The sequence below is a fragment of the Bombina bombina genome, chromosome 5, assembly GCF_027579735.1.
Source record: "Bombina bombina isolate aBomBom1 chromosome 5, aBomBom1.pri, whole genome shotgun sequence".
NCBI classification, from domain to species: Eukaryota; Metazoa; Chordata; class Amphibia; order Anura; family Bombinatoridae; genus Bombina; species Bombina bombina.
The window spans coordinates 387,023,318-387,600,033 of NC_069503.1; the positions used below are offsets into that span (position 1 = coordinate 387,023,318).

The 576,716-nt window shown below is 39.1% G+C and overlaps 2 protein-coding genes across 2 annotated transcripts in view; one reads left to right on the forward strand and one right to left on the reverse strand.

Moving 5' to 3' along the window:
• Positions 1-138,061: 138,061 nt before the first annotated feature.
• KAT2B (lysine acetyltransferase 2B) lies at positions 138,062-462,283 on the forward strand. Its single transcript, XM_053714221.1, has 18 exons — positions 138,062-138,409; positions 217,929-218,055; positions 237,510-237,655; positions 264,707-264,796; positions 292,469-292,650; positions 313,337-313,528; positions 340,581-340,687; positions 349,562-349,687; positions 358,613-358,749; positions 372,113-372,321; positions 388,774-388,900; positions 416,316-416,426; positions 420,997-421,140; positions 421,533-421,647; positions 423,505-423,541; positions 424,736-424,799; positions 456,761-456,845; positions 459,243-462,283. The coding sequence occupies exons 1-18, from the start codon at positions 138,161-138,163 to the stop codon at positions 459,434-459,436; spliced, it is 2,442 nt and encodes an 813-aa protein (XP_053570196.1). The 5' UTR covers positions 138,062-138,160; the 3' UTR covers positions 459,437-462,283.
• Positions 462,284-565,420: 103,137 nt separating this feature from the next.
• Positions 565,421-576,716, reverse strand: part of SGO1 (shugoshin 1) — a 143,600-nt gene continuing 132,304 nt past the window's right edge. Inside the window, exons 9-10 of the mRNA XM_053714222.1 lie at positions 565,832-566,024; positions 565,421-565,675 (exon numbers count right to left, since the gene is read on the reverse strand). Of these exons, the coding sequence (XP_053570197.1) occupies positions 565,537-565,675; positions 565,832-566,024 (332 nt within the window). The 3' untranslated portion in view covers positions 565,421-565,536. The remainder of the gene's footprint in view (positions 565,676-565,831; positions 566,025-576,716) is intronic.

A 576,716-nucleotide genomic window follows, 5' to 3' on the forward strand; every position in this document is an offset into this window, starting at 1 on the left:
ATATTCTGATTGGCTGATGGAATCAGCCAATCAGATTCAAGTTCAATCCGATTGGCTGATTCAATCAGCCAATCAGATTGAGCTCGCAATCTATTGGCTGTTCCGATCAGCTTTAGGGGTTAATACATTTATTAGAATAGCGGTGAGCTCCGGTCGGCAGATTAGGGGTTAATAATTGAAGTTAGGTGTCGGCGATGTTAGGGAGGGCAGATTAGGGGTTAATACTATTTATTATAGGGTTAGTGAGGCGGATTAGGGGTTAATAACTTTATTATAGTAGCGCTCAGGTCCGGTCGGCAGATTAGTGTAGGCAGGTGGAGGCGACGTTGAGGGGGGCAGATTAGGGGTTAATAAATATATTACAGGGGTCGGCGGTGTTAGGGGCAGCAGATTAGGGGTACATAAGGATAACGTAGGTGGCGGCACTTTGCGGTCGGCAGATTAGGGGTTAATAAGTGTAGGTAGGTGGAGGCGACGCTGTGGGGGGCAGGTTAGGGGTTAATAAATATAATACAGGGGTCGGCGGTGTTAGGGGCAGCAGATTAGGGGTACATAAGGATAACGTAGGTGGCGGTCGGCAGATTAGGGGTTAAAAAAAATTATTCGAGTGTCGGCGATGTGGGGGGACCTCGGTTTAGGGGTACATAGGTAGTTTATGGGTGTTAGTGTACTTTAGAGCACAGTAGTTAAGAGCTTTATAAACCGGCGTTTAACTACTGACTTTTTTCCTGCGGCTGGAGTTTTGTCGTTAGATGTCTAACGCTCACTTCAGAAACGACTCTAAATACCGGAGTTAGAAAAATCCCATTGAAAAGATAGGATACGCAATTGACGTAAGGGGATCTGCGGTATGGAAAAGTCGCGGCTGAAAAGTGAGCGTTAGACCCTATTTTGAGTGACTCCAAATACCGGCGGTAGCCTAAAACCAACGTTAGGAGCCTCTAACGCTGGTTTTCACGGCTAACGCCAAACTCTAAATCTAGGCCTATGAAAGTAAGATATTAAGCCAGAACTAAAAAGATATTCCTCTTTAAGAAGAAAAAATTATTCCACCTTAACCAGTTAGGACATATACAGAGAAAACACTGATATATAGCATCTTTGTGATTCCACCTTAAATACATCAATCATGAAACCACCAATCAGAACTTTCTGACATCTTTATAAGGATACACCTGACCAGTCACATCAATCTTGAAAAAGCTCCCTGGTGAGCAAAACGCGTTGATCTGAGTGGCTGTGTTATTTGGTAAAATATCACATGAATGAGGACATTCCACATCTAAAGACTTTTCATAGCCTTGCATTATAACCCGGGTTATCCACATATCTACAATCTCTTATACTTTCTTTTTTCCTGCGTGCATTAAGCACTAAGTGCAGAGAATCACATCTGGCTGAAATAGAAAAGATAATTATCTCCACAACAACTAATGATTTGAACAAAAATATTTTTTATATATGAATAAGGCTGCAAGTAATTTTTAGACTATTTTCCTAGTAATTTTTTGATATCTAGTATATATTAACAGTGTATATTATTAAAGGTTTTTGCACTACAGTTATACACATTGTTTATGTTTAACACTTTCGTTAGAAAGTAACGATATATATCCACTTCTTAGTATCACAGTATACTTTTTCACTAATATATTGCAACACTGCTATTTGCCACATAATTTTGCAAATATTTTTTCTTTTAGAATAGAACACATTTGATAGACCGCTTTATTACCATTATCCCAGAGTAAGAATCATAACACTGTTATATTTTTTTACGGACATTGGTCCAATTTCATAGATCTATTATCCCCCCCCCCTTTTTTATTTTAAATAGGACTGTGGAACCTTTATCACATATATTATATCTTGCACCATAGATATGTCTAACTATTTCTAATATATATACTATATATACCCAATAATTGTTTTCTAATTTAGGATACCTTTAGCTTCTTTTTAGCGCACTTACTACCACCTCCTAACCATATTACATTTGAAAAGATAGAAGGATCTTTTCTCCTTTGTAAGTTGTGTGTTATCCTCCTTCTAACCAGCGCTCTGCTTAAACACTTCTAATACAATGATAAATGCTGACAGCGTATGCTGTTGGCATTTATCGATGTGCGGCGGACATGATACGCTACATCGTATCATGTCCGCTTGCACTATGATAAATTGGCCCCATTGTCTCCTTAATACATTGTAGTTCTGAGTTTCGTCTATTTGTGAGTCAGGGCATGTGTCTTTTAGATTATAAAGTTTTTCATAGTAGCTTTTAAAGGTGTATGCAATATCGTTGGAAGATGACCATGATTTCCCTTTTGTGTCTTGTATGTTCATTATATAGTGTTTGTGGGTTTTCTTCCTTAACTGTCTAGCTAGCATTCTCCCTTGTTTGTTGGCCCCCTCGTAGTAAACTTTCTTGAGGAATAGAGCTTTGTTCTTTGTTTCTATTCCTAAGAAAGAGCGCATCTGGTTACGTTTTTGTTCTATTCTTTATAAGAGGGATTGATCTTTGGGGTGTAGTTTGTTAATATTTTGGAGCTTGCTTAAATCTTCTAGTAGGGATTGTAAATAAATTCACTTTTTCTTAGCCGCCTGAAGGGCAATAAGCTTGCCCCTAATGACGCATTTGTGGGCATTCCAGACATGTTATGTGTCTATATCTGGTGTAATATTGTGCCTAAAGTATTCCGTTATGGTTTTTAGAATTTGGTTGTGTGCCAGGGGGTCTCACTATTATCAAATGGCGGGCGGACAATTTTTTTAAATGGCGGGCGGACATGATTCGCTGCTGCTTCTTAACTGCTGTTTCTGATGAGCCTGAAGGCTCACACAGAAACGGGGCGATTAGGGGCCATTCGGCCCTTGTTAAATCGGCCCCTACAACTGATCATGGCATGGTCAGACCATGTGAGAGGGGATATGTCTGTATGTTGGACTATAGCTAGACTGGTGATGTCAGTCAATAGGTAATCAATTCTAGTGTATGTCTAGTGTGGATGGGAGAAAAAGGTGTAGTCTCTTGTGGTGGGGTGGTGTAATCTCCAGGTGTTGTGCACCGCAATTTAGATAGGGCAGACTTTGTCAATTTTTGTGATTTTGCTGATACAGAGCAGGTTCCTGAAGAACAGTCTATGCTTGGGTCTAGAGCTAAATTAAAGTCACCCCAATTATGAGGCTGCCCCTAATATTTGTTGCTTAATTGTTGCTAGAAGTTAGAGTCAGTGTTAGGGGCGTAAATGTTGGCAATTGTTATTGGGCTGTGGTACAGTATTCTTGTTAACATAATATATATCCCTTCCTTGTGTCTGTATATATTTGTTTCCCTAAAGGGGAGGGTTCTATTAATAAGTATTCATATTCCAATTGGGTTTGTGTCCCCTCTTGAAATGGGTCTCTTGTAATAGGACTATATCCCCTCTATTTCCCTTATAGTCTCTAATGGCCATAGTTCTCTTTTGGGGAATATTAAGCCCCTTAACATTATGGGAGATTATGTTAATGTTCTTGGATGTATTAGCCATTTTGTTTGTGGGGAGGCAGTGAAGGCTCACCTGACATGTTAGACAAGTGGAAGCTTGCGGAGGTGGCAGAGAGTTGTAATCCTGGAGAGATAAAGCAAGACGCGTAAAACATTACAAGAACTACAGAACAATAATAAACTATTAGATTCAAAGCATAAACAAATACCAAAATTGTGTGTATTACAAACAACATACACCATGGTGGGGGGAGAAGTTAAACATATTTTTATCTTATTAAAGTATGTTATGAGGGAGAAAGGGAGGCAAAAAAAATAAAGAGAAGGGGAGCAAGAAGTGAAAAATAATGAGAGTGAGAGAGGGAGAGTGATTTAAAAGAGAGAAAGAAAGGGGTATTAAAGCGAGACATTACAGGCAAAACTAATTTTTCTATTATAAAATTTGCTTCGTTCCTATGATATTCTTTTTTGAAGAGATACCTAGGCAGGTGTCTGGAGCATTACATAGCAGAAAATAGTGCTTCCGTCTAGTGCTCTTGCAAATGGATAACATTCTTGCAATACTGCTGCCATATAGTGCTCCAGACACATGTACGCCCCCCGCTTTTCAGCAAAAGATACCAAGAGAATAAAGAACATTTGACAATAATGTTTAACGAAATATAAAAAAATCTGACTTCTGATTATGTAAAAGAAAATGCTCCATCAGAAATAGGTCAGGAAATTAACTGATATAGTGGAGCTTTATTTCAATAATGTATCTTCACAACTGATATTTCTAAGAAAATATGTCTCAGATCTAGATGATTTATGTAGCAAGTACCCCAACTAGTGCAGTGACATCTTTCTCAGAAAATATATCTAAACAAGTGCCTTCAAATATCCAACAACATTTTTTTTTCAATGAAATGTTTTTATTAAAGTTTTGAAAGATATCAGTACAAAAGACAAAAACAATTGCAATAATCAACATTACATGCGCTGTTAAACTAGTCTTCCATCATTTTGAGCCTCCAATTCTCTCCATTGAAGAATAGTCCATTTGTTTCTTAGATTATAACAATTTGGAAGATTATAAGATTAGAAATGAACAGGAGTACAGTGTAATAATGAAAATATAAAAATAAATTTAAAAAATATTGTCAGCCACCAAGTTAGTGTCTAAAAACTAATTTATTTTAGGTCTTGTCTAGTTAAAGATGATGTCAGTGAACTGAATGTGTATAGTGAGATGACGTTTACAGTCAAACTACAAGGGGGGTCTCTTTGCTCCTAAATCAACAAGATGTCTAGGATAAAGTCGGATTTTCCTATGAAGCTGTAATAGATTTTTTGTTCAAGGAATAGAACATGGTCCATTTCAGTGATCCACATTTGTAAACTGGGGGTCTGTTTTTTCCCATAGTCGAGGTATGAGCCTCTTGTCACTATTAAGCATATATAGGAGTAGTTTTTTTACAGTATATACACGTGATTTGGGGTAAGTGATTCAGTAGTATCATAGCCGGAGTAAGGGTAAGTGATGTATCTCAAGTATTATTTATGCAGCCAGTGACTTCTTCCCAGAAAGTTTTCAATAATGGATACGACCACCATATGTGGGACAATGTACCCATCTCACCACAACGTCTCCATCACAATGAGGATGCATTTGGGAACATACTTGGAAGCCTATGAGGTGTAAGATACCATTGAGAAAGTATCTTATAGTTCAATTCTGCTATGACTAAAGAAATAGATGATCTCTTAGTTGTTTCAATATATGATGCCATTGGTTGTCTGTAAATGTTAGGGCTAATTCCTTCTCCCATTTGGAGATATATGATAGGCGATGATTTGGGAATGTACCTCTTAGGATTTGATATATTAGGGAGATGTGAGAATTGAGTATTGTATTATTTGCGTACAGTGATTCAATGGGAGTGAGGGGTCTCAGTAGGTCTACTTTGTATGGGTTGGTAAGAATGGCGTGGCGAGCTTGTAGGTAGGGAAACCATTTGTGAAAAGGTGCGCTCAACGCCTCGGAAATCTCAGCTTGGGAGCGGAATTGACCTCCTCTTATCAGTAGGTGTACTGGTATGTTTGAAGGTTTCCCTGCTATTCTAGGAGTTTGTATGGTTTCTAGCTTCATAAAGGCTGAATTGTTTAAAAGAGGTGAAAGGGGGGATATTGGACTTGATATTGTTTTAGTTGTGGAAACCACCTTATCCCATACTCTTAATGTGCTTGATATAAAATAATTGTGTGTGATGTGTGGTGGTCTATGTCTTGACGGAATCCAGCAGATTTCATCTAGGGATACTCCTCTAATAAGAGAAGATTCCAAATGAACCCATGGTTTAGAGGGATGTGATTTGTTCCATGCCACTATTCGTCCAAGATGGGCTGATTTATAACTAGATTGGGAAGGCCCAGTCCTCCATTTTCTCTGCTAAGATAAAGTTTGTCTTTCGACACTCTGGGTCATTGTCTAGACCAAACAAATGCCTAGATTACGAGTTTTGCGTTAGGAGGGGTGCGGTGCTAACAAGCAGTTTATGCTCACCGCTCACTTACAGACAGCGCTGGTATTACGGGTTTTTACAAACCCGGCGTTAACCGCAAAAAAGTGAACGTAGAGCAAAATTTCACACATCTCACCTCAATACCAACGCTGCTTACGTTAGCGGTGAGCTGGTAAAACGTGCTCATGCACGATTTCCCCATAGGAATCAATGGGGAAGAGCCGGCTAAAAAAAAGCCTAACACCTGCAGAAAAGCAGTGTTTAGCTCCTAACGCAGCCCCATTGATTCCTATAGGGAAAATACATTTATGTCTACACCTAACACCCTAACATGAACCCAGAGTCTAAACACCCCTAATCTTACACTTATTAACCCCTAATCTGCCGCCCCTGACATCGCCGACAACTACATTATATTATTACTTAAAACGTATATAAGAGAAGTCATTACTAAAATAAAAGTTATGGAAAAAGAATGACAAGGCAGCACTCAATTATCTTTGATAACAAGTGGTTTATTTTGCTACTCCCAACATGTCACAGACAGGAATAGACCCCTACACCAAAATTGTGTTTAAAAAGGAGTATTATACACATACCAGGCCTGGTCTACAAAACAATTCCTTAAACCAAATATATGATTGCTAAATACAGAAAAGCGCAATCATGTAACGAGAACGCCTTCATGTATAACATTTGCATTAAGGATACAATAAGCAACAATATATCACCAAGAGACATCAAATAATAAATGTCCAGAACCATCAGAGCACTTAGTGTGAGGCACACGCTCTGTATTACTTGGGAAATTTGCTTAGTAAAGTTCCAGCGTTACTGAATTTAGGCCAGCCAGCAGAAACAATGAAAAAGCAGCCTCACCACCATTCGCGGTAGAAGTTCCTGTTTACACCTGTGTCGTTACCTCTGTGTTTAATTCACAAGCTTCACAGAGAGCGTGACGATATCACAGAAGGGTAACTGTGTATGATCCACTTTATCCGTAGTTAGGTAATCACCTCCTCATGGTATGGACACGGAACTCCACAAAACAAGGCTGCTAACTTGATTCTGGTAACTGCAAGGCTCCTCAGTAATGCGGTAATTCACAACCGCTGCCAGGTAGGTATACTCCACTTCAAAAGTTGCCGCTTCTCAGACGTCAGTCATGACGCGTTTCGCCCCTCCCCTTAGTGGGCTGACTTCAAGGCTTCATCGGATGGTTGTGTACGGCACTTGTACTCCATTTATAGCATGGATGCTCATTTGAATATTTAATTGGTAATAATTTAAAATACATCACAGCAAACTTATTTACAGAATAGAAAACACAACATTTGCACGTGCAGTTCGAAAACAAATTATAGCGTTGTGCAATGAATGTTTTGGGGTAGTTTCAAACTGGAGATGGCGAACGGCATATATCAAACACAGAAACATATAACAAAAGGCATTTTGACACTTTGTTATTTAGGGCAACATCATACCTTTATGTTAACTAGATAGATGAATTTATTTTTATAAATATAGATAATAATGGAACATCCACATCTCCCTAACCACAGGGGACTAGAGAAAGCATGAGAAGTCTATTTTTTCATTAAGGCCATTAGGTGCCAGTGTGTCTAAACAATAAATCCAACGGGACTCACTCTTTAGTAACATATTATCCACATCACCTCCACGACAGTGCTGTTTTATATGTTATATGCCTGTCACCTTCATGATAGTGAAATCTGAGTTATGATACTGTTCAAAGTGTCTGGCCACCGGACTATCCTGTTCCTTATTTTTAATGTCGTCCCTATGCTCCCTCACTCGATCCTTCAAGTCACGCTTAGTTTTTCCAATGTAATATAGGGGACATGAACAGTGCAAGAGGTAGGTCACTCCTGCAGTGTTGCAGGTAATCCATTGTTTAATATTATATTGTTTACCCGTAGAGGTTTCAAATGTACTAGTTTTTTGTATAAATCTGCAGTACACACAATGTCCACATGGGCTGCAGCCTTGCCATCTGCCTCTTGCACCTAACCATGTAGTTGTGGGGTTCTTCATATACTCACTTCTGACTAGCTTGTCTTTAAGACTGCTAGCTCTGCGTGCTGTAAGGAGAGGGTAATCTCCTACATATTCTCTTAATTCATCATCAATAGTTAACATATGCCAATATTTTTGCATTATGTGTCTCAATTTGCCCCAATGTGAATTGAACTTTGTTATAAGGCGTACCTTATCTGTGTTCCTTTTAACTGCATTTTGTTTGTATAATAGATCATTCCTAACACTACTTCTAGCTCGTGTCCATGCCTTTTTGACCTGTCTTTTGGAATAACCTCTCTCAAGGAACCTTCGTGACATATCTTTTGCCTGCTCCTCAAAATCTTCAGAATTAGAGCAGTTTCTTCTCAAGTGAAGAAACTGGCCTATTGGTATCCCATTTTTTAGACTTTCTGGGTGATGACTGCTCGCTTGTAAAAGACTGTTTGTGGCTGTTGATTTATGGTGTACCTTAGTTGTTAAACGTCTGCCTTCCTTTTTAATAGATAGATCAAGAAATGTTGCTTCATCTTTACTCATTTCATGTGTGAGGAAGATATTTTACCCATTATCAGTATTCAGTATACTAAGAAAATTTTCTAACAACTCCCTGCTACCACTCCAGAGAAGAAGGATATCATCCACATAGCGAAGCCAGAGTACCACATGTGCCTCCACCAGGGATTCAAAGCACGAGGAAGATATTATAGACAGCTTCAGGGCACAGCCATGGGTGCCACATGTGCCCCCACCTATGCTTGTTTACATCTTGGCTTATGGGAAGCACTGGAAATTTTCTCGTGCTTTGAATCCCTGGTGGAGGCACATGTGGTACTCTGATAATGGGTACAATATCTTCCTCACACATGAAATAAGTAAAGATGAAGCAACATTTCTTGATCTATCTATTAAAAAGGAAGGCAGACGTTTAACAACTAAGGTACACCATAAATCAACAGCCACAAACAGTCTTTTACAAGCGAGCAGTCATCACCCAGAAAGTCTAAAAAATGGGATACCAATAGGCCAGTTTCTTCGCTTGAGAAGAAACTGCTCTAATTCTGAAGATTTTGAGGAGCAGGCAAAAGATATGTCACGAAGGTTCCTTGAGAGAGGTTATTCCAAAAGACAGGTCAAAAAGGCATGGACACGAGCTAGAAGTAGTGTTAGGAATGATCTATTATGCAAACAAAATGCAGTTAAAAGGAACACAGATAAGGTACGCCTAATAACAAAGTTCAATTCACATTGGGGCAAATTGAGACACATAATGCAAAAATATTGGCATATGTTAACTATTGATGATGAATTAAGAGAATATGTAGGAGATTACCCTCTCCTTACATCACGCAGAGCTAGCAGTCTTAAAGACAAGCTAGTCAGAAGTGAGTATATGAAGAACCCCACAACTACATGGTTAGGTGCAAGAGGCAGATGGCAAGGCTGCAGCCCGTGTGGGCATTGTGTGTACTGCAGATTTATAAAAAAAACTAGTAAATTTGAAACCTCTACGGGTAAACAATATAATATTAAACAATGGATTACCTGCAACACTGCAGGAGTGATCTACCTCTTGCACTGTTCATGTCCCCTATATTACATTGGAAAAACTAAGCGTGACTTGAAGGATCGAGTGAGGGAGCATAGGGACGACATTAAAAATAAGGGGCAGGATAGTCCGGTGGCCAGACACTTTGAACAGTATCATAACTCAGATTTCACTATCATGAAGGTGACAGGCATACAACATATAAAACAGCACCGTCATGGAGGTGATGTGGATAATATGTTACTAAAGAGTGAGTCCCGTTGGATTTATTGTTTAGACACACTGGCACCTAATGGCCATAATGAAAAAATAGACTTCTCATGCTTTCTCTAGTCCCCTGTGGTTAGGGAGATGTGGATGTTCCATTATTATCTATATTTATAAAAATAAATTCATCTATCTAGTTAACATAAAGGTATGATGTTGCCCTAAATAACAAAGTGTCAAAATGCCTTTTGTTATATGTTTCTGTGTTTGATATATGCCGTTCGCCATCTCCAGTTTGAAACTACCCCAAAACATTCATTGCACAACGCTATAATTTGTTTTCGAACTGCACGTGCAAATGTTGTGTTTTCTATTCTGTAAATAAGTTTGCTGTGATGTATTTTAAATTGTTACCAATTAAATATTCAAATGAGCATCCATGCTATAAATGGAGTACAAGTGCCGTACACAATCTTCCGATGAAGCCTTGAAGTCAGCCCACTAAGGGGAGGGGCGAAACACGTCATGACTGACGTCTGAGAAGCGGCAACTTTTGAAGTGGAGTATACCTACCTGGCAGCGGTTGTGAATTACCGCATTACTGAGGAGCCTTGCAGTTACCAGCATCAAGTTAGCAGCCTTGTTTTGTGGAGTTCCGTGTCCATACCATGAGGAGGTGATTACCTAGCTACGGATAAAGAGGATCATACACAGTTACCCTTCTGTGATATCGTCACGCTCTCTGTGAAGCTTGTGAATTAAACACAGAGGTAACGACACAGGTGTAAACAGGAACTTCTACCGCGAATGGTGGTGAGGCTGCTTTTTCATTGTTTCTGCTGGCTGGCCTAAATTCAGTAACGCTGGAACTTTACTAAGCAAATTTCCCAAGTAATACAGAGCGTGTGCCTCACACTAAGTGCTCTGATGGTTCTGGACATTTATTATTTGATGTCTCTTGGTGATATATTGTTGCTTATTGTATCCTTAATGCAAATGTTATACATGAAGGCGATCTCGTTACATGATTGCGCTTTTCTGTATTTAGCAATCATATATTTGGTTTAAGGAATTGTTTTGTAGACCAGGCCTGGTATGTGTATAATACTCCTTTTTAAACACAATTTTGGTGTAGGGGTCTATTCATGTCTGTGACATGTTGGGAGGAGCAAAATAAACCACTTGTTATCAAAGATAATTGAGTGCTGCCTTGTCATTCTTTTTCCATAACTTTTATTTTAGTTATGACTTCTCTTATATACGTTTTAAGCTATATTGGCTATGACTGCAAGCACCTGTCTCTTTAAGTTTTTATAACAATAGTAGAGTGCACAACAACCTTTTATATATACATTATATTATTAAACCCTAATCTGCCGCTCCGGGCACCCAAACTAAAAAAGCCCTACCCTACACTAAATTACAAATAGCCCTTTTGCAGGGCATTGCCCCAAAGTAATTAGCTCTTTTACCTGAAAAAAAATTACAATTCCCCCCAACATTAAAACCCACCACCCACACAACCAACCCTACTCTAAAACCCACCCAATACCCCCTTAAAAAAACACTAACCCCCTGAAGATCACCTTACCGGGAGACAACTTCACCCAACCGGGCCGAAGTCCTAAACGAGGCCGGGAGAAGTCTTCATCCAAGCCGGGCGAAGTGGTCCTCCAGACGGGCAGAAGTCTTCATCCAGACGGCGCGGAGCGGGTCCATCTTCTATCTTCATCCAGACGGCGCGGAGCGGGTCCATCTTCAAGACATCTGACGCGGAGCATCCTCTTCTTCTGATGGCTAAACACGGAATGAAGGTTCCTTTAAATGAAGTCATCCAAGATGGTGTCCCTTCAATTCCGACTGGCTGATAGAATTCTATCAGCCAATCGGAATTAAAATAGAAAAAATCCTATTGGCTGATGCAATCAGCCAATAAAATTGAACTGGCATTCTATTGTCTGATTGGAACAGCCAATAGAATGCCAGCTCAATCCTATTTAGTTAAGCTCAATCCTACTTTAGTTAAGAGTTTTATACTACAGCGTTGTAGTGTAAAACTCTTAACTACTGACTTTTAAATGCAGTACCAGGCTTGACAGGAGAGGGTCTACCGGTCACTTTTTGTCAGACTCGTAATACCGGCGCTATGCAAGTCACATTGAAAATATAGAATACGCAATTGAAGTAAGTGGATTTGCGGTATTTCCGAGTCTGGCCAAAAAAATGAGCGGTACACCTGTACCTGCAAGGCTCGTAATACCAGTGGGCGTTAAAAAGCAGCGTTAGGACCGGCCAAGGCTGCTTTTAAGGCTAACGCCAAACTCGGAATCTAGCCGAAAGTGTTCAAAGGATTATTGTTGCTGTATTAGATAATTTGAGGGTAACTCTAGCGGTAAAGAAATTTAGGAAGGAGTGTCATTTTAAAAGCATTGATGCGTCCCATCCAAGAAAGGTATCCCTGTTTGTGCCATTGTCAAGAAGTTGATGAGATTCTTTTTGTAGGGGGACATAGTTGAGGTCAAATAATTCTGATATGGTAGATGTTATATGAATTCCTAAGTATTTTAGTCTGTTGCTGATCAAAAAGTCTGTAATGGAAGCGATATATTGGGTGTCAGCAGGTGAGGTGTTGATTGTCATAAGGACTGACATCCATATTTATAGAAACATTGGATATTTGTTTGTATTTGGTGAATAAACGTAAAAGGGAAGGAATTGAGTAAGTAGGTGATTGTAGTGTGAATATAATGTTGTCTGCGTACAATCTATACCCCTTATATTGACATCGGTTCTGACTTGTGTCGCTAGTATCTCGACTGTGAGAGCAAATAACAGGGGGGATAGGGGCACCCCTGTCTAGTGCCATTGCTAATAGGGAAATTTCAACAGAGTGCCGCATTGGAGCTAACTCTGGCAGTCGGCTTGTGATATAGGGCTTGTATTCACCTAAGCAATATGTCTGTGAAACCAAATTTAGACAGGGCAGACCACATAAAGTCCCAGTCTACCCTGTCAAAGGCTTTCTCAGCATCAGTCGAAAGTAGTATCAACAGTGCATCTAAATTCTGGCGTTAGCTATAGTTTGTAACACCCTAATGGTGTTATCTTTGGCCTCCTTACCTGGGATAAAGCCGACTTGGTCAGTGTGGATAAGCTGGGGTAGAATTTTATTAATTTGTGTTGCTAGGATCTTGGCGTATAGCTTTACATCAACGTTTATCAAGGATATTGGGCGGTAGTTATTTACTAGTTCAGGCGACCTATCAGGTTTGGGAATCACCAAAATCATGGCTTCAAGGAGGTTTTGTGAAAGTGTTCATTGTGGTCTATGGATTGGTGAATACATCAGGCCCTGGGGATTTTCCGGAGGACAGGATTTTAATTGCTTCATGTACCTCTTGTAGTGTAATCTGTGTGTCTAGAGCAGTACAATGCTCAGCAGTTAACTTTGGCTGCTGAACCCGGGAGAGGAAGTCGTCTATCAACTTTGTTTTGGTCTCATTGTCAGGAGTTGGCAAGCTATATAGAGAAGCATAATAATTGGCAAACTCATTTACTATGTTGGTGCTATGTGGAGTGTGATTTCCTGATATCCCTTTAGGTTGCCTAATGAAAGTGTTATATCTCTTTTATTTTTTAAAGATCTAGCCATCTAGCCGGCCTGCCTTATTATTTTCAACAAATAATTTGGCTTTTGTCGTGAGTGCTCTCACATGTGCATGTTTTATAAGATAGTTGTGAAGATCTTCTCTGGTTTGCTGCATTTCAGTTTGTAATTGTGTAGATTTGGGATTTATTTTAAGTAATGTCTCTGCTTTAAGGAGTGCTCCTGTCAGTGTATTACAGGGAGTGCAGAATTATTAGGCAAATTAGTATTTTGACCACATCCTCCTCTTTATGCATGTTGTCTTACTCCAAGCTGTTTAGGCTCGAAAGCCTACTACCAATTAAGCATATTAGGTGATGTGCATCTCTGTAATGAGAAGGGGTGTGGTCTAATGACATCAACACCCTATATCAGGTGTGCATAATTATTAGGCAACTTCCTTTCCTTTGGCAAAATGGGTCAAAAGAAGGACTTGACAGGCTCAGAAAAGTCAAAAATAGTGAGATATCTTGCAGAGGGATGCAGCACTCTTAAAATTGCAAAGCTTCTGAAGCGTGATCATCAAACAATCAAGCGTTTCATTCAAAATAGTCAACAGGGTCGCAAGAAGCGTGTGGAAAAACCAAGGCGCAAAATAACTGCCCATGAACTGAGAAAAGTCAAGCGTGCAGCTGCCAAGATGCCACTTGCCACCAGTTTGGCCATATTTCAGAGCTGCAACATCACTGGAGTGCCCAAAAGCACAAGGTGTGCAATACTCAGAGACATGGCCAAGGTAAGAAAGGCTGAAAGACGACCACCACTGAACAAGACACACAAGCTGAAACGTCAAGACTGGGCCAAGAAATATCTCAAGACTGATTTTTCTAAGGTTTTATGGACTGATGAAATGAGAGTGAGTCTTGATGGGCCAGATGGATGGGCCCGTGGCTGGATTGGTAAAGGGCAGAGAGCTCCAGTCCGACTCAGACGCCAGCAAGGTGGAGGTGGAGTACTGGTTTGGGCTGGTATCATCAAAGATGAGCTTGTGGGGCCTTTTCAGGTTGAGGATGGAGTCAAGCTCAACTCCCAGTCCTACTGCCAGTTTCTGGAAGACACCTTCTTCAAGCAGTGGTACTGGAAGAAGTCTGCATCCTTCAAGAAAAACATGATTTTCATGCAGGACAATGCTCCATCACACGCGTCCAAGTACTCCACAGCGTGGCTGGCAAGAAAGGGTATAAAAGAAGAAAATCTAATGACATGGCCTCCTTGTTCACCTGATCTGAACCCCATTGAGAACCTGTGGTCCATCATCAAATGTGAGATTTACAAGGAGGGAAAACAGTACACCTCTCTGAACAGTGTCTGGGAGGCGGTGGTTGCTGCTGCACGCAATGTTGATGGTGAACAGATCAAAACACTGACAGAATCCATGGATGGCAGGCTTTTGAGTGTCCTTGCAAAGAAAGGTGGCTATATTGGTCACTGATTTGTTTTTGTTTTGTTTTTGAATGTCAGAAATGTATATTTGTGAATGTTGAGATGTTATATTGGTTTCACTGGTAAAAATAAATAATTGAAATGGGTATATATTTGTTTTTTGTTAAGTTGCCTAATAATTATGCACACTAATAGTCACCTGCACACACAGATATCCCCCTAAAATAGCTATAACTAAAAACAAACTATAAATGGTGTCAGTATTTTTATACACAAATCGGTTCCTTTTACTTTAATAAATCAAACTAAAGATAAAGAAGGTAGGTTCATAGCTGTAAGTGGAATGCTATTCAATAAGCCCTCCACAATAGTAAATATATACGCCCCAAACCAAGGCCAAGCCACCTTCCTTAAGTCGATCACCCCTTTAATTAGAGATATTCAAGTAGGGCAGCTGTTGATACTGGGAGATTTTAATGTCCCAGTGCTTCCCAAACTGGACAGCTCAAACAGTAATATACAGGTGCCCAAAAAAACTCTCAAAGCAATGTGGAATTTTATTAGGACATTATGTCTGCATGACCCATGGAGAATACGTAACCCAAATAAAAGAGATTACACCTTCTTCTCAAATCCAAATAAAACACATTCCAGAATAGATTACATAATGGTTGACCACATCACACTATCTTTGGTGGAAAATGTGTCCATTCTACATACAGCATGGTCAGACCATTCCTTGGTGAAATGCAATATTAAGTGGCCATCAGCACCTATTAGAGAATATAGTTGGAGGCTAGACCCTTCACTTCTTCTGAACCCCGAAATAAACAAATTAGTACAAACAGAACTCATAGAATATTTCAAATTAAATACACAGGAAGAAATATCCCCTTCCACGGTATGAGAAGCTCACAAGAGCTATATTCGGGGAGTACTGATTAAAGCCACCGCACACAGAAACAAACTCAATAGAGAAGAATATACACACATTTCAAAAGAACTATCACAATTAGACTACCTGCATAAACTACATCCGCAGGATAAAAACATACAAGAGCAACTCAACTTCTATAGGGAAAAAATGACAACACATCTACACATCAAAGCACAAACTATAGCCCTTAAACTAAAACAGAAATTCTATGCTGAAGCTAACAAGCCAGGCCAACATCTGGCAAGGTCTCTGAAGACCAAACAAACTAAAACATATATTCACTCGATAAAACAACCAAATGGTAATACAGTGGAAGACACCAAACAAATAGCTGCCACTTTTAAAAATTATTTTCACTCCCTCTACAATTTATTCCCAAATAGAACACAAGAACAACATTCTTTACAATGTATCGAATATCTTGACGGAGTCCATATAAACACCTTATCAGAGGATGAGAGGGAATCACTAAACTCCCCAATTCAAGCTCAGGAGATATTAGAGGCAATCAAAACAATTAAAACAGATAAAGCCCCTGGCCCAGACGGGTTCTCAGGCCTATACTATAAGTTACACCAAAGGGAACTTTTACCACATATGTTAAATTTGTTTCATGGAGTTGAGGAGATGGGGTTATTCCCAGATGATATGTTACAGGCTTTTATTACTATATTACCCAAACCAGGAAAAAAGAGTGATCAACCTGCAAATTACAGACCCATTTCCCTTTTGAATCTAGACTTAAAAATATACGCCAAAATATTAGCCACCAGATTGAACAAATTCTTGCCCAAGTTGATTTCTCCAGACCAAGTTGGGTTCGTGCCAAGGAGGGAAGCAAGAGATAATACCATAAAAATACTAGACTTGATAGAATATGTAAACAAAAATAATATCCCGACAATTCTATTATCAACAGATGCAGAAAAAGCTTTTGATAGGCTGGATTGGTCATTTCTGGAATCAGTTTTATATAAATTTAACTTCCCACCTTTATTCATAAAACAGGTTATGGCTTTGTATGCTTTCCCCTCGGCGCGAATCCTCATAAACGGCACCCTATCAGAACAGTTTGAAATCAGAAATGGAACTAGGCAGGGCTGTCCTTTGTCCCCCCCTTTTATTTGTTTTATCCTTGGAAATTTTGGCATCTAAAATAAGACATAGCACCTCTATCAAAGGAATAACGATTAAAAATAAAACATATAAATTATCCATGTTCGCGGATGACATCCTTATGTCACTAACATCTCCACGGGTATCTATTTTAAAGGTACAAAAAATCCTAGCCGAATATGGGAAGGTTTCAAATTTTTCAGTTAATATGACCAAATCAGACATTCTCCCCATTAATATACATCAGAGCGAATTAAATGAAATTAAGGAAAGCAGCAAATTTAACATTCAATTGGGCTCAATCAAATACTTAGGAATTAGTATCACTCCTAAAAATGAGACAACACGTACAACAAATTTCTCAAAACTCACCGCAGACATTATTAGGTTAACATCCACATGGAAGTCTAGGCATACATCATGGGTGGGCAGGATTCACTCCACTAAAATGATACTACTACCAAAGATATTATACGTTCTACAGACGTTACCACTCCCCCACACCGAGACATATATCCATAAACTACAAAAAACAATTAATCAATATATATGGGGGAACAAACCTTCCAGAATTGGCAGATCAACCATGTATGCATCTAAGGAATTAGGGGGCTTGGGCGTCCCAAATCTTATTTTGTATAAGAAAGCAATCTCTTTACACAAGATAATAGAGTGGTGTAGATTTAGTGAGGTGAACTTTAAACATTGGATACAGATTGAACACGATATCTCAGGCAGTCAGCAACTTGGGGGTGCATGTTGGACCTCGAATACACCATATTTCACACACGGGGAACCAATACAGACCGTCAGCAACACATTTTCAGATTGGAAATCAATTTGTATTAAAAATAGAGAGATATCCAGTGGATTCTCCCCCTTAACCCCTATTCTATCGAATCCAGATCTGCCAGTCAATAAATCTTTTATCCTAGACTCTGATATGACTATCAATAGATTGGTGCCTATAACATCCTTGACACACTTGAATAAAGTAAAACCCAAGCCTGATATAGAACAAATGGGCAGAGGCCTCTTCACATCCTGGTTGAGATACCACCAAGTTAATCATTATATTAATACACACAAAGAAAGACACAACTTTCTCAGACCCTTAACTGCGTTTGAAAACATGTGCTACACTGGTTTCCCAATAAGAGGATTAATTTCACAATTATACAAATTACTATTAAAAATAAATACCCCAAAGCCCCACAATTACACCAAGATATGGGAAAAGGAATTGAAGCTACAGTTCGGTGCCAAAGAGTGGATAGATATTTTTCAAAGAACAGCTCATTCTGCTCACTCTACTCAAGGCCTAGAAACTAATTATAAAATTATGCTGAGATGGTATCTCACCCCACACAGGCTTAAACATATGTTCCCCAAAGCTTCTAATAAATGTTGGAGATGTAAAAAAGCAGTGGGGGACTTGGGGCATATTTGGTGGTCATGCCACATAATACAAGATTTTTGGAATTTGGTAGTGGGAGAGGTTAACTTAGCGACATCCAGCAGTCTGTCACCTAAGGTTTGCCTATTCAATTTATATGATGTACTAAAATGTGTAATAAAAAGGAATCTAGCACAATTAATGTTCAATGCAGCAAGGGTTCTGATAGCTTCCCATTGGAAATCGAATGTAGCCCCTTCTTTAGATTCTTGGAGAGATAAAGTTAACAATTTAATTAAACTGGAAAGATATTATTTTCTTAGAAGCAATCGCTTGCAGCTATATAATGACATGTTGTTCTTTTGAAACTCATATAGAGGTCTTGTCACAAAGAAATAATGGAATAAGTCGACTTTTACATGCTATCTGTCTGGTTCCTCTCAGCCTAGCAATGCGTTTTATCTACTTAAATAAGTCATTAGGTTGGATACATGTGAAAGATATGCTGGGTATGAAATAATTGTATTGAACACCAAAGATGTAATATTTACTGCCTGTTTTATGTTTTATGTTTTAGGTTTTAGGTTTTCGGTTGTTTTAGACTGTTTTAGGTTATGTTAATTTATAATGGTCCCAAACATCATAGGTCATGTCATGAATGCCTATAAAACTTAGTCAATGTCCATATTAACAAGAAGAGATTGAATGTTAGTCGACATCACTGTAATATTGTAAAAATATGGAAAGAATGTATATTGACCATTGAATGTATACAAAAAATTTTCAATAAAGAAATAATTATAAAAAAAAACAAAAAAAAAACAAACTAAAAACTACTTCCAAAACTATTCAGCTTTGATATTAATGAGTTTTTTGGGTTCATTGAGAACATGGTTGTTGTTCAATAATAAAATTAATCCTCAAAAATACAACTTGTCTAATAATTCTGCACTCCCTGTATATTGTGCAGCTTTTAATGTACGTTGTTTATGTGTGTGTTGCATTATTTCCTCCCTAATATAGCATTTATATACTTCCCAATTATTGATCACAGATGTATCTGCCGGAGCATTAAAGGAAAAAAACTTGACTGTTTTTTCAGAAATCAGTGATAGTGCTTGTGGATCTAAAAATATGTAGTTGTTCAGTTTCCAGTGATGTTGATGTTTAGGCTTAGTGGACCAAGTAAAAGTGCTTTGTACCATGCTATGGTCTGACCACACTGTATGTTTGATTCTGGAATCTACTAGGGTTGCCAGAGTGATTTGGTCACATAGTATGTAGTCCAGCCTTGAGTATGTGTGTTGTGAATGAGAAAAGAAGGTGAAGTCATTTGTGTGTGTGTGTGTGGGTAATCCTCCATGTAGCAAAAAGGGGTATAGCTTGTAGTGATTGCCAGTTAGATTTTATCTGACTCCTACGAATATAAGAAATTCCTGTGGAGGTGTCATCCCTATCAGGGGATGTGAGGGGCATATGGGGAAATTAAAATCTCCTCCAATTAGTATAGTGCAGGGGTGGGCAGACTTTTGTAAGACAAGGGCTACCTCTAATTTTATTACAAGTGACGTGGTCACCTAACTTAAAAAAAAAAAAACACCAGTTGCTGGCTGAAAATTTGATTTTTGCCACAAATAGGACCTGCTGGCTAAAAATTTGATTTTTGCCACAAAAATTACAGCTTTAAAAATCAGCCGTGCGCTTTAATAATAAATACAGCCACACTCTTTACTTACAGCGAGAGCTCTCTCTTTACGTCACGCTGGGACTATCAAGCAATCTTATCTGTGTACCGCGCCTGTGTATGAATAAGTAGTCTCACAATCAAGACGGCTCAAGTCTAGGGCTAGCGGAGTAGTCATGCCTGGAACACATGGGAACCCCACAGCTCTGGAACAATGATGACAATTAACTATTCTCAGCCATTCATAGACTCATTCTACAAAGTAATTTTATTGGCTGGACGCCATGTCAGGTTGATTAGGGGGCAGGTCCTGTTGGCTGCTCTCCATCTGTCCGCTACTAGCTGTAAACTACTGTAAATAGTTGGGACAGTGGCAGGACCTGCAGGCTCTGTACCGCCTTACACAGCAACCAGAGACTGGTATAGCAGCAACAGCACTGACCTGCACAATTTGGTGACAACAAATTCTGGGGACAGAAAACTGCAGAAACTAGCACAAAGTATAGCTAATATTAGTGTGTCAGAGAAAGTATCAGAGAGCAGCATCAAAGCCTGGTACAGAGTAAGTAAAATAACCTGAAGGGGAGTAACAGATCCTGGGGAAAAAAACCAACACCAGACCATTCACCCAGGAGAGCCTGGTTACAAGTAATGGAGGACAGAACTAGAAAGTAGCCGAGCAACATCTCAGCCTGGCACATGAAGAGTCTGTACTATGGACTGATCACTCTTGAGACAAAAAGTAGGAGAGTTTGGGACAGACAGTAACCAAAGCTGGGGCAGCGAGTTCAGCTACAACCGCATTGCGCATGCTGAAGTACACATACCACCATCATAGTCTCATAGCCAATTTCAAATGTCTGCATAAGAGAAACATTTCTCATACATCTACGGTGACGAGGCTCTTCACTCATAATCTAGATGTGTGAGAAATGTTTCTCTTATTATGCAGACTTTTGAAATCTTCCAGGCTGTCACTAGTGATGTCGCGAACGGGCGAACCGCCATTGACTTCAATAGGCAGGCGAATTTTAAAACCCACAGGGACTCTTTCTGGCCACAATAGTGATGGAAAAGTTGTTTCAAGGGGACTAACACCTGGACTGTGGCATACCGGAGGGGGATCCATGGCAAAACTCCCACGGAAAATTACATAGTTGATGCAGAGTCTGGTTTTAATCCATAAAGGGCATAAATCACCTAACATTCCTAAATTGTTTGGAATAACGTGCTTTAAAACATCAGGTATGATGTTGTATCGATCAGGTAGTGTAAGGGTTACGCCCGCTTCACAGTGACAGACCAAACTCCCCGTTTAATGCACTGCAAACAGTCCATTTGCACAACCACGAGATAGATAGATTTGATAGATATATAGATTAGATAGATAGATCAATAGATGCAATATACATTTGATAGATAAGATAGATAGATAGATTTGACAGATAAATAGATAGATTTGATAGACATATAATTTCCTACACAGAGAATTACAAGATGCGCGGTCTGGGACCCATGGTAAGGTTCCCAGAGGCAGTTGCGGCTCCAGGGGACGTGTATATGGCATGGATTTTAGGAACCGGGAGATGGAAAAAGATGCTTGGTCGGTCCTCCTACTTCAAATTTGGGGCACTGCGCGTGCAATCTACTGTGCCACCAGATATGAGTGGTGTGTTAAGTAGTACTATTCTGATCAGTTTAATACCTATTACTCCCCCTATCGGGGGAGGTGTATATGGCATGGATTTTAGGAACCGGGAGATGGAAAAAGATGCTTGGTCGGCCCTCCTACTTCAAATTTGGGGCACTGCGCGTGCAATCGTGGCCGGACTTTTAGCCGACGGCCATTTGGCCGAAACACAAGTGGCTGTCACAAAACAGTCCGGCCACGAGATAGATAGATTTGATAGATAGATACATAGATTAGATGGATAGATCAATAGATGCAATATACATTTGATAGATACGATAGATAGATTTGATAGATAAATAGATAGATTTGATAGATAGATCATTTCCCAGACAGAGAATTACAAGACGTGCGGTCTGGGACCCATGGTAAGGTTCCCAGAGGCAGTTGCGGTGCCAGGGGACGTGTATATGGCATGGATTTTAGGAACCGGGAGATGGAAAAAGATGCTTGGTCGGTCCTCCTACTTCAAATTTGGGGCACTGCGCGTACAATCTACTGTGCCACCAGATATGAGTGGTGTGTTAAGTAGTACTATTCTGATCAGTTTAATACCTGTTACTCCCCCTATCAGGGGAGGTGTATATGGCATGGATTTTAGGAACCGGGAGATGGAAAAAGATGCTTGGTTGGTCCTCCTACTTCAAATTTGGGGCACTGCGCGTGCAATCGTGGCCGGACTTTTAGCCGACGGCCATTTGGCCGACAGACATTTGTCCGACACACAAGTGGCTGTCACAAAACAGTCCGGCCACGAGATAGATAGATTTGATAGATAGATACATAGATTAGATAGATAGATCAATAGATGCAATATACATTTGATAGATACAATAGATAGATAGATTTGATAGATAGATAAATAGATAGATTTGATAGATAGATAATTTCCCAGACAGAGAATTACAAGACGTGCGGTCTGGGACCCATGGTAAGGTTATTTCCTTTTGCACAATCAAGTACAGGTTGGAGATTGCCTTTTGTGCAAAGAAATTTCGGCCCTGTACCATCCACTGCGGTGTCCCCTATCAGGGGATGTGTATATGGCATGGATTTTAGGAACCGGGAGATAGAAAAAGATGCTTGGTCGGTCCTCCTACTTCAAATTTGGGGCACTGCGCGTGCAATCTAATGTGCCACCAGATAGGAGTGGTGTGTTAAGTAGTACTATTCCTATCAGTTTAATCCCTGTTAAGTGTCTTTTTTTTGGTTTTGTTTTTGAAGCCACAGTGCAGCACCAGAGGCCAGAAAAATTTGGCATGTACACATGCCTGAAAAATTAGGTATTGTTGCAGCCGCTGCTGTAGCAGCAGCCAGAAAAATTGATGTTTGTTTCCCAGGCAGAAAGTGCCCTAAAACATTGCGGCTTGAACCCTTGTTGGTGGCGGATAAGTCACGCAAGTCATCCGCCATTTGAAGATAAAATACAGCAGCGTGTGGACCATTTTTAGCCCAAGGCAGCTCATCTCATCAGGCCTTTTTTACTCGAATGTATCGCCCAATGTCAGTCCCTTCGGGATCCATCCCTCATTCATCTTAATAAAGGTGAGGTAATCTAGACTTTTTTGACCTAGGCGACTTCTCTTCTCAGTGACAATATCTCCTGCTGCACTGAAGGTCCTTTCTGACAGGACACTTGAAGCGGGGCAGGCCAGAAGTTCTATTGCAAATTGGGATAGCTCAGGCCACAGGTCAAGCCTGCACACCCAGTAGTCAAGGGGTTCATCGCTCCTCAGAGTGTCGAGATCTGCAGTTAAGGCAAGGTAGTCTGCTACCTGTCGGTCGAGTCGTTCTCTGAGGGTGGACCCCAAAGGGCTGTGGCGATGCATAGGAGTTAAAAAGCTTTGCATGTCCTCCATCAACAACATGTCTGTAAAGCGTCCTGTCCTTGCCGGCGTGGTCGTGGGAGTCGGAGGATTACTTTCAGCTCTTCCCCTGTTAGATTCACGTTGTGCTGTGACATCACCCTTATACGCTGTGTAAAGCATACTTTTTAATTTATTTTGGAAATGCTGCATTATTTCCGACTTGTGGTAATTCGGTAACATTTCTGGCACTTTATGCTTATACCGGGGGTCTAGTAGCGTGGACACCCAGTACAGGTCACTTCTCCATCAGCTTTTTTATACGAGGGTCCCTCAACAGGCACGACAGCATGAAAGACCCCATTTGCACAAGGTTGGATGCCGAGCTACTCATGTCCCGTTCCTCGTCCTCAGTGATGTCACTGAAGGTATCTTCTTCCCCCCAGCCACGTACAACACCACGGGTACCAGATAGGTGACAACGAGCACCCTGGGATGCCTGTTGTGGTTGGTCTTCCTCCTCCTCCTCAAAGCCACATTCCTCCTCTGACTCCTCTTCTTCACAATCCTCTTCCAGACTCCTCTTCTAAATGCTGACAGCTTGTGCAATGCCGCCCCCTGCAGATTCACGGCCAATCGGCCGCTAGCAGGGGGTGTCAATCAACACGATCATATCCGATTGGGTCGATTGCTGTCCACAGCCTCAGAGGTGGCGGACAAGTTAAGGAGCAGCAGTCTTAAGACCGCTGCTTCTTAACTGCTGTTTCTGATGAGCCTGAAGGCTCACACAGAAACGGGGCAATTAGGGGCCATTCGGCCCTTGTTAAATCGGCCCCTACAACTGATCATGGCATGGTCAGACCATGTGAGAGGGGATATGTCTGTATGTTGGACTATAGCTAGACTGGTGATGTCAGTCAATAGGTAATCAATTCTAGTGTATGTCTAGTGTGGATGGGAGAAAAAGGTGTAGTCTTTTGTGGTGGGGTGGTGTAATCTCTAGGTGTTGTGCACCACAATTTAGATAGGGCAGACTTTGTCAATTTTAGTGATTTTGCTGATACAGAGCAGGTTCCTGAAGAACAGTCTATGCTTGGGTCTAGAGCTAAATTAAAGTCACCCCAATTATGAGGCTGCCCCTAATATTTGTTGCTTAATTGTTGCTAGAAGTTAGAGTCAGTGTTAGGGGCATAAATGTTGGCAATTGTTATTGGGCTGTGGTACAGTATTCCTGTTAAGATAATAATGGGTTTGTGTCCCCTCTTGAAATGGGTCTCTTGTAATAGGACTATATCCCCTCTATTTCCCTTATAGTCTCTAATGGCCATAGTTCTCTTTTGGGGAATATTAAGCCCCTTAACATTATGGGAGATTATTTTAATGTTCTTGGATGTATTAGCCATTTTGTTTGTGGGGAGGCAGTGAAGGCTCACCTGACATGTTAGACAAGTGGAAGCTTGCGGAGGTGGCAGAGAGTTGTAATCCTGGAGAGATAAAGCAAGACGCGTAAAACATTACAAGAACTACAAAACAATAATAAACTATTAGATTCAAAGCATAAACAAATACCAAAATTGTGTGTATTACAAACAACATACATCATGGTGGGGGGAGAAGTTAAACATATTTTTATCTTATTAAAGTATGTTATGAGGGAGAAAGGGAGGCAAAAAAAATAAAGAGAAGGGGAGCAAGAAGTGAAAAATAATGAGAGTGATAGAGGGAATGTGATTTAAAAGAGAGAAAGAAAGGGGTATTAAAGCGAGACATTACAGGCAAAACTAATTTTTCTATTATAAAATTTGCTTCGTTCCTATGATATTCTTTTTTGAAGAGATACCTAGGCAGGTGTCTGGAGCATTACATAGCAGAAAATAGTGCTCCCGTCTAGTGCTCTTGCAAATGGATAACATTCTTGCAATACTGCTGCCATATAGTGCTCCAGACACATGTACGCCCCCCCGCTTTTCAGCAAAAGATACCAAGAGAATAAAAAACATTTGATAATAATGTTTAACGAAATATAAAAAAATCTGACTTCTGATTATGTAAAAGAAAATTCTCCTTTTTCACCTGAGCTGAAAGGGACAGACTTTCCGGAGCATCGACAGCATTCAGCCCTGCACGTATTGGCAGATACAGCCCGTTACCCACGAGGGGAGACATCACTGAGAGAGATGAGGCCTTTTAATTTTTGTTTGGGCGCTGTGAAGACACGGGCGATGATCTTTAGCCCTATACTTATATATTGGGAACTCTGGACATACTGTTCAGGCATTTTCGCTAGATTGGGCATTGGTTATGGAGAGAATTCTTTATCATCCTCTTCAGGGGACTTATACATATGTGGGGATTTCCTGCCCTAACTTTATACAAGGGAAATCTTAGACATACCGCTGTGGACTGCTAACTAGATTGGGCATTTGGTAAGAGAAGATATGTACTTCACCCTCCTCTCCAGAGACTTTACTATTGTCTGTTAAACCACGTCTGTATCTAGCACATGAGAACTATTGGGTCTAAGTTTTAGCTATGAGACACTAATTTTACACCACAAATCTGTTAATGTGTATTGGGATGATTGGGGTTATTACTTTGACTTTATCCCTATCTTATAAATATATACCTCAGCTAATAGTTCCTCCTTCCCTCCTGACAACCCTATTCCAATGGGGCAAATTTAGATCTTTTATAGTAATAACTTAATCTTTTGCTGCTACTGTTGTGCTTTATTTCAAGCGGTGTTTACCCGCTGATACGCTTTTTTTTTTTTGGTATACATCAGCTAACAAGCAGTTGGCTCTCAATAAGTCACTATCAATATGGCTGTGGAGAATGTTGCTTATTTATGCTCATATAAAATTTATTTTTGAAGCCCTTACTCCCTGTCCTACCCTCAGCCGGAGGGGGTGGCTGGGATAGCAACTCATAGTTTGTAGCAACAAGCCATTTTGAAATCAGTTGATATAATTAAGTGGCAATTCATATTTGAGGCTAACTAAACAGGTATGAGCCTCTTGTCACTATTAAGCATATATAGGAGTAGTTTTTTAAAGAAGTGGTTCAGTAGTATCATAGTCGGAGTAAGGGTAAGTGATGTATCTCAAGTATTATTTATGCAGCCAGTGACTTCTTCCGAGAAAGTTTTCAATAATGGATACGACCACCATATGTGCGACAATGTGCCCATCTCACCACAACGTCTCCATCACAATGAGGATGCATTTGGGAACATACTTGGAAGCCTATGAGGTATAAGATACCATTGAGAAAGTATCTTATAGTTCAATTCTGCTATGACTAAAGAAATAGATGATCTCTTAGTTGTTTCAATATATGATGCCATTGGCTGTCTGTAAATGTTAGGGCTAATTCCTTCTCCCATTTGGAGATATATGATAGGCGATGATTTGGGAATGTACCTCTTAGGATTTGATATATTAGGGAGATGTGAGAATTGAGTATTGTATTATTTGCGTACAGTGATTCAAAGGGAGTGAGGGGTCTCAGCAGGTCTACTTTGTATGGGTTGGTAAGAATGGCGTGGCCAGCTTGTAGGTAGGGAAACCATTTGTGAAAAGGTGCGCCCAATGCCTCGGAAATCTCAGCTTGGGAGCAGAATTGACCTCCTCTTATCAGTAGGTGTACTGGTATGTTTGAAGGTTAAATCAGCCAATAGAATGCAAGCTCAATCCTATTGGCTGATTGGATCAGCCAATCGGAATTAAGGTAGAAAATCAGCCAATAGGATTTTTTCTACCTTAATTCCGATTGGCTAATAGAATTCTATCAGCCAATCGGAATTGAAGGGATGCCATCTTGGATGACTTCAATTAAAGGTACCATCATTTAGTGTTAGTCGTCGGATGGAAGAGGATGCTCCGCGTCGGATGGCTTGAAGATGGACCTGCTCCGCTCCAGATGGATGAAGATAGAAGATGCCGTCTGGATGAAGACTTCTGCCCATCTGGAGGTCCTCTTCTGCCCGGTTGGGTGAAGACGTCTCAAGGTAGGGTGATCTTCAAGGGGTTAGTGCTAGGTTTTATTAAGGGGGGATTGGGTGGGTTTTAGAGTAGGGTTGGGTGTGTGGGTGGTAGGTTGTTGGGGGGTATATTGTCTTTTTTTTACAGGTAAAAGAGTTGATTACTTTGAGGCAATGCCCCGCAAAAGGCCCTTTTAAGGGCTATTTGTAATTTAGTGTAGGGTAGGGATTTTTTAATTTTGGGGGGCTTTTTTTTATTTTATTAGGGGGATTAGATTAGGTGTAATTAGTTTAAAAAAATTGTAATTATTTTATTATTTTCTGTAATTTAGTGGGGTTTTTTTCGTACTTTAGTTTATTTTATTTAATTGTAATTAATTTTAGTTAGTTTAGGTAATTAATTTAATTATAGTGTAGTGTTAGGTGTAATTGTAATTTAGGTTAGGGTTTATTTTACAGGTAAATTTGTACTTATTTTAACTAGGTAGTTATTAAATAGTTAATAACTATTTAATAACCATTGTACCTAGTTAAAATAAATACAAAGTTGCCTGTAAAATAAAAATAAACCCTAAGCTAGCTACAATGTAACTATTAGTTGTATTGTAGCTAGCTTAGGGTTTATTTTATAGGTAAGTATTTAGTTTTAAATAGGAATAATTTAGTTAATAATAGTAATTTTATTTAGATTTATTTATATTATATTTAAGTTAGGGGGGTGTTAGGGTTAGACTTAGATTTAGGGGTTAATAACTTTATTATAGTAGCGGCGACGTTGGCGGCAACAGATTAGAGGTTAATAAATGTAGTTAGGTGGCGGCGACATTGGGGGCAGCAGAGTAGGGGTTAATAAATAAAAAGTAGGTGTCGGCGATGTTGGGGGGTAGCAGATTAGGGGTTCATAGGGATAATGTAGGTGGCGGCAGTGTCCAGAGCGACAGATTAGGGGTTAATAATATAATGTAGGTGTCTGCGATGTCGGGGGTGGCAGATTAGGGGTTAATAAGTGTAAGATTAGGGGTCTTTAGACTCGCTGCTTTTTTGCTGGTGTTAGGTTTTTTTTCAGCTGGCTCTGCCCCATTGACTCCTATTGGGAAATTGTGCACAAGCACGTTTTGCCAGGTCAACGCTACCGTAAGCAGCCCTGGTATTGAGGTGAGATGTGGAGCTAAATTTTGCTCTCCGCGCTCGTTAACACCGCACCCCTGTTACCGCAAAACTGGTAATCTAGGTGATTGTGTTTATATAAATTGAGTAACTTGTAGAATAAATTTGATCCACTCCTTCTGTTTATGTAAAACAAAGCACTTAATTTAAGACAGTTTAAAATCAGCATGGAAGCTCCAAAATACAAATACAAGGTAGGCGCAGCACTGGGTTACGTGTTTCGGCTGTATAGCCGTAATCATAGCCTATAGTGCTGTGTCCTACATTGCTATTTAAGACACTCGGAATGAGCCCATTGGCTCCATCACAAAACTAATTAAAACATTAACAGCACCTACTTTGTTAACCCTTTAATAGCCTCACTTTCAACAGATGGATTTTGATAAAATTAGATGTTTAAAGAATACCTTGCAGGCTCTGAGTAAGATGTCAAAGTAAACAGAATATAAATGTATATATCAATTCTGTCCAACACTTTAAGTTGGGATATTTCTATGCCAAAAATTGGCAATTAGCACAAATGTTCCAACTCAAATATTTGGCTTGGCGATGATTACATGTAACCAGATAAACCGCTGCTTCGAAAGCCCCACTGGCAAACAGGCACAGAGGATCACGTGAGTGCATATTATTTAAGAGCATACTAAAGATCTTTATTCTGAAGGCGTGTGGATGTTCGTTTGTGTTGCATTGATTAACATTGCCAGTTTACCAAAGAGGGGAGTGGTTGTTTATTTGGCAGTGGCAGCACTTTAAATATCAAGTGTGGACATGTGACACTATATCATACCGCTCTAACAATTTTTTTATTATTACTATTATATAAATCGAGTAAACATAAAAACCATAATACTGATAAAAAAAAACATGCAAATTGGCATGCAATTCCAATTATGAAAAATTGAGGAAATTTGCTTAAAAAGGACCGGAAAACTATTGTTGAAATCTTTCAATGCAAAGTATTGGGGAGTCAATACAGTTCAAGGCCACTTGAAAACCATGCACAGCTGATTCTAATGGATTGGAATAGATCCCGGTGTTTGCTGATATGGAAATGTATTCACTGTGATGTCAGAAAACAGGGAGAGCACACAGTTCTCATAAAGGACTATTTTTAATAAATCCTAGAATATTGATCAATTATGTTTATTTTGATATTTAATTTCAGTTGCTTTGTATTCGAATAAACAACCCATATAATTGCTTACTTACGTATTTGTAAACTTTACATCAATGGTGACTTATTTAAATATGATCATTATATGGAATTTGGTTTTATAAAGAAATGTTTAATGAATCGTTTACAGACAATGCATTCTATTTATTTTATATTCGGTTTAGATCAGCTCTGCATTATTTTATTCAATTTACATTTTCTTTCATACAGGTGGCGAGAGTCCATGATCCATTACTTCTGGGAATTAGTCTTCCCGATCACTAGGAGAAGGCACAGACTCCCAAACTCTGTGAGATCTATAAAACCCCTCCCACCTTACTGATAATCAGTCTTGTCTTTTCCTCCGCTGGTGGTAGGTGAAGAATGAAGGTGCTCCTGATGTTCTTTTTTTGAGAAGGGCTCTCAGACTAAGTTTTGGTCCATTTTACCCTCAGAGTCCTGCTGATTGATGGAGGGATGTATTGGGTGTATTGGGTAATGGCACAATTACATCTTATGGGAGTTAGTCACAAGCCTGACACAGGTGTCTCAGGGACTTGTCTTTTGCCTTCTCCTGTTGGATTATCGGATTATCAGTATACTCTTATTACATAGTCTCTGCTGATGTTGTTTCAGCACTGGTTTAATTTTCTACTGGATTCCACTTTATCTTCCAGTAGTTGGGTGCCTATGTACAATTTTTATATACATTTCTGGTACTCATTTAAAGGGACATGAAACTAAAATTTTCCTTTCATGATTTAGATAGAACATACCATTTTAAACAACTTTCCAGTTTACTTCTATTATCAAATGTGCTTCATTCTATTGGTATAATTTGTTGAAGGAGCAGCAATGCACTACTGGTTTCTAACTGAACACATGGGTGAGCCAATGACAACCTCTATAAATATGCAGCCACCAATCAGCAGCTAGAACCTAGGTTCTTTGCTGCTCCTCAGCTTTCCTAGATAAACCTTTCAGCAAAGGATAACAAGAGAAGGAAACAAACTAAATGATAGAAGTAAATTGGAAAGTTGTTTTTAAAATTGTATGCTCTGTCTAAATCACAAATGTCTAATTATGACTTTACTGTCCCTTTAAGCCTATTGGGCTATTTTATACAGGTAAAAATCCCCACATCAGGATTTCCAACATCCCAATTTATTTTGAAATCCAAACATTTTTTATTAATATTTTTTTTAAATAAAATTATAAAAAATTACTATTTTTCCATGCCCATCGTCTCTGCCTGTGTCTTTGTTTTTTGTTGTTGTTGTTTTTTGTGTTCTAAAATGCAAATAATAGACTATATTTATTTAAAATAACAAATATTACTTTTCTGATTACACTACTGTACTATCTTTCTGAGGGTACTATATATACAAAAGTATGAAAACTACCTTTAGGTTGCATGTATAAGCTGTATAATCACATGTAAATATTGCCTACATGATTAAGATATTATTGTTTACACTTGGGCATCTACTTATCAAGCCGTCAACTTACTCGCATTCGACGGCACCAATACGCTTGCCTAAGATTGCCTAACATCGCTGCTGCGGACATGAATACATTCTCCAAAATTATCAAAAAAGATGTCAAAAAGCCACGCACCAAGTACGGTGCGATGAGCAGCGGACTGTTGTTAACTAACAGTCATCGATCTCGCTGCTCTTCGGCTTTTTCCCAGCTTTATTGGTACCCTGTCACTAAACACCCACACTATATTATACTGTTTACGCACTATCCCGCTGCCCCCGGAGCCCACCGCAACTCTAATAAATGTATTAACCCCTAAACCGCCGCTCTCGGACCCCGCCGCAACTAAATAAAGTGTTTAACCACCGCTCCCGGAGCCCACCGCCACCTACATTATACTTATTAACCCCTAATCTGATGCCCCCTATACCGCCGCCACCTACATTATATTATTAACCCCTAATCTGCCCCCCCCTACACTGCCGCCACCTACATTATACTTATTAACCCCTAATCTGCCGCCCCCTACACCGCCGCCACCTACATTATACTTATTAACCCCTAATCTGCCCCCCTTACACCGCCACCACCTACCTACATTTATTAACCCCTAATCTGCCGCCCCCAACGTCGCCGCCACTATATTAAATTTATTAACCACTAAACCTAAGTCTAACCCTAACCCCCACTAACTTAAATATGAAGAGGATGCTCCACGTCGGATGTCTAAATAAAATTCCTATCATTAACTAAATTATTCCTATTTAAAACTAAATACTTACCTATAAAATAAACCCTAACTAATAGTTACATTGTAGCCAGCTTAGGGTTTATTTTTATTTTACAAGCAAGTTTGTATTTATTTTAACTAGGTAGAATAGTTACTAAATAGTTATTAACTATTTACTGACTACCTAGTTAAAATAAATACAAATTGTACCTGTAAAATAAAACCTAACCTAAGTTACAATTACACCTAACACTACACTATAATTAAATTAAATTAATTCCCTAAATTAAATAAAATTATCTAAAGTACAAACCTCCCCCCCCACTAAATTACAGAAAATAATAAACAAATTACAAGATTTTTAAACTAATTACACCTAATCTAATCCCCCTAACAAAATAAAAAGCCCCCCAAAATAAAAAAGCCCTACCCTACACTAAATTACAAATAGGGCCTTTTGCGGGGCATTGCCCCAAAGTAATCAGCTCTTTTACCTGTAAAAAAAAGTACAAATGCCCCCTCCAACATTAAAACCCACCACCCACACAACCAACCCTACTCTAAAACCCACCCAATACCCCCTTAAAAAAACCTAACACTAACCCCTTGAAGATCACCTTACAGGGAGAAATATTCACCCAACCGGGCCGAAGTTCTCAACGAAGCCGGCAGAAGTGGTCCTCCAGACGGGCAGAAATCTTCATCCAGACAGCATCTTCTATCTTCATCCATCCGGCGCGTAGTGGCTCCATCTTTTAGACATACGACGCGGAGCATCCTCTTCATCCGACGTCTTCTTGAACAATGATGGTTCCTTTAAGCAACGTCATCCAAGATGGCGTCCCTTAAATTCCAATTGGCTGATAGAATGCTATCAGCCAATCGGAATTAAGGTAGTAAAAATCCTATTGGCTGATGCAATCAGCCAATAGGATTGAAGTTCAATCCTATTGGCTGATCCAATCAGCCAATAGGATTGAGTTTGCATTCTATTGGCTGTTCCAATCAGCCAATAGAATGCGAGCTCAATCCTATTGGCTGATTGGATCTGCCAATAGGATCAGCCAATCGGAAATTGAAGGGACGCTATCTTGGATGACGTCACTAAAAAAGAACCGTCATTATTCAAGAAGACGTCGGATGAAGAGGATGCTCCACGTCGGATGTCTAGAAGATGGAGCTGCTCTGCGCCGGATGGATGTATCAGCCGTTTAGGAATCAGTCCGGGGTTTAACCCAACTGCTAGCGTGAAAAGTAAAACACACGCTAGCACACTGAGAAATAACCAGGACGTGACCCACTCAGGAAACAAATACGATAGGTACAAAAAATAATAATTGTTCCTTTAAGCAGAATAGCCACAAAAGAGTTAGCGTTCCTTTTAGAAGATGAATCAAACAAATGATAAAAGTTCACTTAGCAATTTGTAGAAGTAAACGTCCCTTTAAGCAGGTTTTGCAATATATAAAAGATAATGTTCTCTTTAAGCAGCTTGTAAAAGTAAATGTCCCTTTAATTAGGTTTGCAACAAACAAAAAGGCAAAGTTCTCTTTTGTAGCTTGTAAAAGTAAATGTCCCTTTAAGCAGGCTTGCAACAAACAAAAGATAAAGATCCTTTATAGCAGTTTGTAAAAGTAAATGTCTTTTAAGCAGATTTGCAACAAACAAAGATAAAGTTCTTTTTAGCAGATTGTAAAAGAAAATGTCCCTTTAAGTAGGTTTGCAACAAACAAAAGATTAAGCTTACTTAAGGCAAGGCTGTAGCAGGACAAGACTGAAGCTGACAGGCAAAGGCAATATATATCCAGAGATAGATAAAGGGACTAGGCAAAAGCAAGGTCAGGCAGGCAAGAGTCAGTATCCAGGCATCAGTAGTAGGGATAAGGCATAAGCTAGGTCAGGCAGGCAGTAGTCGGTATCCAGGCATCAGTAGTAGGGATAAGGCATAAGCTAGGTCAGGCAGGCAGTAGTCGGTATCCAGAATCAGAAGCAAAGTCAGACAGGTTCAAAAATAGTACTCACAACGCCAGAGTAATCAAACAAACGGGCCCCGAGTAAGATCTCCCGCCGTGGTTTAAAGGCAGGAGCGGCGACGTCATCAGAGGGAGTGTCAGAGGATGCGTCACGTTGCTAAGCAACGTGACGTCATTCACACTGAGAAGATCCGGGAGCCGCGGCGACATGGCGATGAACGGGAGGATCATGACAGCACCCCCCTCCTCAAGGACCCCTACGGGGGACAGGACCAGGCCTAGCAGGGTGAGACTTGTGGAAGGCCTTTATCAAGGTAGGAGCATTCACTTGATGAGCCGGCTCCCAGGATCGTTCCGTGACTGGATAACCTTTCCAATGAATGAGATAATACAATTTCTTGCCACAGAGTTTGGAATCTAGAATGTGGCTGACCTCAAACTCAGGGTGTCCATGAACAAAAAGAGGTGGAGGCTTGGAAATAGGTTTAGAATATCTGTTAGACAACATAGGTTTCAGAAGAGACACGTGGAATACAGGATGGACTTTGAGAGTCTTGGGTAAATCCACCCGGTAAGCAGTGGAACACACTTGACCCAGTATTCGGAAAGGACCCACATATCGTGGTCCCAGTTTGGTAGAAGGTTGTTTTAGGCGAAGATAACGGGAAGAAATCCAAACTTTGTCACCAGGATGGTACTTTGGAGCCTTCTTCCGTCGGAGATCTGAATAGAACTTGTAACGTTTGGAAGCCACAGAAAGAATATGATGTATTCTCCGCCAATGATGAGTTAATCTTCGGGCAGAAAGATCAGAAGCAGGATTTTCTGTGGAAGAAGTATGCAAAGGAAATGTTCTGGGTTGGTATCCGTAGGCCGCATGAAAAGGAGAGGTCTGAAGGGAGGAATTATACCGAGCGTTATGAGCCAATTCAGCTAATGGGAGATAAGAGGTCCAGTTAGAGTGAAAATGATCCACATAATGTCTAAGATATGTTTCAAGACACTGGTTTACCCTTTCAGTCTGGCCGTTAGACTGTGGATGATGTGAAGTAGACAGAGAAATTGTTGTTCCAAAGTGTTTACAAAGTGATCTCCAGAATCGGGAAACAAACTGTACCCCTCTATCTGAAACGATATCCAGAGGAAATCCATGTATTCTCACAATATGCAAAATAAAAAGTTCAGAAAGTCTTTTGGCAGATGGTAAGCCGGGTAAGGGAATAAAATGAGCAGTCTTAGTGAACCTGTCGACCACCACCCAAATAGTGTTGTTTCCAGCTGAAAAAGGAAGGTCGGTGATAAAGTCCATGGATACATGAGTCCAAGGCTGATGAGGTATGGGCAACGGTTGGAGCAAACCAGAAGGAAGTTGACGAGGAGACTTGTTAGTGGCACATTGTGTGCATACTGAGACATAATCTTTAACATCTTGAGAGAGAGTGGGCCACCAGACATGTTGTTTGAGATTTCTAGTGGTGTTACTAATGCCAGGATGTCCAGAGAGGGGACTATCATGAGCCCAAAATAGGATCTTGGAACGAAGGCGTTCAGGAACAAAGAGTAGACCATCAGGAGGTTTACAGGACAAAGGAAGATTCTTTTGAGCAGACTGTAAATCTTGTAACCAGGAAGTTGATAACTGGGCTATGACTTCATGAGGTTGGAGAATGGTACCAGACTCAGGAATTGGGGTATCTTGAAATTGTCTAGAAAGGGCGTCTGCTTTAATGTTTTTAGAACCGGGTATATAGGACAAATTGTAGTGAAACCGGGAGAAGAATAAAGACCAACGTGCTTGCCTGGAATTCAATCGTTTGGAGATAAAGAAGGTTTTTATGATCTGTGAGTATGGTAAACGGCAAAGAGGTACCCTCCAGCCAATGCCTCCATTCGTCCAGGGCCATTTTAATGGCAAGCAACTCTTTATTGCCTACGTCATAGTTAAATTCAGAAGGAGTGAACTTTTTAGAGAAGAATCCAACAGGATGAATTTTTCCAGTATCAGGAATTCGTTGGGAAAGAACAGCTCCAGCAGCAACAGAGGAAGCATCAACTTCCAGGATGAACTGAAAATCTGGATTCGGGTGACGGAGAATAGGTGCAGAAGAAAAAGCTTCTTTGAGAGACTCAAAAGCTTCAATAGCCTCAGGAGGCCATTCTTTATAATTTTGCCCCTTTCTAGTGAGAGAAGTAAGAGGAGAAGTAATAGTAGCAAAATCTTTGATGAACTTCCTGTAATAGTTGCCGAAGCCCAGAAAACGTTGCAGAGCCTTCAGAGAATCAGGTCTAGGCCAATCCAAAATGGCAGAAAGTTTAGTAGGATCCATTTCAAATCCAGATGCAGATATTACATAACCTAGAAAGGGTATGGATTTTTGATGGAATGAACATTTCTCCAGCTTAGCAAACAGATGGTAATCTCTTAAACGTTGAAGTACTCTCCTGACGTGGTGCACATGATCTTGGTGGTTTTGAGAAAAAATCAGGATATTGTCAAGGTATATGATGACAAAGATATTCAAAAAATCACGAAAAATCTCGTTCACAAAATGTTGAAAAACTGCAGGAGCATTACATAGCCCAAAAGGCATGACCAGATACTCGTAATGCCCAAATTGAGTGTTAAAAGCAGTCTTCCATTCATCTCCCTTGCGTATACGGATAAGATTGTATGCCCCACATAGATCAAGTTTGGTAAATATGGTGGATCCTTGAAGATAAGTAAACAGTTCAGGAATAAGAGGTAGAGGATAACTGTTCTTGATGGTAATTTGATTTAGTCCTCTGTAATCAATACAGGGTCGTAGTCCGCCATCCTTCTTTCCTACAAAAAAGAAACCAGCCCCTACAGGAGAAGAGGAGGGTCGAATAAATCCTCTAGCCAGATTGTCTTTAATATATTCTTCCAAAGCCACGTTTTCAGGTCTAGAAAGTGGATATGTCTTGCCTCGAGGGTAAGTAGCCCCAGGAAGAAGATCAATGGGGCAATCAAAAGGACGGTGAGGAGGAAGACGTTCAGCTTCCTTCTTGGATAAAACATCCACAAAATCATGATAAGGCATAGGTAGAGAGTCCGGAGTTTCGATTGTGAGAGCGATAGTGAGTGGTAACTTAGTGATCTTTTGAAGACATTTAGTCTGGCATGTTGAGCCCCAGGAGGTGAGTTCGCCAAAAGTCCAAGAAAAAGTAGGATTATGTACTTGGAGCCAGGGAAGTCCCAAAATGATGGGAAATTGAGGAGTAGAAATAACGTCAAAACAAATCGTCTCAGAATGAAGTATTCCAACAGTAAGAAGTAAAGGTTTAGTAGCAAACTGAATGAATCCGGAACGCAAAGGATCTCCACTAACCGTAGAGACAGAAATAGAATACTTTTTCTTTAGTAAGGGTATAGCGTGAGTAGAGACAAATGTGGAGTCAATGAACACACCTCCTGCACCAGAGTCAACAAGAGCTTGGGTATGTATCTTACTATGTCCAACTTGAAGGGTTACTGGAACAAAGAGTTTCTTGTATAGGGAATGACTACTTTTTTGGCTTAACTCAGTTCCCTGGACAAAAGTTAAGCCCTGGCTTTTACTGGCCTGGTAGGACAATCCCTTAATAAATGCCCTTTAAGGCCACAGTACAAACACAGGCCAAGAGAACGTCTTCTCAAGCGTTCAGTCTCTGTTAATTTTATGCTTCCCACTTCTATATTTTCAGCCTGATCAGGAGTAGGAGAGACAGGAGTGAATGGATTAGAAAAACGAGGAGCCAAACGAAAAGGAGTTCGAGTTGATGACCTCTGTGTTCTATCCCTTTCTTGTTGGCGTTCACGAAATCTAGCGTCGAGACTGATACAAAGATTTATTAAGGCTTCCAAGGATTCTGGAAGTTCCCGATACACCAATTCATCCTTGAGACGCTCAGAAAGTCCTTTACGAAAAGCGGCTCTAAGTGCTCCCTGATTCCAAGTAGTTTCAGAGGCAAGTGTGCGGAACTCAATAGCGTATTGAGAAACTGGTTGACTTCCTTGTCGTAAATCTAAGAGAGTCGCCTCAGCAGCGGAAGATCTTCCAGGTTTATCAAATACATTTGAAAATACAGAGAGAAATGCATCTACATCCAAAAGTATAGGATCATTCTTTTCTAGCAAAGGTGATACCCAAGCCAAAGCTTTTCCTTTCATTAAGGAAATAAGGAATGTAATTCTCGAAGAGGGAGTAGCAAAGAGAGTAGGGCTATTTCGGAAATGGAGACGGCACTGATTCAGAAAACCCCTACAGTCTTCAGGATTCCCATCATACTTATCCGGAAGAGGTATCCTGGGACTCAGTTGTACTTGAGACTGGTTGTTTGGGATCAAAGGAGGTAATGCCTCATTAGGATTAGGATTGGGAGGTGCGGGAGGAACCAAACTTTGTAATAAAGCAGTTATTTGATCCAGCTTAGAATCCAGGGATTGCAAGTGGGTAGCATGAGATCCCAGTAGTTGTCCCTGGTGAGCCACGGCCATGGATAATTCAGTGGGGTCCATTTATGGCCCGTTTGTAATGTCAGCCGTTTAGGAATCAGTCCGGGGTTTAACCCAACTGCTAGCGTGAAAAGTAAAACACACGCTAGCACACTGAGAAATAACCAGGACGTGACCCACTCAGGAAACAAATACGATAGGTACAAAAAATAATAATTGTTCCTTTAAGCAGAATAGCCACAAAAGAGTTAGCGTTCCTTTTAGAAGATGAATCAAACAAATGATAAAAGTTCACTTAGCAATTTGTAGAAGTAAACGTCCCTTTAAGCAGGTTTTGCAATATATAAAAGATAATGTTCTCTTTAAGCAGCTTGTAAAAGTAAATGTCCCTTTAATTAGGTTTGCAACAAACAAAAAGGCAAAGTTCTCTTTGTAGCTTGTAAAAGTAAATGTCCCTTTAAGCAGGCTTGCAACAAACAAAAGATAAAGATCCTTTATAGCAGTTTGTAAAAGTAAATGTCTTTTAAGCAGATTTGCAACAAACAAAGATAAAGTTCTTTTTAGCAGATTGTAAAAGAAAATGTCCCTTTTAAGTAGGTTTGCAACAAACAAAAGATTAAGCTTACTTAAGGCAAGGCTGTAGCAGGACAAGACTGAAGCTGACAGGCAAAGGCAATATATATCCAGAGATAGATAAAGGGACTAGGCAAAAGCAAGGTCAGGCAGGCAAGAGTCAGTATCCAGGCATCAGTAGTAGGGATAAGGCATAAGCTAGGTCAGGCAGGCAGTAGTCGGTATCCAGGCATCAGTAGTAGGGATAAGGCATAAGCTAGGTCAGGCAGGCAGTAGTCGGTATCCAGAATCAGAAGCAAAGTCAGACAGGTTCAAAAATAGTACTCACAACGCCAGAGTAATCAAACAAACGGGCCCGAGTAAGATCTCCCGCCATGGTTTAAAGGCAGGAGCGGCGACGTCATCAGAGGGAGTGTCAGAGGACGCGTCACGTTGCTAAGCAACGTGATGTCATTCACACTGAGAAGATCCGGGAGCCGCGGCGACACGGCGATGAACGGGAGGATCATGACAGGATGAAGATAGAAGATGCTGTCTGGATGAAGACTTCTGCCCATCTGGAGAACCACTTCTGCCCGTCTGGAGGACCACTTCTGCCCATCTGGAGGACCACTTCTGCCGGCTTCGTTGAGGACTTCGGCCCGGTTGGGTGAAGACTTCTCCCAGTAAGGTGATCTTCAAGGGGTTAGTGTTTTTTTAAGGGGGTATTGGGTGGGTTTTAGAATAGGGTTGGTTGTGTGAGTGGGTTTTAATGTTGGGGGGGCATTTGTACTTTTTTTTACAGGTAAAAGAGCTGATTACTTTGGGGCAATGCCCCGCAAAAGGCCCTTTTAATGGCTATTTGTAATTTAGTGTAGGGTAGGGCTTTTTTATTTTTTTTGGGGGGGGGGTTATTTTGTTAGGGGGATTAGATTAGGTGTAATTAGTTTAAAAAATTAATTATAGTGCAGTGTTAGGTGTAATTGTAACTTAGGTTTTATTTTACAGGTCAATTTGTATTTATTTTAACTAGGTAGTTAGTAAATAGTTAATAACTATTTAGTAACTATTCTACCTAGTTAAAATAAAAACAAACTTGCCTGTAAAATAAAAATAAACCCTAAGCTAGATACAATGTAACTATTAGTTATATTGTAGCTATCTTAGGGTTTATTTTATAGGTAAGTATTTAGTTTTAAATAGGAATAATTTAGTTAATGATAGGAATATTTATTTAGATTTATTTAAATTATAATTAAGTTAGGGGGTGTTAGGGTTAGACTTAGGTTTAGGGGTTAATACATTTAATATAGTGGCGGCGACATTGGGGACGGCAGATTAGGGGTTAATAAATGTAGGTAGGTGCAGATTAGGGTTTAATAAGTATAATGTAGGTGGTGGCAGTGTCAGGGGCGGAAGAATAGGGGTTAATAAGTATAATGTAAGTGGCAGCGATGTGGGGGGGCAGATTAGGGGTTAATAAGTATAATGTAGGTGGCGGCGGTGTCAGGGGCGGCAGATTAGGGGTTAATAAGTATAATGTAGGTGGCGGTGTAGGGGGGGCAGATTAGGGGTGTTTAGACTTGGGGTACATGTTAGGGTGTTAGGTGTAAACGTTACCATAGGAATCAATGGGATATCGGGCAGCAGCGAACATGAGCTTTCGCTGCTTTCAGACTCACATTGATACCTATGGCATCCGCCGCCTCCAGGGCAGCGGATTGAAAACCAGGTACGCTGGGCTGGAATAGTGGCGGCGTACCTGTTAGAAATTTGATAACTAACAAAAGTAGTCAGATTGTGCCAAATTTGCATTCAGAACATCTGTAATGATGTAAGCATAAATCTGTGTCGAACTGAGTCCGGCGGATCGTATGTTACGTCACAAAATTCTACTTTTTCCGGTCTGTAGGGTTTGATAACTAAGGGGAATCAGGCTCACCACAAATATGCTGCGGAATTCCAGCGTACTTGTGGTTGACGGCTTGATAAATAGATGCCTTGGTCTCATCCCCTCTCCAAGCTGTCCCATTTTACAGATGAAAATATTCCAAAATCCAAACTATTCTGAAATCGGCCGTCGGTTTATCAAGATTGCAAATATTGGTTTGCTGGGTTTGCGCACGTCAGCTAGTTGGAATAGCGCTCGTCAAGTTTTTTCTGCGCGATGGTATTTTTTGCCTCACTTTATTTTTTTATCTTTGTTTACGCGCATGTTACCTTTCTGTTTTGAGTGTGCTATTGAGTTATTTAGTGCGCTCTGTTTTCCCCCCACACTTTGTCTTTTTATTTAATGACGGTTTAGCTCTCTGCGGCCTTGCTGTTTTCTTGATGCCTTTTGTTTTAGGTACGTTTTTCCCATGCTTCAAGAGTCCTTTTTTATAATCACATACTTATGTATATGTAAAGTTTACATCAATGGTGACTTATTTAAATATGATTATTATATGGCAATTGGTAATATAAAGAAAACTGTAATTAATCATTTACAGATAATTAATTGTATTTACTTTTATGTATAGAAATAATATGTATTTATTCCTTTCAGATCAGCTCTGTATTATTTTATGCAATTTAAATTTTTAGTGTTCTTCTTTATTTTTGCATTAATGAAAATGTTATAAAAAAGCAGATGGGATAAAGTGATATTTCATTTTGACAATTAATATAATTCTCAGTGTTATGTAAACATTCCCTGGGGCACAAAAAGAAGAGAACACCTTCGTGTTCTGCCAGTAAAATATCTGCGAAGGAATGCTTTTTTAAACAACAAAAAGGTTTCTTTCTTTTCAATATAAGTTGCCTTATAAGGTTGGCTTGAGTGTGGAACATAAGGTATGACAATATAACACAAAATAACAACATACTTGGAAAAAACAAAAAACATTTTAAATCAATGATATTAAAACAAATCAGTGGAAATAAAATGATGGACTTTTTTTTGTCAAATGAATCATCTACACCTATGGGATTTAGTTAGAATCCATTTGCTCTATTTCAATTCAATTAAAAGTCTGAGCACTTCAACCTAATGCATAATTCTTCAAACTTATATACTAAGTGCATGTTTTGCCCTCAGGTACTTTTTATCATAGTTTGCTTTTTATGCACAAACATTTTAGATGGCTGTTATCTTTAGGTAAAAACATTAAAAATTCAAGTGTTTGGATTAGTCCTTTTGTACAAAAAAAGGAAGTCATAAAAAAAGGTAAAATATAGCCAAAGGAATGCATTGGTTAGGCATTAGCAAAAGTGATGAGAGCTGGACACATTTTTTGCACTTCAAGAGGATTAAAAATAGATTGTTCCTTTTCTTGTATTGGCCTAGATTCCATTCTGCCTGATGGGCTTATCATGCCTGTTTTCTTAGCTTGATAAGCAGTATTGATGTTCAAGCAAACCTGTCAAACACTTTCCCAAACATTGTTTGCTTGACAGGAGCCAAAAAAAAAAGTTTAAACACCAATCCAAAATCCATTATCAGAACTCATCAAGCGATAATATATCATTTTTGAGTCATATTAACCATTGTTTTGCATTAAAGTGAATGTAAAGTTTCAGGAATGAGTACCCGGTTTTTAAAAATACTATTAAAAACAGGTCCAAAAATAAATGTTTTTTAATATCACCAAAAATATATTACCAACAAAAACAAAAATGTGATACAGCACTGGTAAGGATATGTGATATTCAGGAATCCAGAAGTTAAAATCCTTGGAAGAAAAGGAAATAACAACAAATAGTGAAGTCCTGTATACACAGATTATATAAAAAAGAGGTGGAAGTATCTACTCACACTCTTAGGAGCTATAACTTAGCTCTCAGTAAAACGGCTCATGTGTTAAGGTATAGATGGATCAGGGGACATCAAACTTCGTAAAAGTAATTTATTACTCCAGTAAAATCACTCAGGATAAGAAGACAATTGTAAAACAGAAAGCCGACTGTAAAATCACCAAACACGACGTTCACAGACAGCAGCAAAGTGTAAATTTCAAAGTCCCAACCCTCCTTGTGACATCAGAGTCCCAACAGTCCAATCAGATTCGACGTACGTTTCACCGGTCGTAGCCAGCTTTTTCAATGTTCAAATCAGCCAATAGGATTTCAGTAGCTCTCATCCTATTGGCTGATTTGAATTTGAAGAATAAAATCAGCCAATAGGAATGGAAGGGATGCCATATTTTAACAGATACCTTGAATTCACTATTCAGTGTACAGTGGCAATCGTACCAAGAAGATCCTCCATGCTCCATGGCTCTGCAGTCGCCGGTCCTGCTCCGCGCTCATCTCCGCTCCATGCCGGCTTGGTCCTGGATGAAGAAGGAAGAGGTTCCCACTTGGAAGAGGATGTCGGCAGCTTGGAAGAACACTTCACCGCCTGGAACAGGACCTTCTCCACCGGAACGGCGAGTACCTATTTGGGGGTTAAATTAAGGCTTTTTTTTATTTTTGATGATTTGGTTAATTATGTTATACTTTTTTATTTTTTGTAATCTTAGATTAATTTCATTTACTTTTTTTTATTTTTAAATAATGTTAGCTTTTTTATTTTAATTGTAACTTAGTATTTTTTAATTTAGGTAAATGGGGTTAATTTACGGGGTGTTGGGTTAGGGGGTTTAGTAATTTAATTAGTTATTTGCCTTGTGGGGGTTTGGAGGATTAGGGGTTAATAGATTTACTAGGATTGTTGCGTTGTGTGGGTTTGGCGGATTAGGGGTTAATAGTTTTATTAGGTTTATTGCGTTCTGGGTTAATGGCGGATTAGGGGTTAATAGTTTTATTAGGTTTATTGCGATGTAGGTTAATGGTGGATTAGGGGTTAATACATTTATTATGTTTATTGCGATGTGGGTTAATGTCAGATTAGGTGTTAATACATTTATTAGGTTTATTGCGATGTGGGTTTATGGCGGATTAGGGGTTAATACATTTATTAGGTTTATTGCGTTGTGGGTTAATGGTGGATTAGGGGTTGATATATTTTATTAGTTATTGCAGTGGGGGTTGGCGTTTGACAGGTAGATAGATATTGTGCATGTGTTAGGTGTTAGTTAATATTTTCAGGGAGTTAAGGGAGTTACGGTGCAAACATATTCAGTGTGGCAAGATAAAAAAATTGATTAAAATGTTTCCATTTTCGCCGCAAAAGTCCTTGTGCTGAATATGTGATACCGATTTGCAACACGGTTCTATGTTAGCTTATAAGAGTAAAAATTGCGGGCGACGGGTTAAATATACGCACCGCATTTATATGCGGCGCCGTATATGTGATACGAAAACCGCATAAAAACCTGTGTCACCGACTTTTGCGGGCAACGCCGCATATGTAATCTTGCCCAGAGCATACCATTTTAATCAACTTTCCATTATCATATTTTTTTGTTCAGGAGGAAGGTAAATTCAGGTGTGTGCACGTGTCTGCAGTACTATATGGTAAGCATTTTTGCAACAATTTTATACATTAGCAAGAGCACTAGATGGCAGCACTAGTTTCTGTCATGTAGTGCTCCAGACTAAAGAAGTAAATTGGAAACTTGTTAAAACTGTGTGTTCTGTCTGAATCACAAAATATTTTTTTTAGGTTTTATGTCCCTTTAAGCCCAGAGTTTGTTTTCAAGTAAAGGCATAAGCAGTAGCACAGGCAAATGACACAGTTGCTTATTGTATAATCATGGCAGGAGCCTACCAGCAAGAACATAACTGCTTTCTTTCTTTAACCTTATATGCAAATATATAATGCTATTCCTCACTAAAATGCACAAACACAAATAAAGGACAGAGAAACAAATGTTATAAATTCAGTACTCAAAACGTTGCAGTAGCATAAAAATAAAATGATTGTAATAATGGACTTTGCAATATGCTAATACAACAGTGGACCCTCGTCAAACTTGTTTAGCACCAGTATTGTCTGATGCCTAATATTGCACCCGATTCTGTGAACAAATTATCCTATATACTACATACTTTGTATTTTAGATAATATATGATTTCATTTGATAATATTTGCTGGTCTGTACAGGTGAAAAGTTGCTACCAAAAGTTACTTGCACAGACCACAAGGAAACTAAAGACTATGGGGCCAATTTACTAAGCAGTCAATCTGCTTATTCCATGCGAGCCTTAAGACCGCTGCTCCTTATCTCATCTGCCACCTCTGAGGCGACAGACAGCAATTATCCCGATCGGAATCTGCAGGAGGCAGCATTTCACTAGAAATGCTTGTGCAATGATAAATGCCGACAGTGTATCCTGTCCGTCCGACATTTAATAAATCGGCCCCAAGGGGTTTAGAACATCTGAGCAATATTGAAATGCTATACTTCAATTGCTATTCATTTCAGACAGTTCATGCTTCCACATCTTCTACTTTTCTTTTCACATTTAGGATTTCAGGGTTAAAAGAACACCATACAGTAATTTTTCCACCTTAAAGTGTCACCAAGAACTTGTTATACCAGCTACACAATATTAAATATATTGTAAATTGCCCCCTTATGTTTATTATTGCAAAGGAAATAGCTGGCCTTGGTCAGAAAGTACTTCAAAAAAGCAGAATCTTCAAGGATTCTTTAATCTCACGTAACAAGTGAGATTGTATACAGCAACTTCACTATCATCTAGAACATATGGAAAACAGAAACAGCAGACAGAATATGTGAAGTTGGGTATTCCTGACTCAATCACTATGGATAGGCTTCTTGTTCACTGATAGACCTCCCAAGAGATGGTGAGCTCCAAATGCATTTGATTCTCAGGTAGCTTTGCGCTAAACCTGAATAGAAAACATCACCACTTGATGTAATAGAATGTCCCCCCCCCCCAATACTAAGATAAATAAATTACCCTGGTTGCATTACAGAAGAAACACCTCTTAGTCTTACCACATAACAGTAAGTCCACTAATTCTAGCAAGGAGGGCGATCAATTTCCTAACAACTAATCTAATAACCCATAAAATTCATAAGACAGGTTTTTTTCTTAATACAATTGTTAATAAGCTAGTTACAGATCAACAGTTGATATGGAACTTTGGGCATTGCCCAACTAAATATTCAATACTCAATTAATAAGTCAGATCAACAATCTTTTGACTCTGAATGTGGCCTTAAAACCTCAGCAACAAGTCTGGACACAGATTAATAAAAAGTGTCTCATAAAAACCTATCCAGCACAAGATACTGATCAATAACAACTGTCACCATTGTAGGAAAACCCAAGCAAATATCACTGGGACTTATATTTGATTTGTGCAGGTATAGCTGTATGACTAGCCAGCCCCTAACCAGGTGTCAGTATTGTTATCTTTGGGTGTGATAGGGTTACCCCCTTCTCACTGTTATATATAATATACTCACTATGGCCTAGTTCCCATTGTTGTTGTAAACTGGCGGTATACATTATCTCTATTAAAGTCTAAGGAGATGTTTTATGTTACCATCAGGTTACTCAGTATTCAACAACAATGGTTTTCAAAAATTTAAAGGGACAGTAAACTCAAAATTAAATTTATTGTATAGAGCATGCCATTTTATACCACTTCCCAATTTACTTCTATTGTCAATGTTGCTTAGTTCTCTTTTGTTAAAGAGTAAACCTAGATGAGTTTAGGAGCATGTGTATATGCTCCTGTAAAAAGGTCAACAGCAAAACAGAAAATCAGCAATAAGTTTTACTAGAAGCATTTTTGCTAATGGAAGTATATTGCAAAAAAAAAAAATGCTTATATTTCAAATTGAAATGCACACATGCACATTTCTTTTTTGAACTTTCTATCCCTTTAAGCCACCTGGCAGCTGTGTTTACAACATATTATGTATATTAATGTTATACATAGTTACAAACACTGTTGCCATAGACTGCTATAGACACATGCACACTCCTAAGCTCTTATCAGCCTACTTAGAATTAGTCTTTAACAAAGAATACCAAGAGAACTAAGCAAATTTTGATAATAGAAGTCAATTGGAAAGTTGTTTACAATTGCATGCTCTATTTGAATCATGAAAGTTTAATTTTGACTGATGTAGTGCTGATTCAATGAGTGCACTTTAAAACTGCAAAACCAAATTTAATAAGCATTACTATTTACACTCAGATCAGAGTAAGCATAGAGGCATGGACATAACGATAACCAAGCATATACCATTGAAATGTATACATCAAGGAAACTAATGGAGAGGGTAGATTTATACTTATATTCAAACTAAAGTATAGCATGTCTACCACCATGGTTAATGTATATGCACCAAACAAATTACTAGCAGGGCAATGTCATTGTTACTCTAGAATCCTTATTATACTACTCTTAAAGTAGCAGCTTTTGACATGCCTAGTAAAATGGCCACAGATTTTTAACACTTATAGTTGTCAGATAAAATACCCACAAACCCATGAATATACATTTTATTCAAATCCTAGTGATTGTTATTCCATGATAAATTATCCCTTTTTTTACCAAAATAGTTTTTTCAATGGCATCAGATTCTCAAACGAACAGGAATCGGCTCAAATCGTGCTTAAAAGCCACTTTATTTCAGCTATTAAAAATACATAACCCGGTGGGTAAAGCAAGTCTAAAAAACAAGGTAAAGTGCTCAAACAAGATCATGCCTCCTCCATCTGACAAGTTTTAGATTCACTGTAATCATAGATAGTTGTATCAAGGAGGCATGTCCATTTATGCCCAAAATACTTGAATCCAATAGGCTAATACAATGTGTAATTTGTGATGTCACAGGTGAAGAATGAGCTGTTCTTAAGATTATTTGTTGAGAGGGGTTCTCAGACTGAGTTGAAGCCCGAATTCCCCCCTCCCCCATCAGAGAGCTGCTACTGAGAGACAGAGGGAAGACTGGAGTATGGGGTAGTGACACAATTACTCCCTGTGATGGAGTTAGACACAAGCCTGACCCAGGTGTCACAGGGACAGGTCCCTAGCATCCTCCTGTTGGGTCTCACTCATATCCTCTGTTGAAAAATGTACTCAGCACTGGATGGACTATCTACTGAAAGCAGTTTGTTCTGAGGCTGGAAAGCACAGTGGAGTTGGTGCTTGTCAGGTAAGACTGTTCCAACATTAGCACTCACATAGCCCACAGGCTATTAGCATTTTACAACAAAGCCAGGTAGAAAAGCCATTCCATGCTTTTGTGGCACACTCCTGTATTGGGTACTGCATTCAATTCTAGCTAAATAGCCTTTTCTACTGCGCTATGTGTCCCCAGCATCAGGGCAGTTAATTATTTTTCCGCCCTTCTAAGCCGCCATTTGTCTTTATTTGCATTGTGCTGAGGTCTCTAATGCGTTTTCCTATCACATCCATGTTAACAGGAGGGAGTAAGTTTTTATTTAATTTTAAAGTGCAGGTATTTAAATTTTCTGACACAATTTTGTCTAAACTTGGTTTTAATATAGTGTGTACTTGAAACGGAGGTCCTTATTATTATTATTATCAGTTATTTGTAGAGCGCCAACAGATTCTGCAGCACTATAAACAAATGCGGAGTAGAACAAAACAATTATAGGGATCAAATGTTGTAGTCAGCTCTTAAGAAGGCGATCTAAAACAGCTGGACTCTCAGGCTTACATGCTAAGGGGGTTCAGGGGATAGCAATGGAGGAGAGGAACTGGTATAAAGAAAGGTTAGTGTAGGTTGTATGCATCCCCGAACAGTAGATTCTTTAGGGAGCATTTGAAGCTTTCAAAACTAGGGGACAGTCTTGTGGAGCGAGGCAGAGAGTTCCACAAGATGGGAGCCAGTCTGGAGAAGTCCTGTAAATGGGAGTGTGATGAAGTAACAAAAGAGAAGGAGAGTAGGTCATGAGCAGAGCAAAGGGGATGGGAGGGAGAGTATTTGGAGACAAGGTCTGAGATATAGGGGGGAGCAGTGCAGTTGAGGGCTTTGTATGTCAGAGTGAGAAGTTTGTGTTTAATCCTAGAGGCAAGAGTAAGCCACTGAAGGGATAGGCAGAGAGGTGCAGCAGATGAAGAGCGACGTGTAAGGAAGATGAGCCTGGCAGAGGCATTCATTATGGATTGTAATGGAGCAGGTGGGGAGACCAGATTGGACAGAGTTGCAGTAATCGAGGCGGGATAAGATGACAGAGTGGATTCAAATCTTAGTTGTGTCTTGTGTAAGGAAATGTCTAATTTTAGAGATGTTTTTGAGGTGAAAGCGGCAGGCTTTAGCCAAGGACTGAATGTGAGGAGTGAAAGAAAGATCTGAGCCAAATCAGGCATGCGGGGTAGGGGTAATGATGGAGTTGTCGACAGTTATAGAGAGATTGATGGTGGAGATTTTGGAAGAAGGGGGGAAAATAAGGAGCTCAGTTTTGGAGAGATTTAGCTTGAGGTAGTGAGAGTACATCCAGGAAGAGATGTGAGAAAGATAGTTAGTGACACGGGTTAGCAAGGAAGGAGATAGGTCTGGTGCAGAGAAGTAGATTTGGGTGTTGTCAGCATACAAATGATATTGGAAACCGTGGGACTTTATAAGGGATTATATATGAGTAAAAAAGGTAAAATAGGTCACACAAATCAGTGTGTCCTAAAAGTCTAGGATAAACAGCACCTATAAGACAGTATAAAACAGTATAATGTAAGAGTAAAGCAAGGTACGAACACTGTGTAGAAAAATTCTAATACATTTATTATTCTAAATCTATAAACTTATAAAAACACACATACAAGACAGGGATCCCCATGCTAAGTGGAATGCAAAGATTTAGCCAAATAGAAAACTAAAGTGGTGCACCACTAATGTTTCAGAGAACAAATGAGCAAGGATGTCCAGGGCTGCTTGGAAAGCAATAGGCGTATAAGCATAAGTGTTAGCAAGCTCAGCAAAGCAGTCAATGCCAGTGTCGTTATCCAAATGTTGCTGGAAAGCGTATTGCACAAAGCAGACAAAAATCAGCATGAAATAAATTAAAGTATTTCCACAAGCAGATGTTAAATCTTCAGACAGCCAGACATATCTTAGCAAAGTCACTATAGAAACCCTCTGCCTGCGAAACAGTTCAAGCATATGAATTTCATTCAATCATTCCATATGTCACAGGTGCAGCAAATTCAGATAATAAGCAAGATGTATTCATCATTTACTTGCATAAACCGGACAGATGAATACTTATCTACATGCAGTATGTCACCAACTAGGAATGTTCCGCTGGCTGCAGAGGATGCGTGTGGTAGAAAGGGGATTTCCCTGGCAAGATGAGGTAGCGACAAACCAACGCGTCCCTGTCCGCATTTCACTCCGCTCTCGTGGTCGCTCGGAGCTTCTTCCGGGTTATGACGTCACCCCAGCAAGGTTGCCATTTATTGGATGCAGGTGTCACATGGTACTTGAAAAGACTGCCCAGATTTTAAAGAGCCATTACATTATCACATCGATGTAACACTTATGCGGTTGGCTTATTAGCCATTTTTCTTTTTTAGTTAAGTGTTCCCAAGCAGCCTATTAGCAACCTAAATATTGGGAATGAAAGATTAACATATTTTGCAACATTAATAACCATAATCTGTATATTTTGAAATAGTGTTTCAATTTTTTATTTAAATTTATTTTTATTGAAGAGACACAGGTACAAGTCAATAATTCTAAGCGTACACAAAGTAAAGACACACTTAGAGAGTTACAATCAAAGTTCCAAATTAGGTGTTATCATTTAAGCAATGAGATAAAAAAACACAAAATTGAGAAAGTTGGTTAAACTGTTTGTACATGGCAAGATACATAGAGTCTATTCAATTGTCATTACGTGTAGCACCCATGTCTCAAAATTTTAATTTTAATTAATAGTAACAAAACAAAAATAATCCAAACCAACACATTAACCTAACACACAACAAACAAACAAAAACAAAACAAAAAAAAACAAAACTCTTGGGGTAGGGGGGGGTGATAGAATTATAGGAATAGTATAGAAATCCCGTGTGTATACATTTACTCCAGAATGGGACATGAGAAGCTTGTTTCCTTTAAACAAGTAGTCTGAGAGACTAGGTAAAAGAACATTGAGGGAACTGTTAGACATTTAGATTGTACACTAAATGGATGTTGAAGAAATGAGATATGCAATAAAACAGTACTGTGTCTGTCCCACTTCTAAAAACTGGTAATATACAAGAGCGCTAAAATTTGGACAGTAATAGATGCACTTGTAATTCTTATTAACAAGGTCAACAAGATTCCCACAAGTATAATGGACCGATAGTCATACAAATAATCTATGGTTGTAGGTGATTAAGAGCGGAGGATGATGGTGGGGCACAGTATACTGAAGCCGCTCTGCAGGGCTGCCAAGATCATGTGGGATTGAGAGCTGTGAAGTACAAATCGTGATGTAGGACATGTAGTTAGATCTATGGAGTGAGACTATATTGGGATTACCTATAAATGTGCAGCCTGGAGTAGACCTTATCTGCATATGTGTGTTATATATCACTGAAGGGGGAGTCACAAGTATCAAATAGTAGAGAAGAGATCAGAAGCCATAGACCGTATTATAGGGCAGTGTTAAGGGAAGAGATTACCATAGCTGAAAAGAACCGGTAATGATATCCAGGGTAGGGAGAGAGGCAGCCTGTGCCGGTGAGTGATTCAAAGGAAACAACGAGTGGTAAAGCGTGGCCTATTCACAGACACAGTTGTAAGCGGACATAAGCAAAATACACTATATTTAAGCTGGTTCCTCTGCAACATATACAGCTTTTCGTGGACACAAAGGTTTAGTGCAGTCAAAACAATGAACTGGCATTATGCGATTAGCAAACTTATACAGTTGATTGAACAGTGAGCCTACCGTAATGTAATTAACATGTAGAGGGGTAACTGATGTTGTTATTGACTGCGAGATCGGCTGATTCCATCTGTGGGATACAGCGTTGCGAGTAGGAGTGATTGTAAATCTCCCACTACACTACACACGATAGCCCCAAGGTAGTTAACAACAAAAGAAAAAAGAAAAAAACAGTAAAACAACTAAAACCAAACATAAGTGCAACAACCATACAAACACACAGCCTAGTCCGATTCAAAACAAATTAGAGCGTCTGCTAGTTAACAGATTTACATATGTTATGAGATGAAGCAAATACATGCGGGGGTTTAAAGATGCTGGGCATTGTACATAATCTATACAGGGATATCAGCCCACACAGTCATTCGATACCCAGTCAGTTGGTACCTAGGGCTGTAACAATATAAAGACTACCCGATCCCAGCATGGGATGTAGCATGGCAACTATGTCTTTGGAGAATGCAGCTTTTCTGCGGAGGGGAGAGGAGCTGCCTCACAGTGGGAATAAAGTGTAGCAATGCTCCCAAAGGGCAACCGCTCCACCTCAAGTCCAATTTCAGGGCGTGTGGGCTGATAATCAAATGTGCAGCGAGCATGATGTCAGGACCGTAGTTGTAGAGATCATGTCGTTCCTCAGGTGTAGTAATGGCGGTACTCGGAATGATAAAAGACTTGACTGCCGTAGCAGCAGAGTAAGCGGGGTTGTAGGCAGCCACTCTTTCAAAGCCTGGGCTAAGATCTGTGACTGAAGCTGAGACAGTAATCAGATGAGCCATATCAGAGAGCGGTAAGCTGTACTTCGCATAGGCAGTCGGGTCTGTGTCGTAGCCCAGCCAGTTCTCTTGGATATCCAATTCTGGAGCTGAGAGCAATAGTGGGTGTGTCAACCAAGGTGTTGGCAGGCTCTCTTTTGGTTTGGTTTTCGGTTCTGTAACGGACCCCACTAGGTGTATGTCAGAAGAAACTACTCCGCTTACCAATAGGTTGGGGGCCCTGGGGTTGTCATTAAGAGACTTGTGTGTGACGGTCTTTGTAGTGGGCTCAGCGGCTGGCCTTCCCTGTTGACCAGATTGTTTCTTAGTTGCCATCATAGCGCATAAATCAGTGCAGGACTGCAAGAGTCTCTCTAGCTTGGGCAAGAATAGAGTTTGTAATTCTGTTAATATATAGGAGCCAGCAGAGCATTCTTTGGCGATGGATATCTCCATTGTAAGGAGACAGGAACTGTGTGAATTGAATATACAATGTGGCGGCAGTATTCCCACCACAGTCCCCAACGGGTTTCTTCTTTAATGACGTTCCGGGGTAGAAGAGCTGTTAATCCTTCTGTCTGCTATGTATTCCCGGACAGCTTGCCTGTCAAGGGAGATGCAGATGGCGTGGGTAAGTGGCAGCAATATTAGAATAAGAAGTAGTTTGCTTCTGAGCTGATGAAGCTTGCAGCCATCTTGTAGAGCCGCCCACCCGTGTTTCAATTTTTTTTTTAAAACAACAGGAACAATTTGACTACATTTGAAATTTTTATCATTCATTAATAATTACTCGCAGAGTGCTGAAATTTGAAGGGGATAAGCAGTAAATCTGCTTCTTAAAGAGAACGTTACTTTTACTGAATGTTTAGGTTAAAAAGGAGGTGAACTCCAATTTTTCGTTTTGACCATTAGGGGACAATGTTTTAAGGTTGTACATCCATCTGGTCTCTTTTTGGAGAAGGATTGTATCTATGTTGCCACCTCTCCTACTAGTCTTTACTGATTCAATGCCAATAAATGTTAGACCATCTACTTTAGATCTATGGTACTGTGCAAAATGCCTTGCAATAGGGCTATCAATATTAAAATCTTTAATATCATCTCGGTGTTCTGTTATAAGTGAACGGAATTCCCTATACGTTTTCCCTATGTAAAACAGGGGACAAGAGCATGATAAAAGATATACCACACCTGTAGTAGAGCAATTGATAAAGGACTTGTTTTATAAACTTTATTAGTGCTGGTTTCAAAAGTTTTCGTTTTTGTAACAAATTGACAGCAAACGCAATGATTGCAAGGGGAACATCCTACAATTTTTTGGGAGTGTGTTTCTAACCAGTTGGTATTTTGAACTTGGTTAAATTCACTCTTAACTAAAAAGTCCTTGAGATTATTGGCCCTGCGCGCTGTCATAAGGGGGTAATCACCCACATATTCCTGTAAAACAGGATCCAAAGACAATAGATGCCAGTTTTTTTGCAAGATGACTTTAATTTTATCCCAGTGAGAATTAAATTTAGTTATAAATCTAATCTTACTAGTAGTTTTTTCACTACTGAGTTCTTTATTTTGAAATAGAAGATCCCTTCTGTTTTTATTCCTGGCTTTGAAAAGGGCCCTTTTCACGCATCTTTTGGAATAACCCCGTTTATGGAACCTACTGGCCATCTCAACAGCCTGTTTGCTGAAAGTATAGTCATCAGTACAGATCCTGCGCAACCTCAAAAATTGTCTATATGGGATACTTTTTTTAAGGTTTTCCAGATGATGACTAGATCCCAACAAAAGACTGTTGGATGCCGTGGGTTTACTATATACTTCTGTTACAATAGCACACCCTTTTTTGTTAACAAGGAGATCCAAGAAACTGATCTCATTAATATCAAAATTACATTTAAGAAAGATGTTTAAATCGTTTTGATTGAGAATAGACACAAACTGGAGAAGTTCCTGTTCTGTTCCTTCCCATGGGATAAGTATATCATCCACATAACGGATCCAGGGGGCCACAAGTGCATCAACCCACGCGGCATGTTCACCAAATACAATGTTGTTCTCCCACCAACCCAGGTGTAGACAAGCATAGGTTGGTGCACATGTGGCCCCCATAGCTGTACCACGTTTTTGTCTATAGTATTTGCCATTGAATAGAAAGATGTTATTAGTAAATACAAATTCGAGAAGGCTGATAACAAAGTGAGTATGTTTCTCATACCCAAATCCTCTAGTTGCCAAAAAAGATTTACTTGCCTTTAATCCCACTGAGTGTGGGATAGAGGAATATAACGATTCCACATCCAAGGAGACCAACAAAGTGTTGTCGGTTACAGTGATTCCATCCATTTTTTTAATAACATCAGTTGAGTCTTGGACGAAAGTCCTTAGTTCATTAACAAAGGGCTGTAAGAAAAAGTCCACATATCTGCTGATTCCCTCAGTGGGGCCACCTATCCCAGAAATAATAGGACGGCCCGGGGTTGTGTAAGAGATTTGTGAAGTTTAGGAATCCAATAAAAAACTGGTATCTTAGGTTTTGCATTATACAGGTAGCTTTGTTCTTGACTAGTGATCAAGTTAGATCTCCTAGCGTCATTCAAGAGAAATAGTAACTCATTACGGAATTTCTGAAAGTCATGATTGGACACTGGAGTATATTGATTAAAGTCAGAGAGTTGGCGTCACCAATATAATATTTCTGATCAAGAATTACAACTTTTCCACCCTTGTCAGCAGGTTTTATAACCAGCTCTTTATGGTTAATAAGATCATCTAGGGCTTTACGCTCGCCATGAGACAGGTTGTCATTAACTATACCAGTGGTCTGTATCTGCGCAAATTGTTCAGAAACACTCTGCACAAACACTGATATATTCGGTATTGCAGAAAAAGAAGGCATATACGTGGACTTTTTCTTAAAATTAGATCTAGGACAGATAGCTATTTGTTCATCAGATTGTTCATAGGCTAAGGTTTCCAAATTATGTAGGGCTTTTCTATCGCTCCCACTACCTAAATCAATGGTAATGCGTGGGGTCATTATTTTCTTCAATGCTAATTTACGAGCAAAACAGATGTAGGTCTTTAGTGACCTCAAAAAGGTCTAATCAAAATCTAAGTCCTTTTTCTAAAAGTTTAACATGTTCTTGATTGAGGGGAAAATAGGATAAATTTACAATATTAGATAAACGATTTATCTAATATCGCATGCAGAGGGTTTTCTATAGTGACTTTGCTAAGATATGTCTGGCTGTCTGAAGATTTAACACCTGCTTGTGGATATACTTTACTTTATTTCAAGCTAATTTTTTCTGCTTTGTGCAATACGCTTTCCAGCAACATTTGGATAACGACACTGGCATTGACTGCTTTGCTGAGCTTGCTAACACTTATGCTTATACGCCTATTGCTTTCCAAGCAGCCCTGGACATCCTTGCTAATTTGTTCTTTGAAGCATTAGAGGTGCACCACTTTAGTTTTCTATTTGGCCATATCTTTGCATTCCACTTTGCATGGGGATCCCTGTCTTGTATGTGTGTTTTTATATGTTTATAGATTTAGAATAATAAATGTATTTGAATTTTTTTTATACTGTCTTATAAGTGCTGTTTATCCTAGACTTTTAGGTCACACTGATTTGTGTGACCTATTCTACCTTTTTTACTCATATATAAACTTTCTTTCTAGGTTGCACTATATGACTGATACTATGAATTAATATGAAGTGAGCATTACAGCCTTATTTTTGTTCTATAGACTTTATAAGGGAACCTAATGATGACGTGTAGATTGAGAAGAGAAGGGGACCCAGGACAGAGCCTTGTGGTACTCTGACAGAAAGTGGTGACGGGGCAGAGGAGGTCCCAGAGAAGGCTACACTAAAGGTACGGTTTGACAGGTAGGAAGAGAGCCACGAGAGGGCTGTGTCACAGATGCCGAAGGATTGGAGGGTTTGGAGCAAAAGAGGGTGGTCAACAGTATCAAAGGCTGTGAACAGATCAAGGAGGATAAGCAGAGAGAAGTGGCCTTTTGATTTTGCTGTAAGTAGGTTGTTGGTAACCTTAACAATTGCTGTCTCTGTGGAGTGATGGGGACAAAATCCAGATTGTAGTGGGTCCAGGAGGGAGTTTAATGTAAGAAAAGGGGATAGGCGTGCATATACTAGTTTTTCAAGAAGCTTTGAGGCAAGAGGGAGGAGGGAAATAGGGCAGTAGTTGGATGGGGAGGTTGGATCAAGGGAAGGTTTTTTGAGAATAGGTGTGACCAGTGCATGTTTCAGACATGAGGGAAATATACCGGTGCTGAGGGAGAGGTTGAAAATGTGTGTGAGTATAGGGGTAAGGGTAGAAGAGAGGAGGGGGAGTAGCTGTGAGGTGATAGGGTCGAGGGGACAGGTAGTGAGGAGAGAGCGCAGTATAAGTTCCCAAACTTCTTCCTCAGTAACTGGTGGAGAAAGAGCTAATTTTATGGCTATGTTTGGTGTGGTTGATTCAGAGCATTTGAGGGGGTGAGAGAATGGAATTATGATGTTGAGAGCTGATTTAGTTTCTGATGGAGTCGATTTTGTTATTGAAGTGGCTGGCAATGTCTTGAGCTGACAGAGAAGTTGTATTAGGAGGTGGGCGTGGGTGGAGAAGAGTATTGAAAGAAGAGAACAGACATTTTGGGTTTGAAGAAAGATTAGAAATAAGAGTAGAGAAGTAGTGTTGCTTATAGAGATTAAGTGCAGAATAGTAGGAGTTCAAGATGAATTTGTAATGAAGAGAATCAGCTGAACTCCGAGATTTTCTCCAGTGCTGCTCAACAGTACGTGAACATCTGCGTAGGTACCGTGTGAGAGGAGTATGCCAGGGTTGAGGATGAGTGTGTGATTTCCGAGCTATGGTAAGAGGGGCCAGATTGTCAAGGATGGATGTAAGGGTGGAATTATAGTGGCAGATAGATTGGTCAGGGCAGGAGAAGGATGAGAGGAGAGGTTCGAGGACATTAGCAAGCTGTTGCTTATCTAATGACATAATGCTTCTGTGAAGTTTAGTGTGAGGAGTAGAAGGAGGGAGAGTTGTAGGGAGGGATGCTATGTTGCAAGTAAGGAGATGGTGGTCAGAAAGAGGAAAAGGGGAGTTTGTGAAGTTTAGAAAGTGCATCAATAGCTAAAGATCAGGTCAAGGGAGTGACCGTCTTTATGAGTGAGAGAATCAGTCCATTGTGAGAAACCGAAAGAGGAAGTTAGTTGCAGAAGTTGTTTTGCAGAAGTGGCAGTGGGATTGTCAAGAGGGATGTTGAAGTCACCAAGAATGAAGGCAGGGGTGTCTGAAGAAAGGAAATAAGGCAGCCAGGCAGCCAAGTGATCTAGAAATTAAGTTGAGGAGCCAGGAGGGGGTATATGGTGTATGACTGCAACACGTATAGAGAGGGGAGAGAATAAACAAATCATGTGGGTTTCGAATGAGGAAAATGTGAGGGAAGAGATGGGTTTTATTTGTTGAAAGGTGCAATGAGAGGAAAGTAAAATACCTACACCACCTCCTTGTCTATTACCAGACCTAGGAGTGTGGCTGAAGTGGAGACCCCCATGTGACAGAGCAGCAGTGGATGCTGTGTCTAGGGGAGAGAGCCAGGTTTCTTTACCTTGATTTTTTTATTTATCTTATCCCCCTGTGTGCTCCTCAGACTTTAATTTTAAGGTCCCTGCAATATCATATTTAGAGGGTAGAGCCTATGATCCCTTAGTCAAGGTTGTATTGCACATTGATTCCTATCACGCCACCAGCTTTGCTGTGTAATTAATGTGTGAATCACCTTATGCATTATGCTACTCTAATTATTTTTTTGCCTCTAAATTAGTCTGTCCTCCCTCTGTTGGTACTGTATAAGGGAGTTCTTCAGATTTTCGCTCCTAGAGTTAAAGATTTTATGTGCTCCACTTTGTCTGAGATGTTGGCGGTCATGCCTTATCCAAGTAAGCGCAAAAGAGTCTCTGGCAAACACCTTTCAGCTGATTTAGCAGTCATTCTGAATCTCTTATGATCAGAACTGCTGAACAGTTATTTGCAAATTCAGTCTCAATCTCCTCAGATCTGTCTTTTGAAACTGATTTACTTTCTGTGAAAAAGCCCCTTTTCTAATATTGGGTCAGTGAATAAAATTTGTCAGACTTTTCCTTATAATGCATTTACCTTATTTAAAGAATGATACTTAGACCAGTCATATAAAAGGATGAATTTATTAAATGATAGATCTATACATGAGTGGTGAGAGAAGCTATCAAACATACAAGGCTCTATTCCTCTAATCTATCTACACTATATACTAATGCCTGTGGGTGTGTGCATGCAAAGGAAGATGACGTTTCTTGTTACCTTGGTGTTTGTCCTTTCTTTTTCCCTTTTCCAAGCTGATTCACAAAACTTATTTATAGCCAAACAGCCACACCATGAAGACAGTCCCAACCAATCAAATCCATTTATCATTTGGTTTGTAACAATTCCTCTGTTGAATTAACTGCCTATAGATGTCACTGTGGTCCAGGAAATGAGTTTTCCTAATACCACCTGACCTTTGTGACCCAGCCCAGGATAGAACTTATCTGAGGTCTTTTGAAGATTTATGACCCCCATGTCCTTTCCTGTGTCCTTTGAAGCTTTATGACATTTGATTTTCTGTCCTCAGGAAGGAGAGCAAGTTTCACCTGTTTTATCTACATGGGATGGCAGCCTTTGATCTTTTTGTACAGGCCTTGGGGTTTGAGTTGCTTGATATCATCTCTTGGAAAATAGTTTAATCAGAAGGGTTCAGCTTTCCTTTCTATAGCAAAATGTGATTTTCCAGTTATACAGTTATTACACTTTCTGGTGATCAGGAGTTGGTTACTGATCCAGATATTGATTTTTCCTCCTTTATCTTTAAGATTGAACATCTTTAATTTTTTTTAAAGGAGGTGTTATGTACCTTAGGGGTACTGGAACCCAAGCCTTTAAAAAAATGCATTAAGCAATTGGATTGGATTTTCAAATCATCTGTTAAAACCCCAGAGTTTTTTGGGTTCCTTAGGCGATATCGGAAATCATATCCAAGGTATGTTTAAGGCCTGGTCTTCCTTTCCATCTAACTTCTGCATTCAAGAGGATGTTTCCTTTACCTACGGCTAGTGTGGAGCTTTGGGAAACAATTAAAAAAGTAGAAAATTACATTTCTACTCTTTCTAAAAGGACCTCTATCCTCTTTAAAGATCCCTATGGTCAGAAAATCTTTCCACTGAAAGGACTTCCTTCAAGTGGGTTATTTGTTCAAACAACATATTAGTATTGCTTATGTGGAAGTGGTATCTACTCTTTGAAGCAAGTTTACTCAGTAAATGCCTTTATCTGTGTTGCTATTGTTGAAATTTTCAAATTAAATTCCAAGAACATGGCATTATCAGTTTTGAGAACCAGAGCCTTGTGGCTCAGATCTTGGTCAGCTGATGTAGTTTCAAAGTCTAGACTTCTATCTCTTCATTTGGGCCTGATCTAAATGCTATAATCCCACTGTATATGGAATTAAAGGATTTTTTCTTCCTCAAGTCTAAGGGAAAGAATATGAATGTATATTGTTTTTGTTCATTTTGTCAATCAAGGAATCAAACATCCTCCTCTTCTCAAACACAAGATTCCTCTTAACCTTCTTAGAAATCTATCCCTTATTGCAGTGTTTCCCAACCGTGGTCCTTAAGTACCCCCAACAGTCCTTGTTTTCATTATAGCTGAACCAGTGCACAGGTGAAGTAATCAGCTGATCAGTAACCAACCTGCTCTCATCCATCAACTGATTATTCTTCCTCTTCTAAATCAGCATGGAGATGCGGCCCCCAATGCAGATCCTATTCTGGTAAGAGGCAGATTAAGCCTTTTTTCAGAAGGCCTAGTCTTAATATATGCAGGCTCCTTGTATGCTAAAAATAATGTCTCAGGTTTCTTCTGTCTTATTTTCTAAAGAACCCTGTGAAGGCTCAAGCTCTTTTTCTCTCATTGTCTTCTAGATCTAGAACTCATGAGGGTAATAGTTTTGGCTCTGATTCCAGTACATGGCCAGGGTTTTTATTCTAGTCTGTTAATAGTTCCTAGGAAGAAAGAAACTTTCAGGCCAATTCAGTTTTTAAAGATCAAAGGCTAAACAAATGTATAAGCGTTTTACCTTTAAAATGGAAACAATTTGGACTATTCTTCACCTTGTCTCAAGGGAAATTTACACAATAGATTTGAAAAATGCTTACCTTCATATCCCTATCCACAAGGTTCATCACCAGTTCCTTAGTTTTTGCCATACTTTTTTGTAGCTCTTCCATTTGATCTGAGTGCTGCTCCCAGAAATATTTGGAAGGTTCTGGGAACACTATTATCCATAATATAAGCCCAGAGTATTTTGGTGGCTCCTTTTTTTGGAGACAGCCCTTTACATTGATGATGTCTTGCTTCTGGCTCCATCTTTTACTTTAGCAGAATTTTATTCCATAATCTTCATGGAACTTTTTGACAGTTCTAAAAAGATCAAAATTGCTTTTAACCTGTCTGAAAATTATGCTCTACTTTAGCTTCATTATGTATAAAGATAAGTGTGCAGCGCTGAACTTAAAACACTTAAGCCTCCTCTATAATATCCTCCTCCTAGACAAAAAATGCTAAATACAAAAAATAAATGGTATAAAGAAGGCGCTAAAAAAGCTCTAAGTGTTATAGATATGGAGATTTAAATACTGAAATGTATCAATTTGAATCTATTTAGAGTGAGAGAGATGTCTTCAGGCGTGATGGAGAGGATAATAAGGCAAAAACATGTGTATAAGTAGTTTCTGTAATTAATCCTTTTTGGGCTTTCTACTTTGTTTAGATAGTGTATATATAAGCGATACACCTCGCATGAACCTGATATAAATGTATATAAAAATGTATCTAAAATCTGTATTGGAACCACCTTATATGAACTGAAATAAATAAATCAGATAAATGTAGATTAAAAAAAAAGGTTTTACTATTTGACCCTAAAACAAACATACATTGAATTAAATAGATCAGATAAATGTAGATAAAAAAGTTTTACTATTTGATCATAAAACAAACACACATTTGTACACTTAAACATATATAAAAATGGTAATTTCTAAAAAAACAAATTGCAGATACTCCTCAATAAGTTGGTTTCATGATATAGCCCATAGATAAAATAGATGACAAGTAATATGTGGCAGTATTTATGTATACACCCTCTTCTGGAATGGGTATATTGTCAGTTTGTTCAATATCTTGTAAATGTATTCCTTCTAATGCGGCACATATAGTCCGTTAAATAGTAGTGGCCAACCATCATTAAACTTCTGATATACCTTTAGACCCGCAATAGGGAGAACATTCAGGTCAATACTGATAGTCTCAGAAAGCAAGTCCGTACCTTGGGAAGATTCTGTATATTGCCTGCTGTGCAGGTTATCTCACCCTTTTCTGTATGCGGCTTGTAACAGACTGACCTTCGCTAGACAAGCGGTTGACGTATGGCTCTCACCAGTTTCTTCAAACGTGCTCAAGTTACCTTCGGGGACCGGACTTCCTCTCCTGCACTTAGTACTGGTTGTACGCAGGAATTGGTGCAATCTTCCGTTTTACCTTTACAGCTCACAAATGCTGGTTTTCATCTCCGCAAGTGCACAGCTTCTGGTTATTTCTTTATGCTGATTTTGAACAGCTTCGGAAACAAAGCTTTGGATACACTGCTTCGGAAAACACAGCTTAAAAGACACAGCTTCTACACGTTTCACCCTAATTACGGGCTTTTTCAAGATCTAGAGACTATCAGTATTGACCTGAATTTTCTCCCTATTGCGGGTCTAAAGGAATATCAGAAGTTTAATGGTGGTTGGCCACTACTATTTAATGGACTGTATGTGTCGCATTAGGAGGGGTAAATTTACAAGATATTGAACAAACTGACAATATACCCATTCCGGAAGAGGGTGTATACATAAATACTGCCACATATTACTTGTCATCTATTTTATCTATGGGCTATACCATGAAACTAACTTATTAAGGAGTATCTGCCATTTGTTTTTTAGAAATTACCATTTTTATGTATGTTTAAGTGTACAAATGTGTGTTTGTTTTATGATCAAAGAGTAAAGCTTTTTTATCTACATTTATCTGATCTTTTTAATTCAATGTATGTTTAGGCTGACCATATGTCCCGTTTTGAAAGGGACAGTACCGTTATTTTATGTTTCTTCCCCTGTCCCGTTGTTTCTTTAATAATATTCATTTCTTTCATGTAATTAGCAAGAGTCCATGAGCTAGTGACGTATGGTATGGGATATACATTCCTACCAGGAGGGGCAAAGTTTCCCAAACCTCAAAATGCCTATAAATACACCCCTCACCACACCCACAATTCAGTTTTACAAACTTTGCCTCCGATGGAGGTGGTGAAGTAAGTTTGTGCTAGATTCTACGTTGATATGCGCTCCGCACCAAGTTGGAGCCCGGTTTTCCTCTCAGCGTGCAGTGAATGTCAGAGGGATGTGAGGAGAGTATTGCCTATTTGAATGCAGTGATCTCCTTCTACGGGGTCTATTTCATAGGTTCTCTGTTATCGGTCGTAGAGATTCATCTCTTACCTCCCTTTTCAGATCGACGATATACTCTTATATATACCATTACCTCTGCTGATTCTCGTTTCAGTACTGGTTTGGCTTCCTACAAACATGTAGATGAGTGTCCTGGGGTAAGTAAATCTTATTTTCTGTGACACTCTAAGCTATGGTTGGGCACTTTGTTTATAAAGTTCTAAATATATGTATTCAAACATTTATTTGCCTTGACTCAGAATGTTCAACTTTCCTTATTTTCAGACAGTCAGTTTCATATTTGGGATAATGCATTTGATTTAATCATTTTTTCTTACCTTCAAAAATTTGACTCTTCCCTGTGGGCTGTTAGGCTCGCGGGGGCTGAAAATGCTTCATTTTATTGCGTCATTCTTGGCGCGGACTTTTTTGGCGCAAAAAATCTATTTCCGTTTCCGGCGTCATACGTGTCGCCGGAAGTTGCGTCATTTTTTGACGTTATTTTGCGCCAAAAATGTCGGCGTTCCGGATGTGGCGTCATTTTTGGCGCCAAAAGCAATTAGGCGCCAAATAATGTGGGCGTCTTATTTGGCGCGAAAAAATATGGGCGTCGCTTTTGTCTCCACATTATTTAAGTCTCATTTTTTATTGCTTCTGGTTGCTAGAAGCTTGTTCTTTGGCATTTTTTCCCATTCCTGAAACTGTCATTTAAGGAATTTGATAAATTTTGCTTTATATATATGTTGTTTTTTCTCTTACATATTGCAAGATGTCTCACGTTGCATCTGAGTCAGAAGATACTACAGGAAAATCGCTGTCTAGTGCTGAATCTACCAAAGCTAAGTGTATCTGCTGTAAACTTTTGGTAGCTATTCCTCCAGCTGTTGTTTGTATTGATTGTCATGACAAACTTGTTAAAGCAGATAATATTTCCTTTAGTAAAGTACCATTGCCTGTTGCAGTTCCTTCAACATCTAAGGTGCAGAATGTTCCTGATAATAAAAGAGATTTTGTTTCTGAATCCATAAAGAAGGCTATGTCTGTTATTTCTCCTTCTAGTAAATGTAAAAAATCTTTTAAAACTTCTCTCCCTACAGATGAATTTTTAAATGAACATCATCATTCTGATTCTGATGATTCCTCTGGTTCAGAGGATTCTGTCTCAGAGGTTGATGCTGATAAATCTTCATATTTATTTAAAATGGAATTTATTCGTTCTTTACTTAAAGAAGTACTAATTGCTTTAGAAATAGAGGATTCTGGTCCTCTTGATACTAATTCTAAACGTTTAGATAAGGTATTTAAAGCTCCTGTGGTTATTCCAGAAGTTTTTCCTGTTCCTAATGCTATTTCTGCAGTAATTTCCAAAGAATGGGATAATTTGGGTAATTCATTTACTCCTTCTAAACGTTTTAAGCAATTATATCCTGTGCCGTCTGACAGATTAGAATTTTGGGACAAGATCCCTAAAGTTGATGGGGCTATTTCTACCCTTGCTAAACGTACTACTATTCCTACGTCAGATGGTACTTCGTTTAAGGATCCTCTAGATAGGAAAATTGAATCCTTTCTAAGAAAAGCTTATCTGTGTTCAGGTAATCTTCTTAGACCTGCTATATCTTTGGCTGATGTTGCTGCAGCTTCAACTTTTTGGTTGGAAACTTTAGCGCAACAAGTAACACATCGTGATTCTCATGATATTATTCTTCTTCAGCATGCTAATAATTTTATCTGTGATGCCATTTTTGATATTATCAGAGTTGATGTCAGGTTTATGTCTCTAGCTATTTTAGCTAGAAGAGCTTTATGGCTTAAAACTTGGAATGCTGATATGGCTTCTAAATCAACTTTACTTTCCATTTCTTTCCAGGGTAACAAATTATTTGGTTCTCAGTTGGATTCCATTATTTCAACTGTTACTGGTGGGAAAGGAACTTTTTTACCACAGGATAAAAAATCTAAAGGTAAAAACAGGGCTAATAATCGTTTTCGTTCCTTTCGTTTCAACAAAGAACAAAAGCCTGATCCTTCATCCTCAGGAGCAGTTTCAGTTTGGAAACCATCTCCAGTCTGGAATAAATCCAAGCCAGCTAGAAAGGCAAAGCCTGCTTCTAAGTCCACATGAAGGTGCGGCCCTCATTCCAGCTCAGCTGGTAGGGGGCAGGTTACATTTTTTCAAGGAAATTTGGATCAATTCTGTTCACAATCTTTGGATTCAGAGCATTGTTTCAGAAGGGTACAGAATTGGTTTCAAGATGAGACCTCCTGCAAAGAGATTTTTTCTTTCCCGTGTCCCAGTAAATCCAGTAAAAGCTCAAGCATTTCTGAAATGTGTTTCAGATCTAGAGTTGACTGGAGTAATTATGCCAGTTCCAGTTCCGGAACAGGGGATGGGGTTTTATTCAAATCTCTTCATTGTACCAAAGAAGGAGAATTCTTTCAGACCAGTTCTGGATCTAAAAATATTGAATCGTTATGTAAGGATACCAACGTTCAAGATGGTAACTGTAAGGACTATCTTACCTTTTGTTCAGCAAGGGAATTATATGTCCACAATAGATTTACAGGATGCATATCTGCATATTCCGATTCATCCAGATCATTATCAGTTCCTGAGATTCTCTTTTCTGGACAAGCATTACCAGTTTGTGGCTCTGCCGTTTGGCCTAGCTACAGCTCCAAGAATTTTTACAAAGGTTCTCGGTGCCCTTCAGTCTGTAATCAGAGAACAGGGTATTGTGGTATTTCCTTATTTGGACGATATCTTGGTACTTGCTCAGTCTTTACATTTAGCAGAATCTCATACGAATCGACTTGTGTTGTTTCTTCAAGATCATGGTTGGAGGATCAATTTACCAAAAAGTTCTTTGATTCCTCAGACAAGGGTAACCTTTCTGGGTTTCCAGATGGATTCAGTGTCCATGACTCTGTCTTTAACAGACAAGAGATGTCTAAAATTGATTGCAGCTTGTCGAAACCTTCAGTCACAATCATTCCCTTCGGTAGCCTTATGCATGGAAATTCTAGGTCTTATGACTGCTGCATCGGACGCGATCCCCTTTGCTCGTTTTCACATGCGACCTCTTCAGCTCTGTATGCTGAAGCAATGGTGCAAGGATTACACGAAGATATCTCAATTAATATCTTTAAAACCGATTGTTCGACACTCTCTAACATGGTGGACAGATCACCATCGTTTAATTCAGGGGGCTTCTTTTGTGCTTCCGACCTGGACTGTAATTTCAACAGATGCAAGTCTCACAGGTTGGGGAGCTGTGTGGGGATCTCTGACGGCACAAGGAGTTTGGGAATCTCAGGAGGTGAGATTACCGATCAATATTTTGGAACTCCGTGCAATTTTCAGAGCTCTTCAGTTTTGGCCTCTTCTGAAGAGAGAATCGTTCATTTGTTTTCAGACAGACAATGTCACAACTGTGGCATACATCAATCATCAAGGAGGGACTCACAGTCCTCTGGCTATGAAAGAAGTATCTCGAATTTTGGTTTGGGCGGAATCCAGCTCCTGTCTAATCTCTGCGGTTCATATCCCAGGTGTAGACAATTGGGAAGCGGATTATCTCAGTCGCCAAACGTTGCATCCGGGCGAATGGTCTCTTCACCCAGAGGTATTTCTTCAGATTGTTCAAATGTGGGAACTTCCAGAAATAGATCTGATGGCGTCCCATCTAAACAAGAAACTTCCCAGGTATCTGTCCAGATCCCGGGATCCTCAGGCGGAGGCAGTGGATGCATTATCACTTCCTTGGAAGTATCATCCTGCCTATATCTTTCCGCCTCTAGTTCTTCTTCCAAGAGTAATCTCCAAGATTCTGAAGGAATGCTCGTTTGTTCTGCTGGTAGCTCCGGCATGGCCTCACAGGTTTTGGTATGCAGATCTTGTCCGGATGGCCTCTTGCCAACCGTGGACTCTTCCTTTAAGACCAGACCTTCTGTCACAAGGTCCTTTTTTCCATCAGGATCTGAAATCCTTAAATTTAAAGGTATGGAGATTGAACGCTTGATTCTTGGTCAAAGAGGTTTCTCTGACTCTGTGATTAATACTATGTTACAGGCTCGTAAATCTGTATCTCGAGAGATATATTATAGAGTCTGGAAGACTTATATTTCTTGGTGTCTTTCTCATCATTTTTCCTGGCATTCTTTTAGAATACCGAGAATTTTACAGTTTCTTCAGGATGGTTTAGATAAGGGTTTGTCCGCAAGTTCTTTGAAAGGACAAATCTCTGCTCTTTCTGTTCTTTTTCACAGGAAGATTGCTATTCTTCCTGATATTCATTGTTTTGTACAAGCTTTGGTTCGTATAAAACCTGTCATTAAGTCAATTTCTCCTCCTTGGAGTTTGAATTTGGTTCTGGGAGCTCTTCAAGCTCCTCCGTTTGAACCTATGCATTCATTGGACATTAAATTACTTTCTTGGAAAGTTTTGTTTCTTTTGGCCATCTCTTCTGCCAGAAGAGTTTCTGAATTATCTGCTCTTTCTTGTGAGTCTCCTTTTCTGATTTTTCATCAGGATAAGGCGGTGTTGCGAACTTCTTTTGAATTTTTACCTAAAGTTGTGAATTCCAACAACATTAGTAGAGAAATTGTGGTTCCTTCATTATGTCCTAATCCTAAGAATTCTAAGGAGAAATCGTTGCATTCTTTGGATGTTGTTAGAGCTTTGAAATATTATGTTGAAGCTACGAAATCTTTCCGTAAGACTTCTAGTCTATTTGTTATCTTTTCCGGTTCTAGAAAAGGCCAGAAAGCTTCTGCCATTTCTTTGGCATCTTGGTTGAAATCTTTAATTCATCTTGCCTATGTTGAGTCGGGTAAAACTCCGCCTCAGAGAATTACAGCTCATTCTACTAGGTCAGTTTCTACTTCCTGGGCGTTTAGGAATGAAGCTTCGGTTGACCAGATTTGCAAAGCAGCAACTTGGTCCTCTTTGCATACTTTTACTAAATTCTACCATTTTGATGTATTTTCTTCTTCTGAAGCAGTTTTTGGTAGAAAAGTACTTCAGGCAGCGGTTTCAGTTTGAATCTTCTGCTTATGTTTTTCGTTAAACTTTATTTTGGGTGTGGATTATTTTCAGCAGGAATTGGCTGTCTTTATTTTATCCCTCCCTCTCTAGTGACTCTTGTGTGGAAAGATCCACATCTTGGGTAGTCATTATCCCATACGTCACTAGCTCATGGACTCTTGCTAATTACATGAAAGAAAACATAATTTATGTAAGAACTTACCTGATAAATTCATTTATTTCATATTAGCAAGAGTCCATGAGGCCCGCCCTTTTTTTGTGGTGGTTTTGATTTTGTATAAAGCACAATTATTCCAATTCCTTATTTTATATGCTTTCGCACTTTTTTATCACCCCACTTCTTGGCTATTCGTTAAACTGAATTGTGGGTGTGGTGAGGGGTGTATTTATAGGCATTTTGAGGTTTGGGAAACTTTGCCCCTCCTGGTAGGAATGTATATCCCATACCATACGTCACTAGCTCATGGACTCTTGCTAATATGAAAGAAATGAATTTATCAGGTAAGTTCTTACATAAATTATGTTTTTGTCCCGTTTTGAGGGTTATTAGACTGTGCGACGAGCGCAAGTGTAATTTTTTATCACACATACCACTTACTAACATTTTTAAAACTCCCTGCCGGCAGGAAGGGCAGTTTTTTTTAACTGCAGGGTTTGGGTTGGGTGGCCATGCCCACATGATCCACAGCACCACGTCTATGCCGCCCGCACTCAAAATTAGGGGCGTGATCATTGAAAGCAAGTGACAGCAGGTCAGTACTCAGTCATGAGCTGTCAGACTGAACTGAGGAGAGAGACTGGTCACGAGAGGGAAGTTAGAACTACTAGCTAGTGCCTAGTAAGGATAAGAGTCGGACTAGATCTGTCATCAACTGATGTGATGATCATCTGCCTCTGCCATCACTCGAATTAGTGGCTGACCATCACCAGAGAGAAAATTCTTACCATCTTCTTGTGTCACAGTGGGAACATACAAACATAGTGATCAAGTAGATCAAATGTCTAAGTTCTGCAAGAATTGTGCCTGGCCAAAGTAAGACCAGTGTCTGTGCCTGTCAATCAATTAAATTGTCATTAATTATGCTTATTATTATGCTGCTGCAGTGCTGGTTGTACAGACGTTATAAATAACAATTATCATTATCAAGTAACTATTTCCACATTTTTCTCAGTTTATCCACCATGTAACAATGATTTTGGGCAACTCATAAAAGAACTTTTGTTAAAATCTTACTTTTTTTCCCTATGAATAAAGAATTTTAACCCTGTCCCGTTTTTGACATCTCAATGTCCCGTTTTTGTCTCAAGGAAATATGGTCAGCCTATGTATGTTTGTTTTAGCATCAAATAGTAAAACCTTTTTTTAATCTACATTTATCTGATTTATTTATTTCAGTTCATATAAGGTGGTTCCAATACAGATTTTAGATACATTTTTATATACATTTATACCAGGTTCATGCGAGGTGTATCGCTTATATATACACTATCTAAACAAAGTAGAAAGCCCAAAAAGGATTAAAGGGACATAATACTCATATGCTAAATCACTTGAAACTGATGCAGTATAACTGTAAAAACCTGACAGGAAAATATCACCTGAGCTTCTCTATGTAAAAAAGGAAGATATTTTACTTCACAATTTCCTCAGCTCACCAGAGTAAGTTCTGTGTAAAAAGTTATACTCAGCTGCTTCCAGCTGCAGGTAAACAAATTTAAAAAAATGAAGAAATGAACAGCAGCCAATCAGCATCAGCAGTGCTGAGGTCATGAACTCTTACTGTGATCTCATGAGATTTCACTTAACTCTCATGAGATTTCATAGTAAGCTTCCTTTACCTGATTGGTGAAATAATATGAGAGTGCACGATGCTAGTCCCTTCAGATGTCCCAGGACAAACATACTAAAATGCTGCTTAGAAATCCTTTACAATGGGAGGTGGCTACTGAGGAACTTTTGAGGTAAAATATCTTTCTTTTTTACATAGAGATGTTCAGGTGATATTTTCTAATCAGCTTTTTACAGCTATGCTGCATCACTTTCAAGTGTTTAAATATTTGTGTATTATGGCCCTTTAATTACAGAAACTACTTATACACATGTTTTTGCCTTATTATCCTCTCCATCACGCCTGAAGACATCTCTCTCACTCTAAATAGATTCAAATTGATACATTTCAGTATTTATCTACTCTCCATATCTATAACACTTAAAGCTTTTTTAGCGCCTTCTTTATACCATTTATTTTTCTACTTTAGCTTCATGCATGGACGTTCTAGGTCTGATAATTGCTGCCACAGAAGCAATTTCATTTGTTCAGTTTCACATGAATCTTCTTCTTTTTTAATGCTATGGTATAGGATCATTTTGGATCCATCTACAAGAAAATCTTTATCCTAGTGGTCCGTGAACAAGTCCATCTCTCTGGAAATGTCCTTTCTCTGTCCAACCTGGACAATAATAACATCAGACACAGTATTATGGGTTGGGGTACAGTATGGAGGTCTGGGAGAGTATATGGAGTTTGGTCTCCTCTGGAGGTGATGTTACCAATAAACATCTTAAAACTGTTTGCTATCTTCAGGGTTTTCCAGAGCTGGCCACTTCTGAAAAAAGAAGCAGTGGCATTCATCAACCACCAAGGGAGGACAGTTTCTCTAGCAATGAAAGAAGTCTTCCGTATCTTATCTTGGGCAGAAAATATTATTTTATCGATTCTGATTCTGCTGTTCTTATCTTAATGGTAAAAGACTTCAGAAGCAGATTTCTGAGTCATCAATCTCTTAATCCAGGGGAATGAGCTCTGCTTAAGGAAGTGTTCATCCAGATAGTAGAGCAATAGAGTCTTCCAGAGTTAGTCTTAATGGCGTTTCTTTGGAAAATCAATCTTCCTAGATATTTACAAGATCAAGAGATACTCAAGCAGAATCAGTGGATGATCTAATAGCTCCATGATCTTTTCAACTGATTTTCTCTTTTCCTCCATCAATTCTTCTGCCCAGAGTGATTTCACACATCAAACAAGAACATTTGATTGCTCAAGCTTGGCCTTGCAAAACTTGGTATGCAGATCTGTTTCTGATGTCTAGTTGCCTCCTGTAGCCTCTTCCTCCAAGGCTCGACCTTCTTCTCAAGGTTCTGTATATCATGAAAATCTCCAGTCTCTCAACTTTAGGGTTTGGAGATTGAATGACATATTCTGAAGCAGAGAGATTTTTCAGATGAAATAGTAAAACCCTCAATCGAAGATAGAAAACCTGTTCTTAAATAGTTTTTTCCCCTTTCTTTCCTTTTTGGTGTTAGTAGTCTAGCTTCAGTTTGCATTCTTGTTGAAATTCTAGGATTCTTCAATTTTTACAATAGGGTTTGCATAAAAGTTTTTATCTTCAAGCTCTTTTAAGCGTCAAATTTCAGCCCTGTATCTGTTGTTTGTCAAAAAGATAACAAAAATACTGACATTCAGCGTTTTTGTTCAGGCCTTAGTTAGGATTAGTCCTATTGTTGAAACAAACTCTTCTCCTTGAGTTCTAAGGCATAGATTTAGAGTTCGGCGGTAGCCGTCAAAACCAGCGTTAGAGGCTCCTAACGCTGGTTTTAGGCTACCGCCGGTATTTGGAGTCATTGATTAAAGGGTCTAACGCTCACTTTACAGCCGCGACTTTTCCATACCGCAGATCCCCCTACGCCATTTGCGTAGCCTATCTTTTCAATGGGATCTTTCTAACGCTGGTATTTAGAGTCGTTTCTGCAGTGAGCGTTAGAGCTCTAACGACAAGATTCCAGCCGCCTGAAAATAGCAGGAGTTAAGAGCTTTCTGGCTAACGCCGGTTTATAAAGCTCTTAACTACTGTGCCCTAAAGTACACTAACACCCATAAACTACCTATGTACCCCTAAACCGAGGTCCCCCCACATCGCCGCCACTCGATTAAAATTTTTAACCCCTAATCTGCCGACCGCCACCTACGTTATACTTATGTACCCCTAATCTGCTGCCCCTAACCCCGCCAACCCCTATATTATATTTATTAACCCCTAACTTGCCCCCCACAACGTCGCCGCAAGCTACTTAAAATAATTAACCCCTAATCTTCCGACCGCAAATCGCCGCCACCTACGTTATCCCTATGTACCCCTAATCTTCTGCCCCTAACATCGCCGACCCCTATGTTATATTTATTAACCCCTAATCTGCCCCCCACAACGTCGCCGACACCTACCTACACTTATTAACCCCTAATCTGCCGAGCGGACCTGAGCGCTACTATAATAAAGTTATTAACCCCTAATCCGCCTCACTAACCCTATCATAAATAGTATTAACCCCTAATCTGCCCTCCCTAACATCGCCGACACCTACCTTCAATTATTAACCCCTAATCTGCCGACCGGAGCTCACCGCTATTCTAATAAATGTATTAACCCCTAAAGCTAAGTCTAACCCTAACACTAACACCCCCCTAAGTTAAATATAATTTTTATCTAACGAAATAAATTAACTCTTATTAAATAAATGATTCCTATTTAAAGCTAAATACTTACCTGTAAAATAAATCCTAATATAGCTACAATATAAATTACATTTATATTATAGCTATTTTAGGATTAATATTTATTTTACAGGTAACTTTGTATTTATTTTAACCAGGTACAATAGCTATTAAATAGTTAAGAACTATTTAATAGTTACCTAGTTAAAATAATTACAAATTTACCTGTAAAATAAATCCTAACCTAAGATATAATTAAACCTAACACTACCCTATCAATAAAATAATTAAATAAACTACCTACAATTACCTACAATTAACCTAACACTACACTATCAATAAATTAATTAAACACAATTCCTACAAATAAATACAATTAAATAAACTAGCTAAAGTACAAAAAATAAAAAAGAACTAAGTTACAGAAAATAAAAAAATATTTACAAACATAAGAAAAATATTACAACAATTTTAAACTAATTACACCTACTCTAAGCCCCCTAATAAAATAACAAAGACCCCCAAAATAAAAAATTCCCTACCCTATTCTAAAATACAAAAATTACAAGCTCTTTTACCTTACCAGCCCTGAACAGGGCCCTTTGCGGGGCATGCCCCAAGAATTTCAGCTCTTTTGCCTGTAAAAAAAAACATACAATACCCCCCCCCAACATTACAACCCACCACCCACATACCCCTAATCTAACCCAAACCCCCTTAAATAAACCTAACACTAATCCCCTAAAGATCTTCCTACCTTGTCTTCACCATCCAGGTATCACCGATCCGTCCTGGCTCCAAGATCTTCATCCAACCCAAGCGGGGGTTGGCGATCCATAATCCGGTGCTCCAAAGTCTTCCTCCTATCCGGCAAGAAGAGGACATCCGGACCGGCAAACATCTTCTCCAAGCGGCATCTTCTATGTTCTTCCATCCGATGACGACCGGCTCCATCTTGAAGACCTCCAGCGCGGATCCATCCTCTTCTTCCGACGACTAGACGACGAATGACGGTTCCTTTAAGGGACGTCATCCAAGATGGCGTCCCTCGAATTCCGATTGGCTGATAGGATTCTATCAGCCAATCGGAATTAAGGTAGGAATATTCTGATTGGCTGATGGAATCAGCCAATCAGAATCAAGTTCAATCCGATTGGCTGATCCAATCAGCCAATCAGATTGAGCTCGCATTCTATTGGCTGTTCCGATCAGCCAATAGAATGCGAGCTCAATCTGATTGGCTGATTGGATCAGCCAATCGGATTGAACTTGATTCTGATTGGCTGATTCCATCAGCCAATCAGAATATTCCTACCTTAATTCCGATTGGCTGATAGAATCCTATCAGCCAATCGGAATTCGAGGGACGCCATCTTGGATGACGTCCCTTAAAGGAACCGTCATTCGTCGTCTAGTCGTCGGAAGAAGAGGATGGATCCGCGCTGGAGGTCTTCAAGATGGAGCCGGTCGTCATCGGATGGAAGAACATAGAAGATGCCGCTTGGAGAAGATGTTTGCCGGTCCGGATGTCCTCTTCTTGCCGGATAGGAGGAAGACTTTGGAGCACCGGATTATGGATCGCCAACCCCCGCTTGGGTTGGATGAAGATCTTGGAGCCAGGACGGATCGGTGATACCTGGATGGTGAAGACAAGGTAGGAAGATCTTCAGGGGATTAGTGTTAGGTTTATTTAAGGGGGTTTGGGTTAGATTAGGGGTATGTGGGTGGTGGGTTGTAATGTTGGGGGGGGGGTATTGTATGTTTTTTTTTACAGGCAAAAGAGCTGAAATTCTTGGGGCATGCCCCGCAAAGGGCCCTGTTCAGGGCTGGTAAGGTAAAAGAGCTTGTAATTTTTGTATTTTAGAATAGGGTAGGGAATTTTTTATTTTGGGGGTCTTTGTTATTTTATTAGGGGGCTTAGAGTAGGTGTAATTAGTTTAAAATTGTTGTAATATTTTTCTTATGTTTGTAAATATTTTTTTATTTTCTGTAACTTAGTTCTTTTTTATTTTTTGTACTTTAGATAGTTTATTTAATTGTATTTATTTGTAGCAATTGTGTTTAATTAATTTATTGATAGTGTAGTGTTAGGTTAATTGTAGGTAATTGTAGGTAGTTTATTTAATTATTTTATTGATAGGGTAGTGTTAGGTTTAATTATATCTTAGGTTAGGATTTATTTTACAGGTAAATTTGTAATTATTTTAACTAGGTAACTATTAAATAGTTCTTAACTATTTAATAGCTATTGTACCTGGTTAAAATAAATACAAAGTTGCCTGTAAAATAAATATTAATCCTAAAATAGCTATAATATAAATGTAATTTATATTGTAGCTATATTAGGATTTATTTTACAGGTAAGTATTTAGCTTTAAATAGGAATCATTTATTTAATAAGAGTTAATTTATTTCGTTAGATGTAAATTATATTTAACTTAGGGGGGTGTTAGTGTTAGGGTTAGACTTAGCTTTAGGGGTTAATACATTTATTAGAATAGCGGTGAGCTCCGGTCGGCAGATTAGGGGTTAATAATTGAAGGTAGGTGTCGGCGATGTTAGGGAGGGCAGATTAGGGGTTAATACTATTTATGATAGGGTTAGTGAGGCGGATTAGGGGTTAATAACTTTATTATAGTAGCGCTCAGGTCCGCTCGGCAGATTAGGGGTTAATAAGTGTAGGTAGGTGTCGGCGACGTTGTGGGGGGCAGATTAGGGGTTAATAAATATAACATAGGGGTCGGCGATGTTAGGGCAGCAGATTAGGGGTACATAGGGATAACGTAGGTGGCGGCGGTTTACGGAGCGGCAGATTAGGGGTTAAAAGTGTAATGCAGGGGTCAGCGATAGCGGGGGCGGCAGATTAGGGGTTAATAAGTGTAAGGCTAGGGGTGTTTAGACTCGGGGTACATGTTAGAGTGTTAGGTGCAGACGTAGGAAGTGTTTCCCCATAGGAAACAATGGGGCTGCGTTAGGAGCTGAACGCTGCTTTTTTGCAGGTGTTAGGTTTTTTTTCAGCTCAAACAGCCCCATTGTTTCCTATGGGAGAATCGTGCACAAGCACGTTTTTGAGGCCGGCCGCGTCCGTAAGCAACTCTGGTATCGAGAGTTGTATTTGCGGTAAAAATGCTCTACGCTCCTTTTTTGGAGCCTAACGCAGCATTTGTTTGAACTCTCGATACCAGAGTTAAATTTATGGTGCGGCCAGAAAAAAACCCGCGGAGCGTTAACAGCCCTTTTACCGCCAAACTCCAAATCTAGCCGTTAGATTCTTAAAGGTTCCTTCTCTGAACCATTGTTTTCCTTAAATATCAAATATCTTTCTTGAAAGCTTTTGTTCCTTTTAGCTTTCTTGTGATCCTCCTTACTTTATTTTTCACCAAGATAAGGTGGTTTTCATTTTTTATCAGAAGTTGTTTCTTTTGAAATAATTAATAAGAGATTGAAGTTTCATTATCTTTGTCCTAATCATCTAAATGTTAAGGTAATAGTTTGGATATAGCAAGGGTTTTAATATTTTTCATACAGGTAACCCAAGATTTTAGTCAATCGTCTAGTCTTTTAAGGCCAAAAGCCCTCAGCTGTTTCTTTGTTGTCTGTTAAAGCCCTTGATTAACAAGTCTTACTTGGAGGTGGGTGAGTTTCTCCAAATTGCATTGCAGCTCTCTCTATCAGATCAGACTCTACTTCTTGGGCTATTAAAATGAGAATTCTTTAAAACATAAGGCAGCAATATGATCATACTAACATACTTTTACTAAATTCTACCATTTTGATGTTTTTGCTTCTTCTGAAGCGGCCTTTGGTAGGAAAGTCCTTTAGGCAGCTGTATCTGGAAAATAGATATCTACCTTCTAGTTTTCTGAAACATTTTTATCCCGTTCAACATTACTGGTGGACTCCACAGCTTGGGTATAAGCTTTCATCCGTAATGGATCATAGATTCTCACCACCTTATGATAAATTAATTTAATAAGCTTTTTTGATTGACAGTTCCTTTTTTTGCACCTCAATTTTCCTGCTTTGCCCTTTCTTACCTTTTTTATTTATATTTTTTCTCCTTGCTTGGCTATATGTACAACTGGCATACCAGTGAGGTGGAAGGGATGATGTACTGAGAGTTTTAGGAAATGTTTGCTCCTCCTAGTGGCCAGGAGCTGAATCCCATGCTTAATCAATTGTGGACTCTCACCACCATGAAAGAAATTAATTTATCAGGTAAGCATAAATTTAGATTTTTTTAAAAGCTAAAAAATATATGTGCTAGTATGTAATTTAACCCTGAGAGGCTATAACATAAATATAAACAAAAGTTTAGAAGTGCGCTAAGGAACTAATACCAAGCACCTCTCTAAGAGACACTATCCCTAAAGAGTGTCAGAATATAGTAAAAGTGGATTGTTAAGCTTTTTACGGCTTACAGATAGAGAGGGCGCCTAGGGCTAAAGGTATCAAACACCAATGTAGAGTAAAAAAATATATATTTAATAAAAGACAGTATACAATAATAAAATTAGTACAAATTAGGGACGTCTCCCTAAATGTTAAGTCACAATTAATTGCTACAATGTGGCAGACAAATATAAAATAAAGTGCACATACGATCTAATTTGAATACATTAGAAAATGAGCAAAGGTTACTAAAATATAAAACAATTTACGGTATACCAGAGTACTCTTTGAAACAAGCATTATACTACGATTTCAAGTGTATGGAACATTTTCAGGACTAACCTCCTTTCATTTGAAAGTCCTACGCTATCATATATCCCTCAGTATACTTGGGAATAACTGCCGTATCCCTTGTGAAATATACATATTTAAGACTCTGGTATACCGTAAATTGTTTTATATTTTAGTAACCTTTGCTCATTTTCTAATGTATTCAAATTAGATCGTATGTGCACTTTATTTTATATTTGTCTGCCACATTGTAGCAATTAATTGTGACTTAACATTTAGGGAGACGTCCCTAATTTGTACTAATTTTATTATTGTATACTGTCTTTTATTAAATATATATTTTTTTACTCTACATTGGTGTTTGATACCTTTAGCCCTAGGCGCCCTCTCTATCTGTAAGCCGTAAAAAGCTTAACAATCCACTATAACATAAATATCCCTCTCCAATCATGAGAGTACTACAAAACCTTGATGCAAAATGTATACCTTTTTACACTTTTTTACATGTCATTATGAGAGTTTATAAATTACTGATCGCATATTAACAGATAAAGGAAGACCAGTTTGAATGAAAAACAGAGGTAATACGTCTTATAATCTGACCTCCTCACAGTAATATGGTGTAAATTTAGAATAGTCACTGCATTTATAAATCAAGGCTAACGTAAGGAGACAAGACCAAAATATTGTTCTCCTAAGGTTGATGACCCTTAATAACCTTATAATGATTAACAATATTATACTTATTCTGGAATAAGTCCTGGGTTTTATACAAGACTGATGGATGCTAACAATACTACAATTACGCTCAAACATTTAGAATGAAGAATTAAAACCAGGGGTTAGCCTGGTCTTTAAAGTGAATATCCAAAACACTTGGGGCGAGATTACATATGTGGCATCGGGCGTTGTCAGTTTTTAGTTGAATTGATCAATCACATATATGGCGCAGCATACAAGTTAGGCGCATATATTTCACCCGTCGCACGCTGTTTTTATTCCCATAAACTAAAATAGAACCGGCGTCGCCAGTCGGTATCACATATTTAGCGCATCGAGAATGGAAAAATATTACTCCATATTCAGCTTGCAGTACCGTAACACCTAATTCGCCATTCCCCCACAGTAATAAGTAATAAAATGTATTAACCTCTAAACCGCCAACCCCCAACAACGCAATCTACCTATTAAAAGTATTAACCCCTAATCCGCCAACTCCCACATCGCAAACTACCTAATATACAGCTAGATTTAGAGTTTGGCGCTAGCCGTCAAAAGCAGCGTTAAGGGGTCCTAACGCTGCTTTTGGCTGGCCACTGGTATTTAGAGTCAGACAGGAAAGGGTCTAACGCTCACTTCCCTACCGCGATTCCAGGCTACCGCAGATCCCCTTACGCCAATTGCGTATCCTATCTTTTCAATGGGATCTGCCTAATGCTGGTATTTGGAGTCTTGGGAGAAGTGAGCGGTAGAGCCTCTACCGACAAGACTCCTAACGCCAAAAAAAGGCAGTAGTTAAGAGTTTTATGGGCTAACTACAGAATATAAAGCTCTTAACTACTGTGCTCTAAAGTACACTAACACCCATAAACTACCTATGTACCCCTAAACCAAGGCCCCCCCACATCGCCGCCACTCTAATAAAATGTTTTAACCCCCTAATCTGCCGACCGGACATCGCCGCCACCTACGTTATACTTATGAACCCCTAATCTGCTGCCCCTAACATCGCCGACCCCTATATTATATTTATTAACCCCTAATCTGCCCCCGCAACGTCGCCGCTACCTTACCAACACTTATTAACCCCTAATCTGCCTACCGGACCTCGCCGCCACTATAATAAATGTATTAACCCCTAAACCGCCGTACTCCTGCCTCGCAAACACTATAATAAATTGTATTAACCCCTAATCTGCCCTCCCTAACATCGCCGCCACCTACCTACAATTATTAACCCCTAATCTCCCGCCCGCACCTTCGCCGCTACTGTAATAAAGCTATTAACCCCTAAACATAACTCTAACCCTAACCCTAATCCTAACACCCCCCTAACATAAATATAATTTCTTTCATGTAATTGGCAAGAGTCCATGAGCTAGTGACGTATGGGATATACATTCCTACCAGGAGAGGCAAAGTTTCCGAAACCTCAAAATGCCTATAAATACACCCCCCACCACACCCACAATTCAGTTTTACAAACTTTGCCTCCTATGGAGGTGGTGAAGTAAGTTTGTGCTAGATTTCTACGTTGATATGCGCTTCGCAGCATGCTGAAGCCCGGTTTTCCTCTCAGAGTGCAGTGAATGACAGAGGGATGTGAAGGGAGTATTGCCTATTGAATGCTATGGTCATCCTATCGGGGATCTATTTCATAGGTTCTCTGTTATTGGTCGTAGAGATTCTTCTCCTACCTCCCTTTTCAGATCGACGATATACTCTTATATACCATCACCTCTGCTGATTCTCGTTTCAGTACTGGTTTGGCTATCTGCTATATGTAGATGAGTGTCTTTTGGTAAGTATGTTTTATTTTATTTATTTATCTTAGCTATGGTTTGGCACTTTATATGCAAAGTTCTAAATATATGTTTTATACTTATATTTGCCATGATTCAGGTTAATCAGTATATTTCCTTCTTAACAGACGGTCAGTTTTATTTTTGGGAAATGCATATGAATAAAAAAATTTCTTACCTGAAAATTTTTCAATTGACTTTTCTTTCTAAATTGCGGGCTGTTAGGCTCGCGGGTGCAAAAAATGCTAGAATTTATTGCGTCATTTTTGGCGCAAGACTTTTTTGGCGCGAGAATTTGTTGACGTTAATGTCGTCATTTCCTGCGTCGTAGTTGACGCTGAGAGTTTTCACGTACTTGCGTCATCTATGACGCTTGTGTTTGTTGCAGACGTTTTTGGCGCCAAAAATTTTTGTCAATGTGAGCGTCATACTTGGCGCCAGTTTTTTTGACATTATTTAAGTCTTTGTTTCTTTTTGCTTCTGGTTCCCAGAGGCTTATTCTGTTTGCATTTTTTCCCATTCCTGAAACTGTCATTTAAGGAATTTGATAATTTTGCTTTATATGTTGTTTTTTCAATTACATATTGCAAGATGTCTCAAGCTGACCCTGTATCAGAATCTACTTCTGGAATGCTGCTGCCTGATGTCGGTTCTACCAAAGCTAAGTGCTTTTGTTGTAAACTTATGGTAACTGTTCCTCCGGCTGGTTGTGTTAGTTGTCATGATAAACTTTCAAAAGCAGACAATATTTCCATTATTAGTAGTCCATTACCTGTTGTTGTTCCTTCAACATCTAATGTTCAGGATATTCCTGTTAATGTAAGAGAATTTGTTTCTAATTATATTCAGAAGGCCATGTCTGTTATACCACCTTCTAATAAACGTAAAAGGTCTTTTAAGACTTCTCATAAATTAGATGAATTTTTAAATGACCCCCAGCATTCTGATTTATCAATCTCTGATGAGAATTTATCTGGTTCAGAAGATTCTGCCTCAGATATTGACACTGACAAATCTTCATATTTATTTAAAATGGAGTTTATTCATTCTTTACTTAAAGATGTGTTGATTGCATTAGATATGGAGGAGTCTAGTCCTCTTGATATTAAAACCAGTAAACGTTTAAATTCGTTTTTTAAACCTCATGTAGTTATTCCAGAGGTTTTTCCAGTTCCTGATGCTATTTCAGATGTAATTTCTAGGGAATGGAATAGTTTGGGTACTTCATTTACTCCTTCTTTAAGGTTTAAGAGACTGTACCCTTCGCCGACTGATAGATTGGAGTTTTGGGAAAAAATCCCCAAAGTTGATGGGGCTATCTCTACTCTTGCTAAACGTACTACTATTCCTACGGCAGAGAGTACTTCTTTTAAAGATCCTTTAGATAGGAAGCTTGAATCTTTTCTAAGGAAGGCTTATTTATGTTCAGGTCATCTGCTCAGGCCTGCTATTTCTTTGGCTGATGTTGCTGCGGCTTCAACTTTTTGGTTGGAAGCTTTAGTGCAACAAGTGCCAGATCATAATGTGTATAGCATTGTTAAGCTTCTTCAACATGCTAATAATTTCATTTGTGATGCCATTTTTGATATCATTAGAATTGATGTCAGGTATATGTCTTTAGCTATTTTAGCTAGAAGAGCTTTATGGCTTAAATCTTGGGCCTAGATTTGGAGTTTGGCGTTAGCCGTGAAAACCAGCGTTAGAGGCTCCTAACGCGGGTTTCTTACGGACTCCGGTATTTAGAGTTCAGTTACCGACACTCAAAAAACACCTAACGCTCATATTTCTACCGACACCTCAGAACCAGTAGTAAACATATACCGACAAAAAAAAACATCCACGAATCACAAAACAAATATTACACAAAGTACACTTACACTCATACAAACACTTCACTATGTTTATTTTTAATATTTAATAATTTTTCATCAAAATACAAAGGATTAAAGTTGCGAGATCTTGGGTGTTAGAAAAAAAACAACACAAATCCATTTTCCCATTGACTTACATTGACACACGGGAAAAGACCCTCATATACCTACATCTAACTAATAACATTATCACAAACATACACTCATCGATGCATACAAACAATATACACCACATGACATACAAAAAATATTTATTGATCACAAAAAGAACACGATTTAGTTACTTTTTCACAAAAGCTCATGACGTCATTCACTTTACGAGGAAAACCAGTCTTAGAAAAAAAAAATTACCAAAATTTAGAGCCTCCATTGACTTCTATTGGGAAGACGTGCTCGTGCACGCAAAACCATCATTTCTTTCATGTAATTAGCAAGAGTCCATGAGCTAGTGACGTATGGGATATACATTCCTACCAGGAGGGGCAAAGTTTCCCAAACCTTAAAATGCCTATAAATACACCCCTCACCACACCCACAATTCAGTTTTACAAACTTTGCCTCCTATGGAGGTGGTGAAGTAAGTTTGTGCTAGATTCTACGTTGATATGCGCTCCGCAGCAGGTTGGAGCCCGGTTTTCCTCTCAGCGTGCAGTGAATGTCAGAGGGATGTGAGGAGAGTATTGCCTGTTTGAATTCAATGATCTCCTTCTACGGGGTTTATTTCATAGGTTCTCTGTTATCGGTCGTAGAGATTCATCTCTTACCTCCCTTTTCAGATCGACGATATACTCTTATATATATATACCATTACCTCTGCTGATTTTCGTTTCAGTACTGGTTTGGCTTTCTACAAACATGTAGATGAGTGTCCTGGGGTAAGTAAGTCTTATTTTCTGTGACACTCTAAGCTATGGTTGGGCACTTTTTTAATAAAGTTCTAAATATATGTATTCAAACATTTATTTGCCTTGACTCAGGATGTTCAACATTCCTTATTTTCAGACAGTCAGTTTCATATTTGGGATAATGCACTTGAATCAAATATTTTTCTTACCTTAAAAATTTGACTTTTTTCCCTGTGGGCTGTTAGGCTCGCGGGGGCTGAAAATGCTTCATTTTATTGCGTCATTCTTGGCGCTGACTTTTTTGGCGCAAAAAATCTTTTCTGTTTCCGGCGTCATACGTGTCGCCGGAAGTTGCGTCATTTTTTGACGTTCTTTTGCGCCAAAAATGTCGGCGTTCTGGACGTGGCGTCATTTTTGGCGCCAAAAGCATTTAGGCGCCAAATAATGTGGGCGTCTTATTTGGCGCTAAAAAAATATGGGCGTCGCTTTTTTCTCCACATTATTTAAGTCTCATTTTTTCTTTGCTTCTGGTTGCTAGAAGCTTGTTCCTTGGCTTTTTTTCCCATTCCTGAAACTGTCATTTAAGGAATTTGATCAATTTTGCTTTATATGTTGTTTTTTCTCTTACATATTGCAAGATGTCTCACGTTGCATCTGAGTCAGAAGATACTTCAGGAAAATCGCTGTCTGGTGCTGGAACTACCAAAGCTAAGTGTATCTGCTGTAAACTTTTGGTAGCTGTTCCTCCAGCTGTTGTTTGTATTAATTGTCATGACAAACTTGTTAATGCAGATAATATTTCCTTTAGTAATGTACCATTACCTGTTGCAGTTCCATCAACATCTAATGTTCAGAATGTTCCTGATAACATAAGAGATTTTGTTTCTGAATCCATCAAGAAGGCTATGTCTGTTATTCCTCCTTCTAGTAAACATAAAAAATCTTTTAAAACTTCTCTTTATACAGATGAATTTTTAAATGAACATCATCATTCTGATTCTAATGACTCTTCTGGTTCAGAGGATTCTGTCTCAGAGGTTGATGCTGATAAATCTTCATATTTATTTAAAATGGAATTTATTCGTTCTTTACTTAAAGAAGTACTAATTGCTTTAGAAATTGAGGATTCTGGTCCTCTTGATACTAAATCTAAACGTTTAGATAAGGTCTTTAAATCTCCTGTGGTTATTCCAGAAGTTTTTCCTGTTCCTGGTGCTATTTCTGAAGTAATTTCCAGAGAATGGAATAATTTGGGTAATTCATTTACTCCTTCTAAACGTTTTAAGTAATTATATCCTGTGCCGTCTGACAGATTAGAATTTTGGGACAAAATCCCTAAAGTTGATGGGGCTATTTCTACCCTTGCTAAACGTACTACTATTCCTACGTCAGATGGTACTTCGTTTAAGGATCCTTTAGATAGGAAAATTGAATCCTTTCTAAGAAAAGCTTATCTGTGTTTAGGTAATCTTCTTAGACCTGCTATATCATTGGCTGATGTTGCTGCAGCTTCAACTTTTTGGTTGGAAACTTTAGCGCAACAAGTAACAGATCATGATTCTCATAATATTATTATTCTTCTTCAACATGCTAATAATTTTATCTGTGATGCCATTTTTGATATTATCAGAGTTGATGTCAGGTTTATGTCTCTAGCTATTTTAGCTAGAAGAGCTTTATGGCTTAAAACTTGGAATGCTGATATGTCTTCTAAATCGACTCTACTTTCCATTTCTTTCCAGGGTAACAAATTATTTGGTTCTCAGTTGGATTCTATTATCTCAACTGTTACTGGTGGGAAAGGAACTTTTTTACCACAGGATAAAAAATCTAAGGGTAAAAACAGGGCTAATAATCGTTTTCGTTCCTTTCGTTTCAACAAAGAACAAAAACCTGATCCTTCATCCTCAGGAGCAGTTTCAGTTTGGAAACCATCTCCAGTCTGGAATAAATCCAAGCCTTCTAGAAAAGCAAAGCCAGCTTCTAAGTCCACATGAAGGTGCGGCCCTCATTCCAGCTCAGCTGGTAGGGGGCAGGTTACGTTTTTTCAAAGAAATTTGGATCAATTCTGTTCACAATCTTTGGATTCAGAACATTGTTTCAGAAGGGTACAGAATTGGTTTCAAGATAAGACCTCCTGCAAAGAGATTTTTTCTTTCCCGTGTCCCAGTAAATCCAGTGAAAGCTCAAGCATTTCTGAAATGTGTTTCAGATCTAGAGTTGGCTGGAGTAATTATGCCAGTTCCAGTTCTGGAACAGGGGCTGGGGTTTTATTCGAATCTCTTCATTGTACCAAAGGAGGATAATTCCTTCAGACCAGTTCTGGATCTAAAAATATTGAATCGTTATGTAAGGATACCAACGTTCAAAATGGTAACTGTAAGGACTATCTTGCCTTTTGTTCAGCAAGGGCATTATATGTCCACAATAGATTTACAGGATGCATATCTGCATATTCTGATTCATCCAGATCATTATCAGTTCCTGAGATTCTCTTTTCTGGACAAGCATTACCAGTTTGTGGCTCTGCCGTTTGGCCTAGCTACAGCTCCAAGAATTTTTACAAAGGTTCTCGTGCCCTTCTGTCTGTAATCAGAGAACAGGGTATTGTGGTATTTCCTTATTTGGACGATATCTTGGTACTTGCTCAGTCTTTACATTTAGCAGAATCTCATACGAATCGACTTGTGTTGTTTCTTCAAGATCATGGTTGGAGGATCAATTCACTAAAAAGTTCATTGATTCCTCAGACAAGGGTAACCTTTCTGGGTTTCCAGATAGATTCATTGTCCATGACTCTGTCTTTGACAGACAAGAGACGTCTAAAATTGATTTCAGCTTGTCGAAACCTTCAGTCACAATCATTCCCTTCGGTAGCCTTATGCATGGAAATTCTAGGTCTTATGACTGCTGCATCGGACGCGATCCCCTTTGCTCGTTTTCACATGCGACCTCTTCAGCTCTGTATGCTGAATCAATGGTGCAGGGATTACACAAAGATATCTCAATTAATATCTTTAAAACCGATTGTACGACACTCTCTAACGTGGTGGACAGATCACCATCGTTTAATTCAGGGGGCTTCTTTTGTTCTTCCGACCTGGACTGTAATTTCAACAGATGCAAGTCTTACAGGTTGGGGAGCTGTGTGGGGATCTCTGACGGCACAAGGAGTTTGGGAATCTCAGGAGGTGAGATTACCGATCAATATTTTGGAACTCCGTGCAATTTTCAGAGCTCTTCAGTCTTGGCCTCTTCTGAAGAGAGAATCGTTCATTTGTTTTCAGACAGACAATGTCACAACTGTGGCATACATCAATCATCAAGGAGGGACTCACAGTCCTCTGGCTATGAAAGAAGTATCTTGAATTCTGGTTTGGGCGGAATCCAGCTCCTGTCTAATCTCTGCGGTTCATATCCCAGGTATAGACAATTGGGAAGCGGATTATCTCAGTCGCCAAACGTTGCATCCGGGCGAATGGTCTCTTCACCCAGAGGTATTTCTTCAGATTGTTCAAATGTGGGAGCTTCCAGAAATAGATCTGATGGCGTCTCATCTAAATAAGAAACTTCCCAGGTATCTGTCCAGATCCCGGGATCCTCAGGCGGAAGCAGTGGATGCATTAATACTTCCTTGGAAGTATCATCCTGCCTATATCTTTCCACCTCTAGTTCTTCTTCCAAGAGTAATCTCCAAGATTCTGAAGGAATGCTCGTTTGTTCTGCTGGTAGCTCACAGGTTTTGGTATGCGGATCTTGTCCGGATGGCCTCTTGCCATCCGTGGACTCTTCCGCTAAGACCAGACCTTCTGTCGCAAGGTCCTTTTTTCCATCAGGATCTCAAATCCTTAAATTTAAAGGTATGGAGATTGAACGCTTGATTCTTGGTCAAAGAGGTTTCTCTGACTCTGTGATTAATACTATGTTACAGGCTCGTAAATCTGTATCTAGAGAGATATATTATAGAGTCTGGAAGACATATTTCTTGGTGTCTTTCTCATCATTTTTCTTGGCATTCTTTTAGAATTCCGAGAATTTTACAGTTTCTTCAGGATGGTTTAGATAAAGGTTTATCCGCAAGTTCTTTGAAAGGACAAATCTCTGCTCTTTCTGTTCTTTTTCACAGAAAGATTGCTAATCTTCCTGATATTCATTGTTTTGTACAAGCTTTGGTTCGTATAAAACCTGTCATTAAGTCAATTTCTCCTCCTTGGAGTTTGAATTTGGTTCTGGGGGCTCTTCAAGCTCTTCCTTTTGAACCCATGCATTCATTGGACATTAAATTACTTTCTTGGAAAGTTTTGTTCCTTTTGGCGATCTCTTCTGCCAGAAGAGTCTCTGAATTATCCGCTCTTTCTTGTGAGTCTCCTTTTCTGATTTTTCATCAGGATAAGGTGGTGTTGCGAACTTCTTTTGAATTTTTACCTAAGGTTGTGAATTCCAACAACATTAGTAGAGAAATTGTGGTTCCCTCATTATGTCCTAATCCTAAGAATTCTAAGGAGAAATCGTTGCATTCTTTGGATGTTGTTAGAGCTTTGAAATATTATGTTGAAGCTACTAAGTCTTTCCGAAAGACTTCTAGTCTATTTGTTATCTTTTCCGGTTCTAGAAAAGGCCAGAAAGCTTCTGCCATTTCTTTGGCATCTTGGTTGAAATCTTTAATTCATCATGCCTATGTCGAGTCGGGTAAAACTCCGCCTCAAAGGATTACAGCTCATTCTACTAGGTCAGTTTCTACTTCCTGGGCGTTTAGGAATGAAGCTTCGGTTGATCAGATTTGCAAAGCAGCAACTTGGTCCTCTTTACATACTTTTACTAAATTCTACCATTTTGATGTATTTTCTTCTTCTGAAGCAGTTTTTGGTAGAAAAGTACTTCAGGCAGCGGTTTCAGTTTGAATCTTCTGTTTATGTTTTTCATTAAACTTTATTTTGGGTGTGGATTATTTTTCAGTGGAATTGGCTGTCTTTATTTTATCTCTCCCTCTCTAGTGACTCTTGCGTGGAAAGATCCACATCTTGGGTAGTCATTATCCCATACGTCACTAGCTCATGGACTCTTGCTAATTACATGAAAGAAAACATAATTTATGTAAGAACTTACCTGATAAGTTCATTTCTTTCATATTAGCAAGAGTCCATGAGGCCCGCCCTTTTTTGTGGTGGTTATGATTTTTTTGTATAAAGCACAATTATTCCAATTCCTTATTTTATATGCTTTCGCACTTTTTTCTTATCACCCCACTTCTTGGCTATTCGTTAAACTGAATTGTGGGTGTGGTGAGGGGTGTATTTATAGGCATTTTAAGGTTTGGGAAACTTTGCCCCTCCTGGTAGGAATGTATATCCCATACGTCACTAGCTCATGGACTCTTGCTAATATGAAAGAAATGAATTTATTAGGTAAGTTCTTACATAAATTATGTTTTCCCTAACGCACGCAAATAGCGTAGACAGAAAAACTCCAAATACCAGCACTAGAAAAGACATGATTTCATGCGTTAGACCCAGCTATGATAAATAGATCAAGAAATGACTATTTCCCTATGGTGGATTTATGGATTTTACTGTTTGAATATTCACAACACCATTAAATTGTTTCAGACTTTTATATTACATCAACTACAAATCAACATCACTAGTAACAACATTTTTGTTTTAAAAATATTACATTTAAACGGAACAAAAAATAATGTCAACTTTTCAGGATTCACAAACACTACACAATGGGAAACAATTCTCATTTACCTTTATTATTGCATTTCAGTTATTCAACTCATATGCTTGCAGCAACAGCATATCTACATAGGCTTAACACATGATCAGTCATGGATGCACATACATTACTTTTAACATTCACTCATACATGTGCATTCAAATGATGGGGGGAAAACACATTACATTCTCTCGAGGAATCACAAAACACAACATATGGATTTTACTGTACTTTTAACATCATGATTCCATCACCAGAAACCATTAGGAATTACGTACAACAAGAACATCATTACACCAGATTACAGATGTCACTTTATGGGAAGGAACAACAATGCCAGACCGCTATATAGAAGTCAGCATATGTGGGACACAATCACAATATATACGTATATGTACATAACACGCATCACCCATCACGCAACCACAAAGCACACATTTAGATTTTATTCAGCACACAATAACAATGTAGTCAAATACAACAACACAATGAGGATTTCAGAACTACATAGGCAGGTTAATAATATCATGACGTCATTAGAAGATTCAACCATACACATCACAGATTCACGACTGTACCGCCCCTTTCGGAACTTTAACACTCAATACTACAATACAACATATACGTAAACAACAGTTTGGAACAGCATTATTAAGGCGATTTCAATGGGACAATTAATAAATATTGTCAGATCGCAAATCACTTATATATATAATACTACAGATGACAGCCGGAAGTTCTTCAGTATTAGTGCCATTTAAATGGGACGCATACAATATTGACATCTCGGCAATCACTTATATATACAATACTACAGATGACAGCCGGAAGTTATTCAGTATTAGTGCGATTTGAAAGGGACGCATACAATATTGACAGCTCGGCAATCACTTATATATACAATACTACAGATGACAGCCGGAAGTTATTCAGTATTAGTGCCATTTGAATGGGACGCATACAATATTGACAGCTCGGCAATCACTTATATATACAATACTACAGATGGCAGACGGGAAGTTCGGAATTATTATTGCGATTTTAAAGGGACGCATACAATATTGACTGCTCGGCAATCACTTATATATACAATACTACAGATGGCAGACGGGAAGTTCGGAATTATTATTGCGATTTTAAAGGGACGCATACAATATTGACTGCTCGGCAATCACTTATATATACAATACTACAGATGGCAGACGGGAAGTTCGGAATTATTATTGCGATTTTATGTTTGAATATTTTTTATTTTTTCAGAAATAATAAACAATTACAGAAACAAAAATACCTTCCTCTGCAGTGATCTCAATGATTATGGGATCCAGAGTGTAGGTTTGTACACAGATCTTTTTGAACAGTATATGCTACAGGTTATAATTATTAAAATAACTCAGACATTGCTACTGGAGTTTACACACCTATGGAGGGTTGGCAAATAGAGATTAAAGACTTTATCTTCATATTATCGTGCAATTCTTGGTAAGAGATGGTATAGAACTTATGTCTTATAGAAGACTTGCCCTCCGCTGAACTTCACCAAAGCTATTAAGTCGATCTGTGCTAACCTACTCAAGTCATATACATCTGAACAAGAAAAAAATACAACTTTAAGGGGAGGTAAGGTTAGGTAAAATAGGTTATCAAGGGTCAAAGGGGGAAGGGACGGGGAGGGGGGGTGACGACACATTGTATCTCAGTGTTTGTTATATATATTGCTATAGATAGAGGAATTGACTTGTGGGATAATCACCTAGGGTTGACTTTTCCATTAGTTATAAGTATCTAATCATCATTTCGCTATCCAATAGTACCATATTGCCTGGACTACTTCTTTATTGTCTAAGGTGTTGGATGTTAAGTCGTACATTTTATATGTGTACTGAATTTTATTGTATACCTCTGTCCAGGTGGGACTACCTGTCTTCCAGTACCTGGCTATACATGTCCGTGTGACTGTACATACTATCCTAATAAATGTATTTATGTGCTTGTGGAATCTATTAATAGGGATGTGTAATAAGGCCTGTTGAATTGTGAGATCTATCGTTTCATCTAGGATCCGACTAAGGAAAGAAGATAGAGTTTTCCATAGGTCTGAGATTACTCTGCAGTCCCACCACATATGTCTATATGTTCCTTTTTCTCTGCACCCCCTGTAACATAATGGGTTACCCTGTGGGTGCATATGGGCCGTTCTAGTGGGTGTCAGATACCATCGGTGTATAGTCTTGGTAACATTTTCCTTTAGATCCACACTTAGGAGTCCTTTGTCTGCCTTTTGAAATATTGATTCCCATTCTTTGTTATCTTTACTAATATGTAATTCCCTTTCCCATGCCAACATAGTAGTGGTTTTGGTCGTGATCTGTGATTCCTGTATGGCTATATAGAGAATGGATATAGTGTGTTTAGTACGGTCCTTTGTTTTACACATGTCTTCTAGTGGTGTTGTGTGGCCAATTCTAGTTTTCCTTAAATATGAGTGCATTGCGGATTGTATCTGTAAATACAGATACCAATGAAGCTTAAGGGGGCTCAGTTTTGTCTGCAACTGAATGAAGGAAAGTATAGCTCCATTTTCCAGAAAGTCTGCTACCCTATATAATCCCTTATTTTCCCATTTTTGTATTTGAACCCTGAGTTCTTCATGTAAAATGTATCTTATTGGGATACATAGGGAGTGTTGTGGTAGGAGTTTAAATTTACTACTTGTTTTTTTCCAAGTGTTTATAGTGAGATTTGCAGCATAAGGTTTATCTGTCTCGCTAGGGGGCGGTTTTTTCCCCGGGTCCCAAAGTATAGCGTCAGTCTCGTCCCAACCTCCTAAAGTCGCTTCTAAAGTGGGCCATATGACTTCTGTGTTCCTTTTCATTAAGAGGCTATCTTGTGCTAATCTGGCAGCATTATAATCTAGTAGATTAGGGACCCCAATACCTCCTAGATTTTTATGTCTGTATAAAACTGGCCTCGCTATTCTATTTGTTTTGTCTCCTCTGATATAGCCAAGTATGTCCTTTTGTATTGTCTCTAAGTCTGTTTTAATCATTTTAACAGGAAGGGTTCTAAATAGATATAGTATCCTTGGTAGAATATTCATCTTAACCGAGGCCACTCTGCCTAGCCACGAGAATTTGTAAGTTTTCCATTTTGCTATATCTTTCTTAATCTGTCTGAACAGCGGAGGGTAGTTAACTTTGTATAGCAGTGTCGGGGAGGAGGGGAGGTAAATCCCTAGGTATTTTAGAGTATGCTTCATCCATTTAAAGTGAAAATTTGTTTCTAGTATCTCCTGTATCTGACGAGGGATCGCTATGGGGAGGGCCTCACATTTCTCTGCATTAATCTTAAATCCCGAAATAGATGAGAATGTATCCAGTGTTTGGTGGAGAATAGGTAATGAGATTAGGGGGTTCGTCAAAGTCAAAAGTATGTCGTCCGCAAATAGGGCCATTTTATATTCCGTCTTATTTGTCTTAAGTCCTGTTATATCTGTCTGTGAACGAATTTTAGCAGCTAGGGGCTCTATGCAAAGTGCAAAAAGCAGTGGAGACAGAGGGCACCCCTGTCTGGTTCCATTACGAATTGGGAAGTGCTTAGATTTATATCCCGCTGCTGAGACCTGAGCTCCTGGCGTGGAATAGACAGCCCTCAATGCTTTCATAATGGCTCCCTCAAACCCCATCTTATGTAATACCGAAAACATATATCCCCAGTCAATGCGATCAAACGCCTTCTCTGCGTCCAACGATAGGAGCAGAGAAGGCGCTTTTGATTCTGTTAGGGCCTGTATTAGGTTAGTTACTTTGCGTATATTATCTGGGGCTTCTCGACCTTTGATAAAACCCACCTGATCCGGGTGTACCAGGTGGGGGATGATATGTTTGAATCGGTTTGCTAATATTTTAGTAAAAATTTTAAGGTCCTGATTGATCAGGGATATTGGACGGTAGTTTTGACATTTTTTGTGATCCTTCCCTGGTTTAGGAATTACCACTATCTTTGCAGCCAGGATCTCTGGTGGAATGACCCCTCCCTCCATGATATGGTTACATATTTTAACTAGGTGTGGGATTAGTATGCCTTTAAATAGTTTATAGTACTCGCCAGGGAATCCATCCGGACCCGCCGCCTTCCCCGGTTTGAGGTCTCTGATAGCCCCAAGCACCTCCATAGAAGATATGGGGGCATTTAGGGTTTCTCTTTGTTCTTCAGAGAGAGTCTGCAATAGATCCTGACTGAGAAAGGTTGAGGTTAGTTCCTCTGTCTCTTTATCATGTGAAATTTTTTTGCCATCATATAGTTCCCCATAATAAGTTGCGAATGTGTCTACTATTTCTTGGGGGTGTGAGGTCACTGAGTCCCTAGCTGTCTCTATTGAGGAAATCACTGAGGCTTTACATCTTTCCTGGATTTTATGCGCCATGTACCTGTCTGGTTTATTTGCGAATAAAAAGTATTGTGCCTGATAATTTTGACTAGCTCTAGTAGCACGAGATTGTAAGAGATCAGCCAGAGCAGTTCTTTTGGATTGGAGAGTTTTCTGAATGGCCACTGTTCCACTAAGTCTATGCTTCCTTTCTAAGTCTTCTATTTCTGTGTGCAGTTGATTTAACTGTTGTCTGTACATTCTAGTTTGTGTTGCTTTCTCCTTAATAAGTATCCCCCTTAATACTGCTTTGTGGGCCGCCCACGTTATCCCTGGGTTAGTCACTGTATCAGTATTAATACTCCAGTATTCGGTAAGATGTCTAATTATATTGTCATGCGTCTGGGGATTTCTGACACACGACCCATCAAAGGTCCATGTCTTACTTCTGTGTGGGTCACAAAGTCCTTCTAGCTGCAAAGTAATGATCGAATGATCAGACCACACACATGCATGGATCTGTGAACCATGTAATAGAGGTTGCAGTATTTGACTTACATATATGTAGTCCAATCTGATGTAGGATTTATGTGGAGCTGAATAAAACGTAGTGTCATTAGTCAGGCCATAAAGTGTGGACCATGTATCTATCAGGGAGTGAGGTAGTAATGTGTCTTGTATTGTTTTGACAATACGGTTATGTCTGATTTGTTTGTTGGTTAAGGGTCTTTTTGCTGTGGATTCGATATTTAGCATTGTAATATTAAAGTCTCCTGCCATGAATATTTTAGTATGGGACCATTGCGTGAGTAGATATGATATATGTTGGAAAAAGTTATGTTGGTTTTCGTTTGGTGCATAAATATTGCAAAGAGTAATTTCGGTGTCCAATATTCTCCCTTTAACTATTATATACCTCCCTTCAGTGTCTGCAATTACCTCTTCTTTTATGAAATTAAGTGAGGAGTGGATAAGGATAGATGTGCCTCTTTTTTTAGTTGTTGTTGTGGAGTGGAAGTGGGAATTAAAATGTTTTGCCCAATATTTTGGAATTTTATCGTTAAGTAGGTGGGTCTCTTGGAGAAATAATATATTGGCATGTAGGGAGGTATATTGTGTCATTGCCATGCGTCGTTTTACGTCAGTATTTAGTCCCCTTACATTATGGGACAATATCTTTATCCTAGGGATCATGTTGTTGTATCTATTGTGGGTTGGTGCAAAAGGAAAATTGTTACCTGAAGATCTCTAATCTGGAAATCTATTGGAATAGAGTGCAGGTACTTGGAAATAGATATGGTGAACTTTTCTGTGTCGTCACTGGGGATAGGGAGGGAGCTAAAAGAAAAAAACAGTGTTAACAACATAAAAAGCAATATTTCTGGGTCTCCAACAGTAGGACCCTTAATAATTAAACTTTGGAATAACATAGGAACAAGTTATAAAATAAATTAACTTATATTATTATACTCTGGGGGGAACTAAAGGCCCCGCAACATCTTATTACATCTATATCCATAGATTAATGAGAGTCTCTGAGAGGGAATGTCAATGGAGAGGACCATGCCTCTCGGGGAAGGAAACCTAAAACAGTGGTTTCAGATAGTGTAGTGGATGTCCAGAATTATCTCCATTTAGTGTTTCTTTTGTCAACCTTCCCACTTCTCAGACTCTAAAGAAGAAAGAAAGAAAAGTCTTCAGGAGGAAGGTGTTGTTATCTATGATGTTTTCCCTCTTGTTTCCTTAATCTTTTGTTTTTTATAATTGATATTCTGCCATTTAGATGGATCTGGTGGTCTGCTTGGGTTTTTATTCTTCTCTGGGTTCAGTTCTGTGGTTGGGATAATAGGTGCCTCCAAAGCCAAAATCTTGCAAATTTCAGGGATGTCTTCTGGGTCTTTCAGTGAGATTATTTTAGAGTCTTTTGTAATGTGTAAAGCAAATGGAAATCCCCATCTGTATAAAATCTGATGTTTCCGGAGTAGAGTAGTGAGGGGACGAAAGGTACTCCTCCTTTGCAATGTCCTGAAACTGAGATCCTGATAGAATTGTATCACGTTGCCTTGATGTTTATATGTGGGATGTTTCCTGGCCGCTTGTAGGATCTTCTCTCTATCTGGGAAGAAAGTTAGCTTGATAATAATGTCTCTTGGTGGAAGACCTGCTTTGGGTTTGGCTTTTAATGCCCTATGTGCTCTCTCAATATGAAAGATATAATCAGCTGGGGAGTTTGTAAGCTGCAAGAAGAGTTGAGTGAGATAAGCCGGAAGCTCTGTAGGGGTCACTTCTTCTGGAACTCCTTTAAGGCGTATATTGTTCCTTCTGCTCCTGTTTTCCAGATCCTCCAACTTATCCTGGAGCTCCTCCATTAGTTCTTGTTGAGAGGACACTGATTGGGACATTTCATCCATCTGATCTACCATGGCATCCTTTTGATCTTCTAGTGTCTCAATCCTGTTACCCATCTCCATCAAGTCAGATTTAAACTCAGAAAGGCTGTTCGCGACAGATGTGTGTATAGAATCAATTTTCTCCCATAATTTTTCAAAATTATCTGTAATATCTTTCTTGGAAACCAAATTTCTGAGATCAGCTTTCGTTAGTGGGCTTTTGTCTTGTGGAGCTAATTGAGAATCGATGTCAGATTCTTCCTCCATCTCTGCATCTGTTTGCTGTTTACTATTTTGCGAGCTCTTAAAGAATGTGGATACTGGTGTAGATTTTATTGTTTTATCCCCCTTAGTGGGTCTTCTAGAGGTCATGGTGTAGGGGGAGGATCTAGATTGCTGTTAATTGAATTTGTTCGCTCAGATTGGGAAGTCAGTTGCAGAAACAGTGGCCTTGTGCAAAAGAAAGACCCTGCAGGGTTGGCTTTATATTAGTTAGTCAGGCAGATACAAGAGGTTTTGTTTTCCCTCTCAATACATGATATGCGTTATTTTGATGTTGCAAGCATTATGGAGTAGGAATTACAGGTCCCCCCACAGTAATCAGGTTGTTATTCACATTCTCCTCTCCGATATGATTACCAGTCTACTATCAGCAGATATAAACCACAGTGGGTATGAAGGCGGTGACTTTATGGCTCTTATATCCCCAGTGGTTATGTTAAAATAAAGTTTTTGATGTAGGATGGAACCCTGTCTCCCCTCTCTCCAGAATGTATAACCTCAGATGCTGTTGATATACTGATATTGCTTATAGATAAGTTGGTATCTCCCCTCTCCCCAGGGAATTTATCCTCACAGGATGATCACGGCAAAAGGTTTGTGGGGTATGACCTATCAGCACTACGGTCTGACAGGAAAGGGGGGGGGAGAGGGTGATTAGAGAGAATCAGGTAAAAAGAGAGGAAGATGAGAGGGGAAAAAAAAAGGGGTTGTCTTCCTTTTAAAACTGTCACTTAGATGCGTGATAAGGTGTTGCCTTTAGATATGGGCCCAATGTTTTAGCTCTGGGTGTGTCAGTCACTTATTGGGGCCTGAAAGTTGTTCTCCTTATCCCTTATGGCTTATCAGATTACTGTTTGAGGCTATTGATATGCTGTGCTGGTTTATTAGATGTAATTTGCACGCTTGTGCCTCTTACCTCCGGTATTGGGCTGCTCTGTGTTCTCGGCAAGATGGCCGTTTTTCGCGCCAAACCAGATTGGCGTTTGTGAGCGGGTCTTTACAGGTTGCCCTGACCCCAATGGTCTTTTTTCCCCTTACCGGAGGATGTTTCAGGTGTTCCCCTTTCAGCTCAGTGTTCCCCAGCTGTGCCGCGTGAGCGTTCTCTGTAAGCGGCGTGTGGCCTCTATGCAGAGCCGGGTCCCGCAGTCGGATCAGTCTGTCTGTTATCGGTAGGGATGTAGCTGTGTTACATGTCCCCTTCTCCACTCAGGCTGTGGCCGCACCTTTGCGCGGAGTTCGTACCCTCCGGTGTGGAGCGTTGACGGCTGCCAGTCACGGGTACTCTGATATGCTGTAAAGAAGTTTTTTTTCTTCCCCATTGCAGTAGCGCTTTTGCTTGAAATTCAGGCAGGGGATACCTTGCTAATAGCTTGAGAGGATATCTCACACTTTTTAAGTATTAAGCTGTTAAAATCTGAAAATAAACCACTTTCTCTAATCTAAATATCAGGAGCTCCTGAAAAGTGCGACTGAGCTGCACGGCGGTTAGCTCCGCCCCCTCATTATTGCGATTTTAAAGGGACACATACAATATTGACATCTCGGCAATCACTTATATATACAATACTACAGATGGCAGACGGGAAGTTCGGAATTATTATTGCGATTTTAAAGGGACGCATACAATATTGACAGCTCGGCAATCACTTATATATACAATACTACAGATGGCAGCTGTTACTTTATCGTTTACAAACAATATTGCAGCAACATTGATCGATCACATTCGATGCACATTATACACAACTATGCACTTTCATTCATGTTAGCCTGGACGTGTGCTTGTTACTATAAGATCGCGTTTAAGAAATATTGATTACGCATATGATCAAACATTACAAACATGCACTGTATGTGTGATATTTGACACTTTCACATTGAGATTCATTGTTTGAAAATAACATTTCAGCAAACAACAAATAAACGCCCACTGTGAAAGCATTCGCGCCGCTCACATACAAACAGGTGAATACAATCAGCAATCATTACAAACTCACTGCCATTGGACTAATTGTACTATAAATCCCCCAAACAACATGGCCAAAGCATCACTTGTGATCCACATCAGATCAAGTGCATACCTTGTTACGCTGTTTTGAAAGATGGATGACGATGACATGGTAGACGCTGCTGGTGCTGCTATTGGCGAACTAGCTGTTGGTCGAATCAGGCAGCCTCAGAGGCTCAGACTGAGACGAAGGGGTCGTCTGGTTCGAGGTCCTCCTGTCTACAGGGTGAGACCCACCTTGGAAAACATGAGCGACTTTGAGGTTTATGATAAGTATCGGCTCGATCGCGAACAGCTCATTGGCCTTTACGATCTTCTTAAACCTAATTTGGAGCCACGTATAAGAATAAGGACTGCTGTTCCCGCCATGAGTAAGATGCTAAGCTGTCTATACGTCCTGGCCTCCGGGAGTTTTCAATCCGGAGAACTGTACATGCATGGCCTGGCTCAAGGTACATTCTCTGGGGTGTTTGATAACTTTCTGGACGCCATGGTACGTATCAGTAAGCAATACATAGGATTCCCACAAAATGATGGTGATTGGAGGCGCCTGAAGCGGGAATTCTTTGATATTGCCCAATGTCTTGGGAGCCATAGATTGTACCCACATTGCGCTGCGTGCTCCAATTGATGACTCGCCCTTCAGAAATCGCAAACATTTTCATAGCCTCAACGTGCAGTATGTTTGTGACGCACAGATGAGGATTATGCATGTGTGTGCGAATTTTGGAGGGGCTTGTCATGATGCCCGCATCCTCTCTCTGTCGTCCCTGTGGAGACAGTTTGAGGAAAGACAAATGCCCCCTGGTTATCTCGTTGGTGAGTATTTGTGCACAACATGGTTAATTAGTTTGACAATTGCCACTGTAGTTTTAAAATTTTAGCGTAATGTTCAGCTATAGGATGCAATTTAACCATATATTTTCCCCCCGCTAATGTCTACTTTTAGTTCAATGCAGATATGTAGCATGTCTTACCTTAAATGCTCAGATAGAGAATGTAATGTAACCATGTAGTTAGCATTTTACACAAGGCTTGATTTAGGAGAAATACGCATATGTAGCATGTCTTAGCTGAAATGGGAAGATATTAGCTAATGCAATTTAACCATGTCATTGTCTCTTTACGCAAATGTCTTTTAGTTCAATGCAGATATGTAGCATGTCTTACCTTAAATGCTCAGATAGAGAATGTAATGTAACCATGTAGTTAGCATTTTACACAAGGCTTGATTTAGGAGAAATACGCATATGTAGCATGTCTTAGCTGAAATGGGAAGATATTAGCTAATGCAATTTAACCATGTCATTGTCTCTTTCCGCAAATGTCTTTTAGTTCAATGCAGATATATAGCATGTCTTACCTTAAATGCTCAGATAGAGAATGTAATGTAACCATGTAGTTAGCATTTTACACAAGGCTTGATTTAGGAGAAATACGCATATGTAGCATGTCTTAGCTGAAATGGGAAGATATTAGCTAATGCAATTTAACCATGTCATTGTCTCTTTCCGCAAATGTCTTTTAGTTCAATGCAGATATGTAGCATGTCTTACCTTAAATGCTCTGATAGAGAATGTAATGTAACCATGTAGTTAGCATTTTACACAAGGCTTGATTTAGGAGAAATACGCATATGTAGCATGTCTTAGCTGAAATGGGAAGATATTAGCTAATGCAATTTAACCATGTCATTGTCTCTTTCCGCAAATGTCTTTTAGTTCAATGCAGATATGTAGCATGTCTTACCTTAAATGCTCAGATAGAGAATGTAATGTAACCATGTAGTTAGCATTTTACACAAGGCTTGATTTAGGAGAAATACGCATATGTAGCATGTCTTAGCTGAAATGGGAAGATAGAGAATAATATTGAACTAGATATTTTAAATTTAAAAAAAACATTTGTTAATGGATTATCGTGTACAAAACTTTTTATTGTACTACAAATACTATTTTGAGGATTCTGTTAGAATTATGTTCTGTTCATAATTTATAGGTGATTCTGGGTACATGAGCCGGCCTTGGCTCATTACCCCCTTGCGTAGACCGACTGATGTGTCTGAGGAGCGCTACAATAGGGCTCATAAGAGAACCAGGGCGGTGGTTGAACGGATGTTCGGGCTCCTGAAGATGAGGTTCAGGTGCCTGGACAGGTCGGGAGGAGCCCTCCAGTACAACCCAAAGAAGGTGGCTAAGATCGTTGTAGCCTGTAGCGTCCTGCATAATATTGGACAGCGGGCTGGGATGCTGCAGGCCGTCCGGCCGGACAGAAACCTCCTCAGAGATGAGGAGGATGATCCTGTTCTAGAGGGGCCATTCCTGGACGAGGGGCTCAATGTCAGAGCAGACATCATCAACCGCAACTTTAGACGGTAAAGAATAGAAGTTAGACTGGAGTATTATCAATAGATGTGAACTCTAGGGAAATGACAAGTAGAGAATTGTGCAAACATGTTAGGATTGTTCATCAAATGCTAAAAATGTGTTTCATTTATTAATATAGGTGATGCTCTGGCCATTGGGTCCTGTAGCGAGTCTTTGCCACCTGGTTTTTAAAGAGGACATCAGCTGGTAAGTATAAATGTCTGGACTGTTGCTGGCATGAATTGTACACAGATACATCATATGGCATACATTTTATAAACTAGTATTTAGTTTACACATTACTTAAAATGTAAATACTCAGAAAGGGATCCTCTAGCATGACTATGGTTCAATGTCACACATTAGAGTTTTGTTCTGCTCAATATGACTTATCTTCACACTTGATAGAACATAACACAAGATGCTACACAGTAAGCTAGTGACAGAAATTTCTTATGGAATGGGGGGTGGGAGAGGGTTACAGAAATGATTCACACACTTGTAGTAATTTTGAATAAACTTTTTATGCCATTAGGGAGCTAACTTAATCTAAAGACTGAAAGGGAAGAATTAGAAGCCTGACAGTGAAGATTGCCCAGACTGACAGTGGAAAAAGCCAAGATTGAAATTGAAGTATACCAATGGGATCATGTGTGGCATTATCTTTCAAATCTGCTGACCTTGAAAACCATACAAAGACATGTTCACATGGTAAGTGCCAACTATTTGATAGAATAAGGCTGTTGAGGCATCCTATTGGAGACACTTAGATGATTTTCAAATTTTTAGATGGTATTTCACAGTCCTCTATTTTTGAAATGATGAATAAGACACCTATTGAAGATCAACTGTTTACCCCTGAATTGACTTTCAAAGACCATGCATTATCCAGGTTGGTGTACCAATGCATGCTAGTTAAGAATCACAGGAAGAATGTTGAATATTAGTAGCTTACATACATTAGTCATATTTAGTTCTTAATTAGATATTTAGGGATCACAATCAGACACTTAGATGAATTTCTAATTTTTAGATGGTATTTCAGTCCTCTATTTTTGAAATGATGAATAAGACACCTATTGAAGATCAATTGTTTACCCCTGAATTGACTTTCAAAGACCATGCATTATCCAGGTTGGTGTACCAATGCATGCTAGTTAAGAATCACAGGAAGAATGTTGATTATTGGTAGCTTACATACATTAGTCATACATATTTCATCATTAGATATTTAGGGATCACAATCAGAAAAATGAATACATATTATAGTTGATATAGAGGTATTTGAATGGACATGAAATATGACATTTATGTTCAACATATATATTATTGAAATGTGATATACATTATTATGTAAAATTAGAAAATCAGATTTTTTATTTTTTATTTTATTACACAATATAATGGTTTTTTTTTATATTTTTTAAATTTAATTAATAAATATCTTTAAAAAATGTTGAACAAAGTTAGAGCATAGACACAAGATGATTGTAAATGTATTTTATGAATCTTTGACTACGTGTGTATTAACTTTGTTAAAAAAAAATATTTAAATTTCAGATTGGCATCTGATGACTTCCAGGAATATTTTTTTCTTTTTGGTTCAGAAACTATTAAATTTTAAAATGGTAATAATAAACATTTTAGTATTAAATACACTATTTGGAACAGATTATAATAAATATCCATATAATCTGTCAATAAAAAACAATTTGACTCCCATGACTGGTAGTTGTCTATTTGACAAGCACATGCATAAGATCAAATAATGCATTAATTGTTGAAAATCCACTGATTCAGAGAATATTACATTAAACTATCTTTTTTAACATTCATTGGGGAGTGAGATCCATCAATGCTTTTCTTTTGAAATTCTTAGATGTTAAAATAATTTCGGATATGTAGTCAATTTCTCAAAAATTATTTCTTTTCACTTTTAAGAAGGGGAAGTGGTTCAATTACATTAAAGTTACAGTGTTGTTGAATGTAAAATTAATTTTATAAGATCTTGTATCTTCCTTAGGTATCTCAAAACATTATTTGCTAAATTATTTTAATTTTTACATTTATAAATGGTAGGTCATTTAACTTTATATTTTTCACAAGCTAGTTATTGGATGGCAGGTTAATCGATTTGATTTTCTAGTGGAGTCATTTAACTATAGTTAATAATATTATGTAGTTTTTAAAATCTTACCTCTTGGGTTAGACATCGCATATCTATATATAATTTTCATTCCCCTTTAGTTTATTTTGACAATGTTAAATCAACATTACAAATGTTTTTGTCCTTAAAGGGACATTCACAAAGTATATTGTGTATTGATTTTTAAAAAATTCATAAAATAATTTAAACATATTTAGAAAGTACTATAGAATTACATTCAGTCTTTAAATATACTTTAAAAAAAAACATCAATGCACATATCTTAGTCAATTACATAAGGTATCTATGTGCAACCAACAATCAGCATCAAAATAGCCTATGTAGATATGTATTTAATCCAAAAATATATATAATTACAATCTAATGATTGAATACCAAAACATATTAAGTTGTTCAAATATTATAATCTTATCCAAAATGCATACATAACATATAGCTTAATGTCCCTCTAAGCTGAAGACTCCGAAATACCTCCTTTACAATATATATTTCAGTCAGTGTGTAAAACAATCCAGAAGTTAATCTAAATTTTATTTACTCATATGTTATACTAATTTATCAAAAGGAAGGTGCCTAGGTTTCTGATATTTCAAGCATTATTGTGAAATGTTTATTTAAAGGGACATGAACTAAAAATATACTTAAAGGGAGACAGTTAAAAAATTAATGATTTATACATTCTGAATGAGTATTCTATTTTAAGCAACTTTAAAAATTGTCTCATATTATGAATGCTCATTGTGATGTTGCTATCATTACTTTAAAAATAATGCATTAAATAGATAATTTATTTGCTTCAGTACTCTGGACTGAACTTGTTTTTTTGTGGTGGATTAATTTATCCAACAATCATCAAGGACAACCCAGGTTTTTTGAAACAATTGTCCGTAATCTCAAATATCATTATTGATTTGCAAAGAAAGATAACAAGATAATTGTTAACATTTGAGAATCGGATTAAATTATAACGTTGGTTAACATTTCATGCTCAATCTAAATCACCAACGCTAAATTTGTTTGGACAGTGTCCCTTTAAGAGATTTAAATAGTGTATTTACTTCTCTTCCTATCTTGACATACTTTGCTTGAAAAGCATATCGAGATAGGCTCAGTAGATGAAGATTGGTGGATGCACAGAGATGCCTTATGTGATTGTCTCAACCATGTGCATTTAAATTTCTTCTGTTGAGGATATCTAAATACTAAGATAAATTGATTTACATTTTAAAGTCTAAACAATCTTCTATCTCTACAGATCATTTGATACAATTGTTTGTTTGTAATGTCTATTTAAAAATAAAGACGCCATTGCACAATAACATATATGAGCACTTCAGACAAATACAAGCTCGAGGTTTATTTACTAATAACAAACAAACCTGTAGTTTAACATTTATAAACAGATTATCCAAGTTACTGACCTTATAACCTGAATTTGAACATTCAGAAATATTGCGTGGGAAACGCATCTTGAAACACCAGATTAGCATCTTTAAACATTAGAGTCTAATGTCACGCAATAGCACACAATCAAAGTGCATTATGAAATACATTTAATAGAGCAATATCAATACTTCACAATAAGTCAATAAATGGATTTTATGAACAATAAAGACATACAATATTAAATGTGTATTTGTATTAAAGAAACAGACCGTTATTACACCGAGAAATGTCTACAACATTTAATAATGTGACAGTATTAGATGTTAAAGAGAATTTAATCATTAATATTTAACGGATCACGGATATTAAATCTGCGTCACACATATCCGCATGACAGGCCCATGAGTTACAAATAAGTCTACATGAAAAATGAAGTAACAGCACCACCATGAGGTATGTGTAAGGAAGTTACTAAGATATGAAACATTAAGGAACGGCCAATCAGAGTTCATCACACAAACACAACTTGAGTCAGGATGGTCTCACAGACATTCTAACAATATTTCAAACTTTTATCCAATCAGATGTACAGATAACTTGTCCCATGGTGCATCTCATGTTTACTTCACCATATAAAAGTCCATTACACGTTGCCATCTTTGTCAGTTCTCTAATGCCTGCAGGCAGTATATATCATAATATACCGGGATTTCTTAGACAACCCAGCAGGCATGTCAGCTCCCAGGTTCACCAAGGAGGAGAGCGCTGCACTGGTCTACGCCGTCAAGGACTTTTATCCCCAGCTGTTTGGGAACAAGAGGAGGTTGACAGATGCGCCTGTTAAGAAGGCCCTCTGGGAGTCTATCACCAATGCGGTTAGATTGGTGTGTGACGTCCAGAGGACCCAGGATCAGATCATGAGGAGATTCGGAGATATGAGGTTGCGGTTAACAAAAAAAGTCAACCTCATAAGGGACTGGGTACAAGCCCGTAAAAGAGGTGGCAAAAGAGAGGCCCCGCGGAAACTGTACCTACTCCCTTATGAGGTGACTTTATGCGAGCTCCTCAATCGCCGGGTCCCCAAAAGATTCAGATCCTCGCCATCCTCGGCCTCCTCTTCTTCCCTCCCAGCTGCGGGATCTGAAAGTCCTGACGCGGGGGCCAGGGCAGCTGCTTCTCCGTCCGGTGGCCTGGGAGGAGATGGAGAATCTGAACCAGGTAATTATCCAACTTCATATAATATCTTAATATTTTTTTTTTTTTATCAAAAAAGGTGTATATAGTCAGATACTAAACCTATACAGATCTCACAACATACACTACATATGATGTTTAGATATCTGATTTTAGATTAGTGACACATGAAATAGGAATGATGTGTCTTGCGCTCTACAGAATTTGTGCAATGATCGCGAAAATGGAATTTCGCATACACGTTAACATGGCTTTGCTGTACGTGGCATTGCTTTATACATGTTGGTCAAATGACGGATGCGTAATTCTGATTTGAATCATTGCGCAATGATCGCGAAAATGGAATTTCGCATGCACGTTAACATGGCTTTGCTGTAAGTGGCATTGCTTTATACATGTTGGTCAAATGACGGATGCGTATTGCGCTTTGAATCATTGCGCAATGATCGCGAAAATGGAATTGCGCATACACGTTAACATGGCTTTGCTGTAAGTGGCATTGCTTTATAAATGTTGGTCAAATGACAGATGCGTAATTCCGCTTGGAATCATTGCGCAATGATCGCGAAAATGGAATTGCGCATACACGTTAACATGGCTTTGCTGTAAGTGGCATTGCTTTATACATGTTGGTCAAATGACGGATGCGTAATTCCGCTTTGAATCATTGCGCAATGATCGCGAAAATGGAATTGCGCATACATGTTAACATGGCTTTGCTGTAAGTTTCATTGCTTTATACATGTTGGTCAAATGACGGATGCGTAATTCTGCTTTGAATCATTGCGCAATGATCGCGAAAATGGAATTTCGCATACACGTTAACATGGCTTTGCTGTAAGTGGCATTGCTTTATACATGTTGGTCAAATGACGGATGCGTAATTCCGCTTTGAATCATTGCGCAATGATCGCGAAAATGGAATTGCGCATACACGTTAACATGGCTTTGCTGTAAGTGGCATTGCTTTATACATGTTGGTCAAAATGAAATGTGAATTATTATATATGTGAAGAATACAGTATTCTTATTTTCAATATTATACATAATAAAAAAAGAAGAATCCAAATAAATTATAACATATGCCCATCAATTGATGAGAATGAAATAACACCAAAAAATAATTAAAGCTACAGTAAACAACACAACTGATTGAAAATAAGAGTACAGGATATATTTATCATGAATTGAATTGAGGAAACAATTAACTCATGGGACTACCAAAGGATTAATAGTTTAAAATTGATTTGCTAATAATGTAAAGATTTTAAACATGGCATGATTTGTATTAATGATATGCAATCCTCATTTAATATATTACAGATATGGATGTTGCTGCTGGATCCTTAAGGCAGGGCTTGTCACAGTATGGTATGTCTCATTTTAATTGACATTTGTCTTAGAAACATGGACAGAACATTACATACTAAATCCACATTGTTCAATATTTATATGTAATGTCCCTTTAATAGATGAAAATTAAATAATTCTTCGGATATCCTTAAATAACATATTAGATTTGAATTGCATGCTCAATCCCATTCATTACATCAACATATGGAGTAGAGAATTCATTAACACCAACATTGTCAAATCAATATAATTTTATATTAAAGGGATACTGAGCTACAATTATTAATGTTGTCATTCAGATAGAGTATGCAATATTAATAAACATTTAAATATAATACTATCATCATATGTGAAATATTCTATTGCTAAATGTATTTTAAAATCAAGAATGTACGTTTATCTGCATCTCAATTTTGGTTGACCAACCTGGGTTTTTATTGATGATTGGTGGATACCTTCAACAAACAATATTTATTGAATACAATATTGCTTATCTGCCTTTAAGATTAAAATGTAGCAACATTAAAATTATAATAGGAGTCAATGTTAAATCATTTTGAACAGTTTGAACAGAGAAATCAATGATTTAAATAAATCATGTCAGTGTCCCTTTAATAAACAATAGATTCCTTCATCTTTACATTCTTTGGATTAAACAATATTGATATATAATTCACATATTCACTGTTGGAGTTACTTTATAGATATCAGCATACTCTAACAGCACCATGATTACATATTTGTACTAATCAATTTGGTTTTGTATTGTGATAAATATGTGTTGTGTCCTAAACAAGATTACTGTACATTGCACAAATGGCTTGATGTGCCACATGTGTTTGTTTAGATTTGTCAACAGCTGTTCTTTAAAATGTGGTTTGTGTGTATTCTTTTAAGAACATTGATCAATGGGTATATTTAGATATGCAATAGCATCGTATGAGATGAGTTTGATGTCTAATATAGTCTGAAATTAAACATATGTTCAATACATCATTTTTAACAGAATCCCCTTGATTCAATCAAGCATTTTTTGGTTTAATGACTGCTCTATTCTTCACATTTTCAAGTTGATTAATCTTAAAATTCGATACAGATGTGATTTAGTGATATCCCAAATGTGTTTACTAATATATATTTATATCATTCATAGAGAGAGTTGGTGTGGGGAGCCCACAGGAATCCAGCAGTGACACAGAGCCGCCTTTGCGGTCTCCTGGTAAGTCCATTGACTCATTTATATGTCATTGAAGGTGTATTGGTAATCAATATTATGAGCATGATTCTGATGAAGCATAACATTTGAAACAAACATATAATTTTCTCTTCTGATTATATATTAATTTTCTTTTAATATTGAAAGATTAATAATTAAAACTTTATTAGTGTACACATTTGTTATTCAGAAGATGTATAGCATATGTTTGTTTCCATGTTCATTTTTGACAACAGTCATCAAGTGATACACACATGAGAAATCTTAAATGTTCTATGTACTATGCTTTTATGATTTTTAAATTAATACAAACAATACATCGAAAATATGAATCATTGAGAATAACAAATCTAATGTAATTTGTATGCTCCATCAAAATGATGTAAATCATAACTTTGGGTGTGTATATCTTTAATGCAACATTGATGTGTGTCTTTGAACAACAGTAACATATGTTATAATATCTGTTTTTAACGTGTACACAACATGTTATGTTTTACAGAGATTGATTTAACATATGTGACGGAGGAGGAAGAGGCTGCCTTGGAGTCTAATGGTATGTGAAATATATCTATCATGTTTCCAACATGTTGCTTTATTTGAAATCATTTCATTGAAGACATTCAAAGTCTACAGCTTTTGCACTTTAAAAATGAATATTATTTGTCTGTTCAAATACACTACTGCCCCCTTTCTATATCAGGCAGCATGAAAATATTATTTTTTTAAAAAATGTATAATTCATGCCATCATTATGTCACATGCATATTCCAGGCCAAAACACAATAATAATGTTATAATTGTACAGACAGTAATTGATATTCATCTGAGTGCCTATATGCATACCATATCCTCATTTCATAATTGTTTACAAATTCAAACACACTTCGAAGTATATTGAAAACATAATCAATTTGAAATGCGTTGATTTGATTTCATGATGTATGAGATGTTAATATATATTTTTTAAATTTTCAGATGGATCCGCCACTTCTGGTCATCTGGTTTCCGCCCCTGCCCAGACCCCTGCCCATGCCCAGACCCCTGCCCATGCCCAGACCACTGCCCAGGCCCAGACCCCTGCCCATGCCCAGACCACTGCCCATGCCCAGACTCCTGCCCATGCCCAGACCCCTGCCGGCCCTTCCCATTTATAATTTCCTGCCCCTCCCAAAAAGCGCCCCTACAACCCCCTTCGCCGCTCTCCCCGTATTATGGCCCGTACAGCTGCCCAGACCCCAACTCCCCACTCCCCAGCTGTACGGCCTACCCCGGAGCAGCAGCTCATCCCTCCCCAAGCCAATCCCATCCCTCCCCAACCCAATCCCATCCCTCCCCCCTGTCTCAACCTTCATTGTCCTGGGTGTCGGATTGTCCTTCCCAGGCACAGCTGTAAGTATCATTCAAAATCAACATTATAAGATACTTAAAGGTACACTGAAGGTAAACATTTTCTATTGTGATTCAAATAGAGCATGCAATGTTAATCAAATTTATAATTTACTACTCTTATGAATTATTCTTCATTCTCTTGCTATCTTTATTGAAACAAAGAAATGCCTATAATTAATTTTAAATAGAAAATAATTGTGGACATCATTTCTTTATTGTTGGATGAATGTATCCATCAACCAGCAGGGACAAACAAAGTTGATAAACAAATATGGCCTGCCCTAAAAACCGACATTCTTGCATTCAAAATCTAGCTATAGAATTCTAACATTTAAAGAATATGTGTAATTTTTAAATATTTGTAATGTCATGCTCTATCTGAATCAGTCAATTAAATATTTAGGTTCAGTGTCCCTTTAATTTGATATCACTACATATACCAATCACCACTACTTGGATCCAACAATTTATGTACAAATGTTTATACATTATCTCTTGTCTAACCCAGTGGGAATGTAATTTCTTCAGGTTGCTATGTTTACACAGCTTGTCCTCAATGCCAAAATGTTTAAGGATAGGTGTGCCTACCACAGTATAATTAAAATATTAAAATTGCTAATGTAAGTACAATGTAAATCCTTTAACAAGATTTGATACACTCAAGCTGTATAAGTGGATCATCGAAAACCAATTAAAGGGGACAACATGTTTGAGTAAACTGTCCCTTTAATAATTTCGGCCTGTCTGAATAACATATTTCATGTGTAAAGAATCAATTTAAACTAATTGATGTAAAGAATGATTTGTCTTTATGATGACAATGTATCTTTGCTTATTTTTTCGTCTGTTGTGTAATTATCCTTAAAATTTAATTTATTCTTTATTTTAGGCTGTGACTCAGCATGGCTCATGCTAGAAGGTATAGCAAGAGTAGAGCAGGCCGTGTTGAGGAACACAGCTGTCCTGAGAGGGATGAACGACACCATGCAGGCCCAGCTCCGGGTTCAGGACTTGACTCTGCGTGAAATCATGCGATTAAGTTCAAGGCCTGAATCTGGAGCTGGACATGCACAGGACGATGAAGAGGATGACCAGTAAGTGGAGGATCTGGAGATGCTCCAAGGTGGCAGATAAGAATCCTCCGTCCACATGTTGATGTTTTTTTTTACTGTTGCCATTTGGCCTTTTTCAAAGTTTATTGTTGTGCCTGTTGCACTCTTTTACCTTGTCATATGTCTCCAATGGGGCTATGGTGGCCCTTGGCAACTCTCTTCATGGACTGTGATGCACTCTTTTACCTTGTCATATGTCTCCAATGGGGCTATGGTGGCCCTTGGCAACTCTCTTCATGGACTGTGATGCACTGTGTTACCTTGTCATATGTCTCCAATGGGGCTATGGTGGCCCTTGGCAACTCTTTTCATGGACTGTGATGCACTGTGTTACCTTGTCATATGTCTCCAATGGGGCTATGGTGGCCCTTGGCAACTCTCTTCATGGACTGTGATGCACTCTTTTACCTTGTCATATGTCTCCAATGGGGCTATGGTGGCCCTTGGCAACTCTCTTCATGGACTGTGATGCACTGTGTTACCTTGTCATATGTCTCCAATGGGGCTATGGTGGCCCTTGTCAACTCTCTTCATGCACTGTGATGCACTGTGTTACCTTGTCATATGTCTCCAATGGGGCTATGGTGGCCCTTGTCAACTCTCTTCATGGAATGTGATGCACTCTGTTACCTTGTCATATGTCTCCAATGGGGCTATGCTGGCCCTTGGTAACTCTCTTCATGGACTGTGATGCACTCTGTTACCTTGTCATATGGCTCCAATGGGGCTATGCTGGCCCTTGGCAACTCTCTTCATGGACTGTGATGCACTCTGTTACCTTGTCATATGGCTCCAATGGGGCTATGCTGGCCCTTGGCAACTCTCTTCATGGACTGTGATGCACTCTGTTACCTTGTCATATGGCTCCAATGGGGCTATGCTGGCCCTTGGCAACTCTCTTCATGGACTGTGATGCACTCTGATACCTTGTCATATGGCTCCAATGGGGCTATGCTGGCCCTTGGCAACTCTCTTCATGGACTGTGATGCACTCTGTTACCTTGTCATATGGCTCCAATGGGGCTATGCTGGCCCTTGGCTACTGTCTTCATGGACTGTGATGCACTCTGTTACCTTGTCATATGGCTCCAATGGGGCTATGCTGGCCCTTGGCAACTCTCTTCATGGACTGTGATGCACTCTGTTACCTTGTCATATGGCTCCAATGGGGCTATGCTGGCCCTTGGCTACTCTCTTCATGGACTGTGATGCACTCTGTTACCTTGTCATATGGCTCCAATGGGGCTATGCTGGCCCTTGGCAACTCTCTTCATGGACTGTGATGCACTCTGTTACCTTGTCATATGGCTCCAATGGGGCTATGCTGGCCCTTGGCAACTCTCTTCATGGACTGTGATGCACTCTGTTACCTTGTCATATGGCTCCAATGTTCCTGATCTTTAAAAGATTATTTATAAACGTTGTTGATGTTTTCTGACATACTAATAAAAGACATGTCATTGCACGATTCTTTGTCCTCCTTATTCATGAAATCTCTAGTTTATCTGGTTGATCCTTAAAGGGACCTACCAAAAATAATGGTGTTTCCTGAATCATATATGTAATACAATTGTAAATGACTTTAAGATTAACATCTCCAATGTAATTTTATTATTTGTCTTTATATATTTTTCGTAAAGCTTTATCATTGCATGATTATGATTAGCATAGTAATTCTTTTATATATGTATATATAGATTGTTATTTGTGTATATATATGTATATTGCAAATTTCACATCCATGTGTGTATTTATAAACTCTGCGTGAATTGGTGCACCTTTAACAAATGATCTGAGGATTGATACAATGATATAATCCCTGTAAAAGTGTTCATTTTATTGAAATAGTATTGTCTCTGTGTATCCTCTTTTTAAAAATAAAAATCATGTCCCTTTAAGTGATGCTGAGCACAATTATTAATGAATGGATTTCCATTTCTAAAGCGTTTTTGTCCTTTTTACATGAACAAGGACATATAATCTTATTAATAAATAATCTTATTGTAATGTTGACAGCACATGTATTTCATTTTCAATTCTATCTTATTGTAGTAGTGTAACCAAATCAATCTCTGTGTGTAATGCGCATATTTTAGATGAGGAATATGTTTTTCTAAATATTTGAAAAAAATACTTCTCCTCCCATATATGGCTATAGGTAGGCTGACCATATTTCAACTTGAATAAATGACACGTTTGATCAATACATGTGTCATTATTGTTATTCCAAAACAATCTAAACATATCTTAAAACATCAATGGCATATGTATTTCTCATGTGTATCTTTTAAATGTTAAAGATATACACCATAGCTATAGTTAAAGGGACAGTCAAGTCCGAAAAGATGATTCATGATTTCGTGACATTCCTAGATAGCAATATAGACACATACTAGTTACTAAAATATAAATACGTTTCTTATTGATATGCCAAGCTGTCAACTGAGTCCTTGTATTGGCTGCGGTTTCTCAGCAATCTCGGATGCGCCATGTTGCTTAAGATGTCACCTGCCAGGCTGTACAATGATTCCTTGTATTGACTGACGTTTTTACGCGATCAAGGATGCGCCTTTTATTGGATGGCATTTTTACGCGATCAAGGATGCGCCTTTTATTGGATTGCGTTCTTACGTGATCAAGAATGCGCCTTTTATTGGATTGCGTTCTTACGTGATCAAGGAAGCGCCATGTTAATTAAGACGTCACATGAAAAGGTGTAAAAAAACATCTGATTGTATTACGTAGTCCCGCAATATTTGTTTGTGCACGTTACACACGTTTGTGAATGAGAAGACAAGTTTAAAACCATGGCGAATATGGATTGTTTTGGAAAAAAGATTAAACTTCTTGCGCTATAAATCCAACAGCAAGGACCAGCACCACAGATGGATACTAGTTCCCTACAAACTAGCAAAAGGAATATTGAAGTGAAAAAACAAGTACTGTGGGCGCCTTAAAGGGCAGGTCAAAAAAATATATGAGTTGATTATGTCCTAATACATATGAAAAAAAATCTTTCAACAAATGATAGGTAAATGATCAAGAAAAAAAAATCTTTTAACAAATGATATGTAAATGAACAAGAAAAAAAAAAATCAACAGCCAATTGAAATGAACGTTAAAATATAATTTAATTAGACTTTACTAAATGTATTAAAAAAGTTGTAAGCGAAATAATTCATACAATGAGATAAATATAAAAAGGCAATACTAAATGTACATAAATAAATGCATAGAAACTTGTTTGTATAAAATAAGTGATTCTCTGTAAGTGACCTATCTATGTAGAGAGAAGACATCTAAAGACACTTCAAAATACTTAGCCTCTGCTGCAGACAGGGTTAAGGAAGCAAAAAAGCAGTACTAATGAGAGAAAACGAATCCTGGTGATTTAAGCAAAATAACAATGAGCTGCAACAATGATGCTCAATTCAATTTCAAAGTTTTAGGATTTGTGTAAAACGGCAATCCTGCGCAGGTTATAGCCGTGAAGAAATAGTACCTTAATTTGTTCAGGAGCTCCAAGTGTTTTTGTAATCCAGTGTAGCAGTTATACCGCCAGCATGAAACAGCTCTGGGAACCCTCTGTGTGTGATGGGAAGAAAGCCGCCAAGCTCCTCTCCCCTACAAACTCTGGAATTCCACCCTCAGCTGTGTAATGTCCGTTTGTTGCTTCAGTGTTTCCTGGAGTACGGTGTCCTTAGTGAGCCACAATAGTGTGAAGAAAGTAGTTCCAGCAACGTTTCAGCTCTTAGCAGAGCCTTTGTCAAGCCTGTTACTTTCTTCTAAATGAGCTCCTTTTATAGCTCTGTCTGTAATGTTAATCCAAAGGGGCGGTTTGTTGCAATTAGTGAGATCCTTAATAGCTGAACCACCCATGTATTTAGCATAAACAAGACAAAATATGTATTTTTAAAACCGGATGGTTAGTTAGAACTATTTGTATTGATAAGATACACATATCAAGAAGTGCGGGACTCTTTTTTTTCTCTAAGAAAAGGGTATATTTAATAGTACCTAATTTTTCAGAAGAGAATAAATGAAAGAGAACCTTAAAGTACCTATAGGTGTAAAAACAAAGTGCAAACTTCAGTGTTCTAATAATAAGGCAGCTTATACTAAAGGCATTCATAATGTGAAATAGAAATATAATAATATAATAACATACATGTATATTCTCTTCTGAAAAATCTGAGTGGCTGAGTGGCTGTGTTATCTGACATTACAACTTGAATGAGGACATTCTATATTTAAGGATTTTCTCAACTTTACTTATTAACCCGGGTTATCTACATTTTTTAACATCCTCCTTTTTTCCTGCGTGCAATCAGCACTAAGTGCAGGGAATTACCTCCGTTGGAAACACAAAGAGTGATTATCTCCAAAACAACCTGTGATTCTAATATCCAGAAAGCCGATTATCACGGTAACAGCAGTTGATGTTTGCCGATGACGTCAGACGCCGAGATACACGCGGCGCACTGACTTAGTTTGGAAACTTGGAGCTGTACAGATGATATCGTTGCCACACGAGTGGTGAAGTAAGTAGAAAGAATCTTAAAGCATTAAGTTCAATAAAGTTGAATGACTGTATTGTGCTATAAGGAGTCTACACATTTCCCAAACCCTGAACTTGGTCAGTAAAACCTATCTATAAAGCAACAACGAAAGGTTCTGATGCTATAAGAGACTGTCTCTCTCTGCACAACACAGTGGATTATTAACACATTTCCTCAGCCAAGTCTGCTTACTTAGTATTGAGTATGGAATTTCTACTTGCTTAAATTCTGTTTTTATTATTTTTTATCTGGGGAGACGTCCCTTTGTTTCAAGTTCCAATTTGATTGTGATTGTGTATAATTAAATATTTTTGATATATGATTTAGGCTGCAAGGAAATTTTTTAGATATATTTAGTTTTTTCACTACAATTTAACGTATTGTTTCTTTTTAACATACACTAACAATTTGCTTGATACTTTTAATATTACACCAATATATGGTCACACTGCTAATTGTCACATACTTTGACTTTATTTTTATCATTAGTACACTATTGATAGAACGCTTAACTATCATCCTCCTTAAGTAAGATATTTAAAAAACACTATTTTTTCACGGACACTGTTATTTTTGTATAGATCCTCTCATTTCCCCCCACACACCCTATCTTTCTTTTTTGACTGTGGAATCCTAATACACGCATTACACTTTGCACATTGTTATATATATATATTTTATAACTCTTTTATTTAATACTGGATACAATTGGATACCTTTAGCTTTCTTTTAGCGCACTTACTACCACCAAAACTCCTACCACATTTCTCCCTTGTAAGTTGTGTGGTATCCCGTTTATTAACCAGCGCTCTGCTTAAACACTTTTTTAATAGATACTAGTGTAACCGCAAAGTAATTGTGAATGCGTGTAAACAACGTAATAGCATTAATCTGATCCTTAAAGGGACATGAAACCCAATGTTTTATCTTTCATGATTTAGAAGCATACAATTATAATCAACTTTCTAATTTACTTTTCTTATCTAATTTGCTTCATTCTCTGGATATTCTTTTCTGAAAAGCATATCTAGATATGCTTAGAAGCTGCTGATTGGTAGCTGCATATAGCTGCCTCCTGTGATTGGTTCACCGTGTGCATGGCTATTTCTTCATTAAAGTATATCTAAAGAATGAATCAAATTAGGTAATATAAGTAAATTGGAATGTTGTTTAAAATTGTATTCTCTACCTTAATCATGAAAGGAAAGGTTTGCGTATAGTGTCCCTTGAAATACATTTGTATGTTAATTTATTCTTAAATGAGCTTACCATCAGATGAGAATGGCAGGTTCCCGGTATCAATTCCTCCGATACCGACTATATCCACCTCGGAGATGCTGGGACGCAACATTTCCTCCCATCGGCAGTAATCGATTTCCAGTGCAGGGCCGCCACCGGTTCCTGCGGCATGTTGGGCCTCCCGGCTTAACTTTTTCTTAAGATCCATCTTGCAGTCCCGGTAGCGATGTTTAATAGAGTCCATATCTCTGTTTCGTCCACCCACTGCATTGACTGCATTCCTTATCTCCTGCCAGAGCTTCCTCTTCTCAGTCGGGGTGGTCTTCTGATGCTGCAGCCTCCTATACCTGGCCATATAGGCTTCTACGAGGGCCTCCTTCTCCTCCATAGAAAACCTCTCCTCCCTAGTCGCCTTGGCCTTCCCCTGTGACGATGCCCTCTGTTTCCCGGACTGTGAAGCCCTACTCTGTCCGCCACTGGGCCCAGCCACTTGTTCATCTTGAACCAAGTGGCTGGGTCCACCCACCGCTTCCACCCCCGCTTCCTGCCCCCCTTCCTGCCCTGTTCCTCTCCCCCTCCCTCTCCTCCCCCCTCTACCTCTCCCCTGCCTGACCTCCATCTCTTCCCTAAACTAAACCCCAACTAAGCAAACAAAAAGTGAGTGTGATCAAATGAAAGGGGGTCAAAATAAAGAACTAAAAAGACCAAAAAAAGTGCAGAAAGTGTGAAAGGGATATAAATAAAAGAGGGTAAGGAGTATTTAAATAAACAAAATGAAAAAGAAGACTAAAAGGAGGATATGTAAACTAAATGTAACTAGGGGATGGGGTATGGGATAAGAGTAAATGGGATGAAAGGGAATGGGACTACAAGCAATGGGGTATGGAGTGTAGTATGAAAGGGTATGGGGTATGGAGTGTATGTAGTGTTATTGATAAGTGTATGTATGTATTGAATGTGTTTGCGTGTAAATGTGTTAAGTGTACAGAAAAAGCACTCGCACACTCACCCAAACCAACTGTCGCTCACTAACTCACACTAGCACTAACTCTCTAACTCACACTACCACTAACTCTCTAACTCACACTACCACTAACTCTCTAACTCACACTACCACTAACTCTCTAACTCACACTACCACTAACTCTCTAACTCACACTACCACTAACTCTCTAACTCACACTACCACTAACTCTCTAACTCACACTACCTCTAACTCACTCACGATAACACTAACTGACTCACAATAATGCACAAAATCTCTAAGCTCCAATCTCCAAAAACCCACCAGCAACACAGTGAAAGAAGCCATGCTTGTGTGGTGCTTATATACCCTGTGTAAATGTTTAATGATGTACCGGTTTGCGTTGTAAATTGTGTTCAGGTGTGCTTTATTATTAATTATTATTTGTGCAATGTGTATTAGGTGTGTGAATTTGTGCATGCTCATTTCGAGTTAGTATTTGTGGAATGTGTAGAATGCGATGATGTCATAGTGCTTGTTTTCTATAACATTGTCCAATAGTATTATGTTTAAATGTGAATTTGCGATGGTGTCGTATTAGTGAAGTGTTGTATATGTATGTTTGTCCTAATATATAGTAATATTGAATGCGAGTATTTTGTTAGTGTATGATTGTGATTTTTGTTTTCCTTGTTGTTATTTTCCGTATTTCCGCATCTTAAATAATATGCGTATTCCCTGTATTTTATTTAATTAAAATTCCCCCCGCTTCTGAATGTGTAATGCTTATGTGCTTTGTTTAGTAATTGTTGTTGTGACATTTGCGGCGTGTTATTGTTGTGCATTATGTGGTATGCGTCATATGACCGAGCTGTGCGTATTTCTCGCGAGATCGAGTGTTAGGTGAAAAAAGCGTGTTTGTTTGCTTTTCCATTGATCTCTATGGGAGACTGTCTAACGCAGGCAGGATTCCGCGTGTGAAATACACGCGTTAGGAGTATCGTTAGAAGGTTTTTTTCAACTCTAAATACCCGCGTTAAAAAACGCAGTGCGTTAGACATAAACCACGCGTAGCTAACGCACCCCATCTACAGCAGGATAGGGGTTAATAACTTTATTATAGAGGGCGGCGGTATAGGGGGGGGCAGGATAGGGGTTACTAGGTATAATGTAGGTGGAGGCGGTGTCCGGGAGCGGCGGTTTAGGGGTTAATACATTTATAAGAGTTGTGGCGGAGTCTAGGAGCGGCGGTTTAGGGGTTAATAACTCTATTGAGTTGCGGGGGGCTCCGGGGGTGCCGGTATAGGGGGTAGAACAGTGTAGTTAGTGTGGGTGCCTAGTGACAGGCTAGCAATAAAGCTGTCAAAAAGCCGAAGAGCAGCGAGATCGGATGAGTGATAACTATCACAGTCCGCTGCTCATCGCCCCATACTTGGTGCGCGGCTTTTTGACAGCTTTTTTGATAACTTAGGCGAAATTTTGCAGGTCCGCGGCGGCGATGGTAGGCGAGCTTAGGCGGGCGTATTGGGCCGGCGAAGGCAGGTAAAGTAGACACGTTGATAACTACCCCCCTAAATATCTAGTACTGATTACTGCAACTGACACTCCTTCTTACCATCACATTTAATAAAAATACAATAAAAAATATTGCTTTGTCATGGGGCTACTTAGGGGCATGGGCCTAGAGCTGCAGCTCCGATAGCCCCTATATTAATCCGTCAGCTGTTTTAGTGAGGATGTTAGGGAAGGGGCCTGATGAGGCCTGATAAGATGCATGACAATACCTTGGAAACATAGGACAGCAAACTGGGATTGTGCTGTGCAAACGGAACTGTTGGCAACTATGCACTTCTCAATTGTCCACACCCAAAATGTGAACTGCTGTGATCATGCAATGATGGTGTTCTGCCCAAATCAGAATGCTGGCTATCTCTTCCATTGCAAAGGTAGTTTGAGTACTGCCATAGTAATTGATGTAAGTCACTGCTGTGACATTGTCTTGCTGAAACCTCAGAAAATACTGCTGTTGTAAAAGGGGCCCTGAAGATTTCATGGATTTTGATGATGTTAATGGGTAACCTCGCCTCCCAAACAGACCACACACCCTGCGCTACCTGGGAACCACAGATTGCACCCAAAATCCACTGTTGCCACATTTGAATCTGCAAAGAATGTAGGTGTAATCTGGCAAAATATACTGCATTATGGTAAATTATGCATATTGTTGAAATTAGATTTTTTTAAATTATGTATGTAAATTTGTAGTGTGAAATAAGTCACAATACACACTATATATGTAAATGTTCATATGCTTGAATATTTGTAACTATAGCGTTTATCTTAAAGGGACAGTTTACTCCAGAATTTTTCTTGTTTAAAAAGATAGATAATCCCACAGGAGTGAGCACAATGTTACCTATATGGCACACATAAACTAGCACAATCTAGCTGTGAAAACCTGTCAAAATGCACTGAAATAAGAGGTGGCCTTCAAGGGCTTAGAAATTAGCAGATGAGCCTACCTAGGTATAGCTTTCAACAAATTGGAAAGTTGTTTAAAATTGCATTTGAATTATGAAAGTTTAATTTTGACTAGATTGTCCTTTTAATTATATGTTGACCTTTTATGTCTCTTCCCAGGTTGCAGGTAATTTAGTTTTTTTGAAAGTCAGCAGACAACAGAGGCGGTATCCTAATAAGGATGGCTCAAGCTGTGAACTTTTATGTACATGGGGTGAATATCGCCCATAATCATTGTATCATTATAAGTCTACAGCCCAATTCAGATGCTACAGTGTATTGACTCATCAACAACCAAGAAGCTTCTGTCCTTTCTTTCAGGGTTCATAACAATTCATATAGATAGACTGTGTTCTTTGTGTTGTTATACACAAATTTTCAGCATATACATGTGGCTACTTTTTCTGGAACCACTTTTTTTCTAATATGAGAATGTAATCATTGATGCAACACTCAGTTTTATGATTATCTTGGTGATCTCGGTGATCCTTTTGTGACTTGTTGCTATTCTTATTGCATGTAATACTGATGCTGATCCTATTCTGTCTGACCTGACATATATCTACCGCACAAAATCGTATTTAACTTATTATCAATTGTCAATGTGCGGGCGGACATGATCCGCATATGCTGTCGACATTTATCTTTGCACAAGGATTTTACTAGAAACGGTTGTGCAATGCCGCCCCCTGTACATTCGCGGCCAATCGGCCACTAGCAGGGGGTGTCAATCCACCTGATCGTATTCGATCGGGCTGATTGCTGTCCGCGCAGAAACAGGTCAATACGGGGCTTAATAAATCAGACCCATAGTTTTAACTGTTTTCTTATGTTACTTGCCATTAATAACCACCTTTGCCTTTAATCTTTGCTCAAAGGATTCAACTAATACATCTATATCAGCAGCAGTTTCTATTAGGCCTTGTACAAGGAGCTTCCTTCACTACCTGAAAAATCCTGTTTCTCCTATGAAGGGAAGAGAAACATTTTAAAACTCCTTGCCCTTTTCAATCTTTTGGTATTATGTTACACTAAATATAAATAATTTTCCAATGCATTCTAAATATTGAAAAAGGGTAACTAAAAGAACCTTTAATTCATTTAAATTAAAGTTAACATAATATACATTTTAAGGGAGGTAATATAATACAGTAATGCACCAAAAAGATGTACAGAGGATGGTAATACCTTTCACCCCAATATTCCATAGGGGTCTATTGTTCATCTTCCAGAAGAATATGTAATGTGAGAAGCATTCAGTAGGGATGTGCAAGCAGTATATTTGCTCTGTATGTATTGTTATTAATAATTGCCATCTCTCTTTGTACATTGTTTACTAATCTATAGTTACCACTATGGATGACTACTATAGAAGCATTTGCAATTTCAATTAGTCGTGAGCTTTATTGATCATCACCTATTGTTATGAAAATAATTTTGACTGTGAGTATAACATAATTTTTTTTGTGTTTTACTTTTGAGTCACAAAGTTATGCTACGTGTGCTTTTTAGACCTGATATTCACTACTGAATTATGTATCTGACATTCACTGTTCTGCAAACTGATTGGCAGGAGTGGTAAAATATTATGTTTGATGATCATTTAATTGCTCATGATCATACTATCACCAGTTTATTTTTCTACTCCCCAAGTGATGTTGTTTTTGTTTATCCTAGCATGTTTTAAGTCAACTAATGCAGAGACCTTACATAATCCCAGATGTTCCCATCTGGTAAATAAGGGAGACTGAAACCCTAGCTGAAATTCTGGGTTGCCTTTGAAGGTTTGAAACCTTGGAGTATGAGGATCAACACCTATTAAATAGTGGAGCTTCCAAAATGCTTGAATTGGCGTGTAAATGATTTTGAGCTGTTTGATGGTTTTAGGTATAAATTTAGTTCTACAGTGAACAAAAGACATAGGAGAATAAGGGTGGACTATATTACGTTCTAGAGCATTGTTGGTGAAATAGTCAGATTCAAATATCCAATCGGGTATTAGTCTCGTCAGAAATATCAAATTATAGAGTCTCAAATCTGGAGCAGCCAGCCCTCCCGATTCCTTTGTCAAAAAAAGTTTGTTCAAGGAGAATCTTGGCCTTTTATTTTGCCAAATAAAGCAACAAAGTGCCGTGTTGATCTCACTTAGATCCTTTGTCTTAAAAAAGACCGGAGTGTTCTGAAGGACATACAACAACTTTTGTAGAAGAATCATCTTGAATAAGGCAACTCTCACAGAAAAAGAGAGTGGAAAATTCTGACAGTTTTTCATGCATCCTTTAATCTTTTCTAGGACCGGTGTGATATTAAGATTGTACCATAATGCTGGGTGGAGAGAGATGTAAATACCTAGATATCTGAAAGCTTTGGTTACTGGCTGAAAAGGAATATCAGAAAGAGAGTCCAGATTTTTCTTTAGCCACAGGATCTCTGATTTGGAAGCATTGACTCTAAAGCCAGAAAAAGTGCTGAATTGATCGATAATAGAGAAGAGTTTAGGAAAGTTGGTATTAGAGTTAGATAGAAATAGCAGGATGCCATCAGCGTATAAGGCTACTTTCAACTCAACTTGTCTAATCCTAATCCCCTCTAATTAGTGTCTAATCATAATGGCAATATCAAATAGCAGTGGTGAGAGAGGACACCCCTGGCGTGTTCCCCAACCCAATGTTATCCCCACCGATTCCAAGTTGTTAACAATTAATTTTGTGTGAGGATTGTGATGTATTCTTTTGATAAATTTGACAAAATTGTCTTTAAATTGTCTTTTTCTGCGTCGATTGAAATAATCGCTGCATCTGATTCGCCAGTTTCCTTTGCTAAGCCTTGATTATCTAATGAGTTAAAATAATCAACCGTTAAAAACACTTCCCTGATTTTGGCTGCCGAATTTCTGTTATGGAGGAATCCTGCTTGATCTTTATGAATAATGATAGGTAATACTGACTGCAGTCTGGAGGCTAAGATGGATGTTAACAACTTGTATTCAGTATTGAGAAGGGCTATGGGTCTGTACGATTCTTTCTTTAGTGGATCTTTTCCTGATTTTAACATAAAGTCGTGAGAGATGCCATAAAGTTAGATGACATTGGTTTATTGTCAATGTAGAAAAAATTAAAGAGATTTTTCAAATGAGGGACTATTTGCTGTGTTAAAATTTTGTAAAATTCATTTGGCAATGCATCAGGTCCAGATGCTTTATTTAATGATAGATTTTGAATCGCTCTAGTTATCTCATTCTCAGTAATAGGGGAGTTTATGCCATTTGCTAAATCTGATGGTAAAGAAGGATACATTATTGTCTCCCAATATTTTTCCCTATTGGCTTGGTTAGATTCTTTATATGTATAAATCTCCCTGTAATAATCAGTGAAAATCTCCAGAATCTCTTCAGGAGTTTCAACATTATCACTTTACTTTTGTAATATCTCAATTACAGAGGATTTATTGCTGTTTTTGACTAGGGAAGCCAATAGTTTACCAGATTTGTTTCCATGCCTGTAGTATTTGGCTTGAAACGTAAGATCTTTCCGAGTAGTCTCTTTTAACAACAAAAAGATTCTCTTTCTTTTTTAGCTCTATTATAATTGAGCCAATTGTCTGATGTTTTTGACTGGAGATATCTGTTGTATGAATTAACAACAAAGCGAGAAACTTGTTTCTCTCTTTCTAACTGTTTCCTTTTCAATATCACGTTATATGCCAAATTTCACCTATAAGAACCGCCTTCCCAAAATATGTCAGGTTTATCAAGGTCTCTATTATAATGTAAAAACTCATTGTATTTAGCTTTAAGCCAATTTTTAAACTTGATGTTAGTAAATAGATATTTAGGGAAGTAGAAACGTGAGAAATGAGACTTAAAATTTCTGTAGTGAATTTGTAAGAGGATTGGGGCATTGTCAGACAAGCATATGGGGTAAATGCTAGTTTTGACTTGTAGCCTGACAATGTTGTTGTCAACTAGAAATAAGTCTATTCTAGAAAGTGACTTATGAGCTTTCGACAAGCAAGAATAACTTCTAGAATCAGGATTTTGTGTCCTCCATATGTCTCGCAGAGCGAGATTTTGAAAAATGGTTTCAAATATTTTGGTTTCTAACCAATCTCTTTTAGTTTTAGTCAAAATCTTCTTATATCTAAATCTGTCAAGGAGAGATTAAGGGGCCATATTAAAATCCCCACCCAGTAAGAAGTGGCCCTGTCTGAAACGCAAAATCCTCAACTGAAGAGAGTCCCAAAATTCTCTAGAAAAATTGTTTGGAGCATACACATTACAAATTGTAAGCATCATGTTGTCCAACTTTATACTAGTAAAAAGGCATCTGCCTTCCGGGTCTGTGTCCACCTGTATAACTTTGTGGAGGATTTTTTTTTCCGATCAGAATAGTCACTCCCCTCTTTTTATTCAAGCTAGGTGTGGCGATTATGTTTCCTACCCAAGAAAATTTTAGCTTTTTTATTTCTTCAATGTCTAAATGAGTTTCTTGGAGAAGTGCGATATCAGCATTCAGCTTTCTAAGATGTGTTATTATGGCTTTCCGCTTAATAGGGGACGTGATACCTCCTATGTTCCAGGAAATAATATTTAAGGTAATTCTACTCAAAACTCTTCAGGGAGAGATAAGAATAAACTAACATCCACCAATACTGAGGAGGAATGTGAAGAGTGACTAGGTGATTTAAAAAATGTATCCATTAAAATGTGCTAATGTGTTAAACCCATGTGCACAAAAAAGGGGGGGGGGAGATCCCCTGTGAGGAGAAGGAGGGAAGTGAGGTGAGGACGTGAATGTGAAGGGAAAGATAAGAGGAGAGAGGGAAAAAAAAGGGGGTGAGTTGTATCAGAGATTGACTCAAAGTAAGTGAAATTTGGGATATGTGGGTAGTTAGATCACTAGAGGGGGGCCCCTAACAGTACATTTTCTTCCCCCCTTCCCCTTAATGCAACAACTAGTAGGAGGGAGGGGGAAAAAAAGATTAAACAAAAAAAAAGTTGACTAAGTTTCAATAACGCAATTGTAGAAGAAATGTTGTTAGTTTAGCTTGACAACCACAAGTCTCCTATTCTTCCTTCCCCCTTTTCCCCCTCCCTGACTCTTTTTTCCCTGCACAGACAGAAAACTTATTTATAGAATAATATGAGCAGACACATTATTAATTATCCTAATGTTCTAAAAGGCACAGCAGGTTAATATGACTAGAGAAACAAATATATAACATGAGAGATCACTTTTGTTAATTTAGAATCGGATATACAGTTTACAAACTTGACATTTCAGGTGATGCGCTAATCAATTAATCCTTTTACGCTCAATATATAGCATTATGATAATTGTATTTTTTATTTTTTGTTTCCCTTTATAGTTTTAGTTGATATAACAATCTCAAGAAAGAATCTAGACTTAGAGGAGAAAATTTTGGAGCTTAGACTAAAAAAACACAAAAAATTTCCTTCAGTCTCCTTTTAAATGGTTAGGATTTCAGTAAGGAGTTGAAGCATAAACTTGGATTGGAGATATTTTCTTTTCAACTTCCCTTTATGAGAGAAAGAGGGATGCTCCTTAAATGACTCTACCCCTTGCTTTTTTTCTCCTTTACATGAAAGAGGAAATGTGCAGAAAAAATAGCAAGTCCTAAAATTTTGAGGGGACTTTCAGCTATAGCTTAACAGGTAAATAAAGGGAATATTAACTCAATAATTAATGGTAAACTTTTCCAGCCAGATCCAAAATAGCTTGTTGTTAACGTTTCCCCTCCTTCTCCCCTCTTTGCTCCTTGACAGTATAAACCCCAAACAAATATGAAGTTGTACTGAGCCGGCAAAGTTGATAAAGCAAGTTATGTTAGTAACAGCAAACAAAAAAGAAAGCTCTTGGTGGGTTAGAAAAGGAAGCAGCAGTGTGGAATCGATAGGGAGCAGCAGGGAGTAGATAATTCCGTTTTTTAAGATCAATAAAACAATTTATTTGCTGAGAAAGTAGCAAGTCCTGAGATTCTCATAAGTCTTTTAGGTATAGCTTTAGCAGGTAAGTAAAGGAAGCATTAAATCAGCATTATGTCAGCACTTAATAGTAAACCTTTTCAGCCAGATCTAGTATAGCTTGCTCCTGACGTTTCCCCTCCTTTGAGCTTTACCAATATGAACCCCAGCCAAATGTAATGTTGTGCTGGGCCGCAAAGTTATAAGCAGTTATAATAGTAGCGGCTAAAAAGCTCTTAGTGGGTTCGAAGGCAAACAGCAGAGTGGAATCAGTAGGAAGCAGTAAGAGGTAAGCAGATCCAGTTTTTAAGCATAAGAAGAGTCTCACCTTCAGGGTCTCTTATGTGATGACGGGAGGAGTTACCTTACTGACGGGTCTAAGTTGAGCACCAAGGTGTTCTCCACCAGGGAAGCACTCCGGTGTGAAGTGGGGTAAGGACCAGCAGCTCCGGTTGTAGTTATCTCCAGGGAACGGATCCTATGTCTGATTGAGTTCTGGCCATTACCGCCCTTCGCGCAGCACCGGTGGGAAGGGGGGTATCTCAACTCTCACAGCAGGATGGAGCGGGTGCAGTGACCCAGCCAAAAGTGGAACCCCGTTACCAGAAGTCAGGGCCCAGGCTATCAATCTCCCTCACGCAGCACCAGTGGGAGGGAGAGACTGCCTGGCTTCCCCGAGCCAGGTCCGGAGGCCTTTTCTATTTCCCCTGCCAAGGTGAATGGTTTCCCCTTGCTGAGATCCACGAGCGTTCTTTGCTCATCCGCAAAGTATGCCCAAGTCACGTGGGCTTGGAGGCGCAATTTCTCCGCCTAGAGGCAATTGCGAGGCTGTGGGGAGTTACCGTGACTTACGCTCTAGCTCCTCCTCCGGATCTCTATCCTAGCATGTTTTAAGGGGTTAATTACTTTTTTACCTGAAGTTTCTAATAAAATGATTATGGTTGTAAAATGTCTAATACTTCTGTCTAAGGCCCTGATGATCAAATATTCTCCAGCTTGGAAAGAAATTGTAGTTCTGACTTCACAGAGGCTGAACTTAACGAAAGCTCAAAAGAAAAAGGGCGGAACTCTCCAGCACTGCAAGATCTCTATCATTTCTGTATCTGAAGCAATATAGCACTGCATGATATGAGAGGTGTGTTACACTTACACTTTGGCCTCTAGTTATCAAAGTGTCTACTTACCTGCCATCGCCGGCCCCAATACGCCCGCCTAAGCTCGCCTACCATCGCCGCCGCGGACCTGAATACGCTCTCCAAAGTTATCAATAAAGCTGTCAAAAAGTCGCGCACCAAGTACGGGGCGATGAGCAGCGGACTGTGATAGTTATCACTCATCCGATCTCGCTGCTCTTCGGCTTTTTTACAGCTTTATTGACAAGCTGTCACTAAGCACCCACACTAAACTACACTGTTCTACCCCCATACCGGCGCCCCCGGAGCCCCCGCAACGAAATAAAGTTATTAACCCCTAAACTGCCGCTCCCGGACACCGCCGCAACTATAATAAATGTATTAACCCCTAAACCACCGTTCCCGGACCCTACCGCCACCTACATTATACCTAGTAACCCCTATCCTGCCCCCCCTATACCGCCGCCACCTATAATAAATTTATTAACCCCTATCCTGCCGATCCCGGACCCCGCCGCAACTAAATAAATTGTTTAACCCCTAAACCGCCGCTCCCGGACCCCGCCGCCACCTATATTAAACTTATTAACCCCTAATCTGCCCCCCCTACACCGTCGCCACCTATAATAAATTTATTAACCCCTATCCTGCCCCCCTATACTGCCGCAACCTATAATAAATTTATTAACCCCTATCCTGCCCCCCTACACCGCCGCCACTATAATAAAATTATTAACCCTTAAACCTAAGCCTAACCCTAACAACCCCCTAACTTAAATATTAATTAAATACATCTAAATATTATAACTCTTATTAACTAAATTAATCCTATTTAAAAATAAATACTTACCTTTAAAATAAACCCTAATATAGCTACAATATAAATAATAATTATATTGTAACTATCTTAGGATTTATTTTTATTTTACAGGCAACTTTCAATTTATTTTAACTAGGTACAATAGCTATTAAATAGTTATTAACTATTTAATAGCTACCTAGTTAAAATAAAGAGAAATTTACCTTTAAAATAAAAACTAACCTAAGTTACAAATACACCTAACACTACACTATACTTAAATAAATTATTCCTATTTAAAACTAAATACTTACCTGTAAAATAAACCCTAAGATAGCTACAATGTAATTAATAATTACATTGTAGCTATTTTAGGATTTATATTTATTTTACAGGTAACTTTGTATTTATTTTAACTAGGTACAATAGTTATTAAATAGTTATGAACTATTTAATAACTACCTAGCTTAAAGAAATACAAATTTACCTGTAAAATAAATCCTAACCTAAGCTACAATTAAACCTAACACTACACTATCATTAAATTAATTAAATAAATTAGCTACCAATACCTACAATTAAATACAATTAAATAAACTAAACTAAATTACAAAAAAAAACCCAGTAAATTACAGAAAATAAAAAAAATATTACAAGAATTATAAACTAATTACACCTAATCTAAGCCCCCTAATAAAAAAAATAAAAAAAAATAAATAAAAGACCCTACCCTATTCTACATTACAAAGTAATCAGCTCTTTTACCAGCCCTTAAAAGGGCTTTTTGCGGGGCATGCCCCAAAGTAATCAGCTCTTTTGCCTGTAAAAAAAAATACAACCCCCCAACATTAAAACCCACCACCCACACACCCCTACTCTAACCCAAACCCCCCTTAAATAAACCTAACACTACCCCCCTGAAGATCATCCTACCTTTAGCCGTCTTCAGCCAGCCGACCACTGATGGAACAGAAGAGGACATCCGCAGCGGCCGAAGTCTTCATCCAAGGGGCGCTGAAGAAGTCTTCCATCCGATTGAAGTCATCATCCAAGGGGCGCTGAAGAAGTCTTCCATCCGATTGAAGTCATCATCCAAGGGGCGCTGAAGAAGTCTTCCATCCGATTGAAGTCATCATCCAGGCGGCGTCTTCAATCTTCATCCATCCGGAGCAGAGCCATCTTCAGACGAGCCGACGCGGAGCCATCATCTTCTACCGACGAATGACGGTTCCTTTAAGTGACGTCATCCAAGATGGCGTCCCTCGAATTCCGATTGGCTGATAGGATTCTATCAGCCAATCGGAATTAAGGTAGGAAAAATCTGATTGGCTGATTGAATCAGCCAATCAGATTGAAGTTCAATCCGATAGGCTGATCCAATCAGCCAATCAGATTGAGCTTGCATTCTATTGGCTGATTGGAACAGCCAATAGAATGCGAGCTCAATCTGATTGGCTGATTAAATCAGCCAATTAGATTTTTCCTACCTTAATTCCGATTGGCTGATAGAATCCTATCAGCCAATCGGAATTCGAGGGACGCCATCTTGAATGACGTCACTTAAAGGAACCGTCATTCGTCTTTAGTCCGTCGGTAGAAGAGGATGGCTCCGCGTCGGCTCGTCTGAAGATGGCTCCGCTCCGCATGGATGAAGATTGAAGACGCCGCCTGGATGATGACTTCAGTCAGATGGAAGAGTTCTTCAGCGCCCCTTGGATGATGACTTCAATCGGATGGAAGACTTCTTCAGCGCCCCTTGGATGATGACTTCATCGGATGGAGGACTTCTTCAGCGCCCCTTGGATGAAGACTTCGGCCGCTGCGGATGTCCTCTTCTGTTCCATCGGTGGTCGGCTGGCTGAAGACGGCTAAAGGTAGGATGATCTTCAGGGGGGTAGTGTTAGTTTTATTTAAGGGGGGTTTGGGTTAGAGTAGGGGTGTGTGGGTGGTGGGTTTTAATGTTGGGGGGGGGTTGTATTTTTATTTTACAGGCAAAAGAGCTGTTTTCTTTGGGGCATGTCCCGCAAAAGGCCCTTTTAAGGGCTAGTAAGGTAATAAAGCTGGTAACTTTTTAATGTAGAATAGGGTAGGGAATTTTTTTTATTTTGGGGGGCTTTGTTATTTTATTAGGGGGCTTAGATTAGGTGTAAGTAGCTTACAATTGTTGTAATATTTTTTAAATGTTTGTAACTTATTTTTTGTTTATTTTTTGTAACTTAGTTTTTTATATTTTTTGTACTTTAGTTAGTTTATTTAATTGTATTTAATTGTAGTTATTTGTAGCTAATTTATTTAATTAATTTAATGATAGTGTAGTGTTAGGTTTAATTGTAACTTAGGTTAGGATTTATTTTACAGGTAATTTTGTATTTCTTTTAGCTAGGTAGTTATTAAATAGTTAATAACTATTTAATAACTATTCTAACTAGCTAAAATAAATTGAAAGTTACCTGTAAAATAAAAATAAATCCTAAGATAGCTACAATATAATTATTATTTATATTGTAGCTATATTAGGGTTTATTTTAAAGGTAAGTATTTAGTTTTAAATAGGATTAATTTAGTTAATAAGAGTTATAATATTTAGATGTATTTAATTAATATTTAAGTTAGGGGGGTGTTAGGGTTAGACTTAGGTTTAGGGGTTAATAATTTTATTATAGTGGCGGCGGTGTAGGGGGGGCAGGATAGGGGTTAATAAATGTATTATAAGTGGCGGCGGTGTAGGGGGGGCAGGATAGGGGTTAATAAATGTATTATAGTGTAGGGGGGCAGGATAGGGGTTAATAGGTATTATGTTGGTGGTGGCGGGGTCCGGGAGCGGCGGTTTAGGGGTTAATCCGTTTATTAGAGTGGCGGCGGGGTCCGGGAGCGGCGGTTTAGGGGGTAATAACTTTATTTAGTTGGGGCGGTGTGGGGGGGGACAGATTAGGGGTGTTTAGACTCGGGGTACATGTTAGGGTGTTAGGTGTAGACAGCTCCCATAGGAATCAATGGGATGTCGGGCAGCAGCGAACATGAACTTTTGCTATGGTCAGACTCCCATTGATTCCTATGGGATCCGCCGCCTCCAGGGCTTACGTCACTAAATTCTACTTTTGCCGGTGTGTAGGGCTTGATAACTAGGGCGAATCAGCCTCGCCACAAATACGCTGCGGAATTCCAGCGTATTTGAGGTTGACGGCTTGATAACTAGAGGCCTTTGTGTCTTCTATTTCATATTACTTTACATTTCAGACTGGGTCATTTCAGCATTATTGCATTTAAGCTTTGCACTTTCTCTTTTATATTTTAATACATTTAGATTTAGATCCCACAACAATTTTACAAATTCTGATTATGTGTTACTTTAACAAATTAGGATCATACTTAGTATATTTTGTGTATATTTTACAAATTACATTGCACTTTGCATTTGCTCCATTCTAAAATTAGCTTCAGAAAGTGGGAGGGCGGTGCAGTTCCCTGGGATTAACAGGGGATTTCCTAGGGTATGTCTAAAGCACACAATTTTTGTGAAATGATGTAAGCATTTTAAACAAGCTGGTCTCACTGATTTATTCTACCAGCTGTATGCAGGTGATGTTTGCTCAAAATTCACAATACAATTATTTTAACTAACAGAAAAGTAATATATATTAATTATAGACAAAAAGAAGTTAAATTGTAGTGAAAATATGTCAGTTTCATTTGTAATTGATGCACATTGAGCCTTTATATCAGCACCAGATATTCTCTATTTACTTTCTCTCTCCCATGTGAAATTTTGTATCTCAGAGAGCTTCATTACTTTCTATGGTCTAGATTTAGAGTTCGGCGGTAAAAGGGCTGTTAACGCTCCGCGGGCTTTTTTCTGGCCGCACCATAAATTTAACTCTGGTATCGAGAGTTCAAACAAATGCTGCGTTAGGCTCCAAAAAAGGAGCGTAGAGCATTTTTACCGCAAATGCAACTCTCGATACCAGAGTTGCTTACGGACGCGGCCGGCATCAAAAACGTGCTCGTGCACGATTCTCCCATAGGAAACAATGGGGCTGTTTGAGCTGAAAAAAAACCTAACACCTGCAAAAAAGCAGCGTTCAGCTCCTAACGCAGCCCCATTGTTTCCTATGGGGAAACACTTCCTACGTCTGCACCTAACACCCTAACATGTACCCCGAGTCTAAACACCCCTAACCTTACACTTATTAACCCCTAATCTGCCGCCCACGCTATCGCTGACCCCTGCATATTTGTTTTAACCCCTAATCTGCCGCTCCGTAAACCGCCGCAACCTACGTTATCCCTATGTACCCCTAATCCGCTGCCCTAACATCGCCACCCCTATATTATATTTATTAACCCCTAATCTGCCCCCCTCAACGTCGCCGACACCTGCCTACACTTATTAACCCCTAATCTGCCGAGCGGACCGCACCGCTACTATAATAAAGTTATTAACCCCTAACCCGCCTCACTAACCCTATCATAAATAGTATTAACCCCTAATCTGCCCTCCCTAACATCGCCGACACCTAACTTCAATTATTAACCCCTAATCTGCCGACCGGAGCTCACCGCTATTCTAATAAATGTATTAACCCCTAAAGCTAAGTCTAACCCTAACACTAACACCCCCCTAAGTTAAATATAATTTAAATCTAACGAAATAAATTAACTCTTATTAAATAACTTATTCCTATTTAAAGCTAAATACTTACCTGTAAAATAAATCCTAATATAGCTACAATATAAATTATAATTATATTATAGCTATTTTAGGATTAATATTTATTTTACAGGCAACTTTGTATTTATTTTAACCAGGTACAATAGCTATTAAATAGTTAAGAACTATTTAATAGTTACCTAGTTAAAATAATAACAAATTTACCTGTAAAATAAATCCTAACCTAAGTTATAATTAAACCTAACACTACCCTATCAATAAAATAATTAAATAAACTACCTACAATTACCTACAATTAACCTAACACTACACTATCAATAAATAAATTAAACACAATTGCTACAAATAAATACAATTAAATAAACTAGCTAAAGTACAAAAAATAAAAAAGAACTAAGTTACAGAAAATAAAAAAATATTTACAAACATAAGAAAAATATTACAACAATTTTAAACTAATTACACCTACTCTAAGCCCCCTAATAAAATAACAAAGCCCCCCAAAATAAAAAATTCCCTACCCTATTCTAAATTAAAAAAGTTACAAGCTCTTTTACCTTACCAGCCCTGAACAGGGCCCTTTGCGGGGCATGCCCCAAGAATTTCAGCTCTTTTGCCTGTAAAAAAAAACATACAATACCCCCCCCCCAACATTACAACCCACCACCCACATACCCCTAATCTAACCCAAACCCCCCTTAAATAAACCTAACACTAATCCCCTGAAGATCTTCCTACCTTGTCTTCACCATCCAGGTATCACCGATCCGTCCTGGCTCCAAGATCTTCATCCAACCCAAGCGGGGGTTGGCGATCCATAATCCGGTGCTCCAAAGTCTTCCTCCTATCCGGCAAGAAGAGGACATCCGGACCGGCAAACATCTTCTCCAAGCGGCATCTTCGATCTTCTTCCATCTGGTGCGGAGCGGGTCCATCTTGAAGCAGGCGACGCGGATCCATCCTCTTCTTCCGATGTCTCCCGACTAATGACGGTTCCTTTAAGGGACGTCATCCAAGATGGCGTCCCTCGAATTCCGATTGGCTGATAGGATTCTATCAGCCAATCGGAATTAAGGTAGGAATTTTCTGATTGGCTGATGGAATCAGCCAATCAGAATCAAGTTCAATCCGATTGGCCGATCCCATCAGCCAATCAGATTGAGCTCGCATTCTATTGGCTGATCGGAACAGCCAATAGAATGCGAGCTCAATCTGATTGGCTGATTGGATCAGCCAATCGGATTGAACTTGATTCTGATTGGCTGATTCCATCAGCCAATCAGAAAATTCCTACCTTAATTCCGATTGGCTGATAGAATCCTATCAGCCAATCGGAATTCGAGGGACGCCATCTTGGATGACGTCCCTTAAAGGAACCGTCATTAGTCGGGAGACATCGGAAGAAGAGGATGGATCCGCGTCGCCTGCTTCAAGATGGACCCGCTCCGCACCGGATGGAAGAAGATCGAAGATGCCGCTTTGAGAAGATGTTTGCCGGTCCGGATGTCCTCTTCTTGCCGGATAGGAGGAAGACTTTGGAGCACCGGATTATGGATCGCCAACCCCCGCTTGGGTTGGATGAAGATCTTGGAGCCAGGACGGATCGGTGATACCTGGATGGTGAAGACAAGGTAGGAAGATCTTCAGGGGATTAGTGTTAGGTTTATTTAAGGGGGGTTTGGGTTAGATTAGGGGTATGTGGGTGGTGGGTTGTAATGTTGGGGGGGGGGGTATTGTATGTTTTTTTTTACAGGCAAAAGAGCTGAACTTCTTGGGGCATGCCCCGCAAAGGGCCCTGTTCAGGGCTGGTAAGGTAAAAGAGCTTGTAACTTTTTTAATTTAGAATAGGGTAGGGAATTTTTTATTTTGGGGGGCTTTGTTATTTTATTAGGGGGCTTAGAGTAGGTGTAATTAGTTTAAAATTGTTGTAATATTTTTCTTATGTTTGTAAATATTTTTTTATTTTCTGTAACTTAGTTCTTTTTTATTTTTTGTACTTTAGCTAGTTTATTTAATTGTATTTATTTGTAGCAATTGTGTTTAATTAATTTATTGATAGTGTAGTGTTAGGTTAATTGTAGGTAATTGTAGGTAGTTTATTTAATTATTTTATTGATAGGGTAGTGTTAGGTTTAATTATAACTTAGGTTAGGATTTATTTTACAGGTAAATTTGTTATTATTTTAACTAGGTAACTATTAAATAGTTCTTAACTATTTAATAGCTATTGTACCTGGTTAAAATAATTACAAAGTTGCCTGTAAAATAAATATTAATCCTAAAATAGCTATAATATAATTATAATTTATATTGTAGCTATATTAGGATTTATTTTACAGGTAAGTATTTAGCTTTAAATAGGAATCATTTATTTAATAAGAGTTAATTTATTTCGTTAGATAAAAATTATATTTAACTTAGGGGGGTGTTAGTGTTAGGGTTAGACTTAGCTTTAGGGGTTAATCCATTTATTAGAATAGCGGTGAGCTCCGATCGGAAGTTTAGGGGTTAATAATTGAAGGTAGGTGTCGGCGATGTTAGGGAGGGCAGATTAGGGGTTAATACTATTTATGATAGGGTTAGTGAGGCGGATTAGGGGTTAATAACTTTATTATAGTAGCGCTCAGGTCCGCTCGGCAGATTAGGGGTTAATAAGTGTAGGCAGGTGTCGGCGACGTTGAGGGGGGCAGATTAGGGGTTAATAAATATAATATAGGGGTCGGCGATGTTAGGGGCAGCAGATTAGGGGTACATAGGGATAACGTAGGTGGCGGCGATTTGCGGTCGGAAGATTAGGGGTTAATTATTGTAAGTAGCTGGCGGCGACGTTGTGGGGGGCAGGTTAGGGGTTAATAAATATAATACAGGGGTCGGCGGGGTTAGGGGCAGCAGATTAGGGGTACATAAATATAACGTAGGTGGCGGTCGGCAGATTAGGGGTTAAAAATTTTAATCGAGTGGCGGCGGTGTGGGGGGACCTCGGTTTAGGGGTACATAGGTAGTTTATGGGTGTTAGTGTACTTTAGGGTACAGTAGTTAAGAGCTTTATGAACCGGCGTTAGCCAGAAAGCTCTTAACTCCTGCTATTTTCAGGCGGCTGGAATCTTGTCGTTAGAGCTCTAACGCTCACTTCGGAAACGACTCTAAATACCAGCGTTAGAAAGATCCCATTGAAAAGATAGGATACGCAAATGGCGTAGGGGGATCTGCGGTATGGAAAAGTTGCGGCTGAAAAGTGAGCGTTAGACCCTTTAATCACTGACTCCAAATACCAGCGGGCGCCCAAAACCAGCGTTAGGAGCCTCTAACGCTGGTTTTGACGGCTACCGCCGAACTCTAAATCTAGGCCTATGGGAGGCATCTTTCATCTCTCTGGGACTTTCAGGTTCTGCCCTTTTTAGAAAATTCAGTGAGTTTGTCCCCTGTGAAGTCTGCATGATAATTTCCCTCCAAACTAGGTAATGTTTTATTATCTGGCCCATAGTAAATAATGACGCTCTCTGTGAAACTGAAGCTGACAGTTTTTCAGTGTTTTTTTTTAAAAGAAGAAATGCAAAGTGCAATGTGATTTGTAAAAGCTACACATAAATTTACAAATCTTAATTTGTTAAAGTTACACTGTGTAAGTATAATCAGAATTTGTCAAATCAATCCTAAATACACTGCTATATGCAATAAAGAAAGTGCAAAGTTTAAATGTAATACAATTTAAGCTGAAGTGTAAAGTAATATATCATACAAAGCACAAAGTGTAAATGCAGCAGAACTGTCATGTTATGCAGTGTTATATTCCACTGGGCTTGTCTCTCCTTCACATACAGGAATGCAGGAAACGTCCTTGGAGCTTGGAGAAGTATAGCAAAATATTTCTTTTGAAAATTTTACCAGGGACCTCAAAGTGCTGGAGAATCATTTTAGATAATTTCATCTGAGCAGAGAGTTTTCAATCATCAGGCCCGACTCAGCCTACCAATGTCATGATTTAATTTTAACCCCAGTACAAGTGTAGCAGAATCTGTTCAGACAGTAAAAAAATATACAGTATTCAACAGTATACCCCAGTGCAATATAACTTAAATGTCAAATGATTTAAAATGTAACTGCATTACTTCTAAGTTTTACAGTAGGGTATTTGCTCTTATGTAAAATTACAAACTAACAGTTTAGATTTAAAAAAAATAAAAATACCTGCCCCACAGCAGGAACTCAATGCAACAAAAGTCAGTGCACCTTTCATTACTGAGATTCAAATCTTTTATTTTTTTAATACTTTGTATATCCACCTTTAATTTTGATGACTGACTCAATCCTCCTCGCATGGAGGGTACCAGTGTCGCACAAATTATGGAGGGGTTGTGTTCCTTTACCTTTCTCTTTAAAATACCCTAAAGGTGTTCTATTGGATTCAAGTCAGGCGACATACTTGGCCAGGTCATAGATTTTACTTTTTTCTCCTTTAGAAACACCTTTGTAATATTGGCAGTGTTCTTTGGATCGTTGTCATGCTGGAATATTCGTCCTCTGCCAAACTTCTGGAGATTGGGAGTCATCTTGTCAGCCAGTATTTTGGTATATTGCAGGCATTCATGGTGCCATCTATAAATGTTGTCTCCCCTTCACCTTTTGCAGTCATGCAGCCCTATTTCGTCACACTCCCACCTCAATGCTTCACTGTTGGGACTATGCATTCACTGTAATAATCCTGACCAGGTTCACACCAAACATGCTGCACCCCATCTGAGCTGAAAAATTGTATCTTGGTCATCTTACCAAATAATGTGCTCCCAATATTCATCAGGCTTTTCAAGTTGTTTAGCAAAGTTTAATCTTGCAGTTTTATGCCGAAGACCAAGCAATGTTTTTTTCCTTGGATGCTGTCCATAGAAATTGACATTATGCAATGCCCTTAGCACTGTCTGAGCTGTCACAGAAACTCCAATTTATATTGATAATCCCTGAGCCAAATTTGAAGCACTTGCCTTGATCCAAATCTGAAGCACCTGTCTGTTTTTCAGAGCTAGATTGTGCAAGTAGCGCACTGTCCGTGGCGTCATTTTAAGAGGACAGCCACTGCGGCTCTAAATTTTTGGCACTGTGTATCGTTCTATGCCTCCTGATTACTGCTGCAACTGCATTTTGACTGATTTTTAGTTGGTCGCCGATCTTTCTGTATCCTTTTCCATCTTTGTGAAGTCTCACAATCAGATTTTTTAATTCCTCTGACAATTATTTTCCATGTGGAGCCATGATGCAGACTTGCAGATAGGCACAGCCCATTGGTCAAAAAATGAGAATGTTCTGATAACTATGCTCATGCAATTAGGCTAATTGGAAATTTCAGGTGTGCTCAATTTTGTTTCAGTGATCTAACTTGTGTGTCAGTGACCACAGGTGTATTCACTTTTGTTGCATTAAGTTTCTACTTTGGGGCCTGTATTTTCAATATAATGTTTCTAATGTATTTGTTTTTGATTGTTTATAATAGGAAATAATCTACTTGTCAACTGAGAAATAATACATTTATTGAGAGGTGATACAATTTTGAATAATTTGATATTAAAGTGATATTGCCCAGGGGTGTTCTCAATTCTGCTGTATACTGTATATATATATTTTTACACAAGGTGTATAACCCTATTTCTTTCTCTTATATTGTTTTTTTTTCATGTATCTTAAAATATTATCTTGCTGAGGCTTGAGGATCAACTTGGTGGACTATGAGCTAGAAGTTCTCTGCTAAAATGTGGCCCCAACAGCAATCTCTCTGCTGTGTCACAGCCAGGGCGTTGCTATGGTGACAGTAATGTTGCCTGTGCATCAGTGTCATGATCAATAATGTTACTGATGGTGCAAACACCTGCTACCACAAACTGCAACACTAACCCAAACCTTCCACCATGAAAATGACAGCAGGATGTAATGGGCAGCAATATCTTGGTACAGACTAAATTTGCGCCAGCAATGTTTAGGTGCACATTAATAGTATCATTGAACTAGATAACTCAATTTGCAAATTTCAAAACTGCAAATATTGAAATTGCACAAAATATCTTATATTTTGTGATAATCTAAATGTAAATGATTTTTTGCAAATAAAATTATAATTAATGCTATTATTATTAATAATAATAATAATAATAATAAAACATGCTTATAATTTGCTCTTAGCTCAGAAATCCTAGCCCCCAATATCTCTGTCAAGATTTTCTGGCATCTTCTACAAGGCTGTGAACCCTGGCAAAGATTTTCTACTGGGAAGCTGAACCCCTCGGATCCACCAGATTAACAGCCCATAAGGATTAGTTACAGAGATGAATTGTAACTCTTTAATAATGTTTTGTTCTTTACATATATTAATATTGTCCTCAGTCATAACAATATGTGTTACTTAATATTATTTTGCATGTTTTATTATTTATGTATATTTTTTATAAATATTTAATTTTCCCTGTGTTGCTGTGTTCGATTGTGATTGATAAAAAAATATATTTTATAGAATGGAGAATGCTGCAGGCAGTGGCCAAGCTGCCTGACAGAAGGAGGAAAAAAGAAGAAACGATGACAGGAGCAGAGCGATCAGGATGGAGGAAGAGAAATAAGCAGGAGGAAGGACTGGCAAAAAGAGGGAGGAGGTGGTGTGGGAGAGGAGGAGAGAGGGAGGAGGAGGCGGTGATGAGCTGCCACTGCCTCCCTGCTGGGGGAGCTGCTGTAGATCTCGTCACCTCGCCCAGGGATCTGTGCACCGGAGGAGGGAAGGGGGACCTCCTCCCGGGGCAGGGTCCAGGGCTACCGAGATGTCGGAGGTAGCTGCTGCCGGTGTTGCTTCTGCGGTATGTGCAGCGGTTGTTGGGAGCGTTGCGCCCCAGGGATCTCCCACAGTGGTGGGCGCTGCCCCAAGTGTAGTAGCCCGGGGAGCTGACAGCCCGGCTGGGGGAGGTACTGCCGCTAATGCACCGCTCAGGATCGCTGCCAAGAAGGGTCAGCTGCGCTCAGCGCCCCGGGCAAAGAAACTGGAGAAACTCGGAGTGTACTCTTCATGCAAGGTAACTGGAGAATAAATAATTCTAGTGCCATGATGCATTATGTGTGTGACTCACTCTCCCAGACTGACACTGACAGCAAAAACAACAAATGAGCAGTCAGAACGCCTGATAACTGGGCTGTGACACCCAGACTCAGATAACAAGGACGCTGCACAAACACCACGCTTAATAACATTACAACTTCAGTGTAACTTCTTACTCTGTGCATGACCGCGTCACGTAACTGTTGTGCAAATGTCTTACACTGCGTAGTAGTGAATTCTTACGGTTGGCGCAGAAGTTACGACATTATTTGGTAAAGCAATTAAAAGTATTACTAGGACGCCCATCATCATAATGTAAAGTAATTATAATCATGATGCGACTAGTAAAACTAGTTGCAGTAACGTCATAAAGTTGTTATTGAGCGATATCAGGCTATGGATGTTAGGTAAGAATGACCAAATTTACCTAAAAATCATACATTTCTGAAATACATATTTTTTGTGTGTGGCTGACACATTGCTTGTAGAGAGGAGTGAACTAAGGGCACGACTGAACTCACAGTAATGTTAGAGTGACAATATTTATCAATATTATCTATTTAGAACATTAATATTCCCACACTTACCAAGAGCAGAACTGTAATGAACATGATCACATTGCTGACACAGCAAAAAGACAATGATGTAATAATGATGCTATTGACATAGCACCAGCTCCTTAAACAGTAAAGTTACTGATACAGCAACATCACACCTTACAGTTGTTTAAAGAATAACCAGTGCAGCAACTTATGGTACCCAAATGTCATAGAGCAACTACTGACACAATAATATATCACTAGTAATTTGATTTTTATTTCTATTAGATAAGAAAAACACCCTGTATGATAATGTAATAATATTACCATCTTATTTTAGACAAAGGCTATGTTAATTACATTGTCATTTTAACATCACATTGAATGCAAAATAATGACTAATCATGCATGCTATGTATTTTATTATATAACTTGATCACAATGTAGAATACATTAATAATACTACCAGGCTGAAGATATATGCAGTAATGAATCATACAACAGATGTAACAATAACTCTACACAACAGTATATTAATTATACTAACAAATATCACTAGAGGCATAGAGTATTGTGATAATGTTTCCAGTGGCATAATAATATGATCTAACAATTATTAATCATACTACATATGTAAAAAAAAGTACACTCTACAGCAAGATGCGATTTATCTATGCTACACCTTATTACGTTAATTTAGGGATACTTCAGACAAAGCAAAATCTAGATAAATAATATTATAACAGTAATGCTGCTGCCATGGAATGTAAATTTAAATAACGACTACACTAAAAAAAAAAAAATAATATATATATATATATATATATATATATATATATATATATATATATATATATATATATATATATACTAATTTTATTGAATGAGCCTTCATTTTATATGATTGTGAAATAACAACACAACTCTTGAATGGGTGAACACATTTTACTGAAATGTGTCAGTCAGTACAAGCCTAGAAATTTAAACTAAATAGGCTTAGTATTTTTTTTAGTTATTAAAGGGATATTCCAGCCGAAATTGGAAACCACATGGATGTATTTCAGTATTGAACACACACATTTTTGTAATATATATGCATTAGCAAAAATGCTTCTAATAAAAGCTTTATCAGTTTCAAAAGTGTATTTAAGTATGCACCTTGCACCAGCATTTTAAACACAACACTTGCTCAGAGAGTCTAAGGTGCTTGTACTATCTGGTAATGACTCAATTTGTTAATTGCTGACATGATACAAGCCCCACTGATGATCTGAGCAGCTGCATTATTTAAAATGTACGGGCAGTGACAATATCTAGCCGTGCTTCACATGCATGTGCAGAGAAAAATATTAACACTAAAACAGTGATAACTTTTACCAGAAGCATTTTTGCCAATATATATATATATATATATATATATATATATATATATATATATTGCAAATATGTTTCTATTCAAAGATGTAATACATCTATGTGCATTTAATTTTTGACTGGAATGTCCCTTTAATATGTAAAATATATTTATGGAGAAAGCTACAGCCAAAACTACCATACCAAAGAATATCATATTTTGAAAAGAGTTATTGGGTACATTTTTCCTTTTCCTAGCTTTATTTGCTAAACCTACATAGGGATTCACAGCTCTTTTTATCATAGTCTAAAGAGCAAACAAACGCGCAGTGAAAATTATTTGCACAAAGAGTTTATGATGTGATAACTGTTTCTCTATGAGCTGTCATTAGGAAATTTAAACGTGCTGAAGGACTTATCAAACATCCAGATAGTTCCTCACTGTTATGTTGAAGTTTTCAAGTAGTTATGTATTGGAGCTTCTATGGAAATAATCAATATTTATAAAGCAAATTACAGCTCATGTAAGTCAATTGGTGAGAATGTGGCATTTGTATGGAAAATGTTTTGTTCTAGTATCTTTAATCTTTTGGCAGCAGTACATCGTGTAGCTTGGTGTTGGAGACACTCAGTTTTAAGGCACTTTTTAATTTTACTTCCATTATCAAATTTTGACCAGTCTTTTTATATACACACTTTCTTGGGAACAAGTTCCTACTGAGCATGTGCACAAGCTCACATGATATACGTATACTAGACTGTGATTGGCTGATGTCTGTCACATGGTACAGGGGGCTAGAATATGGTAGAAAAAATAAATTTGTCAGAAAAAAAATATTGCTTATTTGAAATTCAGAGTAGGTGTTAAATCGTCTTTTTGTTATGAGCTTGTTAATTATGCAATTCTACTGCATTCATTGGTCCTTCAAATATATTTTTAATCAACTAAAAATCTGTGGAAAATAAATGACAAAAAAAGTTTATGCTAGATCTTATCCAGATCTGAAACAACAGATACAATTTTGGTTTGAACAGTCTCTGAATAAAAAATAAAAACGTAAAATCTGCTCTTTCTCTGCAAAAAATGTTGACACTTCAGGTATTTAAGATTTCATGGGTGAAAATGTACAGTCATTGGTGTAGCTGTGTTCTTCTTTTGATTGAGAACTTAAAGGGATATTGAAGTCAATAGTACAGTGCACACTGCAGGAGTGTGGGCTCTGATTGGTAGGCCTGGTCTGATAATACATTTTGATTATAGCACTGCAGAATCTGTTGGCGCTCTACAAATAACTAATAATAATAATATTTTTTTACACTGCTTTTGCCTGGTTGTATGTAGGGCTTGTACAGCCCCTTAACACTACCAACCCTTATGTTCCTTTTAACCTTTAGCATTCATTTTTCCCCCAGAGTTGATCTTGAAGTTTATTTTTAAAAAACAAAGAACAAAAAAACAAAGAAACTGAATTTTAAATCTGGTTTGTAGCAGCCTTTGCATTGTATTACTCTGGGCCTGTAAGCCTCTATATACACTACTGACATTTATGCACCTTTAACCACTGCCATATGCTTTTTATTACAATAATTGCAGCAGAATTATAGAGTTACATATTATTTACAGTTGTATGATGACAATACTTCTGAAACAGCCATTACATCAACATAATGCTGTTTTAATACTACTGACACTGCAATACCACAATTTTCAGTAATGGAATAATCAGCAGCGTACTTTAGCTATACAATTCCACCTGATGTATCAGTGATATCATAGAATAATGTTACACCATACTGCAAAGAAACATGACTTCTTATCATTCTGCTCATTAATACTGGTCTAGCACTATATAATATGCTATACATACAAGTAATAGAATTGAAGAATTATTGACAGGAGAGCATAAGATAGTACAGTACTGCAATAAAAACTGTTTAACTGATGCAATACATAATATATAATTATTCTAGAATAACATCTCAGTATGTAGTAATAATACATTTACATTGCAGGATGATATTCTTCCTTATTGTAGTTAAACAAATGAGTAATTCAGTAATGTAATAAGTCACCCAACACAGCAAGATCCCATGTCAAATGCACTGTCCTTGCTGCTAACATAGTACAGCCTAAAACTAAATAATAGAAACAATAGTAATGAACATGTTCTCTTATCTTGTACACAAATATATTGCTTCAAAGTTTAATGTTATACTAAAAAAATGTAATATACTGTATTACATCAGTTATGCAATAAAGAATATTACTTACACAACATCATACTATGTAACATTCTAGCACTAATAACAAAGTCATACTATTGCCCCGGCAACATTGCAGTGTAGGTTAATGAAAACATATTTCTACTTTCAATGTTTTATCAAATGTATTTTAAAGGGACAGTCCAGCCAAAATTGTTATCAAGTGGATGCATTGCAGCTTTCCATAGAAGCCTTTTTGTAATATACATACATGTATTAGCAAAAATGCTTCTAACAAACGCTATAGTCATTTCAAATGTGTATCTAAGTATGCACTGTGCACTAGCATTTTAAACACAACACATGCTCAAAGAGCCTAAGGTGTTTGTACCATCTGGTAATTTGTTAATTGCTGACATGATACAAGAGCCACTGGCGGTCTAAGCAGCTGCAGTATTTAAAATGCTAGTGCACCTAGAATATCTATCTATGCTTCACATGCACGTGCAGAGAAAAATGTTAAAACTAAAACAGTGATATCTTTTACTAGAAGCATTTTTGATAATACATCTATACTGCAGATATGTTTCTATTCAAATATGTAATTTATCTATATGCATTTCAATTTTGACTGGGATATCCCTTTAATTTGATTAAAGAAGGGACAGAAAAACATAATGTGAAAAAATAGAGAACCACTATTGCCCTGTCCTTAGAACAGTGAACACTAGTGTTACATTAAAACGTACAGTAATAACATTACTGGCACATCATCATTACTGTGTAAAATAATGTATGGCATATTAATATATGAGAGCAAATCATTCTTTAATTAGATTGTAATGTGACTTGCTTAAATTACATTAGATACATTATAAATAAAAATTATATTATTGATGTAGTAACATTAGTATTTATTAATAATACTTGCACATCAACATCATACTGCACAGTAATGCTGACTTGGCAATACACAGGGTAGTTATGCTAATGGTGTAATTATTATCACAATGTACTGTACTGTAGTCTAGATATCACGTTGTACAGTAGTAAAATAACACTAATAATGACATATGTCTACTTTACACCCAATAACTATGCACAAATAATATTGGCTCAGTAACTTGGCATTTTACAGCAAAGTTAATCATTCCGTTCATCAACATTGGACTTTATTATAATCCAATAAAACATTGATTTAGAAATATAACACTGTAGGATAATGGTATATCTCTAGTATTAGCACATAAATCACACACTTTTTAATGTAAAAAGCTATGTTAATATCTGAGTGTTCTGAAATACATTGTACAATAATCTAATAGCAATTACACTCACTTAATAATTTTACAGTTTGTTAAATTATGTTACTGGCATAGAAACATTACAAGTGTAGGAAAGTAATACAATTAGTATTTACAGATCAGCAGCGAACTTGACAATAATTAACAGTATTAGCAGACAAACAATTGCAGACTGTATATTAATGTGATAAATATAATGATTCAGATCACCGTTCAGAAATTGTAGACCAAGCAGAACATACCATTGAAAAATATGTAAGTAAGAAAATGACATTCTCTCTCTTTATAATTTTGGGAGTATACACTTCTCTTTTGCCATGAGCAGTTGGTCTCTCATTATGGCCGTTCCGTACCCCACACTCATTCCCAGCCATAGCATATTATGCTGATACAGAATTCACAGAAGTTCTCCTGCTCTTCTGAGTAGCATTGAAGGAAATTTACAGCTTGGGGCTGATTTATGGAAGTGCGGACGGACATGATGCGCTGTAGTGATCATATCCGCCGCACATCGATAAATGCCAACAGCATACACCAATCGGCTGCTAGCAGGCGGTGTCAATCAACCCAATCGTATGCAATCAGGCGGATTGCTGTCCGCCGCCTCAGAGGTGGCGGATGAGTTAAGGAACAGCGGTCTTAAGATCGCTGCTTCTTAATTCCTGTTTCCAGCGACCCTGAAGGAGCCATTCAGAGCTTGATGAATCCGCCCCCTTGACTGACATTCTGCATTACCAATTTATTCTCTTCTTTTAAAGTCCTCCTCTACCCACCACCCATTCTAGACTATGCTAATATCTTTAAAAAATATGTTTTAGACATGAAATAATCTCCCACCACACTGAAAATGTCCCTTTCTCAAAAATAATCACAAAAAACAAGAAAAGCCAAATTACACTGTCTCTTATATATATATTTTTTTATTACTCTAATTACCTTTTAGCTCACAGCAAAATTGACTTTTGAAGTGGGCAGCAGAGAGAGGGGTATTTGAATTTCATATCTATATTAAAAAGTAAGCTATAGTAGATCATCTTCGTTACTACCGATGGATTAAACTCAATCTAAAATATCACTAAAATTCCGGATCTGATTTTAAAAAGTAAAGAGTTTACATCACTTTAAGTATGTGTGTAAATTGTTTTTTTTTCCAACTTTTCCTAGAGATGCTGCACACTTCAGAACAAATTCTACCATGTGACTTCCTGATCAATGTAGTAGTTTATTTATTTCTGTAATCTTACTGGCCACCGCAAAGGAAATAAGAGGCATATCAAAGGGTATTTCCCCGAACTGTTAAACAGTGCATATTTTCTAACAAAATGTTTAAATGCTTGGAAATGCATTTATTGTGTAGTATGCATATATTTTGCAGCATAGTGATTAATTGCTGATATATACTATACATAAGCTCTGTCTCATCAGTAGTTATCAATAAATATTCAACAATTTTCTAACAACAAAATATTGCATTTTCTTTTAAAGGGACAGTAAACCTAGCAAATAATGTTAAATAATTACCGCCATGTTTCTAAAGCAAAGGGTTATATAGATATTTTGCAACGAAAACAGAACGCCGCTCCTGGCTCTACTGAGCCGGTCTGTTTTCTTCTCCTAAGCGCATCTGGGCACGCTGTCTAATCACAGCCGGCCCGATCGTGCTATTAAACTCTATGTGCAGAATTATATAACATTATTTGCTAGGTTTAATTGTTCTTATAGCATGTGGATTATAGTCACTTTTAATTATTTTTATATAGTACAGTAATCTCAGTTTTAAAATGTAAAGAGGCTTTTAAAATATTCAATCAAATGTTTTCATGGCATTTTGTAGAGCCTCATAGTAGTAATTGGAACTACATTAGAATAACATTTTCATTATAAAACAACAAAGTTTCCAAAAGCTCCACAGCTGTTGTAGTGTAGCAGTAATAATATTTTCAGCGATAAGTGTAATAACTTGGCCACACTTATAGCATTACCATGGTAATAAAGCAAGGAAAATAATATTGGAAAAAGCACAAAAGGTAAACCAAGCGGCACTCTGTATCATACTATTGTAGAACAGTACAACAATCAAATCTAAATGCAAATGCAATAATGCCCAGTGACCCAGTAATAAGACAAAGCACTGCAGCATATCCTTTGCTAGCTAAAATTAATTGCATATCATATCCAGGGCATAGTAATATTAATAGCGTGACAGATGGTGTTTAACAGAAAATGTGAGATTGAATAAAATTAAATGGTAAGTGGAAATAAATGGTCAGTTACTGTATTTAGCATTAGAGTATAGTGATTTTGGTAGAAATAAACTCTCATGGTGGACAGCTTATAATTATAATTGTCATACAGAATATACACTTGCTGTTGTCAGTGGGAGGTAAATAATCAGAGCCTGGCTTACTTTCCTAGTTAATCTTAATACGCGGTTAGAGCAGCAGATAAAACTAGCATTTCTGTATGAAAGCACTGTGACTCTGTGCCTGAGTTGATAATAAGATCTTTATTATTGCTAGGTCTGTTATTTAATATTTAAAACGGAATAGATTAAACCAAATATATATTTAAAGTGATGGTAAACTTTCCCCTTTGTATAAACAGATCCGGAATGTTAGCAGGGCCGTCTTTAATATTGACTGGACCCTGGGCGAAAATTTTCTTGGGCCCCCCCCCCATGCAATTTCGCTCTCCACCCCAACATCCCAAAAAACAACTAAATCAATTTATTTTTTAATTATTAGCCCAGCAGTGGATTATCCACTGCTGAGCTAATCATTTAAAAAAATGAAATAAATTGCAAAATGTGAAACTGGACCTAAGCAGTACTAATAAGTAAATAAATATATAAATTCCTCCACTGTGGAGTCATTTAATATTCTTTTGAATGTGATTTTGGTGTGAGGTTAGTTGGTTAAAGAGATTTAGGGCAGCAGACAGGAGCAAAGCAAGGAAAAGACTGAGGAGGAAGCATGGAGGTGCAGTATAAGTTTACTGACTGGAACAGTAGAACTACTATGGGAAGCTGTAAAATCTGAGACAGAGAGAAAACAAAAACTATAAAAATAAACCTTACATTAATGTGTGAAGTATCAGCATGACACTATTCATAAGCCACAGCAGCACATGTCACTTCTTTGCTAGGAACAAGTTCCCTCTCACCTTGCACTAGACAATGCTGCATGGGGAGGGGTGTGTGTGCACTCACTTATTCTTCCCACTGACACCTTTCTACAAAGCACTGTTCCCCTAACAAACTTCAGTTAGTTGATCTTAGGGCCACAGCAGAAAGAGCAGGGCTAAGGGGACCAGCAGACTGGATGCTGTCTGTCCAAGGCTGCATGGATACAGTGTGAGATGAGTCACACAGCCTCAAGACTGAAGAGAGCAGTGTATGCAGCTGCACAGATGCTCAAATCCTCACGTGCTTGCCGCTCCAGCTTTCTGCTGCATGCGCGTACAGTCAGCCCTACCCAGAAACAATCCCCACCACCAGAGCAGTGACCTGGTAAAAGTGGTAACCCCAGTAGGACCTTTTATGATGCAGTGGGAATGGCTGGATGCTGAGTTAGGGCTTTGCATTCAGTGCTGCACAGTGCACATCTAAAACAGCACATGGCAATAGCTTGGCATGTCACATGACACCGGCACGGTCTGGCACAGTTTAACCCCTTAATGACCGAGGACGTATGCCATACGTCCTCAGAAAAAAGGCAGTTAACGCCTGAGGACGTATGGCGTACGTCCTCGGTTTGGAAAGCAGCTGGAAGCGATCCTCAAAGCTTCCAGCTGCTTTCCGGTTATTGCAGGATGCCTCAATATCGAGGCATCCTGCAATAACAATCTGTACCCCTCCGGTGCAGAGAGAGCCACTCTGTGGCCCTCTCTACACCGGACATTGATGGCCGCAATCGTTGGTGGGTGGGAGCTGCAGTGGGAGGCTGGTGGGCGGCCATCGATGGATTCAGAGTCACAGAGGGGGGCGGGATCGGGGGCGGGAGAGTCAGGGGCGCGCACAGACGCGCGCGTGCACGGGGGATCGGCGGGCGGGCGCGTGCACGGGAGGGAGCGGGTGGGAACCGCTTACACTACAGAAATGATTATGTAATAAGTGGGAGGAAGAGGGGGAATAAATGCCCCCAAAAAGTAATCTAAGGGATCTGGGAGGGGGTGGGGGTAGGGGTTGGTCGTGGGGAAGCTACACTACAGAAAACTGTTAAAAAATTAAATAAAAAAGAGAAAAAAATATTGTTAACTGGGTACTGGCAGACAGCTGCCAGTACCCAAGATGGCCCCCAATAAGGCAGGGGGGGGGGGTTAGAGAGCTGTTTTTGGGGGGGGATCAGGGAGGTTGGGGGCTAAGGGGGATCCTACAAAGTAGCATATGTAAATATGCTAAAGATGTATTTAAAAAAAAACAAAAAAAACCTTTTATTTTAGTACTGGCAGACTTTCTGCCAGTACTTAAGATGGCGGGGACAATTGTGGGGTGGGGGAGGGAAGGGAGCAGTTTGGGAGATATCAGGGGGTCTGATGTGTCAGGTGGGAGGCTGATCTCTACACTAAAGCTAAAATTAACCCCGCAAGCTCCCTACAAACTACCTAATTAACCCCTTAACTGCTAGCCATAATACATGTGTGATGCGCAGCAGCACTTAGCGGCCTTCTAATTACCAAAAAGCAACGCCAAAGTCATATATGTCTGCTATTTCTGAACAAAGGGGATCCCAGAGAAGCATTTACAACTATTTGTGCCATAATTGCACATGCTGTTTTGTAAATAATTTCAGTGAGAAACCTAAAATTGTGAAAAATTTAGCGTTTTTTTTAATTTGATTGTATTTGGCGGTGAAATGGTGGCATGAAATATACCAAAATGGGCCTAGATCAATACTTGGGGTTGTCTACTACACTACACTGAAGCTAAAATTAACCCTAGAAGCTCCCTACATGCTCCCTAATTAACCCCTTCACTGCTGGGCATAATACACGTGTGGTGCTCAGTCTCATTTAGCAGCCTTCTAATTAGTAAAAAGCAAAACCAAAGCCATATATGTCTGCTATTTATGAACAAAGGGGATCCCAAAGAAGCATTTACAACCATGTATGCTATAATTGCATAAGTTTTTTGTAAATAATTTCAGTGAGAAACCTAAAGTTTGTGAAAAAAATTGTGAAAAAGTGAACAATTTTTTTTATTTGATCGCATTTGGCGGTGAAATGGTGGCATGAAATATACCAAAATGGGCCTAGATCAATACTTTGGGATGTCTTCTAAAAAAAAATATATACATGTCAATGGATATTCAGGGATTCCTGAAAGATATCAGTGTCCCAACGTAACTAGCGCTAATTTTGAAAAAAAAGTGGTTTGGAAATAGCAAAGTGCTACTTGTATTTATGGCCCTATAACTTGCAAAAAAAGCAAAGAACATGTAAACATTGGGTGTTTCTAAACTCAGGACAAAATTTAGAAACTATTTAGCATGGTTTTTGTTTGGTGGTTGTAGATGTATAACAGATTTTGGGGGTCAAAGTTAGAAAAAGTGTGTTTTTTTTCCATTTTTTCCTCATATTTTATAAAAATTTTTATAGTAAATTATAAGATATGATGAAAATAATGGTGTATTTTGAAAGTCCATTTAATGGCGAGAAAAACGGTATATAATATGTGTGGGTACATTAAATGAGTAAGGGGAAAATTACAGCTAAACACAAACACAGCAGAAATGTAAAAATAGCCTTGGTCCCAAACGGACAGAAAATGGAAAAGTGCTGTGGTCATTAAGGGGTTAAAAAACAAAAAATATATAAGCAGAGTACTTTTGACTGTGACAGTATTAGGACTGAATGTGTGTGTTCCCCATGTCACATCAGCAGTCTGGTATGAACCATAAAAAAAAATTTTTTTTTTTTTTTTTTTTAAAGGACTCTTGGGCCCCTCAACAGAAACTGGGCCCTGGGCAGCTGCCCCTTTTGCCCTGTGTTAAAGACGGTCCTGAATGTTAGCATTATTTTAGATGGAGTTTAATTCATCAGTTGTAATTAAGGTGTGCTTTAATTTACTTTTTAATGTAGCACTGAAATTGAAATACCCGGCACTCCGGCTGCCCACTTTAAAAGAAATTGTTTTTTAGAGCTACGGGTTTGAATTGTTCTCCAATCAGCGCTTTAGCCATTTGGCACTCACACTTTTTTTTTTTTTTTTTTTTAAATTAGAGCTCCGATTGGAGAACAGTTCAAACTGCTAGCTCACAAAAAAATTACTTTTGAAGTGGGCGGCCGGAGCATGGGGTATTTGAATTTTATATTTAAAAGCAACTGATGAATTCAACTCCTTCTAAAATATAGCTAACATTCTGGATCTGTTTATATAAAGGGGGATGTTTACTATCACTTTTAATCTTTACTTTTCTATATTGAATTTTAACATGCTTGATTTTTTTTTTTCATATTCATTTAATAACGTGCAAATGTCAGAACTTTTACATATGAATAATCAAACAAATGTTCCCCTTGTCATTCTGCCTTTCAATGTTTCTATAGAACTATTAACGTTCAAATATCAAATGTAAAAATTAGAATATACTATTTGAATACTGCTTCCCAATGGGGGTAAACTGAGAATCAACATTTAAAATGTCTCAAATTAGCTGAGCCCCTTCATTATTGAATATGTATGTGTGTGTGTATGTATGTATGTATGTATGCATGTGTGTGTATATATGTATATATATATATATATATATATATATATATATATATACATATATATATACATATATATATATACATATATATATATATATATATATATATATATATATATATATATATATATATATATATATATATATATATACATATACATACACCATCCAAAGATGCAGGCACTCACTGGTCTTGATTAGTATAAAAGATCCCTTTATTGGTATGATTAAAAATCAGACATAAAGTTTCGGCACATATTTTGTGCCTTTGTCAAATGTCAAAGAAACAAATACATCAAAGCACCTGAAGCTAATATCAAACATTAAAATTACACTCCTTATATACAAACATAATTACCGCCAAACTCTCTCTCGTATCTCTAGCCATCACGTCTCATTGGCGTCGTAGTCGCACGCCGTCGTACCTGGCGTCATGACGTAATTGCCGCCATAACCATGGCAATGTCCCTAAGTATCCACAAAGAGCCGCAGTAACAGACAGCTGATGCAACCATCCAGACCTCATGCACGCGCACCCACAGAAGTAGGTGTAAAATAGCAGTGTTGTCAATACAACCATTCTAAACAACTTGCGCGTAGTGTCAAAGGTATGTTTGCATCAGATGCCCATTGATGTACACTATAAAGTGAATCTAGCGGTAATTCCAACACAGGCATACAGGGCAAACCATGTGGGAAAACACCACAATATAGTATTAACTTTAAACAAATAAAGACAATAATAGTTAGCCCTTGCCTAAGTTCCAGACACCGCCAGAGACATATAGGTACAACAACAATAGGACCATCATTAATATCAGTTACAGTACATATATAAGATGGTATGGAAAGCAGTGTCCTAAATAGGAGAACTATACCACATAAATGTAACAATGTATGTGAAAAGATTAACACACTAAAATGTTATTAATTATACATAGTAATCACTACATCATATCTACCCGATGTATGATAGAAACCTATTTTGGTAGCGAGAGCCCATAATCATGCATCTTCTGGAACATGTGAAACAGGATCCTAGGAATTAATGTGAATCCAAGAAGCATTTAATAGAACGGACTAAAGTCCAGAGACGTGTTAAGTCCCCTTGGTGCCAGAGTGTCCAGTCGGTAGATCCATCTACTTTCGCGTTGTAATAGTCTCTTGGCCGTATTGCCACCTCTGACCAAAGGGGGCTCATGGTCAATTAACATTGATCGAATACTTGAGACAGCATGTTTATGGTCAAAACAATGACGTGCCACTGGCTGATCTGATTCGCCTTTTTTCAGGGCCTCCCGTATGGCACACCTGTGATTGGCCATTCTTTCCCGGAAGGTGGTAACTGTTTTCCAATATAGACCATAGAACATGGGCATATCAGGATGTATATGACAAAAGTGCTTGTGCACGTTAATCAATGATTAATCTTAAACCTGTGGTTATTGTGCGGGTGCGGGAATGTATCACCCCTCAGCATCACATTGCAGGTCACGCAACTACCGCACGGACAACAGCCCATTTTTAATGATTTCAGCCATGTCTCCTCCTTATAGTGTTTGATGGGATCAGACTTGACCAGAGCATCTCTCAGGTTATTAGCCCTGTGAAATACCATCCTAGGCGCCGACATTCTCTGAAATGGCAGTGTGGGGTCAGTCTCACCGGCCAATGCCTCCTTACTGCCTCTGTTCAACGTTCACATTTAGGAACAAATGTTGTAACCATGTTCAATTGTCCCCGGGGACACTTAGCCACAGCGCCGGTGTCCACAGTGATACTTGTACTAAGGAGTCTCTCCTGGATACCTTGTATTTCATCTTTAGCATAGCCTCTTTTCTCCAGTTTCTCACCCATTTCATTCATTTGGGTTTGCATTATGGGTTTCTCGCTATTGTTTCTGATGACGCGAGTGAAAGGATTAGGATTTCTTCTGTTAAGTGTGATCAGTCCACGGGTCATCATTACTTCTGGGATATTTCTCCTCCCCAACAGGAAGTGCAAGAGGATTCACCCAGCAGAGTTGCATATAGCCCCTCCCCTCTACGTCACCCCCAGTCATTCTCTTGCACCCAACGACTAGATAGGATGTGTGAGAGGACTATGGTGATTTTATTTAGTTTATTTCTTCAATCAAAAGTTTGTTATTTTTTAATAGCACCGGAGTGTGTTATTCCTTCTCTGGTAGAGTTTGAAGAAGAATCTACCAGAGTTTTTACTATGATTTTAGCCGGAGTTGTTAAGATCATATTGCTGTTTCTCGGCCATCTGAGGAGAGGTAAACTTCAGATCAGGGGACAGCGGGCAGTTTATTCTGCAAAGAGGTATGTAGCAGTTTTTATTTTCTAACAATGGAATTGCTGAGAAAATCCTGCCATACCGACATTATATCATGTATGTATAATTTACATTTTAGTATTCTGGGGAATGGTACTTCACTGGAATTACACTGTGTATATAAGATTTTAGCCTAATAGAAATACAACAGGCTTTTAAATAACTCTTAATTATGTTAAACGTTTTTGCTGGAATGTAAAATCGTTTTCATTTTCTGAGGTACTGGGTGAATAAAATGTTTGGGCACTATTTTTCCACTTGGCAGTTGCTGGATCTAATTATGACAGTTTTTAATCTCTCTCACTGTTGTGTGTGAGGGGGTGGGACCTTTTTTTGGCGCTTTTGCTACGCATCAAAAATTTCAGTCAAAAGCTCATTGTTTTTTCCTGCATGTTCCGGTTTATCTCTACAGAACCCAGGGATCTTCAAAGCTAATTTGAGGGAAGTAATCTAACAGAGCTGTAAGATTGTAGTTGACTGTGATAAAAAACGTTTATTCTTTAACTTTTTTATGCCTCAGGGTTAGTTATTTCTTGCTACTGGGTACAAGCCTTTGCTAAGTTGCATTTTGTTTTACAAAGCTGATTGATTTCATCTGTTATATATATTCAGTGCTTTTCAAGCACAGTTCGTTTTTTTCATTGTATTTTACTTGTATAGTATTTCCAAATTGCAAGTTTATTTGCTAGTTTGTTAAACATGTCTGATTCAGAAGATGAGACCTGTACTATTTGTACTAAAGCCAAGGTGGAGCCCAATAGAAATTTATGTACTAACTGTATTGATGCTACATTAAATAAAAGTCAATCTGTACAAATTGAACAAATTTCACCAAACAACGAGGGGAGAGTTATGCCGACTAACTCGCCTCACGTGACAGTACCTGCATCTCCCGCTCGGGACGTGCGCGATATGGCGACGCCAAGTACATCTGGGCGGCCATTACAAATAACATTACAAGATATGGCTACTGTTATGACTGAGGTTTTGGCTAAATTACCAGAACTAAGGGGCAAGCGTGATCACTCTGGGGTGAGAACAGAGTGCGCTGATAATGTTAGGGCCATGTCAGATACTGCGTCACAACTTGCAGAACATGAGGACGGAGAGCTTCAGGACTTGGTATGCAGACCTGGTGGACATGTCATCCTGTCCACCTTGGTCTCTACCTCTGAAACAGGACCTCCTGATACAGGGTCCTTTCAAACATCAAAATCTAACTTCTCTGAAGCTGACTGCTTGGAAATTGAACGTTTGATTTTATCAAGACGTGGGTTTTCTGAGTCAGTTATTGACACCTTAATACAGGCTAGGAAGCCTGTTACCAGAAAGATTTACCATAAAATATGGCGTAAATACCTATATTGGTGTGAATCCAAAGGTTACTCTTGGAGTAAGGTTAGGATTCCTAGGATATTGTCTTTTCTACAAGAAGGTTTAGAAAAGGGTTTATCTGCTAGTTCATTAAAGGGACAGATCTCAGCTCTGTCTATTCTGTTACACAAACGTCTGTCAGAAGTGCCAGACGTTCAGGCTTTTTGTCAGGCTTTAGCGAGGATTAAGCCTGTGTTTAAGACTGTTGCTCCACCATGGAGTTTAAATCTTGTTCTTAACGTTTTACAGGGCGTTCCGTTTGAACCCCTCCATTCCATTGATATAAAGTTGTTATCTTGGAAAGTTCTATTTTTAATGGCTATTTCATCGGCTCGAAGAGTCTCTGAATTATCAGCCTTACATTGTGATTCTCCTTATTTGATTTTTCATTCGGATAAGGTAGTTCTGCGTACTAAACCTGGGTTCTTACCCAAGGTAGTCACTAACAGGAATATCAATCAAGAGATTGTTGTTCCATCTTTGTGTCCAAATCCTTCTTCAAAGAAGGAACGTCTTCTGCACAATCTGGATGTAGTTCGTGCCCTAAAATTTTACTTACAGGCAACTAAAGAATTTCGACAGACGTCTTCCCTGTTTGTCGTTTACTCTGGTCAGAGGAGAGGTCAAAAAGCTTCTGCTACCTCTCTCTCTTTTTGGCTTCGTAGCATAATACGTTTAGCCTATGAGACTGCTGGACAGCAGCCTCCTGAAAGAATTACAGCTCATTCCACTAGAGCTGTGGCTTCCACTTGGGCCTTTAAGAATGAGGCCTCTGTTGAACAGATTTGCAAGGCTGCAACTTGGTCTTCGCTTCATACTTTTTCCAAATTTTACAAATTTGATACATTTGCTTCCTCGGAGGCTATTTTTGGGAGAAAGGTTCTTCAGGCAGTGGTTCCTTCTGTATAAAAGAGCCTGCCTATCCCTCCCGTCATCCGTGTACTTTTGCTTTGGTATTGGTATCCCAGAAGTAATGATGACCCGTGGACTGATCACACTTAACAGAAGAAAACATAATTTATGCTTACCTGATAAATTCCTTTCTTCTGTAGTGTGATCAGTCCACGGCCCGCCCTGTTTTTTAAGGCAGGTAATTATTTTTAAATTATACTCCAGTCACCACTACACCCTTGGTTCCTCCTTTCTCGTTGGTCCTTGGTCGAATGACTGGGGGTGACGTAGAGGGGAGGGGCTATATGCAACTCTGCTGGGTGAATCCTCTTGCACTTCCTGTTGGGGAGGAGAAATATCCCAGAAGTAATGATGACCCGTGGACTGATCACACTACAGAAGAAAGGAATTTATCAGGTAAGCATAAATTATGTTTTCTGATGAGCTGAGAGAGTTGACAGGTGATACACCCATTAATGTGTGCCATACGGGAGGCCCTGAAAAAAAGGCAAATCAGGCCAGTGTCACGTCATTGTTTTGACCATAAACATGCTGTCTCAAGTATTTGACCAATGTTAATTGACCATGAGCCCCCTTTGGTCAGAGGTGGCAATAGAGCCAAAAGACGCGAAAGTAGATGGATCTACCGACTGGACACTCTGGCACCAAGGGGACTTAACACGTCTCTGGACTTTAGTCCGTTCTATTAAATGCTTCTTGGATTCACATTAATTCCTAGGGTCCTGTTTCACATGTTCCAGAAGATGCATGATTATGGGCTCTCGCTACCAAAATAAGTTTCAAATTTGATACTTTTGCTTCTTCTGAGGCTGTTTTTGGGAGAAAGGTTCTTCAAGCAGTGGTGCCTTCCGTTTAGGTTCCTGTCTTGTCCCTCCCTTTCATCCGTGTCCTATAGCTTTGGTATTGTATCCCATAAGTAAGGATGAAATCCGTGGACTCGTCGTATCTTGTAAAAGAAAACTCGGGTAGACATGATGTTGTGATTACTATGTATAATTAATAACATTTTAGTGTGTTAATCTTTTCACATACATTGTTACATTTATGTGGTATATTTCTCCTATTTAGGACACTGTTTTCCATGCCATCTTATATATGTACTGTAACTGATAATGATGGTCCTATTGTTGTTGTACCTATATGTCTCTGGCGGTGTTTGAAACTTAGGCAAGGGCTAACTATTATTGTCTTTATTTGTTTAAAGTTAATACTATATTGTGGTGTTTTCCCACATGGTTTGCCCGGTATGCCTGTGTTGGAATTGCCGTTAGATTCACTTTATAGTGTACATCGATGGGCATCTGATGCAAACATACCTTTGACACTACACACAAGTTGTTTAGAATGGTTGTATTGACAACACTGCTATTTTACACCTACTTCTGTGGGTGCGCGCGCTCATGAGGTCTGGATGGTTGCATCAGCTGTCTGTTACCGCGGCTCTTCGTGGATACTTAGGGACGTTGCCATGGTTATGGCAGCAATTACGTCATGGCGCCAGGTACGACGTCGTGTGACTATGACGCCAATGGGACGTGACGGCTAGGGATACGAGAGAGTGTTTGGCGGTAATTATGTTTGTATATAAGGAGTGTAATTTTAATGTTTGTTATTAGCTTCAGGTGCTTTGATGTATCACATTAATTCTGATTGGAACAGCCAATAGAATGCGAGCTCAATCCTATTGGCTGATTGGATCAGCCAATAGGATTGAACTTCAATTCTATTGGCTGATTGCATCAGCCAATAGGATTTTTCCTACCTTAATTCCGATTGGCTGATAGAATCCTATCAGCCAATCGGAATTCAAGGGACCACATCTTGGATGACGTCATCTAAAGGAATATTCATTCGTCGGGTAGTCGTCGTGCTGGAAGGATGCTCTGCGTCGGCTGGATTGAAGATGGACCCGCTCCGGATGGATGAAGATAGAAGATGCCGCCTGGATGAAGACTTCTGCACATCTGGAGGTCCTCTTCTGCCCGGATCTGATGAAGACTTCTGCCCGGATCGGAGGTCCACTTGTGCCCGGCTGGGTGAAGACGGCTCAAGGTAGGGTGATCTTCAAGGGGTTAGTGTTTAGGTTTTTTTATGGGGGGTTTAGGTGGGTTTTAGAGTAGGGTTGGGTGTGTGGGTGGTGGGTTTTAATGTTGGGGGGTATTGTATTTTTTTTTTTTACAGGTAAAAGAGCTGATTACTTTGGGGCAATGCCCTGCAAAAAGCCCTTTTAACGGCTATTTGTAATTTAGTATAGGGTAGGGAATTGTATTATTTTAGGGGGCTTTTTATTTTATTAGGGGGCTTAGATTAGGTGTAATTAGTTTAAACTTCTTGTAATTTTTTTTATTTTCTGTAATTTAGTGTTTTTTTTTTGTACTTTAGTTTATTTTATTTAATTGTATTTAATTTTAGGTAATTGTAGTTAATTAATTTAATTTATTTAATGATAGTGTAGTGTAATTGTAACTTAGGTTAGGATTTATTTTACAGGTAAATTTGTCTTTATTTTAACTAGGTAGCTATTAAATAGTTAATAACTATTCTACCTAGTTAAAATAAATACAAACTTGCTTTTTAAAATAAAAATAAATCCTAAAATAGCTACAATGTAATTATTAATTATATTGTAGCTATCTTAGGGTTTATTTTATAGGTAAGTATTTAGTTTTAAATAGGAATAATTGAGTTAATAATAGTAAATTTATTTAGATTTATTTAAATAATATTTAAGTTAGGGGGGTGTTAGGGTTAGACTTAGGTTTAGGGGTTAATAACTTTATTATAGTGGCGGCGACGTTGGCAGCAGCAGATTAGGGGTTAATACATTTAATAGGCTATGTGGGCTATGGCGGTTTAGGGGTTAATACTTGAATAGGTTAATGGCGTTGTGGGCTATGGCGGTTTAGGGGTTAATAATTTAGTTATTACTTGCGGTGTGGGTTTGATGGCGGTTATAGGGGTTAATAGTTTAAATAGGCATATTGCATTGTGGGGGTTTGTCGGTCTAGGGGTTAATACATTTAACATTAGTAATAAGAGGGGGGATTGCGGATATAGGGGTTTTATGTGTCGGGCTTATTTTTGGGAGGCGTGTTAGACTTTTACGGGAGATTTGTTATTTTCTTTATTTTTCTTAGACGCCGGCAGTTTCTAAAGTGCCGTAAATCACTGGCGACTCCAGAAATGTATTTACGCTCATTTCTGGACATCGCTAGTTTATCCAACTTAGGGCACTTTATGAGCTGCCAGCGGGGTATATGTAATACCCCGATGTGCAAGGTGAAATTACGGGCGGCGCAGGTTCCCACGCTTGCGCCGAAACCTGCACCATATATTTGATTGCGCCCTATAAGTTTCTTTTTAAGTTTACAACTACTCCTGTCTTATCTGCAACCCAGAAATAAAATAGGAGTCATAATTTGGATTGTTTATATAAAATCAGGTGATTTGGGAATATGCTTTGCATGATATAGTACCAAGCTTGTTATTTACACCTAGCCTAGATTGATGGCATTTGTTACATGAATTGATGTCACTATGACGTGTTTGCACAATTTTTGTGGATCGCTTGCTATTGCTGATATATGTACTCTATAGATAAATGTGTAAGGCTATGTTCTTTTACTGATATATAGGGACCGAATTATCATTGTGTGAGCGGAAATGATCCGATATTGCAGATCATGTCCGCTGCACATCGATAAATGCCAACAGCATACGCTCTTGGCATTTATCATTGCACCAGCAGTTCTTGTGAACTGCTGTTGTAATGCCACCCCCTGCAGATTCGCTGTCAATCAACCCGATCGAATACGATTATAGGTTATAGAGCAGGGGCCTTTAGACCGCTGCTTTATAACTTGTGTTTCCGGCGAGCCTGAAGGCTCGCCAGAAACACAGGCATCAAGCTCCATATGGAGCTTGATAAATATGCCCCATAGTCTTTAGCCCGTTTGCATTTTTTACTTTTTCTTTCTATTTTGAATTAATTGGAAAATTGGAAAATGTACCAAATTCAACATCTGTAAGTGTGTGTGTATGTGTGTGTGTGTGTGTGTGTGTGTGTGTGTGTGTGTATATATATATATATATATATATATATATATATATATATATATATATATATATATATATATATATATATATATAGTGTTAAAAAAGTCCAGTGAGTGCAAGTTTTTGCTACGTATATCTATTACCTACTAGCACCCTGGCTGCTGAAGTTTGAAGGGAGAGTGCTCATCCCAGTTCTATATATATATATATATATATATATATATATATATATATATATATATATATATATATATATATATATATATATATATATATATATATATATATATATATATATGGAATTCTAAGTGGGGCAAAAAAAAAGGTATCAAATGCCAATGAACAAACAAATACAATCAGCAATGTAAAAATCTAATCAATAAATATTAATATTATTATGCTTTACTTATGAAGCGCCAACACATTCTGCAGCACTGCCCATGGGTACAATTCACTTAAATAAAACTTGTAAGAGACGAGACAAAATTTGACAAACACATACAGGAGGAATTGAGGGCCCTATTCCTGTGGGAACTTACAATCTAGAAGGGTGCTTGTGCATTGTTAAATGCCGACGCTACAGCGTATCATGTCCGCCAGACATTGATAAATCAGCCCCTATGACTTGATATTTTTATATTATTTATAAACTTAGGAATGTTTAATACAATTGATGATAAACCAGCAAAAATATATAGCTGGGGTTAAATTATGACTCATTGCTCCCAAGATTTGTCAAGTACTTTTCCACATATGTGCCAACTGAATACCATAGTATATAGACAAAGACATTTATCTAAAGATGATTTATTTGTATATGTAATGACCTTTCTCTTTATTTTCAGACTACACACATCTACTAGCCATCTGGTTAATGTTAACCTTGGACAGTTAAAACTATTTTGTCTATTGCCAACTGCTGTGAATGCTGGAAATGAAACTCAGGGCTGGTGATTGCATTTATTGTATCATTTTGATCAGCAATACACAGCTATTCATTTGTTTGCAATAAAAATGAAAGGACTTTCTATTATAGAGGCATCAATTATGGTTTTGTAATGTGTAATGATTAACAGCTTTTCTTCTGCCAGACTGATAGAACCAAGCATTAAAAGCCTTTGTGCAGTTATTGTGGGAGACTGAAAACTGATGATTTTAATGTTATTAACTGTGTCGGTAGCTTTTACACTATTATAATATTCAAAGCACAGTAATAAAATTATTTGCCACATTTCAGTATGTCACTTATGGTGGATAGTTTAACCATTTGGCTTCTGAAAATTGCTGCAAAACATTGCTTAGCAGAGTAAAAACAGGCAATTGTTACAAAAATGTAAAAATCTACTCACACCCAGTCACTTATAGAAACCTAAAAATTAAACACACATTGAGTGTGTAGTCCATTTTTATCACTGGCGGTAACAGTGGGGAGGATAATGCTGGTCTTAGTTTCTTGGCAAGTAATGTTGAGGGGCCTGGACGGAGCAGAAGCTGCAGATATAAACAGCCATTGGCTCAGTGACGAGGCCAGTGTGAGGTACAGACTAGAAGGAATAGCACATTTATGTAGTGCATGTTAATCGTCTTCATAACAACACTGATCTGTTATCCCTCTGGCACTGTGTATACGTTAGGAGTTTGTGGGTGTATAACTCATGGTGTCTTATTTCAGATTGGCTCCAGTTCTCTTGTTTTGACAGCAGACGGAGGCTGGGTGAAAACTGCTGCTTTTGCTTTTGGCTATGCATACTCCTCCCTTTTCAAACCGTTTTACCTTTAACATTCTCCTTTCTGAAAAAACAAAGCCAGGGAACTCATTTTCACTTTAAGACTTTTTTTTTTATTCTGTGTGTAATTTATTTAAAATAACTGTATGTTGAATTAAATCAATTTAAAGCTTTTCTCAAAAAATATCAAATTTAAGTTTTAAATTATTGATATTGTACAACATATAATTTAAGCTTATTTATATTAGCTATACTCAAGCCAAGGATTGTGAAATAGTTCTACACTGTTAAACAAGTTTTATTCAGCAAGAGAGAATTAAAAAAGTGATGACATCTAATTTATTAGAACATTTTATTATTGCACACGTTTGTGTGTGTGTGTGTAACTTTGTTTAACCTCTTCAATGTAGGATTCAGCAGAAGCATCATACACACATAGTTACAGCAGGAGATTAATTATGAGTTTAATAAAAATGCATTTTATTCCACAATTTTGTCACATTATGACAATTTAATTTTTTTTTTTTTTTTTTTTTTACAAATTTTAAACCTATATTAGGTTATTTAAAAAAAACAGCTTATCTGTACATAGACGTATGATTTTTTTTTAAATGTTTTTTGCAGGTTATAAAATTTGGTAACATTCTAGCACAGTGTATATTAAGATGACACTCATAATTGGATAAACTCATAGTATAGATTAGAAATAACTTTTTTACTTCTCTTGCATAAGTATTTCATCATTGCATTAAAAATAATGCGTGAGTAGGAGGAACTACACTTATGATTCAGCTACTCATGTTGACGAAAATGAATAATCTTTGTTGTTTTTAGTATTGGAGATTTTCCAAAAATGTACTTTCACATCCTTCTTAAGCATTTATACACTGCACAATGTTAGCTTGAGAGCTGTTTATATTGCTATGCATGATTCTGGATATGGAGAGACACCTACATCACAATATAATGCTCCAAAAAAATCCCAAAGATGTTGTATGATTTCTCTCCCTGCAGACAAGCTTTTGATTATCAGGCCCTTGGTTAGAGATTTAGTATTCTAAATCATATACACTGCTTATGTCTGTTTTTCGTCTTTTAAGGGACATTGAGCACTTTCTGTTTTGTAAAAGAATTGTGCTTTGTCCTGCACTCCCTAGAGAGGACAAAAAGCAAAATCTCTGCCCAAGGTTTTCAGTGTCCTGCAAGTTACCTAAACCAGCTAGAACTTGATTGTTGTCCCATGTGGGACAGGCACAAATTTATTTTAATAGAGGTGGTGAGTCCACAATCCATTACTCCTGGAAAATACTCTTCCCTACCACAAAGATTCCCAAACCCTGAGACCTCTGTAAAACCCCTATTACCTCATAGGTACCTCGATCTTGTCAAAGACAAGACTATGGTACCTATGAGGTGGTGGGGGTGGTGGTGGTGGTGTGTGGGGGGGGGTTATAGAGCTCTTGGGGTTTGGGAATCTGTCTTCTCCTAGTGGTAGGGAAGAGTAATGTATCGTGGACTCTTCACCACCATGGAAAATAAAATAATCATCAGGTAAGCATAAATTCATGTTTCTACACAAAAGCAAGAGATGTTTAAAAATATCCTTTTAAAGGATTATCCAACCCCCAAAAAATATGTTGTGATTCAAACAAAGCATACAATTTTAAAATAAGCTTCCAATAATCAATTTTGCTTAGTTTCCATTGTATTCTGTGTTACCTAAGAAGGTGTCTGGAGCACAACAAGGCAGGAAATAATACTGCCATCTAGTGCTCTTGCAAATGGATAACATTCTTGCAAAATTGCTGCCATATAGTGCTCCTTATTTTACACTCCTGATTTCAACAAAGGATGACAATTTGATAATATTAGTAAATTAGAAAGTTGTTTACAATTGCATTCTGTATCTGAATCATGGAAAAAAACTGTGTGTTCCATATCTCTTTAAAGGGACACTAAACCCAATTTTTTTCTTTAATGATTCAGATAGATCATACAATTTTACGCAACTTTCTAATTTACTCCTATTATTATTTTGTCTTCATTCTCTTGCTATCTTTATTTAAAAGCAGGAATATAAAGCTTAAGAGCCAGCCCATTTTTGGTTGAGAACATGGGTTATGCTTGCTTATTGGTTTGCTAAATGTAATCACCAATAAGCACGCTCTATCCAGGGTGCTGAACCTAAAATGTGCTGGCTCCTAAGCTTTAAATTCCTGCTTTTTAAATAAAGATAGCAAGAGAAAAAAAAAATATTAATAGGAGTAAATTAGAAAGTTGCTTAAAATTCCATGCTCTATCTGAATCATTAAATAACAAATTTGGGTTTAGTATCCCTTTAAGTACTGTAATGTTAGAGAGGCATGAGCGTGTTTGTATTTTATAATTAAATACATAGTAAATGTAACTGGACTGGCATTTCTTTAAGAAAACAAACGTATAATTCTACGGACTACAAAATATTTGGATAACTATTTTTCTTTTTTTTTGTGTGCGTTGTGGCATGATGACAGTTTTCTAATTAGCAGACTTTTTGATTCCCTCTGTAGACAATAGTCTATTCCCGCAAAGGAACATCATAGGGAGCTTTGCAAATAGCCGTTAGAAATGGAAAGTATGATTTATCATTAGCTTTTATTATCTATTATTTAAAAAGCACCAGCGTATTATACAGCACTGTACAGGTGTACAATACAGACAATGTCAATGCTTTTAAAATAACACTAATACATATGTAAAAAAGGGTATGCCCTAGGGCACAGTCAGTAATAGACACACTTTATTCAAAGAGCACCACAAGTTAAAAAGCTCTCAAGTCCAAAAGATGGATCTTTTGTTTTCTTCTTCTTCTAAGACTAATAGATATTCCAACATCTGTAGTGTTGGTATAATTTGTTTAGTAACATTAGACTAGCTGTACCTGTGAAAAAAAGAAAGGAAAAGAAAGATTTTACTCCCCCCCCCCCCCAAAAAAAAAAAAAAAGCCTTGTCGTCCTCTTCTGCTCTGCTGTTTTGTTTTTTAAACTGCGTCATGGGCACACTGTCTAATCACAGAGCACCCGATCAAGATGATGAACTTAATGTAGCGTGCTCCCCTACTGGGTAATGCTACTGACATCCTTATCCAGTATGGGAGTGGTCTACATGTGGCGCTATCAGGTGTGTGGGATTAGATTGTTAAAAACAAAACCCAGCAGAGCTGAAGAGGACGGTGATGCAGGTAAAGTAAGTAAACTTTTCAGTGGTTAATTCTTTAATTTTTTCTTTTCTTTTCATAGGTACGGCTAGCCTATTGTAACATAATTCCTACATTTACTGACCCTTTCAATTAAAGATTATCTAGTATTTTTTTTATTATTTAAATGGTAGGTATAATTTTAGAAAAACTACATATATAATTTAGTTGCTATAGTCTTTATATGATAGTCAAAAATACAGTAAAGTGTTTACACAAAACACACTTGACAAGTTTTCAACTATATATGTGTCTCAGTGTTGCAGTCTGGCAAATTTTACTATAGTAATTGTCAATGAATTTTGATAAGCAATATAGCACATACTACTGTATATTGTATGCAACACTGTACCTATAAACTGGATACAATCCCTTTCTGGTATATACATGTATTATACCTGCGGAATTGAATACTGTACTGTTCTAGCGTTAAACTAAACTTAGCACTATTGCATACCTAACATATGTTAGTTCAAACATGTTTTAAAGTTTTTAAACACACTGGCAAATATAAAGAAAGCAGAAACTGCCTTGCTCCGTTTTAAGGGTTTTTTCGCTTTACAACTGTGCTCCGGTTCCAACCCTGCTGTATTAGTGGGGTATTCCTGTATGTGTCTAAATAATAATGTGTGTTTACTATGTATTTACTGTAAATGTAAATATTTAGCATTCTACACATACAGCAACATTTTATTTTTATATACTGTATATGTGTGTATATAATAAATCTATATATATCTATATATATCTATATAGGTATAGATATATAGTTCACATTAACATTATTAGAGATATATATTTAATAATAAAAATGTAATTTTTTTCTATGTGAAGAAAATTGAAATGTAGAATATCTAACGCCCTTTGGGTTTAGTTTTTTTAGGTCTAACGCGTTGGTGGGTTAGCGCACATAAAGAATTAGTTATCTTAAGGCGCGTTATGTCAATTTTAAATATAAAATATTGAAAAAATAATAATTTAAAACTATTATAGATACTGTAAAATATTTATATATTCTATGGATTGTTTAGATTATTTTAGTACAAGTATAATAACTTGCATTAATTATTATTATTTTTTATATTAAATGCATAACACACCTTAAAGGGACAGGAAATTTTCTTTCATGATTTGGATAGAACATACAATTTTAAACAACTTTCCAATTTACTTCCAATATCAAATTTTCTTAGTTCTCTTGTTATCCTACTACTGGCAGCAAGGTGAACACCTCTAGTTCACCAATCACAAGAGACAAATGTGTGCAGGCACCAATTAGCAGCAGCTCTCACTAGTGTAGGATATGTGCATATACTTTTTCAACAAGGGATACCAAGAGTAAAAAACACATTTGAAAATAGAATTGAATTTAAACGTGTCTTAAAATTGCATGCTCTATCTGAATCATGCTAGTTTAATTTTGATTTTCCTATCCCTTTAATATAACTCATGTCGGGTTAGTGCACATGAAGAATTAGTGTTTATGTGCTCAAACCTGACAGGGGTACACTAATTCTTCATGTATATAACAAATTCTGTATGTGAAGAACATTGGAATGTTAAATATTAATTCCTGTTGGTGTTAGCATTCGAGCAATAAGTGTTAGGCTCCAATATGAAGCTAACAAAATATTTTACAATGTGTATCAAAATGAGAAATTAAATAGGTAACAAATGTATAACAAAATACAGAAATAAAATACTAAAAGGCCAGGTCCTTCATTACTATGGAAGTGTTACAAGCAATATGAGCAAAATCGTTCATATTTCTGCAGAACTAAGTAAGATTACAGTAAGATAGCTATAAGACTTCAACAGTTTTTAATCATATGACTCAATTTCAGGAAGGAAATGCTAATGGAATATCTTTCTCATTTATTAACAGTGACATTATGCCATCACTTCTAAAGTAAGATTTCAAGGAATTAATGACCATTATTAATTGCATAAAGGGAAAAACGTTTTATTGTATACTGTATGTAGACCACATTTCTCCAACATTGGTGTGTCCGGTCCACGGCGTCATCCTTACTTGTGGGATATTCTCTTCCCCAACAGGAAATGGCAAAGAGTCCCAGCAAAGCTGGTCACATGATCCCTCCTAGGCTCCGCCCACCCCAGTCATTCTCTTTGCCGTTGCACAGGCAACATCTCCACGGAGATGGTTAAGAGTTTTTTGGTGTTTAAATGTAGTTTTATTCTTCTATCAAGTGTTTGTTATTTTAAAATAGTGCTGGTATGTACTATTTACTCTGAAACAGAAAAGGATGAAGATTTCTGTTTGTAAGAGGAAGATGATTTTAGCAGACAGTAACTAAAATCGATTGCTGTTTCCACACAGGACTGTTGAGATGAAGTAACTTCAGTTGGGGGAAACAGTTAGCAGTCTTTTCTGCTTAAGGTATGACTAGCCATATTTCTAACAAGACCATGTAATGCTGGAAGGCTGTCATTTCCCCTCATGGGGACCGGTAAGCCATTTTCTTAGTTAAACATAAAAGAATAAAGGGCTTCAAAAAGGGCTTCAAAACTGGTAGACATTTTTCTGGGCTAAAACAATTGCTTTACTAGGCATATTATGCAGATTCTAACTAATTATTGGTATTATAATCTTGGGGAACGTTTAGAAAAACGGCAGGCACTGTGTTGGACACCTTTTTCAGATGGGGGCCTTTCTAGTTATAGACAGAGCCTCATTCTGGGACTGTATAGGGGTTAAATGTAAAAACGGCTCCGGTTCCGTTAATTTAAGGGTTAAAGCTCTGAAATTTGGTGTGCAATACTTTTAATGCTTTAAGACACTGTGGTGAACAATTCCTTCATACTTTTTCACATATTCAGTAATAAAGTGTTTTCAGTTTGAAATTTAAAGTGACAGTAACGGTTTTATTTTAAAACGTTTTTTGTGCTTTGTTGACAAGTTTAAGCCTGTTTAACATGTCTGTACCATCAGATAAGCTATGTTCTATATGTATGAAAGCCAATGTGTCTCCCCATTTATATTTATGTGATAATTGTGCCATAGTGTCCAAACAAAGTAAGGACAGTAATGCAACAGATAATGATATTGCCCAAGATGATTCCTCAAATGAGGGGAGTAAACATGATACTACATCATCCCCTACTGTGTCTACACCAGTTATGCCCACACAGGAGGCCCCTAGTACATCTAGTGCGCCAATACTTATTACCATGCAACAATTAACGGCTGTAATGGATAACTCCATAGCAAATCTTTTATCCAAAATGCCTACTTATCAGAGAAAGCGCGATTGCTCTGTTTTAAACACTGAAGAGCAAGAGGACGCTGATGATAACTGTTCTGACATACCCTCACACCAATCTCAAGGGGCCATGAGGGAGGTTTTGTCTGATGGAGAAATTTCAGATTCAGGAAAAATTTCTCATCAAGCTGAACCTGATGTTGTGACATTTAAATTTAAATTAGAACATCTCCGCGCACTGCTTAAGGAGGTGTTATCTACTCTGGATGATTGTGACAATTTGGTCATTCCAGAGAAATTATGTAAGATGGACAAGTTCCTAGAGGTTCCGGTGCCCCCCGACGCTTTTCCTATACCCAAGCGGGTGGCGGACATAGTAAATAAAGAGTGGGAAAGGCCCGGCATACCTTTTGTTCCCCCCCTATATTTAAGAAATTATTTCCTATAGTCGACCCCAGAAAGGACTTATGGCAGACAGTCCCCAAGGTCGAGGGGGCGGTTTCTACTCTAAACAAACGCACTACTATTCCTATCGAAGATAGTTGTGCTTTCAAAGATCCTATGGATAAGAAATTAGAGGGTTTGCTTAAAAAGATTTTTGTACAGCAAGGTTACCTTCTACAACCAATTTCATGCATTGTTCCTGTCACTACGGCAGCGTGTTTCTGGTTCGAGGAACTAGAAAAATCGCTCAGTAAAGAATCTTCGTATGAGGAGGTTATGGACAGAGTTCAAGCACTTAAATTGGCTAACTCTTTTGTTTTAGATGCCGCTTTGCAATTAGCTAGATTAGCGGCGAAAAATTCAGGGTTTGCTGTCGTGGCGCGCAGAGTGCTTTGGCTAAAGTCTTGGTCAGCGGATGTGTCTTCCAAGACAAAATTGCTTAACATTCCTTTCAAAGGTAAAACATTATTTGGACCTGATTTGAAAGAGATTATTTCAGACATCACTGGGGGAAAGGGCCACGCCCTCCCACAGGATAGGTCTTTTAAGGCTAATAATAAGCCTAATTTTCGTCCCTTTCGCAGAAACGGACCAGTCTCTAATTCTGTATCCTCTAAGCAAGAGGGTAATACTTCACAACCCAAACCAGCCTGGAAACCAATGCAAGGCTGGAACAAGGGTAAGCAGGCCAAGAAGCCTACCACTGCTACCAAAACAGCATGAAGGGATAGCCCCCGATCCGGGACCGGATCTAGTGGGGGGCAGACTTTCTCTCTTTGCTCAGGCTTGGGCAAGAGATGTTCAGGATCCTTGGGCGCTAGAAATAGTTTCTCAAGGTTATCTCCTGGAATTCAAGGAACTACCCCCAAGGGGAAGGTTCCACAGGTCTCAATTATCTTCAAACCAAATAAAGAGACAGGCATTCTTACATTGTGTAGAAGACCTGTTAAAGATGGGAGTGATACATCCAGTTCCAATAAGAGAACAAGGAATGGGATTTTATTCCAATCTGTTCATAGTTCCCAAAAAAGAGGGAACATTCAGACCAATTTTGGATCTAAAGATCCTAAACAAATTTCTCAAGGTACCATCGTTCAAAATGGAAACTATTCGAACGATCCTACCTACTATCCAGGAAAATCAATTTATGACTACCGTGGATTTAAAGGATGCGTACCTACATATTCCTATCCACAAGGAACATCATCAGTTCCTAAGGTTCGCTTTTCTGGACAAGCATTACCAGTTTGAGGCACTTCCATTTGGATTAGCCACTGCTCCAAGGATTTTCACAAAGGTACTAGGGTCCCTTCTAGCGGTTCTAAGACCAAGGGGCATTGCAGTAGTACCTTACTTGGACGACATCCTGATTCAAGCGTCGTCCCTGTCAAAAGCAAAGGCTCATACGGACATCGTCCTAGCCTTTCTCAGATCTCACGGATGGAAGGTGAACAAAGAAAAAAGTTCTCTGTCCCCGTCAACAAGAGTTCCCTTCTTGGGAACAATAATAGATTCCTTAGAAATGAGGATTTTTCTGACAGAGGTCAGAAAATCAAAACTTCTAAGCTCTTGTCAAGTACTTCATTCTGTTCCTCGTCCTTCCATAGCGCAGTGCATGGAAGTAATAGGATTGATGGTTGCAACAATGGACATAGTTCCTTTTGCACGAATTCATCTAAGACCATTACAACTGTGCATGCTCAGACAGTGGAATGGGGATTATACAGACTTGTCTCCGACGATTCAAGTAGATCAAAAGACCAGAGATTCACTCCGTTGGTGGCTGACCCTGGACAATCTGTCACAGGGAATGAGCTTCCGCAGACCAGAGTGGGTCATTGTCACGACCGACGCCAGCCTAGTGGGCTGGGGCGCGGTCTGGGAATCCCTGAAAGCTCAGGGTCTATGGTCTTGGGAAGAGTCTCTTCTCCCGATAAACATTCTGGAACTGAGAGCGATATTCAATGCTCTCAGAGCTTGGCCTCAACTAGCAAAGGCCAAATTCATAAGGTTTCAGTCAGACAACATGACGACCGTTGCATATATCAATCATCAGGGGGGAACAAGGACTTCCCTGGCGATGAAAGAAGTGACCAAGATAATTCAATGGGCGGAGGATCACTCCTGCCACTTGTCTGCGATCCACATCCCAGGAGTGGAAAATTGGGAAGCGGATTTTCTGAGTCGTCAGACATTCCATCCGGGGGAGTGGGAACTCCATCCGGAAATCTTTGCCCAAATAACTCAATTATGGGGCATTCCAGACATGGATCTGATGGCGTCTCGTCAGAACTTCAAGGTTCCTTGCTACGGGTCCAGATCCAGGGATCCCAAGGCGACCCTAGTAGATGCACTAGTAGCACCTTGGACCTTCAACCTAGCTTATGTATTCCCACCGTTTCCTCTCATCCCCAGGCTGGTAGCCAGGATCAATCAGGAGAGGGCCTCGGTGATCTTGATAGCTCCTGCGTGGCCACGCAGGACTTGGTATGCAGACCTGGTGAATATGTCATCGGCTCCACCATGGAAGCTACCTTTGAGACAGGACCTTCTTGTTCAGGGTCCATTCGAACATCCGAATCTGGTTTCCCTCCAACTGACGGCTTGGAGATTGAACGCTTGATTTTATCAAAGCGTGGGTTTTCAGATTCTGTAATAGATACTCTGATTCAGGCTAGAAAGCCTGTAACTAGAAAAATTTACCATAAAATATGGAAAAAATATATCTGTTGGTGTGAATCTAAAGGATTCCCATGGAACAAGATAAAAATTCCTAAGATTCTATCCTTTCTACAAGAAGGTTTGGAGAAAGGATTATCTGCAAGTTCTCTGAAGGGACAGATCTCTGCTTTATCTGTTTTACTTCACAAAAGACTGGCAGCTGTGCCAGATGTTCAAGCATTTGTTCAGGCTCTGGTTAGGATCAAGCCTGTTTACAGACCTTTGACTCCTCCCTGGAGTCTAAATCTAGTTCTTTCAGTTCTTCAAGGGGTTCCGTTTGAACCCTTACATTCCGTAGATATTAAGTTATTATCTTGGAAAGTTTTGTTTTTGGTTGCAATTTCTTCTGCTAGAAGAGTTTCAGAGTTATCTGCTCTGCAGTGTTCTCCGCCCTATCTGGTGTTCCATGCAGATAAGGTGGTTTTGCGTACTAAGCCTGGTTTTCTTCCGAAAGTTGTTTCCAACAAAAATATTAACCAGGAGATAGTTGTACCTTCTTTGTGTCCGAATCCAGTTTCAAAGAAGGAACGTTTGTTACACAATTTGGACGTAGTCCGTGCTCTAAAATTCTATTTAGAGGCTACTAAAGATTTCAGACAAACATCTTCCTTGTTTGTTGTTTATTCTGGTAAAAGGAGAGGTCAAAAAGCGACTTCCTCCTCTCTTTCCTTTTGGCTTAAAAGCATTATCCGATTGGCTTATGAGACTGCCGGACGGCAGCCTCCTGAAAGAATCACAGCTCACTCCACTAGGGCTGTGGCTTCCACATGGGCCTTCAAGAACGAGGCTTCTGTTGACCAGATATGTAAGGCAGCGACTTGGTCTTCACTGCACACTTTTGCCAAATTTTACAAATTTGATACTTTTGCTTCTTCGGAGGCTATTTTTGGGAGAAAGGTTTTGCAAGCTGTGGTGCCTTCCGTTTAGGTGACCTGATTTGCTCCCTCCCTTCATCCGTGTCCTAAAGCTTTGGTATTGGTTCCCACAAGTAAGGATGACGCCGTGGACCGGACACACCAATGTTGGAGAAAACAGAATTTATGCTTACCTGATAAATTACTTTCTCCAACGGTGTGTCCGGTCCACGGCCCGACCTGGTTTTTTAATCAGGTCTGATGAATTATTTTCTCTAACTACAGTCACCACAGTATCATATGGTTTCTCCTATATATATTTCCTCCTGTCCGTCGGTCGAATGACTGGGGTGGGCGGAGCCTAGGAGGGATCATGTGACCAGCTTTGCTGGGACTCTTTGCCATTTCCTGTTGGGGAAGAGAATATCCCACAAGTAAGGATGACGCCGTGGACCGGACACACCGTTGGAGAAAGTAATTTATCAGGTAAGCATAAATTCTGTTTTGCTGTGGTCATATGTGCATCAGCATTCACAATTCAAAAACACAGCAAATGTCCCACATCTTCAATTACAAAGTAAGGCCATAGCTAGATACAATGTCTATACATTTGTTTGTTTATTTATTGATATTTTTTTTTTTTTATGATTTTATTAATGTTTGGTGTATTAGGAAGAATACCTATAAGTTATTTGCAGGCTATTTTTATTATATTTAGTATTTTTTACAGTAAATATGTTAGTATGTTATACATTAAATGTACATTTTAGCTGTAATATATACTTGTTATTAGTGTGCGTTTTTGAAGATTGACTTCCTTAATTTATAGTACGTGTGATGTACAGTGTACTTGGCAAGCAGGCAAAGGAAGATAAAAGGAACTGCTTTAATGACTAGAATTTTTTTTAATCCTGAATTTATCTTCCGGTTTCGACTGGATCTAAAATTCCAGTTTGTCACTTCTTTAAATGTATTTTACAAATGATTTCTATGATGTTATGATGGAAACATACCTTATCTGTTACTGTATTATATATTTAGATTTTATACCTCTACATTGTTCTGAATTTTGTCCTAGTTTGCCTGTGGTAATCTCAAAATGCTTTAACATTGCACAAATCATTAAAGCCCCATTGTTGGGCCTTACAGCTCCTATTTGTCCAAACTTTGATTGTGATGATCCAGTACCTAACATCCCAGTCTATAGAAGTTATCTGAAAGTAGTAACTATTAAAACACAGGGGCCTAGATTACAAGTGGAGCTAAAAAGTATTAGCGCTATTGTGTGCTAGTATCGCTCAAGTAAAATCAATAGCTATTTTATTTTTGTGCTCTATTACAAGTTGGAAGTAATAGATTAACACTCAAGCAGAAATCTAGGGCTCACTATGCACACACACTAACACACCTACATATAGTATATAACTTTGAGCCCTTCCTAGTTCAGCACCTGATCATGTGCCATATCCCTTTAAATCACTTTATTTTAATGTATTATACATGTTGTTTTGTTATGCATATATTGAAGCATTAACACTTTACTTCAAGTCTCCAAAAGCGCTAAATATTTCTCGTGCTCAAGCACTCAACTCACCACTTGTAATTTGAACAGAAAATAGTGGCACTCAAAAAATGTGTCCTGCTTTAAGATACTCTGGTAAACCTTTTTTTACCATTTATTTGTTATGCCAGACTGTGCTCTATTCTTAATTTACTCTCCACTTGTAATCTAGCCCAGAATAGTTTATAAACTTGGTATTGCTTATTAGAAATCAAGTGCAGGACACAAATGTATTTTCAAAGCCACCCAACATAATTTATAAAAACAATACCATAAATGTTTAATTCTGTCAGTCAAATGCCTCAGACGTTTCTGCTTCAAGCCTTTCTCAAAGTTTAAGAAAGGCTTGATGCCGAAACGCGTTACTCTAAGTTCAGACCCATCAGGGTATCCGTAGTTTGCCCACAGTGAATCTGAGAGCGGCAAGGAAAAAGAAGAAACCGGCTCTTTCTTTTGGAGGAAAACAAAGAAAGCAAGTCTATCGAAAGTCCCCATAACCAAAGGAGGACTAGAAGGAACAGTCTGGATTTGATTTTTCATCCACGATCACCAGAACTATGGTGTAAGTAACTAAAGGCACCTTATTGTGAAATACTTTGCCATACGTTTGACAAGGATCCCTTGTCCTTTCTGTTTTGTTTTTTAGAAACGCTGGGAAAAGGAGCCCTTTATTTGAATTTACAACTAAATCGTGGACTAATCGAGGTTGAATTGTATCCGCCACTGCAGCTAACTGTAACAATTGTTAATGTTTTTTTAATGTGTTCATGATTTGCAACTATATTCATGCTATGTCACACTATTCGTGTAATGTAACATTTTTTTATATGTATAGCCTAATATGAGTTTTTTGTGTTATTTTCCGTTTGGTAAATATAAAGAGAAATTTTAACTAATAGGTCCTGAGTGTTTGATACTACACTAGCACTTAGATTCGTTTTATTTGATTTTTATATTAAGACTTTAGTGACTTTGAAGGTAGTAAACTTTATTAGCATATTTCTCAGAAGAAGAAGACTTTACTGAAACTAATTATATAGTATATATAATAGAGGTATTTGTTTACTCTGGCAACTTATTTGAGGTGCATCTTTGAACTGCAGCAGCATAGTGATGTGTTGTGCACATATGTTGTGTTTAAATTCATTTTGCAATATTGGAGTATTTGTATAAGAGTATAATCCATTGGATGAGCTTATTGAGTTACTGCATTTTTTCCGTTATAGGAGGTTAAGGATATATATGAATTTTATCTGTGAATGATTGGAAATTTATAGTGGTCACTTAACGACTAATCCTAATCTCAGTTGCTACCTATATATTCAGCCATTGGGTGGCGCTACAGATTATTTTTAACTTATATCAAATATAGATTATAGCTAAAATTAAGTCATTTAGAATTGTTGCATAGGTAATTAGCACATCTAGGCAAGTATCCCTGTGTCATAATACCCAAAAGCCTGTCTCTTTAAGGAGACACTCTCTATACCTGAGACCTGGCTATAAAGGAGCCTGCAACATTCAATACCTTGCTTGGTATTGAAGTTTGCATGCTTCCCTGCACAGCCGCTCTCACTGAGGACTCTGACTTCCCTGTGTGCCTTCTCACACGCTGTCTGCGTGTAATCTCACCACTTCCGGTTTCATGGACCTCCGCACTTCCGGTTTACACAGACCAGGACGCTGCAGCTCTGTAAGATGCTCTCCCCTCAAACTACTCCAGCGGTTTGCCTAAATATAACCACTGAACCACCATTGTTAACCTTTTCTCCCTCCGGAGGTGAGTCTTTGCTGGACACTTCTTGCTAAGTATTTTTGTCATAAAACCATTTTGTTACTATACTCATTTTTTCACAAAAACGTTACTTTTTCTTTTGTTTGCTGGACATTATCTCTTTGGTATTTTTGTCTCATTCTTATTGTTTGCTACAATCCTATTTTTTCCTTTTATTATACTTTTTACTCTTTTTTCTGTTATGCAGTCCTAAATCTTTAGACCTAAAACTGTTAACCATTTAATTACTCCTTTTGGTGAGAACCACAATCTAACTCACTTATATTGGCCACAACAGTTTTAGCTCTCATATTAAACTCCACTCACTCAATTTATATGTGTGTATTTTCAGATAAATATCCACTATAGATTATGTGAGACACAACCTTATTTTCATGGTCTGCTATAACCATTGTTTTGCACATATATGTTTTAAAACTCTAACTTAAAGTTAGTGTGTGTTACAGAATACCAAGCCTTAAAAAACAGAATGCTGAACCCTGATGACCTACAGGCTCATGTCATGGAACTCTCCCATAAGGTAGATCAGTTGACACAGGGTCTTAGAGAACTACACTCAGAGAATTTAACCCTAAAAGGGATTATAAAAGAAGGGTTTAACTCTCCTCCTGTTCCTCCTGAACCACCTATCAGCCCCCCTGAACACTTCTCAGGCGATAGAAAAACTTTTAGACAGTTTTACAATGCCTGCAGAATGTTTATTACATTAAAACCGAAAACATTTCCTACCGAAAGAGTTAAAATTCTGACTATAATTTCCTATTTAAAAGGAGAACCCCGTGCTTGGGCGGACTCCCTGTATGAATCTAATGACCCCATACTTGAATCAGTTGATGAATTCTTTAGAGCAATGTCTGATCTGTATGAGGATCCTCATAAACAATTGACAGCAGAAAATACATTACGTAGTCTAAAGCAGAATAAAAGACATGTAGAAGACTATATCTCCGAATTCAAGATCTGGCAAAGAGACACACAATGGAACCAAATTTCATTAATAAATCAGTTTAGATTAGGTCTATCAGACCCCATAAAAGATGAACTAGTTAGAATTGATCTCCCAGATTCTCTAGAGGCATTAATGGCCCTTACTATTAAGATTGATAGGAGATTCAGAGAGAGGAGATTAGAGAAACAAACACATGACACAGTAGCCAGATATCATCCATCCCGTCCTGTGACATATAGCCCAAGGGGTAATGCAGAGGCCATGGATATTGGGTTCATTAAAGGACCGCTAACCCCAGAGGAAAAGTCTCATCGCAAGGAACATGCTCTCTGCATGTATTGTGCCTCCAAGGATCATTCAGTCACAGACTGCCCATCTTTGAAGAGACAGAAATCTGGTGAGTCAATTTGTACTCTACACAATTTCACACTTTCTACTCATAAACCAACTTACTTATTAGTTCCCATCTCGTTACAGTGGGAAAGACAGCGACTAAACCTTGAAGCCGTTGTGGACTCTGGCGCTTATGCCAATTACATTGATATCTCTATAGTAAAAAATAAAAATATACCGTTTGTTGTGAAAGAAAATCCTGTTGCAGTACGTTTGATTGATGGTAATTGTTTATCTACAGGTCCCATCACACACCAAACAATTCCCTTGCTTGTTAACATTCACAATAACCACCAAGAATACATCTCCTTTGATATAATCACCTCTCCTATGTTCCCGGTCATACTTGGGCTACACTGGCTAAGACAACACCAACCTATGATTCATTGGAAACAAAACACAATAGAATTCAACTCACCCTACTGTAATTCTACTTGTCTACTTCCTCACTCTATACTCCACATTAACCAAGATGAAGGGTTAATACCCCATCAGTATCATGATTTTTCATTAGTTTTTGATAAAGTAGAGGCAGAATCTCTACCACCCCATAGAGAGTATGACTGCCCCATAGAACTTATACCAGGGTCGGACATCCCATATGGGCATATCTTTCCTCTATCCCAAACCGAATTCGTAAGATTAAAAGAATACATAAATGAAAACCTTAGAAAAGGATTCATAAGACCTTCCACCTCTCCTGCAGGTGCGGGCATTTTCTTTGTGACCAACAAAGACAAAACCATCAGGCCTATTGTGGATTACCGTGAGCTCAATAAACGTACTGTGAAAGACCGTTACCCTCTGCCGCTCATCCCTGAACTTATAGAAAGATTGAATGGGTCATCTATCTTCACCAAACTTGACCTCAGAGGTGCTTACAACCTTATCCGTATGCGTTCAGGCGATGAGTGGCTGACGGCGTTCCGTACGAGGTATGGACTTTATGAGTATACGGTAATGCCATTCGGGCTTTGTAATGCCCCTGCAACGTTTCAACGTTATATAAATGACATTTTTAGGGATATATTGGACACCTTCCTAGTAATATATCTTGATGACATATTAATCTTCTCTAACACTTTGATAGAACACGTAAAACATGTAAGAACAGTCTTGGCACGTTTACAAGCACATAAACTCTACGTGAAAGCTGAAAATGTATATTTCATAGCAATGAGATCACATTCCTGGGGTACCATATCTCATCAAAAGGGGTTCAGATGGAAAATTCAAAAGTTCAAGCAATAATTGATTGGCCCATACCACACAATAAAAAGAATGTACAAAAATTTCTAGGGTTTTCGAATTTCTATCGAAAGTTTATTAAAGGGTTCTCTCACATTGCTAAACCCCTAACTAATCTTACTAAAGATCATATACCTTTTGTGTGGTCCCCCTCGGCTAATGATGCCTTCAATTATTTAAAAAATGCGTTTATTACAGCTCCTATTCTTGCTTATCCTGACCCTCTCTCTCAGTACACTCTTGAAGTAGATGCATCTGAACATGCAATTGGGGCTGTACTCTCCCAAAAATCCAAAACCACCAATAAATTACATCCAATAGCATATTACTCCCGTGTTCTCACATCTTCTGAACTAAACTATCACGTAGGGGAGAAAGAACTGCTCGCCATGAAAAGTGCCTTAGTTAATTGGAGACATTTATTAGAGGGAACCGCTGACCCTATCATTATCTATACTGATCATGGAAACTTACAGTATCTCAAAACCAACCGAACACTCACATCTAGACAGGTCAGATGGAGTCTTTTCTTTTCAAGGTTCAACTACATCATTACATATAAGACGGCTTCCCTAAACACAAAAGCAGACATCCTATCCAGGCTGCCTCCAAAACCCCATCAGGTTCTTCACACAGGTACTCTTATTTCCCCTAAATTCATTATAGGTGGTATCATAGATTTCTCAGATAAATTAAAGAGTGAACAAGCCATCGACACAACAAAAGATACATATAATCTAACTCCTAAATCTGATGGGTTACTTTGTTATCAAGGTAGGGCATATATCCCTCCAAACATGAGATCATTTATACTTGAACAGGTACATGATTCCAAATTCTCTGGACACCCAGGAGTTAACAAGACTCACAGACTGCTTAAGCGACTGTACTGGTGGCCCAGAATGATTTATGATGTACAAAAACACATATCAACTTGTAAGATATGTACCACATGTAAAAAAGATAGAAGACACCCTCCAGGTTATCTTCTTTCACTTCCAGTACCCAAAAGACTATGGAGTGAAATAGCCATAGATTTTATTGTTGAACTACCCAAATCCGGTGGTAACAACACAATTATGGTAGTGGTTGATCTATTGACGAAAATGTCCCATTTTGTCCCTTTCCATAAGCTGCCCACCAGCATGGAAACAGTGACTTTGTTGCTTAAAAATATAATCAAATTACATGGAGTACCCTCTTCTATCACAACTGACAGAGGGACACAATTTACTTCGCACATTTGGAAACAGCTATGTAAAACCCTTGAGATTGATCAAAGGTTATCATCTGCTTTTCACCCCCAGACCAACGGGCAGACGGAGCGTACCAACCAGTGGTTGGAGGAATATATCCGTTGTTTCTATACACAACAACAGGATAATTGGAATGATTTGCTCCCTATCGCAGAATTTGCTCATAACAATACATATCACACTTCAATCAAAGACACACCTTTCCATGCCAATTACGGATTCCACCCGTCATTTTGCCTACCCCTCGAAAGGGAAAGTGATTGTCCTATAATTAATGATTTCACTAACTCCATTTCGGAATCCTTTACATTACTTTCAGAAAACATCAAAAAGGCCCAAGCACGTCATAAACATTATTATGATCTCCGACATAGAGCCTCCCCTACCTACAATCTTGGAGACTTGGTATGGCTATCCACGAGAAACCTACGTCTCACTGTGCAAGTTCAACAAATTATTTATTGGACCTTTTCCTGTAACTAAGGTTATCAATGACAACGCTGTGACCTTACTTCTACCCTCACATTATCGTATCCACCCAACCTTTCACGTCTCTCTTCTAAAGCCATATCAGGCACTTAGGAATCATTCACCATCTTCTGTGGATGAACCCCCTCTAGCTCCTGAAGTAGAGTACGAGGTTGAAAACATCCTGGACTCTCGTAAAGTATCTGGTAGACTCCAGTATTTGATCCACTGGAAGGGCTATCCCCATGAGGAGGATTCCTGGGAGCCTTCAGTTAATCTCTCAGACTAGTATCTCTGTTTCACCGTCGACATCCATCCAGACCGAAACCATGAACCACGGAGTGGTTCCTTAGAGGGGGTACCCTGTCATAATACCCAAAAGCCTGTCTCTTTAAGGAGACACTCTCTATACCTGAGACCTGGCTATAAAGGAGCCTGCAACATTCAATACCTTGCTTGGTATTGAAGTTTGCATGCTTCCCTGCACAGCCGCTCTCACTGAGGACTCTGACTTCCCTGTGTGCCTTCTCACACGCTGTCTGCGTGTAATCTCACCACTTCCGGTTTCACGGACCTCCGCACTTCCGGTTTACACAGACCAGGACGCTGCAGCTCTGTAAGCTGCTCTCCCCTCAAACTACTCCAGCGGTTTGCCTAAATATAACCACTGAACCACCATTGTTAACCTTTTCTCCCTCCGGAGGTGAGTCTTTGCTGGACACTTCTTGCTAAGTATTTTTGTCATAAAACCATTTTGTTACTATACTCATTTTTTCACAAAAACGTTACTTTTTCTTTTGTTTGCTGGACATTATCTCTTTGGTATTTTTGTCTCATTCTTATTGTTTGCTACAATCCTATTTTTTCCTTTTATTATACTTTTTACTCTTTTTTTCTTTTATGCAGTCCTAAATCTTTAGACCTAAGACTGTTAACCATTTAATTACTCCTTTTGGTGAGAACCACAATCTAACTCACTTATATTGGCCACAACAGTTTTAGCTCTCATATTAAACTCCACTCACTCAATTTATATGTGTGTATTTTCAGATAAATATCCACTATAGATTATGTGAGACACAACCTTATTTCTTTCATGTAATTAACAAGAGTCCATGAGCTAGTGACGTATGGGATATACATTCCTACCAGGAGGGGCAAAGTTTCCCAAACCTTAAAATGCCTATAAATACACCCCTCACCACACCCACAAATCAGTTTTACAAACTTTGCCTCCAAGGGAGGTGGTGAAGTAAGTTTGTGCTAGATTCTACGTTGATATGCGCTCCGCAGCAAGTTGGAGCCCGGTTTTCCTCTCAGCGTGCAGTGAATGTCAGAGGGATGTGAAGAGAGTATTGCCTATTGAATGCAGTGATCTCCTTCTACGGGGTCTATTTCATAAGGTTCTCTGTTATCGGTCGTAGAGATTCATCTCTTACCTCCCTTTTCAGATCGACGATATACTCTTATATTTACCATTTCCTCTACTGATTCTCGTTTCAGTACTGGTTTGGCTTTCTACAAACATGTAGATGAGTGTCCTGGGGTAAGTAAGTCTTATTTTCTGTGACACTCTAAGCTATGGTTGGGCACTTTATTTATAAAGTTCTAAATATATGTATTCAAACATTTATTTGCCTTGACTCAGAATGTTCAACTTTCCTTATTTCCAGACAGTCAGTTTCATATTTGGGATTATGCTTTAAATTATCATATTTTTCTTACCTCAAAAATTTGACTTTTTTCCCTGTGGGCTGTTAGGCTCGCGGGGGCTGAAAATGCTTCATTTTATTGCGTCATTCTTGGCGCGGACTTTTTTGGCGCAAAAAATTCTTTTTGGCGCCAAAAAATATGGGCGTCGCTTTTGTCTCCACATTATTTCAGTCTCATTTTTCATTTGCTTCTGGTTGCTAGAAGCTTGATGTTTGGCATTTTTTCCCATTCCTGAAACTGTCTTATAAGGAATTTGATCTATTTTGCTTTATATGTTGTTTTTTCTCTTACATATTGCAAGATGTCTCACGTTGCATCTGAGCCAGAAGATACTACAGGAAAACCACTGCCTGCTGGATCTACCAAAGCTAAGTGTATCTGCTGTAAACTTTTGGTAGCTATTCCTCCAGCTGTTGTTTGTAATAATTGTCATGACAAACTTGTTAAAGCAGATAATATTTCCTTTAGTGATGTACCATTGCCTGTTGCAGTTCCCTCAACATCTAAGGTGCAGAATGTTCCCGATAACATAAGAGATTTTGTTTCTGAATCCATAAAGAAGGCTTTGTCTGTTATTTCTCCTTCTAGTAAACGTAAAAAGTCTTTTAAATCTTCTCTCTCTACAGATGAATTTTTAAATGAACACCATCATTCTGATTCTTTGGACTCTTCTGGTTCAGAGGATTCTATCTCAGAGATTGATGCTGATAAATCTTCATATTTATTTAAGATGGAATTTATTCGCTCTTTACTTAAAGAAGTACTAATTGCTTTAGAAATAGAGGATTCTAGTCCTCTTGATACTAATTCTATACGTTTGGATAAGGTTTTTAAAGCTCCTGCGGTTATTCCAGAAGTCTTTCCTGTTCCTAATGCTATTTCTGCAGTAATTTCTAAGGAATGGGATAAATTGGGTAATTCATTTACTCCTTCTAAACGTTTTAAGCAATTATATCCTGTTCCGCCTGACAGGTTAGAATTTTGGGACAAAATCCCTAAAGTTGATGGGGCTATTTCTACCCTTGCTTAAACGTACTACCATTCCTACGTCAGATGGTACCTCGTTTAAGGATCCTTTAGATAGAAAAATTGAATCTTTTCTAAGAAAAGCTTATCTATGTTCAGGTAATCTTCTTAGACCTGCTATATCATTGGCTGATGTTGCTGCAGCTTCAACTTTTTGGTTGGAAACTCTAGCGCAACAAGTAACAAATCGTGATTCTCATGATATTATTATTCTTCTCCAGCATGCTAATAATTTCATCTGTGATGCCATTTTTGATATTATTAGAGTTGATGTTAGGTTTATGTCTCTGGCTATCTTAGCCAGAAGAGCTTTATGGCTTAAGACCTGGAATGCTGATATGGCTTCTAAATCAACTCTACTTTCCATTTCTTTCCAGGGAAACAAATTATTTGGTTCTCAGTTGGATTCTATTATTTCAACTGTTACTGGTGGGAAAGGAACTTTTTTACCACAGGATAAAAAGTCTAAAGGTAAAAACAGGGCTAACAATCGTTTTCGTTCCTTTCGTTTCAACAAAGAACAAAAGCCTGATCCTTCGTCCTCAGGAGCAGTTTCAGTTTGGAAACCATCTCCAGTCTGGAATAAATCCAAGCCTGCTAGAAAGGCAAAGCCTGCTTCTAAGTTCACATGAAGGTACGGCCCTCATTCCAGTTCAGCTGGTAGGGGGCAGGTTACGTTTTTTCAAAGAAATTTGGATCAATTCTGTTCACAATCTTTGGATTCAGAACATTGTTTCAGAAGGGTACAGAATTGGTTTCAAGATGAGACCTCCTGCAAAGAGATTTTTTCTTTCCCATGTCCCAGTAAATCCAGTGAAAGCTCAAGCATTTCTGAATTGTGTTTCAGATCTAGAGTTGGCTGGAGTAATTATGCCAGTTCCAGTTCCGGAACAGGGGATGGGGTTTTATTCAAATCTCTTCATTGTACCAAAGAAGGAGAATTCCTTCAGACCAGTTCTGGATCTAAAATTATTGAATCGTTATGTAAGGATACCAACGTTCAAGATGGTAACTGTAAGGACTATATTGCCTTTTGTTCAGCAAGGGAATTATATGTCCACAATAGATTTACAGGATGCATATCTGCATATTCCGATTCATCCAGATCATTATCAGTTCCTGAGATTCTCTTTTCTAGACAAGCATTACCAATTTGTGGCTCTACCGTTTGGCCTTGCTACAGCTCCAAGAATTTTCACAAAGATTCTCGGTGCCCTTCTGTCTGTAATCAGAGAACAGGGTATTGTGGTATTTCCTTATTTGGACGATATCTTGGTACTTGCTCAGTCTTTACATTTAGCAGAGTCTCATACGAATCGACTTGTGTTGTTTCTTCAAGATCATGGTTGGAGGATCAATTTACCAAAAAGTTCTTTGATTCCTCAAACAAGGGTAACCTTTCTGGGTTTCCAGATAGATTCAGTGTCCATGACTCTGTCTTTAACAGACAAGAGACGTCTAAAACTGATTACAGCCTGTCGAAACCTTCAGTCTCAATCATTCCCTTCGGTAGCCTTATGCATGGAAATTCTAGGTCTTATGACTGCTGCATCGGACGCGATCCCCTTTGCTCGTTTTCACATGCGACCACTTCAGCTCTGTATGCTGAACCAATGGTGCAGGGATTACACGAAGATATATCAATTAATATCTTTAAAACAGATTGTTCGGCACTCTCTAACGTGGTGGACAGATCACCTTCGTTTAATTCAGGGGGCTTCTTTTGTTCTTCCGACCTGGACTGTAATTTCAACAGATGCAAGTCTCACAGGTTGGGGAGCTGTGTGGGGATCTCTGACGGCACAAGGAGTTTGGGAATCTCAGGAGGTGAGATTACCGATCAATATCTTGGAACTCCGTGCAGTTTTCAGAGCTCTTCAGTTTTGGCCTCTTCTGAAGAGAGAATCGTTCATTTGTTTTCAGACAGACAATGTCACAACTGTGGCATACATCAATCATCAAGGAGGGACTCACAGTCCTCTGGCTATGAAAGAAGTATCTCGAATTTTGGTTTGGGCGGAATCCAGCTCCTGTCTAATCTCTGCGGTTCATATCCCAGGTGTAGACAATTGGGAAGCGGATTATCTCAGTCGCCAAACGTTGCATCCGGGCGAATGGTCTCTTCACCCAGAGGTATTTCTTCAGATTGTTCAAATGTGGGGGCTCCCAGAGATAGATCTGATGGCCTCTCATCTAAACAAGAAACTTCCCAGGTATCTGTCCAGATCCCGGGATCCTCAGGCGGAGGCAGTGGATGCATTATCACTTCCTTGGAAGTATCATCCTGCCTATATCTTTCCGCCTCTAGTTCTTCTTCCAAGAGTAATCTCCAAGATTCTGAGGGAATGCTCGTTTGTTCTGCTAATAGCTCCGGCATGGCCTCACAGGTTTTGGTATGCGGATCTTGTCCGGATGGCATCTTGCCAACCATGGACTCTTCCGTTAAGACCAGACCTTCTGTCACAAGGTCCTTTTTTCCATCCGGATCTGAAATCCTTAAATTTAAAGGTATGGAGATTGAACGCTTGATTCTTGGTCATAGAGGTTTCTCTGACTCCGTGATTAATACTATGTTACAGGCTCGTAAATCTGTATCTCGAGAGATATATTATAGAGTCTGGAAGACTTATATTTCTTGGTGTCTTTCTCATCATTTTTCTTGGCATTCTTTTAGAATACCGAGAATTTTACAGTTTCTTCAGGATGGTTTAGATAAGGGTTTGTCCGCAAGTTCTTTGAAAGGACAAATCTCCGCTCTTTCTGTTCTTTTTCACAGAAAGATTGCTATTCTTCCTGATATTCATTGTTTTGTACAAGCTTTGGTTCGTATAAAACCTGTCATTAAGTCAATTTCTCCTCCTTGGAGTTTGAATTTGGTTCTGGGAGCTCTTCAAGCTCCTCCGTTTGAACCTATGCATTCATTGGACATTAAATTACTTTCTTGGAAAGTTTTGTTCCTTTTGGCCATCTCTTCTGCTAGAAGAGTTTCTGAATTATCTGCTCTTTCGTGTGAGTCTCCTTTTCTGATTTTTCATCAGGATAAGGCGGTGTTGCGAACTTCTTTTGAATTTTTACCTAAAGTTGTGAATTCCAACAACATTAGTAGAGAAATTGTGGTTCCTTCATTATGTCCTAATCCTAAGAATTCTAAGGAGAAATCATTGCATTCTTTGGATGTTGTTAGAGCTTTGAAATATTATGTTGAAGCTACGAAATCTTTCCGTAAGACTTCTAGTCTATTTGTTATCTTTTCCGGTTCTAGGAAAGGCCAGAAAGCTTCTGCCATTTCTTTGGCATCTTGGTTGAAATCTTTAATTCATCTTGCCTATGTTGAGTCGGGTAAAATTCCGCCTCAGAGAATTACAGCTCATTCTACTAGGTCAGTATCTACTTCCTGGGCGTTTAGGAATGAAGCTTCGGTTGACCAGATCTGCAAAGCAGCAACTTGGTCCTCTTTGCATACTTTTACTAAATTCTACCATTTTGATGTCTTTTCTTCTTCTGAAGCAGTTTTTGGTAGAAAAGTTCTTCAGGCAGCGGTTTCAGTTTGAATCTTCTGCTTATGTTTTTTGTTAAACTTTATTTTGGGTGTGGATTATTTTCAGCAGGAATTGGCTGTCTTTATTTTATCCCTCCCTCTCTAGTGACTCTTGTGTGGAAAGATCCACATCTTGGGTAGTCATTATCCCATACGTCACTAGCTCATGGACTCTTGTTAATTACATGAAAGAAAACATAATTTATGTAAGAACTTACCTGATAAATTCATTTCTTTCATATTAACAAGAGTCCATGAGGCCCACCCTTTTTTTGTGGTGGTTATGATTTTTTTGTATAAAGCACAATTATTCCAATTCCTTATTTTATATGCTTCGCACTTTTTTTCTTATCACCCCACTTCTTGGCTATTCGTTAAACTGATTTGTGGGTGTGGTGAGGGGTGTATTTATAGGCATTTTAAGGTTTGGGAAACTTTGCCCCTCCTGGTAGGAATGTATATCCCATACGTCACTAGCTCATGGACTCTTGTTAATATGAAAGAAATGAATTTATCAGGTAAGTTCTTACATAAATTATGTTTTTTATGGTCTGCTATAACCATTGTTTTGCACATATGTTTTAAAACTCTAACTTAAAGTTAGTGTGTGTTACACCCTGCTTGCTTTTCCCTAGAAGTACTCTGTATACATCAGGGGTGTATTATGACCTAGGCCAACAAGGCTGGTGCCTAGGGCAGCAGATTTGGGAGGGGCAGCACATCTGCCCTATCCTCCCTCTAAAAGCCAGCACACAGTACAGTGAGCGATAAAGTGCAGGCTTTTAGAGAGAAGACAAGGCATGTGCACTGATTAAGGTCGCTCTTCACAGGCAGTTCTCATTTAAACCGTTGATTCATTTAGAGCCGCCAGCATTTTTGCAGTGGAAGCGTTTTTGGTAAAAAACTTGCCTGGGGATATGCTTACAAGGTGAGGCTGGAGGAGAAGACCTTGTGCCAATATGCTGCCTTCCCTTGTAAGCTGTGGTGAGACAGAGAGTGAGAGAGTGTGAGACAGAGAGTGAGAGTGATTTTTTATGATTTCTTCTATGATAAGCGCTTCTAAGCATTCTGAAGCCCAATTCCTCTCAGAGTACAATGTTTGTCAGAGGGATGTGAAGAGAGTATTGCCTATTGATTTTATGGTTTTCCTTGCGGGAAATCTTTTCAAGGGTTCTCTGTTATCGGTCGTAGGGATTAATCTCCTACCTCCCTTTTCAGATCGACGATATACTCTTATATACCATTACCTCTGCTGATAGTTTTCAGTACTGGTTTGGCTATCTGCTATATGTGGGTGGGTGTCTTTCGGTAAGTATGTATCATTATTTAAGATACTCTCAGCTATGGTTTGGCGCTTTATATATTAATATAACGTTTTAAATATATGTATTTTACTTATATTTGCCATGCCAGTCCAGCAGTTTTGTTATGGGAATCATGTATTAGGAAGTTTGTCTTACCTGGGGTATAGTCTTTTTTTCCAATTTGACTTGCGCCTTAGTTGACGCTAGGTTGTCTGGCGCAAAATTGTGTTTGTTATGACGCAGGTTGCATCGTTTCTGGATGTTTGTTGGCGCCAAAAAATGTCTAAACTTCCTTTTGCGTTGTGCGTCTTTCTTGCCGCCAAAAAAAGTTTTTTATTTTTTACTCCACTTCCTATATGCTCCTTGCCTTCTTTATGCTCAGAGGGCTATGCTATTTGCTTTTTTGTGTGTCAATTTTAGCATTTGCATTTTTTCCTATTCCTGAAACTGCTATATGTGGAAATAAGATATTTCTGTTTTAAATGTTATTTTTTCTTTTACATTATACAAGATGTCTCAATCTGATCCTGTCTCAGAAGCTGCTGTAGGAACCATGCTGCCTGAACACAGTTCTACCAAAGCTAAGTGTATCTGTTGTAAAATAGTGGAGATTATATCTCCAGCTGTAGTATGTAACAGTTGTCACAATAAGTTTTTGCATGCAGAAATGGTTTCTATTAGTGCTAGTACAGTATCTGTTGTTCCTTCAACATCTAAAGTACATTATATCCCTGTTGATATGAAAAAATATATTGCTGATGCGATACAGAAGGCTATGGCTGCTATACCGCCTTCAAATAAACATAAAAGGTCTTTTAAAACTTCTCATAATACTGATGAAATTTCTAATGACTGACAACATACTGATATATCCACTTCTGATGAGGATCTCTCTGATTCAGAATATCCTACTTCAGACGTTGACACTGATAAATCATCTTATCTTTTTAAGATTGAGTATATTCGTTCTTTGTTAAAAGAAGTGTTGATAACTTTTGATATTGAGGAGTCTGGTCCTCTTGATAATAAATCCAGTAAATGTTTAAATTCTGTTTATAAACCTCCTGTGATTACTCCAGAGGTTTTTCCTGTTCATGATGCTATTTCTGATGTGATTGCTAACGAATGGTCTAAGCTTGGTACTTCTTTTGTTCCTTCTTCAAGGTTTAAAAAGTTGTATCCTTTGCCAGTAGCTAAATTAGAGTTTTGGGGAAAAAATCCCTAAGGTTGATGGGGCTATTTCTACTCTTGCTAAGCGTACTACTATTCCTATGGAAGATAGTACCTCTTTTAAGGATCCTTTTAGATAGGAAAATTGAATCTTATCTAAGGAAAGCTTATTTACATTCTGGCTAGACCTGCCATTTCTATGGCTGATGTTGCGGCTGCATCAACCTTTTGGTTGGATAGCTTAGCACATCGGGAAAAAGATTCTGATTTGCATAGCATTGTTCATTTGCTTCAACATGCTAATCATTTTATCTGTGATGCTATTTTTGATATCATAAAGATTGATATTAAATCTATGTCTTTGGATATTTTAGTTAGAAGAGCCTTATGGCTCAAATCATGGAATGCTGACATTGTATCCTAATATAGGTTACTATCTCTATCATTCCAGGGTAATAATTTGTTTGGTTCCCATTTGTATTCTATTATTTCCACTATTACTGGGGGGAAGAGAGTTTTTTGCCCCAAGATAAAAAGTCAAAGGGCAAATCTAAAGCTTCTAATGGGTTTCATTCCTTTCGTCAGAATAGAGAACAGAAAACCACTCCTTCCCCTAAGGACGCTGGCTCCAATTGGAAGCCATCTTCTAGTTGGAATAAATCCAAGCCTTATAAGAAACCAAAGCCAGCCCCCAAAACTGCATGAAGATGTGGCCCTCAATCCAGTTTTGCTGGTGGGGGGGCAGATTGAAATTATTTCAAGACATTTGGGCATGTTCCATTCAGAATCATTGGATTCAGAATTTTGTCTCTCAGGGGCATCGAATAGGTTTCAGAATAAGACCTCCTGTGAGAAGATTTTTTCTCTCTCACGTTCCAACAAATCCTGTAAAAGCTCAGGCCTTTCTGAAGTGTGTTTCAGATCTAGAGCTTTCCGGAGTAATTGTACCAGTTCCACTTCTGGAACAGGGTCTGGGTTTTTATTCAAATCTATTTATTGTCCCAAAGATGGAAAATTCTTTCATACCAGTTCTGGATCTGAAGTTTTTGAATCTATTTGTAAGGGTCCCAACTTTCAAGATTGTGACTATAAAGACTATTCTGCCTTTTGTTCAGCAAGGTCATTACATGTCCTCTATAGTCTTAGAGGATGCGTATCTTCACATTCCGATTCATCCAGACCACTATCGGTTTCTGAGATTCTCTTTTCTAGACAAGCATTACCAATTTGTTGCTCTTCCATTTGGCCTAGCAACAGCTCCAATAATCTTTTCGAAGGTTCCTGGTGCCCTTCTATTTGTAATCAGAGAGCAGGGTATTGCGGTGTTTCCTTATTTGGATGATATGTACTGGCTCAATCTTTTCATTTAGCAGAATCTCACACAAATCAACTTGTGTTGCTTCTTCAAAAACATGGTTGGAGAATCAATTTACCAAAGAGTTTCTTGATTCCTCAGACAAGGGTCACCTTTTTAGGTTTCCAGATAAAAGACAAAAGACAAATGAAATTAGTTTCTGCCTGTCAAAACCTTCTGTCTCGATAATTCCCTTCAATGGCTATGTGCATGTAAGTTCTAGGTCTCATGACTGCAGCATCAGACGCAATCCCCTTTGCTCATTTTCATATGAGACCTCTGCAGCTTTGCATGCTGAATCAATGGTGCAGGGATTATACTCGGATATCACAGTGGATATACTTAAATCCCAACATTCAACTCTCTCTGTCCTGGTGGTTGGACCATCATCGGATTCTTCAAGGGGCCTCTTTTTTTCGTCCTTCCTGGTCTGTGATTTCAACCGATGCAAGTCTCACAGGTTGGGGAGCTGTCTGGGGGTCTCTGACAGCACAAGGGGTTTGGAATTCTCAAGAGCCGAAGTTGCGAATCAATATTGTAGAACTCTGTGCTATTTTCAGTGCTCTTCAGGCTTGGCCTCTACTAAAGAGAGAATTATTTATTTGTTTTCAGGCAGACAATATCACAACTGTGGCATATGTCAATCATCAGGGTGGGACTCGCAGTCCTTTAGCAATGAAAGAAGTATCTTGAATACTTTCTTGGGTGGAATCCAACTCCTGTCTAATTTCTGCAATACATAATCCAGGTGTAGACAATTGGGAAGCAGATTATCTCAGCCGTCAGACTTTACATCCAGGGGAGTGGTCTCTCCATCCAGATGTATTTTGTCAGATTGTACAGATGTGGGGTCTTCCAGAAATAGATCTCATGGCGTCCCATCTAAACAAGAAACTTCCCAGATATCTTTCCAGGTCTAGGGAACCTCAGGCGGAGATGGTGGATGCTTTAGCAGTTCCTTGGTTTTACTAACCTGCTTACATATTTCCGCCTCTAGTTCTTCTTCCAAGGGTGATCTCCAAGATCATAATGGAACAAGAGCATGTGTTTCTGATAGCACCAGCATGGCCTCACAGGTTTTGGTGTGTGGATCTTGTCCGGATGTCCAGTTGCCAACCTTGGCCACTTCCTTTAAGGACAGACCTTCTGTCTCAAGGGCCGTTTTTCAATCAGGATCTCAAATCGCTAAATTTTAAGGTATGGAAATTGAACGCTTAGAGCTTAGTCATAGAGGTTTCTCTGACTCAGTGATTAATACTATGCTACAGGCTCGTAAGTCTGTTTCAAGAAAGATTTATTATCGGGTTTGGAAAACCTATATTTCATAATGTTTTTCTCATAAATTCTCTTGGCATTCTTCTAGAATTACTAGAATTTTACATTTTCTTCTGGATGGTTTGGATAAAGGTTTGTCTGCAAGTACTTTGAAGGGACAAATCTCTGCTCTTTCTGTTCTATTTCACCGAAAGATTGCTAAACTTCCTGATATTCACTGTTTTGTTTAGTCTTTGGTTCGTATCAAGCCTGTTATTAAATCAGTCTCTCCTCCTTGGAGTCTTAATTTGGTTTTGAAGGCTTTGCAGGCTCCTCATTTTGAGCCTATGCATTCTTTGGATATTAAACTACTTTCTTGGAAAGTGTTGTTTGTTTTGGCTATCTCTTCAGCTAGAAGAGTTTCTGAATTGTCTGCTCTCTCTTGTGAGTCTCCCTTTCTGATTTTCCATCAGGATAAGGCTGTTTTGCGGACTTCGTTTAAATTTCTTCCTAAAGTTGTGAATTCTAACATTAGTAGGGAAATTGTTGTTCCTTCCTTGTGTCCGAATCCTAAGAATTCTCTTGAAAGATCTTTACATTCTTTGGATGTTGTAAGAGCTTCGAAATATGTCATAGCTACTAAAGATTTCAGGAAGACTTCTAGTTTATTTGTTGTTTTTTCTGGTCCTAGGAAAGATCAGAAAGCCTCTGCCATTTCCTTGGTATCTTGGTTAAAGCTTTTGATTCACAAGGCTTATTTGGAGGCAGGACAGTCTCCCCCTCAGAGAACTACAGCTCATTCTACTAGATCAGTCGCAACTTCTTGGGCTTTTAAGAATGAAGCTTCAGTTGATCAGATTTGCAAAGCAGCAACTTGGTTTTCTTTGCATACATTTACTAAATTTTACCATTTTGATGTATTTGCTTCTTCTGAAGCGGTCTTTAGTAGAAAAGTTCTTCAGGCAGCTGTCTCAGTTTGATTCTTCTGCTTATGATTTAAGTTTTTTTCTTGAAATTTATGTGAAATTTATAAGAGAGACTTATTTTTTTTTGTGGATTTAATTTTTTCAGCGGAAATAGCTGTTTTTATTTTATCCCTCCCTCTCTAGTGACTCTTCTATGGACTTCCACATCTTGGGTATTTCTATCCCATTAGTCACTAGATCATGGACTCTTGCCAATTACATGAAAGAAAACATAATTTATGTAAGAACTTACCTGATTAATTCCTTTCTTTCATATTGGCAAGAGTCCATGAGGCCCACCCTTTTTTTGGTGGTTATGATTTTTGTATAAAAGCACAATTATATTTCCAGTTCCTCTTTTTGTATGCTTTTTTACTCCTTATTTTATCACCTCACTACTTGGCTTTTCGTTAAACTGAATTGTGGATGTGGTGAGGGGTGTATTTATAGGCATTTTGAGGTTTAGGAAACTTTGCCCCTCCTGGTAGGATTGTATATCCCATACATCACTAGCTCATGGACTCTTGCCAATATGAAAGAAATTAATTTATCAGGTAAGTTCTTACATAAATTATGCAAATTCAGCAACCTCCTGCAATCCCTAATACTTTTCTAGATTCAGCCATTTACATCACACCTCATCAGGCCAGCTAAACTGTTATTTTGCTTTTTCTATAGTCACTAACATAAGAAATAAAACTATATATTTTAATATTAAATAAAATATGGATTAACACTGTATTTGTTCTAGATTAAATGTAAAGTTGCTACTCTAGATGAGGATACAGAAAATCAGCCAATCAGGAATCGGCATACTTGCCTACTTTCCATTCACTGGCTGCATTTTGGAGTATTTTTGGATACATGTTTGACTGCATGTTTAAAGAAACGATAAACAGCTTGAGTTTTTTTTATATAAAATGTTTAGTTATGCATAATGAATATATTGTGTGGCTGTGCTAAAAAAATACCTTATTGTAGACACCACAAAAATTGGGAACATAATAAATAAAAAATTGTAAATACGGTACATACAAATACTCACAGTACAATTGTAAGATAATATATATCTTTGTCTAATCAATGAATGTGCTTCCAATATTTACCAGGCTACTTTTTATGTTCTTTAGCAAACGTTTAATCTTGCAGTTTTGTGCTGCAGAGCAAGCAAGTTTCTTTTCTTGAACGCCGTCCATAGAGATTGACGTTATGCAGTGTCCTTCACACTGTCTGAGCTATCACAGAAACTCAGATTTCTATTGATAACCCATAAGTCTAAAAGCTCTTGCCTGTCTGTTTTTCAGAGCTAGATGTGCAAGTAGCGCATTGTCCGTGGCATCATTTTAGGAGGACAAGCCACTCTGATTAGTGGTACTATGGCTCATTCTATACCGCCTGATTACTGCTACAACTGTGTTTTAAACTGATTATTAGTTGGTCACCGATCTTCCTGTATACCTTTCCATCTTTGTGAAGTCTCACAATCAGATTTTTCAGGTCCTCTGGCAATTCTTTTCCATGTGGAGCCATGATGCAGACATGCAGATAGACACAGCCCATAGGTCCTGGTGTTCACATGTCATTTTATAACCATGTTCATTAAATTAGGGTTATTGGAAGTCACAGGTGTACTCAATTGTGTTTCAATAATCTCAGGTTTTCTAACTTGTGTGTCATTGATCACAGTTGCAGACATCCCCACCTGTAAACATTTATTTCAGGGAGGTGACTTCACTGGCTACTGCCCCCCCCACACACACAGCAACCTAACATGTATGAACAAGGACATAACATTTTATTATGACAGAACACTATTTATTTAACATCATATTGCAACTATTTACAGACGCTAATGCAATGAGCTTTTTTACTTAATTTGCAAACTTTCATTGTACACTAGCTCCTTATAACAGCTAGGTTAGTTAGCACAAAGAGAGACTAATCAGGACGTGTGCTGTGTCACTCTTTCACAACATCTGTCACTCGCTCTCTCGGTTTCTCCAGAGCCCGTCTTCCATTAGAAATGACCATTGAACTCTTTCGCTCAGTTTCCGGAATATTGTTTATAATTTGCAGGAGTCAGGGAGCCGCTATTAAAATGCAGGAGATATTAGGATGTCTGCAGTTGTATTCACTTTTGTTGCGTATGCAATAATGTGTATGATTTATGTTATATTTTCAGTTAAATAGTTGTGCTTTGTTCACTCTGTGCATTATAAACTGTTAACATGTTAGTCATGTGATCAGAGGGGGCGGGCAGTTGTTAAGATGGATGCTGCTGCTTAAAGTCTGTATTCTTGTTCTAGCTCCTTGCTGTTTGCTAATACATTGTAAAAACCATCACATGGTACCAGAAGTGGGGTGAAAAGTGACATGGCAGCAAACAGCAACACAAAGAATATTCCTTCTCTGGATTTAGAGTCAAGTAACATTTCTGACAATTGGTCAAAATGGAGGGAGCTGATTGAACTTGTGTTTGCAGGCCCAGATGCAGACAGATGGACTGATCAACAAAAGGCAGCACACTTTCTGATATGTGTGGGACAAAAGGGACGTGATGTATGCAGAGCCTGGCAGGCAAACTTGGATATCACTGCAGATTGTAAATACCTCTGGGTTTTTTTTTGTCAAGTTTGAAGCATACTGCAATCCAAGGAAAAACTATACAGTGCAAAGGAAACTGTTTTATGAGAAGAATCATTGTGGAGGTGAGTCTGTGTATGAATGAGTGACACAGCTGCGCTTGCTTGCCAAAGACTGTGCTTTTTATGATGCAGGTGATATGATAAAAGACTGTATTCTGATGGGCCGTAAGTTTAAAGAAGTTCAGGAAAAGCTACTGCAGAAGAAGATTTAAATCTTGAGAAAGCCATCAGGATTGCTAGAGCATATGAAATGTCAAAAAAAGATCATGCAGGTACTGAAAGGAACACCGCACCAGATCAGTGCTATAGAAAATCAAAGCAGCAGATACTGGCATGAAAGAGGACACCAGGGGATAAAAGGCAAGTGGGACACTGGGACAAGTAACACACAAGCAACCTGTGGCTACTGTGAAAACATGCACAACAAAAATGCTGCCTGTCCTGCAAGGTAACAGATATGTGAAAAAATGCAAGAAAAGAGTACATTTTGCAAGGGACACAAACACAGGCTGTACATGCCATAGAGGACAATGATGACAATGCAGGGTCAGACTCAGCACCCCAATATATCTTGCAGCAGTACAGAAATAACAAAAGTCTGCAGATGAAGCAAATGTAACCCTACAGATAGGGGTTTACAAACTCCAGTCACATTCAAAATAGATACAGGAGCACAAGTAAACTGTGTGCAAAGTCAAACATACCTGGAACTCCTCAGAAATGAATCCCCCTTAGAGACTCAAGACCTACCAAAACTGTTGGGATATGGTGGTGAAAAGCTGATGGGTTGCTGTCATGCAAAATGTTTTTACAAGGGATCTGAAAAGGTTTTACAATTGTTTGTGATAGAAACAAAAGCCCCAGCAGTGTTAGGTCTCAAAACAAGTAAAGAGATTGGACTTGAAAAGATCATTGTGGATGGTGGGTGCAGTGAACTTTCAAAGGACAACATTAAGCGTGAGTACAGTGATCTATTCAAAGGCCTAGGGTGCCTCTCGGGGATTAGCCACATAAGTATAAAAGAGGGTGCACAGCCTGTCATTTATGCCCCAAGGAAAATACCTCTATCTCTTGAAGCTAAAGTCAAACAAGAACTAACAAGGATGGAGAAGTTGGGGGTAGTAAAAAAAGGTCACAGAACCATCAGAATGGGTCAGTTCTATGGTTGTGGTAGAGAAGAAAAACACAGGTGCAATTCGTATATTTGCATTGACCCACGTGATTTGAACAAAGTAATAATGAGAGAACACAACAAACTCCCCACCATAAATGATATAGCTCATAAACTAGTAGGAACAACAGTGTTTAGTGTACTAGATGCACTATCTGGTTACTGGCAATTGTGTCTTGATGAACCCAGCAGTCACCTGAACACTTTCAACTCCCCCTTTGGACAATGGCGCTTCACAAGGGTACCTTTTCAGCATTGCTTCTGCTCAGAAGATATTTCAAAATAAATCACATGAATTGATTGCTGGTCTACATGGTGTTGAAGTAATAATTGATGATTTGCTAGTTTATGGAAAGGATCATACAGAACATGACAAAAACCTTATTGCCTTACTCAAGCAATCTGGTTACTGGCAATTGCGTCTTGATGAACCCAGCAGTCACCTGAACACTTTCAACTCTCCCTTTGGACAATGGCCCTTCACAAGGGTACCTTTCAGCATTGCTTCTGCTCAATCCAAACAAAATGCAAACTGGGGTAGAAGTTACTTATTTTGGACACCTTCTAAACAAAGAGGGCTTAAAGCCTGTTCCAAAGAAGATAACAGCAGTTATTAGCATGAAGGCCCTATCCTCCAGGAAGGAACTAGAGGCATTATTAGGCATTTTCAATTATCTATCCAAGTTTTCTCAGGACCGCGCTCAACTGACAGCCCCCCTACGTGCATTGCTACAAAGGGATGCTATTTGGTCTTGGGATGCAAATATGGAACAAGAAAAAAAAATATGTAAAAAGATATTTGAGAAAGTAAAAAAAAAAAAAATCACTAAACTGCCGGGGCAAATACTGAAATATTTTGACACAAACTGTGACACTCTGCTTCAAGTGGATACATCCCAGTTTGGGTTAGGTGCTGTGCTGATTTAACAAGGACATCCTGTTTCATATGCTTCATGAACTCTGACAACAACACAAGCTGAGGAGGAGATGTTGGCCATTGTGAATAGATGTGAGAAATTTCACCAATATATCTATGGTCGCCCAGTGGTTGTGGAAACTGATCACAAACCATTGGAGTACATTATGCAAAAACCACTATCTGCTATACCTCCACCCCTGTAGAGGATGGTTATGAAACTACAACAGTATGATCTCACAGTGAAATATAAACCAGGAAAGGAAATTCTGATGGCAAATACGCTGTCTAGGATGTTTCCAGAAGGACATGAAGCACAGAATGAACCTGAATTGGAAGAACAGGTACATACAGTAATAGTAAATATTCCAATAGCTGATGTACGGCTGGAAAAATGAAACAAGATAAAGTACTAGAAAAAGTAATTTGTGTCATGTGCAATGGCTGGCCAGAAAAACAAAATAATCTTTCTCCTAAATTGCAGGGATTCTGGCCTGTGAGAAATGAACTTTCCTTTTATACGGATATCATATTCATGGGTGACCGTATTCTTATTCCTAAATCACAGCAGGCAGAAGTACTGGAACAAATTCACCAGGGACATTTGGGCATTACTCTGTGTAAGCGCAGAGCATGGGATGTGGTTTACTTGGCCTAATTTGGACCTTGATATTGAGACACTTGGGAATACATGTGTAACCTGCTAGACATTTCAATAAAACAATGCAAATGAACCTCTTACACCATGGAACACTCCTTAATGGGCAAGGCAGAGACTGGCCACAGATATTTTTCATTTTGAGGACAACCACTACCTGATAGTAGTAGATTACTATAGCAAATTATTTGAGCTAGTACAGCTGAGAAATCTAAAAGCATCAGCAATCATATGGGCTTTCAAAACAATACTCTCGAGACATGGAGTATGTGTGAAGAACTTGTGTCTGATAATGGCCCGCAATTCTGAAGTGCGGAATTCCAGTGCTTTCTGCGTGAATGGGGAGTCGGGCACAAACCAATAACTATCACTCACAGGCCAATGGTTTAGCTGAGAAGTATGTTGGCATAGCCAAATCCATTATCTGAAAAGCACAATTATCAGGGCTGGATGTGTACCTAGGCCTGTTAAACTATCGTGCAACATCCATGGAGGGTTTATGTTCACCTGCACAGCTGCTCATGGGTAGAGCACTGAGGACCACAGTGCATATTGCACCACAGAAATTGCAGCCTCAGACTATCCCACAGGATCAGGTAACAGGTCAGAGGAACATAAACATGAAAAAGCAAAAGCTGTATTTTGACAAATTTACCAAGTTACTTCATCCACTCAGGGCTGTTCAAGCTGTGAGACACAGAGTAACTGGGGATACGTGGGAACCTGCTTGAATTGTCAGTGAAGCTGATTCTCCAAGGTCATATGTAATCGAAACCAAGTGTGGACAGAAACTGAGACACAACAGGCGTCATCTTCGACCAGACACTGCAGCGGATACTTTACTGGGGGAACCAAGCAGCAGTGACAATAAAAAGCAAAGCAATGAATGCACAGAATTCCCTAACATGGATGTAAAGTCTACTGAGGGCTTTGAGGACAAGATAAGTGTATCAGCTTGCGATAATGCTGGGAATAACTCTCAACTTGACACCGATTGTACTGCTAGTGAGCCAGAAGTTACTTTCTATCGTTATGGTCGAGCTATTAAACCAAAAATATGGGAAGACTTTGTCTAATATTAAGTGTTTCATATTTGAAGGGGAAGATGTAATGATGTGTATGCTCTGTTATATTTTCAGTTCAATAGTTATGCTTAGTTCACTCTGTGTATTATAAACATTTAACATTTTAGTCGTGATCAGAGGGGGCGGGCAGTGGTAGTTAAGTTGGTTGCTGCTGAATAAAGTCTGTATTCTTGTTCTAGCTCCTTGCTGTTTGCCAATACATTGTAAAAATCACGACAGTGTACACCCCTGTTCAATATCACTTTAATGAATCTGTTGGCGCTCTACAAATACATGATGATGATGATGATGTCAAATGGTTCAATATCCTCCGATCCCCTTACAATAATTGTATTATTTCTAAGTTGATAAGTAGAGTATTTACTCTGATGAACAATCAAAAACAAATCATTAAAAAAGACTATATTGAAAATACAGGCCCCAAAGTTTAAACTGTATACAGGTAGCCCTCAGTTTATGCCGGGGTTATGTTCCAGAAGGAATGGTTGTAAATTGAAACCGTTGTAAATTGAAACCCAGTTTATAATGTAAGTCAAAGGGAATTGAGGGAGTCAGGTTCCAGGCCCCTCTCAAAATTGACATAAGTAAAACCTAATGCATTATTTTTAAAGCTTTGAAATGAAGACTTTAAATGCTAAACAGTATTATAAACGTAATTAAATAAGTACACAACAGACTCTGTCATCAAACTAAGGTTAATGAACAAAAACATTTTTTTACTTGCATTTTTCTGCAAACAGTTCTCTGCATTGTTAGCATGTTAGATAATATTGGGTCTGCACCTATTCTATGCATTTCAGTCTGGAGTGATTAATAGGCATTTAGGCACCCTCACCTCAAGCAGCTGGGCAGGAAGATAATAGGGAAGTGGCTGCTAGATCTTGTGTTCTGTGTACACAGATTAATTTAAGTCTGCGAAGCTTGCATAACTTTGCTGCAACACAAGCGGACAGCTCCACCTACTGGCTATTTTAATTAGTGCACTGCTTTTCAATGCTTTTCAATAGCAGTCACATGAGTGAAAAAAAGGTTGTTATTCTGAAATGGTGCAAATTGAACCGGCGTAAACCGAGGGCAACCTGTATAGAAATAAAGGACCTGTCATGCTGAAACTTCTTCTATATTTACTGGAATCTAATTATGAACAAATAACCCTTTAAAAATCAGTCCTAGCTGTTTTAATTTTTGTAATATGCTGTGTAATCATGTATGCAAATGTATGCTAATTAGCAAAGCAAGTTGTCTTTTTTTTTTTTTTTTCCAGGAAAGATTGCAACCCAAATAAAACTAATACTAAATATTTTTGTCAATAATTAAAAAAAAACACAGACCCAATGCCTTTTATGTATTAAATAAATAAATACATCTTCAAAAAAAGGTTATCAATATCCATCATGTTATATTAAGATTCCTTAAAGGTTTTTACCACATCATAATCTACTCTAAAACAATCTTCACACATGGGAAATGTTAGATTGTGGCAATAAATCTTGAAGCCATTTACTTTTTACTTATTTTCTTAATTTCTCTTGCTGCTCGGGCTAAATATACAAGATATCTGTGTCTAAACAGGTGTTTCTTCCCTTGCGTATGAATTATATTTGATTTACTTTTAACACCATTTTGATGTGTGACTTTTGTATTTATTTAGCTGCACTTAATTGCAGGAAGCTGCCTACAGGAGCACACATAACTATGAATAATAGATGTGCATTGCAAAGTATAAGTAATTAGTGTACCAGTTTAAGTTCAGTTACTTCAACAATCGACATGTTCTAATCAACGTTTTTATCTTGATTTTATTGTTAATGGAAAGCTGTTTACAAATAATTTTTCCCCCAAAAAAAATCAGTTTGGATGTTTTATGTACATTTTTATTTAGAATGTTTGTGAAATTCTTTCACTTTATTATGGCAGAAGCCCCACTGTTAAAAGCTTTTCAGTAATAGTGATATTTTAAAAAGGGATCCATCTTGTGATCAAGGTTAGCTGTGAAGTGCTGTAATCAGTGTTGGAAGCCAAGAGGCGTTTTTACTATGATTCTCTGTAAGAGGCGATGCTTCTGTGACACTGGCGGAATATTAAAATCGGCATCACCACCTGCATTGAAGGTGTAACGTAAGTGAATACCTTTAAGCAGTATTGTGTGGCAATACACTTTACATGTATCAACTGAAATTCAGCCACTTTTCTTACAATACAATAGTGAAACTAGTACATGAATCGTAAAAACCTATAAGGCAGTAATGGCGAACCTTGGCACGCCAGATGTTTCAGAACTACATTTTCCATGATGTACGACTGGACTGCAGAGTGACTAAGCATCATGGGAAATGTAGTTCTGAAACATCTAAGGTGACAATGTTCGCCATCACTGCTATAGGAGCTGGGGGATTGTAGGTATATTATATACTGTTATGTATATGTATTATGCTATTAAATATTATAATAGTTATTTCAGTCTTTTCATTATTTAAAAAAAAACGTGTTTTTAATTATTGGAATTTATTTTTTTTAGTAACAAGATTTAGTTTATAGTGTAGTGTACAGAAGTGCATTTTTTCAGCTTTGCACTATGTAAAATTAGTTTTTTGAATTTTCAGCTTTGTAATATTCTATTTTTATAGACGCTATAAGTTTACACTGTACTGAAGTGTCTTATTTCTGATATTGTGACCTCTCTGTAACAAACGTTCTATATTAACAGTGTAGCCACAATATTAGAAGTTAAACACGCTGAGTACAGTGTGAACTTATAGCGGCGATACCAATAAAATATTAGGAAAGCCGTCAATTCAAAAAAAACATGTTTTACATAGTGCAAAGCTGAAAAAAAAACACACTTTTATAAAATGAAATAGCCACAGCTACTGTCTTCCATGGAATATTAATACACAAAATACTTTAAATAATGAAAATACTTTAAATACATGTTCTAGTATTTAACAGTATAATACATATAATAAACTGTCTACACATGTATAATATACACACATCCCCCCCAGCTAATATAGGTTTATTATTAAGGTATTTTTTGTTTTGTTTTTTTTACAATGGTGATCACATACATAGGGATTATATAGGTGTTACATGGGAGTTTTATTGGCATTCCATGGGAGTAACCTGTACTTTAATGGGGGAACATTGCCAGGATTTTCTAATTTTTAAAGGCATATCCTCCCATGTTAGCTGCACATTTTCACTCATACCAGTATTGCCTGCCTTTCAGTGGTGAGATTTTAAATTGAAAGAAATCTACTTAATGTACAGTGACATTTAGTTTATACTGTATATCTATTATTTGAACTGTTACTACACAGAAACCATTTTAATTTTAGTGAACACCCAGTATATGTTGTGTTTACATGCTCTGAAATACATTCTCCTTCCCACTGCCCGGATCCGATTTCACTGGTGATGTGGGCTTATTTTTGATCAGATACTGATCCCTATTGTTTCCTGTGGAAGGCACACCGCCACACATTGGGACAGATATTCATGAAATATCTCAGTATGCATGGATTGTGAGACTGGCATGATAGAAAAAACTGTCTCTTGTGGGTCTGACTATCTTTCAACATTGGGGCCTAAGTGTAGATGTAATAATTGATAAGTCAGAATTTAATAAAATAAAGGACTTATGATTTTAAAGAATTTCGGATCCGAAATAGATTTAGAGGTTTTGCTTCACTGTGTAACGGGATTGATCAAGTTCTGGTTTAGTATATATCGGTGTTGAAATAATGTACAACAAGTAATAATTATTGACAAAACCCAACATAGTTCTTTGTGTAGATTCATAAAAACTGATACATTTCTCTATTCAGTAGAGTTGACAGGTCTGAAGGGACCTAAAGTCCAAGATAACTATTGGTAACCTCACATCCTTAGGAAATCAAACTCGCTGTGCTCTCCTGGACCTCCAGACTGAACCCCAATCGCAGAAAATGGTGTCTGCAGACATTATTTTCCAAGTTGGGCAAATAAAGGAAACCCCAGAAAAATTGTTTTGGAAAACTATCTACCGGGTCAGAGATTGCTTTACTGAAGAATCCCATAGGATTCTATGAGATTGTGAAATTTTTGCATCATTGTTGAAGCATGCCAAGTAGGATAGATCTCATATGAAACAGTGTAAAAGGAAGATTATTTGATGCTGCAGCCATCAGACCTAACACTTCCATACATTAAACTACAGATAAGTTTGAAACTTAGTGTAGTTGTGATCAAACTGACTGTACTGACTTTGATCCCAGATTCGTTAGAGAAACATGCATAGTCACTGAGTTTATAATGACTCCTAGAAAAGAGACTCTTGATAAATGAGAAAGAGAACTCTCTTAAATTATTCTCCAACCCTTCCTGCAGTAGACTGTTGGTATGAAATACAGTTGAAGAAGAAAATGGAGCCTGAACCAATATGTTGTCCAGGTATAGAGCCACTGAACTACATGACAATTACCTTCGTAAAAATTCTGTGAGCTGTATACAGACCAAACGAAAGAGCGACAAACTGAAAAAGTTTGGCCTGAAATGCAAATCTTAGAAGCTGGATTTTTTCTAGGAATGGGAAATAAGGCATTCTTCAAATTAAAGGTTGATAAAATAGAATTGTCCAGATTGTTACTATTTTGAAAATAGAAACTTTGATTAAACTTTCAGGAAGTTCTGGAAGATTCAGGTCATTGTAAGGAGAGGGAAAATGTTTGGTTCCTAAATTCACAAAAGGAACGAAAAATAACTATTTCTTCTATTTGTTACTTAGACTTTTTGTTGTGAGGGAGAAAAGTTCCTTTTCCTCCAGGCACAGTGGAAATTAGAACATCAAGACCAGGTCCAAATAAATTCATCCTTTAAAAGGAGAGATGAAAGTCTATCTTTGAGCACCCCGTTTGCAGACGACTTAAATCATAAATCCTTTCTGGTCAGCAATGCTAAACTCATATACTTAGAATAAAATTGAATTATGTAAAAAATGGGACCACAAATAAATGCATTAGTCGACTTAAAGGGACATTATACACTAATTTCTTCTTTGCATAAATGTTTTGTAGATAATATATTTATATAGCCCATAAAGTGTATAGTTTTGCTTATTTTTAAATAACATTGCTCTGATTTTCAGACTCCTAACCAAGCCCCAAAGTTTTAGGAGAATACTGGCAGATATCTTCTACAGCTTGCTCCTGTTTGTGTAAAGGGTCTTTGCATATGCAAAAGAAGAACAGAGCTAAACTGAGAGCTTCTAAGTAAGTTTTTAAACAGTTTTATACTGGATTTTTATATCAGTATCTGTGCATCTTATTCTTTACAGTAGTGTCTATTACATGCTGTTATATGAAAATTGGTGTATACTGTCCCTTTAAGAAGTTTCAAACAATTTTGAAAATCTTCATCCACAGAATCTTTTGAGATTTGCTTAGACAAAAATCTCACACTAAAGAGCAGACACAGTTGCTACAGAAGTAATGCTTGCTGAAAAAAAGCCTTTTCGATGAAAGGTGACCAATTTCATGTCCAAATTGTTCCTGAAAAATGTCCTATCCTCTAAAGTCACTGCACCTTGGTTCTATATACTCACCATCGGCGCCCCCTAATGTAACCCATAAAAATAATATTCAGACCAGCAGTGCATAACCCCTAATAGGGTTGCCAGGTGTCCTCCACAAAAATACCGGACACCCAACAAATAAACGGGGGGGTCAAATTTAGTAAGTGTGTGTGTGTGTGTGTATATATATATATATATATATATATATATATATATATATATATATATATATATATATATATATATTAGGGCTGGGCTACAAAAAAAATGCAATTTAATCGCAATTTTCTTATAAATTACTATAACACCTTCATTTTTCATTAAAACATTTATTTAACCCTACAGAATCTTAGAATTAGTTTCTCATTTACCAATACAGGCTGAGAATATTAAAATACATACAGCAAAACTCGTTTAAATAAAATATATTTTTGTGGGTTTTAGTGCAGATCAGTGATCACAAAGATATGTCTTTTTACATTGCTGCTTCCTTTTTGCCTCAGCTCATATGAATCTATAGCAACTATTTTAAACTTGAACAATAAGAAAGTACACTGCCATATAATTATCGCGCATTTACCCAAAACAATCTGCTCAACTAAACTCATTATTTCTTCACACTAAATACCACACTTGGGGTTTAAATAATTGAAAACCATCTTTTATTAGACAACTTCTATCCCCACTCATTCAACCAATAAATGACCTCAAATAGCAGAGCACTTGGCAACCCCTCTGAACTTCACATATTAACATACGGGCAAAAAAACTGTAAGAGATATGTGCTGTTCAGCAGTGACACGGCCTGTTGGGTAACTATGGGAGCAGAAAGAGGTCACAATCTGGCAGCACAATAGGACGTGAAGCAGCTGCAGTCTGTCAGATCTCACCTTTGTTAGGGGCAGCTCTCCCTCTGAACGGAACTGGCTGATTTACGGAAGTGAGTTATTTACACTGAGCTGGCAATAGCGCACACTGCGTTTGTCTGTGAGAAATATTTTCAGTTACGTTGTCACTCGCACTCTTCGTTCACACTACCTACATAGAAATTGCGCATCCCTGAATGATGTCATAGTGGGCGTGGTTAGAAATTGCATACCCTTGCGGTTTTTAAATCGCGTCAGTTAATTGCAGTTTTATACTTTTAGGAACGATAAAGTGGTATTTGTATATAGATATATGGAGAATAACCTAAAAAGTTAGGAACCAGGGGTAAAATTCTAGGAGCCAGGCCTGTGAGTGCTGGAGGCTTTGGGGTTTGTACCCACTCCCAGTTTGAGAGTGCAATCCACTTCTGAGTTTTGTATTTGTCTAGGGCACTGGTTTTCAAACCTGTCCTCAGGCCTCCCCAACAGGCAAGGTTTTCAGTATTACCTTGGATAAGAGCAGGTTAAATAACCGTGGTTAATAAACAGATGATTATTTCACCTGTGTTCCAGTTTAGATATCCTCAAAATGTGGCCTGTTATGGAGACCTGGGGACAGGTTTGAAAGCCAGTGCTCTAGGGAAAGTTTCAAATCAATATTATTAAACTCAATCTACCAGAGGTTATGGGGATATATTTTATAATCTTATGCACAAAATGGATTTACAGGCATTCTTAATATAGAAACATATTTGGTAGAAAATAAATATTTGAATATACTTGTCCTGTGTAACAATATGTATCGTATAAAATATAAGTGATTTATTTGGAAAGTAATTAATTCTTGCTTTACTAATCCTGTTTGCATTTTCATTGAAAACCTAAACTAAATCCAGAGTGTTTAACCTCTTGCGGCAATCCAACATAAATACACATCGTGTGGTACATAGCCCATCATACCACAGAACATATATACACATCGTGTGGTACATAGCCCATCATACCACAGAACATATATATACATTGTGTGGTACATAGCCCATCATACCGCAGAACATATATATACATCGTGTGGTACATAGCCCATCATACCGCAGAACATATATATACATTGTGTGGTACATAGCCCATCATACCGCAGAACATATATATACATCATGTGGTACATAGCCCATCATACCGCAGAACATATATATACATTGTGTGGTACATAGCCCATCATACCGCAGAACATATATATACATCATGTGGTACATAGCCCATCATACCGCAGAACATATATAAGTCTGACCTTCAGGAAGCGCCAGCAGTCTTAGTTGTCAAGTGATAACCAAGACTTTCTCTTTCAGGGCTGTTGGCAACTGCCTTCATATGGCAACAGAGCACTATTTGTGCCCTGTTACCGTATGAACGCAGATTGCCTGATGGTTACAGACAGTGACACGGTCTGTTTCACTGTCTGTAACTATCTCCTTCGGTGCCGGTGGGAGTTGTGGGAGGAAAGGAGTGCGGCGGGTGGGCGGCACAGAGACTCGGGGGGAGGGAGTGGCTCTACAATACAGAAAATATTTTGAAGGGAGAGGGAGGTAAGGGATGCTACACTACAGAAAAAATGGGGAATCAGGGTTAGGGCCCTATAGTAGCAATCGCGGGGAGGGAGGAAGTGGGGGGACCGTTACACTACAGATTTTTTTTTAATAATAATAATAAATAAATATAAAAATAAAACTGTAAACTAGGTACTGGCTGACAGCTGTCAGTACATAAGATGGCAGACATAATTGGGAGGAGGGAGGGTTAGAGAGCTGTTTGGGAGGGAGGTGGGAGGGTAAGTGGTGATCCTACATTGCAGATAATCATGAAAAATGTATTTATTTTAAAAAATAAAATATTGGCAGACTGTCTGCCAGTATCTAAGATGATAGGGATTAAATATATAAAAATAAAACTATAAACTAGCTACTGGCAGCTGTAAGCGAAGATCCTACACTGCAGAAAATAAATAAATAAAATGTATTTATTTAGAAACAAACAAACTCTAATACTCATACTGGCAAACTGTCTACTATTACCTTGACGAGCTAACTAATTAACCCCTTCACTGCCAGGATTTTCGTGAGGTCTGTAGTTGCAATTAGCAGCCTTCTTATTGCTGTCTGCTATTTCTGAACAAAAGGGACCACAGAGTACCATTTACTACCATTTGTCTTATGACTGCAGTAGTTAGGTGTAAATAATTTCAATGAAAAAATAAAAAAAAAAATTAAAATATGATTGCATTTGGCAGTTAAACAGTCGCATTAAATATAAATAAGAGTTTTGATAGGTGAATAATAAAACAAGGCTTTTTTAATTGAGTTGTAGCAAAAATTCTAAAAGGTCTTCAGTATTTTGGGCAAGTTTTTCTCTAAATTCCCTGTAGCATTGGGGTTAATAATCTAAGGTGAGTCTCACACACCAATCTGAAGCGAAGGTGATTTGTCTGCTGAGTCAGACTTCAGTATTAAGAAACACTTAATTTTAGCATAGTAAATAGCATTTCTACAATTTACCACTCCCTGTATTGCTTCAACACCATGTCATTAAGCACAACTAAGAACACCACATTCATTGAGTACAAAGATGTAGTCCTGTATGCACTGAAAAGGCTGCAATATAATTTACTCCATTATGCAGTAGTCTTTATTTTTTTTATTTTTATACAATTTGGTTGCTATGGACAAACATTGTTAAAATAAAAATATTGTACCCAGACTACATCAGTCTCTGTTATGAATTAATATAATAGATGAGATTTTAATAAACTACAGAAATATATTAAAGGTATATCAGTGGATGAAATTAGTTTGTGGATCCAAGACAAAAAAACCCTCTATTTATACTAATAACCAGTGAAATATCCTTCCTCTAAATAACATGTTGCATAAAAATTTCCCTTTTAGCTCCTTTATTTCTCTAGCTTCTACAAATGGCAGCACGCTTTACCTTTATTGCCTAAGGAATACATTTTATTTTTTCTTCAGGTGTTTTTCCTGCCTAATTCTCTGACTTATTCACTTCATAAAAAATTCACAGATTTTAGATGTTTTAGCCTTCTTGTATTCACTTTCGTATATGCATTCTGGAATGAATGCTACACCAAACTGGAATGATACACTCTCTTAATCTTACATGATGGATATTTAGTAGTTTGTTTATTTAGAAATGTCTAATCCATCATCTATGACCTATGGTCATTTTAATAATCTGACCCTATGAATAACTTTTTTTTTTTTTACTTTTCTGCAGTAAGCCACACTGCCTGCTCCTATACAAAGGTGAAGTGTGTGCGACACCTTAGACTTTCAGTGACTGGGAGCACAGCTTTAGAACAGGAAATATATGTTCAAATTATTAAAATAACCATAAAATGAAGCTGCCATTTGTGGATAAAACGGCTTCTGGATATGTATTAGTTAACTCATCTTTCCAGTTTAGTTTCCTTTTACTGAACACCTTTATTGTTTAAGTTTTAAGAAGATTGTAATTTGTTTCATGGTGTTAATAATTCACATGTTTTTAAATAATTGCTACTTGACTATTCAGCCTTCTTCTGGCTTGTGATATATATGAAGTACAGCTGAACCGAAGCAGAAACTGCTGCTGATCCAATCCAATCTGATTGGTTGTGTAGGACAGCCAACTGTATGAAAGGTTGAAGACAAAAGGGACTGCATTGAAGGTGCCCCCGAGAGAGACATAGAAGAAAGTTGTTACATCTTAACATAATCCTGGCTGAACTACTATCTGTCTGGTTAATTATTTAGAATAGTGTTTGGGCAGAAAAAAGGTGAAAATTTAATTTTCACAGAATCTTGTTTTGATAAACCAAACCATGTTTCTCTGTGTAGGTTCACCTGCTTGGATTCCATTTTTCATACATTGGAACTCCACACCAGTTTCAAAATAAAGCAAAGTAGTTTTGAGGTGTAAGCCTCTATTTAAACCAAGTTATTTGGCTTTAATGCTACACTAAGAAATATTACTCGTGTTGCTAAAGGTTGAGACTACTATATAAGAAAGTCTTGACTGTGTGTTGCTTATTATTACATTTGTACAACTGATTAAACTTAGCACTTATTTTAATTAATGTTCTCCACTACAAGGTTCTGATCTAGGCCCATTTTGGTATATTTCATGCCACTGTTTCGCCACCAAATGCAATCATATTAAACCATTGTTAACTTTTTTACAAGCTTTGGGTTTCTAACTGAAATTCTTTACTCTCAACTACTGCAGTCATAAGACAAATGGCTGTAACAAGTTCACTGGGGTCGATTTTGTTCATAAATAGCAGATATGCATGGCTTTGCAATTCATTTTTGGCAGTTAGAAGACTGCTAATTTGAAACTGCGCACCACGGTTAATTAGTTAGCTGGTAAGGGAAATAGCATTTTAATGCAGGGATTACCCTCCCACCTGACACTTCCCACCTTCCTGATCCCTCCCAAACAGCCCCCCTACACACACACACACACACTCCTGATAACCATCTTATGTACTGGTAGACAGTTTGCCAGTATGAAGTTTAATTTATTTATAATAATTTTTCATGATTTTCTGCAGTGTAGGATCTCCCCTTACCCTCCCATCTCCCTAATCACTCCAAAACAGCTCTCTAACTCTCCCCCTCCCAATTATGTCCGCTATCTTATATACTGACCGCTGTCTGCTAGTACCTAGTTTATAGTTTAATTTTTTTAATTATTTACAATTTTTCTGTTTTGTAGTGGTCCCTTCACATTCTCCCTCTCTGGGATTGCTACTGTAGCCCCGCCCCCCCCGATTCCCCATTTTTTTTTCCTCCAGTGTAGCGTCCCTTACCTCCCTCTCCCTTCAAAATATTTTCTGTAGTATAGGGCCACTCCCTCCCCCTCAGCCTCCGACTCCATCCCCTCAGCCACTGCCCTCCTTCCCTACCACACCTCCCACTAGCACTGAAGAAGATCATTACAGATAGTGATACAGACCGAGTCACTGTCTGTAATAATCAGGTATTAATACATATATATAATATAGGCATTAATATGGTAATGGTGCACCGAATGTGTTCTGTTGCCATATGAATGCAGATGCCTGCAGCCCAGAAAATAGCAAGTCTCGGTTGTCACTTGACCAAGAGTTCTGGAGCTCCCTGAAGGTCAGACGTATATGTGGTACGATACAAGGCGCTAGCAGCAAACCCAAGGCATTATCCGATTGGTTGTGCATCCGGTGACCTCACAGAGACACGGGGACTGCTGGAGCTCCCTGAAGGGCAGATGTATATGTGGTACAATACAAGACACCAGCGGCAAACCCAAGGCATTATCTGATTGGTTGTGCATCCGGTGACCTCACGGAGACACGGGCCAATCAGATGGGCACTGTAAATTATGTGTTTCTAAAAATGTACTAGTTCTTTTTATTTGGCAAATCTCTAATACAATCTATGCTTTGTACCCCTGTAATGCTAATGTTTGATATGTTAACAGCATTGGGGCAACATGGTTCTTCTCTTATACGCTCACATGAATCAATGAGTGATCAATATAGAGCTAAAGTATGTAGGCTGACTGTGTTATTTACACTATATATTCGTGTGTATAATTGTGTCAAATATGATCAGTGTGTATAATTGCGTCAAATATGTTCATGAAGTTCTGATGATAGCTACATTGTTATGTACATTGGTACTTATGTATATAAAGTGTTTTGTCCCCATATTGCACTATTTTCACTTATATGATACCATTGTATTTTGTTTAATATGTTGCTATGTTAACCACTTGGCATTTTTTTTCCTGAGGGGGTGGGGTCTCTATGGGACTTTATTGTATAAATTGTTTATTTTCACATTGATACTTTGTTAATGGGTTTGAATGTTTTTTGAATATAAATACTTTACATTCTAACGTTCTTCGCCTGTTTAAAAGATCCAAGGTCACAGGTTCAAATCCCGGCAGGGTCGACTCAGCTCTTCATCCTTCTGAGGTCGATAAAATGAGTACCATTAAATTGGGTAATAATAACAACTATTACTATTCAGCTGCCGATTTGGTTAATTCCTAGAGTGAGTGCTGAAAAAGTGCTTTGAGTCCCACTGGGAGAAAGGCACTATATATAAATACTAGTTATTATTATTATTATTATTTTATTATTATAAAAGATCCCCACTTTAAAGATCTGTATTTGCAGAGATCTTAGTGTGGGGATCTTTTACAGGAATTAATCCGGCTACGAAAATACCCGAAGGACACGAGCAGCTGCTTACTTCCGCATTCAGATTTTTACAAAGGATCCGAATGTACATCCCTAATCTATAATTTACAAAAAATCATCATATATATATATATATATATATATATATATATATATATAAATATATATTTTTAAAAATAAAATAAACATTTTCTTTTATGTGAAGAACATTGGAATGTAAAGTTTTCATAACTTCTTTTGTTCAGCTTTTTCATAACTCTTTTCGGCTTTAGCGCAGTTGGTCTAAAACGGTGTCATGTTAGTGTGAAAGTGTTAACTGTTAGGCTTCTGCTGTTAACATCTCCCCAGAGGTTTTTTTTTTTAACACGGTTGTGTTATCAAAAATTTCTGAAGTTAGTGTGTATCAGGTTTTTTACTTTTTACTTTCAACTTGTAATACATGCGCTAACCGTGTTAAAAGCTTACTTCTCTGTGATTTTTGCGCGCAAGTGGAAAAAATAAATTTGTGTGCCCTTTTGTAATCTGGCCCAATGTGTCTTGATGGAATGCATCCATGATTCAGACATTGGACCCCATGTATTAAATGGCGTGCGGACAGCTTCTTAACTCGAGAAGCTGTCCTCATGCCTTTGCTGCATACGGCAGCATATCTGTTCATCCACTGCCCATGTGCATCATTACACACTCCGCTGATTGTGTAATGCTCGCCCCAGAGAAGTAACTCACTGCTGCTTCTTACATTGCGGGAAGCTGTCTCGCATGTGCGAACCTGCCCCGCAAGTGCTCCGGAGCAGCCTATGCTGCGTCGTATATGGAGCCCCTTGTACCCAAGGAAAGAAAGTAAGAAATTTGGGATCTTTTCATACTAAGCAATAATTTTGTGTTCCACCATCAGCTGTGGGGTCATTGTGAGTTGTTTTCCAAATCCAGTGTTGTTTTCTCCAACATTGGTGTGTCCGGTCCACGGCGTCATCCATTACTTGTGGGAATATTCTCTTCCCTAACAGGAAATGGCAAAGAGCACAGCAAAAGCTGTCCATATAGCCCCTCCTTGGCTCCGCCCCCCAGTCATTCTCTTTGCCGCTCTGAACAAGTAGCATCTCCACGGAGATGGTGAAGAGTATGTTGTGTTTAGTTGTAGTTTTTTATTCTTCTATCAAAAGTTTGTTATTTTGAAATGGTACTGGTATGTACTATTTACTCTGAAACAGAAAGAGATGAAGAGTTCTGTTTAAAAGAGGAGTATGATTTTAGCAGCAGTAACTAAAATCAATTGCTGTTCCCACACAGGACTGTTGAGCCTAGAGAACTTCAGTTGGGGAGAACAGTTTGCAGACTTTTCTGCTCAAGGTATGACTAGCCATTTTTCTAACAAGACTGTGTAATGCTGGAAGGCTGTCATTTTCCCTCATGGGGATCGGTAAGCCATTTTCTTAGACTCAGATAGAATAAAGGGCTTATTATGGGCTAATAACTGGTGGACACTTTTAAGGGTTAAATCGATTGTTTATTTAAGTTATTATTAAGGTTTTGAAGTGGATTTCAAACTTTTTAATATTTGGGGAACGTTTTTATCGCCAGGCACTAGTTAAGACACCTTCTCAGTCAGGAAGGGCCTTTCTCTGTAGTAGGCAGAGCCTCATTTTCGCGCCATTATTGCGCAGTTTCTTTTGAGTGCAGTGCATTCAGCTGCATGTGAGAGGGTCTGGTATCCACAGAAAACGTTTCTAGAAGGCTGGAATTGGTATCTTATACCCCCCTGGGATAAGTGAAGTCGCAGCAAAGGCTGTGGCTGGGACTGTAGTGGGGTTAAATTGCAAAACGGCTCCGGTTTCCACATTTTAAGGGTTAACAGCTTCAAAATTGGGGTGCAATACTTTGAATGCATTAAGACACTGTGGTGAAATTTTGGTAAAGGTTGGATAATTCCATCATAGTTTTTTTCACATATTCAGTAATAAAGTGTGCCCTGTTTAACATTTAAAGAGACAGTAACGGTTTTGTTTAAAAACTTTTTTGTGCTTTATTAACCAGTTTAAGCCTGTTTAACATGTCTGTACCTTCAGATAAGTCATGTTCTGTATGTATGGAGGCCAAGGTGGTTGCTCCTTCAAATGTATGTGATAATTGTGCCATAGCGTCCAAACAAAGTAAGGACAGTACTGTCACATTTAGTAAGGTTGCCCAGGATGATTCCTCCGATGAAGGAAGTAGGGATAGTTCTGCATCCTCTCCTTCTGTGTCTATACCAGTTATGCCCGCGCAGGCGACCCCTTGTACTTCTAGCGCGCCAATGCTTGTTACTATGCAACAATTGACAGCAGTAATGGATAACTCCATAGCTAATATTTTATCCAAAATGCCAGCATTTCAGAGAAAGCGTGATTGCTCTGTTTTAAACACTGTAGAGCAGGAGGGCGCTGATGATAATTTATCTGTCATACCCTCACACCAGTCTGAAGTGGCAGTGAGGGAGGGTTTGTCAGATGGAGAAATTTCTGATACAGGAAGAATTTCTCAGCAGGCAGAACCTGATGTTGTGACATTTAAATTTAAATTAGAGCATCTCTGCGCATTACTTAAGGAGGTGCTATCTACTCTGGATGATTGTGACAATCTGGTCATCCCAGAAAAATTGTGCAAGATGGACAAGTTCCTAGAGGTCCCGGTGCACCCTGATGCCTTTACGATACCTAAAAGGGTGGCGGACATTGTGAATAAGGAGTGGGAGAAGCCAGGCATACCTTTTGTCCCTCCTCCTATATTTAAGAAATTGTTCCCCATGGTTGACCTCAGGAAGGACACATGGCAAACAGTCCCTAAGGTCGAGGGGGCGGTTTCTACACTAGCCAAACGCACGACCATTCCCATTGAGGACAATTGTGCTTTCAAAGATCCTATGGATAAAAAATTGGAGGGCTTGCTTAAAAAGATTTTTGTACAGCAAGGATACCTCCTTCAACCTATTTCGTGCATTATTCCTGTCACTACAGCGGCGTGGTTCTGGTTCGAGGAACTGGAAAAGTCGCTCATTAGGGAGACTCCATATGAGGAGGTCATGGACAGAATTCACGCACTTAAGTTAGCTAATTCCTTTATTTTAGACGCCGCTTTGCAGTTAGTGAAATTAGCGGCGAAAAATTCAGGGTTTGCAATTGTGGCGCGTAGAGCGCTCTATCTAAAGTCTTGGTCGGCGGATGTATCTTCCAAGACAAAATTGCTTAATATTCCTTTCAAAGGTAAGACCCTTTTTGGGCCAGAATTGAAGGAAATTATTTCAGATATCACTGGGAGAAAGGGCCATGCCCTCCCACAAGATAGGCCTTTCAAGGCTAAGAATAAGTCCAATTTTCGTTCCTTTCGCAACTTCAGGAACGGACCGGCTTCTAACTCTGCAGCCTCTAGACAAGAGGGTAACGCTTCCCAGACTAAACCAGCTTGGAAACCAATGCAAGGCTGGAACAAGGGTAAACAAGCCAAGAAGCCTGCTGCTGCTACCAAAACAGCATGAAGGGGTAGCCCCCGATCCGGGACCGGATCTAGTAGGGGGCAGACTCTCTCTCTCTTTGCTCAGGCTTGGGTAAGAGATGTTCAGGATCCCTGGGCACTAGAAATAGTCTCTCAGGGTTATCTTCTAGAATTCAAGGAACTACCCCCAAGGGGAAGGTTCCACATTTCTCACTTATCTTCAAACCAAATAAAGAGACAGGCATTCTTACATTGTGTAGAAGACCTGTTAAAGATGAGTGATACACCCAGTTCCAACTGTGGAACAAGGTCAGGGGTTTTACTCAAATCTGTTTGTAGTTCCCAAAAAAGAGGGAACCTTCAGACCAATTCTGGATTTAAAAATTCTAAACAAATTTCTCAGAGTTCCATCGTTCAAAATGGAAACCATTCGAACAATTTTACCTGCAATCCAGGAGGGTCAATATATGACTACCGTGGATTTAAAGGATGCGTATCTACATATTCCTATCCACAAAGATCATCATCAGTTCCTAAGGTTCGCCTTTCTGGACAAACATTATCAGTTCGTGGCTCTTCCATTCGGACTAGCCACTGCTCCCAGAATTTTCACAAAAGTGCTCGGGTCCCTTCTAGCGGTTCTAAGACCAAGGGGCATTGCAGTGGCACCTTACCTGGACGACATTCTAATTCAAGCGTCGTCTCTTTCCAAGGCAAAGGCTCATACAGACATCGTTCTAGCCTTTCTCAGATCTCACGGGTGGAAGGTGAACGTAGAAAAGGGTTCCCTGTATCCGTCGACAAGAGTTCCTTTTTTGGGAACAATAATAGATTCTTTAGAAATGAAGATCTTCTTGACAGAAGTCAGAAAGTCAAAGCTTCGAAACGCTTGTCAAGTTCTTCTCTCTATTCTACAGCCTTCCATAGCTCAGTGCATGGAAGTAGTAGGGTTGATGGTGGCAGCAATGGATATAGTTCCTTTTGCTCTAATTCATCTAAGACCATTACAACTGTGCATGCTCAAGCAGTGGAATGGGGATTATACAGACTTGTCCCCAAAGATTCAAGTAGACCAGATAACCAGAGACTCACTCCGTTGCTGGTTGTCCCAGGATCACCTGTCTCAGGGAATGAGTTTCCGCAGACCACAGTGGGTCATTGTCACGACCGACGCCAGTTTATTAGGCTGGGGCGCGGTCTGGGACTCCCTGAAAGCTCAGGGTCTATGGTCTCGGGAAGAATCTCTTCTTCCTATAAACATACTGGAACTGAGAGCGATATTCAATACTCTCCAGGCTTGGCCTCAACTAGCGAAGGCCGGATTCATAAGATTCCAGTCGGACAACATGACGACTGTAGCTTACATCAATCATCAGGGGGGAACAAAGAGTTCCTTGGCGATGAGAGAGGTATCCAAAATCATCAAATGGGCGGAGGATCACTCCTGCCACCTATCTGCAATCCACATCCCGGGAGTAGACAACTGGGAGGCGGATTACCTGAGTCGTCAGACTTTCCATCCGGGGGAGTGGGAACTCCACCCGGAGGTGTTTGCCCAGTTGACTCAATTATGGGGCATTCCAGACATGGATCTGATGGCGTCCCGTCAGAACTTCAAGGTTCCTTGCTACGGGTCCAGATCCAGGGATCCCAAGGCGACTCTAGTGGATGCATTAGTGGTGCCTTGGTCGTTCAACCTAGCTTATGCGTTTCCACCGTTCCCTCTCCTCCCCAGGCTTGTAGCCAGGATCAAACAGGAGAATGCCTCGGTGATTCTGATAGCTCCTGCGTGGCCGCGCAGTACTTGGTATGCAGAATGGTGAATATGTCATCGGCTCCACCATGGAAGCTACCTTTGAGACAGGATCTTCTAATACAAGGTCCATTCGAACATCCAAATCTAGTTTATCTACAGCTGACTGCTTGGAAATTGAACGTTTGATTTTATCCAAGCGTGGGTTTTCAGATTCTGTGATAGATACTCTGGTCCAAGCCAGAAAACCTGTGACTAGAAAGATTTACCATAAAATATGGAAAATATATATCTGTTGGTGTGAATCCAAGGGATTCTCCTGGAGTAAGATTAAAATTCCTAAGATCCTCTCCTTTCTACAAGAAGGTTTGGATAAGGGATTGTCAGCGAGTTCTCTAAAAGGACAGATTTCTGCTTTATCTGTCTTGTTACACAAACGACTGGCAGCTGTGCCAGATATACAAGCTTTTGTACAGGCTTTGGTCAGAATCAAGCCTGTTTACAGACCTTTGACTCCTCCTTGGAGTCTAAATTTAGTTCTTTCAGTTCTTCAAGGGGTTCCGTTTGAACCTCTACATTCCATAGATATCAAGTTACTATCTTGGAAAGTTCTGTTTTTGGTTGCTATTTCTTCTGCAAGAAGAGTTTCTGAATTATCTGCTTTGCAGTGTAATCCACCCTATCTGGTGTTCCATGCAGATAAGGTCGTTTTGCGTACTAAGCCTGGTTTTCTTCCGAAAGTTGTTTCCAACAGGAATATTAACCAGGAAATAGTTGTTCCTTCTCTGTGTCCGAATCCAGTTTCAAAGAAGGAACGTTTGTTACACAATTTAGATGTAGTTCGTGCTTTAAAGTTCTATTTAGAAGCAACTAAGGATTTTAGACAAACCTCATCTTTGTTTGTCGTTTACTCTGGTAAGAGGAGAGGACAAAAGGCTACGGCTACCTCTCTGTCTTTCTGGCTGAAAAGCATTATCCGATTGGCTTATGAGACTGCCGGACGGTAGCCTCCTGAACGAATCACAGCTCACTCCACTAGAGCTGTGGCTTCCACATGGGCCTTCAAGAACGAGGCTTCTGTTGATCAGATATGTAAGGCAGCGACTTGGTCTTCTCTGCACACTTTTGCCAAATTTTACAAATTTGATACTTTTGCTTCTTCGGAGGCTGTTTTTGGGAGAAAGGTCTTGCAAGCCGTGGTGCCTTCCGTTTAGGTAACCTGATTTGCTCCCTCCCTTCATCCGTGTCCTAAAGCTTTGGTATTGGTTCCCACAAGTAATGGATGACGCCGTGGACCGAACACACCAATGTTGGAGAAAACAGAATTTATGCTTACCTGATAAATTACTTTCTCCAACGGTGTGTCCGGTCCACGGCCCGCCCTGGTTTTTTTAATCAGGTTTGAAAAATTTCTTTCTCTATACACTACAGTCACCACGGCACCCTATAGTTTCTCCTTTTTTTTTTTTCTCCTAACCGTCGGTCGAATGACTGGGGGGGCGGAGCCAAGGAGGGGCTATATGGACAGCTTTTGCTGTGCTCTTTGCCATTTCCTGTTAGGGAAGAGAATATTCCCACAAGTAATGGATGACGCCGTGGACCGGACACACCGTTGGAGAAAGTAATTTATCAGGTAAGCATAAATTCTGTTTTTTGCACCTTTTTTATTGAGACAATTTAACAAATATATCTTATTTGCCTTTCACTGTTTTGGAAATGTTCTAATAATGTCTCCTAAATAATCTATATCCTTGTGAACTGGCAGCTTTACAAGCCTAACCCTGCCACATATATGTCCCTAATTGGCCACAGCAGAGATTATAACATACACAACCACAGACAACTGAATACTTTTCAACACAATAACATTGGCTAGCTATGTCTAACAAGTGTGAGTGGAGTTTGGCTAATGAAAAAACATGCAACAAATGTGATGTTAATGCGTTACAACAGCATAAACATATTGTAATTACAAGATATTTACTGTCCTTTTAACATTGACATTTATTATTGTCTCTATTTGCCGATATTTTAGCAACTTTAGACTGAAGAGGGAGTCAAATCCACCATATCGTAAACATACTTTGTTTTTCTATTCGCTCATTTTTAGTGATACTGTGCAATTCCTCTTATATACCATCTTATTATTTTTCTAGGCAGATGAAACGTGTAAGTGCAATGGCTGGAAAAACCCCAACCCTCCTCCAACCCCCCCCAGGATGGATCTTCAGCAGACTGTGGTTAGTCTCACTGAGCCATGCCGTAGCTGTGGTCACACACTTGGTAAGGAACAAGCATTCTGCCGACAAATTAGCTACTTTATTACAGTATGGAAGTCATTGCAGGAATTTAGTGCACTACAATAGGATTGATAAGACTACTTTATACTGAATGTGTACAACTATTGAAAGTTCATTCAATGTTATATGTGAGTTCTTAAGCTAACACACACATCCTAATTAGCTTTTTTTAAACAAATAAAAAGATTAAATTGCTCTTGATATTTGTTTTATCGTTTATAACAGGCAAAGACCCTTTTTTTGCCTAAAATCTGTTTAATTATAAGCTTGTCTGGTAAGCGTAGTTCTTTACCAACAATGATTAAAAAATTATATGAAAGATGGAGCAAGTAGTACAAGTTTTTTATGTTGTGCTTTATGCTTAAACTGTAGTCTGGAGATATTAGGAATTAAACAGGAACAACAGTGTGCTATTATATAGGTTTGATTTTTATTTTAACTAAAACTTCCATGATTTAGATAGATTGTACAATAAACAAATCCAATTTACTTATGTTATCAAATGTACCTCTTTCTTTTGTTATCATTTGATGAAGCTTAGAGCTCCTTTACATGAGAACATACTGAGGTAGGCTCAGGAATGTGCATGTGTTTTGTGCACTGTATGGATAATGTATTACAAATATAAGGGCTGGTCACAATCTCGCTCTTGTTTAAAACAGATATCGGGTGCTGAAATCCAGCCGGTATTGTCAATGTTTTTTTCCCAGCAATCACAAATCCAGCCGGTATTGTCAATGTTTTTTTTCCAGCAATCACATGCTTCTGTCCTGAAGATCGCAATGGTTGTCTCCTGATAAGAATACAAATTAATTATCTCCTTTGTTAATCTTGCAAGATTATGTGTGCAATTAACCCGTTGTGTTCCGACCAAAAGTGATTGTTTCTTATTTCTTATGTCTCTTATTACTTGGTAATAATTTGAAACGTGTTGTCCAGGTTTATCAAGTACTTTTAGCTATGGAACTTGATAAGTGAAAAATGGCCACATAAATGTGTCAATAAGCATTGGGAATTTGGATTATATAGTGATGTGTGGTCTAGAATATACGTATGAGGGGTTAACATATGGTTAACATTTGTGATTCAAATTGCATATGTGGCATTATACTTTAATATACTGAGAGATCACCTCCTAGCTGGTATATTCGGCTTCTTACATAAAGACTACACTGATATCCCAGGTTTTTAATAGCATTACCCTTTTTAAGTAATTTTATTTGTAAGAAAATTTACATTTTAACTGTGCTTTGGACTATACCCTTGACTGCTTTAGGTGTATCACTTCCACTTCCTTCTCTCTCTAATACACATATACACTAGTATGTATGTGTGTGTGTGTGTGTGTGTGTATATAGGTAGCCCTCAGTTTACGCCAGGGTTAGGTTCCAGAAGGAATGGTTGTAAATCGAAACCGTTGTAAATTGAAACCCAGTTTATAATGTAAGTCAATGGGAAAAGAGGGAGATAGGTTCCAGGCCCCTCTCAAAATTGTCATAAGTAACACCTAATACATTATTTTTAAAGCTTTGAAATGAAGACTTTAAATGCTAAACAGCATTATAAATAGAGCTGCAACAACTAATCGTCATAATCGATAACAATCGATTATGAAAATAGCTGTCAATGAATCTCATAATCGATTAGTTGTTTTTTCCACCTTTATAAGTATATATTCATTATTTTTAGAGCGGACTACATATTTCCCCTAACCTTATAGCTGGTTATTTACCATTGCATATAGATATTCAAGATATTTTTATGTTAGAATGAAGTCAAGGGTTACTTTATTGAGAGGCCCCTTGCCAAGGTAGAAAACACTTAGCATTGGTGAAGAGCTAACAAAGATAAATATCCCACTTTAGTGAAATTGGCAAAACCCTACTTATACACCTCAACAGCCTTTTCTCTGCTGCAGGAAATATAGCTGCAAACAGAGAACCAGCCTTAGCCAGAAGCATGTGGACATGTTGAGATTTTTGCATTTCAATGCAAAGTTTCTGAAAGAGTGAATAACAGATTGTTATTAACAGTGATAGTCTAACTCTTTCTAGTTCTACCTCTTTTCAAACAGTTTGTGGTTTTGTTTTGTTTAATTATAAAACTGTGCTCTGCTGCTTAAAAATTGAAGAAACAGTTGTGTTAATGTAAAATTTTAGCCTGAAGTTTATATTTGTAACACTCATTATGTGAATTTTATTTAAAACATAGAAAACTATTATTGATTCTCTTTTTATCCGATTATTTTTTCGATTAATCGACTAATCGGCCGATTAAACGATTATGAAAATAATCGTTAGTTGCAGCCCTAATTATAAACCTAATAAAATAATCACACAGCACAGAATATATAATTAAACTAAGTTAAATGAACAAAAACATTTGCTAAACAACATTATAAACCTAATAAAATAATCACACAACACAGACTTCACCTGCATTTTTCTGCACACAGTTCTTTCAATGCATTTCAATCTGGACTGATTTATAGACAGGAAGATCTTGTTCCATTGAAATCTGCTTGATAGCTCAGGTCTGGTTAAACTGATTAATTTCAGCTTGCTTGGCTTTGCTGCAACACAAACGGACAGTTCAACCTACTGGCTATTTTAATAAATGCACTGCTTCTCAATGCTTTTCAATAGCAGTCACATGACTGGAAAAAAGGTTGTTATTCTGAAACGGTGTAAATTGAACCTTTGTAAAACGAGGGCCACCTTGTGTGTGTGTATGTATATGTATGTGTGTGTGTGTATGTATATATGTATATATATATATATATATATATATATATATATATATATATATATATATATATATATATATATATAATGTATATGTATGTGTGTGCGGGTAGAAGTGCACTCTCACTTAAAACAAACACATCCACCAGGGTGCGGGCAAGAGCTGTAAGTATCAAAAAGATCAGCTTGCCCTCTTTCTTCAAGAATGTTTTAATCAAACAGGTGACATTTCTGGGTCAATCGCACCTTCCTCATCCCCCGGTCTGAGGAAGGGGCGATTGACCCCGAAACGTCACCTTTTTGATATATGTATATATATATGTGTATATGTTAGAACTTTATTGAAGGGACATGAAAGCCTTTTTTTTTACTTTCATAATTCAGATAGAGAATACAATTTTAGACAACTTTCTAATGTACTTCTATTATCTAATTTGTTTAATTCTCTTGGTATCATTTGTTGAAGGAGCAGCAATGCACTAATGGTTTCTAATTGAACTCATGGGTGAGCTAATCACAATCGATATATATATATAAATGCAGCCACCAATCAACAGCTAGAACTTAGGTTCTCTGCTGCTCCTGAGCTTGCCTAGATAAACCTTTCAGCAAAGGATAACAAGAGAAGGAAGCAAAGTAAATAATAGAAGTAAATTGAAAAGTTTAAAATTGTATTCACTATCTGAATCATGAAAGAAATTTTTTGGGTTTCATGTAATAGAATTGTGGGGAGACTGTCATCAATTGTGCCTTTGGTTTGTGTGTGGAGACAACTATTAAATCCTTTGGCTTAGCACTCAAGCTATAGCCTAAACTAATTTTTCATCACACCCCCATATGTGAGATTTAGCTCAATAACCAACATCCAGATTTTAGCGTGACCTAGGCTTTCTCTAGAGTGCTGGCATTACCCTGACTAATATTTCTTTCATGTAATTAGCAAGAGTCCATGAGCTAGTGACGTATGGGATATACATTCCTACCAGGAGGGGCAAAGTTTCCCAAACCTTAAAATGCCTATAAATACACCCCTCACCACACCCACAATTCAGTTTTACAAACTTTGCCTCCTATGGAGGTGGTGAAGTAAGTTTGTGCTAGATTCTACGTTGATATGCGCTCCGCAGCAGGTTGGAGCCCGGTTTTCCTCTCAGCGTGCAGTGAATGTCAGAGGGATGTGAGGAGAGTATTGCCTATTTGAATGCAATGATCTCCTTCTACGGGGTCTATTTCATAGGTTCTCTGTTATCGGTCGTAGAGATTCATCTCTTACCTCCCTTTTCAGATCGACGATATACTCTTTTATATATATATATACCATTACCTCTGCTGATTTTCGTTTCAGTACTGGTTTGGCTTTCTACAACATGTAGATGAGTGTCCTGGGGTAAGTAAGTAAGCTTATTTTCTGTGACACTCTAAGCTATGGTTAGGCACTTTTTTTATAAAGTTCTAAATATATGTATTCAAACATTTATTTGCCTTGACTCAGGATGTTCAACATTCCTTATTTTCAGACAGTCAGTTTCATACTTGGGATAAATGCATTTGTTTCAATTATTTTTTCTTACCTTAAAAAATTTGACTTTTTCCCTGTGGGCTGTTAGGCTCGCGGGGGCTGAAAATGCTTCATTTTATTGCGTCATTCTTGTCGCGGACTTTTTTGGCGCAAAATTTTTTTTTATTTTTCTGTTTCCGGCGTCATACGTGTCGCCGGAAGTTGCGTCATTTTTTGACGTTTTTTTGCGTCAAAGGTGTCGGCGTTCCGGATGTGGCGTCATTTTTGGCGCCAAAAGCATTTAGGCGCCAAATAATGTGGGCGTCTTTTTTGGCGCTAAAAAATATGGGCGTCATTTTTGTCTCCACATTATTTAAGTCTCATTATTTATTGCTTCTGGTTGCTAGAAGCTTGTTCACTGGCATTTTTTTCCCATTCCTGAAACTGTCATTTAAGGAATTTGATCAATTTTGCTTTTTATGTTGTTTTTTCTTTTACATATTGCAAGATGTTCCACGTTGCAACTGAGTCAGAAGATACTTCAGGAAAATCGCTGCCCAGTGCTGGAGCTACCAAGCTAAGTGTATCTGCTATAAACTTTTGGTATCTGTTTCTCCAGCTGTTGTTTGTATTGCATGTCATGACAAACTTATTAATGCAGATAAAATTTCCTTTAGTACTGTTACATTACCTGTTGCTGTTCCGTCAACATCTAATTTTCAGAGTGTTCCTGATAACATAAGAGATTTTATTTTTTTAAATCCATTAAGAAGGCTATGTCTGTTATTTCTCCTTCTAGTATACATAAAAGTCTTTTTAAAACTTCTCTTTTTTCAGATGAATTTTTAAATGAACATCATCATTCTGATACTGATAATGGTTCTTCTGGTTCAGAGGTTTCTGTCTCAGAGGTTGATGCTGATAAATCTTTGTATTTGTTCAAGATGGAATTTATTCGTTCTTTACTTAAAGAAGTATTAATTGCATTAGAAATAGAGGATTCTGGTCCTCTTGATACTAAATCTAAACGTTTAAATAAGTAGTTATTCCAGAAGTGTTTTCTCTCCCTGATGCTATTTCTGAAGTAATTTCCAGGGAATGGAATAATTTGGGTAATTCATTTACTCCTTCTAAACGTTTTAAGCAATTATATCCTGTGCCATCTGACAGATTAGAGTTTTGGGACAAAATCTCTAAGGTTAATGGGGCTGTCTCTACTCCTGCTAAACGTACTACTATTCCTATGGCAGATAGTACTTCATTTAAGGATCCTTTAAATAGGAAAATTGATTCCTTTCTAAGAAAAGCTTACTTATGTTCAGGTAATCTTCTTAGACCTGCTATATTTTTAGCGAATGTTGCTGCAGCATCAACTTTTTGGTTAGAAGCTTTAGCGCAACAAGTAACAGATCATAATTTTATAGCATTATTATTATTCTATAACATGCTAATAATTTTATTTGTGATACCATCTTTTGATATCATTAGAGTTGATGTCAGGTATATGTCTCTAGCTATTTTAGCTAGAAAAGCTTTATAGCTTAAAACTTGGAATACTGATATGTCTTCTAAGTCAACTTTGCTTCCCTTTCTTTCCAGGGTAATAATTTATTCGATTTTCAGTTGGATTCTATTATCTCAACTGTTACTGGAGGGAAGGGAACTTTTTTACCAAAGGATAAAAAATCTAGGTAAATTTAGGTCTAATAATTTTCGTTCCTTTCCTCACAACAAGGAATAAAAGCCTGATCCTTCATCCTCAGGAGCGGTATCAGTTTGGAAACCATTTCCAGTTTGGAATATATCCAAGCCTTATAGAAACCTTTAGCCAGCTCCTAAATACCCATGAAGGTGCGGCCCTCATTCCAGCTCAGCTGGTATGGGGCAGTTTACGTTTTCTTCAAGGAAATTTGGATCAATTCCGTTCACAATCTCTGGTTTCAGAACATTGTTTCAGAAAGGTACAGAATTGGCTTCAAGTTAAGGCCTCCTGCAAAGAGATTTTTTTCTTTCCCGTGTCCCAGTAAACACAGCAAGGCTCAGCATTTCTGAAATGTGTTTCAGATCTAGAGTTGGCTGGAGTAATTATGCCAGTTCCAGTTCTGGAACAGGGGCTGGGGTTTTATTCTATCTCTTCATTGTACCAAAGAAGGTCAATTCCTTCAGACCAGTTCCGGATCTATCTATTTTGAATCGTTATGTAAGGATACCAACATTCAAGATGGTAACTGTAGGACTATCCTGCCTTTTGTTTAGCAAGGGCATTATATGTCTACAACAGATTTACAGGATGTATATCTGCATATTCCGATTCATCCAGATCACTTTTAGTTTCTGAGATTCTCTTTTTAGACAAGCATTACCAGTTTTGTGGCTCTACCGTTTGGCCTAGCGTCAACTCCAAGAATTTTTTTCAAAGGTTCTCGGTGCCCTTCTGTCTGTAATCAGAAAACAGGGTTTTGGTATTTCCTTATTTGGACGATATCTTGGTACTTGCTCAGTCTTCACATTTTCGCAGAATCTCATACGAATCGACTTGTAGGTTTCCAGATAGATTCAGTGTCTATGACTCTGTCCTTGTCAGATAAGAGAAATTTAACATTGATATCAGCTTGTCAAAACCTTCAGTCACAATCATTCCCTTTGGTAGCCTTATGCATGGAAATTTTAGGTCTTAGGACTGCCGCATCGGATGTGATCTCCTTTGCTCGTTTTCACATGCGACCTCTTCAGTTCTGTATGCTGAACCAGTGGTGCAGGGATTACACAAAGATATCTCAATTAATATCTTTAAACCAATTTTACGACACTCTCTGTCATGGTGGACAGTTCACCATTGTTTAGTTCAGGGGGCTTCTTTGTTCTTCCGACCTGGACTATAATCTCAACAGATGCAAGTCTTACAGGTTGGGGAGCTGTGTGGGGGTCTCTGACGACACAAGGGGTTTGGGAATCTCAGGAGGTGAGATTACCGATCAATATTTTTTGAACTCCGTGCAATTTTCAGAGCTCTTCAGTCTTGGCCTCTGCTGAAGAGAGAGTTGTTCATTTGTTTTCAGATAAACAATGTTACAGCTGTGGCATACATCAATCATCAAGGAGGGACTCACAGTCCTCTGGCTATGAAAGAAGTATCTCGAATTTTAGTTTGGGCGGAATCCAGCTCCTGTCTAATCTCTGCGGTTCATATTCCAGGTATAGACAATTGGGAAGCGGATTATCTCAGTCGCCAAACGTTGCATCCGGGCGAATGGTCTCTTCACCCTGAGGTATTTCTTCAGATTGTTCAAATGTGGGAACTCCCAGAAATAGATCTGATGGCTTCTCATCTAAACAAGAAACTTCCCTGGTATCTGTCCAGATCCCGGGATCCTCGGGCGGAAGCAGTGGATACATTATCACTTCCTTGGAAGTATCATTCTGCCTATATCTTTCCGCCTCTAGTTCTTCTTCCAAGAGTATTCTCCAAGATTCTAAAGAATGCTCGTTTGTCCTGCTGGTAGCTCCAGCATGGCCTCACAGGTTTTGGTATGCGGATCTTGTCCGGATGGCCTCTTGCCAGCTGTGGACTCTTCCGTTAAGACCAGACTTTCTGTCGCAAGGTCCTTTTTTTCCATCAGGATCTCAAATCCTTAAATTTTAAGGTATGGAGTTTGAACGCTTGATTCTTGGTCAAAGAAGGTTTCTCTGACTCTGTGATTAATATTATGTGACAGGCTCGTAAATCTGTATCTAGAGAGATATATTATAGAGTCTGGAAGACTTATATTTCTTAGTGTCTTTCTCATCATTTTTTCTTGGCTTTCTTTTTGAATACCGAGAATTTTTCAGGTTGGTTTAGATAAAGGTTTGTCCGCAAGTTTCTTGAAAGGACAAATCTCTGCTCTTTCTGTTCTTTTTTCACAGAAGGATTGCTAATCTTCCTGATATTTCATTGTTTTGTACAAGCTTTGGTTCGTATAAAACCTGTCATTAAGTCAATTTCTCCTCCTTGGAGTTTGAATTTGGTTCTGGGGGCTTTTCAAGCTCCTCCTTTTGAACCCATGCATTCTTTGGTCGTTATATTACTTTCTTGGAAAGTTTTGTTTCTTTTGGCCATCTCTTCTGCTAGAAGAGTCTCTGAATTATCTGCTCTTTCTTGTGAGTCTCCTTTTCTGATTTTTCATCAGGATAGGGCGGTGCTGCGAACTTCTTTTGAATTTTTTACCTAAGGTTGTGAATTCTAACAGCCTTAGTAGAGAAATTGTGGTTCCTTCATTATGTCCTAATCCTATGAATTCTAAGGAGAAATCATTGCATTCTTTGGATGCTGTTAGAGTTTTGTATTATTATGTTTAAGCTACTAAGTCTTTCCGAAAGACTTCTAGTCTATTTGTCATCTTTTCCGGTTCTAGAAAAGGCCAGAAAGCTTCTGCCATTTCTTTGGCATCTTGGTTGAAATCTTTATTTCATCATGCCTATGTCGAGTCGGGTAAAAATCCGCCTCGAAGGATTACAGTTCATTCTACTAGGTCAGTTTCTACTTCCTGGGCGTTTAGGAATGAAGCTTCGATTGATCAGATTTGCAAAGCAGCAACTTGTTCCTCTTTGCATACTTTTTCTAAATTCTACCATTTTGATGTGTTTTCTTCTTCTGAAGCAGTTTTTGGTAGAAAAGTACTTCAGGCAGTGGTTTCTGTTTGAATCTTCTGCTTATGTTTTTCATTAAACTTTATTTTGGGTGTGGATTATTTTCAGCAGGAATTGCCTGTCTTTATTTTATCCCTCCCTCTCTAGTGACTCTTGTGTGGAAAGATCCACATCTTGGGTAGTCATTATCCCATACGTCACTAGCTCATGGACTCTTGCTAATTACATGAAAGAAAACATAATTTATGTAAGAACTTACCTGATAAATTAATTTCTTTCATATTAGCAAGAGTCCATGAGGCCCGCCCTTTTTTGTGGTGGTTATGATTTTTTTGTATGAAGCACAATTATTCCAATTCCTTATTTTATATGCTTTCGCACTTTTTTCTTATCACCCCACTTCTTGGCTATTCGTTAAACTGAATTGTGGGTGTGGTGAGGGGTGTATTTATAGGCATTTTAAGGTTTGGGAAACTTTGCCCCTCCTGGTAGGAATGTATATCCCATACGTCACTAGCTCATGGACTCTTGCTAATATGAAAGAAATGAATTTATCAGGTAAGTTCTTACATAAATTATGTTTTTTGTGCTCCACTTCTAGGCCTTTGTTTGTTTTTCTTCAAATTCACCAAGTATTTATTATATTGCGGGACTGCAGACAAATCTTGCAATTGTAATATGTTTAATGTTTTTTTAGCTGCTTTTCTGCCCCATTCTGCTTTAGATGAGGATATGGGTTCTAAGTGGAGCACACACACCATCTTCTCATTTGCTCGTCAGTTGTATCCTCCTCTGGAGTGACAGAAGTTTCCTTTAATGGTGCTAAGAAAGAGTCTCTTCCTGAGAGGAGAGTGTTGAATAGAGAGAATCTGTGGGAATCTAGAATTTCTATCCTTTATCTTTCTTAGACTGTAAAAGGACACTTCTAATTTGACTTTGGTCCATTCATGATTTTATAGTGACTCTACAAAAGAGAAAAGGTAGTATCCAAGTTTGTCGTTCCTGTATTTTTGTTTTAAATTCCATGCATAGAGTTTGTTTTAAAGGGCCATTATAGTAGACAAAAATTGCACTCTGTAATTCATTAAAGCTTTTCTGACTGTGCTGGCCTCACTGAGGATTTAAACGCATAGTTAAAACATTGCTCAAGAGACACAGACAACTGCTGGTACCAAGTAGACATGGCCAGTGAGCCAATCTGCAGCATCAGTTTGCGAAGGTTAAACGCATAGACTTGCAGGGTTGGTAGTGCTAAATTGACATAGATAATAAATTACAGCATGTCTTTTCTGCATTATAATGATTTCATTAGGTTCATTCATCCTTTTACAGGAGGTCTGTTTACTCTAAGAGTTTCTGTTTGATAACTCAGGAGGGAATGAAACCCCAATATTCACCATGTTTGCAGCTATAAATATATTTTGAATAAGTAGCTCCAGTGAGCATCATATTACAGTTTCAAATACAAGTATCAGTTTACTAGTAATTATGTCTGTTTCATACTATGTCTGCTTATAGCAGCATTTTCATTGTAAGTCGATTTCAAATAACAGGCAATGCATTGTAGTTTGACCTTTATGAATTATATTTGATATATTAGGGAAATCCCTTAGCAAGAATTTAGCAAATCTAGTCTGTCTCTGGCTGTGAATATCATCCTCTCATATAGGTTTTACTTATTTATTGCTAAAGGATATTGAAATAATATAGTTTCATTTATACCATATTACTTAAAGGGGTTTAGAGCATCAGTGAGTAGTTCATAGAGCTGACACTGTTGAAATGAAGTTGTGTTACTACACTACATATTCTTACTGAATCAGTGTAACTAAGCATGATGAATAAGACTATAGAATCTATAGATTTGGTAACATCTTAGCGTAATGTATCTTCATATTTCTCTTGCAAGGTGTATCCAGTCCATGGATTCATCCTTTACTTGTGGGATATTCTTCTTCCCTACAGGAAGTGGCAAAGAGAGCACACAGCAGAGCTGTCCATATAGCTCCCCCTCTAGCTCCACCCCCCAGTCATTCTCTTTGCCGGCTCTAAGCACTAGGGTCTCTCTCGGGAGGGTAAAGTGAATGTGGTGTTAGAATATTAAGGAAATAGTTGTTCCTTCTCTGTGTCCTAATCCTTCTTCGAAGAAGGAACGTCTGTTACACAATCTTGATGTAGTTCGTGCTTTAAAGTTCTATTTACAAGCAACTAAGGATTTCAGACAAACATCCTCCTTGTTTGTTATCTACTCTGGTAAGAGGAGAGGTCAGAAAGCGACTGCTACCTCTCTTTCCTTTTGGCTGAAAAGCATCATCCGTTTGGCCTATGAGACTGCTGGCCAGCAGCCTCCTGAAACAATTACTGCTCATTCCACTAGAGCAGTGGCTTCCACATGGGCTTTCAAAAATGAGGCTTCTATTAAACAGATTTGTAAGGCAGCGACTTGGTCTTCACTGCATACTTTTTCCAAATTTTCCAAATTCGATACTTTTGCTTCTTCGGAGGCTATTTTTGGGAGAAAGGTTTTGCAAGCAGTGGTGCCTTCCGTTTAAGGTACCTGTCTTGTTCTCTCCCTTCATCCGTGTCCTAAAGCTTTGGTATTGGTATCCCATAAGTAAAGGATGAATCCGTGGACTGGATACACCTTGCAAGAGAAAACAGAATTTATGCTTACCTGATAAATTACTTTCTCTTGCGGTGTATCCAGTCCACGGCCCGCCCTGGCATTTAAGTCAGGTACATTTTTTTGTTTTAACTACAGTCACCACTGCACCCTATGGTTTCTCCTTTTTCTTCCTAACCTTTGGTCGAATGACTGGGGGGTGGAGCTATATGGACAGCTCTGCTGTGTGCTCTCTTTGCCACTTCCTGTAGGGAAGGAGAATATCCCACAAGTAAAGGATGAATCTGTGGACTGGATACACCGCAAGAGAAAGTAATTTATCAGGTAAGCATAAATTCTGTTTTTACTACATAGTTATTATAAAAACAAAACTTTCTTGGTTTCCTTGCTATTGTAAGTTGCATTGGGATCTCTGTCTCATAATGTTGCTGCCTTTTACAGAGATCCAGGCTATGGGGCTGATTTTATCAAGCTCTGTATGGAGCTTGATGCCCCTGTTTTCGCGTGAGCCTTCAGGTTTGCCGGAAACAGTAGTTATGAAGCTACCATAACTTGTCCGGCTGCTAAGAGGCCGCAGACAGAAATCAACCCGATTTTGAATACGATCGGGTTTATTGACACCCCCTGCTAGTTCACAAGATCTGTTGGTGCAATGATAAATGCCGACAGCGGACATGATACGCTACATCGTATCATGTCCGGTCGTACTATGATAAATCTACCCCTAAGTGCGCTAAGGGTTTGTGAAACTACATGTGATTTTTACCACCGTTCTGCAATCCTTTTAGTTATGTGGTAACTCTCACTTTGTAATACTTTTACATCTCTCAGCAATAAATAACTGATGTCTGATTTAGTAACTGAGACATTAAACGATTTTCAAAAAAATGGCCAGTCTTGTAGAGGGATTTTCCTTGAAGTCCACAATAAACCTAATATAATAGTGGATCAAAAACTTGCTCTTGTTTTATTAGGTAGATCATTTCTGTGCTTTAGTAGGTATTGTCGGTCTGTTTTTCCAGTGATCACATTTCCAAAATATTTCTGTTGTGAATACACCTGAAGCTCGTAATCTTTATCTTCAGAATTAACGACAAACAAAATGTTAGTTTTGTGGGTAAACCTAGTGTACCAGTGTTCTCCACAGAAAATTTTGACAGCTGGAGGCATTTTAAAAAAGCTGGGTGGGGGCAGTATAATACTTTTTTAATTTTAACATTTTCTGCTATTCAAAGCTCAAATTAATTGCATAGTTTAACAAATGCATTTATTTTTAGCAATAAACATTAAACAATGTAATATTAGCTAGTTTTAGCTTATTTATGGGGAGAGCCTATTACATCATAGTTTGAATGTTGTGTATGATTTCCTTCAATTGGCAGTGAGAGTCCACAACAGCATTCATTACATGTGGGTATACTGTTCCTGGGATAAATATCCCTTCCACTTTCCATACCCTCCAGTAGTTCTTTGCTTCATATGGAGGTAGGCAGAGAGAGGTGTTCTGTAAGAAGAAATTAAGTTTTAGATGGATTGGCTAAGTGAGCTGGGGATTATATATCCCCGTAAATCTTGAGGGAGTATTGGTATATATTCTACTGGTCGACTCTGGGTTTCCCATGCCTCTTTCTAGTTTATCATAAATCCCCTTTCTGATAATGCTGTGTGTTTCACACTAAATGACAGATTCATATTAGGTAAGTTTGCCCCTCTTTCATGGAATTATGTCTAATTAAAAGGTTGGATGGGTACTGTTCCTACGCAAGGATCTGTACCTTGTGCACATTTGTATCCTTTTATGAACTCAAGCCATAGAAATGCTGTGAGGGTTGCGTTTGGCGCATTAGATACACGAGGGTGACCGATGTTGCATATTACCTGTCTCAGGATGTGATAGAATGCTAGACTTTGTGTTCCTATAGGCCGCAGCAGTATTTGGCAACTTGTTTCCACCCTAGGGCTTTTCACGCCATTTCTGCTTCAGATCCACTGCGCAGTAGTCCTGGGGAGAGCGGCAGCAACGTGAATAGGCCAATCTGGATCATATGACCTAAACGGGGCTTACAAGGGGACAGTTATTTGGTGCATGGGACCTAAATACCCTCGTGTGTTCACGAATAACTTTAGTTTATTATGAATCATTCCATGCTATTAGAAAGTCTGGAGGAATCTTCCTCTGACCCTTCTGATGCTGAGTTGGAAAAGTACTCTGAGGTGGGCACAATCAGACTGAAATCAGATCAGTTTCGGCTCCTGCTGAAGAGGTCTTGTCAACCCTGGGTGTTCCGGCGGCCAAGCCACCCGAGGAAGACCAGGTTCAGAAGCTGGAAGCAGCGTTTAGACCTAGGCCTAGGCTCTGGAGGTCTTCCTGGTGCCCAAGATTATTGCAGAGATCATCTCTAAGGAATGGGAGAAGCCAGGATCCCTTTTGCTCCCTCTGTGGCTTTAAAGAGGTCTTTTCCTGTTCCAGTGGCCCACACCGAGATCTGGAACAGCTTTCCCAAGGTGGATGGTGCTATCTCCATGCTGGCCAAATGTCCTTGAAGGACAGCACATCTTTCAAGGATCCCCTGGATAGAAGGCTTGCAGGCGACTCTTTCTCCAGTCTGGCACCCTGCCGTGGGAATCGCTGCAATCACTGCGGCAGCTATGTTCTGGTGAGAATCCTTAGCTGAGCAGATCACCGTGGAGACTAATCTAGAGGAGATTCAGGATCATATTCAATCTCTGAAACTGGTGAAAGCCTTTGTCAGAGATTTTATTCTCCAGATTATTTGCATCAATGCTAAGAACGCCATCTTTGCAGTTATGGCCAGGAGGGCTCTGTGGCACAAGTTGTGGTCTGCGGACAATGTCTCTTAAGTCTCAGCTTTTATCCTTGTCCTTTAAGGGCAAGTCTCTTTTGGTCCCGGTCTGGACTATATTATTGCTATGGTTACAGGTGGTAAGGGAGCTTTCCTTTCACAGGAAAAGAAATCTAAGCCTAAAAATTGTTTGGGGGAGTGTTTTCTTTCCTTTCTTTCCGAACAGGAGTCAGAGGACTGAGACCCCTAAAATGGAGTCCCCTAGGGCGAACTGGAAACCCACTCGGGTGAAAAAGACCAGACAGCCCAAAAAGATGGCTCAAGACAACAAATCAGCATTACTGTTCCACCCACCACCTGTGGGAGCAAGTCAGTCGTGTAGGGGGCAGACAATCCCTCTTTCAGAAGGAATGGTTTTACTCGGTTCAGGACCCTTGGGTTCTAGACAATATTTGTCAGGGTTACAGAATAGGTTTTTGGTCTCATCCTCCAAGGGGCCATCTTTTGTTGTCAAGAATTTCAGAAAATCCCTTAAAGAGAGCGGCTCTGCTCCATTGTGTGGATGACCTCCTCGCCTTGGGAGTAGTGGTCCCGGTTCCCCTACCAGAAAGAGGGTTCTACTCCAACCTCTTTGTGGTTCCGAAAAAGGAGGACACGTTCCACCCTATTTTGGACTTGAAGGTACTCAACAAATTCATAAGGGTTCCCACCTTCAAGATGGAACTGATAAGGTTCATTCTTCCCTTTGTTCAGGAGGGTCAGTTAATGTCCACTGTAGAATTAAAGGATGCATATCTTTATATTCTGATCCACAAGGAGCATTACCATTTCCTTCAATTTGCCTTCCTAGACAAGCACTAACAGTTTGTCGTGCTTACTTTCGGACTGGCAACAGCCCCTCGAGTGTTCACCAAGGTGCTGGGATCTCTGCTGGCTGCAGTTTGTCTGCCAGGGATTGCCGTGACCCCGTGCCTGGACGACTTTCTGGTTCTAGTTCCATCTGTTCCAGTGGCTCAGTATCACACGCAGAGGTTACTCTCGTGTCTTCAGGCGCACAATTGGATGGTCAACCTAGAAAAGATCTCTCTTGTCCCGGCTGCAAGAGTAAACTTTCTGTGAACAATTATAGATTCTGTCAGTATGCACATCTACCTTACAGACCAGCATAGAGAGAAGCTTCAGGGAGTGTGCTGTCTACTTCAGTCCAATTTTGCCAGGGTGCCAGGAATCAGACTGAGACGAGAAGTGCAAAAATAATCACACCTTTATTAATAGCAAAAAAATTATAAAATTTCCACAAGTCAACTACCAAGCCAGGAGTCAAAACCAGAGCTGTTAGTCAGACGAGCCGAGTCAGGAGCCAAAGCGAATAGTCAGACGAGCCGGAATCGGGAACAAGGAGAACAGCAGAGTCAGGAACAAGCCAGGTCTCAGACAACGCAAAGGCAAAGCATACTGAACAGAGGCCCTTTAAATAATAAATGATGACATCACAATTCTGAGACTGCATCCTGTCTCACATGGATGATGCATCTGGCCATAAAAGGAAGTGCAGGAAGTCAGCAGCATCCCCCACAATGCACCAAGTCAGGAAGACAGGTGAGTAAAATGGCTGCCAGCAGCACATGGCAAACACAACATGGAAAAACCCTGACAAAGGTCTATCCTTTGGTAGCACAATGCATGGAGGTTGTAGGTCTCATGGTGGCAGCATCGGATGCTATTCAGTTTGCTTCCATTTGGCTATCCATTTGGACGCTCAGATGAGAGAGTCTGGCCTGGTGGCAATTGCCAGCTCTAGTGCTCATAGGAATGAACTTCCATTGCCCCACTTATAAGATTGTGGATCCTTCTCTTTGTCACAACCCATCTTTTTTTAAAGAGAGACTGTTGCACAATTTGGATGTGTTTAGAGCGTTGAAATTCTACTTTCACGCTACTAAGGAATTTTGTCAATCTTTTTTTCTTGTTCATTATGTATACCAGTAAGCGCAAGGGGCAAAAGGCCTCAGCTGTTAATATTTCCTTTTGGCTGAGAAGTTTAATCAGTACAGGGAAGTGGGCCAGGAGCCTCCTTCGGGAATCATGGCCCATTCTACTTGTGCAGAGTCTACTAGTTGGGCTTTCAAGAATGAGGTGTCAGTTGAGCAACTTTGTAAGGCTGCAACATGGTCTTCTTCACATACTTTAATGAGATTCTATAAGTTTAATGTTTTGTATGGGGTGTCTTGTGTGTGTGTGTGTGTGTGTGTGTGTGTATATATATATATATATATATATATATATATATATATATATATATATATATATATATATATATATATATATATATATATATATATACACATATATATATATATATATATACACACACACACACACACACACAGGTCCGTAAATAATTGACACAATTTTAATAATTCTGGTTCCGTACGCCCCCACAAAAGATTTGAAATAAAAGAAACGAGGTGCAATTTTAATTGGACAAATTAACACAATCGTAAATAAAATGTTATTTTTAATACTTCGTTGAGAATCTTTTGCAGGCAATGACTGCTTGAAGTCTGGAATGCATGGACATCACCAAATGCTGGGTTTCCTCCTTTGTGATGCTTTGCCAGGCCTTTACTGCAGCTGTCTTCATTTGTTGTTTGTTCTTGGTTATTTCTGCTTTAATGGGACAGTCAACACCAGAATTTTTGTTGTTTTAAAAGATAGAGAATCCCTCTATTACCCATTCCCCAGTTTTGCATAACCAACACAGTTATAATAATACACTTTTTTACCTCTGTAATTACCTTGTATTTAAGCCTCTGCAGACTGCCCCCTTATTTCAGTTCTTTTGACAGACTTGCATTTTAGCCAATCAGCGCTCACTCCTCTGTAAATTGATGTGCATGAGTTCAATGTTATCTATATGAAACACATGAACTAACGCCCTTTAGTGGTCAAAATGCATTCAGCTTAGAGGGGCCTTCAATGTCCAGGAAATTAGCATTTGAACCTCTTAGGTTTAGCTTTCAACTAAGAATACCAATGGAACAAAGCAAAATTGGTGAGAAAAGTAAATTGGAATTTTTTTAAAAAAATTGCATGCCCTATCTGAATCATGAAAGTTTTTTTTGGACTTGACTGTCCCTTTACGTTTTGTCTTCAGCAAGTGAAATGCATGCTCGATCGGATTGAGATCAGGTGATTGACTCGGCTAGTGCAGAATATGCCACTTTGCCTTAAAAAAACTCCTGGGTTGCTTTCACAGTATGTTTTGGGTCATTGTCCATCTGTAAAGTGCAACTTTGCTGAATTTGGCTAAATCTGAGCAGACAATATATCCCTATACTCTTCCGAATTCATCTGGCTGCTTCTGTCTTCTGTCACATTATCAATAAACACTAGTGACCCAGTGCCATTGAAATAGATACATGCCCAAGCCATCACACTGCCTCCACCATGTTTTATAGATGATGTGGTATGCTTTGGATCATGAGCTGTTCCAAGCCTTCTCCATAATTTTTTCTTACCATCATTCTGGTACAGGTTGATCTTAGTTTCATCTGTCCAAAGAATGCTGTTCCAGAACTAGGCTGGACTTTTTAGATATTTTTTGGCAAAGTCTTATCTGGCCTTTCTGTTGTTGAGCCTTATGAATGGTTTGCACCTTGTGATAAACCCTCTGTATTTGGTCACAAGAAGTCTTCTCTTTATGGTAGACTTGGGTAATGATATACCTACCTCCTGGAGAGTTTTCTTTATTTGGCTGGATGTTGTGAAGGGGTTTTTCTTTACCATTGAAAGTATCCTACGATCATCCACCACTGTTGTCTTCTATGGACAGCCAGGCCTTTTTGTGTTACAGGGCTCACTGTGCGTTTTTTTCCCCTCAGAATGTACCAAACTGTTAATTTGGCCACTCCTAATGTTCCTGCTATCTCCCTGATGGATTTCTTTTCTTTTGTTTGCAGCCTAAGGATGGCCTGTTTCACTTGCATTGAGAGCTCCTTTGAAGACATGTTGTGGGTCCACAGCAACAGCTTCCAAATGTGAATACCACACCTGGAATCAACTCCAGACCTTTTACCTGCAGAATTAATGATGAAATAACGAAGGAATAGCCCACACCTGTCTATAAAACAGCTTTTGAGTCAACTGTACATCTACTTTTGGTTTCTTGCAAAGGAGGGTGATACATATTAAAGAGCTGTAATTCCTAAACCCTTCCTCCAATTTAGACGTGAATACCCTCAAATTAAAGCTGAGAGACTGCACTTATTCATTATTTAACTGTAACTTAAATTCATTTTTGTTAACAGCCGAAATAACAAAACCTGTGCCAGTGTCCAATTATTTCCGGACATTTTCAAAGGTTAAAAAAAAGCTGCAAATTTGAATTAGTTAAAAAAGATGCAGATTGTAATACGCACGCTTGTAATACACACGTTACTTCCAAAGCTCGCAAACAGCCGCAAAAACTCCGACATCTCTTTTGCACAACAGCGTGCCACTCATAATCTAGCCCTAGATCAGCTTGTATGTCTTTATTGTCTTCTTTGCTCTCATGTTGGTTCTAAATTTACCGTTTAGATACAATTTCAAATATCGAGACAAAAAGGGACATGGAACCCAACATTTTTCTTTCATGATTCAGATAGAGAATGTAATTTTAAACAACTTTCCAATTTACTTCTATTATTTAATTTTCTTCCTTCTCTTGTTATCCTTTGCTGAAAGTTTTATCTAGGCAAGCTCAGGAGCAGCAGAGAACCTAGGTTCTAGCTGTTACTTGGTGCCTGCATATATATATTGATTGTGATTGGTTCACCCATGTGTTCAGTTAGAAACCAGTAGTGCATTGCTGCTCCTTCGACAAATGATTCCAAGAGAAAGAAACAGATTAGATAATAGAAGTAAATTAGAAAATTGTATTCTCTATCTGAATCATGAAAGAAAATGTTTAGGTTTCATGTCCCTTTAAGGCCTTTTCATGTTATCAAATATGCATCCATCTATAGTGAATATTCAGTAATGTTTCATACAATATTTGCAGATTTATTTTGATTAAATATTTTAATTAACAAAAACAATTTTGTATTATAAAATCAAGTAACATTATTTTCCTTCATTTGTTTTTCTTCTTTTAAGCTGCACATGTATCTCATTTGGAAAATGTGTCTGAAGAAGAAATGAACAGACTGTTAGGAATTGTTCTAGATGTTGAATATCTGTTTACTTGTGTTCATAAAGAAGAAGATGCAGAAACCAAACAAGTTTATTTCTCTCTCTTTAAGGTACTATTTAAATATGCACTGTTAGACAATTGTACAGGTCATTTCTTAAAGGGATATGAAATCTAAACATTTTCTTTTGTGATTCAGAGTATAAAATTTTAAAAAAAGTTTCCAATTTATTTCTGCTATCAAATTTTCTTTGTTCTTATGGTATTCTTTGTTGAAGAGATGCCTGGGGTAGGTAGTGCTGATTAAGGGATGGGCAAATGTGTTTATATTCTAATGTTAGAACGAATGTTATTGTAGAAATTCGATTTACATAATAGAATGTTAAGAACGAATATTCTTAAAAATTCTATTATCGAATGTTATTTACAGTTTTCGAATGTGTCATTCGAATTCGAATGTGACATTCGAATCTGAATATTACATTTATAAAACACAGTATTAGACTAGAAATACTTTCTCGAATTCGAATGTCACAGTCAAATTCGAATATTACATTTATAAAACACAGCATTAGACTAGAAATACTATTTCAAATCGAATGTCACATTCAAATTTGAATGTCACATTTGAATTCGAATATTACATTTATAAAACCCAGTATTAGACTATAAATACTATTTCTTCTATAAGGTACAACAAGTCCATGGATTCATCCTTTACTTGTGGGATATTATCCTCCTGCTAACAGGAAGTGCAAAGAGCACGACAGCAGGGCTGTCTATATAGCTCCTCCCTTAGCTCCACCCTCCAGTCATTCTCTTTGCCTACTCTAAGCACTAGGAAGGGTAAAGTGAAAGAGGTGATAAAATATTAGTTTTTTATTTCTTCAAGCAAGAGTTTTTTATTTTAAATGGTACCGGTGTGTACTATTTACTCTCAGGCAGCAGATGGATGAAGACTTCTGTCTGGAGGCTGATGATCTTAGCATTTGTCACTAAGATCCAGAGCAGTTCCCACAGAATGGCTGAGGAGTACAAGAAACTTCAGTGTGAGGAACCCTTTCATTCTATAAGCAGTGAGGTATGTTCAGTCATTTTTTTCTGGAGAGACTGTGGTATTTCAGAATTGGCTGACAGTATCCCCATGAGGGAGAGGGTAAGCAGTAATCTTAAAAGATATAGAGGGGTATTACTAAGCTTGCATAAGGGGCTAATTAAAAAATGGTTGACACTGAGTTTGAATGTTTGTGGGCAAACGTTTTGTGAACTGATAACATTTTTGGGACCTGAAAGAGATTTCAATAATGTTTTTTTTTTTGGGTGACTTTATTGAGGGTACACTTGGCTTCTGGTTTGGGTTTTCTTTCATGTAATTAGCAAGATTCCATGAGCTAGTGACGTATGGGATATACATTCCTACCAGGAGGGGCAAAGTTTCCCAAACCTCAAAATGCCTACAAATACACCCCTCACCACACCCACAAATCAGTTTTACAAACTTTGCCTCCTATGGAGGTGGTGAAGTAAGTTTGTGCTAGATTCTACGTTGATATGCGCTCCGCAGCAGGTTGGAGCCCGGTTTTCCTCTCAGCGTGCAGTGAATGTCAGAGGGATGTGAGGAGAGTATTGCCTATTTTGAATGCAGTGATCTCCTTCTACGGGGTCTATTTCATAGGTTCTCTGTTATCGGTCGTAGAGATTCATCTCTTACCTCCCTTTTCAGATCGACGATATACTCTTATATATATATATACCATTACCTCTGCTGATTTTCGTTTCAGTACTGGTTTGGCTTTCTACAAACATGTAGATGAGTGTCCTGGGGTAAGTAAGTCTTATTTTCTGTGACACTCTAAGCTATGGTTGGGCACTTTTTTAATAAAGTTCTAAATATATGTATTCAAACATTTATTTGCCTTGACTCAGGATGTTCAACATTCCTTATTTTCAGACAGTCAGTTTCATATTTGGGATAATGCACTTGAATCAATTATTTTTCTTACCTTAAAAATTTGACTTTTTTCCCTGTGGGCTGTTAGGCTCGCGGGGGCTAAAAATGCTTCATTTTATTGCGTCATTCTTGGCGCGGACTTTTTTGGTGCAAAAAATCTTTTCTGTTTCCGGCGTCATACGTGTCGCCGGAAGTTGCGTCATTTTTGACGTTCTTTTGCGCCAAAAATGTCGGCGTTCCGGACGTGGCGTCATTTTTGGCGCCAAAAGCATTTAGGCGCCAAATAATGTGGGCGTCTTATTTGGCGCTAAAAAAATATGGGCGTCGCTTTTGTCTCCACATTATTTAAGTCTCATTTTTCTTTGCTTCTGGTTGCTAGAAGCTTGTCCCTTGGCATTTTTTCCCATTCCTGAAACTGTCATTTAAGGAATTTGATCAATTTTTCTTTATATGTTGTTTTTTCTCTTACATATTGCAAGATGTCTTACGTTGCATCTGAGTCAGAAGATACTTCAGGAAAATCGCTGTCTGGTGCTGGAACTACCAAAGCTAAGTGTATCTGCTGTAAACTTTTGGTAGCAGTTCCTCCAGCTGTTGTTTGTATTAATTGTCATGACAAACTTGTTAATGCAGATAATATTTCCTTTAGTAATGTACCATTACCTGTTGCAGTTCCATCAACATCTAATGTTCAGAATGTTCCTGATAACATAAGAGATTTTGTTTCTGAATCCATCAAGAAGGCTATGTCTGTTATTCCTCCTTCTAGTAAACATAAAAAATCTTTTAAAACTTCTCTTTATACAGATGAATTTTTAAATGAACATCATCATTCTGATTCTAATGACTCTTCTGGTTCAGAGGATTCTGTCTCAGAGGTTGATGCTGATAAATCTTCATATTTATTTAAAATGGAATTTATTCGTTCTTTACTTAAAGAAGTACTAATTGCTTTAGAAATTGAGGATTCTGGTCCTCTTGATACTAAATCTAAACGTTTAGATAAGGTCTTTAAATCTCCTGTGGTTATTCCAGAAGTTTTTCCTGTTCCTGGTGCTATTTCTGAAGTAATTTCCAGAGAATGGAATAATTTGGGTAATTCATTAACTCCTTCTAAACGTTTTAAGCAATTATATCCTGTGCCGTCTGACAGATTAGAATTTTGGGACAAAATCCCTAAAGTTGATGGGGCTATTTCTACCCTTGCTAAACGTACTACTATTCCTACGTCAGATGGTACTTCCTTTAAGGATCCTTTAGATAGGAAAATTGAATCCTTTCTAAGAAAAGCTTATCTGTGTTCAGGTAATCTTCTTAGACCTGCTATATCATTGGCTGATGTTGCTGCAGCTTCAACTTTTTGGTTGGAAACTTTAGCGCAACAAGTAACAGATCATGATTCTCATAATATTATTATTCTTCTTCAACATGCTAATAATTTTATCTGTGATGCCATTTTTTATATTATCAGAGTTGATGTCAGGTTTATGTCTCTAGCTATTTTAGCTAGAAGAGCTTTATGGCTTAAAACTTGGAATGCTGATATGTCTTCTAAATCGACTCTACTTTCCATTTCTTTCCAGGGTAACAAATTATTTGGTTCTCAGTTGGATTCTATTATCTCAACTGTTACTGGTGGGAAAGGAACTTTTTTACCACAGGATAAAAAATCTAAGGGTAAAAACAGGGCTAATAATCGTTTTCGTTCCTTTCGTTTCAACAAAGAACAAAGGCCTGATCCTTCATCCTCAGGAGCAGTTTCAGTTTGGAAACCATCTCCAGTCTGGAATAAATCCAAGCCTTCTAGAAAAGCAAAGCCAGCTTCTAAGTCCACATGAAGGTGCGGCCCTCATTCCAGCTCAGCTGGTAGGGGGCAGGTTACGTTTTTTCAAAGAAAGTTGGATCAATTCTGTTCACAATCTTTGGATTCAGAACATTGTTTCAGAAGGGTACAGAATTGGTTTCAAGATAAGACCTCCTGCAAAGAGATTTTTTCTTTCCCGTGTCCCAGTAAATCCAGTGAAAGCTCAAGCATTTCTGAAATGTGTTTCAGATCTAGAGTTGGCTGGAGTAATTATGCCAGTTCCAGTTCTGGAACAGGGGCTGGGGTTTTATTCGAATTTCTTCATTGTACCAAAGAAGGAGAATTCCTTCAGACCAGTTCTGGATCTAAAAATATTGAATCGTTATGTAAGGATACCAACGTTCAAAATGGTAACTGTAAGGACTATCTTGCCTTTTGTTCAACAAGGGCATTATATGTCCACAATAGATTTACAGGATGCATATCTGCATACTCCGATTAATCCAGATCATTATCAGTTCCTGAGATTCTCTTTTCTGGACAAGCATTACCAGTTTGTGGCTCTGCCGTTTGGCCTAGCTACAGCTCCAAGAATTTTTACAAAGGTTCTCGGTGCCCTTCTGTCTGTAATCAGAGAACAGGGTATTGTGGTATTTCCTTATTTGGACGATATCTTGGTACTTGCTCAGTCTTTACATTTAGCAGAATCTCATACGAATCGACTTGTGTTGTTTCTTCAAGATCATGGTTGGAGGATCAATTCACTAAAAAGTTCATTGACTCCTCAGACAAGGGTAACCTTTCTGGGTTTCCAGATAGATTCAGTGTCCATGACTCTGTCTTTGACAGACAAGAGACGTCTAAAATTGATTTCAGCTTGTCGAAACCTTCAGTCACAATCATTCCCTTCGGTAGCCTTATGCATGGAAATTCTAGGTCTTATGACTGCTGCATCGGACGCGATCCCCTTTGCTCGTTTTCACATGCGACCTCTTCAGCTCTGTATGCTGAATCAATGGTGCAGGGATTACACAAAGATATCTCAATTAATATCTTTAAAACCGATTGTACGACACTCTCTAACGTGGTGGACAGATCACCATCGTTTAATTCAGGGGGCTTCTTTTGTTCTTCCGACCTGGACTGTAATTTCAACAGATGCAAGTCTTACAGGTTGGGGAGCTGTGTGGGGATCTCTGACGGCACAAGGAGTTTGGGAATCTCAGGAGGTGAGATTACCGATCAATATTTTGGAACTCCGTGCAATTTTCAGAGCTCTTCAGTCTTGGCCTCTTCTGAAGAGAGAATCGTTCATTTGTTTTCAGACAGACAATGTCACAACTGTGGCATACATCAATCATCAAGGAGGGACTCACAGTCCTCTGGCTATGAAAGAAGTATCTCGAATTCTGGTTTGGGCGGAATCCAGCTCCAGTCTAATCTCTGCGGTTCATATCCCAGGTATAGACAATTGGGAAGCGGATTATCTCAGTCGCCAAACGTTGCATCCGGGCGAATGGTCTCTTCACCCAGAGGTATTTCTTCAGATTGTTCAAATGTGGGAGCTTCCAGAAATAGATCTGATGGCGTCTCATCTAAACAAGAAACTTCCCAGGTATCTGTCCAGATCCCGGGATCCTCAGGCGGAAGCAGTGGATGCATTATCACTTCCTTGGAAGTATCATCCTGCCTATATCTTTCCGCCTCTAGTTCTTCTTCCAAGAGTAATCTCCAAGATTCTGAAGGAATGCTCGATTGTTCTGCTGGTAGCTCCGGCATGGCCTCACAGGTTTTAGTATGCGGATCTTATCCGGATGGCCTCTTGCCATCCGTGGACTCTTCCGCTAAGACCAGACCTTCTGTCGCAAGGTCCTTTTTTCCATCAGGATCTCAAATCCTTAAATTTAAAGGTATGGAGATTGAACGCTTGATTCTTGGTCAAAGAGGTTTCTCTGACTCTGTGATTAATACTATGTTACAGGCTCGTAAATCTGTATCTAGAGAGATAAATTATAGAGTCTGGAAGACTTATATTTCTTGGTGTCTTTCTCATCATTTTTCTTGGCATTCTTTTAGAATTCCGAGAATTTTACAGTTTCTTCAGGATGGTTTAGATAAAGGTTTATCCGCAAGTTCTTTGAAAGGACAAATCTCTGCTCTTTCTGTTCTTTTTCACAGAAAGATTGCTAATCTTCCTGATATTCATTGTTTTGTACAAGCTTTGGTTCGTATAAAACCTGTCATTAAGTCAATTTCTCCTCCTTGGAGTTTGAATTTGGTTCTGGGGGCTCTTCAAGCTCCTCCTTTTGAACCCACGCATTCATTGGACATTAAATTACTTTCTTGGAAAGTTTTGTTCCTTTTGGCGATCTCTTCTGCCAGAAGAGTCTCTGAATTATCTGCTCTTTCTTGTGAGTCTCCTTTTCTGATTTTTCATCAGGATAAGGCGGTGTTGCGAACTTCTTTTGAATTTTTACCTAAGGTTGTGAATTCCAACAACATTAGTAGAGAAATTGTGGTTCCCTCATTATGTCCTAATCCTAAGAATTCTAAGGAGAAATCGTTGCATTCTTTGGATGTTGTTAGAGCTTTGAAATATTATGTTGAAGCTACTAAGTCTTTCCGAAAGACTTCTAGTCTATTTGTTATCTTTTCCGGTTCTAGAAAAGGCCAGAAAGCTTCTGCCGTTTCTTTGGCATCTTGGTTGAAATCTTTAATTCATCGTGCCTATGTCGAGTCGGGTAAAACTCCGCCTCAAAGGATTACAGCTCATTCTACTAGGTCAGTTTCTACTTCCTGGGCGTTTAAGAATGAAGCTTCGGTTGATCAGATTTGCAAAGCAGCAACTTGGTCCTCTTTGCATACTTTTACTAAATTCTACCATTTTGATGTATTTTCTTCTTCTGAAGCAGTTTTTGGTAGAAAAGTACTTCAGGCAGTGGTTTCAGTTTGAATCTTCTGTTTATGTTTTTCATTAAACTTTATTTTGGGTGTGGATTATTTTCAGCAGGAATTGGCTGTCTTTATTTTATCCCTCCCTCTCTAGTGACTCTTGCGTGGAAAGATCCACATCTTGGGTAGTCATTATCCCATACGTCACTAGCTCATGGACTCTTGCTAATTACATGAAAGAAAACATAATTTATGTAAGAACTTACCTGATAAATTCATTTCTTTCATATTAGCAAGAGTCCATGAGGCCCGCCCTTTTTTGTGGTGGTTATGATTTTTTTGTATAAAGCACAATTATTCCAATTCCTTATTTTATATGCTTTCGCATATTTTTTCTTATCACCCCACTTCTTGGCTATTCGTTAAACTGATTTGTGGGTGTGGTGAGGGGTGTATTTGTAGGCATTTTGAGGTTGGGGAAACTTTGCCCCTCCTGGTAGGAATGTATATCCCATACGTCACTAGCTCATGGACTCTTGCTAATATGAAAGAAATGAATTTATCAGGTAAGTTCTTACATAAATTATGTTTTTGAACCCACATGGTTAGTTTGGAACCGCTCTGGTGCGGTTCCTTTAGGCTTTAGAAACATCGAGTGAGATGGGCGGGGCCTATTTTCGCGCCTCAGTTGCTCCCTTGTGGAAGTGTTGGGCCAAATCGAAGCTTTAACTCCATTTTTCCAACCCCTGAGGACAGGTAGGCGCCACAGCAGGGCTGTGGCGAGGTGCAGGGGGTGTTTTTGTCCGGATTTAGGCCTTATTAACGATCCGGTTTTGCACAGTACATGGTTAACTGTTGCTTTCTTTGTGGGGCAATCTCAGCTGCATTATTTGTATATCATATCAAAAAATTTAAATGATTGGTGTATTTTAAAGCAGTTTTGCAGAACGTGTATGCTTTTGTTCTCTTAAAGGCGCAGTACCGTTTTTTAAGATTATTTTTTCACTAAATAAAGTGTTTTCAAGCTTGTTTGTGTTCATTACTAGCCTGTTAAACATGTCTGACATTGAGGAAAGCCAATGTTCAATGTGTTTAGAAGCAGTGACGTGCGGTGAGGTCAGAGGTTAGTGAGGCACTGGTTTTGATACGCCCAAAAAACACATATAGGACCCCTGCTATGGCCCCCAAGCCAAAACCTGATCACTTCCTTGTATTTAAAAACACATATAAAGATGAACCTTTAAAATATGTTCTTAAAAAATATTTACCATAATGCAATATTATGAACATCTTATATTCTACTGTACAATGCTCACACTTTTCTAAAACATAGGGTGTTACATCACAGACCTAAACAACACACACACATATATATATATATATATATATATATATATATATATATTCCCCTTTGAACTGCATTATATAGCATTACAGAAAAACATCACATGATCATCATATACATCTCTCAAGCCAATGTCACCACCCCTTCTAAAAGATCCAGCATTTTACTTTTATAATATTTCATATCATACAGCCTGTCATGGAATCATGTGGCTAGTTCACATAATTTAATTCTTGCAAAATCAGATCCTACCACACACAATCCTATATCCCTGATTCCCTGTAACATTTTAACCTCTCAGTATAGCTTCCATCCCGCAGAGCCATACCCTACTTCAATGTACTTCTAAAAGCTGAACTACAAAATGTAACCTTCTATTCCAAAAAAGTAAACGTGCTATATTTGTATTACAGCAAAGGGGGTTAAACACATATGCAAGGTTCACTCAAGAGCCAGTGCCAGAAGCAATGCAGTTCCTAAACAGACTAACACTAGGGAGTGGCTCATCCACCACATCCTGTCCAAGATCTGCAATACTCTGGCTCCCAAGCTGGTCATTATCTATGTGCTTAAAGGGACAGGAAACCTCAAAATGTTCTTTCATGATTCAGATTGAACATACAATTGTAAACAACTTCCCAATTTACTTCAATTATCAAATTAGCATCATTTTCTTGTTATCCTTTGCCGGAGGAACAGAATTGAACTACTGGCAGCTAGCTGAACACATCTAGTTAGCCAATCACAAGAGACAAATATGTGCAGGCACCAATCAGCAGCTAGCTCCCACTAGTGTATGATATGTGTGTATTATTTTTCCACAAGGGATGCCAAGTGAACAAGTACATTTAAAAATAGAATTTAATTTAAAAATGTCTTAAAATGACATGATCTATCTGAATCCCGAAAGTTTAATTTTGACTTTCCTATCCCTTTAACCAGCTATAATCAGCTGTACTGTACATACAAAGTAAAGGATCATTAGATTGCACTACCTATGAATGAAACTCTCTGCAGATTAATACTCAGTAGGTCTGTGTAGCAGTTTGTGGGGAACCATTCTGTCAATATTCTGTTTCTTTGTATTAGTGAATGTATGTGTGGCATATTCTTTTTTCTTGCATATCTTCAGTATTTTATGTATGTATGTATTTCTTGCAGAGCAGTTCTTTCCCTGCTTTTGCTGCACTGCATATATCTGCAGAAGTTTCTGCCTTCTCTCTTTTTATTTATATCTTCTCTGCCTTCTCTCTTTTTATTTATATCTGCAGAAGTGTCTGCCTCTCTGCAGTGCATTATGTGCATCAGTAGTGTCATTGCACTGCATGTTGTTGTGTTAGCACATCATTCAGTGTTTGCTGATATTAAACACCTTTCTATAATGGGGCTGCACACCTTCAAAATCAATACACTATTTCTTTCAGTAATGTTGTGGACTGTGGAATCTGTCTGTGACTAACTGGACCTGAATTAGCTTGACCATTGGTATTCTGTGTCATGTGTATCTATCTCTGTCAGTACAGAGCAGACAGTGATTACTGCTACTGTGCTCACTGCAGTGTCAACTCCAAAAAGCAGAAATCTACCAGTCTGTCACTGTACTGCACTACTAGTAGCTACTGTGCTCACTGCAGCTAACTCCACAAAGCAGAAATCTACCAGTCTGTCACTGTACTGCACTACTAGTAGCTACTGTGCTCACTGCAGCTAACTCCACAAAGCAGAAATCTACCAGTCTGTCACTGTACTGCACTACTAGTAGCTACTGTGCTCACTGCAGCTAACTCCACAAAGCAGAAATCTACCAGTCTGCACTACTAGACAGACTGGTTGATTTCTGCTTTGTGGAGTTAACACTGCAGTGAGCACAGTAGCAGTAATCACTGTCTGTTCTGTACTGACCAGTCAGAGATAGATACACACAGAATGCCAATGGTCAAGCTAATTCAGGTCCAGTTAGTCACAGACAGACTCCACAGTCAACACTAGGTACACAACATTACTGAAATAAATAGTGTATTGATTTTGAAGGTGTGCAGCCCCAGTATAGAAAGGTGTCTAATATCAGCAAACACTGAATGATGTGCTAACACAACATGCAGTGCAATGACACTTCTGATGCACATAATGCACTGCAGAGAGAGACAGAAACTTCTGCAGATATCTGCAGTGCAGCAAAAGCAGGGAAAGAACTGCTATGCAAGAAATAAATAAATACATACACAAAATACTGAAGATATGCAAGAAAAAAAGAATATGCCACACATAAATTCACCAATAGTTAGTATAACCCACAGAGAGTTTCATGGGTAGTGCACTCCCCAATGCTATGACTGGTGAGTAGGGGCTTAAACAGGTATGACAGGAGCTTAAAGTGCAGTACAGAACAAAATTAGCTGTATTCAAGGCAGGGCCCTACTAAAGTGAGGAAACAAGCTAAGAAACGTAAGAAGAGAGGTTAAAAAGTTGAAGTTCATATGATTAGGAGTACAGAGAGCCTCCACCATCAGGGTGATATAAGGGGCAAAAACATTATGGGCCATGGGTGGGTGGCTCACCTAAATAGCTGTCACAGCCTGCCCTCAGGAGGTCTGACAACATAGTCACTGACTCACTGCCACACTAACTACGTGACACATGTCCCAGACTCCCGGCCTGGGCCCTCTCCCCTCTCTACTACTTATGTCATAAACACCGGTGATTGGTGTTACTGAAGGAGACAACAGAATACAGCCATGTGAAACTGGGGGAAGGTTGTGCAGTCGGTGTACTGTGCATAAGTTAATAAAACACCTTACTGCTATTGTAAAATGACTTGCTTCCTTTCCAGAGGAATAACGACCAAGCAGACATAGTTCTAGTGATGCAGTAGAGATTTTGCTTGACCCAAAACATCTCGAGTATCAAATGTGCGGGCTGCTTATATCTATATTCTGAGAGTGCTCAAAAACACAACATAATAAATAGTTAAAAATGATTGTTCTAGAGAACATGGGTTTATGGGTAAGGAGCATTAAAACGTTATTATTGAGCTATATCCTGACCTCCTACCTCCTCAACCTCCAGTTCGACTCCCGTCCTCAGTGTAGTCCTCCTCACTCAGTCACTCGCTGCCGGACAGTGTGGACTCCTCCTTGCTATTCTCACTTCTCGGCCTCGCTCACTACTGTACTGACTGACCTGACAGAGTCAGACGACTCAGTCTCACATGTGGCTCCCGGCTTGTCTACTGCACATCAGCTTCCTCCTGCTGTGTCAGTGTCTTCCGAAGTTCCAGCCAATGTGATGTCAGTTACGTCACTCAGCCAAGAGCAGCAGGCACGCCTCCTGATGCTGCTGATTGGCTGTTGAGCTGCTCCATCATAGAGGTGGTTTTGAGAACCGCCTCTATTAGATCGTGTATGGGGCCCGGTGAGCCACCACAAGGTGGCACTAGCTCATACTAAGCGAATAACAGTATTCAGAATCTAGGTTGCGCATTGAATGGAGGGCAGCGTAACGGCTCACTGCCTCTTTATTGCGCAACAATGGATGCTGAATTTTTTGCCTAATGGATGATGGGATGCCTATATAAAATGTGTATCAGGTGGCGCCGGCGGGGGGAGGGGGTACCTATTGAGGGGCGTGGCCCAAACAAAACAAAAACTGAAAAAAATAAAAATAAATTTTATTAATCAGATTTAAAAACTTTTTTTTGTCTCTGATTTGACAGGGGAGGCACTGCCTCCCCTGCCTCCTATTACTGCACGTCACTGCACTGCACTGCACTGAAAGGGCAATAAATTGCAAAGAACATATTTTAGCTAATAAAAGTATGTCGCAGGATGATTCTCAGTCAGAAGGGAATCAGGTTATGCCATCTAATTCTCCCCAAGTGTCACAACCATTAACGCCCGCACAAGCGACGCCAAGTACTTCTAGTGCGTCTAATTCTTTCACCCTGCAAGATATGGCCGCAGTTATGAATACTACTCTCACAGAGGTTTTATCTAAGCTGCCTGGGTTGCAGGTGAAGCGCAGTAGGTCTGGTGTGAGAGTAAATGCTGAGCCCTCTGACGCTTTATTAGCCATATCCGATGTACCCTCACAATGTTCTGAGTTGGAGGTGAGGGATTTGCTGTCTGAGGGAGAGATTTCTGATTCAGGAAAGATGTTACCTCAGACAGACACAGATATGACGGCTTTTAAATTTAAACTAGAACACCTCTGCTTATTGGAGTGGGAACTCCATCCGGAGGTGTTTGCACAATTGATTCATCAATAGGGCACACCGGAATTGGATCTTATGGCGTCTCGTCAGAATGCCAAACTTCCTTGTTACGGGTCCAGATCAAGGGATCCTCAAGCAGTACTGATGGATGCTCTAGCAACCTGGCTTATGTGTTTCCACCATTTCCTCTCCTTCCTCGTTTAATTGCCAGAATCAAACAGGAGAGAGCTTCAGTGATTTTGATAGCACCTGCGTGGCCACGCAGGACTTGGTACCAGACCTGGTGGAGATGTCATCTCTTCCACCATGGACTATGCCACTGAGACAGGACCTTCTGATTCAAGGTCTGTTCCAGCATCCAAATCTAGTTTCGATGCGGCTGACTGCCTGGAGATTGAACGCTTGATTTTATCCAAGCAGGGATTCTCTGAGTCGGTCATAGATACCTTGATTCAGGCTTGAAAGCCTGTCACTAGGAAAATCTATCATAAGATATGGCGTAAATATCTTTATTGGTGCGAATCCTAAGGCTATTCATGGAGTAAGATCAGGATTCCTAGGATTTTGTCCTTTCTCCATGAAGGATTGGAGAAGGGGCTATCAGCTAGTTCCTTAAAGGGACAGATATCTGCTTTATCAATTTTACTGCACAAGCGTCTGACAGATGTTCCAGACGTTCAGTCGTTCTGTCAGGCTTTAGTTAGAATCAAGCCTGTGTTTAAACCTGTTGCTCCGCCATGGAGTTTGAATTTAGTTCTTAAAGTTCTTCAAGGGGTTCCGTTTGAACCTATGCATTCCATAGATATTAAGCTTCTATCTTGGAAAGTTCTGCTTTTAGTTGCTATCTCTTCGGCTCAAAGAGTTTCTGAACTATCTGCATTGCAATGTGACTCGCCTTATCTTGTTTTCCATGCTGATAAGGTGGTTTTGCGTACCAAACCTGGATTCCTTCCTAAGGTTGCTACTAATAAGAATATTAATCAGGAGATTATTGTTCCTTCTCTGTGTCCTGATGCTTCATCTAAGAAGGAGCGTCTGTTGCACAACTTGGACGTGGTTCGTGCTTTGAAGTTTTACTTGCAAGCGACCAAAGATTTCCGTCAAACATCTTCTCTGTTTGTTGTCTATTCTGGAAAACGTAAAGGTTAAAAATCTACAGCTACCTCTCTTTCTTTTTGGCTGAAAAGCATCATCCGTTTGGCATACGAGGCTGCTGGACAGCAGCCTCCTGAAAGAATTGCAGCTCACTCTACTAGAGCGGTGGCTTCCACATGGGCTTTTAAAAATGATGCTATTGTTGAACAGATTTGTAAGGCTGCGACTTGGTCTTCGCTTCATACCTTTTCCAAATTTGATACTTTTGCTTCTTCGGAGGCTATTTTTGGGAGAAAAGTTCTTCAAGCAGTGGTGCCTTCTGTTTAGCCATCTGTCTTGTCCCTCCCTTTCATCCGTGTCCTGTAGCTTTGGTATTGTATCCCACAAGTAAAGGATGAATCCGTGGACTCGTCGTACCTTATAGAAGAAAAGTAAATTTATGCTTACGTGATAAATTAATTTCTTCTATGGTACGATGAGTCCACGGCCCGCCCTGTCATTTTAAGACAGATTATATTTTTTGATTTTAAACTTCAGTCACCTCTGCACCTTGTAGTTTCTCCTTTTTCTTCCTGTACCTTCGGTCGAATGACTGGGGGGTGGAGCTAAGGGAGTAGCTATATAGACAGCTCTGCTATGGTGCTCTTTGCCACTTCCTGTTAGCAGGAGGATAATATCCCACAAGTAAAGGATTAATCCGTGGACTTGTCGTACCATAGAAGAAATTAATTTATCAGGTAAGCATAAATTTACTTTTTTTTTTCTCTAGCTAATCTTTAGAGAATCTGTGTGAAGAAACAAAGTATTTTTCTTAATAAATTGTGAAAATGGTGCAGAAATGTTTGTAATGCAGTATTCTAAGTTTGTGTTTTTTTTTTTTTTTTAGTATTTGCCAAAATGTGATTTTTAATGCATAATAGAAAATTAATGTCCATTTTAGAAAGCTCATTTTTTATACACGTTTTTTTCCTTTTATGAAACACTTAAAGGGAAAATAAAGTGCAAAAAAAAAAAAACTTTCATGATTCTGAAAGGGCATGTAATTTTAAAGAACTTTCCAATTTACTTTTCTCACCAATTTTGCTTTGTTCTCTTGGTATTCTTAGTTGAAAGCTAAACCTAGGAGGTTTATATGCTAATTTCCATCTAAAGGGGAGGAGAATCCACGGCTTCATTCATTACAGTTGGGAATTAAGGACCTGGCCACCATTAGGAGTCAACGACACCCCAGCCAAAGGCTTAATTACCTCCCCCACTTCCCTCATCCCCCAGTCATTCTTTGCCTTTCGTCACAGGAGGATGGCAGAGAAGTGACGAAGATCGGAGTAGTCTCTTATGGAGGGTAGTACTCTTCACATTGGGACTGGAGTTTTAAGTAGTCCTGTCAGCCTCTCAGTGAGAGCCTGGGCGAAAGGTAGAGTCTGGAGATGCAGGGAGAGTCTTTCTGCGAAACCATCCTGACTCATATTAACAGCTTCACAAGCAATCGGCATTGACTAGTTTTGCTGCCTGCTTTCTGCACTCAAGTCCATGTCAGAAGCAAGGCTACTAACCTGTCACACTTGAAGGGCTGTGTTCCTGTTCCACGGCGTAGATTCTGGTAAGATCATTTCATTTTTTTAGTACATAATGATATGGAAGACAGGGTCACAGTGTGACGCCTTTTATCTTTAAAGAATCAAGGGTTAATATTCATGGAAAGGGTATTATTGAACAGGGGGTTATACATGATATTGTTTATTGTATCATTGCTGCGTTATGTGCGTGATGAGGCTCTGGAAATGTGTTGCACTTTCAGGTTACTTACGGGAGTATTGCGCGGCCCTTTTTTGTTGCGTTTTTCTCCTTAGTGCAGGGGCGGTCCTGCCAGGCATTCCATGTGACAGGGTGTGGCTATCTCTCTACCTCTGTTGATCAGCGGCGCAGGAGACAAAAACGTTTTCTGTAGTCCGGGTCATGGGAGGTGGTGAGTTCCCTGGCCATTGGCGGTATAAAGGTGCCTATTTATTAAGTTAATCTAGGCCGTAATAAAAGTGCAAGCTATGGAGGACTCTGATGCGTTAGAGGGTTCTCCATCTTTTAACAAGGTCTCATTCCTGTGTTTATTGTGAGGAGGTGCTGGTAGAACGGATGTCTAGTACTACTGAGCCGTCCACCTCTGAGGGTTCCCCGACCCGTGAGGTGCATTCCCTGCATTCATCTCCAATTGCACATGCAGCGCCCCAGGGTCCAACCATTACTCCTGCGGGAGAGATTCGTTGGCCGTCAGATTTTGCGGATCAACTGCAAATGGCGGTATCGAAAGTGCAAGCGTAGGGCATATCATGGCGGCCCGGCCCAGGGGCTGTCTACGCCTATGGAAATATCAGAGGCGTTATACGATGATTAGGCCCACTCCAACTCTTCGGAGAAGGCCACTTCTGGGTCGGAGTCCTTGTCATATAAACATCCAGCTGCGAAGGAGCCTGACTTTAGGTTTAGGATAGAGAATTTGCGCTTTTTGCTGAAGCAAGTGCTTGCTACTCTGGAGGTTCTGTAACCGAAGCTTCCGGAGGATCCTGCGATTCCTAAGCTTGATAAGGTATATGAGGACAGGGTGGTGCCTCAGGCCTTCCTGGTTCCTTTTAAGATGGCTAATATTATTAAGAATGAATGGGAGAGATTAGGTTCTTCCTTTTCCCCTTCTTCTTCCTTTAAGAAATTGTTCCCCATTCTGGACTGTCAGCTTGAGCTGTGGGGTACTGTCCCTAAGGTGGATGGTGCTATCTCCACGCTCGCGAAGTGGACAACTATTCCCCTCAAGGATAGTTCGTCGTTTAAAGAGCCCATGGATAAAAAGTTGGAAAACATGTTAAGGAAGATGTTTCAACACACAGGGTTTGTTTTTCAGCCGGCAGCGGCCGTAGTTGCGGTTGCCGGAGCTGCAACATTTTAGTGTGAATCCCTGTGTGAAATGGTTGAGGGGGAGACTTCCATCGACAAGATACAGGATAAGATTAAGGCACTGAAGGTCACCAATTCTTTCATCTGTGGTGCCAATATGCAAATTATTCGCCTGAACGCTAAGGTGTCAGGTTTTTCCGTTTTTAGCTCGCAGGGCTCTGTGGCTAAAGTCTTGGTCTGCGGACATGACTTCTAAGTCGAGGCTATTGTCCCTGCCTTTTCAAGGAAAGATTCTGTTCGGTCCAGGATTGGGTTTGATCATATCCATGGTTACGGAAGGCAAGGAAGCATTTCTACCACAGTATAAGAAGGCTAAGCCTAAAGGATCTACTTTTCGTCCCTTTTGTGCGGACAAGGCCCAGCACCAGTAGCCCGCCAAGAAAGCGGACCAGTCCAAGGGAACTTGGAAGCCGGATCATTCTTGAAACAAGTCTAAGCAGAGTAAGAAGCCCGCCGAGACAAAATCGGCATGAAGAGGTGGCCCCCGACTGGTCTGCAGACCAAGTAGGGGCAGATTATCTCTCTTTTCAGAAGCCTGGTTGCAGGACATTCAGGACCCTTGGGTTCTGGAAGTTGTCGTCCAGGGTTATAGGATAGGGTTCAGATCCCATCCGCCCAGGGGCAGATTCCTCCTGTCAAAGCTGTCTTCAAGACCAGAAAAGAGAGGCCTTTCTAGATTGTGTGAGGGATCTCTCCTCTCTGTGTTATCGTACCAGTACTCAAAGCAGAAAGGGGTCTAGGGTACTATTCAAATCTTTTTGTGGTTCCAAAGAAGGGCACGTTCTACCTGATTCTGGACCTCAAGTGTTTAAACAAGTTTCTGAGAGTTCCATTGTTGAAAATGGAAACAATCAGATCTATTCTGCCCCTAGTTTAAGAGTGACAGTTCATGACAGCTATAGACTTGAAGGATGCTTACCTTCATGTGCCAATTCACAGGGACCACTTCAAGTTCCTACGATTTGCATATCTGGACCAACACTTCCAGTTTGTTGCCCTTCCCTTTGGTCTGGCGAGGGCCTTGAGAGTCTTCACAAAGGTTCTGGGGGCGCTACTTGCAGTGGCCAGATCTAGAGGCATTGCTGTGGTGCCCTATCTGGACGACATCCTAGTCTAGGTGCCATCACTCAGTCTCGCAGAGGACTATTCGAGGGCTCTTCTTTTTTTGCTCCAATCTCACTGTTGGAAGATCAACTCAGGAAAGAGTTGGGTGGAGTTCCTGGGTACGATAATAGACTCTATCAGGCCCATTTATCAAAGGTCTTGCGGACCTGATCCGACACTGCGGATCAGGTCCGCAAGACCTCGCTAAATGCGGAGAGCAATACGCTCTCCGCATTTAACATTGCACCAGCAGCTCACAAGAGCTGCTGGTGCAACGCCGCCCCCTGCTGACTCGCGGCCAATCGGCCGCCAGCAGGGAGCTGTCAATCAACCCGATCGTATTCGATCGGGTTGATGTCTGGCGATTCCTGTCCGCCTGTTCAGAGCAGGCGGACAGGGTTATGGAGCAGCGGTCTTTTGACCGCTGCTTCATAAGTTGTGTTTCTGGCGAGTCTGAAGACTCGCCAGAAACACGGCCCTTCAAGCTCCATACGGAGCTTGATAAATGGGCCTGTTTGTCTATGAAAATATTTCTCACAGACCATCGATACAGGAAGATTCCGTCCTCTTGTCTTGCCCTTCAGTCCTCCTCAAGCCCCTCGGTATATGGAGGTGATCGGACTCATGGTTTCCAGCATAGACGTCATTCCATTCGCCAGGTTCTATCTCAGACTTCTTCAATTATGCATGTTGAGACAGTGGAATGGCGATCATTCAGATTTATCACAGCAGATATCCATGGATGCTCGGACTCGGATCTCCCTCTCTTGGTGGATCCGTCCAGAGCAACTGTCGATCGGGACATCCTTCTTGAGACCGTCCTGGGAGATTGTGACCACGGACACGAGTCTGGCAGGTTGGGGAGCTGTTTGGGGTGCCAGGATGGCACAATGAAAGTGGTCCCGGGAGGAGTCTCTCCTTCCGATAAATATTCTGGAAGTCTACAATGCTCTGAAGGCATGGCCTCCTCTGGGGTCGTTCAGCTTCATCAGATTCCAGACCAACAACATTACCTCGGTGGCTTACATCAACCATCAGGGGGGTACGAGGAGCTCCCTAGCCATGAGGGAGGTGTCTCGGATCTTGGAGTGGGCAGAGTCCCACAGCTGCTCACTCTCAGCGATTCACATTCCAGGTCTGGACAACTGCGAAGCAGACTTTCTAAGCAGGCAATCCTTCCATCCGGGGGTATGGTCTCTTCACCCCGAAGTGTTTGCAGAGATTTGTCTCAGGTGGTGAACGCCGGAGATAGATCTCATGGTGTCCAGACTCAATTGCAAGCTACCAAGATACGGGTCGAGGTCTAGGGATCCCCAGGCAGAGCTGATAGGTGCCTTAGGGGTTCAGCTTAGCTTCCATTTTTCCACCGTTACCACTTCTACCTCATGTAGTGGCACACATCAAACAGGAGCGAGCTTCGGCCACTCGAATTTCTTCAACGTGGCCGCGGAGGACGTGGCTTGCGGATCTGGTGGGGATGTCATCCTCTCCACCGCAGAGGTTACTTTGTTGCAGGAATCAGCTGGAACAGGGTCCTTTTCAATATCAAAATCTCGATTCTCTGAGACTGACTGCGTGGAGATTGAATGCCTAGTCTTGGCCAAGAGAGGCTTTTCTGAAAGTGTGATTGATACTCTAATTCAGGCAAGGAAGCCAGTCACTCTTCGCATCTACCATAAGGTGTGGAAGACTTGTCCTGGTGTGAGAAGTATGGATATCCTTGGCATAAGGTGAAGGTATCCAGGATTCTGTCCTTTCTCCAAGACGGTTTGGAGAAGGGTCTTGCCACCAGTCCCTTAAAGGGACAGATTTCAGCATTATCCGTCTTGTTGCATAGGAGACTCGCTGAGCTCCCTGACATACAATCTTTTGTTCAGACTCTGTCTAGAATCAGGCCTGTCTTTAGACAGTCTGCCCCCCCATGGAGCTTAAACTTGGTCCTTAAGGTATTGCAGAAGGTTCAGTTTGAGCCTATGCATTCCATTGACATTAAGATTCTGTCCTGGAAGGTTCTCTTCCCGTTGGCCATTGCATCGGCACGCAGAGTGTCTGAACTGGCTGCCTTGCAATGTGAGCATACTTATCTGCTTTTTCATGTGGATAAGGCTGTGCTTCATACTGGTTTGGCTTTTCTTCCCAAGGTGGTGTCTAACCGTAACATCAATCAGGAAATAGTTGTTCCTTCTTTGTGTCCTAACCCTTCTTCTAAGGAGAGGTTACTTTATAACCTGGATGTGGTTTGTGCCTTATTGTTCTATCTTCAGGCTACAAAGGATTTTATACAGTCTACATCTCTTTTTGTGGTGTATTCAGGGAAGCCAAAGGGGCAGAAAGCCTCTTCTACTTCTTTGTTCTTTTAGTTGAGGAGCTTGATTCGCTTTGCCTATGACACAGCGGGACATAAGCCTCCTCAGAGGATCACGGCTCATTCAACTAGAGCTGTGGCTTCGTCTTGGGCCTTCAAGAATGAGGCGTCTATGGAGCAAATTTTTAAGGCGGCTACCTGGTCCTCCTTACACACTTTTACAAAGTTTTACAAATTTGACATTATTGCTTCTGTGTAAGCTGTTTTTGGGAGGTTTTGCAGGCTGTGGTGCCCTCAGATTAGGGTCTTCCTTTTACCCTCCCGGTTTCATTCAGTGTCTTCTAGAGCTTGGGTATATGTTTTCCAACAGTAATGAATGAAGCCATGGACTCTCCTCCCCTTTAGATGGAAAACATAAATTATGCTTACCTGATAATTTCATTTCCATCGTGAGGAGGAGAGTCCACGGCTCCCGCCCGGATCTCCGATGGACCTAAATTTTTTTTATTTTTTTTAAACCAGCGTTATTAAACAGAAAATGAAATCAGAAATATACAAAAAATCGCATCACATATCCCTTTTTGCTCCGTGTACAAATACTACGTTATAAGACCAAAGAAAATATAGGACATAAACACAATAAAGTTCGTAAGTTTGTCTTAAGCTTCTTATAATCAAGTTTAAAAGTTTGAGCAAGTCCTTAAGAGTGTATTTCCGAATGACGATAAAGCCGAGAGGGAAAACAGAACACTCCCTTGGTTCTATAAAGCTTGGTAGTTATTGTTTTTTATTTTTATTTTAACAAGGAAATTCACACTTGTAGAAATATGACAAAACAAGTATCAAGTACAGGAAAAGGGAAAGAGGAGAAGGGAAACCTTACATCATGAGATGGGGGAGGAAGAAGAAGAGAGAAAAAAAAAAAAGGGGGGGAGGGGAAAGGTCGCCCGGTCAGCTACATCCACAACTAAAATTTATTGCTGGAAATGTCATGAGGAGGTTTATCAGAAAAAATAAAATTAAGAAGACCTCACAATGAGGTACCTTTCCATACTGCCAGCATCATGTCATGGGACACCAATTGGTTGATTTTAAAGTAGTGCAGCCTCTCCAATCTTAGTAAATCGTCCACTGAGGCAAACCAGTCGTCAAGGGAAGGGATCTGTTTAGATTTCCACTTTCGAGGGATTAGTCGCTTAGCGCCTGTAATCATTATCAGGAGGAGGGCCCTGGCAAAGTCATTCTCGATCTTAGGTAGCTGCAGCAGCAGTATCGTCTCAGGGGCGTCAGGGATCAGAGTTTGTACCTTATGAGACATGGTCTCAATCACCGCCGACGAAAACTCCCTCAGTAGAGGGCAAGACCACCAGGCAAATGATCTCAACGACTCGTCTTTGTCAATAGTGTTAAGATCTTTACACCAAGCTAACATGTATGAGGGGAGTTGAATGTCTGGAGGGATTAGTAAGAGTTTGTATACTTTTGATATCAGCCGTCTAGGGGATGTAATACCTGTACAAAGCTGCTCAAATGGTGTGAGGTCTCTGTTAAACCTATCTTTGTGTCTATGATGCACAAGAAAGTGCACTAATTGGTGGTATCGCAGCCATGAGGAAAAGAGAGCCCCATATTGTGTTGACATGTCAAGCTGTGTGCGCAGTTTGCCTTCCTGCATCGCGAAGTATAGGATTCCGTCGCGCAGACCGTAAAATGTACTAATATGGGATATCAGGAATATTGGTTATTGGGATCATTGGGGAATAAGCTGAAGAGACGTGGGTGGAAGTGGCCAGCAGTCTGTCCCACTCCTGAAGGGTTGCCAGTGTCAAGTGGTATCTCTGTATTAAGGCAGGGCGCTTTGACGGGGAAATCCACGCCAGGGCACCAATGTTATGTTTAAAGATATATCCATCAAGTCGAACCCATTACTTTTTGTGTGTCGTTTCGTGACCATTCGATCAATCTCTGCAGAAGGATAGCCCGTCTGTACAACGACAGATCAGATAAACCCCAGCCCGCCCCTTTCCCGTGGGAGATATGTTTTTCTGGGCACCCTTGGTTTCACACCTGACCAAATAAATTGTTCAATAGATTGCTGTAACTGGGGTAGGTAGTCTTTAGGCAAGGCAATAGGTACAGTCTGCAGTATATACAATATACGGGGCAAGATATTCATTTTAATCAAACCTATTTTCCCTAGCCACGATAACATTTTATTCTTCCAAGAGGACAAGTCAGCAGTGATTTCCCTACGTAAAGTTAAGTAGTTATACTTATAAAGGTCAGAAGGATTTGCGGACAGGTATATACCGAGATATTTTAACCTAGAAGTGACTATGGATATATGATAATTTTGAGCTAAGTCCTGAATAAGTTCTGGGGGAGAGTTAATGTTCAATAATTCTGACTTAGACAAATTTAAATGGAAATTAGAGAGCGCTCCATACTGTTTTAGTTCATTTAGCAACTCTGGGACCGATGTTTCAACATTGGTGAGGGTGTAGAGTATATCGTCCGCATAAAGTGCTTTTTTAAATTCCATATCATCCACTCGTATCCCACTAATCTTAGGATTTTCTCTAATTTTTTATGCTAGTGCTTCGATAGAAAGGGCAAAAAGAAGTGGAAACAGTGGGCAGCCCTGCCTAGTGCCATTCGTTATATAAAAGGTATCGGACAAGGTGTTGTTCACCCGAACCCTAGCATTCGACGCTGAATATAATGCAAAGGTCATGTTGATGAAGGGGTCTCCGAAATTCATTGCCTTCATGACCCGACGAAGAAAGAGCCAATTCACCGGGTCAAAGGCTTTCTCCGCGTCAGTCGAGAAAAGAGCCAAAGGCCTTCCCTCGACCTGGGCATGGGAGATCAATTGAATCACCTTGTTGGTGTTGTCCCGTGCCTCCCTGCCAGGGACAAAACCCACCTGGTCCGACGAAATTAAAGAGGGGAGGAACTTGTTAAGTCTCTTCGCAAGCACCTTTGCATAGGCCTTTATGTCCAAATTTAGCAATGAGATTGGGGGAAAATTGGCTGGAGAGGTGGGAGGTTTACCTTGTTTAGGAATAACAGTGATGTTCGCCTCTAGGGTCATACTGGGTAGTGTTGGATTTGTGATCAGATTGTTAAATAGATGAAGCATTGAAGGGCCCAAAGTTTCAAAAAAGACCCGGTAGTATTTGGGGGTTAAACCATCGGGGCCAGGGCACTTCCCCCCTGGGAGATCTGCTAAGGCCTGGGCCAACTCCTCTAGAGTAATGGGGGCGTCAAGAGATTCCCTGTCGTCAGCATTAAGCTGCGGGATGTCTAGGGAGGACAAATATCCATCTTTCATACTGTGCCTTTCTAACTCGCTAAGCCTCTGAGGTCTTCCCTCACGTGTCTGCAAAATGTTATAGAGGTTCGTATAGTAAGAATGGAAGGAGTCTGCTATTTGTCTAGTTCCCTTCACTGTAGTGCCATCTTCCCGTTGCAGCATATGAATATGGGATTTAAGTTGCTGTCTGCGAATGTTTCTAGCTAAAAGTTTACCGGGCTTATTGCCCCCTTCATAATATTGCTGTTTCATAGTAAACATCTTATGATGCAGTGCGTCAATTTGATGTTGGATAAGAAGCGATCTAGCCTCAGCCAGAGACTTACCCGTAGTCCTATCCAACGGGTCTCGTTTATGTAGGTTTTCTAGCTCCGTCACTCTCTTTAAGAGTTGTGTGTGTTTTATCCTCTGTTGTTTTATGAGATGGGCCTTATGCTTAAGAATCTCTCCCCGAACCACACATTTATGTGCTTTCCAGAAACTAGTAGCTGAAGTATATGTAGGGTCGTTATGTGTCATATAGTCAGATAGTGATTTTTGGATTTCAGCTTTTATGTCCTGTCTTTCTAGTAGGTGGTCATCTAATCTCCAAATGTAGGACGTAGGGGGCAGGTCAGGCCACTGAATATTACAAACTATTGGAGCATGGTTTGACCATGTAATGGTGTGTATTGTACAACTATTGGCCATGTCTAGCCCAGCCGAGTCAAAGAAGAAATAATCTATACAAGAGTATTTGTTGTGTGGTGGGGAATAATATGTATAATCTCTACCCGATGGATGAAGTGTTCTCCATACATCATGTAACTGAAGATTTGCAATAGTTGTTTTCATTGACTTAATTACTTTACTAGAAACACTAGCCAATCCATTAGACGTGTCAACACTGGCGTCCAACAGTATGTTAAGATCCCCTGACAGGAATACTGGGCCCTTAGCATGGTCTAAAATTAGTTTTGATACTTTGGTCATGAAACGATGCTGGTCAGTATTTGGACTGTAAAATGTGGCTAACGTGATCGGGTGATCATATAGCAAACCTGAAATCACTAAAAACCTGCCTTCTAGATCTCTTTCAACATGCCAAATTTGCAATGGAACAGAGTGGTGAATCATAATTCCCACTCCGCATTTCTTGGAGGGGCCCGAAACTAACAGAGCCACAGGGTACTGCTTATTCTGCCACTTTGGTTCCCTGCCTTTGCAGAAATGGGTTTCCTGAAAAAAGAGGACATGGCTATGGAATTAGTGCAACTCTCGTAATGCTATCAACCTCTTTCCTAAGGGACGAGGCTGAAGGAGGGAAAGAAAGCAAAAAGGGGAGGGGAGTTGAGGGGAAACCTAACAGTACACAAAAATCCTCAGTTGGCTAATATTGTTGACATTATAACAAAAAGCACTGTATTGACAAGATAAAATTGGGGGGATAGTAGGGTATAAACTGAGTCAGCAACAGTTCAGTAGGTAACCTTACCAGTAAAAAGGGTGCATAGTGAGCATATTTTACAGGGGTTGGAGGGGGAAGGGGGGGGGGAGAGAAGGGTGAAGATGTTAGAGGGGAGATCATATGCACACCTGATCCCATGGATAACAGTCAAAGTTGACAGTAGTGCAGCGGGCGTTACGTTATCTGGATGCTGCACAAAATGATGTGATATCACAAAAGGATACTAATTCTCTCAGTTACCAGGATCGGATCTGTCCACTGCGGCAGTTGAGGCTGCAAAAGAGGGATGGTGTACTTTCAGGAAACTGAAGCTATGTCTCTAGTGTTGGAGAGTTGTTGTGGAGCATCTTCGTCGATAGATAAAATTGCAAAGAAGGCCTGGGCATCTGATCCCGGTTGGAAAATAGCTGTCTTGTTGTGCCAGGAGGCAATTATGGACACGGGGAAGCCCCATCGATATGGGACCTTATGTGCTCTTAATTTTTCCGTGATTTGCGACAAGTCTCTCCTCTTTAAATGGGTGGTTGGTGAGAGGTCCGAAAAGATCTGAAGAGCTTCACCGGCATGGTGTATTGGTTGTTTGACACGTGCACACCTGAGGATTTCCTCCTTATCCTTAAAGTTTAAAAAACGGACAATAATATCCCTAGGAGGCGCCTTAGGGGGTGGCTTTGCCCTAAGTGCTCTATGTGCACGTTCCAGTGCTATCTCAGGCGAGGATGGAGTATCTTTTAGAGTGCGAAAAAGGCTCTGCAGATAGCCCTCAATTGCTGGGGGATGTATGGTTTCAGATACTCCTCTAATTCTTAGATTATTACGGCGGCCTCTATTGTCAAGATCTTCTATTTTATCAGACATTAGTTGGATAGTGTCTGACTGCCGCTGCATTTCTGATTGCATTTGTAATTTAGAGGTAGAGGTCTCATTGTGTTTTGCTTCAGACTGTGTAACTGTAGTATCCAGTGAGTTGATATCTTTCTTCAGTTCATGAAACAAAGTTCTCATTTCTTTAACAGCATTTTTGATATCTTCCTTAGATAACAAGAGCTGTAAGTCCTCCTTAGTGATAGGCTGTGAAGCAGGTAGATCGGTGTTTTGTAAAGTAGGCGGAGAAGCATTTCGGCTGTCCTCCATGCTGTTAGACAACTCTGAGCTAGGGTGGTCAATTTGCTTAAGGTATCCACTAAGTGTGCGCACAGGAATATCTTTATCAGACTTGGATTGCCTTTTACAGGGCATAGCTTCTCTGCTAATGTGGATATCAGAAATAGCAGGATTGTACTGGATTGTAATAATGTGTAGGAGTTTCCCACGTGGGGCTTATATTTGTGCCCAAACAACAAATGCTCCTTATTAAATGACACACTTTGGCTAGTGCAGTCAGTAGACCGGATATAAACTATTATAAAGCACCTTGAGCTAACACAAAGAAAATATGTCCACTGTGATGTTTTACAAGCTGAGTGGTCTGAGAGTTCTCAATTATAAGCCACTCTGTCTTTAACGTTGCTGCAGTATGATGCAGCTGAATTTTAACAGAGCTTCCTACTGTCAATATCCTATGTGTTATGGCACCGGAGTCCACTCTGATCTGCAGGAGGGTGTTGTGAGCTGTCGGACGCCCTAAGTCTCCCTCAAGCACCAATCTGTCCTGATAGGGCTCGTTTATAATATGGAGACCGCGATGTTTGGTGTCAAGATATGCTGCCCACTTAAGCTGATAGTGTGATTGGTCGTTTGTGCGGTCAGAAATACCCGTTTAGTTGCAGTCCGCAAATATCAACCGGCAATTTAAACAAGCTTCGTAGCGATTTCAGGCACAGCACTCAAATGCTCTTACTGCACACAGGGCTTCTGGCCTCGCCGGAGGCACCGGTCTGATGCGTCTCTCTCTCTCCTTACTGGCTTTAGATGGCGCAAGCTGCTCCGATCTTCACACTGCTAGCCCTCAGGTAGTTGTACTGTATGATCCCACTATGAAATAAGAGGTTTGGGAAGGAAAAGAGCCATTAATATATAGAGTACTGTCTAGGGATTTGGGAGCTTGTTCAAAAGTCAGCCATCCGCCTGCGTGGCTTAGCTCCGCCCCCGGGCAGACCTAAATTTAATCATCTTCTGGCACCATTTATACACTGATATTTCTCCTACTGTTCCTTGTTCCCTCGGCAGAATGACTAGGGGATGAGGGAAGTGGGGGAGGTATTTAAGCCTTTGGCTGGGGTGTCTTTGCCTCCTCCTGGTGGCCAGGTTCTTAATTCCCAACAGTAATGAATGAATCCGTGGACTTTCCTCCCCACAATGGAAATGAAATTATCAGGTAAGCATAATTTATGTTTTCTTGGACCTTGAAGGCGCCTCTAAGCTGAATGCATTTTGACCACTAGATGGCATTAGTTCATGTGTTTCATATAGATAACATTAAGCTCATGCACGTGAATTTACCGAGGAGTGAGCATTAATTGGCTAAAATGCAAGTCTGTCAAAAGAACTGAAATAAGGGGGCAGTCTGCAGATGCTTAGATACAAGGTAATTACAGAGGTAAAAGTGTATTATTATAACTGTGTTGGTTATGTAAAACTGGGGAATGAGTAATTAAGGGATTATCTATCTTTTTAAAACGGCAAAGATTCTGGGGATGACTGTCCCATTAATTTATATTTTAACAAGGTAACATCAAAATATATTTATGTTTTATGTACTTTACCGTTTAATAGATCTATATATATATATGTTTTATTTCTATTGTACAGCTTTTAAGAAAGTGTATTTTGCAAATGGGAAAACCTACTGTTGAAGGATCCTTAGAAAGTCCCCCATTTGAAAAGCCAAGTATTGAACAGGTAAGAAAAGTTCTATCTGTTGCTTTAATTTGCATAACTGAATGGGCGCTTGCTTAAATATAACATCACACATACCTAGAGATGGGAAGGCCATGAAAACCCCCCTGAAATTTTTTTTTTGGGGGGGGGGGGCTGAATGATGGAATATGTTCTTTTACAATGATAAATATGTTTATGACATGGTGTTGATATATTTAAACTTCCAATATTATAAGGATGAAGACTTTTATGAAAGACTTATGAGACTTTATGTAAAGTCTCAAATCATTACAATTGCTGTACCCTGAAGACAAAGCAAATCCTGGAATAGAATTAAAATACTAACAAAATACTGAGAATGCAAAAAGGTTATCTTCGTAACCTTTTATCTAAATGATGACTTGATACCTACTAATGTTATGCACCCCCATCGCAGCATAGTGTTTACCTGTAATCTTGCAACTACATTTTTTTTCCATCCTCCTCAGTAAAATGGTGAGGCAAACATTGAGTGTTTGGAAACATTTCCACAGTGCAATTTCTTCTGAAAAAACAAACAAACTTCCATTTGTAAATACTGTAAAAAAAAGTTTTTTCTTCTTAAACGGGAAGAGTCCACAGCTGCATTCATTACTTTTGGGAATAAAGAATCTGGTCACCAGTAGGAGGCGGCAAAGACACCCCAGCCAAAGACTTAAATACCTCCCCCACTTCCCTCATCCCCCAGTCATTTTTTGCCTTTCGTCACAGGAGGTTGGAAGAGAAGTGTCAGAAGTTCGAGATAGTCTCTTATGGAGGGTAGTACTCTTCGCAATGGGACTGGAGTTTTAAGTAATCCCATCAGCCTCTCAGTGAGAGCATGGATGAAAGTTAGAGTCTGTAGATGCAGGGAGAGTTTTCCTGCGAACCCATCCAGACTCATAATAACAGCTCCTTGGTAATCGGAGTTGACGAGTTTCGCTGCCTACCTTTATTCACTCAAGTCCATGTCAGAAGCGAGGCTACTATCTGTCACACTTGAAGGGCCGTGTTCCTGTTCCACGGCGTAGATTCCGGTAAGATAATTTCATTTTATTTCAATATGTGAATGTAATTTTAACGAAACAAGGTAGGGTCCCAGTGGGACTTCTTTTATCTCAATGAGGAATCATGGGTTAATATCTCCTGAGGGGGGTTATGGAACAGTGGGGACTTTAACCATGTTTGTTATGTGGTTCTCAGTGATGTGATCTCTCGAGATTGCGCGCCCTTTTGGTGACTGGCATGGTGCACCTTTTGACGGGTGCGGTTACGTTGTTTCTCACTTCTGTATGCTAACTGTGAGTTGTCTGGTTCACAGGAGGTGATGAGTGCCTCAGCCATTAGTGGTGTAAAAAGGGTGCCAATTAGTTTTCGTCATTTTTGTAATCCTAAAATTATGGAGTATTCTGATATGTTAGACTCGGTTGTCTCCGATATGGAGAATGCGTCTTGCGATGAATATGAAATGGCCCGGGTATTCAATGCCCATCAGTTATGTTCCGATTGCCATTCTAGAGTACTCTTTTCTCCAGAATCAGGGAGCTTAGAGTGCGTTGAGCCATCTGCCTCCGAGGTTTTCATGTCCCGGGAGACGCATGCCCCAGACCCTTTCTTGACTACACAAGCAGGTGTCCCTATGGCCTTTACTCCTCCGGAGGGTGGCTTGTTTCCTCCAGAGGTTACAACACGGTTCCATATAGCCATTTCTCTGGCATTGACTCATTTATATCTCCCAAGTGAAATATTTCTAAGATACTGTCTGTGTTCTGTTAATCAGGGCCTGTCAGGCGTGCGATCGCTGGATTCAGTTGGGGGAAGCGCCGGCCTCTGAGGCTTCAGGGGCCTCAACCTCGGGGCCAGGGTCTTTTGTTGATCCGGCGAGGAATGATTTTGCCTTCCATTATAGGCTGGCACGTTTTCGTGTTCTTTTAAGACCCGTTTTAGCAATGTTGGAGGATCCCAGTCTGAGTGGGCTGAGGAATCTGAGGCCTTAGATGCTGGGTGGCAAATTGGATAAATGACGTTTGGGGATGAAGCCAATCTCCTTAACATCTCCGTTTTATTTTTTTCTTTATGTTTCGGTCCCACTTCTGAGCTTGGGTGAATGGGGCCTCTGATCGGCTAGGTCCTGTTGGCATTCTTATTCACCTTGGGCATTCACTCGATTGGTGCTGCCTTCATTTTATTTTTGATCCGGGTTGGATGTGTTTAAGTTGTTTTTTCTTCTGCTCATGTCTGTTAGATTTTCGTTTTTTGAGAATGTTCTTCTCTGGAACCGATACTTGCGATCTTGTGGTCGCGTGTGCACTTCCTCGGAAGTTGTGGATTCTTTGAATAATAGAATTATGTTTTCTAGTTTATTTATTGATCCTTCGGGTCAAATTTTCTTGGACCTTGGGCAGTTCTGGAGTGTCCTTATACCAAGCAGGTACTGGTCGGATGCTTTTCAGCTGTTACCTGGGTTCATGTAACCCTCGTGGTGCTGATTTAATCCTGTCGGATTCTGAATGGCCTAATGCTATGGACTCTGGGCATGGATCCTATTGAAGTATGAGGCCTACTCTTTAAATACAACCCCTCTGAATGGAAGGTTGTAAGTACTGATCTAAGTTCGGCTGTTTCAGGCTACTCGCCTGGGATAGGATCTGTTTTTTTGCAGACGTCATCATGGTTCTTCAGGTCCCTGGGGACTCAAACGTAATTTCCATTCCTTTGGAGTTGGGAGATGTGAGCGACCTATGTTGTCTGGTGTTCCGAGTGGAAAACTATTGCGTCCTCACTCAAAGTTCTTACGGATGCTGACTCTTTAGCCTATTAAATATTTTCTTACGGTGGCGGAGTCTCCTTCCTTCCCGCCTTGGGTGGATCATTTGATCTGGAAGCGCGGGCATTTCCTTCCTCTGCTCAGAGTTGTGTTACTCTAGGAGGTGGTGTGCAGGGTTTCCCTGCCTTCTGTGTGGAGCTGCGAGGCTCCAGCTTTTACCCTGTTATAGAGGTTTCTTTTTGGAAGATCAATCCTACAAGGATCTCTAGCTGTTGTCTCTTCTATATTATACCCTTGGTCTGACCACGTTCTTGACGTTTGGGTGTTTCTGCGTCCTCGTTGCTACTCTAGCCTTGGGGCTTAACAGTGAGAGTCGGTGTCAGTTACAGACGGTCGCCCTTCTGGGGTCAGGTAGTTGACCATTTTTCCTCGATGTTCCGTCAGGGCTTCGTGGAGGGTGCCTTACGTCTAACTCTTTTGGATGGCAAGCAAAGTCCAAGGTTCTCATCTTTGGGTGTTGGTGCTACCTTGCCAGTGTGTTTAACACGTGTTAATGCTTGTCTACGAGATTTCCTTGCGATACAAGTGCTGAGTTCTTAAACTGTTCAGGAGCTCTTTCAGACTCTTGGGTTTGAGGTTGTTTTTAGATCACCAAGTCTACAGACTTTAGATGGTGCGCTCCTAATCGTAGGAGGCAGCTTAGGGTTCCTCTGAAGTTAGATCTTTCGATCGATTGTTTTTCGAGGACCCTGGCCTAGGTCCATGTCTCTCCCTAGATGGGTGTGGACGGTTTGGTCTCACCTTAGGTGTTTGTGGTCCTGTGTGCCTCTCTCAGAGGGGGATGGGGCTCTGTTTTTCATGGGAGATGCCTATCTGCCGGGGGCTTAGACTCTAGGTCTTTCTGACGGGTCCCTACTGGTCTTGTGGCGCATTTGATGTTCCTGTAGACTCCAGGTGTCTTTCAACTGGGTTGGTGATATGGCCGAGGGGTCTCACCTCTATGGTAGGGTGGTTTTCTGTGGTTTTTATTCCCTTCTGTTTCAGAGCAGGGATTGTATTCTCCTGGTTTGGAGTTACCTTGGTATCTGATGGTGTCCCACGATGGCTTAGTGGTAAACTATGTTTCCTTGAAAGCTGAAGGTCACAAGTTCAAATCCAACTATGGGTATGTACTCTTCATAATGCAAGTCCTACAAATATCCTTGCCTAAAGCGACTTTATATGACGACCTTTGGGTCCTTGTTTTTCCTGCCTTGTAAGGATTTTTCCCTTCTTGCATTTTCAGATTCCTGGAAAGGGAGCTGCAATGTAGTGACTGGTTCCACCGTTCCTGCAGCGGGAGGCTGAGGGTTTGTACCCTGTTGGGGCTCCTGCTAAATGTTGGATTCTGATATATAGATGTTGGAGGTCTGAGTGCCCTCTTCCCTTGGGAAGTGTTCCTTTTTTGGGGAAGACAGCAGTGTAGGGGTTTTTGTACCCGTGCACAATGCCTAGCCTGCAGGTTTCGATCTGATACGAGGCATCGGTGAACTCTTGTTTTTCTGGAGTACCTTAGGGTATGTGACTGGATCAGGGATATGAGGGTGTCCCTCGAGTCCTTTTTGGGACATGTTTCCCTGTGTATGGATCTCTTTTTTTTTTATTTGGTCCTTGTGTTTCTAGGGAGTTCGTCTCCCTGAGCGCTACTATCGTAAGACAACCTTGGTTGTTCTCTGTTGTTGTGCCGTGTGGAATGATCTTTTAGATTTTAGACCTGGGAACCAGTTCTCCTTTTTTGGGGACAGATAGCGGACCTCGTCTTATGGCTGGGTACCTTCATGGGAGTCGTGACCTGCGAAGCTGACTCCACGGAGGCTGTTTGTGCTCGACGGACTCTGGGACTGAGTGGTCTCTAGTTCGGCTTTGCTGGCGACGTAACTAATGTGCAGTTACCTGGGCTTCTGGTTTTCTCCTCTGTTGTCTATATTTTTATAAGGTGTTGGGTAATTCAGGCTGTGGTGCTTTTCGAAGGGGCCGCCTTTTGTACCCACCCGTTCAGTGTCCTCTAGCTTGGGTATTGTTTTCCCAAAAGTAATGAATGCAACTGTGGACTCCCGTTTAAGAAGAAAAACATAAATTATGCTTACCTGATAATTTTCTTTTCTTCTGAAGGGAAGAGTCCACAGCTCCCTCCCGTGTTTTTATCTTTGAAGCGGTGGTTATTTTTGTTCTTCTGGCACCTTTTTTCACCCTGATATTTTGTCTACTGTTCCTTGTTCCCTTGGCAGAATGACTGGGGGATGAGGATAGTGGGGGAGGTATTTAAGCCTTTGGCTGGGGTGTCTTTGCCTCCTCCTGGTGGCCAGGTTCTGTATTCCCAAAAGTATTGAATGCAGCTGTGGACTCTTCCCATCAGAAGAAAAGAAAATTATCAGGTAAGCATAATTTATGTTTTTCAAATGCTACCAGGATCATAAAACACATCCTTGCACGCCATAGTTGACCTAAAGACACTAAAATGAAATGAGGAGGGCCATAGCAATGAAAATGCAAGTAGCTTTTCCCTCAAATGTCCCCATTCCAGAAACACTCTTTCTGCTCAGCTGCATCATTACTAAAGGCTTCTCCACCAACAGCTTCAAGTAAGCAAGTGTTGCAAACAACTGTCTCCAAAAAAATAAACATTTATAGATCGGGTGACACCTGAAAATCAGGGAAAGTTCATCAAGCTCAAGTATTAGCAATGCTTCCCTATGAGAAAACTCGCTACAAGAGAACTATAGTTCCCTCTTAGGGCCTGATAATGTAAACCTCTCCACTCAGATGTCATAATGTAAATTGTTCCTCCAGCACTTTGAGGCCCCTAACGAAATTTTAAAAACGCAGCTTTTGCTATACTTTTCCAAGGGGGATTCCCTGCATTTTTGCATGTGAAGGAGAGACAAGGCCACTGCAATATAGCACTGCTTGACTTGAAAGAAGAACATACACTAGGTGTAGTGACAAACGCGAAGAGCTTATTCTCCTACAATAGTTCTAGTAAAATCCACACCAGACTGAATAGATGAACTTTGAATACCGTCTACTTTAATTGTTTATAATACATGCACTATATTTTTAAGGGTAAACATAAAAATTATATTCTTGTTTGTACCTTTTTGACTTTGGAAAGCTAAATTGTACGATTTCTGTAGCCCATTTCCTTCATTGTGGTTGTATTTGAAAACTTCAATAAAAAGTATGTGTACATTACAAAGTATAGTTACACTCATAATAACACTATCTAATAAAAATATTCACAAATTATTGTACAAAAAAGTTGTGAGCTCAAAGATATGAGGTATCAGGTGTAAGAACAAAAACGGCAGGCAAAGGGCTTTAACATTGAAAAACATACATTAAGATGGACATGTATGTATAAGTATATATGTGTATATATGTATACATATGTATTATGTAAATGTGTATATATGTATTTACAGACATACATACACATATAGACACAGAAATAAATATGTACACATCTATAGACATATATGTAAATGTATTGGAGCCCTTTGCAGTTAAGTAGATGACATGTAAAATCATATTTATGCAATATTCATTTTCTCCAACATAGGTGTGTCCGGTCCACGGCGTCATCCTTACTTGTGGGATATTCTCTTCCCCAACAGGAAATGGCAAAGAGCCCAGCAAAGCTGGTCACATGATCCCTCCTAGGCTCCGCCTTCCCCAGTCATTCTCTTTGCCGTTGTACAGGCAACATCTCCACGGAGATGGCTTAGAGTTTTTTAGTGTTTAACTGTAGTTTTTATTATTCAATCAAGAGTTTGTTATTTTAAAATAGTGCTGGTATGTACTATTTACTCTGAAACAGAAAAGAGATGAAGATTTCTGTTTGTAAGAGGAAAATGATTTTAGCAACCGTTACTAAAATCGATGGCTGTTCCACACAGGACTGTTGAGAGGAATTAACTTCAGTTGGGGGAACAGTGAGCAGACTTTTGCTGCTTGAGGTATGACACATTCTAACAAGACGATGTAATGCTGGAAGCTGTCATTTTCCCTATGGGATCCGGTAAGCCATTTTTATTACAGACAGTAAATAAGGGCTTCACAAGGGCTTTTTAAGACTGTAGACATTTTCTGGGCTAAATCGATTTATATATAAACATATTTTATACTCCATAGCCTTGAGGAATTATTTTAATCTTGGGAATTTTGTAAAATAACCGGCAGGCACTGTATTGGACACCTTATTCTCTAGGGGCTTTCCCTAATCATAGGCAGAGTCTCATTTTCGCGCCTGTATTGCGCACTTGTTTTTGAGAAGCATGACATGCAGATGCATGTGTGAGGAGCTCTGATACATAGAAAAGACTTTCTGAAGGCGTCATTTGGTATCGTATTCCCCTTTGGGCTTGGTTGGGTCTCAGCAAAGCAGATACCAGGGACTGTAAAGGGGTTAAATATAAAAACGGCTCCGGTTCCGTTATTTTAAGGGTTAAAGCTTCCAAATTTGGTGTGCAATACTTTTAAGGCTTTAAGACACTGTGGTGAAATTTTGGTGAATTTTGAACAATTCCTTCATACTTTTTCGCAATTGCAGTAATAAAGTGTGTTCAGTTTAAAATTTAAAGTGACAGTAACGGTTTTATTTTAAAACGTTTTTTGTACTTTGTTATCAAGTTTATGCCTGTTTAACATGTCTGAACTGCCAGATAGACTGTGTTCTGAATGTGGGGAAGCCAAGGTTCCTTCTCATTTAAATAGATGTGATTTATGTGACACAAAATTTAGAGAAAATGATGCCCAAGATGATTCCTCAAGTGAGGGGAGTAAGCATGGTACTGCATCATCCCCTCCTTCGTCTACACCAGTCTTGCCCACACAGGAGGCCCCTAGTACATCTAGCGCGCCAATACTCCTTACTATGCAACAATTAACGGCTGTAATGGATAATTCTATCAAAAACATTTTAGCCAAAATGCCCACTTATCAGCGAAAGCGCGACTGCTCTGTTTTAGAAAATACTGAAGAGCATGAGGACGCTGATGATATTGTTTCTGAAGGGCCCCTACACCAGTCTGAGGGGGCCAGGGAGGTTTTGTCTGAGGGAGAAATTTCAGATTCAGGGAAAATTTCTCAACAAGCTGAACCTGATGTGATTACATTTAAATTTAAGTTGGAACATCTCCGCGCTCTGCTTAAGGAGGTGTTATCCACTCTGGATGATTGTGAGAATTTGGTCATCCCAGAGAAACTATGTAAAATGGACAAGTTCCTAGAGGTCCCGGGGCCCCCCGAAGCTTTTCCTATACCCAAGCGGGTGGCGGACATTGTAAATAAAGAATGGGAAAGGCCCGGTATACCTTTCGTCCCTCCCCCCATATTTAAAAAATTGTTTCCTATGGTCGACCCCAGAAAGGACTTATGGCAGACAGTCCCCAAGGTCGAGGGGGCGGTTTCTACTCTAAACAAACGCACCACTATACCCATAGAAGATAGTTGTGCTTTCAAAGATCCTATGGATAAAAAATTAGAAGGTTTGCTTAAAAAGATGTTTGTTCAGCAAGGTTACCTTCTACAACCAATTTCATGCATTGTCCCTGTCACTACAGCCGCGTGTTTCTGGTTCGATGAGCTAGAAAAGGCGATCACTAGTAATTCTCCTTCTTATGAGGAGATTATGGACAGAATCCGTGCTCTAAAATTGGCTAATTCTTTCACCCTAGACGCCACTTTGCAATTGGCTAGGTTAGCGGCGAAAAATTCTGGGTTTGCTATTGTGGCGCGCAGAGCGCTTTGGTTAAAATCTTGGTCAGCGGATGCGTCTTCCAAGAACAAATTGCTTAACATTCCTTTCAAGGGGAAAACGCTGTTTGGCCCTGACTTGAAAGAGATTATCTCTGATATCACTGGGGGCAAGGGCCACGCCCTTCCTCAGGATAGGTCTTTCAAGGCCAAAAATAAACCTAATTTTCGTCCCTTTCGTAGAAACGGACCAGCCCCAAGTGCTACGTCCTCTAAGCAAGAGGGTAATACTTCTCAAGCCAAGCCAGCCTGGAGACCAATGCAAGGCTGGAACAAGGGAAAGCAGGCCAAGAAACCTGCCACTGCTACCAAGACAGCATGAGATGTTGGCCCCCGATCCGGGACCGGATCTGGTGGGGGGGCAGACTCTCTCTCTTCGCTCAGGCTTGGGCAAGAGATGTTCTGGATCCTTGGGCGCTAGAAATAGTCTCCCAAGGTTATCTTCTGGAATTCAAGGGGCTTCCCCCAAGGGGGAGGTTCCACAGGTCTCAATTGTCTTCAGACCACATAAAAAAACAGGCATTCTTACTTTGTGTAGAAGACCTGTTAAAAATGGGAGTGATTCATCCTGTTCCATTAGGAGAACAAGGGATGGGGTTCTACTCCAATCTGTTCGTAGTTCCCAAAAGAGAGGGAACGTTCAGACCAATCTCAAGATCCTAAAACAAGTTTCTCAAGGTTCCATCGTTCAAAATGGAAACCATTCGAACAATTCTTCCTTCCATCCAGGAAGGTCAATTCATGACCACGGTGGATTTAAAGGATGCGTATCTACATATTCCTATCCACAAGGAACATCATCGGTTCCTAAGGTTCGCATTCCTGGACAAGCATTACCAGTTCGTGGCACTTCCGTTCGGATTAGCCACTGCTCCAAGGATTTTCACAAAGGTACTAGGGTCCCTTCTAGCGGTGCTAAGACCAAGGGGCATTGCAGTAGTACCTTACTTGGACGACATTCTGATTCAAGCGTCGTCCCTTCCTCAAGCAAAGGCTCACACGGACATTGTCCTGGCCTTTCTCAGATCTCACGGATGGAAAGTGAACGTAGAAAAGAGTTCTCTATCTCCGTCAACAAGGGTTCCCTTCTTGGGAACAATAATAGACTCCTTAGAAATGAGGATTTTTCTGACAGAGGCCAGAAAAACAAAACTTCTAAACTCTTGTCAAATACTTCATTCCGTTCCTCTTCCTTCCATAGCGCAGTGCATGGAAGTGATAGGTTTGATGGTAGCGGCAATGGACATAGTTCCTTTTGCGCGCATTCATCTAAGACCATTACAACTGTGCATGCTCAGTCAGTGGAATGGGGACTATACAGACTTGTCTCCGACGATACAAGTAAATCAGAGGACCAGAGATTCACTCCGTTGGTGGCTGTCCCTGGACAACCTGTCACAAGGGATGAGCTTCCGCAGACCAGAGTGGGTCATTGTCACGACCGACGCCAGTCTGATGGGCTGGGGCGCGGTCTGGGGACCCCTGAAAGCTCAGGGTCTTTGGTCTCGGGAAGAATCTCTTCTACCGATAAACATTCTGGAACTGAGAGCGATACTCAATGCTCTCAAGGCTTGGCCTCAGCTAGCAAAGGCCAAGTTCATACGGTTTCAATCAGACCTTACATCCGGGGGAGTGGGAACTCCATCCGGAAATCTTTGCCCAAATTACTCAACTGTGGGGCATTCCAGACATGGATCTGATGGCCTCTCGTCAGAACTTCAAGGTTCCTTGCTACGGGTCCAGATCCAGGGATCCCAAGGCGACTCTAGTAGATGCACTAGTAGCACCTTGGACCTTCAAACTAGCTTATGTATTCCCGCCGTTTCCTCTCATCCCCAGGCTGGTAGCCAGGATCAATCAGGAGAGGGCATCGGTGATCTTGATAGCTCCTGCGTGGCCACGCAGGACTTGGTATGCAGACCTGGTGAATATGTCATCGGCTCCACCATGGAAGCTACCTTTGAGACGAGACCTTCTTGTTCAAGGTCCGTTCGAACATCCGAATCTGGTCTCACTCCAACTGACTGCTTGGAGATTGAACGCTTGATCTTATCAAAGCGAGGGTTCTCAGATTCTGTTATTGATACTCTTGTTCAGGCCAGAAAGCCTGTAACTAGAAAAATTTACCACAAGATATGGAAAAAATATATCTGTTGGTGTGAATCTAAAGGATTCCCTTGGGACAAGGTAAAAATTCCTAAGATTCTATCCTTTCTTCAAGAAGGATTGGAGAAAGGATTATCTGCAAGTTCCTTGAAGGGACAGATTTCTGCCTTGTCTGTGTTACTTCACAAAAAGCTGGCAGCTGTGCCAGATGTTCAAGCCTTTGTTCAGGCTCTGGTTAGAATCAAGCCTGTTTACAGACCTTTGACTCCTCCTTGGAGTCTCAATTTAGTTCTTTCAGTTCTTCAGGGGGTTCCGTTTGAACCCTTACATTCCGTTGATATTAAGTTATTATCTTGGAAAGTTTTGTTTTTGGTTGCAATTTCTTCTGCTAGAAGAGTTTCAGAATTATCTGCTCTGCAGTGTTCTCCTCCTTATCTGGTGTTCCATGCAGATAAGGTGGTTTTACGTACTAAACCTGTTTTTTTTCCGAAAGTTGTTTCTAACAAAAACATTAACCAGGAGATAGTCGTGCCTTCTTTGTGTCCGAATCCAGTTTCAAAGAAGGAACGTTTGTTGCACAATTTGGATGTTGTTCGCGCTCTAAAATTCTATTTAGATGCTACAAAGGATTTTAGACAAACATCTTCCTTGTTTGTTGTTTATTCTGGTAAAAGGAGAGGTCAAAAAGCAACTTCTACCTCTCTCTCTTTTTGGATTAAAAGCATCATCAGATTGGCTTATGAGACTGCCGGACGGCAGCCTCCTGAAAGAATCACAGCTCATTCCACTAGGGCTGTGGCTTCCACATGGGCCTTCAAGAACGAGGCTTCTGTTGATCAGATATGTAAGGCAGCGACTTGGTCTTCACTGCACACTTTTACTAAATTTTACAAATTTGATACTTTTGCTTCTTCTGAGGCTATTTTTGGGAGAAAGGTTTTGCAAGCCGTGGTGCCTTCCATCTAGGTGACCTGATTTGCTCCCTCCCTTCATCCGTGTCCTAAAGCTTTGGTATTGGTTCCCACAAGTAAGGATGACGCCGTGGACCGGACACACCTATGTTGGAGAAAACAGAATTTATGTTTACCTGATAAATTACTTTCTCCAACGGTGTGTCCGGTCCACGGCCCGCCCTGGTTTTTTAATCAGGTCTGATAATTTATTTTCTTTAACTACAGTCACCACGGTATCATATGGTTTCTCCTATGCAAATATTCCTCCTTTACGTCGGTCGAATGACTGGGGAAGGCGGAGCCTAGGAGGGATCATGTGACCAGCTTTGCTGGGCTCTTTGCCATTTCCTGTTGGGGAAGAGAATATCCCACAAGTAAGGATGACGCCGTGGACCGGACACACCGTTGGAGAAAGTAATTTATCAGGTAAACATAAATTCTGTTTTTAATAAAGTGTATTTACTGTACATATTTCACATTCCAATGTCTTGCACATAGAGGAATATGTTCTAAGTATTTCTAAATAGATATTAAAACACACACACACACACACACATATACATATATATATATATATATATATATATATATATATATATATATATACATACATACACACACACACACACACACACACGCACATATATATATATATATATATATATATATATATATATATATACACACAGTATCTCACAAAAGTGAGTACACCCCTCCCCCAAGGCAGAACATAGAGTGATCTGAGATGTCATCGCAGAAAATGCAGCATGTCTGCAGACAGAACAGGAACTGTTAGCACTTTAACTTTTCAGCGCTGCTCCACATTAGGCTGTTCTTTTTAAAACATAGCTGTTCTCTGGCTGCACTGTATATGTTTTCCTTAACACAGTGTATCCAGAGCAAAGTGCTGTTTGAAGACAACAGTCAAATATGCAGTAGTGCTGCAAAGCAGCAGTGCATTGATTGTTGTCTGGCTCTGAGGTTTTTGCAAGCTTGTTCCCTAGCTTTTCACAGTCTGCAAAGCCATTTTTCTCTGAATATAAGATGTTTGTATGAGCAATGCACCTTTTTATTACTACATTTCTATGTTAGACTAAGAGAAAAGGAAACAAATTAATTCGAGACATTTTACAATTACTTTTTTGTCTGCAGCTAATTTGCAATGCAACTACTGCACTAGATTATAAAACTTTAAATATTGTTTTATTCTCCAGTTAACCAACACATTGCAATTGATCTGGTGCTTTAGTTTAACTGACAAATTTACAATTTTATTTCATTTAAAAATGACCTGCAGAAAATTTTTCACAAAAAAAATCTCATCGCAAAAAGTAAAAAAAAGTTCTGTCTCTGGGCACCCCTCAAATTTTTGTAAACATTTTATTATATCTTTTCATGTGACAACACTGAAGAAATGACACATTGCTACAATGTAAAGTAGTGAATGTACAGCCTGTATAACAGTGTAAATTTGCTGTCCCCTCAAAATAACTCGATACACCGCCATTAATGTCTAAACCTTTGGCAACAAAAGTAAGTACAGCCCTAAGTGGAAATGTCCAAATTGGGCCCAATTAGCCATTTTCCCTCCCCGGTGTTATGTGACTCGTTGGTGTTACAAGGTCTCAGGTGTGAATGGGGAGCAGGTGTGTTAAATTTGGTGTTATCGCTATCACACACTCTCATACTCGTCACTGGAAGTTCAACATGGCACCTCATGGCAAAGAACTCTCTGAGGATCTGAAAAAAGAATTGTTGCTCTACATAAAGATGGCCTAGGCTATAAGAAGATTGCCAAGATCCTGAAATTGAGCTGCAGCACGGTGGGCAAGACCATACAGCGGTTTTACAGGACAGGTTCCACTCAGAACAGGTCTCGCCATGGTCTACCAAAGAAGTTGAGTGCACATGCTCATCGTCATATCCAGAGGTTGTCTTTGGGAAATAGATGTATAAGTGCTGCCAGCATTGCTGCAGTTGAAGGGGTGGGGGTCAGCTTGTCAGTGCTCAGACCATACGCCGCACACTGCATCAAATTGGTCTGCATGGCTGTCATCCCAGAAGGAAGCCTCTTCTAAAGATGATGCACAAGAAAGCCTGCAAACAGTTTGCTGAAGACAAGCAGACTAAGGACATGGACTACTGGAACCATGTCCTGTGGTCCAATTAGACCAAGATAAACGTATTTGGTTCAGATGGTGTCAAGCATGTGTGGCGACAACCAGGTGAGGAGTACAAAGACAAGTGTGTCTTGCCTACAGTCAAGCATGGTGGTGGGATTGTGATGGTCTGGGCCTGCATGAGTGCTGCCTGCACTGGGGAGCTACAGTTCATTGAGGGAACCATGAATGCCAACATGTACTGTGACATACTGAAGCAGAGCATGAACCCCTCCCTTCGGAGACTGGGCCGCAGGGCAGTATTCCAACATAACGACCCCAAACACACCTCCAAGGTGAACACTGCCTTGGCAAGCATGTCTCTAGACCCTATTGACCATCTGTGGGGCATCCTCAAACGAAAGGTGGGGGAGCGCAAGGTCTCTAACATCTACCAGCTCTATAATGTCGTCATGGAGGAGTGGAAGAGGACTCCAGTGGCAACCTGTGAAGCTCTGGTGAACTCCATGCCCAAGAGGGTTAAGGAAGTACTAGAAAATAATGGTGGCCACACAAAATATTGACACTTTGGGCACAATTTGGACATTTCCACTTAGGGGTGTACTCACTTTTGTTGCCAAAGGTTTAGACATTAATGGCTGTGTGTTGAGTTATTTTGAGGGGAGAGCAAATTTACACTGTTATACAGGCTGTACACTCACTAATTTACATTGTAGCAAAGTGTCATTTCTTCAGTGTTGTCACATGAAAAGACGTTTGTGAGATACTGTTTAATATATATATATATATATATATATATATATATATATATATATATGAGTTAATAAAAAATTAGGGAGGGAAATATAGTAGTCAGGCGCCTTGATTATCACTTACAGGTAAACTGCCTGAAACAATAAAAAAAACTTGGATAGCGCTAGCTAGACCAGGTCCTGGTGCAGACCCCAAAAATATTTATAGTAATTCAGATATATTTATATGAGTAAATATATGATACACACAGCAGAGCTATACGAGATGCTATGTTGAAAGTAGGGGATTGCAGCACTCAGAAAAACTTCTCTTAATCTAATACGTAGAGGAAAAGCTGAAACATTGTATCCAAACAGAGGCTCACACACAGATGGTCCAATTAATAAGTAACTCATTTATTAATGCAGGTAATCCTGAACCTAAACATGCCACTGCAGTGGAAGACCTAAAATAATCACATGACTCATGATAATAGGGTACAATATAACGACATTCTCAATGTTGCATAAATAAATAACCAAAAATTGAAAGAAACATGGGAAATTTTAAAGTGAAACAAAACGTCCCAAAGTAACAAAAGTTCCACAGATCTTATCTGTAATGATGTAAATATTTTCTTTCATGCAATTGCAACATACGAGCTCATGTATAAACGGTACCGTTATTAGTGAAACAGCTGACAGGTTCGAAGTGAGAGCGTCCTCCTATGTCAGCTAACGTAAACCATGACTACTTGATAGTAATAACAGGCTTATTCCAAAGACAACAATAAAGGAAAAGGGAAAGCACATACAACCTCTTCCAGGTGAGGATAGATGTCAGGCAGCAAAGACCGGGTATCTTTAGGCACAAACATGAAGCGTAGAGTAAAGTGAGCTGGAACTTTGCATCCGTCTTTCGTCTCAGCCAATTTTCTCGTCTAGTTCCTTAACACTGTAACTGTGCAAGTTGGACTTCGAGATTCACTCCTGGGTAGACCAACTTTCATTCGCCTCTGCCACACTTCCTTCCGGAAACTTGAGTGTTATCAATCAACACCATACCAGGTACTTCTTACTGCTGCTTGATTTTCAAATGACTGTGTCGACGCCCGTTTCGCCCCACAATGCTTTGCGTCAGGGCCTCTTCAGGACTGTCAGTCAAAGGTGATACATTCTTTCCTTTAAATCTGTTGTCAATGTTGCGGGAGTGGTTAAAGCTTATACACGCTATCCAATGGGAATAGCCATCAGGCATCACTGTTACCTAGATTCCTATGCATATATTGTTTGAAACAAATCATTACTATTTACATTATTTAAACAAAAATAAAGGATTAAATGAATTCGTACAATAAATGGGTTTAACACTATCAATAGGACCAAAAGTGCTGAACCTACATTAGACTAATTTTGCAAACCCCTAATTTATTTACTTTATATAACAAGTTGCAGGATGTTTACAAATATTATTTTTGGATGCGCATTCTTATCTTCATGTGTAAATTTAGCCTTTTAGGGAATGACAGAAATGAAACAAAAGGATCATCTTAAAAGAAAAGCTTTAAAGATGTTGTGTGGGCTGTTTAGGACTACCTAGGTTAATTAGTCATTTCTTTCTTTCTTTAACCCTGGAAAGACCTAAATTCAATTCTTTCATTTAGGCCAAGTGGGGACACTGTTTTTAACACATATGTCCATCTAGCTTCTTTATTTAGAGGACATTTATTATGGTCTCCTCCTCTGCCACCTGTAAGTCCCTGATCAATCCCAACACATTTTAAAGAGACAGTGCTGCTGTTGTGTGCATCCTTAAAATGTCTAGCAACACTCGTATCTCTTTCATAGAGTATGTCATCTCTATGCTCCTGTACCCTGTCCTTAAACATACGTTTTGTTTTCCCAACATAGAACAGGGGACAGGAGCATTGTAAGAGATATACCACTCCTACTGTGTTGCAATTGGAGAAACATCTTATTTCAAAGTTTTTGCCTGTATTTGCTGAGAATGATTTACACTTCAGCATGTAAGAGCAATACACACAATGTCCGCAGGGAAAACTACCTTTAACTTGTTGGTATTTATTCAACCAGTTAGTTGCAGGATCTGACCTCACAAATCTACTTTTAACTAACTTATCTTTTAAGTTAGGAGATTTCTAGAGGCTCAGAAAGTAACAATCACACTAATTTTGTTATAAATCTTTTAAGGTTTATCCTTGAGAACAATGTGTTTGAATTTGATGGCTCGATTTACAGACAGGTCAGGGGGACGGCGATGGGAGCCGTATGTGCACCCACATATGCGTGTCTACATTTGGAGGCATGGGAGCTGGACATCTTTGAAAAGTTTGGTGAGGTGTTCAGCTCCCATGTGTCCCTTTGGATTAGGTATGTGGACGACATCCTTATGTTTTGGGATGGCCCCCTGAACTGTCTGTATGACTTTATCGACTCATTAAATAAGAATGATTGGAACATTCTGCTGACACACGCATGCAGTGAGAAAGAATTACCTTTCTTAGATATCTGCATTAAAAAAGAAGGTAATAAGAGAACTACTGAAAACCATCGAAAAGATACGGCAACAAATAGTTTATTAGAAGCTTCCAGTAGCCACCCTGAACCTCTTAAAAGAGGCATTCCCTTTAGCCAATTGCTCAGACTGAAGAGAAATTGTTCTTCAAAGACAAAATTTGAACATCATTCTCAAATTATGTGTGAAAAATTTATTGAAAGGGGTTATTCAAACAAATTAATCAAATTTACCCTTAACAAAGTTAGGAAACTAAATAGAAATGATCTTCTATACTCTAAAAAAGCTCAAGCTACAGCAGATAGCAATATAAGGTTTATCACTACATTTAATTGCCAATGGCAAAATTTAAGAGACATTTTGTCTCGTAACTGGCACTTGCTGTCATTTGATGAAAGAATTGCTGGAAAAGTGGGTAAAAGACCCCTTCTGACCGCGAAGAAATCTCCTAACTTAAAAGATAAGTTAGTTAAAAGTAGATTTGTGAGGTCAGATCCTGCAACTAACTGGTTGAATAAATACCAACAAGTTAAAGGTAGTTTTCCCTGCGGACATTGTGTGTATTGCTCTTACATGCTGAAGTGTAAATCATTCTCAGCAAATACAGGCAAAAACTTTGAAATAAGATGTTTCTCCAATTGCAACACAGTAGGAGTGGTATATCTCTTACAATGCTCCTGTCCCCTGTTCTATGTTGGGAAAACAAAACATATGTTTAAGGACAGGGTACAGGAGCATAGAGATGACATACTCTATGAAAGAGATACGAGTGTTGCTAGACATTTTACGGATGCACACAACAGCAGCACTGTCTCTTTAAAATTTGTTGGGATTGATCAGGGACTTACAGGTGGCAGAGGAGGAGACCATAGTAAATGTCTTCTAAATAAAGAAGCTAGATGGACATATGTGTTAAAAACCGTGTCCCCACTTGGCCTAAATGAAAGAATTGAATTTAGGTCTTTCCTGGGTTAAAGAAATAAATAAATGACCAATTAACCTAGGTAGTCCTAAACAGCACACACAACATCTTTAAAGCTTTTCTTTTAAGATGATCCTTTTGTTTCATTTCTGTCATTCCCTAAAAGGCTAAATTTACACATGAAGATAAGAATGCGCATCCAAAAATAATATTTGTAAACATCCTGCAACTTGTTATATAAAGTAAATAAATTCGGGGTTTGCAAAATTAGTCTAATGTAGGTTCAGCACTTTTGGTCCTATTGTGAGTGTTAAACCCATTTATTGTACGAATTCATTTAATCCTTTATTTTTGTTTAAATAATGTAAATAGTAATGATTTGTTTCAAACAATATATGCATAGGAATCTAGATAACAGTGAAGCATGATGGCTATTCCCATTGGATAGCCTGTATACGCTTTAACCACTCCCGCAACATTGGCAACAGATTTAAAGGAAAGAATGTATCACCTTTGACTGACAGTCCTGACGAGGCCCTGACGCAAAGCATTGTGGGGCGAAACGTGCATCGACACAGTCATTTGAAAATCAAGCAGCAGTAAGAAGTACCTGGTATGGTGTTGATTGATAACACTCAAGTTTCCGGAAGGAAGTGTGGCAGAGGCGAATGAAAGTTGGTCTATCCAGGAGTGAATCTCGAAGTTCAACTTGCACAGTTACGGTGTTAAGGAACCAGACGAGAAAATTGGGTGAGACAAAAGCCGGATGCAAAGTCCCGGCTCACTTTACTCTACGCTTCATGTTTGTGCCTAAAGATACCCGGTCTTTGCTGCCTGACATCTATCCTCACCTGGAAGAGGTTGTATGTGCTTTCCCTTTTCCTTTATTGCCGTCTTTGGAATAAGCCTGTTATTACTATCAAGTACTCATGGTTTACGTTAGCTGACATAGGAGGACGCTCTCACCTCGAACCTGTCAGCTGTTTCACCAATAACGGTACCGTTTATACATGAGCTCGTATGTTGCAATTGCATGAAAGAAAATATCTACATCATTACAGATAAGATCTGTGGAACTTTTGTTACTTTGGGACGTTTTGTTTCACTTTAAATTTCCCATGTTACTTTCAATTTTTGGTTATTTATTTATGCAACATTGAGAATGTCGTTATATTGTACCCTATTATCATGAGTCATGTGATTATTTTAGGTCTTCCACTGCAGTGGCATGTTTAGGTTCAGGATTACCTGCATTAATAAATGAGTTACTTATTAATTGGACCATCTGTGTGTGAGCCTCTGTTTGGATACAATGTTTCAGCTTTTCCTCTACGTATTAGATTAAGAGAAGTTTTTCTGAGTGCTGCAATCCCCTACTTTCAACATAGCATCTCGTATAGCTCTGCTGTGTGTATCATATATTTACTTATATAAATATATCTGAATTACTATATATATGTACATATCTATACCTATATAATCATGTAGAGTTGCAACAACTAATCGGCATAATCGATAATAATCGATTATGAAAATAGTTGTCAACAAATCTCATAATCATTTAGTTGGTTTGCAATTAGTTGGTCTATGCACAGCACCAGCTGCTTTACTCCAATGAGCTCCTACACATTGTATTGTGTTTTATGGTTATGCCCTTAGCCAAAAGGATGTTTACAAACATTTTAGTTTTCACTTTTTCAGGACACTATAAGTTTCTTTTTAAGTTTACAACTACTCCTGTCTTATGTGCAACCCAGAAATAAAATAGGAGTCGTAATTTGGATTGTTTATATTAAATCAGGTGATTTGGGACTATGCTTTGCATGATATAGTGCTGAGCTTGTTATTTACACCTAGCCCTAGATTGATGGCATTTGTTATATGAATTGATGTCACTATTATCTTTTTACACAGTTTTTAGTGGATTGCTTGCGATTGCTGATTATATGTACTCTTTAGATAAATGTGTAAAGCTGGGGGCGGAGCCGGCCGCTGCTAAGATGGCAGCATAATTCCACAGCTCCGTAAGCCAGCATGTTTAAATAAATAATATACAGCATATAGCAAAATGTTAACCACACCTGAAGACAGTACATGGATGCCAGAGTGAACGGTGCCTAGCCCTGAAATAATCATCCATGCGGAAGGCTGAAAAAAGACCCGTAAACGAGCAGAGAGGAGACGCCATTGAGGGACAGGAAAACGGAGCGCATTAGATCCCGGTAACAAAAAGAAAATATGTGCACATGATTAATAGAGGAGACCGGTTGCACTACAAAAGAGCTCCAGGCGTAGCCTTACAAAGTTACCTGACTACCCCCTTAAACCTGCACAATTCTCCCAGTTTTTTTTTTCCACCCACCAATTATCCCCACCTTGTGTGCCAGCATCGGGCCGTCTAAGCAGTGTTTAGCCTAACAGACTACTGTTGCTCCGTAAATAAGCCGCTGATACCACAAGGCCACATCCGGCCTAGGGCAGAACTATTTTGGGACCTCACAATGAGCCTACAGGGCCGCATGCAAGCTAGAAGCGCCTTTACACTGATTGACCGAAACGCAGGTATTGTCTCCCGGGTGAGCCACAGAGTCTGTCTGTTTTGAGGGAGTCGCTCTCTCCATCTGCCGGCACAAAGCAACGTCAGCTGAGCACGCCTAGGCCATTTGGTGACCATTACTTGGTGTGAAGGTCCGATCGAATCATCCTCGGCAGAGAGACCCATCTCAGGAATAGGGTAATCCTAACCAGCACACACGGAGACACAGTTCCTGCACTAGATAAACGCTGCTTGAGGCACGGCACCTATACTGCACACTCTCTCCATATTACCACGTGGAGTAGCTTCTCACTTGTCTGTCTCTTTCCTACCTGGAATGCAAGCCCTCATCCCTACTGACAGAGCACAGTTTAAATGTCAGATATCTCAAGATTGGACATATCAGCTACCAACTCCAAGTACCACAGCAGCCAAAGGGTACAAGTTATCATACTCTACGATGAACTCTGCTGAAACATATTCTTCGGCCTGTCTTGTGTTGTCCCTAAAACTGCTCCAACTGTGGACACTAGTGCACATAACATCACTATCAAGCAAAAGTGTGCTACCCCGTACAGCCAAGCTCACCCCTTCTTGTATTTAAAGGAGATATGTTTTTAATTCTACTACCTACAGATACTGAATTGTGCAGCCCACCCCTATAGTTGCTGCTTTCAATTTAAGTTGATTTATGTTTGTTCCTGATATTTCGCTGTGGGAAAAGTTTTAATACCCACACCATGGAATAAGTCTTTGTTATGAGGCTGCTAGAGCACACCTTACATTCAGTGTTTATTTTGTCTTCGCCCAATGGTAATGATCTGGAAAAGATTTCCTGGTACCAGAGGACGTGGAGAATGGCAGTCTCCCAAACGAATTTAAAACAAAGCCAAGTATAGATGGGAAACTAACAGCAACAAAATGTGCAAAAAATTATGGATTATACTATTGGTACTTTGTGTGCTGGGTTCAGTGGGTGCTAGGCACTGTTTGTGTTAGGTTCAGTGGGGGCCAGGTACAGTTTGTGCTAGGTACTGCGTGTGCTAGATAGTGTATGTGCTAGGTATTGCGTGTGCTAGGTACTATGTGTGCTAGGTATTGTATGTGCTAGGCACCGTTTGTGCTAGGTACTATGTGTGCTAGGTACTGTATGTGCTAGGTACTGTAGGTGCTAGGTACTGTAGGTGCTAGGTACTGTATGTGCTAGGTACTGTATGTGCTAGGTACTGTAGGTGCTAGGTACTATGTGTGCTAGGTATTGTATGTGCTAGGTACTATGTGTGCTAGGTATTGCGTGTGCTAGGTACTGCGTTTGCTAGGTACTGTGTGTGCTAGGTACTGTGTGCGCTAGGTACTATGTGTGCGCTAGGTACTATGTGTGTTAGGTATTGTATGTGCTAGGTACTGTTTGTGCTAGGTATTGCATGTGCTAGGTACTATGTGTGTCAGGTACCATGTGTACTAGGTATTGTTTGTGCTAGGTACTGTTTGTGCTAGGTACTGTGTGTGCTAGGTACTGTGTGCGCTAGGTACTGTTTCTGCTAGGTATTGCATGTGCTAGGTACTATGTGTGTCAGGTACCATGTGTACTAGGTATTGTATGCGCTAGGTACTGTGTGTGCTAGGTACTATGTGTGTCAGGTACCATGTGTACTAGGTATTGTATGTGCTAGGTACTATATGTGCTATGTATTGTTTGTGCTAGGTTGTGCTAGGTTCTGTTTGTGCTAGGTTCTGTTTGTGCTAGGTACTGTTTGTGCTAGGTACTGTATGTGCTAGGTTTTGCATGTGCTAGGTGCTGCGTGTGCTATGTGTGCTAGGTGCAGCGCGTGTGCTAGGTTCAATTACTGGTATATTGAGAGTTTGACATGTACATTCTTCTCCTCCTGAAGTACACAAACCCCTGATCTAAGAGCCTCTGGTCACCTCTCCCACATAAGATACCTTATGGTTATCCATCAGCTATAGAATTGCTCTATATAGTTCCTAAGCAGTCATCTCCTACAACTAGCCCTGACATTACCTAATAGTTTTGCCTCTTTAAAACAATCACTTACTCCCTTTGTCGACTATTATTTTTGCAGAACCTACTCCTCAATCTATGCAATCAACTTCATTAATATATTTTAAAGCAACTTGTACTAACTTTGCTTTTTGAAACACTAAATTTAATGTATATGCCTCACCTCCCACCCCCTCATATCTAGAGCTTACATCAGGGTTCAACCTAGGTGAATTATTTTCACCACAAATCCTTGCAATTTACTTATGATGTATGAATGTCTTGATGGCAACTGTAACCGGACCTACGTGTCCGAACCTTTTGTTTGTGTCTGTTTGAACAGGGGTCCTGCGTGTCCCCAAGTATAACTTAGATTTTAAAACCAAATAAAATTCCTTATAAAAAAAAAAAAATGTGTAAAGCTGTATCCTGTTACTGATGTATCGTCTTTTAGCCCTTTATGTCAGAATGAAGTCCAGGCTTACTTTGTTAAGAGGCCCCTTGCATTGGTGGAGAGCTAAAAAGATAAATATCCCACCTTGGTGAAATTGGCAAAAACCCTACTTATGCATCTCAGGCACCTCAACACCATCTGAGCGCTTCCTCTCTGCTGCAGGCAAAATAGCTTGCAAAAAAGAGAGCCAGCCTCAGCCCGGAGCATGTGGACATGTTGACAATTTTGCATTTCAATGCAAAGTTTCTGAAAGAGTGAATAACAGAATGTTATAAACAGTGATAGTCTAACTCTTTCTAGTTCTACCTCTTTTCAAACTTTTTGTGGTTTTATTTTGCTTAACTATAAAAATTTGTTCTGCTGCTTTAAAAATTGGACCAATAGTTGTGTTAATGTAAAGTTGTAAAGTTTTTGTCTTTAGTTTATATTTATAACATTCAGTATATGGATTTTACTTTAAATATAGGAATAAAATATTTATTTATTTATTTATTTTTATCAGATTAGTTGATTTAATCGAAAAAATTATCGGCTGATTAATCGATTATGAAAATAATAGTTTGTTGCAGCCCTATAATCATCTATGTGTGTGTGTATGTATGTGTGTATGTATATATATATATATATATATATATAATGTGTGTGGATGTGTATATATATATATATATATATTGTACCAAAAAATATTAGATATACAGTATGTAGAAAAATATATGAATAAATAGAACATATTCTTGTATGTGAAGAACAGTAGAATGTGAATTATTCATGTTTTCATGTAGGGTTAGAGCGCATGAGAATTCGGGTCAGTGTGCGAATAGGGTGTTAGGTCTTTTTCCACTTTTTTTTTCTTCATTGACTTCTATGAAGGAATACGTGAATGCACACGCGATATTGTAAGTTTGGCTTTTTGGGTTAGCACGCAAGCAAAAACAGTTTACTTTTAACTAATAATACAAGCGCAAACCGACGAGAGCGCAAAAAGCTAACTTCTAGCACAGTTAAAGCTCGAGCAGGAGTGTTCATTAGCATTCCACTTGTAATCTGGCACTGTATTTCTTCTATTTACAATAAAACTGAAAAACTGACAGCTTCAGTTTCCCAGAGAACTTCATTATTTTCCATTGGCCCTATAAGCAAAGTTTGGAGATAAACCATAGAGGATACTTCACAAAGTCCCAGAGAAATAAGAGATGCCTTCCATAGAAAGTAATAAGGCTCTCTGGGATACAGATTTTTATAGCGGAGAAAGAGGTTAACAGAAGAATACCTGGGCCTGATATAATGTCTCGTTTTGCAGCAAATACAAGTTAGACTGAAATAGATTCACTACAGTCTAACTTGCTTTTGCCTATAATTTTGTATATATTACTTTTCTGACAGTTTAATAAGCGTATTGTGAATTTTAAGCAAACTTCACCTACATACAGTACATATGGCAAGATAATTCAGTAAGACCATTTTGTTTAAAATGCTTACAGAATTTCACAAGAATTTTGAGAGAGCTTGATGCATACCTTGGGATGTCCCCTCTTCAGCCCAGGGAATTCCCCTGTCCCTCCCACGTTCTAAAGCTCTGTTTGATTTTACAATAGAGAAAATACAAAGTGCTATGTAAGTTGTAAAAGATAACCAGAAATATACAAAGTATGATCCTAATTTCCTAAAATACAACAGCACAAAGTGTAAGTGTAACAAAATTCTCATATCATGCAGTACTATATTGCACTTGGCTTGTTTCTCATCACACACAGAAATGAGAGATATCTCACAGTGCTGGAGGGTTCTACCCTTTTTCTTTAAACATTCAGTGAGTTAAGCCCCTGCAAAGTCTGCACTACAATTTCTCTCCAAGCAGGAGAATCTTTTATCATCAGGCCCTTACTGAGAGATGAAGCCCTGGTTGTCAGCTTGATAGCAAGGGGGGTATTCCCAATCATTTTATTAGTGTCTTCTCATGAAATAGGCCTTTTAAGGGAACAGGACTAAGGGGGACCTCCTAAACACACCTAAAGCACTTTGGCAAACTGATATTCTTTATGTTTCTGGAGTGTCTAATGGAAATTAGTGCCTCCTCTCTGTTTGGTTCTACAGTATGAATCAGTAGGAAGACAAAATAATGTTCTTAGTTTTGTTATGTCAATGTTTTTCCCCCGGTTTTTCATTCTTTGGGTGGGGGGGGGGGGGGGTTGCCTGTTCTCATGTACTGGCAAAAGAGGTACCATTAAATAGTTCCATTTGTAAAAAAAAAAACAAAGTTTTAAAATGCTAGTTTAGTTTATTATTTACTGAAAAAGATGTACTTTTATTTCAATTTAATTCAATTTGGAAGAGTACTTCGCACTGCTTTTTATTTTTTTTTCCAAAAACTTCTATTTTTTCCATGGCTTTAAAATTTCCTGAAATGTTACAACTCTACACAAACCACACAATCCCATATGCTGAAAAATAAAGTCAAAAGAGATTAAAGTGCATCCATTTCAAATTTCAGAATCATTAAGGATCTAGTAAGGAATACAAGGGATTAAGTTGTCTGTATAATGAATGATTAAGGGATTTATTCTGTTTTATTAAGTTAAATATTAGTTGATTGACTGACAACTACAAGTAAATGACAGGGACTTCAAAATTGTTGGGTTTATAAATTGGAAGAATTATAATTTGATTATACAAGAAAGAGATATGTAACATGCATTGATTGACCAGTAAAGATCAGGTTTTTGGATTGATCATTCAATGTGTGTATAACTACCAAAAGGACAATGATCTTGTAAGTAATGTATTATTTTAAAATATTATAATAATAATAATGATTTGGGAGATCCCTGATAGATTAAGATGTTTTTTTATAGAACCCTTCTGTAAGACTTTTTATTATAGTAGAACCCCAAATATAAGCAGTATAGGAGCCAAAATTCCTGTCGTCTTTGCCTTGTCTTAAGGGCCTCAATAGAAAAATAACTGGGGATCTGGTCAAGAACTAGTTGGTTAGTAATCCTAAGTATATTTGTTGTCTATCATATTAACTTTAAATTTTAATTTCCCTTAAAAGTTTAGTTATGGATAGTAAAAATGCAATAACTTTCATAATTAAGTTTGCCCTTTAATTGAGCCTCTGAAAATGATCTTTTGACACTCCCCGAAAAGAGTGTACTGCAGACTTCTGACTACAACATTATACACAATTGTGGTAGCTTATTTTTATCTCTCCCAACTGGCACAGTATCAGAGAACCCCTGGACTACAAATATTGCAAGTTTTGCTAAAATTTAAAAAATAATTGCATTTTTTTTAAAACATTTACTTTGTTTACAGATATCTTGCAGTTTTGTGCTTAAAGTGATGGTAAACCGAAGCGTTTAAAAAAAGTTAGGATTTACCATCACTAAAAATAAACTGTAGTTTCAGTCATCAGTTACTAAAAAAAACGGGTGCTAAACTCACCCTATCTGCGCCACAGTAGATTGCTAAACTCAGCGCCTTCGGATGCACACGGCGCAGCACTCTTTACCAGTGAGGTGAAATTTCCACCTCTAAACCAATAGCTGTGATAGAATGTCAGATGACACGCACATCTATTGGTTTAGAGGTGGAAACTTTACCTCATTGAAGAAGAGATGTAGTGCCGTGGGCAGCTGGAGCCACTGACTTTAGCAAGCTGCCGCGGCACAGAAAGGGTGAGTTTAGCACCCTTTTTTTTTTTAGTAACGGATGACTGAAACTACAGTTTATTTTTAGTGATTGTAAATCCTAACATTTCTAAAATGCTCTGATTTACCATCAATTTAATTGCTGTTTTGCTTATGATAATATATAGAAGTTACAAAAAAATAATTATAAATTCTATACAGGCAGGGTCATTGCTAGATTGTGAATATTTATAGAATTGGAGGCCTGAACAAAACTCCATAGCTCATAACCAAAGTCCCTCATCCTTAGGTTCACGTTTGTTTATTTTCTTGATACTGCTCCTTAGGTACATTGGCAATAATCCCATATGCTCAGGTGATTATATAGTACCAAATATAGTTTTATTTACCTATTGTATCTACTATTAAAGGTTGTGGAGCATAAGGTTGTCCTGCACTTTAGAAAATATAGTTCAACAAAAAAAAAAAGCTGTGTAGAATTAAATTGTCCTATTTATTTGTAACTTAACCCAATTAATTTTTCAACTTCCGTAATGTTTGTGGTTGACTAGTTTAATTTGACATTCCAAGTGCCATACATGCATTTTTTAAAAAAAAAGAAAAATCTGATTCACAACTCTGCCACTGCTAAATCATTAACACCTCAGAGATCTATCAAACAGTTACAGATCAATTAAAATGTATTATGGAAAAAAATAAATTTTCAAAAGTAAAAAGTTTGCATATTAAATGTTTTTTTTTTTTATTATGAGAAATAGGAGGGGACAGGAGATAGTGACTGAAAAAAATATATATATATTTAAAATGTATAAAAGAATGTATATTTAAGGTAAAATAATAACTTTTTTGAATATTCTGAATGCATTTGAAATAAAGAAAAAAGTTATTTGCCAGTAGACATTACATAACTGTCATTTTCAATGATTTTATTAATCTTCTGTTCCTTTTCTTGCTAGAAATATATAGAAGAGGTTAGATTTTATTTAATTTTTTTATAAGTAATATAGGTAAAAATAAAGGGAATCCAAAACTGTCTCTACTCGTTATGTTTTACATGTATTTATTTCTGGATTATTAAATCTTTTTATGTCTTATTTCCCATCAGGGTGTAAATAATTTTGTACAATATAAATTTAGCCACTTACCATCAAAAGAAAGACAAACCATTTTGGAGTTGGCTAAAATGTTTCTGAATCGTATCAACTACTGGCACCTGGAAACGCCTTCCCAACGAAGACTGAGATCACCAAATGACGATATTGCTGAATATAAAGTGAACTACACAAGGTAGCGTGTAGTTTGGAACCAGATATGTACTTTTGTCATTATTATTAAATACTTTGCTTGTTGGTTCAACTGAATTTTAAATACACATGTTAATAATGTATTCCATGAATATTGCAATTCTATTTCTGCTTTGGTTGGCAGAAAATTGTATTTTTTTTTCTGCTACCCTCAATGTATATAAAAAATTAAGTGTGTAAATGATAAATCAAAGTTTAATAAACATTATTATGTTAGCATAAATAAAATATTTCCTTTGTGTTTTTGACATATATTTGTGTGTTTAATCATGTGCATATATTTACTCTATTTTTGAGTGTGGTTGTGCAAAAAAATAAAATAACGGTGGTATATGCATCATTTACTGTAAAATCTACCAAACTGCATAGTTTCATTATACTTATAAAGCCCTCTAATCCAATAAATACTCCCAAGGACATTGAGCTTTGACGTGACCTACTTGCAATATACATGGTTGCCAAAACATGGTAAAACTGATAGTAATGCAATGCATGCAAATCAGGTGTGGATATAGACTTTAAAATGTAGAAGTGGTAACAAAAAAGGATGAAAAGCAACGTATCAGAGGTTGTGCTTGTTAACCATAACAATTTTCACTTTATGTCTCCTTTTCCATCCTTGTGTTCTTTATATCTTTTTTTTTTTTTTTTTTAATGTTTTGCTTTGGCTGCACCCTGGTACTTACCTTTCCCTCTTAATTTACCCCTTATATTACTGATTTAAGGATCTAGCTACTGTTTTGGTCACTGTCTAGAGGAACTGGAGCTTCCTAGTCTTCTAATAAGGGCTGAGATCTAATCGCATGTAATTATCATATCAGATAATCTCATTCTGTTAAGAGGTATAAACATTACAAATAATATAAAGAGGATTCTAATGATCCTAACCAAACTATATATGTGTCTCTACTTACTGCCACACCACCCAGCTTGTAACCTATTGATAGTATTATATAAACCAATACTCTATAGAGATTTACAAGATTATCCCCAGCTTTAGACAAGCCATTCCATGATAAACTTCATTGTTCTTTACAGAGCACCTCTCTCTACCTACCTCCATGATACAAGGCAAAAAACTACTGTGGGGTAGGGGAAGTAAAAGGGATATTTATAGACTTGTTTGAGGTGACTTTGCCTCCTCCTGGTGGCCAGGTAGAGTAATTCCCATAGGTTAAGGATGTTTTTGTGACCTCTCACTGCCAATAGAAGGAAAATTACACTTCTTAATCTTATAGCACACTATAAAGTCATTGTGTTTAAACAAAACTAAAACCTTGTTGTTTCCAAGCTATTATATTATACTAATTAGCAAAACATCACCTTTCTTCTGGTTTTTGTATTATTCATAATAAAGATCTTTGCAGTTTGCTTTAAGATTGAGTGTTGTAGTTTTATTTTGTATCCTGACACATTGGGACTTTCAGAAACTTTTATTATTTGATAGGTTCTTTATCCCAGAATGTCAGTCTAATCCGCATTCAGCCTGCACAGAGATTTGATTTCATAAAGTGACAGATGTGTGGTTGTGTATGTGAAATTGGTGTATGTTTATGTAAGCTGTGTATATATATATATATATGTGTGTGTGTGTTTGTGCTATGGAGAAAATGGTTATCATTCTGTCAGCTGTTTCAGTGGTTTTAAAGAGACAGTCTACCTGATTTTCTTTATTGTTTAAAAAGATAGATAATGCCTTTACTACCTATTCCCCAGCTTAGCACAACCAACATTGTTATATTAATATACTTTATAACCTGTAAACCTCTAAATCTCTAAATGTTTCTAAGCCCCTGCAGGCCGCCTCTTATCTTAGTGCGTTTTATTAGCTTTTAACAGCCAGATAATGCTAGTTATGTGTGCCATTTAGATAACATTGTGCTCAGTCCTTTGGAATTATGCATGAGCCAGCACTAATTGGCTAAAATGCAAGTTTGTAAACAGCACTCTGATAAGGGGGCAGTCTGCAGAGGCTTAGTTAGAGGTAGAAAGTATATTAATATAACAGTGCAGGTTATGCATAACTGGTGAATAGGTAATACAGGGATTAAACAATACACATTTTCCAAGTAGACTATCCCTTTAAACCCTAAATTTAAATTTGTTTAAAGTTTAGGGAGGTAAATAGCTGTTAGGCTACCTCTTACTTTAAGATGAAATTTAAAATACTGTTTAAAAATTACACAAACTCTAAATTTACATCATTCTCATATCGACCACATTGTCAACAATTGACCTTTTTCCACTGTAAATAACATTTATGGAAAAATGCATAAATATCAATCCCCTTTCTTGATTTTTAAACCACTAATGAGACCGCCCAGCTATTTTGACTTTGTTCAAATTATTTTCCTCTTCCTTATTCTGGACTACAATCTCTTTTTATTTTAATTAACAAACATTGTTACAATACTAAAAAAACTAAGAAAGTTCTCAGTGAAAGCTAAATACGTATTACCTTAGCTGGCTGGTGACTGGCTAAAAATTACTTAATTATTCCATCATTATGTTCTGTGTAAAATCAGTTTATATATAATATAAAAACATTGTAAACCATTGTAATTGCCCATTAAACAAAAGTTCAGTACCTCTATGTATCAAGCTGTGTATGCAGCTTTGTAGCCTTTGTGGAGCAGGTGTAATTGGCAGGCAGAGGGAAAGGCCACAGCAAGTGCTTGGACAAAATCAAACATGGTCAGCAAAGGTTGCCTCAGAAGCCCAAATGTTAAGTGAACAAGTTCTATGTCTGAGAACTTTGTTTCCCTGCTTGTTAAGAAATGAGACCCCAGGTTCAAACATGACTGACTAACTTACTGCTCTGTATAAAAAAACAAAAACAACTTTGGTTTGCTTATTTCTGAAAGTAGAATAGTTAGTCTATGGTACTATGAAATAATGAAAATATTTTACTTTGAAATATGTGAACTGTTTTAAGCACAAAAAAATCTACAATATATTACATCAGCTTTGAGAACTACAAAACCAAGAATATGTGATATTATTTTCTAGATAGACAAAATACCTAAAAGAAACCTCTAGGGGAGCATGATATTACAAATAAATTAACTGGAATTAATTTACCAAAAAAATTAAACATTACAGCCATGAATATAAATCCTCATGCTACATTATTAAAAACTAATCCTTATTTCAAGATGATTAACCTTTGGATTATAATGTATTTTAATAGAATACTATTTTTAGATAGATTTTTCCTCGAAAGGCATATAATTTAAAAACTAAAATCAATAAATACTATTTAGATTAAAAAAAATCTGATTTAAATAAAAAATATATTTTTTTTAAATAATTGATTTTTATGTAACCTCTACAAATAGTAGGTGATTTTTATTTTTTTTTATATATTCTTTAAAAAAAAAAAAAGAAAGATATAAAATCGCTAGGCTTAGGTTTTCAGTCAAATGCAAAGGTATATCTGGTTTCTGTAATTTCTTAAATGGAAATTCCAAAATTAAAACTTTTTTTTAAAAAAAAAAAAGTTTTAAATTTACCCTTAAAGGGACACTGAACCCACATTTTTTCTTTTTTTGATTCAGATAGAGCATTACATTTTAAGCAACTTTCTAGTTTACTCCTATTATCAATTTTTCTTTGTTCTCTTGCTATCTTTATTTGAAAAAGACATCTAAGCTTTTTTTTTTTGGTTCAGATCTCTGGACAGCACTTTTTTATTGGTGGATGAATCCACCAATTCGCAAGAACAACCCAGGTTGTTCACCAAAAATGGGCCGGCATCTAAACTTGCATTCTTGTATTTCAAATAAAGATACCAAGAGAATGAAGAAAATTTGATAATAGGAGTAAATTAGAAAGTTGCTTAAAATTGCATGCTCTATCTGAATAATGAAAGAAAATGTTTTGGTTCAGTGTCCCTTTAAGTGATTATTGAAGTAAGGAATTTTCCCGCCTTCCACATTTCACTGAGAAGTCTGCATTTATTTACATTTTCTCCACATAATACAGGGCCAGATTACAATTGGAGCACAAACTTTTGCACACAAGTACTTTCGCAATTGTTTGTGCAGGTTAAATTGTGCCTTTATTACAAGTTGAAAGTAAATGCGATCGTTTGAGCGCAATCACAATTTACACTTGAATGATTACCATGTCCTCAGAGCTTTGGTTAACTGTTTTTGCAAAACAAAAAAATGTGACAAAATAGATCAAAAATACATATACAAAGTACACTTACACTCATATTTAAATTAGCGCTATAGTAAAAGCACTACATAGCGCTCTACTTATAATCTAGCCCACAGTCTTTAAGAATCAGACAACACCTCTTTGAATAAATAATACTTTTAAATAATAATTATTATTATAAAAAATATTTAAAGTCTGTCTGAACAATGTTTTACTTTTCTGAAATTATTAACTGTCTTAAACTATCTTCACTTAGATTATTATTTATTTTAAGATTTTGGACATATTGCTTTTATATAGAATATTGTGATAAACTGATTAAGGTGCTCTGTCTGTATCATGACATTTCACATATATTTGTATTCTATGCATCCATTAAATTTGGTTTTCAAATGTAACCCATTTTAGAATGTTCATAATGAAATTGAATATCCACATTCAAAATTTTGAATGTAACATTCGATTTAACAACTACTATTCAGAAGTTCAATAGTTCATGTGTTAGAGAATTTAGTAAATTGATACATAATAGATACAAATATCAATTTGAATGTTTCTATTTTGAATATTGCATAATTCGAAAATTACTTTTAATACTATTACAAATATATAGATTCAAGTTTTTCGATTTCTATTATTGCATAATTTGAATCAAATTATTAGAAAAATTAGAACCGAATATTACATTTAAAAAAAGCATTAGTAATACTATTATATAAAAAGAATGTTAGGATGTTGTACAAACTTTCAAAATTGAAATGAAAGAATGTGAAATTTGTTTCAGTTTTCGAATGTTACAAAACATTCACCCATCCCTAGTCACATACCACATATAACATTTGCCTTCGGTTAAATTCTAATTTAATATAGTTTGGTATTTGGCCCCAAGACAATTATGTAAATATCCCCATTATTTAAATGAAATGCAATTGTTTTGTTATACAACATTATATCTGTGTTATTGACCCACTCAGAGAGACACACAGATGTTTAACAATATTCTATGTAACTTTCTGTCTGTGCTATGTTTCTCTTCTTTACAAACACTTGTTTCTACTAGTGGAATAGAGTGTTGACATTTTCTTACCTGGTTTTCCCATATATAGTTTCAGATTGGATAACTTTAAAAAGAGTAGATAAAATTTGAGGGGATGCGTAAAATACCTCAACGATGTAACTATGGTTCAACATATATTTCCAAATAACCTTAAAATGTGGTGTTATCTGGTGCCACTCAAAATGTTTTATTAAACTTAAAATAGCTTATTATGAATTATTGGGCAATCACAAGCAAGATCGTCCTTTTGTAAATAGGATTGTCCAGCTTCACTTTCTGACAGGGCAATAGTGAGGGACACCCTTTAGCTTTTTTATTGTAATTTTAATCTGAATGAACCTTTTTAGAATAATTTGTATCAATGGGAATGAGGACAAGGGACAAATCTTGCAAAACCATGTGGTCACGGGTAGGTATTGAGTACTCCTAATGAAACATTCATTTTTAGTTATCTAGTTATATAAAGGGAAAGTTGGCCATTCACCACCCTTAACCTTAAAGGGACAGTCTACAATATAATTTTTATTGTTTTAAAAGATGTTTTGCATAACTAAAACAGTTATATTAATACACTTTTCACCTCTGCGATTATCTTGTTTCTAAAAATCTTCTGACAGCCCCCTGATCACATGACTCTTAATTTATTATCTATTGACTTGCATTTAGTACTTTGTTGTGCTAAATCTTAAATAACGCCTTGTGCATGAACACAGTGTTATCTATATGGCTCACATGAACTAGCGCTCCCCTGTTATGAAAAGCAAATACAAAAGCATGTGATAAGAGGTTGTCTATAGTGGCTTAGAAACAGGCAGAAATTTAGAGGTTAATAAGTGATAAAGTATATTAATACAACAATGTTGGTTGTGCAAAGCTGGGGAATGGGTAGTTATCTCTCTTTTTAAACAATAACAATTTTAGTGTAGACTGTCCCTTTAACACAGTGTTAAAGGGACACAAAAACATATTTCTTTCTTTCGTGATTCAGATAGACCATGCAATTTTAAACACCTTTCAAATAGACTTATATTATCCCATTTTCTTTGTTCAAGGACAATCCACAATGTTCAGGCAGAACATACAGAAAAAGGGGCAAAATAAATAATATTTAATAATATTTAGCACTAGACATTCATTTATTTAGTTACTATCCGAATGCAGAAGAAGGTGGCATTTGGAGCTGGTTTTCTTTTTGTGAAAGTGCAACACACTAATATATGTGTCAATTCTTTGTGTGTTGCACTTTCACAAGAAGAAATCCATATCCAAAAAGAGATGAACGACGCGAGTAGCCGCCATCCTCCTCTTTCGTATAGTAAATAAATATACGAATGCACATGTCTGTTTAGCACTACACATACAAAACATTGCAAACATGTTTTATATTTCTAGTTCATGTATTGTATTCTACTAAACTAATTTTTCTCAAATTTGTAAGAAGCCAGTCTAAATGTTATTAAAATATACAGCTTCTTTTAAAGATCATAACTATTTTAATAACAGCCATTAACACTGAATTGCCTTCAATGTAAAACTACAGCTGTTAGTGTCACACACAAGGTGATAGCGACAAACCCAAAGCCTTATCCGATTGGTTGTGCATCTGGTAGCCTCACAAGAGACATGGACCAATCAGATTATGCAATAACGGCCGAGAGCAGATACGCTCCAGAGCGTTCTGTTCTAATCAGAACCTTGGACGCCACAACCACCTCTGGGAACCTAACCATGGGTCCCACCCCCCAAGACGTGATTTTAAAGGTTCTCGGACAGAATGCTTGTGCGACGGATAATAAACTGACAGCCCTGAGACCTCATATCTTTGAGCCCTTATAACTTTTTTTATGCAATTTTTTAAAAATATATTTTTTATTAGACAGTGTAATTATGATTGTAACTGTACTTCTAAATGTATTTTGATGTGTTTTGTGCAACTTTTTAGTTAAGCGTAATATTTAACCAGAGCTCTGAAGTCGTGCTAACCCAATATGCATTAATAAATCCACTTGAGTGGACGCGTTATCTAAGAAATCTGTCCAGTGTTGCAAAGCCCCTCATATAATTTTAGAAAGGGAAGATTGCAAGCGGCACGCTAATGACAATGTGTGAACATGATCAGCAGTATCGCTGCACCTCGCTAACATTAGTACGTAACTTGATATTACAAGTTCATAGTAAATCAGATTTTTCAAGGAAGGCTTAGTGCAGCCGATATCGCTCCAGTGCACCCATTACTTACAATGGATATTGCAAACTCGTTAAATAGTGCTGATATTACAAGTTAAAAGTTTTGGGTTAACTGGAGCAAAAGCTCAAATAGCGCAAGAAGAAACCTGAAGTAAAGTGTAAGGGTTAAAAAAAGTTTTGCAAAACACATTAAAAACATTAAAATAAAGTATTACATTAATATATATATATATATATATATATATATATATATATATATATATATACCTTTACATTAAAAAATACATTTTAATATTGATAAAAAGATTTTAAAAGGGTTAAAAAGCGATATTATGTATAGCAAGGTGGTGGTGTATATATACAGTTTTATTCCAAAGTTTAGGAACCCCTGACCATTTCCATGATTTTTATTTATAAATAATTGGGTATTTGGATCAGCAATGTCATTTTGATCTATCAAATAACTAAAGGACACAGTAATATTTCAGTAGTGAAATTAGGTTTATTGGATTAACAGAAAATGTGCAATATGCATCCAAACGAAATAAGACAGGTGCATAAATTTGGGCACCCCAAAAGAAATATTGCATCAATATTTGGTAGAGCCTCCTTTAGCAGAAATACCAGCCTCTAGACGCTTCCTATAGCCTGTAATGAGTGTCTGGATGAAGGTATTTTGGACCTTTCCTCCTTGCAAAACATCTCCAGTTCAGTTAGATTCGATGGTTGCTGAGCATGGACAGCCCACTTCAAATCACCCCACAGATTTCCAATGATATTCAGGTCTGGGGACTGGGATGGCTATTCCAGAACATTATATTTGTTCCTCTGCATAAATGCCAGAGTAGATTTTGAGCAGTGTTTTGGGTCGTTGTCTTGTTGAAATATCCAGCCACAGCGTAACTTCAACTTTGTGACTGAGTCCTCAACTTTATTCTCAAGTATCTGCTGATATTGAGTGGAATCCATGCGACCCTCAACTTAAACAAGATTCCCAGTACATGCACTGGCCACACATCCCCACAACATGATGGAACATCCACCAAATTTTACTGTGGGTAGCAAGTGTTTGTCTTGGAACGCTGTGTTCTTTTGCCGACCATGCATAACTTGTTGTTATGACCAAATAACTCAATCTTTGTTTTATCAGTCCACAGCACCTTCTTCCAAAATGAAGCTGGCTTGTCCATATGTGCATTTGCATACCTCAAGCGACTCTGTTTGTGGCGTGTGTGCAGAAAAGGCTTCTTCCGCATCATTCTCCCATACAGCTTCTCCTTGTGCAAAGTGCGCTGAATTGTTGAACGATGCACAGTGACACCATATGCAGCAAGATTATGTTGTAGGTTTATCTAGGTGGTCTGTGGGCTGTTTTTGACTGTTCTCACCATCTTTTGCCTCTCCGATATTTTACTTGGCCTGTCACTTCTGGCCTTAACAAGAACTGTGCCTGTGGTCTTCCATTTCCTCACTATGTTCCTCACAGTGGACACTGACAGCTTAAATCTCTGTGATATATTTTTGTAGCATTCCCCTAAACCATACTGTTGAACAATCTGTTTTCAGGTCATTTGAGAGTTGTTTTGAGGCCCCCATGTTGCCACTCTTCAGAGGAGAGTCAAAGAGAACAACAACTTGCAATTGTCCACCTTAAATACCCTTTCTCAGGGTTGGATGCACCTGTCTATGAAGCTCAAGGCTTAATGGGCTCACCAAACCAATTGTGTGTTCCAATTAATCAGTGCTAGGTAGTTACAGGTATTCAAATCAATAAAATGGCAAGGGTGCCCAAATGTATGCACCTGTCTAATTTTGTTTGGATGCATATTGCACATTTTCTGTTAATCCAATTAATCTCATTTCACTACTGAAATATTACTGTGTCCTTCAGTTATTTGATAGAGCAAAATGAAATTACTGATCCAAACACCCAATTATTTATAAATGAAGATCATGGAAATTGTCAGGGGTGCCTAAACTTTTGCATACATCTATATCTATATCTATATATATATATATATATATATATATCCAAAACACACGAGTGTCGGGTAGGATGCTCCAGTCAGGCTCTCACCGTGGCGTTCTTCTGCGCTGCCACATGTCCAGCTTGATAGCCAATGCGGGTGCACGTAGAGAATATGTCCCTGTCCAGACGTTCACACATAGAAGGAAACAAAGAACTCCTCTGCACTCCAAAGGACTGAGTAAGATAAAAGTTTTTTATTTGCGTAGCTTAAAAACATATCCATATACAGCAGCCCATTAAAAACACATATTAGTAAAGGGAAACAGGGGGAACATCACCCTCCTGTGACATACGCGTTTCATGCCTCTGGGGCACTTGTTCACTGATGGAGAACAGGTGGTGAATATGCTCATTATAAGGAATATAGCACCCAATGAGAAAACATCAATTAAAACGTCAAAATTAACCCCTATAATACCTCCACTAAATGTGACACAGCCCAAATATTGCAGTGTAACTCTATCCTAATACTGAACAGATGTTATAACACTTGTGTGTACACACATCTAATTATTTACACAAACATGAGTATAAATACAGTCATTTGAAAGATGATATCATATATACTACACAAATAGAAATTACATTTGTATAAAAAATACATATACATCTTATATTGTATTCATCATATTGCTGTAAATTACACTAGTAAACCATTCATATTTTTTGTAAATTTTGTATGTATATACGAGTTCAGGTACTCTAATTGATTTTATAGTTTTTAATTTTTGATAAACATATTAACGTCCATTCTAGAATTTAAACCTGTAGGCACCCTGGTTTTAAGATGGAGAATCCTAAAAACCTCTCTTTCATCTAGTTTCTTTTCTCTATTTCCACCTCGGGAATGCCTGGGTATGAAATCAATGCCTTGAACCTTAAGTAATGCACTGAATTGTGATTATATCTAAAATGTTTAGCTATAGGAGCTTTAGACTCAGGATCCTCAATGGATCTAAGGTGCTCCATAAACCGGTCCTTTAAGGACCCCTTGGTACGTCCTGTATACTGTATCTTACATCCTTGGCATGTCAAAAGATATACCACATGAGTACTATTACAATTTATAAAATAGCATATATCACATTCTTTATCAAGTGCCTCAGATCTACAGGTATTGCCCTGAATAATATGTGAGCAAGTCTTGCATCTGGATGCATTACATTTAAAACAACCATTGGGTTTCTGCAACCATGTACCACTTGTTACTTTGGGCAACATGGAAGGAGACAATATATTCCTGAGTGTTTTTGCTTTACGTGACACAAATTTGCAACCCCCCTTCACAATCTTACTCAACCTTTCATCATTTTGAAGTATGGGAAGACTTTGTTTGATTAAATCGCAAATTTTGCCATATTCAAGACTGTACGGTGTGGAAAAAATGGGAGTGGAAGAATATTTCTTCTTCTTGGTATTCTTTTTATATGTAAGCAGCTCAGTCCTGGGAATTTTATCTACAGCCAATTTGGCTTGTGTCAAAACTGCTTGATGATAGCCATGTAATCTTAACCTCTCCATAGTATCAATTGCTTTTTGTTCATATGTAATGGGATCAGAAAAGTTACGCTTCACCCTAATGAGTTGGCTCTTAGGAATAGATCTCAAAACGTGTGGAGGATGGCAAGAATAATATTTTAGGATGCTATTACTCGAAGTGGGTTTACGATATAATTCTACCTTGATGTTTCCATCAATTGGTTTCATAGTCACATCTAGAAAGTTTAAAGATTTGTTACTGAACTCAATAGTAAAAGTGAGATTCAAATTATTGTGTGATACATAGTGATGAAATCTGTTGATGGAATCATGTTCACCATCCCATACAAAAACCAAATCTTCTATGTACCGCCCGTAATAGACGATATTTGTATGAAAAGGGTTTCTATCTCCAAAGATGTGGAAGAGCTCCCACCAACCTAAAAAGAGGTTGGCGTATAATGGCGCAAATTTAGCACCCATAGCCGTTCCACATCTTTGGAGATAGAAACGACCCTCAAAAAGAAAATAGTTGTGTGTTAATAAATATTCGGTAGCCATAAGTAAAAAAGTTATAGTGGCTTCATCATAGTTGGATTTGTGTCTCAAAAAGAACTCAAGCGCGTCTAAACCCTTGTCATGGGGAATGGACGTATACAAAGAAGAAACATCAATCGAAATCGGAGTATAGTTAGATTTCCACGGTATACCCTGTGTTTGTTTGATAAAAGATGTAGTATCCTGTATGTAACTGGGAAGTGCCAACACAAGAGGTTGCAAATACATGTCAACCAATTCGGATAAAGGCTCATTGAGTGACCCTATACCCGCCACAATTGGACGACCCGGGGGATTAAGAGGATTCTTATGTATCTTGGGGAAATAGTGAAACACAGCAGTTACGGGCCAATCTGGCACCAAATATTCAGACATATTGGCTGTTATAATTCCATTGTCCCTGCCGTATTTTACTATCTCCACAAGTAGATACCTGTAAACAGTGGTGGGATTAGTGGTAAGGACGCAATAGGTATTTATATCTGATAATTGACGGGAGGCCTCCAGAACATAATCTTGCCTATTTAAAATCACTAGGTTGCCCCCTTTATCGGATTCTCGAAAGACGAGATTCTTATTTGAGGATAATTGTCGTAAAGCCCTATTGTCAGACTCAGTAAAATTATTTTTGTTGTTATGTGTCTTATTGGTCCTAACACTATTCTCACTCTCAGATGGTGCGGGTGTAGTCCTTAATTCAGAGTCTAATTTAATTAATTGTTTTTCTATAGTTTGTTGAAAGATATCCAGAGAGTTACATATGGTCTGAACTGGATAAAAACTACTCCTATTTTTTAATCTGGACACATCTATATCCTGTGAGGATGGACCATATCTGGTATTGTCACTATCCACTGGTTGTAAATCCTCCATGTCTTGTATACAACATCTGTCCCCAAAAGTCAAGTCATACTTAATATTATCCTCTGGGACAATAGGGGAGATGTTATTTTCTTCATCTGGAAACAACTCTGATTCAGATCCCTCTTTCAAAAAATGCTTTTTAAGAGTGAGCAATCTCACAAATTTGTTAAGATCTAATATGGTCTGAAACAGATTGAAGTGACAAGATGGAGAAAAACTTAATCCTTGTGGTAGTACCCTCTATTTATCCTGACTTAAGGTGTAACCTGACAGATTAATCACTTCTTTTGTAGATATCTGTGTATTTGTTTCCTCCTTATTCTCTGTGGGTATCTCTTTGTTTTTTTCTACGTCTACGGCGGTGTCTATTTGGTTTTCAGTTTTAAAATGGAGTGAGGTGGGCCTGATCCGTTTTTTGACTGTCCTTGTGTTGGAATACTGGGTGTGTTTAGTACTGATGGCTGGCCAGATGTGTCCTGTACTTCCCCCATAGAATCACTATCGGAGGTGTCATACTCCTATTCGGTATCGCTTAAAAGATACCTTTTAATCTTGTTTAGATTTCTTATATTTAATATTTTTGCTTTTATTATTGTTGGAAGTTAAATCTCTATGAGACCAAGAATATACATTGTCTACGTCATAGTCCATTTTATCTCTATTGATTTTTTGTGACTTAAAATCCCAAAGTTCTTTTTGGAATTTGTGCATATTCTCTTTAAACTGCGTATCATAGAGACTAAATTCAGGGTCCATCTGTACCTGTTTTAACAAATCTTGCATTTGTTTTATCAATGCTAATCTCTGTTGTTTTTTTTATAATTGATTAGTATAGTCATTAGTGTCTGTCAACATGTAGAGAGTGCTGTGTTCCACTCCTCAATAAACTTGAGACATGTAACATGAAATTATGGAAACTTTTTTATCCTAAGACCTCTAGGTATGTGTTCTCTTTGCTGATAAATGAGAAAGGTCTTGATATCCATTTCTAACCTAATGTCTTTTTTTCTTAGGCTGTCCATTTGTACAAAAAGACTCTCTAGGTCATGTTCTGCATCCTTTAACCAGGATTGTAAAGTATCAGCAGAGGGATCGAGCGTTTTTGTGAGATCTTCAAACACAAAACACTCCATTCCTTGCTGATCCATAATATATAAATAAGTTGAAAAATATGCTAATATATGAGACACCAATGGAGAAAAAGTATACACTATATGTAAATGAATCAAATAGTTAAATATCTCCTATCACTCAATCAAGTAATTGTGTGTGCGGATATACATGTTATAAAATGCTGGATATAACAAAGAATATCCTATATATCATATATATAATGATTCACAAAAAGTGTAATCCCAGATATATATAAAACATTTATATTCGAAAACACTCGCTGTTGTTCACATATTATCAACAGACCAATATATAATAGGCACTTGCATAATCAACTATTAGATACAAGACCAAAAACAAGCAAGTACTGTTTATAAGACCCCACACATATATATATAGAACACCTTAGCAGAAAAAAATGGTGCTCAAACCATGTCTTACTATATATGCACATATATAAACATATATACAGTGTTGAGCCCTTACCTGTTAAATACCTTGAAATATGCAATATTATTATTATGTTTTGTATGTAGTATGTTTTAATGTGTTTTGAATAGAAATACTTAAAAGTCCTGTGTTCTTCAATTAGAAGAAAATGTTCTTTCTCTTGTTAAGTGTATCCAGTCCACGGATCATCCATTACTTATGGGATATTAACTCCTCCCCAACAGGAAGTGCAAGAGGATTCACCCAGCAGAGCTGCTATATAGCTCCTCCCCTAACTGCCATTACCAGTCATTCTCTTGCACCCAACGAAGATATAGGATGTGTGAGAGGACTGTGGTGATTATACTTAGTTTCATACCTTCAATCAAAAGTTTGTTATTTTATAATAGCACCGGAGTGTGTTATTCCTTCTCTGGTAGAATTTGAAGAAGAATCTACCTGAGTTTTTCTATGATTTTAGCCGGAGTAGTTAAGATCATATTGCTGTTTCTCGGCCATCTGAGGAGAGGTAAACTTCAGATCAGGGGACAGCGGGCAGATTAATCTGCAAAGAGGTATGTAGCAGCTTATTATTTTCTGACAATGGAATTGATGAGAAAATTCTGCCATACCGATATAATGTAAACTCAGCCTTAAATGCAGTAGCAGCAACTGGTATCAGGCTGTCATGTATGTATATTTTACACTTCAGTATTCTGGGGAATGGCACTTCACTGGAATTATACTGTATGCATAAAACTTTAGCCTAATTTGCAGGGACTAGCAACAGGCTTTTTAATAACACTCAATTTATTAATGTTAAACGTTTTTTGCTGGCATGTAAAATCGTTTAATTTTCTGAGGTACTGGGTGAAAAAATGTTTTGGGCACTATTTTTTTCCACTTGGCAGTCGTTTTATTTAATTTATGACAGTTTACTGATCTCTCTCACTGTTATGTGTGAGGGGGAGGGACCTTTTTTGGTGCTTTTGCTACGCATCAAAAAATTCAGTCAGAAGTTTATTGTCTTCCCTGCATGATCCGGTTCATCTCTACAGAACTCAGGGGTCTTCAAAACTTGTTTTGAGGGAGGTAATCACTCACAGCAGAGCTGTGAGATTGTAGTTGACTGTGATAAAAAAAAAAAAACGTTTATTTCTGTATTTTTTTTTTTTTTTTTCTGCTATCAGGGTTAGTTATCCTTTGCTAATGGGAGCAATCCTTTGCTAAAATTGTGTTTTTTACAAAGATTTGATGCTATAACTTTTCAGTTTATTAATTTTCAACTGTCATAACTTTTTCTGTGCTTCTTATAGGCACAGTACATTTTCATATTATAGTAAATTACTTGAAAAGTATTTTCAATTTGCTAGTTTATTTGCTAGTGTGTTAAACATGTCTGATTCAGAGGAAGATATCTGTGCTATATGTGCTAAAGCCAAAGTGGAGCCCAATAGAAATTTATGTACTAACTGTATTGATGCTACTTTAAATAAAAGTCAATCTGTACAAATTGAACATATTTCACCAAACAACGAGGGGAGAGTTATGCCGACTAACTCGCCTCACGTGTCAGTACCTGCATCTCCCGCTCGGGAGGTGCGTGATATTGTAGCGCCGAGTACATCTGGGCGGCCATTACAAATCACATTACAGGATATGGCTACTGTTATGACTGAAGTTTTGGCTAAATTACCAGAACTAAGAGGTAAGCGTGATCACTCTGGGGTGAGAACAGAGTGCGCTGATAATATTAGGGCCATGTCAGACACTGCGTCACAATTTGCAGAACATGAGGACGGAGAGCTTCATTCTGCGGGTGACGGTTCTGATCCAAACAAACTGGATTCAGATATTTCAAATTTTAAATTTAAGCTGGAAAACCTCCGTGTATTACTAGGGGAGGTGTTAGCGGCTCTGAATGATTGTAACACAGTTGCAATACCAGAGAAAATGTGTAGGTTGGATAAATATTTTGCGGTACCGGCGAGTACTGACGTTTTTCCTATACCTAAGAGACTTACTGAAATTGTTACTAAGGAGTGGGATAGACCCGGTGTGCCGTTCTCACCCCCTCCGATATTTAGAAAGATGTTTCCAATAGACGCCACCACACGGGACTTATGGCAAACGGTCCCTAAGGTGGAGGGAGCAGTTTCTACTTTAGCTAAGCGTACCACTATCCCGGTGGAGGATAGCTGTGCCTTTTCAGATCCAATGGATAAAAAGTTAGAGGGTTACCTTAAGAAAATGTTTGTTCAACAAGGTTTTATATTGCAACCTCTTGCATGCATTGCGCCTGTCACGGCTGCAGCAGCATTTTGGTTTGAGTCTCTGGAAGAGACACTTGAATCAGCTCCATTAGATGAGATTACACACAAGCTTAAAGCCCTTAAGTTAGCTAACTCATTTATTTCAGATGCCGTAGTACATTTAACTAAACTTACGGCTAAGAATTCCGGATTCGCCATTCAGGCACGCAGAGCACTGTGGCTAAAATCCTGGTCAGCTGACGTTACTTCTAAATCTAAATTGCTTAATATACCTTTCAAAGGGCAGACCTTATTCGGGCCCGGGTTGAAAGAAATTATCGCTGACATTACAGGAGGTAAAGGCCATGCCCTGCCTCAAGACAGAGCCAAACCTAAGGCTAGACAGTCTAATTTTCGTTCCTTTCGTAATTTCAAAGCAGGAGCAGCATCAACTTCCTCTTCACCAAAACAGGAAGGAGCTGTTGCTCGCTACAGACAAGGCTGGAGACCTAACCAGTCCTGGAACAAGGGCAAGCAGGCCAGGAAACCTGCTGCTGCCCCTAAGACAGCATGAATCGAGGGCCCCCGATCCGGGAACGGATCTAGTGGGGGGCAGACTTTCTCTCTTCGCCCAGGCTTGGGCAAGAGATGTCCAGGATCCCTGGGCGTTAGAGATCATATCTCAGGGATACCTTCTAGACTTTAAATTCTCTCCCCCAAGAGGGAGATTTCATCTGTCAAGGTTGTCAACAAACCAAATAAAGAAAGAGGCGTTTCTACGCTGCGTACAAGATCTTTTATTAATGGGAGTGATCCATCCGGTTCCGCGGTTGGAACAAGGACAAGGGTTTTACTCAAATCTGTTTGTGGTTCCCAAAAAAGAGGGAACTTTCAGGCCAATCTTGGATTTAAAGATCCTAAACAAATTCCTAAGAGTTCCATCTTTCAAAATGGAAACTATTCGGACAATTTTACCCATGATCCAAAAGGGTCAGTACATGACCACAGTGGATTTAAAGGATGCTTACCTTCACATACCGATTCACAAAGATCATTACCGGTATCTAAGGTTTGCCTTTCTAGACAGGCATTACCAGTTTGTAGCTCTTCCATTCGGATTGGCTACGGCTCCGAGAATCTTCACAAAGGTTCTGTGTGCTCTTCTGGCGGTACTAAGACCGCGAGGAATTGCGGTAGCTCCGTACCTAGACGACATTCTGATACAAGCTTCAAGCTTTCAAACTGCCAAGTCTCATACAGAGTTAGTACTGGCATTTCTAAGGTCGCATGGATGGAAGGTGAACGAAAAGAAGAGTTCTCTCTTTCCACTCACAAGAGTTCCCTTCTTGGGGACTCTTATAGATTCTGTAGAAATGAAGATTTACCTGACAGAAGACAGGTTAACAAAGCTTCAAAATGCATGCCGTGTCCTTCATTCCATTCAAAACCCGTCAGTAGCTCAATGCATGGAGGTGATCGGCTTAATGGTAGCAGCAATGGACATAGTACCCTTTGCACGTCTACATCTCAGACCGCTGCAATTGTGCATGCTAAGTCAGTGGAATGGGGATTACTCAGACTTGTCCCCTACTCTGAATCTGGATCAAGAGACCTGAAATTCTCTTCTATGGTGGCTTTCTCGGCCACATCTGTCCAGGGGGATGCCATTCAGCAGGCCGGACTGGACAATTGTAACAACAGATGCCAGCCTACTAGGTTGGGGCGCTGTCTGGAATTCTCTGAATGCTCAGGGACAATGGAATCAGGAGGAGAGTCTCCTACCAATAAACATTCTGGAATTGAGAGCAGTTCTCAATGCCCTTCTGGCTTGGCCCCAGTTAACAACTCGGGGGTTCATCAGGTTTCAGTCGGACAACATCACGACTGTAGCTTACATCAACCATCAGGGAGGGACAAGAAGCTCCCTAGCAATGATGGAAGTATCAAAGATAATTCGCTTGGCAGAGTCTCACTCTTGCCACCTGTCAGCAATCCACATCCCGGGAGTGGAGAACTGGGAGGCGGATTTCTTAAGTCGTCAGACTTTTCATCCGGGGGAGTGGGAACTTCATCCGGAGGTCTTTGCCCAAATACTTCGACGTTGGGGCAAACCAGAGATAGATCTCATGGCGTCTCGACAGAACGCCAAGCTTCCTCGTTACGGGTCCAGATCCAGGGATCCGGGAGCGGTTCTGATAGATGCTTTGACAGCACCTTGGACCTTCGGGATGGCTTATGTGTTTCCACCCTTCCCGATGCTTCCTCGATTGATTGCCAGAATCAAACAGGAGAGAGCATCAGTGATTCTAATAACGCCTGCATGGCCACGCAGGACTTGGTATGCAGATCTAGTGGACATGTCATCCTGTCCACCTTGGTCGCTACCTCTGAAACAGGACCTTCTGATCCAGGGTCCCTTCAAACATAAAAATCTAATTTCTCTGAAGCTGACTGCTTGGAAATTGAACGCTTCATTTTATCAAAACGTGGTTTTTCTGAGTCAGTTATTGATACCTTAATACAGGCTAGGAAGCCTGTTACCAGAAAGATTTACCATAAGATATGGCGCAAATACTTATATTGGTGCGAATCCAAGAGTTACTCATGGAGTAAGGTTAGGATTCCGAGGATATTGTCTTTTCTACAAGAAGGTTTAGAAAAGGGTTTATCCGCTAGTTCCTTAAAGGGACAGATTTCAGCTCTGTCCATTCTTTTACACAAACGTCTCAGAAGTTCCGGACGTTCAAGCTTTTTGTCAGGCTTTAGCTAGGATCAAGCCTGTGTTTAAAACTGTTGCTCCACCATGGAGTTTGAACTTAGTTCTTAATGTTTTACAGGGGGTTCCGTTTGAACCCCTTCATTCCATTGATATCAAGTTGTTATCTTGGAAAGTTCTGTTTTTAATGGCGATTTCCTCGGCTCGAAGAGTCTCTGAGTTATCTGCCTTACATTGTGATTCTCCTTATCTGATTTTTCATTCAGACAAGGTAGTTCTGCGTACTAAACCTGGGTTCCTACCTAAGGTGGTCACTAACAGGAATATCAATCAAGAGATTGTGGTTACATCTTTGTGTCCTAATCCTTCTTCGAAAAAGGAACGTCTGCTACACAATCTAGATGTAGTCCGTGCCCTGAAATTTTATCTACAGGCAACTAAGGATTTTCGACAAACGTCTTCCCTGTTTGTCGTTTATTCTGGTCAGAGGAGAGGTCAAAAAGCTTCGGCTACCTCTCTCTCCTTTTGGCTTCGTAGCATAATACGGTTAGCCTATGAGACTGCTGGACAGCAGCCTCCTGAAAGAATTACAGCACATTCTACTAGAGCTGTGGCTTCCACTTGGGCCTTTAAGAATGAGGCTTCTGTTGAACAGATTTGCAAGGCTGCAACTTGGTCTTCTCTTCATACTTTTTCCAAATTTTACAAATTTGACACTTTTGCTTCTTCGGAGGCTGTTTTTGGGAGAAAGGTTCTTCAGGCAGTGGTTCCTTCCGTATAAAGAGCCTGCCTGTCCCTCCCGTCATCCGTGTACTTTAGCTTTGGTATTGGTATCCCATAAGTAATGGATGATCCGTGGACTGGATACACTTAACAAGAGAAAACATAATTTATGCTTACCTGATAAATTTATTTCTCTTGTGGTGTATCCAGTCCACGGCCCGCCCTGTCACTTTAAGGCAGGTAATTTTTCCATTAAACTACAGTCACCACTGTACCCTATGGTTTTCCTTTCTCTGCATGTTTTCGGTCGAATGACTGGTAATGGCAGTTAGGGGAGGAGCTATATAGCAGCTCTGCTGGGTGAATCCTCTTGCACTTCCTGTTGGGGAGGAGTTAATATCCCATAAGTAATGGATGATCCGTGGACTGGATACACCACAAGAGAAATAAATTTATCAGGTAAGCATAAATTATGTTTTGTATTTTTAAATATATATTTCTTAATATATTGGTATACATTTTCATATATACAGGACTATAAATATATTTTAAAACATATATATATATATATATATATATATATATATATATATATATATATATATATATATATAGATAATATATATTTAAAAAATAAAAAAAGATGAAGAACGTAGAAATGTGAAGTATTCCTAACGCACATTCGGCTTTAGTGCAGTTTATCTAGCTCAGTGTTGGGTTAGAGTATGAGTGATAAATAGAAAATACTTTTTACTTTCAACTTGTAACACCAGCTCTAACCTGACATCACTAATTTTTTTACCTTGAACACAATAAGCACTCATGACCGATAAAAATTTTTTTAGCGTAATTAGTTCCACGGCCAAATGTGTCCAATTCTACTCATGTATGGGCTTCCATAGTTTTTGCATGATGTCCTTCCATGCTGGCTAATTCTTGATTAATTAGGCCCCTAGGATGAAGTTGACTAAAAACAGGAACTGCTTATTCACAAACTGATGCATTTATTTTCGCTTTCCCCGATTGGCAACCCAAAGTGATATTTTGAATATCTTCATTATACTTGGTTCTTATACATGTTTGCCTTTGCTATTTTAGGTGGCTCTGCTACTGCAATGTGCCCCAATTCTGTGACAGTTTGCATCGCTATGAAACCACACAGGTGTTTGGACGGACACTGCTACGATCTGTTTTCACCGTTATGAGAAGGCAGTTACTGGAGCAGGCCAGGCAGGAGAAAGACAAACTTCCACCAGAGAAGCGAACACTAATATTAACTCATTTTCCAAAGTATGAAGCACCTATTACTGTTTTTTTTTTGTTTTTTTTTCATGAATGAAGTTTTAATAGAAACAAAAAGAAGCTGCTATTAATTGACGTAGCTGTAATGTTGTTTGTTAATACATTGGCTTTGGAATGAGTCATCATCTTTAAAGGGATATTAAACACTAAATACATTTCATGATGTACCTCCCTTTAATTATGGGTGCTGCCATTGTGCAACCTAAGTTACAATGCGTTTATCTGAAGAAGAGTTGCTGCTCATGTGCTAACACCTCAGCACTGGAAAGCAGTGAAAGACAGACTTCATCATGAATAACCTCAATACAAGGCTTTTAAAAAATATTAAGTGTTTAATGTCCCTTTAAAAATAATATTGATGCTGATAAAAAACAGTAATGTTATACAAGAAATAAAATAGTTTTAATTGTTTATGCACTGAAACTAAATTTATAGCCAAGAAAATAATAATTTTCACAAGCTTTTTTGCTAAAGGTATATAGTTATAGATATACAGCTTCAGCTACTCCCTGAAATATGTTTGAATAATTAAACTTTTAACCAATTTGCTAAAGTATATTTAAAAAGGGAATAAGGGTGGCTATGGCCAACAAATCCTCTCTGTTCTTCCCTTCAGTAACTAAGTTGTCATTAGTATATAACCAGTGTTCATCGTGTTCATTTATTTGTGCCTGTTTTGCAGATGCTGTTTACTTTTGTTGCATACTTTTAGGTAAAATAGTGAAATTATACAATATTAAATAACATGGTGTTTAAAGCTCAAAATCAAAACCTCTTAAACCTCTTATTTCCTAAAGCCAGGCAGCTTTACATTCTCTTAGATCTTTCTTGAAGTTCACCATTTCTCTTGTAAGGTGTATCCAGTCCACAGGTTCATCCATTACTTGTGGGATATTCTCCTTCCCAACAGGAATTTGCAAAGAGGACACCCACAGCAGAGCTGTCTATATAGCTCCTCCCCTAACCCCCACCTCCAGTCATTCTCTTTGCAACTCTCGACAAGATAGGAAGTATAAAGAGATGTGGTGATTTAGTGTAGTTTTGCCTTCAATCAAGAGTTTGTTATTTTTAAACGGTACCGGCGTTGTACTGTTTTACTCTCAGGCAGAAATTAGAAGAAGAGTTCTGCCTGGAGGTTGATGATCTTAGCGGTTTGTAACTAAGGTCCATTGCTGTTCTCACACATAACTGAAGAGTATGGGATAACTTCAGTTGGGGGAACGGTCTGCAGATTACCTGCTTTGAGGTATGTTCAGTACTTTTATTTCTAGAGAAAGGATAAGTTCTAGAAAATGCTGACAGAGCCTTGTGTATATTGAGGTAAGCTAGATGCAGTGATTTTGCAACGACTGGGATCATGCTTACAAAGTGGGGTAATGCTCATGTTTATACTCATATTAATTAGTGACAAAACGTTTACATGTTTGCATAAATGGGACGTTTTTTTCTCTGAGGGTGATAAGTCTTTTTTTGGGGCCTAGTTTCCACATGGCATAGTCAGATACTCCCAGGAGTATTTCCTTAAGGCCCCTCTGACATCGAGTACATGGTGGGAGGGGCCTATTTTCGCGCTCTAGTTGCGCAGTTTCTTTCAGACTCAGACATCCAGCTTCCCTAGAGGAGTCCTCTGGCATTTAAGGACCACTATAGAGGGCTTATTTCTACCCTAATCGTATTTGAGGGCAGGTAGGAGCCACAGCAGAGCTGTGGCAAGGTGCTTAACTGTCTTTTACTGGTGGTTGATGTTTTTTTAAATCCGGTTTGGGGGCTAAGGGGTTAATCATCCATTTGCAAGTGGGTGCAATGTTGCTTTAGTCCTTTACTCACACTGTAAAAATTTCGAAGTCTTTACTACATTTTAACACTGTTTTGCAGTTTAAGTGTTAGTTTTTTTCTCTTAAAGGCACATTCCCGTTTTTGTTTAATTGCTGTTTCACATTTATTAAAGTGTTTTACAAGCTTGCTGGTGTCATTACTAGTCTGTTAAACATGTCTGACATAGAGGAAACTCCTTGTTCAATATGTTTAGAAGACATTGTGGAACCCCTCTTAGAATGTGTACGAAATGTACTGAAGTTTCTTTAAATTATAAAGACCATATTATGGCTTTTAAAGATTTATCACCAGAGAATTCTCAGACTGAAAAAAGGGAGGTTATGCCATCTAGCTCTCCCCATGTGTCAGAACCTATAACTCCCGCCCAAGTGACTCCAAGTACATCTAGCGCATCTGATTCTTTTACCTTACAGGACATGGCGGCAGTTATGACTTCTACCCTCACAGAGGTATTGTCCAAACTGCCAGGGTTACAAGGAAAGCGAGACAGCTCTGGGGCTAGAACAAATACAGAGCTTTCTGACGCTTTAATAGCTGTAACATAGTAACATAGTAACATAGTAGATAAGGTTGAAAAAAAGACTGAAGTCCATCGAGTTCAACCTATACAAATCTAAAATACTTACAAAAAGCTCCAGTTAAGCTTAAATAACCCCATTAAAATGTGACCCATTTAATACTAGCAATCATATCCATGAATTTTGTTAGTATACAGAAACTTATCCAGACTATTTTTAAATGTATCTATGGTATTGGCATTCACTACCTCCTTTGGTAATGAGTTCCACAATTTTATTGCTCTCACAGTGAAAAAACGTTTCCGTTGCAGGAGATTAAATCTCCTTTCCTCCAACCTTAAATTATGACCTCTTGTCAGAAACAATTTTCTTGGAATAAACAGAGCTTCTGCCATCTCTGTATATGGGTCTTGAATATATTTATATAAAGTAATCATGTCACCTCTCAAGCGCCTTTTTTCTAAAGAAAACAGACCCAGTTTGGCTAGCCTCTCCTCATAGGTTAATTTCTCCAATCCCCTTATTAGCTTTGTGGCCCTTCTCTGAACTTTTTCTAGTTCTGCAATATCTTTTTTAGCAATTGGTCCCCAGAACTGCACTCCAAACTCAAGGTGAGGTCTTACCAGGGCTTTATATAATGACAGAATTATGCTTTCCTCCCTTGAATCAATACCTCTTTTAATACATGCTAGTATCTTATTAGCCTTTGAAGCCGCTGCCCTGCATTGTGCACCCATCTTTAGCTTGTTATCTATTACTACTCCCAAATCCCTTTCCTCCTGTGTTTGGCTAAGTCTTGTCCCATTTAAAAAATACGTAGCCTGCTTATTTTTACTTCCAAAATGTAGAACCTTGCATTTTTCCGTATTAAATCTCATTTTCCATTCACTTGCCCATAGTTCTAATTTTAGCAAATCCCTTTGTAAAGACAGTTCGTCCTGCTCTGACCTTATGACCTTACTTAACTTAGTATCATCTGCAAAAATAGAGATGTCGCTATTTAATCCTTGCTCCAAGTCATTTATAAAAATATTAAAAAGAACAGGGCCCAGTACTGATCCCTGGGGGACGCCACTGATTACCTTTGTCCAATCTGAGTATGATCCATTTACTACTACTCGTTGCTCCCTATCTTTTATCCAGTTATTTATCCATGAGCTAACATTTTCAGCTATTCCCAGTCCCTTAATTTTGTGCATTAATCTCTCATGTGGCACTGTATCAAATGCCTTTGCAAAATCTAAGTATATCACATCCACTGATTCCCCTTTATCTATATTTTGACTTACTTCCTCGTAGAATCTAATCAGATTAGTTTGACATGATCTATTTCTCCTAAAGCCATGCTGATTAGAACTCATAATCTTGTTTACACGAATATGCTCATCAATATAATCCCTTATAATCCCTTCAAATATCTTCCCCACTATTGATGTCAGACTAACTGGTCTATAGCTTCCTGGATCATCCCTGCTTCCCTTTTTGAAGAGTGGCACCACATCAGCTTTACGCCAATCCTGGGGTACCATGCCTGAGGATAATGAGTCTTGAAAAATTAAGAGTAAAGGTTTGTCTATAACAGTGCTAAGTTCCCTCAACACCCTTGGGTGTATTCCATCTGGGCCTGGAGTTTTATTTACCTTAATATTTTCCAGTTTTTTCCTGATATCCTCTAAACAAAACCCAGTTAGTGGTATGGACTGGCATGTTCTATTATGTTCAAAAGTATCATTCAATGGTTCTTCTCTTGTGTATACTGAAGACAAAAACTGGTTTAGTACCTCAGCCTTCTCCCTGTCATTATTTATCATGCTACCCTCCACACATTTTAATGTACCTATATTATCCTTCTTAGATTTTTTGCTATTTATGTACTTAAAGAACCTTTTAGGGTTAGACTTAGAATCCTTAGCAATTAATTTTTCATTTTCAATTTTGGCTAATTTGATTGCTTTTTTGCATGCTTTGTTACATTCCTTATAAATATTGTATGCTGAGTCTGTACTATTTTCTTTTAATAATTTAAATGCCCTACGTTTTTTCCTAATTTCTCTTAACACATTTTTATTTAGCCATAATGGCTTTGTTTTTTTATTTTTACTTTTATAACCATATGGTATGTGTTGATATGTATATTTATTTAACACATTTTTAAATATTATCCATTTATTCTCTGTATTTTTATTAGAAAATACATTGTCCCAATTTATATTATTTAATGATTTCCTTAAATCGTTGAATTTTGCTTTCTTGAAATTAAAAGTCTTAGTGTCCGATATACCCTCGCTAGGCTCCGAAGCCAGTGCAAGGGAGTTGCTATCTGAGAATGACATTTCAGATTCAGGGAAGGCTTTACTTCAGTCTGATTCTGAAATGACAGCGTTTAAATTTAAGCTCGAACACCTCCGCTTATTGCTTAGGGAGGTTTTAGCGACTCTGGATGACTGTGACCCCATTGTAGTTCCAGAGAAATTGTGTAAAATGGACAAATACTTTGCAGTGCCTGTTTACACTGATGTTTTTCCAGTCTCTAAAATATTTTCGGAAATTATTACTGAGGAATGGCATAGACCAGGTGTGCCGTTCTCTCCCCCTCCTGCTTTTAAAAAGATGTTTCCCATAGATGTCGCCATACAGGACTCGTGGCAGACGGTCCCTAAGGTGGAGGGAGCTGTTTCTACCCTAGCTAAGCGTACAACTATCCCTGTCGAGGACAGTTGTGCTTTCCTAGATCCTATGGATAAAAAATTGGAGGGTCTCCTTAAGAAAAATTTTATTCATCAAGGTTTTATTCTCCAGCCTCTTGCATGCATTGCCCCAGTTACTGCTGCAGCGGCTTTTTGGTTCGAGTCTCTCGAGGAGGCTCTACAGGTGGAGACCCCGTTAGACGATATCTTAGACAGGATTAAAGCTCTTAAGTTAGCTAATTCCTTTATTTCTGATGCCGTTTTTCATTTAACCAAGCTAACGGCTAACCAAGCTAAATTCAGGTTTTGCCATTCTGGCGCGTAGGGCGTTATGGCTTAAGTCCTGGTCAGCAGACGTTACTTCAAAGTCTAAGCTTCTTAACATCCCCTTCAAAGGCCTGAAGTAGATCATCTCTGACATTACTGGAGGAAAAGGTCACGCCCTTCCTCAGGATAGGTCCAATAAATTAAAGACCAAACAGAATAATTTTCATTCCTTTCGAAACTTCAAGGGTGGCGCAGCTTCGGCTTCCTCTAATGCAAAGCAAGAGGGAAATTTCGCCCAGTCCAAACCAGTCTGGAGACCTATCCAAGCTTGGAACAAAGGAAAGCAGACAAAAAGCCTGCTGCTGCCTCTAAGACAGCATGAAGGGGTACACCCAGATCTGGGACCGGATCTAGTCGGGGGCAGACTTTCTCTCTTCGCCCAGGCTTGGGCAAGAGACGTCCAGGATCCCTGGGCCCTAGAGATTGTTTCCCAGGGATACCTTCTGGAATTCAAAGGTTCATCTCCAAAGGGGTGATTTCATCTCTCACAACTATCTGCAAACCAGATAAAGAGAGAGGCATTCTTACGTTGCATTCAAGACCTACTGGTTATGGGACTGATCCACCCAGTTCCAAGAGAGGAACAGGGGCAGGGTTTCTATTCAAACCTGTTTATAGTTCCCAAAAAAGAGGGAACTTTCAGACCAATCTTGGATCTCAAGATCCTAAACAAATTTCTCAGGGTCCCATCCTTCAAGATGGAGACAATCCGAACCATCCTCCCTATGATCCAGGAGGGTCAATATATGACTACCGTGGACTTAAAGGATGCTTATCTCCACATTCCAATTCACAGAGAGCATCATCAGTTCCTCAGGTTCGCCTTCCTAGACAGGCGTTACCAGTTTGTGGCTCTACTCTTCGGGTTAGCCACGGCGCCAAGAGTCTTTACGAAGGTTCTAGGGTCCCTTCTGGCGGTTCTAAGGCCCCGGGGCATAGCGGGTGGCTCCTTACCTAGACGACATTCTGATCCAGGTGTCGACTTTTCAAATCGCCAAGTCCCATACGGACATTGTTCTGGCCTTTCTGAGGTCTCACGGGTGGAAAGTGAACAGAGAAAAGAGTTCTCTCTCTCCTCTCACAAGAGTTTCCTTCCTAGGAACTCTGATAGATTCAGTAGAAATAAAAAAATTTCTGACAGAGGTCAGGATATCAAAGCTTCTAACTTCCTGCCGTGTTCTTGATTCCACTTCTCGGCCGTCAGTGGCTCAGTGTATGGAAATGATCGACCTAATGGTAGCGGCAATGGACATAGTTCCGTTTGCCCGCCTACATCTCAGACCACTGCAACTTTGCATGCTCAATCAGTGGAATGGGGACTACACAGATTTGTCTCCTCTGTTAAGTCTAGATCAAGAGACCAGGGATTCTCTTCTCTGGTGGTTATCTCGGGTCCATCTGTCCAGGGGAATGAGTATCCGCAGGCCAGAGTGGACTATAGTGACGACCGATGCCAGCCTTCTGGGCTGGGGCGCAGTCTGGAACTCCCTGAAGGCTCAGGGTTTGTGGACTCAGGAGGAAGCCCTCCTTCCGATAAACATTCTGGAACTCAGAGCAATATTCAATGCTCTTCAGGCTTGGCCTCAGCTAGCTGCGGTCAGATTCATCAGATTTCAGTCGGACAATATCACGACTGTAACCTATATCAACCATCAGGGGGGAACAAGGAGTCCCCTGGCAATGATGGAGGTTTCCAAGATAATTCTATGGGCAGAGGTTCACTCTTGTCATCTCTCAGCTATCCATATCCCAGGAGTAGAGAACTGGGAGGCGAATTTTCTAAGTCGGCAGACTTTTCTGCTGGGGGAGTGGGAACTCAATCCGGAGGTATTTGCCCAGCTGATTCAACTATGGGGCAAACCGGAACTGGATTTGATGGCGTCTCGTCAGAACGCCAAGCTTCCATGTTACGGGTCCAGGTCAAGGGATCCCCAGGCTGCACTGATAGATGCTCTAGCAGTGCCCTGGTCCTTCAGCCTGGCTTATGTGTTTCCACCATTTCCTCTCCTCCCTCGTCTGATTGCCAAGATCAAGCAGGAGAGAGCTTCGGTGATTTTGATAGCACCTGCGTGGCCACACAGGACTTGGTATGCAGATCTGGTGAACATGTCATCCTTTCCACCATGGACTCTGCCGCTGAGGCAGGACCTTCTACTCCAAGGTCCATTCAAACATCCAAATCTAATTTCTCTGCGTCTGACTGCTTGGAGATTGAATGCTTGATTTTATCAAAACGTGGTTTCTCCGAGTCGGTCATTGATACCTTGATTCAGGCTCGAAAGCCTGTCACCAGGAAAATCTTTCATAAGATATGGTGTAAATATCTTCATTGGTGTGAATCCAAGGGTTACTCATGGAGTAAGGTTAGGATTCCTAGGATTTTATCTTTTTTTTTTTTTTTTTTTTTTTTTTTTTTTCAAAAGATTTTTATTCATTTTCAAACTTGTAGAAGTAACAATGAGGGACACGCAGGTCCCAAACACAAACATCAATGGCATACAGGAGTATATGATTACGGATCAAACCAGGGGACCCAAAGATAAGAAATAATACAATAGTGATAAGATTAGATGGACTCCCCTGGTGGAGAGATGACATCTCACATCAGTCTGAGAACAAATCTGAGAACAAATGGGATACCTGAAAAGGAACCTATACAACACAACGCATATCTTGAAATCAGAACAAAGTCTAGGGGGGGGGGGGAAGGAGGGGGGGGGAAAGGAGGGGGGGGAGCATAGAAGAGGAGAGGGAAGAAATGGAGGAAGATGGTAGATAGATCAAGGAGAGTCAGGCTGTAGGCTTTAGGACGTGACAGGAGGGCTCCAGGAAGTATCAAACTTGTCTTTCCAATTGGCCCAAGCAAGTTCAAATATATCCAGTTTGTTTAAGTCGAAATATATAGTCTTTTCCATGGTGTATAAGAAGGCCATGGTTTTTTCAATCTCGTTCCATGAAGGGGGTTTTTCTTTTTTCCAGGACCTAGCCAAATTAGTCTTAATAGAGGCTAATAAGTAGGTACTGAAGATACCTTGATGCTTAGGTAAGTCCTGTAAGCCCAGGTGGAGCAAAGCAGTAGACGGGCCAGGCGGAATTCTGATTCCGAAATCAGTAAGGGCGCGGAAACCTTGAGACCATAAGAAAGTAATTTTAGGGCATTCCCACCAGATGTGGAGCATGGTGCCCTGCAGACCACAGTTCCTCCAGCAAAGAGGCGACACTCCTGGGTACATCCTTGCCAGCCGTGTGGGGACCAGGTACCAGTGAGAAATCACCTTGTAATAGGTTTCGAACATAGTGATACAATGGAGGGTTTTCTTTGTCAAAAGGATGGCCCTTTGCCAGGCGTCCACCGAGATTTGAGAGTGCAGTAAAGCATCCCAGATCTGCAAATGCGGGGCAGTTTCAGGCGGGACAGTACCATCGAGAGTCCCATAGTGGAACGATAATGGCCGGATAAGTCTGTGACCCGTCTTCCAGACAGACTCCCACGGGGTGGACTGTCGAGAGGTGGTGGGGAGAAAACCCCAGCTTCTCAAGAGGCTTTTAATCCTAATGGTCTCAAAAAAGAGGACCGGAGGAATATCCCCAGGGGGACCCAGGAGAGTTGGGTCTATAAAGCCATCGGGCTGTGATGCGGACCAAAAGTCCGAGACCCGCCGAATCCCTAGCCTGGCCCATATATTCGGGTGGGTATCCGCCAATCCAGAAAGCAGACCAGCCACCGAAGTGATAGGGGAGGGGTGGGGGGCAATTAGTTGGCGATGCCGGATCTTGTCCCAGACCTGAAGGCATTCTGTGATAACTAAATTGCTGATACCTAGAATTCTGCGGCTGTGTGGAGGAGTCCAAATAATATCCTTGAGCAGGACATTATGGGGTAGAGAGGCCTGTTCAATCTCGCGCCATTTGTCACGGGACTGAAGAACTCCCCACTGGGAGATGTGGGTAAGCATGGCCCCCTCGTAGTATTTTACCACAGAAGGGGAAGCCAGGCCTCCTAGGTGTATAGGAAATTTCAGATTTTTTTGTGCTATCCTGGGGGTCGAGCCCTTCCAAATAAATTTTGTTATTTCACTCTGAAACTGTAGCAAGAGTGGCATAGGGACTCTGATGGGGAGGCACCTAAACAAGTAGGTGAGCTTAGGGAGGAAAGACATTTTAATAGAGGCTATACGCCCCATCCATGAGATGGACTTGTGATCCCAAGCGTTTTTTAAGGATCTCAGTTCTGACAACAAGGGGATGTAATTGTCCTTGACCATTTTTGAGGCGTTGTTAGATATTCTAACCCCCAGATGTGTGACCTGCTCCTGCGACCATTTGAAGTTATAGCTTTTCTTTAAACTATTAATGTAATTGTGAGGGTATCCCCACCAATATATCTCTGTCTTTTGAGTGTTCAATTTATAAAATGAGAGGTCGCCAAAGGTCTGTAGAACATCCAACAGTCTGGGGACAGCTCTACCGGGGTCCGCAGTGAAGATTGTGATATCATCTGCGAATAATGCAATTTTTTGCAGAGTGCCTGAAAGCATTATCCCTGGAATGGACGCATCATCGCGGATATGGGCAGCCAAGGGCTCGATCGCCAGGGCAAACAACAGCGGAGATAGGGGGCACCCCTGTCTAGTGCCATTGGAGATGCTGAAAGGGTCAGACTGAAAGCCAAGACCCCTGACAGCAGCCGACGGGGCAGAATATAGCGCCTGAATAGCCCTGCATGTCGACTGGGGGAAGTTAAAGGTTCTGAGGGTTTCCCACAAGTAGGACCAGCGGATTCGGTCAAAAGCCTTCTCGGCATCCAAAGAGATAACCGAGAAAGGCTTCTGCATTCTGGTAGATTCACACACAATATTAACAAGACGCCTAGTATTGTCTGGCCCCTCGCGCTTGTGAATGAACCCTACTTGATCCGGACCTATAAGGTGCGGGAGAAGCCTGCTGATACGATTGGCAAGAATTTTAGAGTAGACCTTCACGTCTACGTTAATTAAAGAAATTGGCCTATAGCTTGCACAGGAGGAAGGGTCCTTATCTGGTTTTGGCAGGGTGACTATGGCTGCTTTTAAGAATTCCTCCCTCAGGGAGCCTTCTTCACTTGCTAAGGTAAAAAACCTCTGCAAGTAGGGGGATAGTTCATTGACAAATACCTTATAAAACTGGGCAGAGAAGCCATCAGGCCCTGGAGCCTTAAAGGGTTTTAGATTTTTTATCGTTAGCTTAATCTCCGCCAAAGATAAAGGGGCTGTGAGAGAGTCTTGTTGCTCTGTAGTAAGAGTGGGGAGGTTAGCGGAGGTCAGAAAGTCTCTGATATCCTGACTAGTAGTTGGGGTGAGAGTCTCTGAATTTTCGATATTGTAAAGTTTGGAGTAAAAGTCAGCAAAGCATTCTCCAATCTGAGAGGGCCTCTTATGCAATTTGCCATTATAATTAATCTGGGAAATGCGGGAATTACTATGCTTATGCCTGAGCCTATTAGCAAGCATAGTGTCAGGTCTATTACCTTTGTAATAGTATAATTGTTTTAGTTTGCTGAGATTAGTTTGTGTACGGCGGAGCTCTAGGAGGTTGATATGCTCCTTAACTGTAGCAATCTGCGCTGCTACATCAAGGCTAATGGAAGCGCGATTGAGGGACTCCAAGGATCTGAGTTTTGCGTGTGCCTGTGCAAGGGTAAGGCCTGCTCGCTTTCTCAGTGCTCCTTGTTTGCGAATGATAAGGCCCCTGATAGTTGCTTTTATCGCGCCCCAGAGAATATCGTCTGAGGTCTGGCCGTTGTCATTACAAACTAACAGTTCAGTCAGGTCCCGTCTTAATTCCTCCCTGAACGGAATATCGGCCAAAATGTGTCTAGGAAGGCACCAATTGGATTTACTAGGTGCTTTATCTGAGGGGAATAGACCTGCCGTTACAAGGTCATGGTCCGACCAAGAACAGAGTGGGATACTGGAGCAGGAGACTGAGTCCAAAGACCCAGCCTGACAGAAGATATAGTCCAGTCGGGAGTAAGTTTTGTGGGGGATAGAGAAATGAGTAAAGTCCCTATCGTTAGGATGTAGACTTCTCCAAATGTCAAAGTATCCATATTGCGACATTACTGCCCTAAATTGGGCAGAGACATATGTCTCTTGCGAATGTTTACTGCCCGCTTGAAGCTGTTTGCGGTCGAGAGTTGGCTCCCATGTCATGTTGAAGTCTCCCACGATCAAAACCCTCCCTTGCCTAATCGTATCAAGTGTCTGCAAAATAGTACGGAGAGATGCAGGCTGACGGGAGTTGGGAAGATAAATGGAGACCAATGTATGAAGAACATGGTCCAGTTTACAAACCAGAATTGTATATCTGGCTTGGGGATCGGTAAGTGCATAAATTTGCTCGTAGGCGATCCTGTTGTGAAGCAGGATGGCCGTCCCTCTAGCTTTTTTGGAGAAGGGTGAGTGTTCCAGGACTTTATAGGAACGAGAGTGAAAATATTGAGGGGCGCGCGACTGCCAGTGAGTCTCCTGCAGGAAGACTACGTCAGGATTGTGGAATCTAAGTTCACGAGACAAAAGACTCCTTTTAAAGGGGGAATTAAGCCCCCTGACATTATGTGTGAGCACCTTTAAAGAGTGCGCCATCTCACTACCGTGGCCTGAGGACAGGGGATAGGATGGAAATCGAAGAAAGGGGGTTAGAGGGGGAAATTAGGACAGGAAGTCAGTTCTGAGGTGTTGTGATAGGAAATGAGGTGAAAATAGTTCACCTAAGTGGAACCCTGGCGTGGGCTACCTATGTGGGGGGGGAGCTAGGAATAGGTACAGGGAGAGAGCCGAGACTATCGGCCCCTCTCTGTGCACAAGGGAAGGAAACAAATAAATCTATAAACATATATTAAACCTGTGAAAACAGTAATGGATATGTACGTACAACAACAACAAACCTGAGTAAGGTACGAAGCATCCAGATTAGGTAAATATAAAATCAGTCATAACATGTTGAGGAAAAAACGGTACTTGTGCTATCTAAAGGGTGGAGGTAATACTATGCCTATTCATTTAGAGATGAATGACTTGTGCTGGGTTGACCACATAAAGTATTAGAAAGCATGTATAAACACTGGTAATGCAAATATGCACATAAATTACAAGAAGGAAAAAATAATAATATTAACTGTAACTTTAGACCCGACATGGGCCGCTAAGAGTCCAGTACAAGCTAAGTACCGCTGTCGCTGTAGGGCCATCCATAAAGAATGGACCCTATGTTAGAACATGATGACAGATTAAAGTTGTTGTTGACCAATGGTGCCCTGCATTCAGGAGGAGGGATCTTGGGGACCCAGGGAGTCCTGTGTCTGCTGTGTTTTTTGCCTTTTGGAGCGCTGATCCTTAGCGGTCCATTCTGGGGCAGTAGCCCTCAATTTTGCCTTGATGGGAATAGGTTCCGTCATGTCCCCTTTGGTAAGACCCCACTGTGCCAGCAATGCAGTGCCCTGTGCCAGTGAAGAAATTATGTGGGTTTGATTGTCCCTTGTAATCAACAACTTAGACGGATATCCCCATCTGTATCGGATGCCAGCATTTCTGAGAGCCAGTGTGACTGGTTGGTACTGCCTTCTGAATTGTAGGGTGTGAGCCGACAAATCGGGAAGAAGCTGGATGGTTTGAAACTTTTCCGGCAACTGAGGCTTACGGGAGGCGGCCTGCATCAGCTTGTCTTTAAAGAGGAAACTGTGAAAACAGGCTATAACGTCTCTTGGCTTTTCTTGTGAGACGGACCTGGGGCGTAGAGCTCTGTGCACTCTTTCAATAGTGGTAGTTAGGCCCTCCATAGGACCCAACAGGCTACCAAAGAGCTCTTGGAGAAAACCTTGCAGGTCTGTTGGTGTAATGTCCTCCGGTATACCCCGAAATCTTATATTATTTCTGCGGGCCCGATCCTCGACATCCGCCAGCTTAAACTCAAGCTGACTCAGCTGGTCAGCCAAAGATTCAGAGTAGGCCAAAAGGTTTGATTGATCCGTAACGATATCATCTTGCCGCCTTTCCAGGGAGTCCACCCTTTCACCTATTTCCGAAATATCTTTTTTGAGCTCAGCATGATTTTTTTGAATTTCTTTGGTGATGGAGCGGGTTTGGTTAGCGAGCATCTTCTGAAGGGTATCCTCAGTAATGAAGTGCTGAGACCTGGGGTTTAACAGGGCATCATGTTGGGAACCATCACCTAGAGACTCTGACCCACTCAGGCCGTCATTGGAGTCATCTTCCAGCTCCTTGCGTGGTAGGGAGAAGTGATCTATCACCGTTTTTTTCACTGATCCAGGTGTTTTAGTGGTTCGTCTGATCGTATGAGGCATTTTGAATTTGTGGCAAAAAGAGAGTCAATAAGACAAAGGCGGACACAGGACAGGTAGAGCGGTGGTGGCACCAGAGGTTAGATTCACAGGGGGTTACAAAAATAAGAGCATGAGCAAGTAATCACATTAAGCAGTACACAGAGAGGGGCCCAGACGGCCTCCCCGGCCCCTACCCCTCCATGACGGCCACCCTGCTAAGGATTAAATGACCACAGGTCTAGTTTGTAAAAAAGGATAGGCCGCCACCGGGGGGCGAGGGCCAGCGAGACCCCCCAGACACAGGTCAAAGGCAAATTCACTCCAAAAGTTATGGATAAAATTGTGGTAAGTCCCCTTCTGGCCCGGGAATAGGGGGTACGACCTTACAGAAGGGAAAAGGGGAGAGGGAAGTGACCAGCCCAGACAAGCAGGGCCGGAAAGGGGGGGCCAGTTGGGGTTCACCTGTTAAATGAAAACCAATACAATGCAATACAATAATGGTCAGAGTGGACCTCAGCAAATATTCTAGTGTTTCTCTTAAGTCACGTGGATGAAGGATGGGGCAAGTTACGTTCTGTGTTAATGAAAGTGCAGTATGGTGTAGCCTAAGTGTGCGTGATGAGTGTGTGTCAGTATATAGAAGGTTAAAGAGGTAAGTTCTATGTGGCTGTGCAATAAAGGAGAGTGTTCTAGGTCTAGGCTGGCTTAGGTGTGTTGGCCAGGGGTATGCTGTGTTGGCGTGATGGGTAAACCTGAAAGGTAGTCAGTGTGTTATACCAATCCTGAGAGGTATCTTGGTGTCTAGAAAAGGCAAAGGTAATTAGTGTGACTATCCCATATGATCAGTACTCATAAACCAAAGAGCAACACACACCAGTAGCAACACAGTAAAAATAAATGCACTCCACTCTGTTTGCAACAGAGAACATTTGGCTGACGCAGCAGCTAAATAGAAAACAGAGGGTAAAGCACCTAGTATCCTAAGTTGTTACTCAGAGCATGGAATTGAGGTGTTTAAGGCTAATTTGTAATGGAGTAAACCTGCAGAAAAGGTTATTGATGAACCTGTATGATTAAAGACCACTGAGGGGATCAGACGGGGCTCCTGGTATATGATAAGGTCCAGTTCTGTCTTATAGTGGGTGCTTCAAAACCCCAAGAAAATTGAGAGCCCAACTTATCTCTATCATCCACTTAGACCTGTGGGCAGATGGGGGTAGTAGCTGTGGCAGTCTCTGGGACACAGATAGGCTATAGCCCGGTTTATTTCAAGGTTAACAGTGCTGGGATGTGTACTGAGATATGCTAAGGCTAGTTCTATTTTCTCCTCAGGCTAGATGCTTGTGCAAAGGAGGCTACCTAGAGATGCCAGCATGAAATAGTAGCAGATTATATGGGCCCTGCAGATATATGAAAAGGCCTTCCGGATTCCCAGTGTTATATCTGTCCTGAAATTATGAGGCCTCAGAGATAATGGGGGGAGACCAAATATGTAGGTGGCCCACACAAATAAACCCCAAACAGTGTGTCCCCTTAGTGTGTCAGACTTGCCCTCCTTATCTTACCCCACCTCAGGCCGGATGTGGAGGCCTCCGCTTCAGATGTGTAGGTCGTGGTTCATGTGCCTCAGCAGTCGGAGAGAAATCAAGAGGCAGCTTCAGCTTGTTCAGCAGGCTTCAATCAGGCAGAAGCCGCAGGCGGCAGAGCTCGCCGGACTTCCTCCTCTCACAAAACAAAGCCGCACCGCTCCGTGTTAGGAGGGCCTCCAGCAAGATGGCCGAACTTCGCGCCAAAAGTGTTAGAGGTGCGTGAGGTCCCGGGATCGCCGGGAAAGAAGGTAGGAGCCCACTTGCTTGAGTTTGTGCTGGGTCCTGTGGCCACTCGGGATGGCAGGCTATGTGGCCATATGCGATGCTTCAGCGGGGAGGTGGGACTCAGGCGGAGTGGGGTTGGAGGGTGTGGGAACAAAGTCCCCAGACGAATATGCAGGAGGCAAACCAACCTCTTGACTTATAGAGAGGCAGTGATCTTCTGCTCCGGAGCGGATCCCCGACCCTCCGGAGCACTTGCAGGGCCTTACAGAGAGGCCGAGTGACAGCCAAGTGGCAGCCAAGTCTATACAGACGTCCGGGGTCAAAAAGTAGTTGCAAAACTCCCTTTTCTTAGTTTATCAGTGAAGAGTTACTACCTCAGCAGGATGTCCAGTAAAATTGCCCCAAAATATAGGCAGTTAATATGCTTAATATGCACTTTTGTACCCAAAATGACAAGAGCTTCCCTTCTGCACGTCTGCTCTTGATGGCGGTTAGCTCCGCCCCCCGGATTTTATCTTTTCTCCAAGAAGGATTGGAAAAGGGATTATCAGCTAGTTCCTTAAAGGGACAGATCTCTGCTCTGTCTATTGTTTCGCACAAGCGTCTGGCAGATGTTCCAGACGTTCAGGCGTTTTGTCAGGCTTTAGTTAGAATCAAGCCTGTGTTTAAACCTGTTGCTCCGCCATGGAGTTTAAATTTAGTTCTTAAAGTTTTTCAAGGGGTTCCGTTTGAACCTTTGCATGCCATAGATATCAAGCTTTTATCTTGAAAAGTTCTGTTTTTAGTAGCTATCTCTTCGGCTCGAAGAGTTTCTGAGCTATCTGCCTTACAGTGTGATTCCCCTTATCTGATCTTCCATGCAGATAAGGTAGTTTTGCCTACCAAACCTGGGTTTCTTCCTAAAGTAGTATCCAATAAGAATATCAATCAGGAAATTGTTGTTCCATCACTGTGTCCTAATCCTTCTTCAAAGAAGGAACGTCTGTTACACAATCTTGACGTGGTTTGTGCTTTAAAGTTTTATTTACAAGCTACTAAGGATTTTCGTCAAACATCGGCATTGTTTGTTGTCTACTTTGGGAGGAGGAGAGGCCAAAAGGCTTTGGCAACTTCTCTTTCTTTTTGGCTGAGATGCATAATCCGGTTAGCTTATGAGACTGCTGGGCAGCAGCCTCCTGAAAGAATTATGGCTCATTCTACTAGAGCGGTAGCTTCCACTTGGGCTTTTAAACATGAGGCCTCTGTTGAACAGATTTGTAAGGCGGCGACTTGGTCTTCGCTTCATACTTATTCTAAATTCTACAAATTTGATACTTTTGCTTCCTCGGAGGCTATTTTTGGGAGAAAGGTCTTGCAGGCAGTGGTGCCTTCCGTTTAAGTTCCTGCCTTGTCCCTCCCTTCATCCGTGTCCTAAAGCTTTGGTATTGGTATCCCACAAGTAATGGATGAACCCGTGGACTGGATACACCTTACAAGAGAAAACAAAATTTATGCTTACCTGATAAATTTCTTTCTCTTGTGGTGTATCCAGTCCACGGCACGCCCTGTCACTTTAAGGCAGGTGTTTTTATTTTTAAAACTACAGTCACCACTGCACCCTATAGTTTCTCCTTTTTCTTACTTGTCTTCGGTCGAATGACTGGAGGTGGGGGTTAGGGGAGGAGCTATATAGACAGCTCTGCTGTGGGTGTCCTCTTTGCAACTTCCTGTTGGGAAGGAGAATATTCCACAAGTAATGGATGAACCCGTGGACTGGATACACCACAAGAGAAAGAAATTTATCAGGTAAGCATAAATTTTGTTTTTACTGTGCCCTGGTATTAAGGAGACATTATAGTACAATTGCGCTGTTATGTTCCTCTTACTGCAATGCCCCTTTAAATTGATGTTAGAATTTATTAAATCCTTGACAGGGTGTAACATTTGCCAAACTCCTAATTGCGCGATCACAGGTGCGACCAGATGCTAAATAATGTCTAAACCTAAAAAAAGCAGAGGTGCTTGGAAGAGCCAGAAGCCCTCCTTCACCTCACTATAAATATTATGCTACCAATGCTGTAAGTCATATATGAATGAATACTTATATAATGGTTTTAATTAATGCCACCTAATATAGAAGATATAGGACCAGATTACAAGTGGTGTGCTAATTAACGCTTCCACTTGATTATTAATTGTGCTAGAATTAAGTAGCGCTCGTATTATGAGTTAAAAGTAAACTGTTTTCACTTGCGTGCTAATCCGATGAGTGCAAAATACCAAAGCTATAATATCGTGTGCGCTTTCATGTATTCCCCCATAGAGGTCAATGGAGCGGGGGGGGGGGGGAAAAACTAACACCCCACTCTTGCGCAAACCCGATCACATAATCTAATGTACGCTAACCCGACATGAAAATATGAATATTTCACATTCTGTTTTTCACATAACAAAATATGTTCTATTTATTCTTATTTCTACATATATCTGATGTGTTTGTGTGTGCGTGTATATATATATATATATATATATATATATATATATATATGATTATATATAGGTATAGATATATACAGATATGTATAAATAGTAATATCTATTTATAAATACATAGAACATATTCTGTTATGTGTAGAACATTGGAATGTGAAATATTTACAGTAAATACATAGTTAAAACATTTATTAAATATGAATATTGCATAAATATGCTTTTCCATGTTTTCATCTAAACTGCAAAGGGTAATTGGCAAGAGTCCATGAACTAGTGACGTATGGGATATACAATCCTACCAGGAGGGGCAAAGTTTCCCAAGCCTCAAAATGCCTATAAATACACCCCTCACCACACCCACAATTCAGTTTTACAAACTTTGCCTCTTATGGAGGTGGTGAAGTAAGTTTGTGCTAAGATTTCTACGTTGATATGCGCTTCTCAGCATTTTGAAGCCCGATTCCTTTAAGAGTACAGTGAATGTCAGTGGGATGTGAAGGGAGTATCACCTATTGAATGCAATGGTTTTCCTCACAGGAGATCTATTTCATAGGTTCTCTGTTATTGGTCGTAGAGATTCATCTCCTACCTCCCTTTTCAGATTGACAATATACTCTCATATTCCATTACCTCTACTGATAACCGTTTCAGTGCTGGTTTGGCTAGCTATGTGGATGGGTGTCTTTTGGTAAGTATGTTTTCATTACTTAACACACTCTCAGCTATGGTTTGGCACTTTATGAATTTATATAAAGTTCTAAATATATGTATTGTACTTATATTTGCCATGATTCAGGTTTCAGTATATTTCCTTTTGCAGACTGTCAGTTTCATATCTGGGAAATGCATTTCTTACCTGGGGTCAATTGACTGTCATTTTAAATTTGCGGGCAGAATTAGGCTCGCTAGTAAACAAAATGCCAAAGTATATTGCGTCATTTTTGGTGCAAAGTTACGTTTGATGACGCAAATTCGTCCTTTTACAAGGTTGCGTCTTCAATGACGTGAGTGCGTCATTTCCGGATGCTGTTACTGCCAAAAAATGTCTCTGTTTGTTTGTGCGTCATACTTGGTGCCAAATATTTTCATTATTTTAAACTCCATTCCTATATGCCTCTTGCCTTTTTCCTCTATCAGAGGGCTATGCTGTTTTATGAAACTGCCATATAAGGAAATTGATAATTTTGCTTTATATGCTGTTTTTTCTCTTACATTTGCAAGATGTCTAAATCTGATGCTGTCTCAGAAATCACTGTTTGAACCCTGCTGACTGATAACAGTTCGACCAAAGCTAAGTACATTTGTTGTAATCTTGTGGAGATTATATTTCCAGCTGTGGTTTGTAATAAGTTGTCATGATAAATTTTTACATGCAGAGAATGTGTCCATCAGTAATAGTACATTGCCTGTTGCTGTTCCTTTAACATCTAATGTACAAGATATACATGTGAATTTATAAGAATTTATTGCTGATTCTATTCAGAAGGCTTTGTCTGCCATTCTGCCTTCTAATAAATGTAAGGTCTTTTAAAACTTCTCATAAAGTTGATGAAATTTCAATTGACAGACAACATACTGAATTATCCTCCTCTGATGAGGATCTATCTGTTTCAGAAGATCCTTCCTCAGATATTGACACTGACAAATCTACTAATTTATTTAAAATGGAGTAGATTTTTTCTTTGTTAAAGAAGTGTTGATTATATTGGATATTGAGGAGACTAGTCCTCTTGATATTAAAACTAGTAAACATTTAAATTCTGTTTATAATCCTCCTGTGGTTATTCCACAGGTTTTTCCAGTTCCTGATGCTATTTCTGATATGATTTCTAAGGAATGGAATAGGCCTGGTACTTCTTTTATTCCTTTTTTAAAGGATTTTTTTTTAAAAAAAGAATTGTATCCTTGGCCAGCAGTTACATTGGAGTTTTGGGAAAAGATCCCCAAAGTTGATGGAGTTATCTCTCCTCTTGCTTAGCGTACTACTATCCCTATGGAAGATAGTATTTCTTTCTTAAGATCCTTTTAGATAGGAAACTTGAATCTTATCTAAAAAAAAGCCTATTTATATTCGGGTCATCTTCTCAGGCCTGCATTTTCTTTGGCTGATGTTGCAGCTGCAACAACTTTTGGTTGTAAATTTGCACAACATGAATTGGATTATGATTTGGATTTTCTTTGGCTGATGTTGCAGCTGCAACAACTTTTGGTTGTAAATTAGCACAACATGAATTGGATTATGATTTACCTAGCATTGTTCGCTTGCTTCAACATGCATCAGTTTCATTGTGGTGCCATTTGTTTCATCAAAATGTATGTTAAATCTATGTTTTTAGCTAGAAGAGCTTTGTGGCTTAAATCTTGGAATACTGACATGACTTCTACTCCAGATTGCTATTTCTTTCTTTCCAAGGTAATACGTTAATTGGTTCTCAGTTGAATTTGATTATCTCAAATGTCACTGGGGGAAGAGAGTTTTTTGCTTTAGGATAAGGCTTAAGGGTAAATCTAAAGCTTCTAACCGTTTTCATTCCTTTCGACTAAATAAGAAAAAGAAACCTATTCCTTCCCCCAAGGAATCTGTTTCCAATTGGAAATTTTTCTTAAAATTGGATTAAATCCAAGCCTTTTAATGAACCAAAGCCAGCCCCTAAGTCTGCATGTAGGTGCGACCCTCATTCCAGCTCAGCTGGTAGGGGGCAGATTAAGATTTCTCAGGGGTACCGAATAGGATTCAGAGTAAGACCTCCTGTGAGAAGATATTTTCTTTTACGCATTACAGCAAATCCAGTAAAGGCTAAGGCTTTCCTGAAGTGTTTTTCAGACCTGGAGTGGGTAATCATGTCAGTTCCGTTTCAGGAACAGGGTGTGGGGTTTTATTCAAATCTATTCATTGTCCCAAAGAAAGAAAATTCATTCAGGCCAGTTCTGGATCTGAAAATTGTTTGAATCATTATGTAAGTGTACCAACTTTCAAAATGGTGATTATTCTGCCTTTTGTTCAGTAAGGGCATTATATGTCAACCATAGACTTACAGGGTGCATATCTTCATATTCTGATTCATACAGTTCATTTTCAGTTTCTCAGATTCTCTTTTCTAGACAAGCATTACCAATGTGTCGCTCTTCCTTTTGGCCTAGCGACAGCTCTAAGAATCTTTTCTAAGGTTCTTGGTGCCCTACTCTCTATAATCAGAGAGCGGGATAGTGCAGTGTTTCCTTATTTGGACGATTTCTTGGTATTAGCTCAGTCTTTATATTCTGCAGAATCTTACATGATTCAACTTGTGTTGTTTCTTTGAAAACATGGTTGGAGGATCAAATTACTAAAAAGTTCTTTGATTCCTCAGACAAGGGTCACATTTTTAGGTTTCCAGATAGATTCAGTGTCTGTGACTCTGTCTTTAACAGACAAGAGACATTTTGAATTGGTTGCAGCCTGTCAGAACCTTCAGTCTCAGTCATTCCCTTCAGTAGCTATGTGCATGGAAGTTTTAGGTCTCATGACTGCAGCATCGGACGCGATCCCCTTTTGCTCGTTTTCATATGAGACCTCTCCAGCTTTGTGTGCTGAATCATTGGTGCAGGGTTTTTTCAAGGATGTCACAATTTATATCCTTACATCCCAATGTTCGACTATCTCTGACTTGGTGGTTAAATCACCATTGTATAGTTCTAGGGGACTCTTTTGTTCGTCCAACCTGGACTGTGATCTCAACAGATGTGAGTCTTTCAGGTTGGGGAGTTGTTTGGGTATCTCTGACAGTGCAAGGAGTTTGGAAATCTCAAGAGGCGAGATTACCAATTAATATTTTTGAACTCCGTGCGATTTTTAGGGCTCTTCAGATTTGGCCTCTGTTGAAGAGTGAACCGTTCATTTGTTTTCAGACAGACAATATCACAACTGTGGCATTTGTCTATTATCAGGATGGGACTCATAGTCCTTAAGCTATGAAAGAAGTATCCCGGATTCTTGCTTGGGCGGATTCCATCTCCTGTCTAATTTCTGTGGTTCATATCCCAGGTATAGACAATTGGGAAGCGGATTATTTCAGCTGTCAGATTTTTCATCCGGGGGAATAGACCATCCATCCAGATGTGTTTTCTCAGGTTGTTCAGATGTGGGGTCTTTCAGAAATAGATCTGATGGCTTCTCATCTAATCAAGAAACTTCCCAGGTACCTGTCCAGGTCCAGGGATCCTCAGGCGGAAGCAGTGGATGCGTTGACACTTCCTTGGAGTTATCAACCTGCTTATATTTTTTCCCGCCTTTAGTTTTTCTTCCAAGAGTGATCTTCAAAATCATCATGGAGCAATTGTTTGTGCTGCTGGTGGCTCCAGCATAGCCTCACAGGTTTTGGTATGTGGATCTTGTTCGGATATCCAGTTGCCAACCTTGGCCACTTCCATTAAGGCCGGACCTCCTGTTTCAAGGTTAGTTTTTTCCATCAGGATTTCAAATCTTTTAATCTGAAGGTATGGAAATTGAACGCTTAGTGCTTATTCATAGAGGTTTCTCTGACTTTGTGATTAATACTATGTTGCAGACTCGTGAATCTGTCTCTTGAAAGATTTATTATCGAGTTTGGAAGACTTACATTTCATGGTGTTTTTCTCATAAATTCTCTTGGCATTCTTTTAGAATTCCTAGAATTTTACAGTTTCTTCAGGATAGTTTGGATAAAGGTTTGTCTGCAAGTTCCTTGAAGGGACAAATCTCTGCTCTTTCTGTATTATTTCACAGGAAGATTGCTAAGCTTCCTGATATTCACTGTTTTGTTCAGGCTTTGGTTCATATCAAGCCTGTCATTAAATCAATCTCTCCTTCTTGGAGTTTTAATTTGGTTTTAAAGGCTTTACAGGCTCCTCCTTTTGAGCCTATGCATTCTTTGGATATTTAAATACTTTATTGGAAAGTGTTGTTTCTTTTAGCCATCTCTTCTGCTAGAATAGTTTCTGAATTATTTGCTCTCTCTTGTGAATCTCCTTTCTGATTTTTCATCAGGATAAGGCAGTTTTGCGGACTTCATTTGAATTCTAACAACATTAATAGAGAAATTGTTGTCCTTTCCTTGTATCCTAATCCTAAGAATTCTTTAGAAATATCCTTACATTCTTTGGATGTGGTGAGAGCTCTGAAATATTATGTTGAAGCTACTAAATATTTCAGGAAGACTTCTAGTCTATTTGTTATCCTTTCTGGTTCCAGGAAAGGTCAGAAGGCTTCTGCCATTTCTTTGGCATCGTGGTTAAGCTTTTGACTCATCACGCTTATTTGGAATCAGGTCAGGCCCCGCCTCAGAGAATTACAGCTCATTCTACTAGGTAAGTCTCCACTTCGTGGGCTTTTAAGAATGAAGCTTCAGTTGATCAGATTTGCAAAGCAGCAACTAAGAACTTACCTAATAATTTCATTTCTTTCATATTGGCAAGAGTCCATGAGGCCCACCCTTTTTTTGGTGGTTATGATTTTTTTGTATAAAGCACAATTATTTCCAAATTCCTTTGTTGATGCTTTTTACTCCTTTCTTACTCCTCCACTACTTGGCTACTCGTTAAACTGAATTGTGGGTGTGGTGAAGGGTGTATTTATAGGCATGAGGTTTGGGAAACTTTGCCCCTCCTGGTAGGATTGTATATCCCATACGTCACTAGCTCATGGACTCTTGCCAATATGAAAGAAATGAATTCATCAGGTAAGTTCTTACATAAATATATATTTATGTACAGTATGTGTACATACAGTTGTGCTCATAAGTTTACATACCCTGGCAGAATTTATGATTTCTTGGCCATTTTTCAGAGAATATGAATGATAACACAAAAACGTTTCTTTCACTCATGGTTAGTGTCTGGCTGAAGCCATTTATCATCAATCAATTGTCCTTACTCTTTTTAAATAGTAATAACAACAGAAACTACCCAAATGACCCTGATCAAAAGTTTACATACAAGTTGACACAAAGGGGTTTGAATGGCTATTAAAGGTAACCATCCTCACCTGTGATCTGTTTGCTTGTAATTAGTGTGTGTGTGTGTGTATAAAAGGTCAATGAGTTTTTGGCTTTATAAAACAGGAAAGGGATATAAAAAGATATCCAAGGAATTGAGAATGCAAATCAACAGTGTTCAAACTCTAATCAAGAAGTGGAAAATGAGGGGTTCTGTTGAAACCAAACCATGGTCAGCCACAACTGCCAGGAAAATTGTTTGGGATGCAAAGAAAACCCCACAAATAACTTCAGGTGAAATACAGGACTCTGAAAACATGTGGTGTGGCTGTTTCAAGATGCACAATAAGGAGGCACTTGAAGAAAGATGGGCTGCATGGTCGATTTGCCAGAAGAAAGCCATTACTACTCAAATGCCACAAAGTATCCCGCTTACAATACGCCAAACAGCACAGAGACAAGCTCCAAAACTTCTGGCACAATGTCATTTGGAGTGATGAGACCAAAATTGAGCTTTTTTGGCCACAACCGTAAACACTACATTTGGAGAGGAGTCAACAAGGTACACCATTCCTACTGTGAAACACGGAGGAGGGGATTTATGAGCTACAAAGGCACAGAAAATTTGGTCAGAATTGATGGCAAGATGAATACAGTATGTTATCAAAAAATACTGGAGGAAAATTTGCATCCATCAGCCCTGAAGGGACACATTTGGACATTCCAACATGACAATGATCCTAAATATAAGGCCAAGTCGACCTGTCATTGGCTACAGCAATAAAGTGAAGGTACCGGAGTGGCCATCTCAGTCTCCTGACCTCAATATCATTGAGCCACTCTGGGTAGATCTTAAACGTGCAGTTCATGCAAGACAACCCAAGAATTTACAGGAACTGGAGGCTTTTTGCCAGTAGAATGGGCAGGTTTACCATCTGAGAAGATAAATAGCCTCATGTACAAATACCACAAAAGACTTCAAGCTGTCATTGATGTTAAAGGAGGCAATACACAGTATTAAGAACTGGGGTATGTAAACTCTTGATCAGGGTCATTTGGTAGTTTCTGTTGTCATTATGATTTAAAAAAAATAAACAGAGTTGATTGATAATAAATGGCTTCAGCCAAACACTAACCATGAGGGAAAGAAAAGTTTTTGTGTTCATTCATATTCTCTGAAAAATGGCCAATAAATCATAAATTCTGCCAGGGTATGTAAACTTATGAGCACACCTGTATGTATGTATATGTTTATATGTCTGTAAATACATATATACACATATAAATACATATTTATACATATATAGATATATAAATATACAAGCGTATACATATTTAGATATGTAAATGTATGTATCTCAATCTTAAAGCCCTTTTCCTTCTTTTTTTTTTTCTAACACCTGAGACCTCCTATCTTTGAGCCCTTATAATTATTGTGTGCAATATTTTTTTTATTTTTTTATTTTATTAGATTGTGTTATTAGGAGTGTAACTGTACTTTGTAATGTATTTTTTATGTTTTGTGCAACTTCTATGTTTTGCAAAAACAGTTAACCAAAGCTCTGAAGTTGCGGTAATCATAGCGTAAATCACGCTTGTGCTCAAGTGATCACGCTTCCTTCCAACTTGTAATACCAGCGGTAAGCCCGACAAGCGTAAACACCTGCAATAAACCCCTTATCGCTCATGCTAAAAATTTTGCGCTCCACTTGTTATTTGGCCCGTAATTTGGAAATAAAAGATGATTAGATAATTAGTACTTATTTTTAATGTTATTTTCTGCTTTGTGTGCTTTTAGTAATGGTCCAGATTATTCTATTTTTGATAGTTATTTTCTGTGTGACATTAATTAAAACCATTATATAAGTATTGGTGTTTATGCAATTACAGCACAGCAGCATAACACTTTTACTATCTATTTATAGTAGTCTCTGCATATTTTGTCAATAATGTATAAAAAGTTTGAGCAGATAAGGATAAAATTCAAAATCCTGGTGATGTTATTTTTATTGAATAATGAAGAGTTTCATATTTTTCATATTTATATCTTGAATACTATCATCTATACTTAGGGCTCCATGTACTAAGCAGTCAGCGAGCTACCCGCAACAAATCTCGCGTCAAAATTCGCAAACTGATATGTACAAAGCCGTCAATTATGTTAAAACTCGCATCTTTAAAATTGCAAGCGTACTTATCCGCCAAACCTCGCTACCGCTCCATTTTTCACTGTAATTAGACACATTTGACCACCAACTCGCCAAAAACGAATGTACTAAAAAATCTATTTGTCCGCTCGCTACAATTTCCGCTCCCACCTCGTTATTTTTGCCTCGCCACCTTTTAGGTGGCGGGCAAGGTACAAAACAATAGGAAAGTCAATCTAGACGCCAGTCTAGACATATATAAAAGGCAGTAATATCAGCATTGTACTTACAGCATAACTGGCGTCTAATGTACATAAATTGCGCCCAATTTGTCGACTGTAATTAAAGAGTAATCTATATTTTAAATTTGTATTGTATAGTTGTCAATCTTTATAATTATTTTTATATTAATATTTATATATTATCAGATCCAGATGAAGCCATATCCAAATTGTAAATAAATATTACAAAAATAACGCTCTGTTATCACTCTTCAAAAAATTTTGAACAATAATAAAGTTGTTTAGATAAGTTGAACTTTTATAGGAGCAAAATTCTATTCCCGTGACTACTATGATGTTCGTGACACCTTGCATGTCACGTGTTAATAATTGGCCAGACAATTCAACTGAAAGTTAAGTACATCAGCTTAGTCGCGGCGAGCGAGGCGTCAAATTTATCAACAATCCGCAACTGCTCGCGGCGGGCTAGACTTGTCTATTTATTGGGGGAATATTAGTACATAGCGACAGCGGACACCATTTCGCCCGCGGCGAGTAACGGCGAGTTTATCCGCGTCTACAATGACGGATGAATTGACGGCTTAGTACATGGAGCCCTTAGTGTCAAATACAAAATCGGAGCAAGGTACAGCTACTGCGGGGTTTCACATTTAATTTTCCTCTGAATATTAAGTTTTGTTCTCAATTTCTGGTAATAAACTTAAGTTATACTTTTTTTCCTTTTAGGTTCCTGTCTATGTTGGAAGAAGAGGTTTATAGTGCCAAGTCTCCAATATGGGATGAGGATTTTATGTCATCAGCTTCTCAAACTAATGAGCTTGGAATCCAAGCAGGTAATAACAGAGATATTCAATATATTACTTTAAGCACAGAAAAATCTGCTCTTGTAACCAGAAAGTAGAAGATGAAATTCAAATTTTGGGGGATGGGCAAACAAGGTGTTCACAACTCAGAAAAGCCCTCTGAAGTAGAGAACAGTAGAGGATACCCTGAAGCCTAATCTAATTTTACCCTGAAGCCTAATCTAATTTTACCCTGATGCCTAATCTAATTTTACCCTGATGCCTAATCTAATTTTACCCTGAAGCCTAATCTAATTTTACCCTGATGCCTAATCTAATTTTACCCTGAAGCCTAATCTAATTTTACCCTGAAGCCTAATCTAATTTTACCCTGAAGCCTAATCTAATTTTACCCTGATGCCTAATCTAATTTTACCCTGAAGCCTAATCTAATTTTACCCTGAAGCCTAATCTAATTTTATCCTGATGCCTAATCTAATTTTACCCTGATGCCTAATCTAATTTTACCCTGATGCCTAATCTAATTTTACCCTGAAGCCTAATCTAATTTTACCCTGAAGCCTAATCTAATTTTATCCTGATGCCTAATCTAATTTTACCCTGATGCCTAATCTAATTTTACCCTGAAGCCTAATCTAATTTTACCCTGAAGCCTAATCTAATTTCTTTCATGTAATTAGCAAGAGTCCATGAGCTAGTGACGTATGGGATATACATTCCTACCAGGAGGGGCAAAGTTTCCCAAACCTCAAAATGCCTATAAATACACCCCTCACCACACCCACAATTCAGTTTTACAAACTTTGCCTCCGATGGAGGTGGTGAAGTAAGTTTGTGCTAGATTCTACGTTGATATGCGCTCCGCAGCAAGTTGGAGCCCGGTTTTCCTCTCAGCGTGCAGTGAATGTCAGAGGGATGTGAGGAGTATTGCCTATTTGAATGCAGTGATCTCCTTCTAAGGGGTCTATTTCATAGGTTCTCTGTTATCGGTCGTAGAGATTCATCTCTTACCTCCCTTTTCAGATCGACGATATACTCTTATATATACCATTACCTCTGCTGATTCTCGTTTCAGTACTGGTTTGGCTATCTACTATATGTAGATGAGTGTCCTGGGGTAAGTAAGTCTTATTTTTTGTGACACTCCTAGCTATGGTTGGGCACTTTGTTTATAAAGTTCTAAATATATGTATTCAAACATGTATTTGCCTTGACTCAGAATGTTCAACTTTCCTTATTTTCAGACAGTCAGTTTCATATTTGGGATAATGCATTTTAACATTTTTCTTACCTTAAAATTTGACTTTTTCCCTGTGGGCTGTTAGGCTCGCGGGGGCTGAAAATGCTTCATTTTATTGCGTCATTCTTGGCGCGGACTTTTTTGGCGCAAAAATTCTATTTCCGTTTCCGGCGTCATACGTGTCGCCGGAAGTTGCGTCATTTTTTGACGTTATTTTGCGCCAAAAATGTCGGCGTTCCGGATGTGGCGTCATTTTTGGCGCCAAAAAGCATTTAGGCGCCAAATAATGTGGGCGTCTTATTTGGCGCGAAAAAATATGGGCGTCACTTTTGTCTCCACATTATTTAAGTCTCATTTTTTATTGCTTCTGGTTGCTAGAAGCTTGTTCTTTGGCATTTTTTCCCATTCCTGAAACTGTCATTTAAGGAATTTGATCAATTTTGCTTTATATATATGTTGTTTTTTCTCTTACATATTGCAAGATGTCTCACGTTGCATCTGAGTCAGAAGATACTACAGGAAAATCGCTGTCAAGTGCTGAATCTACCAAAGCTAAGTGTATCTGCTGTAAACTTTTGGTAGCTATTTCTCCAGCTGTTGTTTGTATTGATTGTCATGACAAACTTGTTAAAGCAGATAATATTTCCTTTAGTAAAGTACCATTGCCTGTTGCAGTTCCTTCAACATCTAAGGTGCAGAATGTTCCTGATAATATAAGAGATTTTGTTTCTGAATCCATAAAGAAGGCTATGTCTGTTATTTCTCCTTCTAGTAAACGTAAAAAATCTTTTAAAACTTCTCTCCCTACAGATGAATTTTTAACTGAACATCATCATTCTGATTCTGATGATTCCTCTGGTTCAGAGGATTCTGTCTCAGAGGTTGATGCTGATAAATCTTCATATTTATTTAAAATGGAATTTATTCGTTCTTTACTTAAAGAAGTCCTAATTGCTTTAGAAATAGAGGATTCTGGTCCTCTTGATACTAAATCTAAACGTTTAAATAAGGTTTTTAAATCTCCTGTAGTTATTCCAGAAGTTTTTCCTGTTCCTGATGCTATTTCTGCAGTAATTTCCAAAGAATGGGATAATTTGGGTAATTCATTTACTCCTTCTAAACGTTTTAAGCAATTATATCCTGTGCCGTCTGACAGATTAGAATTTTGGGACAAGATCCCTAAAGTTGATGGGGCTATTTCTACCCTTGCTAAACGTACTACTATTCCTACGTCAGATGGTACTTCGTTTAAGGATCCTCTAGATAGGAAAATTGAGTCCTTTCTAAGAAAAGCTTATCTGTATTCAGGTAATCTTCTTAGACCTGCTATATCTTTGGCTGATGTTGCTGCAGCTTCAACTTTTTGGTTGGAAACTTTAGCGCAACAAGTAACACATCGTGATTCTCATGATATTATTATTCTTCTTCAACATGCTAATAATTTTATCTGTGATGCCATTTTTGATATTATCAGAGTTGATGTCAGGTTTATGTCTCTAGCTATTTTAGCTAGAAGAGCTTTATGGCTTAAAACTTGGAATGCTGATATGGCTTCTAAATCAACTTTACTTTCCATTTCTTTCCAGGGTAACAAATTATTTGGTTCTCAGTTGGATTCCATTATTTCAACTGTTACTGGTGGGAAAGGAACTTTTTTTACCACAGGATAAAAAATCTAAAGGTAAAAACAGGGCTAATAATCGTTTTCGTTCCTTTCGTTTCAACAAAGAACAAAAGCCTGATCCTTCATCCTCAGGAGCAGTTTCAGTTTGGAGACCATCTCCAGTTTGGAATAAATCCAAGCCAGCTAGAAAGGCAAAGCCTGCTTCTAAGTCCACATGAAGGTGCGGCCCTCATTCCAGCTCAGCTGGTAGGGGGCAGGTTACGTTTTTTCAAGGAAATTTGGATCAATTCTGTTCACAATCTTTGGATTCAGAGCATTGTTTCAGAAGGGTACAGAATTGGTTTCAAGTTGAGACCTCCTGCAAAGAGATTTTTTCTTTCCCGTGTCCCAGTAAATCCAGTAAAAGCTCAAGCATTTCTGAAATGTGTTTCAGATCTAGAGTTGACTGGAGTAATTATGCCAGTTCCAGTTCCGGAACAGGGGATGGGGTTTTATTCAAATCTCTTCATTGTACCAAAGGAGGAGAATTCTTTCAGACCAGTTCTGGATCTAAAAATATTGAATCGTTATGTAAGGATACCAACGTTCAAGATGGTAACTGTAAGGACTATCTTACCTTTTGTTCAGCAAGGGAATTATATGTCCACAATAGATTTACAGGATGCATATCTGCATATTCCGATTCATCCAGATCATTATCAGTTCCTGAGATTCTCGTTTCTGGACAAGCATTACCAGTTTGTGGCTCTGCCGTTTGGCCTAGCTACAGCTCCAAGAATTTTTACAAAGGTTCTCGGTGCCCTGCTGTCTGTAATCAGAGAACAGGGTATTGTGGTATTTCCTTATTTGGACGATATCTTGGTACTTGCTCAGTCTTTACATTTAGCAGAATCTCATACGAATCGACTTGTGTTGTTTCTTCAAGATCATGGTTGGAGGATCAATTTACCAAAAAGTTCTTTGATTCCTCAGACAAGGGTAACCTTTCTGGGTTTCCAGATGGATTCAGTGTCCATGACTCTGTCTTTAACAGACAAGAGACGTCTAAAGTTGATTTCAGCTTGTCGAAACCTTCAGTCACAATCATTCCCTTCGGTAGCCTTATGCATGGAAATTCTAGGTCTTATGACTGCTGCATCGGACGCGATCCCCTTTGCTCGTTTTCACATGCGACCTCTTCAGCCCTGTATGCTGAAGCAATGGTGCAAGGATTACACGAAGATATCTCAATTAATATCTTTAAAACCGATTGTTCGACACTCTCTAACATGGTGGACAAATCACCATCGTTTAATTCAGGGGGCTTCTTTTGTGCTTCCGACCTGGACTGTAATTTCAACAGATGCAAGTCTCACAGGTTGGGGAGCTGTGTGGGGATCTCTGACGGCACAAGGAGTTTGGGAATCTCAGGAGGTGAGATTACCTATCAATATTTTGGAACTCCGTGCAATTTTCAGAGCTCTTCAGTTTTGGCCTCTTCTGAAGAGAGAATCGTTCATTTGTTTTCAGACAGACAATGTCACAACTGTGGCATACATCAATCATCAAGGAGGGACTCACAGTCCTCTGGCTATGAAAGAAGTATCTCGAATTTTGGTTTGGGCGGAATCCAGCTCCTGTCTAATCTCTGCGGTTCATATCCCAGGTGTAGACAATTGGGAAGCGGATTATCTCAGTCGCCAAACGTTGCATCCGGGCGAATGGTCTCTTCACCCAGAGGTATTTCTTCAGATTGTTCAAATGTGGGAACTTCCAGAAATAGATCTGATGGCGTCCCATCTAAACAAGAAACTTCCCAGGTATCTGTCCAGATCCCGGGATCCTCAGGCGGAGGCAGTGGATGCATTATCACTTCCTTGGAAGTATCATCCTGCCTATATCTTTCCGCCTCTAGTTCTTCTTCCAAGAGTAATCTCCAAGATTCTGAAGGAATGCTCGTTTGTTCTGCTGGTAGCTCCGGCATGGCCTCACAGGTTTTGGTATGCGGATCTTGTTCGGATGGCCTCTTGCCAACCGTGGACTCTTCCGTTAAGACCAGACCTTCTGTCACAAGGTCCTTTTTTCCATCAGGATCTGAAATCCTTAAATTTAAAGGTATGGAGATTGAACGCTTGATTCTTGGTCAAAGAGGTTTCTCTGACTCTGTGATTAATACTATGTTACAGGCTCGTAAATCTGTATCTCAAGAGATATATTATAGAGTCTGGAAGACTTATATTTCTTGGTGTCTTTCTCATCATTTTTCCTGGCATTCTTTTAGAATACCGAGAATTTTACAGTTCCTTCAGGATGGTTTAGATAAAGGTTTGTCCGCAAGTTCTTTGAAAGGACAAATCTCTGCTCTTTCTGTTCTTTTTCACAGAAAGATTGCTATTCTTCCTGATATTCATTGTTTTGTACAAGCTTTGGTTCGTATGAAACCTGTTATTAAGTCAATTTCTCCTCCTTGGAGTTTGAATTTGGTTCTGGGAGCTCTTCAAGCTCCTCCGTTTGAACCTATGCATTCATTGGACATTAAATTACTTTCTTGGAAAGTTTTGTTCCTTTTGGCCATCTCTTCTGCCAGAAGAGTTTCTGAATTATCTGCTCTTTCTTGTGAGTCTCCTTTTCTGATTTTTCATCAGGATAAGGCGGTGTTGCGAACTTCTTTTGAATTTTTACCTAAAGTTGTGAATTCCAACAACATTAGTAGAGAAATTGTGGTTCCTTCATTATGTCCTAATCCTAAGAATTCTAAGGAGAAATCGTTGCATTCTTTGGATGTTGTTAGAGCTTTGAAATATTATGTTGAAGCTACGAAATCTTTTCGTAAGACTTCTAGTCTATTTGTTATCTTTTCCGGTTCTAGAAAAGGCCAGAAAGCTTCTGCCATTTCTTTGGCATCTTGGTTGAAATCTTTAATTCATCTTGCCTATGTTGAGTCGGGTAAAACTCCGCCTCAGAGAATTACAGCTCATTCTACTAGGTCAGTTTCTACTTCTTGGGCGTTTAGGAATGAAGCTTCGGTTGACCAGATCTGCAAAGCAGCGACTTGGTCCTCTTTGCATACTTTTACTAAATTCTACCATTTTGATGTATTTTCTTCTTCTGAAGCAGTTTTTGGTAGAAAAGTACTTCAGGCAGCGGTTTCAGTTTGAATCTTCTGCTTATGTTTTTCGTTAAACTTTATTTTGGGTGTGGATTATTTTCGGCAGGAATTGGCTGTCTTTATTTTATCCCTCCCTCTCTAGTGACTCTTGTGTGGAAAGATCCACTTCTTGGGTAGTCATTATCCCATACGTCACTAGCTCATGGACTCTTGCTAATTACATGAAAGAAAACATAATTTATGTAAGAACTTACCTGATAAATTCATTTCTTTCATATTAGCAAGAGTCCATGAGGCCCGCCCTTTTTTTGTGGTGGTTATGATTTTGTATAAAGCACAATTATTCCAATTCCTTATTTTTTATGCTTTCGCACTTTTTTATCACCCCACTTCTTGGCTATTCGTTAAACTGAATTGTGGGTGTGGTGAGGGGTGTATTTATAGGCATTTTGAGGTTTGGGAAACTTTGCCCCTCCTGGTAGGAATGTATATCCCATACGTCACTAGCTCATGGACTCTTGCTAATATGAAAGAAATGAATTTATCAGGTAAGTTCTTACATAAATTATGTTTTTATCCTGATGCCTAATCTAATTTTACCCTGATGCCTAATCTAATTTTACCCTGATGCCTAATCTAATTTTACCCTGAAGCCTAATCTAATTTTACCCTGAAGCCTAATCTAATTTTACCCTGATGCCTAATCTAATTTTACCCTGAAGCCTAATCTAATTTTACCCTGATGCCTAATCTAATTTTACCCTGAAGCCTAATCTAATTTTACCCTGAAGCCTAATCTAATTTTACCCTGATGCCTAATCTAATTTTACCCTGAAGCCTAATCTAATTTTATCCTGATGCCTAATCTAATTTTACCCTGAAGCCTAATCTAATTTTACCCTGATGCCTAATCTAATTTTACCCTGATGCCTAATCTAATTTTACCCTGAAGCCTAATCTAATTTTACCCTGAAGCCTAATCTAATTTTACCCTGATGCCTAATCTAATTTTACCCTGATGCCTAATCTAATTTTACCCTGAAGCCTAATCTAATTTTACCCTGATGCCTAATCTAATTTTACCCTGAAGCCTAATCTAATTTTACCCTGAAGCCTAATCTAATTTTACCCTGATGCCTAATCTAATTTTACCCTGAAGCCTAATCTAATTTTATCCTGATGCCTAATCTAATTTTACCCTGAAGCCTAATCTAATTTTACCCTGAAGCCTAATCTAATTTTACCCTGATGCCTAATCTAATTTTACCCTGAAGCCTAATCTAATTTTATCCTGATGCCTAATCTAATTTTACCCTGAAGCCTAATCTAATTTTACCCTGATGCCTAATCTAATTTTACCCTGAAGCCTAATCTAATTTTACCCTGAAGCCTAATCTAATCTGACCCTGTGCCACTGGATATTTTTAGGAAAAATAGAATTATTTGTGTATTTAATAGCCATACATTTAAATATGGCCCTTGACACTTTCACAGCTTTTTCACACCCCTATGCTAATCCAATTTTGAGATTTTTTTGCGGTTTAAATTAAAAAAAATTGTAAGTCATATATCAGTGAGTGACTCGCACAAATTATATATTGTTTGTTTGTGTTTAAATTTCATTGCATGTGAGAAGGCTGCAGCAATTTTTTTTTAAATATGTATATTTTTGTTAAGATTTTAGTAAATAATATTGCAAGTAGGCAGATGCCCATTGTTGCTACTGTGATCACCGTAATAATTTGTTATCAAGGTATCCAAATTTGAAAGAGAGGTGCATACAGGCTTTTGGGGTTTTTAATAAAAACTAGATGGCCCCTTTGTGCCTGAGTAGAAATAAAGGCACATTTTTTTCTGCTATGTGATCTCTGTCACCACAGTGATTGTCTAGCAGCTATTCAGACAAAATATACATATTTTTAAATAAAAGAACTTGTACGCTATAAAATAAACTTTATTTATAAACATTTTAGATTTTTTTATTATGTTCCCCTAAAGAGACCCTCCCTATTGAAACCCATGGTGTGTGTGTTTTAACATTTTTTTTCAATTATTTTTGGGGGCTTGGTGCATTTTAAGACCATCAGGGAATTCTCTTTTAAATTGTTCATTGATTGTCAGTAGTTAAGTGAGCTGATATTGAGAGGGTTGAATAAACTCCCTCTAGCTCCCTTACAGGTACTGTGATTCTGACTCTTTGTGACGTCACCACACATTTGTGGGGATGTCACCAGCACTTCCATTGAAGGCCCTAGGCCACCAAAGATCCCTGGTCTGTAGTGTGGGGAATTGGAGAAAAAAACAGCTTCTGATGGTCGATCCCCTTGCATGACAAGAATGCCACATCATACTGGTCAAAGCAGTTAAGGATTCTAATATATTGATCTGCAGTTCCCCATGTTTTAGGAATTTGGCGATCACTTCCAGAAACATAGCCACAGAGACTACTCCTTTGCCTTTTTTTATTTTAATTAGTTTGGTTGTTTTAATCCAGCAATTAATCTGGTAAATAGACAATTTACCTGCAACTCAAAAAGCTTACGTTGAACAAAAGACAAATATAATCACAGTCCTCCACTGCATAAAGTATAACTTGTAAAAATATTATGAAATAGTTCTTCCACCCTGAAGTCCTCAGATAACTGTGACATTTTCTTTGATGTTTCGTAATGAATGGAACACATTAAATGTAACTTCAACCTTCCACACTAGCCAACTTGGGAAACAACAAATTAAACATTCCATCTGTCACAATGGTATATATAGCTACAACAATACCGGTCTTCATTAAGATATTGGAATGTCAAATTTCACTTTATTGAGATTGAAAAGGAATATCTATCTTTATTTACTGGCAGATAAAACATTTCAAAAGCTATGCTAGAAATGTTCTTCTGCTACAAATGTACTGTATGCAAATTGTGAGATGATTCTTATTCTATCTAACGCTAGTTATCAGCACCCCTCCTGTTGCACGGTCTGTTACTTATGTTGCCAGTCCCTCATCGTTAGAACAGTCTAGCAGCGGAAGTCTCAGTCCAGCTGGCAAACCATCTTGTGCCCTTGAAACAAACATAGGTAAGTGTGAAAATTATTTGTATTATATTATTATTATTAATTTATAGTGTCAAAATATAAACGTTGTTGAGAACACACTTTGATTAAAATTTTGCATTTCTAGTTCTATGATCATAAGATATTAAATAATCTTTATATGAATATTATGTACGTAATTGCGTAATATGAAGCATTTTGTCTGTACCTTATTATAGTTGGCTGTTCCACAATAATAATTACACATCACAGGAATTGGTAATAAATAGTCAAGCAATGTTCTTACTAAATATTAAGGAGGCATAAAAGTCTCTATTTAGTTTTCTGAGCATGTAAAAAAACTAAACATATTTTTTTAAATGTAAAAAAATATTTAATCCTCCCACCTTGAAAACGTCTATTGTGTTTCTTTTGAAAGCTTCTAATGCTTTTAACTGCCCATCAAGTACAGAGTGAATTAATGTAAATTATTCCCATGTTAGCACTAGACTGGCATTCTTTTGCCAATATAATTTATTCACACTGCAGCAATAAAAATAACAAGTCTATAAATACAACCCTAAATTATTAAATACTTAAACAAATTACAAATTATGAAAATAAATAACACATTTTTTTATAATGTTAATTTTATTAAACTGCTTTAAGCAAATGAGTACTTTAAATCTGCTATATTAAAATCCAGATTTAGTTCATTCAGTATCTGTTATAGTCTTAAAAAGTCCCTTGATATTTTTACAGTCTTTAAAAGCTTCTTAAAATCTTCTTTTTTCTTCAAACCTTGGTGCCAGTTCATACATAACTATCCAACGTAGAAAACAAAGATTGTCATAGTGTAGTAAATCAAATTCCAAAAAAATTAGAATTGATGCTGGTTTCATACCTTACTTACAATCTACCAAACCATAAAATGTGGTAAGGGCCTTTTAGAAAAGCCTTTAGAAATCTCCTTTCAGAAACACTGAAGCTTTCTTAAAGGAATAGTCAAGTCATAATTAAACTTTCACGATTCAGATAGAACATTGAATTTTAAGCACCTTTCCAATTTACTCCAATTATCAATTTTTCTTTGTTTTCTTGGTATCTTTATTTGAATTTAAGCTTAGTAGCCGGCCCATTTTTGTTTCAGCACCTGGATAGCGCTTGCTGATTGGTGGATACATTTTGACACCAATCAGAAAGTGCTACCCAGGTGCTGATCCAAAAATGGGCCGGCTACTATACTTACTTTCTTGCTTTTTCAAATACAGATACCAAGAGAACGAAGAAAAATTGATAATAGGAGTAAATTTAAAAAAATGCTTAAAATGGTCTGCTCTGTCTAAATCATAAAAAAAATAAAAAAAATTAAAAATATTTTGACTAGACTATTCCTTTAAATATTTAGTATCCACAAATATTTCATATTGTCTACTACTATCTTGAGAAGAATATGATTTACATATTTACTTTTACTAAAAATCCTTTCTCTATATATAACTATTGCAACAATTAAAAGGGGGTGTCATCCTACTAGTGACAGAGTGACAATCTACTCCAAAATTGTTATTGTTTAAAAAGATAGATAATTCCTTTATTACCCATTCCCCAGTTTTGCTTAACCATTACAGTTATATTAATACACTTTTTACACCTGTGATTACCTTTTGTCTAAGCCTCTGTAGACTGCCCCCTTATCTCAGTGCTTTTTAAGGACTTGCTTATTAGTGCTGACTCATGAATAACTCTACGGAGTGATCACAATGTTATTTATATGGCATACATGAATGAGCTGTGTCTTGCTGTTAAAAGCTATACAAATGCCCTGAGATTAAGGCTTAGAAACAGGCAACAATTTAGAGGTTTAAAGGTTATAAAGTATATAAATATAACAATGTTAGTTGTGCAAAGCTGGGGAATGAGTAGTAAAGGCTTTATCTATTGTTCTAAACAATAACAATCTTGGAGTATACTGTCCTTTTAAAAGAGCTAATGTAAAGAATTACCAATAAGCAAAAATATATGAATATACATCTGAAACAGACAATAGGAACTGACTAATGATGTTTCGTATAAGCTGACGTTGCAGCCATAATCGTGTTCATGATTGGAGATTCCATGAAGCTTTTCTAAAAGAGCGTTAATCCTCTATAATGTCATTTGTGAGTAGATATTAAATTCTCGTCAGTATTTAATGCTTACCATAAAATTATTACACTGTGGAATTTTCTCTTTTATTAGTTGGATATTTAAATAAAAACTGGTACCAGATTTTGGAGAAAAAGATCTCTGTTTTCTGTTATATATAGTGTGACATTAGATTTACATGTGACAAATAAACTTTTGAGAGATTGGGATACATTATCAGATTCTAATTTGCATTTTTAAAGTAGTAATTTACTTCAGATAATTTTATTATTAAGTAAGTGCTATAAACATAATCTGTTTTAAAAAGCAAAAAGCAGGCACATATGTTAAAAGCAAAATACATCCTGGGGATGGCGGTCAGGTTGGACTGAAGTGGGGTGGAGGAAAAAACTAAAGTATGCCAACAATATGGTTTATCACACAGTGTAACAGACATAGATGAATGTGATGCTCTTTTGCTAAAATACTGCACTAACACTGATACTCATTAGCTATGCTAACATAGGGGGTCATCTAGAGCGCCACGTGGGCAAGCTAAACAGCATTACACAAGCAGTGCAATTCAGTGTTTTTCGACCAGGAAAACAGACAACACCTATCATTTGTACAAGCAAGGATGTCGCAGCGGAAATCTAAAGTAGACAGACTTAAGAATACCGAGCCTGCAGCACATAGCTCAGTTAACTCATTTTTTAAACTATCTGACCATAGTAAATCTACAGCAATGATAGAACAAGAGGATGAGGACTCTAACACCAGTCTTAATAAGAATACTACACACACGACTCTGGGGTCCCCCTCGGGAGGAAATACAGACACTCCTGTCACACTGCAGGCCATTGAAAAGCTAATCGATCAAGTGAAATCTTGTATCAAGGAGGAGTGTGTAGGCCTCAAGAAGGAGTCACAGGGTGGAAATACTTGAAGAGGAGAGAGCTGAAACTAAGCACAATTACTCCGAATTGGCAGACAATTCATCCCAACATCACCAGCAAATAATTGACCTAGAAAATAAGGTTGATGACCTCAAAAACAGGACACGACTCTGTAACCTGCGGTTCCGTGGCATACCTGAGGATATACAGGGGCCAGTCATTCCTGACTTTCTTCAGGCACTATGTGAAGAACTAGCAAAAGAACAAGACGACGACATGTCGACCATACCTCTAGAAAGAGCCCACCGTGCTTTAAGACCGAAATCATCCGATTCTCAACCCCCAAGAGACGTCATTGTTTGTTTTCAAACATATAGACACAGAGAGCTGATATAAAACCTTGCTAGAAATCACTCTGTCATAAAATTCCAAGATGCTAGGATACAAATTTTTCAAGATCTTTCTATGAAAACCTTGCAGAAAAGGCGTGACTTTGTCCCACTTACATTACACCTTAGGAACAGGAACTTGAAAATCGCTTATAGGTGGGGTTTTCCAGCCTCAGTGATAACCTCCAAGAATGGAAGTAGATTTGAGTGCACAACAATAGAGGACATAGTCCCCTTTTGCAAATCATTGGGAATCCCAGCTCCATGCTCTCCATCAACAAATGAATGCCCCGAAGAGCACTCCTCTGATCCCCCAAGGCCGCAAAGAGAATCGTGGTCGGAAGACAAAAGAAGGGGCGCTAAGAAGCCCTCCCACGATTCCCCCAAAAGAACAAAAGACGCTTGAACTCATCCTGTTGTGTCTGACCATGTAAGTCTGTTAGCCACAGTTGACTAAAATTTCAACTTCTCTTGAGACTGGATATATGGCCCTGTCTAGGCCTGATACACCACTGGCCCCATTGGGACATCCATAGGTTCTAATAATCCTAACCTAGGCCCTATGGAACTTTCTCTAACTCAAAGTTTCTATTGTTACCTTATACACAATAGAGCCCAGTTGGGCTCTAGGAGACTCACTTAGGTTTTTATAGTCTAACTACAAGTTCAGAGTAGTTTAGAGAACTGATTAGAGATAGACCTCATCTGTTACTTTATCTCTTTAAATGATAGATTCTATGAATGCAGCAGTCTCTTTTACTGGGACATGCTGCCTTTGTAATATGTTGACAGTTATGTTTTGCTCTTTCTGTTTCACGTTCTTTATGTATTGTTGACTTAACTATACGTGAAAAATGTAAGTTACACTTTAATTGTGGTTTACTCCTTACCCTCTCCCCTCTCCCTCCCCCCACTTCCCTCTCTCCTCCTTATTAACAATGAAGTGTATGAAATGTAATTGTCAGGGTTATGATTGTAATAACTTCCTTTTTTTCAGCAATAAGGTTTCTGGTCGTCCACAGCTACTGCCCCCCCCCTTTTTTTTCCCCTTCTCTTTTCATTAACACTTACAATCCAGAGGCATTTGGCACTCCTCTGGTCTTATCCTATTTCCTACCTTCTTTCCATATTCCCTTCACTCCCGACAATCCACACGTATAACAGAATATTATAAGGTAGATTGACATTAGTCTAAGAGAGAGAGCAACTTGTTAGCCCTAAATTACATCTCGCAGCCGCATTTAGAGTAATTATGTGTCCTGGGACCCAAACTAATACCATCTCTATAGCCACGCAAAACGTGAAAGGTTTCCTCTCCGCAGAAAAGCGTTCAATAGCACTTCATGATTTTTTTAAGAAGGGAGTTGATATTATTCTTACACAAGAGACACACTTCCGTAAAAGAAACAAGCCTATAGTGTCCAAATGCTACTATACCCAACATTTTTTTTAGCTCTGGGCCTAGCAGGAAAAATGGGGTGGGTATATCATTTAGACGCAATATACCTTTTGAACTTATACAACAACAAAGCAATAGAGAAGGTAGAATGATCATCGTGGTCGGTCTCCTATATGGCCTGCCGGTCACGATTGTCAATGTTTATGCACCTAACAGGCCTTCCCCATTATTTTTTAAGTCAATAACTAATGCAGTTCTAGATATTGCCAAGGGACCAGTGTTCCTTGGAGGCGATCTAAATTTCTCTGTTTGCCCTTCCATAGATACCCACACAGGCAGATCCTATATAAGAGCTAGTCAACTCAAGGCGAATTGGACTACACTAACTAAATTTGCACTTTTTGATACCTGGAGAATTGCACACCCTACTCAAAGGGACTACACCTTTTTTCCCATCCACAACGTAATTATACAAGAATTGACTATATCTTAGTCAGTCAAAACTTACTGTCATCATTAACAGCCTCACAGATCTCCCACAATGCATGGTCGGATCACAGCATGGTCCTAAGCACCTTTGCTTGGTCTGCAAGACCTGTTAACAGGACTAATTGGAGGTTAAACAAGGCTATTCTTTCTGATCCTTTGACAATAGAACATATCTCTAAGAGTACTGAAGAATTCTTCCATCTTAATGATCCACAAGACACCTCTATCTCTAACAACTGGGAAGCCTATATTAAAAGCTATATTGGGGGAGATCTCATAAAACACACAGCAAGACTTAGGAAGATTAGATCAACACAATTTAATACATTGTCTGCAGCTCTAACAACTGCGTGACACTGTCATAAACAGAACCCGACCTCTGACCAAACACTAGCAAACCTTCAGGAAGCCAGGGAAAATATGAATCGATATTTAACGCAGTATGCACAGTTGCGAGCACTTACTTCTAAAGCCAAGTTTTCATGAATTGCAATAAAACTGGTCGCCTGTTGGCTAGGATACTCAAAAAGAAAAGATTAGGTAATTTTATCAGATCGATATCTAATCCCTCGGGTGCACCTAGTAATAAAACTGAAGACATAGCTGACAGCTTTGTGTCCTTTTATAAATCCCTATATAACCTGCAAACTTCTAACTACCCAGATAAAATGCAAGCCATTACGCAATATCTTTCTCAAATAAACACCCCAACCTTAGCAGACGAGGATATAGATCTTCTGAATTCCCCATTCACCTTACAGGAAATTCATAATATAATCAAAATGTTACCATCGGGCAAGTCTCCTGGCCCTGACGGTCTTACCTCAAAATTCTACCTATTACTCATAGGTCATCTAGGTAACCCATTGCTAGAGCTTTTTCAATCTATTGATCAAAATAAACACTTCACACAACCCCTCCTTGAAGCAATGATCACAGTTATACCCAAGCCAGGAAAACCCACGGACAAAGTTAGTAACTACAGACCTATCTCCTTAATCAACTTAGATGTAAAAATTTACACAAAACTCCTATCGACTAGACTAAACAAATTCCTCCCCAATTTAATTCACCCTGATCAGGTAGGATTTATTCCTGGCAGGGAGGCTAAAGACAACTCAACTAGACTTCTTCACACACTTTAAATAGCAACAGATAATGGTACTCCCCTACTTTTACTGTCTACAGATGCAGAAAAGGCCTTTGACAGGGTGGACTGGGATTTCATGTGGTCTGCCCTGTCAAAGTTTGGTATTCCCAATAGTTTTATTACACGAATACGAGCCCTTTACAATAAACCATCGGCCAGAGTGCGAGTCAATAATACCCTCTCCCAATTATTCCAAATAAGTAACGGTACAAGGCAGGGCTGCCCACTCTCGCCGTTGCTGTTCGCCCTGACAGTAGAAATACTTGTGATCCATATTAGAACACATCCCGACATTGTTGGCATAGGCTTGGGAGACATAACACAGAAATGTTTATTGTTTGCTGACGATATTATTCTAACACTACAGTCTCCTCTCTCCTCCATACCTGCCTTAACCCAATTACTGAAGGACTATAAATCGGTTTCCAACTTTTCAATAAACACGGATAAATCAGTGCTGGTTCTGTTTAATCTATTGCAAACCGAGAAACAATTTCTCTCCCAGAACACAGACTTTCTAATTTGAGACAGATTAATATATCTGGGACTCACTATTTCAGACAACCCCAACAACCTCTTTGACCTTAATTATATTCCACTCCAAACAGAAATATCTAAACTTTTAGAAACCTGGCACAAACATAACCAACTTTCTTGGTTGGGCCGCATTAGCGAGGTCAAGATGACAATAGCACCTAAGTACCTATATCTCTTTCAAACACTCCCCTGCCCACTACCTGATAGATATCTTATAACACAGCAGCGCATGATAAATTCCTTTATCTGGGCCCATAAAATAACGAGTCACAAAACATACCTTATATTTTGATAAAGAAGACGGGGAGCTGGGGGTTCCAAATCTTGCCAACTATTACAAAGCAACCCATCTAAGCCGCATTGTATCATGGAATCACAACTCACAGTCCAAGTTATGGGTGGCGACGAGGCCTACTTATCCAATTTACTACACATGAGAGATGTGTGCTGGTTACCCCAAACAACATCGTCTCCCTATACTATACCGAAACAAATACATTAAAAATACTCTTGACATATGGGACAGGGTATTAAAAGAAACTACTTGTATCTCCAGCCCAATCTCACCTCTAACACCTTTACTTAATAACTCCCTCTTCTGGGAAAAACAAATCCTACGACCGCCCGAAAATTAGGGGATACTCACTAATGTGCCAATTAACTTATTAGTTAAGAGCGGTAGTCTCAAAAATATGATTACGCTTAAGGAAGAAATTGGTCCCCCCCTTTCACCAGTGGTTCTCATACCTCCAAACCAGTAATGTTATCATGTCTAGTACACATAAACCCATGTTTCTTAGATCACTGACTTAGTTTGAGCACCTAAATATCTCTCCCGAAATAGGCAGAGCGCATATTTCCATCATCTATAAGCTACTGAGGGGTTCCTTTCCGGACAAAAGACCTACCTACATTAAACATTGGGAATCAGAGCTCCCTACACCCTTTTCTGACCAAACATGGAGGAAAATGTTTCTTTCAACAGCAAAATCCTCTATAGCCCCTAACATACTAGAGCTGAACTACAAGATTCTATTCCGCTGGTATCTTACCCCACAAAAGTTAAGATCAATGTACCCAAATGCGTCACCTAAGTGCTGGAGGGGCTGCGGTGAGATGGGCAGTTTATCACACATCTGGGTCTCGTGCACACACCTTACAGACTTTTGGTCCCAGATAGGTACTCACATAGACAAAGTAATAGGTCAAACTGTACATATGTCTTCTTCTCTGATACTTCTAAACCATTACCCAAAGTTGGGCTGTAAACTTCGGCTAAAACTTTTGCAATGTATGTTGAATTGTGCTAAACGCATTATCCCACGTTATTGGAAAAAACAACAAGTGCTAACCTTTAATCAATGGCGACAGGAAGTCGCTCATGTTCTAGCTCTCGAAAAGATTCATTACAGCTATTCTGGGAGAAAAGACTTTAGTTTGGATGTAATTTTTCTATGGGAACAAACTGTACATGAATCTTAGCTAATGCCTTTACAATGTAACGATGTCTTGCTCAATGTGATCCTTAACGTTGTGGATTTGGTCTTTCCCTAATTCCTTTTCCTATCGTTCCCCTACCCGTATTCCCAATACCTCTCTTTACACTCATTTGTATAGCATTTGTCAGGGAATACAGTGTTAATTTCCTTGAAATGTTCTGTAATATTTCTCTAAGTTTTTGTTACCAAAGAAAATCAATAAAAATATTTCAACGAAAAAAAACAACATAATCTGTTTTAATAATTGCTAATATTGTACATGTGATGAGTCATTTTATTTTATTAAAGTCTTTTGCTGATTCATTTATTTGTTTTTAAGTTATTTATATGAACTTTAGTGATTTTTAATTACAAAGTGTGAATAAAATCTATTTGTAATACTGTGTTTTTCGATGGTAGAAGAGACAGCCCTTCTTGCTGCTAACTTGTCTCTATTTGAAGTGCTGGAGCTCATAGCTTTAATATTTATTTATTTTTTTCTCAGGTGAGAAAAGGAAAAACAGTGAACCATTTACTGTGGAGGATCCAAAGCGGCCAAGAGTTGTAGGAGATATTCCTATTGAACTCATCAATGAGGTGATGTCCACAATAACTGACCCTGCAGCCATGTTAGGGCCAGAGGTAAACATAAAAAAAATATTTTATTATTTGGAATTTTAAATTTAAAATGGACATATTTCAGGTTTAGAAATCTGACATCATTTAAACATAATTTTAAATGCAGGTCTCATAAAATAAATGTTAAAATTTTAGCCTTTCCTACTGTATATAATCCAAATAACATCCTTAACACTATTGCTTGACACAGTAAAATGGCACTCAATAATGGGCAACATTTTGCAAATTATAAAATCATCAAGTGGAGGATTTAGTTAAAGGGATATGAAACCCCAATTTTTTATTTCATGATTCAGATAGATTATACAATTTTAAACAACTTTCAAATTTACTTTTATTATCAATTTTTCTTTGTTCTCTTTCTATTTTTTTTTTAAATGAAGGGACGTATGCTTAGGAGCCGGCCAATTTCTGGAGCACTATATGGCAACAGTTTTGCAATAATCTGATCCATTTGCAAGAGGCACTAGAGGGCAGCACTATTTCCTGCTATGTAGTGCTCCAGATGCCTACCTAGGTATCTCTTCAACACAGAATATGATGAGAACAAAGCAAATTAGATAATAGAAGTAAACTGGAAACTTTTTTAACCCCTTAATGACCAGCTTTCTATGGTGGTGTTTTTTTCAATAGCACTATTTTATCAAGCCTGCAGGAGGGAGGGAGGGTCTAATAGTGCGCAGCAAGACCCGCACAATTATGCACAGACTAACCCTTAACGACCAGCGACATACAGGGTACGTTGTGGTCTTTAAGGGGTTAAAATAGTAACCTCTGTCTGAATCACAAAAGATCATTTTTGGGTTTCATATTCCTTTAAGGCTATTGGCCAATGGATTATAAATCCAAAAGTCCCACCAAGGCACTTCTAGTATTTTGCCTTCCTTGTTTGCTTCTACACAATGTTTGTAAATTGCATGTATGAGAGTGTTCAAGCTAAATTTAATCTCTCTAGAAACAAAAATATACAAGACATGTTAACGGACTGCACCCAGACTGGACTGGGTGCACATCCTGTGTCCTGAGCAACTACCTCAGGGCAGACTAGGTGCAAAACCACTAGGCTTTCGCTACAAAAATTCTATAAAACATAAAATAGAGTAGTGAGTTTCAGCTATTGGTCACAAGATGATAAGATGCTCTAAGACTATAAATTGCAATATGCTTGCATGAGCCATGTCTGGAGAGATGCATAGCAACATCAAGAAAATATATAAATGTAACTATTTGTGGGAATTTGCCCCTGGACATGGTTACTTTAAACAATTGCATAGCAAGTGTGGCTCTATATTCATTATTGTATCAAAATGACACACTTCCAAGCAGTCTATTATTCATTTAACCCCCATCATTAGAGTTAAGAAATTGGTGTTATTGTAAAATAAGTCAATTTAACCCTGCAGACTAAGAAGAAATAGCTATGTGTTCTTGTAAGCAGGCTTTACTCTTTTATAAACTTGCTTTCTGCATTCCTTTGAAAGCAGAACCCAATATGTAGTGATCCCGCTCTCTGATTGACTAGGTGCAGTGAAAATATTTACTGAAACAGGGAGGGTAGAGCTTTGTAGCAAAATTAATCAGTTTTCAAAACTTTTAAACAGCTAATTTTTTGTATGTTAAATTATTTGCCTCAATGCATCAGACAAATGGGAATTCCTTTTAAATGATTTTACAGTACAATATGTACATGAGATGCTGATATTGTAGAATGTTATACAATACATAACTAGGTAAAACAAATGCATTTGTATTTTGTACTCATACATATAGACATATAGCATTTTAGCTAATTAGTGCTGACTGATGAACAACTCTACTGGAGTGAGCACAATGTTATCTATACTACATGGCACACATTAACTAGCACTGTATGGCTGTGAAAAGCTATAAAATGCCCTGAGATAAAGGCGGCCTGCAGGGGCTTAGAAACAGGCAGAAATTTAGAGGTTTAAAGGTTACAAAGTATATTAATATAACAATGTTGGTTGTGCAAAGCTGGGGAATGGGTCATTTTTATATAGTGTATATGTAATATATATCAACAATTAAGTGCTATAATGCAAAAGATCTGCATAAAAATAATTTTCTCTCTCTCACCATGTTAGTACTACTGGCTAAATGGTCTCTGACTGCCACTGTAGATAGAATGCCTCCCACAGATCTGAGGGGGTGCATCCTACCCCTGCACATACCCTTGTTTGGAGTTACATAGACTGAACTAGAATTCAGGTTCAGCTGAATTGTTTGTTATTTTACATCAATGAAGAATGAAGATTTGACGTGTTTCACTGCAGCATTCTTGCTACTACACAGATCCAGCCACCTTCAGACCAATATTTGAGTTCCATCTGTGACCTTGCAAATGTTTGTGATATGCAGGCACTCTATACACTTTGGAGGATTATCCCTGGGGTGGCTCCATTGCTGAAATATATTTGCTATGTCACTTTAAATGTATGGTACAAGCAATTCAGTTATGATGTTTCCCAGCATCCTCTGCCTCTTTTACTAGAAACAGCAGTTTTTTTGTTTATTTTTCAGAGGTTAGTTGATAAGTTTATTCTGCTTCAAGATAAGTGCATTTTTGGTCACATAATGATACAATTGCTTGTTTATGGAAAGAAAGATGTTTCCTGTCCTTGAATATGTCTCAAGTGTGTTTACTCAGGTAGATGATATTACATTTAGCAATTGTTCAATAGTTTTATGCAGTTTGTAAGCTTACGTCTGCAGACTGATGGACAAATTAAGCTTGTGTTTTTTTTGTACTGCTACTGTTATTTCAGTTGAGAACTTTTTTTAATAAGCTTGATGTTTCCTTTGCATTGTTGACTCCTCCACTGTTTATGTAGTGGCCCATATTCCTGCAGAGAGATTTCTTGGGAATAATCCAAAGATGTAAAATATTTTTATAATTGTCCCTAAAGAAAAGACTACACAAGTTTATTAATCAAAATGTTGATAATTCTGCTAGTTATGGGGGGGGGGGGCATTCTATAGTTTTTGCTTTAACCCCTTTGATGCGCATGACAAGCAATAGTTCGTCATGCACATCACAGCGATCCTCCACACTACAGGCTGGGGATCTTTGGTGGCCTAGTGGGAGGGTTTGGTGGCCTAGTGGGAGGCACTCTGAGGCTTCATGGGAGTGCTGGTGATGTCACCATGTACGCACTTGGTGATGTCACAAATGGGCTAAACCAAGTAGCTGCAAGGGAGCTGGATAGGGGGAGGTTATTCAAACCCCTCAATCTCAGCTCTCTTAGCAGCCACAAACCTCCAAGACCCCTCGTTTGAAAGAGAATGGTCTGCTTTTTCATATGGTGGCAGTCTTGGAGCAGTAAGATCAAGCAGTTAAAAAAAACACTAGGGGATTTGCTTGAGGATATTACATTATGTACACATTAAATAAAAAAGGTGTCAAGAGACCCCTAATAAAGTGTAAAGTCCCTCTCTTAAAAAATATATATATTTTGTCTGAATAGTCAGGTGATCACTGTAAAAACAGTGAATACCTTGCAAGAAAAAAAGTGCTTTTATTTCTGTACTGCACCACTGAGAATCTCTAATCTATATATATATATTTGCAAGTAGTAAGGTGCAGTACTTTATTTTTTATTTATTTTTTATTTATGGTCTCTATTGCCCTATCTGTTAATTAAAGAAACAGCACGTTGATTAAATTCACTTTTTCCAATCATGGATCAGGACTCTGCTACTATGGACAGGTGCCTGCTTTGCTTGGAAAATCCTTGTGTTCCTCATGTGTAAAGAGGACTTTAAAAAATAAAAACAGTCTCTTTGTTTCTGAGCCAACTGTCTCTTCAGGCTATGCCACAGCTTTCTCTTCAAACGTCCCAAGCCTTAGTGGCGTCACATACAGTGCCCTGCGGTTCCTCTAAGTCTCCTGGTGGAGTGTATTTGCCTGCAGAAATTGTTGCTCAGGTATCTTTGGCGGTATCTGAGGCATTATCTGCCATTCCTATGCTAAAGGGAAAACGCAGGAGGAACATTAGAGATTCAGATATTAAGGTTTCTGTCCCAACTTCTGCTACTCAGGTCGACCTCCCTCATAAGTCTGATGAGGAGGATAGATTGGTAGCTTCTGAGGGTGAAATCTCACATTCGGACAGTATAATTCCTTCATCTGATGTTGAAGTATTATCCTTCAGATTTAATCTTGAACATCTTCGAGTATTTTTAAAGGAGGTTTTGGCTACTTTGGACGACTCTGACCCACCTGTCGTTGTCAGCCCTAAGAAATCAAGTAAACTTAATAAATACTTTGATGTTCCTTCCTCTGTGGAAGTGTTTCCTGTTCCAGACCGTGCAACAAAGATTATTGCGCAGGAATGGAAGAAGCCAGGGATTCTGTTTTCCCCCGTCGCCTGTTTTTAAAAAGATGTTTCCTTTCGCTAACTCCATTAAAGATTCATGGTGTACGGTGCCTAAAGTAGAAGGGGCCATTTCTACTCTGGCTAAGAGAACTACTATTCCTATAAAGGATAGCTGCTCTTTTAAGGATCCAATGGACAAAAAGCTGGAGGCTTTCTTGAAATAGATGTATGTTCATCAAGGTCTCCAATGGCAACCGGCAGTTTGTATCGCCACTGTGTCTAGTGCGGCATCTTATTGGTACGATGCTTTATCTGATTATCTTCAAGTAGAGACTCCTTTGGAGGAGATCCAATATAGGATTAAGGCTCTCAAGCTGGCCAACTCCTTTATTTCTGATGCTACCATGCAAGTTATTAAACTGTGAGCCAAGATATCTGGCTTTGCTGTGCTAGCTTGCAGGGTGCTGTGGCTAAAATCATAGACAGTGGATGTTTCTTCTAAGTCCAAGCTTCTATCACTTCCTTACAAGGGTAAGACCTTGTTTGGACCTGGTCTGGCAGAAATAATTTTTGATATTATGGGTGGAAAAGGGTCTTTTCTACCACAAGACAAGAAGAACAGACCTACGGGACGTCTAAGTAATTTTCGTTCCTTTCATAACTTCAAAGGAAAGTCTTCCTCTCACTCTTCCAAGCAGGAACAATACAAGTCTTCTTGGAACCCCAATTAGTCTTGGAACAAGGGGAAGCAATCAAAGAAATCCACAGCTGAGTCTAAGTCAGCATGAAGGGGTTGCTTCCAGTCTGGGGCTGGATCCAAGTGGGGGGCAGACTTTCTCTGTTTTATCAGGCATGGATATGAAATGTTCCAGGTCCTTGGGCTGTGGACGTAGTATCTCAGGGTTACAGAAGATAATTCAAGACCTTCCCTCCCAGGGGCAGATTCCACCTTTCCAGATTATCTGCAGACCAGATAAAAAGAGAGGCATTCTTGAACTGTGTTTGGGAGCTTTCTTCCCTGGGAGTGATAGTACCAGTTCCTGTAAAAGAGCAGGGCCTGGGATTCTACTCAAACCTGTTTGTGGTTCCCAAAAAAGAGGCAACTTTTTGTCCTATTCTAGATCTGAAATATCTAAAAAAGTTTCTCAGGGTACCATCCTTCAAATGGAAACCATTCGGCCCTTTCTTCCCTTGGTACAAGAGGGTCAGTTCATGATGACCATAGACTTGAAGGATGTGTATCTTCATGTTCCCATCCAGAGGGATCATCACAAGTTCCTGAGATTCGCCTTTCTAGACACAAACACTTTTAGTTTGTGGCTCTTCCATTTGGCCTTGCCACAGCTCCCAGAATTTTCTCAAAGGTTCTTGGGGCTCTATTGGCAATGGTCAGGGCTTGGGGAATTGCAGTGGCACCTTACCTGGATGACATATTGGTGCAGGCGCCATCTTTTCAACAAGCAAACTCTCATACAGAGATTTTGTTGTCTTTTCTATGTTCCCACGAATGGAAAGTGAATCTGGAAAAAGAGTTCCCTTGTTCCAGCTACAAGGGTGGTTTTCTTAGGGACCATAATAGATTCCCTATCAATGAAAATTTTTCTGACAGAGGTCAGAAAATCCAAGATTCTGTCCTCCTTGCCTCTCTCTGCAGTCTACTGTTCAGCCATCAGTCGCTCAGTGTATGGAAGTAATTGGTCTAATGGTTGCTTCCATTGACATCATTCCTTTTGCTCGATTCCATTTGAGAGCGCTGCAGGTATGCATGCGCAGGCAATGGAATGGGGACCATTCAGACCTGTCTCAAAGGATAGATCTAGATCAGTCAACAAGAGACTCCCTTCCTTGGAGGCTCTCTCAGGAGCATCTGTCTCGGGGCACATACTTCCGTCAACCTTCCTGGGTGATTGTGACCTTGGACGCCAGCCTGCTGGGCTGGCGAGCAGTCTTGGACTTGTTAAAGGCGCAGGGACTATGGACTCGGGAGGAGTCGGCTCTTCCCATCAACATCTTGGAGTTGAGAGTGATTTACAATGCTCTGATGGCTTGGCCTCAGTTGTCCTTAGCCCAGTTTATCAGGTTCCAGTCAGACAATGTCACCTCAGTGACTTACATCAACCACCAGGGAGGAACTCGGAGTTCATTAGCTATGAAGGAGGTGGCTCAGATAGTTCAGTGGGTGGAAGCTCACAATTGCTGTCTGTCTGCCATCCACATTCCAGGTGTGGACAACTGGGAAGCGGATTTCCTGAGCAGACAGACATTTCATCAAGGAGAATCAGCACTCCATCTGGAGTTGTTCTCCAGGTTAACCCCCAAATGGGGGATGCCAGAATTGGATCTGATGGCGTCTCGGCAGAATGCCAAGCTTCCAAGGTATGGTTCAAGGTGAAGAGATCCACAGGCCGCCCTGATAGATGCTTTGGTGGTTCCTTGGGATTTCAGTCTGGCTTATCATTTTCCTCCATTTACTCTACTTCCACGAGTCATTGCTCATATCAAACAGGAGAGAGCATCGGTAATTCTAATAAATAATGTGTGGCCTCGCAGGATCTGGTATGCAGAGTTAGTGAAGATGTCTTCTCTTCCACCTTGGAGGCTACCTCTGAGGAAGGACCTTCTAACTCCGGGTCCATTCTTTCATCCGAATCTAGGGTCAGGATCCTAGGGTCAGGATTCCTAGGATTTTGTCTTTTCTCCAGGAAGGTCTGGAGAAGTGATTGTCAGTCAGTTCTCTGAAGGGTCAGATTTCTGCTTTATCTATATCTTTCATGTAATTAGCAAGAGTCCATGAGCTAGTGACGTATGGGATATACATTTCTACCAGGAGGGGCAAAGTTTCCCAAACCTCAAAATGCCTATAAATACACCCCTCACCACACCCACAATTCAGTTTTACAAACTTTGCCTCCCGTGGAGGTGGTGAAGTAAGTTTGTGCTAGATTCTACGTTGATATGCGCTTCGCAGCAGGCTGGAGCCCGGTTTTCCTCTCAGAGTGCAGTGAATGTCAGAGGGATGTGAAGAGAGTATTGCCTATTTGAATTCAATGGTCTCCTTCTACGGGATCTATTTCATAGGTTCTCTGTTATCGGTCGTAGAGATTCATCTCTTACCTCCCTTTTCAGATCGACGATATACTCTTATATACCATTACCTCTACTGATTCTCGTTTCAGTACTGGTTTGGCTATCTACTATATGTAGATGAGTGTCCTGGGGTAAGTAAGTCTTATTTTTTGTGACACTCTAAGCTATGGTTGGGCACTTTTATATAAAGTTCTAAATATATGTCTTTAAACTTATTTTTGCCTTGATTCAGGATGATCAATATTCCTTATTTCAGACAAGTCAGTTTCATTATTTGGGTTAATGCATATGAATAATCAATTTTTTCTTAAAAATTGTTTTCAAATTGACTTTTTTTCCCTGTGGGCTGTTAGGCTCGTGGGGGCTGAAAGTGCTTCAATTTATTGCGTCATTCTTGGCGCTGACTTTTTTGGCGCAAATTTTTTTTTGTCATTTCTGGTGTCATACTTGACGCCAGAAGTTGTTCGTGATTGCGTCATTTTTTTGATGTTTTGCACCAAAAATGTCGGTGTTACCGGATGTGGCGTCATTCTTGGCGCCAAAAAATTTAAGGCGCCAATAATGTGGGCGTCTTTTTTGGCGCTAAAAAATGTGGGTGTCATTCTTGTCTCCACCTTTTTTTCACATTATTTCAGTCTCATTTTTTCATTGCTTCTGGTTGCTAGAGGCTTATTCATTGGCATTCTTTCCCATTCCTGAAACTGTCATTTAAGGAATTTGATAATTTTGCTTTATATGTTGTTTTTTCTATTACATATTGCAAGATGTCTCAGATTGACCCTGGATCAGAATCTACTTCTGGAAAGACGCTGCCTGATGCTGGTTCTACCAAAGTTAAATGCATTTGTTGTAAACTTGTGGTAACTGTTCCTCCGGCTGTAGTTTGTGATGAATGTCATGATAAGCTTGCTAATGCAGATAGTATTTCCATTAGTAATATACCATTACCTGTTGCTGTTCCCTCAACATCTAATACTCAGGATGTTCCTGTTAATATAAGAGATTTTGTTTCTAAATCTATTAGGAAGGCTATGTCTGTTATTCCTCCTTCCAGTAAACGTAAAAGGTCTTTTAAAACTTCTCATTTTTCAGATGAAATTTTAAATGACCGTCATCATTCTGATTTGTCTGTTTCTGATGAGGATTTTTCTGGTTCAGAGGATTCTGTCTCAGATATTGACACTGATAAATCTTCATATTTATTTAAGATGGAATTTATTCGCTCTTTACTTAAAGAAGTTTTAATCGCTCTAGTTCTTCTTCCAAAGGTGATTTCCAAAATTCTAATGGAACATTTGTTTGTGATGCTGGTGGCTCCAGCATGGCCTCACAGGTTTTGGTATGCGGATCTCATTCAGATGGCCAGTTGCCAACCTTGGACTCTTCCGTTAAGACCAGACCTATCTCAAGGCCCTTTTTTCCATCAGGATCTCAAATCATTAAATTTGAAGGTATGGAAATTGAACGCTTGATTCTTAGTCATAGAGGTTTCTCTGACTCAGTAATTAATACTATGTTACAGGCTCGTAAATCTGTGTCTAGGAAGATTTATTATCGAGTCTGGAAGACTTACATTTCTTGGTGTTCTTCTCATAAATTCTCCTGGCATTCTTTCAGAATTCCTAGAATTTTACAGTTTCTTCAGGATGGTTTGGATAAAGGTTTGTCTGCAAGTTCTTTGAAAGGACAAATCTCTGCTCTTTCTGTTCTTTTTCACAGAAAGATTGCTAATCTTCCTGATATTCATTTTTTTGTACAGGCTTTGGTTCGTATCAAACCTGTCATTAAGTTAATCTCTCCTCCTTGGAGTCTTAATTTGGTTCTGAGGGCTTTACAAGCTCCTCCGTTTGAACCTATGCATTCTCTGGACATTAAATTACTTTCTTGGAAAGTTCTGTTCCTTTTGGCCATCTCTTCTGCTAGAAGAGTTTCTGAGTTATCTGCTCTTTCTTGTGAATCTCCTTTTCTGATTTTTCATCAGGATAAGGCAGTGTTGCGGACTTCATTTAAATTTTTACCTAAGGTTGTGAATTCTAACAACATTAGTAGAGAAATTGTGGTTCCTTCATTGTGTCCTAATCCTAAGAATTCAAAGGAGAGATCTTTACATTCTTTGGATGTAGTAAGAGCTTTGAAATATTATGTTGAAGCTACTAAAGATTTTAGAAAGACTTCTAGTCTATTTGTTATCTTTTCTGGGTCCAGAAAAGGTCAGAAGGCCTCCGCCATTTCTTTGGCGTCTTGGTTAAAGTCTTTGATTCATCATGCTTATGTAGAGTCAGGTAAATCCCCGCCTCAAAGAATTACGGCTCATTCTACTAGGTCAGTTTCTACTTCCTGGGCGTTTAGGAATGAAGCTTCTGTTGATCAGATTTGCAAAGCAGCAACTTGGTCTTCTTTGCATACTTTTACTAAATTATACCATTTTTGATGTGTTTTCTTCTTCTGAAGCAGTTTTTGGTAGAAAAGTACTTCAGGCAGCTGTTTCAGTTCGATTCTTCTGCTTATAATTTCAGTTTTTTTCATTATTGAGATTAAAACTTTTGTTTTGGGTTGTGGATTATTATTATTTTTCAGCGGAATTGGCTGTCTTTATTTTATCCCTCCCTCTCTAGTGACTCTTGCGTGGAAGTTCCACATCTTGGGTATTTATTATCCCATACGTCACTAGCTCATGGACTCTTGCTAATTACATGAAAGAAAACATAATTTATGTAAGAACTTACCTGATAAATTCATTTCTTTCATATTAGCAAGAGTCCATGAGGCCCAGCCTTTTTTGTGGTGGTTATGATTTTTTTGTATAAAGCACAATTATTCCAATTCCTTATTTTGATGCTTTCGCTCCTTTCTTATCACCCCACTTCTTGGCTATTCGTTAAACTGAATTGTGGGTGTGGTGAGGGGTGTATTTATAGGCATTTTGAGGTTTGGGAAACTTTGCCCCTCCTGGTAGGAATGTATATCCCATACGTCACTAGCTCATGGACTCTTGCTAATATGAAAGAAATGAATTTATCAGGTAAGTTCTTACATAAATTATGTTTTTGTTACACAAGCATCTGGCAGATGTGCCAGATGCCCAATTTTTTTGTCAGGCCCTGGTTAGATTTAGGCCTGTGTTTAAACCTGTTGCTCCCCCTTGGAGCCTTAACCTTGTTTTTAAAGTTTTGCAGCAGGCTCCGTTTGAGCCAATGCATTCCATAGATATGAAGTTGTTATCTTGTAAGGTTTTGTTTCTTATTGCTATATCTTCTGCTCTGAGAGTTTTAGAACTCTCAGCTTTGCAGTGTAATTCGCCTTACCTTATCTTTCATGCGGATAAGGCGGTTCTTCGTACTAAATTGGGGTTTCTTTCTAAAGTGGTTTCAGGTAGAAATATTAATCAGGAAATTGTTCCTTCTCTCTGTCCCAATCCTCCTTCTCATAAAGAACTTCTGTTGCACAACTTAGATGTTGTTCGTGCTCTAGAATTCTACCTACAGGCGACTAAGGGTTTTCGCAAGTCTTCTGCCCTGTTTGTTTGTTTCTCAGGAAAGCGTAAGGGTCAGAAAGCTACTGCCACTTCTCTTTTACTCTGGTTGATAAGTGTTATTAGTTTTGCTTATGAGACTGCCAGTCAGCACCCTCCTGAGAGAATTACAACTCATTCCACTAGGGCTGTCTCCTCTTCTTGGGCTTTCAAAAATGAAGCTTCTGTGTAACAGATCTGCAAGGCGGCAACTTGGTCCTCTCTGCATCCCTGTTCCAAATTTTCCAAATTTGCTACTTTTGCCTCGGCTGAGGCTTCTTTTGGGAGAAAGGTTCTTCAAGCGGTGGTGCCTTCTGTTTTGGTCTGCTTGTCTTGTTCTCCCCCCCAGTCATCTGTGTCCTCTAGCTTGGGTATTGGTTCCCACTAGTAATTGATGACATCATGGACTCTCCATATCTTAGGAAAGAAAACAAAATTTATGCTTACCTGATAAATTTCTTTCTTTCTGGATATGGAGAGTCCACAACCCTACCCCTAAAATTATGACAGTTGTTTTTGACTAAACCTCAGGCACCTTTATACCTTTGTGTTATTCCTTTTTTCCATTTTCCTCCGGTCGAATGACTAGGGATTGTGGGTAGGGGAGTGACACTTAACAGCTTTGCTGTGGTGCTCTTTGCCTCCTCCTGCTGGCCAGGAGTGATATTCCCACTATTAATTGATGACGTTGTGGACTCTCCATATCTGGAAAGAAAGAAAAATCAGGTAAGCATAAATTTTGTTTTTTTACAGTTTTTGCCGGAGCTATCTCATTATGAATTTTAAATATAACAATTTGATATTGTAAATCTGCTGGGCCTGCTAAAATAAACAATATATAATTTGTGTTGGTCACTCACTGAAAAAAAAGCTAAAAATTGGCTCAGCACTGGGGTAAAAAATGGCTTAGCAGCAAAAGGGTTAAGAAAGTACAACCTGGAAACAACTTGTAATTGTTTGCTATTTAAAAATGTAGTAACAGTATTATGGCATGCCTATTGAAATCCTTTTAGAAGTTATTATCTAAAAATCCACTATTAAAGTTAATTCTATTGCCTGCATTGTCACAATTTCTTATAACCTGTTGTGATGTATTAGAAAAACCCCGCTCCCTTTTAAATTTGGGTTCATTCACTACAGTAGTTGCACCATCACAGGGCTGTCTTTACAAATCTTTAGTGGAACAGTTATGCAAGGCAGCCAACATGGTCTTTCTTGCATACATTGCCTAAAATCTACCTTTATAGTGTTTGGCTCAGGGTAAGCAATGTTTAGTCTAAAGGTCTTACTGTCTTTACTTCATTTTCTTTTCTCCCTAGACATCACTTGATCCAGACTTTGATGCTCACCCAACAGTAGTGATATTATTCTATGAGACTGTGAGAGAAAACCAGATTTATAGTTACCAATAAATGTATTTAATCATACTCAAATTAGAACTTATGAAGGTCCACCCTGCTTGGCACAGATATTTCTTGTGCTTATGTTTCTCAGAGTTATTTCATGGTCAAAATCTTTATTTTTTACAAATACATAGTTTTTTTTTCTTAGGTTTATGTAAACTAACTCAAGCAGTAAGGGAAAGCATATATCTAGGGGTGAAATCCACCATTTAGACTACTGGGAGGTAGGGTTGCCAGGTGTCCAGTATTCAGTCCAGTATTTTAGCAGGCTTTCCAGTAAAATCTGTATAAAAATACTGGACATTTAAATATCCAGTATTTTTAAAGACACCTGTCAGCTAAATGTAAAGGGCCTTCTAGGCCTCTATGCATTAGAATTATGGCTAAAAAAAAAAGTTACACTGTGCATTTTCTATTATATGTGTTACAGGCAACCATGGGGGTGTTCAATCATTGCTGGTTGTGTACCTCTAGCAGCCAAGGGGGTCACATCACTGCTCTGTACATGTGTTACTGGCAACCAAGGGGATAAAATGACTGTTGTGAAAAATATATGTGGTGGGATCAAGGTTGGGGCCTAAGGTTGAGCTTTTGTGGAGACATTGTGTGAACCCAGATACGTCCCGTATCCAATCACCTATAGGTTGTCCGGTATTTTTATAAAGCACAGCTGGCAAACATACTGGGAAGAGTTACCATCTACTCCAGTGGTCAGAAGCCATTTACCCTACATTAAGGTTCTACTTTGAGTGTAAAAAAACAAACAGTTTAATTGTAAGTATATTTATGTATGTAGCTATTTACAGATTTTTGTTATGGTACACAGAACTTATCATCCCATTTGTAACAGTCCAGGGAACACCTTTCCTTTGTGCAGTTTTTTTTTCTTTAAAATCATAATCTTCTACTACTACCATCACATTATATAACAAAAACTTTATATACAAAATATAATCAGCATTTCAAGATAGAGATGTAACTATTTAGTTACTATTTGTTTTCTTTTTCTCTTGTTTTTTGCTTATTAGACAAGCTTCTTGTCTGCAATCTCAGCAAGAGATGAAGCTGCAAGATTGGAGGAACGCAGAGGAGTAATAGAATTCCATGTTGTTGGAAATTCTCTAAACCAGAAACCAAATAAGAAGATCATGATATGGCTTGTTGGCTTACAAAATGTTTTCTCTCATCAACTACCTCGAATGCCTAAAGAGTATATCACACGTCTTGTATTTGATCCGTACGTTTTTCATACATACTTATATATATTTTTTTGCTACATTATAAACTAAAGGGTCATAAAACTCATTAGCATGGCGGGGAATTAAATCATAAGCAAACTATTGTAGCACACTTTATTATATGAAAAGCTAATTTAAAAGGACAGAAAAGCCCAAATGTATTTCTTTTATGAAATTTGCTTCATTATCTTGTTATCCTTTGGTGTAGAAACAGTATTGTACTACTGGCAGCTAGCTGAACACATCTAGTTAGCCAATCACAAGAGACAAATGTGTGCAGGCACCAATCAGCAGCTAGCTCCCAATAGAGTAGGATATGTTTGTATTATTTTTCAACATGGGATACTAAAAGTACGATGCACATTTGAAAATAGAAGTGAATTTCAAAGTATCTTAAAATTACATGCACTATCTGAATCATGCAAGTTTAAATTTGACATTCCTATCCCTTAAACAAAGAAATTGGCACCTTAGCTGCTAATTCAAAAGTATTATTATCAGGTATTTGTAGAGCGCCAACAGATTCCGCAGCGTATCCTCTTATGCATGAGTTTAATTGATAGAAAAGCAAGTCCACAGCCTGCGCATTGAGTACATGCAGAAGATGCTAATCTCAGAGTTAAAAAAACCCAGAGGAGCCTTTTTAACTTTTTATGTTGCGGTTCATGTTAAAATAGCTTTTTATGTATTTTGGGACAGATTAAGAGTGGAGCGCTAAACATTTTGCGGAAGCAATAAGGGGTTTATTGCAGGTGTTTGTGTGGGTTGGTACCTTACAAAGTACAGTAACACTACATAATAAAAATTATTTCAAAAAATATTGCACAAAAAACGTTTTAAGGGCTTAAAGATACAAGGTCTTAGGTGTGAGAGAAAAAAGGCAAGATATGGGCTTTAACAAAGACACACACACACACACACACACACACAAACACATATGTATGTGTGTATATATATATATATATATATATATATACATACATGTCTAAAATATGTTTATGTATATTTAGATATAATATGTATATATATATATATGTATGTTTATATGTGTGTATATATATATATATATATATATATATATACATTTACAAGATTCAAAGAAGAAAGTTTGGAGAGGTCATAGTAGTGTTCTCTCCAAAAGAGACAGGGATTTCAGCACTCCATATAGTAAACAATTATTTATTTAAATATTTAGTTTAATGCATGCATATGTAAGAATTAATTTAGAAATAGGTGTTCCAGGCCTCTACGTAACCAAACAACTTCTGGGTCCCCTAAGCCAAAACCACACAAGATTGTTGTAAATAAAATAAATTTATTTGTGCAAACAAAAAAAGTCAAAAAATCACATACATTTAAAAATACATTTTGTACATTAAATGCATAGATAAAGCTGGCCAGCTCACTCAGGTTAATATGATGCAGATAAATACCTAAAAATAGGTTATTGAGTTCTTAGGCAACACCCCTACCAGTGGGTAACCCTGTGTACCAACAGGAATCTGCTACCATGGATAATAGTGGGGATCCATGCGTAATCACTCATTTAGGGCACAAATGAAAATGACAACACCTATCTCAGAGGGTAACCCAAACAAATTAGAGAGGCTTGTTACCTTGAGATTAATAATAGGATCTATGTCAGTTACTTATGTGCTAAACTGTAAGAATGTAACAAAATTTTACATGCATTACATTTTACACACTTTACATTGAGAAAACAACACCCTGACCAGAGGGGGTAGCACCAATATTAAAAAAGGTTCCAGCTACCTTAGTACTAAATAGGGATCTATGTATCTCTAATGATAGATGTGTAATCACAGCAATAGTATCAATCACATGTATAGTGCAAGCAGTATAGATTACATAAGAACTATGTTAATAGGGCTTTCCACATCCGCTATGATTTTGTTCAAAGCTTAAGTGTATATGCTTTAGTGCATGTTCCAGACAGTACATTCCATTACAGACTCGTAAGTCCATGAATACTTTACAAATCACTTTTGTGCGCTTGTAGTGCTTCTCCTTTTAAGCTTGATGAAAAATCCGGGTGTGGTGCCTGCTTGCTGCTGTAGTTAGAAGAGCTGTGTACTGCATCGAGTATCTATCAGGGGCTGGTTCTCAGCTGTGCAAATGACGTCACACGCCAACGGCCGTTTCACCCCCCACGTGACCGAATGTCATTGGGGCTTCCTCAGGGCGTATCCTATTATTAATCTCAAGGTAACAAGCCTTTCTAATTTGTTTGGGTTACCCTCTGAGATAGGTGTTGTCATTTTCATTTGTGCCCTAAATGAGTGATTACGCATGGATCCCCACTATTATCCATGGTAGCAGATTCCTGTTGGTACACAGGGCTACCCACTGGTAGGGGTGTTGCCTAAGAACTCAATAACCTATTTTTAGGTATTTATCTGCATCATATTAACCTGAGTGAGCTGGCCAGCTTTATCTATGCATTTAATGTACAAAATGTATTTTTAAATGTATGTGATTTTTTGACTTTTTTTGTTTGCACAAATAAATTTATTTTATTTACAACAATCTTGTGTGGTTTTGGCTTAGGGGACCCAGAGGTTGTTTGGTTACGTAGAGGCCTGAAACACCTATTTCTAAATTAATTCTTACATATGCATGCATTGAACTAAATATTTAAATAAATAATTGTTTACTATATGGAGTGCTGAAATCCCTGTCTCTTTTGGAGAGAACACTACTATGACCTCTCCAAACTTTCTTCTTTGAATCTTGTAAATGTATTTGTTTACAAGGTCTGCACCCGATAATAATTAATATAAAGTGGATTTTTGATACCTTCTCCCTAATAGACTCAGTATACTGTGTATATATATATATATATATATATATTTATGTATTTTTATGTGTACATATGTATTTAAAGACATATATACACATAAAAACATATGTACAAACATATAAACATATATATGTCTTCACTGGAGCCCTTTGCAGTTAAGTAGATGACAACTTGTAAAATCATATTTCTTTCCTATGACATGGAGAGTCCACAATGTCATTCCAATTACTACTGGGACATTCAACTCCTGGCCAGCAGGAGGAGGCAAAGAGAATCCCAGCAAAGCTGTTAAATGTAAATCCCCAGTCATTGCCTTTGTCAATGGAGGATGTGGGAAGTTGGTGTCTGAAGATATTTAATCCTGTTAGCAAAGATTGGGGCTATGCTGTGTCCATGTCAATCTCTTTAGTAAGAGTAATGGTGGCTCTTAACAGTTAGAAAGCGGCGAGGTTGTCTGCTTTATTTCTAACATTATTGCTACCACCTTTAGTGAAAGCCAGAGTTGGTTACTTTGTTCTTTCTCTGTCTACAGGTCCCTGTTGGCGGTCAAGTGAGGCTTTCAGACCTGCAGCTGCTGTGTCTTCTCCGCAGCAGAAGTTTCCCTGGAGGGTAAGTCCTTTCTTATATATTTATTTGACTCAGGACTAAGCCCTTCTAAAGGGGTTTGGTTTGTATATTTCTTATATTTATCCGTTTTTTCGGATATAATGTGGCTGAGCAGCTATCTGGCCTTCTGCCATGAACAGGGATTTTGCCGCTCTGTTACTGGGCTGTTTTACAGTATAAGACCAGGACTTATGGTGTGTGGGGACTAAGGGTCATGGTGACTTCTTTACTTCCTCCTTTTATCCCTGTATATTCTGTTATTTCAGATATTTTAGGTGCTTCTTTTTTATAAGGGCTAAACATTTTCTGGAGATGTGTGTTATGTAACTGCCAAGCAAGAAGCTCTGTTAATATGTTTTGTTGCGCAGTTACGAGGCAGACGGTTGTATGGAGAGGGTTTCTCCTCTGCACTTAGTTATTGCAACTGTGGGAATGGTTTTTCCATCTAATGCGATTAGAGTCCACGGCTTCATTCATTACTTGTGGGAATACAGAACCTGGCTACCAGGAGGAGTCAAAGACACCCCAGCCAGAGGCTTAAATACCTCCCCCACTCCCCTCATCCCCCAGTCATTCTTTGCCTTTCGTTACAGGTCGTTGGCAGAGATGTGTCATAAGATTTCGGAGTAGTCTCTTATGGAGGGTAAGTAGTCTCTTATCTTCGAGATGGGACTGGAGTTTTAAGTAGTCCTGTCAGCCTCTCGGTGAGATCATGGATGGAAGTTAGAGTCCGGAGATGCAGAGAGACTCTTTCTGTGAAACCATCCCGACTCATATTAACAGCTCCTTAAGCAATCAGCGTTGATGAGTTTCGCTGCCTGCTTTCTTCACTCAAGTCAATGTCAGGAGCGAGGCTACACACTATCAAACTTGAGAGACCGTGTTCCTGTTACCCTGCCTTGATTCTGGTAAGATTGTTTCATTTTCTATATATGTAATGATAACGCAAGAAGACAGGGTCACAATGTGGCTCCTTTTATCTGTATAGAATCAAGGGTTAATATCTCCGGAAGGTGATTATTGAACAGGGGGGTAATGTATCCATGATTGCTTTATTGTGTTATTGCTGCGACATGTGTAAAATGTGGCTCGGGCAATGTGGAACAGTCAGGCCTTTTCCTCCCTGAATTACTGCGCAGCCTTTTTTCTTTGCGCGCCTTTTGCTGACTGCAGGGGTGGTCCTTCATGGCTCTTCACGTGACCTGGTGTGGCTCTTTCCTCTTCCTTTCCTGACTGTTGGTGGCAGGAGACAAAAGCGAGTTTTTCTGTGGGCCTGGGTCATAGGAGGTGGTGAGTGCCCCAGCCATTGGGCGTATAAAGGTGCCTATTTAATTTTTGTTAAAGTTATTAAAGGCGCAAGCTATGGAGGACTCTGCCTAATGCCTGTGTTTACTGTGAGGAGGTTGTGGTATACCCGCCTGCTTAACTATGTTCCACATGCCTCGATAAAGTAGTGCTGTCTAAAAGAAATAACATGTGTAGTACCACTGAGCCGTCCACCTCTGAGGGCTCTCCGTCCCGCGAGGTGCATTCCCTACATTCATCTCCGATTACACATGCAGCTCCCCGGTGCACTTTTAATCCTCCTGCAGGAGGGGCCATGTTACCGCCTGATTTTGCTGAGCAGTTGCAAACGGCGGTATCTGCGGTCTTTAATGCTTTACCTCACCAGACCAAGCACAAGCGAAAGGTTAAACATTGCTATCCTTCCCAGGGGTCATCTACTCCGTTGAATGTATCTGAGACTAGATTATCCGCTGATGCAGAGGATTCCGAGGATTCTCTCTCTGAGTCGGAATCTGCCCCAGTAGTGCCCCAAACTTTCCCGATTCCCATAAAGATAGCGAATATTATTAAGAATGAATGGGAGAGACTTGGATCGTCTTTCTCCCCTTCTTCTTCATTTAAAAAATTGTTCCAGGATCCAGACTCTCAGCTAGAATTTTGGGAATCTGTCCCTAAGGTGGATGGAGCTATCTCCACACTTGTTAAGCGCACCACTATCCCTCTTGATGATAGTTTGTCATTTAAGGAACCCATGGATAAGAAATTAGAGACCCTGTTAAGAAAGATGTTTCAGCACACGGGGTTCGTATTTCAACCTGCAGCCACAGTTGCTGCGGTGGTGGAAGCTTCTACCTATTGGTGCAACTCTCTATCTGAGATGATCGAGGTGGAGACTCCCCTCGATGAGATACATGAAAGAATTAAGGTCCTGAGGGTAGCTAATTAGTTTATTTGTGATGCTAATATGCAGATTATTTGCTTGAATGCCAAGACATCAGGCTTTTCTGTTCTGGCCCGGAGGGCCCTGTGGTTGAAGTCGTGGTCTGCTGACATGACGTCCAAATCTAGATTGCTTTCTCTTCCATTTCAGAGAAAGATTCTATTTGGTCCAGTCCTGGACTCTATCATATCCAAGGTCACGGGGGGGCAAGGGTGCCTTTCTACAGCAGGATAAGAAGAACAAACCTAAGGGTCCTAATTTTCGTCCCTTTCGTTCAGACAAGTCCCAAAGACAACAGCCTGCTGTGAATCCCGAGCAGTCCAAGGGATCTTGGAAGCTGGCTCAGTCTTGGAATAAAACCAAGCAGAGCAAGAAGCCTGCCGAAACAAAGTCGGCATGAAGGGGTGGCGCCCGATCCGTCTATGGATCTCGTAGGGGGCAGACTATCTCTTTTCACTGAGGCTTGGATGAGAGAAGTCCAGGATTCTTGGGTTCTGGAGGTTGTTGCCCAGAGGTACAGTATAGGTTTCTAGACTCATTCCCCCAGGGGCAGATTTCTCTTGTCAAATCTATCGACAAAACCAGAAAAACAACGTGCCTTCCTAGAGTGTGTGAGGGATCTCTCCTCTCTAGGAGTTATCGTACTGGTACCTCTAGCAGAAAGTGGTCTAGGGTACTATTCAAACCTTTTCGTGGTCCCAAAGAACGAGGGCACGTTTTGCCCGATTCTGGACCTCAATTGTTTAAACAAGTTTCTGTCAGTTCCATCATTCAAAATGGACACGATGAAGTCTATACTGCCCATAGTTCAAGATGGTCAGTATATGACTACGATAGATTTGAAGGATGCTTACCTTCATGTGCCAATACACAAGGATCACTTCAGGTTCTTAAGGTTCGCCTTTCTGGATCAGCACTTCCAGTTTGTAGCTCTTTCCTTCGGGCTGGCTACTGCTCCAAGAATCTTCACAAAGGTTCTGGGAGCTCTTCTCGTGGTGGCGAGATCCAGAGGGATAGCAGTAGCTCCTTATCTTGACAACATCCTGGTTCATGCTCCGTCCTACTGGGTAGCAGAGAAACATTCAAGAGCCCTACTCCTTCTTCTGCAATCTCATGGTTGAAAGATAAACTCAGGAAAGAGTTATCTGGTCCCCAGTACCAGAGTGGAGTTCCTGGGCATGATAATCGACTCCATAGTCATGAAAATATTCCTTACAGATCAGAGACGTTGCAAGATTGTCTCCAACTGTCTTGTCCTTCAATCCTCCTCAAGACCATCAGTGGCTCAATGCATGGAGGTGATTGGGCTCTTGGTATCCACTATAGATGTCATTCCATTTGCCAGATTCCATCTGAGGCCTCTTCAGCTATGCATGCTGAGGCAGTGGAATGGCAATCATTCGGATCTATCTCTCTGGACATCAGGTCGACTGAATCTCTCTCTTGGTTGCTCCGTCCAGATCAGCTGTCCCAGGGGGCATCCTTCCTCAGATCATCTTGGGAGATTGTGACTACGGACGCACGTCTCTCAGGTTGGGTAGCAGTTTGGGGTGCCAGGAAGGCACAGGGCAGGTGGAATCAGAAGGAGTCTCTTCTCCCGATCAACATCCTGGAACTTCAACACTCTTTGGGCTTGGCCTCTCCTGCGGTCGTCTAAGTTCATCAGATTCCAGTCGGACAACATTACCTCTGTGGCTTACATCAACCATCAGGGGGGAACGAGAAGCTCTCTAGCCATGAGGGAACTTTCTCGGATTCTAGAGTGGGTGGAGGCCCATGACTGCTCGCTATCAGCGATTCACATCCTGGGTGTGGACAACTGGAAAGCGGATTTTCTCAGCAGTCGTTTCATCCAGGGGCATGGTCTCTTCACCCCGAAGTGTTTGCAGGGATTTGCAACAGTTTGGGGACTCCATAGATAGATCTCATGGTGTCTAGACTCAACTTCAAGCTACCCAGATACTGGTTGTGGTCCATGGATCCCCAGGCAGAGCTGATAGATGCCTTAGCGGTGTCTTGGTGCTTCGCCCTAGTCTACATATTTCCTCTTTTAACACTTCTACCTCGCATAGTGGCACGCATCAAACAGGAGCAAGCGTCAACTATTCTGATTGCTCCGTCTTGGCCGTGGAGGACGTGGTTTTTGCGGATCTAGTGGGGATGTCATTGTCCCCTCCGTGGAGTTTGCCCTGTCGCAGGAATCTGCTGGTACAGGGTCCCTTTGTGCATCAGAATCTAGATTCTCTGAGGCTAACTGCGTTGAGATTGAACGCCTAGTCTTAGCCAGAAGAAGATTTTCTGAGTGGGTGAGTAATACTCTCATTCAAGCCAGAAAGCTGGTCACCCGTTGCATCTATCATAAGGTGTGGAGGACCTACTTACTCTGGTGTGAATCTCGTGGATATTCCTGGCATAAGGTCAGGGTATCCAGAATTCTTTCTTTCCTCCAGGATGGTTTGGAGAAAGGGCTTGCCGCCAGTTTCTTAAGGGGAAAATTTTTGGCTCTTTCGGTGTTGTTACACAAGAAGCTCGCTGAGCTCCCTGATATACAGTCTTTCGTTCAGACCTTGTCTAGGATCAGGCCTGTGTTTAGACATTCTGCTTCTTCTTGGAGTCTGAATCTGGTTCTGCAGGGGGCTCCATTCGAGCCTTTACATTCACTTGACATTAAGACTCTTGGAAGGTTCTCTTTCTACTGAACATTGCCTCGGCTCACAGGGTGTCTGAATTGGCGGCCTTGCAATGTGAGCCTCCTTACCTGGTTTTCCATACAGATAAGGCCGTTCTTCGCACTGCTCTGGGATTTCTCCCTAAGGTGGTGTCTGATCGTAACATTAATCAGGATATTGTGGTACCTTCCTTGTGTACTAATCCTTCTTCTTCGAAGGAACCGATACTTCATAACTTGGATGTGGTTCGAGCCTTGAAATTCTATCTTCTGGCTATGAAGGATTTCAGACAAACCTCAGCTTTATTTGTTGTCTATTTGGGGAAGCGTAAGGGGCAGAAGGCTTCTTCCACTTCTTTATCATTTTGGCTAGGGAGCTTGATTTGTTTGGCCTATGAGCAGCGGGACATAAGCCTCCTCAGAGGATTAAGGCTCACTCAACTAGAGCTATGGCTTCTTCTTGGGCCTTTAAGAATGGGGCCTCTATGGAGCAGATTTGTAAGGCAGCTACCTGGTTCTCCTTACACACTTTCACAAAGTTTTATAAATTTGACGTTTTTGCTTCGACTGAAGCTGTGTTTGGGAGAAATGTTTTACAGGCTGTGGTGCTCTCAGTTTAGGGTTTGCCTTTCTTTGTACCCTCCCGTTATTCATTCAGTGTCCTCTAGAGGTTGGGTATTTGTTTCCCACAAGTAATGAATGAAGCCGTGGACTCTCCTCATATTAGATGGAAAACATAAATTATGCTTACCTGATAATTTAATTTCCATTGTTACGAGGAGATTCCACGGCTCCCGCCCGGTTCTCCAGCTGAGTGGACCTAAATTTCTTTTGTTTTCCTTCTGGCATCATTTATACCTGATATTTTTATCCTACTGTTCCTTGTTCCCTCGGCAGAATGACTGGAGGATGAAGGGAGTGGGGGAGGTATTTAAGCCTTTGGCTGGGGTGTCTTTGCCTCCTCCTGGTGGCCAGGTTCTGTATTCCCACAAGTAATTAATGAAGCCATGGACTCTCCTCGTAACAATGGAAATTAAATTATCAGGTAAGCATAATTTATGTTCTTTATTCTCACTGTGTACAGATCCTTCCTCTCATAGTACCCCTTAGCCTTCGATGTGTTTGGGAAGTCTTTGTGTTTGATCAGATTTGTAACCTGATATTACTTAGCTTGTACTGTTCTCAGTGTTCGTGAATGCCGTTTATTTTAGCGCTCCCCTAATCTTACTAGATCCAGCGATCTACTAAGGGGCATGATTTTCTGTGGAGAGTACTACGGGGTTTAATCTCCCTGATCTCTTAGCCCTATCTCCTTATTTCACTAATGTGAAGGGAATGCAATCTAGTTTTTATTTATTCAAACTGTTTTCAGTGCTATTGCATCGTTCCCCTTTTGTACTGCTGCTCCTCCCCTGCTTAGGAGCTGCATATTGTGCCGATGTTTATGTGAAGGAGTTTCCACAGACGGTACCTGATTTGCTTTTCCTTTATTAATGAAAATAATTAAAGGCTCATTTGTACAGTATGTTTGGCGTTTTGGCGCCATTTTAACCAGCTCAGTGGCGGTTCATGTTGTATTAATTTCCCGCCTTAGAGCATGCTCTAATATCTGTAGAGCTGGCACATTTTATTTAGAGAAACGGGTTCTCAGCTGATCCCCTTGTTTTCTCTGCGATTTGAGTCTACAGATCGCAAGTATACTTCTCTCACTATTCAGCCACATAGCTAAATAAAAAGATTTTATTAAGAACTGCCTTTTTAATTTGTGCTTTTTCTTTTAGCATAAATATTTTGTGCTGTGTATCTGTAGTTTTTTTCTATTGTTCAGAAAATAGAGAGGTTTTGTCTGCCATCTGGTGACCGTTTTTGGTATTTGATTATAGATGGCATTTTATGTAGTCCTAAGTGTCTATTTTAGGTCTCTATTGAGATTCCTTTATATATGGAGAAAGGTTCCATATTCTAAGTATAAGGATCTTTTTTGTTGGACTCTCTTTTTCAAAAGAGTGTTTTTCTGTTGGGGTCTCTGATCTCATATTGATCATACCCTTTCTAATTTATGTTTATATTTCTCCTTATATCTATGTCATCGTGAATAGGTGACACACATATATTACTTTTAGTGATCTCACGGCTCTCATGGGTGTCTGTGACATCATGTATCCCTTTTTATCATATTAGTAGTAAGTCTCTAATATGTTTATTTTAACGGTGTTCATATTTGCTTTATATGGACTCAATATTTGTTGTCCTTATATTGAAGCGTTTTATTCTAAAGTCTGTTACATATATACCTTCCCCTTGAGGAAATTTTATTTCTTAAGGAGTGTGTAGAGCTATAGTGTTGTGGTCTCTCACACATATTCACATTCTTATAGTTGTATGTAGTGGTTCAATTCCCACTATAATATATATTATAAATAAGTTGGAGACTTATTTAAGTAACTGTATATTCATCTGGATGGTGACCAGTTACAAGGTTGCTACGGTTGTGAATACTGTCTTTTTATTGGTACGGCTCTTTGTCCGATTTATTTTCTAAGGAGGTGGCCATAGAGAAATCCAGAATGGGATCTGGGCTGTAGAGCTGGCTAACAATCCAAGTCCTCTTGAAGGTTTAGTCAGCCTTGGAATAAGGGGAAACTAGCCAAGAATCCTATTGCTGATTTAAAATCAGCATGGAGGGTCCACCCCCGATCCAGTTTTGGATCAGAGGGGGGCAGGAATTTCATTTTTTCCGGCAGACTGGTATACGCGAAGTCCCAGATATTTGGGCTTTGGACATAGTATCCCAGGGTTTCTGATTAGGATTCAAGTCTTGCCCTTCCAAGGGCAGAATTATCCTATCAAGGTTATCTGCATTCTAGCTAGAGAAAAAAGCCTTCTTAAACTATGTTAAGGACCTCTTCTCCCTGGGGGTGATTGTTCCTGTTCCTGTAGTGGAACAGGGTCCTGAATTCTATTCAGATTTTTGTGGTTCCCAAAGAGGAGTGAATTTTTCATTCCTTCTTTAGACCTAAAGTGTCTCAACAAATTCTTCAGGGTTCAGTTTTTCAACATGGATACCTTTCGTGCCATTCTTCCATAGAGCTGAAGGGCGCGTATCTTCATGTTCCCATTCAGGGATTATCCCCAGTTACTGTGGTTTGCCTTCCTGGACAAGCTCTTCCAGTTTGTTGCCCTTCCTTTTGGTCTTCTACGACTCCCAGAATCTTTCCAAAAGGTTCTGGGTGGTCAAATCTCAGGTATAGCAGTGATGCCTTATTTGGACAACATATTGGTTCCAGCGTCATCCTTTCAACTAGAAAGATCTAGTATAGAGACGTTGTTATCTATTTTACGTTCCAGGGTGGAATGTGAATCTGTAAAAGAGTTCTCTAGTACCAGAAACAAGGGTGTGTTTCTTGGGAACAATTACAATTCTCTATACATGAATTTTACTGACGGATGTCAGAATCTTTGTTATCTGGCTTTTTGCCTTTCTCTTCAGTCGTCTGTTCTTCCATCTGTGACCCAATGCATGGAAGTGATTGTTCTGAAGGAGCTTAAATGGATTTACTTTCTTTTGCTCAGTTCTATTTAAGGCCTCTGCAGTTATGCAGGTTCAGTGAATGGAACGGAGACCTCTCAGATCTCATGCAAAGGATAGATCTGGATCCTCTGACAAGTGACTCTCTTTCGTGGTGGATTTCACAAGACCTCCTGTCTCGGGACACATGCTTCCTGAGACCTTCCTGGGGGATTCTGACCACAGACGCCAGCCTTTTAGATTGGGGAGCAGTTTGGGACTCCTTACCAGCTCAGGGTCTGTGGACTAGGGAAGAATTTCTCTTCCCATATAGAGTTGAGAGCAATCTTCAATGCCTTGACAACTCGGCCTTAATTTCGTTAGTCTGGTTTCTCACATTCTAGTCAGACAACATCACCTTGGTGGCTTAAATCAACCACCAGGAAGGAACCTGGAGTTCCTTAGCAATGAAGGAGGTTACTTGCTTTCTGTGGTAGGCGGTAGCTCATGATTGTCTATCTGCCATCCACATTACAGGGGTGGACTTCTGGGAGGTGGATTATGAGCAGAGAGTTTTTTTATTCGCGGGGAGTGGGCTCTCCATCCGAAGATGTTCTTAAGGCCAACCCTCAAGAGGGGGTTTCCAAAGTTGGTCCTATTGGTGTCTAGTCAAGACACCTAGCTTCCAAAGTATGGTGCAAGGTCTAGAGATCCTCAAACCGCTCTGATAATCGTTTTGGTGTTTCCTTCGATCTTCAATCTAGCAGCTCTCCTTCCACGAGTCATTGCTCGGATCAAACAGGAGAGAGCTTCAATTAATTAGCTCCTGCATGGCCTCGCAGGATCTGGTTTGTGGATATGGTGAAGATGTCATCTCTTCCACCTTTGGAGGTTACCTCTGAGGAAGGACCTTCTACTTCAGGGTCCATTCCTACTTCAAAATCTGGATTCTCTGAGGCTGACTGCCTGGAGATTGAACACCTAGTTCTGTTCAGACGTGGTTTTTCGGAAGCGATTCGATTCTATGCTTCATACTCCTAAACCTGTTACTCGCAGGATTTAACATAAGGTATGGAGTTAATACCTTTATTGGTGCAAAGCTACAGGTTTCTCATGGAGTCGGGTGAGGATTCCCCGATTTTTATTGTTTCTCCAGGATGGTCTGGAGAAAGATTTGTCAGTCAGTACTCTGAAGGGTCAGATTTCTGCACTGTCTATTTCTTTGCACGAACGTCTGGCAGATTTACCAGATGTTCAAGCTTTTGTTAAGGCCCTGGTCTAAATCAGTCCTGTGTTAAAACCTGTTGCTCCTCCTTGGAGCTTTAACCTAGTTTTTAAAGTTTTGCAGCAGGCTCGGTTTGAGCCGATGCATGTTGTTGATATAAATTTGTTAGCTTGGAAGGTTTTGTTTCTCCTTACTATTTCTTATGCTCGCAGAGTTTCTGAGCTTTCAACTCTGCAGTGTGATTCCCTGTACCTTATATTTCATACAGATAAGGCGGTCCTTCGTACTAAATTGGGATTTCTCCCTAAAGTGGTGTCGGATTGAAACATCAATCAGGAAATTGTTGTTCCTTCTTTTTGTCCTAATCCTTCTTCTCATAAGGAACGTCTTTTGCATAACTTGGATGTTGTGCACGCTCTAAAATTTTACTTACAAACTACTAGATTTTCGACAGTCTTCTGCCCTGTTTGTTGTTTTCTCTGGAAAACGTAAGGGTCAGAAGGCCTCTTCTTTTACTCTTTCTCTCTGGTTAAGAAGTTTGATTCGTTTTGCTTATGAGACTACTGGACAGCAGCCTCCTGAGAGAATTACGGCTTATTCCACTAGGGCTATAACCTCTTCTTGGGCTTTCAAAAATGAAGCTTCTGTGGAACAGATTTGCAAGGCGGCTACATGGTCCTCTGCATATTTTTCCAAATTCTACTAATTTGATACTTTTGCCTCGGTGGTGCCTTCTGTTTAGGTCCTCCTGCCTTTTTCTCCCTCCCTGTTCATTCTGTTTCCTCTAGCTTGGGTATTGGTTCCCACTAGTAACTGGAATGACGTCATGGACTCTCCTTGTCATAGGAAAGAAAACAAAATTTATGCTTACCTGATAAATTTCTTTCTTTCCGGACATGGAGAGTCCACGACCCCACCCTCTTCTTAATTATAATTCGGTTGTTTTTTTAGTAAACCTCAGGTAACCTCAGGTAAACTGGAACACCATCCGGAGGTGTGTTCCAGTTTGATCCTCAAATGGGGGTGGCCGGAGCTAGATCTCATGGCAATTCAGCAGAATGCCAAGCTCCCGAGGTTCGGTTAGAGGTCAAGGGATCCACAGGCAGTCCTGACAGATGCGTTGACGGTGCCGTGGAATTTCCCTCTGAGGAAGGACCTTCTATTTCAGGGTCCCTTCCTTCATCCAAATTTCACTTCTCTGAAGCCGACGGCTTGGAGATGATACGCTTAATTTTATCTAAAGCGTGGGTTCTTGGAGTCGGTCATTGATACTTTGATCCAGGCTTGTAAACCTGTGACAAGCAAGATTTACCATAAAATATGGCATAAATATCTGTACTGGTTGAGTCCAAAGGTTTCTTATGGAGTAGAGTCAGGATCCTAGGATTTTGTCCTTTCTCCAGGAATGTCTGGAGAAGGGTTTGTCATCGAGTACTTTGAAGGGTCAAATATCTGCCTTGTCTATTTTGTTGCATAAGTGTCTGGCAGATGGACCCGATGTGCAATCTTTTTGTTAGGCCTTAGTCAGAATCAGGCCTGTGTTTAATCCTGTTGCTCCTCCCTGGAGTCTTTTCCTTGTTTTTAAAGTCCTTCTGCAGACTCCGTTTGAGCCTATGTATTCCTTAGATATTGAGATATTATCTTGGAAGGGTTTTTGTTTCTTGTTGCCATTTCTTCTGCTCGGAGAGCCTCTGAACTCTCGGCATTGCAGTGTGATCCCCTTATCTTATCCTTCTTCCTGATAAGGTGGTTATATGTCCTAAGTTAGTTTTCCTTCCTACAGTGTTTTGGGATAGGAATATTAATCAGGAAATAGTTGTTCTTTCTTTGTGTCCTAATCCTCCTTCTCATAAGGATCGTTTGCTGCACAACCTAGATGTGGTGCGTGTGTTGAAATTCTATTTGCAGGTGACTAAGGATTTTTGCCAGTCTTCTGCTTTGTTTGTCGTTTTCTCTGGGAAACGCAAGGGTCGGACAGCTATGGCTTCTCTCTTTCTTTTTGGCTGAAGAGTATAATTCACTTAGCCTATGAAACTGCTGGACAGCAGCCTCCTGAGAGAATCACGGCTCATTCCACGAGGACTGTTTCTTCTTCCTGGGCCTTCAAAAATGAAGCCTCTGTGGAACAGTTTTGCAAGAATGCAACTTGGTCCTCTCTACATACTTTTTCAAAATTGTATTATTTGATACTTTTGCCTCGGCTGAGGCCTCCTTTGGGAGAGAGGTTTTTTTTTTTTTAAGCAGTGGTGCCTTCTGTTTAGGTTCTCAGTCTTGTCCCTCCCTTATCATCTGTGTCCTCTAGCTTGGGTATTGATTCCCAACAGTAATTGATGATGATCCGTGGACATTAGAAAGAAAACAAAATTTATGCTTACCTGATAAATTTATTTCTTGAAAGGATGAGTTCACGGCCCTCCCTGTTATTTTCAGACAGTGTTTTTCGTATTATAAACCTCAGGCACCTTTGCACCTTGTTTCTTCCTTTCTCTCTTTTTACTTCGGTCGAATGACTGGGGTGGGAGGGAAGGAAGTGATATTTAACAGCTTTGCTGTTTTGCTCTTTGCCTCCTCCTGCTGGCCAGGAGTGATATTCCCAACAGTAATTGATGATGATCTGTGGACTCATTGTGTCAAGAAAGAAAGAAATTTATCAGGTAAGCATAAATTTAGTTTTTTCCCCACTTTTTTTGCTCCCTTGACTTCTATGGGGGAATACGTTAATGAGTGTGATATATCCTAACTTCGTCTTTTTGCTCATCGGGTTAGGGCGCAAGCAAAAATGTTTTACTTTCAACTTCCGATCGCTACTTGACGCACACAAAAAGCTTACTTCTTGCGGGGGTTAGCGCGAGCTGGATCGTTAAATACCACTTGTAATCTGGCCCTTTATGTTTAGATTTTTTGTAGTCATGGATCATTTCAAGTACATAATTTTGTTTTGACAAATAACAAACGTGAGTAACCTTTATTTGGCCAAATAGATATGAATACAATGCAGACTTTATAAGCCATTGTATTATTTTGTTACTTTGATGGCTGCAAAAAAAATATTTTAAAGTGTCGGTGCATTTTTCAGATGTTTAAAGATACAACCATAGTCACAAATATTAGTATCAGCTTCACATATTTGGCAGCAATAAAAATGTAGAATGAGAAATGCATTAGAAAATAAATAATGGGAAAAAAAACACTATTTGCTCTTGTTTATCAAGATGATAAGGGGGGACGGAATTATACTCACACATAATACTTATCTTTACTATTGCCAAAATTTGATTGTCAGTAAAATAGAAATTATTTTATTTCTAATTTAGCAATCTAAATGACATTTAGCAAGTTATGCATGATAGGAGGCATGTTTTCAAGCAAAATGTTAGAGTAACCTTTTATTTTCAGGAAGCACAAAACCCTTGCATTGATCAAAGATGGACGTGTAATTGGTGGTATCTGTTTCCGAATGTTTCCTAGCCAAGGCTTCACTGAGATTGTTTTCTGTGCAGTAACTTCAAATGAGCAAGTGAAGGTGAGAGTTTGTAAAGATGCTTATTATGTCTTTTTATTTAACATCAAATGTTCACAAAACACTCTCCTTACTCTGCTCTCTACTGTAGTCCCAGCATTTTCATTAACTCATTTCACTCATGCTGGAACCTACTCTGCAATTCTGTGTTGTGAGACTCATTAACAAATTGTAATACCCAATTAAAATGTGAGAAAACTGTTTTACTTATAATCTTTTGTATCTACAGCCTACATAATCTTTGTAGACCTACCTGGATGATTCTGCTCTCCCCATCCATCCTCTAGTATATTAAGCCCAATAATTACACCACTGTCAACTAAGGGTTTAGTCTATCATAACATCATTATATACCATTGCAAGACAAAATTATTTTAGCTGGGGTGCAACTTGTGCATCTCAGGCACCTCAACACCATCTGAGCGCCTCTTATTGGCTGCAAGCAAAATAGCTAGCAAAAAGCGAGCCAGCCTCAGCCAGGAGCATGTGGACATGTTGACGTTTTTTCATTTTAATGCAAAGTTTCTGAAAGAGTAAATAACGGCAGTTTACCCCTTTCTAGTTCTATCTCTTTTCAAAAAGTTTGTAGTTTTGTTTTTCTTCATTATAAAAATGCGTTTTAAAATTGGACAAACAGTTGTGTTAATGTAAAGTTTTATATTTGTAACACTCAGTATGTGGAGTAGAGGAAAACATTTTTTTTATCCAATTAGTCGAATCGGAAAAAATAATCGTCCAATTTATTTTGTAATTTGTAAAAGCTGTAAAATTTATATATTTATGTTCTCACTAAATGGAAAATCCAAATCTAAACCTTGTGTCCTCTCAAAGGACCCTAAATACAGTAGAAGAAATAATTATATAAATAAACAAGTGCACAATAAAAACACTTACTTTGAATTTGAAATGAGCAGTAGAATATTTTCTGGCAAATTTCATTTGATCTAAATGCATATACCTATTTACTGTGCACTTTTGCACGTGCTCAGTAGGAGCTAGAGCTTCAGAAAGTGTGCATATAATGGAAGTATATAGGGACATTTATTTTAAAATGCATGCTTCGTCTGATTCATGAAACTTTATTTTTGACTCTAGTTGCCCTTTTATTATTATTATTATTATTATTATTATTCTTTATTTATAAAGTGCAAACAGATTCTGCAGTGCTGTCAATGGGTACAGAGATAAAAGTTAAACGGTGATACAATACAATATAAGACACTGGACAAAATTTAACAAATACAGGGGGAATTGAGGGCCCTATTCCCGCAGGAACTTATAATCTAGATTTAAACTTTTAACTGAAAATTGTAAACCCCTGTGTTGCTGATCAAAGAGATCCTTGGCAGTAATATGTAGTTTATTTCATGTAATTGGCAAGAGTCCATGAGCTAGTGACATATGGAATATACAATCCTACCAGGAGGGGCAAAATATCCCAAACCTCAAAATGCTTATAAATACACCCCTCACCACACCCACAATTAAATTTTACAAACTTTGCCTCCAATGGAGGTGGTGAAGTAAGTTTGTGCTAAGATTTCTACATTGATATGCGCTTCTCAGCATTTTGAAGCACGGTTCCTCTCAGAGTACAGTGAATGTCAGAGGGATGTGAAGGGAGTATCACCTATTGAATGCAATGGTTTTCCTCACGGGAGATCTATTTCATAGGTTCTCTGTTATCAGTCGTAGAGATTCATCTCCTACCTCCCTTTTCAGATCTGCAAACCTCCCTTTTCAGATCTGTGATATGCTCTCATATACCATTACCTCTACTGATAACCGTTTCAGTACTGGTTTGGCTATCTGCTATATGTGGATGGGTGTCTTTTGGTACGTATGTTTTTATTACTTAAGACACCTCAGCTATGGTTTGGCACTTTATGCATTAATATAAAGTTCTAAATATATGTATTGTACTTATATTTGCCATGAGTCAGGTTTATGTATTTCCTTTTGCAGACTGTCAGTTTGATATTTGGGGAAAAACATATTTAGGAAATATTTTTCTTACCTGGGGTTTAGTCTTTTTTTTTCAAATTGACTGTTTTTTTCTTTCAAAATTTGCGGGCAAATTTTATTGCATCATTCTTGGTGCATTATCTAAGGAAAGCCTTTTTACTTTCAAAATGGTGACTATAAGGACTATTTTGCCTTTTGTTCAGCAAGGACATTATATGTCCACAATAGACTTGCAGGATGCATACCTTCATATTCCGATTCATCCAGATCATTATCAGTTTCTGAGATTCTCTTTTCTAGACAAGCATTACCAATTTGTTGCTCTTCCTTTTGGCCTGGCGACAGCTCCAAGAATCTTTTTAACGGTTCTCGGTGCCTTACTCTCTGTAACTAGAGAGCGGGGTATGGCAGAGTTTCCTTATTTGGACGATATCTTGGTACTAGCTCAGTCTTTACATTCTGCAGAATCTCACACGAATCAACTAGTGTTGTTTCTTCGAAAACATGGTTGGAGGATCAATTTACCAAAGAGTTCCTTGATTCCTCAGACAAGGGTCACCTTTTTTAGGCTTCCAGATAGATTCAGTGTCCATGACTCTGTCTCTAACAGACAAGAGACGTTTAAAATTGGTTGCAGCCTGTTGGAACCTTCAGTCTCAGTCATTCCCTTCAGTAGCTATGTGCATAGAAGTTTTAGATCTCATGACTGCAGCATCGGACGCAATCCCCTTTGCTCGTTTTCACATGAGACCTCTACAGCTTTGTATGCTTAACCAATGGTGCAGGGATTATACGAAGATATCACAATTAATATCCTTAAATCCCAATGTTCGACTATCTCTGACTTGGTGGTTAGATCACCATTGTATAGTTCAAGGGGCTTCTTTTGTTCGGCCAACCTGGACTGTGATCACAACAGATGCGAGACTTTCAGGTTGGAGAGCTGTTTGGGGATCTCTGACAGCACAAGGGGTTTGGAAATCTCAAGAGGCGAGATTACCAATCAATATTTTGGAACTTTTCAGGGCTCTTCAGATTTGGCCTCTGTTGAAGTCCCAATGTAGTCCCTCTTCATAAAAAGGGTAGTAGGGAAGATTCTGCTAACTATAGGCCAGTCAGTTTGACCTCAATTGCAGGGAAATTAATGGAAACTCTTTTAAAGGAAAGACTTGTATCTTTCATTCAGACAAACAACTTAGAAGACAAAGGACAGCATGGTTTCACTGCTTGAAGATCATGCCTGACTAATCTAATTTATTTCTTTGACCATGTAACTAAAATAATAGACCAGGGAGGAGCCATAGATGTTGCATATCTAGACTTTAGCAAAGCATTTGACACTGTCCCACACAACAAACTTATTCACAAAATATATTGCCTTGGAATAGATGCTAAGATTGTTAAGTGGGTAGAATGCTGGCTTAAAGATAGATGACAGATGGTTTCAATTAATGGAGTACATTCAAATGAGGCATCAGTTACTAGTGGTGTTCCCCAATGGTCACTTTTTGGGCCTGTTTTGTTTAACATGTTCATAAGTGATATTGGAAGTGGGCTTTAGGGGAAGGTTTGCTTGTTTGCTGATGATACAAAAACTTGTAACAAGGTAGATGTTCCAGGAGGAGTTGATCAAATGAACTGTGATATTAATAAACTAGAGGACTGGTCAAATAAATGGGATCTGAAATTTAATATTACCAAGAGCAAAATTATGCATATAGGATCCAAAAACGCAAAGGCCAATTATAGTCTCAATGGTACATTACTGACTGTAATTAAAGAAGAAAGGGATTCGGGAATTATTATTTCAGATTATTTAAAATTTGGTACACAATGCCACAGTGCAGCCAGCAAGGCCAGTCAAATGCTTGGTTGCATTGGAAGAGGTTTTAGTAGCAGAAATAGCAAGGTTCTTAGGCCACTTTACAGATCATTAGTTAGACCAAATATGGAATACTGTGTACAGTTCTGGAGACCATATCTTCAGAAAGATATAAATAAACTAGAAGCTGTCCAAAGGAGGGCTACTAAAATGGTACATGGTCTAAAATATAAAACGTACAAAGAAAGACTCTATGATCTAAATATGTATAGTTTATAGGATAGAAGGGAAAGAGGTGACATGACAGAAACCTTCAAATATATGAAGGGACTTAATAAAATAGAAGCTGAAAGCATTTTTCACAAAAAAATAAATGCCAAAACAAGGGGCCACAATCTAAAGTTAGAGGGTAGCAGATTCAGGAGAAATTTGAGGAATAATTTTTTTACAGAAAGGGTGGTGGATTCATGGAATAAACTTCCATTTGAGGTGGTAAACACAAAGACTGTAAAGGAATTTTAAAATGCCTGGGACATGCATAAGGCTATCCTAAGGAAAAAGTAACATGTAATATGGGTAGACTTGATGGGCCTTTTTGGTTCTTATCTACCATCAAATTCTATGTTTCTATGAAGAGAGAACCGTTCATTTGTTTTCAGACAGACAATATCACAACTGTGGCATATGTCAATCATCAGGTTGGGACTTGCAGTCCCCAAGCTATGAAAGAAGTATCTCGGATACTTGCTTGGGCGGAATCCAGCTCCTGTCTAATTTCTGTGGTTCATATCCCAGGTATAGACAATTTGGAGGAGGATTATCTCAGCCGTCAGACTTTACATCCGGGGGAGTGGTCCCTCCATCACAATGTGTTTTCTCAAATTGTTCAGATGTGGGGTATTCCAGAAATAGATCTGATGACTTCTCATCTAAACAAGAAACTTCCCAGGTACCTATCCAGGTCCAGGGATACTCAGGCAGAAGCAGTGGATGCGTTGACACTTCCTTGGAGTTATCAACCTGCTTATATTTTCCCGCCTCTAGTTCTTCTTCCAAGAGTGATCTCCAAAATCATCATGGAACAATCGTTTGTGTTGCTGGTGGCTCCAGCATGGCCTCACAGGTTTTGGTATGTGGATCTTGTTCAGATGTCCAGTTGCCAACCTTGGCCACTTCCATTAAGGCCGGACCTTCTGTCTCAAGGTCCATTTTTCCATCAGGATCTCAAATCATTAAATTTAAAGGTATGGAAATTGAACACCTAGTGCTTAGTCATAGGGTTTCTCTGACTCAGTGATTAATACTATGTTACAAGCTCGTAAATCTGTTTCTAGAAAGATTTATTATCAAGTTTGGAAGATTTATATTTCATGGTGTTCTGCTCATAAATTCTCTTGGCATTCTTTCAAAATTCCTAGAATTCTACAGTTCCTTCAGGATGGTTTAGATAAGGGTTTGTCTGCAAGTTCCTTGAAGGGACAAATCTCTGCTCTTTCTGTTTTATTTCACAGAAAGATTGCTAAACTTCCTGATATTCACTGTTTTGTACAGGCTTTGGTTCGTATCAAGCCTGCCATTAAATCAATCTCTTCTCCTTGGAGTCTTAATTTGGTTTTGAAGGCTTTACAGGCTCCTCCTTTTGAGCCTATGAATTCTTTGGACATTAAACTACTAAGTGTTGTTCCTTTTGGCCATCTCTTCTGCTAGAAGAGTTTCTGAATTATCTGCTCTTTCTTGTGAATCTCCTTTTCTGATTTTTCATGGTTGTGAATTTTTCAAGGTTGTGAATTCTAACAACATTAATAGAGAAATTGTTGTCCCTTCTTTGTGTCCTAATCCTAAGAATTCTTTGGAGAGATCCTTACATACTTTGGTGCTGTTTCCTTGGCTTCGTGGTTAAAGCTTTTGATTCATCAAGCTTATTTGTAGTCGGGTCAAGCCCCGCCTCAGAGAATTACAGCTTATTCTACTAGATCAGTCTCCACTTCATGGGCTTTTAAGACTGAAGCTTCAGTTGATCAGATTTGCAAAGCAGCAACTTGGTCTTCTTTGCATACATTTACTAAATTCTACCGTTTTGATGTATTTGCTTCTTCGGGAAGCAGTTTTTGGTAGAAAAGTTCTTCAAACAGCTGTTTTAGTTTGATTCTTCTGCTTATGATTTAAGTTTTTCTTTTCATTTATGAGAATAAACTTATATTTTGGGTTGTGGATTAATTTTTTTCAGCAAAAAATGGCTTTTTTTATATTGTCCCTTCCTCTTTAGTGACTCTTGCGTGGAGTTCCACATCTTAGGTATTGCTATCCCATACGTCACTAGCTCATGGACTCTTGCCAATTACATGAAAGAAAACATAATTTATGTAAGAACTTACCTGATAAATTCATTTCTTTCATATTGGCAAGAGTCCATGAGGCCCACCCTTTTTATGGTGGTTATGTTTTTTCGTATAAAGCACAATTATTTCCAAATTCCTTTGTTGATGCTTTTTACTCCTTTCTTTATCACCCCACTACTTGGCTATTCGTTAAACTGAATTGTGGGTGTGGTGAGGGGTGTATTTATAGGCATTTTGAGGTTTGGGAAACTTTGTCCCTCCTAGTAGGATTGTATATCCCATACGTCACTAGCTCATGGACTCTTGCCAATATGAAAGAAATGAATTTATCAGGTAAGTTCTTACATAAATGATGTTTTTATAATTATCTGTGGAAGCAACATTTGTTTGATCACATAACTGACATGGTCATTATCATTAGATTCCCACAGGAGACATCACTTTAATGAGATTTCATTTAACTTAGGGACACAAAACACTACAATATACTACAAAAACTACTACAGGTCAGCACAGGAATATAGTAAAAGATGGATTTCAGCATGTTGGCACTCATGACTTGAGGGAGGCGAGAAATACTATGCTAATAAAATTTATTTAGGGCCAGATTACGAGTGTAGCGCAATATTGCGCTTACGCAAGCGCAATTTTTGTGCTCCACACAGTAATACCAATGCACGTAAATGTGTGCTGGTATTACAAGCATAGGCTCCAATAACAGCCTCATTTTCATGCTGGCAGTCACAGCAAACAACCTATCGAAATGTAGGGGGCAAATTGTGCAGCAATAAATAAATGTATATGCTGATATACATATATATTTATCTGTTAATTTGTGTATATACACATATCAGCACATAAATATATATGTATAGAAGCTTATACATATATTTCTAATAGAGAAAATACAGTCCCCTCCATGTAAAGGCTCTTAAAGGGACAGTCAACACCAGAATTGTTGTTGTTTTAAAAGATAGATAATCCCTTTATTACCCATTCCCCAGTTTTACATAACCAACACTGTTATATTAATATACTTTTTACCTCTGTGATCAACTTGTATTTTAGCATCTTCTGACAGCCCCCTGATCACATGACATTTAATTTATTATCTATTGACTTTAATTTTAGCCAATTAGTGCAGTGTCTGCCACAATCCACGGGCGTGATCACAATGTTATCTATATGGTTTACATGAACTAGCTCTCCCCTGTTGTGAAAGCAAATAAAAAAGAATGTGATAAGAGGCGGCCTTCAAGGGCTTAGAAATTATCATACGAGCCTTCCTAGGTTTAGCTTTCAACTAAGAATACCAAGAGAACAAAGCAAAATTGGTGATAAAAGTAAATTGGAAAGTTGTTTAAAATGACATGCCCTATTTGAAACATGACAGTTTTTTTGGACTTGACTGTCCCTTTAAGGCTCTTTTTTTTTTCCAAACACCCCACATCCCCTCACTTTAACCCCTTATAAATGCTTTGTGCAGTTTAAAAACAAAAAAATGCTATTTATTTGGGGGGCAATTGGGCAATTTTTTCTTTTTAACAAAGGTCTGACCTCTCGTTAATTGCGCTTAGCGCAAAGTGAAACCACGAGCTCACTGTCATATTAACCAGCCACTTGGCTGGTTATTTAACTTGCACAATTTTACCCCTTTACGAGCGCACATTAAGAAGGCGCCTTACTTGTAATCTGGCCCTTAGTGTTTAATGTAATGTTTAATAGACATTACATTACATTACTTAGCTTGTGTGTGTTTAATGAAATTTATAAGTTTAGTTTAAGATGTGATGGGCAATAAATAACCAAGTGGAAATGATAAGCTCTACAACTGAAATGATTTATATTTCTTTAGTTTCTCCTAATTTGAGCATGAGTTCCTCTTGTAGTCAGTTTAGACCTGGGCAAAATGTGTTAAACTTTCAGCTAGATCACGAGTTTTGAGCGCTATAGGGAAATTAACGAACGCAACAAAAGTTGCATTATTTAATCCCCTTATAGCGCAGCCATTACAAGATTTTCAAAACCCAGCTTGTGCGGGCGATATGGTGCTTTTAAGCTCCATGCTGCACCAAAAACAAGCGCTGTTTTGACGTGCTCGTGCACGCTTTCCCCATAGACATCAATGGGGAGAGCAGGTCAGAAAAAAGTCTAACACCTGCATTCGCGGAATGAAAAGCTTCGTAACGCAGCCCTATTGATGTCTATGGGGAAAAAGAAAATAATGTTTAAACCTAACACCCTAACATAAACCCTACGTCTAAACACCCCTAATCTGCCGCCCCCGACATCGGCGGGCACCTACCTACAGTTATTAACCCCTAATCTGATGCTCCCGATATTGCCGCCACCTAAATAAAGTTATTAACCCCTAATCTGCCACTCCCAATATTGCCGCCACTATACTAAAGTTATTAACCCCTATTCCGCCGCACCCTAACATCGCCACCACTATATTAAAGTTATTAACCCCTATTCCGCCGCTCCCCGACATCGTCGCCACTAAATAAAGTTATTAACGCCTAAACCTCTGGCCTCCCACATCGCAACAACCGAAATTAAACTATTAACCCCTACACCTACCTCTAAACCTAACCCTAACACCCCCTAACTTTATTATAATTAAAATAGATCTAAATTAAATTTACAATTTTTAACTAAATACATACTTACCTGTGGAAAAAAACCTAAGCTAGCTACAATATAACTAATTGTTACATTGTAGCTAGCTTAGGTTTTATTTTTATTTCACGGGTAAGTTTGTATTTTTTTTACTAGGTAGACTAGTTAGTAAATAGTTATTAACTATTTACTAACTACCTAGTTAAAATAAATACAAACTTACCTGTCAAATAAATCCTAAGCTGCCTTTCACTAAAACCTAACATTACAAAAATAAAAAAACACTAAAATTACAAAAAATAAAAAAACCTACCATTGCAAAAAACAACAAAATTATCCAAAAAAATTAAAAAGTATTCCTAAAAAACACCCCAAAATAAAAAAGCCTAATCTAGAATAAACTACCAAGGGCCCTTAAAAGGGCCTTTTGTAGGGCATTGCCCTAAGTTAAACAGCTCTTTTGCTACGAAAAAAAAACACCCCCTAACAGTATACAAACCCCCACCCCACAAACTATCAAAGGGCCCTTAAAAGGGCCTTTTGGGGGGCCCTTAAAAGGGCATTTTGTAGGGCATTGCCCTAAGTTAAACAGCTCTTTTGCTACAAAAATAAACAACCTCCCCTAACAGTATACAAACCCCCACTCCCCGAACTACCAAGTGCCTTTTGTAGGGCATTGCCCTAAGTAAAACAGCTCTTATGGTACAAAAAAAAAACACCCCCTAAAAAAATACATTACACAAAATAACAAACGAATTATCAAAAATAATAAAAATGATTCCTATTCTAATACCCATTAAAAAAACACCCCAAAATAAGAAACCTAATCTAGAATAAACTACCAATGGCCCTTAAAAGGGCCTTTTGTACGGCATTGCCCTACAGCCATTGCAGCTCTTTTAGTGAATAAAAAAATACAAATACCCACTAACATTACAAACACCCCCCCAACCCACAAAATAAAAAAAAATATCTAAAAAACCTAAGCTACCCATTGCCCTGAAAAGGGCATTTGTATGGGCATTGAACTTAAAAGGGCATTGCCCTTAAAAGGGCATTTAGCTCTTTTGCTGCCGAAACCTTAAAAAAAACACTAACCCCCGATGATCCACTTACAGTTTTTGAAGTCCCGCTTGAACGATCTTCATCCCGGCGGAGAAGTCCTCATCCAGACAGCGAAAGTCTTCATCCAGACGGCCTCTTCAATCTTCATCCTGGCGAGAAGTCTTCTTCCAGATGGCCTCTTCAATCTTCATCCAGGCTGCATCTTCTATCTTGATCCCAGCGGCGCAGAGCGGGTCCATCCTGAAGACATCCGGCGCGGAGCATACTCTTCATACGGTTGCCGCTGTACACTGAATCTTCAATGCAAGGTACGCGATTCAAGATGGTGTCCCTTGCATTCCTATTGGCTAAAAGATTTAAATCAGCCAATAGGAATTAGAGCTGCTAAAATCCTATTGGCTGTTCAAATCGGGGTTAGTGTTAGGTTTTTTTAAGGGTTTTTTGGGTGTTTTTTTTTTTAGATTAGGGTTTGGGCAGCAAAAGAGCTAAATGCCCATTCAAATGCCCTTTTCAGGGCAATGGGTAGCTTAGGTTCTTTTAGATTAAGGTTTTTTATTTTGGGGGGGATGGTTGGGTGGTGGGTTTTACAGTTGGGGGGTCTTTGTATTTTTATTTTTACAGGTAAAAGAGTTAATATCTTTGGGGCAATGCCCCACAAAAGGCCCTTTTAAGGGCCATTGGTAGTTTATTGTAGGCTAGGGTTTTTTTTAATTTGGGTGGGCTTTTTTATTTTGATAGGGCTATTAGATTAGGTGAAATTCTTTTTTATTTTTGATAATTTAGTTTGTTATTTTCCGTAATTTAATGTTTGTTATTTTTTGTAATTTTGTCTTTTTTTTTTTTTGTAATTAGATACTTTGTAATTTTTAGAGTAGAGTTAGGATTTTTTTAATGTCTAGTTTATTTTATTTTAATTGATAGTTAGTTTAATAATTATATTAGTTTAATTGTTAGTTTAAACTTAGATTTTTTAATTTGACAGGTAAATATTTATTTAATTTAAGATAGGAAAATTGTAATTTTAATATAAAGTTAAGGGGGCGTTAGGTTTAGGGGTTACTAGTTTAAATTAGTTTATTGCGATGTTGGGGGCTTTCGATTTAGGGGTTAATAGTTTAAATTAGTATATTTCATTGTGGGGGCTTGCGGTTTAGGGTTTAATAGGTTTATTATCGTGGCGACGTTGTAGGGCTTAATAACTTTAGTATAGCGGGGGCGAATGGCAGATTAGGGGTTAATAATATTTAAATAGTGTTTGCGATGTGGGAGGGCAGCGGTTTAGGGGTTAATAAGTTTATTATAGTGGTGATGATGTCGGGAGCAGCGGAATAGGGGTTAATACATTTATTATAGTGTTTGCAATGCAGGAGGGCCTCGGTTTAGGGGTTAATAGGTAGTTTATGGGTGTTAGTGTACTTTGTAACACATTAGTTATGAGTTATATGTTACAGCTTTGTAAAACTCATAACTACTGACTTTAGATGGCATTATGGATCTTGTTGTTATAGGGTGTAACGCTCGCTTTTTAACCTCCCAGAAAAACTCGTAATACCAGCGCTATGGAAATCCCATGCAAAAACGTCATTTTTACGAGTGTGGTACTGATGTTGCGTTACAGGCTAAAAGGCTTGGGGTACACCTATACCGACAAGACTTGGAATGGCTACGTTACTGTTTTAATACTCAAAATACCATATTTTCAGCATTAAAAGACGAACACAGACTTGTAATCTGTAGCTGTTTATGTGTAAATGATCTTCCCAGGAGTTTTGTTTATGCATATATTTTAAACCTTCAGTTTAGATTTGTTTGTTGTGATTTTTTTCTGGAACCATGATTTTGAACTAAATGGTATTTCTTTCCTAAGATATGGTGAGTTCACGACTTGAGTAATTTCTGTTGGGAATATCACTCCTGGCCAGCAGGAGGAGGCAAAGAGCACCACAGTTAAACTGCTAAGTATCACTCCCTTACCCACAACCCCCAGTCATTCTCTTTACCTTCGGTGCATGGAGGAGGAGAAGTTTAGGTGTCTGAAGAAATATTATGATTTAATCTTCAAGCAAGTTTTTGGGTATAGCCATATTCCACGTCATTCCTTGCAGTCGGGTAGTGGTGGCTTTAAAGCAGTTAGGAACTTGTAAAGAGGTACTTACTGTGTTTTCCTAACAATTGCTGCCCTATTTTAGAAAGCCAGAGTTTGTTACTCTGTTCTTTCTTTTTCAAAGGTCTCTGTGAAGAACTGTGTCTTTTCATACCTTGTAACTTTCTACATGCCGGACAGCAGAAAAGGTAAGTGCTTTTTCTTCCAGTTGGGGAGACCATGCACTTAATAAATTAAAAGACACTTTTATTGGGACATAAATAATCCTGTTGTATGGGTTACACTGGGGCATGAAGCAGGCACTGTAGCATGTGTGAGACTAACATTTAAATTATTTTAAAAAGAAAGGGTAAAATGTTTTTATTAGGCTTTATTTTCTGACACATATTTACTTGATTAAACAATACAAGTTTAAACTGAAAGTAAGGCTGACAAATTTTTCTATTTCAGCAGTTTATTAATTTCCCCTTTGCTTTAAAATAAAACAATGCAACATTTTAAACTGTACTCAGTGTACCAGGAGGCTGTTTTTAGTGTCTCTGTGTGTCCGAGCACTAATTTGAGCTTGGCAGTTGTGGTCACGTGACCGGCTTTACTTCATAACGTTTCTGAGGAAAAAGTTGTTTTTCTCTATTTCTGGGTGATCCGGTCTTAATTGGTAGCGGTAAGGCACCTTAGTAATTATGGGTTTGACTGAGGGGTATTTTAGAAGTTTATTTGATGTTTATTAAATGTTTTTTCTTAACTTTTCTCACATAATTTTAGCTGGGGATCAATCCTAATTTGGGATAAAATTTAAAGTGTAGTTTTTCTTTGGCTTAATTTAATTGAATATTAAAATCTTTGAAACTTATCTGTACATGTTTATTTGCTGTATCACAACATGTCTGATATGGAGCAAGAGCCTGCTCTCATGAATTCATGCTTATTATGTTTAGATGCACAAATTGCAGCTCCTATGCAATTTTGTTCTTCATGTGTCAAGAAAACCTTTCAAAATAAAGGTAAATTTTTTGAGCCTAATGTCTCTCAGGATGATGCTGTTAAAATAATACCTCAGCTTTCTCCTACGTCCCAAGCCTCAATGCCGCCACATGCAATGCCCTGCGGTTCCTCTATAACTCCTAGTGGTGTTTATTTAAAAGCAGAAATTGCTGCCCAGATATCTTCAGCGGAAATCTAGAAATTCAGAAAGTAAGGTGCCTGTCCTCACTTCTGCTTCCTAAGTTACCCTTTCTCATAAGTCTGATGAGGAAGATACATCAGGACTTTCTGAGGGTGAAATCTCAGATTCGGACAGTATAATTCCTTCTTCTGAGACTGTGGTGGTATCCTTCAGATTTAAGCTTGAACACCTTTGTGTATTGTTAAAGGAGGTTTTAGCTACTTTAGATGACTCTGATACCCCTTTCGTTGTAACTCCTAAGAAATCTAGTAAACGTAATAGTTTCTTTGATGAACCTCTTCTGAGGTTTTTTCTGTGCCAGACCGTGCTAGGGAGATTATCTAACAGCAGTGGGAGAAACCATGTCTTTTTCCCCATCTCCCATTTTTAAGAAAATGTTTCCTGTTGAGGACTCCATTAAAGACCCTTGGTATACTGTACCCAAAGTTGAAGGGCCCATTTCAACTCTGGCTAAGAGAACCACTATTCCTATTGAAGATAGCTGCTCTTTTAAGGATCCGATGGACAAAAAGCTGAAGGCTTATTTGAAAAAGATTTATGTTCATCAAGGTCTCCAATGGCAACCTGGGGTTTGTATTGCCACCGTGACTAGTGCGGCATCTTATTGGTTCAATGCCTTGTCTGATTCTCTTCAAGTAGAGACTTCCTTGGATGAAATTCAAGATAGGATTAAAGATCTTACGTTGGCCAATTCCTTTATTGCAGATGCCATTTTACAGGTTGTTAGACTAGGAGCTAAAACTTCTAGTTTCGCTGTCCTTGCCCGCAGGGCGTTATGGTTGAAATCCTGGTCTGCGGACGTTTCCTCTAAAGTCAAGCTTCTGGCGATTCCTTACAAGGGCAAAACCTTGTTTGGACCCGGTTTGGCAGAAATGATCTCTGATATTATGGGTGGAAAAGGGTCTTTTTCTAATTTAAGATAAGAAAAATAGGTCTAAAGGACGTCAGAGTAATTTCCGTTCCTTTCGTAACTTCAGAGGAAAGCCTTCCCCTTCTTATTCCAAGCAGGGACTATCCAAGTCTTCTTGGAAACCCAATCAGTCTTGGAACAAGGGGAAACAATCAAAGAAACCTGCAGCTGATTCCAAATCAGCATGAAGGGATTGTCCCCAATCCAGGATCGGATCAGGTGGGGGGCAGACTTTCTCGGTTCTCTTAAGCCTGGATACAAGATGTCCCAGATCGCTGGACTGTGGGCATAGTATCCCAAGGTTACAAATTTCAATTCAAGACTTTTCCTCCCAGAGGCAGATTCCATCTCTCAAGATTATCTGCAGACCATATAAAGAGAGAGGCTTTCTTGAAATGTTTACAACATCTTTCCTCCCTGGGAGTGATAGTTCCAGTTCCAGTGCAGGAACAGGGTCTTGGGTTCTATTCCAACCTATTTGTGGGTCCCAAAAAAGAGGGAACTTTCCGTCCCATTCTAAACTTGAAGTGTCTAAACAAGTTTCTCAAAGTTCCATCCTTCAATATGGAGATTATACACTCCATTCTTCCTTTAGTAAAAGAGGCAAGTGTGGGAGGGGTCCCGGGCGCCAACTGACGGAGGCTAGGTGTACTACAGCTGTTTAATAGAATAGAGAAATTTAATAAAAACAATATAAAAAAATATAAAAAAATATATAAAAACAGTGTATACATATACATATTCTCATGGATCCATGGTTAATAGCAGGAGATATAATACAATCAACATAAAAACATTAGACCACAGTTAAAATACAATGGAAACAATTAATGCTAGTTCAAATATATGTACTGGCTGATGCAGTCCTTATATAGCAAAGCGTTCAAGTAAAATGGTCTGCTCCAGTGAGGTATGGTGAGACCAAAAATGATATCCAAATATGACAAACCAATAAGTGTCCCCGAGAAAAACAGTGATCGAAGAATAAGTTAAAATATTCAAAAATTATTCAAAAATTATATATGTGAATTCTAGTGCTCCTGTTAAAATCGGGATTCAAAAGTGAGGATATTCAAAAGAACAAAAGGAAAAAATGGATGTAGAAAAAACTTTCTGGTGTAAAAGGTAAAACAATATAGTTCCACAAAATAGACAGTAAGTTATAGTCTGTTTGTAAAATAAAATAACAATTCGGTGTGAAAAAATCAAATGTAGTGTTATATCCAAGTGAAAGACAGATTGGGGAACTTGGAGTGCTGGCTCCTTAGTGCAGCGTGATGTGCAATTGAGACAACGGTCTCTAACAAGAGTGAGGAAAAAACTCCAAAAAATAACTCCAAAAAATAAAATATAAAAGAAACTCGTCAAACAATCCTGTGGAAAAAACAAAACAAAAAGACAGCAATGTGCAGAAAATCAAAGACAATCAACTAAGATTGAAATTAAACTCACCAGTACTGGTCTACGCGTTTCGGCCTTATATAGGCTTGATGAGTCTTGATAAAGGCCTATATAAGGCCGAAACGCGTAGACCAGTACTGGTGAGTTTAATTTCAATCTTAGTTGATTGTCTTTGATTTTCTGCACATTGCTGTCTTTTTGTTTTTTCCACAGGATTGTTTGACGAGTTTCTTTTATATTTTATTTTTTGGAGTTATTTTTTGGAGTTTTTTCCTCACTCTTGTTAGAGACCGTTGTCTCAATTGCACATCACGCTGCACTAAGGAGCCAGCACTCCAAGTTCCCCAACCTGTCTTTCACTTGGATATAACACTACATTTGATTTTTTCACACCGAATTGTTATTTTATTTTACAAACAGACTATAACTTACTGTCTATTTTGTGGAACTATATTGTTTTACCTTTTACACCAGAAAGTTTTTTCTACATCCATTTTTTCCTTTTGTTCTTTTGAATATCCTCACTTTTGAATCCCGATTTTAACAGGAGCACTAGAATTCACATATATAATTTTTTAATAATTTTTGAATATTTTAACTTATTCTTGGATCACTGTTTTTCTCGGGGACACTTATTGGTTTGTCATATTTGGATATCATTTTTGGTCTCACCATACCTCACTGGAGCAGACCATTTTACTTGAACGCTTTGCTATATAAGGACTGCATCACCCAGTACATATATTTGTACTAGCATTAATTGTTTCCATTGTATTTTAACTGTGGTCTAATGTTTTTATGTTGATTGTATTATATCTCCTGCTATTAACCATGGATCCATGAGAATATGTATATGTATACACTGTTTTTATATATTTTTTTATATTGTTTTTATTAAATTTCTCTATTCTATTAAACAGCTGTAGTACACCTAGCCTCCGTCAGTTGGCGCCCGGGACCCCTCCCACACTTGTAGTTTTTTAGGTGCTAGCTAGGTTTCACCTCTCCCAGGCTAATAGGTGCTTGCTGGCGCTTTGAGTATACCCATCACACTTTAGTAAAAGAGGGTCAGTTCATGACAACCATAGACCTAAAGGATGCGTATCTTCATGTTCCTATTCACAGGGACCATCACAGATTCATGAGATTTGCCTTTCTGGACAAACATTTCCAGTTTGTGGCCCTTCCATTTGATCTAGCCATGGCTCCTAGAGTTTTTTCAAAGGTTCTGGGGGCTCTTTTGGCAGTGATCCATTCTCGTGGAATTGCTGTGGCACCCTACCTGGACGACATATTGGTTCAGGCACCATCTTTTCAACAAGCAAAATTTCACAGAGAGATATTGTTGTCTTTTCTTCGTTCCCACGGATGGAATGTGAATCTGGAAAAAAGCTCACTTTCCCCTGCTACAAGAGTTGTGTTCTTAGGGACCATAATAGATTCTCTATTGATGAAGATTTTTCTGATAGAGGTCAGGAAAAACAAAATCATTTGCTCTTGCCTCTCTCTTCAGGCTACTGCTCATACTTCAGTGACTCAATGTATGGAGGTAATCGGTCTGATGGTGGCTTCCATGGACACCATTCCTTTTGCTTGATTCTATTTGAGAGCTCTCCAGTTGTGCATGCTCAGACAATGGAATGGTGACCATGCGGATCTATCTCAGAGCATAGAGTTAGATCAGTTGTCAAGGGACTCTCTCTCCCGTGGTGGATTTCTCAGGAACATCTGTCTCAGGGCACATGCTTTCGGAGACCTTACTGGGTGATCATGACCATGGACGCCAGCCTGCTGGGCTGGGGAGCAGTCTGGAACTCTTTAAAAGCTCAGGGCCTGTGAACTCGGGAGGAGTGCTCTTCCCATCAACATCTTGGAGTTGAAGGCAATTTACAATGCTCTATTGGCATAGCCTCAGATGTCCTCAGCCCAGTTTATCAGGTTCCAGTCAGACAACATAACCTCTGTGGCTTACATCAATCACTAGGGAGGAACTCAGAGTTCCTTAGCCATGAAGGAGGTTACTCTGATTCTTCAGTGGGCAGAGACCCACAATTGCTTTCTATCTGCCATCCACATTCCAGGAGTAGACAACTGGGAAGAGGATTTTCTGAGCAGACAGACTTTTCACCCCGGGGAGTGGGAACTCCATCCGAAGGTGTTTTCCAGCTTTGTCCTTAAATGGGGGGTGCCGGAGTTAGATCTGATGGTGTCCCGTCAGAACGCCAAGCTTCCAAGGTACGGTTCAAGGTCAAGAAATCTGCAGGCTGTTCTGATAGATGCTCTGGTGCTTCCTTGGGTTTTCAGGTAGGCATACCTGTTTCCTCCGTTTGCTCTCCTTCCACAAGTCATTGCTCGTATCAATATACAAAGTGCAAAGTAGGTGCGCCGTCTTCGTAAGAACAGTGGCTTAAGTGCGGCGTAGAAATGTATTATACAGGTATACCTCACTGTACAGCGCTTCACTTTACAGCGCTTCGCTAATGCAGCGCTCTGTGGAGCTCAACCTCCAAGGATTTTGAAACAGTGCTGTAATCATTGTGATATTACAATAAAGGGATCTGACAGCATTTAGTTATGCTTAGTTCACTACATGTATGTATGTATACATTTTACCTGATGAAACGGACAGGAGCTTGTGGCCGAGAAACGCGTCCTAAGCTCTCATAATAAAGTGTTTTTAACTTTATTTACTTACTACAGCATTACTTTCTTTTTATTCTGCCTGCCAAGTTTTATCTGTCATTTTTAGACAGCACTATTTCTCCAACTATTTGGAGGGCTGCCCTTTCAAATACTCCCGTCTCCAGCGTCTGCTATACGCAGAGACCAACCGCTTGCTGTTTGTCTATACAGCACAACACCAGAGGATCCTGCTTTCACTCACGGAGGAGAGTCCACAGCGGCCCATCCAGGAAACTTGAGTCCATTCGGCTCCAGCGTACTGACTGCTGATTCAAATGTCAGTCTGCTCATTTGCACCTCTTTCAACAAAGGTGCCAATATCCTTGTGAGTATATTACCACTTGTTATTCTCTCACTGTGACCCATTACTGTTGGAACCCACTTGCACTATGAGGCGCTGTCTTTCTTTTTACTATTTCTAGAGACTGTGTTTTGATCAGACATATCAAAGACTAGCTGCCTGTTGTACCGTGAATCCTTCCGGCTCCAAACATTTCCACTGCGATAAGGACTTCAAAAACCCTGCTTCAGAGACATTGATACTTGTTGGCATCACTTTCCAGCACTTCATTTTACGGGACTCTTATCACGATAAGCTATTATTATTTTTTCTATATAAACAATTGTTTGATTACAAGTATATTTATCTATTATATATTTTTATGTTTTTTGTTTTCCCATATATATTTTTTCTTTGTATATGAATTGATTCAATCATTGCAGCTTTTGAATTTTACACCTACTACATTGGTATTATCACTTATATTCTTTTACACATCACATATTATTGTGTTAGCAAACTTCATACACACCACTTTACAATATTCTTTCACAATCAATGTGAGTATTTAATCCATTCTTATACCACATTCCTATTTTTTCACACACACCCTCCACATCATCATATTTTTTCATATTTATTTTTACACCAGAAACACATTAGGCGCATGCTATTACCTATTCGCTAATTGGTATTTTTTCATGTTTATATGAGACATATGAGATATATCATACTCATTCTGCATTTTATCCAATAAAGGGTTAAGAGTAAACTATTGTATTACTAGTTGTATTTTTATCAGATATCTGCCAAGACTGATATTCTCAATTATTCAATATTAGATCAAGAGACATTACACTTTTTTAGACATCACGCCTTATTATTTTTTTCGACTTTCTATTCTCATCTCAGATCTTATTAGCCACTATTTCTTATAACATTATATTTCTTATAACATTATATTTCTTATAACATTATATGTTTGTTAGCACATGCAGGCCTAGATTTGGAGTTCGGCGGTAGCCGTCAAAACCAGCGTTAGAGGCTCCTAACGCTGGTTTTGGCCGCCCGCTGGTATTTGGAGTCAGTGATTAAAGGGTCTAACGCTCACTTTTCAGCCGCGACTTTTCCATACCGCAGATCCCCCTACGCCATTTGCGTAGCCTATCTTTTCAATGGGATCTTTCTAACGCTGGTATTTAGAGTCGTTTCTGAAGTGAGCGTTAGAGCTCTAACGACAAAATTCCAGCCGCCTGAAAATAGCAGGAGTTAAGAGCTTTCTGGCTAACGCCGGTTTATAAAGCTCTTAACTACTGTACCCTAAAGTACACTAACACCCATAAACTACCTATGTACCCCTAAACCGAGCTCCCCCCACACCGCCGCCACTCGATTAAAATTTTTAACCCCTAATCTGCCGACCGCCACCTACGTTATATTTATGTACCCCTAATCTGCTGCCCCTAACCCCGCCGACCCCTGTATTACATTTATTAACCCCTAACTTGCCCCCCACAACGTCGCCGCCAGCTACTTAAAATAATTAACCCCTAATCTTCCGACCGCAAATCGCCGCCACCTACGTTATCCCTATGTACCCCTAATCTGCTGCCCCTAACATCGCCGACCCCTATATTATATTTATTAACCCCTAATCTGCCCCCCTCAACGTCGCCGACACCTGCCTACACTTATTAACCCCTAATCTGCCGAGCGGACCTGAGCGCTACTATAATAAAGTTATTAACCCCTAACCCGCCTCACTAACCCTATCATAAATAGTATTAACCCCTAATCTGCCCTCCCTAACATCGCCGACACCTACCTTCAATTATTAACCCCTAATCTGCCGACCGGAGCTCACCGCTATTCTAATAAATGTATTAACCCCTAAAGCTAAGTCTAACCCTAACACTAACACCCCCCTAAGTTAAATATAATTTAAATCTAACGAAATAAATTAACTCTTATTAAATAAATGATTCCTATTTAAAGCTAAATACTTACCTGTAAAATAAATCCTAATATAGCTACAATATAAATTATAATTATATTATAGCTATTTTAGGATTAATATTTATTTTACAGGCAACTTTGTTATTATTTTAACCAGGTACAATAGCTATTAAATAGTTAAGAACTATTTAATAGTTACCTAGTTAAAATAATAACAAATTTACCTGTAAAATAAATCCTAACCTAAGTTATAATTAAACCTAACACTACCCTATCAATAAAATAATTAAATAAACTACCTACAATTACCTACAATTAACCTAACACTACACTATCAATAAATTAATTAAACACAATTCCTACAAATAAATACAATTAAATAAACTAGCTAAAGTACAAAAAATAAAAAAGATCTAAGTTACAGAAAATAAAAAAATATTTACAAACATAATAAAAATATTACAACAATTTTAAACTAATTACACCTACTCTAAGCCCCCTAATAAAATAACAAAGCCCCCCAAAATAAAAAATTCCCTACCCTATTCTAAATTAAAAAAGTTACAAGCTCTTTTACCTTACCAGCCCTGAACAGGGCCCTTTGCGGGGCATGCCCCAAGAATTTCAGCTCTTTTGCCTGTAAAAAAAACACATACAATACCCCCCCCCAACATTACAACCCACCACCCACATACCCCTAATCTAACCCAAACCCCCCTTAAATAAACCTAACACTAAGCCCCTGAAGATCTTCCTACCTTGTCTTCACCATACCAGGTTCACCGATCCGTCCTGAAGAGCTCCTCCGATGTCCTGATCCAAGCCCAAGCGGGGGCTGAAGAGGTCCATGATCCGGTCAAAGTCTTCATCCAAGCGGGGCAGAAGAGGATCTTCCATCCGATTGAAGTCATCATCCAGGCGGCATCTTCGATCTTCTTCCATCCGGAGCGAAGCGGCAGGATCCTGAAGACATCCAGCGCGGAACATCCATCCGGACCGACGACTGAACGACGAATGACTGTTCCTTTAAGGGACGTCATCCAAGATGGCGTCCCTCGAATTCCGATTGGCTGATAGGATTCTATCAGCCAATCGGAATTAAGGTAGGAATTTTCTGATTGGCTGATGGAATCAGCCAATCAGAATCAAGTTCAATCCGATTGGCTGATCCAATCAGCCAATCAGATTGAGCTCGCATTCTATTGGCTGTTCCGATCAGCCAATAGAATGCGAGCTCAATCTGATTGGCTGATTGGATCGGCCAATCGGATTGAACTAGATTCTGATTGGCTGATTCCATCAGCCAATCAGAAAATTCTCAAGCATGTGCTCTTACTTATAATTGAATATAACAGTTATAATTGAATCTAACTGATATAATTTGCGCATCCTGTAACTGCACATGGTCAGACATATTCCCAGGTACTGTATGCATGTTCTATATAAAGTTACACTTGCATATATAATACATTTCTATGCCGCACTTAAGCAACTTTTCTTATGAAGACGGCACTCCTACTTTGCACTTTGTATATTTATATTAGGAACGATTGTGTTGGGCTATCGTTCACCTCCAGTGAGCCTGTGCGGTCTTGTCACGAGGCGCCAAACACTATAATTCATTGCTCGTATCAAACAGGAGAGGGCGTCTGTGATTCTAATAGCCCCTGCATGGCCCCGCAGGATCTAGTTTGCAGACCTAGTGGAGATGTCATCTCTCCCACCTTGTAGACTACCTCTGAGGTAGGACCTCCTGATTCAGGGTCCCTTCCTTCATCCAAATCTCGTTTCTCTGAAGCTGACTGCTTGTAGATTGAACGCTTAGTTCTGTCTAAGCGTGGTTTTTCTGAGTCGGTCATTGAGACCATGATTCAGGCTCGCAAGCCTGTTACTAGAAAGATTTACCATAAGATATGGCGTAAATATCTTTATTGGTGTGAATCCAAGGGCTACTCTTGGAGTAGAATTAGAATTCCTAGAATTTTATCATTTCTTCAGGAAGGCCTGGAGAAGGGATTGTCGGTCAATACCCTGAAGGGTCAGATTTCTGCTTTATCAGTTTTACTACATAAAGGTTTGGTGGATGTGCCAGAGTGCCAGATGTGCAATCTTTTTGTCAGGCCTTGGTCAAAGTCAGACTTGTCTTTAAGTCTGTTGCTCATCCTTGGAGCCTTAACCTTGTTCTTAAAGTTTTACAGCTGGCTCAGTTTGAGCCGTTGCATTCCAAAGACATTAAGTTGTTATCTTGAAAGGTTTTGTTTCTTGTTTCTATCTCTTCTGCTCGAAGAGTCTCGGAACTCTCAACTCTGCAGTGTGATTCCCCTTATCTTATTTTTCATGCCGATAAGGCGGTTCTTCATACTGTTAGGTTTCCTTCCTAAAGTTGTTTCTAATAGAAATATCAATCAGGAAATTGTTGTTCCCTCTCTGTGTCCTAATCCTTCTTCTTCCAAATAACGTTTGTTACACAATTTGGATGTTGTACCTGCTCTTAAATTCTACTTACAGGCAACTAAGGATTTTCGCCAGTCCTCTGCCCTCTTTGTCTGTTTCTCTGGGAAACGTAAAGGTCAGAAAGCTATTGCTACTTTTTGGTTACGAAGTATAATTTGTTTTTGCTTATGAGACTGCTAGACAGCAGCCTCCTGAGAGAATTACGACTCATTCCATAAGAGCTGTTTCCTCTTTCAAAAATGAAGCTTTTGTGGAACAAATTTGCAAGGCTGCAATTTGGTCTTCTCTAAATACTTTTTACAAATTTTACAAATGTTATACTTTTGCCTCGGCTGAGGCTTCTTTTGGGAAAAAGATTCTTCAAGCGGTGGTGCCTTCTGTTTAGGACTGTCTGTCTTGTCCCTCCTTATTTATCCGTGTCCTCTAGCTTTGGTATTGGTTCCCAAAAGTAATTACTCAAGCCGTGGACTCACCATATCTTAGGAAAGAAAAACAAAATTTATGCTTACCTGATAAATTTATTTAATTCCTGATATGGTGAGTCCACAGCCCCACCCTTTATTTTAAGACATTTGTTCTTTTGACTATAACCTCAGGCACCTCTACACCTTGTGTTACTCTTTTTTCTCCATTTCCATTCGGTCGAATGACTGGGGGTTGTGGTTAAGGGAGTGATACTTAGCAGTTTAACTGTGGTGCTCTTTGCCGCCTCCTGCTGGCCAGGAGTGATATTCCCAACAGAAATTACTCAAGCCGTGGACTCACCATATCCGGAAAAAAAGAAATTTATCAGGTAAGCATAAATTTTGTTTTTGTTAGTATGGAATAATTGTTAGGCCCTCACAAATGTAGGACATTTTATATCTCGGCTCACTCTAGTGTATACTCACCAGTAAGATTCCCCTTTATTAAGGGGCGTATAAAAATGCCCCCTTTTAACACCTTAAAGGGACATTCTAGTCAAAATCAAACATTCATGATTCAGATATGACATGCGATTTTAAACAACTTTACAATTTACTTTTATCATCAAATTTGCTTTACTATCTTGGTATTCTTTGTTGAAAGCTAAACCTAGGTAGGCTCATATGCTAATTTCTAAGCCTTTGAAGGCTTTGACAGATTTGTTTAAAGCTAGACTGTGCTAATTCATGTGTGCCATATAGATAACATTGTGCTCACTACTGTGGAGTTGTTTATGAGTCGCCACTGATTGGCTAAAATGCAAGTCTTTCAAAAGAACTGAAATAAGGGGGCAATCTGCAGAGACTTAGATAGAAGGTTATCACAGAGGTAAAAAATATATAAATATAACCGTGTAGGATATCCAAAACTGAGGAATGAGAAATAAAGGGATTATCTATATATTTAAACAATAAAAATAACAATAACCGTATAGGTTATGCAAAACTGGGGAATGAGTAATAAAGGGATTATCTATATCTTTAAACAATAAACAATCTTGAGTAGACTGTCCCTTTAAGGGCATTTCCCCTTACTAACCCACTTACATTTTTAGCTCTGTCCATCTCAGGATGGATTGTAATACGTTCATCTGACTTGGAGGACCTAGACATCAGATTCCTGCTGAGCAAGCAGCACAAATGGAGTGCATTTTTTAACAGGTTGTTTTGTTAGAGGATCCTGGCCTTCTTTGCAAGCATTCTGGTAGCAATTTTTCTGAATAGCACCAATAGTTAGCATTATGTTGGACATATGATAATGACATATGCTTGGTGATGCACACAGGGGTCTCATAGGGTTGTGTTGTTGTATAATGTGCCCCTGTTCAGGTCTGTTGTATTCCAATACTCTGCAGCAATTTGACATTGGGGAATACAGAGTAGGCAGGGGGCCGAGTACACTTAGTCCTGCAGTGCCATGCCCACTGTACAAATTGTAAGCACCATATACTAAAATGCTATTCCTCTTAAACCCAGCTGGAAACTGCCTCTAACTTAGAAAATTAGTCATGCTCCTCTGAGACTCTATGTAAATGCTATATTTGTGTAATTAGTTTCTGTACTTATACAAAGCTTTGTTTGTCCTTTTTTGTAGCAGTGAGCCAGAACAAGTTCTATGCCACAAAAATATATGTACCTTATACAATAGTTTAACTTAGAATTATAGGAAACTTTGTTTTGTGTATATTGGACAGATCAGTTGTGGGAACCGTAACCAATCAACCAATTTTACTATTACTGATATCATTGTCCAACATTCTGCTAATTTGTGTATAAAATATTCTGAATCTGATTATGATTATTTGGGCATACTTATTCTGTGTAGACATTCTAAGTCTCCTGTGAACTCCTAAAATTTAATTGGCGTTTTTAAACAGAAGAATTTGTGATTAAAGTATTAACCCATCCAGGGCTGATTTGAGAGACACAGCTCATTCTACACATGATGCCAGGGGAACAACCTATAAGATGTATGAGAAAAGAATGTCTGGCACTCCAACTAAAATTCCAAGACCTTTATTGTGTAAATTCTCCTTCAACGGAGCAAAAATAAAACACACATCTTACGGATTTTGGCTTTATGCCTTAGTCATAGATGCTCATACACGTTAGCAAACACAGGTGTATTTCAGAACAGAATCTGCAAACCATTGGTTAAACTCGAATCACATGATTAGATAAGATATTAACCTCACTGGTTAAATTACATGGAAAAAGGTGCATTGACAACTGTAAACCTAAGTTTAATTAAAGTTAAGTTAAATTAAACAGTATGCCCTGAAAAAACACACACTTATTGGTAAGAAAAATAATAGTAATAACTAAACATTTTCTGAACTATATACGAAAGCGCAGTATACAGGAAAACATATGTGAATATATTAGACCTCCCGATTCTTATTATCAAGAATAATGTAGCAAATTACAAATTACAATGTGGCTATGATAAATCTATTAAGTATTATACAAAATCATGTTAGATGGAATACATACAGTGAAACGAGTTTATACTTATAGGAGAAAATTTAAACAATATCCCAACTTATTCTAGTCGATTGTAGAATGAGTAGTTCGATGAATTAATGGAGTAAAACATGGTATAGCCCTCCAGAGGACTAGCTATAACCTACGTTATTTGTAAAGTATTAATGTCATACTCGCTAGTAATCTCCATTGCTAATGTACAGTATGTATTTATACTACTGGTGAAATAAAAAAATAATTCCCAATACAATTATAGTAGATATAGGTGGCATATGTATATATTAGAAACTATTTCTGTGTGTCGAAGATCTGAATAATTAATAAATGCTGACTAAATATTAGGTAATAAATAAATAATATTAAAGTTGTAAAAGATAATATATCAATTTCTTGGGTTTACTCCCAATAATTGATTAAATCAAACTAGGAGTTATCAAGTTATATTATCAAGTGGGATAGCAGTGTAACAGAAAGTAAGGATGTGGAAATGTGGATTTGATGGCATCCAACAAAAATCATTAAAGGGACACTGAACCCAAATTTTTTTCTTTCATGATTCAGATAGAGCATGAAATTTTAAGCAGCTTTCTAATTTACTCCTATTATCAATTTCTCTTTGTTCTCCTACTATCTTTAATTCAAAAGCAGAAATGTAAATCTTAGCAACCATACCATTTTAGGTTCAGCACCATGGATAGCGATTGCTTATTGGAGGCTTACATCTACCCACCAATAAGCAAGCATAACCCAGGTTCTCAATAAAAAATGAGCCGGCTCCTATGCATCACATTCCTGCTTTTTAAATAAAGATAGCAAGAGAACGAAGAAAAAATGATAATAGGAGTAAATTAGAAAGTTGCTTCAAATTGTATGCTCTATCTGAATCATGAAAGAAAAAAATTGGGTTCAGTATCCCTTTAAGCTAATTTGTTTTCTGAAATTTACTGTTTGTTAGTCTACATGGACAGGGCATGTGACAAGCCAAATGTGTCATTTTATGTTTCATAGCACAATGTATCATCAATATGTACAAGCAAAAGAGAGTTTCAATTCCAGATGGGCTCACTGTTCATTTTTTTTTTTGCAAGGGCAGTTTCAACCTCATGGTCAATGGAGGCAAATGCTTTACCTTCTGAACTGTGTCAGGTGGCAATTTAGAAGACACCTAACACTTTTCTTTACAAGTTGGACATTTGGCATCCAGAAACAACAATATTTGAATAGAAAAATATTGAATTATGAAATGAGCCAAGATATAGAAAATTACATTCAGGAATTAATTTCTAGTATTTCAGGTGACTTCTAAGCAAATTATTTTTTCATTTTGTGCAGAAAAAGAATTGTTGACGTATTGGTCCCACAGAGAATGTTCCTTTAGTAGATTCAGGTACCTTTTAATGGACCAACAAAATCAAGGATTGTTTTATTCCATAAACGTTCAAGACCTCATACATCTACATCTGTAGAAGATTTTGTTGGTTCATTAAAAGTTATAACAATCTACTAAATGATCATTCATTTTGTTCAGTAGGAATTTTAGCACATTGAGTGAGATACAAATCTTTGTGATTTAAAAGTTTTAACTTAATATTCTGTATAAAGCAAATACCAACAGTTATAAAATAGATATTGAGCAAAAACTAGAAATGTGGTTGCTTATTTTTTACTTTTTGTTTTACTGCAGGGCTATGGAACACATCTTATGAATCATCTGAAGGAATATCATATTAAGCATAATGTCTTGAATTTCCTTACTTATGCAGATGAATATGCAATAGGCTATTTCAAGAAACAGGTAATACAAAAATAACTGAATCCAATTAACATAAGGAAGAAGAAAATATGTCATGTTTGTAATGTAAACACAAGGTTTATTTATTTGTTTTTCGACCTTTACCAAACATGCCTTTGAGGGCCCAAGCAATTTAGTGGTAAGTGTTTTGTGTTCTGGGTACAACAGGTTTGTGTTTCATAGACAGAGTTTGGTCATTCCTGAGTTTGGGTGATTTCAGATTCCTTTGAAAAAAGAACTGAACGTAAATAGGAGTTGGATAGAGGAGAGTAACACAGTATTGCCAAATCAAAACAGAAGCATTGCATTTAAGTACATATAATAAATAGAATAAGGAATTATTTGTTACTTAAACTTACAAAATCAGTGAAAAACAAATCTTTCTTACTCATATCACTCTTGAAGTATAGCTGACACCTCATAAAATAATATATTGATCATTTAGTATTCAGCATGTTTTTGTCAAAAAAGGGCACTTCTATGCAATCAAAATGGCAGTTTTTTTTTTTGGCTGTTTCTCTGAACTGATTACACAATTTCAGCTTGCTTTAAAAAAAAAAAGCCCTATTTTTTATGTGGAGCCAAAAAGTTCTCGGTGATTACAATCCATTTTCTAAATACTTATCAACAGGTTTTCAAGACGATTTTACACTTGTATTGAATTGAACACCTAGAGGCACTTGATAATGTCCCGAACTGGCCTTTTTGAAATATTTAAATAAAAATGATAAATATTCCAAGACACTTTGGAATAATTCTATTTTGTTGCATATGTCCATGACACTCTGTAGTTGCCACAGATTACATTTTAGAGTTGTATTTTTAAACATGGATTAGATTTATGTTTATGTAGTAAACATAGATTAATTAAAGCTCGATTCATCACTATTGTATAGTCAATCTCCAGTGGGCAGGACACAGATTTACATATGAATATGTATTTAATACGTGATATCCTGTATAGCTAACTGGATTTGCAGGAAAAGTCAAATTTGAAAATCTCAACCACAACATCTAGAATTGACATATATAGCATATAGTTCTGTAAATGTTTGTTTCTTACTCATACTTGCATTGCTGTGATTGTCAGTTTCACTAAAGTCTTCTTCATAAACGCGATTAAATCTTTGTGAACAGGACATCAAACATAACTGTGTTTTCGTGACTTGGATTTCAAACATAATTGCAATGGAGGAAACCTTGTCACTTAGTGGTTTCATGGTTTACAATATGACAACTGTTAAAATCCTGTTTTAGAAGATGAGATAAATTACAATCACTTATTCCTATATTTAAGATGTATATCTCACCAAACCGAGAAATGGTGCTTTCTCAATCAATGATTGGAAATAATGGAGGGAAAAAAAATACTTTTAAAATAATAACTGTCAATATGATCATTGAGTAAACATGCTCAGTATACCTATCATGCCTGAATACAAATGGCGTTCAAATTGCTTACTATTTATCAGGGTGGATTTGGATTAATGTAGGTTAATCTCGCACATGTAAATGAGTCCCTTATGCACTTAACAAAGGGGTTCATTTAAAAGAACTGTGAATGGACCATTATAGCCATTTAATAAGTCAGTTTCATGTAGGATTTCCAGTTTGGATCCACATAATAAGTACATGTTTGTAGCTGTGGGCTTTTAGTGGCTGAAACCATTTTGGTTTGTGATTACTCAAAAAATACATTTCCCATACTGGCCAAAACAAAGTTCAGAAGTATTGGAATTGACCCCATTGTGGTTAATGACCAATATGTCCCCAGGAAAATTATAAAAAATTATGATAAATAATATATATATATTTATTTCATAAAATAGTAATCATTCTAAATGGTTTCCCAAATTTTAGTGAAAATGCTGCACTGCTTTGTTGATGCAGAAGAATATATTAAATGTTCTAATTTTGTAAAAACTTTGTTTTGATTTAGCAGTGGAAGTGTAAGCTAGATTTAGTGAGAAGATCATATTAGCAATGTGAAACAGAACTAGTTGTTCCTTTTTTTGTAAGTAGCTTGTCTGTTTCGACAGACAGCATAACACCTTCCCTGACAAGAACTTTTTACACATTATTATAAGAGCCCCAGAGCTCTGTCAAAACAGTTTAAACTGAAGCCACAATGATTTAGCATGTCGCTTGCTTTTTATAGAAAAAGGGAACTAAAAAATAGGTGTTTCTTTCCCCAAATAGTGATAAACAATCATCTTTCCTTGGGTTTGCTACTACATTTAATTGAGAAATTATTCAGTAAGAATAAATTTACAATGCACTCAAATATTTCCTTCATTCATGTGAAAGAGTGGTATATATTTATATATTATTTTTGTTTGAAAAAGATGTAAAGTAAATGCAACGAATACCAGCCATATCAGCTGTGTACTTTTTACTAATGCTATTTTTACTCATGCTTACTTCTATTATATAATTTACTTTATTCTATAACATGAGGCAAATATGTGCAGACACCAATCAGCATCTCCTGAGCCTACCTATGTATCCTTTCTAGCAAAGTATAACAAGAGAACAAAACAAATTAGATAATGAAAATAAAAGGGAAAGTTGTTTAAAATCACATTCTGTATCTGAATCAAGAAATAAAATGTTTGGGTTTCATATCCCTTTAATATAGTTTTAATAATGCTTTACATCACAAATACCTAAAAGTAGTTTTTATAATGTTGAAATCATATTTTTTTATTTGTAAAAAATAAAATTGAGTCAGCACATTATGTTGAGTAAAAAAGGTTTTTGTTCAGGCCAAGTAATTTGATTTTATGTTCAAATATTAACGAAGATTCAGAGAGATGCGAGTTAAAGGGATACTAACCCCTGATTTTTTTTCTTTCATGATTCAGATAGAGCATGCAATTTTAATCAACTTTCTAATTTACTCCTATTATCATTTTTTCTTTGTTCTAATGTTATCTTGATTTGAAAAAGCAGTAATAAAAGGTTAGGAGCCGGCCCATTTTTTTAGTTCAGCACCTTGGTAGAGCTGCTGATTGGTTTCTACATTTAGCCACAAATCAGCAAGTGCTACCCATGTGCTGAACAAAAAATGGTCTGGCTCTAAAGCTTACAGTACTGCTTTTTCAAATCAAGATAGCATGAGAACAAAGAAAAATTGATAATAGGAGTAAATTAGAAAGGTGCTTAAAATCTCATGCTCTATCTGAATCATGAAATAAAAAAATTGGGTTTAGTATCCCTTTAACCCCTTAATGACCACAGCACTTTTCCATTTTCTGTCCGTTTGGGACCAAGGCTATTTTTACATTTCTGCAGTGTTTGTGTTTAGCTGTAATTTTCCCCTGACTCATTTAATGTACCCACACATATTATATACCGTTTTTCTCGCCATTAAATGGACTTTCAAAATATACCATTATTTTCATCATATCTTATAATTTACTATAAAAAAAATTATAAAATATGAGGAAAAAATGGAAAAAAACACACTTTTTCTAACTTTGACCCCCAAAATCTGTTATACAGCTTCAACCACCAAACAAAAACCATGCTAAATAGTTTCTAAATTTTGTCCTGAGTTTAGAAATACCCAATGTTTACATGTTCTTTGCTTTTTTTAAATTATTTACAAAAAACTTATGCAATCATAGCATACATGGTTGTAAATGCTTCTCTGGGATCCCCTTTGTTCATAAATAGCAGACATATATGGCTTTGGTTTTGCTTTTTTCTAATTAGAAGGCTGCTAAATGCGACTGCGCACCACACGTGTATTATGCCCAGCAGTGAAGGGGTTAATTAGGGAGCATGTAGGGAGCTTCTAGGGTTAATTTTAGCTTCAGTGTAGTGTAGTAGACAACCCCAAGTATTGATCTAGGCCCATTTTGGTATATTTCATGCCACCACCCCGTGCACGCGCGCGTGTCTGTGCGCGCCCCTGACTCTCCCGCCTCCCTCTGTGTATTTGAAGCCATCGATGGCCGCCCACCCGCCTCCCACTGCAGCTCCCACCCACCAACGATTGCGGCCATCGATGTCCGGTGTAGAGAGGGCCACAGAGTGGCTCTCTCTGCACCGGAGGGGTACAAATTGTTATTGCAGGATGCCTCGATATTGAGGCATCCTGCAATAACCGGAAAGCAGCTGGAAGCGATGAGGATTGCTTCCAGCTGCTTTCCAAACCGAGGACGTACGCCATACGTCCTCAGGCGTTAACTGCCTTTTTTCTGAGGACGTATGGCGTACGTCCTCGGTCATTAAGGGGTTAATCAATTTAAATAGACATTGTAGTCAAGTTTTTTCTTTGTTTCATGTAAAAGTGTGAATTTCAAAATATATTTGTTTTGTTTTTTTGTTTTTTAAACTCATGTCCCTCACATCATACTTGGCCCTGCAGCTTATTTTTAACATTTTTCCAAAAAACATGTTTTCAACATGTAAATGCTGTTTATTCATATGCATGATTTAATATGATTTTTTTAGTAGTGTCCCCTTCATTTTATCTTATCTCCCTTTCTGCTCTTAGTGAATAATATAGTCAACTAGTACACATTTTTGATAGAGTTTGTTCTCTTTAAATATTTCTCGCACTTAGGGTTTTTCTAAAGATATAAAAGTACCGAAAGCTCGATATGTTGGATACATTAAGGATTATGAAGGCGCTACATTAATGGGTTGTGAATTAAATCCAAGGATCCCATATACTGAATTTTCTGTCATTATCAAGAAGCAAAAAGAGGTAAAGTACAGTATTTTGACACAATGACTTAAAATGTATACAAAGTATAAATGTTAATTATAAATAATTACAAATCATTTTTAAAAATGCCTCACAAATTATTCTCAGTCTTTAAATCATTTAAAAGCACACATGAAACTTGTATATAATGTTATCCAAGTAAGCACAAGAAAAATAATAATCTTTATTTGTAATTCATCAACAAATTCCTATACAGGTTTTTGTAAAGCTCCAAATGACGTTAGAATGTTGTTAGAATGTTAGAATATTGTTAGAATGTTTTTATCTTTAACTGGGTTTGTATTTGAATGTATATACATTTATTTCATTGCAATATTGATTGAAACATTTTTGCTGTGTGATTCATTAAATATTAATGTGTATTATTATAGATTATCAAAAAGATGATTGAGAGGAAACAAGCACAAATACGCAAAGTGTACCCAGGACTTTCCTGTTTTAAGGAAGGAGTACGACAAATTCCAATTGAAAGCATTCCTGGCATTAGTAAGTATTCTATCTATTGTATTAAAGTGTTTATTTCTATTTTACACCCACCTTTATGTGTTGATTCACAAATAATAATATTACCATGTGTAACTAATATGTAAAATAATAACCATATATAATAAACTCCATGATGCATACACACACACAAATAGACAGTGTTCACTTAGATGCACACAGCTAGGTTAAAGGGAGAGTCTACTTAAGAATTTTTATTGTTTAAAAATAGATAATCCCTTTATTACCCATAAACTCTCTGGGATACAGAATTTCACATGGGAGAGAGAAGGTAACTGGACAACCCCTGGGGCTTATATAAAGGCTCTGTTTGCATCAATTCCAAATTAAACTGAAATGTTTTCACTACAATTTAACTTGCTTTTGTCTATATTTTAGTATGTATTACTTTTCTGTAAGTTAAAATAAGTGTATTGCGAATGTTAAGCAGACTACACCTGCATACAGATGGAGAGAAAAATCAGTGAGACCAGCTTGTTTAAACTGCTTACATAATTTCACAAGACTTGTGAGAGAGCTTCAGACATACCCTGGGAACTCCCCTGTTCAGGGCAGGAAACTGCCCTGTCCCTTCGACTTTCTGAAAGTGTCACTTTAGTTTGCAATGTAGCAAATGCAAGGATGCAATTTAATTTGTAAAAGCTACACAGAAATATACAAAGTGTGATCCTAAGTCGTTAATGTGTCATAGAAACTTTCAAAGCATAATCAGAATGTGTAAAATCACTGCTAGATAAAAAAAAAAACAATCTGAAATGTATAGTAATATAAAATACAATGCACACACCATAAGTGTAACACATCTCTCATATCATGCATTGCTATATTGCACTCTCCTTTACATACATAAATGAGAGAGATCTTGAAATGCTTGAGAGTTTTGCACTTTTTCTTTTGAAAATTCAGTGAGTTCAGCCTTTGTGAAGTCTGAACTACAATTTCTCTCCAAGCTGGAAAATCTTTGAATATCAGTGCCTGAGAGAGAACAATGGAAAACTTTTTAGTACTTCTCCGTCACCCCCCCCCCCCCTCTGGGAACATGATTTAATCTAAACATTCTTCTTTAAATATTTTTGCTATAACCAGTACTTGAAGGGACAATCTAGACCCAATACTTATTCTTTATTATTTATTGTTACATACCAACACACATTCAACAGGTTCCACATCTATAAGCTTGTTAAAAGTACATGAAACTTTTAAATTATGATTGTTTATTAACAGTGAAAATGGCCACCCACAGCTTCCTTCTTGTCCAGTTAGCTGTTTTCTTGTACGACAGTTTAGCAGTGCACGTTTAATATTTTTCAGTTAGCTATTACAAATTGCACATGCACAAATCCAAATGTGCAAGTAGGAAACCGTATTCACAAGTCGATCGCGATTGGAGAAACTTAACATACCAAAATATACATGCAATAGGTGTGCAGAGCTTGGCGGCCATTTTCTGCTCTTAACAAACAATTATTTTTTTAAATGTTTCATGTACTTCTTATAAGCTTATAGATGTGGGACCATTTGCAGGATGCTTATCTGGTATGTAACAATAAGAAATCAAAATTGTGTATTGGGTCTAGACTGTCACTTTAAGTTACTGAAAATGTTAGTATAGGTGGGGATACACCAGGCAAAATCAGCTATTTGAAAAGATAAAAATAAATATAAAGGATCTATTTGTAAACAATTTAATACTCCTTGGGAAGTAAAATAGATGGTTGAGAACACATTAAAGGGGAGAAAAAACTACAGAACCCTGTCCCTTTCAGTGTTTACTGAAATCAGTGCACCCTCCTTACGTCCCTACATATTCAAACTCGTAACAATGAGTTGTCTTTACAGGAGAGACTGGCTGGAAAGCAAGCATAAAAGAAAGAAGGTATGCTATTAGTTTATTTTTATTTACTACTTTATATAAGTTTACATTATGATTACATATAATACTTGAAAAAGATTGTTTAGTCATGGCTTTCTGAATAGTCATAAAAGGAAAAGTGTGTTTGCTTGGACAGTTGCTAAAGGGACATTATTTAAAGGGGCAAAAAAGTACATAAATGAAGATATTGGGCCGTATGTATTAAAGGGACAGTCTACTTGTTCTTTTTTTATTGTTTAAAAAGATAGATAATAGCTTTATTACCCATTCACCAGCTTTGCACAACCAACATTGTTATATTATATGTTATATACTTTATAACCTCTAAATTTCTAAATCTCTACCTGTTTCTATGCCTTTGCAGGCCACCTCTTATTTCAGTGCATTTTATTTGTTTTTCACAGTTATACAGTGCTGGTTCATGTGTGTCATATAGATAACATTGTGCTCACTCCCGTGGAGTTATCCACAAACCAGCACTAATTAGCTAAAATGCAAGTTTGTAAAAAGCACAAAGATAGGGGGCAGTTTGTTGAGGCTTAGATACAAGGTAATCACAGAGGTAAAAAGTGTATTACTATAACCATGTTGGTTATGCAAAACTGGGGAATGGGTAATAAAGAGATTAAATATCGTTTTAAATAATAAAACATTTCAAGTAGGATGTCCCTTTAATGAGAAGACGAACAAGGTTCCTGACTTGGGAACCTGCCCCCTCCCTTCACGGTGTATGTACGCTGCCCAGATGTACCATTGCACAAGCATTTACAGCCTATGTTTATTTTGCTTTGAGGTTAATTTGTGTGTGAATGTGTTTGTGTGGCTGTGTTGTATGGGGATCCCACTTCTTATCTTGTGTCACTCGTATTGTAAATGAGTTATTTTATAAGAGTGTTTTGAACCTAAAAATATGTGTTTCATTTTATACTATATCCTTTTTTGTCATTTTCTTTGCCACATTATGGGCTAGTTTGCAAGTGGCACATTATTATAGCGCTGGACAAGATAAGCAATATCGCAACCACGCTAATGCGCATATTACAGGTTTAAAAGTTAACGGGTGCAATTGAGCGCAAAGACCTCGCGTAAAGTGTAAGGGTTATGAGAAAATGTCACCAAATTATAGCTGCAATTGTTTGCTGAATAAAGTATTTTAAGCTAATTGTTTTGTATGTTTGTTTGTTTTTTTGTTTCAAGTAAAGAACCAAAAGATCCAGAACAGCTGTATAATACATTAAAAAATATTCTTCAGCAGGTTAAGGTATGTACTAAATGGTTTATTATTTTTGGGAGTGGGATTTTTTTTCCAGAATATATTCAATGCAATATCTATTGTTTCTGATTTGTAAGATATTCATATTAGATGTGCATGACCCCATGTCATCATGCTCATCTGTTCTGATTTGGATCCTGGGGACACGCCACATTACATCGCTGCCTCTACTTGATATGCACTGTGATATCACAAGGGGCAGAATAGAGAGTGAATCAGGGAACTTTGCAAGTCCATATCTCAGCACACAGGCCACTTACAGTAAAAGAAAAGAATCTGCCTTTTCAAATAAGGGGTTGCATGTCTCTGTAGGTTGCAGGTGATCGCCATAGAAATGGAGATTACCTGCATTTAAAATGCTGTTTAATGGAGCCTCTATCTTTCACCCTGTTTGGGCTAGAGGGGCAAATGAGGGGTTACATGTCACCTAGGATGCAGCTGGTCAGCTTTAAAAAAGGTGATCACCTGCGCCACTAAAAACTAAATGATATGTAGTGGTTGGGAAGGGAGGTTACTACAGAGCTCCCCATTGATTTAATTAGAGGGGTATGAGACCGCTCATGTAAAAAAATTAACTCCTCTGGTAATGGGGATCAGGTGTGCCAAGTATACACCAGTGCAATATTTGAGGAGGGGGCACTTAAAGAGCCCCATTACCCCATAAAGTACAAAGGGCTATGAGACTATAGTTTAAAAGAGGATAACCCCCTCTTTCAGTGTGGGGTCTCATACCCCTGTCATTAGTGTTTATTGTATTGGCGCAGTGGTCCCAAAGGAGCCCCTATCCCCTAAAGACAGCATAAATAATGTCCTCTTATATACCAGGTGATTGACATAGATATAGCAATCACTAATATTGAAGGTGCCTTTTGCAGTCATCTGTGCTATAAAAGGTACCCTGGAAACCCAATATATGTACTACAATGAAGCAAGTGACATCTCTTTTGAAAGAGGAGAAGTGTCCCCTATGTTGCCTCCCACAATACATAAACAAACTTGAGACTCCCTATTTGAAAGCAACAATCCTGCTCTTTCAAATGAGTGGTCCTGTGCCTGCCTGCTGCCAGTTAATTGTCATAACAATGTCAAATACCCCTCAGTATTGGTTCTATTTCGGGTGTTAAAAAGCTTTTTAAGAGGCCTTTATTGCCCCCTCACCATAATAAAATATCATAAGGGCCCACATTTATAAGAGTGAGGTTTCAGGTTTCAAATAAGGGGTTTCAGATCCTTATAGCTATGAAGTGATCACCATAGTAAGAATAATAACCTGGCAGTAGCTTAACATTTTTATTTGTTAATGTTACGGCTCATAGTTTCTCTATACTAATACAAATTTTCAGGAATCAAAATAAATAGGAGAATTGGGTAAGTGTAAAATATGTGCTATTTTGTGAAATTCTTTGTAGGCTGACTTTTGGTTGATGTTTTAATTAGAATTTTGTTAGGTTAGGAGAGGTCATAAATCCCACTAAAAGGAATTGCAACTCCCGGCAGCTTATTAGCATTCTTTTTTATCACAAACACCTGCAAATTCTTGATACTGAGAAAAGTATGTTTGTTTACAACAAGGTAGTTTTTTATTAATGAAAAGCATAAAGGGTGCCTCATAGTGCAGACTGTGTGGCAGATATATATAACAGCAGTGTAAAAAAAACCAAATGGGTAACTAACACTTTTAGTTGGCGCTATATGATGAATAGTGCATACAAGGTAAACTGTTTATCACAATCACCAGCTGACTGACCCTCCGGTGAGCTCTTCCCAAATTCCTGTCAATCCCAAATCTTCTTGGCTTTAGGCAGGTTAGGACACACCAGGGTTTAACAGAGCAGCCAATCTTACACAATTGCAACTGGATAAATAAAAACTTTAAATAAATCAAATTACAAAATAGCATGCAAATAGTTTCTCAACTCAACAATGAGCCGTTTCATTAGTGTTGGGATTTAAGTACATCAGTTGTGATATCTGAAAATAATCCCTGCACCTTTAGTGCAGCATGCAAAGCTATAGAGGCCTTAAATGAAAACGAGCAAAGAGGATCTCACCTGATGCTGCAGTCATGAGACCTAAAACTTCCATGCACATAACCACTGAAGGAAATAATAGAGACTGAATGTTTAGACAAAATAAAATTAACTTCATTCATCTCTAGTCTAACAGAGAAAGAATCATAGACACTAAATCTTATCTGGAAACCTAAAAAGGTGACCCTTGTCTAAGGAATCAAGAAACTCTATTGTAAATTGATCCTCCAACCATGTCTTGAAGAAACCACACTAGTTGTTTAAAGTGAGATTCTGTTAAATTAAAAGATTAGAGCTAGTACCAAGATATCGTCCAAATAAGGAAACACCACAATACCCTGCTTTCTAAATACAGATAGAAGGGCACCAAGAATCTTTGAAAAGAATCTCTGAGCTGTCGCTAGCCCAAAAGGACGAGCGACAAATTGGTAATGCTTATCTAGAAAAGGGAATCTCAGAAAACAATAGTAGTCTGAATGAATTGAAAATGTGAAAATAAGCATCCTGTAAGTCTATTGTGAACATGAAGTGACCTTGCTGAATAGAAAGGCAGAATTCTCCCTATAGTCACCATCTTGAAAGTTGGGACTCTTACAAAACGATTTAAAAATTTCAGATCCAGAATTGGTCTGAACGAATCTTCTTTCTTTGGGACAATGAATAGATTTGAATAGAAACCCAAACTCCGTTCCTGCAGAGGAGCTGGAACCATCACCCCTGAAAACTCTAGATCTGAAACACATTTCTGAAAAACTTGAGCTTTCACAGAGTTTGTTGTAAATGGGAAAGAATCCTCCCATGGGAGATTTTATTCTGAAACCTATTTGATACCCCTGAGAAAACAATATTCCGAATCCACTGAATTTGAATAGAAACTGTCCAAATGTGTTGAAATAAATTCAATCTGCCCCCCACCAGTTGAACTGGTTTAAGGGCCGCACCTACATACAACTCTTAAGGTCTGAAATTAGTTTAATTTATAAGGCTTGGATTTAGTCAAATTCGGAGTAAATCTCAAATTAGAGCCAAAGGCCTTAGGGGAATGAAAACACAATTGAGAGCTTAAAAATTACCCTTAGATGTCTTATCTTGGGGCAGAAAAAACTCCCCTTCCCACAGCAATAGAAGAGATAATAAAAATCCAATAGAAAACCTAAAAAATTATTATCCTAAAATAATAAGATAGTAATCTAAATTTAGACACCATATCAGAGATTTAAGCCATAAAACTTTTCTAGTAAAAATAGCTAAAAACAAAGATTTAATATCAATTAAAATTACATTAAAATATAGCATCACAAATTAAATGATTAGCATGTTGAAGAAAAAGAACAATGCTTAGACAATTAAAGATCTGATAACTAAACTGTCCAACCAAAAAGTTGAAACAGCAGCAACATCAGCCATATAAATGGCAGGTTTAAAAATATAGCCAATATGTAAATATGCTTCTCTAAGGCCTAGATTTAGAGTTGGGCGGTAGCCGTCAAAACCAGCGTTAGAGGCTCCTAACGCTGGTTTTGGGCTGCCGCCGTTATTTGGAGTCAGTCAGGAAAGGGTCTAACGCTCACTTTCCAGCCGTGACTTTCTCTTGTTAAGTGTGTTCAGTCCACGGGTCATCCATTACTTATGGGATATATTCTCCTTCCCAACAGGAAGTTGCAAGAGGATCACCCAAGCAGAGCTGCTATATAGCTCCTCCCCTCACATGTCATACCCAGTCATTCTCTTGCAACCCTCAACAAAGAAGGAGGTCGCGAGAGGAGTTGGAGTTTTTTACTTAATTATTCTTCAATCAAAAGTTTGTTATTTTAAATGGCACCGGAGTGTACTGTTTTTTTCTATCTCAGGCAGTATTGGGAAGAAGAATCTGCCTGCGTTTTCTATGATCTTAGCAGACGTAACTAAGATCCACTGGCTGTTCTCGACATTCTGAGGAGTGGGGTAACTTCAGAAAATGGGAATAGCATGCGGGGTCCCCCGCAAATGAGGTATGTGCAGTACAATATTTTCTGGGAATGGAATTGACTAAGAAAACACTGCTGTTACCCATATGATGTAAGTACAGCCTTAAATGCAGTAGTAGCGACTGGTATCAGGCTGATAAATGTATGCGCAGTTGAGTTATTTTCTAGGGACTAGAATTTGACTGAAAAAATACTGTTAATACTGAAATAAATGTATGAGCCTTAACTGCAGTAGAAGCGACTGGTAGCAGGCTTAGTGATAACTTTGCATAACACTGGAAAAGTTGTTTTTAAAACGTTTACTGGCATGTTATTCGTTTTGTGAGGTACTTTGGTGATAAATCCTTTTTGGGCATGATTTTTTTTCCACATGGCTAACGTATTTTTCTGCATAGAAACCGTTATATCAGGTCTCCCACTGTTGTAATAATGAGTGGGAGGGGCCTTTTTTTAGCGCCTTGTTACGCAGTTAAAATTCTAGCACAGTCTTCCTGCTTCTTCCTCCTTGATCCAGGACGTCTCAAGAGAGCTCAGGGGTTTTCAAAATTCGTTTTTGAGGGAGGTAGTCAGTCACAGCAGACCTGTGACAGTGTGTTTGACTGTGATAAAAGCGTTAAATCTTAATTTGATATCCGTTTTTGGGTATTGAGGGGTTAATCATCCTTTTGCTAATGGGTGCAATCCTCTGCTAATTAATACATTTACCGTTAAGAATTGTTGACTATAACTGAATTAGTTCATTGTTATTCAACTGTGTTTTTGATAAGCGCTGCAGCGTTTTTTATATTGCTTGTAAACTTATTGAAAGTAATTTCCAAGCTTGCTAGCTTCATTGCTAGTCTGTTTAAACATGTCTGATACAGAGGAATCTGCTTGTTCATTATGTTTAAAAGCCGATGTGGAGCCCAATAGAAATATGTGTACCAACTGTATTGATATTACTTTAAATAAAAGTCAATCTTTACCGATAAAGAAATTATCACCAGACAACGAGGGGGAAGTTTTGCCGTCTAACTCTCCTCACGTGTCAGTACCTTCGTCTCCCGCTCGGGAGGTGCGTGAGATTGTGGCGCCAAGTACATCAAGGCCCTTACAAATCACTTTACATGATATGGCTAATGTTATGAAAGAAGTATTATCCAATCTGCCCGAGTTAAGAGGCATGCGCGATAGCTCTGGGTTAAGGACAGAGCGCGCCGATGACACGAGAGCCATGTCTGATACTGCGTCACAATTTGCAGAACATGAGGACGGAGAGCTTCATTCTGTGGGTGACGGTTCTGATTCGGGGAGACCGGATTCAGAAATTTCAAATTTTAAATTTAAGCTTGAGAACCTCCGCGTGTTGCTAGGGGAGGTGTTAGCGGCTCTGAATGATTGTGACACGGTGGCAATCCCAGAGAAATTATGTAGGCTGGATAAATACTATGCGGTACCGGTGTGTACTGACGTTTTTCCTATACCAAAAAGGCTTACAGAAATTATTAGCAAGGAGTGGGATAGACCTGGTGTGCCCTTTTCCCCTCCTCCGATATTTAGAAAAATGTTCCCTATAAACGCTGCCACACGAGACTTATGGCAGACGGTCCCTAAGGTGGAGGGAGCAGTTTCTACTTTAGCCAAGCGTACCACTATCCCGGTGGAGGATAGCTGTGCTTTCTCAGATCCAATGGATAAAAAATTAGAGGGTTACCTTAAGAAAATGTTTGTTCAACAAGGTTTTATATTACAGCCTCTTGCATGCATTGCGCCTGTCACTGCTGCAGCGGCATTCTGGTTTGAGTCACTGGAAGAGGCGATTCGCACAGCACCATTGGATGAGACTTTGAGCAAGCTTAGAACGCTTAAACTAGCTAATGCGTTTGTTTCGGATGCCGTAGAGCATTTAACCAAACTTACGGCTAAGAATTCCGGATTCGCCATACAGGCGCGCAGAGCGCTATGGCTTAAATCCTGGTCAGCAGATGTAACTTCTAAATCTAAACTACTGAATATTCCTTTCAAAGGGCAGACCTTATTCGGGCCCGGCTTGAAGGAAATTATTGCTGACATTACTGGTGGTAAGGGCCACACCCTTCCTCAGGACAGGGCCAAATCAAAGGCCAAACAGTCTAATTTTCGTGCCTTTCGTAATTTCAAGGCAGGAGCAGCATCAACTTCCTCCGCTCCAAAACAGGAAGGAACTGCTGCTCGTTACAGACAGGGTTGGAAAGGCAACCAGTCATGGAATAAGGGCAAGCAGGCCAGAAAGCCTACTTCCGCCCCTAAGACAGCATGAAGACAGGGCCCCCTTTCCGGAGATGGATCTAGTGGGGGGCAGACTTTCTCTCTTCGCCCAGGCTTGGGCAAGAGATGTACAGGATCCCTGGACGTTGGAGATTATATCTCAGGGATACCTTCTGGATTTCAAAACTTCTCCTCCACAAGGGAGGTTTCATCTGTCAAGGTTATCAACAAACCTAGTAAAGAAAGAGGCATTTCTGCAATGTGTACAAGACCTCTTAGTGATGGGAGTGATCCACCCAGTTCCGCGAAAGGAACAAGGGCAAGGGTTTTACTCAAATCTGTTTGTGGTTCCCAAAAAAGAGGGAACTTTCAGACCAATCTTAGACTTAAAAATCTTAAACAAATTCCTAAGGGTTCCATCGTTCAAGATGGAAACCATTCGGACCATCCTGCCCATGATCCAAGAGGGTCAGTATATGACCACAGTGGACTTAAAGGATGCCTACTTTCACATACCGATTCACAAAGATCATTATCGGTACCTAAGGTTTGCCTTTCTAGACAGGCATTACCAGTTTGTAGCTCTTCCCTTCGGGTTAGCTACGGCTCCGAGAATTTTTACAAAGGTTCTGGGTTCGCTTCTGGCGGTACTAAGACCGCGAGGCATAGCGGTGGCTCCGTACCTAGACGACATTCTGATTCAAGCGTCAAGTTTTCAAAATGCAAAGTCTCATACAGAGATAGTTCTAGCATTTCTGAGGTCGCATGGGTGGAAAGTGAACATGGAAAAGAGTTCTCTGTTTCCACTCACAAGGGTTCCTTTCCTAGGGACTCTTATAGATTCTGTAGAGATGAAGATTTACCTGACGGAGTCCAGGTTATCAAAAATTCTAAATGCTTGCCGTGTCCTTCATTCCATTCCAAGCCCATCAGTAGCTCAGTGCATGGAAGTAATCGGCTTAATGGTCGCGGCAATGGACATAGTGCCATTTGCGCGCCTGCATCTCAGACCGCTGCAATTATGCATGCTAAGTCAGTGGTATGGGGATTACTCAGATCTGTCCCCTTTACTGTATCTGGACCAGGAGACCAGGGATTCTCTTCTCTGGTGGTTGTCTCGGGTTCATCTGTCCAAAGGAATGACCTTTCGCAGACCAGATTGGACGATTGTAACAACAGATGCCAGCCTACTAGGCTGGGGCGCAGTCTGGAACTCCCTAAAGGCTCAGGGATCGTGGACTCAGGAGGAGAAACTCCTTCCAATAAACATTCTGGAATTAAGAGCAATATTCAATGCTCTCCTAGTTTGGCCTCAGTTAGCAACACTGAGGTTCATCAGGTTTCAGTCGGACAACATCACGACTGTAGCTTACATCAATCATCAAGGAGGAACCAGGAGTTCCCTAGCGATGTTAGAAGTCTCAAAGATAATTCGCTGGGCAGAGTCTCACTCTTGCCACCTGTCAGCGATCTACATCCCAGGCGTGGAGAACTGGGAGGCGGACTTTCTAAGTCGCCAGACTTTTCATCTGGGGGAGTGGGAACTTCATCCGGAGATATTTGCTCAACTGATTCTTCGTTGGGGCAAACCGGAACTGGATCTCATGGCATCTCGCCAGAACGCCAAGCTTCCGTGCTACGGATCCAGGTCCAGGGACCCGGGAGCGGTGCTGATAGATGCACTAGCAGCCCCTTGGGTTTTCAACATGGCTTATGTGTTTCCACCTTTTCTGTTACTGCCTCGACTGATTGCCAAGATCAAACAGGAGAGAGCATTGGTGATTCTGATAGCGCCTGCGTGGCCACGCAGGACCTGGTATGCAGACCTAGTGGACATGTCGTCCTCTCCACCATGGTCTCTGCCTCTGAGGCAGGACCTTCTAATTCAGGGTCCTTTCAACCATCCAAACCTAATTTCTCTGAGGCTGACTGCATGGAGATTGAACGCTTGATTCTATCGAAGCGTGGTTTCTCGGAATCAGTTATTGATACATTAATACAGGCTCGGAAACCTGTGACCAGAAAAATTTACCATAAGATATGGCGTAAATATTTATATTGGTGTGAATCCAAGAGTTACTCATGGAGTAAGGTTAAGATTCCTAGGATATTGTCTTTTCTACAAGAGGGTTTAGAAAAGGGTTTATCCGCTAGTTCGCTAAAGGGACAGATTTCTGCTCTGTCTATTCTTTTACACAAGCGTCTGGCAGAGAATCCAGACGTCCAGGCTTTTTGTCAGGCTTTGGCCAGGATTAAGCCTGTGTTTGAGACTGTTGCTCCTCCGTGGAGTTTACACTTGGTTCTTAAAGTTCTTCAGGGTGTTCCGTTTGAACCCCTTCATTCCATTGATATTAAGCTTTTATCTTGGAAAGTTCTGTTTTTGATGGCTATTTCCTCGGCTCGAAGAGTCTCTGAGTTATCTGCCTTACATTGTGATTCTCCTTATCTGATCTTTCATTCAGACAAGGTAGTCCTGCGTACTAAACCTGGGTTTTTACCTAAGGTTGTTTCTAACAGGAATATCAATCAAGAGATTGTTGTTCCATCATTATGTCCTAATCCTTCTTCAAAGAAGGAACGTCTTTTGCATAATCTAGACGTGGTCCGTGCCCTGAAGTTCTACTTACAGGCAACTAAAGATTTTCGACAAACTTCTCTGTTTGTCGTTTACTCTGGACAGAGGAGAGGTCAAAAGGCTTCGGCTACCTCTCTCTCTTTTTGGCTTCGTAGCATAATACGCTTAGCCTATGAGACTGCTGGACAGCAGCCTCCTGAAAAAATTACAGCTCATTCCACTAGAGCTGTGGCTTCCACCTGGGCCTTTAAGAATGAGGCCTCTGTTGAACAGATTTGCAAGGCTGCAACTTGGTCTTCACTTCATACTTTTTCCAAATTTTACAAATTTTACACTTTTGCTTCTTCTGAGGCTGTTTTTGGGAGAAAGGTTCTACAGGCAGTGGTTCCTTCTGTTTAATGTTCCTGCCTTGTCCCTCCCATCATCCGTGTACTTTAGCTTTGGTATTGGTATCCCATAAGTAATGGATGACCCGTGGACTGAACACACTTAACAAGAGAAAACATAATTTATGCTTACCTGATAAATTTATTTCTCTTGTAGTGTGTTCAGTCCACGGCCCGCCCTGTCTTTTTTGAGGCAGGTTCTAAATTTTAAATTATAACTCCAGTCACCACTGCACCCTATAGTTTCTCCTTTCTCGTCTTGTTTCGGTCGAATGACTGGATATGACATGTGAGGGGAGGAGCTATATAGCAGCTCTGCTTGGGTGATCCTCTTGCAACTTCCTGTTGGGAAGGAGAATATATCCCATAAGTAATGGATGACCCGTGGACTGAACACACTACAAGAGAAATAAATTTATCAGGTAAGCATAAATTATGTTTTTCCATACCGCAGATCCCCTTACTTCAATTGCGTATCCTATCTTTTTAATGGGATCTTTCTAACTCCGGTATTTAGAGTCATGGCTGAAGTGAGCGTTAGAAATCTAACGACAAAACTCCAGCCGCAGAAAAAAGTCAGTAGTTAAGAGCTTTCTGGGCTAACGCCGGTTTATAAAGCTCTTAACTACTGTGCTCTAAAGTACACTAACACCCATAAACTACCTATGTACCCCTAAACCGAGGTCCCCCCCACATCGCTGCCACTCAATTAAATTTTTTAACCCCTAATCTGCCGACCGCCACCTACGTTATACTTATGTACCCCTAATCTGCTGCCCCTAACACCGCCGACCCCTATATTATATTTATTAGCCCCTAATCTGCCCCCCTCAATGTTGCCTCCACCTGCCTACACTTATTAACCCCTAATCTGCCGAGCGGATCTCACCGCTACTATAATAAAGTTATTAACCCCTAATCCTCCTCACTCCCGCCTCAATAACCCTATAATAAATAGTATTAACCCCTAATCTGCCCTCCCTAACAACACCGACACCTAACTTCAATTATTAACCCCTAATCTGCCGACCGAATCTTGCCGCTACTGTAATAAATGGATTAACCCCTAAAGCTAAGTCTAACCCTAACCCTAACACCCCCCTAAATTAAATATAATTTAAATCTAACGAAATAAATTAACTCTTATTAAATAAATTATTCCTATTTAAAGCTAAATACTTACCTGTAAAATAAACCCTAATATAGCTACAATGTAAATTATAATTATATTGTAGCTATTTTAGGATTAATATTTATTTTACAGGTAACTTTGTATTTATTTTAACCTCGTACAATAGCTATTAAATAGTTAAGAACTATTTAATAGCTAAAATAGTTAAAATAATTACAAAATTGCCTGTAAAATAAATCATAACCTAAGTTACAATTAAACCTAACACTACACTATCAATAAATTAATTAAATAAAATACCTACAATTATCTACAATTAAACCTAACACTACACTATCAATAAATTAATTAAATACAATACCTACAAATAAATGCAATGAAATAAACTAACTAAAGTACAAAAAATAAAAAAGAACTAAGTTACAAAAAATAAAAAAATATTTACAAACATCAGAAAAATATTACAACAATTTTAAACTAATTACACCTACTCTAAGCCCCCTAATAAAATAACAAAGACCCCCAAAATAAAAAAAATGCCCTACCCTATTCTAAATTACAAAAGTTCAAAGCTCTTTTACCTTACCAGCCCTGAACAAGGCCCTTTGCGGGGCATGCCCCAAAGAATTCAGCTCTTTTGCCTGTAAAAAAAAAATAATACAATACCCCCCCCAACATTACAACCCACCACCCACATACCCCTAATCTAACCCAAACCCCCCTTAAATAAACCTAACACTAAGCCCCTGAAGATCTTCCTACCTTATCTTCACCATACCAGGTTCACCGATCGATCCAGAAGAGCTCCTCCGATGTCTTGATCCAAGCCCAAGCGGGGGGCTGAAGATGTCCATGATCCGGCTGAAGTCTTTATCCAAGCGGGAGCTGAAGAGGTCCATGATCCGGCTGAAGTCTTCTATCAACGGCATCTTCAATCTTCTTTCTTCCGGATCCATGTTCATCCCGCCGATGCGGAACATCCATCTTCACCGACGACTTCCCGACGAATGACGGTTCCTTTAAGGGACGTCATCCAAGATGGCGTCCCTCGAATTCCGATTGGCTGATAGGATTCTATCAGCCAATCGGAATTAAGGTAGGAAAATTCTGATTGGCTGATGGAATCAAGCCAATCGGATTGAACTTCATTCTGATTGGCTGATTCCATCAGCCAATCAGAATATTCCTACCTTAATTCCGATTGGCTGATAGAATCCTATCAGCCAATCGGAAGTCGAGGGACGCCATCTTGGATGATGTCCCTTAAAGGAACCGTCATTCTGCAGTTGGACGTCGCCGGAAGAAGATGGGTCCGCGGTGGAGGTCTTCAGGATGGAGCCGGTCGTCATCGGATGAAGATAGAAGATGCCGCTTGGATCAAGATGGTTGCCGGTCCGGATCGCCTCTTCTTCCCGGATAGGATGAAGACTTTGGAGCCTCTTCTGGACCTCTTCAGGCACCGGATGATGGATCGCCAACCCCCGCTTGGGTTGGATGAAGATTTTGGAGCCAGGACGGATCGGTGATACCTGGTGAGGTGAAGACAAGGTAGGATGATCTTCAGGGGCTTAGTTTTAGGTTTATTTAAGGGGGGTTTGGGTTAGATTAGGGGTATGTGGGTGGTGGGTTGTAATGTTGGGGGGGGTATTGTATGTTTTTTTTTACAGGCAAAAGAGCTGAACTTCTTGGGGCATGCCCCGCAAAGGGCCCTGTTCAGGGCTGGTAAGGTAAAAGAGCTTTTAACTTTAGTAATTTAGAATAGGGTAGGGCATTTTTTATTTTGGGGGGGCTTTGTTGTTTTATTAGGGGGCTTAGAGTAGGTGTAATTAGTTTAAAATTGTTGTAATATTTTTCTTATGTTTGTAGATATTTTTTTATTTTTTGTAACTTAGTTCTTTTTTATTTTTTGTACTTTAGCAAGTTTATTTATTTTTATTTATTTGTAGGAATTGTATTTAATTAATTTATTGATAGTGTAGTGTTAGGTTAATTGTAGGTAGTTTATTTAATTAATTTATTGATAGTGTAGTGTTAGGTTAATTGTAGGTAATTGTAGGTATTTTATTTAATTAATTTATTGATAGTATAGTGTTAGTTTTAATTGTAACTTAGGTTAGGATTTCTTTTATAGGTAAATTTGTAATTATTTTAACTATTTTAGCTATTAAATAGTTCTTAACTATTTAATAGCTATTGTACCTGGTTAAAATAAATACAAAGTTACCTGTAAAATAAATATTAATCCTAAAATAGCTACAATATAATTATAATTTATATTGTAGCTATATTAGGATTTATTTTACAGGTAAGTATTTAGCTTTAAATAGGAATAATTTATTTAATAAGAGTTAATTAATTTCGTTAGATTTAAATTATATTTAACTTAGGGGGGTGTTAGTGTTAGGGTTAGACTTAGCTTTATGGGTTAATCCATTTATTAGAATAGCGGTGAGCTCCGGTCGGCAGATTAGGGGTTAATAATTGAAGTTAGGTGTCGGCGATGTTAGGGAGGGCAGATTAGGGGTTAATACTATTTATTATAGGGTTAGTGAGGCGGATTAGGGGTTAATAACTTTATTATAGTAGCGCTCAGGTCCGCTCGGCAGATTAGGGGTTAATAAGTGTAGGCAGGTGGAGGCGACGTTGTGGTGGGCAGATTAGGGGTTAATAAATATAATATAGGGGTCGGCGGTGTTAGGGGCAGCAGATTAGGGGTACATAAGGATAACGTAGGTGGCGGCGCTTTGCGGTCGGCAGATTAGGGGTTAATAAGTGTAGGCAGGTGGAGGCGACGTTGTGGGGGGCAGATTAGGGGTTAATAAATATAATATAGGGGTCGGCGGTGTTAGGGGCAGCAGATTAGGGGTACATAAGGATAACGTAGGTGGCGGTCGGCAGATTAGGGGTTAAAAAAAATGATTCGAGTTTCGGCGATGTGGGGGGACCTCGGTTTGGAGGTACATAGGTAGTTTATGGGTGTTAGTGTACTTTAGAGTACAGTAGTTAAGAGCTTTATAAACCGGCGTTAGACCAGAAAGCTCTTAACTACTGACTTTTTTCCTGCGGCTGGAGTTTTGTCGTTAGATGTCTAACGCTCACTTCAGACATGACTCTAAATACCGGAGTTAGAAAGATCCCATTGAAAAGATAGGATACGCAATTGACGTAAGGGGATCTGCGGTATGGAAAAGTCGCGGCTGAAAAGTGAGCGTTAGACCCTATTTTGAGTGACTCCAAATACCGGCGGTAGCCTAAAACCAGCGTTAGGAGCCTCTAACGCTGGTTTTCATGGCTAACGCCAAACTCTAAATCTAGGCCTTAGTTCTTTTTTATTTTTTGTACTTTAGTTAGTTTATTTCATTGTAGTTATTTGTAGGTATTGTATTTAATTAATTTATTGATAGTGTAGTGTTAGGTTTAATTGTAGATAATTGTAGGTATTTTATTTAATTTATTTATTGATAGTGTAGTGTTAGGTTTAATTGTAACTTAGGTTATGATTTATTTTACAGGTAATTTTGTAATTATTTTAACTATTTTAGCTATTAAATAGTTATTAACTATTTAATAGCTATTGTACCTGGTTAATATAATTACAAAGTTGCCTTTAAAATAAATATTAATCCTAAAATAGCTATAATATAATTATAATTTATATTGTAGCTATATTAGGGTTTATTTTACAGGTAAGTATTTAGCTTTAAATAGGAATAAGTTATTTAATAATAGTTAATTTATTTTGTTAGATAAAAATTATATTTAATTTAGGGGGGTGTTAGGGTTAGAATTAGCTTTAGGGGTTAATACATTTATTAGAATAGCGGTGAGCTCCAATCGGCAGATTAGGGGTTAATGTTTGAAGTTAGGTGTCGGCGATGTTAGGGAGGGCAGATTAGGGGTTAATACTATTTATTATAGGGTTATTGAGGCGGGAGTGAGGCGGATTAGGGGTTAATAACTTTATTATAATAGCGGTGCGGTCCGCTCGGCAGATTAGGGGTTAATAAGTGTAGGCAGGTGGAGGCGACGTTGTGGGGGGCAGATTAGGGGTTAATAAATATAATATAGGGGTCGGCGGTGTTAGGGGCAGCAGATTAGGGGTACATAGGGATAATGTAAGTAGCGGCGGTTTACGGAGCGGCAGATTAGGGGTTAAAAAAAATATGCAGGGGTCAGCGATAGCGGGAGTGGCAGATTAGGGGTTAATAAGTGTAAGGTTAGGGGTGTTTAGACTCGGGGTACATGTTAGGGTGTTAGGTACAGACGTAGGAAGTGTTTCCCCATAGCAAACAATGGGGCTGCGTTAGGAGCTGAACGCAGCTTTTTTCCAGGTGTTAGGTTTTTTTTCAGCTCAAACAGCCCCATTGTTTTCTATGGGGGAATCGTGCACGAGCACGTTTTTGAAGCTGGCCGCGTCCGTAAGCACCGCTGGTATCGAGAGTTGAAGTTGCGGTAAATATGCTCTACGCTCCTTTTTTGGAGCCTAACGCAGCCATTCTGTGAACTCTAAATACCAGCGGTATTTAAAAGGTGCGGCCAGAAAAAAGCCAGCATAGCTAACGCACCCCTTTGGCCGCAGAACTCTAAATCTAGGCGTATGATAGGAAACAAACTTCCTATCTAAAGGAACCTTAAAAGAAGAAATATCTTCCATAGGATAGAAGAACGTTCGGCAAGAGTAGAAATAGCCCCACCTTAGGGACTTTTACCAAAAAAGCTCTAAATTAGCCCTAGATAAAGGATATAGCTTTTTAAACCTAGAAGAAAGGTTAAAAAAAGCACTAAGTTTAGATTCCTTACTAAACATATGATAGATAGCATCTGGAATAAGAAAAACTTCAAGCGTAACCTCAGAAGCTTTAAAAAAACAAAACAGAATTCAAACATTTGCTATTCTTGTTATCAAGATGACTAGATTCCTCAATACCCAAAGTAAACAGTACTTCCTTAATAAAGAATGAATACATTCAATAGAAAGGTTGATTTATCAATATCAGTCTCTGAAGTAGGATCCTCTGTGTCAGAGAAAACCTCAATATAAATGAATACAAAATTAACACTTTATTTAACATATATGCGAATGGACAAAACAGTGAATCAGACACCAATGTGGAATCTTAGAGATGGGTATAGGCACTTCCAAACTCTATATGAATCAATATTCCATAATAGGTGTCTTGAATTAAAAACATGAGGGCCTTGTGGACCAGAGGGTAGTGTGGGTTATCTGCTTGGTTAGTGTTATAGGATAGATATGGAGAGCTGGTATAACGGCTATCTGTATATTACAGTATCAGTCAAAAAAAATGTTAAATCTTATTCGCATTCAAATACAGACATCCTATGTGCTCAAAGGCAGCCTCCTATCTACGTACTGCTTTGATTGAACAAAGTCAGCCGATTTCTAGCTCATTTCCTTCATAATAAATACATACATACTCAAATACACACAGCACAGCACATACAAGTTAATAGCTAATAAGACCTACCTATATATTACTATATTATTAGTCAATAACTCCAGTGAAATAACAAATAGAGATGATAAATTAATATCTCACACCCTGGTAGCTGTAACCTTATGCTTGGGTTTAATTTACGATATTGTAAAATCTCATAGTAGGTGGATATATTATGAGGGGACAGGTCATAAAGCGTTGAGGCTATGTGAGGTTTACTGCTTTGGCATTTATCTAACCCAAAGCTGCTATGGTTAACTAAATATTGTACCAATTTGTAACAATGTGTTACACATAGTATAATTAGTATAGCGCTATTTCATTACTGAGGACTTTTAACGATCACCCAAAATGCTACTTGAGCCCTTTATAACAATCACTCTCAATGCTGACAAAGTGTATCTGCTGCGGTATCAATAAAAACCGCTAGTTTGTAATGCTAGATTAAACCACACACGAATCCCCCTAGGCCGCGCCCACTGACACATTTCCGTCACTCAAACGTGACTTCGTCAGGGCATAGGGCCAGCTCAGCATGTATTCACGCTTCTTATACTCATCCGTTGCCATTGTAGTGCAGGATCGTTTGCAGAAGTGTTACTCTGCATTGGCAGTTTACTTAGGCAGTTATTACTGCTGTTAGGTATCATATATCTACTTTGTTTGCCACATATTTTTCTGGGTTTAAAAAGGTTTAAAGATGAAATAATTGTATAGAGTACTAGTAAATTATGTCATGGTCATTACTTGTATGACTTATTAGGAAACCGGATCTCAAAAATGATAGCTTAGATGTATCTTTTATAAATATGAGCAGGAAAACATACGATGAGACAGTAATCCACATTAAAAAGGTTATCCATTGTACCTATAGTTTCCAATCTATTCTGATTTTACATATATAGGACCGATATTTATGCATAAGGAAAACACAATTTTCCAAGATCCAAAAAAAAAACGTGTTTTAAGGTGGAATATATATTAGACGCAATATTAAAAATAGAGGTCTATATCAGATTACAGTGTGCAATGTGTTTAGTTATTTAGAATTGTATATATATATATATATATATATATATATATATATATATATATATTCTTTTATCAAAGGCAAGTTACTTGTTCCATATGTGAACTTCCTAGTATATCTTCCCATATATATGTATGTTATTTTTCCAAAATCTTTAAATACACTCATTGCTTTTCCTTATTCCAAATCATCTCTTTTACTGTCCAATATATTGGATCATAACGATCATATTGTACGTTTTTGTATTATGGGAGACCATTACTAATACGTTAGGTCCCTGATATTTTATCTTCTAGGAAACATTTATAGGAAATGGCCTCATTAAGGCCATTTGGTGCAGCCGATTGTAACTCATGGATCCATCTGCATTCCTTTTGTAAGAGTGTTTTTGTGATATCACCCATTCTTCCTTTCAATTTCAATTGATCAATTGCAAAGAAAAATGTCCTTGATGTACTAGTGTTCATATGTTGTGCTACCGGTATGTTGCAATTCCATTTGATGTCACCTATATGTTCTAGTACTCTGGTAAGTAGCTCCCTAGAGCAGGGGTCGCCAAACTTTCGGATCTCAGGGACCAGTAAACTCACAATTTTAAATCCCGTGGACCACTAACATGAATTTTTTTAAAAAGGTACAAACCTCTCTAATGTGTGTGTGTGTGTGTGTGTATATATATATATATATATATATATATATATATACAGTATATTTATATATATGTGTGTGTATATATATATATATATATATATATAAATAGGCGTGTAGGCCCCTCCCCTAATCTGGTCACCAATCCCAGGGGACCGTGTGCAAAACTTAAGGGACTAAACCAACTGGGTAGCCCAATCATAAGAAAAAATGCGGCATCATCAAATACAATAACATAACAAGTTACAGTCTCAAACTTAGTGTTGTGATAATAAAATAAAGTGCCTATAGCAAAATTGGTACAAAAAGTGATCAATGATCCCACATATCTCCTACATCCCTCACTAAACTCTGCCCCGGTTCTGTGTGTCAATGGCACATACCACACTGAAAGTAATCCCATTGGGCAAACAGCACCGACGCCCATATTCTGTGATGTCAAACTTTGTCATAGCAACTGTGAAACACACTCCGGGAGACCACTCCCCGTTACTGTCAAGTGTCTGTTAAGCATCAAAACTGTGTTAGTACGCAGCATTACATCGCCCCTCCCACCTATCCTCTTTCGAGCAGCAGGGGCGCACCTCCACTCCTATAGGTTAGGAGCAAAAAACTAAAAATAATAACAACCACAATTTCACTTTAGATCTTTCGTCATTACCATATCCTATCTGTCTCTGAAACACAGCCAACTGAACAAAACTCCAGAACGATTACAAAGTGCCTACAGTCAATACCTGCCACACATCCCAATACCGCACTGAAAGTAATCCCATTGGGTAAACAGCACCGTCGCCCATATTCTGTGATGTCAAACTTTGTCATAGCAACTGTGAAACACACTCCAGGAGACCACTCCCCGTTACTGTCAAGTGTCTGTTAAGCATCATATATCCCATACATAGGGACGAAAAACCTTAACCCCAACATGACTAACCAATGTCTTATGAAAACACATTGCACCACCTTCATTCACAGCTTGTGCTCAGTCTATAATAAAGTGTGCGGCGATCAGATCGTCTCAGATATAATCTCTAGACCAAACAGTGAAAGCTTGTAATATTACGACAACACTGACGCCCACATCCTGTATTGTCAGACAACGTCATAGCAACTGAAGAAAACACCCCAGGAGAACACTCCCAGTTGATGACAAGGATCCTCTTCAATACCATATATAAACAAAAACTTTATCCCAACCTGCCTGGCCGATGCTTATTGGGGACACATCACCTACATTCCCAGTTCTTATTGTATCTGTGATAGGCATACGGCGCACAGATCGTCCCTGTCACAGTCTATACACAAAACTGTGTTAGTACGCAGCGTTACATAGCCCCTCCCACCTATCCTCTTTGGAGCAGCAGGGGCGCACCTCCATTCCTATAGGTTGGGAGCAAAAAACTAAAAATAATAACAACCACAATTTCACTTTAGATCTTTCGTCATTACCATATCCTATCTGTCTCTGAAACACAGCCAACTGAACAAAACAATACCTGCCACACATCCCAATACCCATTACCAAAAAAGTGTACCAAAAACATCATAATCAACATGCAAGTGTGAAGGGGATCACAAAGTAAAAGATCAAATAAATTCAATATTGCAAATGGCTCATATACTCCCAATAATAAAATAGATCAAATAACTGGGCTCTAATATAAAAGACTCAATTTCAATACACATAAAATAAAATAAAGTGATCTAGAACATTGGCTGCATCATGATACTTATCAATGTGGTTCATGTCCACCCACATCACTTCCACCAGTTTCCTCGGTCCAGAGACAATCTGTAAAGGAACCGGACTCTACATCCTTCCACCTGTGGTAGCCTTCCATCAGCCACACCATATATATATATATATATATATATATATCGTCAGGAGCTCTGGGTCGTCAATGGCTACCCATAAAGAGCCTAATCTTGGTTCAAGGCCCCAACACATAGTCAGTGGGGGATCGGAGGTGTGGGATCACGAACACCCTGTACAAATAAAAACAAAAGTAAAAAACTAAAAAATGTTAACAATATACAACACAGTATACATACAACCTAGATGAAAAAATAACCTAGATGGACAAATAAAAAGAGACCTAAGAAGGCTCCAATTAAAAACCAATTTCCTAATCCTAATGTATAAATTCTACATTGGGTACTACAATAATTGGACCCAACAGCGCCATAGCATAGAGTAGGTGTCGCTGTTATTTAACAAGATGGATGCTATAATCAGCAAGCTGGCCATAGGGACCACTGAGGATGTTATCATGTACTCTCATATTAGAATATGATCGAGGACTCTCAATAAACACTCTGTGTTCTAATTTCTAGGTCTAAACCTAGGGCTGGGGCTGGGACAAATATCACAATATTTGGACCCAACACTATCATAATAAAGGATGAGTGACACTATCACCAAATAGCATGTGTGCTATAATCAGCAAAATGGCCATAGGGACCACAAATATGTCATACTATAATCGTGTGTTCTCATGATGGAATATGAACGTGGACTCTCAGTAGACACTCTGTATCATTATTTCTAGGGTTAAGCATTCGTTACAGGAAAGATTGCCAGCCCGAATGAACATTTAGGCCTCTGGGGGCCAGAGTTCCCAATTCGTGTATCCATCTGGCCTCCTTTTTCAGCAGAATCTTGGCTCTATTGCACCCTCTTCTTAGACTTGGTACATGGTCAATTATTCGGAATCTCAAGTCTGTGACTGTGTGTCCTCTCTATAAGAAGTGTCGGGTGACCGGTTGGTCAGATTTACCACTTCTTAGGGCAGTTCTTATACTTGACCGGTGGTTGGCCATGCGAGTCCTGGCATCATCAATGGTCTTTTCAGTATAGAACAATTCGCATGGGCAATTGAGAAGGTAAATGATAAAAGGTGTTGTACATGTAAGGAAGAAGTTGATCTTATATTTCTTCTTTTTCTCTGGATATTGGAATGTGTTTCCTGTGTGCATGCTGTTGCATGTTACACAGCTCAAGCACCTGAAACAGCCATTCTTCAGTTGTGTTTCAGTTTGTGGCAAAAGATCTGTCCTCATCAGAGCATCCTTCAAGCTTTTGCCTCTCTGGTATGCCAGATGGGGTGCCCTCCAACCTGTGAATGGCAATGTGGTATCGGACTGGATTAACTTCCATTCCTCCTTGATAGCTCTTGTGAAAAGGTATTGGTCTGGAGTATAGGTGGTAACAAATGTAAGTTGAGGGGTGGTGAGTTGCATATCCTTATCACCTTTAATCCCTTCCTGAATGACCTGTTCACACACAGACTGGAGATGTTTCTTCTTATATCCCCGCTGGATAAATCTTTCTGTCATCTCAGTTAATTGGACTTTACATCGCTCAGGGTCGGTGTTGTTCCGAACCACTCGTTGGAACTGTGCTTTGGGTCTGTTCCGAATCAGGGCCGGTTGGTGACAGCTATTTGCATGCAGCGTAGAATTCCTATCCGTATTTTTCCTAAATAGGGTGGTGCCAAGGGTTTCATTGTTCTTGAACACTCTTACATCAAGATAGTCAACGATGTCGATGTCCGCCACATGTTGGAATATGATGCTCTCTAGTGCATTGAGTGTATTGATCCATTTCTCCAGTGAGTTTGCATCGCCATGCCAGATCAGAAACAGATCGTCTATATATCTGCAGTAAAATTTGATAGACGGTATTTCATGCACCTTCATGTGTAGGGTCTCATACTCTGCCATGTAGAGATTTGCCAGCGATGGGGCCACATTCGACCCCATCACTGTTCCGGCTATTTGTAAATAGAACTTATTTTCGAAGCAGAAAAAGTTATTTTTCAAAGAAATTGTTAACAGTTCAGAACATACTCTGGTGGACCGATATATGTTATCCGTCTCAAGCAATTGGCAACTGTCGCAATGCCTGCTGTATGTGGGATCACTGTATAAAGGCTTGAGACATCCATAGTGACCAATAGATCAGACTCAATGATGTTTTCCAAACAAATTATACTTTGGATGAATGTTGTTGAAGCTTGTATGTAAGACCTCATGCGCTTGACCAATGGCTGGAGAAAATGGTCAGCAAACTCAGCCAGAGGTTGTAAAAGTGACCCTCTGGCTGAGACAATCGGTCTACCAGGGGAACACATCAAATCCTTGTGTATTTTTGGCAATGTGTATAAAATCGGTGTTATTGGAAAGTCCCTCTGCAGAAAACAAACCTCCTGATCAGTAATGACCTCAGCTTGCTTCCATTCAGTTAATTTGCTATCAATTTCACGCTTCAAGGCAAAGGTAGGATCATTCTGCAGAACAGTATAGGTAGTAGCATCAGAAAGTTGTTGATCAATTTCTTTCTTATAATCCCCCACATCCATTACGACCACTGCTCCACCCTTGTCTGCAGGGTGTATGACGATCGTGGAATCCTCACTGAGTGATCTCAGAGCTCGCTTTTCTTCCTTAGATAGATTATCATACTGTCTTCTGGCAGTTATGAGTTCTTGGGTCAGCCGTGTAAGGTAATTCGTATAGGCGGTGATTAAGGGATTGTTGGAGGTAGGGTCAAATGTCCCTGTAGTTCTGAAAGTTGACATTGTTTCAGATTCATTTCTAAAGTATTCTTTTAGACGAAGTGATCTCACAAATTTCTGGACATTGATATAAGAATTGAACGTACTCATTTTCATGGTCGGTACAAATGACAATCCTTTATTTAATAGAGACATTTCAGCTTCATTAAGTGGTCTAGTTCTAATATTGAAGACATTGTTTTCTATCTTCTCTGGATTCGGGAGCAGCGGGACATGCCCCTCCGCCTCGTGTGCGGCCGGGTCCTTGTCCTAAAAAACAATTTGATGTTGAGTATGGGGCCAATGGTGGTCGTGCAGATACAGCTTCACGAGTGTTGTCCCATTGTTGCATATTGCCGGTCCCTCTAGACCTAGTAGTAATTCCCCTGAATTGTAGAGCTTCGGGGTTCATAGATCCCTCTTGGTCAGTACTGTCTCCCGAACTGGTGTCCACTGCATTAATAGCTTGCTTAGTGTGTCTTCTCTCCCTTCTAGGTCTGAAGTTCTTTCTTTCCTCTGGTGCTAGCATCCAACGGTAGACGCTCTTATGTGTGTAATCTAATCCCACCGTTTGGAGTTTACGGTTCTTGAAAGAAAGAAATTCCTGTTTATATTCTTTGACCTGTTTGGCCAATTTGTCCAGCCAATCACATGAACTATCAAACCTCAATTTGAGTTGTAGACTCTCAAAAGTTTGGATCTCTGTCCTTACTTCCTGCAATAATCTTCCGGGTTCATGAATCACCAGCAACATTAAATCGAATGAACATTTGTTCAGAATCCTGCCCCAATTGGTGTAAAATTCAATGCTGGATCTTCCGATCGTGGGCACATTTCTAATCCGAAAACATCTTGGCAGCATTCTTTTCTTATAATACTCAGATAAATGGGTACCATGAAGGTTCAAGTCAATCTCACATTGTTTTAACTTGGCCCACAAGTTATACAGGGATTGGTTCGATTCCTCCCCCTGTTGTTCCTCAATTGAACCGAATCTAATCAAATCAGCGTCCTTGTCAGTAAACATAAAAATGGCCTCATATTTCTCTTCTAGGGTATCACCCCCTGTGGACATGTCCACCCCCATGGGGTCATTGCTGGTCTCCATGTGTAAAAGTGAAGGATAGGTATATAAGAAATGAAGGAAGGATACTGAACAGGCTGAAACAGCCCCTGTGTGGGTGCACTGTACCAAGGAATATGTAAGCAATAGTTTAGAGGTATATGCACTCTCACCACCGTCCTGCAACTGCCAGGGTGCTCTAAAAGACTATACAGCAAAAGAACAAAGTTGAAGCACTGACTAGACTTTGGATATCAATATGAAATAATTTATTTGTGACGTTTCGGGACCTCAAACGTCTCTTCTTCTGACAACCAGATTGTGCAAGTGAACAAACATAAATAGGCCTGTAGGCCCCTCCCCTAATTTGGTTACCAATCCCAGGGGACCATGTGCAAAAGTTAAGGGACTAAACCAACTGGGTAGCCCAATCATAAGAAAAAATGTGGCATCATCAAATACAATAACATAACAAGTTACAGTCTCAAACTTAGTGTTGTGATAATAAAATAAAGTGCCTATAGCAAAATTGGTACAAAAAGTGATCAATGATCCCACATATCTCCTACATCCCTCACTAAACTCTGCCCCGGTTCTATCCGAGGATGAGTTAACCTCTGTAGCTTCAGAGGGTGACATTTCTGAGTCGGAAACTTCAGTTTCTAAACCTCCTTCAGATTTAAGATTGAACATCTGCGTTTTTTATTAAAGGAGGTTTTGTCTACCCTAGAGATTCCAGAGGCTAAACTGCCGGAGGAACCTAAGACCCCTAAATTAGACAGGGTTTGACTTTTCCTGTGCCTGACGCAAATATACAGATTATTCACCTAAATGCAAAGGCTTCTGTCTTTGCGGTCCTTGCCCGCCGGCTCTCTGGTTGAAGTCTTGGTCTGCGGTTATGACTTTTAAATCCAGACTCCTTTCTCTTCCCTTCAAGGGGAAGATTTTATTCGGTCTAGGGCTGGACTCCATTATTTCTAAGGTTACCTGAGGGAAAGGGGCCTTCATACCGCAGGATAAGAAGAATAGATCTAAGGGACAGCAATCGTCTAATTTTCTTTACTTTCGTTCTGACAAATCACAACAACAGCAATCCTCAGCCAAGTCCGAGCAGCCCAAGAGTACTTGGAAGCTGGTTCAGTCCTGGAATAAGTCCAAATAGACTAAGAAGCCCGCCAAGAACAAATCGACATGAAGGGTCAGCCCCCGATCCGGGATCGCTTCGAGTAGGGGTCAAACTGTCTCTTTTTTCAGCTGCTTGGTTACAGGATGTATAGGATCCTTGGGTCCTGGAGGTTGTATCTGAGGGATACCGGATAGGATTCAAATCTCATCTGCCCAGGGGCAGATTCCTACTCTCCAGACTGGAAAGACCAGAAAAGACGACTGCCTTTTTAGGTTGCGTACGGGATCTCTCCTCTCTAGGAGTTATTGTGCTGGTGCCTACAGCAGAAAGAGGTTTGGAGTTTTATTCAAACCTTTTCTTGGTTCCAAAAAAGGAGGGAACTTTTTGTCTAATTCTGGACTTAAAGTGCTTAAACAAGTTTCTGAGTGTTCCCCCTTTCAAGATGGAGACAATACAGTCAATTCTTCCTCTGGTTCAGGAAGGACAGTTTATGACCACCATAGACATGAAGGATGCATACCTTCACATTCCGATACACAGGGAACATTATCAGTTCCTGAGGTTTGCGTTTCTGGACAGCAATTCCAGTTCATAGCTCTATTGTTTGGCCTAGCTACTGTTCCAAGGATATTTACGAAGTTTCTGGGGGCTCTTCTAGCTGTTGCCAGAACACAAGGTATTGCAGTAGCGCCTTACCTGGACAATATCTTGGTACAGGCACTGTTTTTTTGTCTAGAAGGAGAACAGTCGGAATCCCTTCTCAGTCTTCTTCGATCACATGGATGGAAGATAAACTTGGAAAAGTGTTCTCTTACTCCAAATACTAGGGTGAATTTCCTGGGGACTATAATAGACTCCATATCATGAGAATATTTCTAACATATCAGAGACATTGCAAGCTAACTTCCGCATGTCTTGCCCTTCATGCCTCCTTGAGACCCTCAGTGGCTCAGTGTATGAAGGTGATTTGACTCATGGTGTCCTGTATGGATATCATTCCCTTTGCCAGATTCCATCTCAGACCCCTACAACTATACATGCTGAGACAATGGAATGGCGACATTCAGATCTGTCTCAACAAATTGTGTTGGACAACTTGTCGAGAGACCCGCTCTCTTGATGGCTCTGTCTAGATCATCTGTCCCAAGCCACGTGCTTCTTGAGACCGTCCTTGGAAATTGTGACTACGGATGCAAGCCTTTCCGGCTGGGGAGCCATTTGGGGTGCCAAGAAGGCTCAAGGGCTGTGGACTCAGGAGGAGTCCTCCCTTTTGATCAATATATTGGAACTCCGGAAGATCTTCTATGCTCTGAAGGCTTTGGCCCCTTCTGGGTTTGTCCCAGTTTATCAGATTCCAATCAGACAATATAACTTTGGTTGCCTACATCAACCATCAGGGGGGAACGAGAAGTTCCTTGGCGATGAGAGAAGTATCTCAGATACTAGAGTGGGCTGAGACTCACAGCTGTATGCTGTCAGCAATCCACATTCCGGGTGTGGACAACTGGAAAGCAGACTTCCTCAGCAGGTAATCCTTTTACCCAGGGGAATGGTCTCTCCAACACAAGGTGTTTGCAGAGATATGCAGAGAGTGGGGGGTGCCGGAGCTCATGGCATCCCGCCTCAATACCAGGCTACCCAGGTACTGGTCAAGTTCGAGGGATCCTCAGGCAGAACTGATAGATGCTCTATCAGTACCATGGAGGTTCAGACTCATATATCTTTTTCCTCCATTACCGCTTCTCCCTTGTGTGGTGGCTCGCATCAAGCAGGAGCGAGCATCAGTGATTCTGATTGCTCCATCGTGGCCGTGAAAGACATGGTTTGCGGATCTGGTGGGAATGTCCTCATCTCCTCAGTGGAGGTTACTTTGTTGCAGAGATCTGCTGATACAAGGTCCCTTCATACATCAAAATCTAGATTCTCTGAGGCTGACTGTGTGGAGATTGAACGCTTAGTATTAGCCAAGAGAGGGTTTTTTAAGAGTGTTATCGACACTCTGATTCAAACTCGTAAGCCAGTTACTCGTTGTATGGATCATAAAGTGTGGAGGACTTACTTGTACTAATGTGAAGTGTGTGGCTTTTCCTGGCATAAGGTTAAGGTTGCCAGAATTTCATCTTTTCCCCAGGATGGACTGGAAAAGGGTCTATCTGCTAGTTCCCTGAAGGGACAGATATTGGCCCTGTCGGTGTTACTGCACAGAAGATTGGCCGAGCTTCCGGATATGCAGTCCTTTTGTTAAGGCTCTGACTAGGATCAGACCTGTGTTTAGATCTGGGGCTCCGCATTGGAGCCTCAATCATGTTCTTCGTGTTATCGTGGAAGGTTGTTTTTTTGTTGGCTATTTCCTCTGCGCGCAGAGTTTCTGAGATTTCTGCTTTGCAATTTGGCCCCCCTTACCTTATTTTCCATGCTGATAAGGTGGTTTTACGTACTAAATTAGGGTTCCTCCCTAAGGTGGTGTCTGATCGTAAAATTAATCAAGAGATTGTTGTTCCTTCTTTGTGTCCTAATCCTTCTTCAGCAAAGGAATGTTTGCTCAATAATCTAGATGTGATTCGGGCCTTGAAGTTTTATCTTCAGGCTACTAAGGAGTTTAGACAATCTTCCTCTTTGTTTGTCATCTATATGGGGAAGTGTAAGGGGCAGAAGGCTACTACGACTTCCCTATCTTTCTGGTTGAGGAGTATCATCCGCTTAGCTTGCGAGACAGTGGGACAACAGCCTCCTGAGTGGATAACGGCTCATTCCACTAGAGCAGTGGCTTCCTCCTGGGCTTTTAAGAACGAAGCCTCTATGGATCAGATTTGTTAGGCGGCTACCTGGTCCTCCTTACACACTTTTTCAAAATTTTACAAGTTTGATGTGTTTGCTTCAGCTGAAGCAGCTTTCGGGAGAAACGTTTTGCAGGCTGTGGTGCCCTCAGACTAGGGTCTGCTTCTCTTTTGTTCCCTCCCGTTATTCCTTCAGTGTCCTCTGGAGCTTGGGTATAGTTTTCCCAACAGTAAGGAATGAAATTGTGGACTCTCCCTGCCTTATGGAAGGAAAACATAATTACCAGATAAATTCCTAGAGTCCATGACCCCACCCGCAATTTATTGTTTTGGGTGGCTCCCTTTTTATATTATAATTATATTATTTCTTCTGGCACCCTTGTACCCTGATGTTTCTCCTACTTTTCCTTGTTCCCTTGGCAGAATGACTGGGGTGATAGGGGAAGTGGGAGGGATATTTAAGCCTTTGGCTGGGGTGTCTTTGCCTCCTCCTGATGGCCAGGTGATGGATTTCCCAACAGTAAGGAATGAAGTTGTGGACTCTCCCTGCCAGGAAGGAAAGGAATTTATCTGGTAAGCATAAATTATGTTTTTGTGTTAGCAATACATGTGGCCCCTCATTTTTTTGTGACTTGGTGTGTACTTACTAGAAATATTTAGTTTGTATACCATATGCATCATCAGTGAAGGAATCAGAGTCTGAGTTCATAGATAACTCAGCTACTTCCTCAGCACTGAGATGCTTAGCCATAATTCTCTTTACAAAATAAATAGATATTTTTAAAGGAATTATGTTGCTAGAAAATATATATATATTTTTTTGCAAAAAATACGTTTCTTTGTTGTGAAAGATGAAGAGAGCTGCGTAAAGAGGGTCTTTTACTTATCTTCCACGCACCATAAAAAAGACTGATTATAAAAATATTATTTGGTGTTTTTTTTTTTTTAATACCACATTATCCAGGTGATTATCGGTTTACAAATATAATATCGGTCCGTATTGTAAAAGGGAATGCAACATTTCTCAGATAGGTGATCATTTAGCTATACTACTTAAACAGATTTTTTTTTTTTTTAAATAAAGAATTTTATTTTTATAAAATGTATTTTGGGGGTCTCTAGGCAATTTTTATTTATGTGGCTTTAGAGACCCCAAATTTTTTTTTATAACTTTTTTTAAATAAAGTTTTTTTTTACTTTTTATTTTTTTATTCTACACTTATACTACCAATGGTGGGTCTTGGGGGTCTGTAGCTGCTTAGATGCCTGAGATACAGGCATCTAAGCAGCTACGGACCCCCATCTCCCTATAACAGACAAGTATCAGTTTTAAATAAAGTTGCACAATGATGTCATCACATCATTGCGTGTGATGTCACCACGAGGGGAAAGAAGCCCCGGTGATGCCTGTGAGTATCCAGGCCAGATCGCTGGTGTAGGAGTGGATGGGGGTCCTCCGACCTCCATCAATGTGGGGGAGTGCTAGCGACGGCTCTGAGCCGTTGTTAGCACTCAAAGGGTTAAACTGATAGGAAAATAACATGACTGTGCCTGCACATGCCAGATACACACTACCTTGCAAATCCTGAGACCAGCATCCTGATTGGCTGCTTAAAGTCTCTTTACAGTGGGGTGTGAATACTTTGGAAATTTTTAGGTAAAATATCTTTCTTTTTTACATAGAGTTCAGGTGATATTTTCTAGTCAGCTTTTTATAACTATGCTGCATCACTTTCAACTGCTCCAACATTTGGGTATCATGGCCCTTTAACCCTCCATATTGTTTGCATTTTTGTGCTCCACTTTTAATCTGGCCTTTGTTTTCTTCTGTTGAATGGAGTAGCAGTGTTAAGTGAGTGATTCAGATGCAAGAACAATGAAAGTAATGCAGTAGGAAATTATACCTTTCAATTAGACTAACTACATTTTAAAAACAAGCTTTTGAGAATTTGATTAGTTTCTTAGTTCTGACTTAAAGGAACTGTCTATTTGATTTTTTTATTGCTTGAAAAGATAGATAATGCCCTTACTATCCATCCCTTAGCTTTGAACAACCAAGATTGTCCCTCTAATACTCTGCCTGTTTCTAAGCCCCTGCAGGCCGCCTCTTATCTCAGTGCATTTTATTCGCTTTTCACAGCCAGGCAGTGCTAGTTTATGTGGAGATATTTATGAGCAAAAACTGATTGGTTAAAATGCAAGTCTTTAAAAAAAATGAAATAAGGGGGCAGTCTGCAGAGGCTTAGATACAAGATAATCACAGAGGTAAAAAGTGTATTAATATAACAGTTTTGGTTATACAGAACTGGGGAATGGATAATAAAGGGATTATCTATATTTTTAAACAATAAAACCATTAAAGTAGACTGTTCTTTTAATACCAATGTGTAGATTATATCTTGAAACACAGGATAGTTTAATGAACAGAAAGTGATACAGAAATCTGATTACAGGGAGAGGAGGAGGTTGCTGTAAAATGATGAGTGATTGGTGGAAGGTGGAAGGTGAAAGGTGGAAACACTTCCTGAACACAGTCCCTCCCTCTCTCCAACAATACCAATGTATAATTTTTGTCATTGGATTTTATGAGATTTTAAATAAATAGCATTAAAACTCCCCTTATACTCATATTTTAAGGGAATCAAGGTGGTTTGTCTTTTTTTCCCTGATGCATAACAAATGGATTGTAGCTGCTTAGAATTGTTTGAAAAGTATAAGACAATTTTTGACAAGAAAGAAAATCAAATGTCAGATACCAATAATGAAAGTATGACATTAGTATAGTTATCCATATATGGTTCTGAGAGTATGTGAGTACTGTTAATTTGTTATATTTATAAGTAATAATCAAGCTACTCAAATTAAATTGTCAAATGAAATGCAGAGTATTCTTTAAATTTAAGTACAGTTGCAAAACCCCTATCCAAACTAATTGGGACTGAAAACGGTTTGGATTTTGGAATCGTTGAATATTTGCATCTGTAAAATTAGTCATACATAGTACCATCAGAAAGATAGTACAGTACTGTAATCAGAAAGGTAATAGTTGTTGTGAAACAATAAATATAGACCAACATTTGCATATCGTATGACTAACATTTGCATTTAACAAACAAGCTTTTGAGAATTTTTAGTAATTCCTTAGTTCTGACTTAAAGGGACAGTCTACCAAAGAAGCAGGCAGGGAAGATTGTTACTTACTGGCCGGGAAAAATGTTAATTTCATGAAAAAAATCTGGATTTCTGAATAATTCTCGATTTTGGAATTCCGGATTTGGGATTTATACCTGTATTGCATAAAATTCACAACACTCTTCTTTTAAGAAGCATCATAATCAAGACACAAAGACCTAGATTACGAGTTGTGTGTTAGGGTTAAAAAGCAGCGTTAAGAGGTCCTAACGCAGCTTTTTAACGCCCGCTGGTATTACGAGCCTTGCAGGTACAGGTGTACCGTTCACTTTTTTGGCCAGACTCAGAAAATCCACTTACGTCAGTTGCGTATCCTATATTTTCAATGGGACTTGCATAGCGCCGGTATTACGAGTCTGACCAAAAGTGAGCGGTAAACCCTCTCCTGTCAATACTGGTACCGCATTTAAAAGTCAGCAGTTAAGAGTTTTACACTACAACGCTGTAGCATAAAACTCATAACTAAAGTGCTAAAAAGTACACTAACACCCATAAACTACCTATTAACCCCTAAACCGAGGCCTCCCCACATCGCAAACACTAAAATAAATATTTTAACCCTTAATCTGCTGAACCGGACATCGCCGCCACTATAATAAATATATTAACCCCTAAACCGCCGCACTCCCGCATCGCAAACACTAGTTAAATATTATTAACCCCTAATCTGCCGGCCCTAACATTGCCGCCACCTACCTACATTTATTAACCCCTAATCTGCCGCCCCCAACATCGCCGTCACTATAATAAAGTTATTAACCTCTAAACCTAACACCCCCTAACTTAAATATAATTACAATAAATCTAAATAAAATTACTACAATTAACTAAATGATTCCTATTTAAAACTAAATACTTACCTATAAAATAAACCCTAAGATAGCTACAATATAACTAATAGTTACACCGCAGCTATCTTAGGGTTTATTTTTATTTTACAGACAACTTTGTATTTATTTTAACTAGGTAGAATAGTTATTAAATAGTTATTAACTATTTAATAACTACCTAGTTAAAATAAAGACAAATTTACCTGTAAAATAAAACTTAACCTAAGTTACAATTACACCTAACACTACACTACAATTAAATTAATTACCTAAATTAAATTTAAATTTGTAAAAACCCATAATACCAGCGTTGTCTGTAAGTGAGCAGTGACCTTAAACTGCTCGTTAGCACCGCACAGCCTCTAACGCAAAACTCGTAATCTAGGCGATTATTATATATAATAATAGGGAAATAGATAAATACAATCGTTTTTAATCAATCAGATATGACTTATATTTTCTTTCAAAACTGTTGGTGATCTAATCTGTTATTTTTTTTTTAAAACAATAGTATATGTGTATGTGTGTGTATATACTGTATATATATATATATATATATCTATATATATATATATATATATATATGATATACTTTTTATGCAGCAACTCCATCTTACAAATGATTAAACCCAAACATATCAAGTTTATTGTTTAGCTCTATACAATATGTTTAAATCTCACATACCCTGCAGCAGTTATATAGAATAAATCTGACACTCCTTTACTGTATCAAATGCCACAAACATTGTGATACTTGTATTCTTTTATGGAAATATCACCATGCTAGTGATAGTATGTCACAATGTGGAGTGGAACTGGATATTCTAGTGTAAAATAAATGTTAAAGCATTTTATTCTTAAACAAGTTCTTTTATTATGTGTTTAACGCCTGTTTCAAATATACCATTTTCTGTTTCATAAATATATGTATAATTTTTTTTTTTTAAAGAGTCATCAAAGTGCTTGGCCCTTTATGGAACCAGTAAAAAGAACGGAAGCGCCTGGATATTATGAAGTTATAAGATTTCCCATGGGTAATGATATTACTTTCTTCTTATTATTATTATAAAGGGCCAGATTACAAGTGGAGCGCTATTTAACTCCCCCGCTCAAACAAGTTCTCGCACTTACGCGCTAACCGGATGCGCACCAAAAGCTTAACCTATTCTCCCATAGAAGTCGATGGAGAAAAAAAGTTGGCAAAAAACACCCCACTCTCGCTCTAACCTCAACACATATTCTTAAGAGCGTTAACCCGACATAAAATATTAATATTTCACATTCCAATGTTCTTCACATAGCAGAAAATATTCTATTTATTCATAAATACATATTTCTACATATATCTGATGGTATTTTGGTACAATATATATATATATATATATATATATATATAAAAAATATATATAGGTATAGATATACACAGATATATATAGGAATATCTGTTTATAAACACATAAAACACAGTCTGCTATGTGCAGAACATTGAAATGTGGAATATTTACAGTAAATGCACAGTATAACACTTTATTAAAAATTAATATTGCATAAATATGCTTTTATATGTTTTCATCTACTTGGCAGCAAAGGGCTCCAATGCACTTATATATATATGTCTATATATGTGTATATATGTATTTATGTGTTTAGATATGTATATATATATATATGTCTATATATGTGTATATATGTATTTATGTGTTTAGATATGTATATATATATATATATGTCTATATATGTGTATATATGTATTTATGTGTTTAGATATGTATATATATATATGTCTATATATGTGTATATATGTATTTATGTGTTTAGATATGTATATATATATATATATATGTCTATATATGTGTATATATGTATTTATGTGTTTAGATATGTATATATATATATATATATATGTCTATATATGTGTATATATGTATTTATGTGTTTAGATATGTATATATATATGTCTAAATACTTATATATACATATAAATACATATGTATATACATACATACATACATAAACATATTTAGGCATGTATATGTATGTATCTCTATGTTAAAGCTCTTGGCAGCCTTTTTTCCCCTAACATCTAAGATCTCAAACCTTTGAGCTCTTATAACTTTTTTGTGCAATATTTTTTTTTTAAATAATTTTTTTAGATAGTGTTATTATGAGTGTAACCGTATTGGGTAATATATTTTTTATCTGTTTTGAGACACTATTTTGTTTCATAAAATAGATAACCAGAACTCTTTGGGCGCACGGTCCGTTAACTTGAATTGCGCTAAAGCAATTGTGTTTAATTTCAACTTTTAATACGAGCAATAAACCCCTTACCGGGGCGCTCAAACATCCAGTCATGATCTGAGCCCAAAGAGGGTTGTCACCTTTGTTGGAAAAAAACCAGACCATTATCATTTGTTTTTATTGTTGCTTTTAAATTCATATATCTTTTTAAAACAAGTTCCTTTTTCAATTTGGAAAAGTTTAGCATCTTATTTCTATATTTATTCTATATCACTTACATTGATCTGACTATTAAAATACTGTTTATGCAGGTAAAATACTTAAACACAGATTTGGTCACTAAGTAATAGTGAAACCTGACAATTGATCATAATAACCAACCATTAGGGAGCTTCAGAACCTAGCTAGTATAAAACAGGTACATATATTACATTTGTACCAGTGTTATCACTCATTAATCCTAACTTCAATCAACCCAGTGCTCTATTTTATATTAAAGGGGCAGTCTACACCTTAGTCATCTTAAAGTCTTAACTTAGATTAAACTGAAAATAGCCTCCTGTACCTTTTCTATATTATGCAGCAGGAACAGTAAAAAAGTTATTTTAAAATGAATATTGTTTCTGGCCACTTTGAAATGGCTGCCAAGCTCTGCCCACTAATGACATCACAATCTGTGCTGCATTTATGGACTCTGCTGAATAGCATTGACAGTCCGTTAAATCCAACTAGTGAGCTTTTTGTGATTGAATGCCATATGCAGCCCAGATCATGATGTCATCAGTGGGCTGAGCTTGGCAGCCATTTCAAAGTGTCCAGAAACAATATTAATTTTAAAATAACTTATTTACCATTCCAGCTGCATGATCTAGAATGGGGTGCAGGAGGCTATTTGCAGCTTAATCTAAGGTAAGACTTTAATATGACCAAGTTGTAGACTGTCCCTTTAATTGCGCAAACCTAAACACCCTGTTTTATTTTAACTGAAACGCGCAACCCAAGCCCACCACCTAAAATGAATCTTAACCAACACACCTATTATATATGATAATAATGGTAGTTATATAACCTTGCTATTTTCTTCAATTATAAAACACAATAAATCAATTCTTCAAATATGACAAACAATAGTCAAGTGAAAATTCCATACAGGAGTTACCACTTTTACCTTTTTTCATTTTATATTAAAGATTTGAAAACCATGAGTGAACGTATAAAGAACAGGTATTACGTGACGAAGAAACTGTTTATGGCAGATTTACAGAGAATCTTTACAAACTGCAGAGAGTACAATCCCCCAGAAAGTGAATACTTCAAATGTGCAAATATCCTGGAGAAATTCTTTTACACTAAAATTAAAGAAGCTGGACTGATCGACAAATAATCTGTTACTTGTGGTGCCTAATCTTATTGGCTTGCCTACTGTTTAGTGCACCTAACCTAAATTTGCACTTATTTTAAAATATGCTAATCCTCTTAAGCTGTTATTTTTAGTGCTGGACATATTTAAAATTTCTTTTCTAAGGAAAGGAAGAAAAAAAATATTTTTTGTGTCCCTATTGGAGATATCTTATTTTTTTTTTTTATGGATTTCTTTTATATTAGAAAAAGGTGCTTGTAACCTGTAGGATGTAATATATATAATGTTCTCATAAGCTGTTTTGTATATTTAGAACTGAATGTTTTGTATAATAATGTACAATTACATATTTCATTGCTTGTCAACCACTAATCTTATAACACTGTTATAGAATGGGCAGACAACTGATTATAGCTTTGCTTATGCAGGACATAAGTCAAAATATAATCTGATATTAACAAAATACTCTAATGCTTGTCTTGGGGACGACTGACTATTATTATTTTAAATATAAAACGTTCATAGTATTAGTACCATTACTAATACAGGTCCCATATATTTAAAAACAAATTAACAGTACAAATACTGTGTATTTATTTATATTTAAATTTAAGATGAAAATTTCAAGTCATTAACCCAAGCTCTATTTTTGATACCCTGCAAAGAATACTTTTTCCCCCAGAATATGATTTAATCCACATATAAATATTAGTGGAAAATTCCTAATTTTGATAATTACAGATTTAATAAAGGCTGCAAAGGTAATTGTTTAAATATCAGTTTTAATTAATATATGTTTCCAAAAAGAGGAAACGAAGGAAACAAAATATAAGTAATTAGAAATATTACAGTTTATACATCATAATTTGCCAGGATTCATCATTTTGCTTTATTATACAAAGTAGTATGTATGGTCCTTGAGAATACAGGGAAGAAACTTCTTGTGACCCATAATTTTGCTACCCAGTCCATTCACAAAATAATACTGTTTATGCTGTTAATAAAGAAAAACAAAACATTTTTTTGCAATGTGACCTGAAAAGGAGTAAAACAAATTATGACCTATTATGACTTATTTGTTTGTTTTTTGTATTTCAAAACAAAAATAAATAACATAAGATTTTATAGCATTTGAATTTATATCCAGTTGCTAGCAATGAGAAAGAATGTTGTATTGTAGGAGTTATTTGTTCTCTGTTTCTCTGTGTAGTTACATGTGTATTAGCATTTGTTATATGCTGAAAGATGAAATCCCTGATAGGACCAAAGTGTAAAGTGTACAACATAGCAATGACATGGTGAGAAATGTGTAAACATTTTGAAAAGCTTTAATTTTCTATGAGCTCTTTTGTTACAATGAGGCTTACGTACTCTGTGTATACATCTAGTTGACAGCGCGTAGAGGATTTGCTGGAAAAAATCTTAATAAAGAGTACTGGATTCATTTTTAGAAAAAATAGTCTACTTTATAGCGGAATTTCGAAAGCAAAACTCTATTGTAATTTTTTTTTCTCCTTTAATGTGGTCCAAATGGCTTGTTATACCTACTACATAGTATTAGATGTATGGTAAATGGATCCTCCATGCTTTTTTTTGTGTTTGTAATAGCTGTTTTCACTCATTAAAACCATCACGTGTTCTATAGGGCATTCCCATGAAAATGGGCTGAGCCTGCAAGTAAAACAGGACTGCTAATTATATCTGTGCTATATATTGAAATGCTGATTATGGCTGAGGGTTGAATAACCACAACCAGCAGTTTCAATTACAATCTCTCTATCTTCCTTATTCTCCCCCTTTGAGTTTTATCAGTTATATTGTCTCCTATTCATATAGCTTTTTCTACAGAGAAAATGTTTGTTACTTATTTTTTTCAGTATATCTGGGGATACAGCAGGCACAATTAGCTATTTCAAATAACAAAATAAAGATAAAAGAGATATTAAATACACTCCAGCAGGTAAAATGGACCACGGAGAACACATTAAAGGGGAGAACAGTGTCCCTTTAAGTTAATGGCTCTTCCCTGGCTGGACAAGTGATGTATCAGTACAACCCACTTCTCATTGTCTTTTTTTTCTTTCATTGTTGCAAACATGAAAGATAATTTCTGCCAAAAATAAGTCGCTTTTTTATACATCAGTGTGCTTGGCATAAGCAACTGATGATTTCACCGGTAATATGTGGCAAAAAGCCATGAATAATACTAGAAGATAAGAGTATGCTTGATAATTATGATTATAATGTACATCATCTATAAATCTTTATGTCAGATAATTATTTTACAGTCATTTCCTAATACAACCAAAAATGTATTGAACAAGCATTTGCACAACCATAAACACTCTATTTTTGGTGGGGTGGGGGGGTTATAGAAAGAGTATTCCCATACCCAAAGGAAATAGGTGGGGAAAAATAAGACAATGTGGTTATATCTCTTTACTGTTTTTTGGTCAGCTATGTGGGATTACATCTTTGAAGTAGAATATTTTCTGTTTATAGGTAAATAACAAATTTTACAGTTTGGGCAGTTTCTGTCAAGCACTTGAATCTTTTGGATTATTTAGTTTCCAGATGAAAGAATAGCAGAATGTTATTGTGAAGTCAAAATTAAGAACTGTACTTTGTGAAAGCTATGTCATGGTTATGCTATTTTATGTATTAATGTTAATCACATACTCTGCAAAATGTCATATCAAATGTTTTATAATTTAAAAAGAAAATACTATTTTCATAGATATTGTGCAATATTGCTGAAGTAGAATGTGTGGTTTTACGAATGCTTTATATAGCAATATAATATACCTTTGTAAAAAATTAATATATTGTATTTGTTGAGAATAGTTTTAAATTAAAAAAAAAGTATTTTGACGTGTCTTTTTTTACTTGACAATTTAAAATATTTTAGTAATTTATTTACAGTTTAAAGGCGAGAAATGAAACCATCATATGTGTGTCTGTGTGTATATATATATATATATATATGTGTGTATATATATATATATATATATATATATATATATAAGTACATGCACTGAATCTGAAGTAAATAAATGGGAAGTTAAAATGAGTGCAAGAGATGCTTAACCAATCAACCTGTTTTTTGTTTTTGTTTTGTTTGTTTTTTAATATTTTGTTGACAATTGTATTTTTATTGAGCTTTCAAAGCAAACAAATATTTCAAGGTTACATGGTTGGCATAAGCATAAACAATATAGTAGCCAAGTTAACAACAATAATTCCATCTATACTCGCATTTGGACATGCAGCACATCTGTTCAACGTTTCAAATAAAGAAACTAACATGGGAGACAATAGGTAACCCATATAAAATAACAATGTCAAACCTCTTTAAATATAAACCTCCTGTGGCTAATTAAAGCCAGTCTTGAACTTCCTTCAATGCAAATATAACTCACTATTGGGAGTATAACTTAATTTAATAGAGCCACTTGTGGACTATAGGGAGTATAACTTACATTAAAAGAGCCACGTGTGGACCCTTTGAGCTATGAGAACTAAAAATACATACTAATCTTTAGAGAACTATTAGAGAGTCACCCACTATGAAATAAAAAAGAAAAAAAAATATTTTTTTCTATAGATGAGCAATTTTAAGATAGTGTGACAAATGAAACTATAAAATAGGGAGACAAAAAATCATAAAGCTTATTTCAGAGTAACCATGATACATTGTCTATAATATGCAGACTCTCTATTAGGCAGTATATGGTATAAAAATGTTAGATTAGTATGTTGAAAATATTTGTAAAAGATATGGTTATACTGAATGATAGCAAAATATATATAGTTTGAGTTATATCTGGATTAAAAACTTCTGCACAGACCTGCAACAATATAGAGATATGGATACCTCTCTGAGATGTGAATGACTATACCTCACCATCCCGGCCGAAGACAGAGAAGCTATGTACCACACATGAAAAAAAGGAGGTTGATTTGCAAAAAGATACAAACTGTATCATATTAGTATACAGTTGTGTCTAAGGGGTGATCCAATAACAAACACATAACATTTTTGTGGAGTAGTACAGGAGACATATGTAAAGCTTCTAGTAGATGAAATGCATTAACAGTACTATTACAATAATACATTACACAGTTAAATAAATCCAGCCTCAGGAGCTGCATTTTCAGTATCCACTTATTATAGTTCACCCTGCTCCCACATGTAAAAGAGTTGCAAATGTAATCTGGAGTCTACAGTTTAAGCAGCTCCAACTCTGACATACAGTTTAATGATAATTAACAACTAAGGGGCATATTTATCAAAGTGCGAGCGGACATGATACAATGTAGCGTATCATGGCCGCTGCACAACGATAAATGCTGACAGCATACGCTGTCAGCATTTATCATTGCACAAGCAGTTTACCATAACTGTCTTTAGACCGCTGCATCATAACTTCTGTTTCCGGCGAGCCTGAAGGTTTGCCGGAAACAAGGGGCATCAAGCTTCATTCAGAGCTTGATAACTCGGCCCCTTATTGTGTGATTAAAGCCCCGATTTTAAATCACAACTATTTTCCCTATCAAGCTCTTAAGTTGGGCTACCTTAACTTAGTTATATCGATATTGATATAGATACTAGAAATATACTTCTCCAGAGTGATCATAACTATCAAGTAAAGTTTGACAGTGTTGTCAGAAACAACATGGAGATAAATGCATAAAATATATATCCAAAAAAACAAAATGTATGCTTACATGATAAATGTCTTTCTTTCATGGGGGTGAGAGTCCACAATCCATTACTTCTGGGATTCAACTCTACTAGGTCGAGGCAAACAATCCCAAAACTCCAAGAGTACTTATTTCCTTCCACTTCTCTTGTATGCCAGTCTTACGTATAGCCAAGCAAGGAGAAGTAGAAAAGTAAGAAAGGACAAAGCAGGGAAAATGTTGTGCAAACTAGAGCTACAATAATAAAAATAAAATAAAAAAAATCAACAAAATTGGACTCTCATCCCCATGAAAGAAATTAATTTATCAGGTAAGCTTAAATGTTGTTTTCTTTCATGAATTGGTGGGAATCCACAAGTCATTACTACTAGGAACTCATTACTACTATACCAAGCTAAAGTAACTATACCCAAGCTGTGGTGTCCATGAGTAAATTAGGGCAGGTACTGAATTTTCACACCTGCTGCCTGAAGTTCTTTCCTATCAAAAGCCTATTTAGAAGAAGCAAAAACATCAAAGTTGTAGAAATTAGCAAAAGTGTTTAAGGAAGACAATATTTCTGCCTAGCAAGTTTGTTTCACAGAAGCCTAATTTTTTGAATGCCAATGGTGAGGAAACTGAACTTGAAGTATGGGCTGTAATGCACTTTTGGGGTAAGCCTTCTGAAACAAGAGATTTAGCCAAGAAGCTAAAATTACTGCTGTGGCCATCTGGCCTTACAGTGGATGCAAGAAACAAATCCTTTGTAGCATGAAAATAGATTTTTAAGTCTCTGAATACATCTAAATTATAAATAATAATTTCTTTAAATTATGAGAATTGGGACAAAGAAGGGACTACTATTTCCTGATTGATGATATCAGAAGAACCTTGAGACAGTAGGTTGTGTCTTAGTGGAAGAGACCACAGAAGATGACTGGACATCTGAACTAGATCTGGAAACCAAGTTCTACATTGCCAAATAGGAATATGAAAAAGAAATATCCTTCAAATCTATTGTGGACACATATTGACTATACTGAAACAGAGGCAGAATAGCTGAATTGTTTCCATCATGACAATCGGAACCCTGAGAAACTTCAACAGAGTATTTAAATCTAGAATAGGCCTGTAAGACTCCCTTAATTGGGAACATTGATACTGTTACTATTACTCCAATCTGTAGACATTTAAGAAAGGTATTTTCCTTTACAGGGTCCTTCGAAACATAAGACAAAAGAAATCGTCCTCAGGGAGGACAAGATCTGAAGCCTGAAAAAATGGAGAGATACACTAGTGTAAACCTCCCATAGGGGGCGCTTCCTAGATAATTACCACAATCCTAAGAGTACAATATGCAGCATATACAATAATAAAAAAACACAAATATATATATATATATATATATATACTATATATATATATATATATATATTTATATATATATATATATATATAAAAACAAAATGTCCCAAACAAATCTCCAATCTAGAGGCAGCACTCTGTCGAAGGATGGTCGAATCCTGGTGAAAGATGGTCTGTAAAAGAAAGAACACAGAGGCGCCACAATGGCCTAGTACCACCGACACAAGTGGAATAGATAACAAAACAAAAGATACTCACAAGTATAACGCACCCTATGGTGCTAGTGGGGCAGGGTGGAACTTTTGCAGTAGTCCAGCTCACTGTATAAAAACTGGCTATTGTCCAAACAAGGAGAATCCACGGGGGTCTTCACCAACTCCTGTTCAGGGAATATAAAATAGACCACCATAGCATAGTACAGTATAGTAAGGCAGAATTATAGGGAAAAAATGCACTTACAAAATAGAAAGCACCTCCAGGTGCAATACATCTGTAATAGCCTGAGCAACGCGTCACTTCTAATAAAGAAATTGTTTTTACCATACACACTTGCTGGTGTATTTTGGATTCTATTATCGTGAATCTTGGAGTTAGGAGCATTATCTGCTGGGCAGTGGAGTTCAGTCTGCTGGGCGGCTGTGAAGTCCCAGTCTGCCTGTATTGCACCTGGAGGTTCTTTCTATTTTGTAAGTGCATTTTTTTCCTACAATTCTGCCTTATTATACTGTACTAGGCTATGGTGGTCCATTTTATATTCCCTGAACAGGAGTTGGTGAGGACCCCTGTGGATTCTCCTTGTTTGGACAATAGCCGGTTTGTATACAGTGAGCTGGACTACTGCAAAAGTTCCAGCCTGCCCCACTAGCACCATAGGGTGCATTATACTTGTGAGTACCTTTTGTTTTACTATCTATTCCACTTGTGTTGTTGGTACTAGGCCATTGTAGTGCCTCTCTGTTCTTTCTTTTAAAGATCTGAAGCCTATTATGTACGATAAGGTAACTATATTTAGAAACCAAGGGTCCTGACCGGCCCGAGACCAGACACCCTGATAAATGTATATTCTACCCCTACCAGAAGATCTGGATTGGGTATGTGCCTTCATGCAGATTTAAAAGAGGAAGAAGGCTTTTGAACTGTTTATCCTTGCTCCAATTAGCATTGGACCTCCAGGAGGATCTGGAAAAGAGAACTAATGGGTCCTTGGTAAAAGGAACACAAACTACTAAATGTCCTACACTTTCTCTTAGAATTTTTGTCTTTAGAGAGAAAGTACCCTTTCCTCCAGTCACAAAAGAATTGATAGTGTGTAGACCAGGCACAAACAAAAATTTTCCTGAAAAGGGAGAGATAAAATCTGGTCTTAGAAACCATGTCAATTGACCATGATTTCAACCACAAGGCCCTTTTGATCAGAACAGATAATTGCATCCCAAATGACAGTAATAGCAGATATTAAAATTCCAACTTATGTTGAAAATCTTCTTCTACAGGAACATCTGATAAGTCATCAGATAGATTATCACACCACAGAGTAGAGACTGCAGCCACACAAGCAATACTGATTACCGGTATGAATGGAAAAACTCTTGTTGAAAAGCCTTACTGAGAAAAGACTGATAGAACTATTCCCTAAAGGATAGTAGTGCGTTTAGCAGCGGTAGAAATAGCACCATCTACTTTAGGAATAGTTTCCCAAAGCTCAATAATAGAAGCTGTAAAGGAAAATTTATTTTTAAACTATGAAGCTGTATTATAATAAATACAAGGTTTGAACCATTCCTTAGCAAATATTTCTGTAATAGCTTCAAGAACTGGAAAACCTCTGGAGACATAACAAAAGGTTTGAAAATTAGGTCTATTTACCTAATAGACTTTCCCTCTTGAGGTTTAGAGACCTATTCCAAGAGTAATTAAAACCACTCATATCAAAGAGGATTCAGAAATCTGATTTTTCCTTTCATTCCTTTGGCTTGTTGAAAATTGAAATCATTCAAAAGAAATGGAAGAGTACCCCTATATAAAAGGGGTAACTTGCATTCACTATTCAGTGTGTGGCTGGAGACCGCATGAAGAGGAGCTCTGTGCCACTGATCTGAAGAGGAGGACCGCTGTTGCCGCCGCCATCACCGCCGCCACCGGATGAAGTTAGAAGATGAGTCCCACAATGAAGATGGAGTGCCGCCCATGATCATCGGTGAGTACCAACTTTGGTGTTAGTGTAAGTTTTTTGGGGGGGTCTTTTTTTATAACAATTTTTTTTTTTATTTGGGCAGCAAAAGAGCTGAATGCCATTTAAGGGCAACGCCCATCCAAATGCCCTTTTCAGGGCAATGGGTAATTTAGGTTTTTTAGTTAGGTTTTTTATTTTGGGGGGGTGAAGGGGGTTGTAATGTTAGTGTTAGTGGGGGGGTTTCACAAAAAGAGCTGATCGCTTTTCATTGCCCTACCAAAGACCGTTTTAAGGGCTATTGGTAGTTTATTTTTAGAATTGTTTTTTTTTTTTTTCATCTGTTTATTGAAAATCATATAATATTACAGACTTTGAGAAAAGAAGCAAAAACAACAGAAACAATTGAAGCAATTATACAACCATCATTCAATTCTCTTACAGTCTGTGTACCTCAACTTATTACAGATGATAGTATCCAACATAACTCAAATATAACAGTGATACCATTCAATGTCAAAATTATTTATCTCTAAATCCACCTCCTCTGATTCACATCAACCCTAAATGTCAAAAATTGTCCATAAGTTTTCAAAAAGATAAGTTCCCTCTTTGAAACAACCTATACTTGTAATGCTGATTAATACATCAAAAGAGAACTAGGATGAGCAGGTCGGGACCTCCAGGACTTACTCCATTATACTAATCTTCTCCTTAATGTCTGTAATGATTCCTCCCATATAAAGCGGATGTCAGCTATGGTGTTTAGTTTTTTCTTTTTAAATACCCATATTCCTCCAGGGATAATAGTTTTGTGACTTTCAAGCTCCATACAGGTATGGAAGGTATATGTGGCAATTTCCATTTATGTGCAATTAAGGCTTTAGCCCCATTTAGTCCTATTTGCAATAGTGTAAGTCTTAGCTTGCAAGTGATTTGTCGTTTATCCTAAAGGATAGTAGTGCGTTTAGCAGCGGTAGAAATAGCACCATCTACTTTAGGAATAGTTTCCCAAAGCTCAATAATAGAAGCTGTAAAGGAAAATGTATTTTTAAACTATGAAGCTGTATTATAATAAATACAAGGTTTGAACCATTCCTTAGCAAATATTTCTGTAATAGCTTCAAGAACTGGAAAACCTCTGGAGACATAACAAAAGGTTTGAAAATTAGGTCTATTTACCTAATAGACTTTCCCTCTTGAGGTTTAGAGACCTATTCCAAGAGTAATTAAAACCACTCATATCAAAGATGATTCAGAAATCTGATTTTTCCTTTCATTCCTTTGGCTTGTTGAAAATTGAAATCAGCCAAAAGAAATGGAAGAGTACCCCTATATTAAAGGGGTAACTTGCATTCACTATTCAGTGTGTGGCTGGAGACCGCATGAAGAGGAGCTCTGTGCCACTGATCTGAAGAGGAGGACCGCTGTTGCCGCCGCCATCACCGCCGCCACCGGATGAAGTTAGAAGATGAGTCCCACAATGAAGATGGAGTGCCGCCCATGATCATCGGTGAGTACCAACTTTGGTGTTAGTGTTAGTTTTTTGGGGGGTCTTTTTTTATAACAATTTTTTTTTTTTATTTGGGCAGCAAAAGAGCTTAATGTCATTTAAGGGCAACGCCCATCCAAATGCCCTTTTCAGGGCAATGGGTAATTTAGGTTTTTTAGTTAGGTTTTTTATTTTGGGGGGGTGGAGGGGGTTGTAATGTTAGTGTTAGTGGGGGAGTTTCACAAAAAGAGCTGATCGCTTTTCATTGCCCTACCAAAGACCGTTTTAAGGGCTATTGGTAGTTTATTTTTAGAATTGTTTTTTTTGTTTGTTTTTTTGTTTCATCTGTTTATTGAAAATCATATAATATTACAGACTTTGAGAAACGAAGCAAAAACAACAGAAACAATTGAAGCAATTATACAACCATCATTCAATTCTCTTACAGTCTGTGTACCTCAACTTATTACAGATGATAGTATCCAACATAACTCAAATATAACAGTGATACCATTCAATGTCAAAATTATTTATCTCTAAATCCACCTCCTCTGATTCACATCAACCCTAAATGTCAAAAATTGTCCATAAGTTTTCAAAAAGATAAATTCTCTGTTTGAAACAACCTATACTTGTAATGTTTATTAATACATCAAAAGAGAACAAGGATGAGCAGGTCGGGACCTCCAGGACTTACTCCATTATACTAATCTTCTCCTTAATGTCTGTAATGATTCCTCCCATATAAAGCGGATGTCAGCTTATGGTGTTTAGTTTTTGTCTTTTTAAATACCCATATTCCTCCAGGGATAATAGGTTTGTGACTTTCAATCTCCATACAGGTATGGAAGGTATATGTGGCGATTTCCATTTATGTGCAATTAAGGCTTTAGCCCCATTTAGTCCTATTTGCAATAGTGTAAGTCTCAGCTTGCAAGTGATTTGCGGTTTATCATTGAGTAGAGTTATTTCTCTTGTAAGGTGTATCCAGTCCACGGATCATCCATTACTTGTGAGATATTCTCCTTCCCAACAGGAAGTTGCAAGAGGATCACTCACAGCAGAGCTGCTATATAGCTCCTCCCCTAACTGCCATATCCAGTCATTCTCTTGCAACTCTCAACAAGCATGGATGTAGTAAGAAGGAAGTGGTGAAAAGTAGTTGTTTTTTTACTTCAATCAAAAGTTTGTTATTTTTAAATGGTACCGGAGTTGTACTATTTTGTCACAGGCAGAAAATAGAAGAATAATCTGCCTGTGATCTCTATGATCTTAGCAGGTTGTAACTAAGATCCATTGCTGTTCTCACACATAACTGAAGAGAGAGGTAACTTCAGCTGGGGAATGGCGTGCAGGGTATCCTGCTATGAGGTATGTGCAGTTAAATTTTTTTTCTAGAGATGTAAATGCTAGAAAATGCTGCTGATACCAGATTTATGTAAGGTAAGCCTGAATACAGTGATTTAATAGCGACTGGTATCATGCTTACTCTCAGAGGTAATACTCTTATAAATATGCAATATAAAACGTTTGCTGGAATGTTTAAGCGTTTTTATATATGCTTTGGTGATAAAACTTTATTGGGGCCTAGTTTTTTTCCACATGGCTGGCTTAAATTTGCCTAGAAACAGTTTCCTGAGGCTCTCCACTGGTTTAACATGAGTGGGAGGGGCCTAATTTAGCGCTTAATTGCGCAGTAAAAATTGCAGACTGAGCATCCAGCTTTCCTCCAGGAGTCCCCTGAATGCTATAGGACATCTCTAAAGGGCTCTTAGGCTTTCCAAAGTCGTTTGTTGGGAAGGTAGGGCCACAGCAGAGCTGTGGCAGTTTGTTGTGACTGTTAAAAAACGTCTGTACCGTTTTTTTTTATCCGTTTTTTGAACTAAGGGGTTAATCATCCATTTGCAAGTGGGTGCAATGCTCTGTTAGCTTATTATACACACTGTAAAAATTTTGTTTGATTTACTGCCTTTTTTCACTGTTTTTCAAATTCTACAAAATTTGTTTCTCTTAAAGGCACAGTACCGTTTTTATTTTTTTTATTTTTTTGCTTGTTAACTTGATTTAAAGTGTTTTCCAAGCTTGCTGGTCTCATTGCTAGTTTGTTTAAACATGTCTGACATAGAGGAAACTCCTTGTTCATTATGTTTAGAAGCCATGGTGGAACCCCCTCTTAGAATGTATACCAAATGTACTGATTTCACTTTAAGTAATAAAGATCATATTCTGTCTTTAAAAAATTTATCACCAGAGGAATCTGACGAGGGGGAAGTTATGCCGACTAACTCGCCCCACGTGTCAGATCCTTTGACTCACGCTCAAGGGACTCGCGCTCAAATGGCACCAAGTACATCTAGGGCGCCCATAGCGTTTACTTTACAAGACATGGCGGCGGTCATGGATAATACACTGTCAGCGGTATTATCCAGACTACCTGGGTTTAGAGGAAAGCGAGACAGCTCTGGAGTTAGAAGAAATACAGAGCATACTGACGCTTTAAGAGCTATGTCTGATACTCCCTCACAATATGCAGAAGCTGAGGAAGGAGAGCTTCTTTCTGTGGGTGATGTTTCTGACTCAGGGAAGATGATTCAACCTGATTCTGATATGTCTACATTTAAATTTAAGCTTGAACACCTCCGCGTATTGCTCAGGGAGGTTTTAGCTGCTCTGAATGACTGTGATACAATTGCAGTGCCAGAGAAATTGTGTAGATTGGATAAATACTATGCAGTGCCGGTGTGTACTGATGTTTTTCCAATACCTAAAAGGTTTACAGAAATTATTACTAAGGAATGGGATAGACCAGGTGTGCCGTTCTCTCCCCCTCCTATTTTTAAGAAAATGTTTCCAATAGAAGGTGGATGGAGCAGTTTCTACCCTAGCAAAGCGTACTACTATCCCTGTCGAGAACAGTTGTGCTTTCTCAGATCCAATGGATAAAAAGTTAGAGGGTTACCTTAAGAAAATGTTTATTCAACAAGGTTTTATTCTCCAACCCCTTGCATGCATTGCCCCAGTCACTGCTGCTGCGGCTTTCTGGTTTGAGTCTCTAGGAAGAGGCTTTACAGGTAGAGACTCCATTGGATGACATACTTGACAAGCTTAGAGCACTTAAGCTAGCCAATTCTTTTGTTTCTGATGCCATTGTTCATTTGACTAAACTAACGGCTAAGAATTCCGGTTTTGCTATACAGGCGCGCAGGGTGCTATGGCTTAAATCATGGTCAGCTGACGTCACTTCAAAGTCTAAGCTGCTTAACATTCCCTTCAAGGCGCAAACCCTATTCGGGCCTGGTTTGAAGGAGATCATTTCTGATATCACTGGAGGAAAAGGTCATGCCCTTCCTCAGGATAGGTCCAAATCAAGGGCCAAACAGACTTATTTTCGTGCCTTTCGAAACTTCAAGGCGAGTGCGGCATCAACTTCCTCTAATGCAAAACAAGAGGGAACTTTTGCTCAGTCCAAGTCGGTCTGGAGACCTAACCAGACCTGGAACAAAGGTAAGCAGGTCAAAAAGCCTGCTGCTGCCTCTAAGACAGCATGAAGGATTGGCCCCCTATCCGGTAACGGATCTAGTAGGGGGCAGACTTTCGCTCTTTGCCCAGGCTTGGCAAGAGATGTCCAGGATCCCTGGGCATTGGAAATTATATCCCAGGTATATCTTCTGGACTTCAAAGCTTCCCCTTAAAAAGGGAGATTTCACCTTTCACAATTATCTGCAAACCAGATAAAGAGAGAGGCATTCTTACACTGTGTTCAAGACCTCCTAGTTATGGGAGTGATCCATCCAGTTCCAAAGGAGGAACAGGGACAGGGTTTTTACTCAAATCTGTTTGTGGTTCCCAAAAAAGAGGGAACCTTCAGACCAATTTTGGATCTCAAGATCATAAACAAATTCCTCAGAGTTCCATCATTCAAGATGGAGACTATTCGTACCATCCTACCTATAATCCAGGAGGGTCAATATATGACTACAGTGGATTTAAAGGATGCTTATCTTCACATTCCGATACACAAAGATCATCATCGGTTTCTCAGGTTTGCCTTCCTAGACAGGCATTACCAGTTTGTAGCTCTTCCCTTTGGATTAGCTACAGCCCCAAGAATCTTTACAAAGGTTCTGGGGTCACTTCTGGCAGTCCTAAGACCGCGGGGCATAGCAGTGGCCCCTTATTTAGACGACATCCTGATACAGGCGTCAAATTTCCAAATTGCCAAGTCTCATACGGACATAGTTCTGGCATTTCTGAGGTTGCATGGGTGGAAAGTGAACGAAGAAAATAGTTCTCTATCCCCTCTCACAAGAGTTTCCTAAAGATTCTGTAGAAATGAAGATTTACCTGACAGAGGCCAGGTTATCAAAACTTCTAAATTCCTGCTGTGTTCTTTATTCCACTTCTCGCCCTTCGTTGGCTCAGTGTATGGAAGTAATCGGCTTAATGGTAGCGGCAATGGACATAGTACCGTTTGCACGCCTACATCTCAGACCGCTGCAACTCTGCATGCTCAGTCAGTGGAATGGGGATTACACAGATTTGTCCCCTCTTCTAAATCTGGATCAAGAGACCAGGGATTCTCTTCTCTGGTGGCTATCTCGGGCCCATCTGTCCAAAGGTATGACCTTTCGCAGGTCAGATTGGACAATTGTAACGACAGATGCCAGCCTTCTAGGCTGGGGGGCAGTCTGGAACTCCCTGAAGGCTCAGGGATCGTGGACTCAGGAGGAGACACTCCTTCCAATAAACATTCTGGAACTGAGAGCGATATTCAATGCTCTTCAGGCTTGGCCTCAGCTAGCGACAATGAGGTTCATCAGATTTCAGTCGGACAACATCACGACTGTGGCTTACATCAACCATCAAGGGGGAACAAGGAGTTCCCTAGCGATGTTAGAAGTCTCAAAGATAATTCGCTGGGCAGAGACTCACTCTTGCCACCTATCAGCTATCCATATCCCAGGTGTAGAGAACTGGGAGGCGGATTTTCTAAGTCGACAGACTTTTCATCCAGGGGAGTGGGAACTCCATCCAGAGGTGTTTGCACAATTGATTCATCGTTGGGGCAAACCAGAACTGGATCTCATGGTGTCTCGCCAGAACGCCAAACTTCCTTGTTATGGATCCAGGTCCAGGGATCCCAAGGCGACGCTGATAGATGCTCTAGCAGCACCTTGGTCTTTCAACCTGGCTTATGTGTTTCCACCGTTTCCTCTGCTCCCTCGTCTGATTGCCAAAATCAAGCAGGAGAGAGCATCAGTGATCTTGATAGCACCTGCGTGGCCACGCAGGACTTGGTATGCAGATCTGGTGGACATGTCATCCTTTCCACCATGGACTCTGCCGCTGAGACAGGACCTTCTACTTCAAGGTCCCTTCAATCATCCAAATCTAATTTCTCTTAGACTGACTGCCTGGAGATTGAACGCTTGATTTTATCAAAGCGTGGCTTCTCCGAGTCAGTCATTGATACCTTAATTCAGGCACGAAAGCCTGTCACCAGGAAAATTTATCATAAGATATGGCGTAAATATCTTTATTGGTGTGAATCCAAGGGTTACTCATGGAGTAAAGTCAGGATTCCGAGGATATTATCTTTTCTCCAAGAAGGATTGGAAAAAGGATTGTCAGCTAGTTCCTTAAAGGGACAGATTTCTACTCTGTCTATTCTTTTGCACAAGCGTCTGGCAGATGTTCCAGACGTTCAGGCATTTTGTCAGGCTTTAGTTAGAATCAAGCCTGTGTTTAAACCTGTTGCTCCGCCATGGAGCTTAAATTTGGTTCTTAAAGTTCTTCAAGGGGTTCCGTTTGAACCTCTTCATTCCATAGATATCAAACTTTTATCTTGGAAAGTTCTTTTTTTGGTAGCTATTTCCTCGGCTCGTAGAGTTTCCAAGTTATCTGCCTTACAATGTGATTCTCCTTATCTGATCTTCCATGCAGATAAGGTAGTTCTGCGTACCAAACCTGGGTTTTTACCTAAGGTGGTATCTAATACGAATATCAATCAGGAGATTGTTGTTCCATCATTGTGTCCTAATCCTTCTTCAAAGAAGGAACGTCTATTACACAATCTTGACGTGGTTCGTGCTTTAAAATATTATTTATAAGCTACTAAAGATTGTCGTCAAACATCTGCTTTGTTTGTTGTCTACTCTGGACAGAGGAGAGGCCAAAAGGCTTCGGCAACCTCTCTTTCGTTTTAGCTAAGAAGCATAATCTGCTTAGCTTATGAGACTGCTGGCCAGCAGCCTCCTGAAAGGATTACAGCTCATTCTACTAGAGCTGTGGCTTCCACGTGGGCCTTTAAAAATGAGGCTTCTGTTGAACAGATTTGCAAGGCGGCAACTTGGTCTTCGCTTCATACCTTTTCAAAATTCTATAAATTTGATACTTTTGCTTCTTCGGAGGCTATTTTTGGGAGAAAGGTTTTACAGGCAGTGGTACCTTCCGTTTAAGTACCTGCCTTGTCCCTCCCTTCATCCGTGTACTTTAGCTTTGGTATTGGTATCCCACAAGTAATGGATGATCCGTGGACTGGATACACCTTACAAGAGAAAACATAATTTATGCTTACCTGATAAATTTATTTCTCTTGTGGTGTATCCAGTCCACGGCCCGCCCTGTCATTTTAAGGCAGGTATTTTTTAACTTTAAACTACAGTCACCACTGCACCCTATGGTTTCTCCTTTCTCTGCTTGTCTTCAGTCGAATGACTGGATATGGCAGTTAGGGGAGGAGCTATATAGCAGCTCTGCTGTGGGTGATCCTCTTGCAACTTCCTGTTGGGAAGGAGAATATCCCACAAGTAATGGATGATCCGTGGACTGGATACACCACAAGAGAAATACATTTATCAGGTAAGCATAAATTATGTTTTTAGGGGTGAGTCTGAAACTGACAGTATTCTTTGAAAATGTGCCTCTATACCCTCCCACAATGGTTTAACCCTGTCACATCCCCACCACATATGCAAATAGTCTCCTCTTTTCCCACAGCCTCTCCAACATCTATCATTAGCTCCTGGGTATATCGAGCACAGCCTCACTGGGGTAAGATACCAACACATCAGTACTTTAAAGTTAAGCTCTATTATTTGTGGAGATGTAGAGGATTTTTTTAGTATTTTTAAAGATCGTTACCTAGTTATCTATTTCTATCTCTAAACCCAGGTCATCATGCCATCTTGCCATGTAAGTGGGAAGTTGGGAGGTCTGGTGTGTCTGCCACAATTTTAAAGATAGTGACAGAGAATGTGGTGTTGTCTCATTTCTGGTGCACAATTGCTCGAAGGCTGTCAAGTCCCTCAGGTAGTCTGCCCTGTGTGTGAATGAAGTGAGCCAACTGGTGGTATTTAAGCCATCTTGTGTAGTTACCATTTGCTATATCTCTCATTCCATCCCTGGGTTTAAGTTCCCTGTTAGAAATAAAGTCTATAAGCGGTGTTGTGCAACCCCATTCTGTCAAGCGTTGCTGTCCACTATCCATTCCCCCTATTAGTTCAGCATTGATGGGGATAGGAAATAGAGGGGATCTAGTCCCCATAATGTGTGGTTTTCTTGCAATTATCCTATCCCAAGAGTCGAATATTTGTCGGTGTATCTCCCGATTCAGGCATTGTGGGGGTCTTAAGTGTTTCAGAGTCCAACATAAGGTTCCCACCCTAGGAACTCGCAAGATATGAGAGTCCATGGCCACCCACGCTTTCGATTCTCTTGCCCCATGCCACACCCTAACACCCTCTGCAATGTCACTGCTTCTAAGTACACTGATATACAGGGAACACCTAGGCCTCCATTTGCTAATGTTCTATACATAGTTTCTTTATTTAGCCTAAGCTTGCTTACCCCCCATATGAATGTGTTGATTTGTTTTTGCAATCTAGTTAAATACCATCTTGGGAGGGTCATAGGAAGCATCTGTAAAATATATAATATTCTTGGGAGAGTGGTCATTTTGATACTTTGAATCCTCCCCAACCGGGAAATGGATTTGGTCACCCAAATTTGTAAGTCCCGTGTTGTTCCATGTAGTAGGGGAACGTAATTACTGTCATATAGGGCAATTTTAAAATCATGAAGGCCGATTTTTATTCCCTGTATGTTTGGATCTGCTCTAACTCGGGCTGCTAACACTTCCATTGTTAATATGAATAGGGTAGGTGTGAGTGGGCACCCCTGTCTTGTTCCATTATTAATTTTAAATGTGTCTGACAACACCCCATTTGCTTTAATCTGGGCTGAAGGGCAGGTGTATAGGCTAAATATTCGTGTGATTGTTGTGGGTCCCAAACCTATCGCTTATAATGTTTATTTTAAGAATCTCCAATTTATGCGATCAAATGCCTTTTCGGCATCCGTTGCCAAAAGGATCGCTGGTATGTTATTCTGCTTGGCGTAATTCATCAGGGTCACCACCCTGATGGTATTGTCCCTTGCCTCTCTCCTTGGAACAGAACCTACCTGGTCAGTGTGTATTATATCCTGTATGATGTCATTAAGCCTCTTTGACAGTATCTTCCCCAATATTTTTATGTCCGTATTTAGAAGAGAAATTGGGCGATAACTACTTGGGTCTGTGGGTACTTTGCCTGGTTTCGGTATCACGGCTATATGTGCTAGTAACAAATTTGTGGGTAAGCTCTTTGTCTCATCAAGTGAGCGAAACAAAGAGAAGATATGAGGAACTAATATTTGTTTGAACATCTTATAATATAAGTTTGTGAAGCCGTCTGGCCCAAGACTTTTCCCAGCGGGAAGGTCATTTATTGCTTTCAAAATCTCCAGTTTAGATATGGGGCTATCCAGCTTATCTATTTGGGTTTGGTCTAGTTTGGGAAGGTCAGCCTTTTTGATATAGTCTCTAATTTGTTCTAAGTGTTCTTGAGAGGTGTTAGAGTCTAGGTTATATAGATTGGCATAAAAATTGCCAAAGAGATTAGCCATTTCTTTACTATCATGGATAGGTCGATTATCTGAGGTGTGGAGTTTATGTATCTGGGAAGCTTGGGTTTGAGTTTTTAGTAACTTTGCTAGGAAGGGCCCTGATCCATTACTCTCATAAAAGTATGTCTTCCTGAGTGAAAGTGCTTTTCTCTGAGATTCTTTTGTTAAAATAGTGTTTAGCTCCTGCCTAGCTTTCACTAAATAAGCATATATTGTCTGATCTGTAGGTCTATTTTTATGTTGTAATTCTAATCGGTGTATTTGAGATGTTAGCTTGTTTACTTCTGTGTTGTAGGATTTCCTCCTAAAATGCATTCCCCTCTAATCACTGCTTTGTGGGCTTCCCACAGACAGTCAGGAGTCATCCTCGGTGTTTGGTTGATCTGAAAATATTCTATCAATGTTTTCTGAATGGGCTCTGCTGTAGATGGATAATGGAGTAAGGAGTCATCCATTCAACAAATAAATTGTGTATGCGGCTTGTTTGGCCAGTCCAATTGCATTATGACTACAGAGTGATCCGACCAAACTGTGGGCTGAATGTCTGCTTCTTTAAGCTGTGCTAGGTACACCCTATCCAAATAGAGGTAATCAATGCATGTATACACCGACCATGGATGAGAGTAGAACGTATAATTCCTCTGTTGGGTGCAGAATATGCCATGTGTCCACTAAACCCAAACCCTCCATACATTTGAGGACTGCGTTAGGGGGTCTAGAATTAGAAAGGGGGGGATCCCGTAGAGGTATCCAAATTTGGGTCTATTGTAAAATTCATGTCTCCTCCCAACACCAAAAGTCCCTTCTTATGTTCCATAACTAAGTCTAGAAGTCGTTTATAAAATTTATGTTGTCTGCTGTTAGGGGCATAAACATTTACTACTGTGATTGGTCTGTTGTAGAGTAATCCCACTAAAATTAAAACTCTGCCCTCGGAGTCAGTGATCTTATTTAGTAATTGGAAATGTAGTTTCCTGTGAAATAATATTCCCACTCTGTTTTTTTTTTGTGTTATGAGTGTTGAAATACCCCATTGGGAAATCCCTAGATCTGAGTTTGGGTTCTTTCTCAGTTAAAAAGTGAGTCTCCTGCAGGAAAACTATGGAGTCTCCATGTTTCGCTAATGTCCTCAAGGCTACGGAGCACTTTGTGGGAGAATTAAGCCCCTTAACATTCTGCGATACTATCGTAATTGTGGGGTTAGCCATATTCATGGTGTCTAGTGAGTGCGCAGCATTGTTGGTGTTGTCTTACCTGCTCTGTCACGGAGGTCCCTTCCCAGCTATGAAGTAGAAGTAGATGCACAAAAAAGTGGACAAGCAACAGATATTTCCGTCAATTGGTACACTAGTGAATGCGAGCACAAGAATAAAACACATAGTTAAACAGATATTATTATAACATGGTAATCTAAACTTTACCTTAATCAAAAGAGCTGTTACATGATGCAGCAACCAGCCCGATAAAGTATCATAGCTGACCGCTGCACTCATGAACAAATCTAAACTGTGGGGGGTTATAGGCACCATTATAGTGCCAGTCTCTTCAGGTGGGCTAACTGAATAATAAATCATGAAATTTCTAAGTAACAACTATTTAGAATTATCGTCCCTGCTCTCCAGCCTAATGGAAACATATAGTAATACTTATTCCTTCATAACGGGTGTAGGTGTCATAGTTCAAGGTGGGTCTCCTGAGTGACCAGGTGCTTCTGACTGAGGTATAGAAGGCTTTCTCCTCTTCTTTGCAGCCATAGTCCATTCCTGGCGCTGTGGCTTGGGTGCTGGTGTCTTTTGAGTGCGCTGAGTTTGCGTGTCGTCTGCAAGTTTTGGAAGAGAAGGAGGTGGAATGTTCAATTGCTTGCAAAATTGATCTAAGTCCTCTGCATCCTTGTATACGTAGGTCTTGTTGTCTTTATTGACTCTAATTGAAAAGGGGAACCCCCATCTGTAGGGTATATTTAGGTCTCTCAGGTGTAGTGTTAAATATCTTGATTCTTTTCTTTTTGCCAATGTGATAGGGCTAAGATCCGCATAGATCTGAAGAGAGTCCTCTCCAAAAATTATTGGCGTTCTTCTCCTAGCCACTTGTATTATCTTTTCTTTATCTGAATATCTGTGGCAGCGGAGTATAATGTCTCTGGGAGGCGCTGTGGCTGAAGGCTTGGGCCTCAGTGCTCTGTGTGCCCTGTCCAAGCTGACTTTCTCTTCCCCCTCAGCTCCCAGCAAAAATTTGAACAAATTTTGGAGATATGAGGAAATTTGAGCAGGTTGAATATCCTCAGACCCTCCACGTATCCGCAGGTTTTAGCGGCGACCTCTATTGTCCAGGTCCTCCACCTGTTCTTGTAACTGTATAATAGTTGGATTTTGTTGTTGCAGTGCAATGGTCATAGACATAGCTGATTGGGTGTTATCCTCCACTTGTTCCTCTATTTGTATGACTCTATTACTCAGATCTACTACATCCTTTTTAATGTCTGCCAATCCATCTTTTATTACTTTGCTGACTTGCATTATGAATGAGGAGAAATCCTCTTTAGAGGGCAGGGCCTTTAGGTCAGCCTTAGTAATGCTGCTATTATTGACGTCATATCCTGTGGCCAGTAATGGGTTGTCTTTTTCAGCTACTCCATCTGACAAGGAAAGTTTTCCACCATTCATATGTGACCCTTTGGAGTTTTTGTCTAGACGATGTGGGCATTTGTTTGCCATAATAAAAACTTTTGTGGTTGCAAATTGTTTCCTCTTTCAGGCCCTGTACAAATTGTAATGACGCAGCTATTAATGTATTTTATTCCCCTAATAAATTACTTGTTTTTTCAGCTTGTGTGGGGCTTGAAACGCAGCAATTTAAACAAGCCTGTTGGTTTATTAGTACTTTTGTTTCTATTGCTGCGTGTGTTATCATAAACTGGGGCTTTTTATTAATGGTGCTGCTCTGCTTACCCTATGTGCTTTGTTATGAGTCTCCACCTGTTGATCCTCCCTTCTGAGGTTTCTTGTCCTCCAAGCCCAATCCAACATATGTCTCCTGGCTCTCGCCGTATGCTCTGCTTTCCGGATCGGCTTTATACTGAAGGCCGCAACCCACGTGGTGATCTTGCGACTTGCAGCTGTGTGAAGTGAACCGAGTCAAATCGGTCAGTACTGCAGGTTTTCAGCTCCTTTTTTTTCTGCTAGCCCTCCGGGTGTTTAGCCAGCCAAGGGAGGTCCTTGCACCCTTAATTGCTGTCTTTTAAGTTGTTTTTACAGCCCACCTGGAAGATCCGTTACGGAGCTCTAATCATTTGCGGCCATGTTCTCTAACGGCCGGCTCCGCCCCCCCAGGATTGTTTTTTTTTATTTTGGGGTTGTTTTTTTATAAGGGGTATTAGAATAGGATCACATTTTTTTATTTTTGGTAATTAATTTTTTTATTCTCTGTAATGTTAGGTTTTTATTTTCTGTAATGTAATTTTTTAATTTTTTTGAAATATTTTTTTTTTTTTTTTTTGTAAAGTTAGGGTTTTATTTTTAATGTTAAGATTAGGTTTTTATTTACTTTTTCAGGTATGTTTTGTTTTTTTAAGATAGGATTTTTCTAGTTAATTTAGGGGTATTTTAATTTGGGTTAAGTAAGGGTGTGTTAGGTTAGGAGGTTTAGATGTTAGTTTATAACTTTGCATTGTGGGGGGATGGCGGTTTAGGGGTTAATAGTTTTATTTAGTGTTTGTGATGTGGGTTGCAGTTTAGGGGTTAATAGTTTATTTAGGTACTTTGTGATGTGAGGGAATGGTGATTTAGGGGTTAATGGTTTAGGTACTTTGCGATGTGGGGGGTGGCAGTTTAGAGGTTAATAGTTTTTTTGTGGGTGTAAGTGTACTTTGTAATGTATTTTTGTTGTGTTTTGTGCAACTTTTTATTTTCGGAAACCAATTTACCACATTTCTTAGATCGCGGAAAGGATTGAATCATAAAAAAATGTCTCGCTAAATTGCGATGGTGCTAGCGCAAAACTGTTTGCGCCTCACTTGTAATCTAGCCCATAGTAGGGAAATAGATTTTTTTGTGCTGTATCTGCATGCCCCGCATGTGAAGCAAGGGTAAAAACCTCTTGGGTCATGTCCATTTAGATCTTTATCTTTCCTTATTGTCTTTGTCGCTTTAAATTCATTTGGGGCTAGTATAGACTTCCGGTTTCTGGCCCTTTTATAAATAAATTTGGTATAAGGTGAAGCAATCTCATATTACAGGGTCATTTTTTATTAAGTGCCTGCCCTGTGCTTACTGATAATTTTACATATTACTACATGTCCATCACTGCAATCAGTGATAAATTGCACATCAAATCCATTGTGTTCCATCCTATCGGTTTTTTCTAGCCCTATCTACAGCTTTGTCAATATCTTGTTCCTTATAACCCCGTTCACTGAATCTCTGTTCTAATACAGCTACCAGCTACCTGGATCTTCTAGTCTTCTATCTTTGTACAGTTCTGTCTGATTCATAAACACTAACCTACTGGAATATTTCCTTCTATCGTTTATAGTGGCAACTGGTCATATGAATGTAGTTGTTCAAATCTACAGGTTTGAAGTGTGTTTTTGTCTCAAACCCTTTCGTACCTAACATTATTTCTATGTCTAGAAAAGCAATATTCTCACAACTAAGGGCTAGATTATGAGTGGAGCGCTATTTAACGCTCCTGCTCTTGCGCTAACTGCGCTAGAAGTAAGCTTTTTGCACACGTTCGGTAAGACCTTACTCGCACGCTAACCCAATCAAGTGCGCTAAACTGTAAAGAAAATATTAATATTTCACATTCCAGTGTTCTTCACATAGAAGTTTTCTATATTCTGTTTATTCATAAGTACATATTTATACACATATCTGATGGTATTTTGGTGCTATATATATATATATATATATATATATATATATATATATATATACACATATAATGCTGTACCTATGCAGATGTTCCCGTAATGCTGAGCGACACTGAAGAAACTTTTGGAGTTCAGCTGACTTTCTTCACTACAAGTTCAACTTGAACTCTTACTATTCTGCCCTTAATCTATATAAGCAACATTACTTCTCCACTCATCTCTACTCTTTCTTCAAACCCAAAACGTCAATTCTCTACGCTCAATACTCTTCTTTGCCCACCCCCACCACCTACTACAACTTCTCTCTCAGCTCAAGAGTTTGCCAGCTACTTCAATAACAAAATCGACTCCATCAGAAATGAAATCAGCTCTCAAAATGCTATTGGTCTCCCACCCCCTCAAAAGCTCACAATCATCCAAAACCCGCATAGCCATAAATTTAGCTCTTTTGCCGCTGTTACAGAGGAAGAAGTTGCTGCCCTTATACTATCCTCTCACCTCACTACCTGTCCCCTCAACCCCATCCCCTCACAGCTACTCTCTTCCCTCTTTTCCACCCTTACCCCTTTACTCACACACATCTTCAACCTCTCCCTCAGCACTGGTATATTTCCCTCATCTCTTAAACACATACTGGTCATACCTATTCTCAAAAAAACCTTCTCTTGATCTAATTTCCCATCCAACTACCGCCCTATTTCCCTACTCCCTCTTGCCTCGAAGCTTCTTGAAAGCTATCCAATTTCCTTACACTAAACTCCCTCCTTGACCCACTGCAATCTGGATTTCGCCCCATCACACCACAGGGACAGCAATTGTTAAGGTTACCAACGACCTACATACAGCAAAATCTACTTATCTCTGCTTATCCTCCTTGATCTGTCTGCAGCCTTTGATATTATCGACCACCCTCTTTTGCTCCAAACCCTCCAATCCTTCTGCATTTGCGACACAGCTCTCTCACGGTTCTCTTCCTATCTGTCTAACCTTTCCTTTAGTGTAGCCTTCTTTGGGGCATCCTCTGCCCAGTTACCACTCTCTGTTGGGGTACCGCAAGGCTCTTTCCTTGGTCCCCTTCTCTTATCAATCCACACGTCATCATTAGGTTCCTTAATAAAGTCACACGGGTTTTAATATCATTTGTATGCCGATGACACCCAAATCTACCTCTCTGCATCAGACCTATCTCCTTCCTTGCAAACCCATGTCACTAACTGTTTTTCTCATATCTCATCTTGGATGTCTTCTCACTACCTTAAGCTAAATCTCTCCAAAATTGAGCTCCTTATTTTCCACCCTTCAAAAATCTCCACCCCCCCTTCTCTATAATTGTCGAAAACTCCATCATTACCCCTACCCCACATGCCCGATGTCTAGGGGTCACACTTGACTCCGATCTTTCACTCTTCACATTCAGTCCTTGGCTAAAGCCTGCCGCTTCCACCTTAAAAACATCTCTAAAATTAGACATTTCCTTGCACAAGACACAACTAAGATTTTAATCCACTTTCTCATCCTTTCCCGCCTCGACTACTGCAACTCCGTCCTCTCTGGTCTCCCTAGCTGCCACCTAGTTCATTTACAATCTATAATGAATGCCTCTGCCAGGCTCATCTTCCTTACACGTCGCTCTTTATCTGCTGCACCTCTCTGCCAATCCCTTCACTGGCTTCCTCTTGCCTCCAGGATTAAACACAAAATTCTCACTCTGACATACAAAGCCCTCCACTGCACAGCTTCCCCCTACATATCAGACCTTGTCTCCAGATACTCTCCCTCCCGACCCCTTTGCTCTGCTCACGATCTCCTACTCTTCTTCTCTCTTGTTACCTCCTCCCATTCCTGTTTACAAGACTTCTCCAGACTGGCTTCCATCTTATGGAACTTTCTGCCTTGCTACACAAGACTCTCCCATAGTTTGGAAATCTTCAAGCGCTCCCTAAAGACTGTACTATTCAGGGATGCATACAACCTAAACTAACCTTTCCTAACTCCATTGCTATCCCCTTGAACCCCTTAGCATGTAAGCCTATAAGCCTAGCTGTTTGCAGATTACTCTCATAAGAGCCGACTACAACAGTGCAACTCTCGGCAGGGCCTTCTACCCTTTTGATCCCTATAAATGTTATCTTGTATACTGCCTATGTTTATAGTGCTGCAGAATCTGTTGGACCTCTACAAATACCTGATAATAATAATAATACTATTAGTTCTACTTTCTTATAGGTTTTTTTGTCACTTAAAAATTCTCTGTCTCTCATGAATAGTACTCGGCATCCACAATGACCCCCCCCTCCTTCCTTATCTGCCGGTGTGATAATAACTTGTTTGTTATTTTGTCTATTGCTCAACAAATCTTTATCTTTCTTATTCAAATTGTAATTCTTCTGTTTCTTATTTCCACCTTCTGCAAGTCCGCCAGGACGAGCTTTCAAATGTTTCTAAGTTACTTCCTTTTCATTAGTGGGATAGAATTTGGATCTAGGTTTTACATTGATATGAGAGAATTCTAGGGGATGTCTGATGAAAAAGCGTTTAAGGGTTAACTTTCTTATTATTAATACCCCATGAGTGTGGGTATTGAATCTATTCAACCCTCTACTAGGGGAAAATGATAAACCTAAAATCTATTGTTCTTCTGTTGACAATTGTGCTTTACTTACAGGGAGTGCAGAATTATTAGGCAAATGAGTATTTTGACCACATCATCCTCTTTATGCATGTTGTCTTACTCCAAGCTGTATAGGCTCGAAAGCCTACTACCAATTAAGCATATTAGGTGATGTGCATCGCTGTAATGAGAAGGGGTGTGGTCTAATGACATCAACACCCTATATCAGGTGTGCATAATTATTAGGCAACTTCCTTTCCTTTGGCAAAATGGGTCAAAAGAAGGACTTGACAGGCTCAGAAAGGTAAAAAAATAGTGAGATATCTTGCAGAGGGATGCAGCACTCTTAAAATGGCAAAGCTTCTGAAGCATGATCATCGAACAATCAAGCCTTTCATTCAAAATAGTCAACAGGGTCGCAAGAAGTGTGTGGAAAAACCAAGGCGCAAAATAACTGCCCATGAACTGAGAAAAGTCAAGCGTGCAGCTGCCAAGATGCCACTTGCCACCAGTTTGGCCATATTTCAGAGCTGCAATATCACTGGAGTGCCCAAAAGCACAAGGTGTGCAATACTCAGAGACATGGCCAAGGTAAGAAAGGCTGAAAGACGACCACCACTGAACAAGACACACAAGCTGAAACGTCAAGACTGGGCCAAGAAATATCTCAAGACTGATTTTTCTAAGGTTTTATGGACTGATGAAATGAGAGTGAGTCTTGATGGGCCAGATGGATGGGCCTGTGGCTGGATTGGTAAAGGGCAGAGAGCTCCAGTCCGACTCAGACGCCAGCAAGGTGGAGGTGGAGTACTGGTTTGGGCTGGTATCATCAAAGATGAGCTTGTGGGGACTTTTCGGGTTGAGGATGGAGTCAAGCTCAACTCCCAGTCCTACTGCCAGTTTCTGGAAGACACCTTCTTCAAGCAGTGGTACAGAAAGAAGTCTGCATCCTTCAAGAAAAACATGATTTTCATGCAGGACAATGCTCCATCACATGCGTCCAAGTACTCCACAGCGTGGCTGGCAAGAAAGGGTATAAAAGAAGAAAATCTAATGACATGGCCTCCTTGTTCACCTGATCTGAACCCCATTGAGAACCTGTGGTCCATCATCAAATGTGAGATTTACAAGGAGGGAAAACAGTACACCTCTCTGAACAGTGTCTGGGAGGCTGTGGTTGCTGCTGCACGCAATGTTGATGGTGAACAGATCAAAACACTGACAGAATCCATGGATGGCAGGCTTTTGAGTGTCTTTGCAAAGAAAGGTGGCTATATTGGTCACTGATTTGTTTTTGTTTTGTTTTTGAATGTCAGAAATGTATATTTGTGAATGTTGAGATGTTATATTGGTTTCATTGGTAAAAATAAATAATTGAAATGGGTATATATTTGTTTTTTGTTAAGTTGCCTAATAATTATGCACAGTAATAGTCACCTGCACACACAGATATCCCCCTAAAATAGCTATAACTAAAAACAAACTAAAAACTACTTCCAAAAAGATTCAGCTTTGATATTAATGCGTTTTTTGGGTTCATTGAGAACATGGTTGTTGTTCAATAATAAAATTAATCCTCAAAAATACAACTTGCCTAATAATTCTGCACTCCCTGTATATTGAAAACTCCACATTTGTTATTCTCTATTTTACTCTCTTTGCCTCACTTCCTATCCTTTTCTCCTCTTTTTCTTCTAGTACACTTTTTCTTGCATTCTTTCTTCCCCAATTTTGTTCCTCTCTCTCCTGATTTAACAGGTTCTTTGAAGAGCCCTTCCTTAAAAAAAGATCTCTCTTCCTGTTCTAATTTCTCTTCTACATCTTCAAATGTATCTAGGGGTTTATAACAATTCTTTGTTGGGACTTCCCAGTTAATATTTTCTCCTCTATAATATTTATTCTGTTCCCTATTTGGGACTCAAATAACCCCTATAAATAATATGGTCTCACATTTTTATTTTGGCCTCTGTTACTTCTATATTCATTATAGGTACTGTTTTTTTTCTTTTGCTCTAGTGGGTGATCTATACTATTCTTTAATCAGCCTATCCATAAACCTTCTTTTATTTCTCTGTTCAAAAGCACAACATTGCTTAAGTCAGTATTAAAGGGAAATAGTGCACGTAAACAAAAAGGAAAACATCCTAGTCCAAAAGCTTGTCTAGTCTAGTGTATACTGTGATATGTATTTCTGTGTAATGTCCCTTAGCTATGATGTACAAATATGTAAGTGTGCCCGCTAATAGCCTGTGGGCTATGTGAATGCCAATCCATTGTATCTGTACTTACCTTACTAGTACTCACGCTACTGTACTTACAAGCTGCCGTATGACTGTGTCCAGTAGAGAGCCCATCCATTGCTGTGTACGTCAATGCAGAAGATATGGGTAAGGAGTACGTTGATGACCAAACAGGAAGAGGCTAATGGACTGGTCCCAGTGACACCTGTGGCGGACTTGTGACTAATTCCTTTAGCGGTAGTAGTTCTGCCACTGCCGCATTCTCCAATCTCCTGTTTGTCGTTCAGTAGCAGCTCTCTGAGGGGAAAAGGCCTCAAATTAGTCAGAGGACCCCTCTTAATGAAGAATCTGGAGCACCTCAATTCTTCACCTTCCATCTAAAAAGACTGGCATAACTGAGAGTTGGAAAGGAATTAAGTGTTCTTAGAATTGTTGGAATCTTTGCCTCCAACTAGTGTCCAGTAGTTGCATCCCAGGAGTACTGGATTGTGGATTCTCACCACCTTATGGAAGATTGAAACTCTCGTATTAAAACAAATCTATGCGTTTCAGCTCCTTCTCAGCCTTTCTCCAGAAAGAGCATTCTCAAGGGGAGGGATTGAAGTCAAAGAGGGAATTTTAAGTTACTGCCTAATGTTTTCATGCTCAGACCAGTGTGTATCAGTGTGATAGCAGTAACTGTGTCTGCTGTGCCCCTTCATTGAGAGACATTTGCTATTTTACACTAATATATTGTACTATGTACTATTACTTGTGCCACTGCCTGCTTTAAAGATAGATTAGAAGAATATATATATATATATACACGGTATATATACTAACACCTAGATTATGAGTTATGCACGCAATAGGGAAATTAACGAATGCAACAAAGGTTGCGTTATTTAACCCCCTATAGCACAGCCATTACAAGTTTTTAAACAGCCGGCTTGTGCGTGTGATATGGTTGCATCGATCTCCATACCGCACACAATACAAGCGCTGTTTTGACGTGCTCGTGCACGCTTTCCCCATAGACATCAATGGGGAGAGCAGGTCAGAAAAAAGCCTAACACCTGCGATCGCAGAAAGAAAAGCTCCGTAACGCAGATCATTGATGTCTATGGAGAAAGTTAGTTAACTATTTACTAACTACCTAGTTAAAATGAATACAAATTTACCTGTGAAATAAAACCTAACCTGCATTACACTAAAACCTAACATTACAAAAAAAAAAAACTACCATTACAAAAAATAACACACTAAAATTACTAAAAATAAAAAAAACTACCATTACAAAAAATAACAAACGAAATTATACAAAACAATAAAAATTATTGCTATTCTAATACCCTTAAAAAAACTACCAAGGGCCCTTAAAATGGCCTTTTGTAGGGCATTGCCCTAAAGTTAACAGCTCTTTTGCTACAAAACAAAACAAACTCCTCCTAACAGTATACAAACCCCCACCCCCCAAACCCGCAAAATAAAAATAAAGTAAAACCTAATCTACCGGTTGCCCTAAAAAGGGCATTTGTATGGGCATTGCCCTTAAAAGGGCATTCAGCTCTTTTATGAAATGCCCAAGCTCTAATCTAAAAATAAAAACCCATCCCAAAACGAAAAAAATGCATTACACAAAATAACAAACAAATTATCAAAAATAATAAAAATTATTCCTATTCTAATACCCATTTTTTTTAAAAAAAACAAAATAAAAAACTACGAATAGCCCTTAAAAGGGCCTTTAGTAGGGCACTGCCCTAAGTTAAATAGCTCTTTTACCTGTAAAAAAAATACAAAGACCCATTAACATTACAAACCCCCACCCCCCAAACCCACAAAATAAAAAAAACTATCTAAAAAACGTAAGCTAACCATTGCCCTGAAAAGGGCATTTGCATGGGCATTGCCCTTAAAAGGGCATTTAGCTCTTTTGTTTTGCCCTGAAAAGGCAGCCAATAGAATTTCATTAGCTCTCATCCTGTTGGCTGTTTTGAACAGTCAATAGGATTTCAGTAGCTCTCATCCTATTGGCTGATTTGAATTTCCAAAATCAAATCAGCCAATATGAATGCAAGGGACGCCATCTTGACTCGCGTATCTTGCATTGAAGATTCAGTATACGGCGATGACTGTATGAAGAGGATGCTCCACGTTGGATGTCTTCAGGATGGACTTGCTCTGCAATGCCGAGATGGAGATAGCAGAGGCCTGATATCGTTCAAGCAGGACTTCAAAACTGTAAGTGGATCTTCGGGGGTTAGTGATAGGTTTTTTTGTGTGGGTTTTTTTTTAGTTTAGGGTTTGGGCTTTTCATAAAAGAGCTAAATGCCTTTATCAGGGCAAAGCAAAAGAGCTAAATGCCCATACAAATGCCCTTTTCAGGGCAATTGGTAGCTTAGGTTTTTGTTAGAGTTAGTTTTTTTTTATTTTGGGGGGTTGGTTGGGTGGTGGGTTTTACTGTTGGGGGGTCTTTGTATTTTTTTTACAGGTACAAGAGCTGTTTAACTTAGGGTAATGCCCTACAAAGGGCCCTTTTAAGGGCTATTGGTAGTTTATTGTAGGCTAGGTTTTTTTTATTTTGGGTGGGCTTTTTTATTTTTATAGGGCTATTAGATTAGGTGTAATTTTTTTTATTTTGGATATTTTCGTTTGTCATTTTTTGTAATTTAGTATTTTTAATTTTTTGTAATTAGATAGTTTATCATTTTTAGTGTTAGAATTTTTTTAATGTGTATTTTAGTTTAATTTAATTGGTAGTTAGTTTAATTTTAGTGTAATACGTATATTAGTCTAATTGTCAGTGTAAACTTAGTTGTTTTAATTTGACAGGTAAGTTTTAATTTAATTTAAAATAGGGAAATTGTAATTTTAATCTAAAGTTAGGGGGGCGTTTAGGGGTTACTAGTTTAAATTAGTTTATTGCGATGTGGGGTCTTTCGGTTTAGGGGTTAATAGTTTAATTTAGTATATTTTGTTGCGTGTGGCTTGCGGTTTAGGGGTTATTAGGTTTATTATAGTGGCGGCGGTATAGGGCTTAATAACTTTAGTATAGTGGGGCAATGTGGGCAGACGGCAGATTAGGGGTTAATAATATTTAAATAGTGTTTGCGATGCGGGAGGGCCGCGGTTTAGGGGTTAATAACTTTATTATAGTGGTGACAATGTCGGGGAGCGGAGGAATAGGGGTTAATACATTTTATTAGTGGTGGCGATGTCGGGAGCGGTAGATTAGGGGTTAATAAGTTTAATATAGTATTTGCGATGCGGGGGGCCTTGGTTTAGGGGTTAATAGGTAGTTTATGGGTGTTTAGTGCACTTTGTAACACTTTAGTTATGAGTTTTATGTAACAGTTTTGTAGCGTAAAACTCATAACTACTGCTTTTAGATTGCGAAACGGATTGTGTCGGTATAGGCTGCAACGCAAGCTTTTTAGCCTCACCGCAAAACTCATAATGGCAGCGGTAATGGAAGTCCCATGAAAAATCGTAATTTTGACGTGTGCGGGACTGACGTTGCGTTACAGGCCAAAAGGCTTGCGGTACAGCTATACTGACAAGACTTTTTCTTTCTTTCTTTTTTTCAGCGTTAAAACACGAATGCAAAACTTGTAATCTAGGTGTAAGTTAATTAATTATTAATTAAAATAACAAGTTCTCATTTTTTTTTTACGTAGTTATATTACTTGCAAGTTCTTCTTACATTGCTGCTATGCTGCTGGTGGACTGGTTGTGTCTCTGAAAGGGACATGATTTGTTTTCGGTACTAAGTTAATAGTTCAAAAATAAGTTCTCATACGCCTAGATTTAGAGTTTTGCGTTAGAAGGGGTGCGTTAGCTACGCATGTTTTTTTTCCCCGCACCTTTTAAACAACGCTGGTATTTAGAGTTCTCTGAAGGGCTGCGTTAGGCTCCAAAAAGGGAGCGTACAGGCATATTTACCGCCACTTCAACTCTCAATACCAGCGTTGCTTACGGACGCGGCCAGCTTCAAAAATGTGCTCGTGCACGATTCCCCCATAGGAAACAATGGGGCAGTTTGAGCTGGAAAAAAACCTAACACCTGCAAAAAAGCAGCGTTCAGCCCCATTGTTTCTTATGGGGAAACACTTCCTAAGTCTGCACCTAACACCCTAACATGTACCCCGAGTCTAAACACCCCTAACCTTACACTTATTAACCCCTAATCTGCCGCCCCCGCTATCGCTGACCCCTGCATTACACTTTTAACCCCTAATCTGCCGCTCCGGACACCGCCGCAACCTACATTATAGCTATGTACCCCTAATCTGCTGCCCCTAACATCGCCGACACCTATATTATATTTATTACCCCCTAATTTGCCCCCCCCCAACGTCGCCGCTACCTACCTACACTTATTAACCCCTAATCTGCCGACCGGACCTCGCCGCTACTATAACCCCTTAATGACCACAATGTACCCTGTATGTCACTGGTCGTTAAAGGTTTTTTCAGGACATAATAGCACAAGTCTAGCAAGAACACGCTATTAATGCACTCCCTCCAGCAGGCTTTGTGGAATAGAGCAGTCTCAACGCGGGTTACAAGACCACGCTATAAAACAATCAAGTCCCAAAAAAAGGCCAGCGACATACAGGGTACGTCGCTGGTCCTTAAGGGGTTAATAAATGTATCAACCCCTAAAGCTAAGTCTAACCCTAACACTAACACCCCCCCTAAGTTAAACATTATTTAAATCTAATGAAATAAAATAAATCTTATTAAATAAATTATTCCTATTTAAAGCTAAATACTTACCTGTAAAATAAACCCTAATATAGTTACGATATAAATAATAATTACATTGTAGCTATTTTAGGATTAATATTTATTTTACAGGCAACTTTGTATTTATTTTAACCAGGTACAATAGCTATTAAATAGTTAATAACTATTCAATAGCTACCTAGTTAAAATAATTACAAAATTACCAGTAAAATAAATCCTAACCTAAGTTACAATTAAACCTAACACTACACTATCAATAAATTAATTAAATAAACTACCTACAATTATCTACAATTAAATCAACTAAACTAAATTACAAAAACAAACACTAAATTACAAAAAAAACAAACACTAAATTACAAAAAATAAAAAAAGATTACAAGAATTTTAAACTAATTACACCTACTCTAAGCCCCCTAAAAAAATAACAAAGCCCCCAAAATAAAAAAATGCCCTACTCTATTCTAAAATAAAAAGTTTACAGCTCTTTTACCTTACCAGCCCTTAAAAGGGCCTTTTGCGTTGCATGCCCCAAAGAAATCAGCTCTTTTGCCTGTAAAAAAACATACAATACCCCCCCAACATTACAACCCACCACCCACATACCCCTAATCTAACCCAAACCCCCCTTAAAAAACCTAACACTAAGCCCCTGAAGATCTCCCTACCTTATCTTCACCACGCCGGGTATCACCGATCCGTCCAGAAGAGGGTCCGAAGTCTTCATCCTATCCGGCAAGAAGAGGTCCAGAAGAGGGTCCAAAGTCTTCATCCTATCCGGCAAGAAGAGGACATCCGGACCGGCAAACATCTTCATCCAAGCGGCATCTTCTATCTTCATCCATCCGACGAGGAGCAGCTCCATCTTCAAGACCTCCGGCGCAGAACATCCTCTTCTCCCGACGACTAAACAACGAATGAAGGTTCCTTTAAGGGACGTCATCCAAGAGACGAGGAGCGGCTCCATCTTCAAGACCTCCGGCGCGGAACATCCTCTTCTCCCGACGACTAGACGACGAATGAAGGTTCCTTTAAGGGACTTCATCCAAGATGGCGTCCCTCGAATTCCGATTGGCTGATAGGATTCTATCAGCCAATCGGAATTAAGGTAGGAAAAATCTGATCAGGTAGGAAAAATCTGATCAGATTCAAGTTCAATCAGATTGAGCTCGCATTCTATTGGCTGTTCCGATCAGCCAATAGAATGTGAGCTCAATCTGATTGGCTGATCCAATCAGCCAATCGGATTGAACTTGAATCTGATGGCTGATTCAATCAGCCAATCAGATTTTTCCTACCTTAATTCCGATTGGCTGATAAAATCCTATCAGCCAATAGGAATTCGAGGGATGCCATCTTGGATGAAGTCCCTTAAAGGAACCTTCATTCGTCGTCTAGTCGTCGGGAGAAGAGGATGTTCCACGCCGGAGGTCTTAAAGATGGAGCCGCTCCTCGTCGGATGGATGTAGATAGAAGATGCCGCTTGGATGAAGATGTTTGCCGGTCCGGATGTCCTCTTCTTGCCGGATAGGATGAAGACTTCGGAGCCTCTTCTGGATGGATCGGTGATACCCGGCGTGGTGAAGATAAGGTAGGGAGATCTTCAGGGGCTTAGTGTTAGATTTTTTAAGGGGGGTTTGCGTTAGATTAGGGGTATGTGGGTGGTGGGTTGTAATGTTGGGGGGGGTATTGTATGTTTTTTTACAGGCAAAAGAGCTGTTTTCTTTGGGGCATGCCCCGCAAAAGGCCCTTTTAAGGGCTGGTAAGGTAAAAGAGCTGTAAACTTTTTATTTTAAAATAGGGTAGGGCATTTTTTTATTTTGGGGGGCTTTGTTATTTTTTAGGGGGCTTAGAGTAGGTGTAATTAGTTTTCTTGTAATCTTTTTTTATTTTTTTGTAATTTAGTGTTTGTTTTTGTAATTTAGTGTTTGTTTTTTTTGTAATTTAGTTTAGTTGATTTAATTGTAGATAATTGTAGGTAGTTTATTTCATTAATTTATTGATAGTGTAGTGTTAGGTTTTACTGGTAATTTTGTAATTATTTTAACTAGGTAGCTATTAAATAGTTATTAACTATTTAATAGCTATTGTACCTGGTTAAAATAAATACAAAGTTGCCTGTAAAATAAATATTAATCCTAAAATAGCTACAATGTAATTATTATTTATATTGTAGCTATATTAGGGTTTATTTTACAGGTAAGTATTTAGCTTTAAATATGAATAATTTATTTAATAAGATTTATTTTATTTTGTTAGATTTAAATTATATTTAACTTAGGGGGGTGTTAGGGTTAGACTTAGCTTTAGGGGTTAATACATTTATTATAGTAGCGGCGAGGTCTGGTCGGCAGATTAGGGGTTAATACTTGAAGTTAGATGTCAGCGATGTTAGGGAGGGCAGATTAGGGGTTAATACTATTTATTATAGGGTTTTTGAGGCGGGAGTGAGGCGGTTTAGGGGTTAATACATTTATTATAGTGGCGGCGAGGTCCGGTCGGCAGATTAGGGGTTAATAAGTGTAGGTAGGTAGCGGCGACGTTGGGGGGGACAGATTAGGGGGTAATAAATATAATATAGGGGTCGGCGATGTTAGGGGCAGCAGATTAAGGGTACATAGGGATAATGTAGGTTGCAGAGGTGTACGGTCGGCAGATTAGGGGTTAAAAAATTTTATTATAGTGGCGGCGATGTGGGGGGACCTCGGTTTAGGGGTGCATAGGTAGTTTATGGGTGTTAGTGTACTTTAGAGCACAGTAGTTAAGAGCTTTATAAACCGGCGTTAGCCCATAAAGCTCTTAACTCCTGACTTTTTTCTACGGATGGAGTTTTGTCGTTAGAGTTCTAATGCTCACTTCAGCCAAGACTCTAAATACCGGCGTTAGAAAGATCCCATTGAAAAGATAGGATACGCAATTGACGTAAGGGGATCTGTGGTATGGAAAAGTCGCGGCTGGAAAGTGAGCATTAGACCCTTTCCTGACTGACTTTAAAAACCAGCGGGCGGCCAAAACCAGCGTTAGGACCCCTTAACGCTGGTTTGGACAGCTAATGCAGAACTCTAAATCTAGGCGATATTTTTTTTATTATATCTATTACTTGTAAGGTGAAAAAGTTCCTTACATAAAGGGACATATTTGTTTTCAGTATTACGTTAATAGTTAAAAAAAACAAGTTCTATTACTTTTAAGGTGAAAAAGTTCTTTACATAGGGCTTGTTTCCATTGAGCCATTAAAAATGGAGCGGTAAGCTACCAAAGTACCCGGCTAAAAGTAATTTACGGCTCCATTTTAGTACCAGGTTTCCATTTTTGCCCTTTTCATGTAGGTGTAAGTTAGCGTTGTGTTAACACTTCCACCCAATGCCTGATTTCTTGAAAATTAATAGGTTACTATGGTAACCCGACCTTGCACTACACTTACACTCAATTACATATATGGTGCTTCATACAAGTGTGGCATGTATATTTTCCCTGTCGCTTGTTGTTATAATAAAAGCAAACACCTAACGCATGCTCAATATCTACCTCTCAACCGCGATCCCATACACCGCAATAACTAATAAATGAATTAACCCCTAATCCGCCAACCCCCGTATCGAAAAATATCTATAAAAGTTATTAACCCCTAAATCGCCATCCCCCTACATCGCAAATAAGAATAAAATGTATTAACCCCTAAACCGCCATCCCCCCACATTGCAACTAACAAGAAAATGTATTAACTTCTAAATCACCATCCCCCACATCGCAATGTACATATTTAAGATATTAACCCCTAATCTGCCATCCCCCCACAACGCAATCTACCTAGTTAAACTAATAACCCCTAATCCACCATCTCCCCACAACGCAATCTACCTATTTCAGATATTAACTCCTAATCCATTATCCCCCCACAACGCAAATAACTTATCTAATCACTAAGCTCCCTAACCTAACACCCCCTAAATCAACCCCAATTACATAAAATACGAAAATACAAAGTTACTATTAAAATAAAAAATCCTAACATTACTTTAAAAAACACTAAAATTAAATTAAAATAAATAAATCGAAAAAAAAAAAAAAAAAAGTTTAAAATTACAGAGAAAAAAATAACCAAATTATCCAAAATAAAAAATTTAAACCTAATCTAATACCCCTATAAAAGTAAGAAAAGCCCCCCAAAATAAAAACACCCCCTAATCTAACACTAAACTACCAATAACCCTTAAAAGGACCTTTTGTAGGGTATTGCCCTAAGTTAAAGTCTATGTTAATTGTCTTCCTGCGCTAAAGGCCAGTGTAAGTGGTCCTAAAGCTAAAACTATTGAGGTGGAACGGAATAGATGGAAATAATCACTCTGGACAAAAAATATTATATATAAGCAAATATTTATTATTTAATAAAAAATGATGATTAAAATTATTCTTTGAATTTTTAAAAAATGGTGAATTTATATTAAAAAGCTGATGTAATAAAGTTTTCTTATTTTCAGCAAAAATGACAGAGGCAAAAAGATAAAAAGTAGGTGTAGTGAGTATACTGAGCAGAGGATATAGTTAGTATACACAGCACATATAGTTAGTATAGTTAATATAGTTAATGTGGTTAATATAACAACAGATATGGTTAGTATATACAGCAGATGTAGTTAGTGCAGTGGATTAGAGAATCATGGAAAATTAATAGGTAAAAATGGGGTTAAGATGTGTCAGCTAAAAATGTGTAAGCTAAATAGCGATTAAAAGGATGATATGGGTAGGATAACACCTTATTGCATGTAATAGACAGTTTTCTGCACGTTGTGCAAAAAAAGCAAAGTTAATAGAGCTAAGTTAATAAAGCTAAGGTTTTAGAGATTGGTAGCAAGCCTTAGTATAAGAAATAGCCATATAAACATTATAACATAATTATGATTGAACTGAAAAATGGAACAAAAGTTCGTTAAAAGTTCTTTTCTGTGCACAGGTAAAGGGTTTTGGCATATGCAAAATGTTAGGCAGATGTAAATTTTAGTGCCGTCTCTTTTTTATATTAAGAGTACCTTGTGAGATCAGACTCAAGTCCGTTAGGTTATCCAATCCTGTTGTAAAATAATGAAGTGATCCGAAGTGCAGGTAATACCAGGTTACCTTAAACTGCTTTTTCCCAAGGAAGCATCTGTTGGGTTGTAAATGTAATACCTTATTTCTTTCCTTGTCCTTTATGGTAAAACCAGGTTACCATTAGGAATTTCGAGCAGCATACAGGCCTGCTGTGGCGTTAATGTGACGCTTTTGTCCTGCGTCTGGAAGCAGGGTAATTCTCGTCCGGTCTTTTTCCTGATGGTGGTAGTCTGACGTCACAGACTACGGTGGCTCAAATTGGCCAAAAAGAAGTAACGCGTTTCGGTCGTGGACCTTTCTCAAACTTCTGATTTGCTCATTGTCCGTCTTGCTCTTTATATAGCAGAGTTTATGGCTTAACATGTGTAAGCCCCTCCTTATTTAGTTTGCTGTCAAAACACTACATCTGTAGGAAATGGGCAATTATCGTTCTATCATATATGGTATATCACACAAAAAACGAGTATTAAAGGAATACGTTTAAACTAAAAAACTGAGTGTTTGCAATTGTTTGCACTGACATGTATGTTACATTTTACGAGTGGGGGAAAGTCATATATAAAAGAGTATACTTTTTGCCTTAGAAGTTTTCGCTGTTTTGAGAGCGACATTGCTTGTAAGCCAAATATAATCTTGGCTTTTTTCATTAGACTACAAAATTTAAAAACTTTCATAGATAATGATAAAAGAATAAAAATCGTTACATGCTGCTATTGTATTGGTGTATATATAAAACAGATGGTTTTACATAATGGTTTATAGAGGGGGTATTTTTGTATGTGTAAATTTATGGATCTCATTAGGAATCATTGAAAATTTATTAAAAGATCAGTTCGTTGAGCCTATATCTATACATTAAAAATCTATAATTTAAAATTCGAAATACATAACTCATTATACTGAACTGTATTATATATTGTCTTCAAATGACAGTTAGTGTAGAACATATTCAGTCGCTAGACGTCCATCAGAGGACTAAAAGTTCAACATATGTCTTATTTACTATATAAAAAATAATAAATAAATATATAAATACTTTATTCATGCATAAAACTCCCTAGATTGAACTCTAAATTCATGCCTTTAGGGGTTAGGGTGTCTAGATCAAAGATCCATTTGGCCTCTAATCTTAGGAGGGCATGAGTTGGATTCCCTCCTCTCCAATTTCTTTTCAGTTTGTCTATGATAGTATAGCTGAAATGTTTCAGATTGCCATTATTGCATTTTTAAAAATGTTTTGGTACTGGGAGTTCTTTATTTCTATCATCATTCATGTGTTCAATGGATGAGATGTGTTCCCTAATACGATCCCGAGCTGTTCTATCCGACTCACCCACATATTGGGTCCCACAGCTACATTCTAGTAGATATATAATATGTTTGTCAGTACATCTATGGGTCCCTTTTATGTGAAACTCTTCGCCTGTTGTTGTGGATCTAATAGACTTTCTTTTTGTGGCATATTTGCAGGCCTTGCAAGTACAGCATGGAAAAAATCCTTGCACGTCCCTTCCCCATAGGTCTTTTTGGTCTTTTATATTTGATTTCTTTTTTAGATCTGTAGGTACTAACATATTCTTTAAATTTTTAGATTTCTTATATATTATTTTTGGATATTCAGGTAGAGATGAACCCAAAACTGTATCTTTTTTTTTTGGATATTCAGGTAGAGATGAACCCAAAACTGTATCTTTTAGTCCTCTGATGGACGTCTAGGGACTGAATATGTTCTACACTAACTGTCATTTGAAGACAATATATAATACAGTTCAGTATAATGAGTTATATATTTCGAATTTTAAATTATAGATTTTTAATGTATAGATATAGGCTCAACGAACTGATCTTTTAATACATTTTCAATGATTCCTAATGAGATCCATAAATTTACACATACAAAAATACCCCCTCTATAAACCATTATGTAAAACCATCTGTTTTATATATACACCAATACAATAGCAGCATGTAACGATTTTTATTCTTTTATCATTATCTATGAAAGTTTTTAAATTTTGTAGTCTAATGAAAAAAGCCAAGATTATATTTGGCTTACAAGCAATGTCGCTCTCAAAACAGCGAAAACTTCTAAGGCAAAAAGTATACTCTTTTATATATGACTTTCCCCCACTTGTAAAATGTAACATACATGTCAGTGCAAATAATTGCAAACACTCAGTTTTTTAGTTTAAACGTATTCCTTTAATACTCGTTTTTTGTGTGATATACCATATATGATAGAACGATAATTGCCCATTTCCTACAGATGTAGTGTTTTGACAGCAAACTAAATAAGGAGGGGCTTACACATGTTAAGCCATAAACTCTGCTATATAAAGAGCAAGACGGACAATGAGCAAATCAGAAGTTTGAGAAAGGTCCACGACCGAAACGCGTTACTTCTTTTTGGCCAATTTGAGCCACCGTAGTCTGTGACGTCAGACCACCACCATCAGGAAAAAGACCGGACGAGAATTACCCTGCTTCCAGACGTGGGACAAAAGCGTCACATTAACGCCACAGCAGGCCTGTATGCTGCTCGAAATTCCTAATGGTAACCTGGTTTTACCATAAAGGACAAGGAAAGAAATAAGGTATTACATTTACAACCCAACAGATGCTTCCTTGGGAAAAAGCAGTTTAAGGTAACCTGGTATTACCTGCACTTCGGATCACTTCATTATTTTACAACAGGATTGGATAACCTAACGGACTTGAGTCTGATCTCACAAGGTACTCTTAATATAAAAAAGAGACGGCACTAAAATTTACATCTGCCTAACATTTTGCATATGCCAAAACCCTTTACCTGTGCACAGAAAAGAACTTTTAACGAACTTTTGTTCCATTTTTCAGTTCAATCATAATTATGTTATAATGTTTATATGGCTATTTCTTATACTAAGGCTTGCTACCAATCTCTAAAACCTTAGCTTTATTAACTTAGCTCTATTAACTTTGCTTTTTTTGCACAACGTGCAGAAAACTGTCTATTACATGCAATAAGGTGTTATCCTACCCATATCATCCTTTTAATCGCAATTTAGCTTACACATTTTTAGCTGACACATCTTAACCCCATTTTTACCTATTAATTTTCCATGATTCTCTAATCCACTGCACTAACTACATCTGCTGTATATACTAACCATATCTGTTGTTATATTAACCACATTAACTATATTAACTATACTAACTATATGTGCTGTGTATACTAACTATATCCTCTGCTCAGTATACTCACTACACCTACTTTTTATCTTTTGCCTCTGTCATTTTTGCTGAAAATAAGAAAACTTTATTACATCAGCTTTTTAATATAAATTCACCATTTTTTAAAAATTCAAAGAATAATTTTAATCATCATTTTTTATTAAATAATAAATATTTGCTTATGTATAATATTTTTTGTCCAGAGTGATTATTTCCATCTATTCCGTTCCACCTCAATAGTTTTAGCTTTAGGACCACTTACACTGGCCTTTAGCGCAGGAAGACAATTAACATAGGCCTAGATTTGGAGTTCGGCGGTAGAAGGGCTGTTAACGCTCCGCAGGCTTTTTTCTGGCCGCACCATAAATTTAACTCTGGTATCGAGAGTTCAAACAAATGCTGCGTTAGGCTCCAAAAAAGGAGCGTAGAGCATTTTTACCGCAAATGCAACTCTCGATACCAGAGTTGCTTACGGACGCGGCCAGCCTCAAAAACGTGCTCGTGCACGATTCTCCCATAGGAAACAATGGGGCTGTTTGAGCTGAAAAAAAACCTAACACCTGCAAAAAAGCAGCGTTCAGCTCCTAACGCAGCCCCATTGTTTTCTATGGGGAAACACTTCCTACGTCTGCACCTAACACTCTAATATGAACCCCGAGTCTAAACAACCCTAACCTTACACTTATTAACCTCTAATCTGTCGCCCCCGCTATCGCTGACCCCTGCATATTTTTTTTAACCCCTAATCTGCCGCTCCGTAAACCGCCGCAACCTACGTTATCCCTATGTACCCCTAATCTGCTGCCCTAACATCGCCGACCCCTATATTATATTTATTAACCCCTAATCTGCCCCCCACAACGTCGCCTCCACCTGCCTACACTTATTAACCCCTAATCTGCCGAGCGGACCTGAGCGCTACTATAATAAAGTTATTAACCCCTAATCCGCCTCACTAACCCTATCATAAATAGTATTAACCCCTAATCTGCCCTCCCTAACATCGCCGACACCTACCTTCAATTATTAACCCCTAATCTGCCGACCGGAGCTCACCGCTATTCTAATAAATGTATTAACCCCTAAAGCTAAGTCTAACCCTAACACTAACACCCCCCTAACTTAAATATAATTTACATCTAACGAAATAAATTAACTCTTATTAAATAAATGATTCCTATTTAAAGCTAAATACTTACCTGTAAAATAAATCCTAATATAGCTACAATATAAATTATAATTATATTATAGCTATTTTAGGATTAATATTTATTTTACAGGCAACTTTGTAATTATTTTAACCAGGTACAATAGCTATTAAATAGTTAAGAACTATTTAATAGTTACCTAGTTAAAATAATAACAAATTTACCTGTAAAATAAATCCTAACCTAAGATATAATTAAACCTAACACTACCCTATCAATAAATTAATTAAATAAACTACCTACAATTACCTACAATTAACCTAACACTACACTATCAATAAATTAATTAAACACAATTCCTACAAATAAATACAATTAAATAAACTAGCTAAAGTACAAAAAATAAAAAAGAACTAAGTTACAAAAAATAAAAAAATATTTACAAACATAAGAAAAATATTACAACAATTTTAAACTAATTACACCTACTCTAAGCCCCCTAATAAAATAACAAAGCCCCCCAAAATAAAAAAAATGCCCTACCCTATTCTAAATTAAAAAAAGTTACAAGCTCTTTTACCTTACCAGCCCTGAACAGGGCCCTTTGCGGGGCATGCCCCAAGAATTTCAGCTCTTTTGCCTGTAAAAAAAACATACAATACCCCCCCCCCAACATTACAACCCACCACCCACATACCCCTAATCTAACCCAAACCCCCCTTAAATAAACCTAACACTAAGCCCCTGAAGATCTTCCTACCTTGTCTTCACCATCCAGGTTCACCGATCCGTCCTGAAGAGCTCCTCCGATGTCCTGATCCAAGCCCAAGCGGGGGGCTGAAGAGGTCCATGATACGGTCAAAGTCTTCATCCAAGCGGGGCAGAAGAGGATCTTCCATCCGATTGAAGTCATCATCCAGGCGGCATCTTCTATGGTCTTCCATCCGGAGCGAAGCGGCAGGATCCTGAAGACCTCCAGCGCGGAACATCCATCCGGCCCGACGACTGAACGACGAATGACTGTTCCTTTAAGGGACATCATCCAAGATGGCGTCCCTCGAATTCCGATTGGCTGATAGGATTCTATCAGCCAATCGGAATTAAGGTAGGAATTTTCTGATTGGCTGATGGAATCAGCCAATCAGAATCAAGTTCAATCCGATTGGCTGATCCAATCAGCCAATCAGATTGAGCTCGCATTCTATTGGCTGTTCCGATCAGCCAATAGAATGCGAGCTCAATCTGATTGGCTGATTGGATCAGCCAATCGGATTGAACTTGATTCTGATTGGCTGATTCCATCAGCCAATCAGAAAATTCCTACCTTAATTCCGATTGGCTGATAGAATCCTATCAGCCAATCGGAATTCGAGGGACGCCATCTTGGATGACGTCCCTTAAAGGAACAGTCATTCGTCGTTCAGTCGTCGGGCCGGATGGATGTTCCACGCTGGAGGTCTTCAGGATCCTGCCGCTTCGCTCCGGATGGAAGACCATAGAAGATGCCGCCTGGATGATGACTTCAATCGGATGGAAGATCCTCTTCTGCCCCGCTTGGATGAAGACTTTGACCGGATCATGGACCTCTTCAGCCCCCCGCTTGGGCTTGGATCAGGACATCGGAGGAGCTCTTCAGGACGGATCGGTGAACCTGGATGGTGAAGACAAGGTAGGAAGTTCTTCAGGGGTTTATTTTTAGGTTTATTTAAGGGGGGTTTGGGTTAGATTAGGGGTATGTGGGTGGTGGGTTGTAATGTTGGGGGGGGGTATTGTATGTTTTTTTTACAGGCAAAAGAGCTGAAATTCTTGGGGCATGCCCCGCAAAGGGCCCTGTTCAGGGCTGGTAAGGTAAAAGAGCTTGTAACTTTTTTAATTTAGAATAGGGTAGGGCATTTTTTTATTTTGGGGGGCTTTGTTATTTTATTAGGGGGCTTAGAGTAGGTGTAATTAGTTTAAAATTGTTGTAATATTTTTCTTATGTTTGTAAATATTTTTTTATTTTTTGTAACTTAGTTCTTTTTTATTTTTTGTACTTTAGCTAGTTTATTTAATTGTATTTATTTGTAGGAATTGTGTTTAATTAATTTATTAATAGTGTAGTGTTAGGTTAATTGTAGGTAATTGTAGGTAGTTTATTTAATTAATTTATTGATAGGGTAGTGTTAGGTTTAATTATATCTTAGGTTAGGATTTATTTTACAGGTAAATTTGTTATTATTTTAACTAGGTAACTATTAAATAGTTCTTAACTATTTAATAGCTATTGTACCTGGTTAAAATAATTACAAAGTTGCCTGTAAAATAAATATTAATCCTAAAATAGCTATAATATAATTATAATTTATATTGTAGCTATATTAGGATTTATTTTACAGGTAAGTATTTAGCTTTAAATAGGAATCATTTATTTAATAAGAGTTAATTTATTTCGTTAGATGTAAATTATATTTAAGTTAGGGGGGTGTTAGTGTTAGGGTTAGACTTAGCTTTAGGGGTTAATACATTTATTAGAATAGCGGTGAGCTCCGGTCGGCAGATTAGGGGTTAATAATTGAAGGTAGGTGTCGGCGATGTTAGGGAGGGCAGATTAGGGGTTAATACTATTTATGATAGGGTTAGTGAGGCGGGTTAGGGGTTAATAACTTTATTATAGTAGCGGTACGGTCCGCTCGGCATATTAGGGGTTAATAAGCGTAGGCAGGTGTCGGCGACGTTGAGGGGGGCAGATTAGGGGTTAATAAATATAATATAGGGGTCGGCGGTGTTAGGGGCAGCAGATTAGGGGTACATAGGGATAACGTAGGTGGCGGCGCTTTGCGGTCGGAAGATTAGGGGTTAATTATTTTAAGTAGCTGGCGGCGACGTTGTGGGGGGCAGGTTAGGGGTTAATAAATGTAATACAGGGGTCGGCGGGGTTAGGGGCAGCAGATTAGGGGTACATAAGTATAACGTAGGTGGCGGTTGGCAGATTAGGGGTTAAAATATTTTAATCGAGTGGCGGCGATGTGGGGGGAGCTCGGTTTAGGGGTACATAGGTAGTTTATGGGTGTTAGTGTACTTTAGGGTACAGTAGTTAAGAGCTTTATGAACCGGCGTTAGTCCAGAAAGCTCTTAACTCCTGCTTTTTTCAGGCGTGCTGGAGTTTTGTCGTTAGAGCTCTAACGCTCACTTCAGAAACGACTCTAAATACCGGCGTTAGGAAGATCCCATTGAAAAGATAGGATACGCAAATGGCGTAGGGGGATCTGCGGTATGGAAAAGTCGCGGCTGAAAAGTGAGCGTTAGACCCTTTAATCACTGACTCCAAATACCAGCGGGCGGCCAAAACCAGCGTTAGGAGCCTCTAACGCTGGTTTTGACGGCTACCGCCGAACTCCAAATCTAGGCCATAGACTTTAACTCATCAATTTCATCTGGGAATTTTTGATATCAACCTGTGTACTTTGAGGTGATTCTTTTCAGCGCTCTCTCTCTCCCTCCATACATTTTAATTCAGTCTGATATCCCCAGACATGGAGAGTAGCAGCAGAAACAATGAGGAAGAAAGCATATTTGACCTTAGAAACAGTCTATATACTAACATGGCTAATGTTATACAAAACAAAAATCCTAATATTCAGATAGACACAGAAACTTTGACCAAATTACTAACTGAATTAGAATCTCTACTCTTGGTTGAAATGAAACATAAAATTGAGTGTGCTTTCTTTGAGTCTTATATAAAAGAGAATATTGTCCCAAGGGGTTTACGAATAAAAAAAGAATGTGCATTTAAATTAGAGGACGATTCCCTAAAAGAAAAATGGAGGAACATATTAGAAGAGGCTTCTATGAAACTAATTAAACTAATTTTAGAACATAGAAACTCAATTATTAGCCAAACAGAAGAAAAAAATTTCTAATCTTGAGATTAAATTACAAGACTTTAAGGAGAGTACAGAGTTCAAAGAGAAAGAGAAATCTATGAAAGAGAAACTTAAAAATACAAAGGAAGAAATAGTTCTAGTTAAAATCAAAAAACTTAAAAGAGACAGAGACGACTATGCTTCACATAAAATGGAAGATAATCCTGATAAATATATTACACATAGTTGGAGAGCAGAAAGGAGGAATAACACAAATAATGCAACTACAAAGGAAAATAACTCTGCACAAATAGAAAATGTTAATTATGAGAACCAACCCACTCCCAGAAATATAAAAAATCACCACTTTAGACCTCCCTATAAACAAAACCATAATTACAATCACTACCAGAATAGATATCCTCAGAACCATAATAATTCATATAGACCACAATATAACAGAGCAATGCACACAAATTTCCAACAAAATGGGGATACAGTTTACCAGGGAAGAAACCAATACCACAATGATAATACATCTCAAAATTCACATTACAATTGGGATCATTTCGATCATAGAAAACATTTCCAATATAGAAACCGATTTCAGCATAAAGACCAATTCCAACACAGAAATCAATTTCAGTATAGAGATCAATTTCAGCAAAATGATCAATTTCAGCATAGAAATCAATATCAGCACGAGAGACATTTCGAATATGAAAACAATACTACCTATCAGAATCATTATATACCACACTTTAGAAGGGAAGAATATAATAGAGTAAATCAAAAGGTGCGGACAGTCCGTTGATAAAATTCAATCCTTTATTGTGTAATAGTTAAAAATACAGGAACACACAGGAGTGACAGAGTAGGTGTATTACCTAAACTGGCTTACGCGTTTCGGCGTTAGCCGTAGTCATGAACTTTGCTTTGCGGGTTTGCATTGGCTTGTCACCGAAGGGGGATTGAACGCTAACAGAGGGATCGTTTCTACATAGTTGTCAGGATTGTGTGCCCAACAGTGACTTGTGTTATGATGCGAGAAAGCTTTATTTGACGAACATTGCATTAGATGTTTGACCTACTCAGAAGGCAATCGATAGGTCATCAGGGATAGCCCCACTTCTTCACTTTAACAAGAATATAATAGGACAGATTATCATCACAAACCCAATCATTCCAACAGGTCACAAAGCATTAATGAAAAACCCGCTATCTCCACATCAAATAGATATTCTATTTTAGACACAGATGTAATTGAATCCCAGCAAAACAAGAGTAAACCCATAGAAGTATCAGATATATCAAATTCTTCAAATACAGGATCAAACAAAGTGCCTTTTTTAGACAAAGGTCACACAAGTCAACAAAAAGATCCACAAACACCTACACAAGCAAACATATCCCAATCAGCAAGAGCACAAAGGAAAAGAAGAGCATCAGAAAACGAGGAAAGAGAGGGAGAGGAAAACAGACAAATAAAAAACATAAGACAAAGATAGAGAGTAAAGGAATATATAACCTTAGTGAAAACCCACTAGATGAAAATGAGATAAAAATTTTGAACAAAGGATTGTCCTTCGCCCCCACACAAAGGCTAAACAAATTTAATACATATATTGATGTACACAAATACATAAGAAACATAACAGTAAAGAAATGGTTTCTAAAAACCTCTTTGGAGAGAGAAATAATTTCGAATCAAGATGTGGAAAAAGACAGTTTTGTACACACTAATTTAAAACAAAAATCCACATTTTACCCAAAACATATCAAAGGGGGAGCAATAGAAACTTTTGAAAAAATGGTCTTAGATGATATTAAAGGTTTAGATGAAAATAAATTAAATAAGACACGCTCAAATATCGATAAAAAACAATATGAAGCTATAAAAAGACTAGAAAAGAACAAAAATATTATAGTTAAACCGGCAGATAAAGGAGGGGGCATAGTGATTCTAGATAAAGTGAAATACACAGACATGGCATATACTTTACTGAACGATATTAAGACATACAAAACCCTAAACAAAGATCCCACCCCTATCTACAAAAAAGAACTAGATGCATTTCTCTTAAAAGCTAATGAATCAGGCATTTTGAATGATAAGGAATATGCCTTTCTGTCGATAAAGTTTCCAAAAATCCCACTTTTCTATTGTCTACCCAAGATACACAAAAGTCTCATTTCTCCTCCAGGCCGCCCAATAATATCAGGGATTGGCTCACTTACGGCCAACTTATCGCAATATGTAGATCAATACCTACAAAAATATGTAGTAAGTCTCCCCTCATATCTAAAAGACTCTACAGAAGTTTTAAATATATTACAAAATCTAGAATGGGAAAGTGATTATATTTTGGCCACATGTGATGTGTCGGCACTTTATACATGTATAGAACATCATAAAGGTTTAGAAGCAGTCGAATTTGATCTAAATAAAGATCACTCTCTACCCAAAGAGCAAAAAGAATTCATTATAGAGAGTATTAAGTTTATCCTTAACCACAACTTTTTTGTTTTTGAGGATAAATTTTTCGTTCAGCAATGTGGTACAGCAATGGGAACCAGGTTTGCTCCCAGCTATGCCAATTTATTTATGGGTCTCTGGGAACACATTTTTCTAGACTCCATAGATCTGGGAGCAAACCTGGTTCTTTACAAGAGGTATATAGATGATATTCTGATAGTGTGGAAAGGGGAAATAGAAGATCTAGACTGGTTTATATCTCGCATGAATAACAATATAAACAATTTAAAATTTACTTATACTAGCAGCTACTCAAATATCCCATTTCTAGATTTAGATATCAGAATAGAAGCAAATAAAATCTTTACTAAAACCTATTTCAAACCTGTTGACACAAACAATTATATACATGCGACCAGTTGCCATCTAGAAAGATGGAAGGATAATATTCCTAAAAGTCAATTTACTAGGATTCGTAAGAACTGTAATAACGAGGAAGATTATCTACAACAGTCAAATATTTTAATAAATAGGTTTAAAGAGCGGGGATACAAAAAAGAAATAATAGAAGCAGAAATGCTTATGTGTAAAGATAAACCAAGAGAACAACTGCTCAATACACACAAAAAAGTATAATTGCAATAAAGAGATCATAGAAAGAATAATGAAAAAGCACTGGCCCATCCTGAAAAAAGATACAGTTTTGGGTTCATCTCTACCTGAATATCCAAAAATAATATATAAGAAATCTAAAAATTTAAAGAATATGTTAGTACCTACAGATCTAAAAAAGAAATCAAATATAAAAGACCAAAAAGACCTATGGGGAAGGGACGTGCAAGGATTTTTTCCATGCTGTACTTGCAAGGCCTGCAAATATGCCACAAAAAGAAAGTCTATTAGATCCACAACAACAGGCAAAGAGTTTCACATAAAAGGGACCCATAGATGTACTGACAAACATATTATATATCTACTAGAATGTAGCTGTGGGACCCAATATGTGGGTGAGTCGGATAGAACAGCTCGGGATCGTATTAGGGAACACATCTCATCCATTGAACACATGAATGATGATAGAAATAAAGAACTCCCAGTACCAAAACATTTTTAAAAATGCAATAATGGCAATCTGAAACATTTCAGCTATACTATCATAGACAAACTGAAAAGAAATTGGAGAGGAGGGAATCCAACTCATGCCCTCCTAAGATTAGAGGCCAAATGGATCTTTGATCTAGACACCCTAACCCCTAAAGGCATGAATTTAGAGTTCAATCTAGGGAGTTTTATGCATGAATAAAGTATTTATATATTTATTTATTATTTTTTATATAGTAAATAAGACATATGTTGAACTTTTAGTCCTCTGATGGACGTCTAGGGACTGAATATGTTCTACACTAACTGTCATTTGAAGACAATATATAATACAGTTCAGTATAATGAGTTATATATTTCGAATTTTAAATTATAGATTTTTAATGTATAGATATAGGCTCAACGAACTGATCTTTTAATAAATTTTCAATGATTCCTAATGAGATCCATAAATTTACACATACAAAAATACCCCCTCTATAAACCATTATGTAAAACCATCTGTTTTATATATACACCAATACAATAGCAGCATGTAACGATTTTTATTCTTTTATCATTATCTATGAAAGTTTTTAAATTTTGTAGTCTAATGAAAAAAGCCAAGATTATATTTGGCTTACAAGCAATGTCGCTCTCAAAACAGCGAAAACTTCTAAGGCAAAAAGTATACTCTTTTATATATGACTTTCCCCCACTCGTAAAATGTAACATACATGTCAGTGCAAACAATTGCAAACACTCAGTTTTTTAGTTTAAACGTATTCCTTTAATACTCGTTTTTTGTGTGATATACCATATATGATAGAACGATAATTGCCCATTTCCTACAGATGTAGTGTTTTGACAGCAAACTAAATAAGGAGGGGCTTACACATGTTAAGCCATAAACTCTGCTATATAAAGAGCAAGACGGACAATGAGCAAATCAGAAGTTTGAGAAAGTTCCACGACCGAAACGCGTTACTTCTTTTTGGCCAATTTGAGCCACCGTAGTCTGTGACGTCAGACTACCACCATCAGGAAAAAGACCGGACGAGAATTACCCTGCTTCCAGACGCGGGACAAAAGCGTCACATTAACGCCACAGCAGGCCTGTATGCTGCTCGAAATTCCTAATGGTAACCTGGTTTTACCATAAAGGACAAGGAAAGAAATAAGGTATTACATTTACAACCCAACAGATGCTTCCTTGGGAAAAAGCAGTTTAAGGTAACCTGGTATTACCTGCACTTCGGATCACTTCATTATTTTACAACAGGATTGGATAACCTAACGGACTTGAGTCTGATCTCACAAGGTACTCTTAATATAAAAAAGAGACGGCACTAAAATTTACATCTGCCTAACATTTTGCATATGCCAAAACCCTTTACCTGTGCACAGAAAAGAACTTTTAACAAACTTTTGTTCCATTTTTCAGTTCAATCATAATTATGTTATAATGTTTATATGGCTATTTCTTATACTAAGGCTTGCTACCAATCTCTAAAACCTTAGCTTTATTAACTTAGCTCTATTAACTTTGCTTTTTTTGCACAACGTGCAGAAAACTGTCTATTACATGCAATAAGGTGTTATCCTACCCATATCATCCTTTTAATCACTATTTAGCTTACACATTTTTAGCTGACACATCTTAACCCCATTTTTACCTATTAATTTTCCATGATTCTCTAATCCACTGCACTAACTACATCTGCTGTATATACTAACCATATCTGTTGTTATATTAACCACATTAACTATATTAACTATACTAACTATATGTGCTGTGTATACTAACTATATCCTCTGCTCAGTATACTCACTACACCTACTTTTTATCTTTTTGCCTCTGTCATTTTTGCTGAAAATAAGAAAACTTTATTACATCAGCTTTTTAATATAAATTCACCATTTTTTAAAAATTCAAAGAATAATTTTAATCATCATTTTTTATTAAATAATAAATATTTGCTTATATATAATATTTTTTGTCCAGAGTGATTATTTCCATCTATTCCGTTCCACCTCAATAGTTTTAGCTTTAGGACCACTTACACTGGCCTTTAGCGCAGGAAGACAATTAACATAGACTTTAACTCATCAATTTCATCTGGGGATTTTTGATATCAACCTGTGTACTTTGAGGTGATTCTTTTCAGCGCTCTCTCTCTCCCTCAATATATTTTTATTGCCCTAAGTTAAACAGCTCTTTTGTCTAAAAAAAAAAAAAAAAATTCTTTCCAGGCATGGAGAGTCCAAAAAGTAATTCCAATTACTAGTGGGATATTCAACTCCTGGCCAGCAGGAGGAGGCAAAAGAGCACCCCAGCAAAGCTGTTAAGTGTAACTTCCTTTACCCATAATCCCCAGTCATTCAGCCGAAGGAAAATGGAAAAAGAAGAAACACAAAGGTATAGAGGTGACTGAGGTTTACAAAACAAATCTGCTGAATTATCATTTAAAAAGAGGGCTGGGTCATGGAAATAAAGAAATGTATCAGGTAAGCATACATTTTGTTTTCTTTCCTATGACATGGAGAGTCCACAACGTCATTCCAATTACTAGTGGGATCCAATACCCAAGCTAGAGGACACGGAATGAAAAGGGAGGGAGAACAAGGCAGGAGGACCTAAACAGAAGGCACCACCACTTGAAGAACCTTTCTACCAAAAGAGGCCTCGGCTGAGGCAAAAGTATCAAATTTATAGCATTTTGAAAAAGTATGCAAAGAGAACCATGTTGCCACCTTGCAAATCTGTTCCACAGAAGCTTCATTCTTGAAAGCCTAAGATGAGGAGACAGCCCTAGTAGAATGAGTCGTAATTCTCTCAGGAGGCTGCTGTCCAGCTGTCTCATAAGCTAAATGAATAATACTTCTTAACTAGAGGGAAAGGGTATTAAAAGTGGCCTTCTGACCCTTACGCTTTCCAGAGAAAATCAGAAACAGAGCAGAAGATTGACAAAAATCTTTAACTGCTTGAAGGTAAAATTTTAAAGCATGCACAACATCTAGGTTATGCAAAAGATGTTCCTTATGGGAAGAAGAATTAGAACAAAAAAAAGGAACAATTTCCTAATTAAGGTTTCGATCCGACACCACCAAAGGGAGAAAACCCAACTTAGTACAAAGGACTGCCTTATCTGTATGAAAAATAAGGTACAGGGAATCACACTGCAGAGCCAAAATCGCAGATAAATGGAAGAAATAGCAAGAAGAAACAAACCTTCCAAGATAACAATTTTATATCAACATCATGCATCGGCTCGAACTTAGCCTGCTGCAAAACTTTAAGAACAAGATTAAGGCTCCAAGGAGGAGCAACAGGTTTAAATACAAGCCTGATTCTGACCAGGGCCCGAACAAAAACTTGAACATCTGGAAAATCTGCTAGACATTTGTGCAAACGAATAGACAGTGCAGAGTACTGACTGACAAACCTTTCTCCAGGCCATCCTGAAGAAAAGATAAAATGAGGGGAATCCGCACCCGGCTCCAGGAGAAACCCTAAGATTCACACCAATAAAGGTATTTACACCATACCTTATGGTAAAATCTTGCGAGTAACAGGTTTGCGAGCCTGAAGCATAGTATCAATGACCGCTTCAGAAAAACCACGTCTAGACAGAACTAGGTGTTCAATCTCCAAGCAGTCAGCTTCAGAGAATCCAGGTTTGGATGGAGCAATAGACTCTGAATTAGAAGGTCCTTCGTCAGGGGTAGCCTCCAAGGAGGAAGAGATGACATCCGAACCAGATCCACGAACTAGATCCTGCAAGGCTATGCAGAAGCTATTAGAATTACTGATGCTCTCTCCTGACTGATACAAGCAATGACTTGTGGAAGGAGAGCAAATGAAGGAAACAGGTATGCCAGAGAGAAGATCCAAGGAACTGCTAGAGCATCTATCAGTGGCCTGAGGATCTCTTGACCTTGAACTGTACTTTGGAAGCTTAGCGTTTTGATGAGACGCCATCAGATCCAACTCTAGAACCCCCCACCTGAGGGTTATCTAAAAAAATGCTCAGAAAATCTGCCTCTCAGTTGTCAACTCCTAGAATGTGAATAGCAGATAGGAGGCAATCGTGAGCTTCTGCCCACTGCAGAATGTGAGTCACCTCCTTCATAGCCAAGGAACCTCCAAGTTCCTCCTTGGTGGTTGATGTAAGCCACTGAGGTGATGTTGTCCGACTGGAATCTGACAAAACTGGACTAAAGATTATTGAGGCCAATCTACCAAGGCATTGCAGATTGCTCTCAACTCCAAGATGTTTATGGGGAGAGAAGACTCCTCCTGAGTCCACAGGCCCTGTGCTTTTAGAGAGCCCCAAACTGCTCACCAGCCTAACAGGCTGGCGTCCATAGTCACAATCACCCAGGAAGGTCTCAGGAAGCAAGTGCCCTGAGCCAGGATTTCCTGTAAAATCCACTACAAGAGAAAGTCTTTTGTTTGGGGATCTAGATCTATCCTTTGCAATAAATTTGAATGGTCTCCATTCCACTGATTGAGCATGCATAATTGCAGAGGTCTCAGATGGAACCAAGCAAAAGGAATAATGTCCATGGAAGCAACCCTCAGACCAATCACCTCCATGCATTGAGCCAATGATAAACGAGTAGCAGACTGGAGAGAAAGACACGAAGAAAGAAGTTTGGATTTCCTGTCTTCCGTCAGAAAAATTTTCATGGACAGCGAATCCATGATTGTCCCTAAGAAACATTCCCTTGTAGCTGGAACAAGGGAACTATTTTCCTGATTCACTTTCCATCTGTGGTAACGTAGAAAAAAACAACATCTCTGTATGAGATTTTGCTCGTTGAAAAGATGACGCCTGAACCAATATGTTGACTAGGTAAGAGGCCACAGCAATTCTCTGGGATCTGACCACTGCCAAAAGAGCCCCAAGAACCTTGGTGAATATTCTGGGAGCCGTGGCAAGACCAAACGGAAGTGCAACAAACTGGAAATGCTTATCCAGAAAGGCAAACCTTAGAAACTGGTGATGATCCCTGTGAATGGAAACATGGAGATACGTATCCTTCAGGTCTATGGTTGTCATGAATTAACCTTCCCGAACCAAGGGAAGAATGGAACAAATAGTTTCCATTTTGAAGGACAGAACCTTGAGGAATTTGTTGAGGCACTTTAGGTCTTGGAAGGGACGGAAAGTTCCCTCCTTTTTGGGAACCATAAAGAAATTGGAATAGAATCCTTGTCCCTGTTCCTCTACAGGAACTGGAACAATTACTCACAGGGAGGATAGAAGGTCTCCCTCCCTACTTGATTTGAGGATAGTGTTGACAGGAGAAATCTGCCCCTTGGAGGGCAAGACTTAAATCCTATTCTGTAACCCTGGGATACTATGTCCACAGCCCACAGGTCTAGGATATCGCATATCCAAGCCTGTTGAAAAAGAGAAAGCCTGCCCCCCACCTGAACCAAAATTGGATTGGGGCGGACCCTTCATGCTGATTTAGAATCAGCAGAAGGCTTCTTGTATTGCTTCCCCTTATTCCAAGGCTGACTGAACTTCCAAGAGGTCCTGGATTGCTCTGGTGTGGAAGAAGAAGAGGAAGACTTCTGTCCTTTAAAGCTGCGAAAGAAGCAAAAATTTGAATTCTGTCAACCCTTAGGTCTATTCTTCTTGTCCTGAGGTAGGAAAGATCCCTTTCCACCCGTAATTTCAGAAATAATTTCCGCCAGACCAGGACCAAAAAGAATTTTACCCTTATAAGGTAAAGCCAAAAATTTGGCCTTTGAAGATACATCAGCCAACCAAGATTTTAACCACAGAGCTCTACAAGCTAAAACAGCGAAGCTAGACATCTTAGCTCCCAGTCTAATTACCTGCATGTTGGCATCACAGATAAAGGTATAAACCAGTTTAAGAGGTTTGATCCTATCTTGGATCTCCTCTATCGTAATCTCTTCTGATATCAGATCAGACAGGGCATCGCACCAATAAGATGCTGCTCCCGCAACCGTAGCAATACTTTGCCGCAGGTTGCCACTGTAAACCTTGTTGGATGTACATCTTCTTTAAGTAAGCCTCTAGCTTCTTATCCATGGGATCCTTAAATGAACAACTATCCTCTATAGGAATGGTGGTTCTTTTAGCTAGGGTAGAGATAGCTCATTCTACTTTAGGCACAGTGCGCCATGAGTCACGAATGGAGTTAGCAACAGGAAATATCTTTTTAAAAACAGGGAAAGGGGTAAAGGGAACCCCTGGCTTATTCCATTCCTGAGCTACAATTTCAGACATCTTCTTTAGGGTTGACAGCAACCAAAGGTTCAGAGTCATTCAAAGTAGCTATAACCTCCTTCAGTAGCAACCAGAGATGTTCGAACTTAAATCTAAAATTAACTTCTTCCAGTCATCTGGGTTCCTAAACATTTGAACTTAGACAAACAGATTGACAACCCTATAGTCGCCCAAGCCATTAAAATATGGCACGAACTTCGTCATCATACGGAGATCGCCCCACATCCCTCCCCCATTCATGGTTTTACAGGTATGATGTGGAACTCCCCAACACTACATACAGGCTTCTGGCATAAAAAAGGGATTCTTCAGATGTCTGACTTGTACATCTCGGATAAGTTGGCCTCGGCTGCCCAGCTGTTTGGCTCCCAGGGAGAGAGCCCTTTGTGGTTCAGGTTTGAGAGCTTCAGAGTCCTGAGCTTGGCCAGATATAGGGGCTTTCCCAAAATCGGTTTGAGGAACATAACCAAGTGGGAAGAGAGATGGACCCAAGGCAAGGTAGCATATAGACCGCTGTCCTTCCACTACACAGCTCTCCTGAAGGACCATTCAAAAGATCCTCCCTGGCAGTTTGGGGCTTGGGCTAATGAACTTGAAACCACAATCCCAGATAGAGAACTTGCGTCTGCAATTTCACTTGCGAAAAAAAACCTTCACTGTGTGACTGTTTTAGAAACGTATATTAAAGTGATCCTGAAATGGTATAGGACCCCAGTGAGATTAACTCAGATCTACAAAGCTCATAGTCCAAAATGCTGGAGGGCCTGCGATAAGTTGGGATCAGACCTACATATATGGTGGTCATGTCCGAAGATCTCTACCCTATGGTCAGAAGTTGAACTGCTCCTCAAGTCTCTAAATATTGATTTAAGCTTGACTCCCCAAGTGGCGCTTTTTCACATTTTTCCACTCTCCATCCCTGTACACACCAGACGACTCCTCATATATATCTTGTCAGCTACAAAATTATGTATTGCTCGCGCCTGGCGACAGCCGGAGCCTCCGACTTTGTCTGCTGCCTGCGCTCTAGTGAACCATTTTGCGAAAATGGAAATATATGTGGCAGGTGAAACGGATGAGATGGAGTCATATTGCGAAACATGGTCAGATTGTATTAGTTGCCAATAAAGTCTAGATCCTATTTGGCCTTCTCGCAATGTAGCCTGATATCCTCAACGGAGAAGCCTTCTCTGGGCCTTTTCCGGACGATATGCTGCGAGAGTGCTTAGAGAGAGGAAGAGAGGATAGAGTGTCTTTTTTTTTCTCTCCACCCTATCCCTCTTTCCCTTCCCGCTTCCTTTACCCCTTTATATGATGGGTCCGTCCCCTTTAGTGGACCTGCCATTACCCTAGTTGGTTGTTGTGCGGAATGGGTCTGCTGGTATTGTTTTAATTGATGGAAAGCATACCTATAAATAGGTGGAACCATAACCTTGTTCATGTGCTCTAGTCGTTCCTTTTTGGTACGAACATAAATTGTACCTAGTTTCGTTTTTTCTTACTCCTCCATTTCATGAAAATGTTTCCTGCCCCCTACCTATTGCCATACATTCCTTAGGCAGAACACTTCCGATACATGATCTAATATAGACATAGGCCTAAGCTTAATTACTTGCATGACAAGGGCTGTTCCAGAGGGTAGGAGGGATGTTATGAATACAACAGTTGGACTTATGTCTTATAATTTGATGTCTTTGTTCATTGATTCTGTACTATGCCATACATGATATTGCTTGTTTAATGAATCTCTATGTCTTTGCACAGACTAATAGAGCTTTGAGTGTTACATATGTATTCATACTCTTGATAATTTAATAAAAATACTTTAAAAAAAAATTAAAAAATAAAAATAAAATTAACTTCTTCCGATTCAGAATTTTCCCCCCCATTGAGTTGAGATCTCACCTTCAGAAATTATTGAAGTATCCTTCTCATCAGACATTTGGGAAAGGTTGACAAACGCAGATTTAGAGGGGTCAGACACCTTACTAGCAGAAATATGTCTAGATTTCCTCTTACGCTTACCCCAAAAGGGAAAGCAGATAAAGCTGCAGACACGGCAGAGGTTATCTGAGCAGCAAAATCTCCTGGCAAATATACACCCCCAGGAGGTTGAGAGGAACCATAGGGCACTGTATGTGAAACCACTAAGGTTTGGGACGTTTGAGGAGAAAGCTGTAGCATATCCTGAACAGCATTATCCTGAGAGACAATTGGCTCAGAAGGGAGTAATTTGAGAAACAAAATTGCGTAGGTAAAATAATTTGGGCCTCTAAACATAATAAACACTTATCCATAGAAACAGAATCTTGGTCTCTGTCAATAGCTGACCGTTATGTCACCTTAAGAAAAAAACCTTAACTGTGCAGAAAAAAGCAAATTATGCTAAAATTTATTGAAACAAATTTTAATCAGAGTCCCCCGCACCGGGTAGAGTTGACACTAGTAAAGGGAAGAACTCTCACATGCAGATCCACTCAATCAGCCATCAGATATGCTGTTAGCTCTGAAAACTGTGATCCCGATCGGTAAAACAGTTAATATAGCCAGAACATGTGATCATCTTAGCCACAGAGGAAAAACACTGGCACTGGATATTCACTCCCCTCTTAGTGAATACAAGCAGAAGAGCGGAGGACACGTGATCGGACTGAGAAAAGAAACTGCGCCACTGAAAAAGCGCGTGTTTCTGTTCGACAAAATAAAACTAACGTTGCACACCGTTAACACTCTTCATGCACTATTTGCCTCAAATAAATAAAAAACTCACACTTTGAGCTATAGACTCTAAATAACCCTTCAGCCAGTCTCCTTAATAAAATAAAGGAGGAAATTAACCCCTTAAAGTCTCATTAAATCAGTGCCTGTCAGACTGCCCATATGAAGATCACATGATAGACACTCCACTTTCTATCAGGGTCCTGAAGAAAAAGAAAGAGCAGAGTAACCAACCCTGGCTTTCTATGAAGGGGTAGCAATAATGTAAGAAATAAAGCAAAGACTACCTCACCGCTTTCTAACTGCTAATAGCCACCATTACTCTTACTAAAGAGATTGACATGGACACAGTTTAGACCCCAATCCTTGCTTGCAGGGAAAATTACCTATAAAAGGATTAAATATCTTCAGACACTATCTTCACACATCCTCCATTGACAAAGGCAAAGAGAATGACTGGGGATTATGGGTAAGGGAAGTTACACTTAACAGCTTTGCGGGGGTACTCTTTGCCTCCTCCTGCTGGCGTTGAATATCCCACTAGTAATTGGAATGATGTTGTGGACTCTCCATGCCATAGGAAAGAAATACAAATCAACCCCTAACAGTAAAGCCCCCAACCCACCAAACCTCCCAAAATAAAAAAAATGGGATGGCGGTTTAGGGGTTAATAGTTTAAATAGGTAGATTGTGTTGTGGGTGGATGGCCGATTAGGGGTTAATAGTTTAAATAGGTACGGGGGATGGAAGTTTAGAGGCTAATATATTTTATTGTTAGTTGTGATGTGGGGGGATGGCAGTTTAGGGGTTAATAACTGTTATTATTATTTGCAATGTGGAGGGTTCGCCGTTTAGTGGTTAATTGTAAAACAAGCAAAGGGTGTCAGATCTATTGCACTCTTAAAGCAATCCTATACAAAAAGCCACCGGAATAGAGACTTTCCCCACAAAAATCTCACTCTAGACAAATGGAGAAAGTGTAAGACTGTATGTGTGTGTATACAGACACACACACACAATCTGTAGACCGGGGCGCTCAAAAGCTAAATTAGTGTAGTTGCTGTGTGAATACATGAGTGAATGAGAATATGAATCAATATAAGGAAGAAATGATAAGCTGTAATGAGCAATAAACACTGATTTGTGATAATCAAATATATGAGTGCTAAGCACTGGAGATCTAATAGTTAAAAAATATATATTATGCTTACCAGATAATTTATTTTACTTCTGTATGAGGAGAGTCCACGGCTTCATTCCTTACTTGTGGGAATACAGAACCTGGGCACCAGGAGGAGGCAAAGACACCCCAGCCAAAGGCTTAAATACCTTCCCCACTTCTCTCATCCCCCAGTCATTCTGCCGAGGGAACATAAGGAACAGTAGGAGGAATATCAGGGTATAAATGGTGCCAGAAGAACAAAACCAAATTTAAGTCCGCCTAACAGAGAATTTGGGCGGGGGCCGTGGACTCTCCTCATACAGAAGGAAAGGAAATGATCAGGTAAGCATAATTTATGTTTTCCTTCTTAATATGAGGAGAGTGCATGGCTTAATTCCTTACTTGTGGGAAACATATACCCAAGCTCTAGAGGACACTGAATGAAAAAGGGAGGGTAAAAAGAGAGGCGGACCCTGTTCTGAGGGCACCACAGATGGAAACCTCTTTCTCCCAAAAGCTGCTTCTGCTGAAGCAAAAACGCCAAATATGAAAAATTTTGAAAAAATATGCAAGGAAGACCAGGTAGTCGCCCTACAAAATCTGATCTCTAGAGGCCTCATTCTCAAAGACCCAAGAAGAAGCCACAGCTTTAGTTGAATGAGCCTTAATCCTCTGAGGAGGCTTGTGTCCCGCTGACTCATAAGCTAAGCGAACATGCTCCTCAACCAGAAAAACAAGGAAGTGGACGAGGCTTCCTGCCCCTTACGCTTCCCAGAATAGACACAATCAAGAAAGAAGTCTGACAAAAACTCCTTTGTAGCCTGAAGATAGAACTTCATGGCCCGAACCACATCCAAGTTATGAAATAACCGCTCCTTCGAAGAAGAAAGATTAGGACACAAGGAAGGAACCACAACCTCCTGATTGATGTTGCGATCTGAAACAACCATAGGAAGAAAACCTAACCCAATGAGAACAGCCTTAGCCACATGAAAAACTAGGTAAAGGACCTCACATTGCAACCATGGCAGCCATCTCAGAAACTCTGTGCACTGAAGCAATAGCCAGTAGAAAAAAGAACCTTCCAAGACAGAAAATCTTAATGTCAACCCCATGCATAAGATCAAATAAAGCCTTCTGCAAAACTTAGAACAAGATGTAAACTCCAAAGAGGAGCACTAGATCTAAACACAGGCCTGATTTAGTCAAAGCCTGAACAAAAGACTGGACATCTGGAAGCTCTGTGAACCTCTCGAGCAGTAAAACAGATAGGGACGAAATCTATCCCCTAAGGGAGCTAACAGAAGGCCCTTCTACAGAGCATCCTGGAGAAAGGAAAGGATCCTGAAACACTTGGCCTTATGCCAGAAGAATCCCCACTCTACATACCAGAAGAAGTAGGTCCTGCACCCCTTATGATAGATGTGACGATACACCGGCTAGAACGAGAGTATCAACAATTCTTTCAGTAAAACCTCTCTTGGCTAAGACTGAGCATTCAATACCATGCAGTCATTTTCAGAGAGTCCAGATTGTGATGAACACAAGGACCCTACTCCAGCAGATCCCTGTAACAAGGTCCATGGAGGCGAAGCCCCTAAACCGTGATACAACTCTAGATATAAATGGAGAAAACTGTCTCACTGACGCCTGCTCCTGCTAGGATCGACCATCTACAACAAAGAGTGACATGGCCGAAAGAAAAGAAGGTTAAAAAGAAACCTCTAAGGAATGCTGGATGCCTAGCATATTCAGGATGAAAAGGCCGGAGCCCCACCTGGGTTCAAACCCACCTTCTGCTACAGAAGCGGTGGAGCTAACACTGACGCCTTGAAACTTGATCGGCTTCCCCATCCATACAAACATTCGAGCAGGGAATGGTTGTAGGGGACATCCAATCCTGAAGAGTACACTCATAGAAAGGGTCGCTGGCAATGAGCCGATGTGGGCCTCCGCCCACCACCAAACACAAGACCCCCCATTTAGCAGAAGGAACTCTCCTTCTCCAAAAGAAGGTCTCCCCACTGAGAGGTCCTAACTGGTATGAACCCAGAAGACCAAATCCTCGAAGCAGAATGCTCGCTGAGGAACCAAAGGAAAAATGGGAAGGAAACTCCCAACATATGGACCTCCCTAGAACACTCTCTCCCCATGGACAAGGAAACGACAAGGTCAAAATCCCCCCCGGAGAACTAAGAGAAAAAATTCTCAGAACAGGGAGATCTGAATGGAACACTGGGATTGATTTCCCCCACCTACCGGTAAGTCTGTTAAGACAGATTCACCAACACCATGCCAAAGTCACGGCCTCAGCTGTGTATATCACTCTCCACCCCCGCATCAACAAAGACCAGAAGGGAGCTGGAGGGCATAACCCGATGGGTAAATTTGCAAGATCTCAGGATTTAAAGAAATCTGCCACAGCAGGATTCAACTCTAAGCCTTCAGCTTGCTAGGCAGAGTAGATAAAAAATTCCTGTCAATAAGACAAAACAGCATCCAGATCCATAAAGCAGATTGTAGAGTCACTCCTGTTATATATCAGACTTAGTCGGAATATATATTTATAGATATCAAGATCCCCCAGCTAATCGTGGGTTAGGGTATAGGTGTCCCAGGTAAAGTAGATAGCATAGGTGAGTGGCACGTATAAGCGTGTGTATGGATACTAAAAATGCTCCATACATACATTTATGCAGCTTCTCAGGTCAGATGTGGCAATAAGTGTTTCTGTAACAATAAGACAAAACAGCATCCAGATCCACCCTGGTGTCGACACAAGCAATATAGAAAATAGAGGTAGGTCCAGCACTCACCATCCAATAAAGGGTGCACGCTGCAGGGGTCTCTGCACCAACCCCAAAAGTAGACAATATAGGAGAAAGGAGCAGCAGCACCACAATTTAAAGATTTTTACTGCTTTTAATGAAGAAACATTCAAAAAGACAACAACGTTTCGGTCATCAACTGACCTTAATCATGTTGTATACAGAAGTAACTAAACACACTGCTTAAATAGCTATAAGGAGAGGAGTTACAAATACCTGTGTAGGTGTGTACCCTTATAGTTAACACTTTCATATACAATACAAAGTATAATTCTCAAACTCCGTCTAGTGGAAAAAGATACTTCATCCTAAACTTCTATAGTGACCTGTAAGACACAATATAGATATATACATTGTTAAAACCTCAATAGATAAGATGGTTATAATACAAAGAACATATATTTCAGAAAAAATACCTGTACATTATCACCTTACTTTCAACAACCTATCCAGATCCTTGTATCTAAGAGCATTTATAAAATTATTCATAACGTTACTTGCCAGTCTATTTCCTTATTCATTCCTAAAGGGGCAAGTGTTTGTAATGTGTAAATCCAGAAAGTCTCTCTACTTTTAAGTATAGACTGTCTATCTCCACCTCTCCTGGGTCTCCTGATTTGTTCAATGACCTGGAATCTCAATTGGGAGATAGTATGACCTGCCTGCAAGAAAAAGTAGAGAGACTTTCTGGATCGAAAAGACACAAGTAAATCCCTAAAAGTCTATTAGCAGGCGAAGGTAAGAAACCCAGAATGGCCGAGACCCGGGAGCTACTGTAAAATCTAGAAGCAGAATACTGCCACCTTAAACCGCATATCCCAAGAAGGATCAGAACTAGGTTTACTGTAAGATATGGTTCCTAAGAACCGGATTTGCCCAAAAAGGATGAAACAGGAAAGACATCCTTCTTCCTAACAAAGGAAGGGAGAACCTTACATTCTCCAGCGAAAGAAGAACTAATAAGCTCTGCTTAAAAACCATAGAACCTAATTAGGACGGGAAGACCCTCCCACTATTAGGGCATGCACCAACAGTGGAAGAAAATATTCCTGCAGTGCGATAGATACCGGGACAATGACCCCAAAGGTCACTTGGAAAACTTCCCCTTCTCTGACAAGACAATTGCTCAGAAAAGAAGCCTAGTTCCGGCCTCTAGGACCCCTAGATCCATATGATCCAGTATCGAGCACCGATCCCAGATAATACCTAAACAGGTCAGCCTGTTAACTAGGATAGATGGGCCTACTGTACCTGGACCAGAAATCTAGAAAAAAACTCCTTCTCTTAAGTAGAAAGAAGGAACAGACCTAATAAGTATCCACAACAGGTCCTGTCTGTCATCTAGGATACGACATATCTTCCAGAACGCTCCAGGGCTAAAACAAAACTTCTTAAGTTCCAACAAAGCTAGAACAATTGAATGATGAAATGAAAGAAATGAAGCTCTGTGGCTTAAAATTTTTCTCGAAAATATTGGGGAAACTATCACCCCGAGAAGAAATCTATAAGCTTCCAGCGGAAGTTTCCACAATCTCGACCATCAAAGTCAATAGTAACAAAAATCCCATGTGACGAAACGTCTTTCTAAGAAGAGTTTCTAAAACAACCCAGAGGTCTAAAAACAAAAAACTATCCAGAACGGAATAGCAAAGCAAAAGAAAATACGCAAGCGCCCACAAGTGATAAGCTTAAAAGGAGTGTGCAAACAAAAACAGGTCCGGCCTGTCATATGACACAACCTCACAAAAAGTAAAACAAGACGACAAGGAATATCACCATCCATTACTCGTCTAGTTAAGATCATTATCTGATTTAGAGGACTGAGATTCAACTGACGGATCAGTACTGGGAACCTCTAACATCTCAGAAGTAAACGCAGGTGTGCCAAACTAAATCTAAATGCAAAGCCCTCTGCAGTCGGAGGACCCAAGTCAGCAGACTCCGACCCTGTTGGTTCTCCCTCTGAAGCCTCAGAAGGAACCACATCCCCAGAGGACTGATCGGACACAATTCTTATTTTACATGAATGTCCTTGGGCAGGATATCCTGGATTAACCCTTCGCTTACGCGTAGCAGGAATAGGTAACATCGCTAAGGCCGTAGAGATGGCCATGCAGAACTGCGTAGTAACCTCTGATGGAAACAAACCCCTTACAATCGAAGGAGGATTGGAACACGGGAAAACTGCATATGTAGGAACAGAATCTAGGGAAGACACCTCACTGGAGGAAGAGTCCTCAGAGGCGGATGGCTCAGTGATCTCTAACATCTCAACATTGGTTGATGAAAACACTCTATTGCAGCATACCGAACATAATTGAGAAGGCTGGATTACCCGGACTTCCTCACAATATACACAGGTATCAAATTCTGCATCGGAGGGATCCCCCTCTAAAATAACAGAATCCTCCATAGCTCGTCCATATAAAATTATAGAAAAGGAAAAACAACTGGCACCTTATACCCCCAATAGCTGGGGTACTCAGCACCTCCTATGACCCAGACAGATAGAGAAGATGCTCCTCTCCACAGACACCCGGTCAGGAATCGAAAGCAGGGGAAAAAACGTGGCCATTCCCGGTCACATAGTGCTCATGCAGGACCTGCCCCTGCTAAGGATAAGGCAAGCCAGCTTAATATAAAGAAACTGTGCAGTTCTCAAAATGAAAATAACCTGTACATTCCGTATCAGCCTAAGAGCCCAAAGTTCTTACACATAAGCAGTCAAAATCAGATAACAAATATGATTAAAAAATCCCCACTGTTCAATAATCCCACTAAGGAGATATTAACCCTTGATTCCATAATGATAAAGGAGTCCCACTGTGACCCTATCTTCTATCGTTAACATGTGTGTAAAATAATGAAACAATCTTACCGGAATCTATGCCATGGAACTGTGACACGGTCCTTCAAGTTTGACAGATTTTAGCAGCGCTTCTGACATGGACTTGAGTGAAGAAAGCAGACAGCAAAATTTGTCAACGCTGATTGCTTAAGGAGCTGTATCTCCAGACTCTAACTTTCATCAATGCTCTCACTGAGAGGCTGACAAGACTACTTAAAACTCCAGTCCCATCTCGAAGGGCAGATACCCTTCCTAAGGCACTACTCCGAAATCTTCTGACTCTTCTCTGCCAACCTCCTGTGACGAAAGGCAAAGAATGACTGGGGGATGAGGGAAGTGGGAAAGGTAAATAAGCCTTTTGCTGGTGTGTCTTTGCCTCCTCCTGGTGGCCAGGTTCTGTATTTCCACAAATAAGGATTGAAGCCGTGGACTCTCCTCATATTAAGAAGGAAATACTAATTTAATAATCAATACATAATAGGTACATAAAATTAAAAAACATATCATAAAAATCACATCAAAACAATAAAAAATTATATAGTATAGGAAATCGGTGTTAAAGTCCAGCAAAAAAGAATTCCTGTTTAGCGCAGTCTTTTTTTAGAGCTGATGGTATGTATATACATACAGAGCCTCTATAGCATGAGGCTACAGCAGAGTTAATCCGGAAACCTTCAGAGAATTTTATTGGTCACAGAGATATCAAGGGTCCTGCAGTGAGACAGGAAATCCTTGTCAAAAGTACAATATTGATTTACACAACAGGTGCTTTTAAATACTTACGGCTAGATTTAGAGTTTTGTTGGTAACGACCCGCGTAGCTAACGCTGGCTTTTTTCTGGCCGCACCTTTAAAAAAACTCTGGTATTGAGAGTCCACAGAATGGCTGCGTTAGGCTCCAAAAAAGGAGCGTAGAGCATATTTAACGCCACTGCAACTCTCGATACCAGAGTTGCTTACGGAAGCGGCCAGCTTAAAAAACGTGCTCGTGCACGATTCCCCCATAGAAAACAATGGGGCTGTTTGAGCTGAAAAAAAACCTAACACCTGCAAAAAAGCCGCGTTCAGCTCCTAACGCAGCCCCATTGTTTGCAAACAATGGGGAAACACTTCCTACGTCTGCACCTAACACTCTAACATGTACCCCGAGTCTAAACACCCCTAACCTTACACTTATTAACCCCTAATCTGCCGCCCCCGCTATTGCTGACCCCTGCATATTATTATTAACCCCTAATCTGCCGCTCCGTAAACCGCCGCTACTTACATTATCCCTATGTACCCCTAATCTGCTGCCCTAACATCGCCGACCCCTATATTATATTTATTAACCCCTAATCTGCCCCCTACAACGTCGCCTCCACCTGCCTACACTTATTAACCCCTAATCTGCCCCCACAACGTCGCCTCCACCTGCCTACACTTATTAACCCCTAATCTGCCGAGTGGACCGCACCGCTATTATAATAAAGTTATTAACCCCTAATCCGCCTCACTAACCCTATAATAAATAGTATTAACCCCTAATCTGCCCTCCCTAATATCGCCGACACCTAACTTCAAACATTAACCCCTAATCTGCCGACTGGAGCTCACCGCTATTCTAATAAATGTATTAACCCCTAAAGCTAAGTCTAACCCTAACACCCCCCTAAATTAAATATAATTTAAATCTAACGAAATTAATTAACTCTTATTAAATAAATTATTCCTATTTAAAGCTAAATACTTACCTGTAAAATAAATCCTAATATAGCTACAATATAAATTATAATTATATTATAGCTATTTTAGGATTTATATTTATTTTACAGGTAACTTTGTATTTATTTTAACCAGGTACAATAGCTATTAAATAGTTAATAACTATTTAATAGCTAAAATAGTTAAAATAATTTCAAAATTACCTGTAAAATAAATCCTAACCTAAATTACAATTAAACCTAACACTACACTATCAATAAATTAATTAAATAAAATACCTACAATTATCTACAATTAAACCTAACACTACACTATCAATAAATTAATTAAATACAATACCTACAAATAACTACAATGAAATAAACTAACTAAAGTACAAAAAATAAAAAAGAACTAAGTTACAAAAAATAAAAAAATATTTACAAACATAAGAAAAATATTACAACAATTTTAAACTAATTACACCTACTCTAAGCCCCCTAATAAAATAACAAAGACCCCCAAGATAAAAAATGCCCTACCTTATTCTAAATTACAAAAGTTCAAAGCTTGAAGACCTCCACCGCGGACCCATCTTCTTCCGACGACGACTTCCCGACGAATGACGGTTCCTTTAAGGGACGTCATCCAAGATGCCGTCCCTCGAATTCCGATTGGCTGATAGGATTCTATCAGCCAATCGGAATTAAGGTAGGAAAATTCTGATTGGCTGATGGAATCAGCCAATCAGAATCAAGTTCAATCCGATTGGCTGATCCAATCAGCCAATCAGATTGAGCTCGCATTCTATTGGCTGTTCCGATCAGCCAATAGAGTGTGAGCTCAATCTGATTGGCTGATTGGATCAGCCAATCGGATTGAACTTGATTCTGATTGGCTGATTCCATCAGCCAATCAGAATTTTCCTACTTTAATTCCGATTGGCTGATAGAATCCTATCAGCCAATCGGAATTCGAGGGACGCCATCTTGGATGACGTCCCTTAAAGGAACCGTCATTCGTCGGGAAGTCTTCGTCAGAAGAAGATGGGTCTGTGGTGGAGGTCTTCAAGATGGAGCTGGTCCTCATCGGATGAAGATAGAAGATGCCGCTTGGAAGAAGATGGTTGCCGGTCCCGATCTACTCTTCTTCCCGGATAGGATGAAGACTTTGGAGCCTCTTCTGGACTTCTTCAGCCGTCGGATGATGGATGTCTAGCCCCCGCTTGGGCTTAGATGAAGATATCGGAGCCAGGACGGATCGGTGTGATACCCGGTGAGGGGAAGACAAGGTAGGAAGATCTTCAGGGGCTTAGTGTTAGGTTTATTTAAGGGGGGTTTGGGTTAGATTAGGGGTATGTGGGTGGTGGGTTGTAATGTTGGTGGGGGGGTATTGTATGTGTTTTTTTACAGGAAAAAGAGCTGAATTTCTTGGGGCATGCCCCGCAAAGGGCCCTGTTCAGGGCTGGTAAGGTAAAAGAGCTTTGAACTTTTGTAATTTAGAATAGGGTAGGGCATTTTTTATTTTGGGGGGCTTTGTTATTTTATTAGGGGGCTTAGAGTAGGTGTAATTAGTTTAAAATTGTTGTAATATTTTTCTTATGTTTGTAAATATTTTTTATTTTTTGTAACTTAGTTCTTTTTTATTTTTTGTACTTTAGTTAGTTTATTTCATTGTAGTTATTTGTAGGTATTGTATTTAATTAATTTATTGATAGTGTAGTGTTAGGTTTAATTGTAGTTAATTGTAGGTATATTATTTAATTTATTTATTGATCGTGTAGTGTTAGGTTTAATTGTAACTTAGGTTAGGATTTATTTTATAGGTAATTTTGTAATTATTTTAACTATTTTAGCTATTAAATAGTTCTTAACTATTAAATAGCTATTGTACGTGGTTAAAATAAATACAAAGTTACCTGTAAAATAAATATAAATCCTAAAATAGCTATAATATAATTATGATTTATATTGTAGCTATATTAGGGTTTATTTTACAGGTAAGTATTTAGTTTTAAATAGGAATAATTTATTTAATAAGAGTTAATTTATTTCGTTAGATTTAAATTATATTTAACTTAGGGGGGTGTTAGTGTTAGGGTTAGACTTAGCTTTAGGGGTTAATACATTTATTAGAAAAGCGGCGAGATTCGGTCAGCAGATTAGGGGTTAATAATTGAAGTTAGGTGTCGGCGATGTTAGGGAGGGCAGATTAGGGGTTAATAAATATAATATAGGGGTCGGCGGTGTTAGGGGCAGCAGATTAGGGGTACATAGCTATAATGTAGGTGGCGGCTCTTTGCGGTCGTCAGATTAGGGGTTAATTATTGTAGGTAGGTGGCGGCGACATTGTGGGGGGCAGGTTAGGGGTTAATAAATATAATATAGGGGTCGGCGATGTTAGGGCAGCAGATTAGTGGTACATAGCTATAATGTAGCTGGCGGCGGCGGCGTGCGGACAGCAGATTAGGGGTTAATAAGTGTAGGTAGCTGGCGGCGACGTTGTGGGGGGCAGATTAGGGGTTAATAAATATAATATAGGGGTCGGCGGTGTTAGGGGCAGCAGATTAGGGGTACATAAGCATAACGTAGGTGGCGGTCGGCAGATTAGGGGTTAAAAATTTTTAATTGAGTGTCGGCGATGTGGGGGGCCTCGGTTTAGGGGTACATAGGTAGTTTATGGGTGTTAGTGTACTTTAGGGCACAGTAGTTAAGAGCTTTATGAACCGGCGTTAGCCCAGAAAGCTCTTAACTACTGACTTTTTTCTGCGGCTGGAGTTTTGTCGTTAGATTTCTAACGCTCACTTCAGACACGACTCTAAATACCGGAGTTAGAAAGATCCCATTGAAAAGATAGGATACACAATTGACGTAAGGGGATCTGCGGTATGGAAAAGTCACGGCTGAAAAGTGAGCATTAGACCCTTTTTTGACTGACTCCAAATACCGGCGGTAGCCTAAAACCAGCGTTAGGAGCCTCTAACGCTGGTTTTCACGGCTACCGCCAAACTCCAAATCTAGACCTGTGTTAATAACACTGTGTTTGTGTTGATCCTCCTCCCTTGGTGATCACTTCTTGGGTTTACGGTCTTAGGTGTGCCTGACAAAGCAAATTTATGGAACGTCCTTTTCTTTTTGGACTTTTTCAAGTGTAAACGATCACCCTTGTTTTGAAACGACCACCCCAATGTCAGACTGATTTAGTTATTAAAATCTTCAAAGTACTAGCCCTATCTAACAATTATAGTTGTGATGTACAACAGAGTTACTAAACTCATACATATAGTCCTATCTACTTGTACAATTTTTTACTCATACAATTTTTTAATCTGATTAAAATTTTATATCTGATAAAAAAAACGTTTAATCTGATAAAAAACAGTGTAGTTCAAATTATTGATTCAGACCCTTAGGTGTCAAGAGTTTTTAATTCATATATCCATTTTGTCTGTAATTTTAGTAGATTCTTATGTATATCTGTACATCTCCAATTTGTTTTAACCTTTGCAATACCAGTGTAAGAAAGGCATTTCTCATCTCTGTTCTTACACTCTCTAAAGTGTCTAGGGATAGGTAGATCCTTATTCCTCTTCTTCTCATGATTCTCTATGGACCATATGTGTTCTCTAATCCTGTCACGCAGAGGTCTCTCCGATCCCCCTACATACTGCTTCCCACACTTACACTCTAGAAGATAGATTGTATTTTTATCTGTACATCTTATTAAATCATGGATCTTGTGTTTCTTCCCAATTATGTTAGATGTGAAGGTCTTTGTTTTATTTTAATGCTAACAGGCTTTGCAGGCTAAACATGGAAAGAATCCTTTAATATTATTTCCTAGTAAATCTCTATTTCCTGTATTATTAGTAGTTCTCTTTTTTAATTCAATTGGAGCTTAAATAAATTTTAAATTTTGTGCCTTTTTATATACTATGTTGAGTCTTTGGTAGTATTTATCCTAATCTGTCATCACTTTTAAGCACTGACCAGTGCTTTTTTATAATCCTCTCTACCAGATGTTTATTTTGACAATAGGTTGTAATGAATGGGACAAACATTTTATCATCTCCGCGTTTATTTTGTATTTTATTTTTAAGGAGGTCCTTTCTGTCTATAGAACTTACTTGTTTTTTTTATTTCATCTGTCTCATTGGCAGCATAACCCCTTGTGATAAATTTGCTTTTTAGTATTTCTGCTTATTCGTTGTAATCACTTTCATTACTGCAATTTTTTCTAATTCTCAAAATTAAATTTTTTGGTATATTTTTCTTCCATCTATGATGATGGCAACTTATTTGATGCACGTAATTGATCTAAAAAATTATCTGAGTTTTACTTTTTTCACTAGTGAATTTTATATTTTTATTGTTATTCATCTCCTATACAAAGTTATCCAGATCCAATTTGGATTCTTTCCAAACAACTATAATGTTGTCAATATAACGCTTATATAGGACCAGCTCGCTAAATAAATTAGCGTAGCTTGGGGCAAATGTGGTCCCCATTGCAGTACTGCATAGTTGTAAATAGTATTTGTCTTGGAAAGAAAAGTAGTTATGGGAGAGAATATACTTAATTCCCTCTATTATAAATGTTGATTGTTTACTTTTTACATCTGTATCTTTATCTAAGAAGAGTTTTATAGCTTCTATACCATCTTTGTTAACTATACACGTATATATAGATGTAACATCGCAAGTAGCTAATATATAGCTGTCATTTCATTCTAGGTCCGCCATTAAATTTAAGATGTCAGTTGAATCTCTCAAATAGGAAGGAAGGGTCTTAACACGTAAATATACATTGCTATATTCTGAAATATATATATATATTTTTAAAATTTTAAGCTAAAAATAGTACAACTCACATGGGTTACCATATAACAAAGACAAAAATAATACATGCCAATGCAATAGAAGTAACACATATAAATACAATTCACAATCTGAATAATGATACACATATGACTGGAACCTCACTTTTTTCTTTTTTATATCCTGTACTTAATGTGTTTTTTCCCATGAGGCTGGAGGCAACTTTTGTACCTCCCAAAACTAACAAGTTCTAAAAGGGGAAAAAATATAAATTGAAGTGGTCACTTTTGGACCTATATATTTAATATGGATTAGCAACTGATATTTCAACTTATTTATATATAATTAGTAGAATAAAATAACATGTAAGCCAAGGAACTGTGGGAATTAGAAGCACAACAACTAGACCGATAGTAACTAATGTCTGACATAGCATAAATAGATAAAATAAAAAAATGGAAATACAGACTAGCAAACTGTAAAGCAGTGTTATCCACGAGGGCAGTGTAAAGTACATGTGCAAATAATATATATAACCCACTTTTGGACTTCTAGGTATGATATTACGCTAGTGAAGGAGGGCTTAAAGACTCAAATAACCTTTGATGGGGACAAAGTAAAGCAGCTGCCTGCAAGTTAACCCTCTGACTCCTGTAGGCTTACTATATATGAGAGAAAAAGTTTGCATCTGTTTAATACTGCTACTCAATGTTAAATATTAAATATAGGGGGCCCCCGACGCCTCGGCCACTGGCGCTGAGACCATCAATACCAGTGAGAATCATATTTAATAGTAAAACTGAAGAGCAATCATATCTCATATGTCATTTTACGAAATGAGAAACAATAAGAGTCTATCTACTATAAAGTAAAGTGGCGAGGTCTTCTGTTACTTATCAGACAACCTTTTTTCATGCTTCTGGGCAGACCTTTGAATAATAAGACCCCTAAACTTGTTGGGAGGGGCTAAAAAATATAAAATCTATACTTACAATATAAATAGGTGAAACAACTGATGGGGTATAGGTAGGCATAAAAAACAACTTAATGTGAAACAGAACATAGGCTGGTGCTGTATGACACAGTTAACCCCTAGTATCCCCAGAAACTTAAGTCCACATCCAAGTTCACCCCTTTTCTGGTAGCTAGCCTTAATATCAGAAATAAAAATAGAATATGGAGCTTCCACTATATGAAAAAATTATAATAAAAAAAACATAACAAGAATGTTTGTCTCTGGTCGAGGCAATTAACTCGATATGTGCTTGAAACGGGGACATAGTTATTATATGGAGATTGGAAGACTGGCAGCGTTAACAGTATGTCTCTTCTTAATCATATATTGAAGGATATGACAGTGATCACCAATACAACAAACCTTCCAAGCAGATACACACTATGCAAGGCTTTTTTTTAAGGCACAATGAGCAAAATCTCAACTTTGTGGGAAGTCCGTATAACATATAAACATTTGAATGTAGAGCCGCATTAAAAAAAAAGAAGACAAAAAAACCCTAAATATATTGTAAAGTATGAATGGCGTTGATAAATTTACCGCCGCAGCAAAATTAAGTATCAGGGAAACAGTTCTCTGAGAGAGGTTCAGTCCATCTCTGCTAGCAGTCCATTCAATTTATCCCCGAGCTGCAAGAGAACTATGCCTTGGTGAGACCAAAAAGCTATTAGCCCACTCCGGTCTTTATAGAAGTGAGACGGCTCTTGGTTGTGAACATTGCAGCCTGCATATGCGGATAGGTAGTAACCATTCTGAAATATTTTATATCTTTTTAAAGACACGATGAGTCCACGGATCATCTTCATTTGGGATATTCACCTCCTGGTCAGCAGGAGGAGGCAAAGAGCACCACAGCAGAGCTGTTAAATAGCTCCTCCCTTCCCTCCCACTTCAGTCATTCTCTTTGCCTACGTTAGTGATAGGAAGAGGTAAAGTGAGGTGTTAGATTCTTCAATCAAGAGTTTTTATTTTTAAAATAGTGCAAGATTGTGCTGCTTTGTTCTAGGGTGTAGCCGTAGTCCATATCAGTCTCTTCAGTAGAGCTTTTGGTGGCTTTAGAGCAATGGGAACTGGTGGGACATAATTCTCACTGCGCCTCCCATATATTTATGCTGCCCTAATCCTGATAGCCTAAGCAATCTTAACTCAGGCTTTATCATTTTCCATAGGGCTATGGGAGGGAGAGGACCCCTTAAACCTGCTGGACTGTCTTGCTGTCGGACAGCATTAAGGTAAGTGCTGACTTTTTCTTTATTCTGGGAAAATAAAAAGCTCAGAGAAAAGTGGGCACTTTAAATGAGACACATACACATAAGGCTCAGAAAAATGGGGCGCTTTTATGTTGGGACATTTACTCTTTATGATGGAGAGTTTTTATTTTGGACAGCACAAGTACAGGAGCGTTGGGGCTGGGAGATAAGTTGATTTTTTTTATTATGGTGGTATTCAGCTTTGTCTTGTGTGTGATGAACGGCTGAGCAACATCGCACTTGAACCGCATGGTTTTTGCATAAATTAAGCAAGCGGTTGGTGCACTATACAGGCTTTAGTATCCGGATCGCTACAGACATAGCAGGGAGTCCGGTTGGCAGGTAGGTGCCTCAGCAGAGCTGTTGAGGTGTAAGGGGGGTCTGAATTTTATTTATTTATCTGAGAATATGTCTTTTTTACTTCTGCAGTAATATAGTTGACGTTTTAAAATTTAAAGCCACAGTAACGTTTATTTTATAAAGATTTTTGAGTTAATTAGAGGTTTGATTTTGGGGTGACGTTTTTTCTTCCTGCAAGTAAAAAGGTTTCCTTTTAAATTTTATAGTGTCACTCTAAAAGAAAAAAGCTCAGAAAAAAGACTCAAGTGCAATAAAACACACACTCGTTGATGCACTTTAAGATTTACACTTACAATGTTTAATAAACAAAGACGCAGTTAAAACAAACTCTTCTTTCATCAGATGCAAACAGTTTAAAATACTCAGCTAAACGAGTCCAGTGATCTTCTAACCGGGTTCTCTTTTGCAATGCAATCTCTGTTTCTATCGTCCATCGGAACTGTAACCATAAGGTGAGTTTCCTCTTAGAGCTATGGTAGCCCTGAGTATCCAAAATTAGAGCGCTCCGCTTCTAGGGCTACGGTTCCTCTAGACGTCCAAACCTGATCCTGTAATTTCCTCTATGCATTTCGTCTGCTAACGTGCAGACTTTTTCAAGAGGCTTGAGAGTATAGTGATAGATGGATCCGGTATTCGTCCCAATAAGAACCCTCAAATGTATTTCTATTGGACTTCCCTGCCTAATCTATGATGTAGTAGTGCATGCTGGGTCCTAAAGACCCACCTCTGGATATACACTTGCAACAAATAGAAAAAATAATAGTTTAAAACAGGTCATTGTTAAAACCTAATACAATTTCATACATTTACATTATAAAATATACAAACTATTGCAGACAATCAGAGTTAATTTATACAATTATATGAGTTTCAAAAACGGTTACTATAATTTTTTTTTAATGATAATAGAAAACTCTCTATGAATGCACATCCTAAAAACAATTAATACCGCATATGCATTTAAAAATATATATACGTATAAATTTAAAAATTCAATCTTATTTACATATTTATTCAATTTTATACTCCAATATTATATCATACTTAAAAACACTTTTTCCTATGTTAAAGGAGGAATTTCATTAGACATTACATCTCTCTCAGGTTTACATACAATTGAATAAGAGAGCAAGATAATTTATACAACACTTCTTATAAGATTTTAATTTCTTTTCATAATCAACAAAACAGGTAAATGAGAAAAAAATAATCCCAAAAGGCATTACACGACTGAGGAGAAAAGGGAGGTAGACCATACCTTTCTATAAATGATCCTACATACAACCTCTGCTTCTACATAAAAGCTGCTATATCTATATCTAAATTTAATCCTTTTGGATGTAAACTTTTAAGTTTTTGGATCCAGAAAGTTTCTTGTTTCCTTAGATTAATAAGCCTGTTATTGCAGCGATTTGGTAACCAGTCAATGGAACTCAGTGAATTGAAGGGGTACACTATGTTTATCGCATTTCTCATTGATGTTATATATATATGTTCTGAAAGTCTACGTCTGATCTTCCTTTTTGTACGCCCTACATAAATTTTATCACAACCACAGGTTAAAAGATATACTACATATGTAGTGTCACAAGTACATCTACTCTTAATATTAAAATACCTCAAACCCTCACTATCTTTAAATTGTGTCTCCTTATTAATGTGTTTACACATGCTACATGCCCTCTTCCCACACTTGTATGTGCCTGGTTTAAAACGTAACCAATTACTTTTAACCAGTTCTGCTGTTTCTATTTTCCTCAATTTAATAGGAGCTAAAAGATTTTTGAGGTTTCTTCCTTTTTAAAAGTAAAAACTGGCTCTTCTGTAAAAATTAGTGCAAGGACTGGGTCAGTCTTTAAAACCCCCCAATGTTTTTTAATAATATTTTTAATAATTTTATGCCCCTCATTGTAAGTTGTGATAAACCTCAAAGTCTCACTATTTGTTGAATCTAAATCCTTATTTTTAGATTTCAAAATAGAATCCCTATCCACCTTGTACGCTCTATAATATGCTAATTCTATTGTCTTTTTATTGTAACCCTTTTCCAGAAACTTAGTAGACATAGTTTCAGCTTCTTTTTCAAAAGTATTTATGTGAGTACAATTGCGCCTAAGTCTCAAAAATTGTCCATAGGGCACATTATCCTTCCATCTTTTGAGATGGGCACTTATTGTCTATATAGCTGTTTCTGTCAGTTGGTTTCCTAAAAAACAGCTGTTTGTGAACTATCATCTACATATAGCCAAAGATCCAGAAATTCAATTTTTGATGTGGAATGTTTCCCAGTAAAGTTTAGATTAAAATCATTACTATTCATATATAACAAAAAGTTATTAATTGAAGACTCGTCACCCTCCCAGTGGATGATGACGTAGTCTATGTAGCGATGATATTTTATAATGTTAGATTTGAATGGATTGTTATTCCAAATCTTTTCAGTTTCGAACCTATGCATATAAATATTAGCGTACAATGGGGCAAATGTGGTCCCCATCGCCGCTCCTTTCACCTGTTTATAGAAAACATTTCCATAGTGACACATTTTAAATAAATGTTTGTTTTTATAATGAATATTTGCTTGCTGCCTTTTGGAATCTTTATACTATAACCAGAAGCATCACAGGAGGAGCCGGATTCCGATTATTTCGGAGTGAGTATACTGCACATTATACGCACTGTGTATTACCACACTCTGAGTGTAAACTTTATTATTTGCAGTTATATCAGAACAAAGAGATCTTACTCAACACACCAGTTACACTTAAACGAAGAAACCGGACTCTGAATTTTTTCAGAGCTCAAATCGGAGCATCAGACGAGACCAGACCTGCGCCTCTATATTCCATATCCAGGTAACCTAGGCACGCCTGTACACATTTGGTGGGAGTGTCCTAAAATTAAGGGATTGTGGAGAACAGTCTTTAACATCCTACAGACCCTCCATATTAGTCTACCAATGCAACCAGCCCTAGGCCTTCTACACCATGGCATATCTCAGCTTCAGGTAGCAGACAGAGCTTTAACAATTTACCTATTCATGGCCACGAAACTAGCAGTAGCGAGAGACTGGAAGCAGCTGTCACCTCCTGCCCTTTCCAAAGTTAAAGCCATCATGGACTATATTAGAGAAATGGAAACCTATGCCTTTAAAATAATGAATAAGCTAGAACTACATCAGACTATCTGGAGCCCATGGGACCTCTATAAATCACAATAGAATTAGGGAACTCTCCTTGGTAGGTGATTTAGCTATATGAAGGAGGGATCTCTATCTCCCCTTTTTTATTCCCCTCTTCCTTCCCTCCCCCCCTTTTTTTTTCTTCTTTCTCTTTCTTGGCCCAACATGTAAAGCCCTAAACGCTATGATGTGCCTTGATATGCTGCATACAAGTTTGGATATTTTTCTTACCTATGTTATATATGATGTAATTGTTATGGTTATACCAGGTGCAAAACAAGGTTTATTGCTATATCAGTTGGTTGTTATGTAACCATCACATTAACCATTGTTCTATTATATCTCTTGAATTTTCAAGGACTTTAACTGAAAATTGAAGATTCTCATGCTAGTTGATCTTGCAATATATAACAAATCTCGGCATTTAAAGGTTAAGACAAGCTGATCCGCTGGTAACTATGCAGCGATATGTGGCATATGATTGTATATTCTGGATTGTATGTATATGCAGCATTCTATATTGTGCTGTTTTCTCTCAAGAATATCTATAAAAGATATATCTTAAAAAAAAAGTGCTAAACTAAACAAGACCCCAGGCCCTGATGCCCTCCCAGCTGAGTTTTATAGACTTCTTTACGACCGAATTCTTCCTACGCAATCTTCCCTTTTTAATGAAGATATTAAAAATCAAATGCAATCAGTGTTTTTTACGGCATCCAATGTGGCATTGATTCCTAAGAAGGATAAAGATCCGGAATGTATATCATCATGTAGGCCTATATCCTTGCTGAATCAAGACTATAGGTTTTTAACCGCTATTATTTCACAAAGACTTAAGCAAAATTTTAATTCAATAATACATTTAGATCAATCAGGCTTTATGATGGGAAGGAACCCGGTGAAAAATCTTCGTAAAGCTATGTTGGTTATTGACCATTTCTGGAATAAAACAAGCAAGAAGTCAGACAATAGAGTTGACCTAGCCCTGCTTACAGTTGATGCAGAGAAAGTGTTCGACTCTAATAGTTTGGGACCATTTAGTTAGTTCGCTTGAAGGATTTGGTCTAGTAGGTTGATTCTACTAATTTGTTTAATATATCCGGCCCCATCTTCCACTATTATTGTTAATGGTGAGATATCTGATAGGTTTACTTTGAAACGTGGTACTCGTCAAGGTTGCCCCCTTTCCCCATTGATCTTTATTATTAGAACCCCTTGCGATTTTATTATGAAATTAGCTAAAATGGATCAGGCTAGGTGATGAGAAATTAGTGCTATTGTTATTTGCTGATGACATTTTAATATTTTTGAATAACACAAATCCGTCCATTCCCCAAACGTTGCAGATCATTGAAGTATATAGTTCCTTTTCAGGGTATAAAATTAATTTGGGTAAATTAGAGCTTTTTTGGATTTACAGGCCAAAGAGTAATATTTCTCACCCTTTTAAGGAAGTTCAGGAAATTAAATATCTTAAGTATTTTTTTTAAGTAAAAATCCGGCACAATGGTCGAATTGAATTTTCTTAAATGTTTTGATGTATTTAAGAAGAAATTAGATGATTGGGATAACCTCCCCATCTCCTTGTCTGCCCATGTAATTTTAATAAAAGCAATCCTCTTTCCAAAATTACTATAGTCACTACAGAATTTGCCTCTCCTACTTATGAAAAAAAAAGAAATAAAATATCTACAAAAAATGTGTTCTAATTTTATCTGGCAAGGGAAAAAGGCAAGGATTTCTCTTTCCTAACATACAATGTTATAACTATGCTATGCTCACTAAATTCGTTTTGGATAACATTAAAGGATAATGTCTCATTCTCTATTGAATCTCAGTTGATAGCCCCCTTTGCTCTCAAAGCAATAATCCATATTCCTTTCCCTAGACTACCAGCAAATATCACTCAAATGTACATTTAAATACATAATATTAGCATGGCAGAAGGTCTGTTCTGAGACACAAATCAATTTCCGTGGATCAGAGTTTTTGTCTTTATTAGGGAATCCTGACTTCCCCCCTGGGTTTATGCATTGAGGTTTTTCTTCATGGGCCCTGAAAGAGATATTTGTTCAGATAGAACACTAACAATAAAAACGTTCACAGACAGAGATCAGAATTTAACTTCAAAAGCTTCCTTATCTTCAGATTCCACACTGGATTGGAACCTTAAGATCTGAGACTGGGCTTAATTTCTTCCTAGGGGATTGCATGAGATTATCAAGCTATACTACAATGGGAAACTCTCTTGCGTATGTTTACAATATGCTTATTAAATATCACGGGATAATACATATTGAAAACTTTGTTTAGTGAACACAACATACAACAAAGTTTCAAGTTGATCGATCAGTCGTTGGTCTCACAAGTAAAAATCACAAAATGGTATAAGAAAATAGATAATTGCCCCAAATGTATGTAATTGCCCCAAATGTATGAGTCTGCTGACGAGATGCACTGTTTCTGGACCTGTCCCAAAATTGCACAATTCTGGAGTAAAATTTTTTTTGGCGTAAACAAGGTTCACACTAGTAATCTTACACTCCAGCCAAGATAAATTTTTTTCCTTCTTAGTCACTCTGATTCATATACCAATATCAGATTTATAAATACAATAATTCTGATTTGACAAAATATTATTCTTAGAAATTGGAAGAGTAAGCAGGAACCTAAATTCAAGGAGTTTACAAATAAGGCCAGGTAATATTGGAACAATTTAGCCTGAGAGGCCCCAATGAAAAACAAGTTCAACGATTCCTCCTTAAATTGGAAAAGACAATTTTATCCTTACCCTTAGATGCTCAACTACAAATAGTTGCTCCATTGAGGAAATCCAGATGGCTCATACAACAAATTGAACTAGGACTACTCCCATCCAACTGTCAAATTACAGACTAACTGGGAATTTTTTTTTTCCTTCTCATCTCCCCTGCTCTACAGAGGGTGGTTGGGTTGCGACGATTCATGGAATCTGATTTAGCTCCTAAATGACATGTGTCACTCTTTTGAGATAATTATGGTACTTATGCTATCGTAAATAATACATAAATGGATATAAAGTTCCATATCTATTAATCTTTTCATGCTTGCCTCTCCATTAGCTGACCAAAAGGTTTATAACCTAGTTAAAGATCTTTACTCAATAATACAACTGACGTTTAAAAATTAAGAATTTCAAACCAATATATATTTATACAGATACAGGAAATCTTTTTAGTACATAAGTACACAACATGTAAGTTTAGGGAACCTGATAATAGACATCGTCTTGGACTTTTTTTTTTCTTCTTTGTTTTCTTTTATAGAGATAACTCGAATAAATATGTACATGTATTGGATAATATTGTGATAGGGACACAGAAATGTTTTCTTTTTTTTCTCTTTTGTTGTTAAATCTTTACAGGAAGAATGGTTAATATCCAAATAATGGAATATATTATTTTTTTGTTTCTTTATACCCCTTTTTTCTCGTGTCTCTTCCCTTAAATGAATAGACTGGTTAAACAATGTGGTTATAATTTTGTTGTGGCTATTTCTGTGCAAAAAGCAAGTCACAAATGTTTCTGTTTGATGATTTTATAAATGCTTGAACTTGTATGTGACGCAACAGAAGTACCTGATTATGTCCCTTTATAACTAACTATTCTGCTTTCTGTATCCATTTGTTATTTAAAGTACGGACTGTTGTAATATGGATTGAAACTCAATAAAATGAACAAAAAACAGAATTTATGTTTACCTGATAAATTACTTTCTCCAACGGTGTGTCCGGTCCACGGCGTCATCCTTACTTGTGGGATATTCTCTTCCCCAACAGGAAATGGCAAAGAGCCCAGCAAAGCTGGTCACATGATCCCTCCTAGGCTCCGCCTACCCCAGTCATTCGACCGACGTTAAGGAGGAATATTTGCATAGGAGAAACCATATGTTACCGTGGTGACTGTAGTTAAAGAAAATAAATGATCAGACCTGATTAAAAAAACCAGGGCGGGCCGTGGACCGGACACACCGTTGGAGAAAGTAATTTATCAGGTAAACATAAATTCTGTTTTCTCCAACATAGGTGTGTCCGGTCCACGGCGTCATCCTTACTTGTGGGAACCAATACCAAAGCTTTAGGACACGGATGAAGGGAGGGAACAAATCAGGTCACCTAAATGGAAGGCACCACGGCTTGCAAAACCTTTCTCCCAAAAATAGCCTCAGAAGAAGCAAAAGTATCAAATTTGTAAAATTTAGAAAAAGTGTGCAGTGAAGACCAAGTCGCTGCCTTACATATCTGATCAACAGAAGCCTCGTTCTTGAAGGCCCATGTGGAAGCCACAGCCCTAGTGGAGTGAGCTGTGATTCTTTCAGGAGGCTGCCGTCCGGCAGTCTCATAAGCCAATCGGATAATGCTTTTAATCCAGAAGGAGAGAGAGGTAGAAGTTGCTTTTTGACCTCTCCGTTTACCAGAATAAACAACAAACAAAGACAAGTTTGTCTGAAATCCTTAGTAGCTGCTAAGTAAAATTTGAGAGCACGAACTACATCCAAGTTGTGCAACAAACGTTCCTTCTGTGAAACTGGATTAGGACACAAAGAAGGCACAACTATCTCCTGGTTAATGTTTTTGTTAGAAACAACTTTTGGAAGAAAACCAGGTTTAGTACGCAAAACCACCTTATCTGCATGGAACACCAGATAAGGAGAAGAACACTGCAGAGCAGATAATTCTGAAACTCTTCTAGCAGAAGAAATTGCAACCAAAAACAAAACTTTCCAAGATAATAACTTAATATCAACGGAATGTAAGGGTTCAAACGGAACCCCCTGAAGAACTGAAAGAACTAGGTTGAGACTCCAAGGAGGAGTCAAAATTTTGTAAACAGGCTTGATTCTAACCAGAGCCTGAACAAAGGCTAGAACATCTGGCACAGCTGCCAGCCTTTTGTGAAGTAACACAGACAAGGCAGAAATCTGTCCCATCAAGGAACTTGCAGATAATCCTTTTTCCAATCCTTCTCGAAGGAAGGATAGACTCTTAGGAATCTTAACCTTGTCCCAAGGGAATCCTGCAGATTCACACCAACAGATATACCAAATTATGTGGTAATTTTTCTGGTTACAGGCTTTCAGGCCTGAACAAGAGTATTAATAACAGAATCTGAGAACCCTCGCTTTGATAAGATCAAGCGTTCAATCTCCAAGCAGTCAGCTGGAGTGGGTCGAACGGACCTAGAACAAGAAGGTCTCTCAAAGGTAGCTTCCATGGTGGAGCCGATGACATATTCACCAGATCTGCATACCAAGTCCTGCGTGGCCACGCAGGAGCTATCAAAATCACCGACGCCCTCTCCTGATTGATCCTGGCTACCAGCCTGGGGATGAGAGGAAACGGCGGGAACACATAAGCTAGTTTGAAGGTCCAAGGTGCTACTAGTGCATCCACTAGAGCCGCCTTGGGATCCCTGGATCTGTACCCGTAGTAAGGAACTCTGAAGTTCTGACGAGAGGCCATCAGATCCATGTCTGGAATGCCCCACGGTTGAGTGACTTGGGCAAAGATTTCCGGATGGAGTTCCCACTCCCCCGGATGCAATGTCTGACGACTCAGAAAATCCGCTTCCCAATTTTCCACTCCTGGGATGTGGATAGCAGACAGGTGGCAGGAGTGAGACTCCGCCCATAGAATGATTTTGGTCACTTCTTCCATCGTTAGGGAACTCCTTGTTCCCCCCTGATGGTTGATGTATGAACTTGGCCCTCGCTAGCTGAGGCCAAGCTTTGAGAGCATTGAATATCGCTCTCAGTTCCAGAATATTTATCGGTAGAAGAGATTCTACCCGAGACCAAAGACCCTGAGCTTTCAGGGATCCCCAGACCGCGCCCCAGCCCATCAGACTGGCGTCGGTCGTGACAATGACCCACTCTGGTCTGCGGAAGGTCATCCCTTGTGACAGGATGTCCAGGGACAGCCACCAACGGAATGAGTCTCTGGTCCTCTGATTTACTTGTATCTTCGGAGACAAGTCTGAATAGTCCCCATTCCACTGACTGAGCATGAACAGTTGTAATGGTCTTAGATGAATGCGCACAAAAGGAACTATGTCCATTGCCGCTACCATCAAACCTATCACTTCCATGCACTGCGCTATGGAAGGAAGAGGAACGGAATGAAGTATCCGACAAGAGTCTAGAAGTTTTGTTTTTCTGGCTTCTGTCAGAAAAATCCTCATTTCTAAGGAGTCTATTATAGTTCCCAAGAAGGGAACCCTCGTTGACGGAGATAGAGAACTCTTTTCCACGTTCACTTTCCATCCGTGAGATCTGAGAAAGGCCAGGACAATGTCCGTGTGAGCCTTTACTTGAGGAAGGGACGACGCTCGAATCAGAATGTCGTCCAAGTAAGGTACTACAGCAATGCCCCTTGGTCTTAGCACCGCCAGAAGGGACCCTAGTACCTATGAGAAAATCCTAGGAGCAGTGGCTAATCCGAAAGAAAACGCCACGAACTGGAAATGCTTGTCCAGGAATGCAAACCTTAGGAACCGATGATGTTCCTTGTGGATAGGAATATGTAGATACGCATCCTTGAAATCCACCTTGGTCATGAATTGACCTTCCTGGATGGAAGGAAGAAGTGTTCGAATGGTTTCCATCTTGAACGATGGAACCTTGAGAAACTTGTTCAAGATCTTGAGATCTAAGATTGGTCTGAACGTTCCCTCTTTTTTGGGAACTATGAACAGATTGGAGTAGAACCCCATCCCTTGTTCTCCTAATGGAACAGGATGAATCACTCCCATTTTTAGCAGGTCTTCTACCCAATGTAAGAATGCCTGTCTTCTTATGTGGTCTGAAGACAACTGAGACCCGTGGAACCTCCCCCTTGGAGGAAGCCCCTTGAACTCCAGAGAATAACCTTGGGAGACTATTTCTAGCGCCCAAGGATCCAGAACATCTCTTGCCCAAGCCTGAGCGAAGAGAGAGAGTCTGCCCCCCACCAGATCCGGTCCCGGATCGGGGGCCCGCATTTCATGCTGTCTTGGTAGCGGTGGCAGGTTTCCTGGCCTGCTTTCCTCTGTTCCAGCCTTGCATAGGTCTCCAGGCTGGATTGGCTTGAGAAGTATTACCTTCCTGCTTAGAGGACGTAGCCCTTGGGGCTGATCCGTTTCTGCGAAAGGGACGAAACTTAGGTTTATTTTTGGTCTTGAAAAGACCGATCCTGAGGAAGGGCGTGGCCCTTGCCCCCAGTGATATCAGAGATAATCTCTTTCAAGTCAGGGCCAAAGAGTGTTTTCCCCTTGAAAGGAATGTCAAGCAATTTGTTCTTGGAAGACGCATCCGCTGCCCAAGATTTTAACCAAAGCGCTCTGCGCCACAATAGCAAACCCAGAATTTTTTCGCCGCTAACCTAGCCAATTGCAAGGTGGCGTCTAGGGTGAAAGAATTAGCCAATTTAAGAGCACGAATTCTGTCCATAATCTCCTCATAAAAAGAAGAATTACTAATAATCGCCTTTCCTAGCTCATCAAACTAGAAACACGCGGCTGCAGTGACAGGGACAATGCATGCAATTGGTTGTAGAAGGGAACCTTGCTGAACAAAACATCTTTAGCAGACCTTCTAATTTTTTATCCATAGGATCTTGGAAAGCACAACTATCTTCTATGGGTATAGTGGCGCGCTTGTGTAGAGTAGAAACCGCCCCCTCGACCTTGGGGACTGTCTGCCATCAGTCCTTTCTGGGGTCGACTATAGGAAAACAATTTTATAAATATGGGGGGAGGTACTAAAGGTATACCGGGCCTGTCCCATTCTTTACTAACAATGTACGCCACCCGCTTGGATATAGGAAAAGCTTCGGGGGGGCCCCGGGGCCTCTAAGAACTTTTCCATTTTACATAGTGGTTCTGGAATGACCAGATAATCACAATCATCCAAATTGGATAACACCTCCTTAAGCAGAGCGCGGAGATGTTCCAACTTAAATTTAAAAGTAATCACATCAGGTTCAGCTTGTTGAGAAATGTTTCCTGAATCTGAAATTTCTCCCTCAGACAAAACCTCCCTGGCCCCCTCAGACTGGTGTAGGGGCCCTTCAGAAACCATATCATCAGCGTTCTCATGCTCTACAGAATTTTCTAAAACAGAGCAGTCGCGCTTTCGCTGATAAGTGGGCATATTGGCTAAAATGTTTTTGATAGAATTATCCATTACAGCCGTTAAATGTTGCATAGTAAGGAGTATTGGCGCACTAGATGTACTAGGGGCCTCCTGTATGGGCAAGACTGGTGTAGACGGAGGGGATGATGCAGTACCATGCTTACTCCCCTCACTTGAGGAATCATCTTGGGCATCATTTTTATTAAATTTTTTTATGACATAAAATACATATAGTTAAATGAGAAGGAACCTTGGTTTCCCCACAGTCAGAACACAATCTATCTGGTAGTTCAGACATGTTAAACAGGCATAAACTTGATAACAAAGCACAAAAAACGTTTTAAAATAAAACCGTTACTGTCACTTTAAATTTTAAACTAAACACACTTTATTACTGCAATTGCGAAAAAGTATGAAGGAATTGTTCAAAATTCACCAAAATTTCACCACAGTGTCTTAAAGCCTTAAAAGTATTGCACACCAAATTTGGAAGCTTTAACCCTTAAAATAACGGAACCGGAGCCGTTTTTATATTTAACCCCTTTACAGTCCCTGGAATCTGCTTTGCTGAGACCCAACCAAGCCCAAAGGGGAATACGATACCAAATGATGCCTTCAGAAAGACTTTTCTATGTATCAGAGCTCCACACACATGCAGCTGCATGCCATGCTGTCCTCAAAAACAAGTGCGCCATACCGGCGCGAAAATGAGGCTCTGACTATGATTAGGGAAAGCCCCTAAAGAATAAGGTGTCTAAAACAGTGCCTGCCGATATAATCATATCAAAATACCCAGAATAAATGATTCCTCAAGGCTAAATATGTGTTAATAATGAATCGATTTAGCCCAGAAAAAGTCTACAGTCTTAATAAGCCCTTGTGAAGCCCTTATTTACTATCTTAATAAACATGGCTTACCGGATCCCATAGGGAAAATGACAGCTTCCAGCATTACATCGTCTTGTTAGAATGTGTCATACCTCAAGCAGTAAGAGACTGCACACTGTTCCCCCAACTGAAGTTAATTGCTCTCAACAGTCCTGTGTGGAACAGCCATGGATTTTAGTTACGGTGCTAAAATCATTTTCCTCATACAAACAGAAATCTTCATCTCTTTTCTGTTTCTGAGTAAATAGTACATACCAGCACTATTTTAAAATAACAAACTCTTGATTGAATAATAAAAACTACAGTTAAACACTAAAAAACTCTAAGCCATCTCCGTGGAGATGTTGCCTGTACAACGGCAAAGAGAATGACTGGGGTAGGCGGAGCCTAGGAGGGATCATGTGACCAGCTTTGCTGGGCTCTTTGCCATTTCCTGTTGGGGAAGAGAATATCCCACAAGTAAGGATGACGCCGTGGACCGGACACACCTATGTTGGAGAAAACAGAATTTATGCTTACCTGATAAATTACTTTCTCTTGCAGTGTATCCAGTCCACGGATTCATCCTTACTTGTGGGATATTCTCATTCCCTACAGGAAGTGGCAAAGAGAGCACACAGCAGAGCTGTCCATATAGCCCCCCCCCCCCCTAGCTCCACCCCCCAGTCATTCGACCAAAGGTTAGGAGAAAAGGAGAAACCATAGGGTGCAGTGGTGACTGTAGTTTAAACAAAAAATTTAACCTGACTTAATTGCCAGGGCGGGCCGTGGACTGGATACACCGCAAGAGAAAGTAATTTATCAGGTAAGCATAAATTCTGTTTTCTCTTGCAAGGTCCAGTCCACAGATTCATCCTTACTTGTGGGATACCAATACCAAAGCTTTAGGACACGGATGAAGGGAGGGAACAAGACAGGCAACCTAAACGGAAGGCACCACTGCTTGCAAAACCTTTCTCCCAAAAATAGCCTCCGAAGAAGCAAAAGTATCGAATTTGTAAAATTTGGCAAAAGTATGCAGTGAAGACCAAGTCGCTGCCTTACAAATCTGTTCAACAGAAGCCTCATTCTTGAAAGCCCATGTGGAAGCCACAGCTCTGGTAGAATGAGCGGTAATTCGTTCAGGAGGCTGCCGTCCAGCAGTCTCATAAGCCAATCGGATGATGCTTTTCAGCCAGAAGGAAAGAGAGGTAGCAGTCGCTTTCTGACCTCTCCTCTTACCAGAATAGACAACAAACAAGGATGATGTTTGTCTGAAATCTTTAGTTGCTTGTAAATAGAATTTTAAAGCACGAACCACATCAAGATTGTGTAATAGCCGTTCCTTCTTTGAAGATGGATTAGGACACAAAGAAGGAACAATGATTTCCTGGTTAATATTCTTATTAGAAACAACTTTAGGAAGAAAACCAGGTTTGGTACCCAAAACTACCTTATCTGCATGGAACACCAGATAGGGAGAATTACACTGCAAAGCAGACAATTCTGAAACTCTTCGAGCAGAAGATATAGCTACCAAAAACAAAACTTTCCAAGATAACTTAATATCTATAGAATGTAAAGGTTTAAACGGAACCCCTTGAAGAACTAAATTTAGACTCCAAGGTGGAGCCACAGGTTTATAGACAGGCTTGATTCTGACTAAAGCCTGAGCAAACGCTTGAACGTCTGGTACCTCTGCCAGACGCTTGTGTAAAAGGATAGACAGAGCAGATATCTGTCCCTTTAATGAACTAGCCGACAAGCCTTTCTCCAATCCTTCTTGGAGAAAAGACAATATCCTGGGAATCCTAATCTTACTCCACGAGTAACCCTTGGATTCACGCCAACAAAGATATTTCCGCCATATCTTATGGTAAATTTTCCTGGTGACAGGCTTTCTAGCCTGGATCAGAGTATCTATAACTGATTCAGAGAAACCACGCTTAGATAGAATTAAGCGTTCAATCTCCAAGCAGTCAGCAGCAGAGAAACTAGATTTGGATGCTTGAATGGACCCTGTATTAGAAAATCCTGCCTCGTTGGCAGTGTCCATGGTGGAACAGATGACATGTCCACTAGGTCTGCATACCAAGTGCTGCGTGGCCACGCAGGCGCTATCAGAATTACCGAAGCCTTATCCTGTTTGATTCTGGCTACCAGACAAGGGAGAAGGGGAAACGGTGGAAAGACATAAGCCAGATTGAAGGACCAAGGCGCTACTAGAGCATCTATCAATGCCGCCTTGGGGTCCCTGGATCCGTAGATAGGAAGTTTGGTGTTCTGACGGGATGCCATCAGATCCAATTCTGGAATGCCCCATAGCTGGGTCAGCTGAGCAAAAACCTCCGGGTGGAGTTCCCACTCCCCCGGGTGAAAAGTCTGACGACTTAGAAAATCCGCCTCCCAGTTGTCTACTCCTGGGATGTGAATTGCAGATAGATGGCAGGAGTGATCCTCCGCCCACCTGATTATTTTAGTTACTTCCTTCATCGCTAGGGAACTCTTTGTTCCCCCCTGATGGTTGATGTACGCCACAGTCGTGAAGTTGTCTGACTGAAATCTGATGAATTTGGCCGCCGCTAGTTGAAGCCATGCCTGAAGCGTGTTGAATATCGCTCTCAGTTCCAAAATGTTTATCGGGAGAAGAGACTCTTCCCGAGACCATAACCCCTGAGCTTTCAGGGAGTCCCAGACCGCACCCCAGCCTAACAGACTGGCGTCAGTCGTTACAATGATCCACTCCGGTCTGCGGAAGCATATTCCCTGAGACAGGTGATCCTGAGACAACCAGCAGAGAAGAGAATCTCTGGTTTTCTGGTCCAGTTGTATTTGAGGAGACAAATCTGCATAATCTCCATTCCACTGTTTGAGCATGCACAGTTGCAGTGGTCTGAGATGTATTCGAGCAAAGGGGTCTACGTCCATTGCCGCTACCATTAATCCGATTACCTCCATGCACTGAGCTACAGATGGCAGAGGAATGGAATGAAGAACTCGGCAAGTAGTTAAAAGCTTTAACTTTCTGACCTCCGTCAGAAATATTTTCATTTCTACCGAGTCTATTAGTGTTCCCAGGAAGGGAACCCTTGTGAGCGGGGACAGAGAACTTTTTTCGATGTTCACCTTCCACCCGTGAGACCTTAGAAAGGCCAGTACAATCTCCGTGTGAGCCTTGGCTCTTGGAAAAGACGACGCCTGTATTAAGATGTCGCCCAGATAAGGTGCTACTGCAATGCCCCGCGGTCTTAGTACTGCCAGAAGGGACCCTAGCACTTTTGTGAAAATTCTGGGAGCAGTGGCCAAACCGAAAGGAAGGGCCACGAACTGGTAATGCTTGTCCAGAAAAGCGAACCTTAGGAACTGATGATGATCTTTGTGGATAGGAATATGTAGGTACGCATCCTTTAGATCCACGGTAGTCATATATTGACCTTCCTGGATCATAGGTAAGATTGTTCGAATGGTCTCCATCTTGAATGATGGAACTCTGAGGAATTTGTTTAGAATTTTTAGATCCAGAATCGGCCTGAAAGTTCCTTCCTTTTTGGGAACCACAAACAGGTTTGAGTAAAAGCCCAGTCCTTGTTCTGTAATTGGAACTGGGTATATCACTCCCATCTTGAGTAGATGTTCTACACAGCGTAAGAACGCCTCTTTCTTTATCTGGTCTGTAGACAGACGAGAAATGTGGAACCATCCCCTTGAATTCTAGAAGATATCCCTGAGTAACAATCTCTAATGCCCAGGGATCGTGAACATCTCTTGCCCTGAGCGAAGAGAGTCTGCCCCCTACCAGATCCAGTCCCGGATCGGGGGCTACCCCTTCATGCTGTCTTAGTAGCAGCTGCAGGCTTCTTGGCCTGTTTACCCTTGTTCCAGCCCTGCAAAGGCTTCCAGGTTGCCTTGGGCTGTGAAGTGTTACCCTCTTGCTTTGCGGCTGCATAGGTTGAAGCAGGACAGCTCCTGAAGTTGCGAAAGGAACGAAAATTAGCCTTGTTTTTAGCCTTAAAAGGCCTATCTTGCGGGAGAGCATGGCCCTTTCCCCCGGTGATATCTGAAATAATCTCTTTCAACTCGGGCCCGAAAAGGGTCTTTCCCTTGAAAGGGATATTTAGTAATTTTGATTTGGACGACACGTCGGCCGACCATGACTTGAGCCAAAGCGCTCTGCGTGCCATAATGGCGAAACCAGAATTTTTTGCCACTAACTTAGCTAATTGCAAAGCGGCATCAGTGATAAAAGAATTAGCCAGTTTTAGAGCATTAATTTTATCCATGACTTAGTCATATGAGGTCTACCTCTGGAGCGACTCCTCCAGCGCCTCAAACCAAAAAGCCGCTGCAGTAGTTACAGGAATAATGCAGGCAATAGGTTGGAGAAGGAAACCTTGTTGAACAAATATTTTCTTTAGTAAACCTAACTTTTTATCCATAGGATCTTTGAAAGCACAACTGTCTTCGATTGGAATGGTTGTGCGCTTGGCCAGTGTCGAAACTGCCCCCTCTACCTTAGGGACCGTCTGCCACACGTCCTGCCTGGGATCAGTTATGGGGAACATTTTATTAAAGATAGGGGGGGGGGAACAAAAGGGACACCTGGTCTCTCCCACTCCCTAGCAACAATATCCGCCACCCTCTTAGGGATCGGAAACGCATCAGTGTATACAGGGACCTCTAGATATTTGTCCATCTTACACAATTTCTCTGGGACCACCATAGGGTCACAATCATCCAGAGTGGATAAAACCTCCCTAAGCAATACGCGGAGGTGTTCCAACTTAAATTTAAACTCTAGTGAATCGGATTCTGCCCGCTGAGAAACCTTTCCTGAGTCAGAAATTTCTCCTTCAGACATCAAATCCCTCACCGTCACTTCAGAGTGTTGTGAGGGTACATCAGATAAACTTCCCAAAGCTTCCGACTGCTCCTCATCTGTTCTTAAAACAGAGCTATCGCGCTTAATAGGGAAAACTGGCAGTTTGGATAGAAAAGCCGCAAGGGAATTATCCATGACTGTCGCTAGTTGTTGCAATGTAATAGGCGCCAATGCACTAGAGGTACTAGGTATCGCTTGAGCGGGCGTAACTGGTGATGACACATGGGGAGAGGAAGGTGGACTATCCTCATTACCTTCAGTTAAAGAATCATCTAGGGCTATATTTTAAGTGACACAATATGATCTTTAAAGTGTATAGACACATCAGTGCACTTGGGACACATTTTGAGAGGGGGTTCCACCATGGCTTCTGAACACATAGAGCAAGGCTTTTCAGACATGTTTAACAAATTAGTATTATACACAAGCAGGCTTGGAAAACACTTTAATCAAATAAAAATCACAATTTGAAATAAACGGTACTGTGCCTTTAAGAAATAAAAAAGCGTACACAATTTTACAAAACAGTGAAAAATGTACCAAATCCTTTGAATTAAGTATGTGCCTAATGCTTCGATATGATTGCACAACAAGTTTCAGCCAGATTAACCCCTTAATGCCCAAACCGGAGCAGCCTAAAGCCCACAACCGGTTAACAAACTACAGCACCTTGCCACAGCAGCCTGCTGTGGCCCTACCTGCCCTTAGGGATTAGTTCTGGGGAAAACAAGCTTCTTGAAGTCCTCAGTCTCTGGACCCTCCATGTGAAGCAGCATGAACAGTCTGTCAATATTAACTGCGCAACTGAGGCGCGAAATTAGGCCCCTCCCACTCTGGAGTTGTGAGGCCTTCAAAATCCCAATTAGGTGACTAAGATTATGCCATGTGGAAAACCCCTCCGTAATGAACACCCTAAAAGTGTCTACAATGAGTATTTTGTAAAATAAAATAATCGATTGCCCTGCAACAGTGTCAACCAGCCTATTGAGCCCTCTTAAATAAGCCTTTATTCTATACTGAGTCTCAGAACATGGCTTACCCTTCCCACATGGGGATTCTTGTCAGTCTTCTAGTATTATCTTGTCTTGACTAGAAAAAAGATGACAAACATACCTTAATGCAGTTAAGCCTGCAAACTGTTCCCCCCAACTGAAGTTTTCTGGTACTCCTCAGTCCTGTGTGGGAACAGCAGTGGATTTTAGTTACAACATGCTAAAATCATTTTCCTCTCAGCAGAATTCTTCATCACATTTCTGCCAGAGAGTAAATAGTACAAACCGGTACCATTTAAAAATAACAAACTTTTGATTGAAGATATAAAACTACAAATCTAACACCACATTCACTTTACCCTCCTGTAGAGAGGCCCTGCTGCCAGAGCCGGCAAAGAGAATGACTGGGGGTGGAGCTAGGGGGGGGGGGGAGCTATATGGACAGCTCTGCTGTGTGCTCTCTTTGCCACTTCCTGTAGGAAATGAGAATATCCCACAAGTAAGGATGAATCCATGGACTGGATACACCTTGCAAGAGAAAAAATGTATAATAAAAACACAAAAAGTACTTAGTTTAAAATTTCAAATGAGTAGTATATTTCTGACACATTTTAAACTTGGTTCTATTTTCCCTCCCAGTGCATCATGACGGCCATAAGCAAATCACAAAATGCATATACGTATATTCAGTGAATCTTACACATGCTTAGTAGGAGCTGGTGACTCAGAAAGTGTGCATATAAAAAGATTGTGCCCATTTAGATAATGGAAGTGAATTGGAAAATTGTTTAAAATTGTGTGCTCTATCTGAATAATGAAAGTTTAATTGTGACTTGAGTGTCCCTTTATTAAAGGACAATGACCACCTTTCCACAAGCATAAAAGCAAAAAAACTTTATTCAGGGAAATCCATCTCTCATGAAACAGACAATATAAATCAAACAATTAAAATTATTACATTGCATTACAAGGTCATCACTTCTACCTTCTTTGTGTGGTTGACTCTATTTGCATCATAATTATATTTAACTTTAGATTATTCTAAATAAATCTATATAAAACCAACCATGTCTGGTTACTCAATATTTTTTCAGACTCATCAATTTAAAAAAAAAAAAATGCTAATCGCATCAAAGCTGCTGCATTTCCGGTACACACAAGATAGCAATACTACAATTATACATTGTAGCTACGATAGATTCTATAATTTTCATCTCTGCGGATATCTAAAAGCTGTAATATGAGCTACGCCAAGTATACCAAAACTGAAAAATTGAAGAGACATAATAGAATTAAGCTTGCTTAGAAAAAGAAATAAACTGCTTTCATCTTTAAATATATGAACTTCTATACTGGCATCAATTTACTTAGCAACCATGCTGATTTTAGACACCGATTGTGGGATCATGCTGTGCACATGGTTCAGGGTTTGTACACACCAATCAGCCGATTTCTAGGCTCTGGGATGGGAACTTTGTACTAAACTCAGAGAGAACATGGCAAACTTGCTTAAAAAAAAATAGAAAAAAAAATGTATGCTTACCAGAGCAAAGAGCACCACAGCAAAGCTGTTAAGTATCACTTCCCTTCCTACAAACCCGTCATTCGACCAAAGAAAAAGGAGAGATAGGAAGTAACACAAGGTGCAGAGGTGCCTGAGGTTTATATTAAAAAACAGGGAGGGCTGTGGACTCACTGTGTCAAGAAAGAAATTTATCAGGTAAGCATAAATTTTGTTTTCTTTCTTATGACACGGTGAGTCCACAGGATCATCAATTACTGTTGGGAATCAATACCCAAGCTAGAGGATACAGATGATAAGGGAGGGACAAGACAGGTAACCTAAAAAGAAGGCAGCACTGCTTGTAGAACCTTTCTCCCAAAAGAAGCCTCAGCCGAGGCAAAAGTATCGAATTTAACAAATTTAGAAAAAGTATGCAAAGACCACCAAGTCGCACCCTTACAGATCTGTTCTACAGAGGCCTCATTCTTGAAGGTCCAAGAGGAAGACACTACCCTGGTGGAATGAGCTGTAATTCTCTCAGGAGGCTGCTGGCGCACACTCTCATATGCCAAACGAATAACACTTCTCAACCAGAGAGAGAAGTAGCAGTAGCTTTTTGACCTTTACGTTTTCTAGAGAAACAAACAATGCAGAAGACTGACAAAAGTTCTTCGTAACCTGCAAATAGAAGTTAAGAGCCCTCACAACATCTAAGTTGTGTAACAACCGCTCCTTGGGAGAGGAAGGCTTAGGGCAGAGAGAAGGAACAACAATCTCCTGATTAATATTTTTGTCCGAAACAACCTTAGGAAGAAGACCAAACTTGGTATGGAGAACTGTCTTATCCGAATGAAATATCAGATAAGGAGAATCGCACTGCAAAGCTGAAAGTTCAAAAACTCTCAGAGCAGAAGAAATAGCAGTAAGAAACAAAACCTGCCAAGATAATAGCTTAATATCTATGGAATGCATAGGCTCAAAACGGAGCCTGTTGTAAAACTTTAAGAACAAGGTTAAGACTCCAAGGTGAAGCAACCGATTTAAACACAGGCCTGACAAAAGGATTGTACATCTGGCACACCTGCCAGACGCTTGTGTAGAAGAATGGAAAGAGCAGAAATTTGACCCTTGAGGGTACAGACAGATGACACTTTCTCAAGGCCTTCATGGAGAAAAGGCAGAATCCTTGGGATCCTAACCCTACTCCAGGAATATCCTTTAGATTTGCACCAATAAAGATATTTACGCCATATCTTATGGTAAATCATTCCAGTAACAGGCTTATATGAGCAACCATGGTCTCGATAACAGATTCGGAAAAAAAAACATGCTTGGCTAAAATCAAGTGTTTAATCTCCAAGCAGTCAGCTTCAGAGAAACGAGATTCGGATGAAGGAAGGGCCCCTGAAGCAGAAGGTCCTTACTGAGAGGTAGTTTCCATGGAGGTAGGGACGACATCTCCACTAGATCTGCATACCAGATCCTGCAAGGCCACGCAGGAGCTATTAGAATCACCAATGCTCTCTCCTGCTTGATCCGAGCGATGACTCGCAGGAGGAGAGCAAACTGAGGAAACAGATATGCCAACCTAAAATTTCAAGGAACTGCCAGACCATCTATCAGAAAGGCTTGAGGGTCTCCCGACCTAGAACCGTACCTTGGGAGCTTGGTGTTCTGACAAGACGTCATCAGATCCAATTCTGGTAATCCCATTTGGTTGTTAACCTGGAGAACACTTCCGGATGGAGTTCCCACTCCCCGGGGTGGAAAGTCTGTCTGCTCAGAAAATCTGCTTCCCAATTGTCTATTCCTGGAATGTGGATGGCAGATAGATAGGAATTGTGAGCCTCAGCCTACGTGGTTGATGTAGGCCACTGAGGTTATAATGTCCGTCTGGAATCTGATAAACCGGGCTAGAGCCAGCTGTGGCCAAGCATTCAAGGCATGGAAAATCGCTTTCAACTCCAGAATGTTGATGGGGGGGAGCAGATTATTTCTGAGACCAAAGTCCCTGCACCTTCCAGGCTGGCATCCATGGTCACAATTACCCAAGAGGGTCTCTGAAAACACATCCCCTGGGACAGATGGTCTAGTGACAGCCACCATGGTAGGGAGTCCCTTGTTGATTGATCCAGAACTATTCTCTGAGATAGATCTGTATAGTTCCCGTTCCATTGAGCGAGCATGCATAGCTGCAGAGGTCTCAAATTAAACCGAGCCACCATCAGTCCGATTACCTCCATGCACTGGGCTACTGATGGTCGTGTTGCAGACTGTAAGGACAGGCAAGCGGACAGAATCTGGTCTTTTCTGACCTCCGTCAGAAAAATCCTCATTTCTAGAGAATCTATAAAGGTTCCTAAGAAGGTCACACTTGTAGCCGGAACCAGAGAACTTTTTCCCAGATTGATCTTCCAACCATGGGAACGAAGAAACGCCAGTAAGCTCTTTGTATGAGAATCTGCTAGTTGAAATGATGGCGTCTGAACCAGAATGTCGTCCAGATAAGGTACCACTGCAATTCCTCGAGACAGAATCACTACCAATAGAGCTCCTAAGACCTTTGAGAAAATTCTGGGAGCTGTGGCAAGGCCAAATGGAAGAGCTACAAATTGAAAATGTTTCTCTAGATAGGCAAACCTCAGATATTTGTGATGATCCCTGTGAATGGGGACGTGTAGGTACGCATCCTTCAAGTCTATGGTTGTCATGAATTGACCCTCCTGTATTAGGAGCAGAATGGAGCGAATAGTCTCCATATTGAAGTACGGTACTTTGAGGAACTTGTTTAGTAATTTTAGATCTAGAATGGGTCTGAAAGTTCCCTCTTTTTTGGGAACCACAAACAGGTTTGAGTAAAACCCAGGACCCTGTTCCTGACATGGGACAGGCACTACCACTCCCAAGAGGGAAAGATCCTGCACACATTTCAAGAATGCCTCTCTTTTTGTCTGGTCTACAGATAATCTTTAGAGGTGGAACCTTCCTCTGGGAGGAAAGGTTTTGAACTCTAACTTGTACCCTTGAGATACAATGTCCACTTCCCAAGGGCCTGGGACATCTCGCTCCCAAGCTTGTGCGAAAAGAGAATGTCTGCTCCCAATTTGAACCGATCCCTACTTGGGCAACCCCTTCATGCTGACTTGGATTCAGCTGCGGGTTTCTTGGATTGCTTCCTCTTGCTCTAGGACTGACCAGGCTTCCACAAGGGCTTGGACTGTTCCTGTTTGGTAGAGGCAGGGGAAGACTTACCTCTGAATTTACAGAAAGAAACTAAAATTATTCTGACGTCCCTTTATTTTGTTCTTCTTGTCTTGGGGCAGAAAAGAACCTTTACCGCCCGTGATATCGGAAATAAGTTGTGCCAATGCCGGCCCGAACAAGGTCTTTCCCTTGTAAGGGATTGCCAAAAGCTTAGATTTGGAAGAAACATCAGCAGACCAAGATTTAAACCATAGGGCTCTACGTGCCAATATAGCAAATCCAGATATTTTGACTCCCAACTTGATGACCTGTAAGGAAGCATCAGTAATAAAGGAATTAGCTAACTTTAGAGCCTTTATCCTATCCTGAATCTCCTCCAAGGGATTTTCTGTTTGCAATGACACAGACAAGGCGTCAAACCAGTAAGCTGCCGCACTGGTTACTGTAGCAATGCACACCGCTGGTTGCCATTGTAACCCTTGATGAGTATACATCTTCTTTAAATATGCCTCCAGCTTTTTATCCATGTGATCTTTGAAAGAGCAACTATCTTCAATAGGATAGTTGTTCTCTTAGCCAAAGTAGAAATCGCCCCTTCCACTTTGGGACCGTCTGCCATGACTCCTTGATGGAGTCTGACCTGGAATTATTTTTCTAAAAACAGGGAAAGGGGGAAAAAAGGTACCCCTGGCCTCTCCCATTCCCGGGTAATAATCTCTGTGGTCCGGTCAGGAACACCACCCCAGGAGATGGAACATCAAAATATCTATTTAAATTACTCGACTTTTTAGGGTTGACAACGATGGGCATATCAGAGTCGTCCAAGGTAGTTAAAACCTCCTTTAATAAAACACGGAGGTGTTCAAGCTTGAATACGAAGGAAACCACTTCAGCATCAGAAGCAGGATTTACACTATCCGCATCTGAGAGTTCCCCCTCAGAGGCTACTGAAGTATCCTCTTCCGTATGAGAAGGAGCAACTTGAATAGTCTGAGATCGATCAGATACCCCGCTGTCTGACTCGATAATCTTCCACTTACGCTTTGCTTGCAGCATAGGGATGACCGCTAGTGCCTCAGATACAGCGGAGAACACCTGGGCTGCAATTTCAGCTTTCAAAAACACTCCCTCAGGAGAAAGAGAGGAAGCACAGGGCACTGCATAAGACTATGGTACAGATTGGGACATTTGTAAAGAAGGCTGTGGCATAGCCTGACCAGCATCCACTTGAGAGAATGGTGGCTCAGAATAAAAGTCTATCCACAAAAAGGTAACAGTGGTTCCACTTGGGCATTCTGACAAATTTTAAATGATTCAACAGATATGGGCACTGACTCCATATTGCACAGAATAAAAAAAAAAAAAACAGAATTTATGTTTACCTGATAAATTGCTTTCTCCAACGGTGTGTCCGGTCCACGGCGTCATCCTTACTTGTGGGATATTCTCTTCCCCAACAGGAAATGGCAAAGAGCCCAGCAAAGCTGGTCACATGATCCCTCCTAGGCTCCGCCTACCCCAGTCATTCGACCGACGTTAAGGAGGAATATTTGCATAGGAGAAACCATATGATACCGTGGTGACTGTAGTTAAAGAAAATAAAATATCAGACCTGATTAAAAAACCAGGGCGGGCCGTGGACCGGACACACCGTTGGAGAAAGCAATTTATCAGGTAAACATAAATTCTGTTTTCTCCAACATAGGTGTGTCCGGTCCACGGCGTCATCCTTACTTGTGGGAACCAATACCAAAGCTTTAGGACACGGATGAAGGGAGGGAGCAAATCAGGTCACCTAAATGGAAGGCACCACGGCTTGCAAAACCTTTCTCCCAAAAATAGCCTCAGAAGAAGCAAAAATATCAAACTTGTAAAATTTGGTAAAAGAGTGCAGTGAAGACCAAGTCGCTGCCCTACATATCTGATCAACAGAAGCCTCGTTCTTGAAGGCCCATGTGGAAGCCACAGCCCTAGTGGAATGAGCTGTGATTCTTTCAGGAGGCTGCCGTCCGGCAGTCTCGTAAGCCAATCTGATGATGCTTTGAATCCAAAAAGAGAGAGAGGTAGAAGTTGCTTTTTGACCTCTCCTTTTACCAGAATACACAACAAACAAGGAAGATGTTTGTCTAAAATCCTTTGTAGCATCTAAATAGAATTTTAGAGCGCGAACAACATCCAAATTGTGCAACAAACGTTCCTTCTTCGAAACTGGTTTCGGACACAGAGAAGGCACGACTATCTCCTGGTTAATGTTTTTGTTAGAAACAACTTTTGGAAGAAAACCAGGTTTAGTACGTAAAACCACCTTATCTGCATGGAACACCAGATAAGGAGGAGAACACTGCAGAGCAGATAATTCTGAAACTCTTCTAGCAGAAGAAATTGCAACGGAATGTAAGGGTTCAAACGGAACCCCCTGAAGAACTGAAAGAACTAAGTTGAGACTCCAAGGAGGAGTCAAATGTTTGTAGACAGGCTTGATTCTAACCAGAGCCTGAACAAAGGCTTGAACATCTGGCACAGCTGCCAGCTTTTTGTGAAGTAACACAGACAAGGCAGAAATCTGTCCCATCAAGGAACTTGCAGATAATCCTTTTTTCAATCCTTCTCGAAGGAAGGATAGAATCTTAGGAATCTTAACCTTGTCCCAAGGGAATCCTTTAGATTCACACCAACAGATATATTTTTTCCAAATTTAGTGGTAAATGTTTCTAGTTACAGGCTTTCTGGCCTGAACAAGAGTATCAATAACAGAATCTGAGAACCCTCGCTTTGATAAGATCAAGCGTTCAATCTCCAAGCAGTCAGCTGGAGTGGGACCAGATTCGGATGTTCGAACGGACCTTGAACAAGAAGGTCTCGTCTCAAAGGTAGCTTCCATGGTGGAGCCGATGACATATTCACCAGATCTGCATACCAAGTCCTGCGTGGCCACGCAGGAGCTATCAAGATCACCGACGCCCTCTCCTGATTGATCCTGGCTACCAGCCTGGGGATGAGAGGAAACGGCGGGAATACATAAGCTAGTTTGAAGGTCCAAGGTGCTACTAGTGCATCTACTAGAGTCGCCTTGGGATCCCTGGATCTGGACCCGTAGCAAGGAACCTTGAAGTTCTGACGAGAGGCCATCAGATCCATGTCTGGAATGCCCCACAGTTGAGTGATTTGGGCAAAGATTTCCGGATGGAGTTCCCACTCCCCCGGATGCAATGTCTGACGACTCAGAAAATCCGCTTCCCAATTTTCCACTCCTGGGATGTGGATTGCAGACAGGTGGCAGGAGCGAGTCTCCGCCCATTGAATGATTTTGGTCACTACTTCCATCGCCAGGGAACTCCTTGTTCCCCCCTGATGGTTAATGTACGCAACAGTCGTCATGTTGTCTGATTGAAACCGTATGAACTTGGCCCTCGCTAGCTGAGGCCAAGCCTTGAGAGCATTGAATATCGCTCTCAGTTCCAGAATATTTATCGGTAGAAGAGATTCTTCCCGAGACCAAAGACCCTGAGCTTTCAGGGATCCCCAGACTGCGCCCCAGCCCATCAGACTGGCGTTGGTCGTGACAATGACCCACTCTGGTCTACAGGAGGTCACCCCTTGTGACATGTTGTCCAGGGACAGCCACCAACGGAGTGAGTCTCTGTATAGTCCCCATTCCACAGACTGAGCATACACAGTTGTAATGGTCTTAGATGAATGCGCGCAAAAGGAACTATGTCCATTGCCGCTACCATCAAACCTATCACTTCCATGCACTGCGCTATGGAAGGAAGAGGAACGGAATGAAGTATCCGACAAGAGTTTAGAAGTTTTGTTTTTCTGGTCTCTGCCAGAAAAATCCTAATTTCTAAGGAGTCTATTATTGTTCCCAAGAAGGGAACTCTTGTCGACGGAGATAGAGAACTCTTTTCCACGTTCACTTTCCTCCGTGAGATCTGAGAAAGGCCAGGACTATGTCCGTGTGAGCCTTTGCTTGAGGAAGGGACGACGCTTGAATCAGAATGTCGTCCAAGTAAGGTACTACAGCAATGCCCCTTGGTCTTAGCACCGCCAGAAGGGACCCTAGTACCTTTGTGAAAATCCTTGGAGCAGTGGCTAATCCGAAAGGAAGCGCCACGAACTGGTAATGCTTGTCCAGGAATGCGAACCTTAGGAACCGATGATGTTCCTTGTGGATAGGAATATGTAGATACGCATCCTTTAAATCCACCGTGGTCAAGAATTGACCTTCCTGGATGGAAGGATTGTTCGAATGGTTTCCATTTTGGACGATGGAACCTTGAGAAACTTGTTTAGGATCTTGAGATCTAAGATTGGTCTGAACGTTCCCTCTTTTTTGGGAACTACGAACAGATTGGGGTAGAACCCCATCCCTTGTTCTTTTAATGGAACAGGATGAATCACCTCCAGAAGATAACCTTGGGAGACTATTTCTAGCGCCCAAGGATCCAGAACATCTCTTGCCCAAGCCTGAGTGAAGAGAGAGAGTCTGCCCCCCACCAAATCCGGTCCCGGATCGGGAGCCCGCATCTCATGCTGTCTTGGGAGCAGTGGCAGGTTTCTTGGCCTGCTTTCCTTTGTTCCAGCCTTGCATTCTCCAGGCTGGATTGGCTGGAGAAGTATTACCCTCCTGCTTAGAGGACGTAGCACTTGGGGCTGGTCCGTTTCTGCGAAAGGGACGAAAATTAGGTTTATTTTTGGCCTTGAAAGACCTATCCTGAGGAAGGGCGTGGCCCTTGCCCCCAGTGATATCAGAGATAATCTCTTTCAAGTCAGGGCCAAACAGTGTTTTCCCCTTGAAAGGAATGTCAAGCAATTTGTTCTTGGAAGACGCATCCGCTGACCAAGATTTTAACCAAAGCGCTCTGCGCGCCACAATAGCAAACCCAGAATTTTTCGCCGCTAACCTAGCCAATTGCAAGGTGGCGTCTAGGGTGAAAGAATTAGCCAATTTAAGAGCACGAATTCTGTCCATAATCTCCTCATAAGAAGAAGAATTACTAATAATCGCCTTTTCTAGCTCATCGAGCCAGAAACACGCGGCTGTAGTGACAGGGACAATGCATGCAATTGGTTGTAGAAGGTAACCTTGCTGAACAAACATCTTTTTTAGCAAACCTTCTAATTTTTTATCCATAGGATCTTGGAAAGTACAACTATCTTCTATGGGTATAGTGGTGCGCTTGTTTAGAGTAGAAACCGCCCCCTCGACCTTGGGGACTGTCTGCCATAAGTCCTTTCTGGGGTCGACTATAGGAAACAATTTTCTTTAAATATAGGGGGAGGTACGAAAGGTATACCGGGCCTGTCCCATTCTTTATTAACAATGTACGCCACCCGCTTGGGTATAGGAAAAGCTTCGGGGGGCCCCGGGGCCTCTAGGAACTAGTCCATTTTACATAGTGTTTCTGGAATGACCAGATAATCACAATCATCCAAATTGGATAACACCTCCTTAAGCAGAGCGCGGAGATGTTCCAACTTAATTTTAAAAGTAATCACATCAGGTTCAGCTTGTTGAGAAATTTTTCCTGAATCTGAAATTTCTCCCTCAGACAAAACCTCCCTGGTTCCCTCAGACTGGTGTAGGGGCCCTTCAGAAACAAAATCATCAGCGTTCTCATGCTCTTCAGTATTTTCTAAAACAGAGCAGTCGCGCTTTCGCTGATAAGTGGGCATATTGGCTAAAATGTTTTTGATAGAATTATCCATTACAGCCGTTAATTGTTGCATAGTAAGGAGTATTGGCGCACTAGATGTACTAGGGGCCTCCTGTATGGGCAAGACTGGTGTAGACGAAGGAGGGGATGATGCAGTACCATGCTTACTCCCCTCACTTGAGGAATCATCTTGGGCATCATTTTTTCTAAATTTTTTATGACATAAATCACATCTATTTAAATGAGAAGGAACCTTGGCTTCCCCACAGTCAGAACATAATCTATCTGGTAGTTCAGACATGTTAAACAGGCATAAACTTGATAACAAAGCACAAAAAACGTTTTAAAATAAAACCGTTACGGTCACTTTAAATTTTAAACTGAACACACTTTATTACTGCAATTGCGAAAAAGTATGAAGGAATTGTCCAAAATTCACCAAAATTTCACCACAGTGTCTTAAAGCCTTAAAAGTATTGCACACCAAATTTGGAAGCTTTAACCCTTAAAATAACGGAACCGGAGCCGTTTTTATATTTAACCCCTTTACAGTCCCTGGAATCTGCTTTGCTGAGACCCAACCAAGCCCAAAAGGGAATACGATACCAAATAATGCCTTCAGAAAGACTTTTCTATGTATCAGAGCTCCACACACATGCAGCTGCATGTCATGCTGTTCTCAAAAACAAGTGCGCCATACCGGCGCGAAAATGAGGCTCTGACTATGATTAGGGAAAGCCCCTATACAATAAGGTGTCTAAAACAGTGCCTGCCGATATTATTTTACAAAAAATACCCAGATTAAATGATTCCTCAAGGCTAAATATGTGTAAATATGATCGATTTAGCCCAGAAAATGTCTACAGTCTTAATAAGCCCTTATTTACTATCTGAATAAAAATGGCTTACCGGATCCCATAGGGAAAATGACAGCTTCCAGCATTACATCGTCTTGTTAGAATGTGTCATACCTCAAGCAGCAAAAGACTGCTCACTGTTCCCCCAACTGAAGTTAATTCCTCTCAACAGTCCTGTGTGGAACAGCCATGGATTTTAGTAACGGTTGCTAAAATCATTTTCCTCATACAAACAGAAATCTTCATCTCTTTTCTGTTTCAGAGTAAATAGTACATACCAGCACTATTTTAAAATAACAAACTCTTGATTGAATAATAAAAACTACAGTTAAACACTAAAAAACTCTAAGCCATCTCCTTGGAGATGTTGCCTGTACAACGGCAAAGAGAATGACTGGGGTACGCGGAGCCTAGGAGGGATCATGTGACCAGCTTTGCTGGGCTCTTTGCCATTTCCTGTTGGGGAAGAGAATATCCCACAAGTAAGGATGACGCCGTGGACCGGACACACCTATGTTGGAGAAAAATATATAACTATTTTTGTTGCAAAAACGGAGCTGCCTCTTTAAGACTCTGCCCCCTGCAATTTATACTAAATATGAAATATAAATCAGGCCCACAATGAACAATATTAGAAAATGAGAATGTTTATTTGTTTGCTATAATATTTCCTCTAGACACCACTACACCACAGCGTTATGCTGTGGTGTCTACCTGACCTCCGATAAGCTGTCTTGCTGTAAAAGAAGTCCGGTTCTACTCAGAACAGCTGTAGGTCATTTAAGGAAGGCAGACACAATATTCAAAAAGAAAGGGCGCCAAGAGAAGGCGTGCATCGCATCTGGGGAAGAGAAGTCCACCTCCTATGACGTCACTGTAGTGACTATGGGCCAATCGGCGAAAAACAGAATGGATCCGTTAACAGCCTGCTATTAACGCAGGAGTAAAATTACCAATTTGGCAAAAGTTTCACCAGCCAAATTGACTATACATAGCCCTCTTGAACTGAGCCACCAAAAAAAAACTGTTAAACCAACAAGTCTCTCACCTAGGTCCCACAGTGCCCTGTCAGCCTGTTAAAATAAATCTTCCTGGCCTCAGGAAGACATATGTCCCAGTAAAAAGGTGCGTTATTCTTAATCAGCTTCGGTGCCAGGTTCTTAAAAAAGAATAAATGGCACTTACCTGCACCTTCTGTCCAACAGGAACACAGCATCATGAAAGGGAGTAAGCCTACTCTGGCATACAGTAGAAGGGCAGCAATATTGTTAGAAAAACGACATGAGGACCTCCCCACAAGTTCCTAACTGCTTTAAAGCTACCACAGCCCTCCTGAATAGACTAACGTGGAGTACAGCTAAACCCAACATGACAGAGAAGATCAAAGCAAACCTCTTGATAGAAGAATCTTGTACAGACACCTAAAATGTTCACCTCCTCCTTGCACCTAAGGCAAAGAGAATGACTGGGGTTTGTGGGAAGGGAAGTGATACTTAACAGCTTTGCTGTGGATCTCTTTGCCTCCTCCTGCTGGCCAGGAGTGATATTACCAACAGTAAATTGATGATCCTGTGGACTCACTATGTCATAAGAAAGAAAGGTATACTACAAGGTTTAGAGACTTCATATATTTTATGCTGGTTTGATACCCAAAATATTAGGGGGGAAATGAACTGAAGAAATCCAAAGTGTGAACAAAAAAATATATATTTGCACATTAACGAAAACAATTTACATTTAAAATATTTACAATTTTACAATTTATATAAGCACATTAAATAAAAATCTTTAGGAGAAAAATATTTACAAAATCATCTTTAATATAATGAAGTCATAAAAACATCTCTTAAAATTGGCAAACCAAGATAATGGTTAAGAAAGTCAGAACAATTCACAATGCTGTATATTTATTTTGTACTTAACGGCAGCCTACAAATGCCTCATTATATTTTGCAAGTGACTGCCTCTTAAATGACTTGCGCTTTGCATCCTTCTGCTTAAAAATTGGAGAATGTAAAAATTCTGTATCAGTAAAAGGATCTCCTCTTCTAAGTTTGCTGTAAAGAGAGAGGGAAAAAAAAAATATATTAAATCTAAAAATATATTTATATGTAGAGAAGACACCAAACACTACACATAATCCGTAACAAAATTTCACTTTCATCTTTAGTAAATTAAAGAATTAAACAATTAATGAAATCATGTATAGCTACCTGCAAAGCTTTGGCTCTGCATAATTAACAGTAACTGTGCACCGGCGTTTCCGTATCGGAGTTCCAGATGTCCTACATTCATTCCCATTAAAAAATGGGTATGAAAGTTTTCTAGAGTCTATGATGGCAGAGGATCCAGATAGGTTTGTAACATCAGACAAGCTGAGGCGTGGAGATGGTGGGGCAGGATCACCTGAGAATGAAAGATCTTTAAATGACAATCTAATTTTTTTCCCTCTATGCACTTATTTAAAATAAACAATTGCAGTAAACAATTAAACTGTAGAGTATGTCTCATGTCTGCATGGAGAACAAAAACTTCCAGGCTTCAGAGGGCCTCCTAGATCTACACTAACTCTACCCTTTCCAGCCAGCATTTATTCACTTATAAGCTAGAACTAAAAGGGGGACACAAGTACAAAAAGAAAAAATAACTCTAAAATGTTAGAATATTTGATTGCTGCAATACTGCCTGCATATATGTGTTTAATCCTGCAAATGTGTTAAAAACATAGTTTATAGTTAAAGTCTGCTCCAGAGCCGCAATGCACTACTGAGATCTAACTTTACTCATCTGGTGAGCCAATGACAAGAAACACTTGTACATAACCAACAAACACCAGCTAGGTCCCAGTAGTGCATTGCTTCTCTGAAGCGGACTTAAAATGTTGTGTAAACCGGGTTAACCCTTTGATGACTGGGTTACTTTGTCTACATTGAAACAACGTTCCGATGTAAACAAATTGAAATCCCGCAATCGTGAGATTTCAATGATGGGATCGGTTCAGGGGGGCATCCATATGACGCTAGGCACACCCTCCAGACCGCAATCGCATACAGGAAGCGCCGTTGGCTTCAGGACAGCCAAATGGCTAGGACGTTCTATTCTGTCCTAACTGCGCTAAAACCTGGCGCGGTTAGGACAGAATAGAATGCCATAACGGCCTTAAAATGTCAAAAATAATTTATGCTTACCTGATAATTTCATTTCCATTGTGGGGAGGAGAGTCCACGGCTTCATTCATTACTTATGGGAATTAAGAACCTGGCCACAAGGAGGAGGCAGACCCCCCCAGCCAAAGGCTTAAATACCTCCCCCACTCCCCTCATCCCCCAGTCATTCTGCCGAGGGAACAAGGAACAGTAGGAGAAATATCAGGGTAGAACCTTTCTTCCAAAAACAGCTTCTGCAGAAGCAAAGACGTCAAATTTGTAAAACTTGAGCCATAATCCTGAGGGGGCTTGTGTCCCGCCGTCTCATAGGCGAGGCGTATCAGGGTCCTCAGCTAAAAAGACAAAGTAGCAGCAGAGGCCGCTGACCCCTGCACTTCCCTGAATAGACTACAAAAAGAGTTAGATTGTCTGAAATCCTTAGTCACCTGAAGATAGAACTTCAAGGCACGAACCACATCCAGATTATGAAGAAGCCTCTCCTTCGAAGAAGAGGGGCTAGGACACAAAGAAGGAACAACTATTTCCTGATTGATGTTACGGTCAGACACCACCTTGGGAAGAAATCTCAAGCCAGTGCGAAGAACAGCCTTATTTGTGTGAAACACCAGATAAGGGGGCTCATGTTGCAAGGCCGCCAGTTCAGAAACTCTGCGGGCTGATGCAATGGCTAACAGGAACAGAACCTTCCAAGACAGTATCTTTATGTCAAGAGAATGCATAGGCTCAAACGGAGCCCTCTGTAAAACTTTAAGAACCAAATTCAAGCTCCACGGGGAAGCAGACTGTCTAAACATAGGCCTGAACAAAGGACTGAATGTCAGGGAGCTCAGCGACTTTCCTATGCAAAAACACTGATAGAGCCGAGATCTGTCCCTTCAAGGAACTAGCGGCAAGATCCTCCTCCAAACCATCTTGGAGAAAGGACAACATCCTGGATACCTTCACCTTGTGCCAAGGATATCCATGTCTCTCACACTAGGACAAGTAAACTCTCCTCACCTTATGGTAGATGCGTCGAGTGACTGGCTTCCTCGTCTGAAATAGAGTATCAATCACGGTTTCAGAAAAACCTCTCTTGGCTAGGACTAAAGTTTCAATCTCCAAAGAAAAGCAAAAAAAGTATGGAGGAGCACAAACCGGGTGGAATGCAAAATGAAAAGGTTTATTGAAACCATGCGCCGTAGCGCGGCATTAGAGTAGACAAAAATACAAATAACAACTGTTCACAAATAAATGTGGTGGAGGGGATAGGATAAACACCCCGGGTTAAACACGGATTACCATAAAATTTGCTGGGACTGAAAATATCTGGTAAACGCGTTTCAGCGTATAGCCTTACTCATTACCTAATCTAAAATAGTACACTGTGCACTATTAAAACCCTCAGCCCAGTTTCTCATTGGTCAGAGGGTACACACCCTCCTCCTTAACCTGACCAATAGATTCATGGTGTTAAACCAGCCCCTTGCTGACAAGTAGAGTAAAAACAGAGTTACAATACAAGCTAGCAAATGAGTGTTACTGCATTAATATCCATACGATAAACAATATAATATAATCTAATAAAGAAACACATTGAAGTATGGTGCTGGAAATATATATATATAGAAGACACAGCAAAAGGGGAAAGAATTTAAGTGAATAAATAAAGGAAGTTGAACAGAGACACGTTCACCTCCGCTAACCTCAGATTAACCCCTGCCAACAAATACTGATTGACAGATAAAGGTAAATCATTCTCGACTATTGATATGTGAATAGATAAATAGACGAAAAAATGAGTGGGTTAAATATTAGGTGAACAAACAAAATATATGTATAGATGTAGACAATATGTACATTTCTCCATGGAGCGTAAACTTCAGTGGGCAGCAGGATCTTCTGTATAGAGAGAATCAAACAGTTAGACCAACGGAAGCTTATTATCAATTCCTGGTGTAATGTAAGCTATATCTTGGCACATCTGTGAACCCTGGAACCCTGGTAGGGGGAGGGACCGGTGTTTAGGGTATATCAACATCCCACAGACCATCACTGGTAAACATATATATAAGAATAATATGTATAAATATCACTAAGTGGGTAGGGGATTGACTGATTTCGGGGTACGGGGGATTAAATTTAGAGAGTTAGTAAGTATAAATGTTAAAGTCATCTCTTAGAAAGGGTACAGGGAGAGAGAAGAGAGTGAAGTAGGGGGGAGGGCAGGTATGTTGACCCTAGATGGTCACCAAAAGTTAATGAGGTCATACTCTGAATTGAGGCCCCCTGGAACCCTAGTTTTGAGATTAAAGATCCAGAAGACCTCCCTCTCCCCCAACATCCGATTTCTGTCTTGTCCCCCCTTTAAAGGAGCTATTCGTTCAATAATGGTCCATGAGAATGTTGAGACATCCTTAGAGTGAAAACCTGAGAAGTGATTTACAAGAGGGGTAGTGAGGACACCTGCTCTAATATCTGCAAGGTGTTCCTTTATGCGTGTTCTGGCCTCTCTCGTAGTGAGTCCTACGTATTGAACAGAGCATGCATCACAACTAATCACATAAATGATGAATGTAGACCTACAATTAAGGCAACAATTTATCTTAAACTCCTGTCCAGTGTTGAGGGAACGGAATGTATCCCCTGTCACTAGTCTCTCACAGGCCACACACGTCCGATGGTGACAACGGAATGTGCCTTTGACACTTAGCCATGACGATGTAACTCCCTCTGTCCTCTTTAATCTGGTTGGAGCTACTAAGTTGCCAATCGATCTATTCTTTCTATAGGAACACCTGATACCCCTTCCCACCACCTCTTGTAGATTGTCATCAGCTGCCAACAGTCCAAAATGTTTACCTACTATCCCACATATGGCCCGGTACTGCCTTGAGTATTCAGTTAAAAAGGTGACCCTTTCCTTGAGACCCTCTCTTTGACCTTTATTCCTGGCTCCAACTTTAGTGGATTCCAAGAGTTTGGTCCTGGGAATGTTTCTCACACTGTTTCTGGCACTGTTTCTGACAGACATCCTGTAGCCTCTATCCTGGAGTCTCTTAGAGAGATCATCCGCTTGGTTCTCATACGTACCAGGCTCACTACAGTTTCTCTTCAGTCGAATAAACGGACCCTTGGCCACCCCCTTGAATACTCCCTGAGGGTGGCAACTGTCAGCGTGCAACAATGAGTTTCCTGAAATGGGCTTTCGATATGTCTCAGAACATATACCCTGGCTAATGGTACCTTTTAAGGTGACATCCAGAAAGTTGATGGTATCATGCTGTATCTCATTCGTAAACTGAATTCCCATGCCCTCATCATCCAAACTATTGATGAAATCTTGGAGATCGGACGTATTGCCCTCCCAAATAAAAAGGAGGTCATCAATAAACCATCCGTACCAAATGATATTCCTTCTGAAGGGATTTCCCTCTCCATAGACGTGGGACAGCTCCCACCAACCCATGAAGAGGTTAGCGTAGGAGGGGGCAAACTTAGCCCCCATGGCCGTCCCACGCCTCTGGAGAAAGAAATCCCCCCCGAACTCAAAATAGTTGTGACTGAGAAGAAATCGAGTGACTTCTAATACAGTCAACAAAATCTGATGTGGTACCGTACTGTCTCTCAAGGAAGAACCGGACCGCCTGTATCCCCTTCTCGTGTGGTATGGAGGTGTAAAGCGATTTAACGTCAGCTGTCAGCCACAAATAGTGTGGCCTCCACTCCACACGAGAGAGGAGATTCAGCACATGCTTTGTGTCCGACAAGTAACTCCACAGAGACCCCACTAAGGGCTGTAGAATGTGGTCTAACCACTCTGACAAATGCTCCAAGAGGGAGCGAATTCCACTCACAATTGGCCTCCCCCGCACATTATCAATGGATTTGTGGACCTTGGGCAAATGATTAAACGTTGCTATTGCAGGATTCGACACCAAAAGATATTCCTGTGTATGAATATCAATATACCCAAGTTCGACCCCATCATCTACTAGGGAGGCCAACTGCTTCTGGAAGCCCCTCGTTGGATCACCTGGCAGACTGATATAGTCGTCAGTGTTTCTTAACTGTCTGTATGCCTCATTTCTGAAATCACTGGTGTTCAGGACCACTATAGTTCCTCCCTTATCAGCGGCCCTGATCACTATATTGTCATTCTTGGCTAGGTTTTCAAGTGCCCTTTTCTGCTTGAGAGTAATATTACACCCCTGACCTCTCCTAGATGAATAATGTAATTTGGTCAGGTCTTGCTCTACCCTCTTCTGGAAAATTTCTAGGGTTCGCCCCCTGCTCTGAATGGGGTAAAATGACGACTTAGATTTGAAAGAAGGGGGAATCACAGTATTCACACCTGGTGAACCTCCCTCCTCTTCAAGTGACTCCAGGGCCCTGATATCACATAATTCCTGGAAATCATATGTTTCCGTCAACCCCCCTTCTCTTGGGCCTAGATTAGAAATGGACACATGGCTCTCATTACTTGCTCCCTCATTTTCATGAAAGAATTTCTTTAGGGTGAGGTTTCGAATAATAGTGTCCTGAATAAATCAAAGTCTGCCGTAGGTACAAATGAAAGACCCAGGCTAAGTACCTCCAGTTCATCATTATTCAGTATTACATCAGATAGGTTCAATACATTGTGTAGTTTCCCCGGCTCCGACCTCTTCTCTGGGGATACCTTCTCTGCTCTTTGTACTGATGTTGTGGTTGATGATCTCCTTGTCCTCCCCCCCCCCTCCGTCTGTTATTGGCGGGGGGATGGAAAAACAGAATTTATGTTTACCTGATAAATTACTTTCTCCAACGGTGTGTCCGGTCCACGGCGTCATCCTTACTTGTGGGATATTCTCTTCCCCAACAGGAAATGGCAAAGAGCCCAGCAAAGCTGGTCACATGATCCCTCCTAGGCTCCGCCTACCCCAGTCATTCGACCGACGTTAAGGAGGAATATTTGCATAGGAGAAACCATATGGTACCGTGGTGACTGTAGTTAAAGAAAATAAATTATCAGACCTGATTAAAAAAACCAGGGCGGGCCGTGGACCGGACACACCGTTGGAGAAAGTAATTTATCAGGTAAACATAAATTCTGTTTTCTCCAACATAGGTGTCCGGTCCACGGCGTCATCCTTACTTGTGGGAACCAATACCAAAGCTTTAGGACACGGATGAAGGGAGGGAGCAAATCAGGTCACCTAAATGGAAGGCACCACGGCTTGCAAAACCTTTCTCCCAAAAATAGCCTCAGAAGAAGCAAAAGTATCAAACTTGTAAAATTTGGTAAAAGTGTGCAGTGAAGACCAAGTCGCTGCCCTACATATCTGATCAACAGAAGCCTCGTTCTTGAAGGCCCATGTGGAAGCCACAGCCCTAGTGGAATGAGCCGTGATTCTTTCGGGAGGCTGCCGTCCGGCAGTCTCGTAATCCAATCTGATGATGCTTTTAATCCAAAAAGAGAGAGAGGTAGAAGTTGCTTTTTGACCTCTCCTTTTACCAGAATAAACAACAAACAAGGAAGATGTTTGTCTAAAATCCTTTGTAGCATCTAAATAGAATTTTAGAGCGCGAACAACATCCAAATTGTGCAACAAACGTTCCTTCTTTGAAACTGGTTTCGGACACAGAGAAGGTACGATAATCTCCTGGTTAATGTTTTTGTTAGAAACAACTTTTGGAAGAAAACCAGGTTTAGTACGTAAAACCACCTTATCTGCATGGAACACCAGATAAGGAGGAGAACACTGCAGAGCAGATAATTCTGAAACTCTTCTAGCAGAAGAAATTGCAACTAAAAACAAAACTTTCCAAGATAATAACTTAATATCAACGGAATGCAAGGGTTCAAACGGAACCCCCTGAAGAACTGAAAGAACTAAATTGAGACTCCAAGGAGGAGTCAAAGGTTTGTAAACAGGCTTAATTCTAACCAGAGCCTGAACAAAGGCTTGAACATCTGGCACAGCGGCCAGCTTTTTGTGAAGTAACACAGACAAGGCAGAAATCTGTCCCTTCAGGGAACTTGCAGATAATCCTTTTTCCAATCCTTCTTGAAGGAAGGATAGAATCCTAGGAATCTTAACCTTGTCCCAAGGGAATCCTTTAGATTCACACCAACAGATATATTTTTTCCAAATTTTGTGGTAAATCTTTCTAGTTACAGGCTTTCTGGCCTGAACAAGAGTATCGATAACAGAATCTGAGAATCCTCGCTTCGATAAGATCAAGCGTTCAATCTCCAAGCAGTCAGCTGGAGTGAAACCAGATTCGGATGTTCGAACGGACCCTGAACAAGAAGGTCTCGTCTCAAAGGTAGCTTCCAAGGAGGAGCCGATGACATATTCACCAGATCTGCGTACCAAGTCCTGCGTGGCCACGCAGGAGCTATCAAGATCACCGACGCCCTCTCCTGATTGATCCTGGCTACCAGCCTGGGGATGAGAGGAAACGGCGGGAACACATAAGCTAGTTTGAAGGTCCAAGGTGCTACTAGTGCATCCACTAGAGCCGCCTTGGGATCCCTGGATCTGGACCCGTAGCAAGGAACTTTGAAGTTCTGACGAGAGGCCATCAGATCCATGTCTGGAATGCCCCACCGCTGAGTGACTTGGGCAAAGATTTCCGGATGGAGTTCCCACTCCCCCGGATGCAATGTCTGACGACATCCGCTTCCCAATTTTCCACTCCTGGGATGTGGATAGCAGACAGGTGGCAGGAGTGAGACTCCGCCCATAGAATGATTTTGGTCACTTCTTCCATCGCCAGGGAACTCCTTGTTCCCCCCTGATGGTTGATGTACGCAACAGTTGTCATGTTGTCTGATTGAAACCGTATGAACTTGGCCCTCGCTAGCTGAGGCCAAGCCTTGAGAGCATTGAATATCGCTCTCAGTTCCAGAATATTTATCGGTAGAAGAGATTCTTCCCGAGACCAAAGACCCTGAGCTTTCAGGGATCCCCAGACCGCGCCCCAGCCCATCAGACTGGCGTCGGTCGTGACAATGACCCACTCTGGTCTGCGGAATGTCATCCCTCGTGACAGGTTGTCCAGGGACAGCCACCAACGGAGTGAGTCTCTGGTCCTCTGATTTACTTGTATCTTCGGAGACAAGTCTGTATAGTCCCCATTCCACTGACTGAGCATGCACAGTTGTAATGGTCTTAGATGAATGCGTGCAAAAGGAACTATGTCCATTGCCGCTACCATCAACCCGATCACTTCCATGCACTGAGCTATGGAAGGAAGAGGAACGGAATGGAGTATCCGACAAGAGTCTAGAAGTTTTGTTTTTCTGGCCTCTGTCAGAAAAATCCTCATTTCTAAGGAGTCTATTATTGTTCCCAAGAAGGGAACCCTTGTTGACGGAGATAGAGAACTCTTTTCCACATTCACTTTCCATCCGTGAGATCTGAGAAAGGCCAGGACAATGTCCGTGTGAGCCTTTGCTTGAGGAAGGGACGACGCTTGAATCAGAATGTCGTCCAAGTAAGGTACTACAGCAATGCCCCTTGGTCTTAGCACAGCTAGAAGGGACCCTAGTACCTTTGTGAAAATCCTTGGAGCAGTGGCTAATCCGAAAGGAAGCGCCACGAACTGGTAATGTTTGTCCAGGAATGCGAACCTCAGGAACCGATGATGTTCCTTGTGGATAGGAATATGTAGATACGCATCCTTTAAATCCACCGTGGTCATGAATTGACCTTCCTGGATGGAAGGAAGAATAGTTCGAATGGTTTCCATCTTGAACGATGGAACCTTGAGAAACTTGTTTAAGATCTTGAGATCTAAGATTGGTCTGAACGTTCCCTCTTTTTTGGGAACTATAAACAGATTGGAGTAGAACCCCATCCCTTGTTCTCTTAATGGAACGGGATGAATCACTCCCATTTTTAACAGGTCTTCTACACAATGTAAGAATGCCTGTCTTTTTATGTGGTCTGAAGACAACTGAGACCTGTGGAACCTCCCCCTTGGGGGAAGTCCCTTGAATTCCAGAAGATAACCTTGGGAGACTATTTCTAGCGCCCAAGGATCCAGAACATCTCTTGCCCAAGCCTGAGCGAAGAGAGAGAGTCTGCCCCCCACCAGATCCGGTCCCGGATCGGGGGCCAACATTTCATGCTGTCTTGGTAGCAGTGGCAGGTTTCTTGGCCTGCTTTCCCTTGTTCCAGCCTTGCATTGGTCTCCAAGCTGGCTTGGCTTGAGAAGTATTACCCTCTTGCTTAGAGGACGTAGCACTTTGGGCTGGTCCGTTTCTACGAAAGGGACGAAAATTAGGTTTATTTTTTGCCTTGAAAGGCCGATCCTGAGGAAGGGCGTGGCCCTTACCCCCAGTGATATCCGAGATAATCTCTTTCAAGTCAGGGCCAAACAGCGTTTTCCCCTTGAAAGGAATGTTAAGTAGCTTGTTCTTGGAAGACGCATCAGCCGACCAAGATTTCAACCAAAGCGCTCTGCGCGCCACAATAGCAAACCCAGAATTCTTAGCCGCTAACCTAGCCAATTGCAAAGTGGCGTCTAGGGTGAAAGAATTAGCCAATTTGAGAGCATTGATTCTGTCCTTAATCTCCTCATAAGGAGGAGAATCACTGTCGACCGCCTTTATCAGCTCATCGAACCAGAAACATGCGGCTGTAGCGACAGGGACAATGCATGAAATTGGTTGTAGAAGGTAACCCTGCTGAACAAACATCTTTTTAAGCAAACCTTCTAATTTTTTATCCATAGGATCTTTGAAAGCACAACTATCCTCTATGGGTATAGTGGTGCGTTTGTTTAAAGTGGAAACCGCTCCCTCGACCTTGGGGACTGTCTGCCATAAGTCCTTTCTGGGGTCGACCATAGGAAACAATTTTTTAAATATGGGGGGAGGGACGAAAGGAATACCGGGCCTTTCCCATTCTTTATTAACAATGTCCGCCACCCGCTTGGGTATAGGAAAAGCTTCTGGGAGCCCCGGCACCTCTAGGAACTTGTCCATTTTACATAGTTTCTCTGGGATGACCAACTTGTCACAATCATCCAGAGTGGATAATACCTCCTTAAGCAGAATGCGGAGATGTTCCAACTTAAATTTAAATGCAATCACATCAGGTTCAGCTTGTTGAGAAATGTTCCCTGAATCAGTAATTTCTCCCTCAGACAAAACCTCCCTGGCCCCATCAGACTGAGTTAGGGGCCCTTCAGAAATATTAATATCAGCGTCGTCATGCTCTTCAGTATCTAAAACAGAGCAGTCGCGCTTACGCTGATAAGTGTTCATTTTGGCTAAAATGTTTTTGACAGAATTATCCATTACAGCCGTTAATTGTTGCATAGTAAGGAGTATTGGCGCGCTAGATGTACTAGGGGCCTCCTGAGTGGGCAAGACTCGTGTAGACGAAGGAGGGAATGATGCAGTACCATGCTTACTCCCCTCACTTGAGGAATCATCTTGGGCATCATTGTCATTGTCACATAAATCACATTTATTTAAATGAATAGGAATTCTGGCTTCCCCACATTCAGAACACAGTCTATCTGGTAGTTCAGACATGTTAAACAGGCATAAACTTGATAACAAGTACAAAAAACGTTTTAAAATAAAACCGTTACTGTCACTTTAAATTTTAAACTGAACACACTTTATTACTGCAAATGCGAAAAAACATGAAGGAATTGTTCAAAATTTACCAAATTTTCACCACAGTGTCTTAAAGCCTTAAAAGTATTGCACACCAAATTTGGAAGCTTTAACCCTTAAAATAACGGAACCGGAGCCGTTTTGAACTTTAACCCCTTTACAGTCCCTGGTATCTGCTTTGCTGAGACCCAACCAAGCCCCAAGGGGAATACGATACCAAATGACGCCTTCAGAAAGTCTTTTCTAAGTATCAGAGCTCCTCTCACATGCGACTGCATGCCATGCCTCTCAAAAACAAGTGCGCAACACCGGCGCGAAAATGAGGCTCTG

Coding starts and splice junctions, on each gene's coding strand:
- KAT2B (XM_053714221.1), top strand. CDS start 138,161: ATGTCGGAGGTAGCTGCTGCCGGTGTTGCTTCTGCGGTATGTGCAGCG. Junction 372,322..388,773: donor ACACGTCTTGTATTTGATCC/GTACGTTTTTCA, acceptor TTTTATTTTCAG/GAAGCACAAAACCCTTGCAT. Junction 456,846..459,242: donor AGTTATAAGATTTCCCATGG/GTAATGATATTA, acceptor TTTATATTAAAG/ATTTGAAAACCATGAGTGAA.